Genomic DNA, 535272 nt, shown 5'->3' on the forward strand with positions numbered 1-535272 from the left:
AGTTTGCGACAATCAAAGAGCTTTCAAACAGAGTCATATTCAACATATATCACCATAGCATCATTACACTGAAACCTCCTGACCAAAGAAGACAAATTGTTTACGTCTATAACAATCGTGCCTCTCCGAAAGTTTGACAAGCGCCATACCCATCAGATCTTACACACTGAACAAATCAACTCCCATCTTCCCCAATCTTACAATTGATCGCTAGCACAAGCCATGTTGTTCCCTGATATCCTTGTTGATTTCCTTAATGATCTGGTCTAAGCGCGTCTTATAGGAATCCAACTCCCTATCACCCTCTTGGAACTTCCCAATTTTCTCCGCAAGGAATACCGCCTCCCAGAACCGAGGATGTTGACGGATATGTTCACGGATGTGAGGATAGCGCTCTGCGACATCATCGTTGTGTTTGGTATCCATAACTATGCTATGGGATGCTTCACGATCGTGGTTAGGTATGGTCGTAGTGTTCTGAGGTACGTTGACACTGTGGCTGGGGCTAGGGACGGTGCTCCGGCGCGCATTGTGACCATGATTAGAGGCAGCTGGAGTGGTGGAGTTCCGGGACAGGCTGGCGCTCCAAGAGTGACCCTCTTGGCGGGGGTATTCGACTGCAGAATATTGTTCATGGTATCCAAAATCGTAAGGAGTTAGTTGGGGATATCTAGACCAAGCTACAATGCGAAGATTATATGTGCAGTCTTCTAAGTAGGATGCGGCGGCCAGAACACGTAGTTGATCTTGCCGAAGCATGTTGTCTGTGTAGTCGGGGTCGTAACTGGAATATCCCATGGGCAAAGGTTGACGACCATGGCCATGAGAGCAACTTCTCCGTAGAATACAATTCCGACCATTCCGGCGAACAAGCTCATATCGACGACCATAGCCGTCGCGGTTAGGCATCGTGATTCGTTCAAGTCCGTGATGGGATTCAATGGTCAAGGTCGAGGTCGTAAGCGGTTGACCCTGGGTAGTCAAGTAGTGCTCGCGCTGAGGAAGAAGATTTGGAAGAAAAGATGGTCTGTGAGGTGTTTATCATACAGTGGTGAGCCAACCCTTGAAATGAACCTATCCACTCAACAACTAATGGCAGCGGCTGCCTAGTAAGTGACAACAAGGAGAATAGCAATGGAATAATTAGACTCTAGCACTCGAAATGCAAACGGAGGCGAAGTATGTGCCAAGTAGCACAGGGAATATGTGAAAAAAAAGAAGCACACGGTTCAGTGTTTCACGGAGACTATGAGCAACGATCATATGATGAAGATTGAGTATATACGGAAGAAAGGTCTTCTCATGTCATCCTGTGACTCTTTCAACAATGCAGAGACCATCATGGATATCCAAGCACCCGAAAACGCCGTGCAATATGCAGAGAACAGCAACGATACATCCGTGCAAACATGAAATAGCATCAACGTAGCATGTAACTCAAGTCCGGCAGCCCTGCTACAATGTTTTGAATTACCTGCTCTTCCTCGTTCTTCCTTCGTTGTGCAGAGTTCGTAGCTCCAGTCAGCGGTTGAATCGACGGGGGAGTTACATTCCGTGGGGGTGAAGATCGTGTGAAAGTTTTCGCTGAAGACGCGACACTGGAAGGCCTTGGAGGGGTTTCGAAAACTGAGAAAGGATCTGATGGATCGCGCGTGGCCTGCGCAAGCACTCTTGACGCTGGTGCCGATTCAAAGAAAGAGAAATCAGCATCCGCCCATGCATCTACAGTAGACTCATTTGGCATCGCCGAGAATGGAGGCGGCGTGCTCGGCCGGACGGGTTCTGGTTCTAAGGTACTAGATGCGAATGCAGAGAAATCGTCGTCTTGCGTGTCATTAGACTCCGCAATCTTGACTTCGCTGGAAACAACTTCATTCGCATCGGGCGTGTCATGTGCTGGTGATGTATCGACTTGGACTTGGTGCTGTTGAATAGTCTTTCGAACTGGCTTCGACGAAACCTCGATCTTGATCTTTTCAGGTGTGACAGTGGTAGACCGCTTAGCGGATTTCAAGCGTCCAGGTCCAATAGGCCCTTGTTCAGCATTGAATGGAACAAAACTTTTCGGACCAAAGATCGCCGACGTAGGCGATATGGTGCTTCGTAGGCGCACAATATGCATTGCGTCAGCTGAACGATCCTGGGTCGGTGGAGTCGTGGGAAGTGGCGCAGAAGTTGACACAGTGCTGTCGAGCGTCGCTGGTATCGAACTTGGGAAGGCTGAAGGTGGAGTAGACACTGTAGGGCTTGATATCATCTCACCCCAATCATCTTCATCATCTGTAGGCACATCGGTACGTTGTTCTTGATTGAGGGTGTTGGTGTGAGGAGTGCTGAGCTCTTCCCAGGGACTTGCTAAGGTCGTGGTTGGCGCAGGAGGTGGGATTGCTTTCGTTGCGACAGCCGGCGTTTCAGTCGACGTTTGCCCTTGTGTAACCCCAACGTCGCGTGCAAGGTCGATCGAAACCGCACGAAGCTCCTGTGTCTGGGCATTGACTACAGCTGTAGGCTTCGGCACGACAGGTGGAGATATAGAGCGCAGGCTAGGACTGTCCTGCTTCCAAGGGTCTGTTGTGGTTGTCGTGGAACTCCAGTTGAAAGCGATCGGAGTGTCAGCAGACACAGGAGGAAGGCTTTGTCTTGCCGGTGCAGCTTCGATTACTCGCGGTGTGGGAACGGACGTCTTCGTGCGCAAATGTCCTCTTGGGTTTATAGGTTCTGGAGGTGCTGGTGTGTCCCAGTAGAACGAAGCTCTAGCTCCTGGACCTGTGCCAGAAAGACGGTCCTCACGAGCCCATCTTGCTACCGTCTTGTTTACTTCCGATCTGACCTCAGAACCCGCCCATGTGACCCGAATATAGTTGTCGTCCCCGTTCCCGCTATTGAATTCTCTCATGGTTTGCTTGCGCGTCAACCTGTACCAAGCTTTGCGCCCAGACGTTGAGTATACCGGGTCGTCTGGGGCCTCCTCTGGCTCTTTTGCAGCGCCATCAGGAGGAAAGAGTTCGTCAAGAAGTGTTTTGTCGAGTTCGTATGCACCAGCGTTATGCGAGGCAGCAGCAGCGGCGGCACTCGAGGAGGCCGCAGGCGAACCAGGGCGAGACGTAGAGCGCTCTGATAAGGCCTCTTTTGTATCACCCGCAGCGTCTTGTGTGATCTTTGACTGACTAGAAGGAGCTTCTGTCAATAGAGTATCTTCTGTGGAGGTTCCAAACTCCTCGTCTGCACTATCGTTGCTCGAGCTTTCGACCTCGGGTTCGCTATCCTCGTCGTTCGTTACTTGTGACTGGACCTCCTTCTCGGGTTCTGTTGCTTCTGCAGCCTGTTTCTTAATTACAGTCTCTTCCTCGAACGAGGTTCGCGGCGACTCGGGAGGTGCCTCGTGACGGCTCGCTTCAGACGGGGACGTAGAGGGTCGTGCAGAAGAGTCGTCATCGGGCTGTAATCGGTTCGAAGGAGCGACTGGAGCTTCATCAGAAGCCTTATCCAGCTGTATCGTGGTCGACGTGTCCGAAGTATCCGAAGCTACGTTGTCCGCATCAGAAGTGTCCTCCGTCTGTGCAGCCCACGTGTCTCCTTCCAGCGACAGGCCATCTTCATGTTTCTCTTCTATGTCCCATCCCGGTCCATCTTCAATCACATGCTCATTCTTCAGCGGACTCGGCTCAGCTATGCGCGTGTCCGTAGGTACAGCGACAGTAGTGTCTTGCTCAGATGACGTAGTCCAGTCTCCAAAACTCTCGTCCTCGTTGCCCCATCCAGCATCGTCCAGAAAACCGTTTAATAGCACCGGTGCGGGAGCAAGTGCAGGCGGCTGTGGTGCGGTCACCTCGTTCTTCGTCGGGGACTTTTGGTCGTCGGCATTGTTGTCTGCCCAAGGGTCGCCCCAATGATCCATGGTCGGGCTGCTGCGTCAAGCGTCATAGTGAGTCGCTTCTGCTAGAGAAGCATCACCAAAAACGCAAGCGATAACGAGTTAGTGTGAAAGGTAGGGCGCTGCGAACCGTCCAAGGCCAGCTTACCTCGGGGAGGTGCAGCTTTCTGCCAAGCCGGGAGTCGGACTTTATTCAGCCGGCAAACTTCTCTCCCGAGCAGCGTTCATTCACAACTTCGACATTGACCATGCAACAACAGAAAATCAGAGGGCGAACACCTATTTCAAGGGATATGTTCTGATAATCGCCTATGGAGGGGGGGAAATCATCTGGACATTGCATTTCACGACTTTACTTCTTGCTCCATCATTTGTGTAGAGGAACATCACTAACAACGCAGCACATACATTGTAAATTCATGATATTCTCATGGCTTCACACCTTCGTCGGTGCTTTCTCCAAGGTTGCCTCTCACGACATGGTATCTCCTCCCGAACCTACTATGTACATCCCAACCAAGACTCCATGATGCAACCCCCCACAAACCCATGTTCGTAGTCCGCCAACTGCGCAATACCACAAAGCAGCTAGCAAAGTATGCTCACAGAGATAGTCGGCAGGACGATTTAGCGGTTCAGAATAGTTCGGGAAACTAACATATCGTACGGGAGCTATCTTCGTGTTCTTATGGCTTTTGTTTCTATTTTAGATTGCTTTCAATGGGTCACTGTTACGGTCATCGTGGTTGTTGCTTGCTATCTACCTTGTCGAATTGCCATCACTTATACGAACCCAAGAATGATAAGCATTCAGCTGTCGCGCGATGCATTGTTATCAGAGACCTGGTTTTGCCCGATGCAACAACGTTCACGCTCCTCAATCTCAAAACCTGACGTTTAGAGCTTTCAAGACTTCCTTTCAGATTCATTGGCTCGTTAGATAAAGCTCATCTCTTCCTTCATTACGACTGCGTAGATCCATCGTGATCATTATACCGGATGTCCGCCATTCCGTGCGCTGCACCAACCCTGTGGTAACCTTGGAGTAGACCCACTGTGGGCCTGGATCGTCTTGCAGTAGATAGCTGTCTGTGCGTGAGTAAGACGGGTTGCACGGACTGTCCAAGTGGGTCATCATCCCAAGCATAGATTGACTGTCAAGCATCACACATTATCGGTTCAGAGTTGAGGTTCGTGCAAGACGCGACGTGAATGACATTCAGTTTCTCAGGTCGCTATGCAAGAAGACTGCTCAGATGCTCGCATCCGTAAAGAACATAGAAAATGAGCGCTCAAGATGTAAGCACATCGAGGCAAGCCATAAACGCCGGATGAACATGCAACGCCGAATACCAAGACGTCTAGAAAAATATTACTCCATAATCCACCGCTTTTCGCACAATGCTTTCGTTATCTTCTTGAGCTCTATTATCGGACTGACTCGATGATGGAAATGTCGTCTACTGCGTCCTCGTCCATGTCATGATGCATAACCTTCTTAAGACCATTGTCGATTTGAACGGCACCAACATCCTCTTTGGGAACCCAGAATAATTGGACCATGCCAAAGATGGCAGCAGCAGCAAGGGCGAACCAGGCTGCCGCGGATCCTCCGAGGGAGTAGATCAATCCGATAAGAGGTGAGGAAATTGTTCTCGCCAGACAGCAGGCCGACATAGCGATACCATTGACACGACCAAGGACGAGGGGCGATGGAACGGCATTCTTCATCAGGATCAGGGCGCATGGGAACACGATGATACCGAAGAATGCCTGCAGGAAAAGCGAAAGGTAGATACCCGGGGTCTCGAGCTCATGGGGAAAGGCGCTGATGAAGGGCACAATCAGGTAAGTGATCGGGTAAAGAATAATCATCCAGATGAATGAGTTCCAGACACCAGCCCATTCGACAAAGATAGGGAAGATGAAGCCCTGGACAAAAAGAGTGATGAAGCCGTTGACCGTGAGGAATTTCCCGACGTCTGGTAGATCCATTCCTAGTCCGCCCTGGAAATCTAGGCCAGTCGTTGTAGGTGTATCAAGGATGTAAACCGGGAGGATCGAGATGAAGGCCATTTGGTGGAAAGCAAAGATGGACATAGCGAGGACGATCATGACTACAGTTCGGTTGAAGGTCTTGCGGGGTTTCGGGGTCGGCCCACCGCGCATGGGTAGCACGTCCTGCTGGATCTTGATCGAGTGCATGGTTCCAAAAGATGAACGGCGGATATCGAACCTTTGGTCGAAGGGCATGGGCATACCCTCTTCCAAGAAGGAAGCTCTTTTGCGGATCTGTCGAATGCTGCCAGAAACGGACATGGAGGCCAACCTGTCGCGCGTGTAGCTAGCAATGGAGCCACGGTGCCGCATAGAGCCAGCGGTTGAGCCTCGGGCCTCTCGGTTCGCATGCGGGTGGTTTGCGGGTGGTCCAAGAAGACGGCTTCGCTCGTTCGCAGGGGTTTCGTTGATGGTATCCAGGTGGTCGTGGTAATCATGCTGTTCATGGTGGTCCGCGATACCGTTTGCTCCCTCCTCCTTCTCTTCACGGACAAGTGTTTCCTCCAAGAAGATCATACCCTGGAGGATGGCTAGCATAATCCCAATGGCTGCGATGAGGTTAGGGAGAAGATACGGGTAGCGTCCGAAGAGACCATGCTTGTCGAAAGCATGAGGGTAGAGTCGTGCCGGTTGGGCGAGGAAACCACCCATTGCTGAACCGATAATCCCGCCCACCGTCCAGACGAAGGGCTGTGTCGCATATGCACGCGCTTTCTCTGGTTAGATGGACATGCGGGATGGGGTATTCCGCGATTCACTCACGCTCGTGGGCCGGATTCTTGACCGCCTCTGCGCCCATGGTTTGCATGATTGCAACGTTTCCATTCAATGCACCGCCGATAAAGCGCGCAAGCAGCGCGACCCAATATGTCTGCGCAACACCGAACAAGAGACTTGACAGGGCAACGCCGAGCAGACCAATAAGCGCGACGGGTTTCCGGCCGTAGACATCAGAAACCATTCCCCATAACGGGGCTGTCATGGCCTCGGCGATGGCGTAAGCGGACACCAAGAGTCCAGCGTAGAAAGAAGCATCGTGTTTGCTAATTCCCAAGTCCTGAACCATGAGGGCCGAATAGGCCAGGATAGAGTTGAAAGCGAGAGGCTCGGAGAATCGGCATATTCCTACGCGGTGGTCAGAAACATCCAATCACAATGACATCACTGCAGCCGCCACACATACCGAGAATAATGAGCTGCTTGGTGGGGAACGGCGCGTCCTTTGGATCGGGAGGCATACTGGCAGTATTACGATTACTAGAGAATGGAGGTTGAAGAGTTTCGCATAATAACAGAAGATGGGAATCAAGGTTTTACGGGCAACAGCTTATCATAGCGCCACTAGGTGAGAGCAAGCGCGGGCCGACAGATTCCCCTCAATGGATTCGCGACATGCACCATGCCCCAACAACTAGCGTTTCCCGCATTCGCGATAAACGTGCTGCAGCCTCGCCGTTCCCTGTTAGATGCAGACACAAAACTCGCTTGTGCCGCCTCAATTCCGATTGCTTGAAAACCCCCGGCCGTTGAACTCATGTTTGGAAGCACCCTTCCGACGAATGCGGCTGCGCATGCTGGGACCGATACACGCCAGCTCGCCGAACTCCGTCAAATTTGCCTGCCAGATTTGCTGTTTGCAGGTGTCAACCGGTCGATTGAGTTTTACTAGGCTAGATCTTGGACATGCCCGGGGCGGGTTACCCTTGTCGTTCGATTCATACGTCATAGTGAGAATGACCGCCAAGGGGTGCTGCAGTTGAGGCAGGCAAAGCAACCCTGTCTCAACTATTGGCTTGCTCACCGTACTTTCCACGGTCGTAGCTTGCACGGCTGCCGCGGACCATGGAATCTCACCATTTGCTTTGTTCGACAAAGACATCGAAATCTAAAGCATCGATCATCCTGCTAGCAATGCCCAAACTCCACAGTGCGAGCATCTGAGAGGCCTGCGGGCAGTTCCCACAGAGGTCGTGGTTCCTTTTAGATTTGTTGAGTAACATGTCAGGTCAAGCCCACGCGGAACTTGGTGGCGCTACCGAGCGTCACGAGGCATCCTTCTTTCGACACACCTTCCTGTGTGCCATGAACAATATCACTCTACTCTGCAGCCTCCGCGAAACCTCATATCTTTGAGTAGCATCCTGCACCAATGGCAGGCCAAGGAAATGACATGCATCCGCTTGCGTTATCCGCTGAGGCTCACGAGACCCAATCGCCATCAACACCATTGTCTACCCCGCGAGACCTGTCGCACCTCTTCTTGTAAGCGGTGTGACAGAGCACTACTGAGGTGCGGGTGCGGATCCGATCATCGCTGGTCTGCATTCTGGTGATGGTCTGATCATGTGATATCGCGTCAAGCCTAAGCTCAGCGGATACATTTACGTCAACGATCTTTTCTTTTCTCATTCACGATCGTATTTCGCACGCTACAGGCCGTACCTGCCCCCTCCACGATAACTACCGAGATGACACAAATCAACGCAGCCGCAGCTTCGCCTATCGATCCGATCGCTTTTACATGTTCGCTTCCGTGCGTGAAATGAGCAGCGATCCGTCTCATCTCCCAGTTCCGTGCCTGGCGCTAACAGTCCCATTAATAGAAGGTAATGGCTCTTCCACTGTTCTAGATGCTCTTGTTAGTTTGAGCTTGAATCATCTCGGTTTCACGTCTTTCACGAGTCAGCGATTATCCTGTGTGCCGCATTGCAGGCAGTCCACGATTGGAGCATTGCGTTTTGATGCTTCGTTAATCTCATCCACCGTTCATCGAACGATCTCTATATTGCACTGCATCAAGCCACCATCTCCCATCTCTTTCATTGACGCGCCTAAACTTGAAGTCGTGACGAAGATGACTGCGACACCCATGCAGGTACCCACTTAAAGTGGTCTAGTCGGCTCGCTTCGTCCCGACCGTGACTTTCCAGCCCCTAGGACGTACCTTGGAAGACTGTCTTCTAAATGACAGCGTTATGCGGCGCCACGGCATAATGATTTCCTGCTATTCGACAACTGGAGCCACAGACCCCCACGCTATGTGCTGTCAATTCGCGCTCTACTTACGGCCTTGTTTTGGACATTTGCCCCTAACTCTTCCTGTCCTTCTAATGCTTCCGGCGGATTGTACGACTTTGATGTAAGCAGCACACGACGGATTACTATCGAACCCTCTACGGTCAACCTGCTGTTCTTATGCCAACAATGCTCACGAGCGTGTGTGTGTCAAGCTGAATTGACACTAGCAATCTATAGAGAGCCAGCATGCGTACAGGTGATATGATTTCCTTGTCTACATCTGGCCTCAGGAGGTACATGATGTTAAAACCAGTCTTGGGAGTCGCTGAGATCTGAGAGGAGATGAGGAGCGCTGGCTTTATCACTACGGAGATCGATGAAGAGTACTACCGAATGGATTATGTCGGCAACTTACGGCCCAGACCACGAGATGGTGCAAGACGTCTACCTGGAGTCCGTCAAGAATACATGCGCTAGATGGTTGACCCCGCTCATAGCGTTGTTAGTACCATCCTCAAGCCACGAACATCACCGGTCACTAGTAAACAGCTTCCCAACCAATGTGTGCCTCCTTTGTTTTGCCAACGATTTCCAAGAGTGCAATACCTACCGTTATACATATTTTCAACATAACGCTGAACCACTTTTGCTATCCGTCAAGCACCAAAATGCCTAGATTCAATTGCCGCAGCCTTTTTCGACGACGGTCTACATCATCTCCTGCAGTCTGCCAAAGGAATTGTCTGCAATGACACCAAGGTTGCTGTGAGAAGGATACGTCCCTTGCGCCAATACTCTCTGCGGCGGTCTAGTCGCCACTTGCGATAGTGGTTGTACCCATTCACTGTATTGCCGTTAATGTAACACAGTTGTCAATGCTCTCGAGCCTATACTCGACCAAAAAGACATGATCGTTATGGAGGTTAGAGGACTTAGCAACCTACGCTTATTTACGACGCTTGGGAGCTGCGCTGTTTGGAGTCGATGTCAAGTACTGTAGATGAGTTTAGCAAAGGCACTAAACGGTCAGTTGATAGTATCGAGACTCTCATGTCAGGCCACAACAATATGCACAGATTCTCTTACGCCAAAACATTACTGTAAGGGCCATCGGGTGGAAAATCTCTAAGCGGTACAGTATTTCATTTCCTGTTAGCCTATTCATAGTATTGTTCGAGCTTTCAAACATATATGTAGGCATAATACTCCCAGTTGGCATGTCAAATGACATCTTAGGTTTGCTATAAAGACCAATCAGCACACTAAAACACAAACTGATCTCCGATAATCCTGCCTTTACTTCTCGCCAGAATCAGCTGTATTCCAATTTCCGCTTTGAACCCCAGCCGGCCGCCCAAAGCGCAAAGTTCAGCGACCGCAATCTTGCGCTCAAAACATTGATCTGAAACTACGGCAAGCTCGTGGAAAGAACGATGCTCCTAGCGACAGAGACCACCACCACCAAGGCAGATAAAGCGCAAAGTACGACCAGAGAACATCTCAATACAGTCCCAGATTGAAACGATATTATGCAAGAAATCGCTGTTCTAATCCAGAGCATACCTAGGTAAAGCTAGGGCCCTGTTTGCCTTGTTCCAGGAGTAAATGATAGAGTCGGAGAAGATTGACGACCTGCAGCTGAAATTATCGCATAGTTCTGATACCGGTTGTCAAAGTCTCAAGACTAGCCATATACCTACAGTGACTGGTATGCAAATGCTGGGGTTGGTAAACAAGTTTAGTGCCTTTATTGAGAGTCCCTATAGCTTCGTCAATGAAGTCAACAAGATAGAGGCGGGTAGGCTAAAAGATCATGATGCGGTTTGGAAGAAGGCGGCGGGTCTGAATGGCGATTCTGGAGATGATGAAGAATCTATCAAGCTTGTATTCATGTGGAGTGAGATGGGCCTTTGAAGGTAACATGCAACAGTGGTAAATGTAGGCGGTTGCAGGTTTCATGATAGGGGGATAGTGCAAGGAAATGGCTAAGATCAAGCTCACATCCTTCGTTGGGAGCTGAGGCTTGACACATGATATGGTTTTCCGGACAACTACCTGCCACATTGCACAATTGCCCATGATGCGCGATGCCAGCTTTCTAAGTTACTCGGCCGTCGTCAGTTCTCGTTAAGATGATACAAAAAAGAACACGGCACCGCCTCACTTTCGAAGCTTCATGGATTCTTTACCTATTCTATTTGTCATTCTACGTTGATCTGCAACGCCGGGGACCACGTCCACGTGGAACGGAACATAAGAAAACGTGGTACGGAGCAAATCCGAACACGTGGAAGCAGCCACGTACTTGAGATTAACGTCTTGTTATCCGTTTCATGATTAGTGCGGCTGAGGAGTGGCGTGCACGTCATCCTCTTGGTTGCTTTTTCCCGCCAAGAATACATCACACGGTGCACCAAATGAGCAAGACAGAACAGTATAGTAAAAAAATGCTGTTTCATCGACCGAATACCCGGGCTGAACGAGGCTGTATATGGGTTGGACTACTATCCAAAAACGTGTCGTTTTGAGGGATGTGAGGTCATCTGACTTTGAGTTATGCGTAATATGTTCCCCGGGATGACGTCCTGGACGTGATGAAACTCCAGAAGACGAGTGTGAGCAATCACCTTTCTGTAACGGATACTGTAGGTAATCGAAACAGCGTTTGAAGAAACCCGAAAGACTTCGGGCTTTTGACTTCGTGAGAACCATTGTCGCCGAACCCCCCACGACGCACAAACCTTCTCTTTGCATATGTATAGCAACTTGTCGGTACGAAGACCAAAAGAAAGAAGAACCTCAAAAGAACCATCCAACCATCCCAGATCTAAATACCACCTCTCCCAGCTCCACGATCAATAGAGAAATCAAGCACCCATTCACTCTTGCAACCCTACAATCAATCTTCCTATCCTATACAACCATATCAATAGCGACCACAACACCAGACCCCCACCAACCAACTACTTGTCCTGCGATCAAAGATGCCAGCAGCAACACCCTATCGCTGCTCTGGGTGCGATTTCCCTAATCCCGCTTCGCACAACGGCCCCTGCCTGAACAACATCGCCTACTGCCCCAAATCAAAGGGCGACTGGTTCTGCGCTAAATGCCCTAACATAGTGCCAATCGCACTAGGTCCCGACAAGGACGGAGTGTACCGCTGTGATAAGTGCAGGGCGCCGTTCGACCCAAAGTACAAGTACACACCGCCGGTTCGGAGTTGGAGCTCGGCGGAGAGGAGGAAGGGGACCGAATATGAAAGGATGGGGGAGAGATGATAGATACGGAATGAGTGCTCGACAGCGAACGATCAAAACATATGTGTTGGGATTATGCCCATGGGGACGAGTATGCTCTCGATGTAATGGATGTAAAGGCGCACCTCGTTATGAGACGAAAAAATGGTCCTCGGCATGGCGCGCTCAAGTGCCTTCGGAAGGATTTTGGTACGCCGAATACTCTGTATACCAATTGCAGCAAGAGGAAGCCGCGGGACGGTGACTTGGTTGGTTTAGGGACACGGAGTTTTTGGAACGGGCTTTGGGAAAGGGTCTAGTGTGCAGAAGTGGTTGGGATCGAGAGTAGCGGAAGGAAATATGTTTACTAAATTGAAGAAACAAATTATCAATGCGCTGATTTCAGTTTTCCTATTCATCCGTGTATTGTTGAGCATGCCATATGCTTGTGGCTTGAATTACTCTTGATGTGTACAGTCGCTTCGTGCACCACTCACACCGATTGCAAAGTCTTCGCGTATCCGTGACAACGCACTTTGCTCCTCATCGTCTTCGACTTCGTTATCGACCTCGAGTTCTGCATCGCTGTTCCTGCTATCCGCGCCATCGCTGCCATTCTCGTCTAGAACCTCTTCCTGCTCCTCGTCATTGTCCGATTCGTCATCTGTGTCGTCTTCTTCCATTTTGTTCGCATCGCGAGGATCATGACCAAGCTCAGGTTTTATCTTGCGCTCGAAGTCCTCAGCGTGTGCATCACGGAAGATATCGCCGACGTGTGTAAATGCGCGCTGCAGGGGAGATGGGCGAAATTCGTCTAGGGGACCGCGGCGCTTGCGAGCAGGCGACTGAGACTGTCCAAGTTCTGCTCCTGTGGCTGTAGCAGGACGACGAACCTGGTCCTCTGTCGGTGTCCGTGGACGATATTCATCAGGCTGTTCCTCGTCAATCTGTGTAGGCCCGCGCGGAATCCCCGAGGTGTGGTCTTCCTCCACCTCAGCATCCATGGGTACATAGTATGGCAGTGGTACATCCCTGCTTGCCCGGAATCGACCAACGTTTGTGCAGTGCTCGTTCTCGACACGGAAGATGGACCACATGCCTCTCCTGAAGATCTCACTGAGCGAGACACAGAAAGAGGTGACAGCCGAGTGTTGTAATTGCAGGGGTGTAACAGTATACATCACCCAGTTGAATCGCAGGATTGGATCAATGCACATGGCAGTGTAGTACCACCACACCTTTTTGTACCCAAGTTCCTTCCGCAAGAATGGGTGCTTGGCATGCGGGTCACCGAGACTCCAGTCGTAGTAAATGTCCCAAAAGCTCGTGTAGATGCCGTTAATGGTTGCGAAAAGTATGAAGACTGCCTTGGTGGACGTCTTCTGATCCATACGGTAAATGCTGATGGAGGCATAGAACAGGATAGTCGCCATGTACTTTCCGCCGTTAAGTAAATGAGGGAACTTGTTTCCGGTGTCTTTGTAACGACGTAGACATTGCATCAATCGCCATATACCTGGCAACGTACTGAGAAACCCGGTAATGCGCAAGTGAGATGAGTTGCATTGCGGTGGGTTGTTCCAGTCGTGCGCGTAGAGACAAAAGAACAACGCGATACCCTAGGACTTTCAGTATTGAGACAAGGATGCGTTTGGCTAACTTACACTCATGCTGTAGGTGAGGGAACAGAACATATCGCCGAGGTAGAAGTCTCGCCATTCGACAGGGTAAATACCAGCGAGCAATAGGCGCCACTGGTATTGCGTTAGTAGAGATACTAACAAGCGCGACTAGAATACTGACTAGCGAGTATAGCAACCACATGCGGGTACGGAAGTAAAATATCTTCAAAGGATTGAATAACAGCAAAACCGATATGCCGATAAGAATGACCGGATAGTAGAGATAAAGATTGTCTCCCCCAACCTGATGAAAGTTGATTTGCATACATAGTCCAAGCATGAACAAAGTCCAGCAAGGAAGCTGTCGTGGGTTAGTGTTAGAAACAGTATAGACATGGTCACTACTGACCTCTGCAAGTTGCCTCCAGTCCAAGTGGTGGCGGGTATCATATTCGAAAATGAAAACGTAATTGATCTTGTGCTCGTGCCAGACCCGACACGCCATGCAGAACAAGAGAAGAAGAAAGTTGATCAGGAAGTATCCAGCGTAGATCTGCAGTAGATAGCTCGTGTTCATCGCAAGCACGGAGCCGTCAGGATCATGCAAATCCGTTATCTGACTTGCTTTGATGAGCCCCTGGATGCCAAGTATGGTACCCGCTGACAACAGCAGACCGTTACGGAATGTGTTGTCTGTGTAATCGCCTGCTCGTGCGATCTTGATGCGCAACTTCCCGATGGCAACTTTATGGTTGCCTTTCTCGAAGTATCTTGCGTATAGGTCCTCGGTTGCTCGGATGTGTCCCTCGATTACATCGCTATTCACAAACCAGGCTTGGTTCACCTTCTCGTTCATGTAACGCGATGACGGTCGCGCGTTGACGGTTTTATCGTACTTCTTGTTGATCTTTCGGAAGGCAGTCCGGTTCAGTAACGCATAGGACTTCAGAAGCTCCAGCCCTCGATAGTACTCTTGTAGTGCAACCTTGAGCTTCCGTTTCGCTGTTTGATACGGCACATCGGGCAATTCGGGCCGTCTGGTAAAGTCGCGGCGACTATCGGGGTGGTCTTTGGGCTGGAGTGCTGCTGGCGTCGCAAGCTGTGTTATGTTCTTGGTGCTCTTCCCATATTTGCCCGCGTTGATGGCGTCTAATGCAGCATCTATGGGGTTAAGGAAAGCATCTTTGAGGGTGCCTCCGTTCTTCCTGTTGACCTGCTGATTCTCGTCACCTGAGCTGCTATTTTGGCCGTTGCTCAGGACATATTTCCCATCATGCTTCTTGCGAGCCTTGGCGTTCATCTTATCGGTCTGGCGCTTGATGACATCGTCGATACGTCGGTCCCGCATGATGTGAAGTTGGTCGCGGAGGACAGATAGACGCTTGGTAGCCTCGTCTTCCTTGTGCTTGTAGAACGTCTCGATCTTATCCAATTCGCCATCAAGAAAGTTGAAGAACTCGGCTTGGCGGAAGTCAAGATCACGGTAGGCTTCGAGTGGGACATCACCCGGGCTATCTGGAGGTGTCTTATTGCTTAGCGAGAATATTCGGCGTACTGACGGACGCGACTTGTGCTGGGTGATGGGTCCTGGCAGAGAGTTCATGCGCTGGGGAGTGAAGACGCTCTTGTATCTGTTTGGCAGCGAGTTGTGATGCTTATTGGGCGAGACAGTCTTTCCGATCTCGAAGGCGTTGTCATTGCCATTTTCGTTTTCCACAGGAGACGGAAGCTTGACTGTCTTCTGCCTCCGCAGTGACGCGCCTGACGCACCTTCGACTTGTGGGGAGACATTGTCGGGATCGAGAGCTGCGCCAGGGAGCTTCAGAGACGGCGGGGCTCTGGCTTTGGCTGCAGAGCTGTTCTGCGTGCCACCAGACAGATTCCCACCAAAGCTGCCGTAGTTGTTGGCCCAGTCTCGGCGATCGCTCCCGCCCTGAGTCAATGGCTCTTCTTCGGGTGTGCGTCCAGTCCGGTCGCCATTCTCTCGCTGTTGCAGGCTGTGCTCACTCCGGCTGTTCGTTATGGCAAGGGCCCTCAGGTCTCCAGGGTCTCTCGTGCTGCCCGTCTCGCCTTGTCGCGCATGGTCGCGATTGAGGTACGTGTATTTCGGAGCCGCATCAAAGGGCGAGGGGAGGACGTTGGTGCCGCGTCGCCGGAGCCGTGGGGTGGATTCTACGTTGCGGAGGGCCCGACTGATGGCCTTGAGCTTCTTTTTGCCAACCTGTAGGCACCATCAGTCAACTGCGGTGGTGCTAGATAAGGGCTAGCGGAAGTCGGCATCACCTTGTAGTCTAAGTACTTGAGCCGCCACTCCGGAACGAGATCGCGCTCTAGTTCTCTGTTGCAGTCAGTCCTGTGGCTGGTGATACTCGAACGCGCTGTCTCACTTCGCAAACTTCATCACTACGTCGTTGGCGCGTCAACCGCGAAACACGATGAAAGGAGGGCACAAAAGCGCGTTTCTTGCAGGCTCATCAGATCCCACAGGGTGACAATATATCGGGATCCGACCTGTTGAATGTGTGTCGGTAACCGCAAAGATGGTCGTGTGCTACTTTCCAGCACTTCGAACGTAATGCGAGCGCCGTCACGCTGAGGTGTGTCTATCGCGGAGGAGATTTGCACGAATCATGCACGCACTTGGCAAGATTGGCGACATTGGCGACAACGTCATACCTTGTCAGGCTGTGGACCCCCTCATTCACCCTAATAACAGGACCCGATCCGAATGTATATCAACACATCTAGGCATGGCAGTGGCTGACACCGTTCGCGAAACACGTTGGCAGTTTTGAGAGGCTGACCAAAAGCAAGGGTGCGCATTTCAATAAGCTAGTCATTTATTGGTTTGTTCATTCCTTCTACGAGACTGCACCAATCATAGTCTTCTCTGCTCCGCTACCATCCGCGTCGCTCGAACCTCTCTGGGCGACCATATTGCTGGGGGTTGTACTGGTCGGCCTCCTGGTTCTCGATGTAGTGCTCGTCGTACATGCTCTTGGCGTGTTGTTCCGCGCTTCGCTTCGCCTTCTCGCGGTCGAACCAGTCCTCGCCCTTTGTCTCAGCAAGCTTGTCTACCTACAGATCCCGATTAGTATCCATCTCGTCTTCCTACGTACAAAATGCTTACCTCGGCACCTGCGAAGCCAGCCAGTAGCTCTTTAGCGAATTGGTGGGATACGGGCTTGCCTGCATTAGGTGTCAGCGTAAGATGGCAGTTACAAGAGAGGGAACACTTACCCTCCTTGCGCTGATGGTCCTCGAAAGCTTTGAACCCAGCGAAGGCAGCTCCTCCAGCGATCACCTCATGTCCCAAGCTAGACTTGTTCTCCTCGAAGTTGTCGTTCTCGTATACCTTCTGGTAGTTGTCTTCGTTGTTGTCTGTACGATGAAGATTAATATCAGATTCTCTTGAACGATCAGGATGGAAGACTTACTCCAGAAGCCCATTGTGAAGATATGAAGTGGAAATGTGAATACAAGTAAGGTTCTTTTGCTGTTGAAGTGTTGAGAGGATAGTGTTTGAGTGCAGTGTCCTAGAAAGCGTACCTGACCTCGCTTTAAGTATCTCTCCGCAGCCAGCTGCTGCCGGTCGGCGTCATAGGCGGCCAGCATTCATGCAACTGTTGGCAATACCAAATCATCCACCAGGGCCGATTGTGCCCCTCTCTTTCTCATCGCGCAGCCATCCAGGGACCACTTGTGGCACAGCTATGAAGCATACGCAGGGTCCTTGAGCTCATTCTCGCGCCACATTACGCGCCAGCGCACGAACGGCTCCATCTTAGTGGACCATGTGTCGTGTTGGTATGTTTGGAGTATTATGATCAGCCAATTGTGGTATAGATGCGTGCGTAATGAGCCAGGATGTGGACGTCAGACCGGCGGGATGCACGGCAGGCCAAATAAGCTTCCTTGGTAAAGCTTAGCCTCGCATGACAGAGCGGCTGGAATCTGGTATCGAGGAGCTGGAGCTGTAGAAAGCTCCGGTCGTAAACGACTGGACGTACAGAGACCTGCACGATAGCTTTTGTTTTTGTACGAAGGTCCAGAACCATCTGTGGGTGAAGATCCGCGTTGTTGCTTGATCTTCCTGTTGAAAGCTTGGTAGGCTAGCGAGCGAGCATCTCCCGAAACTCCGTGATCGTACCTGTTGCCTCAAACTCCACCATGTGCTCAGCCACAACGCCATCTTCACAGCAACATGCCGGGCCGACTCCCTACCAAAGCTGACTTTCCGTCGTCAGCGACGCTCAGCATCACGCCACGTATGTCGCATTCGGCAGTGTTACTCCTACTTCTACTGACTTTTGCAGCACCGTCTTCGCAGCCGCCCACCAACATCTTGATCCTCCTACACGGACTCGGCGATACGAACGCACCCTTTACGAAGCTCGGTGAGCAGCTGAATCTACCTGAAACAGCATGTCTCGCCTTACAGGCACCGAACCCCGTGCCGTTCGACCTCGGTGGAATGCACTGGGGTGAAGACATGATCTTCGACTCCAGTACCGGCGAGATGGACATGGATACCGGTCTCCAGGGGTCAACACGCCTGGTACTAGACCAGATCATCCGCGAAGGTCTCATTGGGAAATGTGGCTACAAAGGACGAGAGATCATGATCTTTGGATTCGCGCAAGGCGGCATGGTCGGATTGCAGGTTGCAGCCGAGCTCGAGGAAGAACTAGGCGGGGTAATAAGTATCGGTGGGCCACTCTCACAATCAGTGTCCCTGAAAGCTCTGCAGAACAAGAGCAAGACCCCGGTGCTGGTATGCAAGGCAAACAAGAAGTCTGCAGTCACGGACAGTGCTACGACGAAGCTGAAAGACGTTTTCGACTATATCGAGTTCAAAGAGTGGAAGAAGAACGGCGACGGTATGCCAAGTAGTCGCGAAGAGATGCTGCCCATTATGCAATTCTTCGCACGCAGGTTACGAAGTACCAAAGGAGTTCCTGCAGATAGCGTTGAGATCAGTTAAGCAAGTCATTCATCGCGCTCCGAAAGGCCTTAGTATGGTGAACGACATCTTTCACAAGACCATCATGGACGTGTGGCGCCTTTCCAAGTGCTGGGTAGGTAGCAAGGCTGGATGCCAGAGTTTGGCGACTAAAGCGGCTGCGATTAAATCGAATTCAATACGAAAAGCTCACTGGTCTCACTCCATCATTGTTGCTCTTAGCCCTCCTGCTATCGCTCCTTCCCATTCTCGTGATGCGCGGGGTGTGGTCCAAGCTTCTTCTACGTCACCCGTATTCTCGACCACCATTCGCTCGTCTACTTTGAACCTCTTAAGATCCTCTCACATCTCTCACCGCCAAACACCATCATGGCAGTGCCGAGGAATTCCTTACGGGGCTTTCTTACACACGCGAGAGGCGCTCTCCGGAGCGCTATTGAAACCAGTCAGAAGATTACATTCGTCATTGGCAATGAGTCTGCGGGTGAGCATGACTTCTGCTCCACAATGGCGCTCCAAACTCATGAATTACAGACCTTGATTCGATGTCATGTTCTATTCTATACGCGTACATTCGGTCTATGTCACCGCCCAAGAATGCCTTTAGTCCAATTTACGTGCCAATCACGAATATTCCAGCTGCTGATATTCAGCTAAGGCCGGAATACCTTGCCGTATTTAAACACGCCAATATTGAGTCGAAGCACTTGATCACGCTTGATGACTTACCCGCGCTATCCGACATAGAGTCGAAACTTGCACCTGAGAATACCAAATGGATTTTGGTAGACCACAATGCTCTGCAGGGTCAATTAGGCAAGATGTACGCTGAGCGCGTCGCTGGCGTCATTGACCACCATGATGATGAAAAGAAAGTTCCAGAGGACACAGGTGAGGAGCCGAGGATTATCGAGAAGAGTGGCAGCTGCACTAGCTTGATCGCAAACTACTGTCGGCCATCGTGGGATATGGCTTCGCTATCTGCCCTGTCTTCTGGAGCAGCTCATGCGCAGGGTGATAGCATGTCCAATGACGCTGCCTTTGTTCAGCGCTGGGATGCGGATATTGCCCAATTAAGCTTGGCCAGTATTCTTATTGACACGGCTGATCTCCATGACGAGAACAAAACGACCGAGCATGACCGTAAGGCTGTCGAGTACCTGGAAGCTAAGATTATGCTTTGTCCCCAGCTAGCTGCAAGCTTCGACCGAACCAGCTTCTACAAGGAGATCAATGCAGCAAAGAAGGACATTGGAAGCCTAAAGCTGCAAGACATACTTCGGAAAGATTACAAGCAGTGGGACCAGGGTGGTCTGAAGCTCGGCGTCAGCTCCGTTGTCAAGTCTATCGAGTTCCTCCAAAACAAGGCTGGTGACGAAGCAAGCGCTCAGACAGCTGAAGCATTCCTCGCAGCGTTGAAGGAATTTGCAAAGGACCGGGATTTGGACATGTATTCCCTGATGACCACATCCACAGGTTCAGATGGCGGTTTCCAGAGAGAGCTGTTATTATGGGCCTTCAACGACGGCGCCGTGTCAGCTGCCAAAAACTTTGCCACGAATTCAAAAGACGAATTGGGATTGGAGGAGTGGCAGAATTCCGACGACATTGACGGCAAGAGGGAGTGGAGAAAGACTTGGTGGCAACGACAAGTGCAGCACAGTCGGAAACGTGTCGCACCTCTACTCAGGGAAGCCATGACTTGACTATGGGTGCAAGAGGGCAAGCTCTGATGGAGCCGTGAAGACCATCGATCGGGTGCAATGGTGCCGGTAGAGCGCTACGCTGGCGCGTTGGTGTCGGATTAGCGGGATCACCACACTTTCCTATGTCTTGCATTGTAGATAGGCGCTTAGCAGCAATTGGGCACGTAAGCGTCAGCCCAAGTGCCGTTGGGTACGTCGGTGGGCCATAGGTACCTGAGGAAGGAGCGGTCTGTATGCGGCAACTCGTGGTGGCGGGGTATTTCGCACGCGACTAGGACCGGCAGATGGGCACAATGATCTCCGACACCCAAATTTGGGGACACGTTTAATGGAACATTTCAACGCCCACGCAGAAGATTGTTATCTCGTAATGTTACGATCGCGATAGAGCTGCCACCCACTAGGACACCGGTGCAGACGCAATGCTGCTGCAAACATGCAAAAGGAACGAAGCTCCGCAGCGTGTGCAGCAATAGCTCCAAGCAGAAGATGCTGCAGATAGTTTAGTATGTGGTGCGACAGCGAGGCTCATTGGACGGCGACGGCATATACATGGCAAGATGATGAATGATCTGGAGATTGACTAGGCACTAGCCATGCACTGGGATATGAAGTGGGAAACCATGGGTTCTCAGCAGTGCAGCGCGATGCTTTGGCGTGCAGCATGTTGCATGGCATGGTCTTTTTTGACAGGAATGCGCTGGCAGCGCAGGGGCAGCGCGACTCCACTCGACGACCGTCACGTCAGGAGGGCGAGAAGACATGCGCTTATGTGATTTGCTGGGCGTCGCCCTTTGTTTGGCCTTGCAGATGCGCCAGAGCAGCGTGTTTGAGAGTTTACGAGCTGCTCTGCTGTTGAGCGTCGTCTGTCGTGGTGATGGAGAGGAGGGGTAGCGTCTCTGGGCGGTCGCAGAAGCGGCCAAGCCGATACCCTAGTCTCTCTATGGCGACATGGCTCGCCAGCACCAGCGGCGGGAGAGCATCGCCGAAGCTTCCAACAGAAAGACGACGGTGCCGATCAGAAGCGTGCGTTGTCGACGAGTCTCTGTGCGAGGCGGGGATGGCTGGCCATGCAAAACGTGTGGGCAAAAGAGGGTCCATGGACCTTTCAGAGCTGAGGCATTTGGGCGGTCGGCCCTCATTCGTCCCACAGCGATGTGCTGTTCCTGCAAGTCATCGCCTGGACAGTTCTATGGCGATGTGAGGCCGTGGGCAAGTCTGGCGGTCTGCCATGGCCACCAATCTGAAGCAGCTCCCCCGCTGCAACTATACACGGTATATCGCCGCTGGCTGTCCATCACCGCTTTCTGGTCGCTTTCGCGTCTTAGCCTTGGTATAGTCAGTATAGCTAGCATTAGTAGGGGGGCCGTTGAGCTGCAGTCGTGACTTGCCCGCCCTTGTTACAGGGACTCGAAACAGGCGCCCAATCACACCTACTTGGCCTCGCTACTCTGTATCATTACCACCTAAAGAGTCAAGACGCGCCAGCGCATACGTCCAAAGCTGTGGAGAGGTCGCGCCCAAAGCAGTCCCCATTCTCCCAATACCATCGCTCCATCTGGCAATGCCGTAGGGGATCACTGCCATCTTCTTGAGGTCCGCACCTTCCGTAGGGCTTCCATGGGGCTCCCTCATGGCGACATGATCCGACGAACCCAACTCACAGCCTCGCCGGCGCAGGCTGGCAATACTCCGCGTAGGTGCTTTTCCCTCCTTGGGCTTTGTGCTCCTTGGTGTCCTCGGGCGGTCCAGCGTCCAATAGCTGGCGCGAGCATCGATGCGCTGCTCTGTCCATGTACGATGAGCTGGCAGGCGAGCCGACGCTGACCTTACTCGTAGCCGTGTCGCCCACCGTGACGCATGTTTCGTCCAGAAGCCACACGCCCTCGCACACTACCGTGACTACTTCTCAAGTCGACGACCCGCCCACTGAGGCTCCGCCCCGGTCGCCCTCACCTCGCGCTCCCAAGCACCTGACGACCACCATGGGGAGTCGACCTGGCGGAACGCCAGACGTCGACAACGACCGCCATGGTCACCAGACACTCCAGCGACCCCAGATGCCCGCCTCCATGTCTGCACCCGCAGGCCGCCTGCCTCGACTGCTGCCCGCCGACCTTTCTTCCTACACCGACTCGTACCTGCCGACTGCAGCCATCCCACCGTCTGCGACTTCCCTTGCCGAACTCGCTCATCTAATACGCCTCCAGGGCTACCAAGAGCAGCGCAAGACCCACGCTCGCGTGCGCCTACACAGGTGGCTGGTCTCTAGCGCCCTCTCCGCACGTCTGGTACACTGCGGAGAGCTTGCCTACCGCACGCTGGTGGATAACTTCCGGTCAGACGACAAGAAGTCGTTCGCATCCCTATACAATGCCCTGAACGATGTCCGCAACTCGTGCGATGCCACGAGACAATACGCCCTTTTGGAGCCGGATCTGGAGTTTGGCAAGTCCAAGAACATGAAGAGCGAGAAGCCCCTCTCTGCTTCAACTTTCCTCAATGAAGTTCCGTCCAAGATTTTGGACAATCTTCTGGATTTCATTTCTGAGATCCGCACCAATCCTGAATTTCTTGCTGCTCGCATTTCCAGTCTTTCGCAGCAAGAGCTCACTTCTCTTACGTCTTTCCGTCAGACCATGGATCCCATTGACTCGGTCATGTTTGCAAACGCCCGCAGCCGCAATGCATCCTCGCAAAAGCCTCAACAGCAAGGAACGAGTCCAGTAGAACGTCTGTTGTCTTTTCAGCGCCACGACCCGTTGTCTGCCCTAGTCTACACCATATTCGCCAACTCGTCCGGACCCGACTCAGCCGAGGACCTCCGCCGCACTGACGTATGGGCCACTGTTTGTGCCAAATTGATCAAGAACAACAACCCAAACTTCATCAGAACTGTACTTGACGTCTGGGCAGGTATGCGAGAGTGGCCTGGCAAGACCAATTTGGAGCTTTATCTTATGCAGACCCTACAGGACGGCCAGTTCCTGCTAGAGAAGCCAGAAGAACAGGCAGCACGACCCGGAATGCCGGTCCAACGTTCGACCAAAGATACCATTGCAGCAGACGAGTTCTTTGACAAGGCTGTCAAACGCTTGTTCGAAGTCGTTGATGATGAGCCTAGTGCCGGCGGTATCCCGGAAGGCGTCCTAGAAATTGGAAATGCCATCCTCCGGAAGCTAGAGGATGAGAAGAACGTCCGCAGGGCTTCTCAAAACTTTTTCGTTTCGCGTTGGCTATTCTCTACTTTCCTGATGAACGCCATCATTCATCCTGAGGCATGTTTACCCTTGTCGATACGAGGTTCATGGCACTAACAACAGCTAGACTCACGGTATCATGATAGGCCACCACATCAGCGAGCATGCCCGCATAAAAATTCTGAAGGAGGTTGCCATCCGAGCGCAGAAATACGTCGTGGACATGACCTACAACTGGTATGATCCGATTTCCAGGTAACACTAACATCATCAGCTAACAACAAATCTAGGCAAAAGAAAGTACCGATACTTCCAGAGATCCGAACACATATCGAAAACATCTTGGCCCGATTTAAGCACACTAAAACTCCCTCGAAGCCAATTTTGCTACCTGCAAAGGCCATCACGTCACCTAGGGAAACTGTGGAAGTTCAGCCCTTCATTGTTCTCTCTCCGGCAGACATTGTGACCTTGGTTAATGCCCTCTTCCCAGAGCGCCGTCCATCATCGAGCCATATGGACAACGACAGCCAGCGCCGTACTGGTCTCGCTTCATCTGCTTCATCCATGTCCGGGATGTCAGTACCATTCCGGAATGCCGCCGCTTCCGTGACTGATGCAAGCTCTATTCTGAGTGCCAGTGCCTCTTCCATGACCAGTGACCAGACGTCGCGAGAGCCGCTCCTGGACGTTAACCCAGCATCAACCGACTCGGAAAATGAGATGAAGCCAGTGCCAACAGAGCAATACGGAAAACAGCTGCGATCAGCATGTTCTGAGATGACTCGCATTCTAGGTTTCGAGGCGACATCGGGTTCATGCCATCCGTGCGCAGAGCGATGGGCTGTCCTTTACATCTCCGCTGATGGAAAGCAGCTGAAGCCGCGTATGCGCAAGGATTTTGATGATGAAGATGAGCACGATGAAGACTCACCAGACAGTGACAGCAGTGACGACGAGGATGGTGGGAACAGGTTCGATCTTGGAAATGACTACCACCAGTTGAAAGAGGCCATTGCCAAGCTGGTTGAAGAGTACGAAATTCCAAAAGAACTGGCACCCGACAGTGAATCGAAGAATTTCAGTAACCGAATGACAACCCGCAAGAGCACACGTGGACGTGGCCCGGTACGCAATGTTAGCGACAATCTTGGCTCACGCAATCCGTACAACTCAACACAGAGCCAAAGCCAGCTCACAAACATGATTGCAAGTTCAAGAAACGTCTCATCTCGACGCTCCCCACAATTCCCAAGGAGCCACAGCAACCCGCAAGTCGGCGAAAAGCAAGAGAACAATTCTGTTCTCGTTACAATGCTCGAGACAGCCATGTACCAGTGCCAAGCAAGATCTGATTTCGTCAATGCGCACATGTACTACAAGACCTTGCAAAGTTTGAAAAGACTCAGCTCTCCGACATTGGTCAAGAATGGGTATGCTGCTCTCCTGAACTACTTCTCTCGCGGTCCGCGTGATCTCCTTAGCAAAGCAGCCAACGCCATCGAAGAGTTCGAGGCCTGGTTCGTGTGGCTCAAGCAATCACAGGAGCGATCAGATGGTATGGTTGACGAGATGATGATCACATTCAAGAACCTTCGCGACAAGATGTGGTACATTACAGATGTTCGTACCTCGAAGCCATACGAAGACGCCAGAAACGTCGCGCTTGCCCTCAAGATCATGGAACAACAGTCGAAGACGCTTAGTGCCAGAGGTCCTTCTGGTTCTCAGCCACGGAGCACCAACAGTTTCTTACGGCAAAATGAAGCTCAACTCGTTGACCTCATGTCCGCCACTCAAGATTTCGGTGGTCCAAACAAGCTGTCCGATGAGCAGTCGCAAATCACCCTGAAATGGCTCATGCAATACGGCGTAGAGAACTTCTGCAAGGGCGAAGAGCGGATACATCGTTTCTGTCTTGAAGTCGACAAGTGCGTCACGAAGATCATTGGCGAGGGTGTTCTGGACGGACCCGTTCTTTGGTCCAGCGACTTATACAAGCGCGATCAACAAATTCTAGAAAGTGGACGACAGAAGGGTGATCTGTTCCTGACTGGCGTCGGCACGCTCTCTATCGCTGGCGACGAGGAGTACGAGACCCATGGCCGGCCTGGTTCACGTAGTCATGACTTTTCGCAACGACCAAGCCAGGGCAGTCTACGTGCCGCAGCCAACCGAAATGGATCTTCCAGCTTTGATCAGAGTCCCTGGGGAAGGAATCCCATGGACTCTCACGACTACTTCGGTGGCTCTTCACCTGTCTTGTCGATCGACTCTGTGGCTACTTTCTGGTCGCCGTTCCAAACTCAAGCGCAGTCGCCCACCAATGCCACCAGCATTCGTCCACGTACCGCATCGTCTTCAAAGGGTACGGTGATGCTGAAGCAATCTGCAATGGTCAACGAAGACAAGCGTCGTTTCATGCTCGATTTGAAGCAAACACTCACAGGCCTTCTCTTGAGTGATCTCGGAACGATGGTTTTCGCTAACGGGAGCGAGACCGACTCGTGGTTCTGTGGTGATCTACTTGACGACGTCTTCGAGCGTAGGGACGAAGAAGAGCGCAAGCGCAAGAAGCAACTTGCCAAGAAGAGCATGAAGAACATTCGAAAGCAGACGCTACCTGATCAACGCAACCTGCCCCTGGAGACGCTTGGCCGCAACGAGCGGGGTTCAGCTGCCCCACCTGTTGCGACATTCCAACATGCTAGCGCATCCGACGCTCATCAATCAGCTGGTGAGCATTCTTCAGCCTCAAGCGATGCAACTTCACGTTCGGTTGGCAATTCCACAGCGAAGAAGGCTGGACTCCTCGAGTTCCCCTACAACGTTGCTTTCCGGCGGCTGCTAGGCAGATTTCAAACACACCCCAATCCCTTCTCCAAGCTCCATGCATTGTACGAGCTAGAGTTGCTCATCATAGCGTCTTTGTCTTCTCGAACAGGTCGCTCCTACAATAACCGTCGCGAAACACTCCCTCCAGTTCCCCAATCGCCTACTCTTGGCACCATGCCGGAACTCAGCTCCCGTGAGCCAGCTACGCAGACTTCTCGTGCACAGAACCTGGAAGAGGCAATTGCCAACTGCGAGGAACGCCGCTCCCACAGCATGAATGTGGAACGCGCTAGCAACGCCTCTCCTCTGCCTCGTAACGGTGCACGCTCTCCGGTTGGACCACCAAGCACAGACATGATTGTTGAAGTCATCCAAGGCCTCTTCCGCGATGCCAACATTCGACCCAAGACACTGTTCCGAGACCTACAATACATAGCATCTTTTGTACCCGCACAGATGCTGGACAAGACTGCGCGAGGCAAGGCATTCTGGGATGTTGGCCTTGCTGCCCTTGGCCTTAAGCAAGATGTCTGCCGGATCATGGTTGAGCTTGTTGACGAAGTCATCACCCAAAACTCCAAGCGAGATGCAGGCAAAGTCAGCAGTGGTGGTGCCGCCGAGAAGGCGGGCGTACCATCCACCGCACTGGCTACGGTCGACGAACCACTATCCAAGTACACTATGGAGGATGCCGGGCGCATGCTTCTTATTACTGCCAAGGAAGGCGACGCAGTTGCTGAGCGTGAGCTTGCCATCTTTTACCTCACTTCACCCGAGCTCGTTCATCGCACTGTATTGCCACTCACCAGGCCCAGCGAGGTCTTCAAGACTGAGCTTCTCAACCGTGAGAGGAGAGCGTCACAGGATCCCGCTCGCAGCGATCCAATGACTATGTGTGTTGCACAGCACTGGATGGAGCAGTCTATGAAGGGTGGCGATCAACTTGCCGCCAAGTACTTGCGCCAGCGCAGCGAGCTGGAGAACATCAACCCGAGCAGGGCATAGTATGTCTTTTTCCGCATTTGGTGTTCGACTCTGCATTGATACCCCTGTCGACCATTCCTATTACCATCGACTGCGCGACTTTGTTTTAAGTTTTTCGTAATACGCGCAATATCGTTAACGGTCTATATAACATGACGGCCGGTCATGCATAGCGAGGAGTTTCCCATTCTGTTTTTCCATCAAGGTTTTCGACTTTAAGCAAGCATGATTCCCCCTGTCGCCTTGACTTTTCGTTCGCGTCTATTGTTCTCTTCTTACCTTTTACTCTTTACACCGGCGCAACATGAGGCTCAACGATATATGATGCTTGTAGATCCATGGAAGGGTACACAGATGGTACCAATATACCAAGGCTAAAGGACATGGGCTGGTTTGGCGATACCCCGTTCCCAGATGTTCAATGATAGTTCATATACACGAGATAGGACCAAGGATACGACAACGAATCTCCTTGGACATGACATATTTCTGGGCTGGCACCTGATGTTTATATATCATATAGCGTAGATCTTGCGGCCAGATATTAACCTTTGAATGAAACCTGCATGAAAAATTCAAGTGCTTTGCATCTTTCAATTTCCGACTTGCTGTCCCCGCAATCGTTTTTAGAATACATACTCGTATTCATTCTTCACTTTCGCTTCCTCGGCAGCGTTTCGCCCGGCAGCAGCAGCTTCTTCCAACTGCGCATCGGAGTTCCGGCTCAGTCTGTTTACTTTCTTCTGTTTCCTCACGTTTACCTCATCGCACCTATCGTTGTCATCCTCGTCCGTCACTTCCTTAGCCATCTCCTCCCCGTCTCGACCAACGGCCTGCCAACCTCCCACATACCCTTCCTCGCTCTCCAAGTCCCCCCTGTCTTTCCTCTTTTTCAACTCACTCACTACATTTCCTAGCGTCTCTTCTCGCACACCCTTGAATTCCATGATAGTCCCACTCTTCCTAACAAACAGCTTATTCGGCACGGTCTCCTCAATCCACAGCTTCAAATCCACCAGCACCCTTGTACTCAAATCCAGTACTTCTACGCAAGTCACTGGATGAATGATCCACCAACATTCGCTGCGGAACGGGCTGGTCTGGTTGGCGGCGGATGCGGGTATACTGTCGATTTCCTCGTAGTAAGCGTGAGTTTGTGCCATACCTAGGGTAGAGAGTGGGGAGATCTCTATGCGGGTACGTAGGGGAAGAAATAGCGTTTGAGACGGTGGTGATCTGGGTCCGACGCTGGAGTCGTGGTACTCAAGAAGGTGGGGTGGTGCATCTACGCGGTTTAGTTTTGTGGTTTTTGGTTGTCTTGAGGGAAACAGAGTGAAGACGACATCTAGAGCACGATTATATAAAGACATTTGGTGCGGTAAGAGCGATATGCTGTTAGTGTTTTGCGAGCAGGATACGAAGTGGCTGGGGGATAGGATTTGAGGTAGGCTGTTAGTTGTGTGAGCAAACTCTTATGTCAGTTTGGTGGGATTCGGGACTCTGCGGTGACGTGCTGTTGGCAAGTCGCTTTGGGTTGTATACGGTGACGTTGCGCCTTCACCGTCGGTAGGAGTTACACACGAACGAACTGGAGTGAATAGAATAAGATGGAAAAAGGCGCGACAATAAGATACACCTTAGAGTCATCGGTGAAAGAAGGAGAATTTGATACAATTGGGCTAACATCCTATTTACATCAATTTCCAGATCGAGTGACCATAGTTAGTTTATACACATCTCAGCAAGATGTCCGACGTTGACTCCATTCCATCACACATCCCTCCACGAGCCGGATTCAGCGCCAGGTGAGTCCTCCGGACTGTCTTCAGCATATGCCTGATAGATCGAAGGTCTTGCTGTTGACTTCGGCCAGTTGAATACACGAGTTGGCTTTTGGATTGGCAAGGTCTGGGAAGCGTTAGAATGTCCACAGACAGTGCATCGATGATATGAGGCTTGATGAAACATATCTTGAGTGTCGTGTTTAAGTTCCGCAGTAGTTTTCTGGGCGGACGAAGTCCTCTGCTCATGGCCTCGAAAATGGGGAGCCCGCTGCCCAGTGTTCTGGAGGGCACATCTTTTGACTTCCTTGGGCTCAGATACAATTGAAATTTCTTCGAAAGCACTTTGGAGTTCTTGATCGCTATGGGTTTGATTGCGTTCTTGTCTCTTGGACTTGGAGAGCTTCTTAGCAGCTTCAGTTCCTGCCATCGACTCCCATTCACGACCAGAAGGAAGCAACGAGTTGCGCTCATGGAACATTGACGACCGATGGTAACCAAGTGGTTCCTGGATGTTATACGCACACTTTGGTGTTGCGTGTCCTGGGAACGTAGACTTTTCAACCTCCTGGTCGGATGGTGGCTGTACAAATCGAACCTGGCGCTCTGGGCCTTGACCAGAATCCTGAATTTGTTTCATGCAACCTTCTGACGAGATGTAGCATTCTTCGGCACATTTCTCAGGATGAAAACAAGGCACTGTCTGTTTGACAGTCACCAGAGGAGTACAATAACCAGGCTCATTGGGGAATGTGTGATTGAACTTTTCGTCGCCCCATCGCGAATGATCTCTCCATACAGATCGCCCAGGGAAACTCTTAGGGTCAGTTGACTTGATGTTACTTACTTGCTTCAGAGAATCTATTTCTGACGAACCCTGGTCGCGCATAGCTTTGTATAATTTGAGCAAGTACAGATCGGCATAGGGTACCAGGGAACTGTTTTCGGCAGCCAGACCGTAACATATCAGCCCTCGCTGATAGAAGTCTTCCCATGCATGCAGAGGCTTTGGAGAATATCTCTCGGTCGCCATCGTGAGCTGACGAGTACGTTGCTGGATCTTGGTAGGTTCAATAGTCTCCGCATCGAGTCTTGAAGTCTGCGAAACCCGGTCAGGGTAAACTTCCACATTCTGTCCTCGAATGCTGCGAGTACCACGGTGGCTGTCACTCTCAAACTGAAAGACTCGGTCTTGGGGTGGGGCGAAGTCGAGGTCTGGAAAGTAATCACAGAAGTCCGAAATCTCGTTGTTGTTCGTACTGGCTGCCACATGCGTGCTGAAAGATTTATTAGATTCAGATTCCATATAGTCCGGGTCCGTCCCTCTGTACAGTCTACGATTGACTGGAGTATTGGATGGGGCGGAGGCGTGCTCAGTGGAGCTGCGGTATATAGAATGGTAGACGGAACGGGTGCTTGCAGGATGTACCAGTTCGAAGTATTTGGAAGTAAGCCCTTCGAACTTGATGACATCCCAGTCCCAATGGAAGTCAACTGGATGTTGGTAGTCATCAAATATTGGGAAGCCCAGACCAGCTGCCCAACCATGCGTCTCCAAATCGCCAAGGCACCTGACGTTTTCGAGCCAGCGCACTATGATCGACTGCGCTTGCAGAACATTCTCGAGGGTGTGGTTACCCAGGTTTTCTGCAACCTCATCTTGTATCGTATCCAAGAATTCATGGAGGGCTTCTAGCTCTTGGGGGCGCATGGGATGCAAAGAGCTTAAGTCGAACGGTAATGTGAAGTAGAGGTCATCACCAGTCGGAATATGGACTACGTACGCATCTGGATGCGACAAGAAATCACGACAACGCTGGGCGTTTGGGCGTAGGAACGAAGGCATGCTTGGAAATGTTGAGTGAGGCTTGTGTTGGATGATCTTGGGACAAAGAAGATGCACGTCTTTGCTACTCTGTAAATTGATGTCTCGAGGATTTTGCGGATAATATTATTGAGGAAAGGTAGATTTACATACCTTTTATGTATTGCTGTTTCCTTGCTGGTGTCATCAGTTATTGAAGATCTCAAGAGACTGTGTTTACGTATCGTGTTGGCCTCAGACACCAAAGAATGGAATATACATTGCGAGTGCTCGCGAAGCTTTGCAATAACCTGGAAAGTTCCGCAAGCATAGCCATCAATTCAAGAAATTATGCAACAGCTCCTACGTGCTATTCATGCAAGCGAACACTATCTGTATGTGAATTAATGTTGGTGAAGGAGCAGACTGGCAGTGACCCCTGTGATGTCATGCTGCGACGCTAACAATGGACCGAGGTCGCGGTTGTGACACGTCGATGCGACTTTACAATGTATCAACGCTGCGCGATACTACGTCAACACTACGCCTACCCTGCTTCATCGAATCTCTCTAGATGTAATTTCTGCGATAGTGCTATCTACGGTAATCTTCGCGTAGCCCTGGTGCTCGAGTATGATGAGCTAGTGTACACTGCGTAAAAGCTTCTCACGGGCACTCACAGCATCCGGAGCGTTTTTCACATTACACAGTCTCCATCGACCCATTTGAGCCTATGATGAATGCTCGATACACTATAAGCAGTAAAATATCAAGTGTACGATACCGCCGTACTGATTAATATGCAGAAGCATTGAGCACATTCGTTTACTATCTCCGACACGTTTAAAACGATCGCCATGCTATGTTTAGATTTGGAAATGTTTCCTTCCGCTAAAAATACGAGTTCCTGGTATATGAACTCGAAGTATGAGCTCTAGAGCATCATCAACGCGAGCCAAGGTTTCTTGCACAGGAGCATTGAACTTTGGGGTCCTGTCGACATCTCATCGCTCCTCCTCCAACTCAGCGCCTAAACTATGGAGGCAGACTGGAACCAAGTTCTGGAGCTGCTTACGAGGGATTGAATGTACAACGTGCATGATTAAAGGTCACTATGGAGCGGTACCAATATCAGAGCAACAAGAGTCAGATACACTCCCTTAAAGTTAAGATAATTGCAGTGACGCTGATACCAAATATGCACGTCAGAGCACAGAAAATCTGCGACAATTAGCACAAGGGCTCATCTATTCCTTCACTCCTCTCCTGGATGCGTGATCCGCTCGATATTGCGTACCGTTTCATAAGCTCGTCGTGAGAGCTCACTGCCAGGTCGAAATCGTTTTCCGGTGAGATAGCTGTGCACGAACTCTAGTTGCTTCGGTGTGAGTTTCCGGAGATACTGTATTGGTACTGGATGAACGGAGTGCAGAGCTAGACTTTGATCTGTTGGTACGTGCTCAGCTCGCTTGTCAAGGTTTCCAGAGGCAGCTGTGATGTATCTGTGAACCGAGGTAGATCCTGAAGAGAGAGTAGATGCGGTCGTGCTGTTTGAGGATATCGGTAAATCGACACAGAAGTAGTATGGCGAGGCACGCATTTGATTGACTGTCTGGTATTGATTCCATGCAGCAAGGATTATGCTTTCGTGCTCTGCTTGTTGTAGTGGCTCTACTTTTGAACAGTGTGAGTAAGAATACTGGGACGAATTAGGCGATAGCCGAATTCTAGTCGGATTTGCTTCCTGCGATTTTGGAGAGGCATTTGCTGCGAGGCTGCTATCTGTAATTAGCGCTGCAGAAGGCAAAGAAGCTCTCTCGAGAACTGCACAAGCAGTTTCTACTGGCGGGTTGTTGACGTCGATGTGGTACATTATAATGGATGATGATAAATGAGGGTAAGAGTGAGAACGAACACAGCAGCAAGTGGAAATTAAATGGCTATGGGAACGAAAAGTGTGTCACTTATGGGGATAATCTAACCAAAGCTATTGAACTAGCTAGTACGATCAACTTTTCCATCAATTATAGTACTTCAGCTTGTCACCAGATATACACTTCAGCATCTCTGCGTCAGCAATCGTGTTGTACTCACGCGTCTTCTTTATTTTGGTAACAGTGTCATTGGTCAGGTTCATGCAGGTTGTCAAGCAGACTATAGACTATTTTTGCGCACATAGGCTAAAGAAGAATCCAATGCTATTACTAAAACAGAGGTTGATATGAACAAGAAAGCACGACATCATGATTTAGAGCAAGACTACCTCAGAGTTCTTCAGCCTGGAATGTACTTGCCACCACTACCACCGCCGAAACCATCTATGTTAAAATCAGTCTCTGTGTTTGTGCTTCTTGATGCTTGACTTACTCTTCTTCTTCCAGCTTTGTTGTTCGTGGGGATATATGGAGCCGTCCTCGTCGTAAGCTCTCTTATTCATGTCGTCCAAGAGTATGTTCGCTGCCCACTTTATCTCGACCAAACGTTTTTCTGTGTGCTTCCTCGTAGCTTCCTCGGTAGCATTGTCAACAGAAATCTGATGGATTCTGTTCAGTACCCTTTGAGTGGTTTCAATATCTTTTACCGGTGTTCGCTCTCTGTCGGATAGACCAATAAGCTGGTATGGATCTTGCCTCTTTTCTTCGTCGCTATCGGAATCATCGTCATCGCTGTCAGAGACAATGTGCTTCGGTAGAGTGGCAACAGACCCCTGGGTTTCTGTGTTCTCCAGTAGCTTTTGCTGTCTGTGATTGTCATCTGGCATGTCATCTTCATCAAAATGCCAGTGACCCTCCTGTTTATCTTTCTCCTCGCGTAACCCACGCTCCCCATACCCTCTCTCGAATGTCCTATCGGTGGAAACCCGGCGCATCTGAATGTTCTCATAGCTGAAACCTTTTATTCCCCACTCGTCTGTCCGACTTCTGGAGTCATTGTACGATAGCTGCCTGCCCTGTGCCCTCTTCGCAGCTGCTTCCCGACGCCTCTCTTCAATTCTTCTTTCCGAATCACGTTTCTCCTGCTTTGCTTTCTGCATCATCTCACGCGCCTGATGCTGTAGTTCGTCTGCCCTGCTCACTGCTTCATCCGTGCGCATTAGCATATCTTCTTTTCTCTCGTTTTCGATTCTAGTCTTCTCAAGTCTTTGTCGTGCCTCTTCGAGCTTGCGAGCGCTCTCTTTCTCCATCTCAATGGCTTTATTCTTCTCAGCTTCTAGCTCCACCCTTGCCTTGAGTGCCAAATCGTCGGCATACCTGTTCTTCATTTTCTCGTTATGCTCATTTTCCGCGTTGAACCTGTCCAGAAATCTCTCGTGTTTGTCTAGATCTGACGATGCTTGCTGTTGATCGGCGATCTTGGCTCCCTTTTGGCGCTCTATGATGTCCTGACTGTGGGCCTGGCCCATCATTGGCGTCGCTACTTTTTGGGGATACTCGATAGTCTGTTGATGTTGTGGTATAGTTAAGAGATGCTGTTGCTGCATTCGCTGGAGGAAGTATCGGTGGCCCTGCCCTAGTTGGAGGAATGCCCAGCCGCCATAATCATCGAATACCAATTCCAGAATACTTTGAACCGTCATCATCATACATGCAGTTTTTATTGGATCCTTGTGGTTTTTCTGACGCCATTGGATCTTGTCCAACAGGACCTGGAAACCGCTAATTAAGTCATCGTGCAGTCGCATTAAATCACTGATCACGATCGGATGAGGACCGTCCACGACGGTGATGTTACCGGAATAACGACGTCTGACAAGCATGTTGCTTTGATACAAAGTACAATAGATTCAGAAATAATGAGGAAAATGTGATGATGGACGGTAGAGTAGAGAGTAGTCTAGCAAGAGCAAGCACATAGGAAGTTGCGCTTTTGTACTGCGAGTATACTGTGGATGTCTTGCTTGACAAGTGAATGCCATTAGCAGAGTACATTGAAGACATAATGTCAATGAGTTCGCATAATAATCAAGGGCTTGATAACAACATCACCCCGTGCAAACGTGTGTATCATACATGTTCTGACACTGATGTCACTACTACCAAGCATCAATTCACACGGCCATCATCACAAGCACAACTAAATTAAGTGCAAGTATAATACGCCGCTAGCAAAGTTAACTCGAGCATTGCCTATGAGAGGCGTAAACTTTGAAGTGTCTGTGAGCACTGATTATCCGATAGCGACGTCACGCATATATGTACGATAGCCTTCGATCATATCAATTCCAACGCTCAGCTTTCAATCCCATTAAGTCTTATTCAGTAAGAGAACAATTTCAATTCTATCAAGACACTACTCCTTGGTTCGTACATTTTCATGCCTGGTCCGGACTTCATTATGCTCACTCTATCGAAGCACCTATTCCCTCATCCGACCCGGGCTAAGCGGCTCCTACTTGATGCCAAACTTCTCCTTCCATTCCTGAAATTCTCTATCACTCTTCTCCTGTTCTGTCTCGTCACGCTCTTCGACGATATTGCCCCACTGATCACGAAATCTGAGTCGCTTAGGAAGTTCAGGTTGCATGAGGGGAGCAGCAGGCTGGGGGGTCTGCATAGTCTGGAAGGTAATATTTGGCGACGGAGCTTGGATGGTCTGAATAGCGATGTTGGGCCGAAGTGCCGGAAGGTTGATAACTCTCTGCTGTACAGTCTGTCCGATGACGAAATCTGGGGACGCGCGACGCAGGAAATCCAAGTCGCCTGAATCTTCTAGCCTGATATTCCACGCATCCAACATATTAGAATCGAGTAAATCCCTCCCCTGAAGAACGCGCCTGATTCTGCGCTGCGTCAGGCGCACGTCACTCAAGAGACCGGAAGGTATGCCTCCGTTGTTGAATGCCCTGTCGATTTGATTGTAGACGCTCCTAAGCTCGGAACTCGAGCAGGACCCCAGGTGCTCCAAGTCCCAAGGATGTTCCCAATGGAAAACAGAAGGACTGTAGGAACTGAAACGAGACATGTCAAATGTGTGTACCCAGTGTTGTTCGAGGTTTTGTTATGTTTCAGCGAGTACAGACTATCTTTGCTGCAGGAGGATATCGAGTTTTGGCTTGTAGATTATGGTAGTATGTAGCAAGGAAAATCATAGTGCGGAGATTTTATATGCTATAAGCCTGACTATGAATGGCGACATGCATGTCAAAGTCTCGAATGCCGGGATTGCCACGCGTGTGTAATCTTTGGACAACATCACGCTAGATCACTACTACAACCTCATATGTGAATATCACAATAAAATTCTAAACCTTGATACCCTTCAATGCACACCTTGGGCAGTGACGAAGTTGTGATGTTATAGTTCCTAGTAAATAGCTGTATGACTGCCTCTTTGTCGCTGAAGAAATAATCGCTTTTGACGTCGTTGGCATGTATATGCCGCTCATGATTTCCAATCACACAAATCCATCACACGAGTTTGATCATCTACCATGATCGAAGACGGCGCAAATTTGGAGCCGAGGGGGATGACCGAGTCGATGAAACAGACTATTCCCCATGTTTTCCTGTTGCCTTGATGTATTGATTGTGTATTGTTCTTCGAGTCAGTCGCCAACTGTATTTGATGAACACGAGCGCGCATCAGATTGGATCATTTTATAAACATTTGCTTGGTACAAGATCGGTGTTTTCGGGTTTACGTTACTAAAGAGCCAACATATCATTCAACACCTTTGTTATCGCCGTCACCCACCTTCAACGCCCATCCACAGACATATCAAAGACACCCGTCAAACTCAATCACTATCATCACTATAGTACAGCAGTCCCTGGTTACGCAGTCTCCTACGACGACTAAAGTATACAATCCTTGGGCTGTCAATTTGTTCAATCACAATATTCCGCACCGGTACAGATGCCAAAGTAGGCGTAGCCTCTGGAGTGGTGATGTTGAATGACTGAGGCTGCTGTTGTGGGTGATAGAGAATGCCCTGCTGGAGTGGAGCCTGTTGCTGATACATGAGACCCTGATGTATGGACTGTGGCATAGGCTGTTGTTGAGCGAAGGGTACCACGGTGAATGCTTCCTGAGCTGGCTGCTGAATTTGTAGTTGCGACTGTACTTGCTGTCGCTCGATGATGTCTTGTCGTAGTTGTGCTGGTGCTGGTGATGGCGCTGACAGCTGCATGTTGATGCTTCCACCACCTCCTGTTGCTCCAATGAGCTTCCTCGCGCCGTGCTGCTGAAGTCGCTCCTGAATCCTGCTCGCTGTAACTCGAACCCTGCTACGAACGCCATCGTCTTGGGTGCGCTCCTGCAGGTAGTAGTACATTTTATTGTGTACCGAAAGAAGTTCTTCTAGACCAACACCTTCGATGAAGGACCTTCCCCAGGGATGGGGCGGACCGCTGGTTAAAAATAGTGGCAACATTTAGTAGATTATGGAAGGCAGACGGGTCTGTTTTGTTGCAGTTCTTGGGCTGCAGAATTCGATTTCTTCGTTGAGCTGTTCCTCTAATGATGAGGAGAAAATGTTAGTGTGGAGTTCAACAGCAGAAAATGAGAGACTAGATATCCGCTGTCTGACCGGTAACGCCGCCGTTCCAGGAAGCTGTGAATACCAATTTAGTTGAACGCTACCATGAGTTCAACGGCTGTGGTACGAATAGAGCTGCGAAAAGTGTACATGCCAATGATGCACACTGCACCAGCTGCTCGCGACTCCTTTGTGACCATGGTAAATAGCAACAAAGCGTTTCTTCACAGTAGGCAGCACTGATGTTACATTTGTGATAACACATTTCCTACGTGTTTTCTTGTCACGTCAGCGAGCCACAACAGATTGGCGGCTTACATCACAAGACCAAACCCTATTTCTCGCACATATCCCACTCCAACCATCCAACTATCCTTCCACACCCAATTCGTATTCAACCTCCAGGGTCTCGGAATACCCAATACCACAACATAAGCACATTGTCAATTGTCTAGAATGTCATCCTCTTTAGCCCTTCACGCTTTTACCCATCCCCACCCCTGGGACCCGTCTGCTATCCGCCTCTCACCCACTCCCTCACTCATCTCTGCTCAAGCTTCAATAACAAATCAGCTCTACATCTTGGATTGCCGCGGCCATGACGCGCGTGAGATGCAAAGAACATTGAACTATATTATAGCCGAGCTGCGGATACGAGAAGTTGAAAATCTTGCTTTGGCAGAAGCTAACCGCAAGGACGCAAGTGAAGAGAGCAATGGGAACAATAGAATCAATGAAGAGAAGAACAAAGACCTGAGTGAGTTCAAGCCAGGAAGCTGGATCAAGAAGAAAGATGGAGGTGCGAGGATGAGGGAGATGGAGGACGAAGATAAGCGCTGGGAAAAGGAGAGTGGTGGTAATCCTCGATGGGGTGAGGGTAGGACGGCGCATCTGTACGGCAAGTAGACATTCACGTTGGTGACACTGAGCGTCTTTGAATTGAAGAGGAAGAAATGAATCGGAATCCTGTAATGCGCTATCAAGTAGTATGTGATACATGTTGCGATCCAGTATTGCTTGGGTATCATTGTTAGTTATGACATACCTGTACGCCTGCAAATGCCCAAATTGCTGAGACGCTATGCTAAATCAATCTTCTGCGTCCTCTCCACCACGCTCCATACGCGCTCTAATGTCCCTTACTAGCGCTTTTGCATCTTCAACTTCTACACCATCTTGGCAAAGTTCATTTGCCAATTCCATAGCTCGCTGGTACATGCCACGCATGTACTCCCATCGAGCGAGCCAGAGCCGGGCTTTACTAGTGGTTGCAGTGACCCCAACACCACCAGCGCCTTCGGAGCCCACTTCCTCGTAATCTGGGCCTTCCTCTTGTGCGAGCACCAGTTCCATATATGCAGCGCATTCGTTCATATTGTTTATCCTCTCGTACAGCAAGGCGATTTGGTAGAGTACTTCTGGATCGAGGATACCACCCCCAAGGCCAGTGACTTCGCCGCTGCCGAAAGAGGCACCAACACCAGCGTCATAGTATGAGCCTGCCACTAAGGCGCGCTTGTATGATCGGATACCGTTCATGATCTTGCCCACTTTACCGAAACATTGGCCGACAGCCATCCATAACTTCGGGTCGTAAGGTCGTAGAGCAGCGGCGCGCTGGTGATAGAAGAGAGCGTATGAGTGCATTTCCAGCACTTCATATGTTTGACCAAGTCCATACCATGCGCGGTAGTCTTTACGATTGACATCAACAGCACGACGGTATGACTCAATAGCAGCATGAGTGTTCTTCATCTCAACGAACTCATGACCCATGAGCGTCCAGGCAGAAAGGAACGTCCGATCAAGAGTCAGAGCTCTCCGGAAGTACATGACGGCCTTCTCATGCTCCGATTTCAGGGAGTAGTAGTTTCCTACCACGCAGCAGGTCTCTGGCCGAAACTTGTCGGTTGCTGTGGCAAGCTGAGCCAAGAAGGCAAGCTTGGGTCGCATGCCCATCACGTACAAGATGTTGGAGTAGTTGTCCAGATGATCGACGCGGTGTGGATCTGATATGAGCAAGTCGGAAAAGATCTGTTCGGCGTCGTCGAAGTCTTTATTGTGGTAATGCAGCAACGCCCGCTGGGTCTTTAGAAAAGCCGATGAGGGGAAGATGGTCAGAATTTGCGACAGCGAGGTGTGAATCTGTTCGTTGACTACATAGAGCTCCTGAGACGACGTAACGTGGAAGATGAAAGTCATCAGATTCTGTGGTAGCCGTGTGACGATGTTGTTAAGCTCTTCCATAGTGCTGAGTAGTGCTTGCAGCTCCTGCCACGCACCCCAGTTGTAAGTATACTGGTGAACACTCTTGATGAGGTAGTCGATGGCAAGTTGCTCATTCTTTCCCTTGGCCAGCACCATGCCATACAGGTACTCTAGCCAGCCCTGCGGTTGCCGTCCGCTGTTAGGCAGATCTCTGAACCATTCTTCTAGAACAGCGGCGACTGTCGGTAGCTCCTTGTTCAGAGTCACGCCGCCATCTTGAGGACCAAGAATCATCTCACTATCCTCGTTCATACGCTTCTCCCCAGCGATGTACTTTGCATAGAGCGCAAGGAACAACGACTTTTGACTGATGCCTTTCATTGTGTCGTTGGAAAGCTTCGACTTGGACGGGGTGACCATCTTCGCCTTTCCCTTGGCCCCCTGCTTCGACTTGGCAGTAGGCGTGGAAGGTGGCTGCGACGCGCCCTTGGGTAAAGGGCCAGGCAGGAAGACGGCGGCGCATCGGTCATATTCACGGCAGTCGAAGTAAGTCTTGGCGAGGAGGAACTTGTGCGCTTCACGTGCTTCCAAACGCGCTTCCGTGGGGTCTTTCCGTATGAGGTTGGGTGTTTGTGGAGGTTGGGCGTCGGACATGGGAGAGTCAACGTCGGTGTCCGAGGCGTTGTCGTCGTCATCATCGGCCGAGGGGAGCGAATCGAGTAGTTCTGCGGCCCTTGTCAACATCAGCATGCAAAGGTCGGTACATTTTACACTCGGCACTTACCATTTCGCAGAGTGGTAGAGACAGCGCTCTGTACACCCGATGACGGCGTCCTGGAGTTGCGCCTTCAATTGGGCCTCGTCGGCCTGGGATAAGGTGCCCATCGCGTGGATATCAGAAAGACAGTGCCCGGTCTCCGCTTCAAATCATTGTCCGATGCTCTTGCGCGTGATGTCGCTGCCGCCGATGCGCGTGTTGATGGTGAGCTTCCTGTAGCGGCAGGGTGGGGCACAAACAATGGCCCGGCGGAACCTTTGACCGCCGCGGAAATTAGACTCATTCACCGCCCGCACCCCTACATCTGCTACTGCCCCTCTATCTTGACCCTGCTCTGTAAAGATACCCAATTCACTGCGCGCAAGATGCCTACCACACTCAAAGAATTCGAAAGCGTATGGCCGCGCATTGTTGCCGACCTCCAGGAGCACTGCAATGGGTACAAACTGCCCAAGCAGTCCCTTGATTGGTTCACAAAGGTACATCCACATCCCGAACGGTGCATTCAGGGTCCAACTTGCTTACCACATCACATAGTCGCTCGACTACAACACTGTTGGCGGAAAATGCAACCGTGGCATGTCTGTCATTGACACCACTTCAATCCTCCAGAAAAAGACTCTTGATCCGTCATCAGAGGAATACTTCCGTGCTGCTCTCCTAGGATGGATGATCGAACTCCTCCAGGCTTTCTTCCTGGTTTCCGACGACATCATGGACTCTTCAAAGACCCGCCGTGGTAGCCCTTGCTGGTACCTTGCACCCAAGGTTGGCATGATTGCCATCAACGACGCTTTTATGCTCGAGTCGGCCATTTACGTACTTCTTAAGAAGCACTTCCGTCAAGAGAAGAGCTATGTCGACATGATGGAGCTGTTCCACGAGGTTACATTCCAGACGGAATGCGGCCAGCTGTGCGATCTGCTGACTGCGCCCGAAGACGATGTCAACCTTGACAACTTCAGCCTTGACAAGTTCACTTTCATCGTCATTTACAAGACTGCCTACTACTCTTTCTACCTCCCGGTCGCACTGGCCCTCTACTACGCCGGTGCAGCCACGCCAAAGAACTTGCAGACCGCAGAAGACATTCTCATCCCCATGGGCGAATACTTCCAGGCACAAGACGACTACCTTGACGCTTTCGCCGACCCCTCCGTTCTCGGCAAGATCGGTACAGACATCATGGACAACAAGTGCTCGTGGTTGATCAACCAGGCTCTGAAGAAGGTCAACCCCGAGCAACGGAAACTGCTAGAGGACAACTACGGCCAAAAGGACTCACAGAAGGAGGCCAAGGTCAAAGAGTTGTACCACGAGCTGAAACTGAAGGACTTCTACGAGCAATGGGAAGAGGAGCGTGTTGCCGACTTGAGGGCTAAGATCGACAAGGTCGATGAGAGCGAGGGCTTGAAGAAGGAGGTCTTCGAGACCTTCCTCCAGAAGATTTACAAGAGGAGCAAATAAGCCGATGACTAAATATACTATAGGCCGTAAAGCCACTTAATTACTGACGATATACAACGAGTCAATCTGAAACCCTTTATACCACTCACGTTGACCTGCTAGTCTACCTCTGTTCAGGGGTGTTTGCTACTTGTCTACCTTCGGAATTAGGATCCTTGTTATCTAGAGCGGTGTATTTCATATATGCAGCTATGAACACAAGTATACGATAAGGGTGAGAAAACAATTGCGAAATTCCTAGAGCGCTGCATGTTGGGAAAGTAGGCCAGAGCGAGTTGCCTGCCCTCTTGTACGATGGCCAATTGCGCTAGGCCCGGGCCGGCTAATGTGGGGACATTCCATCTGTCGCGAGATCACGCCGCGTCGCGACATATGCCACGCGTATAATCTAGCTGCCTCGTTCCCGCCAGAACGATAACACCAACGCGCCTGGTCTCTTGTTAGCCACGCTTGATAACTTCTAATTGCTCGCGTCTGTTTTCGTGCCGGGGGTAACCCAAAGGATGGTGATACCCGATATCATGGGGGCCTAGCTCTGCGACTCAGGCGCCCAGTCAATCAAGTGGCGCAGTTCACAATGCACCATCCCTCGTCACTGAAAGTATACCCACGTATTCTGCTTCTTGATGCTCTACTAGGCCGCCATGTTTTCGAACTTTGCCAGTGCGATATCTGGTAATGCTCCAGACAAGACAAGCAAAGATGAGGGAGCATCGCTTACATCGGTCCTCGAAACACCCACACTTCGCGTCGAATTGGCACTCCTCGTGCTCTTAAGCATCGATGCCATGCGAACCGATATCACTGCTACATTCGAGCCATACAACAATCCCGAATCGACCCCTTCTGTTGCGAGCCGATCGTCTGCACCCAATACCAAGACACCCACACCAGACCTTATAAGCCTCGACGAGCCTCGACAAACTGCGATAAGACCCTCCCCTTCGAGGGAAAGATCGCAAGAGCATGATTCCACCCAAATGCAAGCTTTGCGACGAAGCGCCTTGACATTCTTCGATAAATGGCGCGCGAGTGTTATGCACCGCATATGCGATGTTGTCTCTGTTCGGGGTGAGACTGTGCGACAAGCAAAAGCGAAGCGAAAGCAAATATCGGAGCAAAACGAACGGCAAAAGCAAGGCATCTCCTCGCTTATCGATTTCGACGACGTCGACCCTTTTGCCAACGCGACATCTAAGCAATCCGAGAATACAAAACATGGTCAGTACGAGGTCATAGAGACTAGACTGCTGGCTCTCGAGGAAAAGAAGCGTGTCCTGATCTTGCATTGCCTTTTGCTTCTCTTGCTGAGCTTGGAACAATACTCGGCACATTCGCGCATCTTGCTGCTACGTCTCGCAAGTAGTCTGAAACTAGAGGTTGATCTGCTGGGCGAGCATGAGAAGTCGGTTGCACAAGGCCTCTTAGCGACGGCTGCCTCACAAATGGACGCCGAAGCAACAGCAAAGAATCAAGCATCCAACGATGCCGCGTCACGCCGCTGGAAGGTTGGCCTCGCAACTGTAGGCGGTGCAGTTCTGATCGGCGTCACGGGTGGTCTTGCTGCACCCCTACTCGCCGCCGGCTTAGGTACAGTCATGGGCGGACTTGGCCTTGGGGTCGTTTCAACGTACCTTGGTGCGTTGGCAGGTAGCTCAGTGCTCGTCGGATCATTGTTCGGGGCCTACGGTGCCAAGATGACAGGACGTGTAATGGAGCAGTACGCAAAGGAAATTCGAGACTTTGAGTTTCTTCCAGTCCAAGGTATGTCAGCATCTGATATGAACCCTCGTCTAGCAGCTAAGCGTGTCAGATCCTGATCGACCGGCAAACCAGCGCGAACTCGATTGGGCTGATGAACAAGATGCCCGTGACCCTCAGAAACGTGAACAACATCGACTGCGTGTCTTCATTGGTGTCAGCGGGTGGCTGAACTCGCCAGCTGATGTCAGTAAGCCCTGGGAAGTGGTTGACTCTGGAACTACTGAGCCATTTGCGTTGCGTTTTGAGCTTGACGCGATGCTGCGTCTCGGAAACTCACTCAATGACGTTCTTTTCGGATATGCTTTTGACGGTGTCACGTATGCTGTAGTCAGTCGTACGCTTCTCGGAGCGTTGTATGCCGGTCTATGGCCACTCGGCCTTGTCAAAGCTGCCAGCGTGTTGGATAACCCCTTTAGTGTTGCACTTGCTCGAGCTGATAAGGCTGGTAAGGTTCTCGCGCATGCTCTTATCGATGGCGTGCAAGGAAAGAGACCTGTAACCCTCACCGGGTACTCGGTCGGCGCGCGTGTTGTATATGCATGTCTGATTGAGCTTGCGGAACAACACGCATTTGGTCTCGTCGAATCCGCTGTTCTTATGGGTACTCCTGCACCAGCAAACCCCAAACGCTGGAGGCAAATACGATCGGTCGTTGCAGGGCGTATTGTCAATGTCTACAGCAAGGAAGACTACGTACTCGGCTTCCTCTATCGGTCAGCGAAACTGCAAGTAGGTGTGGCAGGTCTACAGGAAGTCGAGAGCGTTCATGGTGTAGAGAACGTTGATGTGAGCAAGCTTGTCAGTGGACATGACAGGTACCGGTACTTGGCGGGTACGATAATGGTTAAACTTGGTTTTGGTGATGTGGATTTCAACAAGGTGGCTGAACAAGAACGCGCTCTTGAGGAGGCAGAAAAGCGAAAGGCTCGAGCCCAAAAGGAGGCTAAACGCAAAGCAGCAAATGAGCAAACGCAGAAGCCTATTCCCCAGCCTCAACACCGGCCAGCCCCAACTACTCAAGACTCTTCGAACTCTCTGATAGATTTCTCAGAGCCAGAACCTGCAGCTGCTCCCAAAAGCAACTCCGAACTGTCTGGTTTATCTCTCACACCCTCTGGTACACAAGAGGGTCTTTCTCCAAACTTCAATGCATCAGCATCGAGTTTATCTAACGAGCCCTTTCTGGACAGCTCTAAAAGCATTCCTAACTCTACGACATTGCTGCCAGACTCACACGACCATCCCAACACGGAGAACTCGGCCGTTCGCTTAAAGAAAAACGGCACTGACGTCGCTGTTACTGAAGTCCTTGTCCTGGAAGGATGCGATACTACCAAAGATAAAAGCACCGGCGATGAACATCAAGATGACTTTGATGATTATGACTACGACGCTGAAGAAGTCAGTAGTGAGTTCGGTGAACTCAGTATGGTCGAACCGTTACCCATGGACGACAACGACTACGGCTTGATGTAAGGGTACGAGCCGAAGTTCTTTCAAACACGTCGAACCATGTCCTTGTTGTAACAAGATTGGCCTATCTGTGAGCCCAGAATTGAGAGGTCGCACTTATAGCCATTTAGAGATTCTCCCAAGCCATGCTAGACCAATTGCGTTCCCACGCGAGCTCGCAAGGTCAGCCCAACCTCGTTAGCAGCTCATGTACGCCTAACCGTGCATGCTTACACTCAAGGCACCGGCTTTTACGGATACAAGGCGCGCTGTTACAAGCCTCGGGAGGATTTCGCGGATTAGTGAACGTGTGTAAAGAAATAAATTCATCAAGAAAGTTGATGGACCTTCATGCATAGCCCATTGTTGAGTAACATGTCCACCGCCTCGAAAGCAACGCGTCCTGCGCCCACACCACCGCCGCCATCCTTCTCCAAACTCGGCCCAAGCATATCACTTTACACTCCACCAGCATACAACCCCGGCGAGCTTATCATTTTGTGCACATGGCTTGGTGCTGCACGGAAGCATATCGACAAGTACATCACGTCCTACCGTACTATTGCTCCCAACGCCAAGATCCTGCTTATCCAAAGCGATGTGGCAACGGTAACAAGCTCTTATCCTACGCAACGCAAAGCTATAATGCCAGCTATCGAAGTAGTTCGTACGGTACTTGGTGAATGCACTTATCCGGCATGTATCGCCGCGTCTGTATTGGAACACCAATCAAAGAAGTATCAAGGGCCCAGAATTCTCCTTCACACCTTCTCAAACGGCGGTCCAATCTCTGCCACTGCACTACTACTCGCCTTGCATACTCAGACCTCCGCATCCCTGCCTTTGGTTGGCATCATCATGGATTCAGGACCCGCAGCAGGCTACTACTGGAAATCCTACAACGCCATGGTTTTGTCACTACCGCCAGGTATCCTGCGGTTGGCTGGCTATGTATTCGTACATGGGATCCTCCTTGGCCTATTTGCGAGCGTGGCATTGGGCCGCTACGAGTATCCCGAGGTCTTGGTTCGCCGGACACTGTTAGATGAGGACTTCGTGTGTGGAGCGGAAAAGGGCACGAAGAGGAGAATATGCTACCTGTATAGCAAAACTGACCGCATGACGGATTGGAAAGATGTTGTTGAGCATGCGGATACGGCGAGAGAAAAGGGCTGGGATGTCAGTGAAGTTGTGTTTGAGGGAACGGCACATTGTAATCACTTTGTGAAGAATGAAGGAGTGTATGCGGGAGAGATGAGGAAGATGTGGATGTTCTAAGCGTTCCAAAGATGAAGTGTTGATATGGTTCTCAAATGCAGGTGGAATTGACACAGGTACAGACAGTTGATGGATTCGACCGATCTGATACTAATTTCTCAGTTTACTTGCTTAACTTGGATCTTCTTGACGATCATGACTCTGGTACTTCGTCGGCCCATGGTATACTGGACTGCGCACCTGCTTTCTGCACCGTCATAGACGCTGCCCTGTTAGCATGCGCAATGGCAGTATCGAGATCGAAATCTGCTCCTCGCGCCATAGCTTTCCAGCGTGCAACAGCAACTGTATACGCGCCAGCAAACGTATCACCAGCGGCTGTAGTGTCGACAACCTTGACTTTACGTGCTGGCACAATGTGACCTTGCTGAGATGCCTCCTGTTGCTTTGCGGTCTTGTAGAACACGCCCTAAACTCGCGTTAGTACAAGTCACAGTGTACGACGAGGAAAGGTTTACCTCGCCACCAAGCGTGATGATAACATTCTTGACACCCCTTGCAATAAACACAGCAGCAACCTCGTCCCACGAAGTTGGCTTCTCGATGCCCGACAAGATCGCAGCTTCAGTCTCGTTAACGATGAGGTGGCCTAAGCCGTGATAAGCCTCATCTGGCAACGGTATCGCAGGCGCTGGGTTAATAATAGTCTCGACGCCTTTCTCCCTTGCGGTCTTCATATTATGCAACACAACCTCCAATGGCAGTTCCAGTTGGAAAAGCGCAACCCCCGCATCCTCATCAACAAGATCTTGCACTTTCACATCCCCATTGGCACCGGGACAGAACATGATCCTGTTCTCCCCAGAGCCGGTCTCAACGATGATAACGGCAACACCCGTCTTCTTTCCTTTCAAGATCTGTACTTTCTCCGTCGATAATCCGTCCTCTCGCAAGGCTTTCAGGAAACCCTCGTGAAACTCATCATCACCCACTGCACCCACCATACGTACTTCCACATCGGAAGTATGAGATGACGAAGCTTGAGCCTTGGTGCGTGAGAGACGGGCACAGGCGACAGCTTGATTGGCGCCCTTCCCACCCCAGCCGATGTTGAAAGATTCACTGGTCAGGGTTTCACCGCCAGTGGGGACGCGGGGTGTGCGGGTTACGAGGTCGACATTCAGGGAGCCGATTACAGATATTACTGCTGGTTTGGAAGGCATTTCGATTGTTGGTTTTCGGGTTGTGAGGATTCGATGGTGTTGTATGAGGTCACGCGATGAGGCTCTGGTACGTTTGCCGAAGACACTAAATTAGGCTAGCCGAGCCGACGTTGTGGGCTCTCTTTTTGTGTGGCATCATCGTGGGGTTAACTATAGCATCTTCTCTTCTCACATCATACAGCATCGCAATCTCCCAGACCGATACAATTGCTAAGACGAGAAGACACATTGGATTAAGACAACTGGCCAATTCTTCTGTCTACACTGTCTTTGGTCACTACAGACTTCGAAAAACTTGTTCAAGGTTTCTCTATCCCAGGCTTACGAGCCACGAACATATGCATCGGGCTGAAGATACCTAATTTCCCACCATCTCTGCATGAGTACACACACTCTCCGACTGTGTACGAAGCAGTCACACCGTATCGCGGTATGAGACCCAGGAAATACAGCGTATTGATAAACACCCGAGAAGCATAGTAAATTGGCCTAGTCATCCACACACAGTAGCTCCAGTCGTGCCACGTCGGATAATGTTTATAATCGATCGCGTGCCTGTATCACATCGCATCAGTACCAAAGTCGCTCAGTCGAACAAGAAGGCAGAGGATTACTTACCACCAAGGTATCGGATTAGCCTTAGCAGTAGCACGATCCTCTTCGCTAACCATTTCAAAACCCGCTTTCACCAATGCCGCAATCCTAGTCTTGGGCGTGATCATGTGCGGCACGGCCCCATTTCTTTCAATCCTCCCTCGTATCATGCGATGTTCTGTATTAGAATCATCGTACTTGTCAGTCATGACCCAATCCAAGATACCGATCTTACCCCCAGGTTTCAGCACTCGTAAGGCCTCGGTATACGCTTTATGCTGATCCGGTGCACAGCAGAGCGCTTCGATGGCAAAAACCATGTCAAACGTCTCATCGGCGAATGGAAGGTCTGAAAATGTGCCTTTGACCATATGTACTTGGTCCTGCAGATTCGCTTGCTTATTCAGCTTGTTGCTCCGCTCGACGTGTAGGTCGTTAATCGTGAGACCAGTGACGTAGACTCCAGCAAAGATGGCCATTTCACGTGCGGGACCACCGACACCACAACCTAGATCGAGAACCTTCATACCGGGTTTGAATTCCATAATGAGTGCTAGGTAGTGTTCGTGGCGGGCTGCGGCTGTGGCCCAGGATTCACCGGGTTGATAGCCGCTGAAGTGGAATTTGTTGCCCCATCCGTTCTGAAAGGCGTCGGTAATGAAGTCAAAGTAGCTGACAGAGCATTAGTATACCTGAGCGCTTCGTTGTTTGAGTTAGTTGGTATGAAACAGTCTCGTACGCTTCGTTGATCTCGGCAGCATTCTTGTTGAGCTCTGCTCTCTTCTCATCTGTGAGCTTGTTTCCCACGACATAGTCATTGTCGTAGAGGGTGTCGAACTTGATGCCCTGTCCATGTTCTGTTTGTTCGCCTGGTATTCGTCGTCTCGCTTTGTTGTTAGTCATCACGGGCAGTCCGTCCCAAAATCCCACTCCGATTGTAGAAGCTCACATGAAAGGAGCCAACAAAGAGAACTGGAGCTGGAAGATTGGGGAATGCTGCACTTTGATGTTTTTATTGTTACATGCATGGCCTTGGTGTTGCTGGCCCGAGCCGACTTCGATAAATGCGAATTGTATACTCTTTTGGCTTAATATTGTTCTTCTCGCTTGGCAGGCTCGACTTCATCCCTCCCCACAGGTGGCTGGAAGCAAGGGCGCCCCATTTACAGGAAACGAGAGTAATCATGCAGGCACAGCAGGCGAAATGGACTATTAAATCAATTTCCGCTACGAGAATTACGGCGATGTCATACCATTTCAAAGCTTACATGGTATACGCCACAACTGAAGAGGATGCATGGAGATCATGAGCGGGGTGTATATGTGAGGTGAGCTGACACTACACTTTTTAGCCTGCCACATCCTTCTCTCGCCCTTGGGACGTGGGGATGATTCAAGCTCGTAAATTTCATGATATGCAAGTCGATGAGCACAAATATCGCTACGTTGATAGTCATACCAAAACTATAAGACATTCATTCTATAATCTCTTCATCATGCGACCATACCCAAGAACCTGAACTTTCAACAACAACGTGTGAACGTCACACTTCCTACACACCTAATTCCCGCCTTCAACAGGTACGTTGATTCCCAGACTTCTCAGCCTATCCACAGCAGCCTCTACTAAGAAGTCGTTCCGCTGTATCAACTCCTGTACCTGCTCGTTTTCTGCCTTCCTTGAATGACTTGGTACTTTGACACCAGTACCTCTTGCTTGTTCACTTTCGCTTCTTTGTTTGGCGTTCTGCATGGCAGCTTCGATCTGTTTCGCCTGCTCCTTGTGTACCTCCTTGATCCTATCGAGACGTTGCCAGGCGGGGCGTTCGCTACCGTCAACATTGTCAGTCAACGTCTCGCTCGAGGGGTCAATGGCGCTGTCCATAGTCTGTAACTCTTCAATCCAGTTGCTCTCTTTTTCGCTGAGCTCACTGGAGCCGATGCTGACCATCTTCCGTCGAAGGGCTTCGTAGCGAGCGTTGATGCGATCTTGTCGCGCTATAGCCTTCTCCATGCGGTCGTCTATGTTGGCGTTTCCGTATGTTGATCCGTTCTCTGAGCCAGCTTGGTCATTACCAGTGACGCTGTCGATGTTCGTTGCAATCTCAGACGTCCTGTATATTTGATCCCTGAACTCTTCCTGAAGTCGTGTCGCGCGGTTGAACAGATCGGATACAGCGAGCTGGAGTTTAGACGTCTGTGCAGAGAGTACGCGATGGACATCCATGAGGAGCCCCAAGTTTGCAGGAGATAACCTAATTTCATCTTTAAGAGCGCCTCTGTGTCGCGCGGGAATGTTGATAGATCCATAGAGATCAAACGGCTCGTAGAGTTCCTTTGATGGCTGCCACGCCTGACGTACTTCCTTGGTAGGACCGGTGATTGCCATGTATTCAGCAAGCTCTTCCTGGGTAGGGAGACCGTCTTCAGGCGCATCAAGTAGGGCAGCCTGAGGCTCACCGTCTACAGTGGTAAGAAGAAGGTAGCCGACGTTTCCATCTTCAATGACAGCAACTGCGGTCACTTCCTGTTCCGCCACGTCGCCGGATACGCGTCGCTGTAGGTATTGGTCTACAGCGGTGTTCGCCGATTCCAGTATACGCTTGATACGGAAAGGCGAGCCCTCAGTCTGCGGCTGGGAGAGTTCCGTCTCAAGCTTCCTGACCCAAGGCTCCATGGAAACGTAGAAAACTCCACTGGCATGGGATACAAAGAATGAGAAGTCGGTATGCACATCCGGCGTGATGCTTTGGTTGAATGAAGGATCGTCGCCTTCCACCAATGTGACGGTTTCCGCGATAATCAACTCATGATCGGTGGTTATTATGGCATCGATTTCGTCTTCCGGAGATGGTAGCCATCGTCCAATGATACCCTCAAGGTCTAGGCAGACATGTACCTTGCTCGTGTCTGTGAGCAAGCACACAACAGCAGTAGGAAGACCTTCTGCAGCCTCGTCCTCTTCGCTTTCCGAAAGGGTCTTGAGGGAGAAGACGATCATGTCGCTGAGCTCAAAATCGTCTACTTCGGGCGAGATGGTGAAAGGCCCCTGTAGCAACGGCACCGCAGGCGCGCTTTGAGGGCGAGCGAAGACCTGCACTGTGTCACCCTGTGGCCGTTCCTCTACAAGAGGTTCCTCGTATATGATGTCGGATAGCCATGAGACCTGCTTCTCCGATGTCTTCAGTTCGTGCTTGGGCGACGTATCATCCTCGGACAGCTCAGCGTAAGCGATGTTGATGGATGAGGTCAGGGTCTGAAGAAAGGTGTGGCTGCCGGGTGATTCGATCAGCTGCCATTTGCTCGGTAGCAAAGGGCAAAGGGCGTATACATCTCCGAGCACAGTGGCAATCCACAACGTCATTGGCGCCCAGCCATGGACACCTTCTTGGTCTGGAAAGTCGCCAAAGCATGCAGATGCAACTTCCAACTCCACCGAGTCGGGAGAGAAACCTTTGGAAGCTCCGAATTTGGAGGCGCTCAGATCGTCCTGATCGCTTGTAGCATTTGCGAGTTTGGGTAGATCGATGGAGAGCGACGGCTCACTGAAGGTAGACCTGTCGGCGCGGTTGATCTCCCACAGCCGAACTACTCCCGCCTTTGTGACGGTGAGCAGACAGCGTCCATGGTAGCCCAAAGGATGCCATAGCGTTGTTGCAACGGGCGACTCTTCCAGCACATGCACAGTTGGTCCCAACTGGAACGTCTTTGGCTTCAAAGGGCCGTCGTCCTCGCCGGCTCCAAGCAACGACGAGTCGGGAAGGTGTATTACGTGTACGGTATGCGAGGTGGAGACGGCAAGGTAGTCTTCCTCGGGAGAAATGGCAAGACGCGTGATTGGTAGAGGTATCGAGACTCGTAGTGTTCGGTATGCGGGCTGTTGTTCTTCCTTGAGATTGACCAAATCCGCCCATCGTATTTCGTTCCCGACGGCGACGAAGATTTCGGAGCCCCGGGTCGCAATCGTCTTTCGTGGTCCAGGTTCCTGTTTCTTTGCAGCGACTCCACTTCCGTTGGTCTGCTTCGGCGCAAACAGATGGTAGCCTGGGTTTGGCCGACTGAGCCAGTCCGGCGTGTAACCCAGTACTTTTGGCATCGTAGAGAGCTGCCCCGAGCAAGATTGAGAGATTCGGAATGTGGGTAGGTAATAGTCGGGTGGTCTGTAAAGGTAAGAGTCTCTGGACAAACAAAAGTTCCAGCCGCGCGATACTGCGCCAAGGCCGACGCGTCTGGGGAGCTCCGAGCTCAACTTTCCACTTCCGAACCTTACACTCGCTCCACAACCACGCTCGATAACTTCTGAACGCTCCGGATACGGTCGCTTAACGTATTTCCATTCGGAACTGGGATAGAGAGTACGCCATCATGCCGGCGCTTCGAAGTACCATTGACCGCCTCGACAAGCCGAGTTCATATGCGACAGCAAAGGTACAGCAGGCTACAAGACACTAGACAAGCACAACAAGGCTGACTTTCCTCTAGAAGCGCAGACGCGATCGCAACACACGTGACGAAGAACGTGGCCGCTCACCGTCGCCCGAGGACAAGCTCAAGGACGCAACTACCCTCTACGTTGGCAACCTATCCTTCTACACTACCGAAGAACAAATCCACGAGCTATTCAGCAAATGCGGAGAGATCAAACGATTGGTTATGGGTCTCGACCGATTTCAGAAGACGCCATGCGGTTTCTGCTTCGTCGAGTACTACACACATCAGGATGCGCTAGATTGTATGAAGTACATTGGCGGCACTAAGCTTGATGAACGTGTCATCAGGACCGACTTGGACGAGGGTTTCGCCGAGGGCAGGCAATATGGACGTGGAAAGAGCGGTGGTCAGGTGCGCGACGAGTACAGGGCCGAGTATGACCCTGGTCGGGGTGGTTACGGCAGAGCTGTGGACGAATATCACGAAGCGCAGTAGGTTCGCCATCGAGATCCAACAGCCCGAGTTCTACTCGCCCATATTTGAGACGGAGGGAGGATGGGCATCATTACCTGGTAGCTGAGGAAGCAGTCGATCAGCCTAGTCTTCATCAGATCTCAAAATACTGCACAGGAGGCGTCTGGCGTCTATTATTCGGCATTGCTCATTAATTCTTTAGTCATAAGCGAATGCTTACAGGGAGGAGAGATACCAGTTTAGATACCTTCCCAAGACTTACTACCATCTTCCAAACGCCCTGTCACATGTTCTACAAGAATTGCTGTCTGGGCATGTGCCCTAATTGAAGTGCCATCTGGCACCACCTACATCTCATTTAGTTCGATCCGCAAGTTCAAACTGCTTTCGCCTCTCCGCAGCTTTCATAACCTCTCCCAACCACCAAACATGTATCCGCGGGTCGTCGGTCAGTTCTGGGTGGAAGCTACACCCAAACACGTTGCCCTGCCGTACCGCTATTATGTCCTCCGCACCTGGGTGATTGTGTTCCTGGTTCTCCTGCAACGGCTGGGCGTTGGTCGACAGCGTTGCCATGATCTCGACCTCGCGATCCAACTCCTTCCTTGCCAAATCATCCGCTGGTGTCTTACTCGGCGCAACAATTGTATCGTCCCTCTCACTCTCCCCTTCTTGTATGCCTACCGCCTTCTTACTCGGAAGTATCTTCTCTACAACTGGCGCGCGGATGAAGACGCATCGGTACGGGTCGATCGCGCTTGTCTTGCTGGTCGACTCTAAGAATGGCAGCTGTAGGTTTGCCTGGAAACTCTCTTGTTGTCGCCCGAAATGGTTTCTGTTCACTCTCACGTCTAGGCCTCCAATCAAGTCTTGACCTCCTTTCTTTGTTCTATTCGCACTCTCTGCTAGTAAGATGAGGCCGGCGCATGTACCCCACGTTGGTTTGCGTTGGACCTTGACAAAGTCGCGGAGGGGCTCGAGAAGGGCGCTACGTGCGGCTACGAGGGACATGGTTGTACTTTCGCCACCAGGGATGATGAGACCGTCGCATTGTGCGAGTTGGGCAGGTGTCCGGACTTCGATCAAGTGGAAGGTTGGTGACGAGGGGATGTTCGAGGATGCCGCGCGAAGGAGTTGAATGTGCTCGCTGAAAGCGCCTTGGAGGGCGAGGACGCCGACCGTTATCTCTGTGTTTCCTTCTTTGACCGTCATTGTGAATTACGAACAGACACCAAAAGAACTCCGTTACAGCAAAGAAATAATGAATTGGAACGTCTAGAAAATATACAGTCATATCACGGAAAGCGACGGCAAATGCTAAATCTTTATCGATAAGCTTCATCCCCACTGTAAGCGGTAACTTGCCCGCCGGGCACATGTCACTCAGACACGCTCAGCCCTGCTCGATCGCTTACCCCGAGGAGGTGCCACCCTTCGATCTGCTCTCCATCATCGACATTTCGGGTTCCCCACTGATCCCGTGAACGGCCATGACATGTAGATCTCCGTTTGTCGCACATCACGTCAAGAGAACCACAAACAAAGGGTCCCACGGTGCATATAAGGCCAGAGTCCTTGTAGTAGTCTAGTCTTACGCGTCAAACTACTTTAGCCGGCGCGCAACTCGATTACAGTCTAGAGGGTTCAGGTGAAGGCGCTATGATCGACAAACAGGATGGAGGCTCAACGGGACACGGTCTCACGTGCTGGCTGCTGGATACAAGATCAATATGGCCTGGAGAGAAGATTACAGATTCAGAATCCGTATGTCCATGCCATCGCATCATGTCTATCAACTGACAAATGTCAGGCCCGGGAAGCACTCTCGCTCATCAGCCAGGAAGAACAAGACCTCATAAAACGCAAATACCACGTAGCGGATGCGCGAATGAGCCTGGGATCCGCCCTCCTGAAACGTCTTTTTGTTCACAAAACTCTGAACGTCCCTTGGAAAGACATCTTGTTCGGCCGAAGACGCGATCCCAAACATGGGAAACCAATCGCCCTACTAATACCACCCCAATATGGCCCTGCGCCCGTAGAATTCAACGTCAGTCATCAAGCCGGTCTAGTCGCCCTCGTAGGCTGCTCAACCCATGAACTCGATGCCGAAGTTGGCGTAGACATAGTCTGCGTAAACGAGCGGAACGATTATCGCGTTGTTGACGAAGAAGGCTTCGACGGCTGGGTAGACATGTACGCTGAAATCTTCAGCACAGAAGAGTGTTTCGATATCAAGTACAACGTCGATCCATTTCCTCTTCTCGATGGCACAATGGTCACACATGAGATTCTAGGAAGACACGATCGTTGTTGTCATCGAAACGAGCATTTGAGTGTTACACTACCGAACGGGGAGCAGAGGGAGCTTGATTCGGACCTACTCATTGATGCGAAACTAAGACGGTTTTACACGTTCTGGTGCTTCAAAGAGGCCTACATCAAGCTCGATGGAGAGGCTTTGCTCGCTCAGTGGATTCCACAATTAGAATTTAAACATGTTCGTGCACCGAGGCCGGGGACTCCGGCCCGGTGTAGTACACACGGTACCTGGGGTGAAAGATACAGCGATGCGGAGATTTGGTTCTCGATGAAGGGAGAGGGGAAGGGACCTGCGGGTATAAGGGGTTTGAAGAAAGGAGAGTCCAGGAGGTTGGAGGATACAAGGGTAGAGATTCAAGCTTTTGAGGAGGATTTCATGATTGGGGTTGCGGCTAGGGAGAGGAGGGATCCTGTGGTTGATGGGACTAAGAAGAAGCTACCGGATGTGTTAACACACTTCAGGGGACTGCATTTAGAGGAGGATGTCATGAATGTTGCCAGGAGTGCGTAATGGCGACAGCTAACCAGCTGCACTGCGCTAATGTTCGCAAACCATAGTCCACGAGCTCAGAAATGTCTCGGTGTCTAATTCCAGAGTGTACGTGTCTTCTATGAGATGTTGGCTGTTTTGCTGGTGCACGAGTTAGTAGAAACGCACTGAGACTGGGATGTTTGGCTGTGCAGGTGAGTAAGCTGATCGACCTCGAAAGGACCGAACGGCAGGCGCGTCAACTTTGTTCCATGCTGAGAGTCACCTACAACATCGCCTGGGACGGCTGCAACTCAGATAGACTCTGCAAAATTATGGGGAAAGTTGAGATGTTTGAGCACCTCATGTCAGTGGTTAGCGTGAACATACGCGTCATGGTTGCTGGACCCTGAGCGCATTTCATGGCTACGTCAACGCTTAATCCACAACAATATACACCGCGCCTACCCCAATATACGCCGTACCAACAACCACCTATTCGCTCTCACATAATCAATTCAACGACACGTCGAGACGGCCACATTCAAAACTGCAAAAATGTCGTCCAACTCGCTCAACTACCCACTGCTCGCCATCCCGGCCTACTATGTCTTCTCTCTCGTCCCGCACATGTACGCTGGTAGCATCCTCTCCGCCAATGGCTACAAGGTCAACAATGCAAACCCCAAGGCTTCGTTGTCACCAGATGCCGTGAAGGGCAAGGTTCCCGATGCCGTGTAAGACTTGCCCGAGCTCGTTACTTCGAGGCCTCTTCCTCGAATTGCACTAACGCATGTGCAGCTTCCAGAAGTACCAGCGTGCCGAGAATGCCCAGTCCAACAACATTGAGCAACTGCCCCTCTTCGCTGTTGCCGTCATCGCCAGCATCATCGCCGAGCGCACCACTGCAACTGGAATCGGACGGGAGGTCGTCTCAGGCGATGCAACAGGCTTGACAACATTCGTATCAGCTTTCTTCGCAATCAGGGCGGCGTACGCTGTTTCATATGTACAGATTGCCGACCACTCGAAGAGCTTTATCAGGAGCAGCTTTTGGGCAATTGGTTTCGGGCTATCTGCATACCAGATCTACAAGGCTGCCGCGATCCTGGGTTAAAAGTAGAAGGAGACAAAGTACTGCAATGAGCAGGAAGGGCATGACACATCATATTCGATTCAGGAACTCGATAACAATAATACAATACCAACCAATCGAATCTTCGAGAGCGCGCAATGAATACTTGCATGATATGAGTGTAATATGGTTGGAATGGCAACCAGAAGAAGGCCAGTATGTACTGGATTTACGACTAATTTCAACAGAGAAAAGGCGCGGCACGGAAAAGCCGTACACTTACTCTGTTGAGGGAGCTTCACCTACGTCATCGTACATATGCGCATGCGAGCAATTACTAGTTCAGGCAACGCGCAAAGCACTCAATTGATGATAGCGCAACCATTGAATTCATGATTTTCTTCAAGGTAGGCCCGACCTTGAATCGTAAGTGTGGGACCGTTATCTCGGTGGTTCACGTCGGCAGTATTCGCGTGGCAGGGTTCGCGTACCTCAGCCCCGGACTATTTCTTGTGGGATCCCAGCATCCCCGACGATTTGGTTCTGTATCCTCGCTCGTTCGCTTCCTGTCCTCGTCGATTCTTTTTGAGTGCTGAAGAGCTGGTGATAGAAAGAAAATGTGGTCGACAGCTCCCCTCACGGCAGCCACATGGCTTGCATTCGCAACTTCGCTCAGCTCAGCTACACCGCAGTATGGTGCTCCTCCAAAGATCCAATTCAAGCACTGGCCCGAAGAAGCTGCGACAGCTCTCTCCAACATGATCACAAAGAACGCGAATCAGAGCAACTATGCAGTCTTCGACATGGACAACACCAGTTATCGCTATGATCTTGAAGAATCGCTCCTTCCCTTCCTTGAGAACCGTGGCATCCTGACACGCGACAACCTGGACCCCAGCCTCAAGTTGGTTGACTTCAAGGATACGGCCAACTTCACCGAATCGTTGTACAGCTACTACAACCGTCTATGTGAGATCGATGATTTCATCTGCTATCCCTGGGTGGCGCAGGTCTGGTCTGGCTTCACGCTGCGCGAACTTAAGACTTACGTGGATGAGCTCATGGCGTACAACTCAACGATCCCGGCAAAGTACTGGGACGGCGATGAGGTGACATCCACCAGCGTTAACCCGCCAAAGGTTTTCCGAGGCCAGGCCGAACTTTACAACGCTCTTATGGACAACGGCATCGCCGTCTACGTTATAAGCGCTGCCCATGAGGAGCTTGTACGCATGGTCGCCAGCGACCCGAAGTACGGATACAACGTCCCACCTCAGAACGTCATTGGCGTCACCACCGTTTTGAAGAACACTACTTCCGGTGCGCTCACGAACGCACGTAAGCAGATTGCTGAAGGCACGTACAATGAGACGGCCAATCTCGATCTGGTCGTGACTCCGTACCTCTGGACCCCTGCCACATGGTTCGCCGGTAAATGGGCCGCTATTCTCACTTACATCGATCAATGGAAACGTCCTGTCTTGGCTGGTGGTGACACTCCCGGTAGCGATTCGTACATGCAGTTCCACGGCGTAGATGTAGCGAAGGGAGGTGTGCACCTGTGGATCAATCGTCGGGACGCCTACTTCGAGCAATTGCAGGAGGAAATTAGGAACAACACCCAGGCGCAGATTGCTAACGGTAGAGAAGTTACGGCAGACAAGAACTGGGTTGTTGTCACTCCTGAGGAGATCTTGTAAATAGATACGCTAGATTTTTGGAAATGTCAACATTCGGCGCGCAATGGCACGAGAACAATAGCTTAGCACAGGCGGGGCCCCAAGGAGACCAATTACGCTAGCTGACATAAGCACTCGGCTAAGCCCTGTTGCATCTTTCGCTCGCGTCCAGCCTTCTGCTAGTAATACCATCGACGCGTCAAACTCACCAAGCATCTTACCTATCATCACATCAAGTATCTTGCCAAATGACACGCTAGCAGCGATTTTGTCAAGCACGCGTAAAAGCAAAGCGTGCGCGGGACTAAGGTACGTCATGTTTACTTTGCTTTCCAATCCATTCCTACCCAAATGATGATACCAAACTATACTTGAACCGAGAATCTTCGATACTGCTCTTCCTTGGTGAGCCATGTGGTTTGCATTTGCTAGCCCGGGTGCATTGGGTTGTGGCAGGTTTTAGATTCGATGCGCGAGTGAAAGAGAGCACTGATGGTACACGAACATTGCACGAAAACAGCTGTCTCATGGTACTGTCAGTACTAACATCGCTCAAATAGCTTCAAAATATACCTTTCCGATATGAACTCAATTCAGTGGTATCTAAAACGCCGATCCAATGCAACTCGAATATCATCGAAAGACCCTGCCTCATCATGCTTCTCTTTCTATCAAAACCACATCGTTGTCCAATTTACTCTCCTCATCTTTCCGCACCTCTGTTGGTTGATCTTTCGGTACTGGCTCTTCGATCTTTTTCTCTGGTTCCTTGTACCACACTTCTTCCGGGTTTGCTAAAATACTCTTCTGAAGCGCCTCGCTCAACACCTGCATCACACTGGCTGCACTCGCATCCTTGACTCGACTCTTCCCCATGGTTGTGTAGTGCCGAACGAAGTTCCCATTGCAATTGGAGATATCGTGATTCTCGGTACCGGGTCGATTTAGCATATCCTCGCGGAAGCCCGGCCACCCTACTGCATCGTCACAGGGTATGCTAACGATCGTTTCAGGCGTCTTGTTGAAATCGTAACGAATGTATTCTGAGAAGGCGCGTTGTTCGTGGCTCCATTCGGTCTTCCACTTGGCGCAGCCTTTGTAGCGTTTCTCAGTCGTGCAGTCCCGCCACGCTTCGAGCAAATCCAGCGTCAAAGAAGAATTCTGCGCGACAACCAGACCTGTGTTGAGGACGCGCATCCCCTTGCTATCTATGCTGATAGAGCCTTCGTCGCGGAATTCTTCAGTATCCCACGGAAGGGCTATGGACGTGTGCTCTTTGATACCCCAGCGGTTGAACATCCACTCGAATGGAACGTCAAGGTGTGGGATTGTAACGTCGGCATCCATTACGACCACGAACTGATAACCAGGTATCAACTCGCGGAGAACATGGGGTAAGATCCAGGTGTTGTAATGATCCTTCATGTCCCGCGCCTGGTAGAATTTGTAGTCATATCCATGGACCATGGCATACAGGTAGTGATTCATGATGGAGTTGGACACCATACCGGCTCCGGATGTCTTAAGATTCTCCCAGTCTAAGCGTTCTGGATTGAGAAGCTCATTCTCCCCAGTTGGCACACGCGTGTCGATATCCACAATCAAGACTTTCTTGCCGAGGGGTCTTGTCCAGACTGTCTCGTTTCCACCTTTGTAGTATGTGCCTGACGGATCGACGTATGCAGAAGCATTTGGATCGTGTTTTATTCTGGCAAACAATGTGTTGATTGTGTCTCGAATGGTAGGTTTCGATGATCTGCGCTGAGTGTTGGTGAACAGGTACCATCTCAGGATTTTGGGTCAACCTACAGGTATGGCGGGTTTGTGATTCTTTCAACCACTAATGCGCCTTGGTCGCGGAACACGTAGAATGACAGTGTCGCGACTACCAGGAAAGTGGCAATGGCCAGGACATATGAACGTTGTGTGGCGAGCATCTTTGGACGAGGGGTCGTTGGTGAAGCGACAGCGATCACGTTATCGCAAAATCTACGAGCCAACGGGCGGTTAAAGGAATGGAATGGCAGCAGGACGACAACGTTTGTACGGGGAGAGATGTAACTTTCTAATCAAATTGTGCCATTGCGCCGAGGTCTTGAGCAATGCGCGTCTCTGACTTCAAACCCTGTCGTTCAGCTGAAGGGTACATGGCCGATCCATGTGTTGTAGACTAGCTAAGCCTCCGTTGCAGAAGATCTGGTCAACAGCACAGACCCCAAGCCCATTGCTTTTGGTATTCCTTGTGGTCAGTTTGGGTGAGGCTGCACGTCACATCCGACCTGCCCTTCCGACAGCAAACCTTAGTCGTAACAGACGATGCATGTCGCTCACTATCATCTTGCGAGTTTTCAATCTATAGGAGACAACCACTCCATGACAACAGGACGATCGCGGGACATTGGCACACACATCGGTCGATCGTCAGCCGCATGCCATTACGTGTAGCGACATTGCCATTGCTACGGCAGTTGCTGACGTCGGGTCTAAGATAGGAGCTGCTAGCGCAGTCGATAACGTTCTATCTCACCTCAACAAAGTACGTGGCTGGCTGTAGCTGAATAGAGATACGATAGCCTTCAACGCCTTCTAACAATCCATGGTAATGCTTTTGTGAACATGAAACGATACCTTGTCGTCGCGACGTCAACGCACTTCTCATATGCGCAAGAAACCACAAATATGGTTGAGATAGCATACCGCATAAACGTGGCGGCTTGTTGGACACAGAATGATTGCTTCGGTGCGCAGCGGAGATGAAGCCGCACCACAGAAGCGAAGAACCGCCGATCGGCGTATCCGGACGCTCCCGCCCACGCAGCCCTCTTCCTAAGCAGATTACAGGTCCATTATCGTAAATAGATCGCGCCACGCATGTGTTAGAGTAGTTTTGTACTAAAATGTTATCCTTTCAGCATCAATGTGGCGCGATTTATCACGCTCAGAAGCAATTTTAGCGTCAACTTTTACGAAGCACCTCATAACGACAAAAGGATGGTAATTTCGCTCGGTGGTATAGCATCTTTTCACATGTACATACGGAAGAAAATGCATTCAGAGAGCGACAAGATGTAAGCGCTAACGCGCAACGGTCGAATTTCTTCGTAAATACGGCCATCTTCCCAGCTACCTTCATGATGATCGTAATCACATACATTACCATACTTCCGCAAGAATTGCATTCTCGAGCCCTCACTGCTGGCCTGCTGTTCTCCTGGCTTTATTCTATCGCTTCAGCAATGGACTTACACTAGTGTTGAGCTACAAAGCCACAAAAGTATAGGATAGACCAAGACCTCTTCACATACCCGTGCGCCTTTCATTGTTACTTGCCTTCTCATCCTTTCCGCGAGCCCCTTTATGCAGGGAAAAAACCTAGCGCCAGATTTACTGTAAACAAAAAACTGCGGTTGGAGAATCGAAGTTCGGCGACCATGTTGAAAGTCCTACTTTGTACCCGGTATCACATTAGTGATCGCTCTCTGTAACGTCTTCTCTTATATCCTCATCTTCTGCATTGGTTGTCTCGCGCTTGTGTGCCAAGCATAAATCCTGGAACAGAACTTCCGCATGTGCTGTCTCAATTTCCCTTAACAATTGCCCAGACTCTGGTCGTTCTCCTGGAGACATCGCTAACCCTGCCATCATACAGTCACTCAAGGCAGCAGAGTACTTTGGGCTTGGTCTACATTGACGGAATGCGAGCGCTTGTTTGTCGTATCCAAGATCTTCGTCGGCCAAGATTGGGATTGGAGCACCGGGTTCGATATTGATTGGTATAGGTCTCCGCGGCGCTTTACTTGACCAGTAGTTCTTCTTAAGATTATCCGGCCAGGAATCCAAGTACGGTGCTTTGTCATTCTGCAGAAACCATTTCTTCTCGATGACTTTGGGGTCAACGAGCGGTCCAAAGTTATGAGCAAGTTCATGGATAATGGTTGCAGCACTCCATACATCACTTGCTGGACCCAGACGCTTATTCTCCCAAGTGACTTCCGGCGGCCAGTAGTGAGTTGTGCCAATATGCCCTCGAGGATTAGGATTTTTTGGATCATAGTAACCAGCCATTCCAAAGTCGCCTAGAACATCGATGTACAGAGTCAGTGTATGCCTTCACGCGCAATGCGTATATGGAGACTATTACCTAGCTTGACCTCAATGTCTGACCAGTCATCCTTGAAGCCTAAGTTCTTTACGAGTACGTTCTCGAACTTGACGTCTCGATGCACGATTGGCCTCCACTCATCACGACCTCTCCGATGCTGATCATCGATTCCTTCATGAAGAAACGCGATGGCGTTCATCAACTGGCTGTACACCGACCACATGAAGGCTTCTGAAAATACCATACGACCTTTGTCAGCAGCTAGTGCTCTTACTGTAAAAAGATCGCCTTCTGAGCAGTATTCAAGTAATATCGATGTCTTTTCCGCATATGGTTGTCTCTTGCAATATCCGAGATAACCTACGATGGATTTATGCGATGGTAAGTGTTGGAGAATGCGGACTTCGTTGGGGTAGGGATGATTGTGTCGGACGACCTTTACCGCAATTATAGTTTTCGATGCTGTGTGAGTCCACTGCTCAACATACCCTTCCGAGCCTTCCTGAAGTCGTCGATTGAACTGGTGGTCTTCTGGAAAGCCGATGGCGGGATCGTTTCTGGGAGGCGATGTTACACGCAGCTTTCTTAATGGGTTGAACCGAGATGATATTGCGGCCATCGCGGTGATCGCTGAACGCGGGCGACACACTTCAGTCGAACGCTTATTTAAATTTTGCGACTCGTGGTGTGAAAGGAACCCCATTTCTTGTCTTTTTCCTGCGATAGTGAGAGAGTTGAGGTACAGGAGGCGCGCGGGCAACACGCATTGTTTTCTCAAGTGAGTAAGTAGACTAGAGCTTACCAAACCTAGGTGTATTTTCAAATCTACAGAAGATAGTGAATGAAGGCTAGAATGGAACAAAACACTTGCCTTACCACCTTTTGTGAGATAATCACATTCACTATCATTGCTACCACAAAATGCGGAACAGTATGTTCATTCACCCAATGGCTAGGTCGGCTCTCGTGGTATCGATATCAATGAATGTAATTGGACTCGACATTGTTAGGTTGTTCGGCTCAGACCGAAGTTTTCGGTTCGTTAGAAGATCGTAGTCATATACAGAGCGTCGCAACTCCATGCTCCGTTACACCTCTGTCTTGGCAATGCATCTTGGGTCTCTTAGGCCGTTTCGCGTGATAGTCGCGAAGTCAGACTGGTAGTGAGGCGAATCAGATTCCGTCCGTATGCACTCTCGCTCGTGCTCGGTAAAAGATCGAATTGCGTTGGCAGAGAGTCTATCTATTGTAGCTGGCGGTAACCTTGAAAGTGTGCGGGATGAATTCAAGGTATACCTGAGCATACTATAAAGATAGAAACGACCAACGCCCAACTGAGTGATCAGGTCTTGCGCAGGTCCAACCGGCAATAGACCTCAAATGTTGTTGTGCTAGTCCAGGGATGTATGAAGACATCTTTCGTGCTACTCGAATATTATGGAGGGGTAAAGTGTGTTAATCAAGGCTTACAGCTTATTGTTCCAAGCTTCCTCGCGGGCGCACCCTAAGCCTAAGGCAGGAATTAGGACGCAGACTAAGGAAGTAGCGGGATGAGAGACACGGCTTGCTGAGCCAACCACGCGTCTCCCAGCCGTCTCGATTATGTCATCAGCGCGCCAAACATCCGCACTCGCATTCGTTCTCGAACCGCATGTCACTCATTGCGCCCAGCCAGCCAACCCGCATTTTCCATCCACTCACAGACACGTCAACTTCATCTCGCGTAAATGCCTAGACTCGGCTCGAAGAAGAGTCGCTCAGGATGCACACAGTGTAAAGCAAGACGCGTGAAGGTAGCTTACCCTCAACCTTCGCCAAGTCATCCCATACTGACACAGATATAGTGTGATGAGAGTAGACCATGTGGCGCGTGTACTAGATATCGAGTCGAGTGCAGTCTTCTAGGAGGTGCAAGCCAGAGTCCACCCCGTTCGGATACTACTTCTCCACGTAACACTCAAGCGCATGCACCCGATGATCCGCTCACTACCAACGCGTCACCACCTACAAATGGGAGTGCTGCAAGTCCACTAGGCTCCGGCACAATCCAGGAAGAATGTGTATCCTCGGTGCCCGGAAGTATTTCAACGACAGAATGGATGCAAGATCTGGAGTTAACGCATCATTACACTGCGCATGCGTACCAAACTATGCCTGGCACTGAGCACGTCAAACAGATCTGGGGCTTCGCTGTCCCACAAGAAGCATTCAAGTATCCTTTTCTCTTACACAGCATACTGGCCTTTTCTGCGAATCATCTTGCGTACATCAACCCTTCTAAGGCGGCACACTTTCGCATTGCTGCTTCTGCACATCAAAGTGCAGCATTGACAAGCCTTAACCACGCTGTTGCAAACATCGGCCATCTAAACTGCCATGCCATTTTTGCCGCAGCTTCAATGACTGTCATCAATGCATTTGCCGACGCACGAGCGTACAACTTGGATGTTCTAGTTGAAACCTTCCAATTAGTACGCGGAATGGATTATGTACTAAACAATGTCACCGACATGTTGAAGAAGGGCCCCTTCGCAGCCATTGTCCTACCTGTCGAAGAGACACCCAAGCCGCCGTCCCTGTTGTCTGCCTTTCTTGTGGAAATTCAAGCGCTGAGTCGTCCCACTACCGCAGAATCATCACCAGACGATCTAGCTGCTGCTAGAGCGGCTGAGGTACTCCGGAATGGCCTTCAATTCGCGATGAATTCCTCCACTCATCCAGCCTTGCGGGCAGCAATGATATGGCCGATCAGCGTCACACCAGAGTTTATCGAAGCGCTCAAGTCAAGAACACACCCAGGGGTCAGGGCCATTTTGAAGCACTATTGCAAGCTTCTGGAGTATGCAAGTCTTGACTTCTGGTTCTTCACGGGATGGAGAGGAATTTCGCAGCACTTATGATGTCTCATACAAAACCGCCTTTCTGATGCATTCTAAAATTCGACAGTAATCCCGTTCAACGGCTAGGCACCGTTTTTGCCTTATTCAGGTATCGGTCTACGAATAACCCAGAATTCATGCATGAGCAGACGACTTCCAACTCAAGGATATTGAACCTTCCGGTAGTTAAATGTTAGACACCAACGCCCCTGCTACTATGAAGCAGAGGATCGGTAGACGAACGCTGGTTTGAGGCCTTAATCGGGCTCTGATCAGAAAAACGCCACTCGAAAGACTAAGAACCTCATCACGAACAATTCATCAACGGTGAATTTTGAGTCAAACACGATACAAAGGGGCTATAAACATCTATGTCTGAGTAGTGGCTATCCGGTGACTAAGATAGGCCGAACAACTGGCTGGAGCACCACACGAATCAACGCCATTGGATCAACCATGTGTATCAGGGACGACTTCATATTCGTTTCTAAGGCCTTATCATGGCTAACCTCCCAACGGACATGACTGCAATCACATACGACCTGTCGCATGATTCTATCCTGATACTGTTGATCATAGTGCCGTCCCCCATGCTGTTGACCTCAACTCAAACTCAGACATCTCTGAAACCATCTCAGCCGCCTTCTGTCCATGGCACTGTCCGACAATCCATAGAGAAGTATCAATTCCCGAGCTGACTCCTCCAGCTGTTATGATGCGCACACCAGCATCTGTAGTTCCAGCATCAGACCATCGTTGCCTAACGACGGTGACTTTTGAATCCCCGCCCGCCGCCTCGTCGGCGAGCTTCTTCTGCAAGTCGAGAGACAAGTGGTGTGTCGTTACGATGCGACCAGCAAGTACTCCGGAAGCTGCGAGGATGAGACCTCCAGTGCACACCGACTGTAGAAACCTCGTTCCCGTTTCTTTTCTTGGCTTCAGAGTCACAAATTTCCGGATCAGTTCACCTAGCTCTTTCCCATCTTTACTACCGATGAGTCTTTTGATGGTTTCATCATGAGCACCTGGAATGACGAGAATGTCATAGTCTTCAATACGATTGGAGACGTCCGCAAAAGTAGTGTTGGGGACGTAAACCATAGCGCTGGAGGCAGACGTGACGGGGCTCGTGTGGGCGAAAGAAGTGACTGAGAAGGGAGCCGGCTTGCTTCTATCCATATCATGATGGTGGCAATAAATCTCAGCCGGTCCTGAGAAATCTAGGAGGTCGGCATCCTTGAAAATGTAAATTGCGACTTTGAACTGCGACATGGTTGTTCTTGGTAGATGGTATACGTGTAATTAGGTGCGGAAAGCTGAAGTGATTTGGTTGTGCAGCTGTATATTGATGGCAAGCGCAGTTATAATTGATCGCGTATTGTACAGTTGGAACGGAGCGGATGTGAGTTGTTGTCCGGCTTCCGCGATCACGTAACGCGGCAACCGGCAAGCCGCTAGACCTATAACACTAGAATACATCCGTTGACTACACTAGTCTGTGCTTTTTGTGCAAAAACCCATCCAGGATTATTTCCATAGGGTCAGATGACGGTTGTCAGCCCTTGGTGCGCATGCTGATGACGGATGCAGCCGATATATCGGTCGCATGAGTACGGTAATGCGTATGACAGCATGACATGATGAATCCGCTATGAGCAATCATCTCGAAGAGAACATACCTTATAAGATGATCAATGAATGGAAGACTTTGTCACCAACGAGAACGAACGCGCCTGTAATGTCTCAAGAATACTGTGGCGTATGTCCCAAGCCCAGTACCAAAACATGCGCAAACTGCTTGAACATGCCTTATTGTTCTCGGGTCTGTCGCAAAAAAGATGCGGAAAATCATGCACCGCTTTGTAGCACTTTGTTGGGCAATCACACGAGCTTTCGACCATCTCCATCTCACTACCGCTGTGTCTTCTTTCCGGCGGACGTAACAGAGCCGCGCTTTGTCTGGCTGAAGTATGACGGACCGCCAGGCCAGCTGGAAACTGATCGCGAGTATCTGAGGAGTTATGTAACTGGTGTGCCTTCTGGTGGCGACGCCGCCTTTGACTGTTTTCGTGAAGGCAACCGACAACTGCGCAACCGGATCGTTGTGCACCATGACAGCAATTCTCTTGGTAATAAGCAGCCATATAACGAATGTGTGATGAAACTGCTAGGTAGAGTCGCCGGTGAGCACTGGAGAGGGCCACTGTTGGCTCAATCCTACAAATATCGCATCGATGATGACCTAGAAGCTTGGGTTACTGAGGATCGGCCCAGGGGGAGCAAACCGTTGATCCCAATAGATTTGGATACTACGTCTTTGGCACCTGTCCTCTCTTTCTTGAATTGGAGATCAATATCGGCGGACGACTATGGTTTGAATACTGATGCAGGTACAATGACGCCCAGTAAAGCTTTTCCAAGGACACCTCCAAAAAAACCTTCACCAAAGAGTAAAAATCGGAACCCCGCCCAAGCGGCACCGATCAAGGATGAATATGATGGCCAAACCAAAGTCTGCTGGAACATGACATTTTCAGAAGGGTGGGCGAAGATGTGATTCAAACATCGGTCAGGTAGAATACTATGCTTGTTCGGATTTTTGAGCATGGATTGCAGATACAGGCAGTGACAAGGCCCACGACCAAGACTCGACATTGACTTACTGTCAGGTACTGTCTCATGAAAGCACATAGAGTTCATATAATCAAGAGGGTATCCCAGCGTTTTGTCTAGTGGGTGTCTTGTGGTAGGCTGACATTTATACTCCCAGTACTCAAGTGTTGAAACTGCTGATAAGATCAGCCATGCGCACGAACACTGAGCTGCTGTTGGAAGTTTTCTAGTGGTGGTATGTACAGCCACACTCCTGCATTAGCCGTGCCCTTGAACTGTGATGTCTTGGCTCCGAACAGATAGCGGAGCCAGGAAGCTGGTACCAATATCTCGGCGCAGGTTATCGTTCTAAATGTTTCTTGACCAGTAGAATGGGTCGATAAGCCGTAAAATCTATTCTACGTAGAGCTCGCGGGCCCAGAATTTCCTGGTTGATCGGCATGGGTATGCAGTTGCAAGATGCCCTGGTTTAGCATCCAAGCAGACGGGACACTTGACATCTAGCTCTTGGAAAAATAGAGATGTATCCGCGAGAGTGGTTCTAGTACACTCGTAGATATGGGGCCGACCTGTATCGTCTCTGAATGGTTCCTATCGTTTCAGTGATGCATCGGCTCAGGTGATTATACTCCTCACCCATCTCACATTTGAATAATCTTGAGCCGATGCTTGCCCTATGCCCTTATCATCAGTCTCATCTTAGCACACGCGATGGCACCAAGCGCCCAGACGCAGTGCCTTGCCAGCCAAGCATCGACACATACGCGACGAAGCACTCAGAAATCGTACTCCTCCACACCAACATGAGCCACATTACCCCACAGCGTTCCATTACCCAAATTAGTCCAATAGTATGTACATATTCCGAAGAAAGTGATGATACCAGGGCTTGGCACGAAGAGCCGGTCAACCGACCCATGATCGGCCAAGACCCGACGAGACGGAACTCGGAACGTGAATTTGCTTGTAACCTTCCAGATCGTGCAATAGCTGCCAGCGCCGCCAAATACTCCAAGGCTTGAGCTTTGATGTCCGAGCTCTCTGGGGAGGTAAGCGTGGACTATCTTCGGGCGTGCCGTCGCGACCTAGACTCACATATAGCGAATCAACGTTCATGGACATGAGTCGCTTATCCTTGTGATAGGCTGCAGGAGTTGGCAACGGGAATTGTGCGAAAGTACGGTCGCATTCCGAAGTATTGGTAACAGAATCGTTATCTCTTGGTTGCCACACAAGATGATGTGCAAATACCAAGGGGCGGGGTTGGATGTATAAGATGCCCTTGTTGCGCGCAATGTAGTAGACTGACTGCTCGATTACTGTTCTACCGTCGACCTGGAGTTAGAGGAAGTCCCGTCCTTATCACTTTCTTGATACCCTGCCAACCATGGGCGAAGTCGAAGGAATGAAGCACGGTGAAGCTGTTCGCACCTCGAGCCCGAATAGCTCCCCGTCGGAGGACATCATGCCGCGACCCACTGTTGCTGAAGAGGAGAAGAAGACATTTGTCCAGAGAGTTATGACGCCAGGTTCGGTATGGCAAATCATCATCGCCGCTCTTTTGGCTATCGCCATCGGTCTAGCCGTTACCACCACCGTAGACGAGGTGCCAGCCGCAGCCATCACCATTCTTGCGATCCCGGGTAACCTCTGGTTACGCGCTTTGAGGGCAGTCGGTATGTCATGATAGAGCATCCCCAAATGCATATGCTAATAAGCTCAGTCCTTCCCATGATTGTCACTGCCATGATTCTGGCTATTCAGCGTCTGCGTAACATGACGCAAGGAGGTGGTGCAGCCGGTAAACTCGCTCGCTGGACGATTGGCTACTATGTGATTACTACCGTCATCGCTGTCGCCCACTCCGCCCTCCTGGTTGGGCTGGTATGGAGCAAATTAATGAATCCAGTCTCAGGCAGTGCTTTGGATCTAGACGAGGACAACCAGGAACTTGTGGACGAGAGAAAAGAAACTGCTATTCACGATGTCGTCGAGGACATGTTCTTCTCGCTGGTTCCACAAAACGTCGTCAACGCGCTAGCCACCGATGCCCTTCTCTCGGTGTTAGTCATGGCAGTCGTCCTGGGCTATGTCATCAAACCAGGAGGCGCGATCCACCGAGCAGTCGAAGAAGTTGAGGTTATTGTCCTCAAGATCATCACGGTCCTTATCCACCTTGCGCCAATCGGAGTGTTCTTTCTGATCATGCCAAACCTCTTCCGCCTCGACATCGCTGAGATTGGCGCGAACCTGGGCATACTCATCGGAGGAACACTAGTCGGCATGTTTATCCATCTGTTTATCATAATTCCCATTATCTTTTTCGCATTCACCAGGAGCAACCCTTATACGTTCTGGATGAAGATGAGTCCTGCTTGGATCACCGCTTGGGGTACCGCATCAAGCGCTGCGACCTTGCCGGTCACCATCCGTTGCGTGTTGAAACAGGGAGTACCCATCACAGGTCAGTTCGCGTGATCGAATCTCTGTTACCAATTCCACTGACCCTTGATAGTAACGAAATTTGCCGTGCCTCTCGGTTGTTTGATTAACATGGACGGAACTGCTATCTACTTTCCAATCGTGGTTGTGTTTCTGGCTGCCACTCAAGGTATTACGTTGAATGCAGCTGATTACATCATCATCATCTTGCTCTCGACCCTTGCGTCGATCGGAACGACGCCTATTCCAAGTTCAAGTCTGGTCCTGGTGGTTATGATTGCTTCCAGTGTTGACATCCCTATCACTGGAATGTACGCCGTTGTCATCGCCATCGATTGGTTCCTTGATCGCTTCCGGACAGCAATGAACGTCAGTTGCGATACTTTTGCCGCCAAAGTCGTTACGCACATAACGGGTATTAAGGACGAGGATGGACAGTCGTATGATGAGGCCGAGAACGTCGATCCTAATTCGCTCGGACGAACAGACGAATCAAAAGTCTAGATGTTCTCTCTCAGGTCCAACCTAAGGGGATTTAAGTTTCCTGTTTTGTGTCACAGGAACCGAATTTATAATGCCATACTCTTTCATTCATGATCAATCGTTTCTCCCTTTTGGTGACGCCAGAATTCTGTTATTGTGTGAGACAAGCCCTACAGCATCGTCCGTTGCCGAATTGTATCTCGCGTGAGACAACCGTGTCGCTGAACCAGTGTGTTGAGAGAGAGTCATGGAGGTGCGCTGCGTGATACCTAGGTAAGTCAATGCCGAATTGTGCGATGCAGACGCTCTCGAAGAATACAGGATGACGAAGGAAGACTCAAAAGCAAAGAGGATGTAACATATAGACAGAGTGGTATCCCTTAACTACACCAAAAGTGTGCTATTGCTGCTGATGTACATGTAGTAGAAGAGTATCAGGCGTGAGCGATAACGCGTCAACCTCCAGATCGACGCAGATGATTTCCCCACTTTTTCCCGCGTCTCGGTCTTGGCTAATCAGCCACCCCTCTACTCTCATCGTTGCACCACGAAAGGAAGACACGGCCGAGCAACGAAAGTGTCCTTGATGCAATGCAATACAAACCCGGAGCGAGCTTTTTGAGTATGATCGAAGCCATCCACCAGACACACTAGCATAGGCGCCCGCGCTCGATGATGTCATTCCGACCCAGGAAGCACGCTGTCGATAGCGTTGTGACCCCTTTCCCATTCACCTCTCGTAGCCTTGTCTTCTTCCAAGCAGCTTACATGGAACAGGACGGCAAAAAAGAATCACATGATTTGTCCTGTCACCCGAGGAGTCGCGTTGTCAGGCACAACGGATTGCAATACTGAATCTCGCAGTGCAGTATCCTGGCTGCTGATCGGCGTCGCATGCTACTTGCCCATAGACCCGCTGTATTGCATCCAATTCTCCGTTTTGAGCAATATACTTCTAGAAGGCTCAGTTCGGTCTGCGCGTTACAACCTCGGCGCTGCACGCATACATATGCACTCATACGAGCGTTTGTACATCGTCCATGAAAGCTCTGATACTATAGGTAACCGAAGACATTTAAATTGATGAAAAACGCCACGGAAGGCAAAGCTCGATAGAATTCTTAAGTCCAAGGTCACAAACACGAGGAGGCTATTCCCAATATAAGAGACAAACTCACCGGCAAGCGAACCTCCGGCTTCAAAATCGACTAGGTCATGGTTAGCTGCCATTTTACGTGGACCATGCTTTGGCACGTGGTGCCCGGGTCAAGATGGGCACATTAAATTGCACAGTAGCTGCAGGCCCGTTGTTCCAGGTACTCGGTTTCCCATAGCTTTTGTATGTCTTTCCCGGCTTTAAATGTTCTGGAAGAGCTGGTTCACGTTACGGAAGCTTGACCCAGTCCGTTTGCACCAATCGACATGCGGATCGGACACTTGGCGAGTGCGATCACAATATACCGCGGGGAAGACTAACTTTGGATGCAAGGCGATCTCGCGAGACGTCTCTCCGTGTCCGAAATGGTATAGCGTGGAAATGCTCATGAACCGAAAACGTACATATGTTTGCAATGCGCGTATACTGTATAGTGCTGTACGCAAGAAAAAGCCTATTCAACATGCTCTACAGTCTTGCCTCGCTCCTACTGCTGACTACTAGCACCTCGGCTGCAGTAGTGAGTAGAAAAGTACCTGCTGGCTTTGTCACAACCAAAGGCAATGTCTTCAAGCTAGATGGAAAAGACTTCTACTTCGCCGGCAGCAATGCCTACTACTTTCCCTTCAACGACGTCAGTGTAAATCATCTCTACTTCGCTACACCTACTGACAATCAATAGCTTCAATCGGATGTAGAAGCTGGCCTCGGTGCAGCTAAGAAGGCGGGCTTGAATGTCTTCAGGACGTGGGGTTTCAACGACCGAAACAGGACAACTCTCGCAAACGGACTACCCCAGTACGGTGGTGAAGGTGCTGGTCCCAGTCCAAACGTCCTGCAATGGTGGAACAACGGCACACAAGAGATCAACCTAGAGCCGTTCGATAAAGTCGTCAAGGCTGCGGAAAAGACAGGAATGAAGCTGATCGTTGCTTTGACTAACAACTGGGCCGACTATGGTGGCATGGATGTATACACGATCAATCTGGGCTACAAGTACCATGACGATGTAAGTTATGAAGTCTCAACGGGTCGAGTGTGCACTGACATGTCCGTCGCTAGTTTTACCATGTTCCAGCCATAAAAAAGGCGTACAAGAAGTACGTAAAGGCAATTGTCAAACGTTACGCGAAGTCCTCAGCTATCATGGCGTGGGAACTGGCAAATGAACCCAGATGCGGTGCCGATGGCGTGCGCAACCTACCCCGTAGTGAGAACTGCACACCCGAGATAATCACGGAATGGATCGATGAGATGAGTACATACGTCAAGTCGCTTGACAAAGACCATCTTGTTACATGGGGTGGTGAGGGAGGTTTTAACAGACCCAGCGATGACGGCTTTTACAACGGATTCGATGGTGGAGACTATGACAAAGAATTGGCGCTCAAGAACGTCGATTTTGGTACCTTCCACACTTATCCCGATTGTATGTATATCCCTTTAAAGGGAAGAAGTCCTTTTTCATGTTGCGCACTCACTGACTACTATCAAAAACAGGGTGGTCAAAGAGCGTCGAGTGGGCTAACCAGTGGATCATCGATCACGCCTCAGCCTCTCGTGCAGTCGGAAAGCCAGTGGTACATGAAGAGTACGGTTGGTTGACCGATGACAAAAGACAAGAGTATCTAAGCAAGACTTCGAATGTCACTAGACTCGAAGCCATTGGACTATGGCAAGCTACCAGTCTGAAGGAGAAGATGCCAGACATGTACTGGCAATTTGGTTATTCAGGCTTCTCGTACGGAAGGAATCATGACGACGGGTTCACAATATACCTGGACGATGCTGAGGCTAAACAACTCGTTTACGAGCACGCGAAGAAGGTCAATGCTCTCAACAAGAAGTGAGACGTTCACTTGTCTGGTTTGTCTTACAACACTTTTAGAGCAAACATTCGCTGTCATATATACACCCGAAGGTTTTCCTCTCAAAAACAACACCGTCTTATTTGGCACCTTGTCCGGCGTGAACGACTTCTTTGTCGAGACTGATTCAGTCTGTGATACAATCTTGACCCAATATATAATCGCATTCTTTCACGTCTGTGTCACGTTACTTTCTCTTATAGACGACATTGTAAAGAGCTTCGAGACACGACACGAGACCGCTCTTTGACCACATCAAGGAGTGCTCAGCCCTGTATATTTTCACATTCTCTTCTATTCAACAGTGCTGGATGAATTTACTTGCTTTTCCCCCCCAAAAAAAACCAATTCAGACTTGACCCCCGGTCTAGTCACTTATTAACAAGCCCCGAAAAGCACCAGCTCCGTGGCTCAACCACTGTATTGCACGATCATGTGCGGCTTTACTATAATTCATCACACAGTGTGTGGCCACAAGCATGTTTCTAACACTGTAGAGCATACGCTACTTTGCGATTGGGCAACGGACAGAAATCTTCAACAAGGCATCGATTGTGCTCCGGCACCATGCAAGTTCTCGAACGATACTGCGACATGTATCGTGGCGACAAGTCATCTTTTCAACCACTGCGAAGACTGCCGCGCCAAGCTCGACATCGAACCGCGAGGGGAAGACGAGGGTGTCCTCCAGAAGTACGCGCACGTCAAAAAAGATGCCGTAGGTCTGTATGACCAAGCTGAATATCAAGACCTGGAAAACCTCCGCAACTACCTAAGAGAAAGAGAGAAACGAGGGCTCAAGCTGCAGGAGGAGTTTGATGCCTATGTTGATACTCAGCCCGGCGGTGTACCGCATCCGCAATTACGAGACTTCTTCTCCCACTTACGACCGGCCAGCTATCATGGGCTTTATTTAGACAAGCTCTGGGCTTGTATTCAATGGTTACCTGTACTAGAGCAGTTGGCGACGCAAAAGGCGCCGAACAAACTTTTCACAGATACAGTACTCTGGGTGTTTGGCCAAGCTGAAAGCGTTTCACTGGTACTAGACCGCCTGAGTGATGTACTCGCTTGTCTTCGCCAGTTTGAGCCTTCAAAGCCGAAGACAACGCCTGGGAAAGCCGATCAGTCATCTCAAAAGATCAGCATCGAACTTAATGGTAGTGAGACACAAATAGATTACCTCGTCTATTTGTTGATACTACAGCATCGGGGATGTGGTCTGGGATTGACAAATCCGGACTTCGCACACTTCTTCAACCCCGATTTTCAGCCATCCTTCAACAGGCTCTTGACATTTCGCATCCGCGAGGCAGCGAGGCAGATCCGCATTGACAAGCCAATCCCGAGAAGCATACAAAAGCACAAACGGTACAAAGCCGGTACAATGAACATGCGAAACTTGGGATATAAACTTTACAAAGGGTTACTAGCAGATGAGCCGGCTTCTAATTGCAAGGCGGAGCATATCAAGATCCCATGCGTGGATCATGCTGAGCGTATTGACATTGAAGATGAGCATGGAAATAAACTTGTTTGGGATGCAAACGGCACATCGAAACTTATGCTGGCAAGTTCTGCGCCAGAACCTTTTCAGCAGATCGAACAGAATCAGGTTGAGGAGCAGCCCGAGACACAGCAAGGAGGATACGGCTTTTCATACTCCAACTCTGACTCCGATACCGAACCCGAAGTCTGTAGAGCACCGGAGGAACCTGACCTGTCAATAGCAGGCGGAGTTCTGAATGCAAGAGTGGGTAGGACTGAGCAGCTAGAAGACCAAGCCACGGAGGACAGTGGTGACTCTCCGGCGTTGGAACGAGAGCAAGACGTGCCTTTCTCGCCGCAACGTACACGAGCACCTCTCTCGTTTGTCGATCCGAACCGGAAGATCAAGGCCCTACGTACGCGCCGGTTGAAGGAAGATACGGTATCGCGTTCAGCCAGTCTGGAGGTTCATTTTACGGTAGCAGAAGACCATGCAAACGAAGATGGGTTATCCAACGGAAGTGAAACCAGTGCCAAGCGAAAGCATGAAGGCACACATAATTCCAATGGTCGGATCGGTGGTTTCGACTTTGCAGTAGCATCACCTAGCATGGACTCCTCGTCATCTCTTTCTAGTCTTTCGGGTCCAGCCTCGCCTGAGCTTCCATCGTCGCCACCGCCAAACAAACCCTCCAGATAGTGTTTCCATTCTTTTTCCACCGTGTGTACGTAGAGTGATAGATAATTCGACCTTTCTTTCGGGTCAAGACGTGAAGTATCTCGACAGAAGCATGAGATCAGTTTTGTTGAGATTAGCTGGCCAATTACACGAAGTAACTAAACAGGAATGCAAGGCTAAGAGAGAACACATATGCTTTTATGGGGTATCAAAACGTCCTACTACACCATCAAAGGACCAACTGTATGTATTAAGTGTGAGTCTGTATGCTCCACGTCGAGATGTGCACGTAAGAGCGGCTCGTAAAGGAGGCTTAGACTATCGCCAAAGGAGCTTATTCGGAGTCTTCACCTTCACTGTCGCTGCTCTTATCGCCGTCGTCGTCGCCATCGTCTTCCGAGTCGGCTTGAACGTCGTCATCATCATCGTTATCGTCGTCGTCATTGTCATCGCCGCCTTCTTCTTCACTATCATCTTCGAGCACAACTTTCTGTTGTGGCACAGGTTTGGCTGCCGCCCGTCGGCTCGGTCGACCCGTAGCTGTGACCTCGCTCGTTTTGCCCCATGCGGCCTCACCCTCCTTGATAGCCTCGAGGTCCTTTGCAAACTCTCTCTGCTCCTTGATCTTAGCAGCCTTCTCAACAGAGTATTTGCCATCCATGCCCACGTCTTTCAGCCAGCCCTTTAGCACGCGGATCTTGTCTTTCGAGGTGTCGCACTGGGAGAGCTCAGGATCTCGCGACCAGACTTTGCGTATGCCACACTTGACGAGCCAGCCTTGAAGCCGCTTAACTTCAGCAGTGTCAGGGTCGTCTTCAGCCTTCGCTTTTGGCGCGGCTTTTGGCTTTGTGGGAGCCTTTTCCTTCTTGCCCTTGGCTGCAGGGGCTCTCTTCTTTCTCTTCGGCTCTTCATCTATGACGCTAGACAGCTCGCTGTCGGATACGTCGCCATTTGTGTCTGTCTTCTTCGCTGGCTCGGTTTTGGCGTCGCTGTCGTCCTCAGCAGTGGTGGTGGGTTTCGAAGTTGGCTCTGGCGCATCCTCGTCGTCAGAGTCTTCTGCCACTACCTTGTTCCGTCGACGTATTGGCTTCTTAGTTGGTTCGCTCTCAGCGTCGGACATCTCGGCGGGCGGTTCTGAGAGTTCAGCCTCGGATTCTTCAGACTCTGTCTTCGCGCGCTTCTTGGGCTTCTTGGCAGGTGCCGCAGCCTTGCGCTTGACGCCTCGGGCGTTCTCGGTCGCAGCTTTTGTCTTCTTTTCCGTGGGCTTTGGTTTGGGCTTCGGGGCGGCCTTTTTGGGGGTAGGCTCTGGCGAAGGCTCGTCGTTGCAGAATTTCTCCTAGACGGTCTTAGATGCTTGTTGGAGACATGGCCTGTTTAAATCATACCACTGCGTCGACGATTGTTTTCTGCGACTTTTCTTTCCAAGCCGAGTCCGTCTTGAAGAAGCCGTCGTCTAGACCCAGCTCCTTCTCAGCGCGCGCTCGAACGCGCTTTACAGTCAGATCATCGCTCTTTCCAGATTTGTGTATGGCGATGACAATGTCGCGTAGTCTGTTGGTGATGGTGGCCTCAGAGGGCCTGTCTGCTTCCGAGTCCGACATGGTACGCAGCGCGTTGGTGGTGTTGATGATCGACGGCCAGTACGCGATAGACGCGGCGACGGGCAACGGGCAGCGGCGTCGGCGGTTAGGGCAGGCACGACTCCGGTAGCGCACACGTGACTCCGCGGAGACCACCCAATTGCGTCAAGTGGCATGAAAGGCTGCGGGGGATTTATCTAAGAGAGCGACGGGCGATGTGCCAGTTCTGCATCAGATTCTCCATGCTATTCACGTCAAGTGCATATGGATATCGGCAATGCGCGTGTCCATAGTTAATGCTGGGCTCCGCCCTTTGGTACTGCGTTGGTCTGTGAGCGCCCCGCGTCCGTTGGGCAGCTCCACGACCGACGTCACATTTATCACAAGTTTCACACGGACACCGCCAGCTTCATTCAGCATTTTCCAACATCGCCTACACCTGTCAGCGAACAAGCTGCATGCCGCCAGTCCCGACGCCCATTAGCCCCAAACTTCTCTAACTTTAGCATCTGCCCGGGCTGCAGCTGTGCCCTGTCTTGTGCCAACTCTGGACGCTTGAGCTCGGAACCTGCGAGAACCCACCTCCACCTTCGAGCGGGCCTTGATCTATTATCATTCTTTCGTCACCCAAGCACCACAATTAAAATCACTGATCCCTCCCCGCTCGCGCCAAAGGAACCATCCCACACCGCCTGCTCGCCGTCTGCAGACACGTTGCGGACGTGATTGCTGACCTCGCCAAATACCCCTACGCCGCAGATAAATTTCCCGCTTCACCAGGTGCACGACGCAACCACCCTCACCACCCCACTACCCGACCAAGACCCCGGCAATCACTACCAAAATGCCTGAGGAACCCACAAAACTCAAGCAGCCCGAGTCGTCCGAGGGGCGCCTGCTGCTCGTGTCAAATCGACTGCCCATTACCATCAAGCGCTCCGATGAGGGCAAGTACGACATGTCCATGTCCTCAGGAGGACTGGTCAGCGGTTTGAGCGGACTTTCCAAGACCACCACCTTCCAGTGGTATGGCTGGCCCGGACTCGAAGTCCCAGAGGACGAGACGCAGACCTTGAACGACCAGCTCAAGGAGAAGTACAACGCAGTACCCGTCATGCTCGACGATGAACTCGCGGATAGGCATTACAACGGCTTCTCGAGTGAGACCATCCAGACACAGTCATGTTGTTGCCATTACTGACAGCATTACAGACGAAATCATGTGGCCGCTCTTCCACTACCACCCTGGTGAGATTACCTTCGACGAGTCTGCTTGGGACGCATACACCGAGGCCAACCGCCTGTTCGCAAAGGCCGTCGCAAAGGATGTACAAGACAACGACATGGTATGGGTACACGACTACCACCTGATGCTCATGCCTGCCATGCTCCGTGAAGAGCTCGGCAACACCAAGCAAAATGTCAAGATTGGCTTCTTTCTGCACACACCCTTCCCCAGTTCCGAAATCTACCGAATCCTTCCTGTCCGTAACGAGATTCTACTCGGTGTTCTTCACTGCGACCTTATCGGTTTCCATACATACGATTATGCTCGTCACTTCCTGAGCAGTTGCTCGCGCATTCTGGGGCTCGCGACAACACCAAACGGAGTCGAGTTCCAAGGCAAGGTCGTCACGGTCGGCGCGTTCCCCATTGGTATTGATCCCGAGAAGTTCGACGAGGGTCTTCAGAAGCCCAAGGTACAAGAGCGGATAGCAGCCCTCGAGAAGAAGTTCCAAGGAGTGAAGCTCATTGTTGGTGTTGACCGTCTCGACTACATCAAGGGTGTACCGCAGAAGCTACATGCTCTCGAGGTCTTCCTTACCGAGCATCCCGAGTGGATCGGCAAGGTTGTGCTTGTTCAAGTCGCCGTTCCTTCTCGCCAAGATGTCGAGGAGTACCAGAACCTGCGCGCAGTCGTAAACGAGCTTGTCGGGCGTATCAACGGCAAATTCGGCACCATCGAGTTCATGCCTATCCATTTCATGCACAAGTCAGTCTCCTTCGACGAGCTTATCGCGCTCTACGCTGTCTCAGATGTCTGCCTCGTATCATCAACACGCGATGGTATGAACCTGGTGTCCTACGAGTACATTGCGACGCAAGAGAAACGACATGGTGTCATGATCCTTTCAGAGTTCACGGGTGCCGCACAAAGTCTGAACGGCAGTCTTATTGTCAACCCGTGGAACACCGAGGAGCTGGCAGATGCAATTCATGACGCAGTTACCATGGGCGATGAACAGCGCAGCCTCAACTACCAGAAGCTCTCAAAATACGTCCGGAAATACACTAGGTGAGTACCCATGATTGTATTGAGAGAACCGCAGTCTAACATTTTATAGTGCCTGGTGGGGAGAGTCATTCGTCACAGAGCTTAGAAGGATCTCGGAGACCCCAGACCGCAAGGTGCACTTCGCCAATGTCACTGTTGCAGGCGCTGATGACGCGGCAAAGACCGCTGGTGAGACGAGCTCAGAGCTACCGATCCGTGAGGAAACCAGCAACAAGGACAAGGAGTCAAATCCTGCTGCTGCTGTCTAGGCTCATGAGACTAGCTGTGGCGCATAGACCCAATGGGTCTTGTACCCTTGGGCGGCACTCCTGATGTTTACGATGAACGATTTCATGTGACGGAAGTTCGGCGTGATGGATGTCTTTGGGTTAGACGATTGATGATGGATCCTTTCCTGAAAGTACCCCCTCAATTACTAGATCTTCTTACCTAGAAGCTGTAGTGAATACATAACTGCAGCAACAAAATATACCCCTTCTAAAGACGTGCTTTCTTTTGAAAGTTTTGCGCCACTTCAACTGTATCCAACGTGTATGTGAGTTGTAACTTTCATGAGGAGTAACCAAGCTATCGATGATACAACATTTTTTCGACAAGCGCGACGACTCGGCTGCTCTTCACTTTCCTGTGTAGGCTCTGCGCCTTTCAAGTGAAGGAAGGGCTCTTTCCCCCACTCAGTTCTGTCTACTTCTTGACCTGCTGTATCCGCCTTTCTCTACCGATTTTCCATAACAAACATCGGTCAACTTCAACATCTTCGCAATGGTACTACTCAGTATTGCCATCACCCTCACTGGTTTCGCCACAATGGTGCTCGGCTCCACGGTATCTCAGGCCAAGCTCCACAGGGTCTACGAGTGCACCGAGTACAACAGAGGCGTAACTGTCTGTTCGCCCTACACCAATGAGATCTACCAGTGTAATGAAGACGGCTGGGACTGGGTTACCACCTGTTATGACCGCAGATCACCCTGCAGTAATGGTGCCTGTGTTCCTTCGCCCACTGCAAACAAGAGCCGAGAGGCCGAGTGCGACGAAGGCCAAAAGCGATGCCTGACTTTCTACGACCGCGGCCACGACGGCATCCAAATCTGCAAGAACGGAAAGTGGGAGCTTCTCGATCCATGCCGCTGCAACAGAGATCCTGAACCTCAATGCATGCCCATCGTCTCTCGCGACATGACCAAACCGCACCAGTGTATCGAGGGCGAACCGAAGTGCATGCTCCGCAACGAGGATGGAAACGGAGGCACACTCTTCAGATGCGAAAACGGGTTCTGGAAAACGCATATGCAATGTCGACCATGGGAACGCTGTCATGACGACCCAGGGTTCTCTACATGTTCGTGGCTGGATGCTGCTGCCGTTGCCGACGACCATGACAAAGTCACTACTCTTGCTGGAAGGGACGATAATCCTGCACACACACCTCCAGATTTTCACTGCTGCGTCGAGGGCGAAAAGTACTGCGGCATCATTAATAGACGCAATGGCTCTATAACTGCTGTCTTCCTGTACGAGAACGGCACTTTCAAGACCTTGAAGGAATGTCGATATTCCCGTTGCATTGAGGATACGCGTGGTCCTCACTGCTATATCTGTTTTACTATGGAATGTTCCATTGATGGGCTAGCGGAGGCTATTCACAGAGCCTAAGGAGGCTTCAGACTTGTTCGACCGGTGGACATATGGGGTGAGGGTTCGAGTGTCTACACAGTCAGGTGAGATGCATTCTCGTCATGTCTAATGAAAACAGACACAGTTGTTGTCCAAGCATAGCTAGTCTTTTGTAGCAGAACAATCGGGTACTTTTTCCATTGCATCTGACACATTCTTCAACGGTCACTGTAAATGAGCAGTTTAGGTTTTCACATGATCGATATCTCGCTGCACGTGGAATACACGTTGTCACGGTCGACACTCGACTTTTCGCTATTCCTTACATCTGTTCAAACGCCATGCTATTCACCTTTCTCACGCTTCCTACTTGTCCTGAACTCCGCTTACTACTCAATTCTAACGACTCACACTACAAATTGGCCAACAGATACCTCAATCCAGCCCACATCTCCTCACCACTAGGCAGAATCTGCGCAGCTGGCAAGACAAATCCGTAGTTACCAGTATCCCTCAACTCAACCGTCATCGAGTAGTTTGCCTTGGCAACCTCAAAGGCATAGTCCACACTGTCGCCGCTGACCTGGTAGATAGTCTGGCAGATGGGACCACCAGTAAATGTTGTTCCGTGCACTGCTTTGACGGCGGCGATGGCGCCGCTGGTAAGGGAGGCGTATTTTGCAGAGTTGGGGAGGGTACCAGAGCAGGTGTAGCCGTAAGGGTACATCCAGAGCTGGCTGTAAGCGTGAATGTCCATGTACAGCGAGATTCCCTTGCCGGCAGCTACGCTGTCGAGCTGGGCCTTGAGCAGTTTAGTCTCTACGCCGTCGCCGGCGGAAGGTCCTTTGTAGTCCTGTGCACAGGGGTCGGTTGATGCGCCGGCACGCTGGTCCCAGTGAGATGGCCAGTTACCTGAGATAAGATCATGATGTTAGCGTATATCATTTCACATGCATATCGTAGGTGTAAAGGGTGTGCTTACGGTTGATGTCACGGCCGACGCAAGACGCTCCGGAAGTCTTCTGGCGGTTCTTGCGCCACATGCGGTCAGACGATTGGGTGTACGCGAAGCCATCTGGGTTCACAATGGGGAAGATGTAGAAGTCGTATGAGTTTTTGAATCCGGCTGTGGTGGAGTCGGTGGAGGTGAGAAGCTGGTACGCAGCGTATTCGACGACCTAGAAGTATTAGTATGGCGGTGAACGTTTTTCATTGGGTTGGTAGTACCATTGTCGTGATCCACTCTCGTGCGTGCACTGTACCATGCCAGACTACGCCTCGCTTCGACCCTTTACCACCGCTACCCCAGATATGGATACCTTTAATGTCTCGGCCCTCAACCGACTTGCCAGCAGAGATTACTTCAGCGTTGTTTGGGTATGCAGCTGCGAGATCCGTGATCCATTGCATGTGGTCGGCAATGGAATGGTACGAGTTGAACCACGTAGCACTTGGTGCAGCGCCGGCTGGTATTCAATGTTAGCGCCATGTTCACATGATGCCGCTTTGTAAAGCAAATGTACTGGAGCGCGCATTTTTCAGAGTTTTGCCCCACCCATACTACAACCCAAAGGTATGCAGAGTGTTCTGTGTTAAAAACCTACAAGGAAAGGAATGACGTATATGTTCAGGGGTGCTAGGTTTTAGGGTACAGATTAATTGAAACGGTCTTCCACGTACCAGCATATACGCTAAAGGTTTCTTCGTCTGCAATAGAGAGACCAAGGTTGTCATGCATGACCTTGGTTTCGATGTCTTCCGTAGATGCTTCAAAGTCCTTCACGGCTGTAGGAGGCACCATGACGTCGACGACGTCACTGGACGCTGGCTTTCCCTTCCATAGCTCCAATTGAAGCTTGCTCATTACATTGTCGAGTTTGGCAGCGTTGGAGCCAACGTTGACGCGATATACTTTCCAGTCGTCGTAGCTGACCTTCTTTGTAACTGAAGCCGCGGATGCAAGGCCTAGAGAGGCCAGAGTGACGTTGAGGAGCTTCATCGCCGCAAAGTGATGGCAGTACCGGTGAATGAGAAGCGTAAGAAATTATTCTGAGTAAGAGTAGCACCTAGGTTATATAGTTGCAGAGCATCTCATATTGCGTAGCCATGCGACAAACACATTTTGATCCAGTAACGGCACCCCCGCAGCCCACCTGCCAAACTGGCTTTAATCTCCCACGGGGCAGATCCTCACCAAGGAAGCTGTTCCCATTATAGTGGTACAATCTGTATGTCAGCTTGGCATTTAATATCCCAAGACTACGATAAGCTCGAAGGCGACAGAAGCATTATGCGCCTAGCCGGTGATCTGCAGGGGGACCAAACAGCCGTAGCCAACGAACTGCCTAAACCAGTAGGAACATGAAAGCCTAGATTTGCCATCAACGAATGGTCACGCGTCGGTGTTTTTGTGTTTGTCTCTATCTCGATTTTAGTGGAGTGCTAGCGACGGGGTCGGTGCGAATCTGGGGTTGTGTAAAGTACGACCTTCCGCATCTGCGTTGGAGGAGCCGGGAGTAGCCGTTTAGTGTCGAGCAGACCATGGGCGATCTTTTAGTGTTGCAAGCGAGAATATATGTTGTCTTTAGAGCTGCTAAGACTTGAAGCTCATAGGACAACGGTCATTGGTCTTGTGCCTTAGTATGAGGTACAATTGTAATGACTTTGGGGGCTGTCTGGTGGTTACCGTGGTACAATGATTGTTGATGGAGCCTGATGACTGTGAAATGTTACTGTTCAAGCGGTTGATGGTGAAAGCGATCGGCTGTTCGTCTTTGACGAATGTTTAGTTAATATCTCATCGTGTCACAAGGCCAAGGGAACGTGATGGGAGGCTCGGCGCGCTGAAGCTTTCCAAGTCGGCTGCGGCGCAAGCACGTGCACATGGTCTCTTGGCAGTACACATCAAAGGCAATCTCCATCCATCACATCCAAGATCTCAAAAACATATGAAGTATCTGCTCTTATCACTTCTTTGTCCAAGCTCCACAGCGGAAAGTTGCAAAATTGTATCAGCAAGGCGCGCATGTTCTTATTTACTCCAGAGAGCCTATCACGTAGACTAATCGAGGATATGACGAATTGCGTGAACCACACCAAGTTCCGATGTAAGCATCCTTTTAGAGGACGAATAGTAACTATATACAAAGAGTTACAACGTGGTAGAGCTACCTCAAGAGCCAGATTTGACCTTAGTCCGATGTGACTTGGCACCACGATTCTGCCACACAAAACTTCATTACCTCCCGCACACACATGCTCTACAGAACAACTTCCACGCCGTACTATCACCGGCAACTGTGAACACTGTCAAAGATTGCCTAGTCGAGGTTCTCATTTCCTTCTTAATTACTTTCACGGTCGTCCTTGCTAGATCCGAGCACACTGGATGCGGTTTCTATACCTGTTGCCCTTTGGTGGTAGTGCTCGCGTGGACAAGTTGGTGCGAACGCTTTGTTCCTTGGCTTATGGAAGCAGGACTAGAAGATGAATACGAGATGGCCTTTCGATACACTGTCCGACAGTACATGACGTCCCAGACTGTTCGGATCGTAGTGTGCTTCGCGACGTTGCTCGCAATATTTGTGCCGCAATGTTAGGCCAGGCCCTCGGTTCTGGAAGCTGCCGCATGTCTTGCAACCGACCCTTGAACGTATTGCTGAGAATTCAAGCATCGACAGTCTGACGATATGTCATCTTTTCGCAACTGTGAAAGCCAACCTGCTTCATTTCTCATTGAATTGAAGCCATCAACACTCTCCAAAGTTCGAGCTCTTACTCTCTTTTCAGTCCAACCTTGCCTGCTTTCTTCAATCCTACAACAGCGATCATCATGCAAACAATCATGTAACCAAACATAAGCCAATAGCTCGCCCTATACCCCTTCAACAAAGCCACGTCATCTTGATCCTCAAACGCTGCTCCGCTTTCCCCATCACCGTGGCCGGTACTCGCAGTACTCCCACTCTTGGTCTGTACTCCCAACGCAACGACCTGACAACTACCCATACCCAGGCTCATACCAAATTGCGCGACGGTATTGAAGACAGCGCCCGCCAACGCCTGGGTCTTCTCTGGGAAGTTGTCGCTGACGATGATGAGACCAACAGTGAACAGGACATCTGCGCTGAAAGGAGCAAATATTTGGGCCCAGAAAGCAAGCTTCCAGTAGCTCCAAGCTGGAGGTACGACTGCCATTAGGAGAGGGGAGAGGGCGCAGATGCATGCGGAGCCGGCGACGAGCCAGCGGGCAGGTATGCGGTGGATGAAGAGGCCGACGAATACCTGGATTAAGACACCTGTTGTCAGGTTTGGAAGAAGGTAGAGGGATGTTGCTAGCGTCGAGGCGTGTTGGACTTCTTGGAAGCTGTTTTGAAGGTTAGCTTTAAGATACTACTGAATCGATATCATTTCGAGAACACGTATGTTCCGGAAAATACATACTAGAGGCTGGAGAAGAGTTCAATCGAGTTCATGACGCCGTATGATAGCGCGACCATGATACATGTGCTGGTAAAGGGAAGGTTGTTCCACAGCTTGTTCGGTACAAGGGCTGGCTTGCCGCATCGTTCACGGTAGTGCATCCAAGCTGGAAAGGCGAAGAGAAGAACAATGCTGACAGCGAGGAGTGAGGCCGTCTCCGCTGAACGAATGCTTGTCAGATCGGCGCTGATGATACTACACGCTGTTAGCTGTTTCATACGCTTACGATAGAACGGAAAGGACATACGCTAGAACGTATGCAAGAATGGCTAGTCCGCCGCTGGAAATCATGCCACCAACCCAGTCAATCTCCCTGCCAACCTTCTTCCAAAGTGCAACGACACCATCTTGGTTCTGAGAAGGAAGTTTAGGTAGAGTCCAAATGGCTCCCACAGCAACAGCCAATAAACAGCCTCCGGTCAAATAGAAGCCTACCCGCCATCCAGCTCTTTCAATCATAACACCGCTTAGTACCAGACCGACAGCAAACCCCAGTGGCTGACTAAATCCCAGACACGCGAAACCAAGGTTTCTCGCTCGTCCCGACGGCACAGCACCGGTGATGATGGCAACAGACGCAGGCAGATGCAACGCAAGTGCCACTCCCTGTAGAGCCCGGAAAACAACAAGCTGTGCACCTGATTGCGCAAAACCGCATGCTAGCGTGAAGATACCGAGGAAGGTGATACCCGTCAGTTCAACCGACCTGGCGCCAACTATATCGGCTATCGAACCAGCAATGAGTAATGCTGCCCCAGATGTTAGACCATAGACGGAGGAGGGCCATAGGTATAGGGATCGTTCTAGTGAAATGGAACGGGCGATGATGGGAAGTCCGACTGTGATGATGCCATTGGTAAAGCTGGCTATGAAGCCTACAAAGGAGGGGGTGAAGATTGTAAGGAAGGTATGGAGAGTGGTCACTCTTTTCAGGGACGGCGCTGTGGAAGACTCGGCGTCGGATAAGCGTTGACCAAAGATTGGGGCTTCTTGCGATGGCCGCTGAGGGTCGGGGATTGCGGTCTTGGGTATCGCTTGAAGTTCGAAGACGTCGGTCGCTGTCACAGTCTGCGTTGCCATATTTGACTTTTCTTTTCACGAGCTGTTGGTTTGTGCAGTTGATACGGCGAAGAGCATTGTAAACAATATTCTGGACCTTGCATTTTTGACATGTTAATAGACAAAATTTCTTGAGGACTAGCTTGCGCCCTACGAGTGTAGACATGTCAAAAACCAGGGTCCAGCGTCGTTGGTAGGATTTTGGTCCACAACGACAAGCTATAGAAGAGAAAATTGACGCGGGTTTTCTAGAGCTCTACTAAAGAGTATGCGTCAGGCACGAGTACGAGCGACAAAAGAAAGGCTACGATATACGCGGTACATGAGGCTAGTCCGGGGATGCGGACCTCCCGCAGAGGGTCGGATGCAGGGCGCTGCAAGCCCTTTATGGGGCCTGGCTACACCGCCGATTCCAGGTATACATTGTTCGCGAAACAGCGGTAAAGAAGGGCAATTGTTGGGAAGGAAGTGTGCTGTAACATCTGATTTAGACTGGAATCCAATCAATCGAGGGCTGCCGCGTGGCATTGGTCGTGGTTGGTGTTCCAGGCCGTGCTGTTGCTGCATCAACGCGTTGTTTGGGTGACGTCGGTCGCGTCCCCAACCTCGTCCTAACCTCCTGCATTTGCTCACCAGCCACCCGCACCCAACACGCATCAAACCAAAAGTTAACGGGGGCTACGCTTCCACATTCCAAACCCCACACTACACATTGCTACTACTGCTCACCCAGAATACACTCTGACTATTATCTGCCAGTTGCATTCGCTGTAATCGACGCTGCAATTCACCTGCATCTGCGAAAACACAAACACGACTGTTTCGCCTACCATGGCGCCCCATCCTGAGATTGCGGCCGACGGGCAGGCACTCTCGCCCATGGCCGTGAATGCTCTACAGCTGGCCAAGTCAATGGTCAAGCGTGAGCAACCCGCACCATACAAGGACCTCGCCTCAGCAGGCGCACGTCCACCAAACGACCTCTCCGGACCCGGCTTCCAGGCTCTCTTTGCCCTCATCGGTGTCGGACTGGCACTTGGGGCCATCTGGTTCTTCTTCTGGGCCAAGAACGGCGGCTTCAAGTGGCGCGAAAACGATTGGGAGGACTACAAGTCGACGGTGCTGAGGCGCAAGGGACCAGACGGAAAGACACTATCCAACGCAACCAAGAGCACCAGGCTCGGTGGCGGCAGTGTCGTTCACGGTGGCAGCTACTTTGGCGAGCAGAGCGAAATTGCTTACACTGACGAGACCGGTACAAGCGTCGACGCCAGCGAGTACCGCGACGCCGAGCGAGGCGAGGGCGGTCTTCGTGGTGGAGATGGACGAAGGCACAAGAAGCACCGCCGCGACCACACCAACGACTACAAAGACCCCGAGCTCCGCAAGTACCGCGAGGAGAAGGCTGCCCGTGTCGGCGGCCTCAACCGCGTTGGCGACGGCATGTACACTGACTATTCTGGCTCTCAACCTTCTGAAGTCGGCGGCTCTCAGGTCTCGAGTAACGTACCACTGGTCAAGAAGGAACCCAAGGACCCTAAGAAGGAGGCCAAGGCTAAAGAAGCACGTGCAAAGGAACGTATGCGCAAGGCTAAGGCCGCTGAAAAGGAAGCTGCGAAGAAGGCTGCCGCCGAAGAGAAGGCTCGCAAGGAAGAACAAAAGGCAGAGGCTAAGCGTGCAAAGGAAGAGCAGAAGAGGTCCAAGAAGACACCCTCGGAAGCTCCCGAAATGGCTGAAGTCAACCGCCCCATGATTGAGTACCGATCCCCTCAGAGCGACTACAACCCTGGACCTGCATACACCGAGTACACTGCCCCATCTGAAGCCGGCACACCCACACGCGCTCCCACAAGGAGCAAGGCACCATCTGGCCCCCGTCGCGCTCCTCCCTCTGCTGCATACTCTTTCACTACCGGCGAAGATGACAATGCAACCGTCTACACTGGCGTCTCCACTAGCGACTTTGCCAAACCTCCTCCACCCAAGGCCCCCAAGACTGAGCGCTCCGCACCTTCTGAAGTCACCGAGTCGAGCTACTACTCCGATTACCGCCCCAACGCCGACAAGTCCCTCTACTCGGACCCCAACAAGCACGCCCCTCGCTCCCGCTCAGCCCGCCCGTCTCAAGATCGCCCCCGCTCTGGTCGCCCAACCTCCGAGTCTCGTCCTCGCCCATCAGGCTCCCGCTCGCGCCCAACCTCTGAGTCGCCCCGCAAGCAACACCGCACTTCTCGCCCAGCACCTCCCCCATCAGACATCTTCACCACTACCAACGGTGACTCCCAGGGCCACATGAGCTACCCATGCCACATCCCAGGTCTTAGCCAGGCCGGCAGTGTACACCCCATGGAGAGTGTCTCTCAAGTCGGTGTCCCGACAAACGCGAGGAGGGAGCGTGGTGGCAGGGACGTCATGGACGGCTACCGTCGCGGCGGTGTCCGTGCCGTAGGACGCAGGGACAGCTTGAGCGACAGTGACTAGATTCGTGCACTTTCTTCTTCTACTGCATGATTTCAAGGTAATGAGCATGATTTGAGGCGGCATACCCCTTCTTGGCGTTATTTGGGTTTTGATAGAGCGACTTCTTTCGACTTTTCAACTTGGTACAGAGAGCGAGATGAGACATGGAATTGGTGCAACTGTATAGTGTACGGACTTGCGAAGGGTACACCAGTGGTGGATGGAACGACGATCAAGCGTCATGGGATCAAGATTCACGGACTGTATGTAGTAACAACAAAGCAATACACGAGACGATATCACGATATTATACCACTTGCTCCCCATGCATGATTTAGTGAAAACGTTTGAACGAAAAGGGTATATCACATTTGCTAGTCTTCCACCGCAGAGACTGACTAGTGCTAGACTACAACGCTGCATAAGAACCAACGGAATCCAGTGCTAATCTTCAAATGAAAGAGCAGGTAGTAAAGAAACAAGAAACTGAGAGACTGTTCATAGCTACATACATAGGCATTACCTCGTCCGTTTTCCTTTCCTTTCCCAGTTTCGTAGTCCAAGCCAGATCAACTGGCTTTGCTTGCAGATCGTGTATTTTGTTTGGAGAGATGACGGTGCAGTCTTGTAAGAGAGTGATTGTTGGGGATGATGGGGGGGTGTGGTGATGATACATTGATGTCGTGTCGTAGCGAATGTGCTGTGGGGTATGGTGTGTTGGGGTGTGGTGGTGATAGGAGGTATGAGGAACAGGCTCATCAGATGATAGCCTACAACTCATCCTTCACCGCTTGAGTGGCTTGAGTGGCGGCGCTGGAAATGCTGCTGGCAGCCTCCTCGGCACTACCGGAAGCGGCTGCGTACATGGAGGCAATGCGGCTGTTGGCGGCGGCCACGGCGTCGGCAATGCGGCTGTTTGCAGACTCCATAGCTCCTTGTTCTGGTCCATAGACTGCGGAGCTGGCTGCTGAGGATATGTACGATGCGTTTTCACTAACGGCAGACGCGACATACTCGGCGTTGGCGCTGGCCGCAGACGAGATGGAGCTGTACACACCGCCAGCACCGCTTGTAGCTGAGGCGACGTAGTCCGCTGCGGTAGGCGTACCGAAGATCGCTGCGCTGATGGCAGCTTGGGCAGATACGGCGGCTGATGAAAAGCTATCTTGGGCTGATTGTGTACCGTAGAACTTCTCGCTCACCTGAGATTGGATAGATGAGTAGGCGCTCGCAACCGACTCGCTGGCCTGCTCTGCGGCACCTTTGGGCGTTCCATAAAGAGCGATGGAAGCACTCTCGACGGCAAGATCCAGAGAAGCGCTAGCTTGGCTCAGAACGTCTTCAATCATGGCCGGTGGTGTAAAAACGGCACTGACGACCGATGAGGCAGAAGCGTACGCGTCAGCAGCAGCCTCAGTGACGGCCTCATAACCATCACCAGCGTACGAGCTAGCAGCGTTGATACCTTCGCTTGCATATGATTGTGCGGAAGCCATAGCCGCGGGCAGACCAGTGGAGTATGCGGACGCGAAACGGCTCATGACACTCTCAGTGAAGTCAGGCTCCTTGCCGATGACAAGCTCCGAGATGAGAGCCTGAACCTCAGCATACTGTGAAGCGGCGGCAGCGGTAGCCTGAGCGCCGTACGCACCAGCCTGAGAGTATACAGACTCTGCCCATGGCGTAGGCTGCCCGTAGACTTGACTGCTCGCCTGAGCAATGAGTGCCTCCCAGTTTTGACTGGCTTGGGAGGCTACCGACTCAGTCCAAGGGGTTTCAGAGCCGATGACACCAGAGCTGATTTGGGAAGCAGCCGACTCAGCAGCAGCCTGGGCGTTGGAAACGGCCGACTGTGCTGAACCAGAAACGTAGGAAGCCACAGACTCAGCGGAACCAGATACTGCAGACGCAGCAGAAGCTGCCGATGCGGAGGCAACCGAAGCCAAAGACTCAACGGTTCCTTGTTGAGGACCGTATGCAGCGCTCGAGGCAGCGCCAACAAACTCAGAGTACCGAGCGTGGGCTAGACCAATAGCTTCATAGTACTGTCGACGAGCGCTATCAGCAACACCAGTGGATTGAGGTGCAAACTGAGCGGAAGCCTGGCTGAGGCCTTCAGAGAGGCGAGAGGATGCGATGGAGGAGACCGATTCAAAGTAACCCTGAGTAGGCCCAGCGGCATAGCTCTTGACAGATTCAGTGTACTGCATAGCGTTTGACAATCGCTCGCTAGCGACTGCGAGAGAATCAGAGTAGGCCTTCTCGAAGTAAGAAAGCATGGTTTGGTGGGCAGGCTGGGGCTCTCCAGAGACCAAGAGGGATAGCTGAGCTTTCGCATTCTCCAACTGTTTGCTTGCCGCGCTGACGGCGTCGTTGTAGCGCGAGCTTGCCTCAATCTGAACGGTCTTGATTATCGCCGTGGGTGTTGGAGTGCCATAGATCGCGTATGATGCCGCAGTCACAGCCTGAGCATACTTGTCGGCTACAACGCTAGTGGCGCTCTCAACGGCTGGTTGCTCGGTACCGTATAGTGCACTTGAAGCTGCGGCGAGGGCCTTTGCGTACTGCTCACTCGCGACTGACGAAGCGGATTCGACAGTACCTTGGGTCTTGGTAGCACCTAGTAGTGCTTCGCTGACCGCTCGGCTGATTTCAGCCGCGCGATCTCCAGCATCGGCGACCGCGCTCTGCAACTTTTCAGAGTACGTGTCGTCCTCGTCGTCATCCAGAGGTTGATCGAGGACGACTTCTCTTGCTTCTGCGATGATTTGCGCATTAGCTCCGCCCCACACCTTCTTAGGCGATTCGTAGGCTGCAGAAGCTTTGGAAGCGGTGTCGTCAATCACTTCGGATGCTTTGGAGGAGGCTTGGGACAGCAAGCTCTCAGATGAGGGTGTACCCTGAACGGCTTCGGACGCTTGAGAGGAAATCTTCGACGCAGCATCCTGGACAGATGATGCAATGCTCTCGGTGAGTGGGGTAGAGCTGCCCGAAACAGCCTCAGAGACCTGTGATGAGGCTTTGGATGCTGCGTCCTTGACAGATGAGGCTATGCTTTCGCCAAGGGGGGTTGAGCTACCCTGGACAGCTTCGGATGCTTTTGAAGAGGCCTCAGAGTATACACTCTTAGCAGATGATGCAATGCTCTCTGAAAGTGGTGTCGAACTGCCTTGGATTGCTTCAGCAACCTGAGAAGATGCTCCTTCGACGCTGTCCATGACTTGCTGGGCAGCCTTGCGAACACGAGGGGCGAAGACTTTGTCAGAGAAGTCGTCGCTAGCGTCACCAGCCCAGATCTTGGACTTGGAAACGTCTTTCAAGCGTACCAGTTCGGCAACCATATCCGACGCAATGGCCATGGCCTTGTCTTCAAGCTTCTTGGACTCCTCGTGGGCAAGGCGAAGACCTTCGTGTCTTGAGCCAACGGCTTCGACTTCGGCCTGCCACTCGTTGAGCGTGTTCCTTAGCTTGTGGTAGTTCTGCCAGTCCTTGTAGGTAACGCCATCAGTCCATGCCTGCCATGTTAGTTAGTGAGGCTTCTAGAAAGGGAAGCTGAGTATAACATACCCATCGCATGCCTACTTCTTGAAGACCAAGGCTGTGGATCTTCTCGAGTACTTCGACAGTGCTCCTGACAGCAGCTTGTACCAGGGAATCAGTCTCCTGGTCGTATGATGCCTTCCACACACGAATGTCCTGTGCGCGCTCCTTAACCGTGAGACCGAACTCGCGAGTTTTGGTGCCGCATTCTTCGTATGCAGCCTCTAGATCGGCATCTGTAGCGTCTTCCGGAAGAGACTCAACAGTCTTCTTAATGTAGCTCTTCAGCTTAGCGATGGTAGAGTCGGCAGTCTCCTCTAGCTTGACAACCAAAGCCTTTCCATGTCCATGGACAGCGTTGTCAATCTGTCGCTCTGTAATTTCTGCTACGCGTACCTCGAGGTCTTCAGAACCCTTGTCTGCCGCTGTGGCGAACTTAGTCTGCCAGTCGCGGAGATCCTGGTTGAGCTTTTCTTGCAGTTCAGCGCCAGTGAGCTTAGGCTCAGAGGGCTTCACGGAGGTTGCTTCAAGCTCACCAGAGGCGGTGTTGGCTGATTCGCTGCCAAAGAACTCGTCGAGGACACCCCAGCCAGACCCTTCAGTAGAGCTGGGAGGGACAATAGAGGCGGAGGAGCTGGCGATGGTGGGAGTATCTTTGATAGACTCAGTGGGAAGAACTGTCTCCGCATCAACCGCAGAGACTACAGACTCGATCTTCTGTTGGTCCCTGTAGCGGCCTAGGCGTTCAGAGATGCGGACCAGCTGAGGCTCGACGTTGTCTCCGTATAGGACGCGCAGTTGGGGCCAAACGGTGCGAAGAACGAAGGCCCAGGTAGCATCCTTTGCGGTATGGACGTGGGGGTAGATTATGTCGACGAGGACGTGGTGACCATAAGCGTGACCCTGTTGGAGGTACGGTTTGGATTGCTCATAGGCTGGCAGCAAGGTGTGAACGTAGATCTCTTCGGAGCTAGTCTTGAGGTCGTTGTAGTATGGAGCAGCAGCATCAGTCGCCTTCTTGACGTGAGGGCCCAGATACACGTCGTACTGTCCCTTGACTTGCTTCTGGGCATTCTCTAGTTGGGGCCGGATGGACTTGTCATACTGGGTCTCTGCGTATTTCCTGGCATGCTCAACCCTGTGTGCACCGTATGTAGCGTAGTTGTCCTGGGCGAATGTTGTGATTGGTGTGGTGTAGGGCTTGACCTTTTCGATATGCGGGGCGACGTACGTCTCGTAGTATGGGTCGAGATAGGGCGCTGCGTAGGCCCTGGTCTGCAGGTAGGGTTTGCAGACACGCGGGGAGTCGTGGTTGAGCTGGTGGAGCGAATTGGGACACCGGAACAGGAAGGTGATGATGAGATACCACGTGGATAGTCTCGCAATCATGCTTGTGAAAGCTCCCACGATGCCTCGTCGGGGCTTTCGTGGCCTCGCCGACCGCGAGGTGAGCTGCGTCTTGTCCGTGTGGCCGTTGGCAGTGCCATTGGCGGAGCCGTTCAGACTGCCATTCTGCTTGGACTTCTTCGCCCTTCCGTTGGCCTGGGCGGCCATGCTCGCGTGTGGTGGGCGATAAAGCGGTGACGCTGTGTGGCTGACCAGCTTCAGGGTGTCAGAGTTAGTCCAAGTGCACCAGCAGGAGAGACGGATGTCACTACGTACAGAAATCCAGCAACGGGCGGTAGCGTCTGGTTTGTTGATGTCCAGAGAATAATGGTGATAGCTGCTCAAAGTAACTTGTCTGTTAGCGCTGGGGGAGGACAACCGAGCTGCAGCAGTGATGTAATTGCACGTGCAGACGCGGGACGGGAACACGATATCAAGATCAGGATTTAGATGTGCGTTGGACGCCTGGAGAGCGATAGCTACTTTGCAACGGTGCAGCAGGATACCGAGATATAACAGCTGGAGAAGACGAGCTGGCTGTCGCGATTTCCACTCTTAAACGTGCGCTGCCTCAGGCTTCCCCTGCAGTTCGCGTCTCAAAAAGCACCGCTGGCTGCCGACGACGGTACCAAGAAGCGCGTCTTAGTGTGGCTACAAGGTATGCTAAACGTGTTTGCTGGTCTGCATCTTGTATCTTTGGTTCCACCCAAGGCAGCAAAGACCCTCGAGGCAAGTCGCCTGTTTGAGTGGCACAGCTTAGCTGGTAGGGCTGGCTATCTTCGCACCAGGACCCTGTGACGTTGATCAAGCAAAGACAGGACAACCATGCATGTGAAGATCCGATCGTCTGTCACTGGTTCAGACTAAAGAATCATTTACACTCTCGCACTAGGAGCTAGGTCGCCGTCTTTGCCAGGGGGGGGGGGGTGGATGGCCGCCAAGACCGAGACTGTCTGGCGGCGGCGACATCACCACTTCCCGTTTGTTACACTCAACCACGGTTCCGAGCACAACGCCTCTTTTGCGCTTTCCGCCCATCCTGTTTCACTTCCCTCATTCTAATTTCTACATTGCACACCACCACGCACTACCCATCTGTGCTATTCGCCCGACCTGATCGCTCTGATTCCGATGCCTACTTGAGGTCTCCGTCTGCGGCATCTGCCCGAACCCGAACCACGACTTGCATTTTCCTTCAACCCGCCTCTTATACCCCGCGTATACTTTTAATCACCCTCCACCATGGCAACTGATGCCGACCCTCTCAGTGCGGGGCTGTTCGACACGGCCCCGACGCACTACAACGTACCCCAGACCTCCGACTCGCAAGCCGCCGATAAAGACGAAGCCGACACCTGCCGCATATGTCGGGGAGAGGGCACCGCTGAAGAGCCTCTGTTCTTTCCCTGCAAGTGCAGTGGCAGCATCAAGTACGTCCACCAAGAATGCTTGATGGAATGGCTGTCGCATACCCAGAAGAAGCACTGCGAACTGTGCAAGACGTCCTTCCGCTTCACCAAACTATACCATCCCGGCATGCCAAACCGCATACCCACGGCCGTCTTCGTACGTCGCGCCGCTCTGCACGTCCTCAATATGTTCGCTACCTGGTGTCGTGGGGTTCTTGTAGGCGCTGTGTGGCTCTTCCTACTCCCCTGGTGCATGCGCGTCGTATGGCGTAGCCTGTTTTGGGTCGGCGACGGGGGCTGGTCACAAGAATTGTTCGCAAATACGTCTCAGACGCCCGTCACGCCAGAGCGCAGCTTGTCCGCCAGAGATTTCGAATTGATCCGTTCCGCAGTCGACAGCGCCAAAAGCAGCAACTCGACTTCGACCGTTCGTCTGTCAGATAGGCCCTGGAACATGACAATATCATACACCCCAAACAATGCCACCGTTAGCGAATCCATCATCTGGACTTATGCCAAGAGGTTCTTCTTCGGTGTGCCGTACCCCTTCTCCCAGCTTGCGCAGAACGACAAACCAGGCTATTTCTCTATGCTTGACAAGAACGGTACAGCTCTCAACGCTACCTTAGACCCTCTCGGCATCCGCAGCCCTTCGCTATTGTCCGACGTCCCCTTCTTCAACTGGTTCCAGTCCCAAAGCGCCAATCGGTTCATCATTGACGTGATAGAGGGACAAATCATCACCTTGCTCGTTGTGGTAGCTTTTATCCTTGTCTTTCTCATCCGGGAGTGGGTGGTTCAGCAACAACCTGTGATCAACATGGTTGCTATTGGTGATAACGCTGCTGCGCAAAGGGCAGCGCTCGTAGAAGAGGAGGCTCTTGTGGACAATGTGGTTGTTGACGAGGGTGAGTTGGACGACGCCCTGGATGCACTGGACGCAGAGGTGGCTGGAGAAGCCGAAGAGGCTCATGAACCTCAGAATATTGACGAGAACGAACCGGCGGCTCCTGAACAGCTCGCTCACGACATCGATGAGCCTGAGGCCTCTGAACCTACAATACGCCGTGTTCGCCGATCTTCTTCGCTTCGCAGAGAACGCGACGAGCTTATTCGTGATATAGTACGGGATGGCCTGTCCGACGACGTCAGATCAATGATGCAGTTGGGACCATCTGATAATCTCGCGGACGCCTTCACTGAAGGTAGTCCGTCTCAAACCCTCCAAGAGACACTTCAGCGAGCGATGAACGCGAGAGAAACCTTGAATCGAGCTGAGAGCGATGGTGAGGCTAGCAGTCCCATCTTTCCTACGAGGGCCTCGTCCCTCTATCAACCTCCAGACTCAACGCTAGATGTAGCAGGTTCCGAGTCATCATCATCTTCGAGACCAAATATGCCAGCACGCGACAAATCTTTCATTGCGACTGAAATTCGCCGTAGCCTGGAGGAAGGTAATACATGGTCATTCGAGAACGTACCAGAAGCATCGGCCTCAAACACAAACACGACTGAGAACGTGCCTGACTCCTGGGAAGATGATGACAATGTGCGTCGACGAGACGACCAAGAGCCCGAGACCGCATCAGAGCAGGAGCCGGGTAGTGAGCACAGTAGTGGAAGCTGGCAACAAGTCCCTGAGATTGTGGAAGATGACTCTGACCAAGCGCTGGAAAGAGAACATGTTCACGACAAGGGTAAAGCCAAAACTATTGACACCAGCACAGAGGATGTTCCACAAGAGTCAACATCGTCCGCAGAAAGTGGTGCTGCTAATATGGACAATGCAATTACAGTCGACACCACGATTGAAGTTGACAACAGCAGCAGCCAACCTGAACAAGATTCGAGCGTCGATCAAGGTCAAAGAGATCCCGAAGTCGTTGAGCAAAACCAAGACGAGCAGGCTGCGCCTGTGGTCAACGCACAACCAGCAGAACCTCAACTTCCACAAAACCCAATGAACCAGGTCTTAGACTGGATGTTTGGGGACATAGCGCCAATGGCGCAAGCCGCCGAGGAAGGAGGCAACGACGAGCATATTGTGCGTGATCTGGCAGACGAGGCCCCATTTGTCCCATTCCTAGGGAACGAGCCGCGAGATCATGGCAATGCTGCACCTCAAGATCCTGAAGTCGCTGCTGCTGCTGCACAAGCTGGCATAGACGTCAACGATCAGGAAGCAATCGAAGACGCAGAGGACCTGGAAGGCATACTCGAGCTCATTGGTATGCAAGGACCTATCGTCGGACTCTTCCAAAACGCCTTGTTCAGCGCTGTGCTGATTTCCGCGACACTGGCTTGCGCCGTCTGGCTTCCCTATCTTTGGGGTAAAGTCGTTATCCTGTTCATGGGAAGTCCTATTTCACTCTTCGTCAAGCTTCCTTTGCAGGTCGTGGCCGCAGTTACAGACTTCATTGTCGATGTCACTCTCTTCCTCGTGGCTGGTACGACATACTGGGGCTCTTACGCCATCTCTAGTCTGGTAAAACTATGTTCCTTGGGAAAGCTATCTCAAAGCATAGACGGTCCACTCCGCGCAGTGTCCACACCAGCATATTCACTTGCAGAGAGTGCCATGGTCCGCATCGGGAAGATGTTTGTAGAGTCGCCTCTGTCACCTCGTCCCGACTACTTCCGACTCTCGGTCAATGCGCATGCTTCACTGCGAAGTCTACAAAACACGACTTCGTTCGCGCTAAACGAGACTGGTAACTTTGCAAATGCTATCATTGAGGAGATCTCAGCAGACTCTCCATTTAGGCTCATATTGAGAGTCCTTGGGTACCTTCCTTACTTAGTCCAAGACCTCTGTACGACTGCCTATGGCCAGTGTAGCGCTCTACTCACATGGCTTTGGACCTCCAAGTCGTACAAGATCACTTTTGATCTTGATCTGAACCGCAACACCACTGCAGCATACACTGCAATGGAGCGGTGGACAGCGAGCGACCGCTTGATCGCAATCCTTGCTGGCTATGGATTCTTCGCCTTCGCCGGCGCAGTGTACCTGAGGCGCGGAACTCCTTTTAGCTCGTCGCAGCAAGGACAAAAAATTGAGCGCGTTCTATCCGATATACTACAACAAGCTGGCGGCGTGTTGAAAGTCATCCTCATTATTAGCATAGAGATGCTAGCATTTCCGTTGTACTGCGGTCTGCTTCTCGACCTGGCCATGCTTCCACTTTTCAAGAACGCTACGCTGTACACCCGGTGGCAGTTTGCGAGGGAAAGCCCCTGGACATCTGGATTCGTACATTGGTTCATCGGCACTTGCTACATGTTCCATTTTGCCCTCTTCGTGTCCATGTGCCGCAAGATTATGCGCAAAGGCGTATTGTACTTTATCCGCGACCCGGATGATCCAACCTTCCATCCTGTCCGGGACGTTCTGGAGCGTAGTGTTACGACCCAGCTCCGCAAGATCGCTTTCAGCGCTCTAGTGTACGGAGCACTCGTTATCGTATGCCTTGGTGGTGTCGTATGGACTCTGAGCCGCGCTACTACAAATGTCCTGCCAATCCACTGGACGACTGAAGCGCCATCGCTAGAGTTTCCTCTTGACCTTCTCTTCTACAACTTTCTTACGCCTGTCATCATCAAGTTCTACAAGCCTAGCGAAGGTCTGCATGTCGTCTACAAATGGTGCTTCCAGAAGTGTGCGGGCTTCCTTCGTCTATCCAACTTCCTTTTTGGCGACAAAGTCCCCACACAAGAAGGTGATGACGGTCGATATGTTCGTGCACCAGCCTCTGACCAAGCTCGCATTCCAAAGGGGCAGCCTGTCTTTGTCGAAGTCGACCGGGATAACGTGCGTAAAGATGGGCAGACTGAGGGCGGAGTGCACAACTCTGATCTCGTGTCGATGGTATTCATTCCACCATGGTTCCGCGTACGCATCTTCTGCTTCATCGTCACTATATGGATCTTCATGGGTCTCTCTGGAGTCAGCGTTACGATCTTGCCTCTTCTCTTCGGTCGCTACCTCTTCTCTCTCTTCCTCCCACCAACCGTCGAAATGAACGACATCCACGCCTTCTCCCTCGGAGTCTACACCCTAGCTAGCATTGGCTACTCAGCCTATCATGCAGGAAAGTTCATCTCTACCCTGAACAGATCCATCCCAGATCCCATGGCCACCCTTCGCACAGTAGCAGCGACAACATCTCGGGTAGGCGGCCGCGCCCTCCGCTTCTCATATGTTTGGGCCACGCTCATCTTTGCCATCCCTTTCCTCTTCGCCGTCCTCCTCGAACTCTACTTCCTCATGCCCTTGCACGCCTACCTCGGTCCTAAGGAACCCCACGTCGTCCATGTTATCCAAGACTGGACCTTAGGCTTTTTGTACTCTCGTCTTGCCGCGCGTCTCGTGTTTGCGAATCGCAACTCCCGCCCTGCACGCGCGTTCAAGGCTGTTATTCGCGATGGTTGGCTCTACCCCAATGCCAAAATTGCAACAAGGTGTTTCCTTGTCCCGGTGTTAGCGTTGTTCCTGGTTGCCATCGCTGTGCCGTCTAGTTTGGCGTTTGTTACTTCTAGAACGCTTTATCGGGGCGCGAGTGAGGCGACGAAGAACCTACTCTGGCGCTTTAGTTTCCCCGCTGTGGGACTTGCTTTGGTGGTTATGTGGGCTTCTTCGGCGGCTGTCAGGCTGCTGGTAAGATGGAGGTTGGTTGTAAGGGATGAGGTGTATTTGATTGGTGAGCGGCTGCATAATTTCGGGGAGAAGAAGGCGCCTGTTCAATCGTCTGTGTCTGCGGTGGATGCTGGGACTCAGACTGCTTAGATTGTTACTAGTAAATTAGCGTATCGGTTGGTGTCGCTCTGTTCTGAGGTTCTTGTTGGGAGCTCTTGTGTCTTCCTATGATACCTTTTTCTGGAGTGTTTAGGCTAGTCATGATAGACAGCTGGCTCTTTAGCTATACCCCAATCTCATACTATCTTCGTTCAAACGTTATCTCCGTTACCTCATAATATCTTACTCATGTCCTCAAAACGCCAAGTAGTTATCATATCGAGCTCGATTGTGTCAAAGCGTATTGTGCATCATGCAGTATATTCATATGAGGAACTCATACCATTGAGCAAAAAGGTAGGCTAGGCTGCTTGATTTGGGTATAACTAGGACATCACTAAATTGGTCTTTCTCCTCCCGTAAGCATGCGAAAGGACCCGTTGATTCCCATCTCGTTTCCTTTCGTCTCATTCAGTAATAGTGTACAAGTGTCGTATTCAAAAGTAGAAAATAAAACAAAAGAAGAATGCCTCCACGAACAGAACATGCATATGCAAGATGCTGAGGAACCAGGAGCTGCTACAAGCTGAGGGTTCGATGCCTCCGTGCTCTTCACTTCCGCTTTCCAGGTTTAGATCGTGTTGTAGGTCGTGATGAAGCAGTTTTGGCTTGACTTGATGCTGTGGGCGCGTCAAATGACCTTGTTGCTCTCTTCTTTAGCGCCTTCGTAGGGCCTTCGACACTCGGCTCGTCTTGTGCCTTCCGCTTCAGAGAGGACTTGGTGGTATCAAGGTCGGGGGTGCTCGAGAGGGTATTCGAAGAAGTGGTATTAGCCTCGGAGACACGAACACTGCGCTTGAGGTCCGATGAAGGTGGTGTTGGTGGTTGGTGTACGGTTTCCTCCATCGTGCCCTCTTCTTCGTAAGGTGTTCCTTGATTTGTCCCATTCCGCTGTTTAGCTATCCATGTGAGAAGTTCCTCTTCGGCAGCATTGTGAGTTTCGTCATCTACGTCGTCTCCGTCGTCTTCTCCACCTAGTATCGCCTCTGCCATCTCACCCGCGACATCATCACCAGCACTCTCGTCCGCTGCCATGCGCATAGCGAACTGGAGCAGTTGCTGGGGATCCATTCCGCTCAGTGGTCCGCCAGCAGTAGCGAGTTGTCGCTGCAATGCTGCCATTAGCGCCTCCTGCGGTATTCCTTGTTCTCCATTGTCCATGCCATCGTCCTCCACGTCGCCGTCCTCGTCCTCGTCGTACGGAGGAGATGCAGGCTCTGTGACGAAAGCCATTTTTGCTTTCCCCTTTCTTGGCTGTGATGACCGTATCTCTGGCGAGCTCGGTGGTGAGCCTCTGGCCCAATCTGGTATGTCTGCAAGCTTCTCTCTCCAGTTCTTGAACAAGGCATATGGCTGCGCGTTGTCGTCGAGTGTCTTGGGTTTTATGCCACGATCCGCCTGCGAGCGCCAAACAATGGGCGAGTGACCCATCGGTGTCGGTTCGGTCTTGGTGCTCACACTCTCCTTTATCAACCTCTTTTTAGCCGGAACGCTCCTCAGTAGTCGCTTCCGCTTTGAGCCTGCTTTTGCGCCCTTGACATCGAGCGCTTGGAACTGTGTATCATCATAGCCGTCTGATGCGTACTCGAGATCGTTGAAGTAGTCGAAACGGTCCCAGTCGTCCTCCATATCCTCATCGCCGCATGTTGCCGGTGGTGGTGAGGCAACAGCGTGCTCTGCGAGATCGTCGGCAGCCATGTACTCGTCTTCGACATAGAAGAAGTCGCCATCGTAATCATCGTCGTAGTCTTCGTAGTCGCTCATGCTGGGCAGGATCGAGGGTAGTGTATGCGATTACTTGGGCTGAATGCAGTGGCGGACGTTGTTTAATGCGAGACGCGGGCGCGCATTCAGTGGCGCGTTCCGGCGGGAAGGTGATGGGAAACGCGACTATATCGTTGCGCGTCTGTGTCGTTGAGTCGGAGGGCCGAGTCGGGGTTGCGTGGTCGGGGCGAGTAAGGGTGTGAGGGTATGACGCGGGCGTGCAGAGCACTTCCCTGAGCGCACGGTGGTCATCAGCGCAACCTCAAGCCACCAGCTCGAGGGAGTCGAGACGGGCGGAGAGGAAGCAACTCGGCATGTGCGACTAGCTGTGCGACCACGGATGCCGCCACATGCTCCTTCCCTATAGAGATAGCATGGGTGCAGCTTCTGCAATTGTTTGCTGCAGTAAACAGAGCGCGCCTTCCCCGCGAATTGACGTACCGCGGCTCCACGCGGCTTAAACACCACCGAGGCTCCTTCAGACTCTCTTCCGCAGTTCCACAAAGAAAGTACTTTTGTAGCTGTTCAATCGATACTTTTTGCTCCATAAACTCTCCCCGTGAACATGCGTGCCTTCAAAAAGTCTTCTCATCTCTCCCGCCAGCTCTTCGCTACCAATGGCGTCCGCTACAACTCCACTATTGCGCCAGCGTCCAAGCCGCTTACCTCTGTGCTTATAGCAAACCGCGGAGAAATCGCCTTGTGAGGCTGCTGCTGAGACATGAAAGACTTGGAGCTAACACGGTTTCTAGGCGAGTTGGAAGAACAGCCTCAGAATATGGCATCCGAACTACGACGCTCTTCACAGACCCAGATGCTCGATCACAACACGCACTGAGCTCGCCGTACGCCGTAAACCTCGGAGACCCTTCGGCATATCTCGATGGAGATAGAATAATACAAATCGCGAAGGAGCAAGGCTGTCAGGGCATTCATCCGGGCTACGGCTTTGTACGAATCTCCGTTTTTGACAACGTATACTAGAGGCTAATGTAGACGATAGTTGAGCGAGAACCCTACGTTTGCCAGAAAATGCACAGACGCAGGTCTGACATTCATTGGCCCACCATGGCAAGCAATCGAATCCATGGGAAGCAAGAGGCAGGTGACACGCACACACTTTAGACATGGCAACTAACACATGAAAGTGAGTCGAAGGATATCATGACCAAGGCCGGCGTCCCCTGCATCCCAGGCTACCACGGTTCCAATCAAGATCCAGAATACCTCAAAGAGCAGGCAGCGAGCATCGGCTACCCTGTGCTCCTCAAGGCCGTCAAAGGCGGTGGCGGCAAGGGTATGCGCATCGTCAATACCGAGGCTGAGTTCTTCGATCAGCTCGCGTCGGCTAAATCAGAAGCACGGAATTCTTTCGGCGACGAAGTCATGCTAGTGGAGAAGTACATTACCACACCTCGCCACATCGAAGTCCAGGTCTTCGCCGATAAACATGGCAACTGCGTTGCGCTGGGTGAGAGAGACTGCAGTATCCAGCGTCGGCATCAGAAGATCCTGGAAGAGTCACCCGCACCACACTTAGATGAAGCCATTAGGCAAGATATCTGGGAGAAGGCGAGGCAGGCTGCGCTTGCAGTCGGTTATGAAGGAGCAGGCACAGTCGAATTCATCTTCGACAATGAGACTGGCGAGTTCTTCTTTATGGAGATGAACACAAGACTGCAAGTCGAGCACCCGGTTACAGAGATGGTAACAGGCGAAGACCTCGTGAGATGGCAGCTCATTGTTGCTGAAGGCGGAAAACTACCCCTTACCCAACAAGAGATTGAACAGAGGATCAAGGAGAGGGGCCACGCCATCGAAGCTCGCATCTACGCTGAGAACCCAGACATGAACTTCATTCCCGATTCCGGACTTTTGCTACATCTGAAGACTCCCGTACCCACTTCCACTGTTCGTATTGACTCTGGCTTCATCGCTGGCGACGAAGTATCCTCGCACTACGACCCCATGATTTCCAAACTTATCGTTCAAGGCCCCACACGCGAGGCTGCTATTCAAAAGATGCGAGCTGCCTTAGAAGAGTACGAGGTCGCAGGTCCTATAACGAACATCGAATTCATCAAGCGCATGTGCGTATCACCAGACTTTGTCGCTGGCGAAGTAGAAACAGGATATATTCAGAAGCATCACGCTGAGCTTTTTACGCCTGAGCCCCTAGCAGCAGAAGTCTACGCGCAAGCCGCCTTAGGTCTTGCGCTGCAAGAGATTTCCTCGGCTAGAGGAGACGTATGGACTGGACCGCCAGTAACAGCTGTAGGATTTGGTTTCAGCAGCTCATACCAACAGCGGGAATTCAACCTCATTGAAATCCCCGCCGATGGCAAAGGAGAAGCCAAAGCAACAAAGGTCAGCATCCGGCAAACCAGCCCCCAAAAATTCGACATCAGCGTTGGCGACAAAACATATGCAAACGTCACATCAACCTTCTCCCCCTCCAATAATACATTGACATCTTTCTACCCACACACCCGCCTAGCCACAACCTTTATCCGCGACGAAGACCGCCTCACTCTTTTCCACCTCGGTCGCCAACACCGCCTCAAGCTCGCAATGCCCGAGTGGACGAAGAAGGCGCTTGGTGTCAAGGATGTAGCAAACAGCGTTCTTGCACCCATGCCTTGTAAGGTCCTCAGAGTGGAAGTCGAAGAGGGCCAGGAGGTCAAGAAGGACCAGGCGCTTGTTGTCATCGAGAGCATGAAGATGGAGACTGTAATAAGGAGCCCGAGTCACGGCATCGTTAAGCGGATTGTGCATGGCAAGGGGGATCTATGTAAAGCAGGGACTGCGTTGGTGGAATTTGAGGAGCCAGATGCAGAGGCGGAGTCGAAGTAAGAATTCTGTCTACACATTTCACACGTCTGTGCAATCACAGAAAGAAATAAAATTACGAGTTATGATATGTATACTTTTGACCAGAAAATTATTTATAGAATCTGTTTCTGTCTTTAGTGACGTGACTATGAAAAGAGTGTCTGGAAGCAGGTGCTGTATAGGTCTGCAAGATAACTTATGCTTGGTGCCAACCTGGTCAATGTCATTGATTGTACCTTCTATGCAGCGAGTTGTGTTCAATGAACTATTCCATTGGGAGCAAAATTCGCCATTCAAATACTGTTGGCGGAACACACGGGCGAAAAGTGGAGGCTATACAGAATATAAAGCAGTAGACAATATGTTTAAACGAGTCTTCACTAATGGAATAGATCACAACAATTACAACCCGCAGAACTCCTTGTACGTATCAGTAACTATGCATGAATTAAGAAGGATAGAGTATTGGATTCATATCCAAACGTGTTCTTTTGTGTACATGTTCCAATGTCTAAGGTAATGATAGATTCCTATAATATACGTTCAAGTCACTACTAGCTGGAAACATGGGTGTCGATGAGAAGAAACATGTAGCAGATGACTTTAGCTTAACATATCCCGAGTAGCATGCTGGCACCATCCATATAGTCCAGTGCTATATGAGCGGTAACACATTTCTTACCTAGCAGGATAGGTCGAATCACAGTAGCACAGAGCAACATTGGTATGGCTACTGCAAGTATCTGCCCTCTCAAAGTCTCCCTGTTGTATCCATGTGACCGAGATGTCGACACTGAAAGGTGAGACTACGCTGAAGCTGAGATGAAGGCGTTGGGAGGGCGAGAGAGGTATGCGATGGGTGTTGCTCGTACAACGGGGAGGCGTAAAGGAGCAGGTTGGGTGACTTGGCTGGTTGGAGTTGTTGTCTAGTAGGTAGGTAAGTTGTCTGTAATGACTGTGTAATGTCTGGAAGGGAAGGATCAAAATAGGCTGGTCGCCCTTGTGGTTGTCCAATACACAACAAATTTACCGTTCATATTGGTCGTTAGAACAGCGTTGTGACAAGCCATGGCTAGCCATAGAGGTCGAGGATGGTCGCAAGGTATACGTCATGACAGTCACGGGAAAAAGGGTTCTTTATGTGAGCCCAGTGCTCTTTTACAGGCAAGTTTGTTTTTTCTCGTCACCCATCTGACCAAGGCACCGTTGTATGCAGCATCTCAAGACCCAGTGCGGATCAGATGGACACGCACTGGACTTCCGTTCCATTGTCTTAGGGTCCGCGATCTGTCATCGATCTAGAGAAGCATCGCATGACTAACTTACTGTAAACCTCCGCGGCCCACAATTTAGTCAAGACCCAACAAGTCTGATCTTCACAAGGTCGTTGACCGGAAAGGGTCACGGATCCGACTGTCGGCTGCACACATCAGCTGTTCACATCAGTCAGTCCATGACGGGACGATGAGCCCGACCATAGTGACGACAAGGCTTCCCCTCCAGTGTACCGCAATGCAGTCTGTGAGTTCGAAACGCCCAAGACAGTGCCTCCCCCATCCCAGCACTGCAGTAGTTTGTGGCAAGGAAAGTTTCTAACCAGGTCTAGGAACTCTTGTGCCGTATTTGCGGTTTACTGCCCATGTTCAACCTGTGACTGGTGGAATGCGCAAGCTGGGCTTGCCTCAGAGTAAGTTACTTTGGGCCACTGATAATCCCGGTTGTTGGCTGTGCCTTGTTCCCCCCGTCGACCAGGAACATCCTACTAGGACACAGCCAACGAGATGACTGCCAGCTCATCTATGTTCCCCGCACACTTGCGTTTCGCTTCAAGCTTCACTTGTTTTTCGGGCAGTCGTGACGAGCCTGGGTCTCTTTCGGATCAAGGCGGACGGTTAGAGCAACGGCAGGTCGATGCTGATCTTGGGTAGCAATCATGTATACAGTAAACCGCAGTGTGACGCGTCAGAAGGTGGGCCGATAGGGTAAGAGTGTTGAGATCTTATGGAGACTGCAGTGTATTTTGGGCTTTGGCTGTTCCAACGGTGGGGAACGATGAGGAGATGGTATGAGCCAACAAAGGTTGTCAAGCTGCTAAGATGCTTGAGAACGGCAACGGTGTTCTCACCAAAGTGAGGCGGTCGCTGATGACTGTTCTCTTGACTTATCAGTGAGAATGCAGTAAGCGGACCGAGCACCTCGAAACGTTCATGCAGCGCGATGCGAGTGCTCCAAGCCGGGCATTTCTCCGTTGCGCATGTCAAAGAGTGTGTCTTGGGTGTAGTTGTCATTGGAAATGTTCCCGGCGGCACGCCTGTGCTGCGTAATATGAATGGAAAAATCCTGATCTCAAGCCTGACGCGCTCCCACCAACAACATCCAAGAATATTCTTGCTGCTTGTATGAAATTGGCCATGACATCTTTGACTGGCCAGATACTCCCAGCGCGACAGCCGGACCATGATTGCCAAGTCGTACGATAAGGTTGAAACAGGTCGAGGGAGCCCAGCCTCCCAGATCCTAGATGAAATACAAGGCCGTTGGCAAGATGCTAGTCCCGATCGTTTGAGTTTGAAGGCGTCCGGCTGTCAATGCGGGACGCGACTGTGAAACACCAGTTTGAGCATCTTCTCGAACATGTCAACGTTTCATGAAACCTCGGTATATTCGAAGCAAAAACTGCGTCGCATATACTCACGACTATGCGCATTGCACCGGCACGTATGTCTTTGCATATTCCGAGAGTACATGAGTATCATTCTTGCGTTGTGGTCCCAAAGCTATTTTTGAGTATGAGATTTCTGTGTAAGTTTCGGGGCCGCTGTGCTAGGCTCGAGGTCGTGAAACCTCATCTTCGGGGTCAATTTGCGGTTGCACGCTACACGTGGCGCATGGGGATGTAGTTCCGGTTTTCGTTTGTGGTTGCATCCAGTGGTCTGGAAATGGAATGCGCGACAAGGAGATGAGCATACGGTTGACGTGAAGGAAATGCAAAAGGAGGTTGGTTCTGGCGCTTTGTTCACTTTACATGTGTAAGACGAGCTCTCTTGGGAACATCGCAGATCGTGATCCGTTGGTACCCCCATCAGCACGCGGTAATGCCGAAATGAGATGACGGAGGCCCTGCAGTGCAGCTTGAGATGACAATACGGGAAACAGTGCGCATGAACAGAGCAAACGTACACACGATCGCAAGGCTGTTGTGTCGAAGTCCTTGACTCGTGTTTTGGAAAAAGCATGGAGCATTGGGCGAGCACAATGGTGATGCACCCTTCTAGAAGGACGCTAGAAGGCCGCTAAGATCGTGAAACACATGCCGGAGCCAATTACAAGTACCACTTTGGTAGGAGCACGTACTCAGCTCTAGTCAAGCAAGCCTCAAAGTTATTTTTCTGCAGCGTAAGGCAGACCACTGCATCTGACAGACGGCCCGATTTTGCTTGGTCCCAATCTCCAGCGCAACGGCATTCATGCACCGCTCTATCTAGGACTAGATATGGATGCATGTACTGGTGCTTTGGGAGGCAATTTCTCGACCAGCATGTCGACTAACAACTCGTGTTTGGTGAAGTGTGTCGGTGTCCAGTGGTAGTGAACCAGTACGATCTAGGAGAAGTCGAACTTGTGGTCGAGCGCATTTAAGCCGAGATAGAGCCAGCAGTACGCATCTGCATCAGGATATCAGCAGCCGGCTATGGAGAATTCCACCGAGAAGGCGATCTCCTGACACATTGCCAAGTTTATATTAGGAAAACGCGATCGTGGGTCCCATATGTAGATAGGCCATGTAGGCAAGGGTCACGCGTCTTAGAAAGAACGTGTCATGTTATCGGAGATCTGTGTGGATTACGACTCAAAAATTACAGGTGGGCATTCGAACTACACAATGTGTCGACATGCCAGTCCTTGGAGGGGTACGGTACGCTGGTGTGGCGCGTCTCTGTGTATTGAAGGGGCTGGGTCTAGACGGCTGACAAGCCGAGACGGGCCAATTCGTCAAGCAGCTTGGTGCAGTACATCGGGAGCTAGCGCTGACTGACATCATGGAAAACAGCGGCTAACGTGCTGCTGCACCCATCAGCCCATGTCGAATCCTTTCCACAAGTGTCCGCTCGAATCAGTGCATCCGTCAAGCCTGGTGAGAACAGGGAAAGTACGGGAGACCGGCCGGACCTTGTCGCAGCTCGATGATATCGACGGGGGTGGCACGGGTCACTCCGTCTCATGATAAAAGCCGGCAGAAGGAGAGTGCTCCTCGAACCAATCACGAGGAAGCTGTCGCCTGTCAGAAATGCCGCTTATGCAGTAACGTTCGCAACTGAGTGCTCGGCTGGAATAATAGCGATTTCAAAGCAGAGGACGAGAAGGTCTAGTCCTTCGATCACAATTTGCGAAACATGTGGCACTGCGGCATCTTGGGCGCGTACTCGTTTGTGTTCGGTACAATGCATCCCTCGTGCCCACTGAAGTGATACCCCGGAAAACAAATGTCGGAACCACACCCAAGAGGCACAGCGACCCTCGAGGGCGGGAAGCAAGGTCGAGGGGGCCTGGGGATCTGCCAACCGGGTGGACAACTGGAGCTTGCATCCCCAGCACCAAGATCTTATCGTACAATCTGATAGACAGTGATCGGGTCGCACTTTTGGGCGTGATTCATATCTGCCGATAGAGTAGCAATAAGAAATGGAGGCCTAGGCCTTTAATAGCTGTCTAACCTATTTCACACGACAGCTGCCGCGAGCGGAGAAAACTTGTAATGTAAAAATGCTCGTTGTGATGGGGCTCACCTGCCGATCGCTGCCCGGTCAGTCGATAAGCAGTGAAGCTTCGGTAGATGGACTTGAAGCCTGCGGCCTATCTTCGCATATCGTGGCAGATGTATGCAGCCTTAATCTTAGGCGCAAGGTGACGAATCGGGGATATGCGGTAGTCTCAGCGGTGGTGGTGGTGTGCTGCAGCTTCCATTCTGCAGTGGGCGAAAGACTTACGGGACGAGTCGGATCCATGTACGGTAGCGTCGCGCACCTTGTCCCTTGTGATCGTCGACCGTTGCTGCCCAGGCATGTATCCCTGCTTCCCGCGAGTGGACAACGGTGTGCGGAATGTGGTTGGCTACGATGATCACCTGTCAACCAAATAACCGCACGCGAAGGCGACAACCATGACAATCTCGCGATATCGAGTATGTTTAACCTTTAACGGTTATCATGGAAGCGACTGCATGGACGGAGATGGAGGCTGTTGTAGGACCTGGCGACAAGCGAAGCGCGAGAATCTTAACGAGCCACCCCAGCTGACCTTGATCGATATGCACGTCGCCGTCAGCCGTATTTGCACAACGTTCGTGGAGACACACAGCTAATCATTGCGTGTGGAGTTACAAGACCAACCCGATGTAACACAGCATGATTTTTTTTTTTGCTGACAAGATCGACATGTCTACCCATATCTCGTGTAACTAGTACAAGCGTGGCCAACCGCCAATGCATGAAGGGGCGCCGCCTGGACATGTTCAGGAAGAGTTCGGCTTGCACAAAGTTGGCAGTCAACAATCTGGACTGCCGAATATGTAATAGATGCGCGTGCTGATGATATCAGTGAGAATTTGTGCGTGCTTGCAGCGCGCAGCGCGCCACAGATGCAAACACTATGTGTTGTGTTGTATCGAGATGTAGCGGGCGGCGTCAGAATAGAGTTGATGGTCGCTCGGTACCTGACCTATCTCCCTTGTCGTGAGCAAGGCCAGCAAGCGTGCTCCCAGGGTTTCTCCGCAATGCGAACGCCTCGCTCGGAACTTTTACAAGCCCAGGTCCCATGCCACGATCATGACAGGGAGCGGATTGCTCACAACATGGAACTGCGCGATGTTTCCGTCACGATCTTCTCGAAGCCTGTCAGCCAGATTTCAAGCGCAGGAGGATTTATGATGGTCGCGTCTCGCGTTTCAGTAGGCATGTGATACTCGAGCAGACGCGCACAGAAGCAGGCTTGAGACGTCCAAGAAGGGAACGGCATTACAGCATTGTATTGACGCCGGACGCGATGGAGTAAATGCACCGAGACGTGCTCTTCTGGCCGGCTCGGGCGCATCTGCAGACATGTATTGCTATCGCGATCGCCTAAGCGGTTATTCGCCCGGATGTTGTAGCGGAGTTTATTGACGCGTGTTGCTCGCGCTCAGCATGAGGGCAATTTAACTTGGAATAGCCAGGCAGACAATTCTTTCCCAGGGCTGACTGGCGTGGTCCACCGCGCATGAAGATGGCCCTGCCACGATGCGCCCCTGAGGGAGCATCAGCAGTTTTGTTCGGTGGCATGGCTCCGCATAGAGGTTGCGAACCCGACGTCCCAGGGCCGATCAGCGGCGATTTGAGCAGGCAGCCCATGACCCGTCTCCCGAGAAGCATGGCCGTGAGCAGGTTCAGGCATGGCGGTGCCGATCAGCGCTCGAAGGCGATTGGTGCATGCGGGCGTGCATCGGCCAGTCACAGCGGGCGACGTTGGGACACAAAGAAGACATGCTGGTGAGCCGTTTTGGGCGTCCTCTGACCGGCGCCACTATCCAATGGCGCGCGAGACGGTGGGGCGCTGGGCTGGGTGGTGCAACTGCTAAAACGGTCGACTAGCGGCGGTGAATTGGACTCGAGGGACGCGTCAGAGCAGAAGCGGGCGGAGCACATTGTGATCAGAGCGAAATGAAGAGAGCAGGAACAGCAGGTGGCATCGAGCGCGCAGCTATAGCAGGCTGGGCTAGGATGCCATGGGTGGGTGGGAGGTACCGCGGGGTCGCGACTGCCCATCTCGAGGGATTTAGCCGAGCGAGGCAGGGGCGAGATGGCACTTGGAGAGCAGGCGCGATGACGCTGCGTCGTCGAGCAAGAATAGTGAGAGCAGACAGCAGACACTAGGCGGGCGCTCTTGCGTGCCGGTAAAGCGACTGTGAATCGTCGACTCACCGCCGCCCCCACCGTCGGGACAACTGGAAAGACTCGACGCGGCCAGCCAGAAAATTCGGCGTCACGTGCTCCACCGGACGCGACTGCGGGCATCGAGACGACACGGCGCCTCGATCAAACAACAGCTTCATCCTCGCAGCAGCACCCACCAGCACGACGACATCGACCAGGGTGATTCCGCCGGCGATCCCTGATCCCGGCCCCTTCACATCCGCGGCTTGGGCGCTCGAAACAGCTGCTCCGTCCGAGCGTGCAGCAGAGCAGGGGGGTGGCTGTTCCAGGTTGATTTAACGACCGACTCCACCCTCGGCCCTCCCACCGCCTTTGCAGTCTTTCCTCGCTGCCATTCCCTACAAGTCGCTAGCGCCACCTGCTCTGCGTGTGAAATTGCGCAGGCCACGCTACTGCATCGCTCCCCAACCCTCGTCCACCGCTGCGCCCGGACCCTCGCTGCCCGGATCCTTCGACGTCTACCACCGCGCAATAATAACAATGTCGCAGCCAAAAATCCCAGATAGGGCCCGCAAGTATAAGGAAGACCCGGCGCCTGTAGCGTCGCAGAAGATGGTGAGTTGACTCTGCTTCCTTGCACCCCCTACCTCACGCCCGACCACAACGTGCATCATCCCACACACGCTCGCTACCCTCCCTTCTGCCTTCGTTCGGCCCTACCGCACCCTCGACCGTTGGAGTTTCGAGCTGCGCGTCGCAAATCCCCTTCCCTAAAACCGTCACCGCCGCTCGTATCTTCATCCTCGCGCTTTTTGCATGCTGCAGCAGCCACTGCACGTCGCGACCACACACAACAAGTTACCCCAGCTCCGGCACGTTACTGCCTACATGGTATGCCCTTCCCGCCAAGCAGCCCTGCTACCCAAACCCCCCTCCCCTGTCGCACTTGCCAAAGCTTTCCTTGCCTCCTCTGAAGCCCGTCCCAAGCCTCTTGTCACGCAAGCTACCAGCAGCGGAATCCCTGCCATCCCAGCAGCCTTCCGCTCCCACCGCTGGTCCGCTCTGTGTTGTCAACGTTGCCAAATGCCGCCCTGCTTTCTTTAGTCTGCCCTTCCCATCCTATAAACTATACCCTACCTTCCTGTCTTTTTCCAGACCCTGCCCCTCGCCTACGATCTGTTGCAGCACATCGTCGCTACACCCTAGCCGCCCAGCCAACCACAGCGACCCGCACCCCCACTACTATACCTTACCTGCCCTCCCTGCCCCGATCACCACCACAGCTGCACCATCTCGAGGCTTGCTTTTTTATCTTTCTTTCTTTGCCCAATCAGCCTTACTGACTGGCTGCTCTTCTTAGCATCATCCCCACTCGGCGCAGGGCTTGCCACCGCCAAATCATCTTCCAGTCCACCATCCTAGGCCTGGTGTAGTCCATCAACAACATCAACACCAGCACCATCCCGACTCTCCCCACCAGTCGGTACCTTCACAGAGTCCGGCACAGGGCCACTACCCATCGCCCCAACACCCAAACCCTCAAGGACCTCCTCAGCACCAGTCTCCCTACATCCAGCAAATCCAAGGTCCCCCGCCGCCTCAACAGCAACAAGAGGTTCCTTATTACTCTCAGCACCACCAGAGTCCCTACAGCACTAACAGTGCACCGAGTAACTACTCGTCCTCAGGTAAGTTTTGTTTTTTTCGTACACAAATCACGACGCGTCTGTCCATGCGCTGTGCGCATTAATGACGTCTCGACTTGGATGCCCCAGTCGTATATCCCGTCAAGCGGAAAATGGAAATCTAACTTTCCCAGAAACCCCAGAGCTCATGGCAGCCGCAACGATGAATCGCGGTGGATATCCACCCATCTCGTACCACACCCCGCAGTCAAACTCACCAGCATCTGTTCAGTCTCCACAGCACGACCAGCACGGCCGCCCAATCTATGGACAACCGCCTAGCCAGATGCCTCAGTCAATGTACTACACGCCATATGCTTCGGCCCCCGTACCTCAACAGTCGCCTTACCAGCAGCACCCTTCAAGTGCGCCTCAGCAACCAATGGCGTCGCAAACACTGCTCATGTCCCACCAGCAGAACCAGCAGATGCACCACCAGCAACAGCAACATCAACAGCAGCAGCATCCTCAGACTCCTGGAATGACTGGAAGTCCAAAGTCGCGAATGTCGCAGACCCCATTGCAGCGGCCGCCATCAGGGCTTGGCCCGCCACAGGCCCCGCCTCAAGGTCCTCCCGTCGGTACTCCCAACATGCACGCTGGCCCTCCCGGAGGACCCAATGTTAACCCTAATGCTGCGCCTGGTCCCATTCCTGCCACTACTCCGCTTGTTGTGCGACAAGACCAGAACGGTGTACAATGGATCGCGTTTGAGTATTCCCGCGACAGAGTCAAGATGGAGTACACCATTCGTTGCGACGTAGAGTCTATCAACGTTGACGAGCTCCCGCAAGACTTCAAGACTGAGAACTGTGTATACCCGCGCGCTTGCTGCGCCAAAGATCAGTACAAGGGCAACCGCCTTCATTACGAGACTGAGTGCAACACTGTGGGTTGGGCACTAGCGCAACTGAACCCATGCTTGCGCGGTAAGCGTGGGCTCATCCAGCGAGCCGTCGACAGCTGGAGGAACAGCAACCAAGATCCTCGATTGAGGAGCCGACGTGTACGAAGAATGGCCAAGATGACCACGAGGAAAGCCCAATCGGCTTCACATGGTAACCACATGGCTGGACCAGGTGGACCAGGTGCTCCCGGTGTTCCAAACTCTGCCGGATTAGCAGCACCACCCCGACAACCGAACATGGGCATGGGCGGTCCCCAGATGCATCATCACCATGACGGACCTGGAGGGCCCCACGGAGGACCGGATGATGTTAGCGGTATGTTTCACCAGATGTGATGTGATAAAGCGCGATTGTTGGCCTGTTAAATGATACCTCTTGTCGTTCTTTCTACATGTACATTACACACTCCTTGATGTAATACCCCCTTCGATACCACTGCCCATGCATGTTTGCAGATATACCCACACTCTATAGTTACACATTTGGTTCAGCGCAGGATGGCAAGTCGAGTCATGTTCGGACGTGCAAGCTAACTTTCTTTGTGTACAGCCAATGACTACGGTGAATCGCACACTCATCATCACCAAGCGCCAAACGGGCAACAGTCACCTACCGACGGGCGTCCCGCTCAGAACTTTTACCCGAATTTCCCATCGAGCGACTCCGTGGCAGGATCCAGTGGCATGCCGCCGATCCACGACGGATTGGGCCACCCTCCGCCTCCATCACACGCAGCAGGCGTACCGGTCTCAAAGCAGCAAGAGCAAGACGAAGAAGAGCGAAAGCTAGCCATGTTCGGAGACTTACCTGACTCGAAGCGCCGCAAGTTCATTCTTGTAGACGACGCGCAACGAGGAACTAGGGTTCGTGTGCGAGTTACTCTCGACACTGTCAAGATGGAGGAGATGCCCGACTCTTATCGCAAGTCAAACTCAGTCTTCCCTCGCAGCTACTTTGCTATGCAAATGACTTCTCCACCTGCCAGCCCTCGTGGCAGCAAGGTCTTCGCTGATGAACCCGACGTGGAAAGTGATCCCAGCTTTCCTCTCGCTGGTTCTACTGTTGTTCCTGTCCCAACTCTCGATGGCGAGACTCGTGTACCGAAGCCGCGTCTAACGAGGGCGAAGCGGTCGAAGGAAATTACGCTCAACGATCTTGGTTACCGCATGAGTTGGAGCCAGAGCCGTGTCTTCGCAGGCAGGACATTGTTTCTGCAAAAGTCTCGTAAGTGAATGCCTTTGGCACAATCAAGAGCAACCGACTAACCTTCAACAGTTGATGCCTACCGCAACAAGATGCGAAGCAGCATGATGGGTCAAGGCCAAGATGTTACCCAAGTAGCGCCACATTTCGAGACCCGTGTCGGAAAGAGGCGGTGGAACGAAAGAATCGAGAAGAGTAAGAAGGCGAGGCGCGATGGCTCTCCTTAAGAAGTCTCAGGCCACATGCTCCAAACGGATGCCCTGGTTGCAGGCAGCCGCCCCGTTGACCCACTTTCTCGGCACTTGCAGGGAGCCCCTACGAACGACCGGGGTCAACAACCCTTTTTCGACACAGTACCAAATCCTTCGCAACAGGCCCGGCTGTTGCTTACACCCATGTTTCATCATGGCTGTATTGGGTTTCAGGCTGTCGTCGTCCATCTGCCGATGACTGTTTCTCTCTTTTCGATACATCTCGACCACGCACCGCCGTCTAGAGCACTCGAGTAGTGCCTGTGATACCCGTCTGCAAGTTATGATCTCTTGCGACATGCTCGGTCGGTTTTCGGTCTGTCTTTTCCTCTCTGTTTATAGCCTGTTGATCGGTAAGCTTTTGTATGAACGGATTCAGGCGCTTGTGGTAAAAAGAGACATGGAAGCATTTGAAAAGCATGACTCAGGACGCCGTTTATGGCATGAGGAAGGAGTCTTGTTGGTTATGATTGTGTCTTCGGAATATGTTTATATTGCGCTTGCTTTGTCAGTATTTGGTAGATGGGCTAGCTGTTGCTACCCTGGACGTATAATAGACACTTCAAAAACAAACATACGCAGCCTGTGATTAAGTGACTTTGGTGGGATTGTGTTCCATAGCCCGGTTAAACTTGAAATTTAATTACCCATCGTGCAACGGGCGTCGTGTATCAAGATTCCCGGAGCATCCATCCCAAATCCAGACACCCAAGCAGTTCGCCTGCGATCCTTCCAAAGCACCGAACGCAAAAGAGAACCCACACGAACGGTCCGTCAGCCACTCACGATCAAGTTACAGCGGCACGGCACGCAAGCCCTTCCATGCAATGGTTAACGTGATATTGCCCGAGATAAAAAATTATGAATGTGTCGTTCGATGTGGTTCACTTGTCAAGGGGGTATCCCTCCCCCAGACGTTCGCAAATGCGGCAGGCAGACAGTGACAAGCCGGGAGAGCCTGGTCTCGCGTGGCTGAATACCACTCATGTCGACGCGTTATGTGCCTGGTGCCTGACTACTGCCGTTGTAAGAACATGGGTTTATTGCTTTTCGAGTGGGTAAGGGTGTGGGTAAGGAGGGTGCAGGGCCCGAGTGTCAAGATCAGGGACGCAGCGCAATGTTGTGCAACGCGACGGTGTTGGGTGTGGTAGTATAGGCTGATTGCGGATTGGTTTGGTGGTAGCGGACGTTGGCGTTGGCGTCAACTGGTTGGGGTCCACAAACTGTTGTGGCACGCGAGACGAGGTACGCGCGGAAAGCCAAACCGAACTCGTAAATCGGTGCTAGTCTGACAGAAGCCCCCCCCTAGAGCTGAAAAATATTCCCCGAAGTTGCAGCGATGGAGCTTGGAGGGTAAGATGACAGCATGCGGGATTAGCCTAGTTGCTTTGAGAAAACTAATACAGACCTCGTGGGCATGAAGATGACATGTATCCCATCCCTTCGCGCTGACTCCCAAGGCTTTTTGGCGTCGTGTGAAACATGTTATCCTCCGTCTTGAATTCCGTCTTCTCTACGTATAAGTCTTCTTCCTTCGGCAACTTCCACCGTCGTTGCATATCGAGGTAGCATTCCCATGCATCGAACGATTCCGCAGCCCCGACACCACCACACCACACCGCACCAAACCAAGAGAAGAACCGAACTCCCAAGATCTCTAGCTAACTAACCGAACCAAACCTAATACTACTACTAGCTCCTTCGGACAATCAAAGTCAGCCAGTCACAGTACTAAAGACACAAGATCACGCTAACACACCTGTTTGTTAACGTCCGGCGAGAACATCACAGACCGTTGGCACTTAGCACCGCACCGTTGAAATCACTATTCTTGTTTCTAGTTTTAGCTTGTCTTTGCACTTGTAACATGACTAACCATTTTGTTCTTTATGCGCGTCAAGCCGTTGACGAGGCTGGTGTGGTTGGTTCGTGAGCTAAGAGCTAGTTAGTCTTATTAGGTTATTGCGGGGCGCAAGCTTCGTCTACCAGAAGAGGAACGTTCTCGACCTGACGAGAGATGAAGATTGCCGCCCCGTTTCCTAAACCTTGCGTACTAGACATGTGGGAAGCAGGCAATATTAGTAAAACTAAAACCGAAAGCTGCGGGGAGTTTGCAGGATGCGAACACGACGTCACAAAGAGCACGCGACAGGATATGCTTTCAAGTTCGGCGCTTAGTCGTAGCCGTCAAGTGCTTAAAGGCCGAGGAAGTGGAGAAGAGATGCATGAATGGCTACCGAACTAGTATGTTACCCCGACTCCGATGTTTACGCGCGTTACAGCTTACGATCGGCTTCTTGTAAGCAGATAAGGATTTTCGATTCTTAGACCAACAGTAAGATTCCAAATAGGCACAGATCGTACGTCGACTCCGTAGATGTAAGCAAAGAATGCAATGTTCAAGTCTCTCGTCCTGTGCATAAAGTCGTTGCGAAGCTAGAATGAATTCAACGCTAACCTAAGTTCCTCCCATATGTCCCCCCTTGTCATTCACTCACTCCACTGTACAGGACTGTGCTATGGTATCTCAGTCGCGCTCACTACACGTGCGCGATCGCCACCGCCCATCTTTCTTGATTTCATAAGATTCTGCCTGTCTTGCTCTTGCGTCAGTCTCAATCTTTCCAAGTCTGCCTCATGCACAATTAACCCATCGATGATGCTGTACTTACTGATATCCGGGTCATCGTCATCGTCGTCTTCATCTTGTACCAACGGACGATTAGGGCGCAACTTGGCGAGGTTCCTATCGCCGTTGATGCGAGAGTGAGTCCACGAGTTCCATCCCGCGCCGTGCTTTGTGCTTTGTACCGCTATAGTGCTCTCAGTATCTGAAAGGTCGGCCAGCATCCCCACATTCTCTGCAGTGATGCCTTGATCTTCTGTATTGTTAGGAGCGGGTGTGATGGACATGCTCCTCATGCTGCCTCTGACTTGCTCAACTACACCAGTTTCAGGCGCTTCGTATCCATTTGCTTCGTCAACAGCGATGTCGTTACGAATTCTCAATTCGGTTTCGCTGAGTTGGGATATCTTCGCTGAGGCGTCAAGTTTGGCTTTGCGAGGGGACCGTGAGACTGGCACTGCTCGTGTAGTGGCTATAGGCTTCGTCGGCTTCTTTAACGCAGGTGTCGTTGTGGTTGGTGGAGACAACTGAGACTTCATGATAGATGCGTGCTGTGGTTGATTTGGCAACGAGAGTGCTGCTTGATAGTCGACCTCAGATTTCGGTCTTGACGTGGGCTGGAAGCCGTACCCGTTCTTGCCTTTGCTGAACACGCCTTTTGAGGCTATGGCCGGCGGCGGCGGTGGAGGAAACTTGGTCTTCTTTGTCACTGGCCCAAATTTCTCCACATTACCCTTCACGCTCTTGCACAACTCTTCTATAATAACGGAAGACCTAGGCTCATCGTCTTCAGATGGCGGAGTATCGTCACTCTCATCGCTACTTACGTCGATTGCCTTTCGCTTTCGTCTACCCAAGCACAAAGATGAGACAGAAGTTCGAGGTGTAGCTGACAAATCACATTGACTCTGTGTTATGCTGGAGGCACGATACGTTGAAGCTGAAGCTTGTGAGCCAGCACGCACATTTCTAGCAGCCCGCATGCTGTCCTTCGTGACGCTGGCTGGAAAGTCAGGTCTTCTGAAGCTTGTGTTCTTAGGAGCCATGGAACTTTGAGTTAGTGCGTCGGGAGTGTGAGAGGACCGTCTAGGTGGTGGAGGCATATTGGGGATGTACTGTTGTGGCCTTGGTGGAGCTATGCGATTATCAGCTACAGAATGAGACGTGGAGCAAAGTACAACTTACTTCGGGGAGGTTCATGCATCAACGTGTCTTCAGCACTTGGCTCCAGTGTCTGGCCTTGTCTGTAGTCCACGCTTTGCTGCGGTCGCAAACTGCCAGACTGGTGATGTAGAGGAGGTCTTGATGGAGCCAAGCCGCTCGACAATTGTACAACCTCTGAAGCAGAAATCGTGGGAGTAGCCCATGTAGAAACAGCTGAAAATGTACATGCAGAAGTGTTATCCAAAGTTCTCGAGACTGGAGCTCCAAATGTCCAAGCACTGCCTTGAAGAGACTTTTGCGTCTGAGTAGCTGGCATGTGTAACCCACTCGCTGAAACCCAACGACCAAAGCCACCCCCTTTAGGTATTGAGCTGTGCTGTATCGAAGGAGCAGCGATCGAAGCATCATGTGAAGCAATGGGCGAAGGATTTACTAGAGTTGGGGGCTGAGCAGTGAAGAGATCTTGTTCGCGCTTGAATAGCGATGGCTCTGGCGTGCCCTTGGCAGATTAGTATCGTTCTTAAATGTCTTCGCTATTTGCCAAGTTACCTGTTTTGCGCTTTTGTCAAACAACTCGAGACTCGCAGACGGAATAGCATGCTCTCGCCTTACAGCTGTCTCGATAATATCGCTCTTTTGGGATTCCAATATCGGGTCTTTCGCAATTGGTGGCGGATCCAGCTTCTTCTGTTCCTTTACCGGTTCATCGTCGTCGGAACAAAGATCAATAATTGTGACTGCAACACTTCTCTTCTTGCTTTGACGTGCTTGGGTCTTTGTGTTATATGCTGGCGTAGGTGTAGAAGTCTGAGGCGCTTTCGAGGTCACCGCTTGCGTCCGTTTGGGTTCAGGAGCAGCCTTTCGAGTTGGTGGTGCAGCTTGCTGACGATTGTTTCGACCTTGAGTCCTCGTCTTAGACGCTGCAGACTTGTTCGCACTCTTGCTCTTGTCTTTACTTGCCGCCCGCGCCTCAGTCCAAAATTCTTCTTCTTCCTTCTTGTGTTTGGCAAGAAGCTCCGATTTTGCCTTGTTTATATTCTGTAGGACTGTCTCGTACGCTTGCTTAGATTTTTGCTGGAAATCATATAGTTCGGCATTGTGTTTTTGTCGAAAGGCGAACCACAGTTCCTCTGATGGCTCGACATTGGTCTGTATCGGTGGCATGCTGAGAGCTTTAGCACGTCGTAACTGAGTTAGGGATGCTCAGTAAAGGTGAGGGAAGAGATTTTGTCACACCCAGAAGATAGTATCTAACTAGAGTGGTGATACTTCGAGTGAGGTGAAGACGGGGTGAAGGTGAGTAAGGTGTTTGCACTTTTGAAATGAAAAGCAGGTAAAGGCAGAATCTCCAGTGAGCATAGATTGGAAAATGCGCAGGTAAAGGTCAGACAGGTTCTCTGTTCATTCAGGTATAGTGTATTAAGGAGAAATAAACAGACTGAGACACAAACGACAAGCAACCGCCCTTCCCCAAGCAGCTATCCGCAACCGAGGGTGCAATGTAGAAAGAGGGCTCTTTCGCGATATAAACTTGATCGTGAACTGCTGAACCCATTGTGTGTGTGTATACCCCGACGCCGAGTTACGTGACATGAATCATCTGGTTCTCCACGAAAACGATCCAGACGTGGCTTCGTAGCTCTGCAGGCAGGCACTATTTGTGTGCTCGCATGCCTGGTACGTAGACCTCCAGCTGGGTCAATCTATTGTGCCTTGTATGTCATTGTCTTAGATCAGAAATGATTCGCAACGAAGCATTTCTGATCTGAGACAGTTGAGCATCAGGCTCGAGAAGACGGCTCGCGTTACCTCTGTTGAAAGCTATCGGGATCGCGGCAGTTCGAGCTTGCGTGCGCGCCATCCGCTTCGTCTCGAGGTAAAAGCTGAGCCCAATGGTCGTCTCCAAACTTGAGTTGATAATTTGGCGTTACCTCCTATTCCTTCATAGATACTTCTTCGCCGCTGTCGCAACCCTCTGCCTGAATACTGGACTCTTGATGACCTCCCCATTGCCGACCGCAAAGAACGGGTTCATGATAGTCTTGACCCACGCCTCATATACGTCGACCATGAAGTTCTTGACTGCCTCTTCCGTGGCTGGACTACTAGGATTGTACAGACCAGCGCCTCCTCCCAGTGCAGCCCTTCCGCCTGCAAGACTCCCTCTCGCGCCTCCAGCACCCCCGCTGGTCAGTCCTAGACTTTCATCCCGTGGTCGTGTAAGCAGAAGGAAGCGCGTGTTGCCGCCGGTAATCCAACACGATACAAAGCAGTTCTGATATTTATCGATGTGTTTGAGGTACATGGGTGCTGAGCCGCTGGAGGTAGAAGGACCCCATTGCACTTCTTCGACGATGTCTAGTGACGAGTGTAGGATGAATGGGACGAGAGCGCGCTCAGCAGGTGTGTAATTCGCAACGCCAGTGCCGCCACTGCGTGAGGTGCCGAAGTCGTGCGTAAAAAGAGGGACATCGAGGGGCGATAGGATGGAGAATGTGTACGACATGGTGTGGTGTTAGGGCGGAGGTTGGTATGCGTAGGGAGTGCCGGGCATGTGTGGTGTGAGAAGAGTCGACAATGGGTGACTCAATCGGCGATAGTCTTCTTGGCTCCTACGAACGTCCAGAAAGAAGTCACCGGGAGTCGTAGTTTGTACGGTCGCGAGTTTGTGTTTAGGGTTTAGCTATGCAACGTGTGGGGTGTTGGTGAGCTTCCCCACGCTAATCGGCATATCCGCCAAGAAAGTCCGCGGGAGTGTCTTTGGAAGAATATCGCGACTTCAATTGCGGCCGTCCAGTACCGCCAACCACAACACATCACCATGTTTGGTCCTTTCCGCCTCACAAACCCGCTATCGGGCGGCCTGTTATGGTGCGACTCCCTGTATTTCCCTGGATACCCATTCGTGCAGTTGCTCGTTCTCGCCCTCACGTTTTCAACGCCTATGCATTCTTTACTGTCGCCAGCTCGCTATCTGGACATGAATGCTGACAAGACTACAGGAAGATACCATGGCGCCTCTCTAGACACCAGAAGTACAGACATCGCGAGCGTTTACGACACGTCGACTCCGTGGTCGGCACACTCGATACCGCACTACGACGCATGGGGCAGAGCATGAAGAAGGTGGAGCGCTGGAAGATGGAGATGCCGACTGAGCAGGAGATGCTGCCCAAGGATAAATACACCGTCTTCGACCGCAAAGTGAAGAGGTATCGGAAGGGAATCCACAGTAAGTCGCATACTGTCAGCGCACAAGAATCCGCCTTTTTTTATAGCGGAAAGAGCGTACGAAAATCTGGCATCGATATGGTGGCTGACATTTCGCAGAGGTGCCAAAGTGGACAAGGGTCAGCCAACGACTCAATCCTCCGGGTTTTTAGACGGACCCTACGGCGAGCGACGGTCGCGCGTGTGTATACCATGTATTATCATACAATTTGCATCAGATACGGCGCCATGGAAAGAAAGCAACGAATACTCCCCAAATATGCACTGAGAATTGCATGCTCCTTGAGTGCAAACAGATACTTACACTGAAATTCGTAGACAGAAGGTTGTTCATTAAAATAATTACCCTGGCTGTCCTCTACTTGGTAGGAGGCTGCGGTGGGGGTTAGCCGTGACGTTCATGTTTGACAATTAGCGGGCAAGCAACTGATGCTCTATGCGATAGGATGCCATGACTTCGGCGACGTCAACGACTTGTACATCATTTTGTACATGTATTGCCCATGCATGCTACCGCGAAGGTTCACAGAGACCATCAACCTGCTGAACTGAGACCAGTACACTCTCAATTACTAAGCGTCGTGCTATATAGTACATGTCTTTTTATCCCCAGATAACGATACTTATCAACCTAAAATAACATTCCGAGTTCATTAGAGTCAAAGCCCATACCCTCGAACCCAAGACCCTGAGCATTCCATCCCATATCAAGAGGCAAGAAGCCATTCCACAAGGCTGCATCATCCGTAGGCGCATTACCCCCACCACCGTGTACTGCAAATTCATTAACAGCCCCTAGATCAGTCCATCCGAAATCTCCCATCTGCTCCGTAAGCGCCGGACTCTCACCCGTGCCATTGCTACTTGCCTGTGGGCTGGCGCCAACGATCGGATGCTGTGGAAAGCCATTCTGATCAACAGGATTACTAGCGATATGCGTGCCAGGGTGGCGGAATGAAGAGCGACTAGCCTTGTCTTTCTTTGGCACTTTTGCCCAGAGCAGTTTTAGGAGCTGAGAGTACCGGGAGCCTGGATGCTGGATACCAGCTCCAACCCCGACAGCGCTACGTTCGAGGCGTGCGACTGTTTCGTTGATCATGGCGCGGATGGCGCGATCTTCATCGGCGCTGATGACGCCTGTACAGCGAGCGCGATAGAGGAAGACACCTGCGTATACGAGGTAGAGATAGTACCTCAATGGCATGAAACGTAGCGAACGCTCGGGATCGACAAAGTTGTTCACGGTAGTGAGAATGGCTTTTGCGGCGTCAAGGCCTTCGTAGATGAAACGCGCGTCGCCTACTGCGCCTACGTTGTTTACAAAGACGCGTTGGGGAACTTGCATACGACCCGTTGTGTTGTTGGCTGGAGCGCCGGCTACGGGGTCGGTTGATGTAGATGAAGAGGGCAATGCTCGGAGGACGGTGGCCTGGAAGGCGAAGGCGTTGGTGTATAAACGCAGGTAGTCGTACGACATAAGAAGACATGCTTTGAGCGGCGGAGAGCACGTCAGTGTACCCCACACACTCTTCCAGCCGTATATTGCAGAGCGAAAATCATCGATGAACTTGATGTAGCTACCACTCATCTGCGATCGAAAGCTCGAACTGGGATTCGAGTACAAAGTATCGTGTACATTGCTGAACAGTTGTGTGAGTTCGAGGTTCGCTTGAAAGATGGAAGCATGGTCTTCTTCGTTGGGGCTTTTGGGTATTAGCGACGGATAATCCTCTCTGCGTAATGTTGTCAAAGGTCCAGGTCCACGAGACCAGAAGGCTTTCCCGATCCTGATGCTGATATGGCGATCTGACACATACGCCGCTGTCCAAATGAGGCGTTTGCGGTGATGATCTGGATCCTTGCCCTGGTCCACAAAGCGGAACGAGTACCGGTCTAGAGCAAGAAAGTAGGCAATCCTCAGGGCGAGACCAACATGCATCCAGCTCTCTTTATCTTCCTCCCCTTTGCCGACCTTGCCAGAGCCACGCTGTGTATACGGCGCCCACTCAGCTAGCAGAAGTAGGGCCTCTACAGCTTCGATACCCGCATCGCCTCCTGCTGCCAACATTGAGACAAGGCTCTTCATATGTTCTGAGCAAGCTTCGTAAATGTGTGGTTCGTCTACGAGGTCTTTGGAAGCGATGAGCAGGATAGCCGTGAGGAGGTGTTTCTCATTGTTCACCATGTGTGAGAGGTTGGATGTTTCGAATGCGTGCGCCGGTGCAAGCGGGTAATATGGATGGTATTGCTGTTGAAAGCGAACGAGCAGCTGGCATAAAGAGTGAACTGTGAGAATCCCCCGGTCTAGCAACGGGTACGAGAAGGACAGTGGTGCGGGCATGCTGAGAGAGGAGCCTCGCACATGTCCTATGCTGCTGGTGATTCCACTCCCATTATTTTCTTCATTCGAGCTCGACTCTCCAGCAACTCTAGCCAGTATGCCCAGCGCATCTGACGGGTTCTGCAGATTTGAGAACGGAAGCTCATCTGTGTTGGAAGAGTCGGACCGCGATGCCTGTAGCTCTTCACCAAACGGTTGTACGCCTGGGTCCTGCGACCATGTCGTTCCGAGATTGCCCAGCGTATGGAAGCTTCCCTCGGGCGCAGTCGCAGTAAGCGCAGGTAGCGGTTGCTGCGTTTGCGCTTCTGACTGCGATTGTGATTCATCCACGCGTTTCTTTTTTCGCTCGCGTCGTCCACCGCGATTGCTGCCACCAAGCACGCATTCGAGGTTGTCGCGCTTGCATCGAAGGCACGGTATGGAGTTGTCCGAGTCTCTACAAAGCCACGTTAGAAGAAATTTACAAGACACAAGGATTTAGACATGTTCATGCGTCGCATGTCGCATTGTGATCCGCTGCATGTCGCGTTCGAAAATGCTCACGCGCAAACTTCAGTCCCCAAGCGAGCTCCAAATCGCCGACGCGCGCAGACAAACAAGACGCCGTCAATCACTTACAGCAAACACCGACTCTTCCGCTTCCTGCAATTCAAACACGCGATTTGTGTCCTTTTGATTTTTGAAGCTTCATCTTCATCCTGGTTGGTGGCCTGCTTTGCGCCGGCAGGCTGTTGTGGGGCATTTGTTTCCATGCCTCATCTCGAAGCAATGGGTGGTGTCGGTGTTTGAAGCTGTCGGTCGGGAATTGTGGGCACTTGAGAAAACGCGGGGGCGGTAACGTTGGCATCGGGTATTGCTTACGTCGGGCCGAAGACACGAGCGCACTTTTCAAGGTTGTTCCAAGCAGAGTCACAGCAGAAATGTAGCATGGCCCGGACGATCCTCAAAGGCGTAGGAGGATGTGATCGTCATGGTATTTGATGTCATTTTGGGGATCTCGTCGGTCAGGTAAAGCTATGGATGGGATTGTGCGGTGCCAGCCCATGACCTAACCACATCTGCTCAGTGACATGTATTTCCCCACCTCGACCGTAAATTCTTTCAATTTTTGACCCGACCGTTAACATTGACACCATTGATGTCGGGTGAGCATTCGCAGATATTCGAACCATGCTGTCGTGTGAAACTTCTTACATCGAGTATATATTGTATGGTTTTATCCCATTATACATCAAATAGGGCTCGTTGGTGTAGTTGGTTATCACGTCAGTCTAACAGAGCGCTTCACAGCACTCCTTAGTACACTGAAGGTCCGGAGTTCAAACCTCCGATGAGTCATTCATCGGCGTTCGCAAGAGCGCATTCCTCCTTTTTTTGCCTTTTCTGTGCTGCGGACACTGGGCAGATCGAGGGAACACCTATCGAATCAAAACCTGAACGTTCGTGATGCTAGTTGCGAGGCGGTGTAGTCTTTTTTTGCCATGTTTGGCCGGTTGCGGGAACATCACCACCAAGCGTGCTCCCAGGATACATGAGCAGGAACGATACCTAGGTGGCTTCTGAAAGTCAGGAACTACAAGATTCGCTACATGTGCAACCTTTATGTGGCGTATGAGACTTTCGACACAAAAAGGTTTATCGTAGGTCAACTGACAGCTTTGCTCAAGTAGGCAAATCATGGCTGTGAACTTTGGACTACTCTGCTAGCCAGCACTGTGCCCGTAAGCAATACTCTCATCACTCAGGCTACATCAATTCTTGTGGAACCAAGCTTTTTGCATCACTGACCATGCTGTAAGTCGGGCTAAGCCCTACGACAGCGGTCCGCCAACGATTCATGTAACGTCTCCACCCTGGTACCTTTCAGTCAGTCGGATCGCAACACGGATGCGCATCTTGCGCCAGACCGATTATATGCGGCTCAACGTCATCTAGCCACGTAGAGCTTTGAACCAAAGCTATGGCTAGGGAGTGCCTGCCAAGCTGCGCTCATGCTCAGCGGGTGCACGCACCTGGTATGACCTCACAACAACATTGTGTACAAATCTCAACCTATGTGACATACTATCGCCATTGCAATAGAACAAGATGATCCTAGAACGACGTGAACCGGCTTTGGAAGATCTCGTCATCACCGGATGTTGCACTCAGCAGAATACGGCTCTACTCGGCTTGGTGCGGCAGTAGGTGACACTATAGGGATAACCTTGTGGAATCCTTAAAAACACCCGGTGGTAATGAATTGGTAGGCGATTAAAGCAAGTAGCCGGGTGAGTAATAAGTCTGCAAGCAATTGCTAATCACTCACGTCCGAATTGTCATCTACATCGCTGTTGGATGAACTGACTCGTCTATCTTCCATGTACCATTCGGTCCTGAACCCCTCCAAGGTTTAGACGGCTATCTCAGAATTCTCGGGATGATGCGTAGCGCATTCCCAGATATTAACTGGACACTACAAGAAACTGTATGCGAAGGTGGTAAGATAGTTGCACGTTTTGAAACTCGGGGCACGCACCAGGGTCCTTTCATGGGTGTCCCCGCCTCTGGAAAGGAGATATGTATGACTGCTCTCAACATCTACCGTTTTGAAAACGGTAAGATCGTGGAGGAGAGGGGACAGCCGGATATTTTTGGGCTAATGGTTCAAATTGGCGCTATCCCTGTGCCAGGGCCTTGATATCCTGTACTCAAGTGTATACATAAATCATAAATCCACCCATTTCGTTGAGCCTGAACATATCTTAATTACTTGATACGGGATACGGTGGTTGTGAGATAGAATACTGTGCTGGAGACAGAAGCAAAATCACGATAGCCACAACGTTCCATGGATAGTGGTTAGCATCACGCAGCATGGCGGTATTGTAGTGTGAGTAGTGGTATTTCAATATGTACTCTTCGCGACGACATGACCGTCATCGCGATAGCAAGGAGATTAGTGGTCTGTTATGTAATGCAGCGATAGCATCGCGTGCGCCCCTTCCTTGATGCAAAAACGAATATATGCAAGCAATCTTACTCAAGTTGATCCGATGCAACGAGCTTTTCCCTATCCTGATACGCCAATGCTAAGAAGCAGAAACAAAAGAAACAACAAATGATGGACAAACAACATGCAAGAACTAAACGGTGCTTCGTCATGGAAACTTCATCGCTCATAATTTCATCAAGCTTACGCGACGTAAGCAGGCGGTGCCTCAATCTCGTCATCGTTCTGCCAGAAGCCTCCTGTGGGCGCAGTCTTCGTCCTGGCGTGCGAAGGCCGGCGAGACGACCGGTCCTTTTCCTCTTGAACCTTTCTCGCAATCTCCTGCGCCATCTTTGTCATCCAGGCTTGTTCAAGGATGCCACCGGAGCTGGCCATGACGTCGGCGTTGGGTGGTGAAGAAGTGCGCGGTGGCGAGCATAGAGCTGAGAGCGAGGAGACCTTGTCAAACGACAGGGAGCGTAGGAGTGGCGAGGTGGACTGCTGTGCTTGCCGTAACTTATTACGCGAAATCGGGGGGCGTCTGGAAGATGAGTGGGATATGAATGGGTCTTCGAGGTGAGCGGCTGGTGGGGTGGTTTGCTTCGATTTGGTGGGCTTGGGTGGCTTGGGTGCATCTGAAAGATCTGGTGCAGGGGCAAGAAGAGGGCCGAAAGCAGGCGGCTCTTCAGGTATCCGCTTCGGTGTACCAATGTCCAGACTGCCACGCCGGCTCTCGAAGCGCATGCCAGGTTGTGCGGGGCTCCTTGGTGGGGTAGCCAATTCTTCCTCTGCTTCCCTCTCTTCGGGGATGACGCTTGACGTCTCAGATGCGTACGCACTTGGTAATGGTGTATTGGCTCCAGTTGACACGCCAGAATCAACGTCCTCCTTCTTGCGCAGATCAACAACACGCTTCTTTCGTTTCCGCATGCCACCAGTGCGAGAGCGACTTGAGCCAAGACTGAGCCCCGAAGGAGTCGAGTATGCCGATGCCATGGTAGGTCGTGAGCTGTGTGTATCATTGCCTGTTGAGCCGGACGCAACCGACGACGCGCCAGACTTGAGGCTGCCAAAGGTCGACTGTATCCTCGATAGGCTGCCTTGTGTGAGTGCTGGCGTAGCAGCACCAGACTCGGGTCTGTCTGGGTGACCTGCCCATGCTCTGAAGACGGCATCGCGTATGCCGGGTGTGAAGAGGGATAGCGTTCGTTGCGATTCGGACAAGGCGGCTAGGCGGAGGATATTCTTCTGCGAGAAAGAGGCGTGGATTTCGCCAGAGTCGAGCGACAAGGCGGAAATTTGGGCTTCGTCTAATGGGTTCCCGAAGGCATCGACAGCATCTTGTGGTGGCGATGCGAGAGGGTCGATGGCTGCGGTTGTATCGTTAGCACCTTCCAGTCGCTCTTCTGTCTCGATCTCTTGGTACTCGGGCGACAGCATGCGTAGTGATAGCCTATGAATGATAGCCGGCAAGTCCTCCATGAATAAGACACGCAATTGCCCTTCAATCTCCTTCTGCAGGTAGTCACGCACGAATGGGATGGAATCAAATGTCGAAGAGACCTTGAGCGACTCCAAAGGGTCGTTCCTGAAGACCAGCGTCAAGCCCTTTTGTTTGGAGAAGACCAGGATGACAAAGCCGGAGAGGCGGATGTTGGACAGAGTAATTTGCAATGGTATAGTCAAGCCGGACGATGCTGCCAGTGGCTGTGGTGAAGCAAAGTCTGGCTTGTTGGAGAGATACGTCTTCAACGGGTTTGCCTGAACTTTTGTTTTCAGCGTCAGGAACGCGTCGCCGGCATAGGACATCTTGAAGATGCCCCTGAACCTGTCCTCGGCCAAGTCGCCAATCTCTAGTATCTCGAGCTCCGGCGGGGTGGTGCCGAGATTCAGCTCGGTGACGATGATGTCGTCGACGATGATGGGCGGCTTGGGGGATTTGTTCAGAGCGGTGGTGAGCATGTCGCGCGCCCTCGACGTGTCGGCAATGAGCGGCGACCAGTTGAAGTTGAAGGCCATGGTGATGGGTTGGTGCGCTCAGTGAGCGGTGCGTGGAGCGTCGACGTCGTTACCGCGCGGGTGGTGGTGGGGATTGGCAGATGATGCTGCTGTCGCGTGCATTCGCCATGCGATCACACGAGGCACGATTGCAGAGGGGTTGGGGCGTATTTGCGAGGGAATGGGTGGGGAAACAGGTGGGCAGTGAATATTTCGGGCGGTGTGGGCGCGGTATTGTATGGCTGCACTCGTGGTGGAGTGAGAGTGGGAGAGGCACATGCGGCACTCGAGGGGATTTTCCGGGTGAAAGGTACCGACGTCAAGGATGATGCTTCTCGCCTGCCGCCAACTTTTTACACAACCGCACTTCGGCCGTGCGCTTTCCACCACCCACCCTCAGATCGGCTTAGCCTACCTGGACACGACGACTGGCGGTGAAGAGCCTGGAGCCGTTGTATGCAAGTATGCGTTACAGACTAGCTTCCCATGGCCGTTGATTCGCTGCGACGTCTACATTCTCGATCGACAGTTTCAAGAAGCCCTACGCCTAGCCACATGTCAACATAATATGCTTCTATCCGCTGTCGTTTAGCTGTCGTCGACTAATTTCCCCATTATCGCTATAGCCCAGCTACCCCAGCATACCCGCAACGTCGAGCCGAATGTAGCCAATAATAGCAGAGGCTGCTTGTTTGAATCATCATCCGAGCTTTGGCTGGCAGATCTGCCGTTGGCGCGCGTACATCATCTGTGGTCGTGAAATTTGTTTTCATGCGCATCCGTTGTCGCTATCGTCAAGGGTGGTACACGTGGATGACATGGCAACTGAGACACCTCACTCCTCCCTATCACGCGCGACATGATACTCGGCCCATTACAACGCTGCACCTTGGTCCTCCTTGAGCAGCTTCTCCACTGCCTCAACTTTATCCTTGAATCCCTGCTTTTTGTCCGTCCTGCTCCCCACCCTGATATCACTCTGGATCCTCACAATGCCATTCTGGTGCAGCATAGCATGGCATTGTCCAATGACCCGCATAACGTCGTCCCATGAGCCCTCTAGTCCCAATTAGTATATGCATTCAAGAATATTCCATATACCCCTCCAAGCCACCACGCCCGCATACCGGCCGAGAAGGGAGTTGGCTCGGACGCGAAAGCATACACGACGTAGAAGGGGGTGTGAAGAGTCATACCAACCGTCGTTCCCGCAGAATGCATGGAATAAGTTAATCCGCTCCTCTTGAGAACCCGCTGCACTTCCGCCACCTCTTTGGATACAGATGCTGTGGGAGTGCCGAGCGGAATCAGACAAAAGTCTGCGATGCATGATGGTGGGGTTGCCAAACTTGCGACATCATTTGAGGCCGACATAGTGTAAATTTGTTATGATTACGGGGTACGGATAGAAAAATAGCTTGGAAGAAAAACCAATGATAAAGTCTTCGGATGTTGATGGTGGTTGCGAGCGAGTTCGGTGATTGTCGGTTCTCCAGACACCGAGACAGCGCCCTTACTAAAAACACCTTTGAGCCCCGAGTTTGATTGGGTAAAAAAATACATATGAAATTGTTGCAAGCTACTACAAGAGGTCTAGCTACGATTTACAGACGTCAATGTTCATCTCTCGCGCGATAGTATCACATTTACATTCGTAATGCGCAATGCGCAATGCAGATTCCAAGAAGCAAACGGTCCACCATCACGCGATCCTAACAAACTTATGCCAACACACTCGTCTGCCACACTATCGTAACACGCAGATGAATTGCATTTGGTTTTCGGAGCAAGCACGACAATGTTCTGTCACTACTCTATCTCCTTAGTCCTACACAATGCTATCACTGTTCCATCGCATTCACCATCGTTCACACAGGCACCATATCTCGTTCTAGCGAGCTCTCTTCGGGGCGATGTCCACGTCCACAAAGACTGGTGGTGATACGCCAATAGTTATATCGATGGACTCTGCAACTACTTTTACTACCACTATACAAGTAATAACCAGTACAGTCGAAGAGAAGACTTCTCCAGAGGTTCTGACTCAGCCGGCTGAAGTGTCAGAAACGACAACAGAGAGCGCGCTTCTAACATCATTCGACATCTCGCTACCTAACCCCACGTCTTCCTTGATGGTAGTCGTGCTGACAACAGCCACCACTTATGCTGACGATGAAGAGAAGTCGGCAGTGTTATCGAGCGCTTATACTTCCTTGAGATCTACTCAGACGACTATCGCACCATCTTCATTCAATTCAGCATCACCTACAACTGCTGAATTTTCCACTCCATCGCAACCTAAACCTGGTCTTAGCATAGCGGCATCAATTGGGCTAGGTGTATCGATGGGTGTCGGGGCGTTTCTTGTCATAGTAGGGGTTCTATATGCAGTGTTCGGACGGTATCTTAAGAACACGAGGAGAAGTTCGGAACGTCGGATGGGTGCAACGAATGTAAACAGATGGTGGAAAGGAAGAAGACGGGATAGTTGATGATACTGAGTGAATTAATGAAGAAGAATTTCTTCTTTGTCTGAAGCATGAACAGTCCGTACTTCCTAAATCAGCTTCAATCCATTATATCACCCAAGTCATGTTTTCTGATCACTACCACCGGAATCATGCCATCCCCATAAATCTCAACATCAGGTAGCTGACCTGACAAGCCCACCGGACTATCTTCCAATAGAGTTACGCTGCTGAAAAGATTGCTTGTGGAGTAGATAAATAAGACATACATCCCGCCTGTACATCGAGTGAGGGGACTAACATAATTGAGAATGAGAGGTTGTGCATATTAGCTGTTGCAGAGAAGCGAGTATACAAATGAACTGGGTAAAGCCATTGCGGGATGAAAGAGCACATCGATGATTTTAAAAGATTGACCAATCTCGGATTGAATAGATCCCACGCATTATGCACGAGACAAGAGGTATCTACAGTACTAAGCACTCGCAGCCACCAACCCAGCCCGGGTGATGTGAGGTCTCGTAATAGCGATCTTGTCCTCCAAGTCTTGCAGCGAAAATCTAGGCCTACGGTACGTGTAGCCCACAAAAGCACCCTTCTTCCTGATCTCCAAAACGGTACGGCCAACGTCTGGATCTCGGAGAAGTTTGTCACGAGGCCTCTTCTTCTCTCGCTTACGCCTCTTCATTTCTTGCAACGATTTGGCAAATAAAGCCTGGGTGGGTTTAGCGATACTGTTTTGCTGGGTTGCCGGCTGGACCAAGGGCGTGGTCTCGTTTTCGCCAACACGGTCTGCTAAATTGGAAACTAACAATTCTCCGACAGCCTCGTAGCTTGAAGAGTCGAGATGATCAGAAGCGCTCATGATCTCAGCCTCATCATCGAAGTACTTGGTAATTGGCTGGCCGCCATGAACACGAGGTACAAATGGAGGACGAGTCTGATGCAGTTGTGACCACTGGATGTTGCGAAAGAACGGATGCGATTTGATGTCTTCGGCATCATTTGGGTAAACGATATGACCAGTGGTGTTGATGTTCCGGTTGCGGCGCGCACCGGCAGCTTTGTCACGGAGGACCCAGTCATTCTCACGGTATCGCTTAGCTGAGAGTCGATCTTGTCTCTCGTCGAGCAATCGCATCATTAGATCGATTGCATTGCGTGACACTGGCATCAGTGGTACGCGGTCGATATTGGGACGAGCATATCGCTGCTCAGGTGGGAATCGCAGCCACCGCGTGTGGTCCTGTAAAATCAGTACCAAAAAACGAGGTGTCGAAGCCTGGCTCACCAGTATGCGCGCTTTCGTGGCTTGGCGATTGTCGCAAAAGAAAGGTGTGCACCCGTAGAGACACTGGCTTCGTCAGTGAAGTTGCATCTGCCTTGTCACCGCCACATACCTCGTATAGTATGATACCGATGCTCCACCAGTCACAGCGACCATCGTAACTTTCACCTCGTATTACCTCTGGTGCCATGTATTGACTTGTTCCGACGACGCTCTTTGCGAATTCACGCCTTTGCTCTCGATTCAACCAGTCGATTATGGGTCCATTGCCTGAGTCTTGTCTGGTCTGGTAACGGCCGCGCGCCGCGCCACCTCCATTGACAGGTTCGAGGGTTTTGCGAGCATCTTGTCGGCTCTTTTCCTCTTCAATATCTTGTACATCGCCTTTGATATGCAGATCCAGATTACGGAGTAGGCCGTACCGTTGTTCGTTATAGTACGTCTGATTATGAGCCCAGTGTCCATCGAAAGCGAGGCCAAAGTCGGAGATTTTGAGATGACCAGATGATGTGATGAGGAAGTTGTCAGGCTTGACATCGCGATGAATCCAATTCATCTTGTGTGCTTCCTCAATGCACAATATCATCTCCGCAAGATACCACTTGGCAACATTCTCGTCTAAGATGTCTTCGCGAAGAAGTAGGCCCAGAAAATCGCCACCCACCATGTACTCCATGACAAGATAGAGATTGTTGTTATCTTGGAAAGCAGAGATGAGAGGTACCACCCATCTTGAGTTTTCAGAAGCGACTAAAAAGTCTCGTTCTGCCCGCAAGTGTCCCTCTTGACTGTTGCGAAGCATATCCGGCTTCCTGATGACCTTCATGGCGAAGACTTGCTTTTGTCTGTGGGTTGTTGGGGAGGACCTATCATTTCTTGGTGTCAACGAGCCATCAAGATATCCTACACTGCAGCTGCTCCCCCTTAGAGTGCCGCAATTGTCGCTCTTCTCGCGCACGAGGCGAACGACACCAAAGCTACCCTTTCCGAGTACTCTTATGATGTCATAATTGGAAACATGTACACCCTTCATTGCCCGACGCGCTAGTGTATTGGACTTCATGATGCGTGTTTGGCGCAGATGGTTTGTCTCTGCGAGGTACTATTCTCGTCTTTTGCAATGACGCTCCTCGTTGGGTATGGCCATAGCGAAGAGCTTGCGCTCCATTTGGCGGCGCCGCATGGATCGTGGCGCGACCTTGGTTCCGAGGAGCTGATTGAAATGAGACTCGAAAAAGGTTTTTGCCGCTGCGGCATGCTCGATGGTAGCAATGGAAGGCTCACATAGCCGTGGTGCATCTTGACGTGGGAAGACGAGGAACCGGGGAGGCATGTGTTCTGGAGTGGGCTCACAAAAGAGCGCAGGTGAGTTGTCAGTTATATGACGACCGTTCTGGGTTCGATATAGCGTTTCGGCAGACAGCGGCGCACCCGATGATACCAACGACGTTGGTGCAGTCGACTGACTTAAGGGTGCGTTGCTACTGGCAGGACTGAGAACGCTTGATGGAAGAGAAGGCACCTCGGACATGGGGCTTTTGGGCGAGGTTGCAGTTTGCTGGTCATCGCTTGGTTGGTTGAACTGGTCGGCTTTGACTGTTGGGCGGGAGCTTAACTTGGGTCGATGTACTACCGTATCGTTCTTCAAAAGGGCGTTGGAAAGCTTAGAAGTGAGTTGCCATGAGAGGTTTGGCGATGACCAACTTGTCGACATGGGCGCAGAGGGCGGCGTGCGAGCTCTTGGTATAGGCTCTGACTCGCCATCGAAGACGGCGGCATTAGTGAGTTGAAGTAAGGATGAAGATTCAGGATCGAGGGAGAGAGTTGGTAGAGTCGTAGGTACATCGGGAACTATAGGACATTGTAGAGGAGAATTGGAGTAGGATTTGACGGTATCGACACGTGGTACGTTTTTTGATTTGTTCGCTGTTGACCCGGTACTACCAGATGTGGCCTCCCCAGAGCTTGGAGCGGAACCTGTTACTGCCATTAGTAGAAGCCACAATGTACAGGACAGACGTACATGACATACTCTTGCTATTGCGGAAGATGGAGAAAATCTTGACGCTTCCCCGACGAAGTGTAGTAAAGGTACGGCTAGCAGGGGTACTGTTGCGCCCCTGTAGGTTCTTCGTGGAGGGGCTGGAATGTCCCTCTGCTGATCGCTCAATAACGCGAATCTTGCCTTTGTCACGAGACAAATGTATCTGGTTATGGGCTTCTTTTCTTTTCCGCGCTCGGATGAGCGACGTCATGCTGGCAGCTGTGGTGTTGGGGTGTTGATAAAGGTTAGAGCCGAGCAGAGTAACAATGTTGGATAGACGCTGCGGTCATCGAAGAATGTCGACGCAGTGCTGTTGGTAATGTTGGTAACAAGAGGAACGAAAAAGTCCAGGTAAATGCTGTATACCGCTGTCATTGCGGAAAGCATGACTTGATTGATGTGGAAGGACGTAAGTCCTATTACAGAAAGGCGGCCATAGTCTCTCAGTGCTCATAGAAGGCGCCCACAACGACTACAGTATCAACCGTGATTACTGTACCTCAAGCGCAACCGTTGCAACCGCTACCCAGGGTACCAGAATCAACGAATTCGTGTACCCTGCATCCAACACGATCTACAATCTCATGGCGCTTGGCTAAAGCAATGCTTGTTCACTGCTAGCCGCAGCGCGCAAAGATATTCCTTCTCTGCATCCAGCAAGGGGAGTATGGATGTGGTGCCTCGCGCCGTCCTGGCAGGCACTAGCAGCGATTCCGAGGATGCATCGCGCTGCGTGAATGGTGCACTGGTACTTTGGGCACGATGCGGATCCAGAAGGAGCGTGGTTCAAGCAAATAGTCGAATATGAGGCCTTCGTTCGTCCCGGTGCAGTGGGCACAACCAAGCGACCAGGGGCGAAGAAACAAGCGCCCAATCAGCGTTGGCAACACACAACCCTTCCCCAGCTATCGCACTGCAGCCATCATGCAGCGATATGAGGATAGAAACATGTGCATACATGACGGCTGGGAATTATATTGCGGCAAAGTCGTTGATCGTCGTTCGTTGGGGGCCAACGGCGGCAAGCTGACTGTGCCCACGATTGCTCGCGTTTTGCACTTCTTTCTCTTACAAACAGAGATACCTAGCTGTGGCGGCTCGACACTCTATATCACGCCGTGGTCACACTATCACGGCCGAGTCGCGCGGGATGCCGGTTTTTCTTCAATCCGGAAGGCTTCCTCGCTGCTTGTGATGGGCATGTGGATTATGGAGTAGTTGGGCGCTTAGAGGTGCCTGGCCGGACTGCCGAGGGTCTGCAAAGCCATCACACGCTTCCGCAAATCAGAGAAGCCCTGTGCATGGCCATCTCGGACGCTATTCGCTCCGCCTCTCTAGAGGCGTTCCCTCCCGCCCGACAATACGTGCATACGCGAAGCTCAGTGGTCGCTGGCCCCTGTAGAGTCAATATGCTAGCTCCGTGCCTATTCGCTGCCTACTCAATGCTTCGAGGGCTGACATGCAAAGGCTGGCCATGCTGGCGGACCCGTTTTGCACTGCTCATTCGCCTGAAGCGTCCCTTTCGCTAGCAATGGCATGGTCGCACGAGGCAGTCGAGGCCAAGTCCTGTAATCCATAAGTGCTGATGCCCCCCGCCACCGCACGCTGCCCGTTCTGCGTCGACTACCATCAAATCGTGCACCCTTAAGCTGACGGGTCACTACATTGAAAAAGAGAAGGATCCCCGCAAGAGTCCTTGCTTTCCGAACCGTACCGCCACAATGTTTCGTTTTACCGAGCTCGTTTTCGTGGCCGCTACTTGGTCGCTCGCCGCTGCACATACCGTTATCGTCTACCCACCATGGAGAGGAAACAACATCCACACCAACGGAACCAAGTCCGACACTGACCCATCTATTCCGGATGGGTCGCTCGGTATCAACTACCACAATGACACCGGCACATATGGATTCCCATACGGCATGCAATGGATGTACCCATGTACGTTGCTCAGCCCGGTTATCTCGCGCATGAGACAATAGCTAATATCATTCACAGGTGGTGGCATGCCAATGTCACAAAACCGCACAAAGTGGCCGTTGAAGGGTGGCGCCGTCTCGATTCAGCCTGGATGGTTCCCTGGCCATTCGCTTGCCATGTTCTACATCAACATGGGCTACGGCAATGAGCCTCTGAACTACTCGCATACGATGTTGCCAGTGTTCCAAATTCAAGGACCTTCGAACCAGCAATACCCAGGCCAGTTCTGCCTGCCACAAGTACCATTACCCGCAAACTACACACCTCAAGTCGGCGACAATGCGACTATTCAGGTTATCGAGCTTGCGCAACATGGTGCTGCCCTCTACAACGTGAGTAACAGCGTCCGAGAACAACGAAGATACAGTCACTAACATAGTTCAACAGTGCGCCGACATCACTTTCGCCGAACCAGAGGACGTTCCTGAGGTCAACGAGACCAACTGCCGCAACACAACAACGCCAGACCAGCGCATTGGTTTCCAAATCGTATATGCGACAACTTCATCGCCGGCGCCACACAATATGGTTGTCAACAGTTACGCATCGATAGCGGTACCGGCAATGCTTGCAGCTGCCTCGTGGATAACTTGGGTTGTCTAAGCCACGATTATATCATTTATTTGTTAATATGATTTTGTTAAGGGCATGGCGTTAGGCGCGAAAGATATCCAGTCTCTTCTGAAGCGACGATCTCCACTTGGAGCGTACGCGGTGTTTTTGGTCTGCGCATATGGAGGTGGACGAACGAGTTGCTTAGCAGCTACGACGATCTTTCTTTGCGCACATAACACCTCACCATGCAGCATGGTGCACACAAACTGCACGTCCAATACTATTCGCTATTACAGCGTATTCTGTTCCACTCATCGCTCACTCAGCGTCAGCAACGTGCCGTCATGCTTGCTAATGCCCATACCAAAGATGTCTGCTTCTGTAAGCCGCCACCAGGAGGCCTGATCTACATGCGTGATCCAGATAACAGCGGGTGGCTTGAGGTGAGGCCAAATCGTAGACCTGTTTGCAACAGGCACGCTTTCCAGATGGCCTTTGCAATAGTTTGCGGGCCCTACAAGGACCCTTTTCGCCATTCCGCGTCGGAAATCCCGTTCCGAGCCTCCCTTTCCCCACTAAAACCAGACCCTTGTCCTCTCACGATGATTTTCTACGCGCCCAGGTGGTCCCCTTCCATCCTTCCCGTCATTGCCATCAGCACTTTGGCCACCGCTTCTACGCGCCCATGCAAGCCGCACCTTAACTCGACGACGTGACGATCGGTGATTTCTGTACGTCACTTCGGATTTTGCTACTCTTCTGGTTCGAGAATATGCGCCTTGTTTTCCAGCCAAGACTGATTTTTGAGTGGAGCCCGAAGAAGTGAAGAGAAGGAATGAGCAAAAAATGCAAGGGGCGTGTGAAGAGGAAGGAGGTTCAGAGTGAGGATGGTTGGACCGTGATCACTCATGGGCTGGCTAGTGTTTCGCTCAAGGACAAGGGGAAGAAAGAGATAGATGCTGGATCTTTACCGACTCGAACTGTCGAGGGTTTGACGGCTGAGAAGCTTCTCGAGGACTTTCGCACTCTTCAAGATCGATGGGAAGACACTTTACTTGCTAAGCAAGTTAAAGAAATCCTGGAGAAGAGTGGTGGAGATAGTGCGTGGGGAGTCGAGAAGGCGGCATGCATAGGCATCGGCAGTTTCAGTAGGGACTGGGCACATCGGTGGAGAAGTCTGTGGCAGCTTGTATTGTTTGTTGCTGTAGTTGAGAGGCGTATGTTATTGTCACTCTACCCTTCTCTATCTCTATGCAGAACAACTAATATCAGAGCAGTCAAAGACGACAATGAGGACACCAAGTTGGGATGCTTCGCCCAAGACCCAGCCTTCACACCCCTCGACGTTGAATTCCTCTCTTTGCTCTCCATTACAGTCCTCGAATCCGACCTTCAGTCCCGCATCACCTCTCAATCCTTCGTCTACTCGCCTTTTGTAGATTGGTTCCTTCTGTTACCAGTCTTCCTCAAATCTAAAGATCCGGTCTTGTATGTCGGTAATGAGATACTAGATGATTACAGTGTTTACGCGCAAACAAAGGAGAAGAAGGAACGGTTGGAGGAGTGTAACGAGGTAGGCAAGAAATGGACGGAAAGTAGGGAGAAGGTGGCATTGAGAGAGTTCGAGAAGCATGGAAACGCCTTGAATGGGATGGTCGTTTATTGGAAGAATGCTGATCAAGGGGTACAAGAAGGGAGAGTCCTAGATGAGAAGCCTGATGGAAAGATATGAAGGTGCTGTATCTCGAAGGCAGGCACGAGAAATCTTTGAAACGCCCAACACATTCAGCGTTGTGATTTGCTATAAGCTTAGGGGAAACACCTCGTAGTCATAGGGAGAGTAAGATCCGAGACTCCAAAACAACCACAACCCTACAACATGTCTTGTTCTTCTTCCTTGGAGGAGGTAGATACAAACTTCTCTATTCCTCCACCTTAGGCTTCATTCGTCATATCAAATTCATATTACGCTTTTACAAAAATGATATCGGGTTTGATAATGTCTGTTTCTGCCTCTGGAGGTCAGCAATGCTGATTAGCATCATGGGTGAAGAGCTTGAGTTCAAAGCATTTCATAAAATCGCACATTTGTTGTACCTACTACCTGAGTGGAAGAAATTGAATCTCTTCCAGGCGAGGGTAGAGCATTCTACTACCTACGTGTCGCACCCACCAGAGGTGAAGATAAAGTATATACTCAATACACTTCCATCCGCATCTATTTGCCCATACCCTTCAAGTATGCCTCCCAGCCATCCTCTAGCAGGGCCTTGTCTTTGCGCATAACCTCCTTCTCGTTACCCTCCATCCAGACCCTCAGCCTCTCGCGGATCGTCTTGTCCTCAGCACCAAGGATACGAACAGCAAGCAGCGCAGCATTGGTCGAGTTGTTGATACCGACCGTAGCAACAGGCTCACCGCGCGGCATCTGGGTCATGCTGACAAGACTGTCCCAGCCATCCATCACACTCGCCTTGACAGGAAGTCCAATGACTGGAAGTGTAGTCCACGACGCACACATACCAGGCAGATGGGCTGCACCGCCCGCTGCGCCGATGATCACTTTCAGAGAGGTCTGAGAAGCGGTCTTGGAAAACTCTCGTAGCCAGTCGGGTGTTCGGTGAGCGCTGGTGATGCGTGTTGTGAAGGGAATTTGCAGCTTGGTGAGGATCTCCAGACCGGCGCGGAGGACAGGGAGGTCAGAATCTGAGCCCATGATAACAGCAACGAGCGGATCTTCTTTGGAGCTTTCAGAACTGCGCGATTCGACATTCTTGCCTTTTTGGTTGTCGACGAAGTCAACGAGTGGCTGGATCTCGCGTTCTGCGGCTGCGAGTGTGGGCGCTGTGATGGTGATGTGACCCATCTTACGTCCGGGACGTGCATCGCCTTTACCATAGAGATGAATCGATGCATTTGGTGACTCAAGAGCTTTCTTTGCGACCTGAACATGGGAGTCTGGAGTCTTGCCGCCGAGGATGTTAAGCATGATTGAGGGTTCGCGGAGGCGGAGACTGGACTGGGAGATGGGCAGATCAAGAATAGCTCGCAAGTGTGCATCGTACTGAGAGATGGGGCAGGCTTCAATGGTGTAATGGCCTGAGTTGTGCGGACGGGGTGCGATCTCGTTGATGAGTAGGCTGTCGTCTTTGAGCAGGAACATCTCGACGCCGAAGACTCCCTTTCCTTCGAAAGCACCGATAGCCTTCTTGGCAAGTTCTTGGGCTCTTTGTGCGGCCTCCTCTGCTACGTTTCGTGGTGGCGCATATGTAAGCTTGCAAATGCTATCTTCGTGTACAGTCTCAACTGTAGGGAATGTGAGTACGCCGTCCTTCGTCTTGACAACCATGACTGCGAGTTCCATCCTGAAGTCTGCCCATCGTTCGGCATATAGTGGCCTCTTTCCTAAGGCCTCGAATGCAGCGTCAACATCCGCCTCAGTCTTCACCACAAAGTTTCCTTTGCCGTCGTACGCCTCCGTCTTACTCTTGAGCATGAAGGGATAACCATATGATGCACCCACCTCTTTCAACCCCGCAACACCTTTTCCCTCCAGATCGATGCTGTCCGCAACGTCAACTCCATGCTCTTTCAGGTACTGCTTCTGTGCGTATTTGTCTTTGATGGTCCGCAGTGTTTTCCAGCTAGGTTCAACAACGACTTGTCCAGATACCTCTTCTAGCATATGGGTATCCACGTGCTCAATCTCGACAGTAACGACATCGGATGATTCAGCGAGTTTCTTGACAGCCGCTGCATCTTTGAAAGATCCCTCAATGTGGCCGTCATGCGTTGATATCTGCTTTGCTGGCGATCCCGCGACATCCAGGACATTGACTTGTATATTTAACCGATTTGCGGCTTCGATCAGCATGCGGCCCAATTGGCCACCGCCCAGTACGCCTACTTTTCGATTGTCGGCCATCTTGTCAGTGTTCGTGTTGAAGTCAAGTCGTTCAAGTGCTGCAGTGACTAGTTGGGGTATTACGTGGGTGAGAGTGGTTAGCGCGATGGTTGGTTGGATGTGGGGGAGCCGCAGAAAAATTAGCACGCGAAAAACTTCGTCGTCCAGCAGTCGTATACAGAATTTCCTGTTGCAGACAAATAGTCCTGCAAGTGGGATTGCGCATGAAAGTGGTATTTTTGAACGAAAATGACGTGCACGTTCACCAGAGCAATATGTGGACATGTGGTTCATGATTTAACCATGAGCTCGGAAGAGCCCATCTGTATGCTTTCATTTCATGTTGAGCATTGAGTATCTTTTTGCAGGCTTTCGAAGAGCCCTTGCCAGTCATGACGCGCGCCTCATAAGTGAATTCCCATGACCATGACCACGCCAACCCAGAGAAACCAGAGTGCTTCCAGCACACGCTTAAACCTTGAAACCACGCGACCTTCTGCGTCCACGGGCACGCTCGAACTTGCGACCCTTGCTCTCGACGTAAGGCTTCTTGTGGGAGTGGGGACCGAAGCCGAAGTGCTTGAAGGCCTCACGGGCGTTCTTGGGTCCACGGAGAAGGAGGGTGTTGGATCCAGTGGGGAAACGGGTAGCGACCTCGTCGATGGTAAGGCACTCACCACCGGCCTTCTCGATGCGGGCGCGGGCAGAGGCGGTGAAGCGGAGAGCCGCAACGGAGAGCTTGGGGACCTCGAGCATGCGGTTGTCGTCAGTGACGGTACCGACCTGACCGTATGTTAGCCATTGTTCTTCGTTGTAGGTTTCTTCACTTGACGTACGACAACGACGGTCTTGCCCTCGTGCTCCTTGGCGGAGTGCTTGTTGGCAGCGTTGGCGACGATCTTGGAGACGGAGACCGGCTACGGAGTGTTAGTGGTACTGTTCTGCAGGCTTCGTGCGATCGATCGTCTTACGGGACGGTTGGTCTTCGACATCATGAGGCGTCGCAGAACGGTCTTGTTGAAGTTGGCATCGGTACGGCCTGTCCGCTGTTAGCACAAACAACGTGCGCATTTTCAGTTGGAGTACTTACGAGCCAGGAACTTGTACAGGCGCACCAACAGCCTGACGTAGGGGTTGGTGGACTTAGGGACCTCTGTATACTCGTCAATCTCTCTTCTCTCGAAGGCTTCATGTTGCGTCTAAAAGACAGCTGTCGCCAGCGCATTGCTGCGCCGACTCGACGGGGGATCACATACTGCGGTGCCCGTCTCGAACATGGTGGCGGTCGAGGTCGATTCCCATCTTGACTGATTTTGAGCGTGTTGTGCTGTGGGTTAGTAACGACTGAGGGAGAGAGCGAAGTTCGTGAACTCGAATTTGGCAGGAAAGAGCTCCTTGGCGTGGTGTGGCCCGTGCGAAGCGAGAACTCGAAAAACTCCACCCGGCAGGAGCGAAGTGGCCCAGCATGCATGCCGCTTAGTCTACAATATTTAGAACATCGCATGTGATATTTGTGGTGCATCTTCGTGTTTCCATTATTGCATGCTCGTATCCCAACAAACGACACCCGTTTCAAGCTGGGGACCCCCGTTGGTCTTCAAAGCCACATACACATCAGATACAACACCACGACACAACAAGACACAGTTGAAGAGGCTGCTCGCAAGCATTACCATTATGTAGCTAGAAGTGTTTACTTTCGCTCGCAGTTTCTGTGAATGCCTGCAAGATCTATGTGTCAAAAACGTGTTACTTAATCATTCCCTGTCATTGCTCCCTGACATGCGGTAGACACCACTGTCGCGTACCGAACCACAAAAAGTCTCAAAGAAGGCTCCGTCAGCATGAGAAGTTCCTGCTCGTCTATGCGTATAAACACCGGTCACCGTACACTCCAAATCCGCTCCAAGCTAAAGATAAAACGACAAGGGGGAAGGAAATCAAGGGCAGCCGAGCGTACTGCGAGTGCGTATGCTCTGAGCTAGAAACTGGCATCGACTCGTCGTGGAAGGCCGAGTTCTTATACAGCCTTGTCGCCGATGAGCTTGCCGATACCGTTGTAGACCTGGTTGGTCGAGTCGGGAGCGTAACGGGGTCCGAGAGAGCCAAGAACGAGGAACATGCCGATGACAACAGCGGCGAAGACCATCAACTTGCGGAGAACGGGCCTGGTGTGGCCAAACTCCTGCCACTTCATGCTGCCCTGGCCGAGGTACTCCTTCAACTTCTCTCCGCCGAGCTTGTAGTACACAAGACCACCAAGCGCAATAGCGTAACCGAAAGCCTGGAGAGGGGTGACGGGGTCCTTGAAGAGGAACATGGAGGCAAAGACAAGGAGGATGTCCTTGAGTACACCGGAGAGGGTAAGGACGAGCGAGGAGGTCTTGCCAATCTGGAAACACGTAAGTAGATGCATGGCAAATGAACAATGTGCAACATACCAAGAAAACGACCGAGACGTTGAGCAGGAAAGCAACAGATGCGTTGGCCAGCAGAGTCATAAGACCGACACGGTCCACATCAGCCATGGTCATCTGGGGAAGCTCGGTGAAGAGCAAAATGAATCCGTTGATGACAGCGCAAGCAGGGGCGTAGTAGTAGAGGGAGACGAGCGGGTCCATCTTAAAATCGGCACCGCTGAGCAGGCGCTGAACCATGACCAGACGGACAGCCTCGAAAACGATACCAGCGCACTGGAAAAGGAAGCCGACCATGACGAATTGGATCTCTCCCATCGAGGCAATGACGACACCAATAACGATGAAGGACACGTTTCCGAGCGTCTTCAGGTTGACGGGCGCAACTCCGAGACCCCAGGTGGTGAGAAGGACGGCGACAGGCATAGTAGCCTGCAGAGGTCAGTAGCTGCCACATTGTTTATCTCCGGTCTTGACGTACCTTGAGCATTTGGATAAAGGCCACACTCAGGTAGAGGTATGCCTGGTTACCGCAGATCAAGCTCATACTGAAGAAGATACCGATGGGAACGATGGCTCGCAGGTATACGCGTCCGGTCATGGGCACCTTTTTCCTCGAGTCGAGGACGGTGGTGAAGCGGGCGAGGATCTGGGTCATGACGGTCGCAAATACCAAATGCCATGTTGTGAGGAAAATGGGAAAGTCTGGTGCTGGTGTTAGAGTGCGGCGTTACGGCGGAGCAGCAGAGTACACGTACGGAACTTGGCTGTATCTAGGATGTACTTGTTGAAGACGATTGTGCTGGAACTGAGAGTGATCCATGTTCTGCGGCATTGTCAGTACATCGTGTCGTGCATATTGGGATTGAGCTGACCTACGCAATGTATACTGCAGGATGGAAAGATGGCGCCTCGGGCTGGGGCTTCTGCGCCTCTGGGTTGACAGTCGGGAGCACAGGCAGGGCTGTGTCGCGCGACGCCTCTACAGAGGATCTCATCTTCTCGTCTGACATGGCTGCGGGTGGTGGCTAACGAGGGACGGTAGAGGTGTTGGTGAAGGTCAAAGGAGGTGTGGCGCTGGAGAAAGCGTGGTTGCAGTTGCAGTTGCAGTAGCAGTGGCAGTGGGCTAGCGCTGCTGACTGATGATGTCTTGCGCGTCCAGGGACAAGCGTGGCACAGGCAACACGAACACGGTCGAGGTGACTTGGTGCACTCGGGGCAAGAGGCAATGAGGAGATAAAGAACGACAGAAGTGTTGGGAGCACTTGTAAAAGTGACGGTAATAATACCTCGAGACGCTAGGGAAGGGAGGGGCGGAGCGGAAATCAACCTGACGACCTTCTAGAGCCGGCGCACAGGGGGGGTTCTGGTTTAGGAGCGCTATCACTGGGCAACGGCCAACTATGTACTAGAGCTGATATGAGGCAAGATGAAGATTTGCCAGGGCCGCGCGGGATTTTGCAATGCTCGATGAGGTGAAACTGATCTGCTGTGGAGCCCTCGATGGACGCGCAATCGACGACTGCTGCGAGCCTCCCCCAGCCATGGCGCCGAAATTTTGAGCCGCCTTTTAGCAATTGCTTGTGTAGGTGTGTACGCGTACAGTTCTCCCTGCAGAGAGCGGCCGAAGCGACCGGTCCCACATGTCTCTGGAAAGGTGACAGCTTCATGCACATCGCAGCGCCCATACTGCTGCCACGCGCAAATTGTTTACATTGCAGGAGCCACGCCGTGTCGCTGAAGTAGCAGGGTGAGGCGCACAATAGGGGTAATGCATGCTGCTGTCGCTGCCGTACAAAGGTACTTTCGCACACAAGGCTTGATTGCATGGTCGCACTAGCACGACACCAAGTCGATGCGTCGTTGATCTGAAGCTGTAGTCCCCCAGAGATAGAGTCGGTCAAGCTTCACTGCGGTGTTGCAACAAGCCAGATTGAGGCTCCACCCGCGGGAACGTGCAGTGGAACACGATGACACAGCGCGCAACGACAACGGGTCCTCGAAGCCATGAACATGTTGCACATATGGGGTGTGAAAAGGGAGGCTGTCATGATACGCAGAAGACAGCGGCCAATGAAGATGCCCACGAGCAGCCATGTTCTGCCAGATCGACGGTCCCCGTGGCGGCTTGCCCCTTTTCTGGCCGTGGCCTGTACAAGCGCTCCAAGCCCTCCCCCAGCCGAGCAGGCGAGTCCTTCGGCGGCTGGCCCCAGCTGTACAGTACCCTGGACCCGCTTAAAGCAGTATCGCCCTTGGCGTGCTTAGTTTATCGCCAGCTATATTCCTCCACCACGCCCCAAGAGTTTGGCCTCTGCTCCACATTCCTCTATAACTACTGTTGCACTGCTCGCGCACCGAGTACATGCTGAACTACGCCCGCCAGACTTTGAAGCGAGTTCCGAGTTTTCAGGAAATACTACAAGGCAAGATGGGATCCGCCAAGGAAGAAATGTATGTTCACCGCCTGCCCACCTTGCATCCTTCGGGAGCACGCCCTGACAATGCCACAGTTCTGTCGATGTGCTCGTTATCGGTGCTGGTCCGACCGGTCTCGGAGCAGCAAAGCGCCTGCACCAGATTGTACGTCCAACAGACACCTCCTGCAAGTGGCGGGGCAAGTGCTAACAACCGCAGGACGGCCCCTCATGGCTGATTGTCGACTCCAACGAGACACCTGGTGGGCTGGCTTCGACCGACACCACTCCAGAGGGCTTCGTGAGTATCTCCACTGCCAATTGACTGCCATTGTCTAACCCCGCCCCAGCTCTACGACGTCGGTGGCCATGTCATCTTCTCCCACTACAAGTACTTCGACGACTGCATCGACGAGGCCCTCCCCAACGATGACGACTGGTTCACCCACGAGCGTGTCTCCTACGTCCGCTGCAAGCGCCAATGGGTCCCCTACCCATTCCAGAACAACCTGTCCATGCTGGACAAGGACGACCAGGCCAAGTGCGTTGACGGTTTGATCGACGCCGCACTTGAGGCTCGCGTGGCAAACACCAAGCCCAAGGACTTTGACGAGTGGATCATGCGTCAGATGGGTGTTGGTATTGCCGACCTCTTCATGAGGCCATACAACTTCAAGGTCTGGGCTGTTCCCACCACCAAGATGCAGTGCCAATGGCTCGGAGAGCGTGTCGCTGCTCCCAACGTCAAGGGCGTCATCAACAACATCATTCACAACAAGACCGCAGGAAACTGGGGTCCCAACGCTACCTTCCGCTTCCCCGCACGAGACGGTACCGGTGGTATCTGGAAGGCTGTCGCAAAGACACTGCCAGAGTCCAAGACAAAATACGGCGACCACGCCAAGGTCAACAAGGTCGACGCCGACGGCCACAAGGTACACTTGAACGACGGCACAGTAGTCAACTACAAGAAGCTCGTCAACACCATGGCTGTTGACGCGCTCGTTGAGGCCATGGGCGACAAGGAGCTCATCGACCTCAGCAAGGGTCTCTTCTACTCAAGCACCCACGTCATTGGTGTTGGTCTCCGTGGCGAGCGCCCTGAGCGCATTGGCGACAAGTGCTGGCTCTACTTCCCCGAGGATGACTGCCCATTCTACCGCGCCACCATCTTCTCCAACTACTCGCCATACAACCAGCCACAAAAGGACGTCAAGCTTGCCACTCAGCAGCTCGCAGATGGCTCCAAGCCCAGCTCCACCGAACCCAAGGAGGGTCCATACTGGTCCATCATGTTGGAGGTTTCCGAGTCCAGCATGAAGCCCGTTGACGAGAAGAACATGCTCAAGGACTGCATTCAGGGTCTCATCAACACCGAGATGATCAAGTCCGACGACGAGATCGTATCAACCTACCACCGCCGCTTCGACCACGGATACCCCACACCCTCGCTCGAGCGTGAGGGCGTTCTCACTAAGCTTCTCCCTGCGCTCCAGCAAAAGGACATTCTGTCGCGTGGCCGCTTCGGCTCATGGCGATACGAGGTCGGTAACCAAGACCACTCATTCATGTTGGGTGTAGAGGCTGTCGACCACGTTGTCAACGGCGCTGTTGAGCTGACCCTCAACCACCCCGACTTTGTCAACGGCCGTAAGAACGAGGAGCGCCGCCTCAAGGACGGTGCCCAGATCTTCGCTCAGACTCCCCTTGCTCTGAGGAACAAGGGTGTTGAGTAGGCGCATACACATTAGATATTCAGCATGTGCAGTTTCGGAAATGTTTATGGGATACCACGTTATGTTATGAGGGACGGGAAGACATGGAGTTGGCGCATTAGTGCGGACTCTAGGTAGAGATAGGTGCATCACTTCGCATCTTGAATAGATGTAGAACAAAAATATACTTTTAGACTTGCACATTCACACATCTTGTCCTCGTACATGAGCTGTTTGAATGATTCCAGCCGCCATTGGTGACATGTATTCAATACTCAACACAACCTCTACCTCCCCGATCGATCGATCGCGAGAATACGTTTTCACTTGTACATGACTAGCGATAATAACCGCGGGCATACTGATTGTCGCATCCTCATCTTGTTAGACTTGTTTTCGAGTCGTAGCAATCACACCACGGTGGGTACCCCCCACCCATGTATAATCAACGGGCCGATTCTGTATGCTTGCCAACCGCTCTAATCTTTCTTTGTTACACAGTCACCGCTGTGTTCTTAGGGACGCGTACAAGCGTTGGATTAACGGGTGTATTACGGAGACTCCGGAGATGGAAGGACATGTTGAGGGTAGCTAGACAATGCAGGGTCTGCAGGATCTTGCAGATGACAGCATGTTGTACACCGTATTGTGGCATGGGGTAGGTAGGGCGAGATGGAGGGAAACGCGGTTATGTGGCGAAAAGACGAATACCAAGTTGGAAGGTCGATGGTAACGTGGTTTTTTTAATGTTGACTTGAAGTGCATGAAAGCCGAAAGTTGGTATGCGTGTGGGCTAGTTTGTACGTAGGTCATGAAGTATGCCTTTTCTTCTACATACGAAGTCTAGACTAAGCCTTGCTTGCCCTAAACTTCCTCAACACCTCCCTCTCCTCGTCATCCCTAGCTATGCTTTCTTCATCGCCTACAGGGAGTCGCTGGTGCTTCCATTGCTTACCCCCTGCGCCATAGTCTGCGCTGACTTGTGCGTCACCAACAATGATCCATTTGTAAATTGTCAAGCCCTCCAGTCCTACAGGTCCTCTGGAATGGATCTTGTTCGTCGAGATGCCGACTTCAGTACCAAAGCCATATCGCTGTCCGTCGGCCATGCGTGTACTGGTGTTCCAGTAAACAGAAGATGAGTCGACGGCAGCGAGGAAGCTCTTTGCTGTGGCTTCTGAGGTCGTCAGGATAGCATCTGTGTGATGAGAGCCGTGTGCGTTGATGTGGTTTATGGCTTCATCGACGTTGGTCACCGTTTTAATCGCGAGTATGTAATCTAAGAACTCAGTGTCGTAGTCCTCTGGTCCGGCTTCCTGGAGCAGTGTTGCGGAGTGCGGGTCTAATTTGCCTTTGAGTGCGAGCAGAGAGGTGGGATCGCAGCGTAGCGACACTCCCTTCTGTAGCAGCGCCTCAGCGACAGTGGGAAGGGTGGAGCTGAGGGCTGCTTCCTCAACGATGAGTTGTTCAAGGGCGTTGCACCCGGCCGGGTAGCTTGCCTTTGCGTCTAAGACGATCTTGGCGGCTTTCTCAGCGGGGTAGTCAGCGCAGAGGTAAGCTGAACATATTCCGTCTGCGTGACCGAGAACAGGAATGGTGGTGGTGTCTTTGACGTAGCGAACCAGCTTGTTACCACCACGAGGAATACAAAGATCGATGTATGTGTCTTGCTTTAGTAGGTCGGCAATGACATCGTGTGTTTGGACTAGTTGCAGACAGTCGGATGGGACTGCTGTTGATGAAAGAGCTTTGGAGATGATGGATGCAATAGCCGCGAAACTGTTGCTAGACTCACGGCCACCCTTGAGGATAGCTGCATTTCCGGACTTGATGGCAAGCGCAGAGATGTTGGCGATGACTTCAGGCCGAGCTTCAAAGATGATGAGAAGCACACCAATAGGGCATGTTATCCTTGACAGTACCAGGTCATCGTCTAGGAGCGTTTTCGCGGTGGTCTTGTTGATTGGGTCTTCCAGATCCTTCACGTCCAATATTCCCTGCAGCATATCCTCATATTTCCCCGGCTTCCCCAGATCCAGTCTCTTGACTAGACTTGCACTTAGCGTGCCTCCTGCCGCAGCCTTGTTCGCAGCTTCCAGATCCTGCGCATTGGCCGCTAGAACCTCCTCTTTTCCAGTTGCTAGTGCGGCATGGATAGCTGTCAATGCGGCATTCCGTTCCTCGGTAGACAAGACGGCGAGTTTCCGAGACCCGAGTCTTGCCGCCTGAGCGACTTGGAGCGGCGTGGCGTTGGTTAGAGACATTATTAGAGATACTTGGTGAGGTGGTGAGACCTAATAACTGATGAATTCTTTGCGCACGCGTGACTCAGAATACCTAGTCTAGAGGGGGACAAAGTCTGAGGCGATTTTATCGGAAGGATCGTATGCAGGGTCTAGTTCCGCTACGAATACTATTGGTAACTAGAGGCGGATCGCACTGCAGCTGTATGTGGAGGCCGCGTTGGGTCCAAAGATAGGTACAGATGCATGCTGGATGCATGCGCCACAATTTGCCCAACGCCACATGACTCGGCGCCACACGTGGGGAAGTCCGTGATGCCCTCGTGTTCCCTACAAGGTATCTTACCTACTGCGCAATTCTTGGAAAGTGTCTACACGACGACCAAAGTTGTTGAGAAGAAAGAAATTGGGTTGCGTCATACCCAAGATCTGTTCTTGCTCGGGTCTGACGTGGCTCGAGCTTTGTGGTGGCTGGGTGGCTGGGAGGTTGGGAAGCATTGTCGCCTCGCCAACCTCGTTCAAATCCACCATTAACGATCGCGAGAGAGTCTGACCCGCTCTGTTAGCTTGCTTGACACCTCATCATGGAGGTCATTGCTTAGAGATGGCTGGTACACTACAAAAGTACAATGCTGGCCGGGCCGCTGCACCTGCATCTTACCCATAACCTCTCAAGTGCTGAGCAGGTAATCAACCAACCAAACTAATCACCACGACATTCGCATGTGCTACTCTTTAGTACTCGTTTGATACCACAGCACACTTAGAGCATTACATCGCATCACATCGCATAACTACACCATAACCCCGACGCATCCCGTCGGCAACGCTCGCTATCTGCCATCTTCGTTGTCACGTCACCACCAAGATGCGCTCCACGATGCGAGCACTCACTGCTCTGGCCTCCGTCGCCCTCTTCGCTCGCTCCAACGCCCAGACATGGTCCAACTGCAACCCAACTCTACGAAGTGACTGTCCCCCGGACTCCGCCCTCGGCAAAACCGTCAACATCGACTTCTCGTCCGAGTCGGAGAGTTTCACAGCACAAGGCAACCCTACATACGGCAACGATGGCGTGTCTTTCACCGTCAGACAGTCCGGAGACGCACCCCAGCTTACTTCGCTGTGGTACATCATGTTCGGAAAGGTTGACATTGAGGTTCAAGCCGCACCGGGCGCGGGTATTGTCAGCAGTTTCGTGCTGCAATCCGACACGCTAGACGAGATCGACTGGGAATGGCTTGGTGCAGACCCCGATGAAGTACAATCCAACTACTTTGGCAAGGGACAGACAACAGATTACAACCGTGGTGCTTTCCACTCTGATCCGGGCAGTCAGTCAGGCTTCAAGAAATACACCATTGAATGGACCCCAGAACAGATTGTCTGGCAGATTGATGGTACTACGGTCCGTACACTAGAGCCTGCGAACGCCAACAACCAATACCCTCAGACACCTATGCAGATCAAGTTCGGCGCATGGAGCGGTGGTGATTCAGCCAACCCCGCAGGTACCATCTCTTGGGCTCGCGGTCCCACCGACTACTCTCAAGGCCCCTTCAGCATGAAGGTCAAGTCTCTCAAGGTTCAGGACTACTCGACCGGTACTCAATACGTCTATGGCGACCAAACTGGTACTTCGGGATCTATCAAGTCTGTCGGAGGTACTATCTTCTCTGGTGGTAACGCTCCTGTTGCCGACGCACCAGCCATCACTGCGACTGCTACTGGACAGCCCCTGCCCTTTACACCTCACCAGACCTCCGATTACGTTCGCCCCAGCGTTTACCCCTGGATTCCCGACCCGTCGGCTACTCCCACTCCGCAACCAACGTTTGCAAACTACCCCGGGCTCCCGAGCGGGTGGACCGTTTCGGATTCCGGAAAGGTTGTTCCACCCAGCTCAGCCACTGTCAGTAAGCCTTTTGCGACCCCCTATCTTATCACGATAACAAAATGCTAACAATCTTCTGTAGATGTCCCCTCTCGGTTCCTATACCTCATCGCCGCAAGCTTTACCTACGGGTTCCTCCGACAATGGGCCTAAGACAGTGACTGGTTATGACGATCGTGGCTTTACCACTATCCGTACGATATACCCTAGCAAAACACCAGTGCCGACTATCAGCGAATTGGAGAACAATGCTGCGACCGGAGTGCCTGCAGCGCCTGCACAAGGCGCGTCATGGAAGCTCATGGTCTCGTCCATATTACCATGGGCCATCGTCTTAGTTCACATTCCTGGATGTCTCAGCCTATAGGCGCGCTGGACCGACTTATGGGATATGATGGACTTCGGTCCAGCGTTCTATATACTAGGCGTTGGCATCGTCGCGATGAGTACATGTGTTAGGAAATGTTTTACGAAAGGATATGTTGGTTTCAAAGTCTCGATCAAGCTCTGGGCTGCACCTTGGCCAGGCATGACCTGGAAATGGAGTTATCAGAACAAGGGAAGCAAAGACAGAAGACTTGAGTACCTTAATGTTTGGATATGACTTCGGCTGCTTTTTGGATTTTAGTTGCATAGCGTTGGTTTGGGTTATTGTTAAATATCATAGCATGGATGGGATTGAGGATTGAGCTATGGCTCTTTTGAACGTTAGACTAATGACGACTACGTCGCAAAGTAATGAATTACTACCCTACGAAACCTGTCCTCACTGTCTGATTCTCGACTGCCAAACTGGAAGATGCTTGGCATTTATTGAAGAGTGTCTGCTCAGAATATCAACTTTGAAGCTTAAGATATGTATCGAAGTTTGTAAACGAGAATTTAGGGCACTTTTTGACACCAGGTGCAACTCGCGGTAATAAATCTCCCTGCATTGCCATCTCTGGCTAGCTTCTTTCGTGATCAGGGTCCAGGTATAAAAGTCCCTCTCTGTCACCAGGGCATTCAGAACAACCTTTTTCTAGAACTATCAGACCATTTCCACATATAGGGACCATGTTTGTCTCACAGAAGGTAATTGTATGCGGTCGCCACACTCTATAATTATCAAGGAGATGACAAGGTTCAAAAGGTCCAAAACGCCGGAATGGACTTTTTGAAGAATGCTAGTATACATAAAGAATTAAAGCTCCATCCTATTCATGCTGTAAGTCCGAAAATCATGTGCTTTCTCCTCCATCTCAAACCGAAACAGGGAAAAAAGAGCAAGTGCCTAAACACGATCCTGGCCATGCATATCACACCTTCGATTATTCCGCCAAGTACAAACCTAGCTCAGCCTGATGAGCAAGCCGGTTGTTTAGTGTAATTCCAACTCTTTTCTGGGCAGTCTCTCTAGCAAACCCTTAGATCCACATCTAACCGCCACGACCACCATAGGGCTGGTGCCTGAAACCACCACCACCACGGTGACCTCCACCACGGTAGTTTGCGCCTCGGACACCAGCGTTCTTAGGGCCAGTGGGGGCGTTGATGGGGGCTTGACCACCACCAGCAGGGGGTTGGCTAGAGCCCTGGCGAGAACGGTTGTTCCTAAAGCCGCCGCGACCGCCTCCGGGACCAGAGGGGATGTTTGGCTGGGGCGCGTCGTCGTACATACCATCCCAGCTCTGAGGTCCTCCTTGAGCGTTACCGAAGCCGGCGGGGCCGGAGAGTTGCTGCTGGCGGCGTGCCTGCTGTTGTTCGTATTTTTGCTGTTCGAAAGCGAGTTGATCTTGAGCGGTGTAAGCTGGGCGTGGACCACCGGCACTTTGGCCACCTTGAGGATTCATCATACCCGGACCACCTTGACCTCCTGGGCCTCCACCACCTTGCATCTGTGCCATCTGCATCTGCTGCATTTGCTGCATCTGCATTGGGTTCATTCCACCTGGGCCACCCATCATCTGGGGGTTCGGAGAGCCATTGCCACGGTTCATACCTTGGTTCATCATCTGCTGTTGCATCTGCTGCATCTGCATCGGGTTCATACCACCCATGGCAGCCATGGGATTACCAGGCATACCACCACCGGCTTGTTGCTGGGCGAGGGTCTGCTGCATGGACTGGAAGTACTGTTGCATTCGCTGCCAGTACTGAGCCATCATGGCAGGGGACATGGCGCTGTTGCCACCTTGGCCTTGCATGTTTCCACCGTTATTGTCATAGTTGTTACCGCCACCTTGGCCACCGTTACCGTTGTCGTTGAATTTGTTGAACTTGTTCCCGCGGCCAAACTTCTTGTTGCCGTCGCCTCCATCATCATCACGCATGTTACCACGAGGCTGAGCACGCTTAACTTCAATCTGCTTGCCGAGAATTTGTAGGGGACCGCGTAGAGTAGCGTCTACGGCTGCATCACCATCGAAAGTAACGAAGCCGAAACCTCGGGGTCGGCCAGTCTCCTTGTCCATCATAAGTGTGGCATCGACGACGCGACCAAACTGCTTGAAGAAGTTTGTAAAGTCTTCCTCAGTGGCTTCTTGGCTGACGCCACCGACAAAGATCTTACTCGTTCTTTCCTGCTCTTCACGAGGAATCGCACGCTTCGGGTCGATCTAAACAATGTTAGTCAGTGCTTCGCATTTGAGCGGGTATAGACGTACAATCTTGCCATCAAGGTAATGCTCCTTGACCATGACAATGTTGACGCACTTGGGGTCCTTAAACGTGAGAAAGCCGAATCCTCGAGAACGTCCAGTAGCAGCATCACGCATGACGGTACATTCACTAACTTCACCGAACTGCGAGAAGTAGCCCTTGAGGGAGTCTGTTGCAAAGGGTTAGTAAGTTTGTGCGTTCTATATGTAATTGAATGGACCAAGACATATTTACATACCTTCTGTAGTCTCCCAGTTCAGTCCGCCGATGAACATCTTGCTATGGCTGAAGTCAGTAAAACAATCATAAGTAGCGACATTATCAGTAAACCCAAAAGAGAAAAACGAGGCGCATCATATGGTATCTATAGCTGTTCAGTTAGAAGTGCCTCCGCGTAGAGACTGGCCGTGGTGTTGTTGTCGAAAATACCCTTATCGAAGTATGATAAGCTGGAAATATAGGCTCAACGCCCATGATCCCTCTATCGCACCTTCAGCCATCATCCTTAGAAATGGATATAGCAGAATATAATTCCAATTTTTTTTTATCGTAACGAGGTCCATGTAGTCGAGTTCGTCAAAATTGGCCGTGCTGCACATTTGACAACTAATCGATTGGTGATGGGTCCGGAGTAGTTTTGCCAGTCGCAGTAATGTAGAGGACGCAATTCGTGTTCTATCGTGGATGATTGGAAACTGAGCTGAGAACATATGCGTTGATATCGTAAGGCTCCTTTTTTTTTTGCAGCAAGGCGTCGCTCGCTCGAGGACCGTATGCGGTCGCAGACGGATGGCTAAGCGAACCCAACTCCTGCGCCGCATCCTACTCAGGACATGTCGACTTCGTGGCGTGCACCAATCATATCGACCAAGAATGCACTCCACGTACTCAAGTCCAAGTTTCGAGGTGCAAAAGTAGCCCTTGCAAAGGCACAGTTTGATTCGGATGAAACGTCTGTGTTCTGCTATGAATTCGAGTGTGGAAGTCTCAGACTATCTCACAGCTCGGTAGCTATCCTTTGCTTGCGTTGCTGGTACGCGCTATCAAGTACCTAGGTTTATATCGACATGAGGCGCTGCCAAAGTTGGGCAAGCCGCGATAGTCCCTGCGTAAGGCGCGTTGATGGTTGCTCTGAGTATCGCTGAGCGATTGACTTTTATTTTCCAGCTTCTTCCAACAACCAAAACTGGTGGCCCACTTTGCCATGCTTTGAGCGCCTCACCAGTGGACGACATGGACCACAATCTTTCGCAAGGTGTCTAGCTCCTAGGCTTTTATCCCAGACTCTGTGCCAACCATGGCCCCTGGTGCTTTGAAATGCGCGACAGACTGAAGTGTGCAGAGCTTGTCCTCTGATTGTGCTCGCAATGTATTCCATGAATAGTTCGCCTCTCTCATGTTGTCGAGCGCTCTAGCACGATATCCTATGTGGCCGTTGATGGCGATGGTCCTGGCAGCGACGTGCTCTTGTCTTCAACTATAACATGCGATATACATGTTCTTATACCTTGTGATGCGCCTCTGGGAGATCATGATCGAACTGGACACTGCACGACTTACCCATCTTCTTTCACGTTGATTGGGCCATAGTTGTCATCATCTACGGGCGCATTGTCGTACGACTGGTCACCCCCAGCATTGTAGCCGGACTGGTCCATGTGCGAGTCCTGTTCGCCCCCAGCTTGAGCTGGCCAAGAAGGCGCAGCATTCTGAGCATTGTCATGTGTAGAATCTTGAGGCGGCGCGCTCACGGGCTCGGCTTGGGTGGGTTCGGGTTCCGTCTTGGGGGCTGGGGCAGGTGCCGCTGCCGCGGACTTGGACGTGGGCTCGTCATCGTAGCTAATGCATTGTTAGTAGATTGCCGCGAACTGCGATCATGCTTTAGTCGCGCCGAGAGCACGTACAGATCATCAAAGATGTCGTCCTCGTAGTTTTCGTCGGCCATGTTGGAGTGTTAGAGAAGAGCTTGTTAGAGAAAACGTGCAAAAGAAAAAGACGTATGAGCGCGCGAAAGTGAGGTCGCGGTTAGTGAAGCGCAATCGTCGGGTTGAATGGAAGGAAGGGAGGTGACAGAAGGAAGAGCCTGACGCTTGAGTGAGGAGATGAGAGCAGAGCAATGGGCAGGCGCGCTAGCATCGGGCTTGGCGTGGCAGGCGCGACGGATACATGCACGAGCCCTACGACATACCAGCCATATGTGTACTGGAGACAATAGCGATATTCTTGGGAGTATATCACTTCGAAAGAGAACGAACACCTTTGGTGCCTAGGAAGGTGTCAGGTACGACCTAAAGGAAACGAGTTTCTTCGTGCTTGCCCGGTAGAGCCATCTGAAGCTTGGGTTCATAGCGGGGCCGCCTCGAGACACAGGACAAGCGTTCACTTGTTCAGACATGGCCTCTAAGAAGCAGCAGCAGGTTTGTCCCCCCAATCTTGTGCGCAATTCCTTGTTTGCTAACAATCTGCCAGGAAATGGTCCAGGTCGGTTCGTGTCCTTCCAAACCACAAAGAGCGTCATAGTATCCGGGGTAGCTAACATATCGCTTCCCTGCATACAGACCGGTCCTCGTACGTTACTACAGTCCCGTCGCATATGGGTTTCGGGTACTGATATCTCATGCACAGCTCGGGCTCTCCATTCTGGCGCACAACATCCAACTCCGCTAGCTCACCGCAAAACAAGAAGGTCATCGGCGCATCCTATTCGCATGCCGACATACACAACTTCAGTTCATTGTATGTTGCTTCAAGTGTTGTCATTATGAAGACGACTAATTGCTGAAAGGAGCGTATCTGGATCGAACTCGCGACCCCGAACCCCGCCATCGACCACCCACAGTCGCGAGTCAAGCGCTGCACCGAGCCGGTCCAGTAAGACCGTGTCACCCCGTCCCGCACGAGCAACGTACAGCTACTTCCTCAATGATACCCACCAAGATTGGAACGATGGCGACGAAGACGATCCCGACAACATGTTTGAGGATGACGAGGACGAGTTCGGGCTGCCGAGCATCGCAAACATGCGGAGGAAGGGTCGGCGGAAACAACCATCCAAGGCAAAAGAAACAACCGGACATGTCAGTAGAGAAAGCTTGGGCTCAACAGCGTGGCGCGGTATAGACAGTGGTGATATTGCGGAGGAGCGAGGCATACCGAACTACCCAACCGCGAAGAAGATCGAAGGCAAGATCCTACGGCCACAGTATCAAGAGATCCTTCGAGACCCCGCAAACTCGCTACATCTTATTTCACATGCTACCCCACCCCCAAACGCATCAGCTAAACAGGTCGAGGAGCACTCCGCACGAATAACAAGAATCAACAAGTTCAAGAGGATATTGCAAGCGAGCACCATATCATTGTCAGACCTGCGAGACTCGGCATGGTCAGGTGTTCCGTCTGAAGTGCGCGCCATGACATGGCAGGTCTTGTTGGGCTACCTACCGACTAGCAGCGAGAGGAGAGTCGCGACACTGGAGCGCAAGCGGAAAGAATACTTAGAGGGAGTGCGGCAGGCTTTCGAACGAGGTACATCTGGCAGTGCGAGCGCCGTCGCCTCTGGGATGGCAGGCGGCGCAGCCTATCCTTCGACGAATCGTGGGCGGGGACGTGGCTTGGACGAAGCTATATGGCATCAAATCAGCATTGACGTGCCTCGCACAAATCCACATCTTGAGCTCTACAGCTACGAAGCGACTCAACGATCCCTTGAGCGGATACTATACGTGTGGGCGATACGGCATCCTGCCTCGGGCTATGTACAGGGCATCAACGACCTGGTCACCCCATTTTGGCAGGTCTTCCTTGGTGCCTATATATCAGATCCCGATATCGAGTTCGGTATGGATCCTGGCCAGCTACCAAAACAAGTTTTGGACGCAGTCGAGGCAGATTCCTTTTGGTGTCTAACCAAGCTTCTTGACGGGATTCAAGATAACTACATCGCACATCAACCAGGTATCCAAAGACAAGTGGCCAGTCTAAGAGATCTTACTACACGTATCGACGACCAGTTAGCGAGACATTTGCAGAATGAGGGTGTTGAGTTCATACAGTTCAGCTTTCGATGGATGAATTGTCTCCTGATGCGCGAGATATCTGTCAAGAACACGATAAGGATGTGGGACACGTACTTGGTAAGTCATGTAGCCACTCTCTTAGGGCGCATCACTGACTATTCATAGGCCGAAGAAGATGGTTTTTCGTCCTTTCACCTTTATGTCTGCGCCGCGTTTCTCGTCAAATGGTCCGATCAACTGCGAAAGATGGATTTCCAAGAGACGATGATGTTCCTACAATCGTTACCAACGCGACAGTGGACAGAGAAGGACATTGAGCTATTGTTAAGCGAGGCCTTTATTTGGCAAAGTCTTTTTAAAGGCAGTGGTGCACACTTGAAGAACACAAGCTCAAGAGGAAGTGGTGTAGGGATGGGGCCGGACTTTTGATTCCGCTGATGTGGCATAGTAGGTATAACAATACCAAAGCGCGTCGCCAGCGCCTACCCGAGACCTACCTTTTATTATGATGAGATATGAATAATGCATGCTTGGTTTAGAAGGGCGTGACATCCAGTATTCTACAGCATGTTGGTAATGAAGCTGAATGTTTATTCGCACAACGGTCGTGATTCCCGAACCATATCAATTACCGAGCCAGCGACTACGGAAGCTACCCCGCGCTTTACCCCACTACACGTCACATAATCCTCGCTGTACATTCAGCCGAAGTATTAGGTCACCGGTCTGGCATGATGCACTCTTGTTCCTTCAAAGACAACAGAACATCCAGGTCGAATACCCGCAGGTTCACCACACACCAAAGACAATCCAGCTCTGCAGCAATCTGACATGTCGCCACGCTCTCGCCCTCCATTTCAGGATCTTCCACTCGACAAGAATGGCCCTCCAGGAAACGCATGGGGGCTCTACGGTGCAGACGACGAACTCGGTGCTCTGAATATGATCACACCGTCTGTCGTCAAAGCAGCCGCCCAAGAAATACAAACAGGTGACCGCGTCTCGCTAGATTGGTATCTTAACTTACCTTCTCACCCTTCGTTCAACCGGCCACAATTCTCTTGGAAAATGATGAACAAAGAACATCCAGACGGTACGAAGAGAACAGTCAACGATGATCATCTAGACTTCAACACTCAAGGAAGTAGCCAGTGGGACGGATTCAGACATTACGGATACCAAAGCGCAAAGAGATACTACGGCGGGCGATCACAGCAAGATATCGAGTCGTCGGAAGTCATCGGCATCGATCGTGTGGCTAACTCTGGTGGTATCACCACTCGGGGTATCATCCTGGACTACCCGCGATATCTTGAAAGGAAAGGAAAGAAAGGAGTGTACGCACTAGATGCGAATAGTATTACAGCAGAGGAGTTGGAGGATATGCTCCAAGAAACAGGTATCAAGACGAGAGAAGGTGATATGTTATTGTTACGAACGGGATTCACTCGCGATTACGCCAAGCTAGGCGATGAAGAGAAGAGAACTATCAGGGACAAGCCGCCGGCGTTCTTGGGTGTGCAGTCGGATAAGCAGTCAGTACAGTGGATTTGGGAAAATGGGTTTGTCGCTGTTGGTAAGGATGCCCATCTCACTTCACCACATCTTATCTCATCTCCGTTGCCACTTACGCCACGTTACCCTATCTCTTTATCCAAGACCAACCAATCACGACGTGACATAAACTGATGAATGCGCAGCATCCGACGCCCCTTCTTTTGAAATGGCACCTCTAGTAGGCCCACATAACGCTCCAGGTGGTCTCTGGGCGGGTGAATCCTGGGAAAAAGATATGCAGGGCGGTGGATTATTACACCAGTGGTTGCTGGGTGGCTGGGGTGTCATGATAGGTGAGATGTTTGATTTGGAGCGGTTGTGTGAGAAGAGCGAGGAGTTAGGACGGAGGTCTTGCTTTGTTAGTAGTGTGCCGTTGAAGGTATGTATTACCAATTGCTGAGACTGAGGTGAGAGCTAATCCTTGTGTAGGTACCTGGTGGTGTTGCGAGTCCGCCAAATGCTGTCGCAATCTTCTAATCGGATGTCTCTTCTTGTAGGACACGATCTTGAGAAGATGTGAGCTACGTAGCTTTGAGGATGAGCAGATGGAAATGGGCTGATGTGGTGTTGTAGTAAAGGGTTTGGCGTGGTACAGTGGTAGCAAAGCCAAGCCGGTGCTTACTCTCATCTCTTCTCCGTTCCCGGAGTTTTCTCCATTGGCGAATGCATGGAACTATAACGAGATTGAACTTTGCGAATCTTTACGGACCGATCTCTACCGTACTTTGAATTGATACAGGCGCCTTCTCGATGCTCTTCCGCACTCCTCACAATTGAACCTGGCACCGTCGTCCTACAACAACATCCGAGTCATCGCTTCCTCCTTTATGCAAATCTGTCCCCCCAATCTTGAGTTCAGTTGTGAGTATCTCAGCATGCGGGGAACCCGTCGCCCCGAAACCGGGTAAGCAGGACGGGCGGTATATTAGCCAAGACTGCTCGTACCTCATTACAAACGACACCAACATCATCTCGAACGCTTGGAAAGCATATCGCTATGACCAACCTTAGCCGCTCCTTAGATCATCCGCCTCATTCACTACTTTTCTGTTTCAGCTCCATGGGTTCTCGACGGCCGAGAAGATTGGTGTGGCGTTTTTCTCTCCAACGTACGCGTTTACCATGTATGAATTGGATTAGATGGTTTGCATGTCAGTCGTAGTAGTAAAGTTTGCGTGTCACGTACTATGTGCAACGGCTGAGGGACTTGGATCTGTGATGTTCTGGTGAATGTTTTTTAGGCAGTCGTTCGGGTAAGAAATGTATATATACCGCCGCCTACACCCGCTCCTCACTTTTACACTCCACACAAACCAGACGTCCACCAACTTCCTATACCTGTCAACAGTCATCAACACCAAAATGAAGTCTTTCATCACCATCATCACTCTCCTTACCGCATTCGTAGGTGCCACTCCGGCCGCGTCCTCTCAGACCAAGGCTTGCACGCGCCCTTGTTTCCCGGAAGCGACAGAGTGTGGTGAGGGCTGGGTATGTCATTGGCTTTTCAATCTAAACGACCATGCGCTAACACATATTAGGAACCTGTTCACTCTGGTGTAAGTATTTTCGACTTCCTTGCGGCATATTCTATTGGACTAGTGTTTACGCTGATATTGGTAGGAATGTTGGTTCTGCTGCGAAGTCTAGAGATCGATTGGATGAAACTGTGAAGGACTTGAGGCATCATACGAGGCAGATGAGGAGATGCTCGCGAGCTAGGTGAAGCCAAAGAGGTTAATTACAGAGAATGACTATAGGATGATCTAGTCATGCGACACAATCGGGATTAGTTCTAGATGAAAGCAGTAGTATGGCATTATAAGTACAGTCTCTTATGAATACTAGCGTATGATATCTTGACTTCCACTTTCTCCTACTAGCTCTTGCTTTCGTAGTGTCGGCCAGGTGGATTGTAACCGAACAGGTACCCGAAAAGTAGGCCACTCTCGTTTGTTGGTCACATTTACTGTGTTTGTGAAGAATCTCCGAAGATGATTGTGCGTCAGACATAAGCTGAGAAGTAGACCCAACACGTGGTTTCGCGCCGGTCTGGAGCACGTTCGTTCAGGCTGTGCCGATTCGAGAACAATGGTTCATCAAAAGGCGCTTTTAGCGGGTAGCGAACGTATATAGCCCTCCGTTCGTCCTTGTTACCTCTTCATTCTAACACCAAATTTTCTTCCTCAACTTGAAACACAAAAGACATAATCAGAATAGTCAACATGAAAACCTTCGTTGTCATTACCCTCCTCACTACCCTCGCAGTTGCAGGGCCAACGCTGACTCGCCCTACGCAAGCACCGCCAACAGTGCTTGCAACTCCTGAGGCCAGAGTCTGCACGCGTATCTGCGCTTCAGAATCGTTTATTAATTGTGGTGAAGGATGGGTATGGTGATCGAGTTTCGCTACGAGATTGAATATTTGCTAATTAGTGGTAGGAACCTGCGCAACTCGGTGTAAGTAACAATTGGACTTCGGTATCGCAATAATTATTCTGAATACTGAGCTGATGTTTCCAGGATTGCTGGGCTTGCTGCCGGGTTTAAGAGTCTTTACGATGGGTGAACCTGGATGGTGGTCGAACAACGGTCTTGGACGATATTGAAGAATTTATCGATGATACGGATACGCTATCGTTACTTTAGAAGCGCGCAAGATTCTAGAAGTGTGCGGAGTAAACAATTTGGGGATGATTGCTTAGTGTGAAGGTTTACTCTTCGACAAATTTTATCTTGCCTAGCTTCAACACCTGCTCTTTCTAGGTCAGCGCCTGCTGATTGTATGCTACTGTTAGGTCATTCTTGCTCAAGCATTAAGAGATCGGTCTCTCGCAAATCCTATTTTGACCGTGTTCATGGTATGAAGTTTGGCAACATGGTCGTGTGGAATCCAGCGAGTATTCCTGTGAATACGTCATGCTGCTAGGGCGCATTCTAGAAACATGACTCTGTTTAGTTGCAGAACCAAAAGTCGACTCAAGCATCATCTCTTGTATCTTCGAGGTAACCTCAAGATCTTCGCTAAACCGTATCAAGTCACGTTCCTCGTCATTATGAAGCGAGTTACTCAGCTAGCTACAAGATGAAAGAATCGGGCTGTGTTAAGTAACTTACCCAAGGAGTGCTGCATTCATGGGACTCATTCCATCAGCAGAAAAACAAAACAAAACATTCCGCAACTTCACTCCGATCATGTGACATTCGCATGAGTCTGTTGGGTTGTTCTACTTCCATGAGTTGGCATTGGAGGTGGTCTGTTAACTCCGCGACCCAATCACCTTTCGACCGCGCATCTCGTCCTAAGTCCGATCACGACGCACCAAAACAGCTGCCGAAAGAGATGCGCAATGTAGTGGCGCAGCTTCTACATGGAAAAGCCAAGATTGCGTAGGCTTTTTGTCGCTCGAATTCCCAGTCGGTTGTGGTGTCCTTCTTACGCAGGAATCGTCCGTTGTGCAACGGACCGATCGAAGCACCAGCATTGCTCGTATGGGGAAACTTGCTCCAACAACGTACCTACCTATTTAGGTAACATCAGGATATATATCTCTTGCAAAGTCGCCAGTACATGCTACAAAAATTCTCAACTTCCTCTTAACGGTGTCACTGTCTTCACTGTCTCTAGTCTCTCTGATAATTATACTCATTTCGTTCATCGTTAGTCATTGTATTCAAGATGGGCTCCCAATTCAGTCAAATGTTCCCACCCGCAGCCAAATTCACCGAATCTTCGCTTCCCAACCTGTACGGAAAAGTCTATGTTGTGACAGGTGCTTCAGCAGGCGTAGGCAAAGAACTCTCCCGGCTCCTCTACTCCCGCAACGCTACCGTATATGTAGCGGCCCGATCCTATGAGAAAGCCTCTACAGCGATATCCTGGATCAAAGAAGCTTGCCCGCAATCCAAGGGCACATTGCACTATCTTCATCTTGATCTCGACGATCTCCATGGGATCAAAGCATCTGCAGAGAGCTTTCTCGCAAAGGAAACCCGATTAGACGTCCTGTTCAACAACGCAGGCGTTATGAGACCACCGAAGGGCACAACAACGAAACAAGGATACGAACTGCAGCTTGGAACAAATTGCGTCGCGCCCTTTCTCTTCACCAAGTTACTCACGCCCATACTACTTGAGACAGCGAAGAAAGAGCCAGAAGGCAGTGTGAGGGTAGTTTGGGTGAGCTCATCAGCTGCGCATGTCATCGCGCCCGCTGGTGGTGTGGACATGAACAACTTGGATTATAAGACAGATGTCAGTCAGATGACCAAGTACGGGATTAGCAAAGCGGGAAATGTGTTTCATGCGATGGAATTCCAGAGACGGTACCGAAAGCAGGGGGTTGTTAGCGTGGTAATTCACCTTCTTCTCTTTCCTCTGAACTACCCTGCTAACATGCGGAATGATAGGCGCTTAACCCCGGTAACCTCAAATCTGATCTGCAGCGCCATGTACCTGCACTCCAACTTTTCCTCATTAACATGATCTTGCACCCACCTGTGAATGGCGCGTACACTGAGCTGTTCGCTGGCCTCGCGCCTGATGTTGCGAATCTCAATACGAGTGACTGGGTCGTACCGTTCGGCAGGGTTATGCAGGTTAGGAAGGACTATTATTCCGAAGCTGGTAAGAAGACTGCGAGCGCGTTTTGGGAGTGGAGTGAGAAGCAGGTGGAACAATACGTTTGAAGATTTCAGACCTGTCTGGCTGAGGAGAGGTTTCCTTTGTCCTTTCTCGAGATTATCTGGCGGGTATGGGTGCGTATGTCAGCCACGCGATGCTTGTGTAACTATTGAGGTGTACTTTACATGTTCTCATCGTTATGTGCGGAAGTCTGACAATCCAACATTCGTATTTGTTTGGTTCGTACACATACGACCATGGGACACTGACTGAAGATTGATTGACCATCGCGATCTGTCTGAGGTTGCAGCGTCGTTCCAAGGTCAATTCAAACGCCACTTTGGCACCATACCGCTATAGCCATAGATGACTATAACAACCAGGTGTACTCCTGAGACCTGTCGTGTAGATGTGCGCATCTTCGCGTAACGCGCACATCTGAGGCCTCTTAGAGCTTGATACTAGCTAAGCCTTGATATGCCGGTCGTCGACCAGGAACTTGAATGCCTTCTCTTCCCGCCCATCGGGAGAAAGGTTTGTAATGCTAGTGGCTTGATTGGTACGCGTGTTGGGAAGAGTGGAGATGTCTCCACACCCCGCAACTCCAACACCGGCGCTTCTCGTCACTCCCGACAACGCTTATATCGCGCGCAGTTGCCTTTCTGCCTTTTCAAAAACATGGGCTAGTTTTCTTAGAGCTCCCCAAGCATCGTCGTTTGTTCGGACTCGTGCTTAGCATACACATGCTAACAGCGATGGGGCTACAAAGGCCTGGAGCAACTTGATAAGAGCGCGATGGACGAGCACGGCTTCTACCCCATGCTCCCGAGAAGAGCTTAGCGATATGGAGCCGGCGTGGACGGAAAACGGGCGACGTCCTAGGTTGGCAGGGGTAACTTGGCCGGAGCTCGTGGGCTAGCGCTCGAAGCGATAGCTATAGGACAGACTGAGACGGCAACATAGTGCAGTATTGAGACTGACACGCGAACCGACAAGGAAGTGATCTTGGCTTTTAACTGCTGAGACTGGTCTCTAAGATGTTTATCGACCACGTCTTTTCTCCTCACTTCTCGTGAATATAGATAAGAATGTCCACTCCGCTTATCCTACAAGTTTTTGCGGTTTCATTCATGCTCGATAAGCACGTACTCTACGAGTCGCCGTATAACACCATGTCTAATCAGTCGCGCTACAGACCGGGCCGGTGCAATGCTTATCTGGAGCAAACAAGGGGCACCACCTCCCAATCACCTTGCCGGTCGATATTCTTGAGCACTCAAGAGTCCTGCATAAAGTGAACGCGTATCATGAACGATGTTCAGTAAAAGTTTTGTCATGGATTACTCGCAAACTAAAGACACCAAAGACGCCACAGTGCATGACAAGGAGAATGACGGTGGTGAGGATATTGCGATAGGATCGCAGGAAGAAGTGATCGATTACGACTTTCTGCGATCATGGAAATGGTCGACTTTATATCGGAGCGTGCTGTTCCAGATGGTGATGTTCGGAGCGTAAGTAATCCTCTCAGAGACTACCATCGGGACGCTGAACATGGTCAAGGCTTTCGTTGGTTGGCCCAGCTATGGGTGATGCTATATCCAATCTAGGAGGAGGCGGTCTGTCTACACCATGGCTAGCGAATCTTGCAAATTCGTTGAGCTACGCCATGGGCTTCATCAGTACTATCCTCGGAGGCCCCATCATCAACAGGATAGGAATCAAATGGGCGTGCTTCATTGCGGCTCTTACGATGCCCCTTCAAGGATCTGCGTACTATGTAAACGCTAAATTCGGCATCGACTGGTACCTCATAGCATCCAATGTACTATCATCACTCATCCATACAAGGGAAATATACTGACGGGACTAGGTTATCAATGGTCTAGCAGGCGGATTTCTTTACGTCGGTGAAACGACGGCCATGTTATGCTACCCAAGGCCAGAAGAAAAGGGGCTATACCTTGGTAAGCATCTGCGTGCATCCTGAAGAATGATCGTTGTAATAACCTCTGGCAGGCATCTGGTCGGCTATGCGAAGCTCCGGAAGCTTGATCGGTGGCGCGATAAACTTTTCCACAAACTCGGATAGAGCGTCTGCTGGAGGCATTGCGTGGTCGACATATCTGGTCTTTGTTGCATTTGGTACGTCACAGATATCTGGGCATCTGCTCTGAGTGCACAGTTTTTGACAGATAGTAGAATGTACTGGAGTTATTTGGGCACTGTTGTTGTCCCCTACACCCCGAGTGCGTCGTCGCGATGGCAGCAAAGTCGCCATGTCGGGGAGGGTCACTTGGAAGCAAGAATTCGTTGCTCTGTGGAGTTATCTACAAAGCAATAAGGTCAGCAATGAATCAGGCTTCGAAATCTGGAAAGCACCTAACACGATGCCAGGTCTGGTTGATCTTTCTGCCCTCGTTCTACTCTTTCTTTTACGGAGGGACAATGGGTACCTATCTCTCGCTACACTTTTCGGTCCGCGCACGCGCTCTTTCATCTTTTCTTATCCGTATGTATCGACTCTGGGCCCCGCCAACTATTTGCTGACTAGAACAGCCGCCATTACCATTCCATCGGTCGTCGTATTCGGCAAACTTCTAGACAGCCAGCGGTGGTCCCAACGGCCCAAGGCATGGGCTGCGTTCTTGCTGTGGATTCTGCCACAAACTGGTTGTTTCATTTGGGTCGCTTTTGAGTACCACTACCTCGGCGATAAGTCGGCACTGGATTACGGCTCGTAAGTTATCCCGCAGAGAGACAGGCCCCAGTGTGACTGAGACTGACTTGAATAACAGAGAATCTGGAAGATGGGCAAGGGCATACGTGCCGTACCTTATCGTCTTCGTGAGCGGCTACTGGACGCAATTGACACTATACTGGATTCTTGGCACATTCTCCAACGACATGGGTGATTCTTCACGGGTAGGAGGCTTGTTTCGCGCATTTGAGACGGCGGGCCAGGCAGTCTCCTATGGTCTGAGCTCTGCGAGTGGCATCGCTCCTGTGGTTCCGATCTATGTGAACTGTGGTTTGCTGGTTCTTACTGTGCCTAGTATGGTCATGTTGATCACTAGGATGCCCAGGAAGCCGTTGAGTAGTGTCATCGCTGAATGAAGTCTGTATCGTACGCGGTGCGTTTACACGGAAGGATTGTATACGCGTATGTTGCTGGAGTTTGGGAAAGCGTCTTCGAGGTCCCACCGTAGATAGCAATTATCAAGTCATTCAAGAATATCTATCATGACACATTTTGTGCCTTCATTTCAATATTGTATTCTGCTAATCGAACCGTTTTTCTATACTTGTCTGCATCGCTCCTCTTCTAGCACGCGAACAGTTATTGCTGATGGACATCGTCTAATAGAATTGCTTGATTACCTTGCATCTGATGCAGCGTTGTGGGCAAAAGGTAAGACTGAAGGGCTTTTGCAGGAGTTCAGATGCTGTCACACGAACACAAAGCTTCTAAGCCGAATTGTGCTGTACTGAACGGGTGTTCGCTTGCTGGCGGCAACGTCTACTGGGTCATTATCGGTGACCGGCCCGGTGACCGGACCGGTCGCGATTGCCTGTCGATCACCGCCTTGCGCAGCCACTTGAAGCCAAGGACTAAAGTTCCTGGCTTGCGTATCCTATCAGTATGATTAAGGTACGTGAGTTCCCGGGTTGAGTGCAGTAGAAGCGCACCTGCCTTGAGAATGACTAAGCGTGAGTACCTTAATAGCCCACCTTGCACTTGGACAGCCCCGTGAAACTACCGCCAATACATGAACATGATTCACAACCTACACCTCCAACATGTCTTTTCCTAGTACTGACATTAAACCTTTCCCGGTGGCGGATGCTGTTCCCTCCTATTGGAGGAAACAAGTCGGGCCCATCGATAACCATCGCAGCACTGAACATCTTCCCGCGCAGGCTGATGTTGTAATCATTGGTGCGGGATACGCTGGAGCATCGATTGTGCATCACATAATCGAAGAGTGTGTGCGTTGCGATCGCCCGGTCCCATCGATACTTATCCTTGAGGCACGTGAGGCCTGCTCTGGCGCTACCGGACGTAATGGTACGTATCGTATGCTCTTGAGATCCAGATTCAATCTCGCACGTACTGAATCTGAGGATTTAGGCGGTCATTTAAAACCAGATCCTTTGTCAAGAGCGGCCAGTGTATTGGAGACGCACGGGAAAGCGGTCGCGGAGCACGTGGCTACATTCGAGGCCCGCCAGGTCGACGCAATTAAAGAACTTGTTCGGCGTGAACATTGTGATTGTGACTTCGAAGAGACCAGGGTTACAGACGTCTGCTTTTACGAAGCAGGCCGCGATAAAATCAGAGCCGACATCGCGAAAATCGCTAAAGCGGATATCTCAACTGCGAAAGGGATAAAGTTTACTTCGGGCAGCGAAGCAGAAGAGGTATGTAGTGTCTGGAGATGAAAGTATTGATATGCTTCGTGGAATCATCTCTTTGGAGCGATCTGACCAAGCCCATAGGTTTCTGGCGTTTGGGGTGCAAAGTCTTGCCATACATATAGTGCCGCTCGCCTGTGGCCTTACCGACTTGTGGCGCACTTGCTAGAAAAAGCGGTGTCTACGGGTGTCAACTTGCAAACAAATACCCCAGTATCGTCCGTCTCAGCAGCCGATGAAAGCACAAAAGATCGTTGGGTCGTGAACACATCGCGTGGCTCCGTTGAGACTAGCACTCTCATTTATGCTACGAACGGATACACGTCTGCTCTCGTACCAGAAATGAAGGAAAAAGTCGTCCCAGTGAGAGGCATAGTAGCGCGCTTAGCGGGCGAGAACGCACCAAAGATGACTGATAGTTATATGATGCGGTTTTCCGACTACGAGTACGACTACATGATTCCTCGACCGGACGGAAGTATCGTCGTCGGTGGCGGAAGGCGCGACTACTACAAAGACTTGGACGAATGGTTCGATGTATCCGACGACAGCAGACTGATGGATGGCGCGCGGAATTACTTTGACGGTTACATGCAACGACATTTCCGTGGATGGGAGAACAGCGATGTACGCACAGAAGATGTATGGACTGGAAGTAAGTGTCATCTGCACCAGCGCCAATTATTGAATGTTTCAGAACTGACTGATTTTCTCCCGTGTTAGTCATGGGATATTCTAACGACGGATTCCCTTATGTTGGGCCAATTTGCGGAAGACCCGGCCAGTATATGTGCGCAGGATTCAGTGGGCACGGTATGCCGCAGATTTTCTTCTGCGCAAAAGCCGTCGCTTCCATGGTCATCACGGGCGATGCCGAGGATGTGGATCTCCCTGTGCCGTACCGCATCACCAAGAGTAGATGGTATCAACCCAAAGAACATGTGTCTCTCAAGATGTGGCAACAGATTGCGGAAAGCCAGCCTGCTCAAGCACGGTTGTGACGGTGAAATAGAGCGGAGAGTTTGGACCTAGATCGTCCACTTTTGCAATGCGAAAATTATCCGCTAATTTTCATACGCGCTTCGTTGGCCAAAAGAGCTAACCGGACACTCTTTATCGTTCATGTGTTGGCGGTTCTAGCGTGTGCTGAATATCATTTCGGTAGCCATGAAAGGCTCTCGAAGAACTCCCTCTCTGTGTTACCATGCTCATCAAAGTCCGAGGTGAAGAACGCTACGCTTCCATCCGAGTTGAGTAGATCGAAATCGAACGGATATCCATCAAGAGATATGTCGCTTGGTATGCTATCAACTGTTGCATCGGCTCTGTTTGGTGTCACCCTTGGGCCTTGCACCGTCGCTGCTTGTGCATTTGCATGTTCGGATGCTAAAGACCCAAAACAAGGATTCGCGGACCTTTCCGCTTTCTTGTACCAGTTGAGAAGACCGTTGTAGCCCTCTTCAGCCGGATCGTTGGCTTCCGTGGCCACAGGTTTACTTGGTAATGGATTGAACACGTTAAGTCGATGCAGCGCCGCTTCCAGTGTCTCTAGGAGCGACACTTCTGAACGCGCAGAATCGCCCGCAGAAGCCATTTCTCTTATCGCTTGGAGACCTACTTGTAGGGTGCTTGCGAACTCGTTCGTGCGGTAACATATGCTATAGGCGATCAAGACCAGCAAGGACGCGCGGCAGGAACTATATTCGGCATAGGACGACTTTGCAAGGCCCATATCGCCCGTCTGCATGATTTGGCATATACTGATAACTTCCTTCGCAGCCGCAACGCAGTCATGGACCAAGAAGTCCCACTGTGAGTGGGACTCTGCTGCTTTCCTCCGGCGTACTTCTGGGGATGCGGTATTGCCGTCCTTGGAATGCTCATTGGTCCGCGCGTGACGGTGCGCAAGGATGAAGGGTCGTCCGATGAACATGTGCAACAGGCAACACTCCAGTCGAGTATGAATTAACGCGCGGTTTTTTGGTAGCTCTTTCTGGTGGTTCGGGGTTGGCGATAATGCGCCCCTGTGAGGAGGTGACCAAGGCCCTCGCAAATCTGCCTTCATGCGCTTGATACGGTTCAGGATCGCCCCGACTTCGGCGTTTGCACATTTTCGGAGACATGATCTGGCAAGGTATAGTCAGTTGATTGTCTTCTGTTTCTGTGTATTTAGAAAGTCTCAATCTGGACTTACATTTCGTGGAGGAATGCTTCAGCATGCCTTGTGAGCTTGATTGATTCCAAGAGACCTTGAGGATAGAAAGAGTCATCGTTCATAAGGTGTGCTTCAGAGCTCTGAGGTAGATCTGCATCGATATCGGATTGTACTATGGATATCGGGCGGCCGTGGTATATACCAATCTTTCTAGTAGGTCAAATTCGTCAGCACGGGAATGATGTGGTATCAGAGAGTCAAGAACCGACGAACCGTTCCATGCAGTACACTGTCCACCAAATACGACGCCTGATCTCCTTGGTTCTCGGGTCGAGGACGTTGCGCGAAACCTTTCGATGCATTCCGTTCTGTATGGCCACCTTGATAGCTAAGTTCAGATAGATGTAACTCAGCCCAGATGCATCAATGGGTAAGGAATATAGGCCGAGAAGCAAGAGTACCTGGACGCTGAGCAGCGAGCCAGCATGGATGACTTCCGAAAGTAGCTTTGCCACTTGACGGTAAAAGCCGGATCCAATTTCGAGCTCCCAACTGCTTTGAACTTCAGAGTCTGTTGCAACGCCCGTGCTGGAAGTCTTATGACGATCTGGCGATTCTAAATGGACATATTGAGTTCCGACTGCTAGCACCATTAGTACTACACATATTGCAGTAACATCCTTGGAGCGTAGCGAAACGGGTTTAGTGTATATGTTGTCTAGGGTTTCATCAAACCAGCGTCGGTCTACATAGTAGTAGACGCTGGTGGCATGATTGAAGAAGACATTGGTCAAGAAGGTGGCAACAGGACGGGGTGGCATAACAGCAAGGATGTCCGAGATGGAAGTTGAAGTTGGATCTGCCTCACCAACGCGAATGAAATCCGGTACTCGCGTTACGTTTTCCAAATTCTAATAGCGATGGTGAGCAAACAGGAACAGACTAGGCTAGCCGCACGTACCTGCACATTGGCTTTGGCCATAAGTTCGTCTATATTGCGTTTGATGTGCATGGAAAAGTTCCAATGGGAGAACTCGCCTGAGTAATCTGCACAGCGACAAAAGGTCTCGTCAGTGTGCTTGAGGGATAACGAAGAGGTTTAAGAAGCACGTACGGACTGTCGTGCCGTCTACTCGGTCAATGGTACAATCCTCGTCTCCAATATCAGGGCTGTCAGACACTTGGACATTCCCCGGAGGCTCGATAGACTCGGGGATGATCCCGTTCTGGTCGCGTGGTGGTGTCGGCGAAGACAGGGAATCGCACATGTGCTGTAGAGAAACGGTATCCATGGCGAGATTGGGAAATTGGTGTTTGACTATGAATTCCATATATCGCATGCGGTCCATCAGCTCACTGAGCGAGTCAGGAAGGCCCGGTCCTCGCTTGTCCACTGCAGCAGGCGCAACATTGTATCTACACGGTCGGCGCAGATGGCGACAGCGCCTACACGGTGTACCATCCTCACATTTCTCTTTGAGACGGCGACACTCATCACACCTATGCGATGCTTGTCAGCCAAGACTCTGCCTCGCGTTCTTCGGCGAGACAGTGGTGGGTCTTACGCGCGAACTGCTCGTTGTCGCTCCTCTGCCGCTAGATGACGCTTCTTGGTGGGTCTTGGAGGCTCGACTTCCATAGCTCGATTTGGACAAAACAAGACTAGGTATGAGCTGGAGGGATTGGGTTGGCGGAAGGGTTCTGAGCATACGTCGTGGATTCACAGTCGTCAAGGACGCCCACCTATTGAAGCGCAAGCGATAAGACAGCTGAATGACGCGCAATGCAGCGACGTTGAAGCCGTCCAGCTTCCTGCAGGGCGCTCCGCACAAAGCTTATCCATTATAGGTTAGTAGTAGCCCCAGCTTATCACAGACACGCGATACACCGGCTAATTCGCATCACAAGAGATAATGGCGAATATCGGGCAAAATACTGGGGAGGAATAGGAAAGGGCATGTGGAAATGAACATCTTTTACTGATGTCATTGAGACTTATCTACAATCTCCTGCGCCATTTCCATGAGACCTCCAGCCACCACCTCTAACTTCACGTCACTAAAAACGTCGAGACAAGCTTCCCTCTCGTACACCGAGCTCCATGCTCCACGAAAACCGACTTTTGTGGCCGCTGCGACATCCCACATGTGCGCTGCAGCGAACCATTTCACATCGTTTGCCCCAAGTCGTTTCCATACAGCCTGATAGGCGGGGAGAGCGGGTTTAGCCACTCCTGTATTGTCGCAACTAATGAAATTCTCCAGCGGCATGTCTACACCGGCGCGCTCGAAATAGCCTCTGACCCGTTGCACATCTCCGGTGGTGAAGCACCAGACTGTAAAGCCGTTGTCGCGCAGCAACTGGAACGTCTCCCGACAGCCAGGTCGCAGCTGTAAAGCGGAATAGCCTTCGATGCACTGTTCCCGCTCCTCTTCAGTGGCTATAGCCCGAGGATCAGCGATGCCACAAAGACTGAGGGTCCGGTAGAATAGTCCTCGGAGAATGTCCTTGTAAGGCTTGTAGCTTTCGGAGATGGACAAGAAGGTGAATTCCAGCTCAGCAGCTGTCTGCCAGGTGTACCCGAAGTGTTGCGGGGTTACGTAATGATGGCGAAGTTTTGCACCTAAGACTGAGTCTATGCGTTCGTAGTAGGCGTCGAATGATACGCAGGTGCCGACGACGTCGAAAACTACGTGCTTGAGAGGCTGTGTCATTCTGACTTTCAGTGTGGTATGTAGTAGCTAAGACCAAGGAGTTCGACAGCGGTAGATGCAAGATATGTTGACATGGCATGAGTGACAGACCTATGGAGAACAGACCCCTGCATCAAGCTCGGTATTCTGATGTCTCGTTATGGTGAGTAGCGGTACTAGTGGATGATAGAAGACCGGCCCGGTCTGATATGACTGCCGCAGCGCTCGGGCCATGTAGTTATCGATAGTAACCGGAGCTCACCCGGTTCTGCCATTGACACATAGGTACCTAGGTACGATAACGATGAGCAGTAGTTTCAGCGAACTCCGGACCGGTGTTATCGTTTCTCAAGCTCTAACTTCCTAAGTTGAAGTGATAAGCTTGATGACCGGGCCATGTAGCCGGTCGGTTTCCAAAAGAGCGGTGTTCGATTGCCGATATGAAAACGTATACGGTGTGGATGGCCATGCGAAACGTGCTCTCTGTTCGCTCGTAGAAAGTAACCTGTTATTCTCAATTCCTCGAAATGGTTTTACCAGTTATCAACCCTACCAAATCCTACTGGATTGAGGCCGCGAATTCGCCATTGCGCAACTTCCGCTCTAGCGAAGCGTTACCTGAGGAGACTGATGTGGCAATCATCGGCGGTGGTTACGCCGGCGCATCGACAGCTTACTGGATCAACAAAGTTTGTGACCGCACCAAAATGACTTGTCCATTCACCAACTCTGACGGGTGATTAGTACACAGAGAATGCTTCAAGACAGCCTCACGTGACTCTCCTAGAAGCTCGTGAAATTTGCGGAGCTGCCACCGGACGCAATGGTAATAGTACTTGCATCTCGTCCCCTGGAGAAACATCTAACAACGAATAGGAGGACAATTGAGGCCGCATGCTTATTCCCGTTATGTGAAATGGTCGAATCGATTTGGCCCCAATGGTGCCATGGAGCTTATCGAACATGAGATGGCTCATTTGCCGGCATTTAAGAATTTAACTGAGGAAGAAGGTATCGCGGAAGAAGTCTGTCTCAAGTTCGGAGAAACGTTCGATGCTGCCATGACCGATGAGGCCTGGACGAGGCTCAAGGGCGCGCTTGATGCCATGCGGAGGGATCATGGCGACGATCATGAGATCGTCAAAGTATGCAGAGTGATCGAAGACGCACACGAAGCGGAGGAGTTTACACAGATGAAGGGTGCTCTTGCTGCAGTGGTGCATCCTGCAGGGCAAATGTCGGTTCTTCCCAACTGTACTACTCTCTCACGCAGACCTACTAACCTCGTCTCAGATGGCCATACAAATTGGTGCACGCACTCTTGCGCATCGTTCTGCAGAAAGGCAACCTCAATCTGCAAGCTCACACCCCAGTCACGGATGTTTCAGCGCGAGATGCCGAGGGTTGGATCACAGTCAAGACTGAGCGTGGAACCATTCGTGCCAAATCAGTCATTCACACGACAAACAGATGGGCTTCTCATCTTCTTCCTGAGTTCAATAATCTTATACTGCCCGACAGAGGAACTATTGCAGCACTAAAAGCGCCCCCGGGATTCATAAAGCATACCGGTGCCCAACATTGGGATTCAGTTGTCAACGTGAGGCTTGCATATGCTCCCTTCACAATCGATAACCTGCTAACAAAGACAGAACTATCATCTCCAGCTCCCTCCGCCCTATAACACTATCATCATTGGAGGAGCAAGGCAACTTCTCGTCCACAAGCCAGAAGATTGCTTTCCCAGCGATAAGAACGATCAGCAGATTGCTGGAGCAGCTGCATTCTACGAATCTTGGGGTCCCTCAGATGTCGTAGGCTCGCCGGATGCAGTTCCAGCGGAGCTCAGCAAGGAAGCCAACGAAGGCGGCTGTTGGACTGGAAGTAAGAGAACGCCGTGTCGGTGAACTTGACATACAGTTAGCTGACTGGACTGCAGTTCAAACCGAAACTGCAGATGATTTTCCATTTGTTGGTACGGTGCCACAGCGGCCGGGCCATTTCATTGCGGCCGGATTCGCGGGACACGGTAAGTCTACTCCATTGTTGAGAATCACAGATAGGCTAATGTGTAAAGGCATGCCTCGCGTGCTGGGTTCGGCTGCTCACGTCACGCCTCTTGTACTAGAGTCGCTTGGTGTTGAATACAGCCAGCCCCTTGTTGCCGCGTCATTTCCTCCACTGCCTCAACCGTTCCGCACTACCGCTGAACGGATTGAGAGACTCCAGGATACGAATCTCAGCGCGCTCGCTGAGGAGTACAAGCAGAGCTGTGGAGAAAGTGCGAAGAAGTCATTTTGCAATACCGTGAGGGTCATGTCTGTGCTTGCAAACCCGTCTTCCTGGGATGGTGGCGACAAGCAGATGATGGCTCAGCCATAATGTGAACGTATGTGGTTTGGACTAAGGCGAGAGTACCAGAGAAAGCATTATAGAGATACCTTACCTTTCTACATTGTGAAGCAGGGTGCAAACACCAGATACCCGTGTACAACTCCTTAGCCTCTTTGGCAATGTTTGTCGTTCTTTTCGTTCTACGTCCAATGTCCCTGATGTTGCCACGACCTCTGATCAATATACTGATGACTACGTCTCAGCCACCGTCCCCGATGGGGCGCTGGGATGACCTCGGTAAAGGCACTTTCTGTTGCAGTTCTCCGCAGTATATAATATGTTAACTTAGCTGTATCTTCCACATACGACCATAGGACACTGAAAATTAGGCTTCCCGTCCGCTCAGCCATATACAAGCAGTGTACCGGCGGATTAGTAGTTAGGTGGGTGACCACTAGCGAATCCCCGCTGTTGTATGTTTTTGCCTTTTTGAAGTAATATTCTAGAGCTTCAGCGACGACGTGCTTGGGTCTTTGGAGCGTGACAGAGTGTGCTTACCTTTTGCCTCGGCTCTGTGCACGTTTGTACAAGATCTAGACCCACTCTGACGTAGTGAATGCCTTGCTATGATATTGATAGGATGTCCGATGTCTCAAGCGCTGGGAATGCCTCATAGTGTTGTCGCTGTATCGAAAGACATTGTTCACTTCCACTTCCCTTGGGATAGATGATTCGTTGGGTGAAGGACATTCGTATATACATTCTATCGTTCAATCATACGTCAAGCGTTATATCTAGTTGCCCTTGTCGTCAGGCATCTACTTCTTCTTTGGGACCATGGACAAAAGAGTGTCGGCGTCTCTGATTCCAGCCAACTGACCCTGCTGCACGCGCTTAACAGTAAGCGCGGCGATGAGGGCGGCACCTACACCAGAGCCGTCCTCAGCGGGGAGGACCTCGACAGGGTCGCCCTTGCCCTTGCCATACTTGTTCGGCCAGCCCATAATCTCCTTGAGCGCCTGAGCTTGGCGGACCTTGAAGTGTGGGTACTTTGTGAAGACAGAGCCATCAGCACCAACGTGAACTTCATCCCACTTCTTGTGCTTGCAGATGGCGGAAACACCGCATGCGGTAAGACGGGCAGCACGCGTACCGATGAGCTCAGCGAGGCGGCGGATGAGCTCGAGTTCGGGCTTGGTGCAATCGAGGCCGAGCTTCTCCTGGAAGAGATCGTGTGTGTCTTGCAAGTTCTCGAATCTGTCCTCCTCAATTGAAGACAGGAAACCTGCGTCAAGCGAGTAAGGCTTGTCGAGCTTGCTAGCGTTCTGGCCTTCGAACATATGGCATTCGTTACCCTTGTGTAGATCCTGGAGAACCAAACGGAAGATCTCGCCAAGGTACAAACCAGCGACCATCTTCTCAAATGATTGCTGACCAGGTCGTGGTGACTCCTTGTCAACAATGACATCGTACTTTGTCCTTGGGAGGACCTGGTGCTCGTTGTCAAAGGCTCCCCACTCGCAGTTGATGGCCATGGGCAGCTTGGGGTCAAGGTTCATGTGCTTCAACTTGGGGATGGCGCCACACTCCTCCATGTAGGCGGCATTGCAGCCGGTACCGAAAATGCAGCCAATCTTGATGCTCGTGTTGGTGTAGGCAGAAGCGATCATAGTACCGGTCGTGTCGTTGACCAGAGCGGCAAGCTTGATGGGTACACCACGCTCTTCGAGAGCGGCCTTGAAGCCTGGTACGACGTCAACACCCTCCATGCCGGCTACATCGAAGCCCTTGGTCCACCGCTGGAGAACTCCGTGGTCGATGGCGTCTTGCGAGACGGGGTATGAGAAGGTGAAACCGAGGGGCAGATGGTCGAGCTGCTCGTTTTCGTGGTGGTATTCGATGAACTGCTGAAGACAGTCGGCGACATAGCCCCAGAGTTCGTCGGCGGTTCCGGTCTTCAACTCTTCGGGCATGCGGTACTTTGATTGTATGATCTCGAACTCGCCCTTCTCTTCTGTCAAGGTAACCTCGCAGACACGCAGGTTGGTGCCGCCCATATCAAGGGCGAGGTAGCTGCCGGTTTCGTTGCCATCGGGGAAGGCCATACACCAGGTGGGAATCATGGGCTATGGGGGGGTCAGCGCATTTCTGGGACAGGGCATAGCGAGCTGCAACTCACAATGCTTCCGCCCTGTTCCGACAAGCCCTTCTCGAGTTCGCCGACGAAGTGGTCCGAAATCTTCTTGAGCTTGTCTGTGGGAACGACAAACATGTCTTCCAGCTTGTCGATCTGCTCTTTCAGATCCTTGGGCATGTCCGCCATGGAGCCTAGCACAATGTTATCCCATCTGTCCTTGCGTGCGATGACAAGACTCGAGCATACCCCTGCGGGAGGGCGGTTTCCTTGCGCCTAGTAGCACCATGATTGCGGTTGTGAGGGTGGTTTAGGTGAGGTTGTTGGTGTTATCGCAAAAGAGACGGCGGTGTTTCTGAGAACGAGAGTTCAGGACGAGAGGTGGGGACCCTGACGTAGAGTGTTAGTCTCTGAATGACCAAGGAGCCCTGTGGGCTGGCTAGACCGCAACGAAACAGCTCAATGGTCATGCACAGCGGTCAATCCCACTTTTGTATACGATATTTGCTTCTCCACCCGCCCAGGTTGCTTTTGGACGTGCTATGGGGGGACATCGGCTTACCGAGATAGTGTAGTGATGCAAGCCCGCTGTGCTATCTGCCAATGGCTCGTGACGTTGCTCAGTAAGCGGTGTACACGTCGGAAAAAAGCGTCTGAGTACTATGGGAAAGAGCTTGGATGTTCGACTGTGATAGATAGCCCAAGGGAGCGGATGCGCAAACGAGGGGCACAAGCGTAAAATCCATAGCTGTTGAGCTGGGCCCCCGCCCCGCCATCCCACGCGCCGTCGCAGGAGACGACTCCGGCGGCTTTTGTTGCCATGACGCACCTCTAACGTGGCCCTGGCCCGGCCTGCACAAGGCTGACGCTCCCGCCTCGACGCCCCTCGCTTGCACTAGCCCACTTCGCCCAACCACCGGGCCCAATTACTCATCACGGCAAAGCTCGCTTCTCCACGCACTTCTCAAACTCAACCATCGCTTCATTAGGCATTAAACACTACATATATACAAGAATCAAAATTCCTTCATCAGCTTTCAACTATGAAGCTGTGCAGGCCGCCGCACCCTTGGCTGTCTTCGTCGCCCAACTGAGCACAGTCGCCGTGCTCTTCACGACTACCGTCTTCGTCTTGGGTGTTCCACTAACAGTCTCCGTCTTCACTCCCCCACCCAAGGTCACCGTCTCGAACTTGGTGCTCGTAGAGACCGGTAACGTGATTTTCGTCTTGGACGTCACGTCGCTCGACTTGGTAACATAGACTGTTTCTTGCGCCGCGAGTATGGTCGATGTCTTCGAAGCCGTCTTGAGAGAGCTGATGGTAACTGCTGGTTCCGTGACAGTAGAAAGTACCGTCTTCGTGACGAGCTCAGTTGAGTAGAGTGTGCTCGTCGAGGCCTTGAGGGTCGTCGTCTTGCCCACCTTCTCCGTTGACAGCACAGTTGTATAGTAGGTGGAGCCTACTTGCGCAATCGTCGAGGTCTTCACCACCGAAGTAACCGTGATTGTGCTGGTGCTAGCCTTCAAAGAGGTCGTCTTAGTGGTAATGGAAGATACGGTAACTAGGGCAGTCGAGCCTGCTTGAGTTGCAGTAGCTGTTGCTACGTAGCTGCTGACCGTGGTACTGATGGTGAGCGTAGTGGTGCTAGCCACGGCACGGGGGATGACGGCGCCTCGGCGGACCAGGTTCTGAGCGCTGCCAGTAGGAACGCAAGACAAAGTGGTAGTCGACTTCTTGGTGGTTGTCTTGATCGAGATGCTGCTAACAGTGACTGAGCTCTTGGGCTGCACAGTACTTGTCTTGGTGGTGCTTGGCTCAATAGAGATGGTAGTCTTGATGGTCGTGGAGGCCGCCTTCTGGGTCTTGGAGCTTGTGATAAAGACCGTGGATCCCTGGCTGATAGTGACTGACGTCGGCTTGGGTGAGGACGTGTACAGGACAGTGACAGTTGTAGTACCCTTGACGGTTGAAGTTGTGGCTCCCTTGGTAGTTACTCCAGCTTCGGTCACGGTGCCCTTGACGACACTAGTCTTGGTAACAGGCTCCGGTGTGATTGTTAGACCAACGTCTTCAGTTACTACCGATGTAGACGTAGAGGTAACGTCAGGAGACACGATGGAAGTAGTGGCAGTCACCTTCAACGTACTAGTCTTCAGCACATCGATAGCACTGATCGAGAGAGTTTCTGTGCTCTTCACGACAGTAGTCGAGGTGACCTCAGGGGCGGTAACAATCGCGCTTGCGGTGAGCTTTGCGATGACCGTAGTTGTGGTGTACGCAGTGACGATCGGTAAGCTACTTGAAGATGTGAGACTGATAGTCGACAGCGACGCACTGGAAGATGCGGTAGAAGACGAGATGAGGGACGAAGATGCAGTGCTACAGACTTGCGGCGAACCCATTCCAACCGTGAAAGGCTGGGTATCAACGTATCGGAAATCGATGAACGCAGTCGATGGGAAGAACGACGCAAGTTGAAACTGAGCGACATCGGTGTCTGAAAGCTGCTGGCTGAAGCTGGCACGCTTACAGATTGTGGAACCGGGACCGGTGTTATGGTATTCTCCGTAAGTGACGCCGTCCGTCTGGGGGTTGCTCTTTGACCATTGCGCCCACCCAGCAGGGCTGATCATGGCGTCAAGGTAACATGCGACATAAGCAACGCGCGAAAAGCTATTCCATGGGCGGCCGAGGCTGACGCTGCTGAAAGACCCAGAACCAGGAGCTGGTACAATCCTCGATTGATCAAACACGAAACCAGCAGCCGTTGTGTTGGTGGTACGCTTGTGGGCCGTGATGCTGATTCCATCCTCGTTAGAGGCAATGGTTGAGTCCAAGAAGTATGCGGATCCAGAGCCATAGATGAAGTCGACGTTACCCTCAATGTACGTCTTGAACGTGAAGAGGTTACCTGAGACACTGAGAGTGTCTTGGTTACCGTAGATCTGACATCCATACAGCGCAGCAAACTTGCTACTTTGGACAGCAAAACCAAGCGAGGCAATGTTCTGCTGCGTGCCATTGTTGTTACGGAAGTTGATGTTGAAACCATGGAAGTAGTTGCCCTTGGCGTAGACAGTCGCTCCGTCAGTGTTGCTACCAGAAGTACCTTGTGTATCGATGCCGCGGCTGAACTGGATAGTGACCTGATTCTTGGAATAGTCATCGGTCGCATCGGAGTATCCGCGGAAGATGGTATGACCAGACTTTGCGATGATAAGCTGCTCCTCGTAAACACCGGGGTAGATGAAGATGGTAGCATTCGTCTTGCTCGTGGTCGGCGCTGCGTTGAGAGCACCCTGAATAGTGTCGTAGGTAACAACACCATCAATAGGCGTCTTAGAAACGATAAGGGCGTCAGCTGGCGGTGTAGTGCCATTGAAGACCGAGGTGCCGTTGACATTGATGGGTCCTGGAGGAATGACAACGGGCACTGAAGGCTGCGGGGTGACAATGGAGTTGAAGTAAGTCATGTCGATCCATTCGGTTGAGTCCATCACCGATGACAAGGAGTAGGTATCTGAAGTAAGCAACGTAGCGTAACCAAAAGACTCACGAGCAGCAGCATTCTGCTCCCAATTTGAGGGACCGGAGTTGTTGAATTCGGCGAAGGTGATGTGATCGGTACGTGGGTCGGTTGCAGACCAGATCTTCCATGCGGCAGGAATGATGGTAGCGTCGATGTAGGAATTCTTGACAACAACAAGAGCGTACGCGGAGTAAGGTCGGCCGAGGTAAACCTTGTTCGTAAGGTCATCAACTGCGTTGGGAGCTGCAGTGAACAAGCATTGGTCAAAGATGTAGCCACCTATTTCGGTGCTCGATTTTCTGCTATGCGCCGTAACCGCCGACGACTTGCGCTTAGCTCCAATCGTGCATCCCTTGAAGTATGCCTTAGAGTAGCCCCAGATGAAGTCAATGGCACCACCAATATAGCACGACTCGTAGTACTGGTAGCCAGCTGTCGCACCATTCAGGAGAGTGTCTTGCCAGCCATCAAATGAACAAGCGTAGAAGGCGATGTCGTTTCCGTAAATTGAGCCCGCGAGCGTGACGTATGAAGGCTCGGAGCCATCAAGGTTATCTGTGTTGATCATGTTGACGTTGTACATGCTGATCCGGCTTGACGCTGTGGCAAATACAGCGGTCTCCGCGTTGGAGTGGCCTACAGGTAGCGGCGACACAGAAAGACCACGAGCAAAAGAGATTGTAACTTGATTGTCCTTGTAGGCTTGACCAGGATTGCCAGTAGTATATCCAATGATCCTGACAGCACCAGGGCGGTTGACAGACGGGATCTGCTCGTTGTAGGTGCCAGGGTATATGAAGATGGTCTGATTTGTCTTATCTTGAGGGAGCGAGGCAAGAGCGGCAGTGATATTCGTGTACGCAGCGTTGTTGCTACCATCTTTGGAGACGATCACAGCACCTAGTGGTGGTAGGGTGCCGCTGTCGGGATGAGCATTGATGGTGGCAGTAGTTGTTGGCCCGGATACGGTGCCGTTGGTCGAGGGTGACGGAGATGGCGATGGCGAGGTAGCCGTAGGACCCGTAAGGCTGTACGAAGGGATCGCATTGTACGCATCCATATCCAGCCATGCCGTGCTACCGATCCATGCAGCAAGCTCGTACTTTGCCGCTTGAGATGCTGTCAACTTAGTCGCAAAGCTGGCGCGCTGAGTAGTATCCGACCAACTACCAGGACCAGTGTTGTTGTATTCGCCGAATGTGACTCCAGAAGTCTGAGGGTTGTTTGTCTGCCATACGGCCCATCCAGCGGGGGATATATGCTTATCAATATACGAGTTCATGTAGACGGCGATGGAAAACTGGCTGTAGGGTCTACCGAGATAGGACAATCCAAAGTTGTTGCCATAGGTAGAACTGTAGGTGATGACAGAGGAATCGAACACGTAGCCACCAGGAGCATCTGCAGTAGCCCTGGAGTTTGCAGCAACGTAAGCACCAGGTGTGTTACTGACGATCATGCACTGATGGAAGTACGCGGTAGAGAAACCCCAGATGAAATCGACACTTCCCTCAACGTAGCAGTTGCTGAAAACCTGGGTACCCTTGTTGGCAAGTAGCGTATCCTGGAAACCGACAAATGAACAGCCATACGCGGCGATGTTAGCGCCGTAGAAGTCCGCAGCTAGCGCAGCGGTGTTGGTGGTCTGCGGGTACGTGTTGACAAAATCGATGTTGTAGAGAGCCATGCCAGAATCGCCACTGGGCTTAGAAAATATGACAGGTGTTTGCTCGTTCTTTCCAGCACTGGTAAGTTCACCACGGGAAAACTCAATGCGAACCTTGTTCTGTGTATAATCGTTCGTGAAATCGGTGAAGCCTCGGAGGGTGACCTTTCCCTTGCGGGTGATCGAAAGCTGCTCGACGTATGTACCCGCACCGATCTTGATGGTGTATGGATTACCGTCATTAGGCAAAGCATTGACAGCAGATGTAACGTTCGAGAACTCGCAGGGTCCTGGCGTCTTAGAAACTACAAGTGTCGGAGACGCTGCTGTGATGGAGCAAGTCGATGCTGCTGGAGTTGCGCTAGATGTCATTGATGCGGTAGCAGTAGCGTTCGAAAGGAGGCTGGAGATGGCAGAGATGGACAACGACGCCGACGATGATGCTGATGAGGACACGGTAGACGAAGCGATCGACGCCACAGACGAAGCGGATGCAAGCTGGGCATCGTCTGATGCTTTCAAGGATGCCACAACATCTTGGTCAATCCATGTGAGCGAAGAGCTAGCGTAAGGGTAGAATGCGCTACCAAAGACCTTGTCGACGGTGAACTGAGAGACCTGTTCAGCCGAGAGAGGAACATCGTAGTTTGGACGTGCAGCAGCATTCTTGCTGTAAGATCCCGCACCAGTTGTAGCAAATTCGCCGAAGAAGGATGGAGTAGTAGCTGCCGAGGGGTGAATACCAGCAGGAGCGACCAAGCTTCCTATGGCGGTGTTTCTGTAAATTGTCACAGCACCGGGACCGTTAGGAGCTGCGAGCCACACGTTGTTGTTGGTGTATCCAGATTTCTGCTGGATGGAGCTCGAATCGAAGACAACCGTAGAGTTGGCGAAGTCGCCACCAGTAGGCTGTCCACCCTTGTTGTATACGATGAGGGCACTCGAACTAAGTGGCACGACTGTAGATTTGTAGACGTAGATGGTTGGGTAGTTGTAGAAGAGATAGTTCGAGCCCTCAATGTATGAATTGGCGAAGAAGGCGGTTCCGTAGGAGGCAGAAATGGCAGTGCCACCAGGCGAAACGACTGAGCAACCGTAGAAAGCGACATTGCCTCCCCTGAGGTTGAGAACAACTGCGTTGGTTCCTGCAGATACCGCGGCAGAGTTAACGATGTTGATGTTACGGACAGTGACGCCTTTGATCTTGTCGGTGCCGATCTTGAAAGGAGTATCAGTGGCAGCGATAGTAACCTTGTTCTCAGACCAATCATCAGCACCTGTGGGTGTGGGCCCGGCGATCGTTACAGTAGCTTGCCCTTGAACAGTGACGGCCTCGGAGTAGGTACCAGGCAGAACGGAGACGGTGGCGATGCCGCTGTCCTGAGCTGCTTTAACAGCTACATTGATGGCGGTATAATCTCCAGATCCATCTGTAGCGACAGTGATGCATGATTTCGGACCTGAAGCAGTAGCCGACGTAATCGTGAGGGTGGTTGAAGACGCAGAAGAAAGACGCGTGGTACTCAAAGTGGCATTCAAGGCACTACTCTGAGCAGCTGCAAACCCAAACAGGGTAGCAACAGCGAATGAACGCATAGCGAATGACGATCAACCGACGAAGACGGGAAGCGATCGATGAAGATTGGAAGTGCATGGTAGTTGACGATACTTAAGCTCAAGATCCTCACCATGGGTTCACGGGGCTGACTCCAAATCGGGTATACCACGACAACGTGGTCTGGATCCCGTTTACATTCTGACACTTCGGTAAATCCGTTTTCTACGCTTGTCGCCCGAGTCGTATATCGGACAGGGTAGATAGCCGGTGGGTCTCCAAAGATACCAGGGAGGAAAGCCACAATCGATATGCACTGCAGTATGAGATGCTCACGGTGGCAAGCCGTGTCGATCGACAGACCATCGCTGCTAATTTTCCGAAGGTTGAAGCCTGATTGCTGTGTAAATATTGATGATGCCGACTTTAGATTGGAACGGCGTCTGCTAACGGGTATAGAATGCAGGAACGAAAGCAGGATGGCATTTCAACTGTGGTAGGCTAGGCGCGTTCCTGCATGGCGTTCAGGAATAATCTTAGAAGTGTCGCCCGTTGCTTAACGAATTTCCACGCGTGCTAGCGCGAAGTGGCTTGCGTTCGGTGACGGTTCGGCCAATTTCACCATGCTGACAGGGCCGCACATCTGACGATGTTGAAGGCGAGACTCAAGAGATGAGCCGAGGCGGTGCTCAAGAGCAGACAGGATTGGTGTCGGGAGTGCAGGTGTCATCCTAGCGTCGATTGTGTAGGTGGTGTGTTGTACGACCCACTCCAGCATCGGCCTCTGGAGCTCTAAGAACCAGGGTGCCGTGGATATGAAAATCTTTCTGGAGAAGTAGCCAAGTACCCATGCCAGACCACGAGGTCATCGTAAAATGATCCAGCATTTCCTAGATAAGCGCGAAGAACCAGCGTTTTGGGGTTGGGTCGGTCCATCCAGTGTTCTGGGCATCGGATCAGGGACCAAGTGGGCTAAGCTCTACGATTAGCGGCGAAAAAGTGGCGCGCCAAAAGCTTGGTAACTCAGTTCCTGGCTTTCGGTAGATGTGATAACAACTCCAGGGGCAGTGGGCGGTTATTCAGCTCGCTCTCGCACTCGTCCGGACAAGGACAGAGAATTGTTCCTCCAATGAGTCTCGGTGTGGCTTTCGGGATGGGAGTCAGGATAGAGAGTTTGCTTTGTCGCGATAAGACATACAGCCCTCATCTGGTATGTGCGGCTGAGATTTCAAGACGTAGGGCCGAAGACCGTCGGGTACACTTCGCGGACGAACAGTGGTCGTGACGCGCGCTGATGTGCGCGTGGGTGGGCAAGGCTTCCATGCAACGTATATGTGGATCGCTCACCCAAGACCCAGAACATTGGGTTTCAACTTGGAGACAATTTACTTGGCTCCGGGGCATCTCACGATGGGGATTGTTCCGCGGGGCAGACGTAGTGTTGTCTCGACCTAGGGAAAAGAAAGATGAAGTTTTTCGTAGTCTTGCGAGCGCGTCAAACGTCTCAACGCGTCATCTCCTCGGAGCGCCATAAACTTTATCCCGATACCTAGATTCGTCAGCGACGGTTTCATCTGGCATTTGTTTTTCATCGTTATGGATTCTCCCGAATGAGGTGGTCAAAAAGATCAAGGTGAAGTAAGCACATAATTATTCATTACTCGTTCTCATCATCAGTAGACACTCGTCTACAAGGTATATCTGAATCCCTCAAGCCCCTCGATGATCTTGCCGCCGTTCGCAGCCCGCTTGTTGGCCATCCAGAACTTCAAGTTCAGCAACAGCGAGATGATGATAATCATGCCTGAAGCGATCATGCACGCAACGATACCAGGTACATAGGACGGTGCGTCTTGAGTCCTGAAGACAGTGCCGCCAATGATACCACCAACGCCTCCTGCACCGACCAGAGTAGCGCTGCAGAGAGCACGCTTCCATTGTCCACGGATGTTGTTTGCTTGCCAGGTGAGGATGCAGGGAACGTTTGCATTTGCAGCGGCGGTAGCGAGGAAGACACCTGATCAGAGGTGTTAGTGGATGTGAAGAAGAAGGATTGTTGGGGTGAAGGTGAACTTACCGAAGTATCGGACGCCTACATTGGTACTGAAACCGATCATGGGTAGGCCGATGAGAGCGAGGACACCGTTGGCGATGACCCATGGACTGCGAATGTGGTACTTGTCTCCCGCCCAGGCGAAACCAAGCATAACGAAACCGGCGAAGACGTAAGGTGGTGCGATAAGACAGTTAGCGGCAGCGGGACTGAAACCCATACCGTCTTTCAGGATGATGGGAAGGAAGTAGGCGATGGCGTAGGTGATAGTCGTGGTGAACATGAAGATGAATGCGAAGCCCCAGACCTTAAGATCCATGGCTCCAGCAAGGTAGCTCTTGAGGTTGAACGCTTCAGCGACGACGTCGTGGCGATCTTCTTCGATGCGTGCAACGATGAAGTCGACCTCATCCTGGTTAAGGAACTTCTTCTGGGTCTTGCTGGGCTTGGCAGCCATTTCGGGGAAGTCGACAATGAAGTACCATCCTACAATACCAATCACTACAGTGATGACGCCCTGAAGAATGAAAATCCATCTCCAACCGGAAAGACCTGGTCCGTAGCTGACAGGTGTAAGGGGTGCCTTCTTGGTGGGTCCGTAGTGTGGACCAAGCCAGTATGCTGCTTGGACGCCGTGGCCGCTAAGCAGAGAGAAGAGGTAGCCGAGAATACCTGAGAAGGCAGACGACAGCATGCCAATGAGGAAGAAGACGGTGTTACGCTTCTGGAGCTCGAATCGCTTGTACCAGCACGAGAGGAGGTATGCAGAACCTGGGAAAAAACCGGCTTCGAAGATACCGAGAAGGAGGCGAAGAGGGATCAGCGTGTGCCATTCCTTGACGAAACCAAAGCCAATCATTACTGCTCCCCAGATGATGACAATAGTAGGGAGGAAGAGTCTTGGACCCAACTTCCTTAGCACAACTGTAGCCGGTGGCTGGAGTGCGACGTAGGTGATGAAGAAGAGCAAGACGATGATGCTGTATCTCTCGCCAGTAAGCTTCAAATCGACACCCATGCCTGCGACCATGGCGACACCAAGATTGGTCCGATCCATGAGCGAGACACAGTACATGCATCCGAGTGTTGGGATGAGTCGTAGATCAACCTTGCGGACGATCTTCTTCTGCTCCTCAGGTGTAAAGCGAGTAATGGCGGCATCGCTGGCGGTTGTGTCGGACTCAATGCGTTCCAAGGTGGTGGCGTTACCCTTCTCTTCAGCGAAAGACGCCATGGCTGATGTTGGAGTCCTCTGAGACCCGGTAAAGGGGGCTAGATGTGGACCTCAATTGAGGGATGATGGAACCAACGAGGTGGAAAAAAGAAAAGAGGTAGAGAGATGACTTTCTGATTGAGAAGGATGAAGGAGGACTTACTTGCAGCTGCCGGATACTCGACTTCATATACACTTCTGCTTCCACAGACTAATAGGCTCGCCTTCCCCAGATTCTTGCGGCGTCGCCTCCACCATACCCCGGACTCGTCAAACCTTAGCAGTCTGCATCCGATACTGACAAGCTCTCTAAGCTATCTCGCCTACTACCTATCGATTTCACCATGGTATGGAGTCTTGAGCCCATAGCTCCGGAGACGACCTACGACAGCGGTTAGCAGTATGAATACCAAGGAGCCTCAAGCAGCCTCAAGCAGAAAAACACCCGCGATAGTGCTGTCTGGGCCCGACAGTATGGCGGCGTTCACTCCGGTAGAGCGTGATGGCGCATGTCAACACGTTGTCGACAGTCACGCCGAGCCTATACCCCGCGTGCATAGCCATCAATATGGTAGGAATCTGGAGGTGGCTGTGATGCATTGGATACGTAGTGAAGTTTTGGGGCCTGGGCAAACACTTAGCGGGAAGTCCGCTGTGCGCTACGAGCACGTGGCGTGGGCCCAGACTCTCAAACCAAGGCCTGCAGCTGAACAACTTGCCGAAATCCAGTGCCATCTGGAATTGGCAGGGCATCTTCCGCTGGTCCAAGGTGCGAATATCGAGATATCGATGTATCATGTGCGGAAAGGTTCCACAATACATGCGGTTCAACGCAACTCAGTTCAAGATCAACAATCATTGCATGAGCCCTTATTTTGCCCAACTGCACGCAAGTTATGGTCAGTTTTGCGTATGGGTACATCCAGAAATCCGAGTTCTGGATGTCTTGGGCGTCCAGGTCTTATTATGTTGGTACAATGAGTTTGAGGTGCGCCGAGTGCGGAAAGTTCCATGATCGCACTTTGGACATTTGCCTAACCGGCCCTTCTTCCGCGACGCAACTGTCACGCTGCAAAGGATGAAGCTTCCGATAGCGACTTTAGTTAACGTATGCCTGAAAGTATCTTCGAACCAGCGGGTACTCCGACGGAACATGCCCTGTTTGTGTGCTTGGAGAATCTTGTGAACGTCCCAAGTGCTAGTGATATTACCGACAGTCCTGTCGCTCTCGGATTGGAGTAGGATTGAGGGCGTCTTGAAATTGTCATGCCGAGGTGTCATTCCAGCAATGTTATTGGACGTCGAGCTTGCCAATTCGAATGGCGCAAAATCGTTTTCGGACGCCTGTGAGAAACGCAACCACGAGTGTGTCGGCTGGTCAAAATATGGCGGTCATCGTGTTGCTTTTGTTTGTCGCTACCAGAGGCTCAACAAGTGTGTAATCTCTAGTCGAATTGTGTCCAAGGCAGTGCCGAGGCAAAAGACGCGTTGTGTTGTCAACTGAAACAGAATATGTAGGTTGACAATATAGCAGAGACCGACGAAGAAACAAGCGCTACCTTTGAAGATCTATGTAGTTCAGATTACCGAGAGTTAGGTAGTCATATCCGAGGATGTGTTGCAATGGCGTCGTTGATCAGTGATCAACAAACTGTGCCGATCCGGCTTTGGGTCGAGAAGATATCACGTGACTTGGGGGCCTGAGTCAGTTTGCCATATTACATGATGTACAGCTTGCAACGTGCTACCTTGACTCTTCACATCCGAAAACACTGACCTTTTGGAGACCAGGGTGACAAGAAGTATGCACTTTTGAAAGTCTCACTGGTTCGGTCTATCCGCTCCTAGACTTATTTGTATCGAGTTTCCAGAGTTAAGAAAATTGCGATCAGGGAAATCGAAGGTCGTGGTGAAGTGATGTTTGTTTGCGACCATCCTAGGTAAGGATCTTTGCGTCTCCTGAAGTTCACTGTAGTGTGTAGGGCCGCCGCCCATGCTATATCAGTTGTGGTTTCCTCTTGGTTTCTCAGACGATTGGTTTGTTTGAGAGCTTCTCACGGAGCAACAGAAGCGCTTAGCCTTCTTTCAATTTCTATGCTAAAGCGCCAAATCTCAACCTTGAGCGATGCTCAGAGCGCGATTAATTGTGAAGGTTGCGCGTTAGAAGGTGGTTGCGGTTAGTGGCGAAAATGCTAGCGTGTACAATAATCAGTAGTGGAGTCATTGTAGGGCTATTGCCCACATGCCGGGATGAAACCACCCATATCCTGGGGCGGTACGAAGGCAAATGTCTAAGCACCCACACGTAGGAAAAATCTGGAGTACCTGGAGAACGGGCTGGGTATCGGGTGACTTCTACCTGACAAGACTGGGGTTGAATCGTTGAATCCCGAACGTAGAGCAGACGTACCACGTGTACAACAAGATTTGACCCGACAACTAGACAACTGAGACACCTCCAGATCAGCAGTACTCAATACAGAGCTCTCATTCGCAGAAGGTACTGAACAAGCTCGAAATCGTAGCTATTGCTTTTCCCTTATGTTGTCGCGTGGTACCTGTAGTCGCTGGCGGAGGATAGGAATTTTTGCCCACAATAACCGCCGGGTGGGTCTATTGGGCATCCTGAGTCAACATACCCATGGCGTCAAGGCTGGAAGTGGGTCCATAAGGCAGCGATGAGCCGCAAGACCATGTGTTCGGGACCCAATTGGGGACCTTTTGGGCAGCGAAGGATTCAACAATGAGACGGAGTGACATGCCAAATGTGAGTCACACGCCATGATAGGAACGGAGCGCATTCTCTAGGCTATAGAGTGGAATGGTTTGCGCGAACGAACTGAAGCTGGATAGTGCGGTGAAATGAAAGCGTTCACAATCCCATCTTTCAATTTCGCTCGGGTTCAGACGAGATGGTGGATTTGTGGTGGGCTCCAGGGCTGCGCTTAGCGAGTGTCCCACGCGTTCCTCCACCCAACCAGCGCTAGCCCAACGGCGAAGACGACATCAGATAGAAGAGCGCGGCCGGAGTCTTGATATAAGAGGAGCGAAGCCTAAGAAGCAGTTCAAAAGGCTGGAACAAGGGCTTTTGGGAGTTGACGTGCAGTAGGTCATCGTGCATATGATTGTGCTACCTACGATCTCAGTACCATGCCCAACAACTTGTCGATTGTGGAATCAAATACTCATCGGTTTTAGGCATCGTGGCATCCTGTAGGTTTTCGCGATATGTCTGGTGCAGATTCTCTCCCATATTTGCGATGGTGTTTTTCAAGTTGCAGGTACATGACTGTGTACCGTGGTACAATGGCTGCCGATATCGCATCAATCTGACACAGGCTTCAAGCCAAAGATTTTGATATCTGCAGGGTGTCTGCGATGTGCCGAAATGATTCAGCCATGATTCTTTGCCGGTTGCACGAAGAGTCTAATTAGACGTCAGTGGAAGAAGTTTGTATACGGAGGCCCTTTGGAGCAAGTCGGCAACCCGTATTTGTCCGCTACCCCGCGGCGGAACTGAATGGATGTCACAACGAAGGTTAGCTGAGCATTTGACGTGTGCGACGAGCGCTGTTCATAACCTGGTGTTCGGCACTGACTGGGTCGCGCAGAGTGCTGCAACTGAGCCGAAGCGAATGTGTTCTGAGTGGCAATCATCAAACATCACGGCATATCCATGGCGTAGACGTGGGTTGAGAGGGGGCCACAGTAGTACAAGAGTCAACGTCATGTGTGGTGGTGTAGGTGCATTGGACGAGCGGTCACCTTTTCAGAGAGGGACCACTGCACCATTTCGTCTTACAGCAATGGCACCAGCGAATGACAAAGGTGGGCAGGATGCACTACATGAGAGTTTTGATGGTGGTGGTGGTGTGTTTTACCACGACTGCGTGGAGCTTGATCTAGCAACGACGAAAATTCAAGACGCTGTACTTTGTGTATAGAGTCCGTGCCATGACGACGGTCGATCACGACATGATGAGAGGAGCGCGGCAGCGGCCACCTCGGATACGATAACGGTCATCGTGCGTGTGACGTTCGCGATCGAGGTGCCGTGGAAGGTGCAGGTTGGGGCATTGGTCGCATTCAGATGCGCATCATTTGCTCTGGTTCTGGCCAGACTTGTTGAGAGTATTGCGCTGCTCGATGTGGTGCGTCTCTTCACCGGAAAGTTTGGTGGGGTAGTGTAGACAACTAGGCGAGTAAGCAACGCTTGACGGGCCGCGTGATTAGAGCTGCGTCCGAGGCGATTCGATGGGGTTGTTACACCGATACGCTGTCTTGCGTGTGAGTGCGTTAGTGCCGGGCAGGGCAAGTGCTAACAAGATGTGATTTGCGTGGTTCTGGCAACGTAGCGCCAGTCAGACTCGAGACCGAACAACGAGAGCTCGCAGTGGCGAAAGGACACATGTTATGCTTCGCGTCGTGGAGATTAATGAAGGTAACGATGGTGAAAGTGCTCTGTTGTTCCTGCATGGTAAGCGCGATTGACGTGGCCGAGCCAGGAGGAAACGAGTTAGCTGTTAATAAACGATGCAGTGCTGAGGCTCCATGACGTGAACCGTGAAGAAAGGCAAGGAAAAAGTTCGATGGAGCTAGGAAGGTCTGCCTGCCCTACGAGCGTTCACCGTGTGATGCTGCAGAGAATCGCGGGCGTTGTGGTAATACACGATAGATAACGCCAAGGCGAGGTGTGATCAGCAGCCGAGGACGCCGTTCGAGTCTAGCAGGCGGGCGACAAGCTTTGGTGACGGCTGCATCGAGCGTCGCGGGCGTTGAAGCCGTGGTTCTGACGAGCGAGGGTGCTGGTCGTGGCTCTGGCGAGGGCGGTGAAGTGGTGCATCGAGGTGCAGTCCGCCCTCGCCTTCAGCCCTCACAGACAGGCGAACGGCTCGCATCAACGAGGGCCGGGCAATCCCGGTTTCACGTCGTTCCAACGGAGACGATGCACGACCACTCAAACCGATGGATGTTGCGCATCTGAGGCAGCCAATGGCCACGCAACTGGCTATTATTACGACCAAGACACCTATGATCAGCATCAGGGTGGCCGGGTGGACAGGGTGGGCAGGGTGAAGCAGTGTGGGTGCATGGCGAAACTGTTGCAGACTCGGCCTCGGAGGGCAGGCCTCCCCCTACACGGGCGGCAGAGTGGAGTGAGCAGTCGACATGGCAATTCAACTGAGGGCAGCTGTTGCGGCTGGCAACGAGGGCGTCTGCATGCACACTCAACCAAGAAATGGTGTGGAGGCTGGCTGCGTCACTCGTAGCGGTACTGCGCAGCCTGGTGCAGACATGCCATGACTGAAAGGGCCGTAGAGGGCGGCAGAGACAGCCCCTCCTCCAACCACTAGGTGTTGGAGGTTGACTGGGCAGCGACGGATGCGGTGCGCGCCCAACGATTAGACGCATTGCATGAAAGAGCTAGCCCGCTATAAGGCAGTTTATAGTACCACGCCGTTTTGAATTTTACGGGCGGGGGAAAAGTTTCGTGTGTCGAAGCCCGAATAACGCCTGCATGCCTGCCTGCCAGCCTGCTGCACACGAACTCGCCCGTCATACTCTGCATCTGCCTCGCATATCCTCCTGCTTCCCTCGTCTCCTTTGCTCTGATCTTCTTTTCCCCCCCTTCACCCACACCGTCTTCATGAGACGGTAGCACCCTCAAAGACGCCCGTGCTAATAATGCGCTCTCGACGTCTCGCCTGATTGTCAAGGATCGCCCCGCGACGCTTTTATTATCGATAGAGCCGCTAGATATCTTGCCGACTCCTGCCCTCTGCGCGCCTGTGAAGCCCGCTACTCTCCCACAGAACAAACGCCGCTGCCAACATGGCGAGCCCACAGGAGATGCAGCCTACTGTCGAGGACTGCTTCTCCGATGACAGCGAAGGCGGCTCTATTCCTTTCCAGGGCCGGCGCTCGCCCAATGCCGCTAACGTCTCCACCAAGCGCTCGCACCCATCCGACTTGGATAAAGAAATGCCGCCCGCTCAGGAGAGGGCGCCGACCAACATCGACCTTCGCTCCGACTCAGGGTACAGCAGCTACACCACCGCCACCGTCAGCAGCACTAATTCCGCTCAAAGTGCTCCTCCCCAGCGCAGCCCGCCCCAGGTGCCTGCTGCCCCAGTCCCTCCTCAGCAAGAGGCTCCCAAGATCCGCCGACGTCCTACCGTCTCAGAGTCGACCAAGCCTTCCTCCAAGGCTTCGTCCCGACCCAAGTCAATCTCCCGCACTGCCTCGACCTCGTCCAAGCCCCCAGCCATCATCCAGCAACGTGAACGCCGGCCGACCGTTACCCAGGATCCTCGCCCGGACCACAGAGATCGTCGTGATAGCAGAGTCGAACCGGAATGTGCCGACCCCAGGCGCACCAAGTACGACCCCAACGCGCCTGCCCCAGCTCCCCGTCGTCATAACATCCGCCCTGAGATTCACCCATCTCAATCCGCTCGCGACGTGCATCGCCCTTCCCAGGAAGACACCCGCTCAATGCGTTCTGATCCCACCCCCTCCCCGTACTACCCGGACCAGCGCCAGTCCTACTACTCACACGCTGGTGCCGTTATCCAGCCAGCCACGACACGTCCCCGTCGTCCCTCTGTGTCTCGACCCGTCAGCTACAGCGGTGAGCCTGGGCCTCAGTACCACTGGACTCAGGGAGCGCCTGGAGGATATGCAGGCCACCCGCAAGATCATGGCCCGCCCCTTTCCCAGTCTGCGCTTTACCGTCAAAGCTATTCAGGCCAGATGGGCCCCCCATCCGGACCATATGCAGCGGCACCTGTATACCACCCTCAATACGGCTACGGGATGGCCCCGTCTTACGACGGCATGCAGAGGCCAGGCATGACGCACCGCAATTCGACCAATATTGCACGCACTGGACCTATACCACCCCCTGTCGTCGACCAAGGTTCGCGTGATCAGTATTCGGCAAGGCGCGGCCAGCCTCAGAGCGCCACACAGCCCAGGTTTCCACCCCAGAAGCAGCTCCAGGGCGAGGCCTACGAGAGTTACAGCGAATCTGATTCTGCATCATCTGACGAAGACGACGACTATGAAGCCGAGCCCCATCCCGACGATCACTACGCCCAGCGTGCGCTCATGCCGCCTCCTCCCCAAAAGCTCGAGCGGACCAAGTCCAAAGCGAAGCCTAAGAGCAAGAGCAAGAAGCTGCAGCGTCCACAAATCTCCCACGCCTACACCACCTCGGATCTCGAGCACGTTCGCGCTGACCGCCGCAAGTCCCAGCCTGTTGTTGTTAACCACGACCCCCCTACCAGCCGTCACCGTACTACCAAGAGCACAAACGAACCGTCTCGCCGACAGTCAGTCAGCCGACCTCCTCCTCCACCGCGTGAAATTCAAACCGAATATCCCGCCAGAGGTGGTCTGGTCTATGTGCACGACAGCACTAAGGCTGAGCGGCGTCGATCAGCTCATTACGGGAAGTCTTATAACGACAGACATGCTGAGGCCAGGGAATATGAACGCCTCGAAGCTGAAGCCAACGCTAAAGCTGATGCTAGGGCTAGACGCGAGGCTGATAGACGTGAGGCCGAGAAGGCCGAGGCGCGATATCAGGCTGAGCAGGAGCGCAAACGTGAAAAGCGTAACTCAAAGGTCTATTACCAACCTCCCGCCGCGTTCGACAGTAGCGACGAGTATGAGTCTGAAATCGAGGCTCCCATCCCCGAAGCTCCAGCTCCTCCTCGCCGCCGCCGTCCTACTGATGCGGAAGGTCGCAAGGTCAAAGAGCGTGCCCCACAGAAGACCAGGCGAGATGAGATGAAAGCGTTGGAATACATCAACAGCCAACGCGGTACTGATGCTCCGTTGAACGACCACATCCACAGTGCCGCAAAGAGAGCTTCTAGGGTACCGTCAATTCCCTCTCATTCTGGCTCCTCTGGAAGTGACAGGCACACGGCCGTCACCAGCAACGGCAACAACGAGATTCGCCTCAGAGTAGACGCGAATGCCCCACTCAGCCTGCAGTTCAACGGCGACATGGAGGGTCGCACCATGCGACTCATCCCAGGCGAAGACGGCATGGCAGAACTCGTCATTAGCGGAAATCCTGACGGTGGCAGCGAAAAAGGCAGCAATGCAGGTGACAGGAAGGCATTGGTCACGCGGAGACAAGCAGAGGAGATGAACGAAGGCAGTATACGCAGCCACCGTAGTAGACGCGAAAGCCGAGTAGTACGAGATTCTCAAGACGATAGGATTGAGGTGCAGCGACCACTGCGTCGCCGCGCCAATTCCCATTATGTTAACTGAGAATCTTCGAACCTCTGGCATTCGCCCACACCACAAAGATGCGTAGACAGATTTCGGCCTTTCCTCCACATATTACACGCCTGTTCCTAACTTATCCTTGTCTGACCGGCAATTTTCATTCGATCTTATTTCCTTCGTTGGGTGGATGATTTTCAGACCAAAAGCTTATCACGAGCGTGGACAGCCTTCTGCGGCAGACCTGCTCAACAAAAAAGTTCGGATCGGTTTCTTCATCGCGCTTTCGATTTTGGTACGGTTACCCACTCGCGCTGCATGTTTGTATGTTTGCTGTGTTCCTTGCGACAGTGCAGGTTACATTGTTATTGTTTGCTAGACTGGAACGCTCACGCACACCAACATATAATGCGTAAGGGCGGTCGCGCCATCTGGACCTTTGGATCGATCACAGATTGTACGGTTATCTTCTTCCTACCTTTTGTCGCGCCTTTTTTGAGCGTTCCCCACACCGCCACCACCCCCCTTCTTTTTTCTTTCCCTGCACTATACCAGCTCCTCACGGAGGCTTTTCGGACCTTTTTGTTTGGCGGATGTAATACCCTTTTTTCTCTATCACTTGTTGTGGCTGGATCTACGTGGCAGCAGAAATGTGTGGGATTTCTTTTTTTCGCTTGTCGCAAAAAGTAAGCAAAGGTCGATGTGTTGGCAACGGCTACGACGCTTATGATGATGGTTGTATGGATCATGAACTACGCAGCGCTCTGAATGTTTTCCATTTCTTTCTTTATATAGCTGAGTGGGACTGATGGATAGAACTGATCTAGAGGATACTGCAGCTAGCCTGTAAGCATCACTTGGGATTACAATCATATCTCTTCCACCCTCTAGTAATCAGTGTACCCTGTGTTGGTTCACCGCAAATGTGATGCGTAATGATGCCACTGACCTCGGCTTGCATATCTGCTTTTTCGTACCGCCTATGCAACCAGCCCACGCTCACCCCATCCCAATTCGGCCCACAATGCTCCGACATGTCCCACACGTTGTTCTTTTTCCCAGTGTTCCAGATCATTGTTTCGGTACTGTAAGAAACGGGGAAGTGCCGGTACTAGACGTATTGGTGGTGTCTGTTTGGACGGAGATTTCCGGCATTACTAGTCATATTTACATAGGTATGATATACCCGCCTCACTTGCCTTACTTGTGTTGGGCGAGTGAATGCATGGTGGGTTGCCTACGTGTCGAGATTTGAAATGAGATGTACATGGCCAGCTTAGTAGGAAAATAAAAAGTGAAGCAACCATTGAATTTATCCGATGACATGTCAGTGACATATGCCTGACGGTCTTCTCTCTTCAAAACCCGGGGTACCATCACTACGTTGAGTGGCTCTGCTGTTCCAACATCGATTCTGCTTCTTGCTCTTGAGCGGAATATTGCGGAGAAAGCGGCCTCCGCTCACCTTCCAGAAGTGTGCTGTTCGTATCAGCCACTCCTCTGCTTCCAACCGATGACTCTTCATCGCCAACTTCATCCGGCCTAGCTGCCTCAGGCTCATCAACCCATTCGATACCCTCCGCATCTACGAGCTCAACACCCCATCTGACATCTCCCTTCCGATCCTTGAACCAACCTAATCTCGTCATTTTGTCACTGTTGGCGAAACCTTCAACGCCCTGCTCTTCGATTAGACTAATTAGACCATCGCTCCCAGCAACCATGGTAAGTACGTCTGCCAAGCACTCTATAGGGTGCTGCAGAGATGAGCTTGGATACACGACCTGCAAGCTCACGATGAGAACAATCAGGATGATTATGAGCAAAATGAGAATGACCAGAGAGATCCAGGTAGCAACCTCATTCATGACCAGGACTTCGAAACGTTCCGTGAACGTTGCGTTAATAACACCATCTTGCCAGTCAAGGGCATTCTTATAAACCGCTCTCCCAGAATCATCAGCTGAACGGTAACCACCAAGTTGCGATGATCCAGAGTGAGCAGAGTGCTTGAAGAAGGTCTACAAGGTCTTTTCGGAGTGCCAGAATAGTGTGGTTGTGTTTAGCAGTGCATCTGAGTTCTTGTTGGCAAGGTGCCAGTTTGCGTAGGACATGAAGTCGACATTGAGACCGCGGTCGCGGTCGCGGATGTTGAAGCGCTCGCTTTCTGTTTCCCCAATGCTCTTGTTGTATGAGAGCCAAGAGTGTGCCCTTCTTGGAGCGATGACATACGGAGCTGTGAGAAGCTGGGTCATGAAAAAATGACCGTAACTGGTAAAGGAAATGGTCAGCTTTCCATCCATAACTCATGAGCGCGATGTGGTAAACCAAAAGCTAAAGTGCTCACCTAACATTTCCATCAGCATCGTTTCGTGTTGGTTCAGGATACATAATATCCCAGGCGTACTCCCATGCATTCTGATCAGGCTGAGTATCAGATAACAAGACGAAGTCCGGGACGTTTCCGGAGCTCCTGGCTACGATAACGATAGCATTCGCGACCTCGATTATCGGCCCACAGTTCATTATAGACATCGTAGGTTCCTCTGTGAAGTAGAGAAGCTCCTCACTTGCATTTCCAAACGTGTCGCCATTATTCTGGTAAGTTGTGTTGAGTTCGGCTCCAGAGATTTCTGCCGTCACTCCCGGTCCAACAATCCATTTTATGATAAAATTACGATACCAAGAACCATGGACAACTACGTTCTCAGTTCCGCTACTGGGATGTGAGAAAGATTCACAGCAAGTTTCAGTCGTGTTTTCAGTCACAGTTGTAGTGCAATTCTGAGACAAATCAGCAGGGCCTTCTGGTTCAAGCATTGAGCTGTTGCTAGTCCAGTATGCAACAACAGCTTGCCCACCCGGATCTGTGCCATTCGCACAGCATGACAATCGTCTTGGAATTGAAAAGACAGATGCATTGTACAACTCGCCGTTGAAAAGGGTAGTCGGCAGAGCAAACCCTGGTAAAGTCTCGTTCGTCCGGTCTGGGTAAACGTCTGCGGCTCGGTTGAGCCAGCTGGAGTTTGGCACGACGATCGGAGAACATTCCAACGGACTCCGAAGTGCAGATGTAATAGAAGAGATGTTGGCGGGTGAACTCAGGGATCTGAATTCGAATGGTTCTCATCTTCAAAGGTCGCCTTCGAAGACATTGTGACGTTTGGTAACGGATCTATATCGAGGGGAGTGAAAACCCATTCATCTTTCGTCCATGGTAGTTGTGGTGGGTCGAGAATGATCTCGTCTAGCGCATTATATAACCACTGAATCTTTGACGCTTCCAACAAGGATTCAGTTATCTCGAAATGACGTTCACGTGTGCCATCGTCGCTTTGATAAAAGTTTAAAGGTTCTTGCCGTAGCGAAAACGGTGCTGTGATGGTGTTATCTGCATCTATCATTGGCTGCTCTTGTGTGACTGCCTGCCTCTCAAAAACAGCAGCCATAGATATAGTGACTGTTCAATCAGCTACATGTCTTTATTGAAGCAAGAAATTACTTACGAATTTGTGACCGAGTTGTTCCGGCAGCAACAAGACATAGGATCCAATGTTTGCGTAGCGCTGCTTTCACAGTGGCCCATACCCAGTACGAAGATTGGTACGTCAAAGATGCTCCCCGTTTGGGAGCCATTGCGTTTCGCGACATAGAGAGATATGGCTGCAAACCCCGCATAGGCTTGTCAACGCCATCCCAGCTCAGACCAATTCCCACTGCGATCAGTGTAGCTACAAGGGAGTGAGGCGAGAAAGTTGTGTTGAAATGGCCCACATCGACTTCGAAGGTGAATGCAGTACGGGAGAGCTTTTTCTCTCGTGCATATCCGCGAAGAATCAAAATGGCTACTGTAGTAGCAAAAAGATAAGCTAACAATGCGAAGAGCCACTTTTTGTGGAGCATTGAGGGCCTCCAGTCGTTTCCAATGCTGGCTTTAGATTTTGGAGAGCCTGGGGACAGTTCCTTCTTCCTAGCAAGTAAGTCTGACCCTTCAGCTTTGACTGCCTCACATTTCGATGTACCCTCCGAAAGAATGCTTCCTCGCAAATTGTAAGTTCGTGATTCAATCGTCTCTTATATGTGTGGTCGGCTATGTCCAGCTAGTGTTTGTAATGTAGCCATAGGAGGTGAATCGATTTTGAGGAGTGAAGCTGTCCCAATGATAGCCGCAGGATCCGATCTGAGGCCTAGCGGTCGTCGTCTGACCGATAAGCTACATATCATGCTTGTTAGATAGCATGCCAAGAGCAGGAAGAGCACGGATAGCGTTATCCCAATCTCAGTAACAACCAAAATCCTTCCCCTCACGTGTGTAACACTACCAGGTGCACTCTCTAGCATGCTGGAAACGTTCTGGCCGAACTTGTCTACAAGAAGTGTGGATATCTCCTCAAAATCGCCATGGACAGTAAGCGGTAAGGTAATGTACTTGGCCCAATTGCTGTTGTGAAAGGAAATATCGTCCAATAAGGCAAAATCAATAGCTTTTTTCGGTACGGACTGGCTACGTCGCTCGAACTCAGAAACGTCAAAGGAGATGGACGTTCCGGCTCCGCCAGTCGATACGGTGACTGGCATGGCAGCTGCGTTGTATTGCGGAGTGCATACAGCAGATCGTACCGTCAGATTTTCCCATGAGGCTAGTTCACCTTCGGTATAGTCGATCCATGGCGGCGATACAAGAAGCAGATCAAGCCCCACGCATTGCTCAGACAAGCTATGTATGAAAGTGCGAGACCATTGTTAGAGGACCATGTTCCCACTAGCGAGAATTTCCGGCGTCTGGCCGTACTCATCAACAAGAGTTCGCCATGACACGTAGTCAGAGGACATGTTTGTCCAGAGTAGGCCACCATCCGTTGAAAAGGTATCGCTCTGAAAGAACTCACCCGTCATCACTAATGCCCATCCTAGACATCGATGGGTCCTTGAATCCGAACCTCACAACCGTCCTGCGATCGAATCTGCAATCCTTTGGACTTGACGGTACAAACATCGTTCGGGCACGCATCGTTTGACTGTGAGACGTTCGCGGCTGTGTAACTGATATCTAGAATTCTCTTATCAGATAGAACCATTGGTGTACAATGATAGTCTAAATGGAACACCTCAGTCTCTGCTTGCCAGATACCGTTCTCGAGTGATACGCGATCGATGCCGCTGTTAGATGCGCCGAAGGGCACAATGAGATATGAGTCGAACATCCACATCAATGTGGAGACGTTGAAAGGATATCCACTGATAGTGCGGGAGTAAGTATCTCTTCAGGGTACAAGTTGAATAGGTGATAAGTCTTTCCCCGTTGTCTGACCAGCTGCGTATCGTTGTAGTTGCACACTCTCCTTTGTGAAAACATCCTTTGCAATTAATAGGGCGACGAGAAGGTTGAGATGCCGAGTATGCTGACGCCAGCTGCAAGCGAAGACAAGGCCAGGGCCCATCCTCTGTATCCGCCACTCCGCTTTCGGGAAAACCCTATGAAGATGCTCTTCCACCACACCCTGGGCGAGTACAATATGGTGAACTTTGCTTTGACGGTCTCCGAGCTCGCCATGCGCGCGTACGCTTCTGTTCTTTTTACGTCCTCGGCAATCTGGACAACAGCCTGCGTGAAGAAGACTGCAACGATGGTGGGCGTGTACCTCCACCCAAAGCACAGTCCCGTGGACCCAACATCATCTTTAAGTCCATGATTGTTATAGGACTGCCAGCAGAGTGTTGCCAAGACGATAGACAGTACGAGTGACACTGTACCTAGGGTGATCAGGTGAGGGCGCCGCAGGGTGTAGGGTAGCCATTCAGTAAATTTCTGCAAATTTTGATCTTGGTAATCTGCCATCAGATAGTCAGCCAATGTCTAGCTTAGTAGATAGAAGTATTCCGCACAAGGTTCACGCTTTTAGGTGTTGTCCGGAGTTCTTATGCACTGCTGATCAAGCGAGTCGCATTCATCTACCGCATTCAGTGGAGTGCCTGGTGGGCCTGTGCGATCATAGCTAGTGTCCAAGAGTGTTTCTTCCTCGTGTATAGCATGGGGAGATGTGTCGATTTGCGATACGGGCTCATACTGCCCCAGTATTCGTGACTTAGGCCTGGACACGCTGCCAACGCTGCTGCTTTGCATACTTTGCTCATGTCGCATGTCATCGTCAAATTATTCGCTATCAGGAAGCGATATCCACGAATAACGTTCGCGCAGCTCTGGTGACGAATTAGTGTTTTATCGCGACATGTTGTCCGCACAATTAATCGCGGGACGCGGCTCCCAGGCAAGTCTTGAGGTGGTCTGGCTAGATCTTACCGGTGGTACATGAATGCTGAAATAGATAATACAGGAGGCTCACCGGTTTCAGGCAAGCAGCTCTAGTGTTGTAAGGCTGGACACCATACTGGTTGCTGGCCACGCAACGATTACGGTCTGCATGCACAGCCTGGTTACGCCTGACAGTCCCTCAGAGAGATACAACGTCCGCTAGCTAACATAAGCCCAACTGATATTATCACGAAGGTCTGGCACTAGGTACAACAATCCGGTGAGAATGCAGCTTTCGTTGATGTATGATGACATCTAGGCCGCAATGTACAAATCCCGAAGTCGATGTCAACGCTAGTGCCTAAACCGGAAGGCGCTTCGCGTGGGGACAGGTGATCGACTAATGAATGTGAGATACGATCGTAACACGAAAAGTCCTTGAAAGGGAGCAACGAGATGTTATATAGAAGCAGGTGATAAATGCATATGACACGTACTTCAACCTTACGAAGAAGAATCACAAAAAAAGTTAAGTCTTTCTTGTAGTACTGTAATTACTATATGTGCTTTGCGAGAGCAAAACAACGGTCGTTAGCGCTCCCACATTCATCACAGTATGCGCAAACTGTCTGGTTGTAGAAGAAGGACCACACTACGAGAGAAATAAAGTTCCTCTAACAGGAAACTGGATTACTCAGGTTTAGTATTGATACATGAGCATCAATAACTAAATGACCTCTAGTATGACGCCAGCCTCATAATTCTGGGCCGCCGATGGGCCGGCTTATCCATCACTGTAGACTGAATCTTCTGGAAGACCAAATCAATCTTGACAAACACCCAAACGCCTTACATGGACAATGTCATGCCAGGATGAGTGTACATAGCGAACATCTCGAGACTGCCATACACAAGACGGCTTTAGGTGAGCTGGAACACCTCGTCCTGCTAGTCATACGTCCTTGCGAGGTGCCGACCGAAACACCGAATCCATATGAAAGGTGCTAGTACACTGTTCATCGGCATCGTTGTCTTGATCATGGTTGTCATGCAGAGCTGCGAGATCGTGAGAACTAGCTTTCTTGGTACCACTCAAGCTGATTCTATTGAACTTGTCAGTGATCTGCTTGGGGGGATCATGGAGGTCAGTGGGGATAGTGACGCAAATGTAATCGACTGGGGTATAGCATTCAGAAGGCTTATCAAGCTCGGCCCAAAGTGGTCCACGCTGTAGTGTACGTCCTTGATGATACCGCAGACGATATCGTGGGGTGTAGTACCAGTGCAGTCTCTTGAGCAGCCATCTACAGCATACCAGGATGTACCCGAAGCGGCTTCTACGTTTCTGAGAATTTCGAGATTTTTCGGGCTTCGATGCTTGTTGACTGGACAGCAAAACTTCGCGTCTGGTTTCCCCAGATCAGTGAGGTTGGTGCTCTCGAGAGTTGTGTTAGCAGTCGAGTTACACTGCGAGAGATTGATAGCATAGCTTGTGACCAGCTCTGTCTGTTGGTGCTTGACTTAACACTGGACTCGTTTTGCCTAGGGTAGGAAGAAGCTGAGTTAGCGAAGACTTTCCGACACTATGGACAATTTCGAAAGAAGTGAGGCTGAGAATGGGGATTTTAAGTTGCTTGCTCGTTCATTGGTCTGTAGTAGATTGTCAAGTGTCTCCACCAATGTGTGTGTCTTTATCGTCTGCCTGACAGGTAGTTACTAGAGATATTTGAATAGAGTGAAGACATGCTCCAGTTCTTTGTCCCGCTTGCGACCACGCTTACCATTAAACTTGATGCCGACCACATCATCCTCGACACTGCGATCGCACTCTTGAGCGAAGCAGGCATAGATCCCTAGCGATGAAGACCGGACTGTCTTTAGCTCCTGCATGATATCCAACTGGAAGAATTCTAGGACGGACCATGTCTCAACAAGCGATTCGAAGAAGTTCACCGGGAGCACTTCTTTAGTGCCCAACTTACCGAATCTAGGTTGGTCTTATACAGCAAAGAGAGCCTATTTAGCTCGGAGATGCTTGGCACAGTTTGTTCTTCCGTGTCCCACTCTAATATCTGACCATACTTTTCACTGACGAGGCCCATAGCGTATTCCGTATTCTTGATGAACGCTGGCCGCAGGTGTATCAAGGGCGCCAACTCGTAGTTGAGAAAAGCTAATTTACTTGTTGAATGTTGAACACGAGCATTCAGAAAAATGAGTAGTAGATTTGGACGTAGTTAGATCTTTGAGATTGAAATGGGGAATAGCGTATTGCGCAAGGCCATGAGAGTACCTGTGATGCAGACAAGCATTGAGAATGGACTGGTCGATATCCGGACGATGGCTAATAGTAAGCGTTGGCCAAGCTGAGTCGTCTTCAGGACAGCCGAAATAATGGTGTACGTGCTCGAAGTAGTCAAAGATGGCTGCTCGTGTGAACGTAAGTCCTCCGAATCTTGTTCCTCTAAGCAATGCCTAGTGCAATGACTCGGCTACTTGAGCTCAGGTAGTGATTTGAGTGATTCTAGCCATTGTCACTGCTGATCGACCGATTCCATGCATGTGTCGATTGGCGATAACAACACAATGTTTGGGACAATGAGGGGCACAAGGTTAGGGGTGTTGAGGAAACATTGCGTAACTGTATGCACCACCAAGGGAGAATGTCTGTAGGCTGCAGTGGTGGGATTTCATGATGGATCGCTGGTGAGAGGAAATTCTCGCAGCCTGCGACAGCAACAGGCGTCAGGCGAGCGCCCTCATGCCGCTGCAGACAACGTCACGGAGTCCGTCATCATACAAAAATGGATGAGCTTGTATCAGCAACGGAGAAAATATTGCTAAGCCAATCGCGCAAAGCAACATATGCTTACCTGATGTCTTCTGTCGAGACAAAAGAATGACAGCCGTTCACTTTCAGCGTTTTGCAATTGATGTCTCAGTGCGTCTAGGAGGTCACACATGGTGGTGGTAGTAGTTGTCGCTTTTTACAGTTGCCATAACCCATACGAAGCAGGCACGCCCAGAGACGCGAAGCTCCCCCTCTTTCTCCTCAAAGCCTTACTGCAACCTTCCCCGCTTATACTCAATTTTTCTTCGCTACATCGCCAAGTTGCGGTGAAAGCCTGTCAAGAGTCGGTCAGATAACGCGCAGATTGTCGTCGGAAGGCCGCAGACGATCGGAAAGCGACACCAGCGCCTAGAAATCACCGTCTCGCTAACGGCACAACCCGGATTCCGATGCGACACGAATTTACGAAGGCGGACCACCGCGCCACATCATACAACTTACGCCCCGCGGTAGAGGTGAATAACGTTACACGTTATGGTTGGGGGGATGTTTGTTCCGACAGCAACCCTAACGCAAGGGCGGGGATCAGGCTATACGCCAGTCCGGGGAAAGCGGGTTGCGTGGATAAGGCTTGGGAGAAAGGCGTCGGAGTTTACTAGGTAGAAGGCTACGTCGTCTTACCAAAGATGAAACGACGTTGAGGTTACGTTTAGCTCGCGTCTAACGTGCGACCCCATAGCTTCCCATTCGACGTCTCAATGAGATGATGTGATGACAGGTGAGCTTGGCTCTGGCTATCGCTTAGCAAAAGTAACGGGGGAAGGTTTGCGCCACGAGTAGTCGACCGGTAACAGAATTCGTTCGCTATCTTCAAGGACAACATGGAATTATCGTTCGGATGGCGCGGAGGTGAAGAGTTTTGCTGCCTGCGTCGCGCATCGAGATCTGATCGCGACCGGCATAATGCTGTAACAAGTGTGTTTGCGGCGCCGAACGCTTCGATCTGCGCTTGCTCGACGATGGCGAGAACAACTTGGATCAGCCACGCCAGAGCGGCCAAAACGCAGGGCGGAAGGAGGTCTGAGATGTCACTCTTCTGCCGTAATTTCAACCGGTAGAAAAGGGGCGGAACGATGACAGCAACGTCAGTAATGCCTTGGCCGTGACACAGGTCGGCTCGAGCGCCCTTCCAGCAGTGTTCTCGAAGCCTTATTGCAGGAAGTGTCATTCCAACCTGGGCAAACGTCGCAGGAACTATTCCCGTGTCGCAACCCAACGCGGGTTGCCTATCCGGGTTTGTCCGCACTGCAAGGTGTACGAGTCGATGACAGGCAGTGTAAAAAGCCGTTGCAAAAGTGATGCGGCGGTACCTGGATGGGCATCAAGGGAGTAGCACGAATGCTGATGATCAAGGTGGAGCTAACTTCTTAGGCAAAGTTCCAGACGCGTCGTCTTCCTTTTTTGAGTGGGCAAATCCCAGCCTGCTGGTATCCGGGGAATGCAGCCCGGAGCTCCACTTACCCCATCTTGCTCTGCCGCAAGCCTCGCGTGGGATATGCATACCTATGCACATCGGAGAAGCGGTCAGAGAATTGACTTGGTCGGTCCGGCTTCTATGATGCCTTGCTTGCGACAGCCACCCAAAGGACACTGTGGTGTCTTGCTCGCCCACGTCATCCGCTTGTCGGCTTCTACCCGCGGACCGCCGCGGTGTACTGTACTGTATTGGTTTGCTTCTTCGGGCCGTCTGCGATAGGTATCATCCTTTCTCACGAGCAGGCTTCTGGTAGAGAGGATGCGTGGGACGCTGCGGAAGGGCCTGACGGGCTTGTGCGCCTTGTTTGTCGCATGCATCCTCGCTTCGAGAAAACCATCTCAGACACGTCAATGATGACAGGACGCCCCAGAACAGCCTTGATTCTGCGACCCTGGAACAGGATCAGGGCGTGGGGTGGACTTTGCACCTTCCAGGTGCAACGATGGTCGCGCAACAAGGAGTTGCAACCGTCCGCTTCCCCGTGTGGCCGCGCGCATTTGATTGCTGGTTATACTTTTGCTTTTAGCTCAAAACGTATGGCCCTTCCGAGATTCCGTTACAACCCTGGTTAATGATGCGAGTCAGGGTTATCTCTTCGGCGGTGAATAGCGATCGTATCGGTACTCTGCACTTGTACTGTGGTATAAGAGAAGCGCCCCCTTCGACGCGGTATCGCCATTTACCACGCATCGCAAAGTACGACCTAGCTCTACGCTCAATACTTATTCCTTACACACGTCCTCATCTACTTGACATTCAAAAACCACTTCTACCTTGAGCCTTTTTGTTTTCTTCAAACATACCATTTGCACTGAAGCATACCTCGGTCCAGCTTACACACAAGCCTCTCGCAATACCACACTTGTGTAACACGCCTCGCTCGTTGGCACCCACATCCCAAAAGTAAGTCAGCCCCTTACGCAACCTTCTTCCCCATACCCGAGCGCATCAAGTCCGGGGTTCCGCCAATTCTGGTAGCCCTGTATGCCAACGCACGACCGCACCTAAGCCCTGTTCCGACAACCCCAGCGCATTCTTCCTTGATATTAAATCTGACTCACCCCTTCCCTAGACACACACTTCAGCCTTGTTACCGAGTCAGCCCGAGTTTTAGTTGTTGTCAAAGTCCGAGACAGCACATCACATATCTTCCGCACCTTTCCCCGAGAATCAGAATTGCCCTGCATCGCACCAGCGCATCAATAACTCCGGCCCGTACAATCTTTTCGGCTTCCGTTGCAACTACTTAGTCAACTACCCCGGACACTCTCCACCTTTTCAGATAGTCTCCTCGTATCTACGAGACTCACCGTCAACTACGTATCAAGTACGCACTGTCAAGTACAATCACCACACACAAACCATCAAGATGCCCGCCTCCGCAGCCTCCGCTTTTAACCCTCGTCAGCGTCTCTCCATCTTCACCAACTCAACACTTGGCCACGATGTCAGCGCAGCATTCAAAGCATCCTCGGGCTTGACCTCGCGCTCCTCAGACGCCAACGAAACCCCAGCTCCACCACCATCGCCAGTCGACTTCTGCTTTCCCATCACACCAGCCGACAGCCGGAGGGGTAGCTCTGGCTCGAACTAAGAACGCCTTCTCTTCTCGTTACTTTGTTTGCACTTAGCGGGTTTGGTTACTTGATGTGGCGTTGGAGATTTTCAGGGTTGTACATTGTCATGGCTTCTTGCTTTGCGCGTTGACCGCTGCGTGCCTCCATTCTTCACTTCTTGACATCATTGTCTTATTTTTATTTTTTGGCTTCGTATTCCCCGTCAACTTTGAGTTGACTTGACTGTATTACATTTTTTGGATTTAGATTTGGAATTTTTTTTTGGGCAGACGGCTTTATGGCCGCGAGGCTTGCAATGTCCTGGTATTCGGTAATGAGATATGCATCAACCACTCATCTTCATACTTACACATCTGCTCATTCTGCAAGTGGTGAAACTGCCTATGACGGTGATTAAACAACTCCACGTGGTCTCCACACCGCGACTTTGGTTAAGCGTACTAACTCCACTCACCACACTGAGTACCTCCACGCTATCATGTACTTACATCCCACTCCCACGTCATCAGCCAACATAGTCCGGTCAGCGAACATGACTCAAAAGTTGGCCTAGTCTGCCGTGATCCAAACATAAACCCAATGTCATACGGCCGCACAACCATCCTCGGACCAAATGTTCCTTCGGATACCGAGCGGAAAAATCCGCCGGTGGAAACGTTCCGAGAAAGGTGAGGCGACATGAGGTGAGACGCAGTGTGCGAATGCTGGATCCACGGTGCAGTAAGATGATTATTCCTTTACGTCTCGGTTGTCCTTGTATCCGATGAAAGAAAGAATGCAACGTAATGAGACTTGAGTGATGATGAGTAAACGTCAGACCAACATGGAAATAGTTGCGATAGGAGACTTTCGGCACAATTCTCGGCGGCATGATCTGCTGCCATCAATATGTACGAAGTGGATAGCGATGTGTCTTGTCTTCAAGATCTAGTAGAGGGTACTGGATAATGTATAGATACACATATAATTACGGATGATCTCCTATACGGACAAGAGAAATCTAGTCACGGTGTATGCAGACTTCCAGCTCAAGGCAAACACTTACACCTTACAGATGTCTACTTAAACGATCAATGATTATGTTTGAAGAACAAATCGCTTTTGAAAGGTCGGATTATGTCTCTTTCACTGGGGTCCAGACTATCCTCAGCAGCACCGCCCTCTTCGAGTATTTCCTAGGCCTTCCTGTCTGGTACCTTTACCTGACGTATCAAACTAGCAGGGGCGTCATGATACGACTCCAGGCCAACATACTTTCTGATCTTTTGCGCTCCCTTTTCGCCCGCTACGGCGGTCTCTCCCTCATCTTTGGCAATGTGTTTAGTGATTTTCATCTTGTAAAGGTCGTCTGAGGCAACGTTTCTGAACATTTTCAAGTCTTCGCGGCGACTCGCTCTGAGCTCTTTTATTATCATGCTCAGATCGGTGCGAGATCGCGGTGTCGAGGCTTCTTTACGCAAACGCAAAAGTTCTGGGGTGCCTTTTAGCGGGGTGCCAGCCTTGATGGCGGTGTCAACGGCATAATGAAGATCAGACTCGTAGTCGGCAGCTGTGTCCATCATTTCGTGGACGGTGACCCAATTCTGAAATCGGAGGTCATCCAGGGGTATGCCGGTAGGACTCACTGCGGGCTGAACAGGTGAATCAGGTGTGGCTGGTGGTGGAGGCGGTTGATGTGGATCAGTAGTGAGCTCGTTGTATACCGATCGTAGATCCTCTTCACGACCCAGAGAAGGGTGTTGGGGATCCAAATGCATGTATAGTGGGGATGCATGGAGATTGAGTGGTTGTCCGGACATGACAACGGTTTCAATGTCCTTCATCTGAGTCTTGAGTGCATCCAGCTCCGTTGTCAATTCCTTGACGCTCATGTATTGGTATCTGTGGTTGAGTGCGGACGTCTCTGGCATGTCGATTTGTTGAATGATGTGGCGCTCAGTGTTGTTGTCGATGGCATACGGCAACTTCAAAAGCTGACTTCGGAAGTAATCACTATGATCGGCTCGTCTACATGCCTTGGTGAAAGTAATCCAATCTTCAAATGGTATCTGTGCACTGTTCGCCTCTGCATCTGACACAACAAGCAACCAATACTGCTCAAGTAACTTTTTGTCCTTGAGTAACCCGGCCGATGTTATGATCGTTCGTCTCTCGATAGGCCCAAGCTCAAAACCTGCCGCTTCAATGTCTTGAAGGGTGGCACTCAGTAGACTTGGAAGGCGTAGTTTACCCGATATCGAGATGAGAGCCTGTAATGATCGAAGCTCGGGCGGCATGCCAGCTTGAATCAAATCCGACATAATCTCATGTGCTGTAACTGCCAGGATGTCGCGCATTTCTGCTGCTTCTCCAACATAATCTTCGCCACCCATGGGTTCTGGTAGTAACAGTTCAAAAGCACGGAGGAATGAACCGACGTGAATGCCTTCGAGAGTTTCCCCAGCCTCCAGGTAGCCATACATGGCGTTCGCAATGGCTCGGAGCAGCATGACACGATCAGCCATAGATTGTGACGCTCCCATGGCAGCTCGCAGCTTGGTAATGAGCGCAGTAACGTGAGTTGGCCTCATAGCGACACCAGCACGGCAAGCTAGCATAAAGGCCGTGTATCCTTCAGATATAGGCCTCTCGGTCATGAAGAGCTCAAAATAGCGGGGTGGGGTCTGTGTGGGATAGATACGGAGTGCAGTGTCCAGCGCCAGATAAGCCCGTTTCCAATCACGAGCCAGTATGCGAGCGGTGAGTATGCCCTGGAGAAGGAGAGTAGGAATACCGGAGATTGTAGTAAGCTGGGTGCGGTCGGGCACGATGGCGTCAGGCGAGAGATGATACTCAGCAAAGGTGCCTGGGAAGCGCTTCAGTCCGTCGTTGTACAGATCCTCCAACAACGGCAGTGGCTTGAGTCTTCCATATGCCATGAGTTCGATTGCAGCGCCATAGACAGCCTGCGACACGTAGCGCTCGTCTTGTTGGACCAGCCATTCCCAGAGTGCATACCCCTCATCGAAGCGCTTGGCGTCCTTGTAGATACCGAACAGATGGACGAATGCGAAGGGGTGCGGCTCGACTGTTCCTTGACGTAGATGGCTCACCAACTGCTGGACGAAAGGAAAGAGTTCGTCTCGCTTGCTCGGACTGTGCTCGTTGCGTATGCGCACGTGAAGGACTTGGGTGATGCGTCGCGTGTCGTAGCTATTCAAGACTTTTGCCGCGAGTAGCGTGGGGTAGAGTTCCATGACAAGCTGGACATTTCGGACATCGCAGGCTTCTCGGAACTTCTTGACTAGGCGGACTGTCTGGTGTTGTGAGCACAGTCCGTGGAAGAGATGGTCGGTCTTACTTCATATTCTTCCGGGTCCAGACGAGGAGAACGAAGAGGAAAAGGCTTCAATTTTCCCTTTTTGGGATCAATCTTTCTGATGAGTCCTTTGCCTTCCTTGGGGCCTGTCTTTCCCGCACTGCCTTTCCCCTCCCTTGCCGTTGCGTACGTCGCCCTCTGAGGGCGTGCAGATGGCGGGCATTGTGCCAATGTCACAGCAGCGGGTGCCGCAGTGCGAAGAAGACGAGGCGCAAGAAACGGGGCCGATGGACAGACCAGGGAAGCGAGTGAGGTTCGCGATACTTTGTGCATATTCGCGGTGTACTGACTTGGACGGATGTTATGCGCCCGCCCATGGTCGTCGCATCTTCTCAAAAGTTCAGACGACGCGCTAAAGCCCAGGGCGCACGACCTCCGTGATTGGCCGCTTCTCCGCAAGCAGACACCTATCAACCAAAACCCCCCACCGCGTCGACACCAGAGCTGACCCCATTGACGCCTGCATAGACGATTATACACGTGCTCCACCATGTCGCGCCCTCTTTCCCTCTTCAGCGTCCAGGCGATCCTGGTCCTCGCCATCGACGACGGCTCCCGCATCCTCACCAAGTACTACTCGAACCCACACCCGCCGGCCGGGCACCAGAATGACTACCCTGGCCAGATTGCATACAAGACGGTCAAGGACCAGAAGGCTTTTGAAAAGGGACTGTTGGGTGTGTAGACCGTTTCCGTGTAAAGCTACCCGCCCATTCGTCTGACACGTTGCACAGAGAAGACGGCCAAGCAGACGACAGACATTATATTGTATGACGGCAAGGTCATTGTCTTCAAGATGGAGTCGGACGTGATGCTCTATGTGGTTGGAAGCGCCGAAGAGAACGAGGTTCTGCTATACAGGTACGGCCGCAGCGCAGCCTGGGGTACTCGACCTCGAGCTAACACATGTCTAGTGTCGTCCTGGCATTGAGAGACTCGCTCAACATCCTCCTAAAGTAAGTTTGTCACGCACGGCTCGCCAACTCGTCTAATGCATAGCAGAAATTCGGTCGACAAGCGCACCGTCATCGAGAACTACGACCTTGTGGTATGTACCCACCGTCGCAACTTTCCTAGCTTGCTTTGACTAACACGCGCAGTCACTCGCTGTTGACGAGCTCGTAGACGACGGTATTATCCTCGAAACGGACCCGGTCATTGTTGCCTCGCGCGTCAGCAAGCCCCCAGCTCAAGACATGACCTCGATGAAGAACATCGACCTCTCGGAACAAGGATTCCTGAACGCATGGGAGTTTGGCAAGAGACAGCTTGCGGAGAGGATACGGCAGGGTCTCTAAGCGCATTCTGTTTGCTGGGCATGGCGTTGTTGGAGTTTGGGATAAGATGCATCTGGCATTGCGACTGGTATGGCCCGGGACGCGGCGCATGGTAGAGTTGGTAGCGCGCTGCACAAGATAAAGATCCGATGAATATATCCTGCTTCTACTGACGCCTTCAACAGACGCCTGTCATGTCTGCTACGTACGTGTGAACAAGGCGGTTAGTAAGCGTTAGGCCAGGAACCACGTCCATTTTCCATGACCCTTGCAATCACGCTACTTGCGCACCTTCGTCATCGCCGCAGCCCACCAACAGTCGCCAACCCCACTAACCACAGACTCTGCACACGACATCACCATGAAGCAGAGGTTTTCCAGCTTGGACGTCAAGGTGGGTAACTTCATGCTGTCGGCCAAATGACAACTTGCTAACAATTGAACAGGTCATAGCCCATGAGCTATCCGCAAAACTCACCTCGTTGCGAGTCACCAACGTCTATGACCTAAGCTCTGTATGCATCCAACTACTTACTATCCATGCAGCCTAGCCTTCTTACTGACACTCAAACAGAGAATCTTCCTCATCAAATTCCACAAGCCCGACCACCGCGAACAGCTACTTATCGATTCTGGCTTTCGCTGCCACTTGACCGAATATGCGCGAACTACAGCCGCCGCGCCTTCCAGCTTTGTCGCAAAGCTGCGCAAATACCTGAAAACAAGGCGGATCACCTCAATCAGCCAGATTGGTACCGACCGCATTCTCGAGTTCCAATTCTCCGATGGCTTATACAGGCTGTACTTGGAGTTCTACGCTGGCGGCAACATCGTGCTGACAGATGCCGACTTGAACGTCTTGTCTCTTTTGCGCAACGTAGACGAAGGCGAGGAACATGAGAGACTGAGGGTCGGTCTAAAGTACAACTTGACCCTACGGCAGAACTACGGCGGTGCCCCGGAGCTTACAAAGGAACGCGTGCGCCAAGGGTTGCAGAAGGCGGTTGATAAACAACAGGATCAGCCTGCAGCGACAGGGAAAAAGGCGAAAAAAGCAGGCAAGGACTCTTTGAGGAAGGCGCTGGCCGTTTCCATTACCGAATGTCCTCCTTTGCTAGTAGACCATGCGCTGCATATCGCAAACTTCGATTCGACTCTCAAGCCTGAGGAGGTACTCGCTGATGACAATCTCCTAGGCAGTCTCGTAGAGATCCTACAGAATGCAAGGAACATCACCGACGAGGTCTCGACGCCAGATCAGATCAAGGGCTACATTCTAGCCAAGCCAAACCCATCCGCATCTACGGCCGATGACGAGGCTTCTGAGAAGTCCAAACTTCTCTACGACGATTTCCATCCCTTCCGTCCGCACCAATTTGAAAACTCCGACTATACATTCTTGGAGTTTGATGGTTTCAACAAGGCGGTAGACGAGTTTTTCTCCTCGATAGAAGGACAAAAGCTCGAGTCCAAGTTGACAGAACGCGAACAACAGGCCAAGAAGAAGCTAGAGAAGGCACGCAAGGAGCATGAAGATCGAATCGGTGGATTGCAGCAAGTGCAAGATCTCAACTTCCGGAAGGCAGAGGCGATATTGGCAAACGTGCATCGTGTTACCGAGGCTACCGAGGCTGTCAACGGATTGATCAGACAAGGCATGGATTGGGTCGATATTGCGCGCTTGATTGAGCGTGAGCAAAACTCTGGAAATGCGGTCGCGCAACTCATCAAGTTACCGCTCAAGTTGCACGAGAACACTGTCACGCTGCTACTCGACGAGACTAACTGGGAGGAGGGTCAAGACGATGAAGACGAGGGTAACGAGACAAGCTCTGTCAGTGAGGATACAGAAGACGAGGATGATAAGCCTAAGAAAAAGGCTCCTACCCCGGCCGTGTCCACTCGGCCTCAACTGGCTATCGATATCGACCTAGCTCTGAGTGCATGGGCGAACTCGACCGAATACTTTGATCAGAAGAAGACAGCTGCCGACAAAGAAGATCGCACCCTGCAAGCATCGACCAGAGCGTTGAAGAGCCATGAGAAGAAAGTTGCAGAGGACCTGAAGAAGGGTTTGAAACAAGAGAAAGAGGTACTAAGACCAGTGCGCAAGCAGCAGTGGTTCGAGAAATACATATACTTCATCTCTTCGGATGGCTACTTGGTCCTCGGAGGAAAGGATGCTCAGCAGAACGAAATTATCTACCGACGCTTCTTACGAAAAGGAGATGTATACGTTCATGCCGATATCAAAGGAGCGATGCCAATGATCATCAAGAACAAGCCAGATACTCCAGATGCCCCCATCCCTCCTTCGACACTATCGCAAGCCGGCAACCTCTGCATTTGTACATCTGATGCATGGGACTCAAAGGCTGTCATGTCAGCTTGGTGGGTTCGTAGCGATCAGGTCAGCAAGACTGGACAGACGGGCGAGTTCCTCCCGGCCGGTATGTTCAACGTCAAGGGCAAGAAGGAATTCCTACCACCAGCTCAGCTGGTCGTAGGTCTTGCTGTCATGTTCGAGATCAGCGATTCCAGCAAGGCCAACCACCACAAACATCGCGTGCAAGAGACAGCAGTTTCTGCCGCGGAGATGGTCGATGAGCCCGCGAATGATTCGAAAGCTGCAGACGCGTCCAAGACTGACAACAGTGATGACGAGGATGACTTTCCAGACGCAAAGATTAACTCAGATTCGGAAGACGACTTCCCTGATGCAAAGATGGAACAGACTGAAGAGAGCGACGCTGAATCTGAAGCCGCAGCGCCTAGGAGCAATCCTCTCCAGTCTAGGACTGCAGATGCGAGAGACGACTCAGACGAGGAAGATGAGCTAGCCACCGCCAAGGATGGCGACGAGTATGCCATGTCTGGCGGCAAGAATGGTTCTGCTGTGAATAAAGAACCCCAAGAAGACGCAGGCTCGGTAGCAGATACCGAACAGACTGTGAAATCTACTGGAAAGCGACAACTATCTGCACGAGAACGTCGCCTAGCAAGGAAAGGTCAACTCCAAGACTTACCCCAAGTTCCGTCTGACGCTGGGCCTACAGCTGACGGTGCTGGCCAAGAAGAGGATTCTTCAGATGAAGAAGGCAACGCAAAGAGCCCTCCGAGGGCACCCGGTACCGTAACAACGCAGAGTACGAAACCAAAGAATGCTCCCTTGCCCCGAGGCAAACGTGCGAAAGCAAAGAAGCAGGCCGCAAAGTACGCTGCACAGGACGAGGAGGACCGTGAGTTAGCAATGCGTCTCTTGGGTTCCAAGTCTGGGCAGCAGGCTGCGGAGGCTGCCGCTCAAGAAAAGCGTCAGAAAGAAGAGCAGGCGCTGGCTGACAAGCAACGCCGTCGAGACCAACATTTACGTGCGCAAGCCGCAGGCAAGGCTGCCGAAGAAGCTCGTCTACGCGCCTTGGAGAACGCCGAAGAAGACGACGAGGGCGATGAAGTCCTCAAGACGAACTTGCAGAACCTCGACGCATTCACAGGCCGACCATTACCAAATGACGAATTGCTCACCGCCATTCCCGTATGTGCTCCCTGGTCTGCTCTTTCCACCTACAAATACAAAGCCAAGATCCAGCCTGGCTCCACCAAACGAGGTAAAGCCGTCAAAGAGGTCCTCTCTATCTGGGATCATGCCGGAAAGGACGCGAAGATAATCGACAAGAACAGTCAGGACGTCGAGCGTATCTGGCCCAAGGAGATTGAGCTGATCCGAGGGTGGAAAGAGACAGAGGTCGTGGGCGTCGTGCCTGTTAGCAAGGTACGAGTCATGATTGCTGGTGGCCGCCGGGGTGCCGATATCGCGAAGGGAAAGAAGAAGAGTGCGAGAGGCGGCAGAGGCTCGAAGAAGAAGTAGAGGTCGGACGTGGAGCTTTTAGATGGGGCTGGAAATCGTCGTGGTATCATGAAATTTTGCTGGAGACTTGAAACTATTTTCGACATCCAGGCCACATCATCTGCTATACAGTCGACGAATCGAACCACAGTCTGTTGAATTTCACTATATCCATCTTTTTCTGCCGAGACTGGTATACTTATCAGTAATACCTAGTTCGAGCATACCATCCCATCACCGCTCAGTAGAACTCACGATGGTCATCTCGCATTAGGCTAGCACCACTAGTCCCTGCATATGACAATCAAGTGACGCCATGATATCGTGCTAAGTAATCTGAACCAAGCTATGTCAATACCATCGAAAGCATTGTACGGATCGACATGCGGGGTTACCGCTTATACTTCTGACGTAAATACAATCCATATCCAATTCGCTACACCAGTCATTCACTCTTACCAAACAAGCGCAGTAACAAAATATCACACGATGTCCTCTGAAATCAAACCTTTCGACTCCAATATCTCCCAAACAGAAGTCGATCGCCTCTTTCGCAAGCTAGCCGATACAAGATTGCCTACCCAACCCATTGTACCTGATGCCGGCGAAGACTATGGACCATCACTCGAGTGGGTACAGACATTGTACAATCACTGGCTCAACAAGTTTGATTGGGGGAGAGCGCAAAAGCAGATTAATGCGTGGAACCATTTTACGACTGAGATCGAGGGGTTAAAGATACATTTTATACATCAGAAGGCGGAGAGAAGGGATGCGGTGCCGTTGTTGTTGGTTCATGGGTGGCCAGGAACATGGTTTGAGTATGTCATTACTTCCCCCCTTTAATTACTGGTCATACTGCAGATTTTATCTCATGGTATTGTCTTTGAGGATACTTGAGAGATCTGTCCTGTGGACTAATAAGAAGAGTGTAGGTTCCAGAACGTAATGCAACCCCTTTTGAATCCTGAAAACGATACACAACCAGCTTTCGATCTTGTTGTCCCGTCGCTACCAGGGTATTGCTGGTCGCAAGGTCCACCGAGGGGCCATACCTTGCAGGATACTGCGAGGTTGTTCGATGAGTTGATGAAGAGACTTGGTGTACGTTTTCCTCACTGTCTATACCATCCAACCGCACTCCTACTATGAGTTCTTCCATTGACAAACACCACCTCCAACAGTACACGTCTTACGCCGCCCAAGCCGGAGACTGGGGTCACTGGGTCGTCCGCGAACTTGGCTCTGGTCGGTATCCCAACTGCAAAGCAGTGCACACGAACATGTGTCCTGGCGCACCTCCAGAAGGCACTAGCCTAACGGAGAAAGAAAAGAAGGGGATAGCGAGAGCGGAATGGTTTCTAGGGAAGCCGCTAAATGAGACGCATATGGGGTATGCGATTGAGATGAGAACACGACCGCAGACTATTGGCGTGGCCTTCAACGGTACGCCACAGAGACCATGGTATTTGAGTAATCGCAAGCTAACATAAGAAACACGACAGATAATCCTGTCGGAATCATGATGTTCTTTGGTGAAAAATACAATGAACTTGCTGATCCAAGTTTAGGCACAGCGACACTCGTTAACGAGCAGTGGCTACATGATCTTTGCACGACGCTTTCGCTGTATTTCTTCACGCCGCCAAGTGTCATGACGAGTACGTTTATCTTCTTTTCTGCTTTCTTCTTCGCCACATGCGCCGTGCTAACAAGCATACCACAGGTATGTTATCCTATTACAACAATGTGCGCCACGAAATGTACACCAAATTCGACGCCAAAGAAGAAAACCTGATCCGCGTGCCTCTGGGCGTGAGCACGTTCCCCTACGATGCTTTTCCTGCGCCTAAGAGTGGTGTCGAGACTACATGTACGGATCTGAAGTTTTTCAGAGGTATGTCATGTGTGCGATCGGGATCCCCAACGTGTTTCGTGTGGAATCAAATGAAATGGGATGAGATTGGCTGAGGGATGATGGAAAGGTGGGATATGCTAACGGGCTTTCCAGATCATGACCATGGAGGACATTTTGCCTGCATGGAGTGTCCGGAGGAGATGGTGAGGGATATGAGAGAATTTTTCGGAAAACGGTACAAGGTCTGAAATTGGAATGTAATGAACAGTACGATGTGGTGAGCAGTCTGATCGTACCTTATCAACGCCTTTCGCTGAACTTACCCCATTCATAACCTCACTTATAAGTCGTAGGGGCAAAGTCAACACCCAACTCTTTAATCGTATCCAAACAATGGCCCAGCAAGACCTTCGCATTCGTTCTCTTCTGCAATCCCTTGATCATCTGATGACTCCGAACCCACGCATCGTGATCTCTTGCTAACCAGCCTTGTGGTATACTGTCCTGAAAGTTCTCCTTGACGTGATACTGATCGCTCGTGAAGATCCAGGTCCCGCTTTCCTTCAAATTCACCTGCATGATCGTTAGTCCGGGTGTGTGTCCAGGTGCATGGTGCAAGTTGATGCCGGGAGCAATCTCATAGTATGCGCCATGGAAGGGAACCCAGTTGATATCGAAAGTAAGGTAATGAGGGAGGTAAACGCCAAGATCAGTCTTGGTAGCGACACTATAGAAGGCGTGTTTGAGTTCGAGCTCATGAACGTAAACAGGTATGTTTTTGCCTCTAAAATGGTCTAGGCCGCCAGAATGATCGAGGTGTAAGTGCCCTATGATGACCATCTTTACGTCTTCAATCTTGTGGCCAGTCAAGGCGATTTGTTCGTCAAGGTTCATAGACTTGTCGTAGTCGACTCGTGAGAAGACGTCTTGAACGTGTGCACCCGCGAGATTGGGGTAGTCTTCTCCACCGCCAGTTTCATATAGAATGAGGCCTTCAGTCGGATGTTCGATAAGGATACCGAGCATGACAAGTCTGCGGCGCTTGTTTACAGGATTGGGGTTAGATAGCGAGGAGGCGTTTGCTGCACGGATGAACCAGCCATCATCACATTCGAGTATACCAAGATGGAGGATCTGATGACAGTAGTGTTAGGGTGAGTGTAGTTGGTAAGGATGCCGCCAAGAGTCATACCCAAAGTTTAGTTCCCTGGATGTGGTCATTAGTTATGTTCTCTGTCCCAAGAAGCTTTAGTCGCATACCACAGGAGCCTGATTGATCAAATCTAAGGATGCCATCACGGGTAGCCCTTTGTCCAGACACGTCCAGCTGAGGCATTCACTCCAGGCTTATGTGCTCTCGTGCCAATGTTTTTTTCTACACAAGGTTTGCTGACTGCCAGTCGTGTGACGCTTGTCGCGTGTTCCCCGCAGTTAGATATGGACACATAGCCACACACTGACGACACGCTGAAAAGCGATGAGGGGTAGCTACTTGCACGCCCCACGATTCACGATTCTAGAGTGGGGCTTCTTTTGCGGCACCAGTTATCCGTTGGATAAATCTGGAAGTGAGAATGGACTTGGTTGGTCGAAGTTGAGAACGATATGTTCGTATTAGAGCCAGGCTACGATGACCGATGCAGACGAGTGATATCGTAACGCGACCAACAGGACCGCCCACTGCTTACATTAGTCGAAAAAAAGCGTTATCAGTCTGAGTTAGTCATCCAGATGGCGATGGCACAATTTAACCCAGCATCAGCATCAGTGTAGGCATGTGTGCTTGCATCGAGCCTGACGGTTGAGTGAGAAGGGCTTTACGGAGATATTCAGGGTGAAACAGGATTCTCTTCGATTTCTGATGGTCTTTCTGCATGTCTTGATCGTCAGGAATCAGACCCAGCAGAGGTTTGCTGCAATATGCGAACATAAGCGAGGTGTAGCCAGAAGTAAAACCCGCATATTGGCAGGTTTTGTATGAATTCTATCTTAGCTACGAGGCTCTCCAAACCTCCGCGAAAAACGCTCATTGCTCTCTGGGCTCAGTACGACTGCTCAATTCAACATGATATGTGTATACCTGGCGAAATACTTTGTGCTTTCTCTTGTTTCGACCAGAAGACGTACTGTTGGGGTACGAATATGCGCAGCATTTTGTGAGACTGGTACACTGGCCGAGCGTACTGGTGAGGGCTTGAGTGGCAGTATGCAAGGGAGGGAAACTAGAGAGCACCTTCCTCTTAAGGCGACCATAACGAGACAGCCCTTGGTGTGTTGGGCTAGAGTACAGATTGCGTGGACATCAGCGTGGTAAGCACGAGAACGCTGTGATTGCCTGTGCCACCCGAATAAAGGGCGTGTTGTCTATCCAGCTCTTGCTCTGTTTGAGTCTGCGTCGTATGACAACTGATACGATAGCAGCCCAGCTAGAATATGACGTTGGGATTTGTTAGTCGGCGTCCGCTTTGAGGAGCCATGACCGGAAAGTTTATTGACGCGTGGAACAGCGATCGTCGCCGGGGGTTTGGCTTTTGTGGGGTGTCGCGACGCTTCAGCGGGGCATATTGAGCGTGATTGCAGGAACAGAGGTGTCTACGCATCATGTCCCCAGAAAGCACGCAGAGTGCAAAACCCAAGAGGTGTGAGGGCGCGATGCGGTGAGGGACAAAGAAATATGGGATGTCGTGGTTGAGGCAAGTACGGGCCGGTCAAGTGAGCAGGCGTCACCCTTCTACCGAGCGCGTTGAGCATCTGGGCAATCTCCGGCCGGCAACAAGTCTGGAGAAGGCATGCGACCCACGACCCGATTGATAGCGACGCCCCTTTTCCCCAGTCAAGTCAAGCCATGCCGGGATCTTTTTTGATCCCATAGTCGTCGCATAGGCCTTTGCTTTTCAATTGCACCATTTGTCCATAGCATTGACGTTGTTACTCTGTGCAAACATAGCCCGGCATACCTTCGTCGCTGCACTTTGGAAATCAGAGTCGCAGGTTGCCGTCTCGCCCACACCCTTTCATTTCCCTTCATTTCGCTTTGCCAGCCGCTATTCTCTCCAGGGACCGACTCTATGACCAGGACCTGCCTGCGCCTCACATGATGAGAGATGAGGCTGGAAACTCCGCTGGTCACGCCGCGGTGGAGACGTCCGAGGCCTCGAATCAGTTGTCGCCGGTTCCCTCGAATGCACACAGCATCTCGTCGACCAAGGGCCCCGCATCACGATCGTGGCTCACCAATGTCCGCCGACCACGCACTTCACCCGGGCCTCGAGCTTTCTCCCTGAAGCGGACGCTACTGAACGAGGACGACGACCGCAGAGATTCGGCCTTAGCACCCTCCAATGGCACTACCACCAACGAACCGCCCTCACCTACTAGCCTGCGCAAGACGCCGAGTCTGCCTGCCATTGTAGTGCAGGATGAACGCTCCTCAGGTCCCAAGGGCCATGCGTCACAACGACGTTGCTCACTAGACGATGCCACATGCGAGCAAGAGGCCGAGTTCCCTGGCCTAGACACGTACATTCCTACAGGCAGCTTCGACGACTTCTCTTCGGACGCGCAGATATCTTTCTCCAAGCGAGGCAGCATGATGTTGGGTGGCAAGAAGGTAAACAGGCGAAGCAAACAAATGGATCTCCTTGTGGAAGCCGCGCCCGCACCAAGCACACCACCGCGACAAAAGGAGCAGGCGCAGCCAAATGAATCACCCAAGCAGGACCCTTCACCCTCACCCACACCCGCGACGAAGCACCTCTCACCGCGATCCACCTCACGTTACTCGACCCGCGCACGATCAACGAACCACCGAGTACTATCAGCCGATGAGATGACACTGTCGCGCAAAGTTCGCTGCATGTACATGCATGGCAACGAGAGTGCTGTCAACTGGGATACACCCGAGGAGGAGACAAGCAGTGTTCAGAACAGCTACCTGGGGAGCAGCGCTGTTACCAACACCCCAGCTAATGGTTCGTCGGTGCTCGTGGAAGGCAACGAGGACACAAGTTCACTCATAAGCTCACGACACGGGAGTGTGATAGTCAAAGAACCTACAGAGGCAGCCGGTGGACTCGAGGACTGGGCGGATCTTGACGGTGGAGAGGTCGACCGATACGGTTTTATCATACCTAAAAAGACAAAGTCGAAATCCGACGCCGACGGCCCAGACGGACCCGACGTGCCCCGCATGCAGCGAGTCACTACAACACTACAACTGCTGTCTGAAGAGCCTAGACGACGGCGTCTAGGGCGCAGCGCATCGAGAGCTCGCTCTACTCGTTCTGTAGACCCACGCTCAGGCTCACCTAAGCGGCGGCTTTCTGGCAAATCTTCAAGACCCGCCAGATCGATTTTCTCAGGTCGCACTTCAGATACGCACAGCAGTCACAGGCCCCTGCGACACGCGACAAACAGGTTACCCCATAATCGGGACCGCAGGCTGAGGGACGAGGCGAGTGACATGCTCAAGCTACCGCCCGGTCTAGCCGAGGTTGCGGAACAGCAAGAAGGAGGAAGGGCTGCACAGGCGATGAGAGCAAAGGAAATCGAGCGCAACGAAAAATGGCGTAAGATGGCCAAGGTTGTCAAAGCGGGGGCAGATAAGGGGGGCATGCTGTTTGAATTCGATACCAAAGACCCCAAGGTCATCTCTCGCACATGGAAGGGCATACCTGATCGCTGGAGGGCGACTGCGTGGTACTCGTTCCTTGCTGCGAGTGCCAAAGCCGACGCAAATAGTCCAACAGAAGAGGAGCTCATCGAAAGCTTTTACGAACTCCAGCTGGAGAGCTCTGCAGAGGATGTGCAGATTGATGTTGATGTACCTCGCACTATCAACCGGCATATCATGTTCCGGCGGCGGTACCGTGGAGGCCAGCGACTTCTATTCCGCGTACTGCATGCGATGTCACTGTACTTGCCTGAAACTGGCTACGTCCAAGGCATGGCTGCACTAACCGCAACGCTTCTTTGCTATTACGAAGAGGACCGAGCTTTCGTCATGCTAGTGCGATTGTGGCAGCTTCGAGGCATGGAAAGACTCTATGAAGCTGGTTTCGAAGGACTCATGGAGGCTCTAGATGACTTTGAGCTGAACTGGCTGTGCGGAGGTGATGTCGCAAAGAAGCTAGTAAGTCACTACTACTGGAGAGGCTGACGCCTTGGTATATGTGCTAATCAAACTCTTTTGTAGATTGATCTTGGCATTAGCTCGACCGCGTACGGTACCCGGTGGTACCTGACGCTGTTCAACTATTCGTTACCTTTCCCCGCTCAGCTACGCGTCTGGGACGTGTTCATGCTACTGGGCGACAAGTCTCATTCCAACTCGCCGACGTCCAAGTTCAGTGGAGACATGGATGTGTTACATGCTACATCGGCTGCGCTTATTGATGCGACGAGAGAGATCTTGCTGGACTCAGACTTCGAGAACGCGATGAAGGTGTTGACCTCTTGGATCCCTATTAAAGACGAAGAGTTGTTGATGCGCGTGGCGAAGGCTGAATACAAGATGCGGAAGAAGCGAGCCAATGCTTAAGGTAGGCTGGCGCTCCGGAATCCTGGAACTTGACACCGACCTGGCGGAAGCGCGCGATCTTGCAAGCGGGCGCGTTGCAAGTTGGAGTTTGGTACACCACCAAACACGGCATCACATCCAACCGAACATCTCTTCTTCCATACCATTTCCAGCAGCCAACGGTCGATCTTTTCCAGATGGGTGGCTTGCGATGGTGTTCCATCGGTCGCATGGCTATAACGTGGCTGGCACGTTTCCCAAGATTTGCGGCATCATGAATTTTGTTTTGTTTTTCCAGGCCATACCACCTACGCTTTCCAGGTTTTACCCGCGACACATCACTTCCTATTTACACTTTAGGCGTTTCTTAGTGGTGCAACGTGGATGACACCACCATCATCATAGTATGAGGAATGCCTGACTCGCCCACGTTTGGGCCACGTTTCTGCCAGGCATGCTTCGGGAGAGCATCCTTTGACCTGATGGTTGGGTTGTGTGCCGTGGTGGCACCTTTTCTTTTGTTACTTCTGAGGATAGCCTCAAACGTCGGCGCATGCATGGAATGCCTCTTCATCAAGATACCTCTTGCTTCCTTTTTCTTGTCTGCATTTTCACCGGTCGAACGATTTAGGGAATATCGTCATCACATATATCCAGCATAATTCTGACTAAATGTAGTAATATAATAGTTAATCTCCCACAAGCATGGAAATTATCAGGCTAGTGACCAAATCGAAGAACATGTTCTCGAATATCAGAAGCTTCTGGAAGAGTAAGAGATTTGCAAACAATAATAACGCTTTCGTGCAAGATCAGCATGGCATCACTCATTTGTGACCAAGTATAAGTGATCATCGCTTCTTTGGCGGGTGACAACAGACAGCCGGCGGACGGACTGCGGCGACGGGTAACAGGGAGTATTGCTGGGTCGGATTGTGGCTCCACGTACGGGAAGGGAGAGAAACTAGGAAGGTGGACGGACGATCTTCCAAAGACGCGGGAACCTCTACAATAACAAACCAAGCAAGATTCAAAACTCGCAGGTGTAGCGGAGCACGTGATAAGTCTTTTCATATGGAAACTTAATAATTTTGGTAGACATCCCTCTTTCTAAATCGATTACAAAAGACCGAAGCCACACGGGTAGAGGAAAAGTGAGGCAGAGGTGCTGTATTCGGGCAATAACTCCAACCGACGCACAGCCTAATGGGTGGAAGAATACACGATCAACACCCGTGCTGGATGAGAATGTATTGCCCAAGAGCGAGTGTGTGTATGCTGTGCCGGTAAAAATAGCCATGTGCACCGGGTAGAGTTGCGATGGCTCCCGATGAGGAAGTCACAGATGCCGATTTGGGTGGCGAACCATCGCTACCTCCTGCCTCAACTAGTATATTCGCCTCCCCACTACGCGTACACTTTGCCTCCCTCAACTACCGTCTTGTCACAAGTGGGCAACTGCCTCGACTATCTGCTTCCGTCCTGAGTTACAGTCGGCTACTCCGAACGGGAGGACAGCGTGTCGCGTCTTCGCTTTGCAGGTGCAAGAGCCGGTTTGATCAACGACGCTGATCTGTGGTCTGATTTTCTAAATGTGAAGCGAAGATCAGCAACATGTTCGCTCGATCTAGAAATCGACCATGTGTAGGTTGACACACCCTTCCCGCGACTACGCCACTTACTCCAGTCAACTTAGGAAAGGCAAGCGATGGCAAGGTGCAAGTTTTATCGGAGGTTTACACCGTGAAAGACTAGCCGGTGGGTAGGCATTCACATCTTGGTACACTAATCGGCTGACTAGCGACGGGTCCAATAGGCTACACAACGGAGACGACAGATCGTCCACGGTATTGCAGCTTACGTGCGTCTTGTGCAGTTTTCAGCGACTACCCGCCTGGCTCTGTCTTGTTGGCCGCAAGGCATTGCGATCATAGGGACTACTACACCGGCTCCTCTTGTCCACTGACTACTGCTGCAGGAGTGCGTTAGCAGCAGCTTCGCGGCTAGCCCTCACTCCGACTCTCCGATAATGGCATCAGGCCACGATCCAGCAAAGCTAATGCCCGAACTTGAGTTGAACTGCATATGCTACTTCTGCTTTTATTCATCCCTACTGCAAGCCCCATCATTTCCACGATCGGAGACGCTTGGCTCTTCTTGCACAGCAGGAACAACATGCTTTGCCAGTGCATCGTTAGTTTAAGCCGCCATGCTAAGTCCCAACGTTTATCGGCCATCCCCAAGAATGTGCATGTCCTTTTGGATAGTCAACACATGCCTCAACGTTGACTACTCCGACGTGGTTTAGCTGGAATCCTGGTATGTGGAGAGGAGGCTATACAGAATGGGTATCAAAAGCCATCCCTACACCCGGACCGTTGCCAGACCTTTTCTGCGTATCGCTTGAGGCACACATTGTCATCGGTTTCGCATACGCACCTTTACGACGTGCTGTCCAGAAGAAGCAGAACCGTTATGACAACATGATTACTGAACCCATTCCTACTCCTACATTACCAGTTCGGCAGTTTCAAGTCGAGAAATTGTCGAATTTGTCAAGACAACAGAGCTTTTTCTCCACAACCGTATCTCGTGCCCCAGAAGGACGACGCGTTGTCAACAGCAATTTCGCCATGGTATCCCCATTTCGACTGCTGTTATGATGCTAAGCAGCTCAAAATGAATTTGATTGGGCCTAAGGACTAGCCAGCCGGGGCCGGAAATCATACTCAAAGATCCTTCGTACAGATCTGGTGCGCCGCGAGTTTCACGTAGATCCGCTGCATGAGCAGGATAGGTATAGCTTACGCGCCGACACGGAAATTTACGTTTCTAGTCGATCGTTCGAGCCAGCGCCAGGCGCTCGGGCATTGCGCAACGCCGCGTCTGTTAACCCGTCCCTTCCCAAGGATGGCTTGCGAGCTGTCATCTGCGTTGACATTACGGGCTATGGTGGGAACGCACCGTCAGTGCTGGCGTGTCGCTAATTGCACAAGCATACACACGGAGGGCGGCGCGCACGCGAGGATCAACACATTGGCTGCCTCTACGCGCATCTCCAGCACCCTCGGAGTGACACTCTCCCGGGTCTTCAAGGTTGCGTCGGCTCGATGATCGTTCCTCTTATCGATTGAGCATGCTGTCTGTCACGCTATGTAGATCCGGAGGGGTCCCCAAGGCTGACAAGTTGAAGACGGTCCCTTGCTCCGTGCCACCATTGTGCTTTTCATCAAAGCACCCTCAGCCGTTGACGCTATGACGGCATGTGTATACTTGTTCGGACATTACACTAAACTCGGAACAGGTTCTGCAACAGGGCCACAGGCTACATTTCCACCAATTCCAAGGTTTCGTCATGAAGCACGGCGGCTCTTAGAACACGAAAATCTCATTTCACGTTTCCACTTCGGGATATTACATGGCTGAGGTCTGACGATGGTGACGACCCTTCATTTCCTATCATGCGACCTGGACGAGCTAGGTTGAGCCAGTTCACAATCCGGGCAGCGGTAATCTTGCGCTCGCTTCCTCCCGGACGTTTGACCCTGCTGGCTGGTGTTAGCGCACGGCTCAGAATCCCAGGCCACGCCATCCAGTCCACATGCCTTGAGCCTCGCGTTCAGCCACAGGCACAGATACCATGAACCCAGCAGCGATGGTGGTCCAGAGCAGAGCTGCACAACTAATTACCGAATGCGTGCCTGATGCCATTTTACCTAGTCGAGGCATTGTAATCCAATTTGCGGTCATCAGCTGCGGCCTTACAACAGCAACATGCGAGCGGTCCAGTACGACCAGAATGATGCCGAAGTCTTCGGGCTCATTCGTTGTCATTGTACAGCACAAGCCGGTAGCACCTGGTGTGTCTGAGCTTCACTTTGTCTGCTCTACAACATACGGAGGCCATGGGTTGATCGAGGCCAATGTGGAAGTATCCGCGACGCCAACTCTTTATGTCTAGCTTCAGGCCAATGTATTATCAAACTACCGTCGCTGCTTTCAAGCTGAACTTGCTTGGCTGGCAAACGGGACGTAAGTAGTTTTGCGGCAAATGCCAGCGCCACAAGTGGGAACCGCTACCAGAGTTTGCATCAGCCGGAGTCCTTCTCCAGGCGCGTCACATGGTGGGACTACAAGAACGCGCACTACCATTTCTAACAACATTGCACTTGCTGACAACCATCCCGTTTCATGCATACCCCTGCAAAGGTCCCCTCCCACCTTCGCCTGTCGAACGCCACATATCGCCCGTCATTGACGTACGGCCTGCCGTTTGCTCGTGCTACTCTCAAGCCTTTGCGGCCGTCACCCTCGTCGGTTGGTCCAATCCCAGTCGGCCCTCTTCCCTTCTCGTACACCATTCCCCACCGTTGCCCATTTTCACTTGCCTCTCTCCAATCTGGACTTGATCGACCACGCCGGCCCACGCGAGCTTCTACGGGGCTTGATCTTCGTTGCATGCAGCTTCGCCTGTTACTCTTCCTGTGCTCTTTGTCGCCCTGCTTTGGCCGCGAATCAAATCGAGGCTACTTTGCCAGGGACATATTAAGCCTAGGCCCTAAGGCAACGGCTACGATTCCATCCCGGGCCATTTGTGGATGGTGGTCCCGGTAAAACGTACTCTGGTGAATAAGTATGTACACTGTTCCTTCTCCTTCCGGACCTACGAGTTTTGGCGCCACCCAACGACTCATTTCAATGTTGAATTGCTCCTACCACATCTACCACACCGGCTCCACCTTCCTCCATGTTGCTCACACTCTCTAACCCGGTCAAGTCCGATTTCGAATTCAAACCCCATGCCTACTCACCAGCCTTCTCTTCTTCTTCCACGGCTGCTCGATACTCAAATAGGCATCATCGTGGGCTATCCCCACCTGCACAGGAAGTCAACTCCTCTCACAACATGGGCACACCTCACCGAGGACTTCCTCCTCCTTCGGCGATGACGCTACCAGATCCGGCTCGAGGACCTCCATCGATGTCGTCGTCATTAGGCCAGTTACCTCCAGCACCTTCACAATGGCAAGGTGCCGAAGATGGAATGAAGAATTGGCTAGCGGCGAAGGCCGAAGAAGAAAGACGCAAGCAAGAGGAGGAAAAGACACGACAAGAAACGTTGCGACTGGAGCAACGCAAGGTCGAACAGTCTATGCTTCGAGAATCTATGCAGGGAGGAGTACCGCCTCACCTAGTACCAATAATCTTTGCTGGCATCGGAGGAGGCAACCTTGCAAACATCAGTGCAGAGTGGATACAGCAGTATACTACTCAAGTTCAAGCTGCTCACCAACAAGCGCAGGCTCAGGCTCAGGCACAACTTTCTCCAGATCTTCGAAGGGACCCACGATTAATTGGACAGCAACAACCAGCAGTGTATGCTGGTCAGGCGCAACCTCCAACAACGATATTGCCTCCGACGTCAGTCCTACCCGGTCAGCCTCTACAGACACAAATTCAGCATGCTCCACTCTCTACCAGTGCTTACACTGGTGGACAAACATCACCGCGCTCAAGAGGCGCACAAGCTGGTCTTGGTGGTCCTGCCGCAACAGCCCAACGCTCATTACCTCAGTCACAATTGCCCAGGTTGACTACCAACGAGATGACTGTTCAGCAACCTCCTGCGGCCCCAGCAGGTGTGCAGCAACTGCAGCAGACACAAACACAACAACAAGAGCAGTCCTCCCCTTCGATATATTTTCATCATTGGGTACCACCATCATCGTCTTCGGAACAAAAGAGTGCAAGTGGAAACCCGCCAGCTACGCCATCAGGTAAATACAAAACTTCGCCTGTTCACCAGTCACGGCAACGTGCTGCGTCGCATGCGTCTGACCTAGAATACACCAGCTCCCCAAAGAAGCGCAAGGCTCAAGGCCCTCACCCCCCTCCACCGCCGCCTACATCGGCGCCTGGATCCTACACATCGCCGTCCTTCTCGCACATATCGTCGTCATCAACATCGACACCTGGACGAAGAGGACATGCACGAAACCGATCAGATGCATCCACACGAGCGGCGGAGGGCTCCAGTGGTTCACTAAGCCGGCGAGGCACCGTTTCTGGCCTTGCGCATGAGACAATTCTGCGACAAGGCGACATCGCAGAAGAAGCAAGAGATGCAGATGATAAGGCAAAATCCAAATCTGATCAGACATATGGAACATCACCTCAACGAGATGGCACCCGAGGCCACGGTCAACAGAACTACGCGCCAACATCAACATCTGCTCAACCTGAAACACCAAAATACACAACACATCAGCAATGGGATCGAGGATATACGTCATCTCCCAAGAGAGAATCTGGTGACCATTAGATTGGGACGTCGTTTCAGCATCGCAACCGTTCGAATTCGGATTGGTTGTTATTGTGATCGCTATCGGTCCTTCGATAAGCTCGCTTCCAATTGCAATTCGTCCGAGCGAACGCGAACGCGAGGAAGGAAGAAGTTGGCATGGCAATCGGGCATCAAGAACCTGCTTGCTGACAGAAGGTCAAAAAAGGTGCGATTATTTACAACAGATCCGCAAGCGAAATGAGACAAAGAACATCGAGACTTCCAGACCTCCAAATTCCGGCCTTTCCACTTCATCTCAAAATCTTAGTGCACGGACCCGCAACCCCACCCAAGGAACGTCTTCCCTCATCTCATGAAATTACATCGCAATGTCGCGTTTCCACAGCTGCACATACACACATACGCATTTCGACCCAGTGTTTATTTGCTGGTAGTAGGATCTAGATTGCTCCCAAGACGACATCAGATTTGCTGCTAGTATTGCGGACACGGAGTTTATTTCCGGATCCCGCCGTCTACCCCTTTGAGAAAGGCCCCGATCTACTTTCCAGCCTGCATATCTGGGCCTTTTCCTTTTTGCAATCGAACATGCTGGTTATATCTGGCGTTTTATCGCGGCGCATCGACACCCAGTCGAGTCTTAGTATGACTTCAACATTTTTCTTGTTGGCATACCGCAGCTAGGTTGTGCTATCAGACGGCGGCTGTTCTGCATATTCCGCTTCCCCGCCTGCCGGCTGCATCATCTTCCATGCAGCTTGGTGCCTTTGTCAGCGGCAGTATTGCCGCATCCCGGTTGCTGTTCTGCGCTTGCGAACCCCGCACGTTGCGAAGAATGCGATACTTGTATACATTGGATACATCTCGCAACGGCTGCAGCGTCGGCACTATCCCCGTTGTCGCTGCTCGTTCGCCTTGTCGCGTGGCTCACTTTACGATTTCGGTTGTTGTTGTTGTTGCTATACTTAACCAGTTGCATCAAGTTCTTTTCTTGGCTACGGCCTATAACGATGCTCGTTAAGCGCCGACTTGACTTGCATAACTCGATTTGAACGGCTGGATCCGAACACTTCATCCTTTCCTGTACTATACCCGGTGTTCTTTTCGATATGGGCTTCGGTGTAAGCTTCCTGTTGCAAACAACTTTAGACTTGTTCTTCCTAGTCGGGCACTGGAGGCCCGTGTTACGTCCGGCATTCTGGCCGAACTTTTCTTGTCAAGTACACTATCGAATCGGTTACCATTCATGGTATCAGGCATATCAGGTACCTTCCGACACCGCATCAATACCGCATCGCAGGACGAGGACACATCCCTGAGACGTTCTCAACGGCAGCATATATGTTCGCAGACATCAAGGTTCACTTTCCTTTGTTCAGTACTATCACCACGAAGCGTCCCATTGGGCTTCTCTGTTGGCTATCAGATTGTGCACATATACCCCTGTTCCCCATTTTTAGGTGGGCACTCTTTCGGCATCTCACTCGGCTTTACATTCGGTATCCCCTGGCTCGCCTGATGGTAGTCAGTTTAGTTTTCTCTTCTTAGACATGTACATACTTTTGGGGTGGCGACTTTGCATTATGGAGAATCTGCGGTTCGGGCAAGGATGAAGGAGGTTAGATGGCAGGGATTAGATGCAAGCAAGTAGGTAGCGTTCGCGGCAACGCCGTTGCATGGCCGTTGTGTATACCAAAGATCGGCATGAGATATTTTTGTCGGATAGTCACAACCCCGTGTTTAGTGCCCTTGGCAGTTGATCACTTACGTCTTTCCCTATCCAGTAATAACCTGACTCTAGCAGATATTACCCATTCGAATGACATGTCACATACATCAGTCTTATTTTCTTTTCCTGCATCTTGTATCTCTGGGTTAGCTGTGCATCATGCAAGGGGCGGTGAGATGAGGCCTTGCGGCGGTGGGTGTTTCACCTTGGACTTGCAGTAGTGGTGTGATTACGCTGATTGGGAAGTCAGAGCATCTTGGTCCTTCGGATGATCTGCTCGGGATGTGGAGGTATTTAGCCAGTCAGGTTTATGCACCGGGATATCGTAGAGGACTGTGTACTGTTTTCTTCTTCTGTTTTTCGGAGCCGGACGAGGATGCTTGGAGTGAGAAAGGGGTTTCATGCGGACTTGGGCGTCTTGAACAAGAGCGGTGTGGATGCTTGACTACTACTGCTAGTCAAATGGTCTGGGTGTACGACTTGAGTTGAGAGTCATGAGGAGAAGAGCTGAACGTGAACTACTCCTCTCCACTGTGTTGCGTCAGCAGCCAAACACTGGTCTTGGTATCTTGAAGAAGACCAAAAGCCATCGCATACTCTATAGGCAGGTATACATCGCTGAGCAACACATAAGCGTTAGGATGCTTCTTTCTTCTCAAAGCTTAAGTAATATCAGTGTAGACATATCTCACTCGAGATTGAGCCACCTCCGTAAAGGGTTAGCTCGCACCAGCCACAGCAAACTGCCCCGCCTCGTGGCGCTTGCGTGGACCCCACCATGATGGTCCGTGGTTCGCCGTCACTGCAGCCTGACGGTATCGCCCAAGGGAATCCACAACCACTTTGCTGCCTACAAACGTTTGCGCCATCACCTGGTCGTAGAAACACCCACGCCTACTTACCCAGCTCACGAGCTCACCCTCACGCTCTCACACCCTCGACTTCCCTTTACGGAGCTCGCCACCGCTACACTCGCGACACCTTCGAGACACTCGCCGGCGCGCAAACAATAGAAGAGCCGACAAGATGCAGATCAAGTACGTCGGACTCCTATGGGTGTCACATGGGAGCAAGAAAAAAAGATGCAGAGTTGCTGACAGGCGACAGGGTGCGAACCCTCACTGGCAAGGAGATCGAGCTTGATATCGAGGCCGACTACAAGGTACACCTACCCAGCTTTTGTCACCGTATACGCACATGGCATCACTGTCTGCCAACTGGAAACACGGAGAGCGATGTGCGGTAAATTCGAGGAGCGTAACGCTGACAGTACACAGGTCTCGAGGATAAAGGAGCGCGTTGAGGAGAAGGAAGGAATTCCGCCCGCGCAACAACGTCTCATCTACGGAGGCAAGCAAATGTATGTCTAAAAAACCCTAGACCCCGTTCACCTTTCGCCAATCCCAAGTCCTTGCCTGCGTATGCGACATAGTCGAGACAAGGCTAACATAATTATTTTCAGGAACGACGAGAAGACTGCAGCAGACTACCAACTCGAGGGCGGCGCCACACTGCATCTAGTTCTTGCTCTTCGTGGTGGAAACTAGTTTCTCTCATCCTTGGACCTACCCCAATCCTGCTCGCACCTACCGGTCCATACCCCGTTACACACCCTGGGACACGCGTGGACTGACTACGTTATCGCGCATCTCTGATGATCAGCTCACGGTAACGCATTCGTCATCTAGAGGACTCGCACAAATCAGAAGAATGAGCAAGGTGAACGGAGATGTGGTGTAAAGATGACGGACTCTGCAGGGTGCTTGTTGGACATTGGAGGCAGGAAGTGGGCATCGAGATGAGCTAGGACAATTGAAGACATGCACTTGCTAGTAACTCGGATCTTCTTCCGTCTAGATCTATGTGCTGCGAGATATTATCCGTGAAGTTTTTAGTCACGTTACCTTACGGAAGGCAACAGGTCAGCGTACAGCACAAATCTCTACGATGCCATGCCTTTGGCCTTTCGCTAAGAGGTCCACCGCGAGCAGTGCGTATGCTTCAAAGCCGATATCTACGAATAAGATTCCCGATTCTAATCGCGCAAGCATGCCTAAACAATCGGCGAACTCGTCGATCTCACTTGGTACCTTTACGAAGAGCATCTAGAAAGTTTGTCAGGATGTTCGGACAGTTGGCAGTAATTACTCAGGAATGAGTAATCACATATACTCATGTCACAGTTGAAACAGAATAACTGATGAGTAATACGGTTATTCTTCGCAAGGCCGACCTATTCCAGAAAGTCTCCAGTACTTTAGTAGCCTAAGCTTGTCCAATCTGGGACGGCTTTGCAAATAATTACTCATAAGCAGTATGATTACAATACGTTTTTCACAAAACACTACTAGGAAGAGATGATAAATTACCCATGTTCGTCCATCGTTGCTATGAACTGTTGACAAGCGCCCCTCTAGTCGTGCTTCCTCGCTTCTAAAATCCACCGGAAGGCGAGATTCCGTCTTACTTACCCGCTAGACCGACTGTACCTAGACGCAAAGCAGCACTACTAGTCACAACTGGTAAAGTCGTTAACTTGATAGTGAGAATACGCCCGTAGTTTAGAAAGCTTAAATTCCCGGCGTGTGCTCAGTCCAGAGTCACCCAGATCAGCACCTCTTGCAACATTTAGAGGTCACCTCAGAACAAGGAAGAATAAGAAGAACAACATGGCACCCCTTGACGACACGACGGAAACCAATCGATTCGACAGTTTCGACGTATTTCGGACTTCGTATAAGAAGATCGGCGAACATGAAATCGAAGTTGGTATCATCGTGCCGAAAGACCTCAAGCCCGGAAAGTCTCCAGTTATGGTCAAGTTCCACGGCGGTGGACTGGTATGTTGATTCTGAAGCCGTCTCACTATCATCGCAAGAACTCACGAGCTATACACTGACGACGAATTGCAGATTACAGGAGACTGTCTCTTTCCCGGCTGGTTCAGCGCATATTTCGTCCCCTTCATCCACCGCAACAACGCAATCGTAGTAGCTCCCAACTACCGCTTTGTTCCTGAACATAGTGGCGCAGACATCCTCGAAGACCTAAGTGACTTCTGGACCTGGTTCAACAAAGGTTCAGTCAGCGACTTTCTTGCCTCTCACAGGAAAGGAGGCGGTATCGAGCTAGACTACGAGAAAACCCTGGTTTCAGGCGAGTCGGCGGGTGGTTACATGGCCTTGATGGCAGGTCTCACTCAGCCTCGCGGCAGCATCAAAGCTATCCTGGCAGAATTCCCCATGACGAACTATCTGCGTATCGAGAAAAGTGACATGTATTTCGACGCACCTTCTCCTCCAGAATCCGAGCTGGCTGAGCATATTTCCACCATCAAGCCAGGTGTTGTTGTTTCTTCAGGATGGCCACCGGCGAGATTGTCATTGAACTACCTTCTAGCGGCATACGGACACTACCTCACTTATTTCGGAAAAGATGAGAAGATGTGGCCGATCGGGCTTATTGAGGATAAGAAATGGTTGCCGCCGACGTGGATTGTCCATGGCGATGTGGACTCAGCGGTTAGTGTAGAGGATAGTAAGAAGTTTGTGGAGAAGTGCAAAGCGCTAGGAGATAATATTGAGGTCCAGTTGGAGATTAGGCCAGGACAAGAACATGGCTTCACTATCCCAATCAAGGAGGACGAGGAGCCGTGGCTCAAGGAGGGGTTGGCATGGGTAGAGGGGAAATGGCTGCGCTCATGAGGCACGGAGTAGACGTAGGCTTGGATGAGGAACAGATCGGCCACATACACTCTGAGAGTACTACGGATTAAATTTGAGCTCCTTATCGCATCATAGCCCTGCTTGCTGAGGTCTCGTGCGCGATGCATCATTTTCGGTTTAGCGCACGGCTTTTCCGGCTGTTGATCTGTTCTTATCCGAGCTCTGGACTTCTGACTCCACTTTGTGAACATGAACATCGTCAAGGGACGAAAGACTACACAGATCCGATCATGAACGGAAGAAATTCTTCTCAAGGAGCCTCTGCCTCTGCCGAGCCGAAGCATGTGTCCACTGCTCGATGGACACCCGCCAATGGTATTGAAGCGGTCACAACCGCCACGCCCGCAAGCGCAAGCCCAGATGAGCCAAAATCACCACCTGCCAAGAGAAGGAGAGAAGAGCGGGAGAGGAGCAGAGTCAGTAGGGCTTGCGACCGATGTAAGAAGTGAGCTTGTTGAAATTCGGCGTGCACGTGCACGTGCTGTGCTGCCTGTATTCAAGGACTCGCTAACATCGGAACCAGGAAAAAAGTAAGATGTACTGGAAGATGTCCTTGTGCACTCTGTCTGAGATCAGGGCTGCCGTGTGAGTTTACTGCATCGTATACACGAGGTCGACTTCCCTCTGTTATTGTCGACGATTCCGCGGTAGCTACGGATCCCTTACTACAAGGACGAAAAGAAAGCTTAACATCAGAACCACCTGCGAAAGATACGTACGCAGCATCGGCAATACAATACCCACGTATATACCCAAGCCCATCAACTCCGATCGATCCACCGTCTTACTCAAATTCCGACAATCCAAATCCAAATCCAGATACTCTCAACATGGGTACCAATGCCAGCAGTCGCCCTTCCTCTCGAGACTCTCCTGTACCACAAGGAGCTCAAAGAGACCAAGAAGGTCACTACGTTGGGTCTTCGAGCGCAGCTTCCTTCCTTATTCGTATTCAGAAGCGTTTGCATCTGAATTCATCCCTCTCACATGACTCTACCATCTTTACTTTCGGAGACGCTCCGCTCCCAGAGTTTGATCTTTCCATATTCGTTCCACCACCGAAGCCTGATGCGCAGAGGCTCGTAGAACGATATTTCGAATACGCGGCACCCACTCATCGCTTCCTACATCGGCCGACGATCGAACAGCTTGTAGAGGAGTTTTATGAGACCCAAGGTGAAATGAGGAGTAAGGAAGACGGCAAAGCGAAGGCAGCGTTGTTAATGGTGGTATTCGCGCAAGCACAGGCATATATGCCGCCTGGCAGTTCAGTGCAAACTAGCAGGTCCGTTGATCCCTGCGTTGTCACGACACCGACTAACATCTACCAGCGCTCGATTTTTCCGCGCGGCTGAAAACCTGCTCTCTGGGGAACGTGGCGCTGTAAGACTAGCGAGTGTTCAGGCACGATTATTACAGTGCTTCTACCTTCTGACACAGTCCCGCATCAACCACTGTTGGAGCCTCTTTGGCACGCTGTCACATCTCGCCCTCGCCATAGGGTTGAATCGTGGTAGGAAATGCGATCCCTCAACCAAGGTGGACTATGTGGAGATTGAGAGTCGAAGACGCTTGTTCTGGGTTGCATACTCACTTGATAAGTACCTTGCTGCTGCTCTTGGTCGGCCACGAACCTTCAAAGACGAGGATATCGATCAGGTACGTTGATATTGGTACTGTGGGAACAAGTTTCAGTAGCTAACTCGGAGTTTTTAGGAGCTCCCAACGATTGTCAATGACAATGACCTCCACCCGAATTATATCAATCTCCCAACGCGATCTACTTATTCGTTGATGACAGCCCCAGTTGAGCACATTAAACTTACACGCATCGTCTCTCTCGTGCTACGAGATTTGTATTCGATTCGTCCACCCAGTCTGGCCTTGCGCGTTGAGCTATCGGCGAAGTACACTTCGGAGTTGCACGCGTGGCACAACTCGCTGGTCGGATTCCTCTCTGGCTCCGCCTCAAATGCACATATCGACAACCAGCTGCTCATACCAGTCTACCAACGTCAGCGTTCCGTTCTCAATCTGGCGTACCACCACGCGCTTTTACTTATTCACCGACCTTTCTTACTGAGGGATTTCGCGAGTTTGACGCATATGCCAACCCATCCAAACTGGAGTGCCACAAACTACGACGCATCAGCCAACATCACTGCCTGTCTCGAAGCTGCCATGTCCCTTGTACGTTTCGTAGACGATGTATTTATGTCGTCCAATCTCTTCCGCTCTTTCTGGTTTACCCAGTACTATGCATTCTGTGCAGTGGTAGTGCTATACATCCATCGCATTCAACAGGGCTTGGGTGTGAAGACTAAAGTAGAGTGCGAAGGCTTTTTTGAGGCAGGTGTAAAGTGTCAAAGACAATTGGAGACAGTCAGCGACACTGACTGCCTTGCGCACCGTTACTGTGTTGTCCTGGAAGAACTTAGGACTGAGGCGGTAAGGCAATCAGGGAGGCTATCGACGCCCGCAGCATCGGTTGATGTGAGTTCATAATTTCTGTTGGCAAGTACAAGCTCTCTGTATCCACATGCTGACCTCACATCGTAGACGCCTACACGCGACAACCCCAGCTTCCACGATAACCCGATTCTTCCACTGCCCTTGTCTGCACCAACTCCCGATGCTGTACCACCGTCGTCAAATCTGTCAAATCTGCTCTACAACACTACTGGCAATAACAATATCCCACCGACACCAAACGGTGCAGAAGCATTTGGTACGACTAACGCAACCTTCACATTTGACCTACTCGATTGGACAGATTTTGCTAGTTGGGGACAATTCGAGGGCCTTGTGACAGCCGGTAATGGCTCGTTTGACCCTGCAGGTGTATCACAGAACGAGAACGACTTTTGGTTTGGCTCGTGAGGAAATGTTGCGCGAGCGTAAGATAGAGAATTGTATCTTACAATCTGTACGCACAAGTAGGGCCTACTCTGAAGAACACATCTTAGTTGAGCTGAAGAGTCTCAAGCAGGAAACCTGGCGGGTACCCTTAGAGTAGGTTTTAATGCATAGGGATATAAACTAAAAATTCAAGTCTAAGTGTATTGACTTCATCGCGAACTAAACGTCGGAACGCCTGTAGGGGTATCTCGAAAGGAAAACAGTCTCAAATCGTTCCATCATTCTCCATTTACCATAATCATCTCTTGTCGTTTAACGCTCACATTCTCAACAACCTCCGCCACCTTGGCCTAGAAGGCTGCTCTGGCTGCTGCACTGCCGCCTCTGCTGTTACTACAGCATCAGCCCCATGTTGCTCTACCGTCTGTGGAGTGCGGTTCTGTAGCTCCACTGCAGGCTGAGCCTGTGCCTGTGCCTGTGTCTCTTGGTGTCTCCTTATGCCACTTCCATGCAGGAAGTAACGCCAGTTGCTTACTGGCACTGCCTGCGATTGGACCGCAGTTCCGGCCTCCAACACCGCGGGCGTCACATCTCCGCCTAAAGCTATCCTTTCTTCCTCATCATGCTGCTCCATGGCTTCCTTGCTCATATACGTGGATCGGCATATCGGACAGCTTGTTTTGCGCAAGACGAACCAAGAGACTAAACAATCTGCATGGAATTCGTGGCCGCAGACGGAGAGCTTGAGGATGGTTTCATTTTCGGGTGTAGTGGTGGTTGTGGCTGATGGGTCAAGGGAGTCGGATTGTGGAAGGGAGGCGGGCAGGGCGGCATCATCAGTTATTGGGGTTTCTGGGGAAAGTTTGGCGGGTTCGGGTGGGGCGGGAGCGTGAAGAGTGGAAAGACATATTGCGCTGCGCAGGATTGTTAGAATGTAGTTTTCCGCAAGTATTGCTGTGTTTCGAAACTCACCATTCTCGTTCTAAAACCGAGCGCGACTCTACCACTTCCAATCTCCCCTCGTCGTTCTCTGCGCCATCACGGCTTTGTCGAGATGTGGTTCCGGAAAGGCTCACTACTTCGGTAACTTCGTTCAATTTCTCTCTTGCTTCTGCACGTCTAAGTGCCGGCTTCTTCGTCTTGGGTGGTGGGCGCGCTGGAACAGGGACGGCTTGCCGTCTTTTCCGGATGCAGAATATACACAAACTACATCATCGAATATCATCAGCCTAATGTCATTTCCCAGCTTTCCAGGCAGAAACACCCCTTATGTGCCATTTCCCTTTCGGCTCAACATACTGCGGAATAGACGGAACACGACTTACAACGGCGCCACAATAGCGACAACGAAGACGGGAATCAGGAAACTAAAAGCCGTCGGTGTCATGCCGGACTGACCGACTGTATCCCTCCATTCTCGCGCTTCAAGCGTGCGCACGAATCCGTGACTAGATACCGCAGGCATCGCGCTTTCTCGATCTCTTCGTAACTTGAAGATTCGGACGTGGTTCGGTTGATGTGGGGGATTGGGGAATGCGATGTGGCTCGACCTCGACCTGTTGCGGGGAACAGCGTGCGATGACGGCGAAGGAAGCGGGTATACCGGCACCAAACGATTGCGCGTCCCTGGGACCCTACACACTGCGATGGCTAATTCTTCCGTCGTATGTCGTATACTCGTACAATGTGTCTAGTATTCGTTTGGACAGAAGTATTTCCGGCGGCTGGAGAGTTGTTGTCCAAGGTGCGTAGTGCTCACTCTTAACATTGATTACCTAGCTAGTTCTTACCCCGGATCCCACTCATCCGGGCGTTCCATGACACCAACATGTCCGCAAGCTCAGCCTCCACAGCCACGTCTTTTCGCCACTTCTTGATAGGGCTTGAGAGAGCCTGGCATTGGCCTGTGTTTGCTGCCCATACGTAACATGGACATGGACGGCTAAATTACGCCGGAGCTGCATTCGTCGTCGCTATTCTATTGCGGACCAATATTTCTACAAACTCAAATTCCGTAGCTGACCGTTCGCAGAGTCGTCGCGGGAAGTTGGTTCGTTCGCAGTACTGCATGAAAGCGCGACACGGCCATCAGGTAGCGGTAAAAAGAAACCCAAGCAATAAGCCCAATCGAGTCTCCACTAGACCCAGATCTCTGCCCGTCCAACCGCTCAATCACTAATCCGCATGAAGTCCGATTTTCCTCCAATACTTCTATAGAACACTTCACGATCCCCAGTCGCTATCAGCTCACCTTTTCAGCCTGCTCAGGCCGACTCCAAGGCCACAGCATGCCTCGGCTGACGTACTCCATATGCAGACTAGATCTTTAGCACACGCTAGGCGCCTAGACTGAACGCACGTTTTCGGTCTTGGTGTGATGGAGCGGGAACGTTTGGCATGGCATGGCATGGCGGAGTGGGCATGGTGTGGGTCGTGGCGGGGCTGTATGCGCCAGCCTCCGAAGAAGGCACGCCTGAAGACTACGCGTTCGACCGAGGCTGGCTAGCGCTGCTTTTGTTATGTACGATCATAGTTGAGGATACTGGAAATGTTTCAGCAAATTTTTGAAGTGAACATGTTGATCGTTGCGAAGATGGATGGTGACAATTTAATTTGTTCATGATGGTATCTTAATAACTATGTACACGTACTCTGACTATGAAAAGCCTTGATCGCAGCCATAATGGCATGAGGTATCGCAATCGCAGGCTATGCAAACAAACCAAGAACGCCTTTTGCAGGACAAAGCCTGATCCAAAACATTAATGCCTCTCAAATTGAGGCTTGTCTGAAAGATATCGTACCTCATTACGTAACTTCTTCTCTCATGCAGACGACTTCTTCTCGCCATCCTCACCATCGGTGCTGATAGCGGTACTGAGGTATCGCTCGAAGACGCGCTGCTCAAGGTCCACAGAGCCTCGTCTGGCGACGCCTCTCTTAGCGTCGCGTCTCCTGAAGAAGACGCGCTTGCCCCACTTCCAGGACTCAATACCGAGGAAGAAAAGGAATGTAGCAACGAAGACAATTCCCCATTCCCAGCTAATGCCCTTGTGCCTGAAGACCGTGTCGTTGATCACAGGGATGTATAAGACAGGGAAGATGGTAACGAAGGCAAAGATGATGGAGAAGAAAAGGAACTTGTTGCGCCAGACGTCGATAGCCCACTGCGTAAAGTACTTCTTCGAGCCTGGCTGCATCGCAAAGAACGATCGGCGCATGTCCAACATTTGCCATGCAAGGAAGACGGAGAACCAAGTGAGGCAGGCGAAAGTCGTCGCACGAGCGCGGAAGACAGTGTCGCAAGTGTCGTTGTAACCTTCGTTGCAGCCATTTCCAAGGTTGCCGTCGCCCCAGCCAAACATGACTAGGGAGAAAGCACCGAGACAGAGGGCAGCAATCCAGAGACCGTACACGAACATGTCCATGATGACTTCCAGAGTAAAGACACCACGCTTGAGCTATTTTTGTTGTTAGTACATGTTCGGCTGTCTATTTTGAGATGAAGACAACTTACATTTTGAGGGGGTCGAGTGAGGATGTCGGGAGCTGCGATCTCAAAACCGAGACCCATGTCGGGAAGAGATGACGTGATCATGATAATCCACATGACTTCGACGGGAGACACTGGGAAGACTGAGAGCCCACTCTGATCCTTGAATGCGAGACCAATGAGCAGAACGCAGGCTTGCGCAATGTTCTGGGCGAGCAAATGAAGAATGAACTTTTGAATGTTGTCGAACATGCGGCGGCCCTCCTCGATAGCGTTAAGGATCGAGGCAAAGTTGTCGTCGGTCAAAACAATGTCGGAAGCATCCTTGGCTACATCGGATCCAGTTCCCATACCAATACCGACATCTGAACGCTTGAGGGATGGAGAATCGTTCACACCATCACCAGTCATACCAGTGAAAGCCTTACGTCGGTGTAGGGCGTCGATCATACGAACCTTGGTGTTCGGGGCGCATCGAGCGATAACAAGAGGAAGTAGTGGAAGGGCGTCGATTTCATCGTCGGTGAGTTTGTCGAACTGAGAGGCGGTCATGACCATGGCATCAGTGGTTTCCTTAGGGAGAGTGCTCATGTTTGAAGGCACAATGCCAACTTCAATAGCGATTGCGCGCGCAGTCCCGGGATGGTCACCAGTAAGCATATGAACCTCAATACCGGCCTTCTGGCACTGACGAACAGAGCCGGCAGTCTCGGGTCGGGGCGGGTCGTACAGTCCAACAAGACCGCGGAAGGTCAATCCGTTTTCGATACTCTCACGATCGAGATCCTCGCCCTTGCTTGGTGATGGACCGTCGTACTCCTTGCTTGCAAGTGCCAAAACACGAAGACCCATGGCTGCCAAAGATTCCATGTTTGCCAAAATCTCCTCGCGATAGTCGTCGTCAAGATCAACGCCGGCTTCGCTTTCATCGTTGTAAACGCGGGTGCAGGAGTAGATGACACGCTCGACAGCGCCCTTGGTGAAAACAAACTTCTTAGAGCTAGCGGTCTCTTCGAAGATGACGGACATCTTCTTGACATCAGAGTCGAATGGAAATTCAGCGAGTTGCTTCCAGGCAGGCGAATCTCCGCCGGTGTGTTCGAGACGGTTCCACTTGAAGCGAGAGGCAAAGACTTGAATAGCAATTTCAGTTGGATCACCACGTGCGTTCCATTGACCTTCATCAGTCTGATGGACGTGGGCCAAGTTGGCGAGCGAAGCAACCTTGAGGTAGTCAACCAGGTGCTCGTTGTCTTGCAAAAGCTCTTCAAAGGTTTCTGTCTTCTCGTCTACGTCGGGATCGATGTGTCGGGGCTGCTTGGGGTTGAAGGTCAGAGCGCCAACAGTGGGATTATGAGGCTCGTCGGACTGGCCAACGGAGTAGGTGCCCTTTGCGGGAATCCATGCCTTCTTGGCAACCATTTTTCCTTGTGTAAGAGTACCAGTCTTGTCAGAACAAATGTCGGTGACACCACCCAGGGCCTCGAGCGACTTCAGGTTGCGAACAATAACGTGGCGCTGAACCATGCGCTTTGTACCGGCGGCCATTGTGATGGTCAAGACGACAGTGAGCGAGGCCGGAATCATACTGAGGCCAGTGGCAACAGCGTAGATGATAACCTCGCTGTTGTTGGAGAAGCTGTTGGCAGCCAGAACGATGATTGCGCAGACAACAGCGACGCCAAAAAGGAGGATAGCGAGACGTGCGAGCTTCTTTTGGAGTGGAGTACCGACGTTGACACCAAGGAAGTGACCGATGGCATCAGCAGCGGTCAAAGACCATGCCTGAGCGTAACGATGCGGTTTGGCCTTGCCGTCAGGCTTGCGCTTGACTTCGCGGACACGGGAGCCCTTCTGTCGAAGAGACATAGCAATAGAACCGATTTCAGTGTACATTCCAGTAGCAAAGACGACACCACGAGCGCGTCCCTTCGTGACGGTGGAGGAGCTGTAGGCGACGTTGAGACGGTCACCAGGGCCGGTTTCTTCGTCGAAGACGGCATCACCATCTTTGTTGACAGGGAGAGATTCACCGGTAAGAAGAGCCTCGTCGGTTTCAAAGTTCAGTGCTTCGATAATACTGTAAGCGAGTTAGTGACGTACCAACTAATTTAGCGCCATTCAACGTACCGAATGTCAGCTGGGACAGTGTCACCTGTCTTCAGCTCAATCAAGTCACCCGGAACAACCTCAATTGTTGGGATGGTAACAGTCTTTCCGTCTCGTGCAGCGGTAGCGGTCGGAGAGGAGAGCGATCGAAGAGAATCCATTGTCTTTTCAGCATTGAACTCTTGGACGAAACCAATAACGACGTTGAGCAAAATGATGGCGGTTACTACACCACCCTCAATCCACGACTGGATAGCGAAAGACACAGCCATTGCAGCGATCAAGATCTGTAGTTGTTAGATTTGTTGAGATTGGGTATCAGGTTGAATTACATACCAATGTCATTGCGTTGGCGACCTGCCTTAGTAGAATCTTGCCTGGTGAAACTCCTCCGTCGTCACCCAGGTCATTGTTGCCGTACTTCTCATGTCTTGACTTTGCTTCCGCAGTAGTCAGACCGTCTTCGGCGTTACACTTGATCTCGTTGACGACGTCCTTCCATGGTAGGGCATGCGCGGGCTTGGAGAGAGGCTCATTGGCCTGACCGGACCTGTGGCCCTCGAGAGATGGTTCCTTCTTGCCCATAGTGAATGAATAGCGGTGCTAAGAGGAAGATGGGTGCAAGCAAAAGATCTAGATCCGGGGACACGAGTGCCTTTAAACAAGCAAGTTGGAACGCATGCGCACACACCATGGGGACGGCCAAGAACCGTGCGATATCGAGAGCTTGGCGTGGTGGTAGTAATCTTGGGTCCAGTACAAGGAACGTCATCGTCGGTCACGTTCGGCACTCGTCAACAAAGACATGCATGCATGCCTCAGAAGTGTGGTTGTAGGGCTTCTGGATATCTCGGACAGCATATCTGATCCTATAAGCCATCTCTTGCCCTGTATGACAGTATCATCACTCAAAACACAAGCGATGAAGCAGCAGAACTGATCATCTGGCGCCGGGAATGACGACAGCGGGGTTGGATAACACCCGTTCGCAAGCGGGGTGAAAGAAGAGAAGTGGCGAGCTCTTCGGTCCCGCCAAGCTTCCCGCTCGCCTACCATCCGCCTAGCCGTGCTAATAGTCTGGGCGCAGGCGTAATTGTGCCGAGTTCCGTACCGAAGCCTCAACACCAACGTCATTTTGCACCAGTTTCCAAGCACCCTACCTGTGACTACGCTGCAAAGGCCTGCCAGTAACCTTCACGAGCACCCTTTCGCCAAGCCCTGATTCCTTCGTATCGCTCGAGGCGCCTAACGTCTATCCGTGCAGCTTGCTGATTTCGCGTCACGCCGCATGCTAACGGCTGAAGCTTGTCACCAACATGTCAAGGCGTATTTTCCCTTGGGTATCCCCACCGAAATGGGTCGAGTGTCAGCCTCTTCTCGCTCTTATCTGCCACCGGTGGCTTGACTGCAGCGCCGAGCCTCAGATGCGGGTCACGAGACTCATCAATCACTTCTGGCCCTGCACCAGCTTCCGCTTTACTCCACACCTTCCATCCTCATACGGAAGATTCTAGTCGCACGCTAAACCGTGCCTATCATTGTGCTTGTATCTTGCTCATCACTCCATGACAAAATCATCGCGAAGAGATTCTGTGCGCTGTGAGCACAATAACTCACATTAAAGACATGAAAGACGCTACGTGATTACACAGATATTAGATCATGCTCACAGCCAAAATGCCTTCAATCGGCTACAAGTGGATAACCGGTCGACTAACCCCACCTGTACCACGATTCAGACAAGCACGCAAGAGATGGGCCCATTATCCCACGCCTTGGCGCTGGCTCGGCCATCACCCTGGCGCGGTCCAGTCTGAGCATCCCAGTCCTCGGAGGCTCGGAGCAACCATCGGAGAACCAAACTTTGTCGGCCGTGGAATTGCCATTAGTCGATTGTTCAACGGCTGTACTCTCGTCCACTGCTCGCCTCAGCTCCTTCAGAACAACTCCTCCTTCAGCAGCGATCGAGCACCCACTAGCCGGAAGTCCAGCCACATTATCGGAGTTGTCCTCAAGAGACTGCCACTACATCAAAGAGAGAAACTCCACATCTTCTTAGAGCAGGGTACTTCTTCCTACTACAATAAAGCGTATTAAGATTAATGTAGATATTAAATAGAAATCTAGAAGTCTACAATACTACTAGTCTTTATAAGGTTTTTTGTTAGGAGCTATTGTAAGCTGCAAGGCAAAGCTTGTTATCTCTATACATATTCAGTCTTTCCCTTGTGTACGGTGCTGCTGTTCTTCCTCTTCTTGTTCCTGTTTGAAAGTAGGCAAACCGGACGCTTGTCAAAGAAGGAAACGTCCATGTCTGAGCCTGACAAGGAGATCAAGATCGAGTAAGCTACCATGTCTTGTAATGGAATGAGATAGGATTTAAGGGAATGCGGCGAAAACGGATGCTGAGAGTTGGTGGCATTGAACTCTTCGTCATAAGGAGACACAGGCTGGATACGTTGGTGCCTAGCCATAGGCGTGAGTGAAAATTGATAGTATAGTTGATAAATTCTCAGAGCTCGCTCGGAATCTGAACTTCAAGGTAAGGATGTTTTAGAAAATATATACCAGGCAAGAAGTGAATATGTACAGGAAGATTGGGTCAGGAACGACGAGTGTTAGGCGCCTGGCGATGAGCACTCACTGACCAGCAAGTTTTGTGATTGGCGGTGTGTTCGGGTAGAAGCTCGCCGGCATGGTCGGAATAGGGATAGGGCTAGCAGTACCGAAGGCCGTCTTGAGATTCTCCTTCATTGTAGGTGCAGAGTAGCCGGTAGGTGCAGCAGTTTGAGTGCTGGTAGTCGCTGCATACGACGGTCCAGTTCCCTTCTTCAAGCAGAAACCACTGCCGTAGCCGTTCTGGCATTGGTAGATGTTGTGATTGCCCTTTTCAGTCCACATAGCGAGATCTTGGATGTTGATATCCGTGCAAGGTGCCTGCAGATGCGGAGGTACGAAGTTAGTGATGGCACACATACAATCCGTATAGTCCCCACTTACCTTGTCTGCGCAGGCCACCTTGACAGGCCCACGGTTCAATCCGTATTCGACCGTGCCTTTCCAGTTCTTGAAAGTCATGTTGCTGAGCTGTACACCATTGCCGGCAATAGCGCTCATCGAAGCCCACTTCTGGTCGATATCGAGAGACCATGCGTTACCGTGACCGATAAAGTTCTCGAAAACGACGTCTTCGACATAACCGCTGCCACCGTTTGACTTGACCATCATCATCTGGTTAGACTTCCATGTGTAGATGTTCTTGTAGACGATGGAAGAGATGGCAGTATCGGCGCCAAGCGATCCCATAGCGCAGCCGCCACTCCAGTTACAGTAGATGTTCTCGATCAGAACGTTCTTGGAAGGTGACTTTACAGTGACACACTCGTCCTTGTTGGTTACCATGATCTGTAGCTCTGGTTAGTAATACAATATCATGCGAAACTTGTTGCAATACTCACGTCATGGACCCTGGATTTTGAGTTACGAAGTTAGTGCTTGTCTCACATACAGTTGGTACATGGATACTCACCAGAGATTGGTACCAGTAACATCCACACCGTCAAGACCGCCCCAGTCACCTCCGCGGATAGCCATGTTGTATGCTTCACCATTCATGCAAGTGTTGATGACGAAGTGGAACATGGGAGCATCGACCAGAATGATGTCCTGAGGTACGGGTATACCAGGTCAGTATGCATCTTAGATACAATCCATATAGGGACATCTCTTACGTGGACGGAGAAATTGTTTGACTTCTCGATGCGGAGAAGACGAGCGCCGTTCCGCTTGCCGTTCTTGTGGTCCTGGTAGCCGTTACCTACAATCGGATTAGTACTATAGAAAAGTAGATTTACATATGAAGTGATATACCTTGAATAGCACCCTTGCCGGTGCTGCTGAACATCTCGAAATCGTTTGCATTTCTAACGAACAGCATGTTACCAGCCTCAGTACCTGTGCGATAGATGATGCCGTCAAGCTGAAGTGCCCATGCCTTGCCACCTTCAAAAGTAACCCATGTCTTCAAGGCATAGTCTCCGGAAGGAACAATGACGGTACCACCTGTCTTGCAAGCCGTGAATGCCTTAAGAAGTGCTGGACCAAGATCTGTTGACTTGTCTGCCTTCGCACCATAGTTCATGACATTACAAGTCTTCTTAGCGGTTTTGGCAGCGTGTGTAGTCAGAGGTCCGACCTTGCCCGATAACTGACCGAACGCTGGTGCAATGGCCGCGGCTGCGAGAAGAAATTGCGAAAAATGCATTCTGAAAGGGAAAAACCTGCTCAGCAGGAACGAGTGACTGAAATAGTAAAGAGCGATAGCGAAAGAACGGCTTTCGAGAGATGAGGAACCTAGAGGAGCTTGGAGCTGAGAGCAGAGCTTGAGATATACGCGTACGGCAAGCCTAGACACAAAGACCAACTGCAAATCCTAGGTGAAGATCCAAACTAATCTCAAGTTCCGAGTGGGGCCACAGGCATGACGGGCCCCTATATTGCATCCTCAGGAAACCCAACGATTGTGACGCGGATCATTGCTTCGTGATTCTTTTCCTGTGATCTACAAGACCCTGTAGGTAGCCCGCAGAGAATTTCTTTTTTCCTATGCAGAGCGCCAGTGAATTCTCTGACGTTCACAAAAGAATGCTAAGGCGCGCGTCACTTCATCTATCGCGTACAAGCTTGAAGCAGCGAGGCGATTACCGTCATGTCGGTAATGCTTGTCATAATGCTTGACCCAGTCGAGTTTCAACGTATGCGCCTCGAACCTCTGTGGCGCAAAAATCGAGGCCGCCTTCCCCGATCGATGCGTAGACTGCTGTCAATTGAGTGTTCGTGGAGATGAACAGGTGCGGGACGATGCCGATGCCGTGAGCTACGAAAGGATTCGTGGAAACATGTTTCATAAGTCGTTATGAAGGAGCGATGTGCGCTGGGGCCCTCCAACGGGTCCCTCCAACGGGTCCCTATCGTGGCATATTACTCCGAAGAGACGTCGAAAACAGCGGACTTAAGTGTGCTGACATGATGCGTTTCGCGAAAGATGGGTGCGGATGGCTGATAGGGGAAAGAGCTACGCCGAAACGCGTGACGCGGGTTGATCTCGGAATCTCCGGAGCTGATCGGGAACAAACAGATCGCATCCCCTCGCGGGAGCAATTGACACGTCCGTTCATCGGAACTCAACACCGGTCACTCAGGATTCATGTCGCATCGCCCGCCTCATTTTTGTCTTTTGAAAAATGATATGGACTTTGGCCAAATGGACTATACACTCATCCGCTGCTCCACCTGTAGAACAACGCGCTGTCGCGTAACCGCCTTTGTCTTGCTGTTCTCATCATGTCCTTTCTTTTGACCGAAGCTCAGTTTGATCAGGTTATTGCGAGACTGTTTGAATTCTCAAGGCGAACCTTCAATTGATTCTTGGGAATGTAAAAGCTGCCTGGTGGCGCTAGTCAGTCTATTTGATAACTGGTGGTGGCAGAGTGGTAAACTTAGTGGAGCATCAACTTCGAGCGCAGCTCGCTGGTTGCGGCATCTTGCTTCTCTGTTTTTTTCGCCATTCCAGCCTGCTTCTTCGCTACCCCCAACCCAAATTGGCTCTGGAAGGTCCAGATGAGCACATAGAGTTGCTGCGAATTACATCCACCCAAAAGATAGAATTATCACGTAGGGGAAAACAGCAGAACGCATGCGACACAGTACACCATCATGGCGGCTGGTGGTCTGATACTTCTCCGCTTCTACAACGAAGCCTCCACTGCTCCCACTATCTTGGACTTTAGCGCGCGTAAGTATTTCATGACGCTTCTTTCTGGACTCTCTCTCGCTTTCCACTCGGAGTGAACACCTCTCCACTCTGTCAAACATCACATGCCTATCTGGCTCATCTGCTCCGCTTTCTTTGATATCTTAGTGATCTTCTCATTATCAAACCCTTCACCCTTCGTGGGGTGCTGGCTCGTTTCTGCAAAGCGCCGCAGAGCAGACTGTATAGCGTCGACGTCGAGCAAACTATCGATCATGCGAGCCAAGAGATCCTCACCAGCTAGATCAGCTTGATACAGGATTTTTGCATAGTATTGCAAGGTGAATGCGAGGGCTGTGACCAGCGTTGTGATAGCGATCACGCTCGGCATTGTCGAAAGGGGCTGCCAGACTCTGACATGGTACAAAACGTGGACTGGGAACACAGAACCAGTAAAGTGCAGATGGAAAGAGTTCAGTCATGATAGTGGGATACATTCCATCTCAAGTCAGCCTCGCTCTGCATCCTTATAACACGCCGCATAGCACATGCATGGAGCTAGATTAGGCGACAAGATCGAAAACCTACTGCAGGATCACATAGCGAGTCCACAAACTAATTAAGGTTTTTGATAACTCAGTATTATTTGATACAAGATACCTGCTAGCGTAACACCACAATCCTTCTGTGATGCACTATAAAGCATACCTAGAAGAACTAAATGAAAAAGATGGTCCTAACAGAGTAAGAACTATCCTTGTATCGTACCAACGCCTTGCAGAAGAACACAAAATCTGATAGGCATTCCCGAACTCCTCACTGCGCCAATGCTCTTTTTTACCACCACGCCATGCACTAAGTAGTTGAACATATCCTTTTTGCCCTTAAACACCATACACCTCTCTAAAGATCCAGTCACCTTAACCCGATTACAAGTAGCCCATCCAAAGTGGATCACACTGACTCAACTTAGCCGGATGCACCGCAACAGCCACAAGATCCACAACCGTCTGATTAGCCGGTAGGTTAGCACCCGTAGGCAGACTACCAATTGCACTAGCCCTCTTGACCACAAGATCGCTATTGCTCTGCACGCTTTCCCTTAGCACCTCTGGCGTAAGTTGGCTGGCCTTGTGCTGCGACGTAAACCAGTGGTTCATTTCATCGCGCATGAAGATACTGAGTTGCATCTCCAGCTCGCCTTCTGGTTCGATCAAACAGCGTGCCACGGTCATGACGCTAGGCGCGAAGATGCCCTCGAGGTTCAGCGGACCCATGAGAGTTTGTAGGTTGGGTGTCAGACGGAATGGAACGGGTTCAGAGTTGTGCAATATAGGCTTTCCGACTGCCATGCTGGGGATGAGCTCGGAGCCCCAGATGCGGCCGCTGGATCGTGAGACGCTGATCTTCTGTGGGAAGCGCGTGTTCATGTGCATAACGTAAGTCATGAATGTCAATGCAGCGAGTTGGTAGCTGAAGGTACGGCGGAAGAGCCAGAAGTCGGCGAAAGTAGGGAAGGTAGCGCGGAAGTAGTCTTGTATAACGGTCGGTGGCACGTACTTCTCCTGTACAGCAGCGAAGGTCTCGAGGCGAATGCTGTTGGCATGATCCAGATTCTTCTGTTGGGTTTGAGTTAGAGACAAGTAGTCGGCCGGTGTATATAAAGAACAACTTACTGGCTGGAGTGCTCTCAGCTTCTCAATGCTGAAAAGCACTGGCTCATCCTTGTTGATACCGTTCTTGCGGCAATAATCCTCGTAGATGCCTTGCATGTTGATGTAAGACGCATCATCTTGTACCATGCGCACGCTAGGCGTGATTGGTACCATGAGTGGGAGATGGAACTGGAGATTTCTCCTCCGACTCTCCTTGCGTTTAGCCAGGATACCGTTGAAGATGCGGAACAACTGCAAGATACGCTCCTCACGTCTCGAGCTTCTAGCAGCGGGGAACTGAATAGCGAACGGGTGCACGCTTCCGTCGTGGCCACGAATCCTGAGGCGACGATGGCAAATACCAACACCGCGAACCAGCTCCACATCAGGGAGGAAGCGCTCAATGCGTACAAAGTCGGAGTTCTTATCGCGATGTTGCAGATACTGCCCGGGCACTTCAACATCGTCGAACTTGAGGAAGCGGAACTCGCTGAGTTGATGCGTGTACTGTTCGAGCGGGACTGTGAGCTTCCTGCGATCAAGCCTCTCCTCAAAGCGATTTCGCCAAGTGCGCAACTTCTGGATGTACTCGTACATCGTCGGCTTGTTGGTGACGAAGTCTTTCTCGAATGCCTTGCGGATGTGAGGCGGAAGAACTGACTCAGCGAAACGTGTGATGTTAGCCTCAGTTGATGCTGGCAACTTGATCTCTCTTGCGTAGAGATTTGGTTGGCGGCCGACGTAGGACAAACCATCATTGAGCAGAGCAACGATGAGTCGATAGGCATCTTCATCTGGAGGGCACTTGAAGTTCTTCTGAATCTGATCCAGCATCGTCTCCATACTAAGGGCGAGGAGAGGGAACGCTGTCTTGAGGATAGCGCTGATCTCCTCGACGTGGTCCCAGGGCTTCTTTGGCGCTGGCGCAGCCTCGCTAGGGGCGGGTGCGCCATCTTGCGTGGCGGTTTCTGTCTTCACTGTACCATTCGGTGTGCCATTCGCAGCAGATTTGATGTCAGCACCTGCGGTCGTTGGTCGGCTACCTGTGCTGGAACCGGGCCTGGTATCTGGTGATGCCTGCTTCGGTGCTGGCGATGCCTGTCCCTGTTGTTGTTTAGCCTTCGCGGCCTTCTCTTTCGCCTCCTTCTGCTCGTGCGTCTTCTTGAGGACCGCCATGTCTTCCCGCGTTGTCCGGAGATGACAGTAAAGCGCCTGTGGGTAAGTCTTCGCCAGCTTGCCGAGAATGGATCTAGCGATGGGGGCTTCTTGTCGTGAGAGACTGTTCAACAACTGCGGAATGTAAGTTATCCAATACCACGCCGGAGTGTCACCCTTGAACTCTTCAAATTTCTCCGCCAACTTCCTCTCCGGGTTGTCCAAGCTGAGTAACCACAACACACGTCCCAACAGTTTCCTCGACTTTGCGTTCTTGAATTGACTCGCTGCTTCAAGGTAGCAGCTGAGTGCCGCCTCAGCCCTCTCCAGGTTCTGAGGTTCCTCCTTGAATAACATGTCGTTGTACCTACCCCATTCTGCCCAAGCCTTAGGCAGCTTGATGTCGAAGTATAAGGCAGTACCAAATGCTTCACCAGCTTCGTTCTTCTGACCCAACTTGGCCAAGAACATACCCTTGAGCGTGTAGAACTCGGCCTTTTGGTTGGGTCCGAAGTAGTTAAGATTGGTGTTGTTAATCACGTCCAGCCCGCTATTGAGATCGGCTTTGATCTGGTAGTGACACTTGGCCTGTTCGCGCAGCTTCAGGAAGGCTTCCTGAATCTCGATGTTGGGAAGGGTGTAGATGCGTCCAAGCTGGTTGATGCAAACTTCTGGCAAGTTATGCTTGCGCGCCACATGCGCAAATCGGTTGATGATCCATGCCGTCTCATGATAACCTCGGTAAGCAAAGGAATTGCCGCTGGCATTGTTCTGGTTTGGCGGAAGGAGGTTAAGGTAGACGCCGTTGATGAGCTGGAAGATGTGCTGTCGCCAGGTCACGAGATCTTGCCATGCATTGATATCGTCCCAGAAGTTTGGTAAACGGTCACGCCATGTGCTGAGGAGCAACTTCAACTCTTGAGACTTGACGTCAAGGTTGACTTGAGTAGTCTGCGCGAGACTCTGGCAGATGACGCTTGCGTCGTGAAGCTCGACCAGCTGCTGGAAGTGTTGCAGCAGTGGGATGTGAGCCTGAGTGATGCGCCTAGGAAGCTGGTGCCATTTCCTGATTGAAAGCTGAATCGACTCATCGCACAATCGATGGAACTCCGGTTGCGACTCCTGCTTGTTGTGAAGCTTAAGAAGAGACATAAAGGTCTGGAAGAAGACTCTTCGTGGTGTTGGCGCATCGCTGACAGCCTTGATAGTTGCATCGAGCTGCTCGCGTGTCTCAGCATTCTGCCAAGCATCAAATACTCGCCAGGTTGACTCCAGATAGAGGTCATTGAAGTTCTCATGCTTGGCGAAGTCGCTCAGGATTTCCCATTGCTGCAGCTTCTGTGCGCAAATCACCCAGTGATCCTCCCAAAGCATGTACTCCCCAGTACTGAAGGGCAAGACGGAGGTACGCGCCTTGATCTGTGCAGCCTCGTACATTTGCTGTGCTTTGTCCCAGATACCACATTGCTCGTAGGATAGAGCAGCGTTGGACTCGATGAACTGGCAACGTCGCCGCCATGTTCCATAGAATAAGTCGTCTTCTTGTAGACCACTGTATATTTCCAGTAAAGCATCCAGATTACTCTCGCGTAGCTTCTCGACATCGACGACAGGCGAGATAGCGGAGTCTTCCATATACACAGCAGCAGTGTACCACGCGTTGTATGTTTGAGCGAGGTACTTCATGATGTGGGGCGGAAACTTGACTCGTGGCCGAGCGTGAACGATACCATCAAGCATGGTGGCGACACAGTTGGGTCGCTTGTCAAGTTGACGAGAGTGGTAGTCTTTGGTAAGCAGTGCAGCCATACCTTTCTCAAGATCGCTCTGATCGTCCTTCGTAAGCGCTGTCCAAGCAAGCGGAAAGAAGGCAATCCAGATGTCGTGTGCAAGGTTGCTATCTGTGTGTTGCAGATGCCCTAGTGGTTCGAAAATGTCCTTGATCTTGACGTCGGCCAATTGATTGCAGAAACGGCGATGGCCATTAACAAGGTTCTCCAGTTCATCGTCAACTATGACGTCTGCAATTCTAGGGTCTCTACTGTACGACCCGAACAGAGCCGTGGGTTGCATAAGACGGAAGTCTTCGGAATGAAGCTGTGCCGGCGTGTTCATCTCAACAGAGCCAAACATCAGGTGAATGACTTGGCTGAGCCAGTAGCTGTCAGAAAGTGTGTCCCAGTTCTGGGACGCGAGCACGTAGCTTAGGCGACTAGCTGCTGTGCGACTTAGGCTCTTGTCGAAGATGGTCATGTATCGGTTCCGCATCTCGACATCCTGCGCTCGAGTACCGATCAAAAATGCATGCTCCATACGTACTGTAAGTTCACTCCTTGTAATCTTGGGATCTTCGTAGATGCGGATGACGAGATCCAAGAAGCGGGTCAGCAGCGACGTATCTGCCCGGTGTTCGAAGAGCAGCATCTTGCTTAAGACTGCCGTCTTCTCCTTGAGTGTCGGCACAGGCTCGGTAGAGTGGAAGATCCATTCTTCGACAAGGTCCAGTACCTTCATACAGACAGAGTTGGTTTGGGATCGCTCTACGAGTGAAGCAAGTACACTGAGATAGGGTCTTCGGTTTTCGCCCAGCTCGTTCATGCGCGCAGCAAGGATGTCGACCGTCTTGAGGACGAGATCAGTCTGAATCTCAACCTCGCGTGGGTCAGTAGGCGGGTTGGCTCCTTCAGGGCGCATAGCAGGTGGTACTGGCTGTCCTGGAATGCCGCTGCTACCGGCGAGGTGGTCCTTGGCCATTTTGCCTTGGAACGCCTTCATGACCGATGGAATATGTTGATCGATCTCTTCAGGTCGCTTTTGGCACAGAGTCCACAAGATATTGATGGCGCTAACATAAGAGCTGTTAGAGAGAGCCTCTGTAGCAATGGTGCCGAGGAAGCTGACGAATTCAGTTGATGGAGACTCTTCGGTGTTGCCTTCGTCGTCGGTCACGGGTTCGGGCATGACCTCCAGAAGCCGCTTCAGGATAGGCTTCAGCTTCATTGTGCCGTCGTCCGACTCATCAGTCGCGTGCAAACTGGCCTGTACGTCTGGGTTCTCGGATCGAATTGGCTTCTCTAATATCTTTTGGAATTGTGGTATACGTTGCAGCACCCAGTCATCCGGCTTGACGTTGACAATGACCTTGACTATTTGTAGCGTGTTGATCATGCGGGTGCTGAAGACCTCAGGTTTATCCTCCTGTTTCATCTCAGTAAGAAGGATCTCTTCGATCTTCTTGCTAAGCATGAGGTCCAGATCCAGGTCGTTCCATAGTCGTGGCGAAAGCAAGTCGTGCAACAACTGCACAGCCTTCTTGCAGATCTCCGCCGACTGAGGTGATGTGGTAGCCATCGTGGTGGTATCCTTGGGTTTCGGTGAAGCGACCGGGAAGCGTTCTGGCAAGTAGGCTATGAATTGGATCAGATATTTGATGAGCATCATTCGAATGCCAGACCCAGCAACAAAGCCTCTCGGCGAGGAGTTGGTATTGACAGCGGATCCATCTGCTCGCCTCTTCAATGCCTGTGGCGACTGGGATAACCGATCAACTGTACCTGCACTTTCGCTTGCTGTACGTTCCTCCCACGTCCTGATCAAGCTGATCAAGTTCAATGCAAGCTTCTTGGCGTCGGTTGAGGGATTAGGAGGTTGCGCAATCTTCGACAGAGCTGTAATGATGATCGAAGACAAATGTTCACGGCCCTCGTAGAACAAATCGGGATGACGGACCACGAAGTTGAAAATGCTCATCAGCTGCTGCAGGTTGGAGCTCTCCTCGGATAAGATCTTGCGTGGGTACTGAATCCAGCGAGGCATCTTGGAGTCACCGCCGGGCACTGAAGGCATGCGCTTCTTCAGGACGGGAGCCATGAGTTCAAGCGCTTGCATGACCAACGATCGACCTTCGTTCTGGTGTGCCTTTAAAAGGGCTTGATAGACTTGCACGGCAATCTTGACAGGTGTGTCAAACGCAGCGATGAAAAAGGCGATAAGTACGTAAGCCGCGTACTTGTTGATGATATCTTCAAGCTTGATGTAATTCCAGGCAAACTTGATGACATCTTTACGAGCATCCTGGATCATGCCAGGGTAGTGCTTGAGAAGAAGCGTGGTGAGCTGGAGGAGTTCCATTCGAGAGTGGTCAACACCAAGCTGCGCCGTATCCTCAGAAAGCTCCAGTGTTGACTGCGGTTTCCAGAGTCGGCTGTGGATAGCTTCTGTCATAGCCTTGTCCATGAATTTTGTACCCTTGGCCTTCGGACCGAACAAGCTGTCCCAATTGCGTTTCACATCCATGGCAAAGATGGGGTTGACAATGTAACGGAAGATGAAGGTTTTCGTCTTCTGGGAGGAGTTGCGAGAGGTGTATAGGTCGATACACTTGTTCACAATAGTCTTCCAGTAATCGACAGACTCGCTCGAGATGATCTGCTCGTAGATGAAGTCAAACAGCCGTGGCGAAGCCTTCAACTCCTCAGATGTGACAGCATCAACAAGCTCGAAAAAGAAGTCCAGATTGTTCGGCTCTTGCTTAAGGTATGTCGTGAAAATGATCATGATTTGATCGCCAGCCTGTTCCGTTGCCAAACGCAGCTCCGAGTCAAGGGAGTTTATCCTAAGCTTCTTCTCTAAGCTCCGGCCTGCCTCGAAGAGACCTTTTCGCAAGTCCTCGTTGGAAACAAGCCACTTGCTCGTCTCTTCAGACTGGCTGAGCGCATACGCGATGTGGATACCGTTAAGTTGCGCTTGACACTTCTCCTTGTCGCTACCTTCGGGATTCATGGCGCCCAAGAAGCCAGGGACATCTTCCATGACTTGCTTGCGAAGAACTTCGCTTGCAGGGTTCTCGAGTAGCTGGGCGAAGAAGCGCCCCTGCGTCTGGTCTTTCAGGTTAGGCGCGAAGTAGTCCCAGGCTTCTTTGGGATACATGCAGAGGTACTTGATCAGTGGCTCCCTGAATGGGCTGTAGTGCGTCCTACGAAGTGCAGTTTCCAATTCGATGACCTTCTCAATGATCTGTTTGAGGAATGTGGCAGCGGCCGCTGGAAGCAAGTGGAAGATGTTGAAGATACCCGTTACGATCTTCATCTTAGGATTCTGCTCAATCATCGTGAATGAGATCTTCTGCAAACTGTTTTGATCGGCAATACTCTTCAAATGATCAAGTAACCGAGTTCCGATTTCCACCTTGAAGTAGTTTGTGAGAAGCTTCAACAATCGTGCCAACCCGTCAAGATTCTCGACAGAGAGCTTTCTTGGATCTTGTAGGTTGACGAGGATAGGGCGGAGGCCACTCTGGAGAACGTCTTTGGGCAGCTTGTTGGTCGCTGAAATCACTCCCGATAGACCAATGTTGGCTGCCTCAATGACCTCTGGCGACTTTGAGTAGAGACACTTGAAGAAGACAGCGATGATGCGGAGGAAAGTCTGGTTCGGTGGAGTAGTGCTGAACTCGGGGAAGGTTTGAGCGGTGGAGAGGAGGCGGATACATGCGACTCGCAGATTGACAATGTGGTCAGCGTTCCGCTGCTCGAAAGGTTTACTAGCCAGGTGCTCATCTTCTGCGTCAGCTAGCGCCAGCGACTCCATCAACAACCTCGTAAGTTGTTCATTGAATTCGAGAATGTTGTTTTTGAGCTTCAAACAGAAGGTGATCGCGTCGATGTAGGCAATTTGAATGCCGAAGGGTAGTGCGCGCAGCGGTTTCGTCCAGATTGGAAGAATGAGTCTGTCCTTTACCGGTGTGATAAGATCACTAACGCTCAACTCCGTCACATCCGCCAACACCTGGAATGCCTTCTGTGTCGCATCTCGGACACTCTTGTTCATATGCGAAAGGTCGCCTACAAGCTGTTGGCAGAGCTTCAGAGTGATGTTGTTACCCTTGTCGAACTCTTCCTTAGTCGTCTTCTTGTGGCAGCGCCTGATGAGGTCCTGGATAAGTCCTTCTGCTTGTATGCGCGTCTTTGAGTCGAGATCAATAGGCATATCCTTCATGACAAAATTGAGAGCCCGGACGAGCTCGAAGTGGCGGGGTACAAGCCAGGACTGAGGAAGGCCCAACTGCTTGATCATAATTTCGATACCCCGGGTTCCACCAGACTTCATGAACCAATCATCGGCGTGACAGTTGTGACAAAAGGTACTCGAGAGCTCGTTGAAGAACACGAACTTGTCGAGCGAGCTGTCGTTTCCAAAGATTGCTTTCGTAGCGTCGCGCATTGTGAGGATAGCCTGTTCAGCAGCGTCCCGTACTGCGCCATGTTCTGAAGCCAGAGATTCGCCGATAGCTTCGGACACAACATCGCTCTCGATGACAACAGGTCCTTCTCCCGAATGCACATCGAACGGCTTGTTCTTGTGTTTGAGTGTAGCGAACTGCGTTCCAAGCTCGAGAAGCGTGAAATGTTTTGCCAAGTTACTTACCAGAGCCTCAGCCTCCAACTTCAGCTCAGGTATAGAAACAGCAAAGATGCTTGCTTTCAGCAGCTTCTTGAGTGTTTCCTGTTCCACACTTTTCTTCGTGATGGACTTCTCACGCTCGGATGCAGTGAGGATGTCGTAGCCAACATCAAACTTCTTCGCACATAAGTCGTTCGCTTGCAGGCGTACTAGCTGAGCAAAGTCTTCTGGCAAGCTGTCGAAGCCGACCAGCAGCTTAGTGTGCGCGGTGATGAGACGAAGAGCTTGCTGCTTGTGGAAGGTGTCCGACTTCTTTGCTGCTGGAGTCTTCGGAACCTCGTGAAGCTTCGCGATAGCAGTGTCGATACCTACAGCGGCAGGAAAGGCGCGATCCTTAGTAGAGCCGATGAGCCGGATGTCGATGGACGATTGATCGTCAGAGTACGGTTTGAAATCTAGCTCTGGTGGGCCAGTAATGAACTTGCGGTTGCGACCTCCTAGCTTTCCGAGAATGCGCATCGTGGTATGAGCATGGAAGTGGCTGTATGGGTTTGGTTTTAGGTGCTCCCATAGTGCAGCCATGAGCTCGTCAATAACTGGTGCCATGATTGGATCTAGATAATCTGCGGTGAGGTTGTCCACACAGAGCTCCAGAGTACGCAGCCCTTGACCAACAAGGTCTGACCCAGCTCGCAAGGCTACGACTAGCGGCCTCATCAAGTAGCTGAGATGTGGCAAGAGGTTACTGAGCCGCGCGGGGACTGTAAGAGATAGCTCGACAAAAAGGTCTCTTTCAGCAGGCTTGCGCGCCGTCAAGAGGAGATTGTTGAGCACATCGAGTAGCATTTCCAGCAAAGGGAGGATTTCCTTGTATAGATGCTCAAATCTGCCACCGCCGATACTCCTGAAGAGTGATCTAAGCAGCAGGAAGTAGTTCATAGGCTCCTCAGCTGTGGTTGACAATTGAATCGACTTTGTTATGATCTTGCTGACATGTGGCAGAAGCACTTGCTCGTTCTGGGCGGAGAAGAGCGTGACAGCCATGAAGGAAAGCTTGAAGAGGCGGAGTAGGATGGAAGACTTCTTCACATCGGCAGTACCGACCTCTTCGATTCGGTCCATGAGAAACTGTAACAACATGCCCGAAAAGCTGGGTGACGTAGCCTCGGAAGCGAGAAGAAACTGTGGAACGTGGAGCAACGCTGGGTGATCGAACATCATATCGTACAAATGGGGTATCTCGGATGAAAACACTTCGTGGAACGTAGCCGGATCAATGTGGTGAAAAACAGTTGCGAACGTCTCCAAGAGGTCCTTCTCTTCTTTGCCACTTGACATCATGTGCTGATTGCCCATGAAATCTCCTGGTGACAAGCCTTGGGTCTCAGGAGCCTTGTCGGTGCCGTAGTAACGGAATACCTTCGCTCCTTCACGGAACAGCTTGATGAGGACCTCCACCTCTTCTGCATTGTATCCAAACGATACTTCGTGCCAGTTCGCGGATGCGTTTGTCGGATCAATCTCGTCCTTTATCTTGGCTGGATTGCAGGCTCGCAACTGGTAAAAGAGATTCTTGAGCCCATGTAGCAGATTCTTGAACAAGAATTTGTTATCAGCGATTGGGTCGGAGCTCCTGTCTCGCGGGTTCGATGTCTTGATGGGCGTCGCGTTAGAGATGTCAATCTCATCCCAATCCGGAGGATTTTCCTGAACAGCCATGTGGTTCTCATCTACGGCATCAATAGACGGCTGGCTGTACTGCGCTGAGAGCTTAACAGCGTTGTGGTACTGACGGTTCATCGCTGCGAACTTATCGCCGATGGCGTTCAGTATCATGATCAAGAAGTACCGAGCATCCTCTTTGGGTTCCAGCTTTGCGATGCACTCAGCCATGTTGAGAAGAAGCTTTGCGCTCATGGTTTGGAAGCTAGTTCCAGGGAATGTGTCGTGTAGATTCTTTGTGTACACTTCCACTGTGCGTCGAATCTGCTCCTTCGACAGCGATTCTCGCAGATGATGTATCAGATCTGCCAGCATGCTGTAGGCGAGCGGTCGCATCGTCTCGTACACTGTGAGACCATCGCCAATCAGCGTCCTTTCGTCCAAGAGCTCGTCAATCTTCTTCAGAAAGATCTTGCGGAAGTTGAAGTTGATGATATGTCTGATAGCAACCAAGAGCTCTTTCCGTGCACCAGATTTCTCCCGTGGACAGTCCTTGAGCAATCGAACCACAATATCCGGGAGGGTCGGAAGGAAGTCGTTTAGCTGATTCGCATACACTCTGAGCAAGTAGGCCAGGAAGCTCATGGTCTTGACTTGGGCGGTAATGAAGTCGCCAAAGGCTGCACGATTACGGATCTCTTTGCTAACGCCGGTGAAGATCTTGCCCTGGGCCTTGGCCTCCTCATGCGCCTTCTCTTGCGGTTTTGCCTGGAGCAAAAGTACGTTCTTGATCAGCGGTACAAAAAGTTTGACGTTCTTGTTCACACAGTTCCTGTATGCCTGAAATAGAGATACTACTATTATCGGACATTCGGCGAGGACTTTGAACGACTGCATTCCCTTGAGCAACATGCGAGTTTGTTGGTGTTCCGACCCAATATCTCCTGCGGAGGACGTAAGAGCGGTCGCTGGTGAGCTCGGACGTGGCGACTGGGAGAATTGGTGGTTGTTGGGTGTGGAAGGGACGCCCTGCGAGGCTGAGGCTGTCGTGTTGCTGTCAAATGTGTCGTGTACTGCTTGCTCCATTGTCTCGAACATTTCCTGGATTAGATCCAGGAAAGGCTGAACCCGATCAGCGAGAGCCTTGGTCTGATGGCGTTGGAAGTCCATGATGGTCTTCATGCATAGCACCGCATTATCCTCGTTTTCCAGCTTCACAAGACTCATGAGCTTGTCTACAATCTTAGCCGCATGCGGTTCGATCGCTTCCGTCGGGTTCATCGGCAGTCGGTGCAAGATCTCGAGGACGCAGTTGCGTATGCGCTGTTTCTGAGTCAGAAGGCTGTAGAATTGTCGCGACGTGTGCGCTCACCTGTTCGGGCGATGTCGAGATGAAGACTGGGTTGCCATCTAGTATCTTGAGAAATACAGGGACTAGATGGTTCAAGAATGTGCTGTACTGCTGCCCTTGACAGTAGCTCTCAATGTTGTCCCGTATCTCAATCGCCTGGGTGCCTTTCGCTCTGAGATCTGCATCAGTCAGCCTCTGTTCTCTGTTGATGACATGCGCGCCTGTCTGCAATCGTTCAGCGCAGGCACAGCTGTTTCGTACCAGAGTTTGGGTCATCCAACTTAGAGGCCATAGCCTCGAAGTTGTGAGTCGCCATGGCGATGTTATGTGCAGCCTACAGCCGCTCCTCCACCTTTACAAGTCCCACGTAGGGTGCGCCGAATAGTGTTGTGGGTATCCAGTGTGTTGCGCGATCGCTGTTGCGGAAGGCAGGCGCATTGGTTTCGGCGATGGCGCGGTACTATCTTCGGTCGTTTGCAGGTCGCTGCAGTGTCAAATATTAAATTTGGAAAAGGAACGTGTAGGCGTGATGGCCTATATGGTCATTACAATCGTTATTGTGGAAATGAGGCCTGGTGGTGGGGCAAGGGCGCGTCCCAGGTGCGGGTATGGAGTCGCGACTTAGAGGATGGATGAGCTTCTGCAAGCACTTAGCTGACGAGCGAGGAAGGCACGCTGACCCCCAAAACTTAGCGCGTGCTCTCATTGGTCGGCGCGACCCCTGCGCGAGCGGCTATCCCTCATGCAGATTAGCAACATCGGCGTCCAAAGAACCATGTCCGGTACCTGTCGAACGGTCAACTGTTCACACTAGATTCCAGATAGTATGTTCTGTTTTCCTGATATATTGCGGCAGACTTGGCTCTCCTCCGATCGCATCGAATGTGGACAGCACCACTACATTGGTGGCTTCTGCATCATTGACTCTTACTCATGTTATGACCATCTTCTCAGGGTTGACAACGTGTAACAGTGACACAAATGTCTTCTAGCATGTTCACCTGGATGCACGACGCAGGGGCGGCAAAGGGGCAGTCTGTAAGTTCACTGCACCCGAGACTTCACACAACATCACACTCGGCTTGAGCTTCAAAACGATGTACTCTTATCCATCTACTTGCCGTCGCCTCGCTTACCACCAAAACCCCAGTCATAAGCGGTTTGACGTAATCATGTATGCAAAGGAGAAACATCACATATGTTTACAAGACCGCACGTCCGCGTCCGGCCTTTCCATCTAAGAGAAGAGAACTGAAGTGTTGACATTTACATTGTTGGAGAGCCGCACCATGGTATTCGATGTCAAGATGTGGAGTAGGAACATGGGGAAAGCGGATATGCGCAGCCTCAACCTCTTTCTCTACTTCTCATCGGGGAACATAGCTTCTTTGAGAGGGATGCCGAGCTCCTCACGTATGGGCTCAAGCTCCTGGAGGTACTCTGCATATTGACCCTTGTTCTCGACCTTGAATTTGATACCTGTGACGTATGTTAGTAATCAACATCTCAGGGTTTGTCCAATGTCAAAGTAGCGTCGCATTTCGGAATCTGCTTGGTTCCTTTTTGCAATAAAAAATTCCAGGGCTGACGTATGGGGGGTATAGCAGATAACGTACCCTCGAAAACACGGACAGCGGAGGGGAAGTCGTTGACACGCCTGGCAGCGCGGAGAGCGGCGGTGATGACGGTGGTTGAAGGAACGAGATCGTAGGCGAAGCAGTTGTTCAGGTTTCGCTAGCGATTGTCAGCTCGTTGGTCCTCTTCGCGCCAGTCTACAACTGCCCAAGGCACATCGGGTGATACCGGTGCGGGACACTTCGTAGACACAACAAACATACCTGAAGCTCGAAAACGTCGTTGACCTTCTCGAATTCCTTCTCGTACCTGTATTGGAGAAACACAAGTCAGCACTGCAGCTTCTGGTAATACCAATGGCGCTCAATGGCTCTCCATCATTCCTGCATGACTCCATGCCTGCCCGACTCTATAGCCCCTCCTTGGATTTGTCGTACCTGGCCGTGAACTCTTCAAAGGTCTCCTCGGCATGCGCATCGCTCTTGCGGATAGCCGACTGCGAAAAAGCACGCTGGGTGTTCAACGCAACGGGGGTTGCTCGGTAGGCCGGGACTCGTACGCCCACTCGGCTGACCTTCGACGCGGCGCGAGCGAAGGACATGTTGTGATTGAAAGAGCTGATGGCAAGCTACGGGAGGTGATTTCGGGGCTACTGGGCGTGCGTAGCCGGTAATGTGTCGATGGGTGGTGGTGTCGGTGGTGCGATTTCGCGTGAGGTTACGGAAAACGAAAGCTCAGGCGATCCGAGTTGCGCCAAAGCCAAGCATATTAGTGGGTCGCACCCATTCCAGAGACCGACGGCATAATTGCGTTTGACCTCACCGTCTACACCAGCAATGCTGAGCTTCGCTCACATAGAAGATTGATCTGCAATTCTGATCTATTTTTTATATGGGGTTTGTTGGTTCGCGAGCGATGCGCAACATACGCCTACGGATTTCCGCAACAAGTCTTTACCTCGGGCTATCCATCTGTGAGACAAATGTAGCCAGATAAGAGCACAGTCATGAATGCAGAAATTGCGGCTGTTGAACCCCAGCCTCCTTAGTATCACAGAATCTCTAGCCACTTCACACCTTGTAGTAGCCGCCAAATGGAACCGGTCCTTCTGATGCCGCTCGTACAGACACCACTGGGCTGTCACTGTCATCATCATCATCCACGTCCGAACTACCATAGACGTTCTCGTCCCTGTTATCGACTTGCATGTCATCATCTTCATCTGCTTCCCCGTCTTGGTCATCTTCTTCATCCTCTGCCTCTCCGATATCTGCGTTCAAAATAGTGTCGGGCTGAACAGGATCTTCTGTCATGTCCTCAGGAACATCAACGTTCTCTGGCTCCTGCTCTTCCTCGGTCTCTTTTTCCTGCTCGTCACGTGCTTCCATCTTTTCAAAAGCATAACGAGGGTTTCTTGCAGCCCAGCGCACATTGTGCATTACCTGATGTTCCCTCCTCTTCTCGTGGTGTAACTGACGGTCGTCAATCTCACCCTTATACTGGGCAGCCATGTCCCTGTCATCCCACAACTCAGGCCAGGTGACGATACGCTGGTAGATCCTATCATCAGGCTTGTCACCACCGATGATGGTGTTCATTTTGTCTTTCAAAATTACCGTGGCTTTGGCCCATGTCCCAACGTGATACCATCCTTGGAATGTCGGTGCACAAGTTGTTCGGATGTTCTTTGTGGCTAGTATCTTTGCAATGAGGGGATCGGTAATGTCACAGAATTGGAAGAGATTGCCTGTCTGGGAGACATTGAAGCCGTCAAAAGTGTGCTCAGACTCTAGCTCTTCCGGAGCCATCTTTGCCAGTTTCATAACATGTTGATCGAAGACAGCGCGGTGTTTGGACGTGCCTGACTTGATGTAAGACAGGAATGACACAGTCTGGTATTTTCGATATTCAGGGTCTTTGCGAGGGTCGACACCCCATCGTATCAGAGCCTCTCGCCAGGGTCCACTTTCGAAGAAGTATCCGCAATATATGGCTGCTTGCCGAAGCTTTGTTCGCTTGTCCCAGCCGAGTCTGTTGTATAGTAGCTGACGGGTAACGATAGGTCTTTGTAAAAGTAAAGCTCGAATGTTAGCTATCAGTGATTGCATATAAGGTGTAAGATCTCTCTCTGCTGGGAGACCTGGTCGTGGTCCTGTCGGTACGTGTTCATCGGTGGGTTTAACGATCGTGTATGCATTATAGGCCAAGCTTCTCTGTATGTTGACCACACCTTGGTCGGTGTACTTGACATTGGCATTTTGCTGGAACCGATAGTTGAAAGCGATGGGCATCTGTATGAACTCTGGAGACGGTCCGACGCTTTGCGTAAGGTCTGCACCGGCCGCAGTGTTCACATTGTACTTTTTCAGCTGTTCGTCTAGGATAGGATTAGTAGTGTTCGGAGAACAGCTGGGTCGGGCTTACATCGTTTTGGTAGAACATGGTCTCGGAGGCCAACCATGATCTTGTTATGAGAAGCAGCACATTGCAAGTCAGGCATATCTGAAGATCAGTCAGTCGTTGTTGTATTTGAGGTGAATGGTGTTGGCGCACTTCGAAATCGATGGGTCTCATCCACGACCCCTGCCAGAGTGACCTTGTATGTTGAGGCATTGTCTTGCAAACTCCTGTAGATGGTTGATGCATCCACGTACGTCTTATTGACTGTAGTACCACCGTTTGAGACTCCATTGCCATGGCTGCCTACTTCGTCTTCAGAAAGAAAAGGACCTGAGGTTCCGCGCTTTCGTTTGCGTCCCGTTCGCTTTGGCACTGTTACTTTGAGCAGGAGGTTGTTCGTCCTCACAGGTGTAGACAGCAAACGCTTGGCGAAGGGATCGTCTGGGCGCAACGAGACGGATATGAGTTTCTTGAGCTCATCATCACCCTCGGCGTTGGTCGTGGTTTCCAATCGAGATCGCAAGCCCTGAGGCGATTGTTAGTTTCTCCCAAAGCGGTAGGCACTGCTATCTCCGCTGACCTTGCTCAGTTTGACAGGTCCACCTAATGAGGTAATGCCTTTGTCAACGTTTTTGACGATGGCCGGGTGTTCGACGACTGAGACGGCACGTGACGGGATCGGTAGCCATGGCGCATGCTGGTTTCCCGTGGTCGATATAGCGTTGTCCATGTTGTACTACACAGTGAAGGGTCTGGAGCTCGAGAATCTCTCGTGGTTATAGTCACGGGAGCCTGCAGCACGATGCTCGTTCAGTAGTACGTGCTTATCTGTAAGCGTAGACTGCAGTGGCTATGGCTGTGGTGTATAAGATACGATTCTTGCAGACCCTGACCTAGTGAGAGGCCCGTCGCAGCTTCTCAATCGAGACAGGGATCGATCTGGTGATGCCTCTGCTGGAGTACTAGATCAGATCATACGAGTCTACGTCTACCCAAGTAGCTGCATAGTCTCTTGCCTCCTGCTTGCGCACTCGACCCTTCACACTCAGCATCTGCTACTTCACAATCGCAGGTATCATGTCGTGACGGCTGCGGCGGGGCTGCTTTTGGCCAAAAACGCACGGCCTCGCCTACGGGACGGCTAGCGCGAATCACTCGACGCTGTCTGTCTGGCAGCAGCCCTGAGTTGTCAGTTGACGACCTGCTCCGACTTGTCTCTCCAGCTCTAGAAGAAACGCCTTTCCCTCAGACAAAGCGCCCACACGTCACCCGCAAGTTGTTAGGGCCCCAGCTGCCGTCTGACGACCCCCTCGCGAAGCTCCTCCCTCCACCGACTCCCCGTGCACCATCCTAGACGGCTACACTAGCCACCCTCTATTACCTCACGCGTCTCTCCTCCATGTCGACCTGAGCCCTACGCTCTCCTGTGTCCGATCCACCGTGTGTGCGCCAGCAATCTAGTCCCCCATTGGCGCTCTTGAATTGCGACCTGTCCCCAAACGTCCTGAGGCCAGCCTCCATCTCGGACGCCCGTCTCTACAAGACCTCCGCAGCGCTTAACCTGGCCGTGGGCGCATTTCACCAACCATGAAGGGCTTTAGGCAAAGGGTCGTAAGTTGCCCGTCCTCCCAGTGGACCCTGGCAGCATACCGCATCGCCTTACCCCTCTCTATGCGCGGAGGCTAACATATCTAGTCCGAACAGCTCTCTCGAAGCAAGGATAGCAAGTCATCTAAGAAGAAGGACTCGTCTTCTGGAACTGCTTCGCCGTCGCTGGCTGCCTCCAACTCGCCCTCGGGCTCTGCTCAGGCCACGCCTTCCTCGTCGCAGACACAGCTCACCGATGCGCGAAGCAAGAGCCAGCCCGCCGCCGACGGCGCTTCCTCCAACATTGGGTCGCTACAACAGAACCCGCAGCCTTCGTCAGGTTCGCTTGCGGGTGGACCTCAATCTTTTGGTGGACAGGGCGTGATGAGTCCTGGCGTTGCTGGTAATGCCGGCGCTGCTGGTCCAGGCACGCCCTCTAGGTTGGGGCAGCCCCTTGCACCCAGCGTCGTCATCAGCCCAAGCGCGCCTGTGAGTACTTGCGCATCCATAGACACATATTCGGTAGGCTAATCAATACTTCAGCATCCACCTCCTCCTGGCGCGGCCGAGACGATGCCCGGAGATCTTGCGCCGCCTAAGGCGGGTCAGAAGTCGGGAATATTCGACCGTCTTCAAGCGACGCCCAAGGACAACATCGAGGGCATGAGAACCCCGAAGAGGCAACACTCGTCGCGCTTCGACATATCAGACCAGCGCCAGCGTGAACTGGAGAAACTTCCTGGTTTTCACGAGGTGCCCCCGAACAAGAGGGAGGAACTCTTCATGCAGAAGATCGACCAATGCAACATCATCTTCGACTTCAACGATGCTAGTGGGGATATGAAATCAAAGGAGATCAAGCGTCTGGCCCTGCACGAGCTGCTCGACTATGTTGCCAACAACCGCCAGGTCATCACCGAGAAGATGTACCCTCGCGTCGTCGAGATGTTTGCAAAGAACCTGTTCCGACCCATCCCACCCCCGATGAACCCCCAAGGCGAGGCCTTTGATCCAGAAGAAGACGAGCCGGTGCTGGAAGTTGCGTGGCCGCACATACAGGTCGTTTACGAGTTCTTCCTTCGATTCATCGAAAGTCAGGACTTCAACACAAACATTGCCAAAGCGTACATAGACCACAGTTTCGTGCTCAACGTACGTATATTGTCATCTGCTTGGTATCATCTGGCTAACGTGAGCAGCTGCTTGAGCTTTTCGATTCCGAAGACCCCAGAGAGCGCGACTTCTTGAAGACCACACTCCATCGCATTTACGGCAAATTCCTCAACCTCCGGTCCTACATCCGCCGTTCCATCAACAACGTCTTTTTCCAATTTATTTACGAGACAGAACGCTTCAACGGTATCGCCGAGCTTCTCGAAATTCTCGGTTCTATAATTAACGGTTTTGCTCTGCCATTGAAGGAAGAGCACAAACTGTTCCTCACTAGGGTGCTCATTCCGCTTCACAAAGTCAAGAGTCTGAGCATGTACCATCCACAATTGGCGTATTGCATTGTCCAGTTCTTGGAAAAGGACGCGGCATTAACAGAAGAGGTAGGAACATACGCCAGATCCAATAGGCTAGGCTTACACGTTCAGGTTGTTTTGGGTCTTCTCCGATATTGGCCAAAGGTGAACAGTACCAAAGAGGTCATGTTCCTGAACGAGGTCGAGGACATCTTCGAGGTTATGGACCCCGCCGAGTTCGCAAAGGTACAAGAGCCGCTATTCAACCAATTAGCCAAATCTGTCGCCAGTCCTCACTTCCAGGTCGCCGAGAGAGCATTGTACTTCTGGAACAACGAGTACTTCTGCAACCTTGTTAGCGACAACGTCGAAGTCATCTTGCCCATTATGTTCGCCCCACTGTACGAAAACTCGAAGGGTCACTGGAACCGGTACGTACATGCACTCTGGTGAGACTACTTGCTTGCTGACTGTGCATTCAGAACAATTCATGGTATGGTGTACAATGCCATGAAGCTATTCATGGAAGTGAACCCTCAACTCTTCGATGACTGCTCACACGATTACGCCGAGTCACAAAACAATGCTACTCAAAGACAGCAAAGTCGACAGGATCGCTGGGATAAGCTTGCCAAGCTTGCCGAATCACGTTCAAACGGTACGGCAGAGAAATCAGCCGTCGATCCGATGCGCATGGACGACTCGGAGTCACGATTGGAGAACCTCCGCCTACAGGACGACGGAACAGCATCGAGAGAGAGGCGGCCGAAGGAGTATGAGCGTCAAGGCAGCCAAACCTCGGTACGTTGATTCTTAAGTCCCTAGAACTCTGGATGAGCATTCTCTGTGGCCGAATCGATGTACTCTTAATTCTATTCCTAGACTCCTAGGTTTTCTTCCTTGTTGTCCAAGACTTGCATTTCGATTCAGGTGGATCTGACGTGTTTGTGCTTTGCGCTTTTGTAGCGACGGCATCATACTTCGCAAGGGGAGCACCACGTTTCGTCAAGTGCTCGCCGCTCGGCTGGTCGACCGCGTAGCAACAGTCGCCCTAACTCTTCTTCTGGCCACGCCGCCTCGTCACGCGCACCAAATGGTCGTGCAAGGTCGAATTCTGGAGGCACAATCACTCGGGTCATTAGCTCTTGATTCTGGGGAGCATATCTTCTCTTCTCTTTTTGTCGTCTTGATTCATTGCTAGCCTGTTGCGGGCTGGACTGTAGTTGCGATATCAATGTGGTTTTATCTGGCATCAAAGCGTCGCGGTTTCTTTGGTTCTTCCCAAAACAACATGGACGTTTCACGTGGTGTTCCGGATGACGTTTTCTGTGGAAGATGACTGGATTGGAATTTCTTCATACTGATAGACGCGGAATATAAAGAATTTTTGAAGATGCCCCCTTTGTGTATGTGAAAGCGAATCAACGAAGAAAGACAAAAGAGAGGAGATATGGCAGACTACGCTGATAAGTAATCGTGAGCCCATTGCTATATGCTTATTTCCACAGAAAGCATCACCATTCATTCTGTTCGCCTTGATCCATGCGCGCTGGAAAGGTTGCAAGGGATCCCCATCTTCTCAAGCCGTACTACCTGCACACGGGGAGCCGCATAGTTTTCCATCCGACTCGCTTTCGAAGATCAAACTAGCCTCAAGGGGGTTCTCGGCTTTCGGAGCGCCAAGCCTGCCGAATTGGTGTTGACATCTGGAGAAGCATTTTGCATCGTAACATAGCAACAGCGAGTGAGGTCGAGGTCATTCAAACCACACGCTGAACATTTTCGAAGCAGGCTGAATTACATGTTCGTACGCCAGCTGCGTGCGAACCCATGCTATCTGGATCTAGCGTGGTGGTTGCAAAATCTGGCCAAGATAGTCCAGCGCCCGCCAGCAGTAAGACGAGTGTAAAAGGAGAGCAATACAGTAGTGTAGCCAATAGCAAACATGCAATTCGCCTCGGTCTGCAATGTGTCGTAATTTGGACGTGCAACGGCGCGTTGGGCCCATCTGCGGGAGAGGCGGAAGACCCCAGCAGTCATTTCCGACCTCCTTTCCGGCGCAGCCAGAAAACAATTGCTGGCCCTTCATAACCTTTTGCGCATCACCTTCATTCACCTCAGTGTGAGATTTACTTCTTCACATTTTCTCGTCACTCCTTTACGCTTCGCCCTTGCTTGGTCGCGGTTGCCAGCTCTTCTTCTCCACGTTTCCCTTGTTTACCTAGTTCCTGGACTAGGCTCAACCCTTTAAATCCTTCCGACCAGGGCTTCCGAACAACACAACACCGACCTCATCGAAACCCATAATCATACACGCACACAATGGGTAACCCAGATTGGCTCGAAATCGGCGCGCCGACGCTCGACCGTCCCTTCGGCCTGGCACTATGGCCCATCTTCGAGAAGTGCTTCGAGCCCATCGCGGGCTACAAGCCCCAGGATTTCCGATTCGTACAAGGAGAGACACCGCTTTCGACTTTCAAGGTCTGCGTCGTGACGCTGATCGCATACTACATTACAATCTTTGGTGGGCGGGAGCTTATGCGCAACCGTGAGCCCTTCAAGCTCAACTTCCTCTTCAAAGTGCACAACTTTTACCTCACGGCAATCAGTGGCACTCTATTGCTCCTTTTCGCTGAGCAACTGATCCCCACGGTTGCCAGGAAGGGTCTTTTCTTCGCCATCTGTGACCACGAGGGTGGATGGACCGACAAGCTGGTCATTCTCTACTACGTAGGTGCTTACGTTGCATGCTGCTTGAGAATTCGACTGACAAGCACAGCTTAACTACCTCACCAAGTTTTTGGAGTTGATCGACACCTGCTTCCTGTTCCTGAAGAAGAAGCCATTGAGTATGTACACCAATCTGGCTTCGAGGTTGCATTGCTAACAAGCCCAGCTTTCCTCCATACCTACCACCATGGCGCGACCGCTCTCCTCTGCTACACCCAGCTCATCGGTCACACCCCTGTCTCATGGCCTGTCATCACTCTCAACCTGGCTGTCCACGTCGTCATGTACTGGTACTACTTCCAGAGCGCGCGAGGCATCCGCATCTGGTGGAAGAAGTACATCACCATTGGCCAGATCACCCAATTCGTTCTCGATATCGGTATGTTTCCCACCTGCTCCCGCATGGGTAATAAGACAGCAACTGACCGCCTCCAGGCTTCATCTACTTTGCCTCGTGGACCTACTTCACAAGCACCTACTGGCCGCACCTGCCCAACATGGGCAAGTGTGCTGGCGAGGAGTTTGCTGCTATCTCGGGCATTTGCATCATCACGTCGTACCTGTTCCTCTTCCTCGCCTTCTACTTCGCCACGTACAAGAAGCCAGTGCCCAAGGGCCGTCGCAGGGCTACAAGCGCGTTGATTGAGATGAAGGATGAGAAGTTGCCGACTGTTGGTGAAGCTCGCAGGCGACTCTCGACCTCGCGTGTTGTCTCCACTAACGGTGTTGCTACAGGAGCTTCACCCAATGGCACACCCAACGGACGTGCGACCCGCAGCCGCAAGGCATAGGCTCGACAGTCCAGAGGATCTGCGGAGCGCCGTGCGGCAGATGGAGCTTTTTGAAGCATTGGACGATGCACAACGCCCCCTTGCCGTCGAAGCAGTCAAAGTACTCTGCAGTCACACTTGACGCAGCGTGTTATGATCTTCAGCTGTTGCAAGATTTTAGGTGCCAACTACCAGACCCTGAAATAACTCGTCAACAGGAGCCACCTTTTGGCCAGGCTTCTTAGCAATTCGTTCTTGGCACGACATCACCCTGGAGGGTTACAATTTTCTATCTTCTTGTAATTGCTATGTGTGGGGATAAACACTTTGGTGTAGCCCCGTGTTACGATAAAAGCATGTAAGAGCATGGTTGGTCGGATCGCGTTACGACAACTCCGGTGTTGGTCTTTGGCTTTGGTATGGGCGGTATAGCACGTTGTAGCAAATACTTGAACGAAAGATAATGCATAATCGTCAATGATTCGTCTCCTGTGTTCCAGGTGTGTAGTGTGCGGGCATCGGAAGAAGACAGGGCTGATGTGGGGAAGCCTAGGCAGATTACACGTGCAATAGCGAGAGGAGACAGTGTGCCGGAAGCTCAGTGATCGGCTGCAGCCCCATGTAGCGGCTTCTGTCGTTAGCCTTGACCTGGAACCATCGTGATGGCCCCAACTCGTCGCAATGCGTCGGAGTCTTTTGTGAGAAGGCTCAGTGTGTCTCAATCCGTTTCGCACTCACTACGACGGAAGCTTGAGCTGCTTAGACAGTGCATGGGGTTGCTCGGAATTGAGTGCCAAGAAGCATGTGTGGCGTGGACTGGGTGGAGCATTGGTGACATGTGATAGGATTGACATGTGAGAATCACGGCTTTGTGGTGATCCCCAATTTGCTGCCGGGCGTCTCGCGCTGTCATCCCTCGAACCTTGCCTTCCGATCAACCATGCGATAAGCGACGATTCCACTCTTTGCGACCGTCATTCAGAGCTTCTCTTCCGTGTTACATGTCCCTGTCGACTCGCATCCCCTTGAACGACATCATCGCGTCCTCGAATTCGCACTTGGGCGTCCGATTACGCTTCCGCGGAGGAGAATACCCTTTCGAGACGCTCCTTCCGCACCGTCATTGGGCATTGCGACGGCTTTCACGGACATAGCGTAACTCGAAACGACTGCTACCACGAGTCGCAGCGATACAGTTGGGTGTGGTTTGCGCCTAGACAAACGTGGGGTAGGGCTGGTCGGATTATAAACGTCACGCTCCTGCGAATCTCCTACAATGGAGCAGGAACGACCACTCCAGCGTGCCCCGCCGCCTGCATACACACAACACGAGCCCGAATCGCTGCATCTCCCTTCGGTACCGACGCATATTCCAAGCCATGTCTCTGATCACGCAAGGCTACCGGGCATCAAGTCCCTGGACCTGCCCGACACCAAAGCGCGTCATACTCCACACAACTCGATAGAATTCAGCCCGCGATCGCAGTACGATGCGTCGCAATGGGGCAGGTTGCCAATGCCAAACCATGCGACTTTCCCACGAGCGCCAGAGAGCCTACCGCGTGAGGACATGGGAAGCCCTATGGATACAGCGAGTGTGCGCAGCGAGAACACGAACAGGCGGGAGACAAGTGTCAGTATGGATGATCCCGATGTAAGGCTGGCAGCCGAGGCGCTCAGTGGACTCGGGAATCCAGGTATGTAGTCATGCCGTTGTGGTTACTGTCTATGATGCTGGATACATATTGACTGACTATCGCAGACTTTGTTCGCTCGCCGACAGCACGATCCCTTACGCTCTCTGCCCGCGAATCTACAACTGAGCCTCCTGAACCGCTCCTCTCCCTGATCACGTCGAACCACCCATGGCTTGGGAGCGGTATCAACGGCTCTATCTCAGCCTATAATACGACTAAAGGATACACTCCGCGACTCGTCCAATACGGCGCTGAGCTCATCGAGCGCAACATTGGATCGCCAATGGTCAATACGGTGTCGTCTGTGGGTAGAAGGACGGGCATGGAGAAGAGTTTGCGACGATACCTGGGAGACAGACGACCCAGCGACCTCGAGCAAGGTGATGGCGAGAGTTCCAGAAGTAAAAGGCAAAGGATTGCTAGTCCGGCAGACGATGCCATGGATGTCGACGACGCGCTTGCGGCAGCGTCACGAACTAGAGGCGGTTCACAATCATCATGCACCGAGTCGCTTCCTGCGTACGATGATCAGCGCTCTCCAAACTATGAAGAGGCAGTCTTCTCTGGACAGAACACGTCGCAAAAATCGCCAGAACAACGCTCAAACACCCCGCAAGATCGGCGCGTGAACTGGTCCACGCAGCTTATCATGACCACCTCCGGTCTTGGTGTCGCGCTATCGGAGACATCCCTACGCTCCTTGAAGCTTTGCCTTGGCCTCCTTCGCGGTGCGACGACTCACATCGACTCCGTCATGCGCGCGCTCAAGCTTGTGCTCGAAGAGTACGAAACCGCCCTCAACAATCAAAGGCAGTCGGGTAGCCAAGATGAGAAGACGCAACTCAATGGCAACATGGCCCAAATGGGCCTTGCCGACACCGCAGACAAAGACGACCAAGTCCGCAAGATTGCCGACCGTATCAAGGCCCTATCGTCTGATATCTGGCAAACGCTGCAATCCGTCGTTCAATCGGTTTCCCGCTATACGGGCGGTGCTCTCCCGCAAAACGCCCAGACAGTCGTTCGCACTCAATTACTCTCTGTACCTCAGAGATGGCAGCTCGCGGGTCGCAATGCGAACAATGAGCACGCGGGGGGCGACGAGGTTAGAGGCGCAAACCGCATGTTGGCGTTTGCTAAGGAAGGATTGGATATGATGGGTCAGATTACCACTGTTGTTGATGGTACGGTACAGAGTGCAGAGAGTTGGCTTGCCCGTATTGGACGGAGGCCGCAGGGTGAGTCGAGCAGTGCTGGTGGTCAGAGTCAAGAGCGGAGGGAGAAGACGCCAGCTGCACTTGAAGCCGGTATGCAGGTGGACGAGAAGAGGTAGGTGTGAGACATTCAGGCTTTTGGGTGAGTGTCTGGTATTAAGGATTGGGAGTAACTGGGTATGTTATGATGAGGATAGGAAGGAAAGACGAAGATGTATGAATTGGCGAAGACGGACGGATTGAAACAGGATGCACTTTTGGACCTACAACTACAACATACCCAAACAATAGTTTCCTTGTGTCAGTTTCGACTTTGGTATGTATGGCACGGCGTCGCAATGGAGGGATGTGTTGTCTTGGGGGTGGAGGTTGTCTTTCTATCGTTCGTTTCGCGACGGTCATGACATTTGGCAAAAAGCTGCAGTGCTGTTTTACTTTGTACTCTTCAATGTAACATTTCAGATCAATTGTTTGATTTTAAAACTCCACATTCTATATGCTGTCATCCTCTGAGCTGCCACTTGTGGCGAGTTCAGGAACGACTGGAAAAAAAGGATATCTGGGCCTTTGTCTACTAAAAGTAAGATGCATGGTGTGGTTATCTTTGAGCTGTTTGTGATGTGTCTATATCTGTTCGCATCTAAACTTGCGACTCGTTATTCGTGATGTTGGTTGCGAAAGGATTGTTTGTTACGCATAGTTTAAGAGAGTCTGATTCATGATGGCTGGTGTTCTATACATTTGCGCTATATTTCCGCACAATACCGGATCGTAACGCAACTTTTGACGAGGTCTGGGGTTGAGTTTATACCTCCCACGAGCATGCCTACGCATCCTGTAGTACAGAATTACAGATGGAATATAGTATTTTCCTGCCACCCAACCAGTCAGGTATGCACGCTGCAATTGTTTCCTGGTCGGGGAATTTTGACTCGAGTACGTGTTTACACGCCGGAACGAGGCAACGTATACGTAATAGCAAGAGACCGGTCAATATATCATTGGCTATCTGGGTGTGACTGGCTAGTGACAGCACCTCGTATTCGTAATCGCGAAGTACGACCGAGCGGACAAAATGTAATGGGCCGCCCATGTATGCTCGTGCACTATGATGAGGGGGTACAGGGTACCGAGAAACTCAACGAACTACTTTTTTGTGGGGTGACATTGGAGACATGCGGGATTTAAAGATGAGATCTGGAGATATGGATAAGAGTCAAATCCATAATGAATACCGAGTTGATCTGGAGTACAGTGAGTTTATAGGCGGATTGAGGGTTGGTGTCAGAGTCTGTTGATGATTGGAAGGTCTGAACAACGGGCACAGTAGACATGTAAGCGGTTCTTGAAATGATACTCAATGATCCTACAGTTATATTGACGCCATAATCTCGAACGCAGAGAAGCAACTCTATCCCAACCTCAGTTCGACATAATTGTTGGTTGCGTAACACAATCTTTGTATTGCTTTGGTCCCTTCTGGAGCGAACAAAGAAAATCGTTAAAGCAGTGTAATGCATAAAGCGGGATAGATGCCCAGTGCCTTCGCGATAGGCCTTGTAGGTCACTTCGCATTCTGCGAGTCTGTCGTATCTGAACTGGCCGTATTTGATGTAGAGTCTTCCGATGTGTTGGAATTTGCAGATGTACCGGACGTCGCTGGCGTCTGTGGCTGCCGGGCAGGTTGTTGCGTGTTTGCTTGACTTGATGAAGGTGCGCTCGACAATTGGAAAGGAGCGAATCGAATAGGCGGAAAAGACATATTGAAAGCAAAGTCAAGGAGTCCAGAAGTCTATCAACGATATGTGCAATGTCCCGGATAGAATGCAGGTAGAAAAGGAGTAAGTACACGGTTTTGATAAAGCTTCAACACAACCGCCATAAATACTACCTTATAAGTGAGTAACCGTACCCATCGTACCTCAAGATAGCTCATGGTCGCAAGGAAAACGAACAAAGCGAAAAGCGCACGAGATGCCTGTAAGATTGATTCACAATGGCTTTGCTGATGCTTTCTCGGTGAGCTTCCAGAGTGCACTCATGATAAGTCTGCCTTATCGATGGCTGAAACTCCTCGCAAGCAGAGCCAATAACAGTTAGATTTCCTGGATAAACGAGGCGCTTTCACATGACTTCGCGTTATGTAGTTCGCGATTGTAGTCAGTATGACGCATCAACGCTTAGCTTCTCGTGTTGATTACTCAGGCCCCAACCGTTACTGGTTGGAAACACCTTGGTAGGCTTTGAGCTGAAGTCTGCAGAGATGGATAAGGGTGTTGGCTCGTATTGTTTCGAGACATCTGAAGCCAATATCGATGCTGCGATGCTCGGAGCCTTTTGTGATAACTAATGTGTCTGTGTTGGTGCAGTTCTAGTAGTATAAGCTACACTTGTTCGTAGAGGCGGGATTTTTGACTTCTAAGTGGGTTCGGTATAATGGTGATGGTGGAAAAAACGTTTCTCCGTGTACTGAGGTAGCAACGGCAACTATGGCGATAAAAGAAAGATGATTAGTATGTCTGCGTTATGCTTGTCAAGCAATGTCGTTATTTGATTAGCGCTCGTGCACTGCACTAACGGAAATAATGCCATAGACACGATAGTGCTGACCTGCTCTGCGATGTGGAACTGCATATGCACAAGATGCGTGAATACTGTGATAAGACGTTGCGATGGTGTGTTGAGTCTCGAGAGTTTATTGGCATACCTTGGGAACCGGTGTCGGATCTGGAAAGCAACAAGCGGTCTAAAATTAGTCGGTGCGGCTGAAGCGAAATTGTTCAAGTGGGAAAAAAGCGCGGTGAAGACACGTTAATTTTGGACCAAGATAGGAATTGGCATAGGCAGCGACAATTGATACGAGTCGGTGTGAGCCGTTGTGTGCGATGCAACCATGACAGGGCCCTTGCTGCAGATCAGAAGGTTGAGATGCATCGAAGATTCATGATGGCGTCTAGAATGAGCGAGAATGAGTCGAAAAAGGGCGTAGTCGGGTTGCCGAAGTAGTTGCCGGTAGCCCGCGGCGGAACACCGACGCCAAGATAGGGCAACGTGCAGTCGAGACGTACCCCTAGGGCTGAGCGATCGATGCTGGGAGTCGAGTCGTCGAGTGTTCAGAAAGTGGGGAGTCCAAGGAGGACGAGGAATCGGGCACTGTTCTAGGTTACCGCTCGCATGGGAACATGGTGACCGCGACGACTCCTGTTCCCAACGGGATGGAGACCAACGTGGAAAGGGCGGACGCAGGTGGTGTCGGCCTGTTGGTGTGCAACGGCGGAGTGAAGGGGTCGGAGCCAAGGCGCTGAATGCAGAAGGCTTACAAACTCGCTGTGGAGACAAGTGGAGCAAAAAGCAGGCAAGCAATCACACCTAGCGGAGTCAAGCTACTCCACGAGATTGTTCTCGTTTGATCCTCCTCAACAACTGCGCGCGCGAGGCATCACTATGAGCCATGTTTGTAGTCTCTGCGCCCGAGGCTTCACCTACTGAGTTTGTTGCACCATGACGTCGGCGAGCTGGTATACAGATATTCCCACTAGCAACCATTCCCGGCGCTGAGCCGCATAGCGTTGGTACAGCGGTGCTTCCTCGCGTCTGCCCAGAGATCTCAGCGTCATGCATGGCGGAATCTAACCGAATTGCATGCAAAATGACTGTGCCGTCGATCAAGGTGTAGCGGAGTGGGTGGATTGCGCGTTATGATACACACGACTATCTCCGTGCGAACAAGTCCGTTGAAGAATGATGGGACATCAGACTTACTTGTTGTAGACCCGCGGCCTGATAGCTGCGACAATAAGAGATCTACCCTAGCCGCACCCGGCGCCATCTCTGCAGGATTGTGCTCTTGACTACTTTTGGAACTAGTTGCTCTTATCTCCGAGTCGTGTACTGTTTTCTTATTTTATTTAGCCGTTGCGACATCCCTCGGCGCCCTTCTGTTGTTCGTTTGGTTTTCTTGTTCGACATCTCCATACGTTCCTTATAATTCGCTTCTTTTCCGAGCCTGCAGAAGTGTGAGACACCGCCTCTGTCCGCACCGGTTCGCAACCGTTCAAGTGAAACGCAGGGTGCGCCCTGTACCGCAGTCGCAGCCATGGATAACGCCAACGCTCCCCAGCATACGCAGATCCAAGAGCACACCGAAGGCACCACCTTTGAGCCAATTCACCCCAATCGCAACCATACTCACCGTGATAACGCCAGCGTCAGGACTGCGTCCATCACCGACAGCACTGCGCGCAATTCGGCAAACAACGAAAAGGGTTTCAACAATGTTACGGGTGGGGTCGACATCCAACGTGCCGAGGCTGACTTTGCCGAACTATCAAAAGAGCTCTCCCGTGCTAGCAACATTTCGCGCCGATTGAGTCGCGTACAGAGCAAGCAGAGTCGCAAAGGCGACGTCGTCACAGACGTAGAAAAGGCCACTGTTGAGGGCTCCGAGTCCTCGGATGAGCCTTTCGATCTCGAAGCCACTCTGCGTGGTGGTAAAGATGAGGAAGAGGCAGCAGGCATCAAGTCTAAGCGCATTGGTGTTGTATGGGACGGTCTCACTGTCAGCGGTATCGGTATGGTTACCTTGCATCATCTGCATTGGAAACACGTGCTAATTGTCCCATAGGTGGTGTAAAGAACTACGTCAAGACCTTCCCAGACGCCTTCGTATCATTCTTCAATGTATTCGAAACCGCCGCTAGCATCCTCGGCCTCGGCAAGAAGGGCAAGGAGTTCGACATCCTAAAAGACTTCAAGGGTGTTGTTAAGCCTGGCGAGATGGTGCTAGTTCTGGGCAAGCCAGGAAGTGGATGTACTACATTCCTCAAGGTCATCAGCAACCAGCGATACGGATACACAAAGGTAGATGGAAACGTATTATACGGTCCATTCGATGCAGACTTCTTTGAGAAGAGGTATCGAGGAGAGGCCGTATACTGCGAGGAGGACGAGAACCACCACCCTACCCTCACCGTTGGACAAACACTCGATTTCGCGCTAGAGACCAAGGTACCAGGAAAGCGCCCGGCCGGACTCTCGAGACAAGACTTCAAGGAGAAGGTCATTGACCTCATGCTCAAGATGTTCAACATCGAGCACACCCGCAACACCATTGTCGGCAACCCCTTCGTCCGTGGTGTCAGTGGAGGAGAGAGGAAGCGTGTTTCGATTGCCGAGACCATGATCACTGGTGCTTCCCTGATGAGCTGGGACAACTCCACAAGAGGACTGGATGCCTCGACTGCTGTCGACTATGCGCGTTCGCTTAGGGTGCTGACAAACATCTACAAGACCACAACTTTCGTATCCCTCTACCAGGCTTCCGAGAACATCTACAAGTGCTTCGACAAGGTCATGGTCATCGACAGTGGCCGACAAGTATACTTTGGACCTGCCCAAGAAGCTCGCGCGTATTTCGAGGGTCTTGGCTTCTTGGAGAAGCCCCGCCAGACAACCCCCGACTACCTCACTGGTTGCACAGATCCTTTTGAGCGCGAGTTCAAGCCCGGCATGAGCGAGAAGGATGTTCCTTCTACCCCTGAAGCGCTTGCTGAAGCTTTCAAGCAATCCGAGACCGCGGCTAGGCTCGATGCCGAAATGGTAGCCTACAAGGCACAGATGGACCAGGAGAAGCACGTCTATGATGACTTCCAGCTTGCCGTCAAGGAATCAAAACGTCACGCGCCCCAGAAGTCCGTTTACTCGATTCCGTTCTATCTCCAGGTCTGGGCTTTGGCCAAGCGCCAGTTCTTGCTCAAATGGCAGGACAAGTTCGCCCTTGTTGTCTCTTGGATTACTTCCATCTCTATTGCTATCATCACCGGTACCGTCTGGCTCGACCTTCCTGATACCTCCGCAGGTGCTTTCACCCGTGGCGGTGTGCTCTTCATTGCTCTCCTCTTCAATGCTTTCCAGGCTTTCTCCGAACTGGCATCCACTATGTTAGGCAGACCCATTATTAACAAACATCGCGCCTTTACATTCCACCGACCGTCAGCCCTTTGGATAGCACAGATTGGTGTTGATCTACTGTTTGCATCCGTGCAGATTCTAGTCTTCTCCATCATTGTGTACTTTATGACGAACTTGGTGCGAGATGCTGGAGCTTTCTTCACATTCGCATTGGTCATCATCACCGGTTATCTGGCTATGACACTGTTCTTCCGAACGGTTGGATGTCTTTGTCCAGATTTCGATGTTGCAATCCGTCTAGCTGCTACGATTATAACACTGTTCGTACTCACCTCCGGTTATCTTATCCAGTGGCAGTCCGAGCAAGTCTGGCTTCGGTGGATCTTCTACATCAACGCTTTGGGATTGGGATTCTCTGCTCTCATGATGAACGAGTTCAGCCGTCTGGATTTGACTTGTGCCGGTAGTTCTCTGGTTCCTTCTGGACCCGGCTACGACAACCTTGACGCCCAGGTTTGCACTCTGCCTGGTAGTGAAGCTGGTAACCCCATCGTATCTGGTACCAACTATATTAAGACATCCTTCTCATGGGATCCTTCAGACCTCTGGATGCACTATGGTATCATGGTCGCCCTCATCGTCGGATTCCTTCTCGCCAACGCCTTCCTCGGAGAGTTCGTCAAGTGGGGTGCTGGTGGACGTACCGTCACCTTCTTCGTTAAGGAGAACAAGGAACTCAAGGAATTGAATGCCAAGTTGCAAGAGAAGCGCGACAAGCGTAACCGCAAGGAAGACAGCAGCGACCAGGGCTCGGACCTCAACATTGCTTCTAAGGCTGTTCTCACTTGGGAGGATCTTTGCTACGACGTTCCTGTCCCTAGCGGAGAGCTCCGCCTGCTCAACAACATCTACGGGTATGTCAAGCCCGGCCAACTGACAGCCCTCATGGGTGCTTCTGGTGCTGGAAAGACCACGCTTCTCGATGTGCTAGCCAACCGCAAGAATATTGGTGTCATCAGCGGTGACAAGCTTGTTGATGGAAAGGTTCCCGGTATTGCCTTCCAGCGAGGAACTGCCTACGCTGAACAGCTTGACGTTCACGAGCCTGCTACAACGGTCCGCGAGGCACTCCGCTTCTCTGCCGACTTGCGACAACCGTACGAGACTCCTCAGGCTGAGAAGTACGCCTACGTCGAGGAAGTCATCGCCTTGTTGGAAATGGAAGATATCGCAGACGCTATCATTGGTGATCCCGAAAGTGGACTTGCTGTCGAACAACGCAAACGTGTCACCATCGGTGTCGAGCTCGCGGCCAAGCCTGAGCTCCTGCTTTTCTTGGACGAGCCTACCTCCGGTCTCGACTCGCAGAGCGCTTTCAACATTGTTCGTTTCCTTCGCAAACTTGCCGCCGCCGGTCAAGCCATTTTGTGCACAATCCATCAGCCTAACTCTGCTCTCTTTGAGAACTTCGACCGTCTGTTACTCCTCCAAAGGGGTGGTCAATGTGTCTACTTCGGTGACATTGGCAAGGACGCCCACGTTCTCCTAGGGTACTTCCATCGTCACGGTGCTGACTGCCCACCTGATGCCAACCCCGCTGAGTGGATGCTCGATGCTGTTGGTGCTGGTTCTGCTCCTCGTATCGGCGACAAGGACTGGGCTGATGTCTGGCGGGATTCTGAAGAATTTGCCGAGGTCAAGCGCCACATTGTTGAGGTCAAGGAAGAGCGCATGGCTGCCGTTGGTTCTGCCGAACCAGTTGACCAACAGGAGTACGCTACATCACTGTCTTACCAGATCAAGCAGGTTATCAAACGCCAGAATCTCTCTTTCTGGCGTACTCCCAACTATGGTTTCACTCGTCTCTTCAACCACGTCATCATCGCTCTGCTCACAGGTCTCATGTACCTCCAGCTTGACGACTCTCGAGCATCTCTGCAATACCGCGTCTTCATCATCTTCCAGGTCACCGTTCTGCCTGCCCTGATTCTCGCTCAGGTCGAACCCAAGTACGCCGTCCAGCGTATGATCTCTTTCCGCGAGCAAATGTCCAAGGCGTACAAGACGTTCCCCTTCGCCTTGTCTATGGTTGTTGCCGAGATGCCGTACAGCGTCCTCTGCGCTGTCTGCTTCTTCCTTCCGCTTTACTACATTCCCGGATTGAACTCTGACAGCTCCCGCGCCGGATACCAATTCTTCATTGTGCTCATCACAGAGGTCTTCTCCGTCACTTTGGCTCAGGCGATTGCTGCACTGACACCATCTCCATTCATCGCTTCCTACGTCAACCCTTTTATCATCATCATCTTCGCCCTCTTCTGTGGTGTCACGATCCCTAAGCCCCAGATTCCCAAGTTTTGGCGCGTGTGGCTCTACGAGCTTAACCCGTTCACCCGCCTCATTGGTGGCATGGTTGTCACGGAACTCCACGACCTCTCTGTTCAATGTACACCCGGCGAGTACAACCAGTTCAACGCCCCACAGGGCCAGGACTGCGGATCGTACATGAGTGACTTCTTCTCCAACGGCGCGCCTGGTTATATCCTCGACAATGCCACCTCCGCCTGCAACTACTGCGCCTACAAGGTCGGCGACGAGTTCTACCAGCCGCTCGGGTACGAGTTCAGCAACAGGTGGAGGGATCTAGGTATCTTTGCTGCATTCATTGCTAGCAACTTGGTTATCCTTTTCGTTGCTGCAAAGTACCTCAACTTCAACCGCAGATAAGCGCCCTGCTTGGAGCTCGACATGTATATTATGCTACGGTCTTACGACAACCTTTTTACTTGTGGGTACTTTATGACCCGCACTCTGCTTGAGAGATGCATTATACAATCCCGCCGCGGCCTTGGCTGCATCGGCATTGTTTGCGCTTCTCATGGTACTACGTGTTCCTTGCGATACCACATCATCTTGTTTAAAAGCATTCTCCATCATGCATCATAGATCTACATTTTGGATATCCCATTGGGTGGCGTTTGCTTTCCTGCCAGCACTCCACCTGCGCGACATCTTCACATAGTACATACATAATCCTAGTCTTTTATTACAACGTCACCGCATATTCGTGTTTCAGAAATTCATGACTTGTGAACTGATGCTGTTGTTATGCCACTCTATGGATCAATTTTCTTTGTTGAATCGTTGATGTACGAGATTTCTGCTTCACGATTGCTCATTCTAGAAACTCCCTTTGAGACATTGTTCTGCATTGTTTCCATGGCTGCTGCCCGTCTTGTAAACTCTCTCGTGATCTTAGCTACCCGCTCTTTGCATCGTTACAATTAGCCGCACAATTTCATCTACATTCTTTCTCAGTAGTGCACCTATCTGCAACCTACATTCTATCATATCATGGCACCGGCGGCGCAAGATCGCAGAAAATTACATACTGTCACTACCACAATACGCAAGCAACATGGGAGTGAGGCTGCAACTGCGGATGATACCTTGGATACTACCAATGGCGCAGCGAAGGAGTCATCGCCGTCCAAGACAACAGACTCGTACCGCAGTAGTTCAGCCTTCAACTGGCCATCTGCCACACCTGACGTGCACGTTACCCGCCACTTTCTTATCCCTCAAAGACAAGGTATTATACCTGGTATACGCTACGCACTACATGTTGACAACGCTTCACCCTCAAGTCCCCATTCACTTCGACCTTCCCATGACGTAACGTCAACAGTACCGATGATGCTACTGACATCTGCACCTCCACCCCCCCGCCACTCGAAATACCCCCGCATCTCGCCTCCGGGATTTCTCTATCCAGAAGAGATCGTACCGCATACAGCTATATCAGCACAAACCTCGAATCCACTGCAATATCAAGATTCTGTTCGGCACAACAAGAGCCCGTATCATTCGGACATTATGAGCCAAATGGACTACAAACTGTCGTACCTACCCACAGACTACAAGTTACTCTTCGTTGGTACGCTGGCTATCATGGTACTAGGAGTCGTGTGGGCAGTTATGGTTTGGGTGGTTAATGCGTGGATGGACATGAAGAGTGTAACAAACAAAGGAAAAACAACCAGGAAGAGGAGAGCAAAGAGCATGGGTGAAGAGAAGAGACCGATTGACAAAGTGAGCAAGTACCCGCATCCACATGGCGGTAGCGACGAGACATGGGTTGACACGACAACGAATATGGACATGGACAGTGCTAGCGCTGTCACGTCGGCAGCCCAGGTCCCATTCTCGTATCTGGGAAAGAACGGGCATATTGGTGGGAACACTGAGATGAAGTACAGACCCCGAAACAGGACATCTCAGTTCAACCGTCCGCGGAGCCGGCCAATTCACACCGAAGCTCGAGATCGCACACACACTTTTCACCGCCGCATACTCTCCCCGCCATCAGCAAACCCACGATCCAACCATCCGCCTACTCCAACAGTCCGCGCTCGGCACTCTCCGACTCCGTCCGTGGCCTCATCGCCAGTGAATCCTTTCCTAGATCCATCTCCCAACGGCCCTCTTCAACCAGGTACAGGCGGCGTACTAGTAAAGCGTACTTCTTCGGAGTGGAAGACTGAACGAGCAGCCTTCTTCGACACCAAGACTGCGACTTCAACCCCAGTGTCAAGATCAGTATCTCCAGCGCCGAGTCCCATCAACGACCATAGCAGTGAGACGTTTGAGCTTGATATTGCTGATACAGAAGCCTTGGAAGCGGCCACAGCACCTCTGACGGGTCGGAGGCGGCCACAGTCTGACTTTAATCCTTCATTTACTGGAAGTGGTCTAGTTGAGAAGAGCAAGAGTTGGATTGATGAAGGTGTAGGGTTTGTAGATGGCGCTGTTAGTGCTCTTGCTGCGCAGATAGGGAGATGGACGGACGACGATGGCGGTGATGAGTCGCTATTGTTGCCTTACACAAGGCAGGGGAGAGAGAGGGGGGTGAGTGTCGCATAAGGGATGCGTCATGCAGTCAGTAGATGTAGAACGACGAGAATCTGGATGCGCAGTAAAGATGCTTGAACGTATGAACGATGCTTTGATGAAGATGGCGGGTTGAATTCAAGCCCTCGTGAACGCTTTGTCTCGGGGCAAATGGTATCATCCAAGCGAGCACCCTATCCTAAACGCCAGTAGCAATGCCCGATATTGTTGTGTCCTAAATATCTCAAATATCAAAGTCCTTCCGCAAAATCTCCTGTATCTCCAGGTCCATTCCCTTCTGAATCATATGCGCAGCTACAAGATTGCCGACCTTGCTGACCAATTGTTCCCGGAGGTCATCGAGATCTGGCGCGTTGTATGTTCCTTGCTGTTGCTCTCTCTGTTTCTTCTCTCTCATGCTCTTGGGTACCAGAGCTGGGAAGGAGCCCACAAGCACTGCAAGAAGAATCTCGGCGTCGTGCCTTGTACTTTCGTCGGCGAGCTTTTTAGAAAGGAAGTCATCGTTGTACATCTTAATGTTGGGTAAGATGAGCCCCCTTAGTGCGTCGCCGGCACCCAGGACCAAGAGGAGTGCTTGTAGTGCACCAAAGTGCGTCCCAACCGACTTGTCGGGGTCCATGAATTGCTTGAGACAGGTGCGCGCAATCCGTGACTTGAGTCCTTGATTCGACGACGCGTGCTTCCTACAGATATCTTTGAGTAGATGCGCTGCAAGAGTTCGCAGATAGAAGGCATCTTGGGTAGCGCGGTTGTGGTCGGGCATACCCCCGTTGAGTGTTTCCGAAGAAGCGTTGGATGGTGCTGGGTTTGCTGGTCCTACTTTGCCGCCAGTGCAGCATGTTAGGATGGGTGGTACCATATATGCGACGTACGGATCGAGGTAGATGGCCTGGTTCTTCAGCAAGGCCTCTGCAGCGCGCATCATCTGCGTCAATATGAATAGGTTTTTCATGTTGTGTGTGACCTTTTCGGCTATAAAGCTGAGCAGGTATGTTGTCAACTGGTGGATGCCAGGCTCTGTCGAGATGGCTGCGAGTGCTGCATTCTGCCACTCGATGTTGGTTTCGTCGATGAGGGCGCCTGAAAGCTTGTTGAACAGCTCTTGGGATTCTTTGGACAAGACGTGTTTGACCAGCGGCTTGACGTTGACGTTGTCCAGGCCATTGGCAGCAGCCAGATGTGGATTTGCGTTGGGGCCCTTGGGCAGGAGATCGCCTGTATTTGTGTTTGGGTTCTGAGGTATTGAAGGCTGAACACCTTCCACAGCGAGCCAGTGTGCGGTGAAGGTGATCTCTCGTGGGACCTTGGGCAGTGGGGCGTTGATGAGCTTCTCGAAATCGACTTCTTCATCCTCGACATAGTACAAAGGCTGGCCAGGGCCCAGCGAAGCCTCGCCGAAGCGCAGCGGACGGGTAGATTCGTAGCCGTAGAGAGGCTCCACATTGAGCACCTTCAAGGCATTGGATATGTCCTGTGTGCTCAGTGTCGTCCGCTTCCCGTGTCGCATGAACTTGAGAGCTTCCTCCAGCACTTGGGCCAAACGGAAGTCAACGTCGCGTGCCAGCTCTTCTACCACATTGTCGGCGAGTGAGGCGATGCCCACAGATTCGGCCACGTCTCGTACATTGTCGGGGTTCCAGACCGAAGACATGTTGGCGGGGCGCAGTGCGATGTGCGAGTTGTGAGCTGGAGCCGGTGGGGCTGTCGGACTGCGGGCGCGCTGAGTCTAATGAAGCGGAATGGGCGAAGAGGGCCGATGGGAGGGCGGCGAGGGTATCACCAGCCGGGTGACGCAGAGACGGCGGATGTGATTGCTAGCCCTACGACCCAGTGAAGCACATTCCGGACGCGCGCATGCGAAAGTGGTGGGCCGTGTCGCGGAGTTGCGGCGTCTGTCGCTTTTGGCTCTGGCGTATGTGTTGGATGGGCTGGTACAGGCAACAGCTGGTGAATTACACGGCCGAGGCAGGGCTGGATTGGCGCAGACAGAGTGAGTCTACAACAAAGGAAGTCGCGGTGCTCCAGGGCTCGCGTTGGGCTTGGCGCGCGCGCCATCGTGTCCGAGCGCGCCTGCCTGTCCTGTCGTCACCCTCAGCTTGACCTTCACACCGATAGACGACTCCTCCGAAGCTGCGTCTATCCACGTTGGCACCTCTTGATCAACACTCTGCAGTGAGGCCATGTTGACTGGCCAGCCGTTTGCTTCACTCGAGAGAGAATAGACAAACATTGCAGCCTCGTCACCTGCTGATCGTTTCCAAGTCCAAGCACGGGAAAGCACGCAGCTCTACGAACCAACAGAAGTTTGTGGTAGCTGAAATACGAGGCGTCTAGTCAAGCCTTGGGTCGAATGGAAGTACTCGCGTATCCATGCTGACATCATGGCTTGTAGACCGCCATTTCAAAACCCTACTTCTTGAGGGAAAGCAATCTCCCCCAGGCACCTTGCACGACAACTCGTGCGGCTCCGGATCGTCTTCCCCGACGCCTGATGAATTGCAAGCAGTACTCAACCCTGTCCTCCGTTGTCACACAATTAGTCGACTGTCGCTCGCCGTGCTCTCACCCGTCGACACGTTGTTTACCGCCGTTCAAAATGTCGTCTTCCACACTCAACTCCTGCCTTCTCCTGCTCGGCCAAGGCACTCATTCGCCGCTTGTACTCCCTGTCTACCAAACCAGCATCTCATTCCAGCATGACAATTTAGACTTAGTCCTTCCTGACGCCACCCGTCTATCCGCGGACGGGCCGCTGCGATTCTGATTGTCTTTTGCCTGGCTCTTTGGATCTGCCAACTAGACATTCGCCCCTGTAAGCCACTAGACGAGCCCTTGTGGTGTTCGATTGGGAGTGTAGCAAAACCTTGTCCTAGACTATTTAATGTCGAGACTGCGTTAGTGTTTTGTCCTCCACAAAAGTCCTCACTCTCTCAGCAAGATAGTTCCTAGACTACCATATTTGAATCCTCACTCTTCATTCCGCGATACTACTACTTTTCAACCATCTTCCAAAATCACCACACAGCTACCATGGGCATCACTATGGGTCCCTCGGTGGATAACGTCTTCGAGCTTGTCAATTCACGCTCATCCATGTCCACACCGACGCAAGATCGCTCAAGAGACGATCCGCCTTCTCCTCCACCTCAGCCCCCACCTAGTCCAGCGCACTGGAACCGTCTCGTCTCGGTAAGCTAGATTGTAAGACATGCCAGATATAGCTAACCACATGCCAAGCTCGAATTCCTTGCTCCACTAGAGATCTGAATTCTGGGGTAGTGGGGTAGTTCTGGTGAGTACATAACTCTACACGGAATTCGGCAGCGTCTAACCTCACTTGAACAGAAGCAAGACTTGCTTTTATCTGTACAGCACCCACCATGTTACATTGGATCGGCACGATCTCAGCTTGTCTTCTCCAAGTGTTCTGGTCTTGCATACCCATCTATGTGTTCAGTCGAGCATTTCTCTTCACATGCGATGGGCTTCGAAGCAAACAAGGTGCCGTAGCTTATTCGAATGTATGCCGGTCAGTCTATGCAGCGTCATGGAGGCGCTCGGATGCTCCTTGCAGGCTGCTGCATGTCTTGAAACAATATGCATGTATAGGCGCAAAACTCTCGACTTGTATGGCTATTGCAGATACAGTCCTCACGAGCCTGTTTCCTTCGAAGCAAAAGTCACGCTAGTTTTGATAAGTCTTTGTTTTTTCTGCACACAGCTGTGATGTACCACTTGCCGTTATGTTAGCAAGACACTGCAACGACTACAGCGCAGTGTGTTACAGTCGAGATACAATGGACTACACGCGTACATTCAGGCTCCACCCAGTCTACTGTCCAGACTTAGGTCCTGATAGCGACAACCGCGGGTTATTGACGCTGGTGCTACTTTCCGGCTCGCTTACCCCCCCATTAGCGCGCACTAGTCGCGTCAGGCTTTTCGGCTTTTCCAAATCCGCAGAATCCAGACCTCTGGCTCCACTCGACTCCAGTTGACAGTACGTACATCACATCCGACGTACGTGTTTACATTCAACAGTTTATCAATCTTACGTCTCTTTCACCGGTTGCGTCAGACACCAACCAAGGCAGAAGAAACATCGGTCATTCGAGCTAAACCGCAAAGCTCTTCTGGGACTTGGCACAGGATCGACAGTCCCACTATCCGCCACCAGCGGCTACCCACTTACAGGCACCTCCCACTATCTAGACGATTGAGGGGACAAACATTCTTTCATCACCCCTCTGACCACCGCCCATCCTTCACCCTCTTGCAGACCACCCAGCATGGCTGCCAACAACCAGGGTACTGAGGAGCAAATCCTCCAATGGTACTCAAATCTCTACAGCCGCCGGGTCGACCTGGTTGGCGACTTCGCAGGTAGTGAGCGGTTCCTCGTACACGGCGAATCACTCTTGCTTCAGTGCTTTAGCGACCCACACATCGATTTCGATCCTGGATATCAATTACTGCACGCGTCATACGCTGTTGAGAAGTTCCTACAAGGCCTCGTTTCTCGAGCCTGCAATTTCCACATTGCTTTCTTCGACGAACATCAAGATCTTTGCGTACCCCAGGATGCATCACCAGAAATCAGCGAAAAATACCTGCTTGCACGAGCAGCTATCATTCGTCATCTCAAGGTCAATTTACCAGACGTTGTCCCGGAGATTGAGATCAATGCCTTCCCATCAATATCCTCAGAAGCGTTTGCGGAGTACCTACGTGCCACAGACATTTACTTCGTCTTGTGTCATGATGGAGCCTCGTTCACTGATATCCGTAAGAGATTGATCCTACAAAAGGACCTCGACTCACTCCAGGGCGAAGACCGCGATAAGCAGCAGCGGCAGCAAGATTACAAGACTTCTTTCCGCACATTCATATATAGCATGATGCAGCGGGGGTACAGTGCTGCGCTGGTAAACGGATTGGAGTGGGCCGACACCAAGGTCATTACCACTGTTCTCGAGCATGCTCGTTCAATGACACTTGATGTCTCATCAGCTGTAAGTGGCCTGCAGCACTATCAATATCCTCCGGATGGTGCTACCTTTGCCATGCTTCTCTGCTGATCATCTCGTTTAGGAACCTCATACAAACAAAAGATTGACTGATGTCGTCGATCTATCGCATATGCGCGGCTTCTTGCAGACCATCAGGACGTCTTGCGATCAACTTCTGACTGAGCGCGAATACCTCACGGTATTAGTAGCTTCGAAGCTGGCAGCTTCGAATGCCGACCTCTCATCTGTGTTGTTGCAACATGCAGCATTACTTTCGGAGCTTCCTCTGTCTGATCGTATCATCAAGCATTGTGAAATTCCGGATGAGGTCAAGTCTTTCATCTTGGATTTCTGTAGCGAGGCACGCAAGTTCATTGGTAGTCCGGCATGGGCAGAGGCCTTCAAGGGCCATCCAGATTGCGATCTTGCAGATCTTATCGACGGACGGCTTCTCGCGTCATGTGCCCGCAACCCCACAACGGAACCTAGCGAACACCTACAGACCCTGCTCAAGGCCACAGCAGCTTTGGATGCCCATGATCTCCCGTCTCAGCCAAAAGCTTCTTCAGCAGCGAGTGAAGACCCTACTGCAGCCAACGGTAATGATGAGGAGGTTTCTGCGTACAAGGTTCTACCCTTCTCGAATAGCATTTTCGACCCACATTTGTCCCCAATCAAACTAGACGTATCGAAGTCAGGGGGTAAGGCAGATACCACTACTGCTAACATCTTCCGCGAGGTCACGCATTGGCATAACCAGAGGTCACTAAACCAAAAAGCAAAGGTTGTCGTCGAAAAAGACCCCAAGATAGCGAAGAAGGCTCTCCGGCGAAACCAGTTCTTCATGGCTGAGATGACGTCGTATGCCGCCAGCCTGACGAATGCTGTTGGCAAAGTACTAGATCCAGAGACTATTACGCTCGGCGACAAGTCAAAAGCAGGCCAGGCGAAATCCATGACGCCAACCCAGGCAGTCGAGAACAAGCGGCCGAAGCAAGTGTCAAGACAGAGCACCAAGAATATCAACGCATCGAAAGAGGCAATGCTTGCCAACATCGCCGCCAGCTCCAAGCGCAAAGACGAAGAGAATGCGAAACAATGGTATCAAGCCTGGACAGTTTCGTGCGCGGGCCTCGAGAAGCAAGTTGACTTGGCCTCAAGATACAACAAAGCCAGGCAATATCTGGCCGACCGCAATGAGGCTCAGCGTCAAGTAATTGGTCCAGATGTTCGCATGTACATGCTGAACGTTCTTTTGGAAATGTGGGTACGTTTCTGCCGCGACGGTGCCAAAGAGAAGGGCCTATACGTCGCCGCACTTTTGTTCGACACTGCACGAACTCTTTGCAATTACCCAACTGTGAGCAAGACGATTGCGAAGTGCCTCTCTATAACAGTGGAGCGCTTGAAGCTACCAACGCTACAAGTTCCAGCAGAACAAGGCGACCGAAAGCTGCCTTTCAAGTTTGTCTTGGACGAAACTGTCGTATCGGACTTAGCCTTGACCCTTTCCCCAGAGGAGTTCCAGCTTCTTCATTGCGGACCATACTTCGACCGTACAATCGATTCGGCACCAGACTCCCGTGTACCCTTCGAGCCAGATGCGTGGCAGCGACGTGTGCTAGATGAGATTGATGCACGTCGCAGTCTGCTTGTCATCGCGCCGACTTCAGCGGGTAAGACATTCATCTCGTTCTACGCCATGAAACAAGTCTTGGAAGCAAACAACGACGACGTTCTTGTATATGTTGCTCCCACCAAAGCTTTAGTCAACCAAATCGCCGCGGAGATCCAGGCACGATTCTCAAAGAACTACAAGTACAGTCAGTCTGTATGGGGTATTCATACTCGAGACTACAGGATTAACAACCCCACTGGATGTCAAATTCTTGTGACGGTTCCCCATATCTTGCAAATCATGTTGCTGGCTCCCAGTAACGCAAAAAGTTGGTCCGAGAGGGTCAAGTGGATCATCTTCGATGAAGTCCACTGCATTGGTCAGGCCGAAGACGGTCTAATCTGGGAGCAACTGCTCCTCATGGCTCCTTGCCCTATCATCGCCCTCTCTGCTACTATCGGCAATGCAGAATCTTTCAACGACTGGCTGTCAGCCACACAAAAAGCTGCTGGGAACGAATTGGTCATGGTGCAACATCCGCACAGGTATTCTGATCTTCGAAAGTTTGTGTATACCCCACCCGCCAAACGCAATGCAGCCAGCTACCTGCCGCTTCCAAGTAATCGTTCATTTGCGCAGCTTGGTTTAGACGAGCATACGGACTTCGCTTTCCTTCATCCTGTAGCTAGTCTGATCAATCGCACTCGCGGACTGCCCAGCGATCTGTCTCTCGAAGCACGAGACTGCCTTACCCTATGGCAGAGCATGACCAAATACCAGACAGCCGAATACCCGGTGGATAAGTCTCTGGATCCCTCCTCAATCCTGCCTACAGTTATCAAGAAGGCGGACATAATCAACTGGCAGGCTGGCCTCAAGAAGCTTCTAACTGCTTGGATGGCGGACGATAAGTCGCCTTTTGCTGAAGTCCGCAAGGATCTCAGCAAGTCATTGTCTGGCTTACAAGAGCATCAGACGAGTGAGGATGCCACAGACGACGGTGCAGACAACGAGGGGCAGCTGGATGAACTGGGCATGGAAATCAGTCACGATATCTCCAGCATACTTCCTCTACTCGCTGACCTACAACAGCAAGATGCACTTCCGGGTATTATCTTCAACTATGATCGTGCGATCTGCGAGAAAATGTGCCAAACGCTTATGAAGCAACTCGTAGATGCTGAGGTCGCCTGGAAGGAGACAAGCCCAAAATGGAAGATCAAGTTGCAACAGTGGGAGGACTGGAAAAAAGAGGTCGCGAGACGAGAGAAGCAAGGTCTTCGTGGAGACGCCTCCAAGGGCATGACCAAGCAGGATCAAATGAAAGAGGCTGCCAACGTTGAAGTTAGCGCCTTTGCCTCATTTGATCCAAACAAACCTCTCGATGGATTCCACTTCGCAGACCACAAGAAGCTGTCACAAGAAGAGTTCGCTGTACACGCAAAAGAGCTACGTTACCGCGGAGTTGAGGAATGGCTTATCGATGGTCTCATGCGTGGTATCGGCGTTCATCATGCTGGTATGAACCGAAAGTACAGGTATTGCGTCGAGATGTTGTTCCGAAAGGGATATCTGCGTGTGGTGATTGCGACCGGCACACTTGCGCTCGGTATCAACATGCCTTGTAAGACTGTGGTCTTTTCGGGAGACTCGGTCTTCTTGACAGCACTAAACTTCCGTCAGGCCGCTGGTCGTGCCGGTCGTCGAGGCTTCGACATGCTTGGAAATGTCGTTTTCCATGGAGTGTCTCTGAGCAAGATACATAAACTCATCAGCTCCAGGCTACCTGATCTCAACGGACACTTCCCCATCACGACAACTCTGGTACTGCGTTTGTTTACACTGCTGAACTCGTCTGAGAATGCGCCATTCGCCGTCCGCTGCGTCAATTCCTTGCTCTCACAGCCACGACTCTACCTTGGCGGAGAGGACGCGAAGATGACGGTCCTACATCATTTGCGCTTCTCGATCGAATATCTTCGGAGACAACATCTTTTGGATGCTCAGGGTGTACCTTTGAATTTCGCAGGTGCCGTGTCGCATCTCTACTTCACAGAAAATTCATCCTTTGCTTTCCACGCGCTGCTAAAGGACGGATACTTCCACGAGCTTTGCGCCAAAATCGACACGAACAAAGAGGCAGTTCTACGCGAACTCATGCTCACGATGTCGCACCTGTTCGGTCGGCGTCATTGTCGACAGGCTGATGAAGAGTACGTACGCGAGATAGTCAAGAAGAGCCCCTCGCTTGTGTTTCTACCTTCAATGCCAGAGCACGCTGCGAACGTATTGCGCCGTCACAACAAGACCACCCTCGATATCTTCACAGCTTACGTGCGCACTTTTGTCGACCAACATGTTCAAGAGCCGGACAACACTCTGCCATTGACAGATGTTACGGTTGGTGGCGATGCCTCCTCAAAATCTGAGAAGGCTCGGGACCAGAACGTGAAGGCTCGTTCTACATTCGTTGCTCTTTCAGGGTATGACGACAAGTTCGAGTCTATCCACGATCTGTGCAGTACTAGTCGTTCTGGTGTCTTCCTCGAAGAAGCTGTCGTACCCCACGTCGGTCTTTACCCTGAAGACTCTGATCTCCCGTTGAATGCTTATCTGTACGATTTCTTCCAGCACGGTGACGTCAACGCTCTTATCACGGCCAACAAGATTCGTCGTGGAGATGTATGGTTCGTCTTGAACGATCTGAGTATGACACTCGCTACTATCACTACGAGTTTGTCGAGCTTCTTGGGTCTGGCAACAGAGTCTGATCTCGACTTCATCGACGTCCGTGGTGGTGGTGACGATGAAGAAGAGAACAGGGAAGACAAGATGTTACCAAGCGACACCGCGACAGAGGCCAGCGCAGCCACGACTGCTTCGTCAAACAAGGGTCCCGTCAAGCAGGAGTTGACGATCCAGCCCAAGAAGAAGCTCAAGAAGAAGGTCGAAGAGTCGTGGGAGGATGAGATGGGTAGCTCCTCCAGCGAATCTGAAGTCGAAGAGAGTTGGGACGCTGAGGATGATGACGAGAAGAAGGAGCCGCCGGCTTGGGAAGAAGGCGAGGGCTTGTTGAACGTGCTAAAGGCGTTCAAAGCTCTAAAGGAAGACTTTGACACCAAGTTCAGAGCTATGTGGGCATAAGTTTACGAGATCATTGTATCGCTTTCATTCTGTCAATACTCCGAACATTAGCGTTCTTACTACAATAGACGTTGGGGTAGAAAGTCTACCAAAAATGTCATCTTGTCAGTACATCACGAAGCTCCATCTCATTGTTTCATTTCGTTGCATTTCATCGTGTTAACCGACAACCTCTCATGGCGGCCGAGGTGGCACAAACTTGACTATGTTCTTCAGCAAATTCGTCCCCGTCTCCTGACAACTCAAAACAAATGTCTCTATCCCTGGAATACGTTCCAGATCTTCTTGTGTCTGCGGTCTTGCTCTAATAATCATGTCTAGTGTGTGCTCCGTTACGATAGGTGGGGCGATAGCAGGTCTTGCAGGCAGCTTTCGCATGACAAGTTTGCTCAAGGCCAGGAGCTTTGAACGAGCGATCCGTGAGCCAGGAGATAGTGCTGTGCTTCGCGTTGAAGATGCCTCTGTGCTCGCAATGGCAAGGTCGTGGTTTAACGTCGGTTGCTGTGTTAGATCCACTTTCGGCTTTGAAGGTGTTTGCAACGGCTGAGGTGTCTGCTCCATCTCGCATTTTACTGGACTCTGGGCGCGTTTGCGTTTTGTACCGGAGCTTATGCGCCTTCGGCCCGGACTGCCAAAGTCAAGAGATGGAAGTGTATCATCCGAGTCGTAGGATGATGTGCTTTCATCGGATCTGTTGCCGTTGTCTACGTCAATTTTTGTTTCTGCCATTCCAAAAGATAGGCCAGTATTCAGTTGAGGTGATCTAGTAAGTGCAGTGTCGAAAGCTGGAGAGGAATCTGAAGAGCTATCACTGATATCTTTCCGTCGTGTCTTCGAGCGGTGAGGTGTTTGTGGCGGCTGGTTTTCAGACTTGGACGGTAACGGCTTTGCGACTTTGGCTGATGGCTCGATACCGTTTGTCGCTAGGAATAGTGAGATGACCTCAAGCCATTCATCGCCGAACTTTGCCTGTTGGATCTTTCCAATGCCCTTTATTGCAAGCAAGCCTTCGGTATCGCAAGGCTGTGCACGCGCAATTGATTCCAGTAAAGTATCAGGGATGATGCGGTGTGGCTGCAACTTTCTAGTTTCGGCTAGGGACGCCCGACGAATAGCTAATTCTTCGTATAATGCTTGAGTAAGATCATTCAGAGGCTGTGCACTGCTTTTTGTAGTCTTTGTCTTCTTCGGTGCTTTAGAGCTGGTCCCTGATACACCGCTCTTTGCAGGTTTGACGCTGAAGAAAGCTTCTGTTGTGATAGTTGTACCGTCTCCGACATCCAAAATTATTGGGTCGTCTCTCGATGCCTTGCCACTCGGATATTTCTCCGCGTGGATCGGTAATGGCGGCGTGGGTTTCATGGCAAGCCTCTTTGCATTCATACACTTGTAGAGCATGAAGCCTGCGTATGCATCGCCAGCTGCATAGTTGATCTGATCCGTTGACAGTGGTTTGCTCCAATTACTCGTGCGCACATCGCCCTTGTACAGGGGCAGACCGAGCTGCTCTTCAACTTGGTGCGCTAAGCTCACGAGCTTGACAGATACCAACTCTGGTTTCCTAGGGCCAAACTTCACAAGACGGTATAGATGGCTCGATTCGACGGCACCTTTTGGTTTGAGCCCAAAGAAACGGCTCAACCTCGAGAAGTCCGCCTTCAACACATTTACCTAAAGGTACGTGTATGAAGTCAGTGTATGTCTCATATGCAGTTCGTACACGGATGTTTCTTACACCAACTTTGCCAATCTTAGGGTCCTCGAGAATGCGTTTCAGTGTCGGCGCGATAATCTCTTCACTCGTCTTCCCTGGATGCAAGCCAATATGAAATAGCGCGATTTTGTCCTCGGACGCAATTTGAATCAATCCAATCTTGTTTTGCAAATTATCCTTTTTCCAATCATTCCATGGCCACTCCATATCAAATCCGATGACTGGCTCATCAAGGAATTGCTTCGCGTATGTTTCGGATTGCGCTTTGGTTTTGCTATACAGGATCTCGACTTCTTTGCCTCCAGGGCCTCGGTAGAGACGATGACTCCACCATGGTTTGGGTGCAGCTTGAGTAGACGAGAAGCCATAAGACTGAAGTGACGAGGCTTTGGGCTGTTGTGGTTGTATGCGGTACGAGAGTGGCCAATGCACCTTTGGTGTTTCGATGGTGACCTCTGAAGGTGCAACATCATGGGTGGAGCTTGCCATTAAAGATATGCAGTTCCAATAAAGATACCGTCTAGACCTAATCATCGACAAGCAATGGTTGAAGGCATATGAGATGGTTAATCGCGCGGCATCCATGCAATGTGGCGATTGACGCTAATGAGCTGGAGCACAGACTGTCTTTTACGCGTGTTCACGTGTGACGTTTCTAGCGTGTTTTGCAAGCCCCCTACTGCTTCTGCTACATGAGGCTGCTTCTTCTCCACTCATCAATGCTACGTCACATCCTATCTGGGATCGCCGTTGTGATCCACTGAATCTGAGAAGGTTCCCAGACACGTCTACGTCCGTCTCTTCGCTCCATTCTCGGAGGTTGACACCTTGGCGAAACGTTGACAGCTCTGCAGAAGAATCTCACTGCGTCACCATCACCGGTACTCTGTCCGTGACTCGACGCGCGATCTAAGGCTACAGATTGCTCTCACTACGTGCACCCTTGATCCTGATTCGATATAATCCTGGACGGTACTCGCACAAGGCGCTATTCGGACGCGCTTTGGAGAGCCGACGACAATCGACGAAGAGAGGTCATGGCACACGATTGACATATACTGATCAGACTGAGGGCGTTCTTGCCGCTACTCTCGTTGCCTTCAGGCGTAATTCCCAATAAATTTTTTTTAGGTGGTAAACCAAAACTTACAATCCTGGTTTCGCTTTAGGCATTGTGGACATGGTTGTTGCCAAGCTGTGACAGCTGAGCTCTCACGCAGTACCCGTTTCATACACATGCGGAACACCCTACGTAAGCACGATATCTACAATCAGCGCTAAGCGGACTGCGACAGACTATGCTACGGCTTCAGGAACTATGCCTGGGAGACGCGTACTTCAATGAACACGGTATATGTAGGCTGATAGCCTCACTTCGGGCCGCCTCTATAATCCACTGTTATCCCCATTTTACATTCATACCTCTGCAAATCCTCGTTTGTAAACAATAATCACCCGTCATGTATTTCTCCACATCAGTACTCGTAGCCGGATTGGTCAGTCTTGCGCAGGCGCAGGTCCCATCTGGCTTTACGCCACAGGCCGCCACCAAACTCGAAGTCATTTTCAACTCGACTATGGTCAACACGGCAGGACAGCAATTGGCAAAAGCTTGTGAGTTTCGAGCTGAGTCCATTAATCAAGACATCATTCCTGACCTGTTTAGCTGTCGCAACACAACCACAACTTGCATTATCCAGCGCTATGATCGACTCAAGCCAAACATACATGTTTGTGATGCTCGACCTTGATGTCCCACCAGCGAACGGGAGCACCGAGCGACGTGTGTTATTACACTGCATGAACACCGGATTCAAGGCAACAAAGCAACAACTTATGGGCGCTGCCACTCTGCTCGCGTCATCAGAAAAGGGCCCAGCAGCGTATATTCCTCCAGGTCCTCCAGCGACCGATACAGTCGCGCATCGATACGTACAGCTGCTTTTCCAGCAACCCGCCAGTCTCAACATTCAGGCGTCGGCATTCGCTGGAGCACAAGCTCGGATAGGTTTCGATATCGAATCGTTTATGTCGAAGAATGGCGTGAGCGCGCCAGTCGCAGGAAACTTCTTTCGTGTAGACGGAAGGATAGCTGCAACCGCCAGTGGAACTGCTGGTGCTGCGGGCGCGTCAGGCACTGGTGCCATGCCAACCGGTACACCACAGCCTTTCACTGGTGCAGCTGGCGAAGTCAGTGTACCATACGGGACGGCTGGTCTGCTTAGCGGAATAGCTCTTTTCGCGCTGCTAGTGCTATAGAAGCCCATCCTGTAAATTTAATGAATGTTACGACTTGATGAACCAGATTTCAATGACAAGATCACGTGTATTCATGAGGTGACGGTACCAAGCATACGGCTACACTTCAGCACCTTTGTTATCGCTGAAATACGCGAAACCTAGAGCCCAACGAGATTCAATGCCGGCGACTGCAGCGAAAGTGACTATACTATTGGGCTTTGTATACGATACATGAAGCGCGTTTGCGAAGATCTGACTCTAACTCACCGCCTTATCGGCGTTCACAATATTGTAGTACTTGTTACTACTTCTGATGCGCAAACGCTTACCGTACTTGACCATGACAAGAAAGACAGCGGACGCAGCCATGCCAACGAAAGCTGCAGAGATACTGAAAATAGGTTTATGGAGTCAGTGTATGTCTTACATGCAGTTTATAGAAAGACACTTACAAGCAGTTCTGATACCCGAGGTTTGTCAGCCATGGAGTAATACTGTCTCTCGTTAGCTTCGAACCTTCAGATGCACTGGAGAACTTGCCCGTAACTTATGGCGAAGGACATGGTGTTGCGAATCAAGATGACCGTCACAATCGCATCGCCACTAATATCGTGATAACTATCGATCATGTAGTTCACACTGATTGTGACGCCGACAGAAGAGGTGAACGCTACACATCCCATGGCAAAGACGAGTCCGAACCAGTGTACGCCATGCGCAGCGCCAACACCCCAGAGTATCAAGAATGCCGGAACCATTACTAGGCACACTGCGAAAGGCCATAGACGGTGCTCCGCTTCCATGACACCATTGTTCCTACGCGCTAATTTGATCGTTAGCCAGTCGCTGAAGCGCCCAGAGAACAGCGCCCCAGCAATGACCCCGATACAACAAGACACATAACTTAGACCGACCATGGAGGGCTTGAAGTTGTATCCTGGCCCACCAAGAATGATGGAAGCAGTAGCGTTCAAGACGTTAAACCAAATGAGGTATGAACCGTAACTGAAACCTGAGTAGAAGATAACAGGCCAGCTAATGTATATCAGACTACGCTTCGCACGCTCGAAGACGTTCGCTCCTGGAGATGTCTGCCATAGAGATAGCTTTTGAGCAAAAGTCTTGGATGACACTCGCATGTCATCGCTCATAGTGGACGGCGACGTCGTTATGTCGGCTTTCTCCTGGTCCAAAACCTTGGATGGTTCCGTCTCTGGAGAGTCTCTAGCGACAAGTATCCCCTCGATCTTGCGCGTATAGTTTGTCTCTTCCATGCAAAAAAACAAGAGGACTAACGTCACGGCGAGGAAGATTGCCGGCCAATAGAACACCCATTGCCAGCCTTGACCTTCTGCGATGAAGCCGGAGATGATAGGGGCAAAGTAGTTGCTTCCCGCTAGGGAGAAAGCGTAGAAGCCCATGTATTTTCCTCGCTGGTGGGTGAAGTATACGTCGGTTACTGAGATTTCGGGAAGAGCTTCTACTGGTGCGACAAAGAATCCCATAACGATGCATCTGGCTATCCATTCGCCATTGCTTTTGACATACGCACTATGGGGGTCAGCTTATGAATAAGTTCTTGCACAGACATGAGATATACCTCCAAATACTACATCCAATGGCTCCAACAACTGATATCAGGAACGTAAGACGTTTCCCATATCTCAGCGCAAAAGGTTGCCAAAAGAGCAGTCCCCAACCAAGAAAGAGGAACATGTATCCAGTCCCTTCGTTCAAAGTTGATACGGAAACGCCTGATGCTTCAGATAATGGTACTAACACCGAGTATACAGTAGACACCGCGATGCCTGTCATCCACGTATACCTTCGCATCGAATCAGCCGTATCCTCGATAAGTGGCAGTGAACACTTACAAATTGGTACATAATGAAGATGTGAGCTTGCGGCGTGGAGACCAGTTGAGCGGATCATCAGGGTCACTCGAGGGCGCTGGATCGAGGATGATGTCTCCGTTGCCAGCATGACGAGCGTGTATACTATGGTCTAAATCGACCAAATGTACAGTACCTGGCACAGAAGCCATTTCGGTCGAATCTGCCACAATTGTCATCGCGGTGGCTACGCACTGGGTTTCGGCGATGGATAAGAATGTGTCACGAATGATAAAGTCTCAAAAAACGGTTGTCTCAAAAGCGTAGTACAAGAGTGGGGTGGCATGCATATAGACCCAGGAGCGGTAGGCTTACCAGGTACCCTGCGTCACTCCAACTTGGAGCTCGTTCTATAAAGCCCACGTCTTCCTTATCATCATCCTTCCCGTCTGCAGCTCATTCTGTTCAAGATGTTCGATAGTGAACCATGGAGATGGCCACTCAAGAGTCCCGCTCAGAGCTGCCCATCTCCGTGTCTACGTAGATGCCCATCGGCTTCCGCAATACAGCAAGTCCACGCGAACGGACCAGGAGCCGTGACACCAAATCCAACGCGGGGAAACGTTCGCTTGATAGGCAGTGGAGTCGGTGCGCTCATTGGGAGATAACCGGATAATTGGAGTCGTTGGAGCTGGATGCAGTAAAGGGTCGTCCGCTAGCTGCAGCAGGACCATGTGGGATGACGCGCTAAGGGCCGCTGGTCGGATTGGTTCCGCACTTCCAACACCAACCACCCCCTTATCAGCTTTATCACACTACGATTGCTGCTGTCCATTGTCGTTCCGGAATCTTTCCGAGGACGGAGTCAACGGGATGCTATGTGGAGTTATAAGAAAGAACGTTTCTGTCTTAGGCTTGGCCCCAATAATGACGACAACGGCGCATGTGCAGATAAGACCGCTGTGATGGTTCCCAAAACTGACGACATTGGATCACATCTGCGTTTGATATCCCTATCATTCTCCCAACATCATAATGGCAATTCATCCCTCCGAACTAGCTATAGTTCAGCCTAAGGCTGTTCCCCAAGGTACACCAGATTACGAAAAGAAACGAGCATCAATCCTCGAAGCCTTTGCGGCAAAAGTGCCTCCTGAACTACGCCTATCTCCAAAAATTACTGCCGATCCACCAAAGGATGTGTCTGAAATACCAATCACCTGCGGCATACTTACACCCGCCGAGATCAATATCACCGAAAAGTACGATGCAGTAGGCCTTGCTGAAGCCATCACCGCACGCAAGTTGTCAGCAGTCGAAGTAGCCACCGCATTTTCAAAACGTGCTATTATCGCACACCAATTGACATGCTGCTTGACTCAATGGTTCATGGATGATGCGATCAAGAGGGCACAAGAGCTGGACAAATACCTAGAAAAGAACGGAAAGACGATCGGCCCACTTCATGGAGTTCCTATCAGCATCAAGGAACATATGCCCATTGCTGGAACCTACTCATCCCAAGGCTCCTTGGCGAGTACCGTCTTCGACGAGAAAGATTGCCTGTTGGTGTTAATGCTAAGGAGTATGGGCGCGGTATTCTACTGCAAGACCAACCAGCCTCAAACAATCATGCATCTGGAAACGACATCTCATTACGGTCGATCGCTGTGCCCTTTCAACATTGATCTCAGCGCAGGCGGCTCATCTGGTGGCGAGGCTGCACTTGTTGCAATGAAAGGCTCAGTTCTTGGTGTAGGCACGGACATTGGCGGCAGTATTAGAGGCCCTGCCGCTTTCTGCGGCATCTATGGTTACAAGTCGACATCTTACATGTTGCCGATGAAAGACTTCCTCGGACATGCATTTTCTGCAGAACTCAATATTTTGTGTAGGCAAGTACGCCTGTACGAATTGCACGTAAAACATACACTGACTCCATTTACCTACATATAGCACTGGTCCATTTTGCCGGAGTTTGCGAGACATGGACCTTTTCATGGCGACTGTTTTGGGTCAGAAACCGTACTTGATGGATCCCAAGGTAGTGCCACTTCCTTGGACGGGGCTAACGACTAAGACGAGGAAACCATTGAGAATCGGTGTCATCGAGAACGACGGCTTCGTTGATCCTCAGCCACCAGTAAAGCGCGCTATAACATGGGCTCGTGAGCGTCTCTCCGACCCTCAACATTCGGATATTGTCCAAGTGAAGCCATTCAAGCCCTATAAGGCACAAGAGGCATGGAGACAGATCCGACGTATGTACTGGCCAGGTGGCGGCAAACTAGCGAAAGAGGATATCATGTCAACAGGCGAGCCAGTCCTACCACTGAGCGACTGGATTTGGAAAGACGCCGAACCTCACGGTATGCTGCATGCGGAAGAGGTCAACGAGCTACGTGCCGCTCGCGACAAGTTCCGTTATGAGTTTGCCGACAGCTGGAACGAGCAAGAAGTCGACATCGTCATCGGCCCTGCGTTTGTTGGGCCTGCCTCTGCGCATGACACAGCGTTCTACTGGACATATACAAGCTTGTACAACTTTGTCGATTACCCCGGGGTTGTTGTACCCACGCCAATCAAAGCTAAGAACAATGAGAATTATGCCGCGGACTACAAACCATTAAGCGATGAGTGCAGGCATACCAGAGAGCTGTGGGAGAGATCGGATTTTGAGGGGGCGCCAATCAATCTCCAGGTCAACGCCAGAAGGTACCACGACAACGACTTGTTTGGAGCACTAGCGGTCTTGAAGGATATCTTAGATCTTCCTTAATATGCGAAGCATGGCCCTGTTTTCTAATCATATCGCACTTCTGTATAATATACGCGTATATACGCTTTGTACCCAGTCTTATTGCTGCTGCCGTGAGAAGCTGCCATGCTGTATAGTGCACAGTTTTGAATCACGATCGACGCTAGTTCGTGGTAATGCAAGTCTCTGGAGTGCTTCGACAAGCAGGTCTGTTAGATATTGGTAGAGATGCAGGATGAGATGCAAGGGTTGGCGATGGTGAGTGAGGAATGCTGTACAGGAACAGCCGAGGTGGCCGGAAACAGACATAATAGTGCAGGGATGTCGCGTTGGAAGAAGCATGACGGAATGAGCCGTTGCTCCCACATCAATCATCAACACTGGTGAGCGCATTGCCCACCTTTCAACATAAACGAATCGCTTCGCTACGCGATGTCGCCCCCATAACGCGTATCTGCGCTCTCACCGCACACCATGGATCAAGCCCGTATTTCGGAGCTCAGTCCAGAGCTGCCCGCGATCGAATCGAAGCATTTCCGAGCGACAGCAACGTTAATATGGCCGTATTCGTCATCAGCGCGACAGTTTGCCTTGTTGCTTGCTGAGCCCGATGTCCGATTACGACGCAAGAATGGACAGGTCAGAGCGCGCTTCTCCGGAGCCAGCGCAAAGGCTGTTGCGACAACAGGTGTGGGGATTGGAGATGAGGTGGTGCTGAGCCTACGAGGCGCTGAGTTCGTCAAGGAAGGCGCCGTTAGCACCCCAGGCAGGAGCATCGAATGGGAGCTATCATACGTACACACAGTCACGATGCGCGTCTACCGCAACGGAGTCGAAACTGCAAGCCTCGACCTCGTCCATGTCGCGCCTTCGCCTGTCTCCGCATCGCCTGCTCGCCGGCCGTCTACAGCCAGTCCAGCGTCTGCGCTTCAATTCTCCTCTCCTGCCTTTCTCAAGCGGGCGCGATTATCTGACGGTCCGTCCTTTCAAGCGCCTTATGATCCTCTGGCGGATAAGACGGAAGAGGGCCATGACAAGAAGCGACGTAGGAAATCGTACCGGGATTGGAAGGCCTGGACATACAGCACAAGGACACCGTCGCCAGAGAAGGAAGAGGTGACTATGGAGGATGAGCTCGAGTCGGCTGAAGCGTCACCCAGTCGGACAGGGCGGCTTCCTCGCACTCCTGTCTCGCCTCAACAACCAGAGATGCTGTCAGTTGCAGCCGGGCCCTTGCAGGCACACCAAGGCGAACCAACTGAGCCTGATACCCCAACGGACACCGACAACTACGACCTCTACGCTGCGCCCAACGAGCATTCAGCATCGGATGCACAATATGCTTTTGGAGGCGACACTGAGATTGACACCGAAGTCAATACCGAAGAAGAAGGCGCTACGCATGGTGAGCTCAATGGACACGATACGAGCGCCACAGAAGCAGATACCGACGAGCAAAAGCATGTACAACTGGAGCGCGTCGAAGAAAACGTGGTCGAGATCGGGGCGATTGCAAGTGCACACAGTCATGTCAAGAATGAGCTTGCGATAGCGATGCCTCCCCCCACATCATCCACCTTTCCAGCTGTCACTGCAGGCTTGTTGACCCCTATCGGCCGAGAGCCTGCAAGCCCAAAGCTTGTACCACAAGACGCTTCCAACCTCCCCATGCCATCACCGTTCCCAGGAGACCAGGATGCAACTGCCAGTTCCTATTTCAGCCATACTACTACTGGTGAGCAGCCGCTGGGTGATGATGCTGTGGTCGAGGATGAGCAAGATCTACCGAGCGAAGCAAGCTACATCGGTGAGACGTCCTTCTTCAGCTCAATAGGCTCATCGAGAGCTTCAGTGTTCCATCCAAACCATGAGTCAGCCTTCACACCTGTGCGGTTCACATTTGGTATGGACGGTGCTGGCTTCTCACGTCCGCTGGATCTATCGTCGCCTCCACCAGAAGCGCGGCTGATCGAAGAGCAACCTTTGAAAACCGAGGCAGAGGACATGTCCAGGTTGCGCCAGAGTATGCCCGAGAGCGAGCCAGATGAAGCTGTCGAGGATCCGGCTACCGCAGACTCCCGAATCGCTATAGATGGACCAGGCGAGCTGAAAGTGGTAAAACTTTCATCCAAGGACGAAGAAGATGGTGTGAGTGAGACAGAGATGGACTCGGTGACAGCTGAACAACTGATGCATTCGATTTCTGCCGAACAACCTGAAGAAGGCTCCAGCACAGCGGAGGACCTGCAATCTCGGAGTGGGGCCCTTGAGGAAATTGATCGTCAAGAATTAGCCACGGGCAAGCTAAATCCAACAGCCACATCAGCCATTGTTGATCTGGGCCCTCCCATGGACGACAACGAAGTCGAGCCCAGCCACGAACAGCAGCAGCTTCAGCCTAGCCAGCGCACCTCCACTACTCAGGACCAGTCCCCTACCATGGATGTTGATAGCCATAGTGAGTTTGTAAATCTGGATCTTTCGACCGAAGATGCACAGACCCTTGAAACGACAGTGGAGCAAACAGTCACTCACACTCAATCTCAGGAACCAGAACCTGATGTCGTATCACGTCATATGGAGGAAGATTTGTCTCCTGATGGTCATCCATCTGGATCAATCTTCGAGGCTACTGATGATTACTTGCAAGACGCTTTCCCAATGGAGCATTCATCATTCGTCCAGGAACATGAGCAGGTAGCTGGTCTTGGGCATAAGCACCAGTCAGACATCAAAGTGGAGTTAATAGAAGAGATCTCGATATCACAGTCAAACGAATTCAGTACTCACTTGGGACATGAAAACAGCGCACATGCAGCTACTGAGTCTGCGAGCCAACAGTATCCCACGGCGCCTGAGGACGACCAGAAACCAGGAAGCGTGGATATCTTACCAGAATCGCCTGCAAAGAGTACCAGGCCGGAAGCAAAGACTGCAGCCTCGCCAAAGAAAGGCGAAGCATCCGTCTCCATGCCCAATACACAACCCGAGGGATCTTTGACCTCTATTGCACATTCAGCTGTTTCAGCGCCTAGGAAACGCACTCGTTCTGCCTTGTCCCCATCGCAGGAGTCTACTCAGACGTCTCCCTACAGTCTTCGCTCACAATCGAGGCAGTTTTCCCCAGCAGAAAGCTTGTCGGCTGATGTTACTGCTGACCGAAAAGGGCTGTCCAAAAATGCTTCGCAAAGCAATGTGAACTCGGTGTTCGATTTTGGAACCTTACAAACCCAGGACCATGATCAGTCTGTCTCCAGCTTCCAGCCGTCGCAAGAGTTAGGCGCATCACAGGTCAGATACTCTGACGTGGCTTTCGTGAAAGATTCCGAAGAAGAAAGCGTTCGATCTGAGCACACTATATCTAATGTGCACCCCTCCGATGATATGGGACACATGCACCACGGCGACCCTGTCGATCGTGCTGTCGATCATGCTACCAATGTTCGGGCAGACGAAGAGGACACAAAGCCACCACCCGCAACCGCGCCCGAGCTAAGAAGATCAAACCGAAAGACGAAAGGGAAGAAATCGGACTCACAAGTGATTGCAGGGGTACATAGTAATAGTCCTGCTCGACCTGGCTCTTCATATGCTACTCAGCCGTTGCATAGCAGTCCAGGCATGCAACGACGCGAAGCACGATCACAGGAAAACATAACTCCCAGTCCGCGCAATGTGCGGAGAACAAGGAGAAGAGTGTATGAGTCCGATGGGTTTGCAACACCAAACGCCAGCCAGAAAGCGGACGAGCAGATCTCATTCGGTGAAGGTGAAGGCAACCAAGGCACCGTTGATGTCGATGACTTTGTGCGCAGTTCACCACCTGGATCTCCTACCATCGATCAACGAACGAAAAAGTATAGCAAAAAGCCTATTACTCCAAGTGCAACACAACAGACAGCCATGGATTCGCAACCCAGTTTCAGCGACCACCAAGAACAGGATATGTTGTTGACACCTCAGCTTACACAAACCACGTCTGCAGGTCTTCGTTCCTTCGAAGCTGATAATGTGGCCAACACAAAAGCTATTGCCGCGTCACTCAATGCCCAAACTACTGCCATATCTCCAACACTTGTTGATGCATCCTCGGACCATGCCGACAACGATACGCTCGGAGAACCATCAGTTGGCCTGTCTACGCCACTAGCTTACTACACCCCTCTCAAGGATCTCCTGTACTTCCTTAACCGCTCCTCTCAATTCCACTCGGCTGCCAATCCTGATGTAATCGCGCTCGTCACGTCTCCTACCACGCCAAGCGAAAAAGCCAAAAAGGGACCGAAAAATTGGTTCACTACCCTGCAAATCACCGATGCTAGCTCTTGGCCTCAAACAACCACCGTACAGATCTTCCGCGCTCATCAGATTGCACTTCCAGAAGCACAGGTTGGCGATGTAGTTCTACTTCGCGCATTTGCTGTCAAGTCGTTGAACAGGCATCCCACACTCACCAGTGCAGATGAAAGCGCGTGGTGTGTGTGGCGCTGGGGCAGACCCATCTGGGGCGCAAAGAGGGGTGCGTTTGGCGAGTTAAAAGCGAGGGAGGAGACTAAAGGGCCGGCTGTCGAGAGAGGAGAAGGGGAATGGCGCGAGGTGGCGAAGTTGAGGAAATGGTATGTAGCAAAGGTACAGAGCGAGCTGGTGGAGAAAGAAGAGGGGAAGGTCAAGACGAGGAGTAAGGACAAGGGGAAGACGGCGGCAAATGTAGATGCATGAGTGCTATCGTCCGCTGCACGGCGTTGACAAAGGATATTTTCGGAGAGGGACTGCCATAGGCATTGGCGCATGCATATTGTGCTATATCGAAGCATTGTATGAGCTGCCGGAGGTGTGGTCAGACGATAGCTGCACGTTTTGTCAGGGCGACATCACTCTTGCACCCGAGAACGAATATAGAGATCATTCATGTGTCTCATTGGTTTCTACCATATTCCTTTTCATGTGATCGTATCTTCATAGCCCATACCTAAACCTTGAAGCCGGAGACAGCCTTCCGCCAGACGCATCCATAACTACTAGACGGGTCGGTAGACCAGCTTTCCATTACGAGGTCGTCCGGCTACTAAGCATACTCCACACTCTCCTAGTTCAATTGTATGAGACGTCTACTTCTCGTAAACCCAGTCGTGCTGAGCGGACTTCCAGCTCTGGACCTCGCCGTCCTTGAACCAGAGAGCAATCTCCTTCTTGCCGTTCTCAACGGAGTCGGAGCCGTGGCAGACGTTGCGGCCAACGTCGAGGGCGTAGTCGCCACGGATGGTGCCGGGGGCGGAGGCGAGGGGGTTGGTGGCACCGAGGATGGAGCGGCCGGTCTTGACGGCGTCACGGCCCTCCCAGACCATGGCGCAGACGGGGCCAGAGCCCATGTCTAGACAGTGTTAGTGATTTGTTTCGATATATCTCGTTTGCGAGGGCCACGTGCAGGCAATTAGACCGGGGAAGAAGGGCTTGTCGCTCAAGTCGGCGTAGTGCTTCTCGAGGTGCTCCTTGGAGGGAGTGACCATCTTGATACCCGCAAGCTTGAAGCCACGGTTCTCGAAGCGGGTGATGATGGGACCGATGAGGCCACGCTGTCGAGCATCTGTTAGCATATGTGCTTTTTGCTTTTTGTTGAGAAGTCTGCTGCTTCGATTGTGACAGCTGAATGATTATGGAGATTCATGGCAACGATTGATGCAATTGACAACTTGGAGAGTGGGCATTGGGAGAAGTGAGTGTTGTACATACCTGAACACCATCAGGCTTGACAGCGATGAAGCTGTTCATCTGTCAGTATACCGTTCACCGCCCTTCAGCTGCCCCTCGTCGTGGAATCGGAGGGTTCGGAGCATTGGACATACGTCTGCTCGGTAGTCATTTTGGCGATGAAGTGACTTTTGAGTTTTTCTTGGTAAAAGTGATTTGTCTATACGACTTGAAGAGAGGAATCGGGAAGAAGGGGCGGACGTGTAGCTGGAATTTTATGAAGGGGTGGGGTATGGGCTGCCCTCGTTGTTGTCTAGTGGGGTAGCTTGCATAAAGTTATGCCTGATTTGTGCAATGGAGCTGGACCCTGACCTTGGCGCTGCTTCAAAGTCCACATGGCATCTCGAGCGCTGAGGGTTGGCTGATTGATTGCTGAATTGATGATATTCCGGGCTGGCTTCTGTCTACTAGAGAGCTGCCTGTCATGATTATTTTACGGGAACAGCCTCCCCGGTGGACGGCTGTCTTCTTCTTTTTGGCGTTATTGGCGTGTCTGTTCGTGCCAGCTGGTATGTAGCTAAGCTCACTGCTCCATATCCCCAATTCACGACTACGTCTCCTCTTCTTTACATGCGAAGCTGCAAGGACGCTACTAAAAGACAATAGTATCCGTCAAACACGAAAACTTCAAAACATGCAGTCAATCGGGCTTCTGCAAGCGCAACCGCCAGTTCGCCGATGACGTCTCCGCTACGAGCTCCTGGACCTCACCCTATGTTCTCGACCCTGCCTCCATCACATTCAACGACGGACAATTGGATGCTGTCGTGCTCAAGACACTGAAGGAAGGCGAGGAGAAGGCTCGTCTGCCGCTTACCGTCACGTTTCTCGAATCTGGTGTCGCACGCGTTACTCTCGACGAGGAGAAGAGGGCAAAGGGCGACATCACACTCCGCCACGACAGCAAAGCGCGAAAGGAGAGATACAATGAGGCAGCACAATGGACTCTTGTTGGAGGTCTGAACCCGTCCAAGGGCGCTGCCTTCAACCCGGACACGGAAGACGGCTACACCAAGGTCGTCTACGGCAAGGGCAGCAAGCACCAGGCTGTCATCCGACATGCACCCTTCGGTATCGAGTTCCAACGCGACGGCGAGACACAAGTCAAGTTCAACGAGCGTGGCTACATGAACGTCGAGCACTGGCGACCCAAGGTTGAGAAGCCCCAAGAAGAAAAGAAGGAAGGTGAGGAGGAAACCAAGGAAGAAGAGAAGAAGATCGAAGAGCCTGTCCAAGACGAAAGCACATGGTGGGATGAGAGCTTCGGCGGAAACACGGACAGCAAGCCGAGAGGCCCTGAGGCAGTTGCGCTCGACATCACATTCCCCGGATACGCACACGTCTTTGGTATCCCAGAGCATGCTACAAGACTGTCTCTCAAAACGACTAGGTGCGCAGCGTCCGTCCATATCTTGGTTCTTAGCTAACAAAATCCAGGGGCGGCGACAATGCTTACACTGAGCCATACCGACTGTACAACGCTGACGTCTTCGAGTACGAGATGGACAGCCCCATGACCCTCTACGGCGCCATTCCTTTCATGCAAGCCCACCGCAAAGGCTCCACCGTCGGTGTCTTTTGGCTCAACGGTGCAGAGACTTGGATCGACGTCACCAAGAAGAGGAACACCGCCAACCCACTCGCTCTTGGTGTTGAAGGTCATACCGACACTGAGACTCACTGGATGTCCGAGAGTGGTCTCCTGGACGTGTTCGTCTTCCTTGGACCTACTCCTCAGGACCTCACTCGCCAGTATGGTGAGCTGACCGGCTACACGGCCATGCCTCAATCTTTCGCTATCGCCTACCACCAGTGTCGATGGAACTACGTTACCGATGAGGATGTCAAGGACGTTGACAGGAGGTTTGATAAGTTCAACATCCCTTACGATGTCATCTGGCTCGACATTGAGTACACACAGGAGAAGAAGTACTTCACCTGGGATCCTCTGACCTTTACCAATCCCGACACAATGCAGCAGCAGCTTGACAAGCGCGACAGGAAACTTGTTGCTATCATTGATCCTCACATTAAGAACACTCACGATTACCCCATCATTGACGAGCTGAAGAAGAAGGATCTGGCTGTCAAGAACAAAGATGGTAACCAGTACGAGGGTTGGTGCTGGCCTGGTTCTTCCATGTGGATCGACTGCTTTAACCCAGCTGCCATCGACTGGTGGAAGGGCTTGTTCAACTACGACAAGTTCAAGGGTACCGCCCACAACACCTTCATCTGGAACGACATGAACGAGCCCTCGGTGTTTAACGGCCCTGAAACAACTATGCCCAAGGATAACCTTCACCATGGTAACTGGGAGCATCGCGACGTTCACAACATCAACGGCATGACCTTCCACAACGCGACCTACCAAGCCATCACCGAGCGTAAGAAGGGAGAGGTTCGTCGCCCCTTCGTTCTTACCCGAGCCTTCTACTCTGGCAGTCAACGTACTGCTGCCATGTGGACTGGCGACAATCAGGCTGAATGGACTCATCTCGAGGCCTCCATCCCTATGGTGCTTAACCAGGGTATCTCTGGCTTCCCCTTCGGCGGTGCAGACGTTGGAGGCTTCTTCGGTAACCCGAGCAAGGAACTCTTGACTCGCTGGTACCAAGCTGGCATTTACTACCCCTTCTTCCGTGGCCATGCTCACATCGATACTCGTCGCCGTGAGCCATACGTTGCCGGCTCTCCCTACACCGAGATTATTACTCAGGCACTGCGTCTTCGATACCAGCTCCTCCCTGCCTGGTACACTGCTTTCCACGAGGCTCACACTACTGGCGCACCCATTATCCGGCCCAACTTCTGGGTACACCCTGACGATGAACGTGGTTTTGAAGTCGACGACCAGCTCTACATTGGTTCCACCGGTCTCCTTGCCAAGCCAGTTACCAAGGAGGGCGCTGACAGTGTCTCTATCTACATTGCGGACGACCAGCCCTACTATGACTACTTTGACTTCACCACTTACAGCGGTGCAGGACACCACACTGTTCCAGCTCCCCTCGAGAAGATTCCATTGCTTATGCAGGGAGGTCATGTCATCCCACGCCGTGACCGCCCTCGTCGATCCTCTGGTCTTATGAAGTACGACCCCTTCACCCTCGTTGTCGCACTCGACAAGGACGGAAATGCTGCAGGAACCCTGTACGTGGACGACGGCGAGACCTTCGACTATGAAATGGGCGCCTTTATCCACCGCCGCTTCTCCTTCGATGGCACCCGTCAGATCCTTACTTCCTCCAACCTCGACTCCAACAAGCGTACTGTCAAGTGCGAAAAGTACCTTAAAACCATGGAGAATGTGCGAGTGGAGAAGATCATCATTGTTGGCGCGCCTAAGGCCTGGAAGAACAAGGCTGAGGTCGTTGTCATGCAGGAAGGCGAGAAGGAGACGCAGAGGAGGAAGCCTGTACCACTTGAGTTCCATGCTGCCGAGGGCAAGAAGTCCGCGTACGCGGTAGTAAGGGATCCGCGTGTGTTCATTACTAGGGGGTGGAAGATTGACTTTGCGGAGAAGGGTGCGGGGCATGAGCACCATGGTCATGAACATTGAGCTTTGAGATGTCAAGACGTGTGAGTAGCACTGCACTGAGACTGAACAACGGCCATAGTGTATAGGATGAAAGAAAATAGAGCGTATATAAAGTCAAGATCAAGACACCCCGATGCACTGCTGCGCACGGAGATGAATACGTGAACCCAGTTACTTTTTATAACCTACAATCTCTGTCTCCAAAACCCTTCATCTCAATGTGAGTCGAGTTCTTCTCAGGAGATTAGGCGAATAACTCAACTGATAGGGTGCGCGAGTGAACATGTAGACTCAGACGTCGTGGGCTGTACACTTTTGTACTGAGACTGAAGCGTCTGCGACCGAGACCTCATTATATCTCCCCATTCTCATCATATCAACACCTTGAGCCGCTTTTGGCTGACAGAGAGTGCATCGGCTTTCCTAGTAGACACTACTGGTATGCGTTGCTAACAGGGTTAGTAGGCTATTGTTCACTCCATAGAGGACCAAGAGGTTCAATGTGAGTGCTGTGGTTCCGCGCAGCCTGGAAATCTGACGATGCGTGACGTCAAAGTGAGCAAAATCGATGGTCACCCACGACAATCCTGCGTCGCAACGCGAACGTCAAATGCTAACAACAAACGGCAACGAGAGTCTAAGCCTTTTCTTCTTCACTTCTCCACACCAGATACGTATCCTCCCTTCCTGTCGTCAAAGGACGTGTAGCAAACATGCCTCAGTATCACACCCCCACTGGAACAGTCTCGTATCCAGATGCAAAATCAAGCTTTCCCAAATTTCCGCAGGTTGGGTTCGGTCGCGCCGTCGCTATCGGGGTTGGTGCCGGATTTGTAGGAGCCTTAGTGTAAGTCAATGGTGCTCTGGTGATTGTCCTACGACTGATGAAATGTTATTAGCATGTCTGGGTCGAACAAAATCGAGCAGTTCTTCACTGGTCGTCCGGATTCCTACGTACCCGCACGAACAATGGGCAACCATCTAGGCGTCTCACCGGAATTTTACAAGCGTCACACTTTTCTGTTGAACCATGCACATCATTTTGGCATGGGAATGCTTGCTGGACCATTCCGAGCAGTCATGTCTTACTACGGTGTCATCGGACCGGTTGCTGTCTTTATGCATACTGGTCTTCGCATCATGCTGGACCAACTGATGGAGACTACCGCGAATGTGTCAGCGGCTCCTTGGACGTGGCCGATCAACGAGCAGGTTATCGACATCCTGCATAAGGGAACGTATGCACTTGTCACTGGCTATATATGCGATAAGATGGTGAGGGGCGTAGATTGGCTTAACAGCTAAGCCATTTCACATGTTCAACAATCTTCAGTAATAATCAAGAGAGATAGCTGTCTTTATACTGGAAGACAAAACCCAAAGGGAGTCTATTCATCGACCAAAACGGTCTCTTTAATGACAATTTCCCTTCTGCCGCAAATACAAGGGTCCGGTTCGCTCCGTGTCTTGTGAACAAGCCTTTTGGGTTGATACTTGTATGTATGGGTGGTACAAGCTTAAGAGCTGTGTATGTATTGACGAATCAACCTCGACAATATTGCACAAGAGTACTATTTACTTTCCTGCCTTCGCTAGACGATTCCAATGTCTAAGGCTGGCTGGTTGCCCCATGTTTGGAACTGTGGCTGGAAATCTCGTCATTCTGGTGCACTGTCGTCTTAACCATGATACCCCCGGAATTATTCGCGAGTTCCTCCTGGCTACTATGTGTATCTTCCCAGTATATATCCGCGGCGTCGCGGTTGCGTCGGCCTGAGGAACTTACGATGCCCTTCATTCTGATCTCATCGGTCCCTTGTTTCAAATAGCCTTGAGCGTTATACGATGCCTTTGTCGTATCCATGTGCTTCCGAATAAAGGATGCGAAGGCGGGTGAACAAGCAATCATTATGGCTACCAAGTAAGTCAGTCACATTCCCAATCCAACGGGTCAAGAGAGAGTTTATACCTATTGAGCATTCCAGTATAGTCCATAGCATCAACCATTTAGGTTCTGGCGTCGTAGCCTTTCCATTGCCATCCACACCAATTTGTAAGCAACGTATAGTTGCAAAAGCGATACAAATGAAACCGCTACCGAACAATACAAAGATACCTATCTTTTGATTGCGAGGCATCTGAAGATTCCATGTGAGACGTAGTGGCAGAAACATGACTACAAATATGAGCACACTACTCTAATCTTCTGTAATTGCTCAACTTACCAGCTAGATCAGTTGCCACATCAACGGAGTACGCGAAGTAGAGGCTGAAAATAACCCTCTGGTCTTCATTGGCAGTTCCTCCGCATCGGCCTTCTCTGAACTCCGCGTTGAGATCGTCACATGTAGTGAGAGTGCTAACAATGCTACCAACCCACGCCTAGATGTTCTTTAGCTCCGTTCAGTGACCGTGATAGAAGGTTTGGCTTTTGGTACTTACCAGCACGCAAAAGGCGACTATGCTCCACCATATCTTTCTGTAGATCCTCGGCAGTCCGGCGAGCAGCTTTCGGTACAGCGTCAGCAACGACATTTTGACCGAAATGAGAAGTGTGTAGAAACACATTTGGCCGGCAACGAGGAACTTCAACATCGCTATAGCATCGTCCTTCATCGTGGCGTACGGTTCAGTCTTTCCCTCCAGAACTGCATACGCTCTGTATATCGATGGCGCAACGACATGATAACAAGCCCATAGTGCGACAAACAAGCAGAAAGCAAAGTAGACGAAGAAATCGGGCAACTCAAAAGGTTTGCGTTTGACGATTTGCAGCACAGCGCGCGCAAGAACAAATCCAGATGTCAGAAGTAGCATAACAATATTCGTACGAAGAAGAACATCCTTCGAAACCGGCGCCTTCGAGGCTGCGTACATGATGGATAGTTGAATGCCTCAGAAGGATTCAGGAAACGTACTGCGGAGTGGAGACAAATAATCGTTGGCGTATCAAGATAAATGAAGCTTGTGGCAAGGAAGACGTTCCTCGTAAGCAGCCCCCATTCGTACAACGGTCTTCACGACCCATGCCTGTCGTTCATAATGCAGTTTTTTCTAAACCCACTCCGTCATGACTAGCACCTGTAGAATCCTCCAGCGATGATTGGTAACAATGGAAAAAGGAACCATGGGGTACATTGACAATGGAGTGTGATCTGAGAAGAAGGATTGCATGTCTTCTCGCTTGGCAAGATCGAAAGATCAACAATGGGCGTATTAGCGGACGTCTGACTGATAAGAAAACTGAGTGAGGCTCAATCCTTCATCCCACGTTCAGCGGGCGGACTGGAACATGCCAATTTGTACCAATCGTGCAAAAAAGGGAGGCGATGCAAAGCGATGCAAGTGGATGACTGCTTAGAGTCGACTCAACGCCTCCCGATCGGCTGTCATGCTGACTATGCAGCGCAACGGATTGGAGTAAGCTGCCAGGACCGAATTGACTATGTCATTGCAGATTATCAACCTGATGAACGTACGAAATGTGCACCCGATGAGGGACATTGCAACCATGCCTTTGGGACTCGCGGCATGCATCCTAGTGGTCACTCGGCCACCAGTGTTCGGAACCGCACAGCGGGACAGCGCCCCTGCACACTGTGAGGCAGGAACACACTCCTTGTAGGTGCAGATGACTAAACTTTGACAGAGTCCTCACCCTATTCTGGACTTAAGAGCATGTGGCAGATGAGCCATGAATGCAAGGCCAGCACAAAGAATGTTTACAAAAACTATACGTTGGTGTACAAACTATGCTCGAAGAAAGTACGGGGAGGCGAACGGATGTAAGTACAACAGTCCGCACTCGCTGCCGGCATGGGTGGGGACATGGTAGGAAATTTCCCCGCGCAACTAGGACGAGTTTCTTAGCGGCTTGGCATCTAGGGTCGATCTCCGCTATCTCGGCGTGGGTACGTCCACGAGTGTGTAGAATTGCCTTGGGGTCTTCCCGAGGAGGCCTGATTTGCATGGCCACCGGTCGTTGGTTCAACACTATCACGTCTTCATACACAGTATGTCCATTTCACTTACATCGAGCCACAGGTGCTTGCCGTTGGTATGAGTCTAAAATCTGCAACTCGTTTGCACTTGTGTTTCCGCTTTCAAAAATCTGGCAGTGCCAATGGCTGGGGTACCACATAGGAGGTTCGAGGCGCCGCACGTGGTCGCGGGAGACAAGCTCTAGTCAACACAAGATCGCGAGCCATCTACAGAAAGGAATCCCTTCGAGCTCGCTTGCAGTGTTTATATTGTGGTAGCAGCCCTATTGCATACGCTACTGTACGATGGCCCCTGAGTCTTAGGTTGCAGCCGGGGACGGGTTGCTAAGAAAAGAAGGATGAAGGGCTGCGGATGGAGCGCACCAATCGTTGTCCGACGCGGATCTACCAACCGTAGTGGAATAAATTAGATCGAACCTGCACTCCATCACAACCAGTGTCTTGGATTAGGCCCAAGTTTCTTCTTCTCTCCCACTGAACCCAGGATGAAATCCTTCCTTGCCCTTGGCGCCTTCGTGGCATTCGTTTCAGCTCAAACAGGGGTCTTCGAGCCCGCAGACTTCAACGTGACTAAAGCTTTGATCGCAAACGGCGTTAACGTCTCCGCCATCCCTCAGCTTTCGGGCTTGGTGGAACGAACATCCCTCAGTGGTTGCTCGATTGCTGTGCGTCACCTCTTGAGTAGCCTCACATGGTGCCAAAAGCACTGACAGATCAATAGTGCTCTTCCCTAAAGCTCATATACGGTAGCGAAAAGCTTCTATCGGAGCAAACCCCAGCCTATGACACCTTCACTAGCACATATTGGGCTGCGCAACAGGGAGAATTGCATCCTAGATGTATATTTGAGCCTTCAAGCACAGTCGAAGTGTCATCTTTGGTCTTGATATCTCGTTTGACGCAGTGCCCCTTTGCTGTCAAGGGTGGTGGCCATGCTGCCTTTGCTGGTGCATCCAGCATTGAAGGTGGCATCACCGTTTCAATGAAGAGATTTAACATTGTTGCGGCTTCGAATGACAAAAAGTATGCTAATGTCGGTCCTGGAAACTTGTGGGTCGATGTTTACAATAAATTGGAGAAGTCTGGCCTCGGAGTCGTTGGCGGCAGAGTGAGTCCAGCTAGGAATGGCATCATGGAGCTCTGCTAACATTGCTTTAGATGGCCCCTGTTGGTGTTCCAGGTCTTGTATTGGGTGGTGGTATTTCTTTCTTCTCCAACAAGGTGGGTTGGGCCTGTGACAACGTTGCCGCCTACGAAGTTGTCACAGCCTCTGGCCTCGTGGTAATCGCTACCCCTGCGGCATTCTCAGACCTTTACTGGGCACTTCGGGGCGGCGGTGGAAACTTTGGCATCGTTACCAACTTCAAGCTCGATGCGTTTCCGCTTGGCCAGATGTGGGGTGGCCAGCGCATCTTTACAGAAAACAATTTCAACGGCGTGCTTGACGCTCTTTACAACTTCGCCGTCACTGGGTCTTCTAAAGACACAGATGCTGCAGAGATTGTTGTACGTATCCTCTACCATTGGTGTGTGCATTGGCGAGGTTCTAACCACACACAGTCCTTTGGTTTCACTCCCAGTATTGGAAAGATTGCGATAGTCCAAACACACTATGCTCAACCTGTCGCTGATCCTCCTGTTTTCGATGAGATCCGGGCTCTTTCTCCTGTGATGGACGACACAGCATTTGGTACGCTGGCCAACATGACCATGAAGATGAACGGCGGTAGCGCAGAGGAAGCCCTCGGTAATCGTCAAACGATGTGGGATGTGTCCCTCAAAGTCGACCGCGAGCTTTACACTTACCTCGTTGATACCTTTTACACGCTTCTGCCTGAGATTCAAGCTGTCGAAGGTCTTTCGCCATTTATTTCTATCCAGGCTATCACCGAAGGCCAATTCAGAGGCATGCAAAAGAACGGTGGTAATGCGCTAGGTCTCGACGCCGGCAAGGGCCCATACTTTATCATGAACATGAGTGCCTGGTGGAACAAGGCTTCGGATGATGCCACTGTTCTCAAGTTCTTCTCGACTGTCATGAAGAATGTCAAGGCTTATGCAAAGGGCAAGGACTTGGACAACGACTACATCTATATGAACTACGCGAGCGAGTTCGAGGACCCTCTCGCAAGTTACGGATCGGCGAATGTGGCGAAGCTGATCGCTGTGAGCAAGAAGTACGACCCTGCTCAGGTGTTCCAGAAGCTTCACCCAGGTTACTTCAAGTTGGGCCAAGGAGCGCCAAACAAGAGCATGCCGTAGACTCTTCTTCGCATACGCCAGTTTGCCAAGAGCCAGAAGTGGGCGAAAATGAGCTCTCCGGCTTCAATCAACCAATTATGCTTCTCAGTGTGATTGCCCCAAAGTTAAGTTTGAGCTAGACTGGTGCAACTGCAAACTATATGCAGCTAGTTACATGGCCATAATCGATTCCCCACCATCATGTGTTATCCTTTTCCGGATAGTAATCTTGAGCAGCTGACCCGTAGCTTTTACTAAGCTGGCGTCATCATTTCTCTCAAGCACTGCGCTGGGAGCATATACTAACGCTTCTCCAGTGTTTAATCCTTCGATCTGTTGCATGAGAGTATTGTCGTTTTCCATGGGGCTGATGTGTTTTTTAAGTGCGACATACCATGTAGGACTTGTAAAGCGGTGGATGACGGTGACAGAGCAGAGTGCAATGAGTGCCGTAGAGACGGTTGGTTCCTGCGTGGAGATGATGACGCGGGTACCCCAGTGCCGTTGGAGACGAATGATGTTGTCGAGACTGTCCGTAAGAAACTTTGACCCAGGACTATCAAGCATGTACTAATTTTGTGTCAGCAAGAGTATTGTGATTGAACCTCAAGAAAACAGACCTTGTGCGCCTCGTCTAGCACGACCATCTTGTTCTTGGTGGGTGACTGTAGAAAGCGGTCCAACCCTAGCTTGAAAAGAACACAGGCTGTACTAGATGTCATGAAGGCATCAGACAGATCCATGATGACCATCTCGCCTGGAAGAAACTCCGGTTCTGCCGCTTTCCCGTCCCGATCGAGGAATGACTCAAGCATCGCCAAACGTTGGTCAAGGGCTTGCGCCTGTTCCCTACTCAGGTCCAGCTTCTTCACTTCCCTAATGAATAAGTTGTAGTCGAGTAATCCATCCTTGCTTGTGGACGATATCCTTCTAAGCACCATCTCAACCTGGCCCATGTAGAGTGTAGGGCTCTTATCACCGACCCCCATCAATGCGCGCATGGCAGTGATGTCGAGAGCTCTTGCGTTGAGTTTGAACGGAACGACACGGACGTTGCAAATTGGATCTTCATAGCAGCGTCTGATTGCTCCATTGTCAGCGGAGACCAAAACGGTGATTCTTCGTACTCTCTGCCCGGGAAACTCATGTTTCGCATGAGCCAAATGCACAGCTTCGCTGACACTGAATCCTGATCCACCGGTGCTCCAACTTCCGTAGCTAAAGACCATTGCACAAGCAGGTGCTTCCAAGCGACCAAGCTGTTTGGACGGGATCAATGCATTTTCGAGCATGCAAGCTGTAGTATGGCTTTTGCCACTTCCTTGAACACCGCAGATGAACGTGGAAAATGGAACATTAGTATTGTGGAAAACTTTGACCCCTCGTCCGGCTTCATCTGGGTAATTGCCGATGTAACCGAATTGAGGAACTCGATCATTCGCGTGTTGAACGACCACAGGGCCCGATAACAACGGCGCGTTCTCAACTCCGTTGACAGTCGCCTTGGGATTATTGGTTTGATATGTGTTTGGAACGAGATCATCCATGTCACTCAAATCTAGATCTGGCCGATCGCGTTTTACGGCCGTTAGCGACGCAACAGACGAAGGCGCCGGGGACTGATTCTTGGCTACAGGTACTGTCTTAGGAGAAGTCTGGATGGGTGAAGGAACTGTAGGTTGCGGTGGTACTGATCTTGTTGCCGAGAGATGCGATCCCAACGCTTGTGTTGCAGAAGACGCCTGCGATGTCAACACTTGCGGCACAAGATCTTTCGATCCTGTGCGTGACACTGATATTGTTCCAGGCGCTGAAGTCGTGAGTTGCGGTGTCGGAAAGTCTGTCGCAGTGGGTCGTGAGTTTGGGTTTTTAGTGTTCTGTAACCGCTCACGACGAGCCCTGGCCTTCAACTTTTGGACGTCTGTCACCTGAGGGAGACTGTTCTTGTGGTTTGATCCTGGACAAAGCCTCAAACTGGTTAGTAAGGTAGCTCCAAACAGATTCGAGTCTCGCTTACAATTTCAATGCTCGCCTGAGTTGCGTATGCTTCGTTTGATCCGGCTCTTGCGCTACGACCTTGTCGACGAATTTCGGCCAGCCGATGAAACTGCTCGTGGCTTCATGAAACCCGATTTCAAAGTACATTTTACGAATCCACTGGTGTAACTCTTCATTTGTGTCAAGCGTCGCAGGGGATTGAGTATCGGCTTTCGCTAGCGTAGAAGTATCTATAGGCGCAAGGCGTTGCGACTGACCGTTGATTGAGCCACCATTGCTCAGCGCACTACCTGCTTTGGTGTCTCTAGACGACATCACCTGATCGAGGCTTTCCTTAGTGATGCCTTTTGTTTCTAATGACGGTGACTTAACTTTCGCGCCCGAATATGCTGCACGCTACCTTTTTGCAGCTCGAGATAGGATCGACAGCTGGGTTATGATAGATTCGTAAGCAGGCATAGATTGTAGTTCCGGTGCTTTAATGGAGAAAGGCGGTGATGTCTGCGGCGTTGATTGCTCTGCTGTTGATTGCTGCGGTGGTAATGACTTTGGCGCTACTGTTTGCGCTGGAGACTCAGAAACGGAGAATTGTGAAATACCATATTTCGCTATTAAGTTCGTCCAATCTTCTGTATACAATTCAGCTGAGAATATGAAGGGTTGGTTTACGACGGATGTTGATGGTTTGGACTTCTCCACTGATTGAATTTGAGATGCCGCGACCTCATGCGGGGGAAACGCCAAAGCCGAAAGTTGGGGTGAAGAGGTCTCTAATTTCCTTTGTCATCCGAAAGATGCTTCTCGAACTCGCTCTGCATCTGGAGTGGCTGTTTTGGGATCGGGTACGAAGTCATCTTTATCAGTTCCAGTCACTGCGTCAACAGTGTTTCGCAACCAGTTAACCATGAGCCAGTCGTAAGAAGGAAGCCGTCCTTGTGAGTTATGAATTAACTTGGCAACGGTGAGAGACTGGAAGCAAGCTTCGTGTTTCCCAATATCGATTCATGGTAGCCCCTGGCGCTACTGGAGAACCCTGCGTGGATATCCTCCGCTCTCGCCCTTGCCGTGACAAGCGGGCATCTTAAATTCCCCAATTTCTTCGATCTCTACAACAGTATTTGTTGCTTTCGATGCGGGGATATCGGCTTATTGGCGGAGCGATCATCATCGACGGCGTTGCCCACAGTGCGGATCCGACACGTCAAAAGAACAAACACCCACCAAGCCAGCACGCTCGCGAATTCGCTACTGATCCACCACTCGGTGTACATATGGTTACCTGAATAGTACGCACGATCGTGATACCGCCAAGATGTGCAATGCTCTAGCGGAGCAGTAAATCACGTTCGGTCTTTCTCGCGACGCTACCTAGGTGGGTGTCCAAGTACGGCCGACAACCACGGCATCACGGTCACCATTCAAGCAACCTCCAACGAAACACGACCAAAGCCATGTCAATCGTACCGTACCCCAAAGCACAGCCCCGATTACTGACACGTACAAACCTCAGGCCTCAGCAACCCCGAAGGCGACATCACTATCCTCGTGTTTAGGTCCAGGCTTACAGCCCTACTCAAGCTTCATCGCATATATGTAGCAGATGACCGGCTATGGCAACTACATATGGCCTGTAGATGTGTCTTGTTTAGAGAGACGGTGTGTTTCAGATGTCTTCTATCAAGTCGCGGAGGTGGAAATCGACTCAAAGTTCAACCATTCTACTGTACCAAGAACGAAATTTGGCTTGACGCTAGCTCATAACATGTCATGGAAGGTCCACAGGTGTTATAACATGGGACATGGACTATCATACCTCTCCAAAGTATCCAGACCCACAATTGCCACAACACAGGATCACAACAACAAACAGAAAAAAGTTGATAATGCGATACAGCATCTTCATTGTCGTCCAACATAGCCGATACTACTACAGGACCCGGGCACTACAGCTACTCCTACCACCACCAAGTCTATTTCAGTTCATACTGATCTGTATAATATGTACATTTTTACTTTTCCTTCAACCACTAGACCTAATACTAGTCGTTTACGCGCCCTGGATGCGACGGCAGAGAGGACGACCCCTCTCCAGAGTGTTGGGGTCGCAGTTCAGTCGGTTGTCCTCGATGCAGGTCAATTGGGCGCCGCCTGTATGAAATTGGTTAGCTTGGGCGACTTAGATGTAGTTCGGGATGTATGGGAAACTTACAGTTGTTGATGCTGTCGGGAACACAGCGACCGCTAACTCCGTTGACAGTGCAGACATCCTGCTTCAAGCTGGTGTTTGCGACACAGCAAGCGCCCTCAGGCACGGGACGGTTGGCGTTGGCGCCCTGAGGCATAGCAGCTGCGAAAGCAGAGAGAGCGAGAACAACGGCGGAGATGGTGAACTTCATTTTGGCGGTTGGATTGTTTTGTTGTTTGTTGTTTTGAAGGTGTCGGTAATAGTGTTTATCTTAAGTGATTATTGATACCAAGAACCGACCAGCGGAAGAAAAGAATTGAATAGAGCGAAGTAGAGAGTAGTAGAGAAGACTGTAGTTGAAGATGCTGATGAGGCTATTACTTCAGGCGACACCAGGCACCTCTTATACACGAAGCCTCAGGAAGCTGGCTGCTTGCTGCCTCGGCAAGAAAAACCTCACGATGCAGGCGCATTACCTTGTTGGCCGCAACATCCGTATTGCATCTCGCTTCCTCTCATTCTGCGCAAAACTCCCACCGGTAGAAAACACACGAGACAAACACCAAACAATACAATCGGTTGCATCGGCCTTGAGAACTCGGCCACACGCCTACATTGAGCCTGGCGGAGACTGGCGCATGAAGAGAATTGATACCTTGGCGCTCAGGCGCCCTTGTAGCGAGGCATATCACGATACGCAGATCATACAGGAACAATGCTTCTAGGCGCTTTGCGAGACGTCGGGTTGATGATGGTAGGGGGTGGAGGGATGAAACGGTTATGCTGTACCCGTTTGGGTGGCTGGACTGAAACGTTAGCTTCCGTTGTGGGTGGGGGAGCGACAACCGAGGGTTCTGTCGAGAGCTTACTCCGACGATGTATGCTTGGCGTTGCACTGTACTACACTTTACGCATCCAATAGGTTCAGTCTTGAGTTTTCTTGTGATTCCCGCTGTTCAAAGTCCTTTGTTAGGGTGGCCCGTTGATTCACTCGTCTAGTACCACAGTCTCAGATCCAATTCCGCTAGAGAATATCTCACGCAGTGGGTGATGCTGCCTCTCATCCGCCTTCCAACCCTTCAATCGTTCTCTGTACCGTTCCATCGACATCTACAAACTCAATCACCTAGCTGTTGCCCTGCAAAGAAGGCAGTATTCTCCCTCTGCGTCCCCTCTCACCTCGAATGTATCGATAACGTGGTATCAATCCAACCCTCTCAATGGACTGGGATCACGTCTTCCACAATTTTTACAACATTTCTCTATTGCGCAACGTCTGCGAGAAGGAAATTTTGTGAAACACTCACTTGAGAGGCTTAAGACACTTAGTAAACAGCTTTTATGGCTTTCTACTACATTGGCGATCGCAGTGGTGTCGGATGTTGCGTTGAGACCGTCAATCTTCTTATTCATCTTGTAGTCGACTCAAAAGAGGAGACCCTCTTCGCACGACGTGTGTGTAACGAAGAAATGAGTCATGTTAATGAGATTCATTCCGTGAGCAAGAGCATCCGCGGTTGGAGTCCGCTGAATGGCAATATGGCATGAAAAGGTGCTATGCAACCGCCAAACAACAACTGATGAGCTTTAATTTCTTGTTCAAGGCCACCGTTGTTGAGCAACTGTTCTGTGCTTTGGGTGACACGCACGAGTTGCGTCCGGTTGATGATCCTGAACCGCTAACAACCATTGATGATGATGATGATGATGATGATGATGATGATGATGTCATGAGCCTTCCAATTTGTGGTAGTAATCGAGATGTTTTCCAAGGCATCATGGCAGATGGCAGCGCATGCGCAAGTTCTGAGCTCACGATGATCACGCCCATACTCGCTGCCGCCCGAGCGATCAAAAAGATTCGCACAGTCCATGTCGAAGATAATCCATTTGTCCGAGTAATCGAGAATGTCATCTCATACCAGATCTTAGTATGGCTTAAACCTTGCTTTCTCTTTCTTCTCCTTGCGCTTCTTCTTCGCCGATCCGGCCGCTTCATCAAAGTTCGTTCCGCTTTCTTCTGAGGGTTTCCAGGCCCGAACTTGACCGTCTTCGCCGCATGTGTATGTTGTGTTGGTCTGTAAAGGTTGTTAACTTTAAGGAATCGGATTTCAGCCAAGGGAATATGCCTACGTGAACATCGGTGAATGCATCGCGGACAATTTCTTCCCCGTGAGCACCCGCAAAGGTTATGCTCTTATCGACATCGAAGCTGTAGTCCAGAGGCCCATTGGTGCCCTTACTAATAGGGATGAAGTTGAGAAGACTCTCGCTGCAACCAGTCAGCTCTGTCTTGGTGCTTTAGCAATCGGATAACGACGTACCTATGCTTCCCTGCGGCAACAAAAGCTTGTTGCCCAGCCCATCCCAGATCTACCACATACTCACACCCCAAACCTTCCCTAACATCGCCCCACACTTTCGGCGCCGGCTCCTCTTCCTCCTCTTTCTGGCTCTGCAATGCGAAAAAACTGATCGTCTCATCCGTGCCAATCGCGTAAATGTCGGTGCCAGGATACATGAACCCTGCATGTGCGACAGCCGATCCATGGTTGACAACTTGGTACAAAGCATCGTCTTCGTCAACTTGAGCAGTGTCGAAGATGTTGATTAGGCCATCCGTGCTAGATGATAGTAGCAGAGTAGGGTGAGAAGGATGCAAAGAGAGATTTGTCACGGTGTCAGTGTGGGAATCCACGTATGAACGAAGAGGCGCTGATGGGTTGCGCTGGTCCCTAGTATTGGGTTAGTGAACATGGTACTAATCAAAGTGAGATACATTGAGGTACCAAATGTATACTGGGGAGCTATTAGGACCGTCTTCGGGGTTTTCGATGCCAGCGGCGACGAAGTTTCTTTCTGCATCGCAAACCAACGCTGAGACGAGTTTGTGCGCTACGCTGACGGTCAGCCTTCTATCCCTCATGCTTCGCCAGACCAGCGTTGTCGCTGTCACTCACGGCTTTCGATTTGCAAAGCTTTTTGCTTGCTTCGTTTATCCCAAAATCTTATCAATCCATCTCTTCCCGCTGTTGTGACAATGTTGCTAGGCGTATCATTCGCTCTCTCCAAACATGTTATGTTTTCATTTGCGTTCGTAATCACGCCATCAGGTCTCAGGTCTGCAGTATGAAAGCGCAAAGAGTCGTCTGAAGATATGAAAGCTAATTGATCGGTCAGGGAGTATGTGAGAGGGTCTTGTCGTGGCGCTGTCGAAATGACCTTGTAGATGTACGAGCCGGCTGGAAGCCCAGCGGCAGTGCTGAGGGTCTGTTTGAGAGGCGCCATTTGCGGTTTCAATGTATGTGGGTGTCGGCGTTATCGCTGCATATGTGATGAACAGATAAAAGAGTTTACGTTGTTCCACCTGCAGGGTTGCAAAAAGCGCAGCAGGTACGCGGTTCAAGGGGAAGAAAATTTGCAATCACCGGGTGTGGAAACGTTGCTTCGATCCAACCGTCATCGCATGTCTTGAGGCCTTGACATCTGGCTTATCGAAAGACATGGTATTCAAAAAGATGAAGATGAAAACGGCGCTTCTTAGTCAGAAACTTCGCGTCAAGCTCATGCGACAGGAAGATGGGTTGGCTAGAAAAAGCGCGACGCAGCATGGCTATGATATCGTAGGGCATCATCTTCAAGCTTTGCCTCAAACAATGTCATCAGGTCTGCATCATGCAGTAAGACAGCGACAATCACAGCGCAGAAACACAATATGTAGCCTTGATATGAAACTCGTGCAGACATAGTCTTGGTCAACACAAGCGATTAATACAGGCAATCCCTCTCCGATCCCTCCTGAGCCCCATCCACTGACATAACGCCAGCAGACAAAGTGAGCCGTCATTCCCGCAGTTCAGCACGCAAGCGCTCATTGCCGGCGATATCGAGGTTCGTGAAGGAAAGGAAGTTGGCAGCGCGCACGCGAGAAAATATCGGGTGTCCGCAAAGTGGATGACTAAGTCGCGTAATGCTCAGCTGCTGATTGGGCCGTAGGGGGACCTCGGGAATCGGAAAGATTTGGGCTGGCGGCGTTGCGCATCATAGACGGTCGACCATCACCACACGACACTTGACAGCTCTGTCGATTGGCATCGGAGAAACTACACAATGGCTTCTCAGCGGGTATTTCAGCTTGGTCTGCGACGGGCCGCCGCGCCCAGTCTGAGGGTACAGCCTGCGGGACGCATGGTCCAGCGGAGGTATGTCATAACAGCATCAAGCTCTCCCCGACCACTCCAATGATAACTACCATGCATGCGCACAGCGATACTGACGATGCATAATATAGACTTGCAGCAACGGAACACGCCTCACAGTCTGAAGCCGCCGAGATCCTCGCGAAACAGCGTGTCAACCGCCCCGTCTCCCCCCACCTGGCCATCTACAAGCCCCAAATCACCTGGTACGCCTCGTCGCTCAACCGAATCACCGGCATTACCCTCTCAGGTTCCCTCTACCTCTTCGGTATCGCCTACCTGATTGCCCCATACACCGGATGGCACCTTGAGACGCAGTCAATGGTAGCCACTGTCGCTGCTTGGCCAGCGGCTGTGAAGGCCGGATTGAAGGCATTCTACGCTTTCCCCTTCTTCTTCCACAGCTTCAACGGCTTGAGGCATCTGGCCTGGGACGTCGGTATTGGTTTCAAGAACCAACAGGTTATCCGTACTGGATGGACCGCTGTTGGCTTGACCGTCGCATTCAGCTTGTACTACACTTTCCTGGGATAAGATTGCAGTATTTGCTGTGGGAGCGACTGAGGGAATGAGGGAACGAAGAGGACTAAAGGGCATGAGATGGAGATGCGGGAGAGATAGAGGATGAAGTCAGGGAGGGAGAAGGAGAAGGAGAAGAACACTAGAACGCGAGTGATGTGTGAGATTTGGAGTGGAGCACATCTTGACAGGACGGCGAGGAGGTCGAGTAACACCTGTACAAAGTCTATGTCAATTGGATGACACGAGTTGTTTCTTTGCATATCCTCGCCCGTGAATTAAGCTGAATGAATTTGAACCACGTTGCCAGAGGAAATGGCAAGGACACCTCTGACCATTCAGGGCAGCTAGACTGGGTGGTTTATGGGAATCTGTATGAAAAGTTGTGGCTACTCTGTCTGTTGCATGCAGGAGTCTTGTGTGAGCCATGTGCCGGACATTGGTGAATAGCGCAAGGTATATTGGTGTCTTTCAAAGGGCACTTTACACAGCAAAGGTCGGTAAGCAATGCGGATACATCAGTTCGTAGTGTATGGGTGCGGAATGAACATGGCGTCCCACACTCAAGAGGCAAAGAAGGAGCGCTGCGCTTGGTCACTGACTGGCACATGACTACGCGTTAATTGGCGCGTAACCGTCTCGGCTGATTGCAGGTAAGACGTGTGGACAGCGGGGTGCTGCATTTTTCGACCAAGTGCATCCGATAATGGGCTTTCGCAATGGAAGACTCGCAAGCCCCCACAGTGCTTGGAGATCTTTTCTATGATGTGAGTACCCGTCTTCTCCGTCGCGTCCGGGATGGCGCGTCGCACCCCGGTCGCCGATCGCTGGAGTTGGTTGACTGACGCCACACCAAGGACCCATCCCAACTCTCCCAGGCCCTCAGGCAACGGGCCTGCAGCGACAAGCCATTCCACTTCACCACATCGACCGAGAGCCATCACTCGGGCAATCGCGTTCCTTCCACCTTGGCCCTGGGCCATTCCCCGGATCACGCCTCCCTGCACCTGCCGCCCGTTGCGCTTTCCCCGTTCAATCGCGCTCTTTCCCCACGACGCGCCGCGACCGCAAAACATGTCAACCCTGCCCTACCCAAACATCACAGCGCGCCGACTTCCACTGGCAACATAAAAGAAGAGAACTGGGCTTTCAAGATGCACCGGAGTTTCAATATGATGGACGCGCCGGGGGACACTCAGCCGGATAGTCAGATGCTGAAGACATGGACGAGTGGCATATACACAAGCGAGGGCAGAGAGTTCAACGCCCCCAAGTCGCTCTTCCTTGACCATTCGGACGACGACAATGGCGAAGACCTGCCTACAGACGACATGGATACGGCCGCATCCAGCCAAGACGAGCACATGCCGACACCCACCAGCCCTACCGTAGTCGATGCCGATGAAGCTGCAGATGCGCAGAACAGCATGGCGCCCACGAGCCCACTCAAGTTTCAAACACCGGCATTGGCAAATAGAAATAGGGGCAGCTCCAGCTCAGCTATGCGCATCAATACCACACCCGCTACCGCTGCCTCTCCCTCAATGTTCTTTCCAGCGTTTGGCAATGGTGGTGATGGCGGCTTACAACATATCTCTCTCACACAAGCCTTCAACAATACCCAGGCGCCTACCTCGCCTGCAGTGGGCGGTGTCACCGAGGATGTCGTATTCACACGCCCTTCGCCCAATTTCAGCCACTTGCGACACTCCAGTCCAATTCCCGCCTACTCCAGTCCTATCAAAGCCATACAGCCCGATACTCCGAAATCAGATCCTATCGCGCGGTCGTCCAGCGAGCCACGAGCCGATTATGTCACGGTGAAGCAGTCCCAAGAGAGGAGGAAGAACTCTGTCGGAGACGACCACAGCATGAGTATAGAGCAGGATAGCTGGCAAGAGCTTAGCAGGAAAGTGAAGGCGCAAAAGGCAAAGGAGCATGCCCACCGCCGGGCCGCTAGCTCCCTATCACACATCTCAGTACCTACACCATTAGTATCGCGATCCGGGAGGAGGGGCGTGGCAGACGTCAGTTTACCATCGCCTCTCAAGTCGAAGAGTGGGAGAAGTGGCGTACATGGCGAGTCCCATAACGATGATGATGACGACGACGACGACGACGAGACAATGGACGAGGCGTCGCAAACCATTGCAGTGAATGGAGTAAATGAGCACAATACCGAACAATACCCCAACGATCCGTCGCAGAACGCGATTCACGCCTCACGGACTATCGTGAGACGCAATAGCAATGACAATAGTGTGCAGGTTCCTAAGACTTCTTCGCACCCCTATCGCACCCCCTCAGGTCACCCGTCACGGAATTCCACCCAGCAAGGAATTTCATCCTCGCAGCTGCAACGCGAATCACAACAACACAACTCAGAAGTGCAGCAGCATCTGCGGGAGATAAATCGACCTCATAGCAGCAGGGAGTCTGTCGCTGTCATGGACTCGCAACCAGATGCGACTGCAGACTTCGATAGTGTACCACGACCAAAATCGCTGCGCTTCCCATCGTCACCATCGATGAACCAATATAGCATCAATCAGACTACCATGGCTACCAAGACGGGGTATACAAGTCAAGTCATCTCTTCGTCAATGCCTCCAATGCCACCCAAGTCTAGTACAGATGAAGATAAGACTCCTGACGGCGAAGAGCGCGTACCGAGCAGCCCTCCCCTCTTGAGACCCGACGATGAGCGAGTCGAGGAAGACGATCTGGAGTACGACGAGCACACCTATGATGAGTACGCGGAGGGAGTGGCTGAGCGGGACACTGCGACACCGACCCTTGACGAAGATACAGTCATGGAGGATGATGACGAGCTACCACTTGCGGAACAAGATTTCGAACACAAGGCTTCCATAGACCACCACGGTGAAGATTTGGATAAGGAACTAGATGTCACCGAACCCAGCAAAGTGCACCCAGAGACTGGACGTGGAGATCCAGAGACGTTCGAACAAGGTCAGCTTGTGGAAGACGTCCGCGACCGCTACCCGTCACAGCATAACGAGATGAAAAGGCCACCCAAACCACCGAGCATGCGACGTCAGAATACTGTTCCAGAGACTGATGCTCTCGACGAGACACAGCCCTCCCTCTTTTCCGACAAGGGTCCTACTGATGTTGCGGAGGACGGAACCACTGCACCGCATGACATCAACAGCACAGAGGCGTCCCACATCGCTCAAGAAGAGCGCTTTAGATCTGAGTCAAACAAGCTGGCACCTGTCAGCTCCAGAGGTAATGAAAGCGATGTGATCCGGGGAGACAACCGTATCCATTCTATTGATGATATCTACAATCTTCCCGAAACACAGCAGTCAGCAGCAGAGGACGAAGTTGAAATGCCGCGACTCAGTGGTCTCGAAGATGATGACGATGCTTTTGTAGCTCCAATCTCACCAGCTCCTCTATCAACGAAGAGGCGCAAGTTTACGTATGCCGCCAGGCGCAACGCCCCTCATAGTCCACCGAAAGCGACGACAGACACAGAGTCACTTTCGGACCCGCCTCCGTCACCCCGTCTCGAACAAATACAGCAAGCGCTTGAGGATACTCCACCAACTGCATCAGTCCTCGCACGAGAAGACCAAGGTGCTATTGCCGCCACGCGTGAAAGAGAAGCGGCACAAGCTCCGTACAAACGGATGACGACACTAAAATCAAAAGTCCTACCAAAATCTAGCAGGTCTAAGAAAGGGAGACAGGGTGCTCTGAAAACGGTGTCTAGAGAAGTCTTACAGAGCTTGTCTTCACCAGCAAACTCTCCGGCAAAACCAAAAGCTTCTTTTGGCGTTCGGAAGAGCACTCCACTTACGCCTACGAAGCATCGGGCCATCGTCTCCGACAAATCAGCCGATGTCGAGATGCTCGATGCTGATAGGGGGCCAGACGAGCCCGTTAGTTCCGTACCACATTCAAGCAACGTCGAAAGACCACATGAGGACATACCGCAACGGGCTGTAACCCCACCAGGGGAAGTCATTGTACCAAACCGAGTGTTCGCTTCCTGGCCAGGGAGCCATTATTACCCTGCCACATGCATTGGCCGTGCAACTGCCCGCCAGTTGCAGATACGCTACGATGATGGTAACACCACGTCAATGGATACAGTTCATATTCGGGCATTAGATCTCCGCCGGGGTGATCATGTCAAGGTGGACGAGACTGGCATGAAGAAGAACACTTATGTTGTTGTCGGTTTCAAGGATAGAATCGACGATCTCGGTGGTGAGGAGTTCCCCACTACTGATCAACGTGGAAACACCACTATAGTTCTTGAGGAGCGACCCAGGGAGAGCTTGTCGAGAGGCAGAGCAATGCAGTCAGCTGAGCACATCTCGGTGCCCATGGCTAGCATCTACCTGACAGCTGGCCTTTGGAAACGACTTCGCGATCGACCTTTCAACTTCTCTCCGCTCATCTCACCCGCCAAGTCAGCTTCTCACATTGGCACTCCTATTACCGATCCCTTTACAACGCCTTCTTTCACCCGGCGAGGAACGGCAGTACCGTCACTACTGAAGGACGTTACCACACGCGCAGCCTCAGTAGCATCTACTACTCGATCCGGCAGTGGTGTCTTCACGAACATGGCTTTTGTCCTGACTTCCACCGCAGCAGACGTTGACAAGGAGGTTGTTGCTAAACAAATTAAGACCAATGGCGGACAGGTCTTGGAACAAGGTTTTCACGAGCTGTTTGAGAGTGAGCCAGCGGAAGCACCAACATCGTCCCAGAACCGCCGTAGGTCAGCCTCTATCATCGAAGGGTCAGTTGGACTGGTGCTCAAACAAGCATACAAAGATCTGGGCTTCGTCGCTCTTATCTCGGACTCGCATTCTCGCAGCACAAAATACATCCAAGCACTTGCGCTCAACGTCCCATGTCTGCATATGCGCTGGATTCACGACTCACTCAATGCGTCGCGCGCTGCACCATTCATGCGGTATCTTCTACCCGCTGGCGTGTCCAAATTCCTCGATCCAAATGGTGTTGTACGGTCACGCACAATGACTTCCTACGACCCCGCTGGCGAAGATCTCACTTTCGCTCAAACCATCCAGGGTCGTGACTTTCTTTTCCAAGACCAGAATGTCCTCCTCGTCACCGGCAAATCCAAGAAAGAAATCGAAAAGCGACAACCATTTGTCTTCCTCTCCCACGCTCTTGGCTCTGCCACGGTCGGTCGCTGTGCCGATCTCGGCACCGCATCCGATATGCTCACCAATGGCAAGTGGGATTGGGTGTATGTGGACAACGGAGAAGGCGGTGTCGCCGAAGCTGCTGCTACTCTCTTTGGTACCGAGAAGCCTATTGCGAGTGGCAAGACAAAGAAGGGCAAGAAGAGAAAGAGAGACGACGCTGAGGTACACGAAGAGCTCCTTGTCAAAGGAGAAGTTGGTGGGAATAAGATCAAGATTACATGTGCGGAGTTTGTCATTCAGAGTTTGATCTTGGGTGCGCTCATCGAGGAGTAAGCATCTTTTCTTATTTATTTTTTTGGTTCTTTTCTATGGGTACGGTGTTTATGATACACGCATGTAGCACGAAGATATGTGCAAAAGGCGTTTTCGGGTTCATGTACCATCACCATCTCTTGCTTTTTCGTACCACATAGTGTGGCGTCAAGTCAGCTTCTGTTTCTTTTTCTTTGTCAACTTCACAAAGTGTCGTTCAGCTGGTGTAGCATAGTATGAACGCTTTCATCGCCCTTTCGGTGCTTAGGATGTCTCGCAAATGACCAGCATTTTGTACATCGGCATACTTTACCTCCACAAGCATGCATAAGCACTTCTTTAATCTTCCTGTGTTGCACTTGCGTGTATGACATGTCAGACTAACTTCGGGCAGCATGCATGAGTACGCGCGGCAGGAGTAGATATGATGTACAGTTTGAGTTGAGTCATGTAGTCCTGGGCCACATTGGAGGCGCCGTCGAAGGGCCGAGTTGCATCCACAACACTCTTTGATCGTCATGTTGTCTCCATCTATGTAAGACATTGACGCGAGTGCCATGGAAGTAACTCTGCCACAGCACAAATCTAGAGACGCAGGGTTGTTCGGTACGGAATGCACTGAACGAGCTCGGGGGCCAAATCTTACGTAGAGGTTCTGCTGAGGATACTTGGACCCGTAGTATTAGCTAGAGACGCGCAGCATGATGTTAGATCTGACGTTGTGATGGTCTGCCTGAAGTGGGGTATACTGACCTGCTTAGTCTCCAACCCCATTCTTGTTAGATCTCCCGCAATGACTGATGTACGAGAGATAGGCCTTGTACAACATCAACTCAGTAAGTTGCAGAGCTCTCTTCAAACGCAGCCTTCCAAACAGCAAGTAATGAATCATGGTGCCAGAGACTACCAGAAGGAAAGCACGGCAATGAAGGGCACGAGCTCACCCCCCAATATCTCAACCAGTGTTATGGGAAAAAGAAATCCAGATCGGAAAAACCATCGACAAATAACATCCGTTCCATCCACTAAGGCACCAACCGTCACATCTTCCACATATACAGCTCCCTCGCTAATACATGCGTATGCATGTCACCAACTTCGTTTGCGAGCCTACATGTGAAGAATAGATGGGCTGCATGTCCGGATTCCGTAGCTGAGCGCCGCGCGGACTTTTGACTTTCTCTCTCGCGCAACCGAGAGAGGGGGTGGTTGCGCTTGCGGCCTGCCACCCACATACGTGCCGCTATTGAATCTGTTCAAAAGCTTCTACGGCAGACCACGAGATCAACGATGTTCCAGATGCTCAGTCGCAAACAGTTAGTCCAAATCTGAACAGAGATATATGTGTTGTGGAGCTATCATGACTCCTTTGGAGGCATGTTATCATGGCGCATGACAACTCGACAAGTGATAAAAACTATCACAATGACTGATATCACGACGTATTGAGTCATGTAAACAAGAGGGGGCCTGGTCGATATCCTAGGCTTTAGGAGTTCCTCCCGTCTGGCTGCTACCAGTGACGGTAGTGACAGAAGGGTCTCGCCTTCGGATAGCGTTCCGGGGATAGCTGATTGGCTATCGAGCAAGATTACTAGCGTGACCCTGTTCCAAGAATCCCATCTTGAAGGATCTGTGTGTAAACGTCCAGACGTAATCATTGAAGCCATGACCTCGCGAGCGCATTCTTTGATTACCATGAGCAGGATTCTCTAAGAATCGTACGTTGTCCTTCTCAACCGTAGGAGCAGCTAGCGGCACCCAGAGCTAGGCTATCACACCGATCGACAAATGTGTAGACGTTATGGGCTTACCGAGCCTCAGTGGAGAAACAACATGCTTTGCCGATGTGTGACACGATGTCTTGCATAAGACTTTATGCGCTGCTGACCCGAGGATTGCCACTCAAGAATAGACTTTGCCGGTTCAAAACTGAGACAAAATCCTGTTGCTTCACGCATTCTCTTGACAAACGGCCTGGCGACAAGTGTTGGTGTTGATGCAGCCACACGGCGCAGCAGGGTAATGTGAGCCGAGAGCTAATGTTGCGGTACCCACACCTCCGAAAGGTAATACGCGGCTTCCGTCAGTCGAGCATCGGTACATTGCCTGCGCCAGACCATTCGCAGTAATCACTATCAAGGTGGTGGCTTGCAAATGCCGCCTCTCCCCCTTGCACAAGCCTTAGCGCAGGCGTCGCTACGGCTTTCACGTCCGCGGGGTAACTTAGTGTGCGGCGTGGAAGGCTAAAAAGTAAAGAAACTTTAAGAACGTGTGAAACGCCAAATGGCAGTGACATGACACTAAAGCGGCATGCAAAACGACGTGGACGGATTGAGCGTGCCGTTATTGAGATTCTCGGTCGATTGCTGTCGCGTATGGTACTCTGGAATGATCTCCATTGTTGTCACCTGGCTAGAAAGCAGATGATTTTGTGGGAACGACTCCGGCTCATATGTAACCGCGCAAGAGTCTCCGTATGGGGCAACGAAAGCGAACGGGGCTCGATGTTTGGAGATCTATGCTCTCCCTGCTTGCTAAACGTGTAGCTCGCGGAATGGTTTCCCTTGATAACATGTCGCCATTCGGGGTCCACGGCTACATCGTGCACTAAGGTAAGCAGTCGGACACTGTCTGCTTTCGGTAAGCGATTTGCCTGATGATTGCCAACAGACCGGAGCGGACAAGAGCGCATTGAGAGACAGGTGCGGAGTGCGGAGTGTACCTGAAGTTAAACTTCTATCAACATGAGCCCAACCAAAGTGGCCTTAATAATCTTACATGACTGGGTTCGGCTGTGATCCGAACGGACAATACACCAGTTTCATTTAAGTAGATACATGGTCCGCGTCGATCCCAGCGGGAAGGCTCTCTATCACATGTCCGACCGTTGATCATAGAAGCGCCAAAGTGGTGCAATTCTTTCAGGCCGGGTTGGCATCTGATGATTTCTGATCAGACGTTTTGAATCGGACCGATATCGCCGAAAGACTATTGGTGGGAATCCTTTCCTGAGCTCTGAAACGGCCTCGGTAAGACGCGAAGTGCTGGCTCCGAGGTACTTGCTTGCCTAAGCCCGTTGTGATCTTGGATCTTCACGGGTAGACCAGGTTCATGGATCAAGGTCCTTGCGCAATCTATCCTCTGGCAGGGGTTAGCGGAAGGATGAAGGTTTGAGTGGGAACACCATCAAGCAGTCACCCCGTCTGAATTCGTTGAACCGAGTGCGAAATGGCAGGTGAAGGCGAACGCTATGCGTGCATGACGTAGTTCGGCATTTGAGTAGACGCTCCCTCCCGTAAACGAATGCGACACCTTACGAGAGAAGTGTAGTACAAACATCGATTGCGTGTTCTAGGTCCACCATTGTTGGTCTTGCTTCTCAACAAAGCAGAATAGCCAGAGTAGGCTCATATGGGCCCAGTTTGCCGCTTCAGGACAGAACGGCAACCGGGTAATTCCAAGTTGGCGGAGAGGCTTCCTTCCCGATGTAACACAGCCACACGTCCGAACCGTCAAATGTATTCATAAGAGAACACAATTTGTGAACTCAGACACGGTGGAGTCCTGGCATGTAGGCAGCACGCTCCGTAAGCTAGCTTAATTCTTTTTCCAATTTATATCCTACATTTGAATGCATGCGAGATCCTTCGCAGAACTTCACGAACACCATTTTAGGTGTCGAAAAGACAACGGTCGAATAAGGTTCCAGGGACACAAGTCAGGTGGTTCGAGCTCGTCGTTGTGCTTAGATGTTGTGTTAGGCCGTCGAAGCTGATGTGGAAGAGAAACTGTCAAATGCACAGGCGAGCAAGGGGTATATTTGAATCTGGAATTCGGAAGGTGCCGATGGTCGTTAGAGAAACTAGAGCAGAAGCTGCACGTCATAGTTCGTGCATGCGTGTTGGCCTTCTAGCGCTTCCATAGATTGATTGCTATACTTGCTCATTAACAATGCAGGATCTGCGGTAAGGGTGCTGTATCGAATTGATTTTATGCTGGTGGGAGGAAGATAAGGAGGTAAAACCCCTTGATTGAGTATAGCGCACAGCCAGGAAGCGTGTGTACTTGCATATGTAAAGTGATTAGGGGACAGGTGCAGCATCGGCGATGAACGATGGATTGCAGCCCTGGAAATCTCACTCAGGAGCTACGACTGATGGGGGCTAGTGCTTTGGACCCCGCCCCCGCTTCCTTCATTGGGCAGACCTGTCAGAAAATATTTACAGAGAATCACTGAGACACCCGAAGCGCAAGCCGACAAGCAAAAATGGCAGGACTAGACGAAGACGTTGTAGACGAGGTCCTGTACTTGGCGCGAGCGAACGAAGCAGCTGAGCTCGATTCGTACATCTCCGAATTGTCCACACAAACGAAGCGATCAAAGACCGAACTCTACACTGCGGCTATCGACCCATATTCGAAGAATAGCGCGCTGCATTATGCTGCTGCTAATGGACACAACGGTAACTTCTCCAGATACTCATGACGCGAAGCATGTCTAATTTCTGGCATAGACGTCATCAAGCTGCTGTTCTCGACCGGCGCTGAGAAGCCTGAACCCACATTCCTCAACGCGGTCAATGAAGCAGGCAACACACCCCTCCACTGGGCCGCGTTGAATGGTCATCTCGAAAGCGTAAAACTTCTCATTCACGCCGGTGCCGATGTCACGATCATCAACCGAGCGGGCCACGATGCGGTCTATGAAGCGGAGATCAACGACAAGAATGAAGTCGTAGATTGGCTCCTTGGAGCCGTGGAGGAACTGGAGAAAGGAATTGGACAGACTGGCGAAGCGGAAGCGGAAGCTGGAGAGAACACCGACGAGAACATGGATGATGCAGACGCAGAGGCGGAGCATGCCCAAGGCAACAGTGCATCGGCGCAAGGGACTACAACTGCATCAACGGTCGAAGATGTCCAGAAGCAGATGGCGGACCTAGGTACCCAGGATCTTGCGTCCAAGGGTGGCTGAAGCACCTCGACTGTTGGCCGCAATATACATATATTGCTGACGGCCTGCAGCTGCAAGGAACCGAATCTGCCCCTGATGACGTTGGGTTCACGGCAAACACAAAACCATGTGGTGGGGTTTGCACAAGATAGCGTGCATTGCAAAGGCAAAGCGCCGAAAGATTGACATGGCGCACATGGGACCGGTATCTGGGTGGTGAACAAGGCAACAGGAATGCCATTGTATCTACGGGCTATGCACTGAAGAGTACAAAGTGTTTTCTAGCTTCCAGCCGTGGCTACGAGCAAGAGAAGCTTGCTCCCGCTGGTAACACCGCATACATCCAGACTAGTCAAGAAGTGGACCAGCTGTCATAGTTGATCATCCGCTCGAGTACATGATGAGCGATAATCATGGCCAGGCATAACATGTGTAGTATGTGCCGCGGCGCTGAACGAAGAGCTAAGACGTGTAGTCCCTTCATGCTACAATGTCGCATCCATAAGCACCAAGACAAGCATGAGATCCTACCTTCACTTAACAGACGAGCAGTCGTCAATTCCAAGGATATGGCCCAAATCTAGCCTGCATTAGTGGTCGTTTTGAACCTTCACTGTCTTTTCTTCTTCTTACCGCCCACACAATCAGTCGCGTAACCAGGCTCTGCGCTTCGCTTCTTTCGCAGCCTTGCGCTTCTCGTTAAACTCCTTAAGCTGCTTTTTGCTGAGAGGCTGTGCGCGACGCTCTGCCTTGAGACTACGTCCGTCATGGCTGTTGGCTGCAGCATCAACGTCGAAGAAAGCATTCATTTGGCGACGGCTCTTATTCTCGTCGTTGTGCATCTCCGGGCCTTGACCAGTTTGTTGCTGCTTGCCGTTGAAGCGGTTGAACTGAGCAGTTGTTGTGTAGTCATGACTAGAACCGTGCGCGTTACGAGCGGCGAAAGCTGCAGCAGAGACGGCCTGTTGGGCGTCCTCTTCCTCCTTCTCTGCCTCCTTTGCATAGTCCGCATTGGGGTCAAAGCTACCATGAATCTTTGGGTTGTAACCACCCCACTTGCGCTTTGGAGGAGAACTGGTGCCCGGAGCGCCAGAGCTTGATGTCATAGCAGCGGCGGCACCGTGATAAGGGTGTCTGTGAGATGCACGTATTAGGCTGAGAAAGACATAAAATGAAGATGATAGTTAGCAAACCTGTCGTAGCCATAGCTCTGGGCAGAAGCGGTCGGGACACGCGGATTCTCCCACTGCGAGATGCCGGTCTTGTGGTTGAAGTAGTACCATGCGCCAGCGTTGTTGTCCCACCTAGCCTCCCAGCCGTCATCCTCTGCGTCTGGGACGGGCTCGTCGGGCAGGGGAGGCGCGCCACCGTCGTAAGGCAGCGGAGCAGACGAGCTCGAGCCGTAGCTGGCTTCCCGGTTGGTGGGCTTGACCTCTGCGGCTTCCGGTGTGTTGGGGCGGCGGTCGCCTTGCTGCGCAGTGGCAGCGGGTGACGGGTTGCGCGCCAGATCTTTGTCGCGAACCTCAGTAGCCATGTCGCAGGATTTTCTGTGCACTTATGTATGTTAGGAAAGATGCGCCTGGGTCAGAGATTCGCAGCATGCACGTGGTTGCCAAAGGGGTTTCGGCAAAGGCTGACAACGGTGGTGTTGTTGTTGTGGTGGTGGTGACAGTCGACTCGGTCGCACCTTCACAGAGAAGTTCAGGCCTGGCTTGGCGCGACGCTAGCTGCGTAAGCAGCTCTTAGCGTATACGTGACCTTGGCGTTCATTCCCGATACCATTGATACCCCATCATTTACACTGACTCGCAAGCCGCTTCGCTTCGGTCCAGCTCAACGGCGATCCGCTTGTGCCTGCGCCTTGGTCCTTGTCAGTTCCCGGCTGCTCGCCTGATCCCTCGGTCCTTTGTCTCATAATCAATACGGGAGGTACGAAGATATTGTGGGCGTCATCACCGACAGCGGGAGGCCACAGCCGATCCTGGACCATCGTTAGGGCAACCTCGATTGCACAGCAAGCACTTTGCGTACACATGCTCAATTACTGCACCGAAAGACGCGACGAGGCCATCTCGTGTCAAGCCACTACGGCATCCGGAGAAAGCACTTATTATATGGAGTCTTAGGACGCCCGAAGATGCGCATGGACTCGGGAGTGCAATCAAAGAAACCGACCGCTAGGCTTAGAGCCGTTCGGCGCGGGCCAAGCTGGCTTCATGCAAGCAAGGCCAGAGGCGTTAGGGGATCCGGGACGTAAGAGGATCGAGATGGGCTCAATCGCCCGCTCAACGGCTGCTGTGAGCTCGTTCCGATCGGATTCTGGTGCCGCTTTTAGTCAGGCTTTTTTCGGCGTCTTTTTGGCTGACGACAACGGCATCGCCCGTGTCAGCATTTGGCATCAACCTTTCCAATGTTGAGCGGGGACAAAAGGCTTCTCGTTGGCGATATAGGGCCGGCCGCCGGGACACCTGTCTTCTTGTTCGCATTGTTGACGGCGGCTTATTTGCCCTCTTTTCTCCTGCAGCGAGAGGCGTCGTTTATGGTGGCTGCACGTTTTAGCTGTTTCCAGTCCTTGGCCTCAATCTAACTGAAGCTTATTGGACGGAACCGCTCCAGAACCTAACGCCAGGTCCCAGAGTTTCGCGGCAAAATAGCAAGGACATGTTCGCTGCATTCCGAGCTCACGCTGCATGATCTGCACAGGTCATTAGCGGATTAGCTGCGGTTGGCCAGCTGCCAGTTGGTACGATCTGGGGCTCACATTGCCCACGCGCCATCCACGACTGCAGTAACGTGCATCAGTCTGCATCTGACGCAGCACGCTATCTAGCCCGCTGAAGGCTGTTGACTCGATATCTGCAGCCAATATTCCGGCTGGCTTGCTCCATACCCTGGCTGGTCCCAGCATCTTCGGGTCTCAAACAGCAAAGGCTCCACGACCATGTCCCTGGCGGTCCGTCACTGCACGCCACTGGAATAATCGCTGACCTACTTGGAGGCCGCGGTCGCTCCTCCTTGAAGCCTGTTCTTACAAGGGCCTCCTGGTAAGCTCTTGACTGGCTGAGCACGGGGTCCCGCTGTCGTCCGCCCACCCTCACTCCTGCTATCCGGGCATTATTATACTTATTGCTATTATCCTTTGCCTTACGTTCAAGCAATCGAAGCAGTGCTCGCTGCGTGCTCAGTGTCAATTGCGCCCAAAAGGTGCGTCCGCGGCGCATATCATAATCCCTGCATCTGTAAGTTCTTCCCGTGTCGCCCCTACATACGCTCTTACATGCACTGTTGCTTTGTGCTTCGGTTGCGGTTCATAAGGAGCCGGAACAGTGTTGCTCAGTCGCCAGACGTCAGCCCTGCACGGACTGTTGTTTCTTTGGTCTACTTTCTAGACTGCAATAGCTCGCAGCGGACATCCCAGTCCAGGCCAGACGCTTCTGTTTGTCGGCCACCTTCCTGACTTCCTCACGTACCTTTATGTACCTGTTAAGTTGACCATTAGCTGATGCCGTGGCTGCACCAGTGTCAAGTCTTGAGCAGTGCCTGGATCTCTTGAGCGTCCTAGGCAATCAATAGCTCCTGCTGTTCTATATACCCTCATGTGGTCGGTCAACGGGGTGTACCGTGGAAATCATCCCACTCCAAGCGCCGAACATCAAACCGCATCTTACCTGCTATGCTTCTCAATATGAGTCGCCCACCCAGCATACCCTCACATTCAGGACCTCCGCCCTCCTACAGCCCTTACCCGCCACACCATGCTTCATCGTCTCGGCCAGAAATCATCGCCCCTAGCCAGCACATCCGTCCTAGAGATTCCAGTGGAAGCCATAACAATGCGCAACAACTACCCAGTCTTCGCACGCTCTTGGAACCAGAGCTACTCGACAAAAAGTCATCGGATCCATCATTGAGGGCGGGTGGCGCTCCGGCACTCTACAACCATTCTGGGCGTTATGGGTCTTCTAGTCCGACGTTGAAGAGACGGCATGAATATGATGGTTACTTCCATGGCCACCCCGAGCATAATGCTATCGCTTCTCAAACGCCCTACCACCATCGTCAACCTCTGTCAGGTACAAACGCTACACCATCTACCTCGTCGTCGACGCCAGGCTCGGGGTTTGGCGTCAGTCGGGTAGATCTCCAACGGCGTGAAAGTTTCGCCCATCCTTCACAGCATGACCTAGTAGGCAATGGGCATCGGCAAGTATCGCTCATGTCTGATGCGACGGGAACGATGACAGCCCACTCTAGTCAGCAAGAACTAGGGTTTGATCCGAATAGACCTGTCAGAATGAGACGACTGGAAGGTTCTTCGCGCGCTCCAGTACGATCTTCGCGTTGTGTTGGACAACGTGATATACCAGGCGAAGGCCCGTGCTACGTCTACGAGGATGGCACCTATTGCCGGGCTATAATAGACGGCGAAGCGGTCAATCCTTCATGGGGTATCACAAAGGCCGGTAAACCTCGAAAGCGACTTGCGCAAGCTTGCCTGACCTGTCGAGAGAAGAAGATCAAATGCGAGCCCGGATATCCAAAGTGTCACCAATGCTCCAAGTCGCAAAGGGTGTGCAGAGGGTAAGTGAACCTCGCTGTTTGAGACTTTCTTTCTTTTCTCATTTGAGAACATGGAGTGCATTAACTTAATTGGTCCGTTATGCTTTGGACCAGACAAGGCTATACTTGTATGATACAATGACAAATACTAACGACTGGTAGTGGACTCAACCAAAGCAATGCATCCGGCGAGACCTCACCGTCGAATTCCGCTCCGCTATTTAAGAATCCGTCGTCCGAAGTCCTAAGTCCTGCGGCAACCTCAGACAGAAACAAAGCTCCTGGAGAGCTGCGAGACTCATCAAGAAAGGTCGACACGTGGAACGCCGGAACCCCTTTCAGATCTCGAAAATTCCGTCCCAACACTGCTACAGATCCAAGAGACATGTCGGTGCAGTCATACGATTCGGATTGGAGTGGCTCCGCAAACGACCAGGGCTCGGGTGACCCTGTACGCGGCTCTTATTCTGACTACCTTGCCCTCCAATGGGAACAGGATCCTTTTGAAACAGACCCCGGACTTACCATGCGTCTATTGGACCTTTATTTCCTTCACGCCGGTAGCGCAACGTACGCCATGTTTCCTCGTCGACCTTTCCTCGCATGGGTAGAGAACAATCGCGATAAGAGTCAGGACCATTTGATGCTCCTATATTCCGTCCTTGCGATGGGCTCTCTCTTCTCGGCTGGTGAGGACAGGGGAGCTTTAGGGAAAAAGTTTACTGCTGTCGCTTCATACGCAGCAGAAAAACGGTTCGGCAAATTCAGTCTGCAGTTGTGTCAGACTCGACTGATGCTTGCGCTCTACAACTTCGCTCGAGGCAAATCACAGGAGGCGTGGGACTATTGCGGTGCTGGTTTGCGAGCGCTTGTTGCACTGAAATTGAACTCTGAAGAAGGTATTAAAGAGCTGGCCGATAGCAACGCCGATCTGGACTATGGATTTGATCGTCAAACCTACGCAGAATGCTGCCGCCGCACTTTCTGGTCCGGATTCCTGATGGATGTAAGTCACGATATTGTGGACACTCCAACATCCGTTGACATGTTGCAACAACAGCGATACAATGGTTTCTTTGGAGGGACTCCCTTTGTGATCAACCTGGAGGATGCCTTCGTTAAACTTCCATGCCTGGATAGCATGTACGACGCATCAACCCCGTGCGATGCACCATTCTTCGACGAGGAACTTCTGAGCGCAAGCGCTATACCCCATTCTGTTCTAGGGAATACGGCATACCTATGCCTAATATCGGCACTATGGGGTGACGTGCTCACATTTACGAGTCGTGCTGCGCGCCGCCCGGACAGTGCCTACGAACAACACTATGACATCTTCTATACAAAGATGAACGAAAAGCTGAACGCCTGGCATGATATGTTGCCAGAGAACCTTCATTACACCCCGCAGAACCTGAACAAAGGCTTTACTGATGGATATGCGGGCACATTTTTGTCGATGCACGCTTTGTATTACGCTACAATCATCCGACTCAATCGTCAGGTGAGAGTTAACGTACTGCCAGTGGACAAAATACGCCGAAATTTGGAGCGGTCAATACGTATGGCGTCTAACTTCCTATCGATGATGCTTTCACAAGCTCCCGTCAACCGCCACCGACGTCCTCCACCCACCGTCGTACCAGAATTCTCTTTCTCGACACCTTTCCCTGGATACGTGCTCATGCTTTCGGTTGATGTATTGACGTCTGCGGGGCTCGTTTCGTCACTGCCGACCTTCATCGAGACACTCAATACGACACTGACGTGCATCGACGAATTGACGGGCTTTTGGGCGTCTGCAAAGGCGCAGCAGAAGATGATCTCGAATCGCATCAAACAGCTGACGGAAATTGCCGCACAAGAAGGCCAAGGCATAAGAAACGGAAATTACGGGAAATTCTGGAGGATCAGCAACAGTCTAGAGACGGTATTCGGAAACGATGATGCGCTGTACAAGACTGAAGATCAATTGCTTTTCGGAGTTGTTGGTCAGCTTACGGGTCAGTAACTGCTTGCCCCGCATAAGATCGCTATGCGACGAATAGAACCGCGGATAATACCTCTCTTGTTCAATAGCATCGAGTGTGCATGCACTGTTCGTGTTTGTCTTGGATCTGAGGCTCTGACATAGCGTTACACGTTGCATAAACCTCGGCCCGATCTCCAAAACCGCCTCACCTGGTCGACGTGCCTAGCACAAGCACGAGTCCGCATTAACAGAAACATGGATCCGTGGGGATAGGAGAGCTATCTAGTGGGTTACCACGTTCCTGGCACACGTTGAGGCATGGATGATATCCGCATGCCATCCTACAGCTCCGCCATGGCTAAAAGTTGTAGAACCGCTATCACTTTGTACTAGTACTATTTCCAAAAGTTCTACCCGAAGTTTGGGCATTGGCAGCGACCTCGGTCTACAATTGGAATACGCGATATCAGTTTTCTCATTTTAGCACTTCGATTCTCGAGCATTATATCATGGAGCAGCTTTGTACTATTACCATATACCAAATCATGTACAGATAATGAATAGCGAGTTTCACAAGCATATAACAAAAACACACAGATTGCCCATCCCCGCAGGTCCGAGAAACCATGTCACGCTTATCGTGAGACAACATGATCGAGCTTTGCTGCAGTACACCCTCACACAGCACGTTCGCGTTCTCCACTAAGAAGTACCCGTACCTTGCACCTCGGGTGCTACATTTACGCCGTGACCGCAATAAGCAAGCAGCAAGACTAGGTTGAGTCATGCGGGGACGCGGGAGTTTCCAAGCCACGTTGTCTGGAAAACCGCCTAAAGATCAGGTGTGTGTGACCCGTAACTCGACGCTTATCGTGCTCTCCTCTCAGCTCTGTTCAATCTATGGTTCACACCACTACGGGGACGCCTTCGGTCCACATCAACAACCAACAAGAGCAGACGAGATCGCTCAGGTGCAAAACCTCCGCGGATCGATGGTCGATAATTGACTGGTTGAGTGGTATACAGCAAGGAGGCAATCATGACGACATCACACGCGTTCAACTACCGATCATCATTGGTACCGATGTGCACTGCCCAGGTTTGTGGCACTGAAGCCGCGATGCATGCCGTGTGATCACATTACTGCCTATACGACGTTTACTGTGAGTCGCCGGGGATTTGGGTGGGAAGGAGTAATAAGCAGTAGTAGTGCGCCCCCGCTAAAGGACGCGTAGCTAGCAAAAGTCCACGACTACCGATGGCACGGACAAGTACCGGTGCGCTGTTCACAGGCGCAAACGCGACCCTCCGGCTGATAGCCCGTAGCTAAAGATTTGGCGTACCAACTCCCGCTTTAGACTGTCGGCACCTGCCAGCGCATGCGCGCGAACAAGCAATTAAGCTCATCGTCTCCTCTTTGTCCGAATAGGAGAAACAAAACACCGGAGTCGAAATAGAGCGAAAGTTTATTTTTCGAGCGACCTGGATCATTGCGGCATGACATAATCTACCTGGCCAGCCACCATGAGTTTGACCACTGACCAGGTAACCTAACTTGACGTCCCAAACTTTCATCCTAGCTTGACACCCTTATTCTACGACTACCAAGCAAAACGCAAGCCTACCTACCAAGTACCCCGAACCTCAGCTTCCGAAATTTGTCAGCCAAGCTTACGGCACGGTAGATTTTCAAATGTCCGGTCCGACTTCTGTACGTTCTATGCCGTTCCGGCTCATGATTTTCCAAGCATCGTGAACTTCTGCCCCCGAAATACCTCCTACTGCATAAGGTTCACCTGGGCAATGTTGGCTATTTTGCACGTGCGCACCTTCCGCTCCAGGCTAGAAGTCATAGCTAGAGCAAGGACAGAACACGGACAAGAATCACCTCACCATAATGGCGTTTGCGAGAAGCATCGCCCTATTTTCTCGTCTTCCTCCCCATTCCGAGGGGTGTATTAGCACTAAGTTCTTCCTGCTATTTGCATACAACGTTAGTAATCAACGGTACGGCGCGATAGCGATTGGGCACCGTGCTTGAATGCTATATTCGAACATCTGTGCTATGAAGCGCTTCTCGGAGATTAGAAAATTTAAACAACACACTTCTGATGACCGAGACGAGCCGAGGCTGTTCACTTAGAACTGCAACTACCGTCTTTCAAGTGGGGACAGTGGGGACAGGCAATGTTGGAGGAGTACAGGGCGATTGGATGACGGGCAGGATCCCCGAATATCATTTTTAAAGCAGCGGCTTGTAAGCTCTCGAAAGTCTAAGTAAGCACCCAGTAAAGGAATCATACGATGTCCAGGGATGAGGCTGCTGCCTATAAAGGGAAAGCGATCTTCTTGTTGAATGCCGAAATGCGTAGCCTCGGCACACTCTTGAGCGTAGTAGTGAGAGATGATGTATCCTGTAGGAGTTGAGAGCGATTGGATGGCAGTGCTAGGCCATTCGGGGTGTAGTTGCCGAAGTCGATGCCTGAGCAGATACCATGTCGTAGTAGAGAAGTTACGCCTTATACCACAACAAAGTGGCTATACCCAAACTCACGGTCCCAGACCAGGCATGACACTAACATGCATACCAGGTTGATTCCAACTCGAAGTCAGAAAAGAAGCCAAATAGAAGCAAGATTTCTGATAGCTGAACCCAGCTGGTGGAAATCCATTCCTAGACGTGTAAACATGAGTGTGTTTGCGAGCTACCGCAACACAACATAAGTCATTTTCGCTTATCGGAATGAATAAACTGACTACAGCACGTAGTAAGTCCGTAGATAGGCCTTCTCGGCGGATCTTTGGTGTTTTAGAATTACAAGGTCAACTTCCTTGGCTGCAAATCTCCCGGAACTCTGCTTGGGTTTTGCTATATCCACCCGAAAGTAAAGGAGTATCTCAAGAGAGGATAGGAAGTCTCTTGCCTAGCATCCCTTGTCACAAGAGAGCATGCTATATCCCTTCCTAGCTTTTCGTTGCTAACAAGAGTCAAGGAATATTGTAGAAGAATGTTCTAGCTTAGGTGAGATGGTAAGTTTAATCTTTGGTGCTAGGTTTAGAACAGGTTTGTAAGGAAAGTCGCTGAGAAGGCCCAAGCACACCAAAGTCCATATCAATCATTTGGAAACGCAACAATTCAAAAGGAGCAACCCACCCATGTCCTAATGTCCCCCCAGTACTTATGGTAGTAATGGTCAAGTTAAATCAGCATCACCGCTAATATACAACATGATTGGCGCGAGACAGGTACGCCACTACTTGAAAGGAGAATGCATTGTTTTGTCAAAGCGAATAAGCTAGCTAACTAGCTATGAGCATTTCACACCACAGCTTTACAGTATGAACAAAGATCGAGGGCGACAGGGTGCATACGAATCGAAAAAGAAAAGATGAAGAAAAGAACTCAACAAATGAGAGAGGAATCGACAGAGGAAAGGAACAGACCAAGTGTTTAGTATGGCAAAATGTGCCTCATTGCTGCCATGTTCACAGGTAGCAAGTGGTATCATAAGCAAGTTCAAAATGGAAAGTTATAATTGTTGGCCATAGAGGACAGCCAGACTATAGATTGTTATCTGTCTTGAACTTATCCCACGCCTCGTTTAATGTGGCAAAGACAGCTGCACTAATCATCTTCTGCTCAGTAGTCGCTGTTTGAGATATCTGTAGTGGAAAGTGGTTAGCATTCTGCCCGTTTGTAAAACCTCTTCAAGTACGATGGTAGAAAAGTGAGAAAGGAGAAGTTAGAGGACATACCTTGTCAGGATGAACCTTGGCAATAGCCTTCATATAGATAATCTTGACCTTATTCGGCATGACCAGATCGCCCATGTTGACCTTCTTCCATCCAGCATCCTCCCAAAGCACTTTATCCAAACTACCCAGTAAAGCACGTAGGTTGTCGGACTTGGTGCCCTTCCAAGCGATGAGCTTGGCGTCGACTTGATCGGTCAGGGCGAACTTCTCGTCGTCTGCACGTTCAGCGGCAGCGTTGGCGGCTTTCATGCGCTTGACGGCCTCGGAGTCGATGGCCGGACCACCACCTAGGTCTGACATGGCGGAGGGTCTAGGAGCAGCGGGCTTACGGGCTGGAGGTGGGCGTTTGGTGGCTGCTGGCGCATTGTTGTTGCCGCCATTTGCGGCTTTCTCGCAGCGGTTTCGCCCAGAGATGGCGATGGCACCGCCTACACCATTTTGAACAGCCTCTTTCCATACACCGTGTGCATCTGCCCACTTCTCCATGTTCTCTAGTGCTTCTGCTTTTCGCATTAGGGCTTTGCCGTAAAATTCCTTCATGTCTTTTTCGCCCTCCATTCCACCTGTAGCGATTTTCTCGCCTTCTCCTCTCGATATGCCGATTATAGCCAAGGCTGCATCGGCATCAGCAATTGCTGCTTTCGGGTCGCCAACTTTGATGTTAGTGACTGCGCGATTGCAGAGTACGACTATCGTGACAGGGTGTGTTTTTGGAAGTGGACTCAGTGCAGAAGAATAGGCAGCGTGTGCAGCGGAGTAGTCTCCACGCTTGAATGCCTCTGAACCTCTTTGCCGGTCAGCTGACGACGAACTGAGAGCTGAAGACGAGACAGGAGGGATCTGTCGCGGTGGTGCTTTCGGTCTGGATGCAATCGGTGTAGGCGCTGGACTTCGAGCCTTTGGTGCTGAAGTTGCTTGGAGAAACGGGTTGTTAGATTTTGCTGGTGTCAGTTGGCGTGAAGCCTGCTTTGGGGGCGTAGGTTCTGGAGAGAAGAGATCTACTTCTGGCTGCGGTTGTGGAGTGGTCTTCTTCCGGCGAGCAGGACTAACGTACGCCTGGGAGCTCTGTTCTTCAACCTCCTGGCGGGTCAGTCGCATCGCTGGTCGTTTATCCAAACTTGATGGTGGCTGCCGCTGTGATGGAGACTGAGACGACATGCGATCTGGGTGATCGTTTCGCCCAGTTTCCTGCTCTCTTCTTTGGCGTACAGGTAGCGGTTCGGCTTGCTGACGCATCTCGCTCGTCCGAGAAGGCTTAGTGGGTCGTCCACCAGCCTCCAGCATCATGGCCTCGTCTGTAGCCGATTGATCAGCCTTCTGTTGTCGACCTGAGCGAGGAGCAGCTTCCGCAGCCTGGGCATCTCTCATCCACTTTGGCATATTAGGATCGCCCTCTTGCTGAAAGTCTGCCATGGCTTTCTGTACTTGTTTGCGGCCCGTTTTCCATAGTGAATTCGCTGATTTAAAAAGATTGTTGCCAATCTCTGAAGCCATTTGAGTTACGTCTTTCTCTTGACCTTCTTGCCTACGTTGACCAGATCGACTCCGTGCTTCATCGTCTTGCATCCACGCAGGCCTAGAGCTACTCGCCCGCGGTTCTCTTGAAGATTCGCGTCCATTGGGCCTACTGTTTCCTCGCCTCGGACGCTCGTCGAACTCATCTGGCTCACGGCGGGACCTATCTTGACTCTGTGAATGTGTTTTCTGTTTCGCCTCTGCATGTGCCTGATTGAGCAGCCATCCCACAGCAGCTTGTACGTCCAGTCCAGACTCAGTAGTCGCTAGTGCAATCACTGACCTTTCGGCTGGGAATCCCATATCTACTAGCTCAGCAACAGCTTTGTCATGTGCGTTTTCGGGCCCAGGTGAAGCCCGTCGGCGTGCTTGTGAAGACTCCTCTGCGGCGGCTGGCTGTAGCGCTTCTTTGTGCTGAAACTCGGAGACAGGCTTTCCTAACAAGCCTAGTATATCATCATCAGCGTCATTGGTTGGCGGCGGCGCAGGCGAAGTCGACTTTTGCGCCATCTGCTTGAGACCGAACATGTCATCATCGTCGTCCAGAAGCGCATTGTTACCAGGAGTAGGCTGTGGTAGGGGTGTGTTGCCCCGAGAGACATTCGCGCTGTAAGCAGGCGTGCTTCTGCCACTGCCGTGGTTTGGTTTGGGAAAGTGGCTTGAGCTGTCTACGGGAGCTGCCGAGTTGAATGCTGCAAGGAGATCAGCCTCGCTGGGAGAAGATACCTCAGGCCGCCTCGAAGTGGTGTCCAGGCCTGCGAAAGGCTTGTTGATGGTCTTGGACAGGCCATGGTTGGTGAAGGGATTGTTCGACGGACGCGGGGCGCCAAATGCTGCCGGCTCTGGTGTGCTCTTCCCACTTCCTAACGTGTCCAAATGGCTTGAATCAGCACCCCCAAAGGTGGTATCCCATTGCCTCCTCTTCTCCGCTTCCTGTCGCGCCTTCTCCTCTTGTATCTGTTTCTGCCGCTCTTGTAGTGAGAGGTTGCTTGTCGGGGCTTTGGACTTGTTGGAAGACACGAGACTAGCGAAGCTGTCGTTTGCGGGAGTCGCTGCTTTCGAGGGCGGCTTGAACTGCTGAGTGCCACCGGAGCCAGCTCCAGTGCCAGACGGTTGCGTAGAGAGCGTGGAAAGGGGCGTGGATCGACCGGACAGTTGAGGCGTGGGGCTCTGGCGGAAGGGTGGAAAGGCCGCGGGGGTGTTGGTCGTTGTCTTTTTGGCGGGCTGCGACCAGTCAAGGCCGGCTAGATCGTCCATTGTATTTGCTTTTGCTGTGTACGTCGTGTCAAAGAGTGTGCGGGAGAAATCATATCATTATTGCGAGTTGGGTTGTCAAACATCAGTATTGGGTGTATTGACCGCTTCACCATGTGTCTGTCGCGCTTGCGCTTGCTCGGTTCGCGCCACAGGTACCCGCCAGGCATAGCCACAACACGTGACACACATGCAGGGTCCAGGCCATGTCTCAAAAGTGTCTTTGGCATACTTCATCGGACGTCCAAATTGTGGTTTGGTCAGTCTACAGCATACCTACATGGCACCCGCAGTCAACGCCACCGAAATCTTAGAATACGTAAATACGTGAATACGGTGCGATAAGATTGTTCAAATCTCGAAAGCCTCACATGTTTTGCATAACATGGAAAGAAGGCTCTTCATTGTGACAGAGGCAAGTAGAGCCGACACATGTCGCATATAAAGTGCTACAGAGCCCCATCTTTGCAGCTCCCGCAGGCACAGACTCCAGCTCGGCTTCGGAGCCATGTGCGTTCCTGGACCCCATGCTTGCATCGGTACCTTGCAACGCATTGGTGCGAGCAGTTCCTCCGAACCGACAAACGTTCCGTATCGATTGCTGGGTAAACAGAAGGTAAACAACCGGTAAAGGATTGTGATTGCGGAGTCGGGCAACAGGCATGAATAGAGAGCGCATGCCCGGATCCACAGCTGTCAGGTTAAGATGCGGTCAGTGGGCTCTGTCGAACCGCGACCGCGGAGATGGTGGCAGTAGCACGTCCTGGCGCGAGCGGACTGTCCCGACTACGCGACCCCCCTGAGGGTCAACGCAAAGCTTTGCAAGGCTTTCTCTCTTCCGCATCGAATCAAGATGGATTGGATCCGTGGTGTCACATCTGACTCGGGCCGAAGGGATGCCTTCATTCATTACTCGTAGGCGGCACGGTAACCGAAGCCGCGAGCCCTTAGTGTCGCTGGGTGTGAAGTAATGGGCCTGTTTTCGGCAGTTGTGCAGAAGGTTGGAAGTAATGGAAAATATTTTTATCGGGTTGTGCGTGCAAAGTGTCTTATTAGGCTGATGATAACAGCCAGCTCGTGCCTGGGCGGGAGGGCAGTCGATACTCTCGGCGCTCAGGCAACATGGCGGATTTGCCGAGCCGCGAACCCGCGGCCACGGTATCAGACTTGACCACCCGCCAATCCCCGACGTAAGCGATAGGTAGATGACTCAGGCTGTGGGCTTTGGGCATAGCATTAGTAAAGGGTCCATGTCAGGAGAAGCTATGTGCAAGAATCTAGGTTTGGACGAGTGTGAATAGCGATGCTGATCTTGCAGACAGCAGAGACGACGGAGAAGGGCGTCGTGGGAGAATAGCATAACTGGTAATGAGGTTGCATTTGGTGTATGCACGCTGCCTGCTAGCCTGAAGACGGTCAAGACCGATACCTGGTAGAAATACTGTGGGCCTAACCACAAGGGGGATGTGGTGCGTGCCGCAGAGGTCGCAGCTGGAGCGAACGGTTCATAGGTCAGGTACAGAGGCAGCAGCTATGCCTTGAATGGAAGAGACCGCGACCTCGCATCAACAGACGCGACGAGCAGTCGGGACCCTGCAGGGTGGACAGGTGTCGGGAGCGCGTTGAGAAAGGCGCGGGTGTGGGTAGGATATACGTCAGTCGGGCCTCCAGCTGAATTGCTGTTCAGGAACGGAACAGAACAGGACGACGCTCCAAGGGTTTATTGCTGCGCTACTAGCGTCGTCTATCGTGCCGCCCATTGACGCGGAAGAGCAAGGGGCAGACGGTCGGCGAGACTATGGTTGCCAGGGTGGAGACGACTGTAGTATACAACTGGAGGCGGCGCGTCTGGACTTGCTCCTGCGTCTCTCGCAGCTTTGTCCTCGATTCCTCCTGCAGCTGATTTGCAATTGATGAGTGCGCGGGTGGTGACTACGCATAGTGTCTACACAAGGTTTCTCCATCGGCACGTGTCGACTCTCTTGCTCCACCAGCGCAGTCGCTTCCGGATTATTTGTCCAGGGATCTCCCGGTAACGGTTCCGCACTGCCAGCAAGCGCGGGCCTCTGGACAGAACGATCGCCGCATTCTCCAGCAACCTCGCCCGACTTGAACGTGCCTTCCTACTTCCCAGCAAACCTCACCACCAAGGCTCCTCTCGCCAGAAATCCTCGCCCTCTGTCGCCGCTGCCTCCAATGCGTCTCTTCAATCGCAAGGGCTCCAAGCCCCAGGTTTCCCCCAACGGCAGCCAGCCAAACAGCTCCAATGGCTCCCTGCGCTCCCCTGGACCCACTCCAAACGGCTCCCGGCCTACCAGCTTCCCAGACGTCCCTCTGCCAAAGGCCCCAGATCCAACTCTCGACCCGGCCGGCTACCTGCGCAGCATCTACGCCGTCCGCGAGCGCTCCAAGCTGGTGCTCGAAAAGGCCAAGAAAAATCAGCTCAAGCACTTCACAGTCGACATGAGCAAGTTTGGAGATGTCGCTAGCTTTGTCGTATCCATAATTAAGGTAAGCCTCATTCTGCGAGCGCAAGGATACCATGTTGGCCGACAGCGCGCTCTAACACTGCCTGCAGCGCGACTATGCGCCTGACTACGCCTCAATTCCGCCTCACGGCCGCTGGCAGCACTTTGATGTTGGTGGCCGCCCGCGCATCGATCAGCTCATGGCAACATGGCCATCGACCGTCGACAACCAGGAGCGCACTCGCCGCCTCATAGATCTCTTCCTCGTCTCCGTCCTCCTCGATGCAGGTGCAGGCACCAAGTGGCAGTACAAGAGCAAGGAGTCGGGCAAGATCTACCGCCGTAGCGAGGGTCTCGCCGTCGCCAGTCTGGAGATGTTCAAGGCCGGCGCTTTCAGCAGCGATCCCAAAGAACCCTACCAGGTCGACAGTGCGGGGCTGAAGAAGCTCGACGTCGCAACAGTGGCGCGTGGCCTGCAGGTCAACGCCACAAACCCAATCGATGGCCTCGAGGGTCGCACTGGCCTGCTGCTGCGTCTCGCAGAAGCGCTCCAGAACCAACAAGTTTTTGGCCTCGAAGCACGACCAGGAAACATGCTCGGTATGCATGGCCATCAAGTCTCGTGATTTTGGCTAACAAGGTCAGATTACCTTCTCTCGCACCCAACCACGCAAGCATCATCAGTCCCCATCATACCCCTCCCAACTCTTTGGAATACCCTCATGGACAGTTTGACCCCCATCTGGCCAGCCACAAGGACTCAAATCGACGGTGTACCCATGGGCGACGCATGGCCGTGCTCAGTCATGCCATCACACCCGACCCATCCGTGGGAAAACATTGTGCCTTTCCACAAACTAACCCAATGGATGACTTACTCACTAATGGTCCCCATGACCAAGCTCCTCCATGTTCATTTCCCTGGCGCAGAACTCCTTACCGGGCTGCCAGAATACAGAAACGGTGGACTGTTCATCGACGTCGGCCTCTTGACACTGAAGCCTGAGGATCAGAAACGCGGTCTCGCGCAATACCAACGCAATGCACAGGCAACAGGCCAACCGAGCATGGAAGTCGTACCAATGTTTACCGCCGACGACGATGTAGTAGTCGAATGGCGCGCAGTCACAGTCGGACTACTCGACGATCTATTAGTCGACGTAAACAACCTACTGGGTCTGAGCGGGTCAGATAAGCTGAACCTGGCGCAGATGCTCGAAGCTGGTAGTTGGAAGGTAAGCTTGACGCCACTCAAATGTTCTTCTGGATGAAACTGACTCGCAACACTAGGGAGGTCGAGAGATTGCTGAAGTGTCGCGGCCCAACACTAAAGAGCCGCCAATCATGATCCTCTCGGACGGCACTGTTTTCTAAGATACCCCTTTCTTCGTTATTCCGCACTTCCTTCGCTTCCTTCACATACAGACATCGTGCAGCGGAAGCACGTATCCGATACCCACGAGGGTGCCCTTGCCCATGCCGCACCAGTACCTTCTAATTATGGCCAAGTGGGTGGGATTTATGATACACGATCTTGACGGTCGCATTTGGTGGCACGGCTTCTTGTTTATACCTTCTGCTTCGTCGCACTAGCCACATTTATGTCCTATTTATCTCCAAAGCGCTGGCAGTCTAAGCTATCCATTTCCTATGTTGTAATAATTCCTCACTTACCATGACTTTTGGAATCTTCGACCATGTAGCTATGTACCAAAGCCTTTTGAATGAGAGTGTGTGCCTCCCAACCACGACAGTTTCCCAAGTAGATGGCGATGACGAGTGAAAGACTAACACGCGCGTACCCGTTACGAGACAGCCAAAAGCAAGGATGGCAATCGCATTCGCGCGTGATGGGAATGCGGAGCGCGGAAGTGCCCCACTGCCAAGCAAAGATTGGTGCAGGGCCCCAAATACCGCGCGCCAAAGCCAAAGCTCCGAAGCAGGTGTTTACAGTACGTCATCCCATCACCAAATTCCACCTGACGGCTCGGTATTACTATCAGTTTACCACTCCGCTTTCGCTACCGACTCGAAATCTACCGTCAGGCTACTTGCGCACACCCCGCCTCTTCACAGCTCTCACGTAGCTCCTCTCTACTGTCGGTCAAGGCTATCGCGATGAACTCGATCAAACGGCAGAAACAGCGCAAGGTGCTGCTGATGGGCAAGAGCGGGGCTGGCAAGTCGTCGATGAGAAGCATCGTGTTTAGCAACTATGTCGCCAAAGACGTCCGTAGGCTGGGCGCGACAATCGACGTCGAGCACAGCAATATCAAGTTCATGGGAAACCTGATGCTCAATCTCTGGGACTGTGGAGGGTGAGCCCACCATACGTGAGACGACAAGATGCCTCGAACTAACTTTTCGCAGTCAAGACGGTTTCGTCGAGAACTATCTCAACCAATCTAGGAACCACGTCTTCGGCTCCGTCGCTGTCCTCATCTTCGTCTTCGACATCGAATCACGCGAATTCGCAGCCGATGTTGTCTCTTACTCCAACATCATACGTGCCCTCCATGAGTGCAGTCCCGGCGCCAAGGTCTTCTGCCTCATACACAAGATGGATCTTGTGCAAGCCCGCCTTCGCCAAGCCATGTTCGACGAACGCGCCGAGTACATCCGCGAGGCTAGTGAAGGCTTCAAAGACACTGTCGAGTTCTTTGCGACCAGTATCTGGGATCAGAGCTTATACAAGGCTTGGACAAAGATCATCTACTATCTGATCCCCAACGCTGGCACCATCGAGGCGCTGCTGGAACAGCTGGCAGAGGTCATCGATGCGAGAGAACTCATTCTGTATGAGCGGACGACATGTCTCACTGTTGCCCATGTCACAAGACAGACCGAAGAATCAAATCCCTTCACAGATCGTTTCGAGCGCATTTCAAGCATCCTCAAGACACACAAGCAGAGCATGGCGTACGTACAAATCCCCTACACTCATCTCACCTGTGAGAATCCCAGACTAACCAGCCGCCTCCCATAGAAAACACACAAATATCCCCGCCGGTAGCGCAAACTTTGCAGAAATGCAAATCAAAACCGGTCGCTTCATGTTCTTCATCACACGCCTGACCGAAAACACAAATCTCGCAGTCGCCATCCCACCTTCCGAACAAGTATTCAACGCTGCCCGTGTGAACATCTTCCAGGTGCGACCCAAGTTTGCCGAACTCGATATCGCAGCGAAACCAAGACCTCCTATCCAGCAGGCCTTCGCCGGGAGTGCTGACACAAGCGATAGTACAGATAAAGGGAAGCAGAAGGAGGTAGGATATGCCTCCGGAATTTAGACGACGCCTGGGCACAAGAAAGATAATGACAAGGTTAAAAAACTGAAAGACAGCTTTACACCAAGCTTGGAAGATGCAGACGAGAGACACGATGAGGAAACATTGGATCAGATCATCAAGGCGAAGACATTCTTACAGACTTATCACAGTCCTGGTCCGTTGGGGAACATGGGAATGGATTCAGCACTTGCAAAAGAAAGGACCGAGCCAGGTACTCCGCAGTCGGACGAGCAATCTGTAACAGCAGGGGTTGGGCTCAGTAACTCATCATTGGAGATGCAGCCTGCAAGTTCGTCTCTCGGCCCCGCTCCTCAGCAGGCGCACGATAGTGATTCAGCAACGTTTCCTACAGAGACGTGAAGCTCAACGCTGGGACGGGCGCACAAGCTGAGGCTGAACCAACTAGTACAAACTCTGACTAGGGATATTGTGCTAGTAGATATAGCCCGCATCGCGACCGGCTACGAAGATGCGCTGAAATACCAATTCTTAAGAGCTTCATCCATTCACATGTGTCTTCGTCAACAAAAAAAAGCTCACACTGGTCCCTGTCATATACATGATCATAATAGGCACACCGTATACGATGCTTTGCATTGGAAACGCTTACACAGGCGTCTCAAACAACTAGATAGCTCGATTTATACTAGCTCACTAGAGCGATCACGCGCAAGTCTCGATCTTTGTTGCCTTGCTGACAACCCATGCCGCAGATCCAAGAAATACACAAGAACGCACTCCAAGGCAGAACTGTTGGCGCACATGCAAGGATTGGGTCGAGCCAAGCGAGAATGCGGGGAAACAACCTCCTCTTCGTCTCGTCTTGATCACGCAAAGCCTTCGACGAAGTGGAGATGTTAAGACGGCTTCGCTTTCTTGATTAAACTTTGGAATCATCGGCGCCAGAAAAGAGACCGTATGTTGTACTAGTACAGAATTTCACATGCGATAGAACACGGCCGCAGTACGCACCGGTCAAAAGCATTTGCTGGGTGGGCTGATCGCTCATCTACCAGGCTTTCGGAATCTGCTCGACGTGCATGCATATGCCATGAGTGTTGTGTTGCATTGCACCATCCCGTCATGTCAGATCCTTCTTATCGCTCCAGCTGGAGCGTGATGCGCAGCTTGGCCGTTATACCAAGAACGATCTGCTGAGAAAAGCCAAGCCAGACACGTAATATATGGCTTGTTTGCGAAAGAGATGGTGTGTAGGTGTGTACAAGGCATGCTGCGACTGTGCCTGTGGTGCTTCGCCTTTTCTCCGGCCTGAGAGGTATCGAAATCTACAAATTCTATTATTGTTGTTATCACTACTACGCTAGCTGGTCTAGAGGCCACGATGCTCAACAACGACAGTTGGCTTGAACAAGCGCCGAAGATGCGCCTGATTATTTTATCCGGATTCCTCACGGATCGCAACATCGGCATCAGCCTCGCATCGCTGGCTTCACCACCTCAAGAAATCCAAGGCGTGAAACAATGGTCAAAGCTAGGCCAAGCCACCACCCAAGAAAGAGGTCTTACCATGCTGCAGCCACCGAAGTCACCCAACATTGAGCCTTGATGCGGTGATTATTGACCCTGGTCTACCGCTTCATAGCGCTATTGGCTGGCTACCATGTACCGCGTGATCGTCTTGAGCGGTTTTGTGTATGAATGGTATGAGCTGCATGGATGAGCAATGGTATTGGCATCAACCCAAGACGGGGAAACTCCAGCTCTTGGAATCGATGGAGGCAAGCCCTGGCAACATGGGAATATAAGCATGCGATGTCGCTTGAGGTTCTTGCTAGAGTTGTTTTCAACCTCTTCATCCATATTCCTGTCTCTTGCTAGAGGCTTGTGAAGTGATCTTCGCCTAGCCTTGGGTAACCCAGGCTTAGACATCAAGCTCTATTGTACACGTCTAGTTTCCTGTCTTGGCCATGTCGGAGCCTGACAAGGAGATCAAGATCGAGTAAGCTACCATCATGTCTTGTAGTGCAATGAGATAGGACGTAATGTACAATTCGAAATGTACTGACAATGTTTGTTTCAGACCAGCGGTGGTGGATGAGCACCACGAGCGCAAAGCCTCCATCTTCGATGATGAGCAGAAGCGTAAAGAGAGCGTCGCTCGTCTCACTGCTAATTTCGAGGGAGAGTAAGTGTTACCATAACGAACTGCCTGATCGCTATTCATCTGAACACCCTATACTGACAAGTCCAGAATCAAAAACCCACTCGTTGACATTTCGCGCGAGCAACTTCTAGCCAACGTCCACGACTTCGCCACAGAACACCAATTGACTAATGTCGAACCGCTCCTTGTCAAAGGCGCCCTTCTTGCGCAGTCGCCCGCCCTCTTCGAGGAACTCGAAGAACTAGACGAAGCAGACCGTACGGCTGTCCGTGAGGAGATTACGCATCGATTCAAGTTACCGCGGACACTCTACTTTACCATCATCCTCAACTCCATCGCAGCTGCTATCCAGGGCTGGGACCAAACGGGATCTAATGGGGCTAATTTGACTTTTGGTCAGGCCTTGGGCATCCCAGATTCTGGCCCTGCGTGTGAGGCGGCGGGAACGTGTGAGAAGAATGGATGGATTATTGGGTTCGTAAATGCTTGTCCTTATATAGCTATCGCTGGTATGTATAGGAATTTTGACATGCTTGTTTGGCATACACTGACTTTGCATTTTCACTCCTGCAGTTTTCTGTGCCTGGATCTCTGGTAAGTTGCCGTCGCATTTCTACCTTCTCTTGCTGATGTATGTAGATCCGGTGAACGAACTCTGCGGCAGGCGTGGTACCATCTTCATCGCTGCCATCTTCTCACTTTTGGCACCCTTCGGTATGGGTCTGAGCCAGACGTGGGGTCAGCTTGCTGTGTGTCGCGTACTCCTTGGAGTCGGTATGGGACTCAAGGAAGTTACTGTGCCTGTTTTCTCGGCGGAAAACGTACCAGCTAGTGTACGTGGTGGACTCGTCATGTCGTGGCAGATATGGTGAGAAATGTCCCTGTACCAACTGCATGTGAGACATACACTGACTTCGCACACGCACAACAGGACAGCCTTCGGAATCTTCCTAGGGACGGTCGCTAATCTAGTTGTTATGGTGAGTAATTGTGAGTCTACGTGTTGCGGTTACTGATGGAATATAGAATACTGGGGCAATTTCCTGGCGTCTGCAGTTTGGATCTGCTTTTATTCCTGCTGTACCTCTCTGCATTGGCATCTGGTTCGTACCCGAAAGTCCTCGGTGGCTCATGAAAAAGCGCAAATACGCCAAAGCGTATCGCTCCTTCCTCCGACTACGGAATACTCCTCTACAAGCTGCACGTGACCTCTACTACACCCACTGCTTGTTGGAGCAGGAAGAGGTCTTGATCCGTGAAGCTGGGATTAACCCCAAATCAAATTTCTTCACACGCTTCGTAGAGTTGTTCACTATTCCGCGCGTTCGTCGAGCGACGCAAGCTTCTGGTATTGTTATGATAGGGCAGCAGGTAAGCAAGTGGAGAAGAGCTTATACCAGAGATGGTAGCTGACAAAGATAGATGTGCGGTATCAACATCATCGCATTCTACAGCTCAACAATCTTCGCGGAGGGAGGAGCCACGAACAAGGAAGCTCTCATTGCGTCGTTTGGCTTCGGTCTTGTCAACTTCACTTTCGCGTGGCCTGCTGTCTGGACAATCGATACTTTCGGTCGCCGCGGACTGCTCCTGTTCACATTTCCGAATATGTTCTGGACGCTTCTCGTAGCTGGGATGTGCTACTACATCCCCAAGGATAGTGACGCGCATCTGGGCTTGATCGCCTTCTTCGTGTATCTCTTTGGTGCCTTCTACTCTCCTGGAATGGGACCAGTACCTTTCACATACTCAGCCGAGGTATTCCCGCTCTCCCATCGTGAAGTGGGAATGTCGTGGGCTGTGGCTACGAACAACTTCTGGGTACGTAACGAGGATTTACGAACTGCATGGTAGGACCCATACTGATTTGGTACACCAAAATCTAGGCAGCGGTCCTGTCGCTTACACTTCCTCGTATGCTCAAAGTTATGAAGCCTCAGGGAGTATTCGGCTTCTACGCCGGTATGAACGTTGTCGCTCTCATCATGATGTGAGTCGATATCCAACCCATTTTGCAAAACAGAGTACATCTGACAGACGACCAGCTTCTTGTGGTTACCTGAGACTAAACAACGAACACTCGAAGAGCTCGACTATGTCTTTGGTGTTCCCACGCGTACGCACATGAAATACCAGGCCGGTCAGAATCTACCTTGGTGGTTCAAGACGTACGTCCTCCGGCAAAAGGGTCTCTCCAAGCCTCAGCTGTATAAATTTGGCGATCGACGACCCCCTGTGAGCGTGACGGCGCAGATGAGCTACGCTTGGAATACGTACATTCTTCGCAAGAAGGGTCTGGCTAAGCCAGATGCCTATGTCAAGGCGTCGCCTCGCGGCGAGAAGCAGGTGTAGGTGGCTGTTGCTTAGAAGGTAGTGAGGGCTTTCGTAGGCTGGCGGTCGTGGTGGCATCAGATCTTGTCGTTCGTTAGTTTGATACCCTCGTGCTGGTTGTGGTCAGCGTTGTAGTTTGTCCCTGATACAACAATACACAAAGGAGTGAAGTGGAGCGTGTCGTCGGTATCCCCACTACTGAAAACACGCCAATCGTCATGCAGCCCCACAAAAACGCGCTGCTCAAGCGCGCCTGGATACTAGTGCCATCTGCTGTGACTTTCACATGCACTTGAGAAGCATGCAAACGGCTATCCGGGATGCGACGGCAAACGTCAAGGGCTGCCCTAACAGCGACTGCCTCGGCAGCTTGCCTCGACATGCAGGGAGCTAGCCACCAGCCAATGCACTGTACCCCCCAGCTCAGCCATGGCAGCAGTCGCTGTGAGGATGGGCTGATAGTCAGCAATCCTATAGCGCCAGGATCGTGAGACTCTGCGGATATACTGTCTTTCTTTTCTGTCCTTTGATTGAAGCTGACGATACCTTACCCCTTGGCTTTGTCGCCGGATCCGCTTCTCTCCGCCATCTTCCCCGCATCTCAGGCACGCCCTTATACAGCCTCTGCGCCGCCGCCGCCGCCGCCGCCGCCTCGCCAACACTTTCCCGTCCTTGTCGCAGCATAGCACCGAGACTGCCTCAAGATTGTCCAAGATGCCAGTCTTTGATCTGAAGAAGAACCTCGTCTTCGTAATGGCACCCGTGCAGCCCTTAAAAGATGCGCATCAGCTAATGCGAAAGAGCAGTATGGCGCATATCACCGCGAGCCAACAAACGTCGCCATCCACATAGCATGCGTGCCTGTCCTGCTTGCGACAGGCATTCTCTTCGTACGTTGCCTATTCTTTCCTCGCTGACCACTACTCACCTCTCAGGGCACAAACACACCCACCCTCCCCATCCGCCAACACCCCCTCCTACCCCGCCTCAACCTCCCCTTGAACCTAGGCACAATCGCTGCAGCTACCTACTCAACTCTCTACCTCCTTCTCTCTCCCAACCTCGCTGGCGTGACCGTCACCCCCATAATCCTCGCCTTCGCATCGCTCTCCAACCGCCTCACGCAGCGCTACAACAAGACCAAAGTCAACAGCATTGCCGTCGCCGTCCACGTCGTAAGCTGGATACTTCAATTCGTTGGACATGGCAAGTTTGAAGGGCGCAAACCCGCACTGCTAGACAATTTGGTCCAGGCCCTGTTCCTGGCGCCCTTGTTCGTGTGGTATGAAGTGCTGTTCAAGATGGGCTTCTACAAAGGGTTGAAGAGGGAGGTAGAGCTTGGTGTTGAGGCCGAGATTGCAAAGTTGAAGGCAAAAAAGGCGGACAAGGGTAAGGGGATCGCACTCGACGATTCTGCGGACGCTATGGATGATGTTGTGGACGCTGTCCTTGATGAGGAAAAAGAGGGCAGTGATGAAATATAGATGTGTGATGTGAACCCATGGTTCTGAGATACTTAGAGGATACCAAGGGAGTGCCAAATTATCGCATAACATACCAATCTTCTTCATCAGTCCCTTCGTCTTTTGGTCACACGCCAAGTGCTGTATATTTCTTGATACAAACACATACTATGCCACAGCCTCAGTCTGCCCAGTGTCTCATACGCTCGCTCGCCTAGCTTCCTTCACTCAAAAGCTATCTTGAGAATGCTCTCGCGCTTCAGGACAGCAATAAGATCCTGTAGTGAAGATAATTAGCACATGTCATGTTCAGAAACACGTTAGTCTGTACCCAACTGGAAGAGAACCTTACCTTGAAAGGATCCTCATCTGACTCATCCACAGACGGCATCGTAGTTTCTTGGGCTACCTCTTGTACATTGCTTGCACATATGAGGATTGCTCCTCCTCCTCCTCCTCCTCCTTCTTCTTCTTCTTCTTCTTTTTCTTCTTCTTCTTCTTCTTTCTCGTCGACTTCGATCTTGAACTTTCCTAGCTCAAAGGCGCGCTTTGCCGTGTTATAGTTGACAAATAGGCGGAAGCGGTGATCGCCGACCTCGGGCCAGCATGTGAATGAGAAAGAAGTGGACTTCACGAAGCTGAAGATATGATCTCGAGCTGCGTTGAGGGAAGGGAATTTCGTCGGCTAGGGGGACACTAGCACAAGAAGGCGTTGCACGTCGAACTCGATGGCTTCTATGTTGGCGCATCAGTATAGTTCAGAGGGTTCGACGGTAGATCGGCCTACTCTTCATTGTGCCAAACCTTTCAATTGGCGCCTTTGATGTAGTAGCAGCCTTTTCGAGTTTGCGCTGTGGTTGACGCCATCCTTTACCGGGTATATTCATGTCAAACCTGCCTGCTTCGAAAGCATGCCTGGCCGTATTGAAGTTGACATAGGCTCGGAACTTCTTCTCTTCCACACCTTCGAATTGCTCATACACGAACCGGGACCATCGTGCAACCCTGTCGACGTGAAGAACGGCATGCTGCACACTGAGGAAGCTTGACGGCCAATAAGACACTAAGGGGAGCAGGCGTTCAATGTCGGCTTCGACAGCGGCTAGACCATGTACGTGTCAGTATCAGAAAACAAGGAGAGGATCAGGCATACATACTCCTTAAAGCTCTTGGATCAGCTAACTCGACCTTTAGATAGAACTCCCCCTGCCCGAAAGCTTTGGCAGCTACTATGAAGCAGGCCCTATCTTTCACATACTCCATTTCGTCCTCTGTCATGTGCTTGCTAGTTATGTACTTGAGGTCAGCTTTCTCGCAGGTAACATCAACATATGCTTTTGCTTCCTCGATATCATAGAAGTGTGTGGGATAGGTGTGGATAATAGCTTCTGCTTTGGCGGCGGCTAAGAAGACGACCCCTGGGAGTATTAATGGAACACTTTTTGTACGTGTGAGAAGGAGCGTTGGAACCTTTGAGATGCTCGTTCTTCAGCATGGTGAGGTTTTTGCACGTTTTGGTTTGGTGTTGTCTTGTGAACGGCAGGTTGAAGTGCGAGCTGCAACAGATTCAGGTGTTGATGAGAAAGATTAGAAGGACGACGAGATTCTTGAAGTATGATGCATTCTGATTTCAAACGACTCCAATCTTACAAACGCGCGCGTAGCTCAGCCCAAGGTACCAAGACGGATATGTTGCGCAGCCATTTGCCCCAACGAGCGAAGGCTTCCGATACAAACAGACAAGTCGAAAGCCCACTGACGTCCCGCAACTCCGGTGCCAATTAGACTCCTCGTGAACGACGTATCTGAGCCCCAGCCAAGACTGCTCTGCATATGTACATTTGCGAGGCCATGCATGTACAACAATGCACCCCCAGCTGCGTGCTCCATCAGAATATCGTAACGAAAACTTTTGTAGTAGTACAATTTAGGCATCTCTCATATCTGCCCTTTACTCCTCTTCGTCACTCTCGTCATCATCCATCTTATACAAGAAGTACTGTACAAACACACCAGCATCCAACAACAACGTGCCAAAGCTGCCCAATAACCAGCTCATGTTGACCGCAATGTACTTGCCATACTCAGCACGTCCCTCTCCATCCTGGCAGACATGACCCCCACACTTGGGCTTGTAGACCAGGATGCTCAACACATATGTCAAGTTACCTAAGCAAGCAAACAGGAAGAATAGCATGCTGATGCCCTCGGTAGACTTGCGGCGGTAGTTAAGCAGGAGCTGTGGGACACGAGAGCCAAGGTAGAGTGCGGCGCAAACGTAGCCGGAGATCTGGCCCCAAAGGTTGAAGTGCAGTGTTGATTCGGGTGACGAGTCCTGGTCATCTGGCTGATTGGGAGCGGTGGAGTTCCGGGCACTGAGATACCAACCGAAGACGCCGGCCGCGCATACAAGAACGATGGTACCAAGATTGAAGATGATTGTTTGCAGGCTGGACTGGGCCGGCTGAGGTTTGGCTGCGACCGCGCCATTCTGGTGTGCAATAGTAGAGTCATCGTGGAGCGGTGTGGCAGGCGAAAGGTGCGTGCCGTCAATAGAGAGGTATCGTTCGCGGAATGAGCCTTGTGAGTGGCTTGAGCCGCGTCTGTCGATGTCTGATATGCGCGGTCTCTGTACCTCGATCCCATTGCCGTTGCCGTTTGTATAGGGTGAGCCACTCGACTGCGGCCTACGGTGGGGAAGAAGCGGTGACTGCTCGCTAGCTTCACTATCCTCATCGGATTCATCCATCGGTTTCTTAAAATCATCACGCAACGTAAAGCCCTTGTAGTAGAAGCACTGCAGCAATAGCACGATGTCGGCTAGCGTATAGTACACCGCCAAGATGGTCATCGTTGGCAGCACACCCTGCAGTACTGCACCTATGATGTTGAAGAAGTCCCCGAGAAGCCATATCACAATGAAGACTACCGAAAGGCCCTCTGCTGAGCTTCTCTTCCAGTTCTCAATTATCTGAGGTGAAAAAACCACTGTATGCGGGTCAGCTCCGGCTTGCCGAGGTAACAATCATGTCAAAACAATACGGCGCAAGCGCGTCGCACAACGTATAGCTGTGCAGGAAGACGGAAAGTACATACCTATCCAGCATGCGATGCTGATGGAGCCAAATATCTGGCTGATGGCATCAATGTCCAATCGCAAGCCCTGCGATGGAGGAAACATCTTCGCTATGACGTAACACACCTATTCCCTAGCTCTTTCTCAGTCGCAAAAGCTCGCGGGTAACTCCAGAAACCCAAAGAAGCTACTTCAAAACACTTGCGATAGTGTTATTGATGAGAGCCAGCTACAAGCTTGCAGCTCCCTTCCCTGACGATGGGTTCCGGTGCGAATGTGCGGGAGCTGAACAAAGAAAGGCTGGCTATAGCTTCTCAGGTATGCAAGCGGCTCCGGGCCCAGCCACGTACTTATATAAAGGATGTTTGTCGAAGGAGGTTGGAGAAGGTGTTTACTGAGTGGTCTCAGATGAAAGCAACGAATATGAGATGGAATCTAGAACACAATTGCTTGGATGACTGACATGTGGAAAATCTCGGGTGAGTACGTAATCTGGGGTTACAGGGATCAGCTTCTGCAGGAACCAGAACACGAGCAAGAGCCGCAGGACTTAAGCGAGCTGCGAACGTGCGCCGCACGCGATGATCTAAGCAGTGCCATGCTTTGATAATATCTTTTCTACAATTATGATCGTTAAGCCTTTATACGTCTATTCTGATGTTGAGATAGCTTTGTATGGTTAAGATGCATTCCATCCAACTAACCAGTTCCCTCCCAGAATGCAGCCGCGCCCGCAAGATCATCAACGTTCAACAGGTCGACACCCTCGTCCCAAAGAATCCGCCATACCGCGTTCCTCGTGCCAATAGGATAGTCTGGCTGATTCCAGTACCTAGCCATGATTCCCTTCTCATGGGCCATGTCAAGTTGGCCCCTCAAAGTCTCTAGCTGCGTATCGTTGAACTCACGCTTACGCACTTCACCAAAGGATGATGCAAAATTGGTAGATGCAATCGGGGACTCGTTGGCTGTGAGATCTTGGTACTTGGAATCGTTGAGCTCCGCAAGTGGCGCATCAAAGAATACGTCACGCGGAGACGATGCGAGGACGTCAGAAAGTTGGGTGTTTCCAGTTCCAATGACGGTGACGGGGTTCTTGCGCAGAGTCGTGCCATCGTAGGTAGTCAGCCAGTCGCCGCTTCGTAGAGGTTCCAAGGCTTCGAGAACAGCAGGCCAGGTCTCGTCAGCAGCAGTCTTCAGGTCAATAAAGAAGTAAAGAGTCTGTCCGCTGGAGGTGTCGAATACGCCATTCTGCTCGCCAGGCTGCACAAATCGAGTGCTTGGGTTTTGGCGATGCAGAGTGTCAAGGATCGGCTCCAGATATAGAGACTGGAGAGTGCGCTTGTCTGTCAAGGCAGCGGGTTCATGACCGACCTTTAACGAATGAGCCGAGATTTCAACTGGATGCTATCGCAACGTATAAGGATCGAAATTACTTACATATAGTGTGCCGTTCAGTAGCCACACATCGGCTTCTGTTGATATGGCACCTTGACTTAATCCCGAGTAGAAGGGAACATCACGCCAGTAGTCGTTGTGGCTATGGAACGGCTTCGGGATGATCTCCCTGGTAAAATCGGTTGGATATGTGTATTTTTCACTCTTGTCGGTGTTTTCAAGAATGTTCTTCAGTGGCGTCTGCTGTCCGTATGGTGCTGCGCTGCAGAGCCCGGCGAGACTAGCGGTAAGAGCGAAGGGACGCATAGTGACAGCGACGCGACACAAACAACGTAGGGCGCGCAGACAATACAAATGAACAATGCGGATGCTTTGTAGAATGAAGCGCAAAACCTTGAAAGCGATTGATGGGGACCAGCTGGTGGTTGATGAATGTTTGGATTGAAGCTTGTCAACGATGTCACAGGTGGAGATACCCGTGAACATCCGGCCAATCCGGGTAAGTCACTCGGCCCGTGCCTGTATGACTTGCTTCTGGAGGTTCCCTCGCATGGCGACACGTGCGGAGAGAAAAATGATACCTGCCTTTTTCTCTTCTCGTGAGCCTTCATTAGGGGCAGGATGTCGAACTTTTGCGATATCGGCTCGGTTGCTATGTGGTTGAAGCTCTTGTTGGGCATCACGCACTAGCCTGTTTTCTGGGAGCTGCTGCTTGTAACATCGCTGGGATACCACCTGCGTTTCGCAGTCAGTGTCAATGCTACTTGGGTTGATTCCGTGTTTGCTACGGCTCGTTGAATGCCCAAGATATTAGTGATAGACACGTTGGCAAAAACGTTGCGTAGTAGTCCATGGGCACCTAGGTAGGTCCAAGGGTCGTGCTGGAAGTGGAAACACGTTCGTGCATGCAAGGAAGAATCATGTGCATGACAGACGCAAGCATTCTCTCTTATTATCCTAGTCGAATGTTCTAATACGATATGGACTTGTATTAGAGTCTTTGGAGATTTGGTCGTGCAGTGCAAACGCGATGTATTTGGCTGACAACACAAGCAGTGGAATGGGAGGCTCTCTGACAGGTTACCTACTACGCGCTCTTTTGTAGTAAACAAGAGTAGTACACAGCTGTTTACAAATACATCCTCATGATGTGAATCTTACTCGCATGCCCCTGGACCCACACTCCATTACCACAACTTGAAGTCCATTCGGTCCTTCAACCCTACCCGCATCTTCCTTCCAAGATCCAAGCTTCACACCATCCATTCCCCTGGTCCTCGTCGGAGTTATAGCGGCTTTTCTTTCCGTGTCACGGGTCCTTGGAAGAGATCTTGCACGATGTTAGTGCATTTTATAGAACGAGGGTCTTCGGTGGGGTCCACAGACGTGATTGGGCGGATGCGAGAGCCGTTTCAGATGCATTAGCCGCTGCAACCACGGTGAACTGTAGCCAAGTGAATGTGGTAGATCTTGTCGGCGTCTGCACCTACAGACCGCGCTACAAAAGTAACTAACGTCGTGGCTGGTATAGTAAAGGCGGTAGTCGGTGTGATTGAATCGTAGGTGCTGCCTAGGTACGTAAAGTTGCGCCGAGCAACAGTCCACGCGTCGAAATGGCTGCGGACGCGACACGAATGAAAACAGGTTTGTTCCATAGTACCGAGGTAGCCATCAACACCCAAACATTTGCCATTTCATTAGTTAAGTTAACAAGATGCGAACAGATGTTGAACATTCACACGGGTGGAACAACTAAGTATGGTGATGATGATCTCCTGATAGAGAAGTTGAATTGATTGAGATGAGCAGGATGTCGCTAGATCCATCCAACACCGTATCGTGCATGCCATTGGCGAAAGCCAGATGTAAATTCCCAAACGCCACGCCTCCCGCTCTCATAGACAAAGAAATAGATCGTAATATGATCTCTGACAATGCATCGCTAATACAGATAGCGTCGCAGACGCTCGAATAGATAGTTGTGTATGACAATCAGGATGATTGTTATGAGCTAGTGGAGCTGACTGAGTCGGATGATGAAGCGCCGCTTCGTCGGCGTGCCGAGTCTGTAGCAGTGCTAAGCTGGCGCTTGGTGTGTTCGTGCATGATCCTGATAAAGGTTAGTTAATGTTGCGAGTCATGGTTAAGTATAGTAACATACCTTTGGTAGTCGGACATGGCTCGCTCAGGGTCGTTGAGGTCAAAGTTGTTGGCAAAGTTGTGTTGAGCACTCATAGGCTCTGAGAAGCCGTCTCCGGAGACGTAGACTTGCTGGCGGGACTCGGGCATGGCAGACATTGTTGATGAAGTTTGGTATGAAGATGTAGTGAAGTAGAGATAGTTTGAAGCTTAAGTAAGATAAGATGTGTACGGAGGGGGTACTGGAGATCGAGGATTTGTATGTGAATCGATGAGCAGGCTGATTGTGATGCGTTCTAGAGAATCAGCAAGCGGGGTGCGAACTATATACCCTCCTTCCGTCTCACAACGCACGCACAACACAGGCGGGCGGAACGACATGTCCCCCATCATGACCGCGCATGGCAAAAGATCGGCCCATGACTGTCGGGTCAAAGAAGTGATCCACCCTGGCCAGCGCGCTAGTGGGCCGCCATCTTCGAGGCTTACAATCACAGATCTACAGGGTCCTTCCCCATCTAGCTCTAGCAGGTATCTGCACCAATGATGAGACGCCGATACAGACATCCCCGTTTTGAGCGGGTCAAGTACCTACGGATCACGACGTTGCTTATGATGTCGGCAATGACGGCCACCCTGGAAAGCTGTTTAGGGGTCTTGTCTGGCAATAAGGCTGGCTGGCCATTCACAGCCCACGACAGCCGTACCGCGTTTGTTGAGTGGTGTAGCCGATTGAGGGTCAGGCGGTACACGGCTGCACCTGCGCAATGTCCTTGTTGAAAGCCACCGAGCGGCAATTTCGAATTTCCCATGTTGCATACTTGCTATTTCTCCCATGGTAGAGTCATCATATTCGGGGTGCCCGTATGAAGCTGTGCTGCCTCGCCCAGACTCCATGACGCAGCAGCTATGTCAAAAGTCGAACGGCACGGCTGTCTGCGCGCTTCGTGGAGCACAGAGTCCCCCAGCGACGTCAGACACCGCCATGGCTCAACTTCGAAACCCGCATGCCACAAGAGATATGCGGCCCAGCAGAATGAAAGATCCTCCCAGCTCCAGCGCCCCAAAGTTTCCGTGCGCCAAAGAACGTCATCTTGTCCAAGTTCGGCAAAGATAAGCCCGGGAATCCTGCATGGCTATGTATAAGCGGGCCTAGCGCCTCTTTCGCAAAAGCAGGGTCTCGCGCTACCGCACACCCGTTGCGTTCATAGCCTCCACTGTAACCGCTCCCGGGCAACATACTCTGGCTGGACTTCGTCACTTCTGACGTTTGTCCGTGTTGGCTTCCTTTCAGCCTCAGACATCGTCATGCAGGGTCTTCGCGCTCCGCCGTGGTCACAAAAGACGCAGGTACCGTTGTGATGACGATGTCGTCTGACCACGCCCTCTACGCTGCAGCCTAGGGCGTATCCAAACCGACAGCCTCAGCCTGTCTCACGAGGCTGGAACCCTCTGGACTTGGCCGTATATTCTGGAACGCATCTCAAGGGAGATCCACGCCCTCGCTGTAAATCACACAGGCTAGATGTCTAGGCCTGTGATCATCACCCTATCCTCCAATGGAATTCGTGCAATTAATCTAAAGAATTTGGACAGAATTTGGACAGAATTTGTGTCCCACAGCAAGAGATCTTCATGCTGCATAATCTGCCTGTCAAATCAAAAGCTACTGCCTCTTTGACAGCATCGAGTCGAATATCCCAACCTCCTTGCGAAACACTCCTTCGATCGCTTCTCCAAATCCCCGATGCCGCTACCCTACGTCTAGACCACTCGTGCTGAACGCACATCTCCAAATCCTCAATCTCATCGCTGGGATTCTGCTCAACCTCGCCGTATATCGCAAGTTCGTGTCAGGATCGAGATGGACCACTTCGACCGCTCTAGTCCCTTTCCAACCGTGCTTGCGGAACGTCATGCCAACCCGCAGATCTTCATCCCCATTGACGGTTTTGGTCACCCCACACCACGTCCTTCCCACCAAGGCAGCTCCCCGTCTAAAGGGCCCCGTTAGTCTGTTCGCTACGTTCTTGCGACGATGCAGGGGGCTACGGCTGTTTGCGCTTTTGTGGGTTATGATGTTACTCGTCGAGTCGAGGTCTGCATCAGCGATGAATGCTAACCCTCCAGTGGAACTGTCCCGAGGAGCCATGTCAATCCGGAACGTGTGCCGAGTCCATCGCCATCGGCATCGGCACTGACTGACTGACTGACGTTTCGAGTGGAGTTTGACGTTTTCTAAGTCGGATGCACGCGACTGACGCAAGAGGCCCTACCCACGTCACTCACAGAGCAACTACCACATTGCGAAAGTGCTCCAGATTCGTCCAATATTGCCTACAACTGTTCGAGACCCTTACCGATCAATACAGCGCTGACCACCTTCTCGCTGCCCACATATGATGTCATGTCGCTTATTTCATTGAAAACGGTGGCAGGAAAACTGTTCTCGAAATAGATCGTCATCGAAAACGATCGACAAACACACCACCACATTTGACTGCCCCAGCAGACGTTCGTCATCAGGCGAGCTATCCGTTTCGCCTGAGCATCTTTAACGATGCGGACCCAAGTATGACATAGCTGCTCAGCTTTGAGGATAGGAAAGCCACTCAGACATGACATAATCGCACTTCTGCTGGATGCAGGATTCGTGAGCCAGGTGTAGCACGCCGATGCACCTAGCATCCTTCCGCAGGGGAGACTGCAAGCCACCAATTTGTTTTGCGCAACGCAAAGGTGGGTTTGCGCAAGCGTACATGAGTGCTGATGACGCGCAGCGAGGAAATCCGAAGAACAATATGCGACAAGGTTACGACCTGAGACGCTGCTTCACAGCTCAGTTCAACGACAATCGATGCACCAGATCTCGGTCATCGCAGTTGCATCAGTCTCATTACTCCCTGAGCGTCAAAGACCAGATACGGACTACGTACCATGGTGATAATTTGCGTAGAGACATTGCCGTACACACATCCTCACAATATCACAGAACGACTCGAGACAGCCAATCTTCTGGTACAATACCTTTATGTTGGCGTACCTTCCAGCGCCTGCGCCTTTAGCCCGCGATCTCTTCGGTTCTAGCATTCGCTCTTCCTGATGAAACGCCTCGTCTCAACATCTCGTTGACAAAAGCCAGCCATCGACGTACCGCCGCTTGCCTCAATGAACCACAATACACAACACATCCTTTCTCAAGCTGGTTATACATGGATACCTAGTATACAGAGGTTGAGAAGCCAGCATCTTGGTAACATTGTAATGCGTAGGCCACAGTACAATGCGCATGCAATCTTGATCGAGACACCTGAGCCCCCTCGTTGTTAAAGAAGGCACCCTTGGTGATGTTGATAAAGGTACATGGACCCGTTATTCCTATAAACATAGTGCGAACCTTGCAGTGTGCTCTGTTTCTGCCTTCCGCCTTTCATCAAGCAACTACAAGCTTGTTTCCCTTCTTCTTCTTCATCATCTCAAGCATCTCATCGTTCCACTTGCTCACTTCCTCTATCGCCTTCTTTGGCTCCATCTTGTGCATCAGCAAATAGCCTTGGACCTCCGCAGGCGAGAAGATTTTCTCGGGTAAGGCATCAGCAAAATGCTGTGCTATCTCCCCGAGCTTGCCTAGCTCGAGGGTGGCGGCAACGGATTTCCTGGGAAGGCAGATACCGAGGAGTTCGTGGGTTCCGAATGCATTTGCGGGTATTCCATTATCCATAGCGATTTCGGTCTCAGCGGTAATCTCAGATATGGCGGTGTCGGCGTTGAACATGCGCATGTACACGTCGCGGATCTGATCGCGCGTGGCGAGTGTGAAGCCGATCTAGAGATCAACGCGACCCGGTCGGGTTAAAGCGTCATCCAGCTTGTCTGGTGTATTGGTAGTCATGATGAGCACATGACCCTCATGGGAAGCGGCACCATCGATGACATTGAGCAGTCCACTTAGACTTATGGAGCCCAAACTTCCTCTTGAGACTTCTGTTGAAACTGGCTTATCCGTTGCTTCTGAAAGTGACTTTTCGGCTACGTTCGCCACTGCCTTATGCGCAGACTTTTTTGGAGATTCTGGAAGTGCGGGGTCCTTTACTGGCTCCTCCTGCTTCGCAAACCGGGTGAAGAGACTGAAGGGCAACCTAACTAGTATCAGAGGCCACGCAAGAATACTATGAGCTTTCGATGGTGTAATACCTGGCTTGTCCTGTGTTCCAATCTTGTGTGCCTCAAGAACAACTGTGGTATCATCGGTAGCTAGAACGGGAGATGCAAGACCCTCACGCCGAATACCCGCAGCGTCGATGTCTTCAAGGAGAAGGAAACATCGACGAGGAAGTTCGTTGAGTAAGGAACTCAGCTCGGACTCGGTGATGCCGTCGTTGAGAGAGAGGCAGTACACATCCAGACCGAATATGCCAGCTAGAGCAAAAGAAAGCGATGTTTTCCCTGTTCCTGGTGGCCCATGGAAGAGATAGCCACGGCGATGAGGGATGCCACGTGCGGCATACCAACGCGCCGTGGCAGGGTTGAGATACTCGTTGATATCCGCAACGATCCTACCTTTCTATTGCTGGTCTAGAGCTACCGTGCTAAGTGGCCGTGACGAGCGCCTAGACTGACGTCTCCAGTACCGCTCCCCGCGACCGTTTTGATTTGGAGCTTGATAAATCGATGTAGTTGTACTTGCCTTGTTAAGACTCCACCTTTTGACGTAGATAAGCAGTTGCTTAATAGGCTCAGTTCCCCTCCCCCTGCAGCACAGTACAACCTGCTTATCGTAACTGTCTCTCCGTCCACGGGTCTGCTCCTTCTTGACACGCGCAAAACTAAACCATCGACCCTGGTGATAAAAGTTGTAGTCATCGAAACTGGGCTGATATACTGGTGGTATGTTGCCCGCCCACTTCACATTATTGAAAATTCCATATTCATCCAATCCGTCGTCACTATCATCTGCGTCTTCGATTCCGCGAACGTGGCGGGTAGCTGCAGTCAGACGTCTACTAGATGTCGTCAGGTGCTGCACCGCTATCCAGCTCATGACGTGGTCGTACAGGATATCGGATTTGTCAATAACGACGGACGACGTGTAGTAGACGGTGAAATAGTCGTAAGCTCGGCCGTAAGTAAAGATGGCTCCGTGATACAGGCCAAAGAGGACAAGCCATCCCGTGACAAAGACGCCGATGTCGAAACCCAGATAGCGGAATGTTAGTTGAGCGATTGTGCTGTAGCCTGGAACAAACATCTCTAGTACTGTTGATGGCACGCTTGTGCTGGTTGCATTGTTGTTTGTAGAGTTGAATTCGGATATAATAGCCTGGAGGCGGGAGAAATCCATCTCGTAGTTCGACTGTGGGGGTCCGCCGCCGTATTTTGGTAGGCGTTTTGGAAAGAAAGAGAGAGTAACGAAGCCTGTCTGTGGATTTATAGTAGACGCTGTTCGGAATCCGAACATATTCAGGGAAACAGTAACGCAAGATGATCACTGTGTTGTACGTGTCGTCGATAAGGAATATGATACAGAAGGAACAGACCAATTGATTGGACGCTTGCCATTTACAGGAGGGCTTGTACTTGAAAGAAAAGGACAGCTCATCTGTAGAGGGTGATTGATGCAATTCATAAAGATGCTGTCACAGATGCATATTCAACCGTAGACTCGCCACAACCCCACCACACTTTACATGTCGAAGAGCATATCAGACCTGGTTTAGTACTTCATGTACACAAGACACCGAGGCCATACACCGTTTGCGAGAATATTCACTTACAACGAGACGACGTGCCTCAATCGGACAGTGATCAATAAGTGAGCATTTCGGCAAATAGCAGGGGATATTGGAGCCTCGGGAACGAAGCTCTTCGATTGCAACATTGATGTGATCAGCTCACGTAAAGAGGAAGAACACTTGCGCCAAGCTCAACGACTCATAATCAAGAACGGAGTGCATGAGTATCGCCTACCGAAGATGTTGTTTGGTGTATGCTTCAAACGACGAGCAAGAGAACGCCAGCATAACAGGTCACAGCGGAACGATAACAACATGCTGAAGAAAGGTCGCAGACGAGTGTCAGTCCCAGGTTGAGGCAGCCTCTCCCCTCATTACCACCACATCACCAAGATCTCAGGAATCAAGATTCGATAAACTTCGGATCATCCATGGGTCGTAAGGTAGAAAGGCATAACGTTTACAACAAAGCAAAAAAACAGATTCAATGGTATCGTGCGCAAATCTACATCACTCCTTTGTTTCTAAGATCCACTTTCTTTCTTGTCCCTACGGGATACACAGAACTGTGATCTGGCGCAGCCTTCCTACAGCCTTTTCCCCAACAAACATCAACCAACACTTCAAGAAAAAACAAGATAGTACAGAAAGGTAAGAATCAGACAAAGAGAAAAATTGTTTCTGCCTTCGCCATAGCTACATGTCTTGAAAGTTGAGGTCAACACGCCCACCCCGCCCCCCGCTACGGGAGTACGGGGACGGGAATGGATACCTGGGAGCTAGGCAGCAAGGATGAAGTGTCTTTTCAGTTGTCGTCGTTTGCGGTCGTAGGAGAACGCCGATACGCATGCAAGAACCATGTGCTGAAGAATGCTTTGGGTGCTATCATCAAAGTCTCTTATTTGTTTCTTTTGGAAAGGAAAAGACTTAGTTGCGGCCGAAGTGACCACGGCGGTGCTTGTGTGCGTGTCGGCGGTAGTCGGCACCAACAGTGGTGGTAACGACAACCTCAACGATGGCAACCTCGTATACGACACCGTCCTTGGTGTAGGTAGAGGTAGAGACAGCCTCGTCACCCGTGACAGCATCAACGATGTCAGCAAGAGGAGTGACGGCAGGTGCGGCGGGGTAGTTGCCGTAGTCAGCGCTGGAGCTGGACTTGACCATGGTGGAAGGGCTCTCAACGTTGTAGACGGAGATACCACCAGCGCCCATGGAGCGAGCAGGGGCGTAGGACTGAGTGGGCACAGGGGCAACAGAGGACAGAGTAGGAGTGATGGGCTCCTCGTCGTCCTTGTCTCCTCCCTCAAGGGGTGCGGCATACTCGGGTCCGTATTGAACGGGGACGTTACCGCAGAGACCGTTGGAAGGACCGGCGCAGTCATCGACAGATAGGATCTTGGGCATGGACTGGATCTTGCAGGTGGCCTGCTCAGACTCAGTTTGGAGGGAACCGGAGAAGACTGGGCAGTCCTCAACGCGACCAGAGGGGTTGGTGCAGGTGGAGACGGCAGACTGGAGGGTGTCGATGTTCCATCCGTTGATGAAATCAGCGTGGTATCCGTAACCTATCTTGCGTTAGTTGTGAATCGACACAGAAATATTGGGTTTGCATACCAGTTGGGTCACCGTTGGACCACACGAACTGACCGGGGGAGTCCTTGAACTTGTAGGTGTTCCAGATAGTCTCGTAGAAGAGAGAGGGAACACGAGTGTCGAAGCCCTCAGGGCACGAGCCACCGTCAATCATGTTAGGGTAGGCCATGTGGCTCTTGTGGTCGTCGGCGGTCTTGTCCTTGCCGTTCCAGCACGAGGGGAACATGATCTCGGCACGGATACCGTTGGCGCAGTTCTCGTCCATGTAGTCCTTGGTGGGGAGGAAGTGGCGGTAGCGCGAGCCCTCGGGTGCCTTGTTGTAGTTGAGGCAGTTGAAGCCAATGGACTTCTGGCCGAGAGACAACTGGGTCATGTCGTCGGCGGTCCAGGCAGAGGTTGGCGGGTCAGGAACCGGGCCGGTGAAGTTACGGAGACGGGAGTCACCTGCGAGCATCTGGAAGCCCTCAGGGAAGGCCTTCAGGTCATCGCCGAGGAGGAGGTAGTATGCGAGCATACCACCAACCTGGGGGACGATCTCAGTCTTGCCACCCTCGTGGACAAAGTGGAGGGAGGGGGTCCAGTAGGCGGACTTGTCGTCGTCGAACTGGCACGAAGTGCACTCCGACTCACGGAGCATGTCATAGGTGGTCGTCTCAGCGAAGTCTGTCGGTTGTTAGTAAGCTGTAATCATCCGCAAACTTGCCCCTGATTCAGACACCCACATGCAGGTCATCGCATGAATGACTCGCATACAACTGGACAGGTCAGGGGCTCCTTGTTTTGAGGTGCCCTGACATGTCCAGAGAAGATGCTCGTCCACCATGCGCCTGGCGTGGGAGGTCAAATCAGAAGCGGACAGTCTTCACTTACTGCTTCCACCGTGGATGGTGTGGGCGTGGGAGGAAGCAGTTCCTTCGTCAACGATGGGGTCCAGACGTGCGAGGGCAGTGCGGTCGTGGCAGGGCATGCGCCAGAAAGCGTTGGCAGAGCCGGACAGCATAGCTGCCGCGGCGATGGATGCGACAGACTTCATGGTTGAGAGTGTAGTCGGCTTGGGTTGAGTGTAGAAGTGGTGGAGTACTCTTGCGATAAGGGTGACTTTTGAGACAAAAGGCGAATGCTTTTTCCACTATGTCGTCGGAATAGTATCGATGGCGTTTCCGTGTACGTTGACGAAGTGAATAACCTCAGCCTCCAGGATTCTCCCGAGCTTCAAGTTGGATAGACACAGAAATGAGTGTAGCGTTGTCGCGAAGACAACTAGATTGATGGATAGCGATTGTTGCTGGTGGTGCCAAAGGAGTGACAGAGCGAAAGAATGAACGCGGTAAAGGAAGGGAAAAGAAGGAGATGAGATACGGGAGAGATGGGGAAACGAGCGGTTATCACGCTTGATCAGTGCTAGAGGCTCTTTTTAGGGGAGATGAAGGAATGCTTTGGTTTAGCGAGGTGAAACCCTAGATTAGTCCATGGAGCATGGGATGCCCTGGGAGGCTGCTGCGATGCTCTCGTTGGACCGTGAGGCGCTGCGCACCGGCCGCTAGTCCAGAAATAGTAAGCTGAAACATGTCAGTAAGGGGATCCAGCACATGGATTTGAAGAGTGCCGGCGGGCAGCCTTGTGTGAGCCAAATGAATCGAGCACTTTGGAGCCGCATTCTGTGGAGGCGGCAATCACTCATGATGCTGGTGATCGTGAAGCACCCGCGCCGCTTCCGTCGTCGACGCCTCTGCTTCACCATCTCATGGCCTAATTGATCCACTCCACTCTCGCGCACCTTGCTCATCTGCGTATTCGGTAGGTCGTTGCACGTAACACCGGTCGGCGTGACACAATCAGGCCGGATCATCGCTTCCTATCGTCTTTGTTTGGTATAGGTAGTCTGGGTACCTGAATTGGCGGCAAACCGTGCGCCGTCGCAGCATCGCAATCTCCAGCCTAAGAGAGCTGCCACTCGCTGGCGGCCCCAAAATACTGCACTGACGGCGGCGACATCATGACGACCCACTGAAATGGCACATCGCAATCGCAATGCGGATGTCGGCAGAGGCGTCCATGTCATCGCGATCATTCAATGCCTCCGACTCCTTTTCTTTTCCGCGAGGGGTGGTTGATCTTTGGCCACCTGCTGTTCTACGGCTGTTTGCACCACGCCAAAACGACGCTTCCACTGCTCCCCCTTCTCTGCATAGTCGGTGAGCGGCTGCCTGCCTCCATTCGAGCGGGAACCCGGAGCAGATGAGATTGCGCCAAATACCTCCAAGCCGGCGCGGCAATAACGCGGCGAAGCGTAACGTCTTCTCGCCATCTCGCTACTCTGCTTGGTTGCTTGGTGGTGACTTGTCACGACACGGCGTCCTGCGCGCAGTCCAAAAGAATCCTCAGTTCCTCCTTGTGCGGCACAGCGGTCGCACGACCTTCTCCAGGACCCCTCTTCTCCCAGGAGCGCAAGTCGTGGTTGGGCGCAAGGCATAAGCGCCACGCCCCTCGCCTCGTGTGCTGTAATTCCCGCCCCGGCACCATACAGCCTATCGATAGCGGTTTTTCTGTTCCTGCAGTAGCGCTCACAAGGGCGTCATGTGTTGCCGCTGGCTAAACTGTCTCCCGCCAAATAATGGGCCGGCGCTATTCTTGCGCGCTCATACGCAGCTGATCCCTTCTCAGCCTCCTCGAGAAAGCATGATGGAACAGGAATAGTGCAGGAACGATATCTGTGCCTGCTATAGCCTAGGTCCAAGTCAGCAGGAGCTGAGCGCAGCGCCCACCCCCCGTCACGACGACATATCGCGGCTGGGTAAATGAGTACTCTCTAAGAAAAACCTGTCACTCGTCTCACACCCCTCCTATTCTCGCACACATAGTAATGCTTGAAGCACAGATCCCGGATGTCATTCTCAGGCACATGCGTAAAACACGCCTTTGCTCAGGTACCCCGCAGCTGCCATTGGCTCAACCCTCGGAGCCTGCCTGAAATGTTTCAAGGCATGGTTTTCTGGAACAACGTCAAACTCATGCTACCCTCGACTTGTGCTGGGAGCGTGTGAGACAAGGATCAGCATGTGTAACTCTGCTCGTCATGTTTGTCTTAAGATTTGTCGAGCAAAGTCGCGTAGATCTAAGCAAGGAAAAGCTGTGTATCGATAGCGCACCCAGATCCACGCCACGAGCTTGCGCCCAACTGTTCCACAGATAGTATGACGGGCTACGTTGCTCCCTGTTTTTCTTTTGCGCCGCCGCCACATCGCGCCGTCGAGCCGTGCATCTGCGACACCCGGGAAAGGCTGTTATGTATCGATAGCACGGTGACACGAGAGATAGGAAGGCATGAATGTATAGGCCCAACAACACAATAAGCACGATATCAGCTTAGTACGATCGATCGATCTGATGTAATATGTACTGCGTGGGAAGAGTTGGGGCCAGTTCAGGGGAGCATAGTATCTGAATACGTACTGCTCTTCTTTGCTCTTGTCATCAACATGATTTCCTATCATGCTTTGACAGGTAGAAGGACTTGGCAAACAAAAGCATAGTATACCAAACATGAGCCAATAACTGCTTTCACTGCTACTGCGAACCGGTCCCAAGAGATTGGGAACTATCAATGTCATTAAAACAGGTGTTTGGTATTGCCTATAACTGTCCGTCTGTAGTCCGGTCTTTCTCCTGCAGGACTACGCGCGCATCGTAAGAAGCAGGCAATTTCTCATGATGTCCTATATCGCTAGGAAACCATGTGCGATCCATGGAGATGGATTGTACCACTGCCAATCCCATGACCTGTTAAGCCCTCACAGCCTCGCCCCGTCCCGCAACGGAATCTTCTCCCACGCCTCCTTGAATCCACAACTTCTCACCCAATGTGGCTCTCCAGCCTCTACAGAATCCAACGCCATGTGCCCAATCTTTCTCCACATGTCCCCCTTGATTAACATTCCCTCTTTACCCTCCCACTTCTTGCAAACCGCCTCTGCATTAGCGATCGCCCTTACAAGCTTACAAGCATGTCCATCGTCTTCCACTTTATTCACCCTCTTGATGACTTCACCCATACCACTATCTTTTGTCGGCGCGTAGCTGTTGATCTCGTTGATGAGGAGGGATGGGCAGCCGCGCGACACATACATGGTGATGTCGTTCCAGACTTTCCACTCTAAAAGGCGGCGCTGGATGGCGGGTGATAGAGAGGAGGCGGGAGAGAGGAAGGCGGAGAAGAAGATGCTGGAGTTCACGCAATGCATGTAGAAAAAGTCGAACTTGACTTGGTGGGGTGGACGTTGGGCGGCGGGCGTGTAGTATACTGTCGTTGTGTCTGCGTTAGTATGATGATGTACAAAGACGTAGAATACAGTTAGATTGGAAACGAGTCCATGACATACCAGCGGCGTTGATCATCTCTGCAGTCTTCTCTTCTAGTTCCTCCTCTTTGACTGTATACTGCACCGCATTCTTAATCATCTCTTCTGGTGCTCTCTTCAGGATTCCGTCACGGATCTTATTTCCATCTTCAAAGTGCGCTGATTTGCTCAACTTGTCGTCTTTCTTGCACTCATCCAGTATCTGCACGATGGTCTTCCTCGACCCATCTTTACCTCTTATCTCTTTAGCGGCTTTCTCGCATCCATGAAATAGCGGTGCCATCCAATTGTCGTGTACAGCGGCTTGCGCCAGCGCCTTTGCGATGATGGCTGGCTGTTGGAACTCGATGCCGAACCCGAGATGTATGATGGGGTGAAGGAATCCGGCGTACATCCGTACTAGCATGTCATCTGCGTGTTCGGTTTCTGCGAACAGATTTTCTTGTAGTACGCGTTGCCAGCCGGTTTTATTAATCTCTTGTTGGAAATAGACAAGGAAATCATGATAGTATTTCTCCTGTCCAAGATACGACTTGAAGCGCTCAGGGTCGTGCATGTCATCGACGATAGACTCTTTGAGAGGCTCGGGTGGGCGTTGATAAGTTACGTTCGCATCGTACGCTTTTTGGAGTTCTTCTGGTGAGGCGTTGAGCGCAAATAGGATGAGAAGATGGTGGGCAATATGGTTCTAGATGGGAGTTGTGAGTATTTAACATATTATAATGAGCATTGCTATCTTACATGGAATCCGCTCTGATTGAAGAAAATGTGGTGCTTCTCATGGTTTGTTTGCAACAACTGGCTTGCCTTCTGTGCACTTTCGGGTCTCAGCCCGTTGACATAGTATTGTGGCTTTTGCGATGCCTGCAAATGAATTTCGGACCCGGTAGCCATGGTTCCAAATGTGCTCGAACGTGGAAGGCCAAGATGCCTCGAACGCGCAACGTAAATTGGTGTGAATGGTGCACCAAAATTTGGTTTAGGGATAGTCGACGATGCACGCACAGCTCTGGCGAACATTTATAGAGGCTGTCTTCAACCTGCCTCTAGTTTCATGTATAGAGGAGCGTGGGTTATGAAAGCAAAAAATCGCATCGCTCGTAAGCTTATATGGTGTGAGAAGCACGAAGGCAAGTCGCAAAGCAACCGCTATGACGTTTGTGGGGAACCCTGCAGCTCGCGGCGCCCGCCCCTCCATTACGAACCATGTAAATGTCAGCGCGGATCTTCGGTGCATGCATGACGCGAGGTCACGAGTTTCTTGGTGTCATCAGCAAGGTCTGAAATGCTGCGAAATTATTCAGAGAAACATTTTAGATACCAGTACATAATAACATGTCGTATCCTACGTGAGCTACGTGGTCATGAATCCCATTGCCGACCCAAAAACACCTTGCTATGCTTCATATGATGAGGACGAAGAAAGAAAACACTCATACTTTGGCTGCGAGGCGTATATTATCCAGAATATTTCTTCGCCTCCATGCCCTCAGGTGGTTCGGGTACCACGGTCTTGTTGCCAACGTTGCTCCAGTCGGTGCTCAACACTGTACCACCGCTTTCCTGGTAGCTTTTCATCATGGCGCGCTGCTGCTCAGGTGTAGCGCCGCTGTACAGCTGCTTGAAAAAGTGCGATGTCTCATCGCCTTCAATTTCGTCTTTGTCGTCGAGATCATTGACTACCACCTTGTCCCAATTCTTTGCGCCTGACTTGGAGGATGTTGGGTATGCAGGAGCTGTGTCCTTGGTGGTGCGGACGGCGAGAGTCGCATCGGAGGCTTGGGTAGTGGTAACGTGGCCGTCGGGACGCTCGAGGTCATGCCATTTCAGACCGGTAGTTGCCTTTCGCATTGTAATCTCCAACTTGGTGGGCGTGACTCGGAATTTGGATTGCGAGGGGTCGATCTTTTCGTATAGAGGGTCGGCGCTGTAGCTGTATTCTGACGATGAGCCGACGATGGGGAACGAGACGGACACGGATCGTTCTTCGAACTCGACGCTCAGTTTGTCGTTGGGTATGCCTTTGGCCATGATAGTAAGCGTGACAACTTCAGGCGACTGGTACCAGTCAGTCTTGATCTTGTCTTTCGGGGTCGGCGCAACAGGCTTTGGGGCCTGGACTGGGGTCGAAGCGGGCTCTGAAGCCTTGGGGGGTGCAGCAGGTGCTGGAGTACTGGGCATGTCGACGTCTGGTGTCTCCTTGATAGTGATGCTCCTCTTCTCATCGTCGTGCGGAACATCCTTCAGCTTGGTTGCGACCTTGGCCTCCCAGATGGGCAGCATCTTGTCCTTTTCATCAAGCCCCTTCACAATCTTCAGCAAGTACTCGGCATCTGCGTATTTTCCGAGGTGGAACAAGGCGACGGCGCGTCGGAATTGGGCGTCCTTGATGAGTTCGCGCGAGCCGCGTTTCTTAGCGAAGACGACGGCGAGTTCGGCGTCGCTGAGGGACTCGGCATATTTGGAAGTACGCTGGTAAGCTGTGGCGCGACCGATGTAGTACTTGACGGCTGCGGGATTGACTGAAAGAGCCTTGGTGTAGTGCTCAATCGCTTCTTCGGGCTTGCTTGCGCTGAGCGCGGCGTCGCCTTTGCGGGCGTCGTCCATGGCGGGGTAATACGTTGTTGAGCGGAAAAACAGGCGTGGAAGCGACGGGAGGGTTTGGGCGTCTGGGACCTTTTATAGAGGCTTGCTCATGGTTGAAGATGAAAGAAACTGGGTAATTGTACAATCACAACCGTGGAAGCTTCCATTGCTGCCTTCGAGAACCAGGGTCCAAAACGCCGCTAGCCTACGCCCTCACTTTCACCACCACCACCACCACATTCACGTCCGTAGCATCAATTAGAATCACCGCATTCACGTCGAGCAAGCGGATACTGGGAAAAGAGCTATTGTCGTATATGTATTACTATACAAAAGGCCCTGCGCCTGCAATGACGAATCAGGTATATATGTAATGCCGACAACGGCAGTCAAAAAAAAACTCCAGAAACCAGAAAACAAGTGCTCTACATCTTTTCAATACGAATACTCACACGTTACGCTTAGAAGACAAGGACAGCGCCGAAAAGAGCGCTGGCTGCGATCATGCCGACGAAACGAAGGGGCACATCGAGACCAGCCGCAGCACCCTCGTTGTTGCCAGCACTGCCAGTGGAGCCGGGAGTAGGCGAGCGAGTGGGGTTGCCAGATCCGGGGGTAGCAGTAGACTCGCTGGGTTCGCCAGCAAAGTGCGAGCCATCACCCTCGAGACCGGGTCCCTCACCAGCACCTTCGTCCATGAACTTGACAGCGTTGGCAGGGATAGCAGGGAGGGAGGTGCCCTCGACGTGCCATTCATCAGACTCAGCAGGGCACTCGGACGCCTCGCCGTTCTCCCTGAAGCCACCGTCGCCGCGAGGGTTAGCAGTCGCCTTATAAGCCTCGGCAAGACGCTCAAAGTCCGCGTTGGGCTCAATGTCGCCGTTGCTGCCGACCTCGACAAGACCGTAACCGTTGGGCTCGACAGTGTACTCGTAGACGAGACCACCAGAGTAGACACCCGTCATGTTTGTCGAGTACAAAGCCTCAATCTCACCCCAGTTGCGCTGGTTGGTGATGCAGCCAAACTCAGACAGGAAGATGGGCTTGCTGTAGTCGCTGTACGTCCTGACCTTGGCGTCCCATCCAGACTCGGTGAAAGACGAAGGGTCGCACCACGAGTAGTCGTTGAAGGCAAAGAAGTCGGAGCGCTCGTCATCAGTACCGCAGTTGAAGTAGAGGGCTTGGGCCTCGATGTTCTCAGCAACATCAGCAGCCGAGTATCCGACGGGAATGACACGGTTGTGCCTGTTAGAGATGTACTGCTTCATGTCACGAGTAACGGCCTTGATGTAAGGAGCAGCGTTGGTGTTGTTCCTCGCGTTGATGACCTCGTTTCCGGAAAAGAAGAGGAGCAAGTTGTTGTAGTCGGCAAACGCGTCAATGGTAGCAAAGACGGATTGCAGGTAAACATCGTTGTACGAACGGTGGAGAGTGTCCTCGTTCTCTCGGTTGAGAGAGTAGTCGGGTGTGTTGGCATCGAGCGCCAAGTAGATACCGGCGTCATCGAGCATCTTCATACCCTCGTCGTGGTTTTGAGAGTTGTCGATGGTGTAGATACGGATGGTGTTGATGCCGAGCGATTTGAAGTTCTCAACATCGCGTTTGAGACCCTCGAGGTCGAGCAGCGGATCGGCAGCGTCGGCCGCACCACCTAAGATGCATTAGTATCGTGTTGCTGTTGTTATTGTTTTGTGACAACAAACCTGGCTGGTAGGCGACACCGCGGACGTAGAATCGCTCATCACCGGCGAAGAAGGCGTTGCCTCGAACGGTGACTGGTGGTAGGTTTCCCTTGGATTGACGGGCGACAACACTGGCGAATGCTGGGGCAACAGCGGCACCCAGCACGGAGAAGACGACACAGGCCTTCATGACTGGAGTTGGAGAAGAAGTGGAATTAAAAGGCAAATAGAAGAGCGATTGGAAGTCTAACGAGTGACTGGTAAAGTAGGAAAGGTAAATCTCACACAGAGAACAGGCAACTGTTGAGGTAGAAGCCGGGATGGTCAAACTATTTGAAGCGGCAACAGAGCAATTTCTTGGTTCCCCCGAGTGCTACATGTGGAACTTGCCAACCCTCATGGTCTGTCTGGCGCCGCTGCGCGCCAAGTCGATGGGTGTTGGCATGCGCGCAGGAATCGCGGAGACCAAGCAGCCAAGTCCATAGTCGTGAATTAGCAGAAGCCCGCCGAGCCTTGGTCAGGGGCAACAAAGCCAATGACTGGCAGGAGCATGCCTGGTAGACGTCTTGATAGCGAGTGAATTGCGCGTCCGTTGATTTCCCGCCGCTTTACACAGCCTCGTTGAGACAGTCAAGACTTGTTCGTTCGTTGCAGGTCAATTCACCGTCGCTGGAGGCGAGCGCGCGCTCATGAAACGGCAGAACGCTTGGCTCTCGAGAGGGAAATGACGGCCAGCATCGCATTCCAGAAGAGCCCTGCGGAAGGATCAGTACCGTGGAAGGGCCTTTGCTGACGACATAGTTGCGGCCATGCACAGGCTGCAGCTACAATCGTGATGCCACGATTAGTTCTCCATCCCCTTGGGCGGCATGTTTGCCGGGTCGCTGACAGCACTTGTTGCGGGCCGTGGAGATCCGAAGCGAAGCTTTAGGCAGAAAAAGCAGCCTGTCCATCTACTCGGGCATATACATTGTTGACATCGATAGGCGAATTGTGAGGTTTACCATGGTTGGTTTCGAGGTTGGAGAGTTGACAGCTGTCGCAGCTGGGGCCCCGACGTTGACACCCGCGGCGGAGATGGCCCGGCCGGTTGGTCGCTTCCGACGCGTGTCGCTCTTGTCCACCAGCGTTCTCTCAACACAACAGATTACCGTGGCTATACCGATCCTCCACAAACAAAAGGTTTTGTGAGTCGACAGATGATGCGTTTTCGATGTTCCGTATTGATCGCACTTCCTGTGGCACCCATTCCACACAGCTCATCTGCGGCAACAAGCAATGACACCGAAGAGTTCTGCGACGACAAGTAAAGCTTCCACTGTTGCCCGTTAATGCCGTGGGTGACCAACCTCTTCAGCCGTGCTGCTTCTTCCTGCTTCCTTGCTACGAGATACGTTTCCAGTGTGTTGGTGTGACAACGACGTCTTTTTTAGTCCAAAGCCGCTCCTGCTCAGGGAGGACTCATCGTTACAAAGAGGTGGACGCGTCTTCATGAAGAAACCCAAGTACAACAACAACGATCCAGACATGAGAGAAAATTGGTTCACGTGAACATACAACGGCGAGTTCTCCGAAGAGATGTCACACATTGGCTCTTGATGCGTTACTATTCTGGTCAGCACAGCAGACGCATCTATCTCCCCAACCCGTTTGGACCCCACAAATATATGCCATTAGGATGACATAAGAAGAAATTAACATGCGTTCGTTGTCGTCGCGCCCAACTATAGTTTCAGGTGCAACGCGCCCCACGTAAACCCCGGTCGCATTCATTGCAGCGGACGAACCACACGCGAACTGCAGGCGCTACAAGGGTAAATCACCCAACCGCGAGGTTCACGACCCCGATAAATAGCAATGCGAACGCGCAATAGGTCCAGATGATGAGATAATCGGGTGAGGCGCGGTGTATTGCGGCGCGGACAAAGCGAATCCTTGCGTAGGTGTGAGATGATAAGAGTCCTTCTTGACTGCTCACGCTTGAGTACACGAAAACTACTCTCAGTTCCACCACCACCAAAATGCTTCGAAACATACTCTTCACAACTTTGCCGCTTCTCGTGGAGGCTGCGTACCTGGACCCATCGCTACAACAGCAGAAGCCTTTGCTGGACCCTAAGCCAGCGTCTGGCCGTGTGATCCCCATTACAGTATGCTCAGATTGACCCTACGTTACTCTAGACCAACCTAACAAACCAATAGCTAGACCATGATCTTCACTACACTTTCATCAACTCTCCTCCTGTCTTCGACTTAAAGCCTCTCGAGCACCTCCAAAACTCAATAGCTAGCTATAGCACCGGAGGACCCATTCAAGAAACCATACTCGTCAACATCCCTCTCAACAGTTCACAGTCCGGCACCGCCACTTTCTACACCATTTCTGAATCAGATTCATGGTCGCAGGCTGCCGACAGATTCATTTGGATGCAACAGGAACGACTACATCTCCAGCCCATTCTCGGCGCCCAACTCCCTTTGCTCGGTATCGGCATAAGAAAGAGCGGTATGATCTCCATGCCTGCTGAATCCGCCAGTCTCGATCTAAGCACACCATATATCCATGTTCCGAAAGGCATTTGGGACGTCTTGCTACTGGCTACCAGTACTGAACAGCAAGCCAGAGATGGCAATGAGATGCTATATGTTGATTGTGGAGCTTTGAACATCTTCCCTGACCTGGTATTTGGGGTTGAGCGAGGGGATTTTGAAGGAGGAGCTGAAGAGAATGATGGAGAGAACGAAGAGGACGACGATGACGATGTTGACGAACTGGTTGTCAAACCCGAACAATACATACTGCAGACCGCAGAGGGGAGATGCATGCTCCTAGCCAGAAACGCGGATTCTTGTCATGACGATAGGGGAATAATCAAACTTGGCTGGGCAGCGGTCAGAGGCCGTGATGTGGTGTTGGATTGGCATGGGTCAAGGGTTGGCTTCGAAAAGCAGGCCTGAGAATCTAAAGAGAGGAAGGAGCGAAGGATGCCTGACACCGATGGTCATCAAGTTAATGTTTATAGTCCCTAGCGGATGAAATGAAGTAAATCGGTTTGACTTATACCGCTTCGACATTTCCGCGAGAGGATATTGAAGAACGGTACGGAGCCATGCAGACATGAGCAAAAGGTTCGCATAGGGTGAAGGAGAAAGGCATGTTACTAGAAACGATCACTACTCGATCTACATCAAACAGAAACTCAGCGCGACAGCGCCGACAGAGACAAGCAGGTGAACCCAGCCTACTCTTAGTCCACTCGCCGCATCCTCATCATCATCACCCCCTTGCGCACTTCCATCTCCGGAACTTTCCGGATTCGAATCTCCTTTTCCTTGTTGCTGTTCCTTGTTCGTTACACTTCCTGCCACGCAAGCGCCCTCATCCATGCCTCCGTTGTTTCCAAACGCCACATTGGCCGTCTTCTCCCACAACCTTGTCACATTGAAGTAATCCTCAGGCTCGTACCAGATCCGACAACTCGCCGTATCGTTGAGAAACTGTGTTGGTACGCCCGCCGACTCAAAGCCTGCACGGATGTTGTCCTGGAAGTTGACGCTAGCATCGATCACGGCGATGGGCGGAGTTGATGGGAGGAACTCGGCCCAGTCGTTTGCTTCGGAGCGAGACGACGCGAATTGCGAGGTGACGTATTCGGAGAGGGCTTCCATGTAGAGGGAAGGGATTACCAAGGTGCCTTTTGTGCCACCGACGGCTACCATGGGACCAAGGCTAGGGCGGCCGCCAATAGCGAGGCTTCGTACGCCGGACTGTTGGACCATGAGTTCGGTGAAGATGGAGCATGTTGAGGCGCAGACGCCGTCAGTTAGCAAAATTATGTCCTCGGCGCGGAAGGGGTCCGTAGTGAAGTTGCTTCTCGAGTTGTAGCCTGTCATGGTGATTCCTACGGCGGTACGCTCGTTGCTTGTTGTCAGAGGATCACTCAAGTTGTATTTGAGTAGGGCGGTGAACTTGTCGTTGTTGAATCGCTCGGGCGGGTACATGGCTTTCCAGTCTGGGAAATCTTCGCCAGTGGAAGAGAGGTAGGCGTCGTTGCTGAAGGGGCTCGTGAAGAGTTCGGCGTTGAGGAGGTTAATCTCCTTGAAGCTAGATATACTCTCGCCGTAGACCTCGCTGGCTCGGTGTCCGCGATATCGGTTCTGTGTCTGAGGTTCCTGGGATGGGAAGAATTGTAGGTACATATCATACCCCGAGAGTACTTTGCCACCATTATTGGCACGTATATCAATAATGTGTTTCTCCACGCCACGGGATTGGGCTTGCGAGATGTACTCCTGAATTACGGATTGGAATTCCTGTGCACCTGCAACGTCCTCGGTATTGAATGTCGTTGCTACAAGAACACCGATTTCGCCAGCATTGGTATTGATGAAGAATCCGGCCAAAGGCACCTGATCCGCCGAGTGAGCAACGACCGGATCTGGGTAAAGCAATGGCACTGAGCCGTGTTGTTGGGCAAATGTACCCCTGAATTCATAGTCGCGCGGGTTCTCTAAATGCATGGGTAGTTTAGTAGGATCCCTCTTCTTGACCCTAAATGAGCTCGTCTCGGGTCTAATGTATGTATCATAGAATGACTCAGGATCGCTGACATAGCTCCAAGTCTGAGGATCCACAACAATGGCACCATTGCTATACGTATCGGTTGTTCCGTTCTCGAAAGTAATGTTCGTCGTAGAACCAGGGTAAAACCTTGGACTGGTAAAGTACCCATAGTTTTCTGCGGCCTGTGAAAAGAACATGGCATTGAACCGAGTATCCGGATCGTGGTAAGAGTTCAAATTCGCCTCGTCCGTCAAGAACTGTACAACGTCCCTTCCGTCGATTTGTGTGACCGGCGAAGGTTCATAATCAACAGTGCCATTGAAGTCCCCCAAAGCCCAGATTTGGGGCATCTCGCTCCCATCTCTTGACGCTGAGACCAAAGCAAAAGCGCTGCTTCTTCGCCATCTGAAGACTCCTGCATATGCCATACCGTTCCAGCCGAGATGCCCATCGTGCGCCTTCACCATCAAAGATGCAATGTCATTTTCAAAGTCGAATTCATTGCTGTATTGTCCGGATTCGACGTTGCTTTTGATGCTGTCTAAGCCGGCAACGATATCGACAGCGTCATTCGGCCATCCCTTCGGTGGGTCTTTGAGATAATTGAGCGTCGACTGAAATTCCACCATCTTCTTGATCTCATCCACTGTCGATGATGCGGAGGTTGAGTAGAAAGGCAGTGACTTGAGGCATGCGTACGCTAGTGCGGCATCCACGACTGGAAACTCTGAGAAGTCATCCGCCACTAGCTCGGCTATGTCTCCACAAGCCTGGCTCGTCTCTATCGGTCCAGAAACATTCTCTGTGGTTGTCGGGTCAAGGTCAATGTCGTCTATTGATGATGGTGTGGGTGTCGACGTTGGCACGATATCAAATGACTGTGAGGCGTCTGTGGCTGTGACCGATTGTGCTGTTGCAACTGCTAGGAGCGCTGAGAGCGCTATGAAGGACCTCATGGTCTAGGGGGGCGTGCAGACTATACGTTGGATTGTCCAAAACCGTGGAACTAGATATAGAACGGTGCGGTACGAATGGCGTCACTCGTACGAGGGTTGTGGACGTGACTTGTTGAGTAGTAAAGAAGGTGTCTAGTTTTGTGTTTGATCCTTCTCTTTCTGAACAAAACAATGTCTTCGAACGTCAATCCTAGTCGTAAATCTTCGTGCCCTCCGCTTGCGTTAGAGTTTTGTGGATTTGGAATGAGCGCCTCTATAGGTCGAAAATCGATCGAAGAGTGCCTCTCCGGTCTCGTGATACACGTTCCTCAGCCCAAATCTCTCAAACCAACTTCGATGGAACTAGAAAGTAGCTTCCACACATGGGCACCATTGCCATCTTAATCACAATGGACGTAGCTCAGCCTTGTTACCTGTCAAGGCCGTAACCCGCAGCAGCCGCAGCCTAAAAACGCCTCTCGACTCGTACACGTCTGCCGCGCTCTGTTTAGATTCTTGGCTATAAGGGCCCCGCGTATCCCATGCCTGGTACATATCACTCAAAGTAGGCTGGCGTTGTGGCTGTTTTGGCATGGTAGGCAAATCGGATTGAAGAACATGTGATATAAGTGGAGATGCACGGGTACGCGGGACAAGCGTGCTCCTTCGTAGCGGCTAAATCCTGTAGCGTCGCTATTGTGCAGCGCTGCACTTCGAAATTAGAACCCCGATTTTGACGTTCCATGCTTCTCTGATTTGTACTTCCGTCGGTAACGGTCCGTGAGGCTGAACGTCAATGTCACAGCTTGTACTGCTTGATCGTTCTGGGTAGCGAACCTTTTCCTCCACTGTGCGCGCGCCTTCTGTGCCAAGCATTAGGGACGCCCACTGAAGACGCTTGATCCGGTGACGAAACGAGATTGGCTGGACGCCTCAATCGTTCCATCCACACAGCCTCATCATACCGGTGAGGTAATAGCCTGCCATGGCGCGCCGAAAAATATTGTGGAGTGAAGACGCGCCGAATTGTCCGGTCGGCTTGGATGCCTTGGATGTAACATGTAGGATCTATGGACGCCTTGTATGCCTGAGGCGCATCGCTCGTTGGTGTGCAGACGAGAAGCAGGCAGTAGTTGTTATGCATTGAGATTTCGGCCAGGGCAGGGGGTATAACAATCGCAGGATACATGTCAATGGATGAGGTTAGTAATGAATTCATGATTGACTCAATATGATCAGGTTGTTCGAACCTTTCCATAGATCCTGCTATGCCATTGGCGAAAGCTGGATACACCGCTTTACTTCTTGATGCCCACGACAACAAGGTTGCGTGGACTATATTTGTACTCGAATACCGGCTCAACCCACGCGTGTTCGACTTCTTCCTGCTCCTTGAGCCACAGGTATCGGTCGGTGACCACAACAGCTTCCACTACGCCGGCACTGAAGGCCATCAAACTCCACATAACACTTAGTTCCTTTTTCCTCTCGGCATAGCTCACTTCGTAGTCTCTGATATCGTCATCTGTCAACCCATCCATCTTTTCTTTGATAAAGTTTGGATCAACCTCGCAGAAAGAGTTCTCAGCGGTGAGTTTTGCTAATGCGGCGCGGACGTAGGAGACGAAATCGCTATAGGCAAATTTGCGCAGGGTACCGATGGTAAGTGGCGTAGTTTTACCGTCAGACGAGAGGCCAGGACCGCGGCCATTTGGTGGTGTCCAGTTCACCTGAGAGGTGTGACCGTTAGCTGAGACCGCCCCGCCAACGAGACCTTGTTCGTCTAAAGGTGCAGAGACCACACCACGATCTAGGAAGATACGCTGAAGCAGGGCTCGATAGAAATGACGGGTGAAGAAGAGTTCTGAGTCGGTCACACCCCAGTTGAAAGGTGCTTGCACAGCCATCATGCGTGCTGTGATATTGAGCCGTACACCTGTTGGTTGTTTGACTTGTTCACCGTCTGCTTTCGAGTCATCATGAAAAGATTCCAGAGGCGTATGTGGTAGGGGGTAGTTTGCAAGTCTCTCGGACATGGGAAATCCCTGTGGATCGAAGGCTTTGGAAGTAGACTCCAGGCGTGGGTGATTAGGACGGAGCGTAGGTAGCTTGTAGGTAGGAGGGCCAAGGCGTTCTGTGAGCAGATTGTAGCAACATCCTACCATTGCTACTGCAGAGATATGTGAATTGAGAAGCATGGAGCGTAGCCCATAATGAACGAGGTTGCCACATGAGTGCAGTGAAATTACCATCGCGTTTACGTCCTTCGGTTTCGGTACAGCGTTCAAATTGGTAGCTTCAGCAACCACAGAAGTCTCCGAGCTCACAATCTCCTCAGGTACACGTGAGCTGTCCAGGACTTGGTCGATGACGGGTGTCAGATCGCCATCCTTGATCATGTGTTCGACATACTGTACGCTACCATGACCTTCATTGTATATCTGTAGTGTAGAAGTCTTCGTAGCCGGGGTTCGATCTGTAAACCCGCTGGCCTCGGCAGAAACTTCAGCAGGTGCAGGTTTTGAGACATTCTGAGAGACTTGGTGTAGTACACAGCCATCCTCATCGCAGCTCACACCGTTTTGAAGTGGTGACGCTAGATCAGTGTTCTGGGTGGCTGAACCAGATGGTGCTTCCTGGTTGTGTTTGTTTGTCCCCGATTCATCCTCCTTGGCATCAGATGGACTTGGCACATCAGGTTGTGCCGTGGACGCATCTTCCTTGGCCTCTTTGCCCTTTTTCACTTTGCCCATCTTCGCGCGATACTCCTTCTTGTTCCTCATGACCGTGGGTTTTGCTACCAGTTTGGCCAAGATGTCCATGTTCTTTGCTCCTTCGATGTTGTGCTGTTTACTTTCTACAGCGACGATATGCTTGGAGTAAGGAGGTGCAGCGAGTGCGCGTCCAAGGTAGTTCTGACCTGAGCCGAAATCCACAAGATGGGTAATCGGTTTCTTATCAGACTGCGCTATCTCGGAGGTGAGTCTGTCAATATAGCGCGCAAAGTTATCAACTTCGTGCACTTTCTTGACCTTCATACCAGTTGCGATGTGACGAGATATAGCAGGTTTTTGAGGCTCAAGGCCGGAATTGGGTGGAGGGAAGTCACGAGCCAACAGGTGTTTCCGTACAGTGCGGATGTACTGTAGCAGTTCTTTAGGCGGTGCAGGACCATTCCGCCAGGTTTTGTCGTTAACCTGTCCTTCCGGATTGAACTGACTGAGATCTTCCCTCATCAAGAGGTCCAAAATATCCATGATATCTCGCGTTTTGAACCATTCTCGCCATGACTGTGGCAAGATGTGCGAATAGAGACTAGGTGACCTGGTGTAGAAGTCCAATATATGGACACCTCCACATAGTGTCTGGAGCAGCCATGAGGAAGTCGTCAAGTGCAGCAATGACTCGATGTATTCTTCAGTATTGGTGAAGTCGGGGGAAAGGGGAAGAGGCGTGTCCGGACCCATTGCGTCATCCAATCTCTCTTATGCGGAGGGCGGTATTGTTGCGTATCCGCGATCTTGGTGAGTGCGCCATCGAGAAAGTGTGGTGGAGTTGGGTGCTCATTGTGGGTGATTTTTTTGGGAAGGTGGGTCCGTGCCGAGGTGTTGAGGCGCGTCATCGCTTGTAGCGGACAGCGTATTGACACGCTCCTACACCTTCACCCACGCTTCATCGACCGCCATCTTGCTTCACGGCTATACTCTGGAGGGACAACCGGTGTCGCACAGCGCAAGATGATGTCATCACAGAACGACGAGGACCCTTTCCTCCAGGTGCAGGCGTAAGACGGCTCCATTCGCGGTTTGGGCATCTCCATTGACACGTGCTATAGAGACGTATTGTCTGCCCTCAACACGGCGCGACCGCTCTTCAAGTCGTATCTGCGTATCCGTTCCTCGGCCTCATCGGCAAACAGTCCCGAGCTTCGGGAAGCGCGCAGCGAACTTGAACAGACGCTCCAAGACCTTAGTCAGGACCTCGAGGACCTAGTCGAGAGCGTCAAGGCCGTGGAGCACGACCCCTATCGCTTCGGCCTGGAGATCGATGAAGTCGAGCGACGGAGAACGCTGGTCAAAGATGTTGGCTATGAGATCGAGAACATGCGCGAGGAACTGCAGCAGACGGTCCAACACGCGAAGAACAAAGGCAAGGTCGCGGCCAATGGCGACGTCCTGCCCGACCCGGATTCCTTCGAGGAGGAGGACAACTACGCGGCATTCGAGCAGGAAAGACAAATGGAGATGATGCACGAGCAGGACGAGGCTCTTGACGGCGTCTTCCGTACTGTCGGCAACCTGCGACAGCAAGCCGATGACATGGGTCGCGAGCTTGAGGAACAGGGCGAACTGCTCACCGATGTCGACAACGTGGCAGACAGAGTCGGCGGTAAACTTCAAACAGGTCTCAAAAAGGTCGGCTGGGTCATCAAACAAAACGAAGGTAAGATTCGTGCGATCCGTGTACTGGGCGTCGTTGACCGACTCTCCTAGATTCCTGGTCCAGTTGCTGTATCGGCGTCCTCATTTTCGTCCTGATCCTCCTCCTCGTTCTACTCTTGTTCCTTTGAGTGCGGAATTCTACCTCAACCTCAGGCATACACGGAACACGTCCTTCCGAGCCCCAAAACGCCGAAACACCAGCGCCGAGCACCATACGTCCTCTTGTTTGCACTAGCTCTATCATAGTATGATCGACAGTCACAGCCGGCGGCACCGCATCGAATCTGCACACATCGTTGCCGATGCACATACAACAAGAAACCCGAGACTTTGTCGCAAAGTTGCCGGATCCCGTTTCTTGGCTTGCATTGCCGGTGCTATTATGCGGGCAATTTATCTGGGGGACCCATCCTTCATTAGCGCTTTTGCATGAATGCATTGCGTGTGCAGTGAAGGTGCCCTGTGACAACGAGCTGGTTCCCACCGCTTGATCACGTACGTGAAGAATACTCCCATAGTATACGACTGGCAGACGTGCTGCCATTGAGCGGGACTGAAATGTTGCACATTTCTTCAATTGTCGCCTGTGCATGGATGAGTGTGAGAATCCTCACGCCAACGAAGGCACCCATATGCAACGTCTGTTCGTTACACAGAATTTTCACATAATGTAACAAAGACAGTTAAAATCAGGAAAGAGCCGTACGTGCGAACAGACCACCCGCTCAAGGCAGGTAGCGTTGCCTCTGAGACGTCGCCTGTATGAGACGTTCAGGCTCTATCCAAGGACTTCTTGAAAACCACAATCGTCATTGCTTCTTATTAGGCCGTTCTATACCCAACTATGCCCTAGCCACACTTTCCTCAATGTCCCGTTGTTGTGCTTGCGATAAGAATACCGCCTTTCTTCCGCTTGCGAGTCATCACTCACTGCATGGCTGCATCGCACTACAGCCACAGCGATGCTGAACAACCGCACACCAATTCAGAAACCAAAACGGTCAAAACCAGCCTCAAGATTCCGCGCCGAAAAGTCACTCTCATCTGCATTACCCTCCTTCTTAATGTGTTGCTCTGGAGTGCCATTATATGTCTTGTCACTTCACTCTACCAGATCATATCGGATCCGCAGGACATGACAAACGTTGCACCCGTGGTCTTGACGTTAACTTCAGTATGTGCTTGGAGTCTTGCAGCAAAGAACAACACTCACTGGATCTCACAGGCTCTCATGACAATCGCCTACACGTTCATACATACAGTTTTTTCCCTCAAACAAAAGACATGGGAGCAGCAACAGCGACACACTTCAGCTGTCAAGAAGACTTCCTACGTTGCCATTCGCCTAGTGATTTCGCTATGCGTCTTGTGGCTGCTGACGACGGGATGGAACATGATAATTGTCGCCAGAAGACCTGTTTGCTTACATGAGGCACCCGGACTTGAAGGTTGGGAATTCGGTTCTACTTGCTTGGGAAGCCGTATTGGCATCGCGTTTGCCGCCATATCGCTGTATGTCGAAAACTGTTCCTTAAGCTTGTGCAAGATTTAATTATGTCACTAGAGTTACGTCATGTGTGCTTTTTGGAGTACTTGCCGTTGTCAATCGTCCCTTCGAGGCTCATCTATTTAGACATGACTATCAAAAGCCTGCAGATATATCGCGTTCGCCACATCCTTCCTTTGGACAACCTCTAACTGGAAATCTAACATGGACATTGGAGAAACGTATTGATGACCGACCTATGTCTGTATCGACACACAGGAGCAGATCATTCGAAACGGTCAACCGAAGTAAAGGTCTGGCACCACCAATCGTTTCAGCTCCTTCTCGAGTTCGCTCATCGGACTCCAGGATTTTTACTTCGCCTTACGCGCCGCCACCCATACCTCCTGCTTACATAGCGGCACAGCGCAACTCGTCAGCCTATACTTCAGATCGCTCATCCCATTCGTCCATGAACCGTGGTTTCTTGACACGTCCGCCTCGGTTGTCTGGTAGTACGCGAATCCCTGAGTCTGTACCTTTGTCCGTACCAGCCCAGTATCCAATGTCTACATGGCGCGCCATACATCCCGAAGGTCCTACTTCAGTTCCACTGTCGACACACTCGCGTCCTCGTTCTTACAGCACTGGGTTATCTTACCAAAGTGAATACTCGCGCTCCTCTGTGTTTCTTACTCGCCCAGCTCGTCTAAGCAACTCAAGATCTAGTTCGCGACATGGATCTGAGGAGTTGAAAAGTCGAAACTACCGGTTTTCGAGCAGCATCGTTGAGAGCAAGAGCGCTAGCCCTAGAGGGGGTGCTTATGCCATCAAGCATGGTACACCTCTAGCTCATACGGAACATGTCAAACGTCAAATTGAGCACCATACGCGCACGGCCAGTGCCCCACAGGCTGCCTCACACAGAGAGTTTCAGAAAGAGGCTGATGTAAAGATCGTCACTCATAAACCTGTGCCAGTTCGGCAATTGAGATCCGCTAATCGTGTGGGAATCTCAAGCGCTTTCATTTATGCTGAAGCAGCAGAAGATAGCGTCAACAGGATGTTGAGCGACTCCCGGAATAAATTGGAAAGCGCTGGGTCAGTGAAGGCAAGAACAATGACCTTCGAGCAAGTAAAGAACAAGCCGTTGCCGAAGATTGCTATCTTTAGCGTCGAGCTCGATGGACATATGGTACCAACTAGATGAACGAACATCCTAGTATACAAACAACGCCAAGCCCCTCATCCGCGGCTCTTGGAAACCATTCCATAAGCATGAAGATCGACACAGCGTCAACCAACAACGAAAGTAAGCGAGTATTGCTTTGGGAAACGCCGACCTGGAAACAAACGGTGGAACGGGCCGCTCATACGTCAACTTACTGTCGTTTCAGGCCCATCTCTGGTCGTTGCTGATGGGCTACTGTTGGTCGGCCATGGGGTCAGCAGCGCCATCCGTCAGCTTACAACGGATGGCGGGTGACTTACCAGGCCGCAACCCGGATGCTGGTCAGACATCTTACTCGCTAGATACAGCTACACGAGCCAGTAGTCTCTGCGACGTCTCTCGGCCATAACTTACCACCACCAACGCTGACCATTTACAATCGCTTCGTACTGGCAGACCTTGCCGGTGAGCTCCGCTTCGGTTTGCACGGTCCATTTTCTTATGTGTCCTACGCTAGTCAATCGCGAGAAGATGGCCACTCATCAGACCTTATGGAGCACCAGATGAACCCACCTGCAGTACCTGAGTGCCAGCTGTGAATGATGAGTTATGTCTCCATGGCGGCTTTAAGCATCAAGCCGGGAAGCAAGTAGAGCGTTGGCTATTCACAGCCGATGTTTGCCGCTTTTCAAGCATAGACATAGGTCAGCAGAACAGAAGAGGAAAGAGCTCGTAAGCGTAGGACTTCTACTAGGACGCGCTCATATACGAGCTATAACGTCATCTTTTATGTACCCGTGCGATAGCAAAAGCGGTTTCACGCTCGATCGGGTGAGCAATCAACAACATCACTTTCTCAACTCGACGAAGTCCTGTTGTTTGGCGGCTTATCTCACTTCCATAAAGACATTAGCAAGGTCTTCCACCATGGACTGACGTATATCATACCGCCAAAGAAAATACGCCACCAACTGGAAAGGTTGGAAATATTCCAAGCCCAGAACTTCTGTAGCATTTCATAGGGAAAAAGAACCTTTGCTATGCATCACAAAATTTACGGTAACGGTGAAATGCTGAGTATATCCGAGGCATAGCCCTTCTGCTATAAAGCAGAGTTCAATTCCAAAGAAGAGATGCCAACCTTGCTACAATTATTCATACACTCGATCAACAATACTATTACGTTTCAATATCCCGATCGCCAAGATGCAGTTTGTAACCCTTGCCACCTTTCTTGCCTCCATGGCCCTGACCGCTACTGCCGCGCCTGCCAACAGCATTGAGGTTCGCCAGGAAATTCCGCATGTTCGCGCTACTTGTACGTGATACCTCTGCATGTGCGAAAGCCACTCAAGGACATGACTAACCTTCGCATCAATCTCTAGTCTATCGCGACACTGGATGTGGCCGCGACGGAAGCTCGTACGGCGATGACTACGACCCACTCCAGAACACCACCGCCACCGGCCTCAGCACATGCATGAACCTGCCTTCAAGCTTCAACTTCCCCAGCACTTACTTCAACGAGACTAGGAGCCTTACCAGAACAAGTATGTTCTTACAGTATGCCAACGAGATTCGGGTATGGGAAACTAACCAGTGACATCTAGTTCGTTTCTACGACCTCCCTTGCTCTCAACTTACCACTATCGACAGCAGACATCATATCGATATCACGCCTGGTTCGGTTGGTTGCCAGACGCTGACACTCAAGTCTTATGTCACTTTGTAGAAAAGTTGGTATGATGAGGCATCAGTCAGCGAAGGGAATGAGAATAGCTTTGTTGGGTGGCAGTATGATGTGATTTGAGTCGGGACCAAGACTCCGACTCTCATTACGGTGGCGCTGGTGCGGGAAGTAACTTACATATCCTAGATTCTTCTAGTCACTCGTTTATAGCAGAATACAATTACGCGGGGCAACCCAGCATGCAAACCTACAACAATTTGGATGACATACTGGCCGAAATACGGCATAAGTGCTTGACTTTTTCTGACTGGCGAAAGCTGGCCAATTCTTCGGAGTTCAATTTGTAACTACTGTTAGGCAAACTAAAAAGACCTGTCAGCTTGCAGTAGGCGGATTACAACCTATCGATGCTGTCCCTCGGCACGTGGGGGAGTATGCATGCACAGCATTTCAGCTTACCTGCAAGACCGAGAGGCTTAGAAAGCCGTCTTTAAAACGTGACATGAAGATTCAGTCCACGCAGGTGGATCTTTTTGTCGCTGCCTCGTATAGATCCACCAACCACCAGCCAACAGTGCGCTCTCCTTCGTGTTGTATCGCCTCTCAGCTTATAGAATATTCCTAGAAGGCCCTAGTCGCTCAATAAGAACTTCTCACAAAGCATCATTCGTACCATATCAGACCAAGCTCATGTGAAAAGATGCAAGCCACCAACTGCGCGATCAGAATCGAGCTCGATAGCGGAATCGGTGTAGCAATGCAATACGTAACGTCAAAGGTGCTTATACCTATGAATCGATAACTATGTGATTGCACAGGAACCCCGGCGAGACATATAAAGCAAGCATTGCACACCTACTCGTCTTCTCTCATCTTACCATCTCATCTCATCACCTTATCTCCCCATTCATCTATATCAGAAATCCTCTACTTCCAAATTCCAGCCATGCAGCTCACCATCCTCACCACTCTTCTCGCCACTGCGCTCACAGTGAGCGCCACCCCCGTCGAACTACAGGAGAAACGTCAACTTGAAGGTGCTGCTCGTGTCTACGCCCGCTTCTATCGGGACGGCGGCTGTGGTCCCTCTCCATGGGCCGAGGATACTGTCTTCCTTCAGTCCGGTACTGTGGGACTTGCTGGATGCCAGGATCTGACGGTTGGGCCGTTCCCTAGCACCTTTTTCGATGTCAACAACTTCAGCAGAACCGGTACGTGATACATCATAGTACGCAGGAGTGATTCGCTAATATATATAAAGTGAGATTCTTCAACCTGCCTTGCTCTCAGCTTACTTCGACTACGAGCGGAAACTTTGTCGATATAAAGCCCGGACAGACCCCAGGGTGCCAGAACTTGGCCATCCGCTCTTGGGTTACCATCTAGGTAGCCTCGTATCGTCGAATGTTAAATTCGCGATTGATGCGAAAGCGAAAAATAGAAGCGGCTTCAAATCATGAGACCGATGATAAAGGTAGAAGCATCGAGAGTCGCAGAGAATTTGTGAGATCAGTCGGGTCCAACACTCCGGTCTTGTCTTGCGGGTGTTATTTCCTACCTTCTAAGTCGCTCATTTGATAACAATACAAGATCTTGGGGTCGCCCCCGCTCATGAATGAACAAACACCTCTGATGCAACGTGGAAGTAACCTTTCGTTTGTCTACGGGAACATTACAGCAGAGAAATGACAAGTTCAACACGATAGTCGTGAATGCTTGGAAGAATAGTCAATCTTTTTTGGTTTTTCGCTACTACTTCCTGTTTGACTTCCGGTTATTCATTTACCTTGGACGGTGAAAGTACATGGCTCACATACAGTTAGACTTATTCCCCGGCAAAGTTCGTACGATGAACACTTTCGAGGTCTCCTAGTGCACGTGGCAAGTGAAGGATCAAGTGTACAATGACTCCTCTTTGTTGGCTTCGCCTCATGTTGTGTCACGCCCCCTCACCAGCCTCGCCGCAACCATCTCTGTGCTACTGGCAAAGAGTCAAGAAAATTACTTCCTCCAGGCTCATCCTGCCACTTCTTATTCAGTCCACCTACTCAAAATTCTGAACAACTACTTCCCTTGTATACTCGCAATGCGTCTCCTCAATCTAATCCTCTCCAGCGTCTTTACCATCTACGTCGTAGCGGCTCCTACAGGCTCCGAGCTACGCTCTCCGCTCACCGTTCCGGTTCCCGGCTCTACGACATACGATGCTGATGTCGCAGTAGCCGTCGCCTACGCTCGCTCTCAGCCTTCCTTTCACACTGTCAAGGTGTCTGCTACCACCCCAAGACAGAGAATGTGTGGCGAGTACAAACCTGCAAACAGGCCTGGATCCGAATTTGTATATTCGACCGGAGGGTTACTCTGCGCCGAGACAGAGCATGGCGAGGAAATGGAACGGTTCACCAACTACCACTGTGGAATCTGTATGATCTTTGATGGTAAGTGTGGCGGTCATTTCCTGTTTCCCTAATACAACCGCTTTCGACGCGGTGTAGCCTTAAGAAAAATAGAATCACTAATGAGTTTTTTAGAATCTCAATGCCAAGGCAACTTGATAGGAGACTGGGGTCCGGCTACGCCCCCAATGGAACTCCCGGGCGACAAGTCCCATTGGGCCCATGGCGGCAAGAGCTACTGGTGCGTCTGAGGGAGACTACAGTTGCTATGACCTCTCCAGGGATGGGACTCGTTTAGCAGCTAAGGTGCAAACAGCAGCTAGCAGCGAAGACAGGTGGTACATGGAGGATGAAGTTTTCCAAGTTGCGCAACAACGAGCTGATGAATATATATGTCAATCACACAAAAGCAGCGCTTCATTGCTTCTCGCAGAGGAAGCTGGAGAAGACAATCCGTGTCAATAATTGAATGCAAATGAGGATTGATAAAGGAACCGTGAAGAGTCGCTGGTGACACTGACTTATATGTCACAAATTGGTGCCAACGCATAACATCCTAACATGTTTTCCTCTCAATCATCTTACGAACGGACAAGCATTTCCTCCTTGCCTTCTCCCTATCCTTTCTCAATTTCCAATGTATCCCCAGCGCCGACCCATTAACAACACAAACATCACAGCAACTTGGACAAACATACCGTTACATGTCAAACTTGGCATTTCACAAGCAGAAATGGATGCCCATCTAGCTTTGCACGCGCACGTGCACGATTACGAAGAATGCGAGGGAGTGTGTGAACCAAACTTGAAATCCGAAGCGGATGAACAAGCATGTCTGGACACCGTGATAGAGACCAGGAAGTTGGCGGAGAGAGAAGCCGTAGAAGGGAATAGGAAGCAGCGTTCAGGTGGGCGTGACGACAATACGAAGATGGCATCGAATGAGGATGTTATGGCTGTCATCAGTATCAGTGACGAAGCCACGGTGGTTATAATAGACAAATGTGCAGAGAAGATGGCCACCACAAGGGTTATACAGAACGCCAAAGCACGTGAAGATAAGGAACGAAAGGAAAGCGGACACGCATCGAGTGAAACATGGACAGAGAGCCCACACTTCCTTTGGGGACCTTGAAGATATCGTGATTCTGGGAAATGGTATAGCAACATTATCTCGTACTTCCTTCCCGTCTCGTAGGTCGTTATCCAACGGCGCTTTGCCCCATGACATCCTCTCAGTTGTTCTATTACTCCAAAACGCCTTGCTGGGTGACGGTGATACGTTGGTACATGGCGAGTGACATGCTTGTGGATATGCGCAAAGTCGGAATGAAACTCTCTACGTGTGAATGCGTAGGTAGTCCAGAATTGGTGTGGGAAGTTCGTGGAAGAGCAAAACATCTTTCGTGGACACCTAACGACCGGTAGATGCGGATAGTAGGGGCATTGCCTAGCGCATACGTCGACATGTATCCCCTCCGACTGAAAACGGGTCTAGAATGCTGTGTTACCTCAAGTCGCTTCTGTACTTGACTTTTCTGCTTCTGTTTCGATATTCTGCGTCTTTTCCTCACTCTTCTTGGCTTCGGATTCTTGTTTTGGCTCCGCCTTGGATTCAGCTTTGGGCTGCGCCACTGTCTTGCTGACCACGAGGCCGATAAGATGAGAGCCAACGTTACCGGCGCCGTCAATAGGTCCAAGCTTTGCATCGAACAACTTCGCCTCGCGTAGCAATCTAGAGATCCGTTAGCCATTACACATACAACGGGTTCATCCTGATGACATACCGTGCTTTGCCACCAGGCGTCTTGACTGCCGCCTCTTTGATGACATTGCCAACCTCCTCCCTGTAACTCTCAAATACAGGACCCATTATCATGCGGACTTGAATCTCGCTCAAGTACTTGTTGATAACCTTGTGCATGGTCACGGTGTCCTTGGTCAAGCTCTCCATACTAGGACTGACATCTTTGTTGACCTCGGCATCAGTATCCCACTCCACCTTCTTGAGACTGCGCATGTGGACTTTTGCTCTTCCAGATAAGATGCCCGTCAGTTTCTCATGGATCTGATTTTGCTGATCATACAGTAGGCGCTTGACGTTGTCAAATTCACCAATAGAAGACTTATTGGAAGCGGATGCGGCGCGCCGTCGGAAGCATTCGCGGATATAGGGTAGAATAGCGATAATGAATGATAATGTCTGAGAGGCAATGGCAAGATGTTTGGTGTTGATGTTCTTCAAGCCTGCAGACTGCATGGCGCCAGCGCCTAGGATCAATTGGCATAATCGTGAGTTGAAGAGTTTGATGTAGTCGCAAAGGGAAGTGGAGACTTCGGAAGTCATACTTGGCATGGCTGAAACAAGAATTTCGAAGCGCTCAATGCCACGCAGGACGACTGTCGATGATTCGGAGATTGTGTACTTTTCCTCATCGACAACGGCGGGAATAGTGGTCTTGTTCTTTTCTTTGGGCTTGTCTTCTGATGTGCCGTTGGCTTGCGCTGATGTGCCATTTGTAGTCGGCTTTTCGATGTCTCGAAGGAGGTCACCAGTCTCTGCCCAGCTTGCAGGGTCGCTCTCCATACCCTTCAACAAGCGTGCTAAGACCTCAGTATCCTGTGCATCGAAGTCCTTCGGTTCCCAACGATCCGAGTCCATCGCCTTTACAAGCTCTTGCTTCTCAAAATCGCCAAACTTGGACACAAAGTCATTGATATGAGTATTGACAACACCTTTGAGAGCGGCACCGGAGCGTCCTGAGACGGCTTCGCACTCGTCGGCAAACAGCCTGCATATGTGGAAGTATCGTAAGAAGCGTTCCAGGGGAAGATTGGCTGTGGCCTCAGAGCGGACCTTGAGAAGCTTAGTGATCTGTGTCTGCGCTGCATCGACAGCCTGACCCAGGAGGCTCGACATGTCTAAGGCCTGCATCAGCTCCATCTGCAGGTCATTTGAACTCGGAGCCGGTACACCGTTGCCCATGTAATCATCGATGCTGTGCATATATGGACTTCGTGGGGGTGATCGGAGCCCACCAGCAGAGGCGGGAGGGGTAGTAACGCCGCTGGTAACATCAAGAAGCACTTTGATCAGCGTACTGAGACGGCGTAGCGCTTCTCCAATGTCAGTGAAGATATTGGCGAAAAATACCTCAGCATCTTCAGGGTCCATGGCGCGTAGATTCCTAGCAAGAATAGAGTTTTTGTCTTGCTGACTAGTCCCTCGGCCACCTCTTGTGGATACAGAAGCCATAGATCCAGTATCATCCTCTGTTGAGCTCGGTAGGTGTTTCCGGATGATGACTTTCATCTCCTTGATCATCGCTTCTCTGAAAGTAGCGCTAGCTTGATTCGTAAATTGCGCACCGCTCAAGCCATACAAGCTGGCTCGCAGCTCTGCACGTAGCTTTTCGTCGGTCGTCATATAGGCCGGTAAAGTCGTCTTCGGTTTCTGGTTGGATCCTCGTGCCTTTTGCGATGCAGCAGTCCATCGTTCCAGCGTATCGTGAGTCGGAACTCGTTTGACATGCTCTCGCAGATCCGTAAGTAAGGTGTCGACAAAGCGTACCTCGAAGCCTCTGCCCACACGGAACTTGAGCTCGGTGATGCTTTCGAATACGCCGTCTAGTGCTCTGAGGTGTCGTAGATCGACCAACTGCGGAGGTAATCGAGAATCTAGCCAAGATGTACCCTGAGAATCAGTCGTGTCCAGCGCGCCTGTAATTAGTCGTTCAATGACTTCTATCCGGGTCATGGCAGTCTCGAGACGACCATCAACAACGGCTTCGTCACAGTGCGACAACCCAACGATGACAGCTTGCAGCTGGTCAACCGAGTCGGTCAGCCTCCTCAAGTTCTCCCTGCGCCTCTTCATTTCAACGACCTTCAAGCCTCCTATTGCCATCTGTTCGTCCAGCCTCTTCAGATCCTCCCTAAGTCCTTTTATTCTTGCGACAGAATCCGATGCTTCCGTCTGAAGTTCGCGCAGAGAACCGAGTGCGGCGAAGAAGGAGGTCGATGCCGTAGATATGGCTGAGATCAAGTGCACCTCGACCGTGTCCATGTACCACGACAACTTCTCTTGTAAAATGGCGTTTGTAGCTAGAGCTTTTCTCCCGGGAGGTTGTGGCACGTCCAAGGAACCGTTTGCGCCATGGTCATCGCTGGTTGCTGTTCGAACTGGCCGAACCACCTCGGACCGCTCGCTCACTACGTCAAAGGTCCGCGGGTTTTCTAGGTGAAAGTTGTCATCGAAGTAGATGTTCGGTATGGTGGAAAGGGGGGTAATAGCTGGTAGGGTGCGCTTGGATCCGCTCGTTCGACGCTTCGGTTTCGGCGGCCCATTGGGAGTAAAGGGTGTTCCTGCCAAGTTGGGTGTCCCTGCTGGCGATTCAGTATCATCCTTCTTTGACCCTCTCCTTGCTGGCTGGGCGGACTCGGCTTCGGCCTCGGCTTTTGCGCGCTGGAAAGCCTCGTACAGACTGCCAACTTGCGATAGGTAAGGATTGAATGCAGAAGGTTCGATGTGGGGTATGTTTGTGAGCGTCACGGGTGGTATGTCCTTGGTAGATGGCGGGCGGTGGCCCGAAGTGGCTGTAGCAGTGGTATGCGGGACCATGCCAGTCCTCATGATGGGCGGCGTGAGCAGCGTGGAGATGGCATTGTTGCTCTGCTCTCTCACCGCGCCCATGGTGCTCTTGAAGCCGCTGTCGAGCGAGCCACCGACCGAGTGTATCGAGGACGCCGTTGAGCCACGTCGCGGCTTGTAGCGCCCGCCTGTGGAGCTGGGCCTGTTGGTCCAGTCATGGTTTGAAGCGGGAAACGGGAAGGAGCCCTGGGGCGGGTTCGGCGACAGGAACTCGAAGCTCTCGGTCGATCTCCGTGGGCTATTGGGCGAGGACATGATGGCGGCGCAGGTCGGGGGTGGTGAATAGGCGGCGGCATGGGTGGATGGGGGGCAGATTTATCGCATGCTGGAGCAGATGTCGACTTGTATCAAGCTTGCATTCATCAATCAGGCAAAGAGAAACGAAAAGCGCATTACTGTGGATGTTGTGTCTCTCGTCATTGAATCTTGTCTCTAGCCAAAGTTCCACGCGCTCGGTCGGTGGTGACGGTGCTTGGGCCCTGCCTGACAAGGATCATGCAGCCGAAACACACCCGCCGCCGTCTCCACCTGCCTTAGACCCTTATGTAAGCCAATGTCTTATCTGTCAACCATTACCTGACTCAAGATGATAAGTTGAGATACAATGCCATAAGATTGCTATGTAGTTGGTTAACAAGAAATCTCGGCGGAGCAAGCAAGTATGATTGACCAGTCTTGGTCAGGGAGGAAGAGGAGGAACCCTGGTGTAGACAAGAGAACCGAAGCAAGAGCAGGAAAAACCCATGGACGATCGATACAGCGAGTGCCTAGTGCAATTGCGCTCTATGCTCCTTGGTATGCGGAAGAAGAAAGACCGAGGGGCGAAAGTAACGAAAAGGATTGTCCTACTCTGCTTGAACCTGTATCAGGCGTGTCATCTTTTCACCGTCGTGTGAGTAGGTAATCATCAAACATGTAGCCTTGGAGTGGATGTACTATTACACTAGAATAAGAGATAGCGGGAGTGGCGGGGGCGCAAGTAACCAACTACTGCACCGTCTCTTTCATCTCTTATGCTCCTTGTCCTGAGATCCAGTATGTACCTGCACTTTTACACCTTTCCTCGTATAGATGTGGATGGTCCCCTCCTGCGAGTCATAATCAAACCCACCTAAGTCACGTTTACCTCCAGGAGACCGTAGTGAAGCCAGCGCCTTTCTACGCTTTGAATCGGGTGGACTAATTTCCCACATGAAGCTGGATCGCTTGTCTATGTTCGACAAAGTCGATGTCGCACTGGACTTGTGCAATGAAAGGCTGTCGGATTTGGACGCTGTTGATATTGGTGCTGAGAGATTCGAGGCACCTAGGCGTTCTGATGTGTCCTCTCGTACAAGAACGCGCAGTTCACGAGAGGCTCGTGTACCTTTACCTTGGGTACTACCATCAGCAGAACCATGGGAAGTGGAAACTGAAGTGTAGATGTATTCTTGCGTTTCCTGAACTACGGTTCTATTGGATGCCGATTGGCTAATGGTCCGCGTGATAGCCGGAACAGGCGATACTGGTGAGGAGCGAGGAGTAGTCTGCTGCGTGGTGTCATCGGTCTTCATTGTTGTCTGCGATCCGCCCATTTCTTTGATATACTTCTTGGCCAACAGAGCAATATCACGAGTATGGCCATCAAGCTTGTCAGCATCGGGAAGCTCCCACTTCTCCTCAGCCATACGTTCCAGGTCCTCTAAACAAACAGCATCTTCCCAACTTCTGTTAGGGTGGATCTTCTTGACTCTAGGGTGTCTTAACATTTCAAACCATTCGTTTTGAAGCTTTTCAAACCCACCGCCGAGGACCTCAGCTACGAAAGGTCTCTTGAACACGGTGGTCATACGTCTTTCATAACCTTTGGGATATTGAATGTCGAACTCGGCTGTTGAGCCGTCATCTTGTAGGACAGACTGACGAACATAGCCTTGGATGTTCATGTACTTGACGTCAGACTTTGGTATGCACTTGTCGAGACTGAGGCTCGCTACGACCATGAACTTTGGTTTTGCACCCGTACGCTCCACCGCATCCTTGTTCAGACAACACCCAAGATGAAAGTGCGTCCAATGCAAGGGTTTGATATTAATTTTTGGCGCGGTTTGCGCATCAAAGTCAGCTCCGATAACAGCAAAGTCGCCCAGATCGCGCTCACCACCCATGTCAGCCAAGTAGTCCTTCTTCAATTTGATGAAGAAACCTGCTTGATGGTGCCCCTGCTCTGACAACAGTGGGAAGTACGGTGCATGCAACGGTTTGAGGATGAGTCCTTCTTGGCGTTCGGCCAGGTTCCGGGCGAATATCTGTTTAAGGTCTGTTATGCCATCCCCTGTCTTATCCTGGCAGAAATCCAATAGGGTCCACTCCGATCGCATTGACCGACCGGGCACTACATGGACAAGGTCTCGGAGAATCTTGCGGCGGTCTTGCAGACAGTGACGTAGGGTCAATTCGTCATCCAATACAAGGACGTCGAAAAATACGATCATGAGGTGTTCCCACTCGTGCGGCAGGGAATCTTGGAGTGTGCCAATGAAACAACCGGAGCGTGATATGTGCTTTCGGAGCTTCGAAAAAGCCATGATTCTTCTTTCTCGGTCACTGTAGAGAACCATCTCGCCAAGAACGATGCACTTCTTTTTCAACTTGCAATCTGGTCGTCCGATACGTAGAGCTTCGTAAATGGTAGCATGTAGAGGTCTTCGGTCCGCTGTTGCATCTTTCCCATTTTTAGAATAGATTTGAATATGATTGGGCGCACGATCCAGGTCTATGTGTATCTCGCAGTACTCGCCATCGTACTTGACTTCGGCAGCCCAAGCTCGTTGACCCACCAACTGAATGCAGTGCTTCAAAGACCAAGCTTTATGGAACGTTGGCCGCCCCACCTTGATTCCAACAATAGCTCTCAGTTTCTGTGCCGCCTCAAGACGCATATACTGCTGCTTTGTAGGCTCTGGTACTGGGGGGTAGCAGCTCAATTCGCTCCTGAGCATTTTGAAAACGGCGTCGAAGTCGTTTTGGAACATCAACAACTCCGGTAATAAGAAGTGGTAGCGTTCCAAAACGAAATTCTCTTCAAGTCCAACGGTGCGGTGATCTCGTAAGATAAGACGGACGAACCATTTTGCTTCCCAAGACTCAAGCCTCACAAGTATGTCCTTGAGCTCCATGTCTACTTTGACATCCAAATGACACTTTTTTCGGATGGCTTCATCAGAGAACCGGCACCTCGCCGCTAGTTGTACGAGGAGATCGTCGATTTGTTCGACTGGCAACGCACGTTTACTGTTGAAAGTGCCATCCCATGGCCTCATTGCTCGTTCGACGTATGCACCGAGGTCTCCAAGAACTCCTGTTTTCCAGCCATCGAAAAGTGCACGTTGACTATGATTGAAGGCGAGTAGCTTGAGAATTTTCTTTGCCAGTAAGGGCGGCTGCAGGCCATAGACTCGGTCTTTCCTTCGATGTGGAAAGAGAGCTGATAGCACAGCACTACTATTCGTCGTAGGGTCATTGAGAGCATCTCTCTGATCAACGAACCAGTTCGAGATTATCTCGCGTATATTACTCTTCTCTTGATTTGTAGGTAAACGTGATTGCTGTGTCGTGGCAATCTCGATATTTTGCAGGAGGCTACAGATTGCGCGGAAAGTAACGGTCATGGTTGGATACCGATGTACGGAAGCGTAAAATATCGTGATAGGCCGCAGGTGTTTATGTTTCTAACGTCGAGCCGGTAAACACAAGACGTGAACCCTCCGAGGTAATAGCGAATAAAGCGCTTGCGTCCGGGTGCACTTGATCAAAATCGCGTATAGGTAATCTGCCACTGCTCTCGAGTACCAACGCGCTCGACATACGCGCGCATGAGATGGCAGTGTAAAACTACGGTATATGCAGCTGCGTACTTGACTGTGGTTGCATGCGCATCTTCGTAGGCCTCAATATTCTGACCATAACCGCACAAATGTCACCACTGACACGGGTAACACCGGGCGGACAATCAAAAGTGGAAAGGAAAGTCAAACTGTGGCATTGAGATTCTGGTTCTGTCATAATATTGATAAGAATAGCAATGAAATCATTGTTGTTGAACGAAAAAAGCCTTAAAGCGTCTCAACAGAGTAAAGGTAGGACGTATAGAGGGGCATCTGGGAACGCGCTTTGACTGACGCGCTAATGCAAGTCGTCACGGGAACACGCGAGGACCAAGCTTGAACCAGACAGCAACGGAGTACGTCCCATGTGCCTCGGGCTAACAGTAACCATCTCTTCAAGCGGATCATGGCCGTGTATTGTCGTATCATATAGGCCTTGAGTAGCCAAATATTCAGAATGAAGGGTCAATGATGTTCTGATCGTGTAGCCAACGGCATTTCCAAGGTGGATGAAGCCGAGCGAACGGCTAGCGTGTACGTCATGACCCGTCGTATGATCCTCCATCAAAGCCGTTAATCAGCCTCGCGCTTTCAAGTGCCCGAGCGCACTTCAACAGCCCGAAGAGAAATTGTACATATAGCGCCAGCTATATGTAAGTGTCTCGGTACCACTTATTGCGATAGTTTAGACAAGGTAACCCCACTCTACCCGAGCTCTCTCGACGACTGTACTGACAGCGACAGTCCCAAGCAATTGATTCACAATGGCGCCGGGTCAAGGCCAGAAAGGGAACCCGAATGACCCTCGGTCGGACGCATCAAAGAAGAAGGACCTCATCGCGCGTGGTGACTACACACCTACACCACTAGGCAAAGCGACGTTCTTCATCCTGCGCGGCATCGAGCCTGTCCTCCAATATTCAATTCTCGCACATGGCCTAGGCACCTCCGTCCTGCATCGTGTAGGTTTGCGAACATTGCCTCCTGGGCTTCCAACGCATACCGGCATCTCTCTGATCGATGGCTTGGGCTTGTCACCCTACCGGTTGGTGTTGCTTGGAATGGCGGTTGGCGCTGCTGTGAAGCAGAACATCTGGGTGACAGCACTCTCTGGAGAACCCATGCCAGTTACAGGTGCCATCGCCGTAGGTGTCTTTAATGCTGTGTTCAACAGTCTGAGCACATACGCTTTCCTTACCACTGCTACTTCTGCCTCGACCGAAGCCGACTTCCCGCAACCAGCGCTCCTCATTGGCGGCTCGCTATACGTCGTGGGTATTATGACTGAGTTAATTGCCGAAGTACAGCGCAAGCGTTTCAAGGTGAACCCAGACAACAAGGGCAAGGCGTACACTGGAGGTCTCTGGAGCTTCGCCCGCCACATTAACTACGGCGGCTACACAATCTGGAGGGCGGGTTACGCCATGGTCGGTGGCGGCTACACGCTGGGTGCGCTGGTGGGAGCCTTCTTTGCCTGGGACTTTACCCAGCGAGCGATTCCAATTCTTAGTGAATATTGCGAGAAGCGCTACGGAGTGCAGTGGGAGGAGTTCAAGCAGAAGACCCCGTATCAGCTGATCCCTTACATCTACTAGGTTGTGAGCGACACTGTACTCGATACGGCGAGGTGTTTTTGGAAATTCGATTCCCATGTATTGAATTCCATGTTATCTCCGCACGTGCGGTGCGTGCCCCTCATACGATACTTAGTGTACTGCAAGAATGCAACTTGTGCATGCACAATTCAACTATACTCGTACGATGTTAAAGCTGTCCAAGCATCGGAGAAACCCCTCATGCAGTCGGCACGTCTTGATCACACACTTATCCAGGACCACAATGTACCTTCCCGATGACAGCGGCACAAGACCGACACTAGGACCTAAATGCCGGATCAGCTGCCTACCGAGCGCAAGCCTATTGCCCAAAGCAGCAGTTGACGATAACAACTACCCCGTCTGGAGATACGACACCCAGTCGTCGTAGCACGATGCAGGTGCGGTTCTCGTCAGCACGGCAGAAACCGAGCCTTGTATTGTGCTCACTGCTCGCGCTGTCGTAGCCAAGGGGCATTACTCGTACACAAGCCGCTAGAGAAAACGAGTATGCAAATTGTGGTGTGCGATCTTGTATGCAGGTAAGAGATCTGCGGACGTTTGTGTAACCCTCCAAACCAAGGTCTTGGGTCTCACTGGCACTGTGGATTCTGGTGGTGTGGGTGGAGGGGTGGATGGTCACGAATCATGTGCCGTTGTTGTATTGATCATTTGCGCCTCCAGAGGGATGATGCCTGGTAGCGCGTCGTCGACCTGTTAGGCGTGCAACACCATCATGGCAACGGAAGCAGGCGTCTTATAGACGCTGAGAGCGTGTCGGCGGCGCACGGTTTGTCTTTTGAGGATTGAGGCTGGCGATAATCATATACGACCGAAGGCGGGGTCACAAAGACCCGAAGGCGGCACAATCAAGCAATGATCTACAAATTCAGCTCTTCAGGGTCCTTTTCAGTGGCGGCGTTTGCAGGAGGATGTTGCTCCAGGATGCTGCTACGCGATGCTACGCCACAACGCAGAGTCTGGTACGCTTGTCCTCTGTACGGGCTGTTCTCCAATTTTTCCTCTATGAATACCCATCGAAACCCGTATCTCCACAGAAAGTGTTTATCGATAGGTATTATCAGAAACGCAGCGGGTTATTGACAAAGATGTACAGGAGGTGGCAATGCTAATTACTAGAAGATTCTCGGCGAAGGCCGAAGCGGATCTACCGGGCAGAATTGACCGAAGACGGCGACGGTGGATGTGGTGATGCAGAAAAAAAGAGCCTCAACATTTTTCGGACGTTCGCAGAGATCACGATCTGGGAGAGTTCGGCTGGCGTTGCAGCGTGTTCCATGGTTGAGTGCGCAGTGCTAGAGAGCGGGGAACGGCTGATGGTGCATCAACGTGCATGCAACCCCACTCTGGCATATAGACGAGAGCGAGGGAACGAGCAAGGACTGTGGGCGGGCTGTTCAACACATCACGTTAGATGAAACGGTATCAGGGCCTTGGTTGTATCCTGGTCGGATGTGCGCTGGGGTGAGGTCTCGCGATGATGGCGCCGGCAGAGTTGGCGATGGGCGCGGGTGAAGTTTGACAGTGGTTGCGGCTATTGATCGATTTGCAACCAAGATGCTGGCACGCTTGGAAGAGAGTGAAACAGCATAGCCGGTGCAGTAAGCGATGTGTCAAACGTAGCACTGGCAAGCCGTGCAAAGTGAGGTTCAAAAGCAAAAAGGCAGCAGCATGCAACCAGAGGCGATCATGCACAGCTAACTGGGTCCTGCAGCCCGCAATGCTCGAGCCACGTTTGCCGATGATTCGACGCGGAGAGCATATGCTCGGCAGCGAGTGGGATTCGTGAAGTTTGCGATATGCAGCAGCAGGTCAGCCAGGATGCTCGGCGCACAAGGCTCAAGGTAGCAGTGGTGAGCCGTATACGGACTGGGCTCCGCTTCGCTGGGGCGGCTGTTTTGACTTCAGTGTGCCCTCTTGTACACGGCGGATTCAGGTTTTGTGGCGTTAACAGCAACCTACTATGGACGTGCTCTGGCGCGCGTGGGTAATCGTATAATAATACGCCATGGCGACAGTGCAGAGCAACCTTTCGTCATTGACACTTGCGTGGTGGAGACGTGGTTCCCAAGTGTCGGCTCACCCATTTCTAGCGCGATCGCCCTCAACGGCAAGCACGGAGAGTACCCAAGATACAAGACACGGCCTCTTCCTCTTGCGGGCGCACTCCTCCCGATTCTGCTGCTATCAATTCCTACCATTCCACACTATTCCCTTTGTTCCCCACCCGCTTAACCCACTGCGCTCGACGTTTCTTTTTTGTAATTCCCTATTCAAAAGCTGAGTGTGTGCCGCTGCTTGCTGCAGGACCGGCTTGGACTAGTACAAGACGAAGACGCCGCATCCATATGTAAGTCAGCATTTCGCGCACTGCAACGCCGTGCATGCACTACGGCTCAATTGTCGCAAGCCAGCGGGCGTCTGCTCTTCTTCTCAAACACTCAAATGGCTCGTGTTGACCTTTTCTTTCTTTAGAGTAAGCTTTTCTAGCGTCTCTGGCTGGACTGGACCATTTGCTATTAAGGACCCTTCCCGCCCGCGACTCGACGGCAACCCAAGCACCCCAAGTCGTCGCAAATCCCCCATCCCTCCACCTGCAATCTCGACTCCTCCCGCGGGGCGTCGACTCTCTCGCCCCGCCGTCGCTGCCGCTGTCCCTTGCCCGCATATCATAAGCATCACCAAACTTTGTGCCTCACCTCACATCAGCCCATTGCCGGAAGCCGTGGGAAGTCAGTGCATTAGCATCACAGGGCTGCAGAACACCTTTCTCAGCGGGGCGCCAAGCGAGCTCTCCCGCCAGACCACGACTGCTTGCTACATAAACACCGGCTCCTCTTCACCGCGAGCCAAGAGATTGCTAGTTTGCCAAAAAAGAACGTCATTGTCTGTGTTTCTTTGACGCTGTCGCCCCGACGTCAGCCCGCTGATCCGTGTTTCACTTCCCGTGATTCGTGACGCGAAGCAAGCAGAGTCAATCAAACATGCAGGCTGTCATGGCGCAACCCCCACAAACCTCTGCCTACGGGGCTGTTCCTCTCCGCCGCAAGCCCATAGCAAACCCCGGCATTTCGGTACGACCCCCGCAGCATCAATACCACAACGACGGCCAACTAGGACATTCACGAACACGTACAACCAGCTCAGGCATCTTCCCCGCTGCATCGCCTACCACAAGCACTATGAACTCGCAATATCCAACCCAGTACCAGAGCAGTCTCCGCCGCACGCCCACCTCGTCCACCAGCTCTACCACAGGCACCCCGAACCGCTCCAACAGTGGCGCCCTCCGTCGCTCCTCGTCCACACGCTCGGGCGGTAACTCGCCCACCTCCTACGTTGCCCTTATGCGGAAACAAAAGGCCACAGTCTGGTGTGACAGAGCCCAGTACGAAGACCCGCGTATGCTCGCACAGCAACGACAGGCCAAGATGCGGGCAAACATGGAAGTAGCAGGCGGCCCACACCACGTCCCGCCGCGAAGTGCCTCGGGAGGATCCAGCATGGCTGGCGGTGTGCGGTCCAAGATTGGACGTCATCACGGTCTACCAAAAGCGTCGTTATACGCACCAGTCACATACGCAGGTTCAGGTGTGCCTATGCGCCTGAGTGCTTCAGAGGTAGACGAAGGTGACGACGAAGACGCGGGCTCAGTCAAGAACGGCCAATACCACCACCGCACAGGCTCAGGCCGCTCCTCGCTCGGTTCAGGGCGCCGCATGTCCTACGCCAATCCCACCGGCCGAATATCCTCCAACAGCACACCCCCGCAGAACTCATCCCCCGACGGCGAACTTGCCGACCTGAAGGAAGAACCCACTCCGTCCCCCGCGGAATACGACGTCAACGCGCCCAACGACAACAGCTACTTTCAGCACACCAAAACGAACACAAGTACGGGTAGTGGTAGCAGTGGCGAACGCAATTTCGGTGACATGGGGCAATTACCAGCGCCTGGAATGCTCAAACCACCCGCTACAACGGACAAGAAGGGCAGTAAGGACGACCTAGTGCGGAGGGGCAGCGTAGACGAGCGGACCATGACCATGGGGACAAGGTTGTTCGTTGCAAACCCCGACCTGAGCGATTGATCACGTTTGCCCACCAAGGGCAGATGGATGAGAGGCTACTTTTTCTGCGATACCCGAAACAACGATTTTTATTTTGCCACCACTACCACAGCATACACGATTACCGCATACTCAAGACCGAATTGGTTTCACGGGAGCCACGAATCACCGCTTTCCCCCTCTTTTGAAAATCTGAAGCATGTTTAGCATTTCACGGCTTTTTACTATGGCATATTTCCAGCGTACTATGGTGTTTTCATACTTGGATGGCACATGCATTTTTTCCTTTGTTGCTTAAGTCTCATTGTTGGAGGGGCACTCGATCTTGAGCGTGCAGAGCGACTGCCCTGGAGGTTCTCGCTCGTTCGATACATAACGCATAGTATCTGTACATACCATATCATACCCGCCGCCAACTGAATGCGAGGATTGAATGAACGCACAACCAACGATTCACATTGCTCATCTCCACACTTCCCTTGTCACCATCGTCATCGCCGTCATTGTCTACACATCATCTGCAATCTTTCGTCATACATGAAGATCTCCATCTCCTATCTGCATACACGCCGAGCGGTTACCCAGTCCAGCTCTACGTATGTAATGAAGTCATGCCTCCATTAGCCTTCTCTACACTCATCGTCGATCCAAAGCTTCGGTCTCGGATGCTCCCATGTTCCGCCAATACGAGGATTAGTGATCTGTGCGTTGTGTTGCGCGCGAAAGTTTGAAAGGGGGCGGGAATGCAAGCCTTGCGCGAGCCGAGTGGTCAACTTTTATGTCGATCGCGCGCCTCGCCGCGGGAGTGCCTGCCAAGACTGATTCCCGCTGTTGAGTCAGGGGCGATGCCAGGCGAGTGGCTGTGTATGTATCGGGACTTGTGGTATTTGTGATGTTTGAGAAAGTCTAGAGACGCGTAGGGGATGCTTAGATAATAACGGCGTGTGGCTTTGCAATGGCTTCAAGATTCCGTGGTGGTAGATAACAGGGGTGCGATGATGATGTACATTGTAGCCAGGGTCTAAGGGATTATGTGAGATGGAAAAGTTGACGCGCGCAAACCACGTTTACACGTAGGCGATCTGAAAGCATATATCTGAAGTTCCATTCTGTTAGCGTGTGAATGTAGTTGCTCAGCCAGTATGCCGGATGCAGCGACTGGCAAGGCCGTTGTCGCCTCTGATGGCGCGTCCTGCCAAGACGCCCATTCCCGGGGCATCTCGCCGCACGAGGCGCATGCCAGTTCTATCACGTCTTTCACACGTGAACGCAACGTGTAGGGTGACGTTCAGAACCACACGAACCAAATACACACACAATGCCGCATGCCATTGAGAAAAGCAATGGCGCTACGAAGCGCGGCGCGGCGCAAAAGATACTGAACGACGCAGTAGGCGTGACCAAGAGCAAGGACGGTCATGAGAAGACCGACTACACAAGGTGGAGGTTGAAGGATGACCGGGGATGTCAGACATGGCACTACCTCGAAAGCGACAAGGACATGAAGGCATGGCCACAGAGTACAGCGGATAAATACTTTCTAGGCCTCGATACGGTGAGTTGGTGCCTATTCCAGTCGTCTTTTGTAAATCCACACAGGACCTTTGAGCTGATTGAACTCATAGGAACAACCTACCCTGAAGCCTGCAAAGACTCCCCTCGAAGCTGCACACAATGGTCTCGAATTCTTCTCCCAACTCCAGCTCCCACCAGGAAACTGGGCTTGTGAATACGGCGGCCCTATGTTTCTGCTACCTGGCCTTGTGATCACCTGGTATGTCACCGAGACACCAGTACCAGCGTCGCATGCGACCGAAATCAAGAACTACCTCTTTGCGCGGGCCAACCCCGAGGACGGTGGCTGGGGGCTACACATTGAGGGCGAAAGCACTGTGTTCGGTACCGCGATGAATTATACTGTGCTTAGGCTTTTGGGCGTAGAGGCAGAAGAGCCTCGGATGCAGAAAGCGCGAGACACGCTTTGGAAACTGGGTGGTGCGCTCAATGCACCACATTGGGCAAAATTCTGGTTGAGCGTGCTAGGTGTGACGGAGTGGGATATTGTCAATCCTTGTCCACCTGAGCTATGGTTATTACCTGATTGGGTGCCCATCGCGCCTTGGAGATGGTGGATACACATGCGACAAGTTTTTCTGCCCATGTCGTATATCTACTCCAAGAAGTGGTCGTATCCGCTGAACGATCTTACACGTCAATTGCGCGCCGAGCTGTTGATGCAGCCGTTTGACACGATCAATTTTGGTGCGCACCGGAACACCATCGCCTCTACGGATAATTATCATGCCAAGTCATGGATGCTCAAACTTCTGTTTTGGTTCTTGGCTGCTATCTGGTTTCCGTACATTCGACCCACCTGGATGATCAAGCGTGCCGAAGAACACGTATGGTGGCTCATTGAAGCTGAGGATGAGAACACTGATTTCGCAAACCTTGGTCCTGTGAACGGTCCCATGAATACGCTGGTCGCATACATCAGAGAAGGACGTGATTGCCATGCCGTTCGCGAGCATCTCAAAACCCTCCCGGAGTTTCTTTGGGTCAAGGATGAAGGTATGCTTATGAATGGTACGAATGGTGTGCAAACATGGGACACTGCGTTCCTCATCCAAGCCGTTGAATCCTGCGGCTGGTCAAAAGATAAGAAGTGGAAGCACATGCTCACAAAGAGTCTCGAGTTCCTGGAAGACCAGCAGATACTTGAAGAAACCAGAGATCAACATGCATGCTATCGTCAACAACGTAAGGGTGCCTGGGGTTTCAGTACACGGAAGCAAGGATACACCGTTAGCGACTGCACGTCTGAAGGCCTCAAGAGTACACTCATCCTGCAGAACGGCAACGCGTTTCCTGAACTCATCAATGAACGCCGTGTGAAAGACGCCATTGACGTCCTGCTTACCATGCAAAACGCGTCTGGTGGCTGTGCTTCCTACGAGCCAACACGAGGAAGTATTCTCCTAGAGCACCTCAACGCAGCAGAGGTCTTCGGCAACATCATGATAGAGTACGATTACCCCGAATGCACGACCGCCGTGGTGACCGCACTTCACATGTTCCAAAACTACTACCCAGATTACCGCACTGCAGAGATTTCTGCATTCCGCGACCGCGCTGTATCGTATATCAGAGCTGCACAACGCCCTGACGGCTCGTGGTACGGTAGCTGGGGTATATGCTTTACCTACGCCGGCATGTTTGCTCTTGAATCACTCAAGTGCTCTGGCGAACAGTACGAAAACTCCGAGCGTGTGAGACGGGCATGCCAGTTCTTCTTAGACAAGCAGATGGATGATGGAGGCTGGGGCGAGACATACAAGAGCTGCGAGAACGGTGTCTGGGATCAGCATCCACAAAGTCAGGTTGTGCAGACTGCCTGGGTGATTATCGCAATGATTGAGGGTGGTTTTCCGCATAAGGAACCACTGGAGAAGGCTGTCAAACTCATCATGAAGAGGCAGCAGGCCAACGGAGAGTGGCTACAGGAGGCGATCGAGGGAGTGTTCAACAAGTCTTGGTAAGTTGACCAATCTTACTGGACGGTTATAATGGTAGCTAACGTCATGACAGTATGATTTCGTATCCGAACTACAAGTTCATCTTCCCGATTAAGGCGCTGGGCATGTATGCTGAGCGCTTCGGAGATGACACGTTGTTCTAAGATGATTGTGCGAGCTAATTCCTACCATTTGGGCTTGGGAGAGAGGTAATTACTACTAGATGCTGGAACGATACTGTACATGTCTACTTAATAATACTAATACCACGAAACACTTCTCGCTAGCACTAGAGAAGCATTATCTATTCCGTGCAATCCATTCACGGATATCGCATCTGCTGCTGTAGTCGGTACTACATTATCGTCAGTATATCTACTGTCCGGCGGCGCGACGTCTTCTCCACAGCAGCAGATCTTCTGTAACAAACTTCAACGATACTCCTCGGAGGCATAACAGAGAACGCGAGCCAAGGCTTGCTTACAAAGAAACTTTTTTGAGGCTGCACTTCACGCACTAGCGCCTGGTTCTTGGTGTTTTCTTCCTACATCCACAAACACCACAAAACTGCAAGCAGTTGCTTACGGCACGAAGACAACAGATCATTCTGGACTCATTTCCGTAGAAACACAAGTGCAGATATACTCAGCAAGCTGTCTGGTAGGAATCCGATGATGCTGCAATCAATTTGTTGAGTGAAACTCTCGAGGGTAGCAAACTGATGAAGAGATAGAGTTCAGGCAGATGGTCAGGGCATACACAAATTGGCAGGAGGGTCACGATCTCTTTCCTCAGCAGACCACTGGTTACGACGGCGCTCTAGTAGATGAAGAAGCTGCCAACGAGGTTGAAGGCCAAGCCGGTGCTACACTTGGTCATAGATGGGGCAAACGCATTCGAAGACACGGTTGCAGGCGTGGCAAGAACAGGAACCAGCAAGAACCAATTCCTGCTGGTTCTGGGCAAGAACCAATTCCTGCTGGTTCTGGGCAAGATCAGATACAGGAAACTGCCGAGTCATCGCCCATGACTGCAATCAAGCGCAAGGCTTCTACAGTCCACTTCTGGACTAACGCGACACCTGCGACACTGTTTGGCTTAACCTCCAACGCCGAGACTCTCGCAACCAATATTGCCAATGAAACGCGAAATCGGTCCACCGCTGAACCTCTGTTCCAGACTGACCACTATCAAGAGGTATATCGTCCAGTAGAAGAAGGTGAAAGTCCATTCGATCCCGATATGTCTTACCTACGGGCTACAGCGATACTGGGTGGGTTTGTTGGAAGGCGTGGTGATGTCGGCAAGAAGAGAAAAGATTGGGTTAGAGAAAAGTACATTTTTGCGAAAGAAGATGAAGAGCTGGTTGTGAGCGGAGAGAAAGGAAGGGATAAGGTCAATAACAACCCGACAAGTGACCAAATTGGGGATCAAAAAGAGCTTACTTCCGACGGGATGAAGAAGTGGGAGTGGTACGGCAAAAAGCTTCGAAAAGACACTGCTAAAGACGCAAAGAAGGCCGCAAAAAGGGAAGCTATTGGAAGAGGCGGAGTGTCTTCCCGCTACGGTAACCTTGTCGCTAATGGCCGCAACAAGAAACCTCTTCGCGAAATTGAAGCTGGCAGTGCTCGATACGACCACGGCGGCTTTCAGGATACCGATGATTACTACGCCGAGCCGGCTCCTGACCTTAAGAACTTTAGTCTTGATGCCAGGTTTTTTGAGTCTGGAGTTGAACCTGGTGATGACTAGGGTTCCCTCGGACGCGAAATTGATTCCAGGGACGAGATGGTTCAAGGTTTGGGCGTGCCAGGGCAGGTCATTTGAGGGCAGTCGTTGGAAAAATTCTTGATATTCAGAAAGAAGAGAACAGAACGAGATGACCTAGCGTTACGAATGAGTGTATTGTATACAACGGGACGAAGAAGATCGATGTAGCGCGGTAATGGGTCTATACTGTTGGGATTTTGTAAGTGTGAGGGATTGTTGCAAACCCTGGTTATGTGCTTGTGCACATTTATATAAGCAATGTTAGAGAGTATCGACTCACTTCGCCAAACATTCCATTATCCCGACTTATCTTGTTGACCTCAGGTATCGCTGTAGACGAGGCGCCGAGGGGTACGCCTAGGTGAGTAATCCCCCCACATCTATGCACTAACGATGTATCAAGCTATCACCCCGCTTTTGGTCTCCATCTTAACCTTCTTCGTCCAACTCACCTGCTTTCTCAGCTTACTCTCCCGTTACTCATCTGATGAAGCTTTCTACTGTCATGCAACTGTTAACACGTGGGCAAGTACAACCTTTGAATGATGCATAATGGGCATACTGCGTAGTGCCACCCATTTCTGCGGCTGTAAGAATAGCTTGAGCAAGATGGGCTATATAATTAGCAGCAGTACCTGTTGCTAAACAGCATCTTATTATTTCAGAACAGCACTTGACGCGAATGCTTCGGCTTTGCAACATGACCAAGCTCATCACAGTCTTCGGCTCTACCGGTAACCAGGGCGGATCCGTCGTGCGAGCTATCTTGAATCACCCGCAGTTAAGTAAAGAGTGGAAGGTACGCGGAGTTACAAGGAACCCCGACAAACCTGATGCGCAAGCCATGGTAGCAAAAGGTGTCGAGATGGTCACTGTGAGTCTCTTGATTCGACGATTGTGGAATGGATGGAAACTGAGCATGTTAGGCGAACCTCAACAGCAAGGAGTCAATCTTGAAAGCTATCACCGGATCTGACGCTGTTTTTGGCGTGACAAATGTACTATTCGCTCTGATTCATAACTATTGCCGTCCGTCTCTAACATTCATCATAGTACTGGGAGATGGCATCACTCGCCCACGAAGTCCAGCAGGGCCGCAATTTGACAGACGCCTGCATCGAAGGGAAGGTTCCGCACCTAATCTGGTCTTCATTACCTCGCGTATCAAATATCACTGGTGGAAGATTGGCGAACCTACACCACTTTGACAGCAAAGCCATGGTTGAAGAATACATCAACGAAGCCGGTCAACCAGCTTCTTTCGTGCTTCCAGGCTATTTCATGACGAATGTTCCTGGGTCTATCAAGCCGAGTCAAGATGGCTGCGCATACACGTTATCTTTGCTTTTCCACCCAGATACTCGGATTCCAATGCTAGACGTCCCCACCGACTTTGGGAAATTTGTAGCTTCATGTCTCGCTGATCCAAAAGCTACTATTGGCAAGCACGTGCTCGCTGCGAGTGCATGGGTCACACCTCTCGATGTTTGCGCAGCTGTGGTGAGAGTCACGGGAAAGAGTTGTGAGTTCAAGGAAGTGGCAGATGAAGAGTGGAAATCTGGGCAGGAGTTGTTGGAAAATATGATCATGATTAAGGAATGGGCATACTATGGGCCTGGCGCAGATGAGGGCGTGAAGTGGAGTCAAGAGACTGTTAATGGAGTGGGTGGATGGGATGGATTTAGTAATTTTGAGGCGTTCCTTGGAAGGATTGGGTTTGTGTGATTTCGACGCGTACTCCTTGTAGGGAAACCTCTCTATGAGGCATGAATACCTAGGTATGTTGCTAGCATACGATCATTATCGGGAGGTTAACCTTTCAGTCTTCCTACGTGATCCATATTGTTTTGTACATAACTACGTAGTTTCCCATTTCTCACCAATGAAGCGCCCTCTCTTCTGATTGCAGTACATGGCGGAGTCATATTGCCTGCGCAAGATGTATTTTACACATCCTAGACCATGTTACATAGTACGAACGCAATTCAGCTTTAGTAGATAACCATCGGCATCAGCCTTAGACTTGGTAGTCTCAAGGTCAGGATACTGAAGCTGGCCCCTCAGGTTATTGGTCAAGATGACAGTGGATGCATCCTTCAACTGACGAAGAGCGGAGTTGATGATGCCGGTTCATAAGGATGGTAGCTAGTATTGCTCCATGCGCTCTGGATGATTGCCAACGCGTCATCAATGCAACACCAGCCGGAGGTAGGGCGATTACGATATCAAGGACAAAAGAGTTATTGTTGCTGTCCACTAGGAGATCTATGCAGCTGCTGTTGACACCAGAGGCCCTGGGATGTAAGTAGTGTAGCTGCATTTCTAGCACCGGTAGATCTCACAAAGTCCTCTGTTCGGTGGGTATTACCCCGCTGTAGCAACCCCGCAGAGCTCCACTTGTTGCATAACGAGCGCCCAGAGTGAACGTTCATGACTGCCTACCTGAGCTGTGAGGATTGTCTTTTTGTTCCTTATTGTTGCATACATACGCGAGTTTTCTGAGTCTTTATCATCCATCATGACTTCCAATTCCTCAATTCCTCACCTCCGACAATGTGGAAACACCAAACAACTTATTCTTCATGGCAAACCGTATCTGATGCTAGGCGGGGAGCTGCAAAATTCCTCGCTTTCGTCTGCCGAATACATGAGCGAGATTTGGCCTAAGATGGTTGCAACGAATGTCAATACTCTTCTTGGCTCCGTCAGTTGGGAGATGATTGAGCCTGAGGAAGGCAAGTTCGACTTTAAAGAGCTGGACAAAGTCATATTAGATGCACGAAAACACGGCTTACATCTAATCTTATTATGGTTCGGGTCATTTAAGAATGGTGAGTCGGCATACCTAGGTACTCTCGTGACCTATTTCCATATACTGATAGGTGCATCGCTAGGCAGATCGACTTACACGCCATCATGGGTGAAGAAGGATCCGAAACGCTTCCCACGCGCTGAACTTCGAAGGGCCGGAGGAGTGATTGAGATTGCAGATGTCTTGTCTCTGTTCCACAAGCAGAATGTTGAAGCGGATGCGAAAGCATTTCAAAAGCTGCTTGCTCATGTCAAAGAGATAGATGAAGATCACAGTACCGTGTTGATGGTGCAAGTCGAGAATGAAGTCGGTCTTCTATTCGACAGCCGGGACGGAAGTGAGGAGGCTAACAAAGTCTTCTCTGAAACAGTACCAGCAGAACTTCTTCAATTCTTGAGCAACGACTATGATCGACTACACGCCGATCTCAAAGCCAACCTCCAGACTTTCGTCGCGCGCTCGAAGCCGCAGTCTGGTACATGGGAGGAAGTGTTTGGCGTTGGTAGCAGGACTGACGAGCTCTTCATGGCGTACCATTACGCACACTATGTCAATCGTGTAGCAGCGGCTGGTAAATCCGTATACACAATCCCGTTGTACACCAACGTATGGCAGAACTATGCTGGGGAGGATGCTGACAACGACACTCCTATCGTCGTGGGCGGAGGCGGAGAGCCTGGTGATTATCCTTCCGGAGGCGCAACAAGCAACGTTCTTGATATATGGCTACGATTTGCGCCAGACCTCGAGTTCATTGCGCCGGACATTTATCTTAATGAGTACACTGGCTTATGCGCGAAGTACCGACATGGCGATAACACGCTTTTTATCCCTGAGCAGAGAAGAGATGAATATGGCGTTCGTCGGATTTGGATAGCCTACGGAACCTTTCAAGCTCTATTGGCTAGCCCCTTCGGCATCGACACTTTAGAGCCTGAGAAAAATCCTTATACGAAACACTATGGACTCTTATCACAGGTCTCTCAGATTGTCCTTGAAGCGCAAAGTAATCCAGGCTCGTCGGTTGGCTTCTGTTTTGATGAAATGATCGGCGATAGAGATCCATCCAAACCCATCAAGCAACGTTTCGGCGACTGGGATATCACTGTAGAGCGCTCCTTTGTCTTTGGCAAGCCTGGAACTGGCAGTGGTATGGTCATCCATCGTGGCGGAGCGAGCTTTTTACTTATCGGCTGGGGGTTTCAGGTGATGGGTCGATCGACAAAGGCCGACACAAAGTTCAACGGTATCCTGAGGAACGAAGAGAAGATCGTAGATGACGTAGCGACAGGTTCATTACGAACACTCAGAACGTTGGGCGGTGATGAGACGAGAAGTGGAGCGAACGCGATGATGCCAAATGAAGACCCCGACTATGGAGGATTTCCTATTGCCATAACAATTCCGACAAGAACTGGTATCGCTGAGGTTGAATTCTACTCCTTCTAGACTTTAGTACTGAGAGCAAAGAGTGTAGTCAGGTGATAGGGAAGAAGGTGACCATCACCACGTACAAAATACGGTTAGTTGGGCGCCTGAACGGTAGCGCGGCATCTTAAGATTGCAAAGGGTCTTTCCGCCTTGATACACAACGCGACAAACTTATTGCCACATCACGATACTGAAGGAATGATGCTGTGGTTTTAATCGTTCTGAGTTGTCGCAAAAGTCTTACACCACGATGTCGCGCTATTCTCGGTGTGCAGCAGCAGCTCTAGCTGTCTGCTGCCTAGCCTCTGCTCAGACCACAGCAACAGCTGTCGCTTCCTTCACACCCACATCATCAGCGCAAACCTCAGCCCCAACCTCAAACCTTCCAGCTTTCGAAATCGACATCTTGTTTCCTCGCAGAAATGAAACATACAACTTCACCTCCTCATTGCCCATCGTGTTCGCCTTCCAGAACCTTACTGCGGCTGCTGAACTCGGTTCCTTCAAATTCACATGGGATATCATGCCGTGGAACAGCATCGAGAATCCTATCCCAGGAGGCGTGATTGAGGATTTATGGGACAGGGAATTTACCTCGCAAAATGTATCCACGTTCACCAACACCGATGGATCACCGTACATTTTGGTCAACTACACTAATCCAAAGGAATGGGATCATCCACCAAACTATGGAGGCACTGCATATGCATTGCAGTGGTATATCCAATGGCATGATATCGATGCCCAGTGCGACCACCCCAGACCTGTCATAACTTCAACTCGAGAAGTACTTTTTACCCTTTGGCCCGTATCATCCATATCGCCCGGTGATTGGAGTGCCCCTAATCCAAACACGCTCGGAAATGTCACAGACAATTGCGCGCAATTGGGCACTTTCGCCAGGGTCCACGCGAGCGATTCGGACGTCTGTTCACTGGGTCAGCTACAGTTAGGAGACAACGGGGATCCATGCGCCATCAAGCCTGATGGAGCCATGGTCAGCAGCATATCTAGCGTCGTAGAAAGTCTGTCTGCTTCACAGAGTCTCGCTACTGCAGCCCCAACGACTACTGAGTCTCCTGCCTCGTCGAACGCTGCCGTCGCAACAGGTGCGTCGGTACAGCCAGCACTCGCTGCAGCCTTGGTACTTGGTGGATGGGAATTGTGGTCGCGGTAATGTCAGAATAACACGCCCAGGCGTATCAGGTTCTGGACTCTTCACACCGTTTCTCTGTTGGTTCACTACCGGCCAATAACTTCTCAATAATTAAAAGATTCGTGAAGATGTACTGAGAATGAACATTATTCGCAAAATTGTGCATTCAATGCAGGCAGAATGAAAGCTATGTAAGTTTTTGTGTGCTTTGCTTTGCGTCCATTGGCCCTGCTATTACTGCCTCAACCCCGCCACGTCTTTGGTCCCGTCCAAAAAGAAAACCTCTCAACTTTTTTTTAAACGTGTTTGCGGATGTTCGTTGGCAAGCTTACAAACATTGTCCGTGGAATGTTAGACGGGACGACAAATAGAAGCAGATTTGATTACCTTCTAAGGGACCGGGGCCAAAAGAAACGTCGCCCTTACAGCCTGGAAAGTACCAAAAACAGTGTTACAGGCAACCATGTTGGTAGGCAGGAGCAGTAGCTACACGTGTGGCTCCCCAGGTAGCGCCTTCTTCTGCGTGGCATGCCATGACCACTGCGGAGCAAACAGCCTGACAACCCCATATCCGAGTGGGCCGGCTGAGGCCAATTGAGGGAGCACGAAATAGAATACCGCGATGTTTGGAGAGGACAAAAAGTTGTAATCTGCGCAAACAAGAAGAGACCGAAACCACTTACGGATTGATCAAGCTTGCTACAGGCTGGGTAGGCGTGTGATAAAAGTCCTCCCGCACGAACACTACATCATCTCAGCTTGGGTTACACAACAGCTTGTCAATTCGATTACTGGCTATACAGCCCGCCCACGTGTTTCTCCAATCAAGTTTTCCATACATGTGTTTATTGCGCCAGACATCTCGCCACGTCTGATTATGTATGAACAAGGAGCGACAAACGGCAGGCAAGATTCTTGATGGGCGAAATACATAATACTGTATTGAAAAAAGATATGAAGCATTGGGAGGCACCGCTATCGAACACAAAAATCTGTTGCCAAGCTACCGATATCAGAGCTCACGACCCAGGTTCCGGGACAAGAGCGATATAAGATTACGACTACCCTATTCAAGACTGAACGACGTATTCGCTTGGTCAGACTAGAGACTCGGACTGGGACATGGAAGACGGTCTTGGGTTCGATCTAGAATTGGTGCCTGACCAAACTACATGTGTCCTAGGATTGCTCGGCTGAGTTGTTGGAACAGCATGAACGGCCCTGTGTAAAGGGCCGACGCAAGCGAAACGAGCTAGCTATAGCACGCCACAGCCCGAAATCGTGCGGCACGTCATCGCGAGAGATCCCCTAGTGCACAGTCTACGGAACTTCCCATCCACGCTGAGATTTAGTTGCTGCAACTAGGTACTATGTTGGATTCCGTGGGACATGTACTGCTACTAACAAGACAACGCCATTCAACACGGCCCCATTCTTGGGGCACCAGTATTGGCGCCTGTAGGGATTCACCAGTTCCTTCATTATGCCTTCGATGCAGGTCTGCCAGCGACTTTGGTAGGGTGGCCTGTGCATTGCAACACCACCTGGTCAGTTCTAGCCCCTGCACGCAGATCGCGACGTCCTAGACGTGGGCTAGAGGTGACTGCTTACAGACTTAGTCTTTAGCTGGCATAGTCTCGGCGCAGCAACCTGGGGGAACTAACTGCAGCTGAATTTTTGCAGGTCTAGCAATGGCTTCACTCCAGACTGGATCAGGCCACTGTCGTGTTTCAAGGCGATGCACACCCAGGTATCCATGATGACCCATCCCAACCGCAATGCAAGCTGCCAAGAGCTGAGGACTTGAACGAAGGTTCTGATATGTTGATATTTTCTGGCATCCATGAAATCCTCGTTTATGTGACGATTCCTATTCACGTTTTACAGAGCCTGCATTAAGATGAGATTACCCTGCGATTTGACGTTGCCAGGCTTGGCTTATTATTAGAATACTGTCATGACTTAATGCGTCTGGTGCGGTTTTCAACCGTCAAATTGTACTGCGTATAATTTGAGTAGGCGTGGCGCCGACCCACTGGCACCTGTCTGTCCTAGGTTATCCATGAGTGCCAAGCATCTTCCTAAGCTATGAAAGCAAAGTAGTATCGTATCGCACGTGGCGCATGTGTCTTTGTAAGGAAACTAGTTCTTAGACTTCTCAAGCTTCATGGAACTCGTACGGTGATATTTCGATGCAATATAGGTGCATTCTTACCAAGACCTTTAACACCGAGTAATGTCACCGAATGGTATCACGAGCTTAGTATCGTGAGATAGCAGCAAGGCGTCTTGAACTGCGCAGAAGCTCTGAGCATAAAAGACACCACCAACCCCCTCTACAGTTCAGACACAGCTTCCCGCAGATCACATCAACACAGTCTTTACATCAACACACACACTCTTTGTCAATTTAGTGGCCCTTCGCTCTATCACTCTTTTACACCAAAATGCATTTCACTACAATCCTATCTGCCTTTGCAGCAGTTTCAGGCGTCCTGGCAGCTCCCGCTCCAACTCAGCTTGATACTCGCGCTGTAGTCCCGCACGACTCCCTCAACCCAATCCGGACCCGCCTGCAAGGAGGAGCGATCGGTCGTGCCATCCTGAGGTTCCAGCCCTTGCTTCACATTGCTCACGGCTGCCAGCCCTACACTGCAGTTGACGACAATGGCAACACCAGGTAAGCTTATGAGATGATGCACTCAAACTTCAAGCGCTCACACATCTTGTTCACAGTGGAGGTCTCCAGGATACTGGAAATGTCAGCGCCGGATGCCGTGACCAAAACAAAGGCCAGACCTATGCTCGAGCAGCATGGCACAAGGGCAAGTTCGCTATCATGTACGCGTGGTACTGGCCCAAGGACCAGCCAACCGCTGGTAACGTCGTAGGTGGCCACCGCCATGACTGGGTAAGTTGTGACTGTACGAGATGCATGTGAGACATTTACTGACTTAGTGCCTACACCTTTACAGGAGAGTGTTGTCGTCTGGATTGACAACCCAGCGAACGCCAATCCCCGTATCCTTGGTGCTGCTGCATCCGGCCATGGCGGTTACTCGCCCACCACGCGCCCCAACATTCAAGGCAACAACGTCAAAGTGGAGTACTTCGTCAGGTTCCCCTACAACCACGCTACGCAGTTTACCAACACCGTCGGTCGCACCTACTGGATCAGCGACTGGGATGCTATGCCGACTGCTGCTAGGCAAGCTCTTGCTCCCAGGGACCTCTTTGTAAAGGCAAATGTACCTTTCAGGAACGACGTCTTCGCTAGCAACTTGGACAAGGCTTATGTCTAGGTGTTAGACCTGAACAGTCACCTCCTTGGTTTCTGACTTACTTTTCTGGGCGATATCGATCATATCGTTTGTGTTATTGACGATGGGTAGCTGTAAGTAGCTACTTGTCCGTGGGCTATCGATCTGGATGGGATATGATTTCCAGATACAGTGTGCTTTTAATCTCTGCCGTTTTATATTGTTGTTGTTAGGGCTTCTGCGTTTATTTCTGTGTGTTTTGTTTTTGTTTTAGAAGATAGAGAAACCAGGTTACAGGTGCGCTAAATACATTATGCTTAACCCTATAACATGCCACATCCTTATTCTACATATGCTACCTCCTCACAAGCTGCATAAATAGGAATAGTTGGTCATCTGCCCATCGAGAGCGATGACAACCCGCAGACGGTGTTTTTAGAATATTGTGTATATGGGGTCTACAAAGTGAGGGAATAAAATCTATCACTGGTGCTTGAAAGCCAGGGGTGAGAGCGTCGGGAGTATCAAAGGTCAGGGGAGACGCATGGTTGAACGATAAAGCTGTCGTCAAGCCAGTAACGAGTAGTGAATAACGGTCTGACAAAGCTATACTCAACTAACCACAATTGGCTCGTCCATGTCACTTTGATGGGTGCAATCGTAATAATCCGACGGACTCTTGGGCCCTCAATCCTTCTTCTGAAAGCGGAAGTAGGTCGAAGAGTGGAGGTTGTGCGTCAGCCAAGCAAATGTCCTAGATTTAGGCAGCAACATAAGAGAATCCGAGTATATAACTACCGGATCTCAATCGAAAACTGCGTCTCATCGTTGAGCACTCTAGCGTTCGTCGTAGAGCATTTGGAAATGTCTCCAATTCAGGTTGCGCAGACCTCATCGCCTCTCTTTAGGCTCCCGGCCGAGATCCGCTTTGCCATATACGACCTTCTGGACCTTCCGCCCATCGACAATGAACAATGCCGCGGACTGATCCTTTCGTGTCGGCAAGCAAAGCACGAGTGCGAACGAGTGTCGATCCGCATGACAAAAGCGTGGCTGCTGGCTTACAAGCAGGACGTCCTCTCACAGAGCGAGCTAGGAGTGCGCATTCTGCTCCCTATCATAACACGAACACCTGTCGGAATGCATTCCAAGTTTCACACCTTGCAAAATCTGACACTGGTAGTCCCTGGTCACAGAATCCATGATTGCGGCTATCAGGACCCAAAATTCTTCGAAAGCCTCCGACCTTTGAACGCTATCTTCAGCTTGTGGCTAGACAGCTTGACCTTGCACTTCTCGGGCTCATTGAGAAGCGGCCCAGGACACAGGATGTATATGCACATCGGCAAGAGCTTTAGACGCCTGTTCTTCGTTCTAGAAAGTGGCCTTACGTATGCGCACGATCCTGTCGGTCAGAAGGACAACCTCAAGCTCAACAAATACGGTTCCTTGGTAAAGCACTGGCGGCCACAACCAGCTTTCATCAAGAAGCTAGTGGTTTCATGGGACTTGACCGAGGAGGGTTTGCGTAGCGAAGACCTGGTAGCAGTAGATGGCCACTGCAGAAAGCGTGCAACAGCGGCTTGTCCCGGATTGCGAAGGTACCGCGTCGTCAGCGAAGATGGACTCCTTGGGTCAGAGTCGAGAGAGTCATTTTGTCGCTTCCGCCCCTCGGACCTCGAACATCGTATGGCGGGCCCAGATAGCGAGCACAAAAAGAAATGTCTCAAGTGTGGGTATCACGGTTGGGACTACCGTCGCTATATCCGAGGGTTGCCAGTGGATGATGGCGAACGTTGGCTTTGACAACCCTTGCAAAAACAACACAATAACACAATTGAAAATGTGTGGAAGACTTGAAGCTGTGCTTGTTGAAGCTCGAAGATCCCGCCAGGAGCCGTGCGATCTGGGCGATCCAGGGGCGCCCACTAACACCCAAACAAGTAACAAGCGATGCGGGCTTATCAGGAACAATCGAACATCATTGAACAATCACCGCTACGAATTTCGTATCTACGTCATGTTTAGAGGTATCGCCGAAGTTCAGTTGAAAAGATATGGGGAAGCGCTGCACACTCTCTTCTTCTGGATCTCTTGAATCGCGTAATCATGTGCGGCATCACTTGTGCGGTTGCATTGCGGGGTCATGGACCATTAGCAAAGGAACGTGGGGAGTTGAGCAAGACACTGGACCAGAGTCTGGATAATATCAAGCATCGTGGGCCCGATGCAGAAGGCCACTGGATTAGCGAAGATTGTCGCGTGGGTACGTGGAGAAGTCACTGCAGCTGCAACGGACACAGACACACAACTGACTTGCTCACCACCTAGCTCTTGCCCACAACCGACTAGCGATCGTCGACTTGAACCCGGAAGGTGAACAGCCATTCCATGATGAAGGCGGCACTATCCATGTCGTAGTAAACGGCGAGCTATATGGCTATCAAGAGATCCGAGATCGCCTCAGTCGCGAGGGCTATAGATTCAAGAGCCAGTCAGACTCCGAGATTGCACTGGCGCTATACAAGAAGCATGGTCTATCCTTTCTATCGCATCTACGCGGAGAGTTTTCACTATGTTTATACGACTCCGAGGCTCAGATCTTTATCGCCGCATGCGATCGATATGCCATCAAGCCCATGTACTACACGGTCCTAGATGGCAAACTGCTGGTATGGTAATCAAGTACCGTTCGCATATACTAAAGACTCACATACACCTCCTAGGTCGCTTCCGAGATGAAGGCATTCCTTCCTTTCGGATGGCAACCTGAGTGGGACGTGCAAAGCATCAAAGACGTGGGCTGGTTGTGCGATGGAAGAACTATCTTCCAAAGTGTTTCCAAGATACTGCCTGGTCATTATTTGTTGTGTAGGTCTTTCGGCACCATTACGCAAGGCAAGTATTGGGATGTCGACTTCAAAGACAAGGTACGTGCAAAAGCAGGTGCATTACAAACATTACTAACACATGTCAGCGTGAGCTTGAAACAAGGGGTGAAGATGAGATGATACAAGGCGTACGAAAACATCTCCTAGATGCCGTACGAGACCGCCTCCGTGCAGATGTGCCGATTGGTGTCTTTCTCAGTGGCGGCATCGACTCCAGCGCAATAGCGGGAATGGTGAAGCATCTTATGGACACGGAAGGTGCTCAGCTTGGTACTGCTCCAGCTTCAGAAAGGATCAACTGCTTCAGTGTTAAGTTTATTGGTGAAGAACATGACGAGGAGCCGATCGCGCGTCGTACTGCGGACTGGCTTGGAGTCAAGATGCACCACTGCGAGATGACCGAAGAGAATTTTGCGGCCAACATCGAGAATGCAGTCTGGCACAACGAGACAGCTGTGACTGATCTGGGGACTGTCGGTAAATTCCTGCTTTCAAAGCTTACCAGTGATGAAGGTATCAAGGTTGTTCTTACAGGAGAAGGATCAGATGAACATTTCGCCGGCTACAGAGAGTTACTTACCGACTTCGTTCGCGAACCCGATCTTGCATGGCCCAATTCCTGTCTCCCTGAAGAAGAGCGCATAGCAACTTTTAAGGGGCTAGAGGGCACTGACACCTCAGGTCCAAAAGAACTCGTGACTTCGGCCGCAGTCCGTGCCCAAGTGAACAACACTTCTTTCCTCGGCTTCACGCAAACCGCATCTCTACGAGATCCGCTCTTCGCTCCTTGGGTATTCGGCGAATTCGGGACTACCGACAAACGCCTCACTGCCGTGAACGCCATCGACGGTCGTACGCGAGAGCTGATGACCAACAAATGGCATCCACTCCACACTTCTCTGTACATCTGGACGAAGTCGTCTCTTGCGAACGGTCTTCTCACCGTATTAGGTGATCGTTGCGAGATGGCCCACAGTGTCGAAGGACGTCAACCATTCCTCGACCACCGCCTCACAGAATACGCCATGAAACTTCCGCCCTCAGTAAAACTGCATTACGATCCTTCTACTCGAACCTTCAGCGAAAAGTGGATCCTAAAGGAGGCCATGAAGCCATTCATCACGGCTGAGCTATATACACGCAAGAAGCATCCTTTCTCTGCTCCAGTGAAATACAAGCCTGATGGACCAGTGCATAAGCTGTTCGAGAAACTGCTCACGAAGGAAAACGTCGAGGCTTTGGGGTTTCTGGAGTGGGACAAGTGTAAGGATCTGTTGCACGACGCGATGTACGATGGGGACCGGCCGAAGTGGAGCCAGATGATACTTGTGGGCCAGTTTGTAATCCTGAGTCAGAAGTTTGGAGTGAAGAAAGCTGCGCCGGAGTTTGTTAGATTGGAGACAAATGGCTTTGCAAGATAGTTCTCGATGGCTAATTTTACCGAGATTTTGCTCTGCTCCGACCTATAAGATTATCAAATGTGATGGGCTCACTAGGCTACATGGGCTGTTCATGTATGCATTATAGATGCGACGTCATATCCTCCATTGCTGCAGCAGATAATTATGTGACTTAGGTAGTGTAGGTGTAGCACAGCTTCTAGCAACGTCGTGCTTGACAGGTACGAGAGGGACTTGATATAAATTAAGGTTCATGCTTCACATTTTTGTCTTATCGTTTCTCGTAACTAGGGCGACTTCATACCGTTTCGGGTCGGATTTCGTGGAAGCACAACCTAATCTCTGTTTCGGCTCGGACTCCACCTTTTGAAGACAAATTCTCGAACTGTGTACTTCTTCAGAACACTGCCGATGTCGAGCCTGAACCCGTCAAGTTCTACACAGCTTGTATCCCACGGCTCTGGTACCTCAACGTAGACAAGCATCAGTGTCTTCATGACCTGTGTTTGCACTCGGTTCACCCGGTGGAACCACCACCAATCCCGGCGCTCTTTTTCCGCAGCTCTGACTTGGCTTTGACCATCTGCTTGCTCATTCCAATAGGGAGCCGAGTAAGAAGGGATGATCATGATTGCAAACTCTGCGTGTGTGAAGGCAGGCCCTCGGATGTAGAGTAGGTAGTCGACGGCGAACTTGACGCCAGGCCGAACTACCCATCCTAGGGAGCGGAAGTGATGGAAGACAACGTACTTCATCAGGAAAGGGTTGTCGGGCGCAATAGAAGGAATGCACGACATAGCGGGATCCATGCGCGTGGCACCGTTGCTCATGCTGTACGCAGTACGAAGATGAGTCAACGTTCTTTCTAGATCAATGGATTCGCTGGGACTCAACGCATACGAGCAGTATAAGCGCAACAGATACCATGTAGGGTAGTGTTGCAAATCGGCCGACGACGTCTGGGCGTCTGCGTTGATGACTTCTAGAGCACCGAGGACGTATGTAAGGAAGAAGGCTTCCTCGGGCGTGAGCTGGAGATGTTCAAGATCAGGAACATCAAGTTCCGGGCCGGCTTCAGTGTCGGCCTGTGCAACGGTGCCATCTGTGGCTTTATTGATCGTGGAAGTCCCCGCAACCTCTTCTGGCTTGCTGGTATCCTTGGCATCACTACCTACAAGCTTATCGATGTTGGCATCTGATACAATCTTGCCTTCTTGTCGTAGTTGTTGCTCAATAGCTTCGCGTTGTGCCTTGGCTCTCTCTAGTTTGAACTGCCTCCGCTCTTCTCGCCTTGATTGTGTCACCTCGGTGCTTGTCTTCGACGCCTGTGCACCTCGCCTTCGCTTTTCAGCGACGAGCCATTGCGGCTCACTTCGACTGAGGGACCCCTTACCCCAGAAGCCCTGCTCCCAAAGAGCTCGAATAGAGGCTGGATCCGTGACGTGTATTGATTGGGTCTCTACAGAGTAGTATGCTTTATGTACGACGTGATGTGACTGTGGCGGCCACAGCGACTGTGAGATTAGACTGATGACTAGTCGCAAGACAGAAATCGGATTGTGCGGAACGAAGGCAGGCAGTGCATATACGTCCAATGGTAGAGGCTTCGCATGTATCTCATTATAGTTGGGTCGTTTTGGGCGAGGTTTCCTCGAAGCACCGTTTGCTGGTTCTTGGTTTTGTTGAGGTAGACCGTTCGGACGTGCCTCGCTTGCTGCTGCAGCTTGCTCAGGTCGCATGGCCGCGGACATGCCTGACATTTCAGCTCAGTGTTCGATGAAACTGCACTGACGTTAGCACTGAGCGCGCACAGAAGCAATGCGACATGTAGTGAGTAATATCGATCAGATACCGTTGTAGTCTATTGTAACGGAGACAGCATCGAGCACCTAACGCAGTCAAGTGAATGCCTGCGCCGGCAATCGTATAAGTGAAAAGGTGTCATCATGAAAAGAAATTCCAAAGGAGCAAAGGCAGAACACGATCGTGACTTCCGCGCACATGACGCTGACAGAAGCTTTGACGATGTGCTGCCTTCAGTACGTTTGAAAAAGAGAGAAATAGATAAGACTTACCCAGCCTTTGCGACGTCAAGTAATGGCGTCGTCGACGAGGATTGTGAGCTTCATGGTGGTGGTGCTGGAAGCAAGAGCAAAGCGCAAAAAGTTTGGACATGACTGTTTGCCAAGGCCAGATCTGATTGGTTGAACTGACCGCCTCGACACGCGTGGTCCAATTGTCCCACCATGACCACCATGACACAAGCTTGTCACTAAGACAGTCGCTTCCAGCTGCTTGGAGCATTTGCCTCACCATAGTCAAGAACGGCGTTGGGTTTGTACTTACTTCTGCAGCTTGTTATGACGTAATCGGAGCAGCTCACCTTCCGAGAAATTAACAGAACATCGTCGTAACGCCACGCAAGAGTGATTAGGCATCTACGTTGCTCACGCGCATTCTGCCCGCTTGATTATAGACTCACTCTTAAAACTACCACAGCATTAGATACGGTACAATCACATTTAATATGTTGCCAGCGGCAAGGTGGTCCTTGCGACTGCCACGACAGAGCGCTCCATCATTCGTCACCAAAAGTACACCTCTACAGCTACCACATCGTAATCGCCTATCAAGACACAAAGCGCCACGAACGAGCTTGCCGTATTCGACGAAACCACCCGGTAACGAGAACTCGCCGAACACACATGATGAGTCTCCAAAAGAGACATCCAAGGTCGACGCCGTGTCCAACGCCCTCTCTACCACGCCTGATTCCGAAAATAATCTCATCACACCCGTATATATGCCCGAAGACCCACATGCTGTCCTCAAGCAGACCCATCCTGCCATGCGCCTGCTCGACAACTCCTCTCTTATAGTACAACGACAGCTAGAGATGATGAATGTGCTCATGGGCTTTGAGCAAGCGAACCGCTACGTTATCATGGATCCGCATGGCAGTCATATTGGATATCTAGCAGAGCAAGAGCATGGCATAGGAAATGCCATGGCGAGACAGATGTTCAAGACGCATCGGAGCTTTACGACACACGTCTTTGATCGGGACGAGAAGGAAATACTGAGGTTTCACAGGCCTTTCAGCTGGATCAACTCGAGAATACGCGTCTATGATGCTGTAGGACAGGGCGAGGGCGCGTACACCAGCTCGTCAAGCCTGCAAGGGACAAGCGCGCGAAGCATAGCCAATCAAACCAGCGCAAACGTCTCTAGTTTACCACTGCAGGACATGCGTATTATCGGAGCTGCAGAACAAGAGTGGGCACCGTTACGAAGGAAATACAATCTGTTCCTTGCAAGGAATTTGGAGGACGTTGCTGCTGCACCCGGCACACCCCAGCTGTCCTCTGGCGACTTGCCAATCTCCGACTCAAAAGCTGTCGCTGTAGCTGAGGGTGACACACGAGAAGTCGGCATGCTTCAGTTTGCCAGGGTTGACGAGCCCTTTCTTTCCTGGGATTTCAGCTTGATGTCTGAAGACGGACGTCTGGCAGGCTCCGTCAATCGCAACTTCGGCGGCTTTGCGCGTGAAATCTTTACGGATACGGGCGTTTACGCACTGAGGATGGATGCTGCCGGACTGGCAAGTGAGCCATCCCACCTGGTGTCCAAAACCGGTGAACAAAGTAGACCATCACTTGAAGGTTATCCTGGTATGACCCTTGATCAACGAGCTGTGATGCTCGCTACGGCCGTTAGCATAGACTTTGATTATTTCAGTCGGCATAGCGGTTCCGGTGGCATGTGGCCGATGTGGATGCCGTGGGTTGGTGGCAGTGGTGAAGCTGCTGGCGGCGCTGCAGCTGGTGAGGCGGGCGCAGCCGGTGCCGGAGCTGTAGGCGCTGCTGGCGAAAGCGGTATCGCAGGCGAAGTCGGCACTGCAGCACGCGGATTAGGTGCTGGAGAAGGTGCAGCGACAGGCGCGGCTACAATGGCAGGCTACGAAGCTATTCAAAGAGGGCGAGAATCAAGGCAACAAGGAGAAGATGATGCTTCTCCGCAGGCAGCTGATCCATATCAACCTAGCCCCGACCAACAGTACGGTACAGGCCAAGCAGGTGAGGATATATGGGGTGAAGACCCTAGTGTAGGACCTCGCGATCAAGACCAAGGCTTCTGGGGTGGAGGGAATGAACAGGCCGGAGGCGATGCTGGTGGCGGTGGTGATGGCGGTGGGTTCAGTTGGGGAGACTTCTTTGACGAGTAAGATCCTGCAGCTTCTTATGTACTACGATATCACCATTTAGCATTCATACCATTCAAACGAAGGGCTCCATATTCCTCATAACAAAGACAACTGTAGGGTGCCGCGATTGCACATGCACGTAGTCTGCGGCTGAAGTGGGGCTGTGCTAGGTAAGCACCTCAATCCTTAAACATTATTCCATTTAGCAACTCATTTTTCTCAATATCTTGTCTTCCACCAATCGCTTGACGCAACTAGACTTTCACGCTTGGCTCATCATTGTCGTCTGAGCATACTCAATAACCTTTTACTTCTTGAAGTGAGAGTTTTCGACAAGATGGCCCGTAGCACAATGAGAATTCCGCGGACTGCGAATGTTTATCAATACACAAAATTAGACACAAAGAAGCAGCAGATTCGTCTCCTGAAACTATCGCGACCTCCATCTGCCGCGAACGTACTACCCGACCGGAATATGATCCATTGCGAACTCGAGACGTTCGATCTCGATACTGCACCCGAATATATCGCCCTGTCATACACCTGGGGTGATGCATCGAATAATCAACATATTATCGTAGGCAACAAAGCAATGGCCGTTAGAATGAATTTGTTCGACTTCTTATACGCCTTTCGCTTAGATGATGCCAACATTCGCCACCTCTGGATCGACCAGGTATGCTCCATGGCTCCTCTTTAACATATATGTGGACTGATACCGATTACTCAGATATGTGTCAACCAGCAGGATACAGCGGAACGCAACCATCAAGTTCACTTAATGGCTAGAATTTACAGTGGATGCATCTACGTTATCGCTTGGCTTGGTTTATCTTCGTCAAGAGCGGCGCGAAGATATTCGAAGATCAGAAATGCTGCAAATACAAAGGCCATACTAGAAAATCGCTACTTCACACGTCTCTGGATCGTGCAGGAAGTGTTGCTACCAAAAGAGGCACGCATCTTATGCGGTGATACCTGGATACACTGGGATACCCTAAAGCAAGCTGCATTGTGGGCTGATTATCTCAAGCACCCAACACTCCAACGGGTGACGTGGCTGCTAACTGATCGTTACGCCCATTCAGGGCGCATTGAACCTGGGTATAAGCATTTGCTTGTCAATATGCTGAGAGAGTTCTCTGGTATGGACTGCGAAGACCCTCGAGATAAGTTATACGGTATGCTAGGCCTAGTCTCGGAGGAGCTCCGTCCTGTTGTGAATTATGACAATACCGTGGAACAAGTTTATCTTGATACCATGAGGATGCTTGGAGTATGGCATTGTCTGGATGCCTCAAATTGGTGGTGGCAAGATCTGCCGTTAAAGATGGGTGTGTCTCTGGCTCATGTCGTATCCATGCAGCCTTTCATCACTGACCTGCTTGCTTGCGGGCGGCAACCGATTGAAACACTCCCGTTCTGGACTCTGCATATGGGCTACGAAAAAGCCGATTCAAAACATCATGGGTTGGGTCGTTGGTGGTACAAATGTGGAGGCGTCCGGCATTATTACGATTGTATCGTGGGAGGGTCCGAACACTCAGAAGCCGTTTTGTGGTCGCTGCTTGATGCTACTCCTGAACGAGGCTCACGGTAATCCCGGGGTACCCCGCAGCGTCGCGTATCTGCCCCGGAAATTCACCCAACTTCAAATTTCCCGACCCGCCACCTCGGGCGCAATTCTTCCGTCAATTCCATGTTGCCGGGGCTCCGTCTCCAATGCCATGGACGATATAACTTACAGCCAAGCCTACCAGAAGTCATGATCACGGTATTCAAGCCTTCTGAAACCAACTCTTTTCGGCCACCATGAAGCTTACCACTACTTCATGCATTTCCTTAACGCTGTGTGCGTACGCAACAGCAGCCCCAAGCTATCCGAAACAAACGCACGGTTCTTTCAAGTGGCGCTCTACGAAATCTATGGTAGCTTTTGGCGATAGCTACACATATGTACAAGGCACGCTTGGTCATGTGAATTACACTTTCATCGGAGATGAGTTCAACTTCTCTTTCACGCCCAAACAACTCTTCTCAGATCGCATTGTGCAGAATCTCACGGGAACGGCGGAAGGAGGACCAAACTGGGTCGAGTTCTTGACCGAATGTGGTGTTGAGGATGGCTTGCATGATCCAAGGAAATGCGATGTTCAACTCTGGGACTTTGCATATGCCGGTGCAAACACTATCAACGAAGCTGGATTCACCCCCCTACACCACAACCATACCGTCTCGCTCGAACGTCAAGTAGAACAATTCGTCTCTTACGGTGACCCGGCCCTTGAATCAATCGATCTCAACAAGAAGAAGGCACTAGTTGCGATATGGATTGGTATCAACGACATCAACGACCTTGTTTCTACTCAAGGCAAGAATGCAACTTTCGCACCGAGCTATGAGAAGGTCCAGGACAGGTTGTTCAAGAGCGTGGAAAAGATATACAGTTTAGGTTACAAGAACTTCTTGTTCATGAACCTGCCGCCCCTGGATCGTGGTCCGGGAACGCCCAATGTCAACGCCTCTATGGTCTCTTCTTTCAACAAGATCCATGCCGCGCATGCCGATGCCTTCCAAAGCCAACACAAAGATGTCAAGGTGCTCCAGTTTGATGTCAACAGTGTTTTGAACAATGTGTTGGATCACTACCAAGATTACGGATTCAAGAACGTCACCAACTACTGCCCTGGATACAATCAGCCAGATATCCTGACAGATCCCGGCAAATATGGATGTACGGAGTTGGATACGTTTTTTTGGTACAACTCAGGTCATCTAACAAGTAGGACGCACGAGATAATGACAAAGGCATTGAGGAAATGGTTGTTGAAGCAATAGATGGGGGCAAATGATGGAGCATTGGAGATACAAACCTTGAATACTCATAACCTCACCTGTCTACAAGGCCCAAACTCTCTGATCGCCTCTACTGTCTGATCTTTCTAGCTTGTTCATCCTTCCATACCAAAGCCGAAGAATCGTTGCTATTGCAGCAACTAGGAAACTGCACGCAGCGCACACGAAATTTCCTGTTGGAAATCCTTGACTCCTTTCGCTGTTCATCCAAATCCACTGCGCTATAATCTGGCCAAGACCTGCACAAGAGTTGTGCAGGGCAATGGCAAGTGGTAAAGTGAGGAAACTCGGCGAGTTGCAGGTCACCCAGTTCGTCATGGAAGGCGCAGCTGGAAAGGCTCCTGCAGCTGCCATACATAAACAGCCGTAGCGCTGAACATAGGCATCAGCAGGAAGAAGACCAGCAGTTAGCCAGCCTGTGCCTCCAATGAGCGATGCGATGGTGATGTGCCAGCCACGAGCGTTGAAGTGATCCGCAGAGTAAGAGATAGTAATAGCGACGAAAAAGCCGACGACCCATGGCGGGACTGTCAGAAGCTGGGCATGAATAGACTCCTAAAAGGTGCGTGCGCGAAGTCAGTTTATGTCTCACATGCAGTTCGTACAAGGGCACTTACGTAGCCTAGGCCGGTGACAATAGTAGGCGTAAAGAAAGTAAAAGATCCCTGAGGAACGACGTCGGCTACATATGCGATGTAGTGCAACAACATTCGTGGACTAAAACATGTGTCCAGAATCTCCTTTCTGGTAGCATGCTCCTGGTTGTAACCGCCACCGCGATCCGCTAGACGATCAACTGCGAATTTCTTCTCTGCGTTACTGAGCCATTTGGCTCGAGCTGGATAATCAGGGAGGAAGAACCATAAAAGAAAGGCAGAAAGTAAGGTGATGATGCCTTCGATAATGAAAAGCCAGCGGAACCCCTCAAGGCCGGCTGCTCCATTAATATGCCCGACCCCGAACGCGATGGCCCCTCCAAAAGCTCCAGCGAGGTTACAGAATGCGATCACGAGTGCGATGCGCACTGCGCGCTCGTTATAGCGGTACCAAATTGTGATGAAGTAGACGATTCCTAACAACATATGATTAGCGCAAATGTATCGCTTTCACAGAACATTCTGAACGTACCAGGAAAGAAACCAGCTTCAAAGACTCCGATCAAGAACCTCAACGCAATTATTGTGGCACTATTTTGGACACCCGCAAAACCGATGGTTAATGCTCCCCACGCGAATAGAAGAATTCCGAGCCACCTAGAAGGCCGGATGTAGTGTTTCATGACGAAATTGCTTGGGACTTCGAAGATGGCGTAAGCCACGGAGAAGAGCGTGACAGTCAGGGCATAGCCATGTGGTGTCAGACCCGTGTTCGTGAGCATGTCGTCGCCCGTTTCGGTGTTGAGCACGCGGGCATTTCCAATGTTTCCTGTCGCAAGTATCAGCTAGGGTGACCTTGGACCAGTGTTGGTGTTGTGGTTGGAAAATGTATACCTCTGTCAAGAAAGTTCAAGAGATAGACCCAGCAGCACAGTGGTAGAACGCGTCGGTCGAGACGTCGGTTGAGCTTCTTGTTATACTTCTCATCATGGATGTCTATCTCTTCTCCATACTCTTGCAGTGTTTCATGCTGCTGCTTGGCTGTATCGATGTCGACATGTTCGAGGTGTTCCTGTTTCTCCCCGTCTAAAGACTTGCTCATGTTGGCTTGACTCGGCTTAGGTTCTGTATTTCTGAATCCGCGTGTAGCAAACGATCGTTGTCAAGTGAATGGTTTTTTTAACGACTATGCGATTGAGATAGTCCAGTATAGGTCATAGTAATAGTATCATTTCGGCAAACCAATCCCGGATATAGCAGCTACGGTTTTACCCCAGATGTGCGGGGTAAAACCCACATCTTCATGTTGCGCATGATTAACCATGGAGATGATCAGCGATGTATCCGTTGGGAAGGTGAGTATCGGTATTATCGCCGATGTTTGGTCGCTGTTGGGGTACGGAGGCAGTTTGGACGCCGAACTAAGCATTACGTCATGAAAGCACTGAGACACCAGCCATGTACGCTCAATGGCGTAGGAGGTATTTCTCATCACCAACATCATCATTTGAGTAAAACTAGTCTTTAATTTTCCAATTCTCGGTTGTGAGAGACGAGAGTAGGTGATATATAGTTGATCCTAGGAGTCGCCAACTTGAGAGAGCCTTTAAATGGTCAAGCATAGCCTATTTCAATATGGTGAATCTTTAGTCTACTACCAGATTCCAGTGCCCGCTACCGTGTACAGTTGGTGATCATGCGAACCCAGGTATGCGTCACTGAAATGCGACTTGCTTAGATTATACGGTACTGGTAATATGTCGTGAATAAACTCTATATGAGCCTCCTACAGGACTCCTGCTCAAGATGATACTATCAAGATGCGTCGTGATTCAATCTCAGGGTACGAGTGAACCGTGCATTTCTAGATTACCATCTCACTCAGTGGTGCTTACATCAGACTACCAGGTCCTGTCGTCTCATTCAAGGACAAACGTACCAAATACATGCAACTCATCCGTCGTCCTCCATTTCCCCCCCACAAATATTGACTGACCTTCACCATCCCAGAAATGCATCCCGAGCTCCTTCATACCACTTTTGGCCATCACACGCATACTCGCCGGGTTTTCGGGGCTAACGATGGCTCGTACAAACACCTTTTCGCACGGCTCCCAAAAGGTCTTCCCTCTCTTACAAGCATCAATCACTGCTCTTACAGCACCCGTTGCGTAACCTTTACCCCATGCAGATGGCAGGTAGCTGTAACCCATTTCAACAGTAAGACATCCAGGTTCGAATGTGGAGGGCGGCAGAATGTCGGATCGCAAAACGAGGCTGTACGGACCCAAAGTTTTGACGCCAATAAGTCCAACGAAGCGGGTTGGGATATCTTCCTTGTTTACTGCATCATTCTCAGCAGGGTGAAGCAACTCGTGTACGGCGTAAGCAATCCGGTAGGACTTGGTTCCGCCATCCTTGGCAGTAACAGGTAAAGCATTCTTAAGAAACCTTTCGGTGTCTTCAACGGTTTTGGCGGTTCCGTCAATACTGGGACGCGTTAGTATAACATCATTATGTTTGACACACGGTGCATTGTTGGTAACTAAGGAAAAGAATGATGACATACCTCCAGAAAGACGCTTTCGGATCACTGCGTAGCTCATGTACCCATTCAAATTCTTGACTTCCTCTTTCCGCTGTCGTAATGAGCGTCAATTTCAACTGAGGTGTGAAAAGAACGTTATCCATGGCGGACCAAGTGTTGCAGGACGAGGCTACCCCACCCAGTAAGAGCATACCAACATTTATACTGCGCTCTGCTCAGCTCTGTGAAGGCAGGCACATATCGGAATAGATCAGACAACGAGACCAATCGGCATTCTTTAAGCTCGGTAAACACTAAACATGGTTTAGCGTGGGAATACAGCCTTCTGCGAGTGGACTAGTCATTCCGGTATTTTGTGACTCTTACGTCTGTCATGCCTACAGGTAGAAGGCCTTACCTCACGCACCAATAGATGAACAGTCCCGGACAGCGGGCTGATACATAACGATAGACACCTCCACCACAGGGACGTTCCAGAACGTGGACGTGCAAATGAAAAAGCTTTGTGGCTATGTACTAGGCTTTAGCAAGCCAGAAACCTGTATCTTGACTGCATGTTGTTCAGCCGACAGACGTGCATTCCGTTGGATCGGTTTGCTCATATGTTGGTATGACCACCTTTGCTTACTGATAAGCATAAAGGCACCGGCTGTGCAGTCGTTGCCTGCAGGACTCTGACGCTTAGTTGAGATCGATTAATGCTTGTTGTGCTTGACAAAAAGCTCTTAAACTAATCCCGCGCAAAAAATCATGACACTGCATTCTAAGGCAAGGTCGTATGGGATATCAGGCCTTGACGTTCAACATGCGATAGTATTGGGTTCGATAGTGGCCGTGGTCGCTTCAATTTACCTGACCTGTTGTGGCGCGAACGGTACAGTCGGGATGGACCCAAACAGTCCAAACGATAGTAGCTCGCGACTTTCCCAATCAGCTATGGGGTGAGATGTAACGGGCATGAAAGATGTGGACGCAGGAGGATAGCAAAGGCGCAGTTGGGTGGCAGGCTACTAGCGGCATCATGTCTTGGCATTCCCGAATCGCCGACCGAACTTTTGGCACAATCGCGACCACCATCTACGCCTGCAGAAGCAGCAATGGCACACCCACGATCGTTAATAGCTCCTCTGAGCAGGCTCACTACAAGCTCAATCGCCGTATCGAGACCACAAGTCCAGCGCTTCGCCCCAGTACCGTACCAGTCGATACGATGCGCAACCACCAAAGCACAGCCGAAGAAAAAGAAGAAGGCGCGGAACACATTTCTGCAATATGACTTGAAGAGGGCAGATCAATTCTCACTCGTCGACGCAATGCAGTATGTTCTGCCCAGGCCTGCATCGGAACGTACCACGGCCGGGGACTGACGGTAGAACAGATATATCCGCGCCTTTGAAGTAGGCCGCAACCCGTCTTCCTCCAAATACGAATTACACGTTCGATTACGCACACTCAAAAACGGTCCCGTAGTACGAAACCGCTTACGGCTTCCTCACCCTGTCAAGACCGATATACGAATCTGTGTCATCGCCGCCCCCGACTCCAAAGCCGCCGCTGAAGCCAGGGCTGCTGGTGCTGCGCTGGTAGGAGAGGACGAAATATTCAACCAGATCAAGGAAGGCAAGATCGACTTTGACAGATGTGTGTGTCACATTGATAGTCTCCAAAAGATGAACAAAGCGGGGCTAGGAAGAGTATTAGGTCCCAAGGGTTTGATGCCCAGCACAAAGGCAGGAACGGTTGTCACGCAGGTGGGCACCAGTGTCCGGAATATGGTTGGTGGTAGCGAGTACAGAGAACGTCTGGGCGTCATTCGCATGGCAGTTGGCCAGTTAGGCTTCACACCGGAAGAGATGCAAAGAAATGTCAAGGCATTCATGGATGCGCTAAAGAAGGACATGGCGCAGATGAGTGATCGCATCAACAAGGAGATCCACGAGGTGGTTCTCAGCTCGACGAACTCACCTGGCTTCTCATTGAGTGGAGACTTCAGAGGGCCCGAGTCCATATCGCCAAAGGAGTTGAGTGGACCTCTGTAAATATAGCTTTCTGGGATGTATGAACAATGTACCATACCGAACGCCGTCGCTATGCTGGTTGAAGTCTTCTTCTATGACGACTTGAGTGTTTTGAGGACCTTGACTGCTTCGGCAGATTCCTCCATATCGGCGTAGATCTTCATGACTTTCATCACGCGACCAGAGCCAGAAGCGCCAGCGCTTTTCGCCTGCTGCAGCGCAGTACTCAGATCCATCAATAGTGTACTCCGCACTTTTGCTGTTCTGGCTTCCTGGGCCGCCACAAACGGATGCTCGCCCAAGTCCTTCTGCAGCCCCAGCACCAATTGGTAATGCACGACATTTCGCCTCAGCTTGACAATCGACACACCGTAGCCCTCTTCCTCTTCGTCTTCGTCTTCATCGTCCTCGCTGTCCGAGACCTCTTCCCCGAGTATGATTGTCTCGTGCCCCGCCGTCTCAATCATAAGCTCAGTCTCTAATTCCTTAAGCCGAGCATCATAGTCGACTAAGCGTCTTCCTAACTCGATCTTCTCCCTAGTGTCTCTCCTCTCTCCTAACAATTCTCCTACTTCCTCCTCTCTTTCCCCCACCACACCAACCAAGCCATCGACATCCTTCCTGAAGCCCAGAAGCCCCACTCGTACCTCCTCTACCTTTTCCTCGCCGCCGTGTAGACTGTTACCCAGGTTGAGGAAGTCTTGGTAGTTACTGTTGACGAGGTCTAGCAGCTCTTTGGACAGAAGCTGCGATCGTGAGCGCAGTTCTGAACGTAGGTCTTCTAGAGTTTGGTGTCGATTGTGGAGCGTAGAGAGATATGTTGCCGGTGAAAATTCCGGGTCGAGGAAGTCCGATCGGCGAAGGGGTGTTGCAAAGGGGAGAGAGGAGGGGTCATCTTCGTCTTCGTTGTCGTTGTCGCTGGACGCTGAGCGCGAGTCGTCGCCGAACTGATGAGAGAGGATTAGTCGCCGCGCCCTTTGGAATCGCAAAGTAGATTAAGATACTTGTTCGTTGTACGTACATAGAAGCGACTCATTATTGCTGTCTTAACTCCATGTAGGGGTTGGGGGACGGGCTGTGTGTGCGACACGCGTTGTTACCAGAAGTCCATATCGATAAGAACATGAACCTCGGACACTCGACCACACCTCATGGTTTGTAATGCACCGTTGTCTAGCGGCGTGGGGCAAAGCAAAGTGAAGACGTCAGTCGCCTTGCTGTCGGTGACATTTACCCTTAATTTTGTACCTGGATCTTTTTGTCTAAAGTCTTGTTACTACCAATTTGAAGCTTATAATCTTTGGACTGCTATTTGAAGGTGACAAGACGTCATAAGATTCCGGACGATGCCACCGCAACCCGCGCTTCCCGAGCCAGCGCATCCAGAAGTAGATTCAATGCTGAGCCGTAGATTCGGAAAGGAAGTTGCAAACTACTTCTCTGGTACCTAGATAACCCACCTATGCCCCTTCTGCTCCTTGTTTCTAATAGCATCATGCAGGCTCCCCACTCAATCGCGTAGGCTTCCTGCGTCCTGACCACCAGTTCCTCTCCTCGGCCCTCCATCATCCTAGTACTACCTTCCTATTGTTCAAGGATCTCGAGCCCCTCACAAAGTCCGGCACCGAACTTGCACGTTGCAGCTTCTCCGATGTGAAGCCAGTTATCGGCGATAACCCATTCGAGAAATCTGAGGAAGAGGTCATCGCGCAGTACAACTCGAGTTTGTATGTTCCACAGATAATCTTCTTGGGTCTCGATGAAAAGAAAGAGGGATTCACATACAAGGAGCATTACAAAGGACAGCCATGGTTTGCCGTCGATGTCACACCTAAGGAGAGTGTGAAGGAAAAGGCAGAAGGCGTACTAGAGAAACTAACAAGCACGGGTCTGGAGTTTAGTAAGGGAAGGATGAACTTGAATCTACAGGCTGAGGAAGGTAAGCCATTGTTGCTCATTCCCGTCAACGGGTGGAGTGTTGTGACTGACAGTTGATAGCGGCCATATACGCGGAAGCCCGCCACCTTCTCGACTGGAATGCGCGGAACCCCTTTTGCGCTTCCTGCGGCTACAAGACCATGTCCGTAAACGCAGGTTTCAAGCGCACTTGCCCGCCGAAAGACATCGCATCTGAAGTCAATCAAGGCGAGCGCCCACCTTGCGCAACCCGAACTGGCATCTCAAACCTCTGTTCCCCTAGGACTGACCCAACTGTCATCATGGCCGTTGTATCCGCCGATGGAAAGAAGATCCTACTAGGACGCCAAAAGCGCTGGCCTCCTAACTGGTATTCGACTCTAGCCGGTTTCCTCGAACCTGCTGAGAGTGTGGAAGAAGCTGTGCGTCGCGAAGTCTGGGAAGAATCTGGCATCCATCTCGGTCGTGTCGTGATTCACAGCACTCAGCCCTGGCCCTATCCTGCTAACCTTATGATTGGCGCTGTCGGACAGGCGATTCCGGAAGGAGAGACGATTCATCTAGGACACGACGCTGAGTTGGAAGATGCGAAGTGGTTCACAGCAGAGGAAGTCAGAGAGGCGCTTCGTGTTGGTACTAGTGGACTTGGTGAAGACGCTGGGCCAGAATACAAAGAGGGTGGACTGAGATTACCACCGAAGACCGCGATTGCAAACCAGCTGTAAGTGCCCCTGTATGAGTTGCATGTGAGCCTATACTGACTTTGTATACCCGCTTTTAGCATGACAGCCGTTGTCAATGGCTTCGCCAGTGGAGGCCCGATGATTTAGGATTGTACTCTGCGGTACAAACAGAAGGTTTAGAGGTAAAGCTATAGACATGAATATAGTTGCAATATAAGTTAGTCGAAACGAGATCGTAATCGTTTGTTGTTAACTTGTCGTTGTTGTATTCTACGTCTTACTAGCCAGCTACTCAAGGACGATGTATCGGCGCAACCGCTCGGGTATCGCATCGTACAGCTTTTTCTGCTCCAACCACTTCTTTGAGAATAGTCGATCGGCGTATCTGTATGCACCATCGCACAGCAAAGTAACGACAGTTGATCCCTTGCCCATCTTCTCGGCCACCTCTTTCGCAGCAACGACGTTCAGGCACGAACTTGCGCCAAGGTACAGACCTTCCTCGTCTAGACATCTGTAGACCATCTCGATAGTCTTCTCGTCGCTAATATGCACGGAGCCATCTAGGAGGTCAATGTCGGGCCTCAAGTTGTCTGTTACACGTCCCTGGCCGATTCCTTCTGTTATAGAACCGCCCTGGCGTTCTTGAAGCTTTCCACCACTCTGGATGTATGAATGCAACACGGAGCCTGGTGGATCAGCCAAGAAGCTCTTGACCCTCCCGTCGCTCTTCTCCTTCAGATACCTCGTTACACCTGCGAGCGAGCCTCCAGTACCAGTGGCACAGGTGAAGGCGTCGATTTTGCCACCTGTCTGGTGCCAGATCTCGGGACCAGTAGTCTCGATATGCGCCTGCCTGTTCGCCACGTTGTCGAATTGGTTCGTCCAGACGGCGTTCTCAAGCCTGTCCGCGTGTCGCTTCGCTTGGTGGTTGTAGTTTTCTGGGTTGTCAAACGCCACCGCCGGTACTGGGTATACCTCTGCACCGAGCAATCGCAACAAGTCGATCTTTCCCTGAGATTGTGTGTTTGGCATGTAGATTACCAATCGATATCCTTTGGAACGGCAGACGTGTGCGAGACCAATGCCAGTGTTTCCGGCTGTGCCCTCGATGACGGTGCCGCCAGGCTTCAAGAGACCCTGGCGCTCGGCGTTTTCGACGACGAAGAGGGCGGCGCGATCCTTTACGGAGCCACCAGGGTTTTGGAATTCGGCCTTTCCGAGGACATTGCAGCCGGTCTCTTCAGAGAGGCGCTTGAGGCGGATAAGAGGAGTTTTACCGATGGCTACAGTGGAGTATTAGCACAAAAAGCTATAAAGTGTGAATGTCAAAGCATAATACCATCAAGGAAGCCCCGCTGACCAATGCCTTGGGCTTTTGAGATGTTGATGGCAGTCTGCTGTGCAGCCTCTATTTGACTGAGGCTCTCTGCATTCCGCCATGCCGAGGCAGCGAAGCTTCGCGCGGCCGTTCTGAACATTGTTGTTTGGCAGAAAGAGGCAAACACAAGTCAAGATGAGAAAGTCGGACTTATGGGCTTCACGATGATGCCATTCGGCTGGTCGGCGAATCAACGCGCTTTCGCCCGATGTCGCAAATGCAGGACCCCTGCCGCGCGAGACCCCTGCAGCCGTGAGTGGGCTGCCGCGTGGGGTCAGTAAACAGTTGAACAACAACACCAACGACCGCAACTCGAGGCGGAGACGGGACGACACCACACCCAACTAACAACACCGCTACAATGGTCGGTCGTACATCGACGCGTGCGCCGCGATCATCCGCCACTTCGACAACACGCACCACCAAATCCACGCGCGCATCCTCCGCCAGGCAGTCCTCCAATGCCGTCGAAATCCCCGATGAGGGCCCCGTAACCTCGCTCCGAACACAGATCGCCCAGGTCTTCAGTGATGCACAAAAGACGACGGCGACACAGAGGAAGCTAGTGGTGAACCTGAGGAAAATACAAGAAGCATGCTGTTTCGAGCCACCAGACACGGGCAAGAAGGGTGGGAACAAGAACAAGGGCGAGGAGCAGGAAGACTTCGACGAGGAAGAGTTCAACGCCGAGGTGGTGAGATGTGTGCTCAGGATCATGTGCGTCAAGAAGAGCGAGCCAGTCGGAGATAGGGTCATCCGCTTCCTGGGCATATTCTTGAAGCATGCCTCTGAGAAAGACCAAACAATCTTCGCTGCCGAGACAGAAGAAGAAGCCACAGCTTTCCATGAAACACCCAGCAGTCGACTCACCTCTCAGATCCTCACCACCATCCTCGCCCTGCTGACGGCCAAGGACAAGACGATCCGCTTTAGAGCCACGCAGACGGTTGCACACATCGTGAATAGCCTCACAACCATCGACGACGAAATATTTGACTTGATAAGACTGGGTTTTACGAAACGTCTGCGGGATAAAGAGCCCTCAGTGCGTGTGCAGGCCATCCTGGGTTTGGGTCGTCTGGCTGGCAACGACGATGACGAGCAGGATGACGAAGATAGCGACGATGAAGGCGCAGGCGGCATCCTCGAAAAGCTCCTGGATATTATGATCAACGATCCGAGCGCTGAAGTCCGACGCGCTGTTCTGCTAAACCTGCCGCTATGGCCGTCCACCCTCCGTTACATTCTAGAACGAGCCCGAGACATGGACGCAACCACTCGCCGCTTAGTATACGGCAAGATCCTGCCCGCTCTGGGTGACTTTCGACACATGTCGCTTGTAGAGCGAGAAAAACTCATCCGATGGGGTCTCCGGGATCGAGACGATCTCGTCCGGAAAGCTGCTGCAGTTTTGTTCCGTGAACGCTGGCTCGAGGACTGTGCCAAGTCACGCGACACACGACCAGAAGAGGAAAAGAAACCAGGAGATGTAGCTCCTCCAAGCCTCGAAGCGCTTTGTGAGCTTCTCGAGCGTATCGATGTCACCAGGTCTGGGGAAGAAGACGGCATGGCTCACGAAGCGATGCGCCAATTCTGGGACGGTCGACCAGATTATCGCAAAGAAATCGTATTCGACCATGAGTTCTGGAACAACCTCGATGCGCAGACGGCTTTCATTGCACGCACCTTGAACGATTACAGTCATAGTACTGCTGACGAGAGAGTCCAAAGTATGATTGAGGACAAGATGCCAGAAGTCACCATGTTCGCTTTTGTCCTGCAACGAGAGCTCAATTCCCTGATGGAATTGGTAGACAAGGTTGCTATCATGGAAGAGAATGATCCCGAGGTTGAAGAAGCACAGGAAGACGTCGAGGAGCAGGATTTCATTGTTCAGCAACTACTCCATATCGCCCACACCCTTGACTACACGGATGAAATGGGTCGTAGGCAAATGTACAACATCATGCGCGAGGCCATTGCTAAGGCTCAGCTGCCGGAAGAGTGTACTAAGCTTGCTATCGAGGTGTTGCGCAAGGTTTGCGGCAGTCGCGGCGAAAAGGACTTCACTGCTCTGATCGTAGAGGCTGTTGCAGACGTTCGCGATTCTTTGCTGGATGCCGATGACGCCACAGTCACTGGAGAGGATGCCGAGGAGAGCTTCCATTCCGCTCAATCTGATGCAGACGGCGACGCGCCGTTGATTAAGCCCAAGACTGCAAAAGCCGCGGATAACCTCACTGAAGAAGAGAAAGAAGAACGACAAATTCGCGAAGTTATGGTTTACTCAAAGTGTCTGCATATCGCCCAATGCACACTTCAGAATGTCGAAGGAGACCTCGAGTCAGACACTTCGCTAACCAGTATCTTGAATACGCTCATCATTCCTGCAGTCCAAGCTCACCAGTCTATGATCAGAGAACGTGGTGTCATCTGTTTGGGATTGGCCGCCCTCCTCAGCAAGGTAAGTAGAGAACAGTGAGACTTGCGTAGGCTACGTTGACACGAAACAGGATCTCGCCGACAACAATCTTGATCTCTTCTTCCATTGCTTCATGAAGGGTCACGACGCGCTCAAGGAAATCGTCATCCAAGTACTGAGTGATGTGATAATCACACATCCTCAGTTCCTTACGCCTACGATCCCAGACCCAGATGCGTCCACAGATGATGCAGAGCCCATCACAAACCCGCGTGTCCGCCCTATGACAAAGATTTTGCTGAAAGCATTCAGCTCGGACAACAAGCGCATCAGCTTAATCTCCTGTACCGCGGCGTCGAAACTTCTTCTCTTGGGTATCTTGCCCCCTCAAACCACGGTCGAAGTCCTCAAAGCTTTTGTCCTTACATACTTTGACCCCGAGACGGCGACGAACCCGGCGCTGAGACAAGCGCTCAGCTACTTTCTTCCCGTATACTGTCATTCCAAGCTCAAGAACGCAAAGCTGATGAGCGAGATTGCTGTGCCAGTGATTTCGAAGCTACTTATCATGCGCGATGAGAACGTCGAGGAAGAAGATGTGGACGAGATGGTGGGCTGGCCTGTCATCACTGCTCACCTTGCCGAATGGACGGATGGCCGTAAAGTGGTGGGCGCTACCGAACTCGGTCTCGACGGAAAGACGAGTACCATTGTTGAGGCTGAAGAACCACATGTGCAGCTCGCGATCGAGATCTTGGAACGTGCATTGACAAGCACATGCTCGAAAGATGAGCGAAAACCTTTACTATCCCTACTGGGTAAACTCTTCATTGCACCTTCTGGCCCAGTTCCCAAGGGAGAAGAAGGCGCGCTCAATGAAGAAAGCTTCCGCACTCTGCATGAGTTAGTATCTGAGGCAGTGGAAGGAAAAATTGGCACAGATGCAACGCAGCGCAATGCTTTGATAAAGTTGGAATCTACATTAACCAAGCGACTGGGCGAGGCAGCTACACAAGTCCAAGACACAGAGGTGGAGCGCACAGCAACGCCCGAAGCGACCGTCGCTACCGATGCTACAGAAGTCAATGAAGAAGAAGAAACTGAGGGTGATGTCACTGAAGTCTCTGCATCAAAGAGCAGGAAGAAATCTGTAGTACCGCAAGTTGATGATGACGAAGAAGAAGAGGAGGAGGAGGATGAAGACACCATGCTAGCGGGTATGCAGGGCGAAGGCACACGGATGCCTCTTGAGGACGACGATGACGAAGAGGAAGAAGACGATGAGTCTGCAGCTGGACATAGTACATTGACAGTTGGACGGGATGACAGGAGATCAGGCAGGACAACAGTGACCGAAGATGATATCATGGAGAGTCTGCTGCAGAGTGAGATGGAGCACTCTGCCTAGACTTTCTGGTTGTACATTTTTCTCTTGCTGGGCGGCTGGCGTTGTGTGGTCCCACGGACTCCTTTACTGGCAATGAGGAGGCTTGGGTGATCGTTGACGGAATAGGAAAGGGTTGGATGTAATCCTGATGTATGCATGCCTTATGATATCCCTTATTACATTCAAGAACACTGCCACGAGGTTATATACTACCTCGGTTTCACTATCTTGACAATCACGTATTCAATCGGAAACTCCAGATAACTCTGTTGATGCGGGACCCCTCTTGATTCGGCACACATTTCAATCCTTGGTGCTCCCACGTATATCAGCAGATGTCTCACAATGTCTAGAAGAAAAAAGGATAAAAAGCAAAGTCCAAATCAAATCTACAACGTGGGTATACGACAAGATGCTCCAAAAATAACAAGATCAGTTCCTTCGCCACAAAGCATGCCTTCGGGGTTCCTCAGCGTCGTGTCCAAAACTCATAGATACACGCAGACCACTGTATGTGACGAGCTTCTCTCAAAGCCAATTCCTCGTGACAAATCATAATACTCACTAGTCAAGAACTCCATCAACATATTTCGTCAACCTCATGCACGTATCACTAGCTTCGTCCAATCTACATCCCTCCTCAGTGATAACGTTCCACAATCTCCGCTCGACATCAAATCCGAATTCCTTCACCCGATCTTTCTTATCCCCCCATATCCTGCAAGGACTATTGTCGGATCCATACACCCTGTCATCGTCCAGAATTTTTGCTGGATCGAGCTTGAGGTTATTTTGATGAAGGAAGATGGGTCGTGGTTTTTGTGGAGCTTTATGCATCTTGTTCTGCCCTTCGTTGACCTTGGTATCAGGATGAGCCAGATCGACGTTCTGCCAGACTTTCTCGGGATGGATGTGGCTGCGCATAGGACTGAGGTATTCGTAGTCCAGAATAGGGTCCGCTTGTGCGATACCAATACCTCTGAAGGTGCCATTCATGTGACTACCGAGAACACCGGGTGGAGTTTGGACTTGGTAGTAGGGCAAGCTGACTGCAAGAGCGGCTTGGACAAATGTTTCCTTATCCCCTGCACCAGGACTTCCTTGACTAAGGAGGATATAGTAGTAGTCTGGACCGTAGTAGTTGTAGTACACCATCATGAGAAGAGAAGCACGGTGCACATCTTTGTTGATGAGAAGCTGGCCGCTTTCAGTTGAGAGTCTTGACTGCGAAGGGACCTCCGGTATAGCGGCAATGTGGTAAAAGTGTGCGGATATAGTTTGGGCCCAGAAGTCGGGCCAGGTGACTAGGCCATGAGTTGTGTATGGTGCGGTCGAGAAGAGTCTCGCGGGATCTTCTGTAGGAAAGGCGTCGCTATCGAGGAAGAGGACATGCTGGAAGGATGAAAAAAGTATGGCAAATATCTTGTACTGGTAGTGGTTGGGCGGCTTTGCGCGGGCTGCAGTCTCGTATATGTTGGACAGGACTACACAGCGGGCGTTGAGAGACGGCAGGACGGCATCGCATAAAGTCGAATCATACTTTGTCCAGTCGTCAATGAAGACTTCCACTGGTAGGTTGCATCCGGTCTTCCGAAGCATACGCAACGAAACCAGAAATACAGGTAGATAAAATGCGTCTGCGGTGGTGACGATACCGGTGGTACCTTTCGCGAACTGAAGCTTCGGAGCCAGGCGCTCTGCCGACTTCCGCATAGTATAGTGCGCCCTGAACAGAGCGGTCTCTTCTTTGTCGCTGAGATTCAGTATTCGATCAGGGTGCTCCTGGTGTGGTTGGAGAGGCAGGAAATCTATTGTTAGTCCAGAGTCGTTTTCTTCTTTCAGACGTAGAGACTCGCATTGCGGCTGTGACTGCAGGAGAGCAGTGGCCAATTCTTGCCAGAAATCTCGCACAGGTGTGTTGAATGTTGAGCTAGCGGCAGTGAGGTTCTTGCCTGTGAGTAGCGGCATGTTCAGCGCGCCGGAGCCCTGATAGCCGCGTGGTATAAAGAAGATGCCGCATATGAAAAGGAAGAGCGGGATGACAACCAAGCGAGGTACTGAAGGAATGGTCAGAAGCATAGTCGAGGGTGAATTGTTGTCGAAGGAAGAGGCCCATGGAGTAGATAATCCGGACGGGAAGCGGGAACGAAGGAAGCTTAGGTACAGTGTCGAAGTGAAGAGGAAGCTGAGTGGCTGGGCTGTTCGTGTCAAATTACTGAGCATCAGCACTGCATCGGACTTGCCAACAGAATTCAACAGCGTCCGCGCTAGGGTGTAAAGCTACGAGCCGCGTCATACAGACAGAAGCAGTGACCGTGCTGCGCTTAGGGAAAGCGCAAACTACCTTTCGAGCCTCGGGAACTGCAGGCCAAGAGCTCACGATGGTGTTGAACGACTCTGCAGCGCCCTTCAGTGAATCAACTTTAAGTGCAAAGGGCTTGATGAATGTTGTTACTCCGGCGACTCTGCTGTTGCGGGTGACATGTGGCGTGCGTAACAGCACGACTATCGTCTTTCCGTGTATTTTCATGTCGTCCTCATCTCGCAAATGCACAGCAGCCTATCGCAGTCTAGATCCACTTGGGAGCAAGCGTGATGGCGAGACCTGCTTAGTCAATACATCTAGTCCTTATTCAACATTAGCATCGTATTGAAGTGCGATCCTGGAATAGAAACAATTCGGTGGTTACACGAATAGCGTTATCGGATACGATGGCAAGTGGCTGAGGACAGGGACCGGACCTTGTTACTAGCGGAACGGTTGCGCGTGGCTGTGGTCGGCTTGACCATCATCGCGACTTGCTGGGCTTCTTTTGTCTACCTTAGAGGATTATTCAGGGCGTAAGTTGTAGTGCAAGTGTGTTGCATTTGGTGTGAGTAGATCAAAGGGAAGGCGTGGGCGATACCGCACACAATTTGTGTGGCGCTTTACCTATACTGCTGAAAATTACCGGACACGAGATTTGAGGGCACTTCGCTGTTTTTCGAGACCTCACGCCACTCACACGCCGCAAGCTCGTAATAATTATCTCCACACATAGATTTCTCGTCTTGTCGGGAACGGAGACCTAGAGTTTGTAAGAACGAAATACTAGGCTTTCGTAAAAATTCCGATAGCGAAGCGAATGGTTGTGTCTGGTCGAGTTCCAAGTGTACTGTCCGATGCGCTTGTAAAATTTGGTGACATAGGAGTCTGCAGTGCACCTCTCTGGCAGCAGACAACCCTAATCGAGGACACTATGGATTGAAGCCACGAATTGCTGGATGTCTGTGGAGTTGAACTAATATCTTGCGTCGCGCTGAGTTGAGTATGCTGTAATACTTAGGTAGTGTGTTTTGCAGCCATACCTGGGTATTTGTAAATGTTGACTTTAATTCAATCGGCGTCAATCAGGCAATGCGCATGTGAATCTGCAATTACAATGCACACTAATCAGCTAGGACTAGGATCAGCTTGGTTGCTAGTCTTTCCAAGGCTGACTTGATAAGACACTCTCACCACCAATGTGGTGTTCTTTCTCCGCTATTAGACCAACTGAGCTCGGCACTGATATTTCAACAGCTCCCGATTTATATCACTTGATAGTTTCTGTATGTAAAACGTTCAAACTTGATATGCAGAATGATTGCTCAGCTAATAAACAGCGATGGTGGTTACAGCAACGTAAGGCGAAATAGTGATGCGAGCTGGCAGCTTCTCGCAGTAGCCCTACTCCGCCACGTCAGGACCGAATCTGCACACTTGCTGCGCCCATTTTCAGCTCGCAACATAAATCTAGAGTTCCTTCTCAAATTATGTAGAGCCTCTATGCCTTCCAAACTCTGCAATGACATTCCTTACCTCTCTTGCCAAGATTACTATCATCTTGAGCTGGCTCTCTGTCTCGCTAGCTTGCGTATCTGTTGCGTGTCAGTTAATTTGGGCACGTATGAATGCAAGGAGGATTCGTCTCATTGATAGCTGCTGCTTCGCAGCTTTTGTGATAGCTATCTGCGTCGTCATCCAAACCACCTGGGCGATAATTGACGAGGGTGCCGGTAAGCACCAGACCGATTTAGATAGCCGGAACATAGCCGCAGTAGCGAAGGTATGTAGCATTCTCATGAATGATGCAAACCATACTAACACGACAAGTCTCTCATCGTCAATGAGATACTTTGGGCAATATGTAACGCCTTGGTGCGAGTTTCTGGGTGCCTGCTCTTGCTCAGTATACTCAGATCTGTCCGGTATTTATCCCTTTATGTTTTGAGACCAATTTTGTGTCTATGCATAGTGCATGGCATTGCCTCTGTCTTGGAAGTTTGTCTTATCTGTCGTCCACTTGCCACGCAGTGGGATTCCAATATCAAAGGACTATGTGGCAATCAGACAGCTTCATTCATAGCAGTCGAGGTATCCGGCTTGGTACTTGATCTCGCTATCCTAGTATCTCCGTTGCCGACTGTATATTCGCTCATGATCTCCCGAGCTCGTAAAGCTACAATCACACTCTTCCTAGATGCAGGAGCTTTGTGAGTATTATCTAGAGAGCCAGTATTAGAGATTGTACTGATTCAATCATAGGATCCTTGTCATAACGGGTTTGCGACTGAAAGCGCTACATCTTGCGGCGTCTCCTGACTTCACGTTTTCGAAAAGCTATCTGGGCTTGTTGTCTGCTCTAGGCTCTACACTGGGTGTTACCTTGTGCGGCTTAGTAGCCATGAAAGACATGTTCTGCTCCTTGACACAGAAGAGGGATGTAGTTGAAAGATGTCCAGATACCCAGGTTTAGAAACCCCTTGCTCCTCAACAAAGGGATGGTCAGAACACACGAGGTCCGAGCAAGCTATGCAACTCTGCAGCTCGATAGTTGTGGCGAATGGTGACCATAACGGGAGACATTATCGAGTATGAGGCTGTTACAATACTCTAGCACATAGTAGGACTCTTGTTCTTGATTCGCGAATAACAAACGACCATGAGGCTCTGCTGCGCCAGTGTAACATCGTTGACAACCTCATACGTTCAACATACAATGCCAATTTCTGTAGGGGTTTTGATACCGCACTCGCGCAACGAACTGAGAGAAAAAGAAAAGATTTCAGAGGTGGAATCAACGCAATCATAATGGTTGTCAAGACTGTAAGACATGATACCCTCATATCGGACCGAGGGTGGATTAGCCGAAGCCGCCATACGTAGTCTGCCGTATCTGGACAGTCTAGGGTACGTTTGGTCGCTCAGACCCGAACTGCGGTTCAAGTTCAAATTAGTTCCATGATTTGGGCTTTACGACGTTCCTGATTGGTAAGTGGCACCTTGGGATTCCAAACACAGGTATCATGTTAGATTTCTCAGGAAGGTTGTACCACATCCAAATATGTATTTCGATTCCTCTATGACAAGGACAATTGTGTCGTTCTCTTTTTTCTTTCTTAAATGTGATTGATGGATAAACACGACAACGCTGGAGGTCGATGTGGTAACTCTAGGGGTTAGCAGAGATCGATCCTAACAACGATCTACCTGCCTCACAGCACCCAAAGAGCTCTCGTTCTGAAGGCGAGTAAAAGGCAAGGCGACCTTGCCCAGGGTGGACTTGCACGCTAGAGCGTTGTTGAGATGGAGATAACAAACGTCATTGCCGTCTTTTCCAGTTGCTGTGAACCCGCATCAATATTAACATGAACTCAGGTATTCCATCATTACAAGCATGAGCCATCGACACGAGCGAACAGAAAAATTGCAAATTATTAGGACAGAAAAGGAAGGTAGTTCTATGGTAAGTACAAAAGGCACGAGGCTAAGGAAATGCCTCTTCCACCACGCACGCCTTGATCGCCGAAGCGACTTGTTCAATTTGGATCAAGTAGAAAAAGAAAGAAACCAAGGCATATGGAAAGAAAAGAAGCTCACAGCCTAGGCACCGAACGAAATGGTCGGCCGTGAAATCCAAAAGCTCCAGCAAGCCCGTATTGCCACCGTCCATGTTGTACTTTTGTCCATCCGCCCCGCTTTTAAATGAAATGCAAGTCGATCCCCAAACACCCCCATCCTAGGTATCGAACTCCGTCAAATGAGGTTTTCCGTCTATACGCATCCGAGCCGTAGGTAGCCTGCAAATGCCACAAATTCTTAATCGACCGACGCTGTCCAACTCCCCAAAAGCCAATCTTGCCCACGCCAGCCTATCCGAAGAAACCATCCCATATCAAATTGCACCGCAAGATCCGCGCTTCAGATGATCGATACCTATGTACGAGTGCATTTACGCCGGCGACTTGTTGGCGGGGTTCGAGACGTTGCGGCGGTCGTCGTTCATGGAAAGAGAACCGAAGCCTGTCGAAAGGAACGCAAAAGGATCGTTACGACCGTCACCGCCGTTGACGGCACCCTGGTTGGGGTATGGGTCTGCAGAAGAGAAGGCAGCTTCAGCTGAGCGGCTGTCAAAGGGAGTAGAGTGCATGCCGCCATTGGGCACATACTGTGCACCCATGGGAGGGTAGGGGCTAGCCGCGCCCATACCAGAAGGCAGAGCATACGAGCTAGGAGGTCCACCGTATTGCTGAGCCGGGAATCCACCACCACCGTAGCCAGCTGGGCCGTATGGGCCGCCGCCGGGAGTACCGCCCATCGAGGGAGGTCCCATACCGAAGCCGGAGGGAGTATCCATAGGAGAGGGGAACGCAGAGTCGGCGACGACAGCTGCACCTGCGCGGCTGGCACCACAGCGAAGGCAGGCAGTGTTCTTAGCGAAGTTATGGTAGCCGCATCCGTTCTCACCACATTTCCAGTCTCCAGCTCGGAAAGGAACAGCACCAGTACCTCCACGCATGTGTCCGCCACCCATTCCGTGGCCATGTCCATGGCCCATGTGGTGCTGAGGAGGACCCATCATGCCTGGGTGACCACCGTATCCGTAACCGCCGTAAGCCATAGGATCACCACCCGGTGGTCCCTGCTGCATCGCGGGGAAAGAGCATCGGAAACAAGCGGTACGACGCTGGAAATTGGAGAAACCGCAAGAAGGGCAGTTCCAGTCACCGGGACGAGGACGGTTTTTGGAGGGAGGGAAAGGAACAATGATGTCGGCAGCGCGGTCAATGACGCGGCTAGACGATGGAGAGACCTCAATGGCCTTTTCATTTAGCGCACGGCCATTCATACAGAGAGACTCTGCAGCCTATGTCATGTCAGCATACCCGATTGAAAGCGGTTTCGATGGAGAACATACCTCTTCGTGAGAGGAAAAGATGGCGAAGCCGGTTCCAGTTGGCTTGTGCTGGTCGGGAGTGCGAAGGGTCCAGAAAGCGATGGGACGTCCGCCAAACTGGGTGAACCAGCTCTCAAGCTCTGACTGAGTGGTGTCGTGGGGAAGGCCGCTCATGTGGAGAACCTTGCTTCGCTCTGAGAGAAAGGCGCGAACGTCAGCGCGGGCGTCCATGGGCTTGGTAAGGACGTCTGGGTGATCTTGTGGGGGTTGTGACTTCCGGATGAGTCCGCGAAGCACGCGAGCCAGTGTAACGGCCTCCTCCATAGCTCGGCGGGGTGAGGCAGGCGCGAGAGCTTGCAAGTGGAAGGGCAGGTTGTGCTTGATGGGGGCCGAGGATTGGACGGGCTCCACCTCGAGAGCTGCACAGATATTGGTCAACGCGCTTGAGCCAAACGGAAGTGACTCTGGGTGGTGAGCCTGCCACCTCTGGTATTCGGTGCGGAGATCAAATGTGCGTGAGTGTTGCAGATAAGGTGGGAGAACCACGGCCTTGTCGCGGGCCTCGCGCGGCAGTTGGACACGGAGGTCCCACGAGTCGAGTGTAACGAAAGCGAATTCGAGGTTCTTAGGAGCGATGTGTTCAGTGTAAAAGTTTGTGAAACGATCGACGGCGTCGCGGAAGGAGCCGGCGTTGCGGACTTGGTCCCATGTGAGGGTTGTCAAGCTGGCTGTGCAGGGCTCGAGGTCAGCGGAAATTGCACGAAAAGTGGAACTTGAAGAAGGTGGTGAAGGGAAGGCTTACTGCATAGGGCCGTGATTGGCGTGTTGACCGGCTTTACGAGGACAGACTCACGATGCAGCTGACGTAGGGTTAGCAATGGAGCTAGGCATTGGAGTCGGTGGGCTTACCTCCTCGCACGACTTTGCATCGAGCAGGATCCAACCTAGCTCAATCACCTCGGCGGAGTCCTTTGTGACATAGACACCGTGCTCGTCGCAAGTCGTGGCCACATGGATGACGACGTAGCGGTCCAGGTTGGCCGTCTGGGGGCTTGGGGTTGGTTGGGAAGCCATATCTATATTGCTGGGACAGGTCTTGATTAGCTTGGGGTTCTCGAGTCTGCTCAATCACGCTATGGTATCGTCGATTGAGGTTCAGGCGGGCGAGGTTCGTCGAGGAAGAAGGTACGAGGTTTGGCGGAGATGGCAGGCGCGACGGGTGAGCACGTCAGCGGGGAGCCCAGGGTGAATGGTGAAGGGGACGAGTGGGGAACAGCTGGCAAGCCGGGAGCGAGTGAAGGGGAAAACAGAGCCTCGAGGTGACAGACGGGACGAGGTTGAGAAGAGTCCCGGTGAGATGAAACCAAATGCTACGAGATGGGGACGGACGACCTGAGGCTCCGTGCAATGATCCCGGGCAGATTTCTTGACGTGGATAGCAGAGCTAAGGCACAACTTCCAGATCTTGGCGGGAGCTCGACGTTAGTCTGCTTAGTGCCGGGCATGTCAGTGCAAGGTGGGATGTACAGTAGCCTGGTAACAATCTCTATAGCCCTCTCTTGTACACTTCTTTCACGGGTGGCTTCTTCTATCACTGTAGCGTGCGCGGTAGCGACTGTTTTCAGGGTCACAGCTGGTCAAATCAACGTTAATTTCAACGTCGTCGCTCCAAATTTCCACTCTAAGGACTGCCTGCGGCCGGACATGCCACGAGCACGGCGGACAGCAGCTCCCGCAGCCGCTCGGCAAAGCTGGCTGTACCCATCTGAAACACTCTACGCCCTCTCATTGAGGGTTCCACGCGTCTGCTGGAGGCTCTCGCGTGTGCTCCGCCTCGGCCGTGCCACGATGTGCCCCATGACGATATTGAACGATGCGGCGTGTACTCGTGAACAGTTGCATCCGAGTTGTGCTGTTGCTGCTCGCCGTGCCGCACTCTGCCATGGGTGACTACTGCGCTTCACACCGCGCGACACGCTCTGATCCTTATACAATGGGTCTGCAGTACTCACAGCGGGAGTCAGGCGCTCTTAAGTCCGCCTCTATCGCCGCCGACCTTCTACCATCTGCTATAGCCATGTCGTTACTAGTCGCCCCTTGCAGCGTACCCCAAATCTGTGCTTAGAATACCAGTACAAGACATGTTGCACATCGCAGTGGCCCCTTCCGCCCATCCCGCTTTCACTGGCTGTCCGGGTACCCCTGGCGATCTTCCGCACCACGTGACTGCAGCCTATCGCCGTCTCGTACCGCCGAACAGTGAAATGGGCACAGGACGATCTTCAAGCCTTGCTGACACGTACAACCAGCACTAGCCCTGTCAGCTCGCCGTTGCACTTGTTTGTGCGGGAGATCCCTAACTGCTTTTGCCCTGACCCCTTAAACGCGCCGCTCCCTCTGCTCTGTCCCAAACAGCTCGAGCACCTGGACTGAAAGTACAGTGCCCGGCAGTCTGCCTGCAATTTGCAATTTATGCTCTCCAGCCTTGACACGTACCCGCTTCCCAGTACCGGGGACCTTGCATTGCGGCTTTGGCATTTACCTGGGTCTGGCTGAGCTTGGTTACCAAGCATGCCGGGATTCACATCTTCCCCGCAGGCTACGCTTAACGGACGCGAGTTAGTATTCACCTACCCACTTTTGAAACAACGGACTGCACTGCACCCTCTCATAAGCACATGCTCGACGCGTTCATGGGATTTCTCTCCTAATACCTTTCCAGTTCATCGCGAGGAATCATGGGTTTCTTCAAACGCTTCAGGCGTCACAAAAGCCCCAAGAAGAGCGAATCGCGCCCGCGCAACGACCTCTACGCCCCCGCAGTATACGACTACCACGGCCCCGACCAGACGCAGCGACTGCCCGATAAGGTCCTCCGCCGCATATTCGAACAAGTGTGTCCGCATTCAGCCGACGAATCTCTCGAAGGCAGCGAGGACAGCGGTCATGATGGCTGCATGAGCTGTGATATGCGGGACCTTGCACATTGTGCCCTGACCAAGCGACAATGGTATGGCGTTGCTGCAGGGTTGCTGTGAGTCTAGCTACCCCATATGCATTTTTATGTAGCTAATTCGCTCCAGATACAACAGCATCCGCATCGACGCGGTCCACTACTGCGAGCTCGAAGAGGTCTACGCCGACCAGCGCCGGCGCAAGTCGCGAAACGGCGATGACATTGACGCGCCCACGCTCCGGCTGCAGCAGCTCGGCCAGAGCGTGCGTGGAAACCAGTACCTCGGCCAACGCGTACGCTTCATCAAGCTACCATACATGACCCGCGAGGCATGCAAAGCTGATCTGGCAAGAACGGTATCGGGCTGTCCAAACATCGAGTTCATTGACCTTCCAGACGGCTTCTACAATGGCGACCAGTCATGTCAGCTGCTGCGTCAGGAGCTGCAGGCGCGCTGCCCTCATATCCGGAAGATGAAATACAACGAGGGCGGAGAGCAATCGCTAGAGACGCTGCTCCAGGGCTACTGGCAAGAGCTCACCTCGATTGAGCTCAACAAAATACAGATAGAGCCCAGCATCCTGAGGCAGGTCTTCGGCATGCTGCCACGGCTTAAGGAGCTTACCATTACTGGCGTATCCTGGCTGAATGACTCCACCTTCCACGATGCACCGGGAATCCCCAACTTTCCCGCGCTGGAATCTCTCACGCTGACCAAGTGTCATGGTGTGACTGCAAACGGGCTCGCTCAGTACCTCTACAACCCAATGTGCAGTGGTAGACTGCGAACATTGATATTGAAAGATTGCGGCAGTATTCCTGTACCTTCCCTTCACATTATTCTGCAAGCGGCAGTCAACCTCAAGACCCTAGAATACTTCGCCACAGTTTCCGCGTCCCTTCCTTTGGATCCGATACCACCCATGACATCGTACACGCTGCACAAACTCAATTTTGAAGTCACCTCTAGCTCCGCGAACCAAGTATACCCGCCAAGTGCATCATGCTACCAGTACCTTGCGAACTCGCTCATCGCCAACTGCCTCCCTGCTTTGCGACAGCTCTATGTGCGCGACCCCGAATTTCCAGAAGTCCTCACGCTTGCGCCACCGATCCGGCCATTTAGTGAAGCACCGCCGCCCATGTTCAATCAGCCATTGGAGGTTTACTCCAAGGGTCTGGACGAGTTGGACTGGATCTTCACATCTATTATACCCCCCGAGGCACAGGGACGCCGAGCATCAGTGTCAGTAGGACGACCACTGAGCAGCTATTCAGCACACAAGGGTCTGGGACCCCAATGGGGTGGAGACGCTCGTAAGAGTATCGTGGTACCAAACGGCTTCGGTGGTTTCCTAGCTGTACCTGCAGACAACGATGGGAGACCTAGGAGTGCTGGGCACATGGCGCCTAGTGGAGGCTTCGGCCACGGCTACTCCAACTCGCTTGGTGGCAGGGAGCCAAGTCCACGTGCCAGCTGGATGAGCCACGCGGGTCGCGAGAAGCGAGCTTCGAGGGCTGACCTCTGGCGATGATTTGTGCAGTCGCCATATGCATTCATCTCGTTTTCCATTTCTTTTTTTTCACTTCTCACTTTTTGGATACCCGTCCATTCTTCTTCACCTTCATAGGCGATCTTTGTAAGATACCAAGAGGAGTTATTTTTTATCTTTACAGGGGTACGGTGCGATACTGGGATGAATCATTGAGATGGCTGGCACGAACGAAGATACCTCTGGTGTGGGATTGGGGTTGGTTGGCTATCTGTAAATAAGAAAGAATTACAAAAGCCTCAGAATACGGTGGGATCTGGGATCTCGTCGCCATTGACATACCAAGTCACCTTCACACCATCAAGTGCCATCATGCTATGTTTTGCTGTAGTGTTTTAATTTAGGAGCACCCTCTCATTAGGCCTATAGGTGTCAGCGTCATGATGAAATATCATGACTGCGCTCCACACTCGTCATGTTCACATCCTTTCCAAGTCTCTACCTCCATAACCTTGTCAATCGGACACTGTCCCCTCCGAACAGCACTCCGAACCAGGTCCTTGATCAGTTTCCTCATCTCTCCATTCGCTTCATCAACCCAAAGCTGTCCGTGCCTCGCCCCGCACCCCAGGTTCCACGTCCCCCTCGCACTCCCTTTGCTTTCCCTCTCCTCACCCTTACCCTCCTCCGCTTTGTCTGCCTTGAAGATCTCCGAATCCCCGAGCCCATGATGAAATAACTCTGGTGCCACACTCCAGCATTTCCAATCACGATCCCTGCATGCACTTAGCAGCGCAACATCATAAGCTGAAATGCCTCCTGCTGGTTCCTTGGAGAATGTAGATAGGATGAGGGCGGCAGATCGGCGATTTACAGTGTAGGCGAATGTACAAAAAGGCCAGTAGCTTCTGTGGAGAATACGAGTTTCCGAGGGTACGGAAAGGGATGAGAGAAACAGGGCTGTGTCAGGGTGGAGAGCTGTGTGGAATGGAGTTGTGGGGTCGTTGTATAGAAAGAGGGGTTGGGAGAGATAGGCGGTAGAGATTAGATCATCGCAGTGGCCGGGGTAGAGGAGATCCCAGCTGGTTGTCGGGGCCCAGTATGATGTATGGTCGTCACCAGTGCTGTTGAGCAAGGAGCGGAAGGCGGATGCAAGGAGGGGTATTTGAGAACTTCGGATTGAAATGTCGAAGTCTGTGTCATCTTCGATTATCAAGGCTGTTTCGTAGTCTGAGGCCAGGAACCTATTGTTCGGTTAGTTTTCCTGTCCACTTTCTACTCTCTCTTTCCAGTCTCATCAGTTCAAGTTGTTTACATACCATTTCAAGACTTCCAAATGTCCTAACCATGCTTTCGCACTACCTGGGCTTAGACTGCTCTCCTTCACCTTGAGTCTCTCGACATCATCTACCTCCCATTCCTTTTGTTCTGGGATTACGATTTCGATATCTGTTAGATTGGCGGCCCAGAGCAGGCTTTGTCGACGTGGAGAGATTGGGTGGGACAGTGCAAGTATAGCACCGAAACCAAGAGTGGAGTTAGCTTGCGGAAGGATCAACGAAATCTGCTCGTGTGACAATGTGTTGAAAGTGCTGCTATGAGAGTGGTGGTAGAAGAGATATGCAAGTGTGAAGATGGAGACTGCCGCAACGAGGAGGTGAGTTTTCCGAGCCATTGCTGGAGTATCAGTCCAATGCGAGGTGATCAAGACAAAACATGAGAGAGGCAAATGACGAGAGAACGATGCATTTTACTTTGGTAGACATCACCCACGGTGAAGGAAGCTCTTGTGCAAACAGCACTCAGTCACCGACTTTGGGTGAAATAACCTTGCTGACGCGAAGAGGCTGTAGACGCGAATGTCTCCCTTGTGGCGCAAATACATAATATTCTTGTCGTTTCCACCTATCAAACTCCTCGCTTTCCCAGCTCTTTCACAGACCTTTTCTGTACTTCCTCGTGACATGTGCACAGTCAGCTCGTTCTCTGGGCGCCTAGATTCTCATCGGTGGAGTCTCTATTGGCATTGCATTTGTTTGATAGCATTTAGACATTCCCCACGTAGCGAGTTGAAGTACTTGTCACGAGTAAAATTGTGAAGCAATACTTTTGTCGGTAGTATATACGTAGTGCAAGGATAGTGGAAGAAAAACCCTGCTGTGGCTGAAGCATGGCCAAAGGGTAATAATATTTCATACAAGGCGGTACCTTCGGCGGGCTTGCGGCAAGATTTGGCCGAAACAGCTAAGGGCAGCTAATGGCAGCTAATGGCGCACCCAAACACGCACCGCAGCTGCGGTAGGCTATTGTTAGCGCCACAACGGCCGGCCTTCCTGGATCAAGTAAGAGTGCAGCCAACCTTGTTCCCCTGAGAGGACCACCTCGACAGACGATGCAGGTCTGGGTTGGCTGCTTGACGTATTGGTGGGAGTTAGGTACTTGAATCTCTTGAATTAACAGCCGAGTATCCGTGTGCACCTGCCACTCCCTATTGCTTCTTCCGTCTACCCTGCGCCGCTCCCCTCACTTGCTGTGTGCATTCCATGGGTCTGTCTCCTATGTCCCTTACTTGTCGTCGCGCAGGCACGCAGAATCGTGTCGCACAGCATTCAACCACAACATGGCCACCGAAACAGTACCCTCGGCGGCGGCGCCAACGCCCAAAATGTCCCGCTATAGGAGTGTGAGGCGCGCGCAAGAAGAGCAGACACGGCAGCCGGGTCAATACCACCAGGACCACGCTTCACCAGCAGTGCCAGCCGTTCCAGCCATGCCTCCAATGCCTCCCATGCCTGCCGTGCCCGAATCCCAGCCTCAGAATGATGCGCCCATTAGCAGAAGCATGAGTCGCTACCACCGCAGGCCGACGACTTCACACGCGACCAGCCCGAATCCCCCGCCACTACGCTCCAACACCATTCCTAATGCTCCGCCTCCGCTTCCCGCGCAGCAACCGCCGTCCACGTCCCGGAACCGTGCTTTGAGCTCCCCGTATCAATCAACGCATACCGCAAACACCGGCCAGCGTCGGCCAAGAACTGCCAGGCCTCGCGCAGAAGCCTCACCCCCTGTCTCCAATGCGCCACGACAGCAGTCGCTGAGAGGTGATGACAGCGCGAGAGATGTCCTGCAGAGAGAGAAGGAGAGACAGCGGCAGTTGAAGGAAAAGTACGAAGCGGAGGCGCGCATGCAGAGGCAGGCCAAGCAAGCCGAACTGGACAGAATTGAGAAAGTGCGCCAGGAAGAGGAAGAAGCTGCGCGGGCAGAGGCCCAGAGGGCAATCGAAGAGGCTGAGGCGCTGCGTCGGCAGAGGGAAGAACAAAAGGCCGAGCAGGAACGTGGCAGGCGGTTGCAGAAGGCTGAGACTCAGAAAGTGCTCCAACAAAGGGAGGAGGGTGTCCGCAGAGCGAAAGCCGAAGAGAAGGAGCGACAGGCGACACTCGCAAAGCTTGAGCAGAAGGCCCGAAAAGCGCCTTCTTCGTCGCCCCCCGTCTCACCACCCCGGCAGCAGGAGATAGGATTTGGTATGTTCAAAAGGAGAAAAGACGAGGCTCTAGGTTTAGACGCTCCTTCACAACAATCAGCTCCGCCGCAGTTGAGTCTCAACTTCGATAGCCAGGAAGAGGAGACTATTAGACCTGGTGGAGGTGGCGTTGTTCTGGGCATCGATGCTCCCACATCTGCTGTAAATGCTGGCGACAGGGTATGTACATTGTATGTAAACCATGACAGAAATACTAACATGTGTCATAGCGCGTCAAAGTTGTGTGCAATGAGAAGCGCATCCTATTGCCTGTGACTCCAACCACCACACCTCTCGATCTCATCAAGTCAGCCGCCACTGTCCTCACAGACCCCATCGACGTGCGTACTGCCGTCATCTGCGAGTTTTTCACCAAAGTTAGCATCACACGTCCACTTCGCAACTACGAGTATGTGAGAGACGTTATGAACTCGTGGGATCACGACAATCAAAATGAGCTTACCATCATTGACTCTGATGTGGACGGGATCAACCAGGACAGCCTGCTCTCGTACAAAGTTCCAGACACAAGACCAGAGGGCGTTTCGTGCTTCATCCAATACTCATCGCGACCTGGCAAATGGAGTAAACGATATCTCGTTCTTCGTCCTGATGGACAGCTAATCATGGCCAAGAACGAGAAGACAAAGGAGAAGGACCAAGAGAATATCTGCACTCTCACAGACTACGATATCTACTCCGTGACGCAGTCGAAGCTGGCGCGCGTAAAGCCCCCAAAGAAGATTTGCTACGCTGTCAAAAGTATGCAGAAGTCCAACATCTTCGCGGATGAGTCTCAATATGTCCACTTCTTTTGTACCAATGACCGAAACACAGCGAATACGTTCTACACAGCGCTGCAGACCTGGCGCAGTTGGTATCTCAAACACCAGAAGGGCGAGGGGCTGAAGAAGAAAGCCACAGCACAACGTAATATATCAGGGAACGCTGGGGCTGCGCAGGCGTCCTCCCATACAAGAGGCGAATCAGTTGGATCGCATTATCAGCTTGGTGCCTTCTCGTCATTACTCGACATGGACAGTTTCAACAAGACACTGGATGAGATCGAGGTTCACAAGCCGGGAGAGTTTCCAGACGATAAGCCTCTCTCGAAGCTTGATAGTAGCGCAATGCATGCGAAAATGAAGTCAGTACGAGTAAAGCGACCGCCCCCAGCTGCTTTCAACAAGAGCGGTCTAGCCGCAGAGATCCCGCCACCGCCCACTGCTCGTCGTCGGAGTATCGATCAGCAGGGCGAGGAAGCGTTTGCCTCCAGCGGTCTCCTGGGGCGTAGTTACACGCAGCGCCAGGCCGCTTTACAGGCACGTGAACAAACGGGTCCGTTCACCGAGGGACCGTCTCTACTGAACAGCATGGGTCGTGCAGCCCAAGTGTCGTCAAACGACTCCAGCCTTAAGCGCAACACTTCTGTCCGCAGCAACCACCACCGAAGAACATCTAGTGATCTTCAACGCAGTGCCTCGAGACGTGTTCCTGGCATGCCCGAACCTTTGGTTGATCTCACACCTCAGTACAAACCGCCGCCACAGCATCTCAACAAGGGCAAAGGCTTCAACCCAGGAGCTGGCGCAGGACCTTTGGTTGAAAGTGCAACTTCAATCGAGGAGGCAATCATGATTCCGTCATCAACCGACTGGCGCGCTGGTCGTCCAGGTACGTCGCGCGCGGCACATGGTACCTATGGTGCTGGTGGACACGAGCGTACGCGTTCGCTCAAGGGTCGTGGTGAGCCTTTGGCAGCGTATACACATAACAACCATTCTGGCGCTCCCGAGGATGACAGCAAGGCGTTTACAGGAGGTGGGTTACTTTCTCAGGCTGGCTACTCACAAGGAAAAGACATGGTTGGTAGGGGTGTCATGGATGGCAGTAGAGCCAGAGGCCCAATGGTCAACCTCTCGTTAAACAATGAGTTCGCACAAGGCAGTTTGCTGAGTGCGCTGCCGAACGCAGCTCCGGTTATTGACAGGAGTGGTAAGTAGTTGCGTGGACTACTTCGTCTTTTGCTTGGGTTTTGTTTGTTTCCTGCTTTTGTTTGTCTGGCGTCGCACGTTCAGCTTGATATCCTTTGCTTTGGTTACACGTTTACGGCCTTGGGAATCTGATGTAATAGAATTAGGTGGGGAGTCGTGGGGGGCAGAGTGGCTCAATGCTCCTGCTGGACTCAGTATATGATACAAAAGCAAATGCCAACGAATCGTAGAATTACATTTATAGAGGTCTGAGCAGCGTTATGCCGTTGTGTTTGCAAAAATGAAATATTCGGAATTTTTCGTCTCTTGTATTCGAAGCTCTCCCTAGTCGAATGCTATCTTTGTCCAGGCGTTGCCGTGCCAGTGCACTTGGTAGGTGTGGTGCTTGCAACGACGACGCACCGACTGTATACGAGTCATGCACCCACATAGCAACGCAAACTCGATACTGGGTATACGAGCAAACAACGCTGCTAGAAACTATTGACCGAGATATTGCAAGACACGTCCCGGCAGGCAATCCTGTCCTTCCGATGAACCCTCCGATAACATCACAGGCATGTCACATGGAGCGGCAGTGGCTGTTGTGGGCCCTCACGTGCATCTCTCCGCCTCCACTCACGACCCACTAATCTGGCTGCGGAGAGAGCTGGCGTGCTGTCTACTTCTCCCACCGTTCGCGGGACCCCGCAATTGTCGGTCTTATGACGGAATGGTGCAGCAAGCGGACGTGATGCAGCGCCTCGGCAGTGGTACAATGCGTGAAGCTCTCCCTTCGGCGTGACCCTTTTGATGTTTCTGTTGCGTCTGAAAGCGGACGAAGATAGATGAGCAGACAGGAATAAGCGAGCAGCTCAACGGCGGGCGGGATCGGTCGATGCTCCGCTTCTCATTTCCACGGGAAACTGTTGAGTTGTTGACTCGCGGCCTTGGCCTCGCCCGTTGCGCTCCAGCCTCAGAATTGGGCGCTGGTCGTGGGGAGAGAATTTGCCTCGAGGTGCTGCAAGTGTGAGAAGTGCGAGAAGTGCTTCGGTGCAATATGTTGCAGCTTGAATGTGGCGCTCAAAGGCTGCCAGGCTAATTCGAGGTTTAATCGTGAATGGGTAGTAGAAGCCGAGCGCCTACGTCACAACGTCAATCCATCCGATTCCCAAAGAGGAATCCCAACCTCCACGGCTAGCAACGCTCGTGCGCCAAACAAAAGCGGCCCAGCATTTCTCACTCCCAGGGCTGCTGCAAAACATCCTTTCTCAACTATTCGACAGAGTTTGCGTGCGGCTGCTCTGCTATAACAGGTCCAGTTCCTTCCGCAGTCCCATCACACGTTTTCCGCGGCCAACAAATTGTACTCAACCCGAGAGTAATCGAACCGCTTGTCTAGCGCGGCAACCTGCAGTAGCTCAACCAAGCACCGAGCTCAAGCTCCCACGCTCCCTCGACTTTCCAAGCTCTCTAATCCTTAGAAAGAGCTCCGATCCTGCCATTGCGCCTTCCCACCATTTCTTCACACCACCCATACACAATGGCTGAGACCGGCGCGAGAGACGTGCAGAACCACGTCCTGTTCGAGGTTGCGACTGAAGTCGCAAACAGAGGTAGCCTTCGTCTCGTCTCCATGCCACTCGCAAGTACTAACAAATCGTAGTCGGCGGTATCTACTCAGTCCTCAAGTCCAAAGCGCAAGTCACTACGGCCGAGTATGGCGCCGCATACACTCTCTTGGGTCCATGGAACAGGGCTTCGGTACGCGCAGCCAGCTGCATTTTCGGATCAAATGCTAATCCAAACATAGGCGGCTGTCGAAGTTGAGCCAATCGAGCCCAAAGATCCAGCCTTGGTTGCGACCATCAAGTCCATGGACGACCGTGGCATCAAGACGCTGTATGGACGTTGGTTGATCGACGGTGCCCCACGTGTGCTCCTTTTCGACACCGGTACTGGTTACAGGTGGCTTGACGAGTGGAAGGGCGACCTTTGGTCTTCCACCGGCATTCCCTCGCCTCCCGGCGATTCTGAGACCAATGAGGCCATTGTCTTTGGTTACCTCATCGCATGGTTCTTGGGCGAGGTAAGTTGAGAACGTGTACCAAATCCGGTGGCTGTCGCTGACCCTTTTACAGTATGTCTACCATGAGAAGAAGCGAGCCGTCATTGTCCAGTTCCACGAGTGGCTGGCCGGTGTCGCAGTTCCTCTGTGCAAGAAGCGCCGAATCGATGTTACTACCATCTTCACTACCCACGCTACGCTCCTTGGTCGCTACCTCTGCGCCGGCTCAGTCGATTTCTACAACAATCTTCAATATTTCGACGTCGACGCTGAGGCAGGAAAGCGTGGTATTTACCACCGTTACTGCATCGAGCGTGCCGCTACACACGCGGCTGACGTGTTCACGACGGTTTCACACATCACCGCATACGAGAGCGAGCATCTTTTGAAGCGAAAGCCGGATGGTGTTCTGCCCAATGGTCTGAACGTCAAGAAGTTCTCCGCTACCCATGAGTTCCAAAACTTGCATCAGCAAGCCAAGGTCAAGATCAACGATTTCGTGCGCGGTCATTTCTACGGCCACAACGACTTTGATCCAGAGAACACTCTTTACTTCTTCACCGCTGGTCGCTACGAGTACCGGAACAAGGGTGTCGACATGTTCATCGAATCGTTAGCGCGATTGAACCACAAGATGAAGAGCGAGAACTCGAATATGACAGTTGTTGCTTTCATCATTCTGCCGGCACAGACCACCTCTCTTTCGGTCGACTCATTGAAGGGACAGGCTGTCATCAAGGCGCTCCACGACAGTGTAAACAACATTGCCGAAAATGTAGCCAAGAAGCTGTTTGAGCGTTCGTTGACATGGACAGAGGGCTCCGAGCTTCCAGAGGACAAGGACTTGATTACGCCTGCTGACAAGATCTTGCTCCGCCGAAGATTGTTCGCCATGAAACGCCACAACCTCCCGCCTATTGTTACCCATAACATGGTCAACGATGCTGAAGACCCCGTGTTGAACCAGCTCCGTCGCTGTCAACTCTTCAACCACCCATCGGATCGCGTCAAGGTTGTCTTCCATCCCGAATTCTTGAACTCCGCAAATCCCGTCCTGCCATTGGATTATGATGACTTCGTCCGTGGAACCCATCTTGGTGTCTTCTCATCGTACTACGAGCCTTGGGGCTACACTCCAGCTGAGTGCACTGTTATGGGTGTTCCTAGCATCACAACCAACTTGTCTGGTTTCGGTTGTTATATGGAGGAATTGATCGAGAACGCCCAGGATTACGGTATCTACATCGTAGACCGAAGGATGAAGGGTGTCGACGACTCAGTCAACCAGCTTGTCGACTACATGTTCGAGTTTACAAAGAAGAGCAAGCGTCAACGTATCAACCAGCGTAACCGGACCGAGCGTCTCAGTGATCTGCTCGACTGGAAGCGCATGGGCTTGGAGTACGTCAAGGCTCGACAATTAGCTCTTCGACGAGCATACCCTGCGGCATATGAAGACGATGATGAGCCAGACTTCTTCAGCTCGCAAGATGTCAAGATCTCGCGACCGTTGTCTGAGCCTGGGTCTCCCCGGGACCGTTCGGGTATGATGACGCCTGGTGACTTTGCTTCGCTTCAAGAAGGTCGCGAAGGACTGAGCACTGAGGATTACATCGCGTGGAAGCTTCCGTAAGTGACAGCTGGACTACAATGCTCGATTACATGCTAACAATTACACAGGGAAGAAGAAGAGGCCGATGACTTTACCTTCCCGCTTACCTTGAAGACGAAGAGTAAGCCTAATTCAGGCGCAAACACTCCCACTCTGTCTACTGCGCCGAATGGTACTGACTAGCCACCTTTTTTCTACAGGGTGACGAAGGAACCGAACGAGGAAGAGAAGCAACGACTTCCAAGTTTGCATTGATCTATTCCTTTATGTTTGGTTTGATTTTATGCGCATATACTGCATTGGCGAAGACGAATGGACGCAGTAGAGAAGAATGGAAGGAACTGGTCGCCTACGTCTGTGGGACCCAAATGTATTTTAAGATGTGAATATCAGAGTCTGTTGGCCTGGTCGAAACTTTTGTGCGGTCCGAATCTCCTTACCATTGCCGAATGTCCGGACCCAGAATACATACGCGCGTCTTTGATAGGAATGGATGCCCGATTTGCCGAACAAAAGCAAGCTTGGGGTGGTAAATCAGGCCAGCATTGCAACCCTGCGGCCAGTAGAGTACGAATTGACTGGCATGTGTCACGACGTGTGCCGTTGGTCGTTGCAAGCCCAGGTGGCTGACTGGAATGCCAAGCTGTGGCGTAGCCGAGTATCGCGACGCAGTGATGGCAGAAGAAATGAACTGCGTAAGCCCGTAAGCCCGTAGAACGTGGACTAGCCTTGTTCTCCTTCCCGGCAATCAGGCGCATCCTATCAATGCCGAAACAAGCATCTTGTTTCTGAAACATAAGCGCGCAATCGCTAGTACCGCGTTATCCTGGAACAATGTCGGCGTTCCTTGGAATTTGTTGTGTTCAAGTGGTGAGATGTCAGCTCGGCCGACGGACCAAGCCAACCAACGTGACGATATGATGCGCTGGCAAGTATATTCTAGCAAGGGTTGCAGTTATCCACACCCAATATATGTATTGAAGTGTGGAGGGGCATTGTTTATCAAAATCTCCCTTGGGACTGCTCACGCGACGCGGGGCAATGGATAGCGGGGCGGAGCGGAAGCATACAGGTGGAGAACAAACACATGTCCAACGTGCATGCATACCAAGACTCGAGAGCATGTCGTACATGTGAACTCTGTTGGAAGCGGTGTAGTGCTTTTGCAGGTGTGGGCGAGACGTCCTTGTCGATTGGATTCTCCATGTTTGGTACAGGGGTCTGTTAAACTCCGGCTGCGATAGGAGGCTGGGCACGCAGCGTTCCGCGGCTTCGACACCCCTTTCGCGTAGCGTCATCGCCGCACCTGGCAGCGCGACAAGCCAGCAATCTTTCACAATGGACCATACGACTATTTGCCGCAACACGACCCGTAGTTCACAGTGCCCACTTGAGGCATTACTTCACTCTCTTCTCTCTTAACCATGCACCACTACGACGGAGCTTTTCTGCGACGCGCTACCGGCTCGGTCCGTTGACGTCCTGTCTACTTGGGCGCGATCGATTAGACTCGATCTTTCAGCTCTTCCTTCGCACTACCTCTCCGCTGATCTTTCCTATCCACCAGACTAGGACCCTTCACTGAGCGACTACACCTTCCTTCGGTTTCGCCTTGACGGCCGCGAGCGGCAATCATGTTCGGTCCCTGGCTAGTCATGTTCGCATGGCTGAAGAAGCGCACGCCATCCAGTCTGAAGGCTCTCATACCACACGCCAACTTCATTACACTCCACTGTATGTTCAAAGAAACGGAACATTCGCTGGACTTGGACTAATTTGTCTGTAGATGCATATATTATCTCGTGGGCGCTGATTGGGTCTGTCATCATGTATGGTGGTGGTCGCATACCGTACATCGATGCGCTCTTCTTCGCCAGTGGCGCAGCAACACAAAGTGGTCTGAATACGTACGTTTAATCCAAAACTCTTGCGGGATATCGACTGACCATGAGCGCAGAATTGATATCAATTTATTGGACTTGTATCAACAGGTACGTGCTGTTCCAAGAGTAATGAACCATCGTTGTGCTAACTTGTTCAGATAACCATTTACATCATCACCAGCTTATGTACGCCCATCTTCATCCATAGCTCCGTCGTCGTCGTGCGCCTTTATTGGTTCGAAAAGCGCTTCCAGAATATCGTACTCGAGAGGGGAAACAAGAGCGGTCGGACCCGCACGCTTTCTAAGAGGAAGAGTGAAATGAAGGCTGTGACAGATCGGAATGCTGGACAGGAAGAGCAAGCGGTTGGTGCGCGCGAGATCCGGGTCATGCGTGGCTCGAGCGGCCATGCACACGGTGGAACAATCGCAAACGAATTCGCCTTCAGTGACGGACTGGACTGGACAGGCAATGGCATAAATCCTCGGAGATCCAGTTCCAGCGAGGATGAGATGCCTCCGTTTCGACCCATGACTCCCGTACAAAACGCTCCTACCGGTATTGTCTGGGCGGACAACCTTAGCACGCCCACCGAAAAGAAGCCTAGGGAGTCGCTTGAAGAATCTCCTGGTGGCCGCCTTCCGCAATCTAACAAAGAGAGAAGCATTGCTTTTGTAGAAGCACAGCGTAACCCGACAGCGAGGAACAAGCTGCGCATTCCGGGCCCACGCGATTTTGACCAGGGTCTCATCCCAGAGGCGATCAAAGGAGAGGAGCTGGATAGAGTTGCGAGTAGGCTGTCACATGAGTCCCATCCAAAACGCGAGCGCTCGAACTCTGTTCCTCACGCTTTGAATGGCGACGATCGGCCACTGAGAAACCACATCACCATCGACGTACCGGACCGACAGGCACGTCCTACTGGGCACTCCGTTTATGACAGAACCAGAACGAACGAAGGCGATGCAACTGTTCCTGCGCCAGGAATGCATATGCGTAGCAGGTCGCGGTCAAGGACCTTGACCAGTTTCCTTACTAGGAATAAGGACGAAGAGGAAGAAGACCCGATGCCATACCTCAGCTGGACCCCAACTCTCGGACGTAACTCAAATTTCGTGGATCTAACCGAAGAGCAAAGAGAAGAACTAGGCGGTATCGAATACCGTGCTCTAAAACTCCTCGCCATGATTCTCATTATCTTCTATCTGGGCTGGCACACTATCGGTGTTATTTGTTTGGCACCCTGGATCAATCATGATACTCATTACAGCAACGTAGTGAGAGAAGTTGGCGTGGATCCGACCTGGTGGGGTTTCTTCACTTCAGCTTCCTTGTTTAACGACCTAGGTTTCACACTCACTCCAGACTCGATGGTCTCTTTCCAGCTAGCTATATGGCCTCTCGTACTGGGTACCTTCCTTATTATCATCGGCAATACTGGTTTTCCCTGTATGCTTCGCTTCACCATCTGGATGTACTCCAAGATGGTACCCAAGAGCAGCGCCATTTGGGAAGAGCTTCGCTTTTTGCTAGATCACCCACGTCGATGCTTCACTTTACTTTTCCCAAGTAAGGCAAACTGGTGGCTGTTCTGGATCCTTGTTATTCTCAACGGTGTAGATCTGATCTTCTTCATCATCCTCGACGTAAGTACGATGTTATTCAGGCCAAATTACTTCTGACTAACGCTCTGCAGCTCAACGATCCGACTGTCACTTCCCTGTCAGGTGGTCATCGCTTTCTTGCCGGTCTTTTCCAAGCTGCCTCAACTCGTACTGCAGGTTTCGCTGTAGTCAACATTGCTGATCTGCACCCCGCAGTACAAGTCAGCTACCTCATCATGATGTACATATCTATTTTCCCTATCGCTATGTCCATCCGCCAATCCAACGTGTACGAAGAGAAGTCCCTGGGTGTTTGGGCCTCAGAAGACGAAGACGAAGAGCAATCGAGCTACCTCTCGCACCATTTGCGCCGCCAACTCTCATTCGACTTGTGGTTCGTCTTCTTGGGGTTCTTCCTCATCGCCATCATTGAAGGCCCGCGGCTCGAGAACACAAACGAGTACGCGTTCAGTCTCTTCTCCGTCCTGTTCGAAATCGTCTCAGCATATGGTACTGTAGGATTGAGTCAAGGCTTCCCTGGTTACAACACCTCCTTCTCAGGCCAGTTCAAGACACTGAGCAAACTCATCATCATTGCCATGCAGATCCGTGGTCGCCACCGTGGACTCCCGTACGCACTGGATCGTGCTATCTTGCTTCCGTCGGAAACTTTACATCAGAAGGAGAACGAAGATGCAACGAGACGCGCACGACGTAGCAGTAATGCTATGGATATGGGAATCAGTATGAGTATGGATGGTATTACCCGAACAGGTACCGGGCTTAGTCGCAAGAGTACCGCAAGTGGCGAGAGACCCCCACAAAGTAAACCCAAACAGCTGAAACGCATTATCAGTGGCGCTTTTAGTGCAGGCCCAACGGGCCAATTCAGAGAGAAGAGGGCATGATATGTTCTCCCTTTGTGCGACATTCTGAGCATTTGAGGCGTTTTAGAGTAAGGTGCAGAATGGTGTTCATCGGTTTTGTATATATTTTTTGTTTGTGCTTTTGGGCGCTCCGACGAGCTTTAGATCTGATAGCGTTTACGCGTGCGATGCCTTTCCATACGATGTTATTATCGTTGCTAGTACATACTGCTAAGATGAAGTATACTTATATTACATATTTCTGTTGTCGATTGATACTATGCTACGACGTAGAAGCTGATCCGTTCAGCCCCATGTCCAACCCTCAGATATCTATCCTTTAATCGCACCTTTCACCCAAATTTTACTGTGCATCATATGCTTCTTGGTACAAGATGGTTGAGGAGTATCGTTCTTATCTGGAGTAGAAGGTTCGGGTTCTCACGTCAAGGTCACTGTAGAGTCTTGCACCTGAGCAATCTCGCAGACGTCAACAGACTTGAAAGTCAACAGAGATCGCAAAGATGTGGCATCAATGTTGCTGCACGGTGGTCTCGTGTTCCCTGGAGTGGCACCAAAAAAAAACAAGAGTAGAAGTATTATGCTGGGTTGGGACTTGGGCCAAGCCTCTGGTGAAGGACACAGCAAAAGTAAAGTAGTAGCTGAGACATCATGAAGGCGGGCATGTTGTTCTCTATGCTCAGTAAATTGGGAGATTTGCCAACGGTCATAGGCTCAATGTTTTTTCGATTGACTTGAAGAATTTGAAGAGAACACGGGTGTATCATATGTACATATCGAGATTCAGTCAGATCAGTCTGCTGCAATCGCTAGCTCGGGGCTTACATTCGGATCAATCATGACCTGATATCACGTTCAAATAGTCTTCATGTCGCGTGACATATGCTTAATCTCAATTCGCCTTGGAAACTACACAAGAGCGCTTTCCAATCATGATTCTGAGATTCTTCTCGAGGTTTGCTCAGTAAATGTCTGAGATAACTCAGCGAGCCCTGGTTTTCCTTTCCAACGCCGCCTTGATCTACACTCAATGATGCAGTTCTGGCCCCACAAGGTAACGAGCTACCTGAAGGTGCTGAAAGAAGAGCTCAACAGGTCAAAGTACGATGTTGTCGCACGTCTTACATTGGGCGCTTGTCATAGACCATATGTGATGCTCATAAGCTAAACGTAGTGGTCGTGTGTTATGAAAAGCTTTGTTCCATCATATCACCAGTAGAGTTACGAATGAAAGGTTCCAGAGCTTGTTAGACCGTGGACTGACTCGTCAGAGCGTGCATCGGTACGTACACAATCTTAGAAAGTTCTGTGAAGTCCCATAAGCTTGCGCATTATCCAGGCGGGTTGCTCGGGAAGTCAGGGAATTGAGACCTGAAATGAGCAAAATATGCAATATGATAGTTCAGCCAAGTGTGTTGTTGAAGAGAAGGGAGCCCTGGAGTATCGCTGAGAGACTTCCAATGACAACTGGTTGCGGTAAGCAGCTGCTCTGCGCTAAAATGGACAGATACTAGTGCCATACGTCACCTTCGAATGCAAACTTTCCCCAACCACCCATTGTTTCACATTAGCCCTGAATCAGCGGGAATCAAACATTCTTCAGAATTACAACGAGATTTGAACAACCCTTCCATGCACATGGTCGCTACGAGGTCGCTTTCCGCGCGTCAACGCGTGGATAAATGTCTACAACAGAGGATGGCCTATCTTAGCCCCAGAGCCTCCCTCCTCCCTTGACTTCCCAGGTCTAGATACGGTGCCTCGCCCAGGCTAGCTACTCGATCGCCTGCCCTGGCTTCATCATAGTCATATGTCGCACAATGCCACGTACTACGGTTATCCCAAATAGCCAAGTCATTCGGCCGCCATTTAAACCGCACCTGCGCATCGTGGTTTTGCGTTACAAGGTTGAACAGATACGGCAGAATGAGGTCGGATTCGTCCTTCGTGATGCCATTGATACGTTTGGTAAATCCTTTGTTCACGTATACTGATTTCCAACCCGTCACAGCTGTGGCGCAGATTAGCGTTTGCAAAGCAGGAGAAGAATCAACAAGCTTACGATTTGTTCTTATGACTGGATGTGTGGCTGTGAGTGCGTCCCCCTGGTTCAATGGATTACCACGGACACCCTTCCTCAATGGATTTCCTAGCCGCTCTGCTTCTTCTAGGAAAAACTTCGCATCGTGCGTCGCAGTCAGGCCCTCCAGGAATGACCGCATGGCGGGAGAGAGGCGGTCGTAAATTTCGTAGGCGGACGCCCACAGCGTGTCACCACCTGTTGCTGGTAGGGTATGAATTTTCAACATCGCATAGTCTGACGGTACTGGTTCAAAAGTAATGTCACTATGCCAGCCCGCAGATGCGAAACGACTGACATCCGAGAGTTGGTGAGTGAGACCGCCACCTTTCTTCTGCTTTTCGCTGCTTATGACAGAGATCTGATCTCCCAGTTCGGAGCCTTCTTCGGTAAGGGGGTGCACATGGAGTCCAGATGATGAGGGCTAACAATCTGTCAGCGTTGTGAAAATGAGTTCGTGTTGGTAATCGAGTAGACATACACAACCTGATAGCTCAGTTATGCGCAACATCAGGTCTTTCATCTGAGTTGGTGTGACATCTTGGTTCCTCAGAAAGACGACGCCGCGTTGTGATACTTGAATTTTTATCAGCCACCGACTTGGTCAAGTTAGAGATGGAAACCGTACCCGTGATAGCCAAATCTTTGATCATAGCATCACCCCATCGAAGCAGATCGGTCACCTGGAGACCTTCGAATTCTCTTCCGATGACTGGGGTTAAGTCTTGGTGTTGGAAGCTATCCAGCGACCCGGAATAAATCAAGGGCTCCAGAAGCCTCGACCTGGCACTGGCGTGTCCGCCAATGATGTTGGCGTCCCCGTCTTCATGGACATCTTCGATACGATTGCGCTTGATTGAAGGCATCTTAGGAGCGATGTGGCTTAAAAGTAGTTTTAGCTTTCGACTTAGCCTTAGAGTTGCAAAGCACTTCGACAGCCTGAAAGCTAACAATCTTACATACCTGGAAATCCCGAACGTCTAATATCTACCAGAGACCAGGGTGGCACATCTTCGGCATGTGTGGTAAAGCACGTCATCGGACTAGCTGTATGTTCCGGGATTAGGCACGCCGAGCCTAGCCTACACCATTCCGTGAACGCTAAGCCGGGGGTCAAGAGGGGAAAACCAATAGCAGATGCATTAGTATGCACAACACCGCGCTTTCCCCTCCTTCGTCGGCGCATTTACTGCCTCGGTAGGATGGCGACGATGGCGACGAGATGAGCCGCAATTGCGACATGCAATCTCTAAGATGATATATAGAGGAGTAAAAGCATGTCAGGGGACATGTAGCGTGCCGATCATTAGATCTTTATAACAGCCTCCATTCGTAGGACTCGTGTTGAAGCCGACGACTGCAGCTCTTCAACATGGGCAACGACATCGAAGCAGCCCCGCATACGACACGGATCAGCGAAGATGCCAACTCGCTGAAATCATCGGCCCATGTGGGTAGAGAGGAGCTTGCAGACATCGTTCCCCCACACGACAGCTACGAAGGCCGGCATCGCTTCGACCCCCATGCGAGCTGGAGCGTTGAGGAAGAACGTCGTGTTGTACGGAAGACAGATCTACGACTGCTCACATGGCTCTGCCTGATGATGTTCGGGCTGCAAGAAAGTTGATACAAGCTACTTGACGATTACGAATACTGACTGCTACAGCTCGATCGCGGAAATCTATCGAATGCGCTTGCGGATAATCTTCTGAACGATCTTGGTCTGACTTCGGATGATTACAACAATGGCACGACCATACAACTGGTTTGCTTCCTTGCTGCCGAGTTTCCGGTCCAGTTGTGAGTGATATCAGAATCATTTTGCAGTCACTGTCTAACCACACTTCTGTCTAGTCTCACCAAGCGATATGGCTTCAAGTACATCCTTCCAACTATGATGTTAGCCTGGGGAACTGCATCTTGGGGTCAGGCATGGATGCATGACCGGACTTCATTCTATCTGGGTCGCGCAGCCATCGGACTCTGTGAGGGTGGTTTCATCCCTGGTGTTATCTTGTTTGCGACCTACTTCTACAAGTCCAAGGAGCTTTCCATACGTCTTGCAGCCTTCTGGTCGACACTCAACATCGCTCGTGTTATTTCCGCATTGCTCGCAGCCGGGATTCTGGAAATGCGCGGTGTCGGTGGGAAGCCCGGCTGGTTTTGGCTCTTCCTCCTTGAAGGTCTCTTAACGGTTGTCATTGCCATATTATCGTTTTTGTACCTACCCGCAGCGCCGACATCAACAACGAACGTACTTTGGCGTAAGGGCTGGTACACCGAGCGGGAAGAGATTAGTAAGTTTCCAGCTACGAACTGTATATATGAGACATTCACTTACTTCGTACGCTCGAATTCAGTCATGGTAAACCGCATCCTTCGAGACGATCCAGCAAAAGGCCTTACGGCTCTCAAAGAGCCTGCCACATTTAAGGACATCCGTGCGGCATGGTCTGACTCCTCCATGTGGGGTCTATACTTCATCGGCCTCGTTGCTTACATTCCTGCCTCCCCAGTGCAAGGCTACCTTACGCTTACACTAAAACGTCTCGGCTTCAGCACATTTAACAGTAACATGTTGACTATCCCATCCGCTGCGCTTCAAGTCGTTACCATGCTAGCCCTAGCATACTCGAGCGATTACTTTAACGAACGTACGTTCCATTGCATTTTTGGCGAGTTCTGGATCATGCCACTCCTTATCGCCCTTCTGACGCTACCCGACGGAGGCCGCGAATGGGGCCGCTTCTCTCTAATTACGTTGATCTCCGGTTACCCATATTTCCATCCTTTGGTCTCGTCCTGGATCTCGGAAAATACATTCGACGTCAAGAAGCGTGCGATTACGGCCGCAACGTACAACGTTATTGTGCAAATTGGATCTTTGATCAGTTCACAAATCTACCGTAAATACGATGGTCCGTACTACAAACAAGGCAACTCAGTGCTAGTGGCGATCTGCGCATTGAGTGTTATCACCTTCCTCGTTCAGCGATGGGCCCTGGTACGACTGAACAAGAAGAAGCAAGAGAAGTGGGAGCAAATGACTTCGGAAGAGAAGGCTGTCTACCAAGCAGACATTGCCGCGCGTGAGAAGGACGGCAACAAGCGGCTGGACTTCAGGTTCACGCTCTAGTCTGGTCTCGGAAAGATAGCCGATGGCATTAGGCAGTTAGTCAAGATCAATGTGCATGGTAACATACTGGACGGGCTGTGGTTGCAACATCACATGCTTTCGCCAATCGCTCCACCCACCGAAATTTCAGCCGCACCGAACTATCGGCAATCCATAACTGAGATTATTCCGAGGTCTAATCGCAACTCTCGACGCGCGTGTTCTGACATTCAATGGACGTTACTATTGCGTGAAAGCCTTTGGTGAGTGTCTTCTGAGTGCTTGCATATCTTGTTACTGTTTGTATTTGTTTTTCGTATGTTTTTTTTGAAGTTTACTAGGCCGCAAGTCAGCCAGAGGGTGAGTATGCGTCCTCGCGTCGGCTACAGAGACCCGTCTTGTTCAATGAAGACGTCTCTAGTCGGACCCACTTTCTCTCCAACGCCCCACTATTACCCAGAGCTGCCCTATGTCGTGATTGCGGGGATCAATGACGACCTCGGGACTCTCCACGTTCTCGCGAGTCATTCCGGAACCGCGAATACCAAGGCCTCAACAGCACGTACTCGATGCGACTGCCTAAAAGAGGATTTTTCGTCCGATGCGGGAGAACACATCGCCGGCATCGCTCTGCATGGAGAAATTGCTGCTTTGGGTGTAGCCGACAGAATTTTGGAGAGCCTTAGCAGAGCGTGTGACTGTAATGGTGGCTCTGTTTGAGACGCACACTTACCTCGATATACATTGAAATCGAGCTTTTGAAACGTTTCACGAGATTATCCAAATACACACATAATGGCTTGGGAGGAACCTCGTAAAACTGGTATGCAGTACCGCCGCCTGGGCAACTCAGGCTTGCATGTATCTGCACTCGGTTTGGGCGGTTGGCTCACGTATGTTCAACTCCCCGTTCATCTACATACACATACTGATCACACAAAATGCAGCTTCGGAGGCCATGTCGAGAATGGTGATTTTTGTCTTCACGCTTGTCAGCCACGCAACTAATCATAACCATAGAACTCACATTTTCCATCATGAAGACAGCATATGACAACGGTATCACATTTTTTGATACTGCCGAGTCATACGCTGGTGGCCAGTCCGAGATCATTATGGGCCAGGCTATCAAGAAGTTCGCATGGAATCGCAACGACATCGTGATATCCACGAAACTCAACTGGGGCGGCGCAAATGGCGAGGTGCTTGTCAACAACCATGGTCTCTCACGCAAACACATCATCGAAGGACTCCGTGCATCGCTCAAGCGCATGGATTTGGAGTATGTCGATATAGTGTATGCGCATCGTCCTGATCGTCTTACACCCATGGAAGAAACAGTCCGCGCATTCAACCATGTCATTGAGCAAAAAGGGTGGGCGCTGTACTGGGGCACGTCTGAATGGTCCGCAGATGAGATCGCCGAGGCATGCGGAATTGCGAAGCAGTTGGGTCTCATTGCACCGATAGTGGAGCAACCGCAGTATAATCTGCTCGAAAGGAAGAAGGTTGAGGGTGAATTCCAGCGCCTTTATGCACGATTTGGACTTGGCTTGACTACATTCTCGCCATTGAAGTTTGGGCTGCTGAGTGGGAAGTACAACGATAGTCCAGATGCACCGCCAGCAGGTTCAAGATTCGCCGAAGGAAAAGATGGCTTCGTGAGTGGAATGCGTGATCGATATGGAAACGATGAATGGAGTGGCATGATCAACAGCGCAAGAAAATTGAAGGGAGGTCAAATGCTCCTAAATTCTGGACGCTGTTTCGCTAACACAAGAACAGCCAATTGCGGATAAGTTGGGCATTAATCAATCGCAGCTGGCGCTTGCGTGGTGCTTGAAGAACCCGCATGTTTCAGCAGTGATTACTGGGGCTTCGAGACCGGAGCAGGTGGTGGACAACTGTGCAGCTCTGAAAGTTTTGGACAAGCTTACGCCAGACGTCATGACAGAGATCGATGGTATTGTAGGAGGTATCCAGCTAGACCCTGCACGACAGGATTAGCTTGGTTATACTTACTCTTGATCAACAAAGACTCAGTTCACCATCTAAATGTCAGTGCACCTGTCTGACTGCATCTGTATTGTCCTGCAAACGCCCAAAATGCTTTCATGGCTACATGCTGTGCAAAATCTAATTCAAAGTCGCATAAAGCGCTAAGGCTTCTTGCCCTGGTCTTTCTTGGCTTCGTTCACTTGGGGCAATATCTCATGAACCTTCATGTCTAGCCCGACCCAGAATTTCCGACCTCGCCATTCTACAGTAACGCCGCCCCAGAACGCAATGACCCATACAGGTAATGCAAAGAACTCGCGACCAAGCCAAGCATAGAGAAAGTCGATGAAGTTTCTTCTTGCACCATCAAGTAGACTTGGCTCACTTGGAGTCTTATTGCCAAGAAGAGGTTCAAGAACTTCGGTGCGGTGGTATGCAGAGGCCGATCGCTGAGGCAAGATAAAATCAGGAGTATCGGCATCGATTTCGACAGTCTTGGCGCAGTGAAGCAACAGATATTGAACGTAGTCCACTAGACACCAAGCAGACAGATGTAGGAGCCAGATGAGGAAGAAGGAGGTCCAGGTCGGGCTGATGCCGATGTTGTGGAACACGGGTAGCGTCGTCAGAGCGTATGCGCCATAAAGCCCACACAGAAGACTCTCCGTTCCTGGCTCCACGAACGTTGCTAATGTAACCGTGAACTTCCGTACTCGTAGCCATCGAATACGACGCTGTAAGTAGGCCATCACAGACGTATGACTGATTGGCTGGTAGCAGAAGTCACCAAAAAGCATAGCGTGCTTGCCCCAGGTCTCTTTCTTGGTCCCTGGTTCTGGTTGGTAACCTCGTTTCTCGAAAGCTTGGGGTTCTTTCCACAGCACATCGCCAATGAGGTGATCTTCGCAGATATTGTCGGAGAAGAAATCGATACCGGGAGTGCGTTCTGGGTTTGATGAGGTAACATAGTTGAGTTGGGAGCGACGGAACATGGTACTCTTGCCCATAATACAGGGTGCTACAGCGACAGTGTTGATGGCTTGGTAGAATTTGGCGTGGGCAGAAGACATGAAAGCTTCGTCCAGACGTCCGCCACCACGCTGCAGCAGCTTCCTAATAGTACTTCCTGAGTAGTTGCGAGGATCAGAAGATGTGCTTGCCGCGATATTGGTCGACTGTGCTGCAGCTTCTGGTTTCCCTCCGAGCAACTCCTTCCTGTCCTGTAGCGAAAGACCTTGCGAATCGAGGTCTACCGTAAGAGGTGTCTGGTGCACGAACTTGTACTTTCTCTTGCTGTTGCCATGTTTGTCCTGTCCAAAGCCACATAGTAGGTCCACTAGTCGACCGCAAACGCCCTTGCCGACCCAGACGTTACAGTCAAGCACCCACACGATGTCACCCTCGGCCTCCCTATAGGCACGACTCATGTTCCTGATCTTCGGATTGGGTCCCAGCGCGTTATTATCCTTCAATAGCAGCGGATCCTCTTCTTCGACCAAGATTTGCACATGAGCGTCTGGGAAGTCATTACATAGGCGTTCGAGAATCGGAAAGGCGGGATCGGATCGCTCAGGAACGCAGAACACGGTGTTCAGTTTGTCTTTGGGGTACGTCTGGCGGAGGGTGGCTGCGAGGCATTCGTACAATCGTGGATCGAGGCCTTTGACTGGCCGTATAACAGTGACTCGAGGAACTTCATCGCCTTTCAATGTCGTAACGCACGTTGCCTGCTGAGGTCTCCTCCAGTAATACCGGAAAAGCTGAACGAAGCCAATAGCACAAACATTCCAGACTACCACCCACCAAATCAGGCAGCCGGTCGCAATGATGGTACGCAACATGGAGACATCTTCTCCTGTCGCAAGGTCGGGCGCGCCAAGCATGCGCAAAAGTGTCGTAGAGTCAGAGTGAGGGTGGGATGTTGACGAATCTCACGGCACGGAGGTTGCGGAGTTTCGAACCAGAAAGTGACGACCTGCCAAGACAAACTCCACGCGACAGCCCCTTTTGGAACCACGTCTCAGGACAAGTTCTACGACAGATAGAGGTCAAGAAGCAGGCTTGCTGTATGTTGTATTCCAGTGTCTGTTGGTCATGCGATTGTTTGCACTGCCGAGCGGTCCGGCTTCTCCGCCAGGGACATTGCTTGTAGCGATCAAGCACCTAGGTGTCTCCACACCGACATTAATACACGCTCGCTAGTGACCTCACGTCCGACAGCACTCTAACGTCTAAACTGTTCATATTGGTAAACCTGTGCTACAGAAAGTATGGCGAATGGGTCGCTCATACCAGGGCAATATCAAGCTAGATGTGGCAGCGGTTGCATGAGTCTAGTGAGGATGCAGATGGCGAGTGGGACGATGAATCGTAGAATCTAATCGCATAACCATGGACCTCTTTCCGAAAGGCGCTCGTATCACTGAATAATTTATAGCTCATGGAAAGTAAACAAGGTGAGAGGGTGATACCAATACGTCCGTGTACATTTTCGTCAAGACCCAGATGTGAGCTAGCAAAAGTAGCTCGCCCAGCAACCTCGCCCGCCAAACCCGAAGTAAATGTATCCAAAACTCCTCATGTTCTCCGAACCCTGAATATTGTAGCAAGTCTTAATACTAAAGGTCTCACTGACTCTATGGTTTCAAACTTTCGGCTTCTTACGCACCAGTCCGGCTGTCAAGGTGTTCACTCCATTTGCAGCACTTGCATCAGTAATGGGTGTTGGCTCAGTTTTTGCCTTCTTCCTGACGGTGCCTTCTCCTAGAATTTGTGCGGGTTCAGCCAACTTTTCTGTCTTGGTTGCCGCCTCTGATGGGATATCGGGCTTCCTCTTCTTTCGTACACCCATGACCATTGTCGGTGTCACGCTGTTTGTTGCATCCGCAGACTTCACTGCAGCTACATATTCCTTAGTTCCTATCACTGTAAAGGCCCATTCATCCATGCCGCCAAGAACAGCGATTTCTTCTTTCCACTTCCTCGTACTCCGTGCTGCTGCCTTTCGGTTCGCAAACGTTTGCTGTAAGAGGACTTCATGTGCGCGGTCGTAGTTCTTAAGCGAGAAACAGATGGTCCCCCGTGAGGAAGCGGGCCACCTCCAGTATGGACTGTTCTCAGGAAGAGTTTTGGCAGAGCGTGAAGACATGTTTGGCGTGATCGGTAGATTCCGATAGGTAGTCTTGATCTTTGGTAGAACTAGTGGTATTGGTCCATACCTGGTTTTGGCCTCTTGTCTCCGTCGACTTGTCTTCCGCCGTTTTGGACTGGACACATTCTCTTGTGAATTGGTTTGCAAGAAGGACTTTGACGCTGACAGCTGTGACGGCATGTCCTCGTCTTCCTCGGGTATCGAAGGCTTGGGCGGTGTTATGACGACCCATATGAAACCTACTATCCTTCCTGATGAGCACTCTTGCCTGAAAGCCATAAACTCCCAGAATTGGTCGAGGGTCTTGACACTCTTCCATTGCCCATTACTTCTTGACGGTGTGCCTCCATCTGCTACCATATTATCTGTGCCACGGTCGGGAAGTTCCTCGTCTAGTTCATCAAGAAATCTAGCCTTAGGATCGTCTGGAAAGTGTGGTACCAGGCACCGTGGTGGTGCAGCAGGATATGGAGCGATCTGTAGGAGTGGGTGTGTAGTGGCCCAGCGTCGAGGGGTGTTGGGGACGGAGGGCGGAGGAATGTATCGCAGTGTATCGTACGATTCGAAGCCCGGTATCACTAGATATCCCTTTGCTGTGGACTCGGATTGTGTTGGTGTGCCGTTGGTCTTGGTGCCTTCACCCCCCATTAGCCGTTCAGCGAAGGGTTTCCCTTCTCCTTCAGCTCTGTACTCCCATATGATTGGATCGAGCACTCTGCACCACCATTTTACCAAGCCCCTATCGTCGAGAACATGCTTGTTCTTATTCTCAATGCTTGCTGGGAACAGGTATTGATCCTGTGCCCTGGCGAACAGAGACACAACAAGCTTCTTCCCTTCCCTCTGTCTTTCTCTTGCGAGCCAAGATACAAATGTGCCGCAAATAGCTTTCAAGGGCGATGCAGATTGGGCTCGCGGTAATTGCAGCTCAGATATGTAACCCGTCGAGTCGGCTTTGGAGACAAAGATGGTGGTGAGGTTTCTGGTGGTGTAGATTAAGACTTCGATGGCAAGTATCAGAAGCTCCTCGGGTAGTTCTGAGGCTGCGGCGTCTTTTGGCACTATCGATGCTGCCAACGTGTGCGACTCGCAATATGTGCGTTCGGACTTGCCATGGGGCGGCGCGGAGAAGAGAGCAGAGGACTTGGACGGCGGAGTTGAGTAGTGATAGAAGGTGATGGGCACGTTCTTGGGTAGTTGTTCGGCCAGTAACTCCCTCAGCGGCTTGGAGACACCAGGACTCGCCATGACGACTCAAACGGAGCGCAGCAAGGGGGAGAAGTCGCGTATCGGGGGCGCAAGATGGGGAGCGGTAGGCGCGACTGGGGCTAGCGTGGTTGTGGTAAGGCGCGATCCGCGTGCCGCAACTTTTCGATGATCCGAACTTCACCTCCGCCAGCAGCATCGTCTCCGCCCCCCGCCAATCACGCCTCTTGAACCTCACCCAGCCCTTGGAAGGATCGCAATGGCTTCCAAACGACCGCTCCGATCACTCGTCTCGACCGCTTCATCATCACTCCGCCCCTCGCAAACATCAAAAACATGCATCGTGCGGACCTCCGCATGCGCATTTTCGAGCACCACCCCATCGAGAGCCACCGAATATGATACAGAAGCTGCGGGCCGGCCGCGATGGCAGCAAACACCCCCGCGAATGGTAGCACCCCACAGGATACGACCGGCAGCCAAAGGGGGCATTCACAAAGTCAACGATGACCCGAAAAAGTTAGACGATGCGTACATACGCATGCTGGGCCCTGGAGGAGACAAGATGCTGGGGGACGACGTCAAGTGGTTAGCCGTTACACACAAGAGCTTCGACCACGGAAAGAGAGGATTCAATGACCGACTGGCATACTTGGGTATGTGTGCATATTCCTGAGGCGGGCAGGCGGGAGGCTAATAAAATGGGCAGGACGGAGGATTGTCCAACTACAAACATCACAAGCACTCATAAACTCGCCACAAGAACACCAATGGCCGAGAGATTCCAACGGTGTACCAGTCAACGACGAGTACGGCCGTAAACCATACCTGCACCCCGCCTTGGACGGGCTGCAGGGCTTGACCGACGAAGCAGAGAGTCTGGTGCTGAGCAAGTCACGGCTAGCACCGATAGCAGAGCGATACCGCCTGGATAAGGTCACTCGGTGGACACCCAAGAGGGTATGCTTGAATACAAACGGCACTCTGGTTTGCAGGCTAACCATTTTCAGGCGGACAACCTTCAAGGTTCTGGTTTCGAGACTGTCCTCATGACTTCCCTATACGCCATTGTCGGAGCGGTAGCACTAGAGCGTGGCGGCGAAGTAGCCAACAAGGTTGTGCAAGACAAGATACTCGCACCCCTTGGCTTCAGCTTCGCACCTGAATCATGACCTGGACGCAATCCCATCTTGTACAAAACCACTGCCACACTTTGTACCATATTGTAAACAAGCACTCGATATGGCCGACGTTCCGGTTCCCCCACACAATCGAAACGCGTCTTGTGAAACGTGCCGCAATTGACACCGTCCGCACTAGTTGCATGATCAGGTGCTGAGTGTATGTGTAACAATCAAGTTGAAAAGCACCACAATCTACACCTTGACAACTTCCCCAATTTAGCGGAACCAACTCATGGGACATCGGCTGAAAAACGATTGGGTTGTAACTCATCACAACCCGAGGTGCTGGCCTGAGTGAAACTTGCAGTGATGGATGATATACTAAAACTGCTTATTTGGGGCGTCAACTCACCACTAAACCCGATCGATCCTGACAAACTTTGCCTAGACATGAATGATACAAATAGCGTGAGCATTGAAAGATAACGCATGGTTTAAATGAGCAACATAATGTTAGCCTTGGGTATAATGAATGATAAACAACACATGAAGAAACAACCTCAAAGAATCCGCCTCAGAAAGTCAACCCAGGCTTGTTCTTCCTCCAGAACATGGCCTTCGCTGCATTCACACTCCGTGGCGGTGGATCAAACTTCGGCTGTGCCTCTTCGATGTCCATCTGCTCCATCTTTCTTTGAGAGTTTCGCTTCAATTCTCTCTTCAAGTTCCGCTCATCCTTCTTACGCATCCATGTTATCCAGATACAGTAGCTTGCACAAATTAGGCCAATGCCGCCTACAACACCACCGATGACAGCGCCAATAAGGCCTTGGCTTTGCCACGCGGACTGTTTGGGGCGTTGGTAGGCTACAGGGGTTGATTTAGGGCAGAAGGTTACTGGCATGACCATGTTGTTCTTTTGAATAGCTTCAGCAAGGAAGAAGTTGTTGGCCTCGTAGTCGGCCATCAGGTAGATCTGGCCTAGGAAAGCGGTGCCGAGATAGAATGGCGTTTCTGCCGACTCCTCGCGATCTTGTATAGGCGTGATGTTGGAAGCGTTCATGAGGACTTCTGGTGGGAGAGTGACAGTAAAACCATCTTCGAGCACAATCGAGAGTGAGCCGTTGAAAGCGTTCTTCAATCTCAACGAGTTGTCACCCCACTTGTTATCCTGTTCAGCACCTAGTTGCTTGATGAAGTTCTGGGTAATCTGGTAGGGTAGAGAAAATGGAAACTGTTCAGTCGTGATCTGGGCCTCGAAGTCCTCTGCCCGCGTCTTCATGTCAGTGAAGACTGTGTTGTCGAAGAGCGATACGTTTGCGTTGTCTTCCGTGTTGGTGATGACAATGTCTTTGATGCGGACGCTCATCGGATTCGGGTTGTTGATGTTCATTGAGTATTTGTGTGGTTCTCCCGTGAAACGACCAGAATCGTATCCACCAAAGACGTTGCTGCCGTTGACTACACCTCCAGCTCTTTCAAAACCCTGTCCGATATAGAGTGAGTATGTTTTACCGGCGATGATGTCCTGCGCAACGAGATCCCGTAGTACTGTTGAAGACGATCCCACACCAACTCTTCCAGGCGTGATTGACCCTGATTCTGCGACTTCGATGGTGGTGTTCTGTAGTAACGTCTGCGACGCGCCATCCGTCTCGAAGTAATGTGTATATAGTCGTACGGTCTCTCGACCGAAGAATCCCGTGAATTCTTTCTGGTCATTGTCTAAGGTTTGGAAACTGTCGTCTTTCTCGAAACTACACTATGTGTCAGCTGATAAGGTCGACTTTCATATCTCTAAACATGCATACCTATCCGAATCTCGATCGTTGAAGAAACCCCCTGTATGTGTATCGCAATCCTTGAGTGTTGTGTTTGTATCTTTGCAGTAGTTGTTTGACGCAAACGAGACGTGGTTTTGTTGTAATGACGGCCAAAGACTCTGGTTTTGTGCTGGCGTTCCTAGTCCGATGAAGGATCCATATTGGAAGACTGACGAATCGTGTACGGCTCGCTTGTGGATATCGACATATATCGGTTTCTTAGTGCAGTTTGAAGCGACTGTGGACTGAACGAACAGCACAGTTGCGGAAAGGCAAAGAACGAAAGACGCCATGACGAAAAACGCCTGAATCCAGCAAGCTGAAGGTCAAGTAGCAATGTACTGAATATTGCTTACAACACCGACAGGCGAGTATGAACGACGGCAATGACGAAACGTCTCAAACTGGAGTTGCGGAGAATCCAGCGGCGGTACGATATCTTTGTAGGCCTCCACCATCTGTATACCGATACACTAAGATGAGCATGCAGATGTTCAGCCAGTCAGACGACGGCTCAGCTATTCTTACATGCGGGAATATCCACCTTGCTTCTGTTGGTAGCGCATGGCTGCATCCCGAGGCGCTGTTTAGAGCCGCACGGGACTGGACCGCTGTAGAGAGCGCCTGCTGATGCTGTTGTGGAAGTACCACGGTCTAATGCTGGCGCTTCGGATAGAAAGGTACTTGGGGAACAAAGATGATCCCTTTCCGGGCGTAAGCTTCACCGTCGCAGAGGCCTTGATGATTGGGCTGTCATTGTAGGCTGTTGCACTAAATATAGCGAGCGTTTACAAGACGGGGTTAATTGGACGGGATCGTCTCGCGAGTATCCCAAGCGCCCGCCCGCACGGTCCTCGGTGCATATGTGGATCCAGCACCACTCGCTATTCTTAACCTCGCGCTCACCAAAGTTTGTATGCCTGAAGCAGATAGATTGCGTACCCGCTGGACGAGCCCACAGTTGGAGGGGAAAAAAAGCATATACACGGAAATAACCACGATATACTGGCTTGTTTCCGCACCATGCAAGTATTCCCCGCACGCCGTTATTTGCCCTTCCGCAAGGGTTCTTATACTTACCTAAAGCCGTGCATCTAAATGCGTGTTTCTGAGGATATACTTGGACGAATCAGCATGATGGACCAAATGATTTTGTGACAATGCAGCTCACTGGTTCTAATATCCATAGTCGCAAGTAACGTAATCCTCGACTGTTGCGTGGTGCGTCTCACGGATACTGTGCAGGAGACAACCCAGCGTCTACACTTGAGACTTGCAATGCGTACAGCATTTGGGACGGTTGACGGATTCATCCATTCGTCTCAGTCACTGGACTGCCCGCCACCATCACAATGTCTCAGTTCCCCAGTGTCACTTTGTGCCCTTAATAATTGTTCAGATAATATGCGCGTGTATGGCACATGCAACCAAACTTGGCATTAACATCCTTGTTCATCGCGTAATCTTGATGAGATTGTTTAGCCTCCCAACACACTGTTGATATTCCACTTCTTCCACAACGCGGGACCGCGGCTCGACTTTTGAAAAGCAGATTCATCGCTTGCTAATGGCTCTGGAACACCCGAAACCTGAGCCTTGACCGTATACGCCACCACCCGCTATGTTAAACGACTATCCCCATAGGTCCCAAAGTAGTTAACAAGATATGTTACTAACACACATGGAAAAAGCAGTATACATGATAAGCGAAAGCCAAAGGGCTGACCGGAATGTGATGTTAACAACGCGACGCTTTCAGGTGTTGACAAGCACCCATCTCTTCTCCTTCTCGGTGGGGCCTACCCTTGCAGCGACTACGCTCAAGGTATTGCTGATAGCATCCTTGGGCAACTTTGGAAACGCCTTCTTCAGCGCCTCGATCATACCAATCTTGGTCAAATCTTTACCTTCAATCTCGGCCTTGAAAGCCGGCAGCTGCTCAGTGGGTACTTGTCGTTTGGCTTTCGCAGGCTTAGTCGGAGTAGCTGCAGCGGATTTCTGCGGACCATTCAGCGTGTTAAGCAAGCCGTTCATGGAGCGTTGAACCAGAGGCGCTCGAGGCGGGTTCATAGCGCTATTGACAGAGCCTTCTTTCTTCGTAGCATTGGCAGTAGTAGAAGCTGTCGCAGGGTCTGGAGCCCAGTATGCCGTGGAGAACGGGTCAATTGAGCTCATTTGCGGGTCCAACAGGAAACCCATCCTGAAATCCTTGAAGTCGGTACATATGGCATCGGAACCATCGTTCAACCTGGACACTCGGTCTGCGTCCTCCCAGCACAAGCCGGTGCTCACAGGAACCAAATCACCACTAATGAGTCGTCGTTTGAGTTGTGGGTCTTCCTCATCATCGAGGAAACCGTCCATGTCGTCTTCCGCCTCGTCTTCGTTATCGTCCTCTCCGTCGGAGTCCAGATCTTCTCCTTCCTCAGGCTCCTCCCACTCCGCCTCAGAGTCGTAATCATAGTCAGTGTCCTGCCGAACCCTGGCGAGAGGATTTCGTGCGAGCCGAGAAGCCTCCATATCGGTGTATGGCCTGGTATATGTACCGTAATACGGCGGGCGTACGTCCTTGCAAAAGTGAATGTACTTCATAGGAATGTCCTTGAGCAATTCCAACGGGCCTTTGTCTGCAGTCAGGTCAATGGGTTGATCTGATGAGCCATTTACACGCTCGATGACTTCCGCGATGGTCGCAGTCTTGCGGGTCCGCTGGTCTCGTCTTGGAAGAGAAGATACCAATGTCTCTCTTGTGATGGTCTCAGTACTAGTACTCTTCTGCGTGATAATGTTCTCTAGCCGTGTTCGGGCAGTCTCCAACCGTTCCGGGTCGTCTAGCAGGGGATTCGTGGACGCAAGGATTGTGTGCGGAGGAAGGTTGAATGGTAAGAAGTATCGCTCGTAGTCTGACTGTGCGTTCTTAACAATGGTCTTCTGTGGTGATGGAGGTGCCAAATTAGTATCGACTCCAGATGTGCTTGTTAAAGATACAGATGAAGCAGTGAGGTTCTGGGATGAAGCTACCACGGCCTGTCCTGGGCTGGTTCCCGCCTTTGGCTTCACGAAGAAAGCATTAAGCTTCATTTGAGACTATTAATGGATTAGCACTATTTAATCCGCGATTCAAACGTGACGTTTGACTTACCCGTGCCTTCTTTGCCTTTTCTTCTTCTATCCGTTGTTGTTCCTCTTCTTTAAGACGCTTCTTCTCATCCCGTTCTTCGTTCTTCTTGCGCTTCTCTTCATCCTTCTGCGCCTTTTGCTCTGCCTTCACCTTCTCATCTGCCTCTTTTTGCGCTTTCTTCTCTTCTCGTGCTTTAGCCTTCGCCTCCTTCTCTAGACGTTGAGCCTCCTTCTCTTGTGTGGTAAGCTTCCGTCTCTTGGCTGGTTGGGAGGTGGTTGGGGCCGAAGCATTGCTGTTGTCTGGGGCATTCGAATTCGGAGCACTGCTCTTGAGGGGTGACGGGGTTTGGACCGAAAGAACTGAAAGGGGCGAAGAGGCTTCTGAGTGAATCTGTTTAACTGGAGTTGAGATGGAAGGCTCAGTGTCATCGTTCTCGTGTGGACGTTTCTGGGGCACCGGCGCAACGGGCGTGGGGTCCTCCATATTGTACGTTGGCTGCCGAGAGTATAGCCTGTAGGATTTTGCGAATCTATCAAGAACTGAATGTTCGAGAGTTGGCGCTCAATTGGCGGAGTTGTGTCAAGGATGAATAAACGGAGTGGTTGCGGTAGTGGACGTTGATGCGGGAGGAGACGCGGAGTTGGAAAGCGCGACGCGCAGCGCGTGGAAGGCGCGTGCGGCCAGGGCTTTCGGGGGACTAGCGCGGGAAAGTGAGACTGGGGCCAACTATTCGAATGGCCATACTTTAGCGATTTCATGTTCTAATTTCCTCTTAGCGTTAGGGCGGAATGGATACGAACATCAATACCCTGAGCACCATTTCAACAGTAGACAATGCCCCAAATGATCAGGCAGCTATGTCATCATGGATTTGATGTGCAACCATGCGGAGTGGACCTGCCTTCTGTGGTTGTAGTCGCGCGTATCGTACTTGCCTTATGACGATACTCACATGCAAAACATGCGTTCTGTGAACGGCTTGCCCGTCCCAACACCACCATGCACTTCGCGTGCTTTGCCGAGTTCCAATAATTGGTAATCTTCGTTCTGCTGATCAAAGAGGAGTTTTCAACTTAGGAGGCCGTCCCCCGCCATTCCGCAGTCCCGCAATGAATACGAGCGATTTCGAGGACATGTTGTTTAGCGACTTTGACCTGCAAACCGCTCCTGATGATGCCTTGTCGGAGGACACTGATGATGAGCTACTGTTCACTACTTCCAGAGAAGAGACTTTGCTGTGGGGTATATCGAACAGTTCAGACTCGACACTTCCAACTGCCAGTACTACCCTGGATTCTCAGGAGGGACACCAGCACTATCAAACTAATCTCACCCAAAGACCGATACGCGACAGGTACATCAATCTCCGTAGCTGAACTGTCTATAGCTGATCTTTGTGTAGACGCTGGGTGATCGCTTGCATTGAAGCAATACTAGAGACGATTGTGAACGCTCTGCTAGAAGAGCACGAAGCGCTCACTATCACTCTGAAGTCGCGCGCAGCCCTATCTCGCAGACGGACTGCTGTTACATCGGATGGCAGCGCGATGATTCCGGAACCTAAAGAACGGAATATTAACTTTCCTGGAGCAAGTGCGCAAGAGGCATGGAATTTTAGTAGGTACACACATGCACGTATGATCAGAAAACACTGACACTTGCACAGCTGTACTGCTTCGCATCCTGGAACTTATCCATTCTGGCCTTGTCGTGGACACTGTTATGACGAAGAGGTACATCTCGTCTTTGTACACAGATGATACGATCTGACCCGATGCAGAGATATATATTACCGACATCCAGACCTCTTCATTAAGCAGTCAGTCGTTGATCGATATGTCGACGACTTGGCTTGTACCTTCGGCATCACCCGATCCCAATTGAATGTGGTACGCGAGGCTCTGTGGCATGAGCCGAAGCACAGCTAACACTCTATCTTAGACTGCTGCCGCAAAAGGCTTACTAGCTGGTAACTTCAGATTAATCCGACATGACGGTCATGTTGTGAACGGTATGAGCGAGGAGGTGAGACCATCTCGTCGAGTTGTGACACATCGCTGATGGTCTGGCAGGGTGTTATCGTTCCCAATTTGAGTGCGAACGACAGTTTAGATCTGACAGAAGTACATTGGGTTCTTATCATCGAGAAAGAGGTATCACTGATGCTGCAAACTATCTTTTATTATCGCTGACGCATACCTAGGCCACTTTCAGATCCTTGAAGAGCTCACCACAGTGGCAGACGATGGGTTCGAAAGGACTTGTATTGACTGTAAGCTTGATTGCTCTTTCTTGATATTTCCTTACCTAATATCCTTTACAGGCAAAGGGATATCCCGATATTGCCTCACGAAGATTGTTGAACCATATAGCGGAAGACGCCTCACACATCCCCATGTACGCTCTTGTGGATCTTGATCCTGACGGTATCGCCATCCTGTCGACGTACAAGTATGGCTCGTATCGCCTTGCTCATGAGGACGTCACACCCACTGATACGACTGCGCCGGGTTTGCCCAGAATCCGTTGGCTTGGTTTAAAGAGTCACCACATGAGCCGGACTCCGGTAGGCGAAGAGCACACAGACACCAGTGCAATCACTCAACCCCAAGGACTGATGCGACTAACAGCGCGCGACCGTACTAAAGCAGCACGAATGCTAGAGTGGAACTTATGCAGTGATGAAGGCCCCGAGCAAGGTTGGAGGCAGGAGCTGCAGAAAATGCTGATGCTCAACATCAAGGCTGAGATGCAGATATTGGACGAAGCGCTCGGTGGGCTGGTGTCCTGGTTGAGCCAGGAGCTTGGGCAGGCAAAGGAACTGGTGTGCGCACCGCTAGTGGACGAAGGAACAGACGACAGGATGCTGTTCTGAGACTTAGAATATCCGTGAGGAACATGGTGGCCTTCTCTACGCAGTACCCCCACGTGTCACCTTCTCTTTGTGATGAACAGGCGGACTACTGTCAGAAACAGTTCGGGCGGTCACAACCAATGTGACGCATGTTAGCCACAGCAAAACTCATGTGGGTCTTTGAAGTGCGCAATTGAGGACATGGCAATTGGAGTGCAACGCAGTTAACATGTCGGGGTGTGTGTACGATAGTGTGACGACGGCCCAATGACGGCGGCCGGGTCGGTGGTAGGCCAAAATGTTTAGCCAAGCGTAGCCCGCGTCGGCCGCCAACGCATCCCTCTCGATCACGGCAGCTCACCCAACAACTCAGACGGCGTCGCATAGCGGCAATGCATTGACCTGCAGCTACAGAAGGCAGAATCCACAATGTCCGGCATGTCTAATGACCCGCGCGTTCCCTTCCAGGCGCCATGGGTCCCGCCCAGCTCTGCCCCTCAGACCAGCCATGAGCAACATGGCTCAGGTACCGCCGAGTCGAACTCAATCCCACAGCCATTGACGCCTACAGCGACGGCCAGACAGTCGGTACCCTTGGGCGTCTTCTCGACCCTTTTGGGCAACAACACCACGTCTACACTTAGTGCTCAGCCTATACTGTCGAGCGAACCTGTCCTCGCCCACACGCAACCACTAGATGCACCAGAAGGCACCTCTGACCTGACAGCGAGCTCGGGCTCAGTGCCCAGTGCAACCACTACCCTGACCAACACAATCCCACCGACCCAGTCTGCTGCATTGCGCGCTCTGAACGCACCTGCCTTCCACTCGTCGCCCTCTAAGAGCAAGTCGGCAAAGTCCACTTCTAGTCGGACAACTGTCACTAGCCAGCCCGTCGTAGTACGCACATACTCGGCATCGCGGCACGCATCGCGCCCTGGTTCCGGCTTCAACACGCCACGCTCGTTTGCGATGAACGGTCAGAATCATGCTTCAGCCCTGTCGGCTGGTCTGGCAGGCAGGACCGAGCAACTACCCTCCGCTGACGAATTCTCCTTCTCGGCCATCCTTCGTGCCGTTGACCCTGAGATCAGAGATGCCATCGATGCCATAGCCGAGATCTGCGCCAGAAGCAGAATGAGTCTAGCTGACGAGTACGACTCTCATCTACCACCACAGGGAGAAATAACTGGTGGGGGTTCGGCATGGGCTACCAGCACAGGAGCCTTGGCGGGACGAGGTCGTCTAAATAGAATCAGTCAAGGGTGGACTGCTGCAGACAACACGCTTATGGCTGTGCCTGAAGCAAGCAGCTCCAGCGAAAGGTTGGCGCAAGATGGTAGGGCGGAGAGTAGTAAGAAACGTAGTCAGTCAGCATATGGCAGCCTGAAGAGTGTCATTAGTGGTGGTAGTGGGAAGAGAAAGGCCATAGATGGCGACACTTTCCGGGAGCAAGAGGCTGGCAGCTCGAAACAGCTTCAAACTCAAGACACAGGTCCGGCTTGGGCGGTTCAAGCCTCCACCTCTTCTTCACATCCAGCCATCACCGTTGCCGCACCTACAGCATCGAAGCACCTTTCCCTAGATACTTCATCGGCGATGCAGGACATCGTCAGGGATACCGATGGATCGTTGAGTGCTCGGTCCCAGACTGCTACACCCCGAAGAACTCCTTCACACCAACGTGGGGCGTCTATGCGTAGTCTCCCAGCGTCACGAACGCACTCTGGCGCCTTGGGCTCTATCAAATCTTGGCTGCCATGGCCCCGACCATCGCGTCTCGATCATAACAGCCGATCAGAATTAGCAAAAGCCGAAGATCGACTAAGGGATATGTTGATATCTTCTTCCCAAACCCTCGGGAAAGGTAAAGGAACAGTCCGCGTCATTTGAGAGCTGCATCAGTTTCGCGTTACCAAAGCATTGAATGTTTCCTTCTGGACCTAATTGTTGCATGTCGCGGATACCCAAGAATGAGTTGAAAGTGTAAGAAAAGTGGAGTGGTGGACGTTTGTGCCTTGCCTAGGACCGACAAAGCCAAAGACGATATGACAGATACGATTAACACTTATGATTATGACTAATGATGGTAAAAGAATAGTTCGACAGCAATAGTACGGATAACAATACAAGTCTGCTTGCACTTCCCCACCCGATCTTTGCTGAACTCTGATAAGCCGACCTAGGAGCTCTAAGATAACTAACCTCTTCGAGTAACGAGTGTGTATTAGAACGTGGGGTAGCTCCTTAGCTCCAATCCACATCCCCATCTTATTTGACATAATCAGGATCGCAAACACGATGACATGTCTACAAACTTACTCAAATTCTCAGTCTTTCCCACGTCAAAATGGACCCAATGACACCCAAAACGAGATCTGTACGAATCGACAGCTTGATGAACTCATCGCCGATTCCAACGGTCCATAAAACTCTCACCCTACCTGACCTCTGCGATGACGTCTTACTACTTATATGCAACCTCCTCAAACACCACCACCACCAAACCCCTTGGAAACATCTTTCACTCACAAACCGCCGTCTCTACCATCTCTTGACCCCTCAACTTTTCAACACTATACGCATCACCGCCCCACTCAAAGCACTTGACCCAAACACTTTTACACCTCATCTACACCATCACGTCCGAACACTGAAAATCGATATGTTCGGCAGTTTGTGGTGGTGGTGTTCGGGCGCCTACGTATCAAGCAGTGATGCAATCGATCTGTTTACTTTTGTGCGAAGCTTGCTGCGGTTAGAGAGATTGGAGGTGAGGATGATGAGCCGGAGTTTGGACATATTTTCGACTGCATTCACCGAATGTTCCTCGTCTCTGAGTCCTGAGTTGTTTGCGCTAAGAGGAGTGAAGACGTTGACTGTGAATAGCAGTGCTGCGTTTCTGGTAACTCATTGTCCCGACCTAGAGACCCTGGTGCTAAAAGGGAAGGGGGATGGGGAGGACTGTGCAATGGAAAAGTATACCGACTTGGAGAGTTTGTTCGAGACCATGCCGCCCCCAAGTTTGCAAAACGACCAAGACTCGCTTTTCAAGTGTGCAGAGGGACTGAGAAGTTTCGATGGAAGCGCTAGCTGGTCTCTTCCTGAACTCACCTTTCTCACCACCACTTTCCCGCGTCTCCATCATCTCGTGCTACGCAGTGAATCGTACTGTTACCGAGCTGACATCGCATCCATGATGCATGTACTGGGACCATGCTTGAGACAACTCAAGACGCTGCAGATCAGCAAGATCGAGTATCTAGACATGGGAAATCGGGGGCTTTGGAAACGAGCTGTTATGGAGTGTAAGACTGAAGAAGCAAGGCGTGCGTTGTGGGAAGATAACGAGAAAAGGAGAGTAGTGGCTGAGAATGAGGTTGCGCGGTTGGCCTTTGGTAGTCTTGGGGCATTAGAAGAGCTGTGGGTGGGTGAGCGAAGGGTTGCGAGGCGATCACAACAAATGAATGAAGGGGTTCGACAAAGCTGGATATGGGACCGCAAGGCGGATACAGTTGGAGATTATGCAGCTGTTGGGACAATGTGGGCGAAGTATCAGAAAGAAAGGGAAGATGTGATAGAAAGGAGCGAGCTGGGAATGTGAAGGAATAGAAGAGCCAAAGGTTTGTCTTGACAACGTCACAACACTGCGTTACAAAGTCTAGAGTAAAGAGATGCGAATGTTACAGGAACACGATGAAGTATTGATCTGTGGCAGGCAAACTCATGCACACATAGAGAGCTATCCACTCAAGAACAGATGATTCACTACACATAGTGTCTAAATAATAATAACATACGTCATATCGAAGGGGGAGTGCGAGCACGAATGGTCAGAAAAAATGCTACGCGCAACCCACATACCCAAGAAAAGTCATGCAGCCCAGCCCTCATATGAACCATGCACAATCTGACGCCAAATTTAATGCAACAGAACACATAGCTTTCCATCGTACAAGCCATCATCCACCAATTGCTCATGACACCGTATATGCGTACCACGCCAGGCTATTTGCCAACTCTACCTTCCGTAACCGTTACTTGAGCCACTGCCTGATGGCATGGGGGACGCTGAAGCTGGTTTCCAGATCTTTACTCGATGATCATCACCAGCGGAGGCGAATGTCGTGGGATCCTTGGGGTGCCAAGCTACGCTATTGACGCAGCCGGGATGTGCATCAAGAGCTTCAATAAGAAGGCCGTTGGAGCGCCATATGTATATCCGCGAATCTACAGACGTGCGTCAGTGATTGGATCATGGGACAAGACAGTATGCACACATACCTTCGCTGCCGCTAACTACAAAGTTCTCGTCAGCGCCACCAAATACTGATCGGATGATGAACTGCTTCTGGACATGGGCCTCGAAGCGTTGTATCACATCACCGGTGTCGATCTCCATAAGCTTAATCTGATCGGGGCTCATGCTGACTAGCATATGTCGCGAATCCTGGCTGATGGTGACGCTTGTCAATTTGGTATCATCGAGCTGAAACTCGGCGATCTTTTCGTAACTTGCGAAGTCGAACACAACGATAGAGCTTTCAGTTATGACGACTAATCGCTGTCCGTCGGCGGAAACTGCAAGGTCGTTGACACGGAGCTTTCCGTCATCGCAAAAGTTGTGTTTGAGTTGGCCATCGAGATCCCAGACTCCACAACCCATACTGTCATCCTGTGATCCGATGATGACCCGTGAGCCGGAAGGGTCCCAAGCTGCTGTAGTGCACGGGTAGGTAAAGTCACTGATGCATTGTATGCACATGCCAGTCTGTTGATGTTAGTGGAGGTCCGTGGATAGATTTGGTCATCTTACTTTGACGTCCCATATCCGTGCAGAGTTCTCTGGTTGTGAACAGCATGTTATAATCTTTGTGTCATCAGGACTCCAGGCAAGGTATGCGATGCCGGATTCCTGGTGTTCGTCGAGCTGATGTAGCACCTTGTAGGTGTTGGTTTCGTAGATGATGATTGTCTTGTCCTTGCTTGATGAGGCGAGTTTCGTGCCGTCATTTGAGTACTGCAGAAACCATACCTCATCCTTGTGGTGCCTCAAGTCAAGCACAGCCTTCGTTGGGAAATCATCTCTCTCGCAGTTATGGTCCAGGTAGAGAGAAGGTGACGCGGCCGTGTTGTGATAGAGACAGTTTGCAATCCAGCTATCCTTTACCTCGTCTAACAGAACAGATAAGCGGTGTTCAGGAATCATAATACTGGGTGATATTGATCCTTTTGCATGTTAGTAGGACTATCGAGATCTGTCATGTAGTGCTCACTTGAGAGATCAGAGAGTAGATGCATCCGCGAGTCGCCGCGAGCGCCGTCCCATTGAGCCTGGTTCCTGAGGTCCTCGGCAGACTGGCACATCATAAGTCTATGAGGTATTAGCTGTGTGCTATGTGGTCATGGGGATGAAGACTTACGCTGAAAGCGCATGTAACCTCCCTACATCTTGATGAAGCGGTGTCAGCTCTTGTCGAAGTACCGCAAGCGCTTTGCTTAGGTCTCTCCGCTCAAGTAACTCGAGATACTTTTGCTGCTTCAAACAGAACAGCATGACTTCGCGATTTGCGCCCTCGGCTAGGGTCAAGCCTGCAGAACGCTGCGAATTTGGGCGTGATCTTGATTTGCCCCATGGCTTTCCATAAGGCGGGTCCAGACCAACTCCTCCCCCAGAATCAAATGTACTTGACCCAAACAGTAGCTCCTCGGCTTCTTCCCAATCGCCGTTCAGCACCGAGGTTCGAAATGCCGCAACCGTCGGCCCTTCGAGCTGGAAGCCGCTCTCCTTGCACAATGCGCCCGCAGCACTGTGATAGCCCAAGTCGGTGAGGCTCTGTATCAGTATCCGCGTCACTTCTTCCCTGTCATGGCCAAAGAAAGTGGCAGGTACCGTTCCCCCGTTTGCTACCGGCCCTCCATTCGTGTACGAGCCATTGCTCTCGTTTCTGCTATGCGTACTTCCATTCGTACCCTTGGCCAGGGGAGACCTGGGCCCTGATGCCTGTGATGATCCGTTTGCAAAGTTGCGCGATGGTGATTGTGATGATTTGGAGTGGTCGTTATCCAGGCGCATCTTCCCGTCTTGTCTGCGCCTGCGCTTCGAAATGTGACGGGATAAGCTGCCTCTGGGTCCGCTTGTCAGAGGCTCTTCTTCGGCTTCGTCGCTACCAGAGAAGCTGTGCCTGCGCTTCCCGGCTGTAGTGTGTTCGGACGGGATAGTGGTGGCGTGGGCTTGGTACGAGGATCGAGTGGAGGGCGCGGCTTGGTTGGGAGGGGCAGAGATTATGGGGGAAGATGAAGCGGGGGAGTTCGGGGTGGATGGGCGGTCGGAGGCGATTGGGGAGGGAGAGTTTGGGGCGGTTTCGTCTGCCAGGACGAACGCTAGGTCTGGTTACCCGCAGATGACGCGGGTATGGGTTGGTGGCAGCGCTGTGCCTAACAGGGCGTTGTGTTTAGGATTAGGTAGTTGGCATAGGCAGTTCAGAGCGAAGAGACGGTGGTGTAGTGTGCGTGGAGTCGTTGTAGGCCCCGGAGAGCTAGTGAGGTTGCCGACGTGAGCTCGGAGGTTTGGAGCAGCTGGCGATGTCGCGAGCCGAGAGATGACGATGCCGCCGTCGGGGCCGTGGACCCTGGGTGACTACACAACTGCTGGAGCTGCGCTGACAAAGAAAGTGCTGATGTACGGCTGTGTGGAAGCTGCAGGAGCCTTTGGCCGTCGCCTTGGTGGTTGTCAGGTAGTTTATCGAGGTTCCGTAGCTGGGGACCTAGGCGCAACCGGATGCGTCAAGCTCATGTGCCAAGTGGCAGCCGCGATGTGTAATAGGTCACCCAACACGGTGTAAATCACTGGATCCCGTAGGTATTCAAGGCAGACACGTTCACAGTTGAGTTCGTTCACCAGAGCATGGTTACTAGCTCTTGTATGGTATTCAAATGCAGGCACGCGCACCAAGTTGACCGGGTGGAGCCGTTCTTGTCACAAGGGACCTAATCGCGCGATAAGAAAGCGAGCTAACACACACCAGACATGGCACTGCCCACGGATGCGCCAGAGTGCTCGCTATCCCTTTGATCGCGTCTACTATCGCGGCAAAAGCGCCATTTCTACGCCCCAACATGTCTGTTGACGAAGACAGCCAAGGACAACACGTCATGTGAAACAGGGTACGCGCTGTCATGCTGGCCGACATCCAGCATGGCCTGCACTCTGTCGCTTAATCAACTACAACCTTTGAATTCATCCAACATCCCTCGCCAGTTTCCAGGATAGCATATCTGTTCTTGCCCTTGTTATACTTGATGGTTCGTTACACTCCTGTATTCGCTCTTGATCTTGTCTACATCCTCATTGTCGCGTTCCCACCCGCCTCGTGTTCCTTGAACCAGTTCAGGAACTGGAACAGACTGGCTTTGGGCGTCCTTTCCAGACTCGTGTAGTTCACGTACTGCACTCCGAACCTAACCGACGTACCAAGCGCCCACTCGAAATTATCCAAAATCGACCACCCCCATGCTCCTGTCACGTTGACTCCGTCCTCATGTATCGACAGCAGGATGTTGTCTAGATATTGCTGGAAGTAATCTGCCCTCTTCAGATCCCAGAGCGCCGAGTTCAGGTTTGACCATTGCCCCTCAAAAGGCTCCGCGAAACCAAATTCGCTGACAACAATATCCGGAATCGAAGGGAAGAGAACCTGAGTGATATGCTTTAGATACCGACGGACGCCTGCAGGTGCCGAGTAGAACCAAGACATGGCTGGGTCAGCGGCAGGACCGATGGGGAAGCCGTTCGGGGCCACACTTGCTGAGCCAGCACAATCAGGGAAGGCCGGGTGTGAGCGGTTGCTTGTGCATGACTCCAGCCCTCCGTCGACCTCAAAAGCCAGGAAACTCGAGTAAGGGTCGATGGCGTAGAAGTCGCACGATCCTTTGATCATGTCCTTCTCCTCCTGTGTGAACTCTGGTAACAGGTCGCCAAGTGTGTCTTTAAGCGACTGTGGGTAGTCACCATCTGTCCATGGTCCGCCAAACCAGCCAATGCTAAAGTCAAAGTTTCGTTGGCGTGCAACCTCGTCTTCTGGCTTCGTGCTGTTGGCTTCATAATAGTTTCCACTGTTCTTAAAGGTAATGCGGCCCCGACCTTTGAACTCTTCATGGTACCACTTAGATACCTTCGCGTGCGCGAGCAGAGTGTGATGACCACACAGGAAGCGGGCTTCGTTGCCACCAGTGACGCCATTTGGTGCAGGGTAATACTCGCCTGCTGGGTAACCCGCATATTGCCAGTTACAGTACTGAGGCTCGTTGATCGTGAACCACTCATCGACGTAGGCGTCGTATCGTGTGATGACAAACTTGGCATAGTCTACATGTCGACGTATCAAGTCAGTGTATGCCTCACCTGCACATCGTAAAACAACACTTACTGAAGAAGTCATCGACAACGCGACGGTCGGTCCAAGCACCGTATTCGTTGAATATGGCGAGTGGGGTATCCCAATGGAACAATGTAACAGCGGGGTGAATGCCATTCTCATGCATAGTAGCAATCACGTCATCGTAGTGCGCAATGGCTTCTTCGTTGACTGGACCGTGGCCGAACGGGAAGAATCGCGGCCAAGAGAAACTCGGACTGAAGGCTTTAACTCCTAGACTTGCTAATCTAGCAAAGTCTTGTTTGTATAGATAGTAGTGCTGATCAACGACATCGCCAGTCGTATTGTCGGCCACAAAATTTGGGACTGGAAAAATCAGTATACGTCTCAAAATCACTTCTGACACCCAAGACTTACCTCTGTGTGCCAACAGATCCCAGATACTGGGTCCTTTGCCCTCATCCTTAGCCGCACCTTCAATCTGATATGCGGAGGAGCTGAACCCCCATTGGAAGTTCTCGGGAAGTTTCAAGCCCTGTGCTTCTGGGTATCCACTACCCACCAAAGCATGATAGTATTGGGGATCTGGCTGTGGGTATGCCGTTGGCTCCGGAGTTGGTGTAACGGTGGTGGTAATGGGGCCTGTCACAATTGGCCCTACCATATCCCAGAGACTTGCGAGGGCATTGGGCGAGAAATCGGTGCGGTTATAGGCAGTAGGTTGTGCAGAGGCGTTGAAACTTGCGGTTGTGTAGCCCGCAGGCAAAGCATAGGAAATAGTTGCTGTTCCATTGCTCTGAGCACCAACCGGTGTAGAGAGCATCAAAAGGCCAAATAAAGGCAGTAGTTGGTCCATTTTAGGGATTCGGACTGAAATGGCAAAATCGATGCTTCAATAGACAGTACGGACCAGAGGGTACTTAAGGTAAGTACCTCAACGAGGCCTATCCGTATCATACCGGATAGTTTCATAGACCTCCGCGCTGACATGGACTTCTCGGGCACCATTCTCTTGGGTAGACGGACATTACCCGGAAATTTGAGCTCGGCGTGCATGGAACCCCTCAAGCAAATGCTCGAAAAGATCCTCGTACGTCCGATGTAGTGGACTGCGGGAGCCAGCAAAGTCAATCGTTGGTCAATGGCGACGAGCTAAGGCACACTCCAAGCTTCATCGCGGTACAGACCGTTCGTAGGTAAGGATTCACTCGCAGCTTGCGGACGTCATCAATGGATAGGTCGACGGAAGAACCGGCGTGGATTCCGTGCCGAAAAAGGCATAGAGTGAAGATGGGGAGAGATGATTGGTGGAGGCAAAGCTTCTCGAAGCCATGGGCGGAGCTATTGCGGGGAATGGAGCGACCACCTTAACTGATTGCTTAGTCTCCAAGAAATATTGTGCGGAACTGCGTACCTAGACGGCAAGGTGAACGGTCACAAGGAAGGCGAAAGGCATCAGCGGACCGTCGACCGGAGCTTGGCCAGAGCATTGGTGAAGCAAACGACAAAGGAAGATGCGGATATAACAAGCGCGGATTAACGAGTGGTGAAGTCGATTATCAGCGACACAGATATCGAATATGTAAAAGATTGGTGTTGTAGTTCGTTGTATTTCGCCGCGACTGTCGCATCCTTCGCGTACAACATTCGGTATCGACCAAGTATTCTCGTTGAGACCATAGCTACATAGAGATACGCAGGCGAGATATCGTAAGGTTTGCTGGGTATAAAGTCTGCGCCTTACACAGGAAGGATGGGAAATAATGTATGAGGGTATTATCGTGGTAATCATGCTTAAGCCTTGCGCTGCTTCTTCGATGGCGGTTCCTGACCTGACTTGCGACCTTTGCCTACCAACGCGCGGATATCGACTGGTTCTTGGTCATCGTCTTCATCATCGTCACTGGCATCCATAACATCGAGATCCGACAAATCTTCATCGTCTTCGTCCTCGTCGAAGGTGCCCTCTGTGATTTGTTAGCGATATACAAGGTGCGGTCGGGTGCACGTCAACCTACTGTAGTACTTTATGGCGTTTTGCCACATATCTTCGGCGATGATAGTAGCAACCTCGTCACCGCCTGGGAAGACCTCGATCTCCTGAAAGTCCCGCATATTTTCCTCCTCATCATCATCCTCGTCATCGACCTTCTCACCGCGCCTGATCTTCTCAAATCTTTCCTTCTCCTCCTTGGCAGCCTGTGCAGACTCTTCGGCACTCACCCATCGGTAGCCTGATACGAAAGCGAAGAGGCCAAAGAAGCTAACTGAGGCATCTGTAGCTGTTTCAATCTTCTTTGCTAGATCCTGGTATTCGTCGGTCAGAACCTCCTTCTCAAAAGCGGCGCCCTTGGCAGTGTCTGTTGTTATCTTCTTTCTTGTCTCGCCAAGCTTGTATGCTGCGTCTGTTAGACCGGCGGTGAGGTCCTTGCCCTTCTTCCAGTTGATCTTGACAGGCTCGGAAACAAGACCCTGCCAGTCCTTTGTCTTCCTGAACCAAAACTTCTTCTCTAGTACTTTGTCTTCGAAGTATTCGTTGTCGGCGAAGCCGAACTTGAACGAGAAGCTGCGTGGGGAGCCATTGGGGTCGTTAAGCTCGAATCGCGACACCTCGAAGGTCTCGAGGCACTCGGCGAAAACCTTGGAATCGGTGGGTTGAATGAAGTTGTCAATCTCGGGAGGCGCTTGCTCGAAGACGAGCGACCAGAAATGCGGGACCTTCTTAATGAATTCGGCGCGCTTCTGGTAAAGAGGGCTTTGGAGAGCTTCAGCTTGGCGGACTACAGTCGTGTTAGCCACGCCTTATCTCTTGCTTGAGTGACCACGTAGGCGCACGCCATTGCAGAAACACGCTGCAAGGGCGCATACTTTGTCACATTGAAATTATGTGCGCGGTTGGTGTAGTAGTAGTAGTAGTAGTAGTAGTAGTAGTGGGACTCCGACTTACTGATTTCTTCCTCAACATCCTCAAACTCATGTTCAAGAGCTGCGAGCTCCTCGAAACGAGCAGAGATCTCTTCCGTCATTTTAGTGTCCATGTTATGTGAGCAGTGGCCGCCAGGTGAGCAGCAATCAGACATATCAGATCTGGGATTTGTGTTGAGTGAAGGAGAGTCCAGCTGTGAGCATTTCTCTCAAAATTTCTGGAATGCTGCAGGGATGCTCGCGCGTCACTGACCCCACTTAAAAATGCGGAAGAGTCCCGCCCCACGTGCACGTTCCTTCTATCTTCTCCACCTATCTGGTATCTGGCAGTCGATGATCTAAACCCGGAACACATCAAGTCCATGCTGGTAAAGACGGGAGACATTAATTCAAAGCCATGACAATATCCTCTCCGTAGCAGAAAGGCGTATATGATCGAGCCCCGAAAGGCTTCCGACTTGACTCTGGGAGTCATACCTACCTAGGTGATGACTGACTTTCACTTCGTTCCAGCTCTGCCTGTGCACCTTCGAACTCCAACGATAGGCAACACCCCACTACTCTCATACATTCAGTCGCATCGTTATCAGCGCGTCATTTCATTACTTTGCATAATAGTAACTAGGGCTACAAGACAAGAAATACGATTTTTGCTTCTTTCTGGTATTCGCCATCGTTCTCCATAGTACTTACTAGCTATGGGAGGTCTCGCATTCGCCAACGTCCCAACTGAGTCCGGAAGACCTGTTCAGACTCCCCGTCTACCAACAGCGTTGTACCAGACCCTCTCTGGGCATTATCAACGCCTTCTAGAGACGCTATTTGAACGCGTTGGTAAGTTATGCCTCTACGAAATGCACGCGGTACATACACTGACTTGGTGTCTCCACCTCTGCAGTTGTTCCACGCGATGCCCCAGCCAAACCAGACCATGGGGATATTGACTTCCTGGTAGAGGGCATTCGACCACCGAACACAAAGGACAGGATATGGTCTGTAATACAGGGTACCCTCCAAGCTGATCATCATCTTCTGCGTGGTGGATCGTCTTCCTACGCGGTACCACATCCCGAGTTACCAGATGCACATGTACAAGTTGATGTCGAACTCTCTGTTGGAGATGAAACCCCAGAAAGCGCCGAGCTCTTCGAATGGACACGCTTCATGAAAGGCGACTCTGATCTCTTGCAGATTGTTGGTGTCTCTCATCGTCCGCTGGGCCTTACCTGCAACGATCGGGGCTTGCACGTACGGATAGCAGAGATTGAGCCATACAACAAGAAGAAAGCCTTGCTGTTCCTGACACGAGATCCAGACAAGATGATCAAGTTCTACGGTATGGATGTCGCAAAATACTGGGATGGCTTCACAGATGAGAAGGATCTCTTCGATTGGGCCACCAGCGGTAGGGTTCTCCCGCGTACAAATTGCATGTGAGACATTTAATGACTTCGTACATCCAACTACAGGTAGGTTCTTTTCACATAGGGTCTTCGAAGATCGTATCGAGAAGCACAACGACCGCGCCCGCCAAGCCAAGCGACCCATGTATCAGCGCTTCGTTGAGGATTATATGCCTTTACATTCAGATAGAGGGGCTGCGAACGAGTGGGCCAGGCAGCAAGTACTACAGGAGGCTCTCATGGTGTTCGAAAAGAGGGAAGAGTACGAAGCCATGCTGTTAGAGCATAACCTCAAGACTACAGAAGAAGAGCTCTGGAAGGATATCAAAGTGGCGGTGCCCATACAAAACAACTCTCTGGCTGTCGTTTTGAAAGGCCTGAAGCGATGGGTCGTATTCGAAGATGACCAGCCGCGCATATCACCCAAGCCCAACCTCGATGAGCCTCTAGTTTGGGCAAAGTTTGTTACAGCTGACAACAAAAACGCTGTTCTGGAGTGGGTGAGACAGAATTGGGAACAAGTCAAGTGTGCAGAGAAGGCGCGCGCAAATGCCGCGAAGGAATCGGCCAAGAGGACATCGTGAAAACTAAGTCAGAGAGTAGAGATACGGGAGGGCTTTGGGGCTTTGGGGGCGTGCATATATTGTGCCTCGATCTGGCCTAGGTGCAGAGGTGAAAAGAACAACCTCTGATAGTAGGCTGCAGGTACTATTTCCAGTTGCGCTCACACGTGTCGCTGCACGCATCCGAAATTTCCTATTTTCGTGACGTAACTGCATGTTAAGCCGACACTTCCCATGCAGTGCGGGCCTTTCCAACGCGAGCATGATCTGACCTTGCTTCACGATGCAAATTTTCAGTTTTGTAGGGGTAATAGAATGGAGTTTTGAAGGGGTAATACAGTCGGTTTTGAAGGGGTAACAGAATGCCTAATTGTGGGTCGTCATGGTCGAGCCTGCTAGTTCGGCCCGATGAGGAAGGGAAAACGGATCACAACGATGGTCAAGATTTCTCCGATAGTCAGTGTCCATCGCTGTCACTGAGCTGCGCTACGCTACGCCACTCGCTATCTTGCCAAGACTACGTTCCAACATTGCTCTTATCTTTTTTGCTTTGTGTGGTACCGAATGGTGACGAAACTTCAAAGGCACTTGTACTGTCGAGCGAATCTCGATCGACAGAACCCAGCTACCACGACGTTACTTTTTCGCAGCGAGTAGCTTGTATCGCATCTACAGACAGCCCTGTATCCGGCCCTCGCTAGATCAAGATAGGCCCTACAACATCCTAGGCCCCATCGTGTTTGAACAAGATGGACGACCAATATCCAGAATTGCAACTGCCGGAATCACGAGTGCTGATCGTTATAACGGGTACACATCTATGGAGAAAACCTCATGTAATCATCAAGTGCTGACCTCAGTAGGCGGCACAATATGCATGCGAAAATCTCCAGACGGACTGGTACCTGCACGGGGCTTCCTCAAAGCTGGGCTTGCACCGAGGCCGGTTTTCAATGATGGATCTTACCCGGAACCTCTGGAGATTGTTACCGACGACAAAGGCACACGCAAAGCCGTGCAAAGTCTCAGGACTCCGGTTAGCACATATGAACGCCGCGTGCGGTACTGCGTACTTGAGTTTGAAAAGTTGCTCGATAGTAGCTCCATCGACTCCAATGGCTGGGATCAGATCGCGCGAACGGTCCAACGGAACTACCAACTCTTCGATGGCTTTGTTATATTGCATGGCACAGACTCGCTAGCCTATACATCATCGGCTTTGAGTTTCATGTTCCATAACCTGGGGAAGCCTGTCATTTTGACAGGATCACAAGCGCCAATGATGAACTTGCAAACCGATGCGCAAGATAACCTCTTGAATTCTCTGATCATCGCCGGGCACTTTATGATACCTGAAGTATGTCTTTTCTTCAACTTCAAACTATTCCGAGGAAATCGCGCCACCAAAGTATCCGCAGAAGAGTTTGATGCGTTTGGTAGCCCAAACTTACCACCACTGGCAACTGTATCCTCTACAAAGACCAATGTCCTGTGGCATCGCGTTCATAGATCCGTCGATCTCAGGCCCTTTACCATTCAGACGAGTCTGGATACAGCACATGTAGCCTGTCTACGCGTGTTCCCAGGCATTACACCAGCGATGGTGGATGCAGTTCTGCGTTTGGAAGGCCTCAAAGGGCTAGTACTCGAGACTTTTGGAGCCGGAAATACCCCAGGCGGACCAGATAGCGCAATGACTAAATGCTTAGCAGACGCAGTGAAAAGGGGGATTGTGATTGTAAATGTCACACAGTGTTTAAGTGGCAGTGTCAGCGCCCTATACGCACCAGGGGCATTCCTTGGTCGTGCTGGAGTCGTCTTTGGCCAAGATCTAACCTCAGAGGCAGCGCTCACCAAATTAGCCTACCTTCTTGCACTACCGGATGCTACACCCGAGGAAGTTGCGAAGCGCATGTCTGTCTCGCTACGTGGCGAGCTTACTGAGACGACACGAACCCATTTTGAGCACCCATCAAGGAGCGGTGTTCTTACCCCTGAGCTCTCAAGTCTTACAGCACTCGGCTATGCTGTTCAAAAAGGCGATCTGCAAGCGACGAAAGACATTATTCGAGGAGAGCCTCGATGGCTACTCAACGACGCCGATTATCAAATGAACAGTCCTGTAGTAAGTGCCTTTCCGTCCAGTCAGCACCCACATACCTATCTTTGTTCTTCTTTCTACTTTCCAGGAACCGCACATGTTGCGATGCCTCCGTTGTTCCTGTATCATGTAAGAGCCGGTATCGGAATCGGACGCACAATGTCTAGAGCATGGCTAGCAGCAGTCCGAGACAGGCAACGCATACATCATTATCAAGATAAAGATGCGAGAGGCCGTCGGCATCAGAGGAACAGAGCCAAACAGCTCTCAGCCGTGTACCAGTGGTGCGACGAGACGCAGTCGCTTATCTTTCAGCCCATCACTGCACTGCATTCGGTTCTGGAGTGACTTTATTCCGTCCGCGCGAGATTGCGTTCCTTGCTGACGTGCCCATGTAGCATCTTGCGGCAACAAGCCCGAATGTTGAGATTCTGCGAGACTTTCTAGCCCAAGGCGCCTCCGTGCATCTTCGAAACCGATCAGGAAATACCCCGCTCTTCTTGGCCGCAGCCGCTGGCTTACCAGATCACGTACAGACATTAATCGACGCAGGAGCCCATCTTCACAGCGATGAAGTCAGTGCCGCAAAGCTGCATGCATCAGAGGGCGACGGCAACGCTGAAGTTTGGGCACGTGTGATTGGATAAGCGCGCAGCACGTTGAGTACTGCTGGGAGCACGGGTAATGGTGGCTGCTCGTTGGCTGCAGCCTAGCGACCGGAGTGTCTATCAGATGGGTGCGTGGCGCCTCGAAATGTCGCCATATATGGCACGTCAGTCCCCAGAGTCTGGTGACGCACCGGGATCAGCCCGACGTACGCTGCTTGCTGCGGCGTTGAGAGGCGTGAATCATTGGAGTTACGCGACAATATCCCGGCTGCTATCAATGAGCACAACCCACTCGGAACGTTGCCGCCAACATGAGCAGATGATGTTTGACACCTGTTGTACTGTAACGCCGGTCTGGCCAGGGTCGACGTGGACATGAAGATATACACAAATGATGCTGCTGGAGAGGCCAACTATTGGTGTGGGGAAGTTGTCCAAGTGCGTGTCCCCATATAGATTGAGGATGTACATAGACCAGGGCCTCCCGCTAGGGGGATGGAGACCTCGGGAGCTTGTTTCAGTTAGTAAAAGAAATCTCTGTGCCAAGAACTGACACCGTGATGGCCCTTACATTCGGAGTAACTCGATGATAGCACGTTCTCTACAGGTGACGGTGGGTGGCTCCGAGCAGAGCATCGTGGATAGGACAACTGTTTCTGGCGGCTCCATACACCCGTTACTCGCGGTTCCTGAGCTTAGTGTATCCCCCGCATTGACTCGCAGACACTGCCCCTCTTCGATTTCTTTGCGTTACGAGCAGATTCTACTGTGGAGACCTCGTCTATGAGTTAGCCTACCAAGCTCGTTGCAGTCTGAAGATAGTGCACGTTGCTCGCTTGTGTATGCATAGTACTGCGTGTCGAAAAAACGAAACGCGACTTTGAACGATAGCTCCACAATTGCCCAGTATGGCAACTCTAGGAGCCTCGAGTGATGAAGTGGACCATTACGGGCATATTGCGCTGACCGACTGTGGTAAGTACTAGGCGTGGTCAGGTGTTCGCGATGTCAAGCGGAGCCTATTCGCCCTTGTGGGTGGACTATTAGGTAAGGCTTTTCCCAGCAACGCAAATGACGAGCCCAAACTTGGCTGTAATGTCATACAAAAAACGGCTCGGTTTTGGGCTTCTCCTGTTTCTCCGGCCGGCGTCCTCGACAGTAGCACTGCTCTTTAAGCATTGCGTGTGTCTACGTCAAAGGTAAATGAATCGGACCGCAACCTCAACCTCAGAACACGACAACTAGCTTCGCGCGCAACCCTGTCTAAGTCGCCTCACGTGCCTCCCATCGATCGCACTACCAAAGGCTTGACCACCTTTGTGTGTTGCAAGCACGTTATCGTCTGCCCGCCGAACCGGCATCGCTGACGCCGCCGAACCGAAACCAACCCAAGGTTACGACTACCCTTACACCAAATCCTTATCTCGCCCTCGTCCGCCATTGAGCTGCCGCCTGCTTCCTGGAGCCCCAGGTGACAACCCCCCGGTATCCTCGCGCCTTGGCTCTGTTTGCGTTTTATATACCCACGACTATCCTTCCGAAAGTCGCAACCACTACAGGACCCCGAGAAAATTCTCTAGACTACTCTTTTTGTCTTGCCCAACATTCAAATTCAACGACACACGAATGCAAAGGACCGTTGTTACCATTAACAGCAATGGCCGCCAATCGGCGAGCTTCATTCGCGTGGCCGCCGCACTAGGATGGCAAGTTCGAGCGCAAATGCGAGACCTGAACGGAATAGTTGCACGGGAGCTGTCTGAATTGGAAAATGTCACTGTGTACATTGGCGCGCTGGAGGACAAGAAATTTCTCGACGATCTATTCAAGAGCGCGCAATGTGCGTTCATAAATACCACACACTGGGGAGACGAGGTTGCTATTGGTCGATCGCTTGCCGATGCCGCAAAGAAAGCCGGAATTCAACACTACATCTATTCGAGCATGCCAGACCACTCTGTGTTCGGCAACAACTGGAGAGCGCTTCCGCTATGGGCACCCAAATTCACAGTCGAACAATACATCCGCCAAATTGGTCTGCCTGCGACTTTCGTTTACTGCGGTATTTACCACAATAATTTTACCGGCCTCGATTTCCCGCTCTTCCGCATGGAGCATCAGTACGATGGGAGTTTCGTTTGGCAAGCTCCTTTTCACCCTGATCAGCCATTACCCTGGCTCGACTCGGAACACGATATAGGGCCAGCTGTATACCAACTATTTAAGGAAGGTCCACGAAAGTGGAATGGCAAGCGGTAAGCGTATTCTGCGTCTGCATATCCTGGTCCACATCATGCGGACAGTCTCCACAGTGGTTTAATCTGGTGGCGTCGCATCACCGGTTGTCAACCGTCGAATTTTCTGTCATTTTCTCATTTGCTGCTATAACGTGGCTGCGTTGTAGAGAAGCTGAAGTGCAAGAGTAATTTTCGATCATGTACTGACTAGTTTAGGATCCCCCTTGCGTTTGCATCCATGACCCCGAGAGAAGTCTGCAAAGCTTTTAGCACTGGTCTCCGGAGACCAGTCCGCTACAAGCGGGGCCCCATAATGATCAACGTGCCCACACCCACAGGTTATCGGGAGCACCTTTCCGCGCTGGAATACACGCTGGGAGAGAAAGGCGCGCCATACTTTGGACCTGATCTTGAGCCAGACGTTCCCAAGGTCTCTCTTGAGCTGTGGGAAGGAAACCGCTCCATGGAGGAGTACGCCCAGGAGGTGTTCCCGGTGGAAGAGGCTGCCAACGGTCTTACATGGATGGAAGAGGTAGAGACGCCTAGGAGAGAGATCGAGATCGACTTTGAACAGATCAACTGCTGACGGCTGGCTTCATCTTCCAGGGCGAGATCTTTCAGCATTCCAACGTTGTCCTAGGTTTAAGCGAGCAACTCAACCAGGCGCGACTTTAATTCCTTCGGTTCGACATGTCACCTTAGTTCCATCGGCGTCGGACGGTAGCATCTCAACGGCGTCTGGCCTTACCTTTCCTTTGGAGTATCGGGGTAGAAAAGCGGTGAATTGCATGGCTATGGGGTGCCTGAGACGGAAGTCCCGGATTCTCTCCGCGGGCCTGTCTGGTTATCTTTGTCCACTCGTGGTTTTGTTGCCTAACCTCGCGCAAGCATGGTGTTTGGGCTGCCTTTTTTTGTTTAGCATGGGCGGATGCGCTGCAGTATACCAGGACTGGCGGTGATCTGCATTTCCAAAAGTTATTTTCTTTTTAATCCACTCCACTAGGGAGACGTGCACATGACTGTTTGATAGAAGCGATACGGAAGTGCAAGCGACGTTCACACCGGTTGTGGTCAGTGCACTGCGCAACGGTGGTCTGGCATACATTTTAGTTTGAAAAGATACATGGACACATACGATGACGAGATAAAAATGCAAGATATCAGTGAAACATGTGGTTGTGATGGGAAAGCGAATCAATGCAAGCTGTGCGGAATGGATGAATGCTGACATAAGCGACATCGAATTTCCTGAAGCTGAACTTCGTGTCGACTACTCCACCTCCGCCCGCCAATGTCAGCCGCCATACCCTGCACGCGGGCTGCAGCCCAGCGTGTCGCCTTCAGAGCCATACGATGTAAACGATTCGCGAGCACTGATGCAGTTGCTGTCGATGCAACGCCCACGACACCCATATTACCCGCCAAGCGTGAACAGCGATTATCAACACGGAAGCCAGACCTGAGTCAACAGTTGCACAGGGCCTTGTACCCAGCGTTATATGGAGAAGATGGCCAATTCAAGGATGGAGAATTGGTGACCATCAAGCGTCGGAAACAGAAAAAGCCTATCGATTCCAAGTGGCAGCCAGTAATGAAGGAGAAGAGCGTGGACCGGGGATTGAGTACGACCGCCCTTTTCGTCGCCAGTCACGTCAATGCATGCATTACAAGATTGGATTGTATCTATCAATAAAAGTGCTAATTCCACCCTATAGGCCATCAATTCGGCGTCCCCGTCCTCAGACCGACAGCCTCCAACATCAAAAAGACTTGTCCAGATCCCATCTCCGCGGTAAACGCCTCGCAAATAAGCTTGCTCGATCCCACAGGCGCACGAACCCGCCTCTTCGCAAAGGACAACCCAGAATGCGCGCGAGTCGGCGACATTCTACTTGTACGCCAACGCACCGGCGATCCCTTTGCTGGTGTATGCATCAACATCCGACGCCGTGGTACCGACACCGCTATCCTCCTACGTGGCCAACTCACTCGCGTGGGTGTAGAGATGTGGTACAAGGTCTACAGCCCATTGGTAGAGGGTATCGAGGTTGTGCAGCGTGCTGCTAAGAGGGCGAGACGCGCCAGGTTGACGTACATGAGGACTGTCAAGCACGACAGAGGGAGTGTTGAGAATGTCGTCAGGATGTATCTCAGGCAGAAGGCTGCGCTGGGTACGGCAGAAGGACAGAAAAAGAAGGGTGCTGGCGCTGCAGCCGCCATGATGGGTGGCAAGAAGAAGGGCAGAGGCAAGAAGAGGTAGAGTCACGAGCGTGTATCACAACAAAGCAGCTCGGGTACCAGGGTACCATGATGAGCATACTGTACATATATGTACAATACCACGAGCAATAACTGACGACCTGTTACTTGGTGTATGATGTGCGGAGAAACAAGTGAGTTACATTATGAAGAACTCGGATATCTCAAAACGAGTGGTATCGCAAGAATCAAAGCTAAGCTCAAGCTCAACGCCTATTATCCTGTCTGCATTGATGCGCATGCCTAACACATTCTACCGACAGCCCTGACCCCAGGCCCCATTACCTCATATTCCAACCTTCACTTCAACCCTCAACTCTTCTGTTCATAGCCTAATGAACCGTCCCGTATCCCTGCTGCTGCTCCTGAACATAGCCCTGTTGTGCAGGTACACCCCCATATCCTGCCTCGACTCCGGCAGGTGCGGGCGCAACAGGCACCGTCTTATGACCACCATTTTGCACTTTTTGGCTGTAGATACCCGGCGCAGGACGCGCTTCGTAGATGCCAGCGCGTATCTCGTCGCGTCGCTTAATGTATACGTATTCAACGTAGAAGGCGTGGATGTGGCCGGGAAAGTAGCCGAGAATTGTGAGGAGCAGGTTGATGAAGAAATCGGCACCGCATCCCGCTACGAGGAAGACTCCGACAGGTGGAACTGTAGATTTGTTAACAAAGGTTTCGCGCAGGAAACAGACAGGGGAGGGCCTTACTGAAGATAGTGATCAGAATCAAGAGGAGTGTCTTAATCATCTTCGTAATTTCTTTCTTTCTCGCGCCTTGATGTACTCGGTGATGCGTTCGTGATATTCCAAAGTTGACGGCTGTTTGCGCTCTGAGTCGTACAACGGAGTGTGTGTGAAAGAATAAAAGCAACCGTATCCTTTGAATGACTATCGTTCCCTGGGGCACTCACGCGCTTATAAACAATCGTATGGCAACCACGCCCATGCGTAAACCTTACTGAGCGCATGTTCAAACGTCATGATCCTAGTCGTAATGTGGCTGATTGGCCAGCCACAGTGTGGCGCACAGACGTGGCGGTGGAGGCCGCGTAAGTTTGACGGTGTTTCATACGAACACGCCAGGATACGACTGGCCCCACGGGTGTTTAGAATTGCCTTGAGGCCTTCTTGAGGGGGCTTGACGGGGCCCGATGTGTATGGCAACGGTCGTTGGTTGGTGCTTTGGGTTAGGATACGACTGGCGACTGGGTGGGTCAAGAAGCTTGCACCTCTTTCACATCCACTCGCCCCTCAGCTTCGAATCCTTATTCTTGTCCAAGAAGAGGAATCCTATCTCACGTGTGTAGCTTATCATCCCCTCGTGGCTGTCATACCTTTCTTGCCGCAGTCAGGATAACCTAGACACGCCTTCTGCACTGCCCTTACTTCTCTCTTCCAGCACATGTTCATAGCTGAAGGTGATCTCCTCCACAATTGAGACTACAGAGATAACCAGTCTTTGGGACGCCTAGCTTATCCCAACATACGCCGAAGCCCCAGGGTATGCCTCGACCGAGCATGCAGACTGCTGTTGTACTTGCACGCTCTCATTCGCATGATTGTGCCAACCCAAGTCTTCCGACTGATCAGGATACAATTACTCGACACCAGTCTCGGAACGGATTATCCTCACGGTAGGCTTGCGAAGGGACTCCTCGTCGGATTGCCTCTGAACTTGGCATGCTAGTCGATTGAAGCGCGTAGCGTCATATGCCCGACCGACTTATCATGCGGGTATGCGGCATGGAGACAGCCCTACGAGGCTGAATGTACCAAGCCACTGCGCAACAGGATCCTAGCCCATATGTCACGCGCTTCATGAAAAAGGGCTTGCAAGGTAACGCCAATGGCGTTCCCACCAATCCTGCAAGTGCACCCTCTCGGTTATGGAACTCAAGGCCGGAACACCAAGTTTTGTGTACGCTGTGGCGTTCCATACGATAACGATACGGTTCTTGGTATTCCTAAAAGGTAAAAGTTACAACTTCACAACTCGGTGCCTGGAGGCATATATAGTATGGCTTTCGTCCTGTCAAGACTTCGAGATAATGGCGCGCATTTTGATTCACCAGCCACCATAGTAACAGTCATGATCGCGAATATTCCTAAATTCCAATTTCCTGCTCCTGGACCAGATCTACCGTCTTGGCCAGCATTCACCAATGAACCGTTCAAACCCGGCAACAACCCGTCTGATCACATGAGGATATACCTGCAATATCTGCTTGACGACAGAGACAATTACCCTGCCGATGGCTTTGGACCAGGGACCGCTCCCGTTCAGATACACGACATCATAGATCCGCTTTTCATCGGGTCGAATCCGGAGTCCGATACTACATGGACAGATTATATCCATTCCGTACAGATATATTGTTTGGTGTGCCCTCCTTTGGAGAGCGGCGGCAAAAGAGGAGAAACAGACGATTTAGGCTGGCCCTTCTGCGGCGGCGACATCCAAGCCATCCAATCGACGTCTCCGGCATCCGATGAGATAACTGGCTGGACTCCACAAGGTCAAGTTGATCAAGGACTTGTAGTGCCAAAACCGAGTGACGGATGGGAGAACACAAGTTTGGCATGTACACTTGGCATGTACATGACTTTCGACGTAATTGACGCGACAGTCCCGCTCTACATGAATCGTCCGAGTGTTAGGAGCCAATTGTTCGTTGTGTCTAGCACACCACGAGACGGCGCATCGGACTTTGGTGTGCTGATGCCATACCGATACAGCGCGTACTGTACCCATGGCACACAAAACGGGACTGCCTGCAATGAAGCAGAGCCTCCTTACTCGACAAGCACTTATGATTCTGCACCTACATCAACCCAGGACACGTGGGATACGTTGTTCCCCACTTCTATCTATCCAGCTCCAGCTCGAAACTCCATCGATGTCTGTGTTCCATCGAGGTTCAACAGCTGTCGGAAAGATGGATGGTATGGATGGCCGATTGGGCAGCGCGTTGGAGTTATCATTGGCGTGGTAGTCGGTGTCATCGTTATCATACTACTATTGCGCCGTATCCCACCGTCCGTGTGGTCTCATAGGCGAGAGAAGGCAAGACCGCTACTCTTGAGCGAGTTACGCAGCCAACAGGCTACGGAAGAGGGAGCTGCAGCTGAGCGACGTTATGTTGGAAGGACACGTGGGGAACACGCAAGTACTTCAAGAGGCAACGGAGACGCAGTAGAACAACCCGTAGAAGATGTGCCCCCAACATACAAAGAAGCGACGAAGGATCGTAGGCGTGGTTCAGGTGTAGGTCGTCCGCGAATGAACGAACATATATCCACAGGATGGCCACCAATGTACGCAGACGCTGTACAACAACCTGCACCCGTTGCAAACACTCCACTGCGAGTTCCCTATCCGAGCCTTCCCGCGTCCCCACCAAGAAGATAAAAGAAAAAGCCAACTGCATGCGGTGTCAATGCCCGTTCGACCGCCGTAAACACCTCAATCTTCGCCATGTGTGCAAGAGTAAGCATGCCAAGTCCCTTTGTTGATACAATCGCTCACCGATCTCTGTATCCGAGCCAGGAGATGAGGCTCGAGTCCAACCAACAACGGCGATGAGCGGCCAGTCTGCAGACCCAAGAAAAGAGGGGAAACTCGACGCATGCAGCTCCTGCGTCAAGCCTTCATCTGGGCAAACGCGCCTTTGGGGGCCGTTTTGGCATATGTTATGTCGCAATTGGTGAAACAAGAGACCAACCGGTCTGGCTGAGAAGATGATTGGGCATAGATCGGTGTGGATGCTGTGTAACATCAAGCATCAGCCTTACGTTGTGAGATCAGCTTGGTGTAGATGTATACTAATTCATGGGACGAGCAGAGCTTGTGCCTCCTATATATTCTACTAGCAATACCCATTTTATGTTTCTTATAATGGATGGTCTACACATCTGCTGAATTACCGTTGTTGTAAGTTATTGTTCTTGTTCCATCTGTAGTGTTTAGTGATAGGTCGAGCACTGACAAATGTTCAGTCAGAAGATATAAGAATTCGGATTGCGTCTTCACGTCCACCATATCTCCTCATTGGGTATAGCAAGATCCTGTTTCGTCTTACTGGGGGTACATCTTTCAAAGCAGTCTGCATGTACTTAGAAGTCTCGTCCTTACATAAGAGCAAGCAGTAATCGGTCCACCACTGCTCGAAGCGCGTGTTTCGCATTGTTATAGCTATGCCGTCCACACGCCCTCGACCTTCTCGGGAGCCTACCAAAGAGTCAATCCGCACCGCCGTTATTGTCGGGCTCGTCATCGGTCTTCTCGGTCTCATCGTGTTGAGTTCTCTCCTCTACCAACGCCGCCTACGGCGAAACATAAAAGCTGGTATTATCATTGGAAAGTGGGGAGTCGAAAGACAAGAAAGAGGGGGTAAGACAACATGGAAGGCAGATGTAGAGAAGGGCTTAGAAGTCGGTATAATCCAAGAACCTTTGCCAGTTTACGCGAAAGAAGCTGTGAGGGGTGAGAAGCGATTAGAAATGGGTATGGTGAGGTAAAAAACTCGTAATTTCTTGTATTTGCGGCGATGTTATTCTGAACTCATGTGAGAATGGTTGTGTTAAGGGTGGTAGGACAAGTGGTCACTCACAGCCAATGCTACTAAAGCCACATGAAAGTTTTTCCCGGGGTATCATTCTGTCGTTCATTGTTGACGTTGTGATGTCTCTTCACTCTCTCCATGTAAACAGCTTCAGCCGGTGCGATAGTACTTCCCTTCGTGCCCGTCTGTACCATTCACACCATTGGCGCCTTCCTCAGTGTCTTCCCTTGCTCTCACTGTTCCGGCACCGGGTCCCAGCTCTTCTCCAATCACCATGCCACTGAAGTTACCATTCTCATCCATATACTCGTCCATGTTCTCAGCCGTTATCCAACCTGATGCACCGGGCGCTGTGTCGTCCAGTATATCATCGCCATCGTCATCGCTGGCATCTGGGTCCGGATGCAGGTCTGCGCAGGTGTTCAGCGCGGTGAATAGGTCTGTAATGCATGTCTCGGTGGGTTTCGAGGTGTACGACGGGGGCAGTAGGGTGACCTCGAGCATGTGGATGTCGTCGTCCTCGTTTACGGTGTCGGCGTCGTTGAGTGATATGTTCACGTATAGCGCCTCAATCGTAGTCTTGTACTTCATGGTCGCATGGAGGGCGAGAGAAGGATACGGGATCGAAACGCCGACAGGAGAGGGCGTGCTCTGAAACAAAACAACATTTCTAGAGCTCTGAGTTAGCACCTTCTGTGGGCGGCCAAATGGAATACCTACTCAGAGGACACCCAGACGTCAATGCCATCTACAAAGTCTTCTTCACCCTCGCGTCTTGAGCTGAACTTGCTAAACGCCGCGTCTTGCTTTAGCTGGTCAGCAGCGGCCACCAGAGTCATGCCCTCATAGTGAGCATGGAGAACGGGCTTTGCGCTGAAAAAGGACGTTGGGGTCTGCGATTGGTGTTCTGATAGCGGGGTGAAGTCGTCGGCCTTGGGGGCGTTGTCGAGTTGCTGGAAGGACATGGTCGGTTATTTCCAGATCGTTGCTATGGCTTGTGTGAAGTCCTGGAAGAGAGAGGAGTGACTGATGTACGTATAGACTGCGTAGCCTTGGGGATTGTTGACAAGATGTGCATAGGCAGCGATCAACCAAGGCCCCAAAAAGTCGCGGGAGCTAATCGAGCGTCATCGCCCCACCTCGGCCTTGGCAGGTACCGGATGCATTGCGCATGTCTCCATTCCCAGCGTCTTCACATGTTTGCAGGTTTTTTGCGCAATAGCGATGCGCGTCTTTGTCTTGCCATAGAGTCTCGCTAGAGATACGGCTAGTAAGAGCGCAGCAGCTTCTCTCTTTACCTTGTTCCAATCTGCTTCACCTCACCATGCCTTGAGCGCTTGTTCTCTATAGCTGCGGCATCTAACACATACACCGACTATCCTCCAACGACGCAGACGCATTCGCAGACGCCCGTAGATACCCTAATCTTACTATAAACAGTGTGCTGGTGTCGACCACATCGACATGTCTTTCCCGACAAAACCTATCGCACGATTGACTGGCCATGCCGGCATCGTCCATGCCGTCGCCTACTCTTCCGGCTCTCAAACCTACATTCTCACCGGCGCATCCGACCGTACCATCCGTCTTTACAACCCATCGAAAGCGCCGCCTACCTCAACCGCTCCTACCACGTCCTCACAATCGCCCCCGGGTCTCGTGAACAAATATACCGCGCACGGCTATGAAGTCCTCAGCATTGACGTCAACTCGGCCAACGACAAGTTTGTGAGCACAGGCGGCGACAAAACAGTTTTCCTCTGGGACGTGCAGACGGCGCAGACGGTGCGCCGTTGGACTGGCCATGCTGGGCGTGTGAACCGCGGTGTTTTCGGAGGCGAGGGCGACAGCATCATAGCGACGGGGTCATTCGATGGGACGGTCAGAATCTGGGATACCAAGTCCAATGCGTACAAGCCCATCATGACACTTTCAGACGCCAAAGACAGTATCTCTGATGTTGCGATACACGACGCGGATATACTAGCTGCGAGCGTCGACGGTCGCGTCAGGAATTATGATCTCAGAATGGGCATGTGTCAGGTTGATGTTGTAGGGCCGAGTTGCACGAGTTTGGCTGTTAGTAAAAAGGGTACTGAGGTTCTGGTCGGATCCCTGGATTCTACTGTGAGGCTCATGGACCGGACGAACGGGGAACTACTCAAAACCTACAAGGACGACGCCTTCGTGAACAAGCATTTGAGAGTCAGGAGCACGCTAGGCCTGAATGATAGCGTAGTGATTAGTGGAAGTGACGACGGCATGGTGTTTGCGTGGGATATGCTGGAGGGAACGTGTTTGTATAAGTTTAAGCATTCCGAGATGAGGGAAGTAAGAGGTGCAGCGCCCCTTATACCAACAAAAGCAAATAAGGACGTCGTGTCTGCTGTGGCCTTCTGTAAAACAAGGAGGGAGTGGTGTAGTGGTGGTGGCGATGGCAATGTCATTGTTTGGGGCATGGGAAGCTGAAGAGCAGAAATAAGGCGTTCGGCCGTTTGTGATACCCATAAAGATTGATTTTTCAAATCATGCGTCGGCATATGAATGTATCAGAATACGGTCAAGTCGATAACAGCTGGGGCATTCACTGTGCTCATCGGAAATGCGTGCTTGGAATCAGACTAACGATGTTGTATTCAGAAAACGTATGATAGCTAGCTTGGTTCATAACTGACGTAATGGTAGTTTGCAGTCTGTGAATGAAAATAACAGATCGTAGAGCCAAGATCATTGAGATACCTCCCAGGAGAGACCAAGTACAAAAGACACGCAAAGGAAAGGAAGGATCCGACTAATCAGGAATCGCGCGAAACCGACAGGCCAGGATAGTTTACCAAAGTATGATCTCCACAATTGGTGTGACGTATGTTTGAACCATCGGAGCAAGGCGTTGCAAGTGAGAGTTGAACCGGTTACCGGTAATGCTGTAGAACCGACAAGACGAAGTGCAGTCACCGATCCTAGCACAGACGACGTCGTCCCCATCCGAGATACCAGCATAGTCTTCAGTGGAAGTACTTGACAGTTTGACCGATCTCATAGTTGTATAAATCAGTGAACGTGGAGCCTGTGGGTCTCTGCGGATAAGAACCTGCTGGACAATTGTACACTTTGACGACTACACCACGCTTTTCAGTTCCTGTAATAGTCAGTATGAGAATGCGTGTGTTCTCAAAAGTCAGGTGACATACTCTTGAATTGCCAGGTGTGCGAGGGTACCCAGTTCCCTCTAGTGAACAGATGGGGCAGAACAGAGGGGAGGTATTCTCGAGAGGTCGTAAAGGCCATCAGAGCTAGAAAAATTGGTAACTCGCCTACAAGTCCACCGTACTGTGGGCTTGAGGGAGCAGCACTAGTGTGGTATATGTCAGGCAGGAGCAGATTCGCCCATGGATCCTGGGGTTGCACACGGAGCATGTTGTATTGACCGGAAGAAGTCAGATAAGACGATTCGGGAGGGTGCTGGTAATAGTTGAACTGCAATTTGTGGAAAACATCGTCACTTGGTGGATTGCGTGCATCTCCTTTCAGGACCCAAAATCCGGCTCCAGATGCGTAATAAACCGAGTACGTCTTGTACCATTGGGCAGTCATTGGGAACATGACTTCGCGTATCTGCAAGCCATCGCAGAGCCAGGTCTTGCCCGAGGCACCCACCCCGGGAGTATAGTTATGACTCGCATTAGGGGCTGTAGTAGGTTGCCATATGCCATGACGATCCAGCTGGTCAGGAGCATCCCCCAGATTCTCGAAGATCTCGTCAACCTGAAAGATGAATGGTGGCTGGAAAGATGGTTTAGCAAACGTCACGTGTTTGAGCCAATGCAACTTACCACTGAATTGGGAGAATTGCCCGCCATCGTGCGTCTTCGTGCGTTTCCGTGCAGTGTACCCTATATGAACGGTGTGGTGTGTGTGGCTTTGTTTCGGATGCGTCTGCTCTACTCCAACCCGCTATAGTCTCCTCACTTTGACACGCCTTTATCCTTCTCTTCGCCATGCGGCTCTGCGATCTACTGCTTGCAAGACGACTCATCCCAGTCACAGAGGTCAGACGACGAGCTCCCAAATGACAACAGTGCGGGATGGGGCTTGTCGAACAGTTTCGGAGCAGCCTCTGATAAGCTAGAGATGCTCTCGAACAGGCATGGCGCAGGATCCTGCATCGGCTACAGCAAACGTATACGTAGGCCATGGGTTATCAGCCCAGTATTCCCTACCCCGCTGTGGGCAGTGTCATCTACTCGCCGCTGATCAGTGTTGATGTATAGTTGTCTCGGATCACCGGAGGGACAGTATGGACAAGCGACTTCTGCCGGCTATGTATCAAAACTCGTGGCTTCTTGAAGATGATAATACGTCGGGACCATGTTATACTATGGCAGCATTATGGGAACCTCAGGTCTCGACAGCTGTCAACTTTGTCAGCTGCATCTCAGCAAAAAGCATCGGTGCCAACCGGCCGTGGATGGCGCTCAACATGTCCCATCGCCTGCAGCATAACAGCCGGTGCCAACCGACGAACCAACGGGATGGAGTCGCACAGCGCCAACCTAAGAGAGATCAAGGGTGGATCCCTTCTAGCGAAGCGCCCTGTATGTGTGCCGTCTGCCGCCACGGCACTTATTGCCAGACAATCAAAAGGCGACCTAGCGAACCGTTTGAGCAGGAAGCTTGCCCAAGTCCTAGACCAGGCCGATGTCATGGCTGCAATACGAAGACCGTGTCAATGTTGTGCAGAGTTACAACCCAAAATGTGTTGCGGTCGCATGTGTTTTGTTTGGTAACCGATTAGTGATATGCCGTAGGAGACATCGAAACACCGTTCTTTTTCCGTTGATCAAGCTTGTGAATGGTAAAGGAATGATGATGCCTGCCCTTGCTCTTCTTGTATGGCCAGACCATTGCCATGATAAGATGTGCATGTGTGTCGAGGCGATAATTGTAGAGATGCGGCTCTGCGAGAAAGAGGGGTTATAAGCAGGCGTCCGGGCACTGTGTTTCTCTATGGGCGCTTATTATGTTGACCAACGGCAAGCGTATCCAACCGTTTATGCCCGTTCGGCGGCTTTGCGAAGCGATATTCGTAAGTTGACTCCAATCTCTTTCGAAATATGGTGAATCTTGCGACTTCTTGAGTTGCAGAGAGGAAGGGTATGCCAGATTTAAGTAGACACCCATAGGATACGGCTGACATCCTAAGGCGTGCGGCGTCAAGGCCACCTAAAGGGCCACCTGCAAGTTTGCCTTCTTTCTTTCTTCCACACTGTTCTGCAGACTTTCGATTGGCGAGTTCGCTGAATTAATGGAGCAACCGGCTGCAGCGGGGATGTACCCTTACCTAAACGGCGGCAAGGCAAAGTAGATTCCTGCGACGTGCATCGTAGACCTTTCTTCACCGGACGGCGATCCTTGTCATTTGACATGACACGCTCAACAGCGACGCAAACAGGCGAGATTGCGAGCAGGAACTGACCGGTCGACATATAGCGGCACGCTGGGTGAAGTCGCAAGTCATGCGCACACACCTTGACGGCTCAATGCCCCCAATCGAAAGGCACGTTGCCTCCAGTACTCGCACCGAACGGAACGCTTTCCATCAAATCGATCCCCCACTGCCGCACACGCGGCCTCCTTCGAATCTAGAAGCCGGTCAGATAAGGCACACTCATAGTATAACCCCGCACCGAGATCTCGAGCGCCTGAATAGTCAGCACCCAGCCGTCGCCGGGCGAGGGGCAAATTGTATCGTGCACTCGGTATGTGTGGTCTCGCCACCTTGGATGCT

At 51.4% G+C, this 535272-nt stretch overlaps 198 protein-coding genes and 1 pseudogene across 199 annotated transcripts; 101 read left to right on the forward strand and 98 right to left on the reverse strand.

Annotated features, from left to right (window-relative positions):
• Positions 1 to 710: 710 nt before the first annotated feature.
• Positions 711 to 878, reverse strand: AA0111_g5531 (hypothetical protein; the record flags this gene model as incomplete). The annotated part of the gene is made up of 1 exon (XM_028651654.1): positions 711 to 878. The coding sequence occupies one exon, from the start codon at positions 876 to 878 to the stop codon at positions 711 to 713; it is 168 nt and encodes a 55-aa protein (XP_028506748.1).
• Positions 879 to 1420: 542 nt separating this feature from the next.
• On the reverse strand, positions 1421 to 3898 carry AA0111_g5532 (hypothetical protein; the record flags this gene model as incomplete). Its single annotated transcript, XM_028651655.1, has 1 exon — positions 1421 to 3898. The coding sequence occupies one exon, from the start codon at positions 3896 to 3898 to the stop codon at positions 1421 to 1423; it is 2478 nt and encodes an 825-aa protein (XP_028506751.1).
• Positions 3899 to 5302: 1404 nt separating this feature from the next.
• On the reverse strand, positions 5303 to 7170 carry AA0111_g5533 (hypothetical protein; the record flags this gene model as incomplete). The annotated part of the gene is made up of 3 exons (XM_028651656.1): positions 5303 to 6642; positions 6695 to 7057; positions 7116 to 7170. The coding sequence occupies 3 exons, from the start codon at positions 7168 to 7170 to the stop codon at positions 5303 to 5305; spliced, it is 1758 nt and encodes a 585-aa protein (XP_028506750.1).
• Positions 7171 to 12647: 5477 nt separating this feature from the next.
• AA0111_g5534 lies at positions 12648 to 17261 on the reverse strand (annotated as a pseudogene; the record flags this gene model as incomplete).
• Positions 17262 to 18015: 754 nt separating this feature from the next.
• AA0111_g5535 (hypothetical protein) lies at positions 18016 to 18795 on the forward strand (the record flags this gene model as incomplete). The annotated part of the gene is made up of 2 exons (XM_028651657.1): positions 18016 to 18079; positions 18128 to 18795. 2 exons carry the CDS (start codon positions 18016 to 18018, stop codon positions 18793 to 18795), a joined length of 732 nt encoding a protein of 243 aa, XP_028506752.1.
• Positions 18796 to 19143: 348 nt separating this feature from the next.
• Positions 19144 to 20480, forward strand: AA0111_g5536 (hypothetical protein; the record flags this gene model as incomplete). The annotated part of the gene is made up of 2 exons (XM_028651658.1): positions 19144 to 19258; positions 19309 to 20480. The coding sequence occupies 2 exons, from the start codon at positions 19144 to 19146 to the stop codon at positions 20478 to 20480; spliced, it is 1287 nt and encodes a 428-aa protein (XP_028506754.1).
• Positions 20481 to 22273: 1793 nt separating this feature from the next.
• Positions 22274 to 27520, forward strand: AA0111_g5537 (hypothetical protein; the record flags this gene model as incomplete). Its single annotated transcript, XM_028651659.1, has 3 exons — positions 22274 to 23758; positions 23808 to 23917; positions 23971 to 27520. The coding sequence occupies 3 exons, from the start codon at positions 22274 to 22276 to the stop codon at positions 27518 to 27520; spliced, it is 5145 nt and encodes a 1714-aa protein (XP_028506753.1).
• A 605-nt stretch (positions 27521 to 28125) lies between these two features.
• Positions 28126 to 28662, reverse strand: AA0111_g5538 (hypothetical protein; the record flags this gene model as incomplete). The annotated part of the gene is made up of 1 exon (XM_028651660.1): positions 28126 to 28662. One exon carries the CDS (start codon positions 28660 to 28662, stop codon positions 28126 to 28128), a length of 537 nt encoding a protein of 178 aa, XP_028506756.1.
• Positions 28663 to 29269: 607 nt separating this feature from the next.
• On the reverse strand, positions 29270 to 31126 carry AA0111_g5539 (hypothetical protein; the record flags this gene model as incomplete). Its single annotated transcript, XM_028651661.1, has 1 exon — positions 29270 to 31126. The coding sequence occupies one exon, from the start codon at positions 31124 to 31126 to the stop codon at positions 29270 to 29272; it is 1857 nt and encodes a 618-aa protein (XP_028506755.1).
• A 2232-nt stretch (positions 31127 to 33358) lies between these two features.
• On the reverse strand, positions 33359 to 34841 carry AA0111_g5540 (hypothetical protein; the record flags this gene model as incomplete). The annotated part of the gene is made up of 2 exons (XM_028651663.1): positions 33359 to 33402; positions 33452 to 34841. 2 exons carry the CDS (start codon positions 34839 to 34841, stop codon positions 33359 to 33361), a joined length of 1434 nt encoding a protein of 477 aa, XP_028506706.1.
• Positions 34842 to 35473: 632 nt separating this feature from the next.
• AA0111_g5541 (hypothetical protein) lies at positions 35474 to 35821 on the reverse strand (the record flags this gene model as incomplete). The annotated part of the gene is made up of 1 exon (XM_028651664.1): positions 35474 to 35821. One exon carries the CDS (start codon positions 35819 to 35821, stop codon positions 35474 to 35476), a length of 348 nt encoding a protein of 115 aa, XP_028506918.1.
• A 1000-nt stretch (positions 35822 to 36821) lies between these two features.
• On the reverse strand, positions 36822 to 37358 carry AA0111_g5542 (hypothetical protein; the record flags this gene model as incomplete). Its single annotated transcript, XM_028651665.1, has 1 exon — positions 36822 to 37358. The coding sequence occupies one exon, from the start codon at positions 37356 to 37358 to the stop codon at positions 36822 to 36824; it is 537 nt and encodes a 178-aa protein (XP_028506919.1).
• A 660-nt stretch (positions 37359 to 38018) lies between these two features.
• Positions 38019 to 38468, forward strand: AA0111_g5543 (hypothetical protein; the record flags this gene model as incomplete). The annotated part of the gene is made up of 1 exon (XM_028651666.1): positions 38019 to 38468. One exon carries the CDS (start codon positions 38019 to 38021, stop codon positions 38466 to 38468), a length of 450 nt encoding a protein of 149 aa, XP_028506920.1.
• Positions 38469 to 38651: 183 nt separating this feature from the next.
• AA0111_g5544 (Anaphase-promoting complex subunit 8) lies at positions 38652 to 40655 on the reverse strand (the record flags this gene model as incomplete). Its single annotated transcript, XM_028651667.1, has 2 exons — positions 38652 to 40503; positions 40555 to 40655. The coding sequence occupies 2 exons, from the start codon at positions 40653 to 40655 to the stop codon at positions 38652 to 38654; spliced, it is 1953 nt and encodes a 650-aa protein (XP_028506914.1).
• Positions 40656 to 40913: 258 nt separating this feature from the next.
• Positions 40914 to 42015, forward strand: AA0111_g5545 (Farnesyl pyrophosphate synthase; the record flags this gene model as incomplete). The annotated part of the gene is made up of 2 exons (XM_028651668.1): positions 40914 to 41027; positions 41086 to 42015. The coding sequence occupies 2 exons, from the start codon at positions 40914 to 40916 to the stop codon at positions 42013 to 42015; spliced, it is 1044 nt and encodes a 347-aa protein (XP_028506915.1).
• Positions 42016 to 42659: 644 nt separating this feature from the next.
• Positions 42660 to 45255, forward strand: AA0111_g5546 (hypothetical protein; the record flags this gene model as incomplete). The annotated part of the gene is made up of 2 exons (XM_028651669.1): positions 42660 to 43779; positions 43829 to 45255. The coding sequence occupies 2 exons, from the start codon at positions 42660 to 42662 to the stop codon at positions 45253 to 45255; spliced, it is 2547 nt and encodes an 848-aa protein (XP_028506916.1).
• Positions 45256 to 45606: 351 nt separating this feature from the next.
• On the forward strand, positions 45607 to 46509 carry AA0111_g5547 (hypothetical protein; the record flags this gene model as incomplete). The annotated part of the gene is made up of 1 exon (XM_028651670.1): positions 45607 to 46509. One exon carries the CDS (start codon positions 45607 to 45609, stop codon positions 46507 to 46509), a length of 903 nt encoding a protein of 300 aa, XP_028506917.1.
• Positions 46510 to 46642: 133 nt separating this feature from the next.
• On the reverse strand, positions 46643 to 47672 carry AA0111_g5548 (hypothetical protein; the record flags this gene model as incomplete). The annotated part of the gene is made up of 2 exons (XM_028651671.1): positions 46643 to 46918; positions 46968 to 47672. The coding sequence occupies 2 exons, from the start codon at positions 47670 to 47672 to the stop codon at positions 46643 to 46645; spliced, it is 981 nt and encodes a 326-aa protein (XP_028506921.1).
• A 614-nt stretch (positions 47673 to 48286) lies between these two features.
• AA0111_g5549 (hypothetical protein) lies at positions 48287 to 49169 on the reverse strand (the record flags this gene model as incomplete). The annotated part of the gene is made up of 2 exons (XM_028651672.1): positions 48287 to 48938; positions 49006 to 49169. The coding sequence occupies 2 exons, from the start codon at positions 49167 to 49169 to the stop codon at positions 48287 to 48289; spliced, it is 816 nt and encodes a 271-aa protein (XP_028506922.1).
• Positions 49170 to 49827: 658 nt separating this feature from the next.
• AA0111_g5550 (Nucleoporin) lies at positions 49828 to 52362 on the reverse strand (the record flags this gene model as incomplete). The annotated part of the gene is made up of 1 exon (XM_028651674.1): positions 49828 to 52362. The coding sequence occupies one exon, from the start codon at positions 52360 to 52362 to the stop codon at positions 49828 to 49830; it is 2535 nt and encodes an 844-aa protein (XP_028506733.1).
• Positions 52363 to 52631: 269 nt separating this feature from the next.
• AA0111_g5551 (hypothetical protein) lies at positions 52632 to 53192 on the forward strand (the record flags this gene model as incomplete). Its single annotated transcript, XM_028651675.1, has 2 exons — positions 52632 to 52694; positions 52749 to 53192. 2 exons carry the CDS (start codon positions 52632 to 52634, stop codon positions 53190 to 53192), a joined length of 507 nt encoding a protein of 168 aa, XP_028506732.1.
• Positions 53193 to 53525: 333 nt separating this feature from the next.
• Positions 53526 to 54383, reverse strand: AA0111_g5552 (hypothetical protein; the record flags this gene model as incomplete). Its single annotated transcript, XM_028651676.1, has 1 exon — positions 53526 to 54383. One exon carries the CDS (start codon positions 54381 to 54383, stop codon positions 53526 to 53528), a length of 858 nt encoding a protein of 285 aa, XP_028506731.1.
• Positions 54384 to 54830: 447 nt separating this feature from the next.
• Positions 54831 to 56004, forward strand: AA0111_g5553 (hypothetical protein; the record flags this gene model as incomplete). The annotated part of the gene is made up of 2 exons (XM_028651677.1): positions 54831 to 54935; positions 54982 to 56004. 2 exons carry the CDS (start codon positions 54831 to 54833, stop codon positions 56002 to 56004), a joined length of 1128 nt encoding a protein of 375 aa, XP_028506730.1.
• A 516-nt stretch (positions 56005 to 56520) lies between these two features.
• Positions 56521 to 57079, forward strand: AA0111_g5554 (hypothetical protein; the record flags this gene model as incomplete). Its single annotated transcript, XM_028651678.1, has 2 exons — positions 56521 to 56699; positions 56764 to 57079. 2 exons carry the CDS (start codon positions 56521 to 56523, stop codon positions 57077 to 57079), a joined length of 495 nt encoding a protein of 164 aa, XP_028506737.1.
• A 575-nt stretch (positions 57080 to 57654) lies between these two features.
• Positions 57655 to 58737, forward strand: AA0111_g5555 (hypothetical protein; the record flags this gene model as incomplete). The annotated part of the gene is made up of 1 exon (XM_028651679.1): positions 57655 to 58737. The coding sequence occupies one exon, from the start codon at positions 57655 to 57657 to the stop codon at positions 58735 to 58737; it is 1083 nt and encodes a 360-aa protein (XP_028506736.1).
• A 633-nt stretch (positions 58738 to 59370) lies between these two features.
• On the reverse strand, positions 59371 to 60653 carry AA0111_g5556 (hypothetical protein; the record flags this gene model as incomplete). Its single annotated transcript, XM_028651680.1, has 2 exons — positions 59371 to 60472; positions 60526 to 60653. 2 exons carry the CDS (start codon positions 60651 to 60653, stop codon positions 59371 to 59373), a joined length of 1230 nt encoding a protein of 409 aa, XP_028506735.1.
• A 1528-nt stretch (positions 60654 to 62181) lies between these two features.
• AA0111_g5557 (hypothetical protein) lies at positions 62182 to 63437 on the reverse strand (the record flags this gene model as incomplete). Its single annotated transcript, XM_028651681.1, has 2 exons — positions 62182 to 62792; positions 62858 to 63437. 2 exons carry the CDS (start codon positions 63435 to 63437, stop codon positions 62182 to 62184), a joined length of 1191 nt encoding a protein of 396 aa, XP_028506734.1.
• Positions 63438 to 64968: 1531 nt separating this feature from the next.
• On the forward strand, positions 64969 to 65718 carry AA0111_g5558 (hypothetical protein; the record flags this gene model as incomplete). Its single annotated transcript, XM_028651682.1, has 1 exon — positions 64969 to 65718. One exon carries the CDS (start codon positions 64969 to 64971, stop codon positions 65716 to 65718), a length of 750 nt encoding a protein of 249 aa, XP_028506729.1.
• Positions 65719 to 66270: 552 nt separating this feature from the next.
• On the reverse strand, positions 66271 to 66969 carry AA0111_g5559 (hypothetical protein; the record flags this gene model as incomplete). Its single annotated transcript, XM_028651683.1, has 1 exon — positions 66271 to 66969. The coding sequence occupies one exon, from the start codon at positions 66967 to 66969 to the stop codon at positions 66271 to 66273; it is 699 nt and encodes a 232-aa protein (XP_028506728.1).
• A 2728-nt stretch (positions 66970 to 69697) lies between these two features.
• AA0111_g5560 (hypothetical protein) lies at positions 69698 to 71256 on the forward strand (the record flags this gene model as incomplete). Its single annotated transcript, XM_028651685.1, has 3 exons — positions 69698 to 69986; positions 70034 to 70774; positions 70826 to 71256. 3 exons carry the CDS (start codon positions 69698 to 69700, stop codon positions 71254 to 71256), a joined length of 1461 nt encoding a protein of 486 aa, XP_028506902.1.
• A 1598-nt stretch (positions 71257 to 72854) lies between these two features.
• AA0111_g5561 (Mannan endo-1,4-beta-mannosidase C) lies at positions 72855 to 74241 on the forward strand (the record flags this gene model as incomplete). Its single annotated transcript, XM_028651686.1, has 4 exons — positions 72855 to 73025; positions 73074 to 73400; positions 73454 to 73820; positions 73892 to 74241. 4 exons carry the CDS (start codon positions 72855 to 72857, stop codon positions 74239 to 74241), a joined length of 1215 nt encoding a protein of 404 aa, XP_028506903.1.
• A 451-nt stretch (positions 74242 to 74692) lies between these two features.
• Positions 74693 to 76447, forward strand: AA0111_g5562 (hypothetical protein; the record flags this gene model as incomplete). The annotated part of the gene is made up of 1 exon (XM_028651687.1): positions 74693 to 76447. One exon carries the CDS (start codon positions 74693 to 74695, stop codon positions 76445 to 76447), a length of 1755 nt encoding a protein of 584 aa, XP_028506900.1.
• A 313-nt stretch (positions 76448 to 76760) lies between these two features.
• AA0111_g5563 (hypothetical protein) lies at positions 76761 to 78027 on the reverse strand (the record flags this gene model as incomplete). Its single annotated transcript, XM_028651688.1, has 2 exons — positions 76761 to 77762; positions 77812 to 78027. 2 exons carry the CDS (start codon positions 78025 to 78027, stop codon positions 76761 to 76763), a joined length of 1218 nt encoding a protein of 405 aa, XP_028506901.1.
• Positions 78028 to 78850: 823 nt separating this feature from the next.
• Positions 78851 to 80550, forward strand: AA0111_g5564 (Alpha,alpha-trehalose-phosphate synthase [UDP-forming] 1; the record flags this gene model as incomplete). The annotated part of the gene is made up of 3 exons (XM_028651689.1): positions 78851 to 79166; positions 79219 to 80302; positions 80352 to 80550. 3 exons carry the CDS (start codon positions 78851 to 78853, stop codon positions 80548 to 80550), a joined length of 1599 nt encoding a protein of 532 aa, XP_028506898.1.
• Positions 80551 to 81064: 514 nt separating this feature from the next.
• AA0111_g5565 (hypothetical protein) lies at positions 81065 to 81958 on the forward strand (the record flags this gene model as incomplete). The annotated part of the gene is made up of 1 exon (XM_028651690.1): positions 81065 to 81958. One exon carries the CDS (start codon positions 81065 to 81067, stop codon positions 81956 to 81958), a length of 894 nt encoding a protein of 297 aa, XP_028506899.1.
• A 373-nt stretch (positions 81959 to 82331) lies between these two features.
• AA0111_g5566 (Metallocarboxypeptidase A-like protein) lies at positions 82332 to 83918 on the reverse strand (the record flags this gene model as incomplete). Its single annotated transcript, XM_028651691.1, has 4 exons — positions 82332 to 82831; positions 82902 to 83097; positions 83147 to 83385; positions 83600 to 83918. The coding sequence occupies 4 exons, from the start codon at positions 83916 to 83918 to the stop codon at positions 82332 to 82334; spliced, it is 1254 nt and encodes a 417-aa protein (XP_028506896.1).
• A 1775-nt stretch (positions 83919 to 85693) lies between these two features.
• AA0111_g5567 (hypothetical protein) lies at positions 85694 to 87481 on the reverse strand (the record flags this gene model as incomplete). The annotated part of the gene is made up of 3 exons (XM_028651692.1): positions 85694 to 86285; positions 86363 to 86596; positions 86649 to 87481. 3 exons carry the CDS (start codon positions 87479 to 87481, stop codon positions 85694 to 85696), a joined length of 1659 nt encoding a protein of 552 aa, XP_028506897.1.
• Positions 87482 to 88291: 810 nt separating this feature from the next.
• On the forward strand, positions 88292 to 89941 carry AA0111_g5568 (hypothetical protein; the record flags this gene model as incomplete). Its single annotated transcript, XM_028651693.1, has 1 exon — positions 88292 to 89941. One exon carries the CDS (start codon positions 88292 to 88294, stop codon positions 89939 to 89941), a length of 1650 nt encoding a protein of 549 aa, XP_028506894.1.
• A 749-nt stretch (positions 89942 to 90690) lies between these two features.
• On the reverse strand, positions 90691 to 95014 carry AA0111_g5569 (hypothetical protein; the record flags this gene model as incomplete). Its single annotated transcript, XM_028651694.1, has 2 exons — positions 90691 to 93435; positions 93488 to 95014. The coding sequence occupies 2 exons, from the start codon at positions 95012 to 95014 to the stop codon at positions 90691 to 90693; spliced, it is 4272 nt and encodes a 1423-aa protein (XP_028506895.1).
• Positions 95015 to 96088: 1074 nt separating this feature from the next.
• AA0111_g5570 (hypothetical protein) lies at positions 96089 to 101041 on the forward strand (the record flags this gene model as incomplete). Its single annotated transcript, XM_028651696.1, has 1 exon — positions 96089 to 101041. The coding sequence occupies one exon, from the start codon at positions 96089 to 96091 to the stop codon at positions 101039 to 101041; it is 4953 nt and encodes a 1650-aa protein (XP_028506715.1).
• Positions 101042 to 101602: 561 nt separating this feature from the next.
• Positions 101603 to 102814, reverse strand: AA0111_g5571 (hypothetical protein; the record flags this gene model as incomplete). The annotated part of the gene is made up of 1 exon (XM_028651697.1): positions 101603 to 102814. The coding sequence occupies one exon, from the start codon at positions 102812 to 102814 to the stop codon at positions 101603 to 101605; it is 1212 nt and encodes a 403-aa protein (XP_028506714.1).
• A 565-nt stretch (positions 102815 to 103379) lies between these two features.
• On the forward strand, positions 103380 to 105667 carry AA0111_g5572 (Methylcrotonoyl-CoA carboxylase subunit alpha; the record flags this gene model as incomplete). The annotated part of the gene is made up of 4 exons (XM_028651698.1): positions 103380 to 103516; positions 103567 to 103765; positions 103818 to 103919; positions 103967 to 105667. 4 exons carry the CDS (start codon positions 103380 to 103382, stop codon positions 105665 to 105667), a joined length of 2139 nt encoding a protein of 712 aa, XP_028506717.1.
• Positions 105668 to 114402: 8735 nt separating this feature from the next.
• On the forward strand, positions 114403 to 116577 carry AA0111_g5573 (hypothetical protein; the record flags this gene model as incomplete). Its single annotated transcript, XM_028651699.1, has 3 exons — positions 114403 to 115462; positions 115697 to 116371; positions 116423 to 116577. 3 exons carry the CDS (start codon positions 114403 to 114405, stop codon positions 116575 to 116577), a joined length of 1890 nt encoding a protein of 629 aa, XP_028506716.1.
• Positions 116578 to 119118: 2541 nt separating this feature from the next.
• On the reverse strand, positions 119119 to 121555 carry AA0111_g5574 (hypothetical protein; the record flags this gene model as incomplete). The annotated part of the gene is made up of 3 exons (XM_028651700.1): positions 119119 to 120362; positions 120413 to 120890; positions 120941 to 121555. 3 exons carry the CDS (start codon positions 121553 to 121555, stop codon positions 119119 to 119121), a joined length of 2337 nt encoding a protein of 778 aa, XP_028506711.1.
• Positions 121556 to 122333: 778 nt separating this feature from the next.
• On the reverse strand, positions 122334 to 122897 carry AA0111_g5575 (hypothetical protein; the record flags this gene model as incomplete). The annotated part of the gene is made up of 1 exon (XM_028651701.1): positions 122334 to 122897. One exon carries the CDS (start codon positions 122895 to 122897, stop codon positions 122334 to 122336), a length of 564 nt encoding a protein of 187 aa, XP_028506710.1.
• A 315-nt stretch (positions 122898 to 123212) lies between these two features.
• AA0111_g5576 (hypothetical protein) lies at positions 123213 to 123774 on the forward strand (the record flags this gene model as incomplete). Its single annotated transcript, XM_028651702.1, has 3 exons — positions 123213 to 123262; positions 123394 to 123623; positions 123722 to 123774. 3 exons carry the CDS (start codon positions 123213 to 123215, stop codon positions 123772 to 123774), a joined length of 333 nt encoding a protein of 110 aa, XP_028506713.1.
• A 479-nt stretch (positions 123775 to 124253) lies between these two features.
• AA0111_g5577 (hypothetical protein) lies at positions 124254 to 126715 on the reverse strand (the record flags this gene model as incomplete). Its single annotated transcript, XM_028651703.1, has 2 exons — positions 124254 to 126399; positions 126582 to 126715. 2 exons carry the CDS (start codon positions 126713 to 126715, stop codon positions 124254 to 124256), a joined length of 2280 nt encoding a protein of 759 aa, XP_028506712.1.
• Positions 126716 to 129138: 2423 nt separating this feature from the next.
• AA0111_g5578 (Mitochondrial distribution and morphology protein 34) lies at positions 129139 to 130953 on the reverse strand (the record flags this gene model as incomplete). The annotated part of the gene is made up of 1 exon (XM_028651704.1): positions 129139 to 130953. One exon carries the CDS (start codon positions 130951 to 130953, stop codon positions 129139 to 129141), a length of 1815 nt encoding a protein of 604 aa, XP_028506709.1.
• An 853-nt stretch (positions 130954 to 131806) lies between these two features.
• Positions 131807 to 132306, reverse strand: AA0111_g5579 (hypothetical protein; the record flags this gene model as incomplete). Its single annotated transcript, XM_028651705.1, has 2 exons — positions 131807 to 131991; positions 132129 to 132306. The coding sequence occupies 2 exons, from the start codon at positions 132304 to 132306 to the stop codon at positions 131807 to 131809; spliced, it is 363 nt and encodes a 120-aa protein (XP_028506708.1).
• A 1569-nt stretch (positions 132307 to 133875) lies between these two features.
• AA0111_g5580 (Serine/threonine-protein kinase) lies at positions 133876 to 135514 on the reverse strand (the record flags this gene model as incomplete). Its single annotated transcript, XM_028651707.1, has 3 exons — positions 133876 to 134646; positions 134692 to 134754; positions 134801 to 135514. The coding sequence occupies 3 exons, from the start codon at positions 135512 to 135514 to the stop codon at positions 133876 to 133878; spliced, it is 1548 nt and encodes a 515-aa protein (XP_028506871.1).
• A 276-nt stretch (positions 135515 to 135790) lies between these two features.
• AA0111_g5581 (hypothetical protein) lies at positions 135791 to 136943 on the reverse strand (the record flags this gene model as incomplete). The annotated part of the gene is made up of 2 exons (XM_028651708.1): positions 135791 to 136665; positions 136721 to 136943. The coding sequence occupies 2 exons, from the start codon at positions 136941 to 136943 to the stop codon at positions 135791 to 135793; spliced, it is 1098 nt and encodes a 365-aa protein (XP_028506872.1).
• Positions 136944 to 138453: 1510 nt separating this feature from the next.
• On the forward strand, positions 138454 to 139315 carry AA0111_g5582 (hypothetical protein; the record flags this gene model as incomplete). Its single annotated transcript, XM_028651709.1, has 3 exons — positions 138454 to 138673; positions 138731 to 139044; positions 139100 to 139315. 3 exons carry the CDS (start codon positions 138454 to 138456, stop codon positions 139313 to 139315), a joined length of 750 nt encoding a protein of 249 aa, XP_028506873.1.
• A 787-nt stretch (positions 139316 to 140102) lies between these two features.
• Positions 140103 to 140999, forward strand: AA0111_g5583 (hypothetical protein; the record flags this gene model as incomplete). Its single annotated transcript, XM_028651710.1, has 2 exons — positions 140103 to 140484; positions 140545 to 140999. The coding sequence occupies 2 exons, from the start codon at positions 140103 to 140105 to the stop codon at positions 140997 to 140999; spliced, it is 837 nt and encodes a 278-aa protein (XP_028506874.1).
• Positions 141000 to 141485: 486 nt separating this feature from the next.
• On the reverse strand, positions 141486 to 143192 carry AA0111_g5584 (phosphoribosylaminoimidazole carboxylase; the record flags this gene model as incomplete). The annotated part of the gene is made up of 1 exon (XM_028651711.1): positions 141486 to 143192. One exon carries the CDS (start codon positions 143190 to 143192, stop codon positions 141486 to 141488), a length of 1707 nt encoding a protein of 568 aa, XP_028506875.1.
• A 450-nt stretch (positions 143193 to 143642) lies between these two features.
• On the reverse strand, positions 143643 to 144448 carry AA0111_g5585 (hypothetical protein; the record flags this gene model as incomplete). The annotated part of the gene is made up of 5 exons (XM_028651712.1): positions 143643 to 143954; positions 144008 to 144088; positions 144143 to 144210; positions 144262 to 144370; positions 144428 to 144448. 5 exons carry the CDS (start codon positions 144446 to 144448, stop codon positions 143643 to 143645), a joined length of 591 nt encoding a protein of 196 aa, XP_028506876.1.
• Positions 144449 to 145191: 743 nt separating this feature from the next.
• On the reverse strand, positions 145192 to 146601 carry AA0111_g5586 (hypothetical protein; the record flags this gene model as incomplete). The annotated part of the gene is made up of 5 exons (XM_028651713.1): positions 145192 to 145563; positions 145613 to 146020; positions 146070 to 146293; positions 146347 to 146414; positions 146468 to 146601. 5 exons carry the CDS (start codon positions 146599 to 146601, stop codon positions 145192 to 145194), a joined length of 1206 nt encoding a protein of 401 aa, XP_028506877.1.
• Positions 146602 to 148016: 1415 nt separating this feature from the next.
• On the forward strand, positions 148017 to 149738 carry AA0111_g5587 (hypothetical protein; the record flags this gene model as incomplete). The annotated part of the gene is made up of 4 exons (XM_028651714.1): positions 148017 to 148039; positions 148099 to 148168; positions 148223 to 148303; positions 148353 to 149738. The coding sequence occupies 4 exons, from the start codon at positions 148017 to 148019 to the stop codon at positions 149736 to 149738; spliced, it is 1560 nt and encodes a 519-aa protein (XP_028506878.1).
• An 827-nt stretch (positions 149739 to 150565) lies between these two features.
• Positions 150566 to 151981, reverse strand: AA0111_g5588 (putative gamma-glutamyl phosphate reductase; the record flags this gene model as incomplete). Its single annotated transcript, XM_028651715.1, has 1 exon — positions 150566 to 151981. The coding sequence occupies one exon, from the start codon at positions 151979 to 151981 to the stop codon at positions 150566 to 150568; it is 1416 nt and encodes a 471-aa protein (XP_028506879.1).
• Positions 151982 to 152828: 847 nt separating this feature from the next.
• Positions 152829 to 154221, forward strand: AA0111_g5589 (hypothetical protein; the record flags this gene model as incomplete). Of its 2 annotated transcripts, none has more annotated exons than XM_028651716.1 (2): positions 152829 to 153872; positions 153937 to 154221. In XM_028651716.1, 2 exons carry the CDS (start codon positions 152829 to 152831, stop codon positions 154219 to 154221), a joined length of 1329 nt encoding a protein of 442 aa, XP_028506880.1. The 2 variants fall into 2 exon arrangements, with proteins under 2 accessions (XP_028506880.1, XP_028506881.1); XM_028651717.1 differs by having other exon boundaries at positions 152829 to 153876; positions 153937 to 154007.
• Positions 154222 to 155272: 1051 nt separating this feature from the next.
• Positions 155273 to 156769, reverse strand: AA0111_g5590 (hypothetical protein; the record flags this gene model as incomplete). The annotated part of the gene is made up of 3 exons (XM_028651719.1): positions 155273 to 156451; positions 156500 to 156663; positions 156733 to 156769. The coding sequence occupies 3 exons, from the start codon at positions 156767 to 156769 to the stop codon at positions 155273 to 155275; spliced, it is 1380 nt and encodes a 459-aa protein (XP_028506699.1).
• Positions 156770 to 157760: 991 nt separating this feature from the next.
• On the reverse strand, positions 157761 to 158439 carry AA0111_g5591 (hypothetical protein; the record flags this gene model as incomplete). The annotated part of the gene is made up of 3 exons (XM_028651720.1): positions 157761 to 157944; positions 158055 to 158333; positions 158399 to 158439. 3 exons carry the CDS (start codon positions 158437 to 158439, stop codon positions 157761 to 157763), a joined length of 504 nt encoding a protein of 167 aa, XP_028506698.1.
• Positions 158440 to 159111: 672 nt separating this feature from the next.
• Positions 159112 to 160942, forward strand: AA0111_g5592 (GTPase-activating protein; the record flags this gene model as incomplete). The annotated part of the gene is made up of 3 exons (XM_028651721.1): positions 159112 to 159230; positions 159280 to 160630; positions 160679 to 160942. The coding sequence occupies 3 exons, from the start codon at positions 159112 to 159114 to the stop codon at positions 160940 to 160942; spliced, it is 1734 nt and encodes a 577-aa protein (XP_028506697.1).
• Positions 160943 to 161344: 402 nt separating this feature from the next.
• Positions 161345 to 162547, forward strand: AA0111_g5593 (hypothetical protein; the record flags this gene model as incomplete). Its single annotated transcript, XM_028651722.1, has 3 exons — positions 161345 to 162089; positions 162214 to 162449; positions 162500 to 162547. 3 exons carry the CDS (start codon positions 161345 to 161347, stop codon positions 162545 to 162547), a joined length of 1029 nt encoding a protein of 342 aa, XP_028506696.1.
• An 885-nt stretch (positions 162548 to 163432) lies between these two features.
• Positions 163433 to 163720, forward strand: AA0111_g5594 (hypothetical protein; the record flags this gene model as incomplete). The annotated part of the gene is made up of 3 exons (XM_028651723.1): positions 163433 to 163561; positions 163612 to 163629; positions 163694 to 163720. The coding sequence occupies 3 exons, from the start codon at positions 163433 to 163435 to the stop codon at positions 163718 to 163720; spliced, it is 174 nt and encodes a 57-aa protein (XP_028506695.1).
• Positions 163721 to 164295: 575 nt separating this feature from the next.
• On the forward strand, positions 164296 to 164620 carry AA0111_g5595 (hypothetical protein; the record flags this gene model as incomplete). The annotated part of the gene is made up of 3 exons (XM_028651724.1): positions 164296 to 164460; positions 164513 to 164530; positions 164594 to 164620. 3 exons carry the CDS (start codon positions 164296 to 164298, stop codon positions 164618 to 164620), a joined length of 210 nt encoding a protein of 69 aa, XP_028506694.1.
• Positions 164621 to 165749: 1129 nt separating this feature from the next.
• AA0111_g5596 (hypothetical protein) lies at positions 165750 to 166759 on the forward strand (the record flags this gene model as incomplete). The annotated part of the gene is made up of 2 exons (XM_028651725.1): positions 165750 to 166424; positions 166481 to 166759. 2 exons carry the CDS (start codon positions 165750 to 165752, stop codon positions 166757 to 166759), a joined length of 954 nt encoding a protein of 317 aa, XP_028506693.1.
• Positions 166760 to 168029: 1270 nt separating this feature from the next.
• Positions 168030 to 169811, forward strand: AA0111_g5597 (hypothetical protein; the record flags this gene model as incomplete). Its single annotated transcript, XM_028651726.1, has 8 exons — positions 168030 to 168208; positions 168258 to 168519; positions 168568 to 168661; positions 168714 to 168839; positions 168897 to 169039; positions 169092 to 169206; positions 169254 to 169434; positions 169493 to 169811. The coding sequence occupies 8 exons, from the start codon at positions 168030 to 168032 to the stop codon at positions 169809 to 169811; spliced, it is 1419 nt and encodes a 472-aa protein (XP_028506692.1).
• A 684-nt stretch (positions 169812 to 170495) lies between these two features.
• On the forward strand, positions 170496 to 172111 carry AA0111_g5598 (hypothetical protein; the record flags this gene model as incomplete). Its single annotated transcript, XM_028651727.1, has 4 exons — positions 170496 to 170763; positions 170827 to 171116; positions 171195 to 171765; positions 171834 to 172111. 4 exons carry the CDS (start codon positions 170496 to 170498, stop codon positions 172109 to 172111), a joined length of 1407 nt encoding a protein of 468 aa, XP_028506701.1.
• Positions 172112 to 172263: 152 nt separating this feature from the next.
• AA0111_g5599 (hypothetical protein) lies at positions 172264 to 174557 on the reverse strand (the record flags this gene model as incomplete). The annotated part of the gene is made up of 5 exons (XM_028651728.1): positions 172264 to 173236; positions 173305 to 173475; positions 173539 to 174176; positions 174227 to 174312; positions 174380 to 174557. The coding sequence occupies 5 exons, from the start codon at positions 174555 to 174557 to the stop codon at positions 172264 to 172266; spliced, it is 2046 nt and encodes a 681-aa protein (XP_028506700.1).
• Positions 174558 to 175250: 693 nt separating this feature from the next.
• AA0111_g5600 (hypothetical protein) lies at positions 175251 to 175979 on the reverse strand (the record flags this gene model as incomplete). Its single annotated transcript, XM_028651731.1, has 1 exon — positions 175251 to 175979. One exon carries the CDS (start codon positions 175977 to 175979, stop codon positions 175251 to 175253), a length of 729 nt encoding a protein of 242 aa, XP_028506805.1.
• A 506-nt stretch (positions 175980 to 176485) lies between these two features.
• Positions 176486 to 178340, forward strand: AA0111_g5601 (hypothetical protein; the record flags this gene model as incomplete). The annotated part of the gene is made up of 7 exons (XM_028651732.1): positions 176486 to 176647; positions 176703 to 176784; positions 176835 to 177195; positions 177252 to 177558; positions 177611 to 177842; positions 177898 to 177987; positions 178036 to 178340. 7 exons carry the CDS (start codon positions 176486 to 176488, stop codon positions 178338 to 178340), a joined length of 1539 nt encoding a protein of 512 aa, XP_028506804.1.
• Positions 178341 to 179110: 770 nt separating this feature from the next.
• Positions 179111 to 180715, reverse strand: AA0111_g5602 (Hexokinase; the record flags this gene model as incomplete). The annotated part of the gene is made up of 3 exons (XM_028651733.1): positions 179111 to 180418; positions 180472 to 180620; positions 180676 to 180715. The coding sequence occupies 3 exons, from the start codon at positions 180713 to 180715 to the stop codon at positions 179111 to 179113; spliced, it is 1497 nt and encodes a 498-aa protein (XP_028506803.1).
• A 752-nt stretch (positions 180716 to 181467) lies between these two features.
• Positions 181468 to 187218, reverse strand: AA0111_g5603 (hypothetical protein; the record flags this gene model as incomplete). The annotated part of the gene is made up of 1 exon (XM_028651734.1): positions 181468 to 187218. The coding sequence occupies one exon, from the start codon at positions 187216 to 187218 to the stop codon at positions 181468 to 181470; it is 5751 nt and encodes a 1916-aa protein (XP_028506802.1).
• Positions 187219 to 188865: 1647 nt separating this feature from the next.
• On the reverse strand, positions 188866 to 190464 carry AA0111_g5604 (hypothetical protein; the record flags this gene model as incomplete). Its single annotated transcript, XM_028651735.1, has 2 exons — positions 188866 to 189194; positions 189255 to 190464. 2 exons carry the CDS (start codon positions 190462 to 190464, stop codon positions 188866 to 188868), a joined length of 1539 nt encoding a protein of 512 aa, XP_028506809.1.
• A 5811-nt stretch (positions 190465 to 196275) lies between these two features.
• On the forward strand, positions 196276 to 198732 carry AA0111_g5605 (hypothetical protein; the record flags this gene model as incomplete). Its single annotated transcript, XM_028651736.1, has 1 exon — positions 196276 to 198732. The coding sequence occupies one exon, from the start codon at positions 196276 to 196278 to the stop codon at positions 198730 to 198732; it is 2457 nt and encodes an 818-aa protein (XP_028506808.1).
• A 1334-nt stretch (positions 198733 to 200066) lies between these two features.
• On the reverse strand, positions 200067 to 200411 carry AA0111_g5606 (hypothetical protein; the record flags this gene model as incomplete). The annotated part of the gene is made up of 1 exon (XM_028651737.1): positions 200067 to 200411. The coding sequence occupies one exon, from the start codon at positions 200409 to 200411 to the stop codon at positions 200067 to 200069; it is 345 nt and encodes a 114-aa protein (XP_028506807.1).
• A 297-nt stretch (positions 200412 to 200708) lies between these two features.
• On the reverse strand, positions 200709 to 201213 carry AA0111_g5607 (hypothetical protein; the record flags this gene model as incomplete). Its single annotated transcript, XM_028651738.1, has 2 exons — positions 200709 to 200958; positions 201035 to 201213. The coding sequence occupies 2 exons, from the start codon at positions 201211 to 201213 to the stop codon at positions 200709 to 200711; spliced, it is 429 nt and encodes a 142-aa protein (XP_028506806.1).
• Positions 201214 to 201788: 575 nt separating this feature from the next.
• AA0111_g5608 (hypothetical protein) lies at positions 201789 to 202323 on the reverse strand (the record flags this gene model as incomplete). The annotated part of the gene is made up of 2 exons (XM_028651739.1): positions 201789 to 202147; positions 202194 to 202323. 2 exons carry the CDS (start codon positions 202321 to 202323, stop codon positions 201789 to 201791), a joined length of 489 nt encoding a protein of 162 aa, XP_028506811.1.
• Positions 202324 to 203597: 1274 nt separating this feature from the next.
• AA0111_g5609 (hypothetical protein) lies at positions 203598 to 203897 on the reverse strand (the record flags this gene model as incomplete). Its single annotated transcript, XM_028651740.1, has 1 exon — positions 203598 to 203897. One exon carries the CDS (start codon positions 203895 to 203897, stop codon positions 203598 to 203600), a length of 300 nt encoding a protein of 99 aa, XP_028506810.1.
• Positions 203898 to 210637: 6740 nt separating this feature from the next.
• AA0111_g5610 (hypothetical protein) lies at positions 210638 to 210862 on the forward strand (the record flags this gene model as incomplete). Its single annotated transcript, XM_028651742.1, has 1 exon — positions 210638 to 210862. One exon carries the CDS (start codon positions 210638 to 210640, stop codon positions 210860 to 210862), a length of 225 nt encoding a protein of 74 aa, XP_028506977.1.
• A 1158-nt stretch (positions 210863 to 212020) lies between these two features.
• AA0111_g5611 (hypothetical protein) lies at positions 212021 to 214476 on the reverse strand (the record flags this gene model as incomplete). The annotated part of the gene is made up of 2 exons (XM_028651743.1): positions 212021 to 214141; positions 214186 to 214476. The coding sequence occupies 2 exons, from the start codon at positions 214474 to 214476 to the stop codon at positions 212021 to 212023; spliced, it is 2412 nt and encodes an 803-aa protein (XP_028506978.1).
• A 217-nt stretch (positions 214477 to 214693) lies between these two features.
• AA0111_g5612 (hypothetical protein) lies at positions 214694 to 215501 on the forward strand (the record flags this gene model as incomplete). The annotated part of the gene is made up of 5 exons (XM_028651744.1): positions 214694 to 214880; positions 214938 to 215064; positions 215118 to 215159; positions 215206 to 215251; positions 215304 to 215501. The coding sequence occupies 5 exons, from the start codon at positions 214694 to 214696 to the stop codon at positions 215499 to 215501; spliced, it is 600 nt and encodes a 199-aa protein (XP_028506979.1).
• Positions 215502 to 215841: 340 nt separating this feature from the next.
• Positions 215842 to 219345, forward strand: AA0111_g5613 (Nuclear export mediator factor; the record flags this gene model as incomplete). Its single annotated transcript, XM_028651745.1, has 3 exons — positions 215842 to 215874; positions 215927 to 215995; positions 216055 to 219345. 3 exons carry the CDS (start codon positions 215842 to 215844, stop codon positions 219343 to 219345), a joined length of 3393 nt encoding a protein of 1130 aa, XP_028506980.1.
• Positions 219346 to 220472: 1127 nt separating this feature from the next.
• Positions 220473 to 221430, forward strand: AA0111_g5614 (hypothetical protein; the record flags this gene model as incomplete). Its single annotated transcript, XM_028651746.1, has 4 exons — positions 220473 to 220770; positions 220830 to 220985; positions 221051 to 221221; positions 221336 to 221430. The coding sequence occupies 4 exons, from the start codon at positions 220473 to 220475 to the stop codon at positions 221428 to 221430; spliced, it is 720 nt and encodes a 239-aa protein (XP_028506973.1).
• An 88-nt stretch (positions 221431 to 221518) lies between these two features.
• Positions 221519 to 222478, reverse strand: AA0111_g5615 (hypothetical protein; the record flags this gene model as incomplete). The annotated part of the gene is made up of 3 exons (XM_028651747.1): positions 221519 to 222316; positions 222375 to 222389; positions 222443 to 222478. 3 exons carry the CDS (start codon positions 222476 to 222478, stop codon positions 221519 to 221521), a joined length of 849 nt encoding a protein of 282 aa, XP_028506974.1.
• Positions 222479 to 224279: 1801 nt separating this feature from the next.
• On the forward strand, positions 224280 to 226721 carry AA0111_g5616 (hypothetical protein; the record flags this gene model as incomplete). The annotated part of the gene is made up of 2 exons (XM_028651748.1): positions 224280 to 226313; positions 226377 to 226721. 2 exons carry the CDS (start codon positions 224280 to 224282, stop codon positions 226719 to 226721), a joined length of 2379 nt encoding a protein of 792 aa, XP_028506975.1.
• Positions 226722 to 231447: 4726 nt separating this feature from the next.
• Positions 231448 to 233022, forward strand: AA0111_g5617 (hypothetical protein; the record flags this gene model as incomplete). The annotated part of the gene is made up of 1 exon (XM_028651749.1): positions 231448 to 233022. The coding sequence occupies one exon, from the start codon at positions 231448 to 231450 to the stop codon at positions 233020 to 233022; it is 1575 nt and encodes a 524-aa protein (XP_028506976.1).
• A 2737-nt stretch (positions 233023 to 235759) lies between these two features.
• On the forward strand, positions 235760 to 236280 carry AA0111_g5618 (hypothetical protein; the record flags this gene model as incomplete). Its single annotated transcript, XM_028651750.1, has 4 exons — positions 235760 to 235770; positions 235841 to 235895; positions 236011 to 236093; positions 236196 to 236280. The coding sequence occupies 4 exons, from the start codon at positions 235760 to 235762 to the stop codon at positions 236278 to 236280; spliced, it is 234 nt and encodes a 77-aa protein (XP_028506971.1).
• A 1122-nt stretch (positions 236281 to 237402) lies between these two features.
• On the forward strand, positions 237403 to 238437 carry AA0111_g5619 (hypothetical protein; the record flags this gene model as incomplete). Its single annotated transcript, XM_028651751.1, has 2 exons — positions 237403 to 237573; positions 237646 to 238437. The coding sequence occupies 2 exons, from the start codon at positions 237403 to 237405 to the stop codon at positions 238435 to 238437; spliced, it is 963 nt and encodes a 320-aa protein (XP_028506972.1).
• An 851-nt stretch (positions 238438 to 239288) lies between these two features.
• Positions 239289 to 241338, forward strand: AA0111_g5620 (hypothetical protein; the record flags this gene model as incomplete). Its single annotated transcript, XM_028651753.1, has 4 exons — positions 239289 to 239743; positions 239790 to 240117; positions 240175 to 240951; positions 241018 to 241338. The coding sequence occupies 4 exons, from the start codon at positions 239289 to 239291 to the stop codon at positions 241336 to 241338; spliced, it is 1881 nt and encodes a 626-aa protein (XP_028506772.1).
• Positions 241339 to 241636: 298 nt separating this feature from the next.
• Positions 241637 to 242782, reverse strand: AA0111_g5621 (hypothetical protein; the record flags this gene model as incomplete). Its single annotated transcript, XM_028651754.1, has 3 exons — positions 241637 to 242231; positions 242290 to 242523; positions 242643 to 242782. 3 exons carry the CDS (start codon positions 242780 to 242782, stop codon positions 241637 to 241639), a joined length of 969 nt encoding a protein of 322 aa, XP_028506771.1.
• A 1360-nt stretch (positions 242783 to 244142) lies between these two features.
• Positions 244143 to 247504, reverse strand: AA0111_g5622 (Sodium transport ATPase 5; the record flags this gene model as incomplete). The annotated part of the gene is made up of 4 exons (XM_028651755.1): positions 244143 to 244778; positions 244835 to 246890; positions 246941 to 247206; positions 247256 to 247504. 4 exons carry the CDS (start codon positions 247502 to 247504, stop codon positions 244143 to 244145), a joined length of 3207 nt encoding a protein of 1068 aa, XP_028506774.1.
• A 1619-nt stretch (positions 247505 to 249123) lies between these two features.
• Positions 249124 to 251183, reverse strand: AA0111_g5623 (putative rhamnogalacturonase B; the record flags this gene model as incomplete). Its single annotated transcript, XM_028651756.1, has 7 exons — positions 249124 to 249385; positions 249564 to 249856; positions 249920 to 250324; positions 250378 to 250387; positions 250449 to 250585; positions 250651 to 250736; positions 250790 to 251183. 7 exons carry the CDS (start codon positions 251181 to 251183, stop codon positions 249124 to 249126), a joined length of 1587 nt encoding a protein of 528 aa, XP_028506773.1.
• A 1609-nt stretch (positions 251184 to 252792) lies between these two features.
• On the reverse strand, positions 252793 to 253062 carry AA0111_g5624 (hypothetical protein; the record flags this gene model as incomplete). The annotated part of the gene is made up of 1 exon (XM_028651757.1): positions 252793 to 253062. The coding sequence occupies one exon, from the start codon at positions 253060 to 253062 to the stop codon at positions 252793 to 252795; it is 270 nt and encodes an 89-aa protein (XP_028506768.1).
• Positions 253063 to 253600: 538 nt separating this feature from the next.
• On the reverse strand, positions 253601 to 265212 carry AA0111_g5625 (Transcription-associated protein 1; the record flags this gene model as incomplete). The annotated part of the gene is made up of 4 exons (XM_028651758.1): positions 253601 to 254290; positions 254348 to 264868; positions 264918 to 265075; positions 265158 to 265212. The coding sequence occupies 4 exons, from the start codon at positions 265210 to 265212 to the stop codon at positions 253601 to 253603; spliced, it is 11424 nt and encodes a 3807-aa protein (XP_028506767.1).
• Positions 265213 to 266256: 1044 nt separating this feature from the next.
• AA0111_g5626 (hypothetical protein) lies at positions 266257 to 267072 on the reverse strand (the record flags this gene model as incomplete). Its single annotated transcript, XM_028651759.1, has 4 exons — positions 266257 to 266375; positions 266513 to 266630; positions 266735 to 266780; positions 266909 to 267072. 4 exons carry the CDS (start codon positions 267070 to 267072, stop codon positions 266257 to 266259), a joined length of 447 nt encoding a protein of 148 aa, XP_028506770.1.
• Positions 267073 to 267541: 469 nt separating this feature from the next.
• On the reverse strand, positions 267542 to 269601 carry AA0111_g5627 (hypothetical protein; the record flags this gene model as incomplete). The annotated part of the gene is made up of 4 exons (XM_028651760.1): positions 267542 to 268848; positions 268896 to 268973; positions 269025 to 269397; positions 269452 to 269601. 4 exons carry the CDS (start codon positions 269599 to 269601, stop codon positions 267542 to 267544), a joined length of 1908 nt encoding a protein of 635 aa, XP_028506769.1.
• An 857-nt stretch (positions 269602 to 270458) lies between these two features.
• Positions 270459 to 272734, forward strand: AA0111_g5628 (Serine/threonine-protein phosphatase 2A regulatory subunit delta isoform; the record flags this gene model as incomplete). The annotated part of the gene is made up of 6 exons (XM_028651761.1): positions 270459 to 270482; positions 270567 to 270947; positions 271002 to 271610; positions 271658 to 272011; positions 272057 to 272355; positions 272407 to 272734. 6 exons carry the CDS (start codon positions 270459 to 270461, stop codon positions 272732 to 272734), a joined length of 1995 nt encoding a protein of 664 aa, XP_028506794.1.
• A 1512-nt stretch (positions 272735 to 274246) lies between these two features.
• AA0111_g5629 (hypothetical protein) lies at positions 274247 to 275448 on the forward strand (the record flags this gene model as incomplete). The annotated part of the gene is made up of 4 exons (XM_028651762.1): positions 274247 to 274657; positions 274707 to 274776; positions 274824 to 275036; positions 275093 to 275448. 4 exons carry the CDS (start codon positions 274247 to 274249, stop codon positions 275446 to 275448), a joined length of 1050 nt encoding a protein of 349 aa, XP_028506793.1.
• Positions 275449 to 276703: 1255 nt separating this feature from the next.
• AA0111_g5630 (hypothetical protein) lies at positions 276704 to 278457 on the forward strand (the record flags this gene model as incomplete). Its single annotated transcript, XM_028651764.1, has 2 exons — positions 276704 to 277124; positions 277190 to 278457. The coding sequence occupies 2 exons, from the start codon at positions 276704 to 276706 to the stop codon at positions 278455 to 278457; spliced, it is 1689 nt and encodes a 562-aa protein (XP_028506892.1).
• Positions 278458 to 279902: 1445 nt separating this feature from the next.
• AA0111_g5631 (hypothetical protein) lies at positions 279903 to 280100 on the reverse strand (the record flags this gene model as incomplete). Its single annotated transcript, XM_028651765.1, has 1 exon — positions 279903 to 280100. The coding sequence occupies one exon, from the start codon at positions 280098 to 280100 to the stop codon at positions 279903 to 279905; it is 198 nt and encodes a 65-aa protein (XP_028506801.1).
• A 2334-nt stretch (positions 280101 to 282434) lies between these two features.
• Positions 282435 to 286975, forward strand: AA0111_g5632 (ABC transporter G family member 14; the record flags this gene model as incomplete). The annotated part of the gene is made up of 2 exons (XM_028651766.1): positions 282435 to 282909; positions 282963 to 286975. The coding sequence occupies 2 exons, from the start codon at positions 282435 to 282437 to the stop codon at positions 286973 to 286975; spliced, it is 4488 nt and encodes a 1495-aa protein (XP_028506799.1).
• Positions 286976 to 287602: 627 nt separating this feature from the next.
• Positions 287603 to 289171, forward strand: AA0111_g5633 (hypothetical protein; the record flags this gene model as incomplete). Its single annotated transcript, XM_028651767.1, has 1 exon — positions 287603 to 289171. The coding sequence occupies one exon, from the start codon at positions 287603 to 287605 to the stop codon at positions 289169 to 289171; it is 1569 nt and encodes a 522-aa protein (XP_028506800.1).
• A 211-nt stretch (positions 289172 to 289382) lies between these two features.
• Positions 289383 to 290810, reverse strand: AA0111_g5634 (Transcription initiation factor TFIID subunit 6; the record flags this gene model as incomplete). The annotated part of the gene is made up of 1 exon (XM_028651768.1): positions 289383 to 290810. One exon carries the CDS (start codon positions 290808 to 290810, stop codon positions 289383 to 289385), a length of 1428 nt encoding a protein of 475 aa, XP_028506797.1.
• Positions 290811 to 291155: 345 nt separating this feature from the next.
• On the reverse strand, positions 291156 to 291341 carry AA0111_g5635 (hypothetical protein; the record flags this gene model as incomplete). Its single annotated transcript, XM_028651769.1, has 1 exon — positions 291156 to 291341. One exon carries the CDS (start codon positions 291339 to 291341, stop codon positions 291156 to 291158), a length of 186 nt encoding a protein of 61 aa, XP_028506798.1.
• Positions 291342 to 292189: 848 nt separating this feature from the next.
• On the forward strand, positions 292190 to 292426 carry AA0111_g5636 (hypothetical protein; the record flags this gene model as incomplete). The annotated part of the gene is made up of 2 exons (XM_028651770.1): positions 292190 to 292348; positions 292397 to 292426. 2 exons carry the CDS (start codon positions 292190 to 292192, stop codon positions 292424 to 292426), a joined length of 189 nt encoding a protein of 62 aa, XP_028506795.1.
• A 1022-nt stretch (positions 292427 to 293448) lies between these two features.
• On the forward strand, positions 293449 to 298930 carry AA0111_g5637 (putative helicase; the record flags this gene model as incomplete). Its single annotated transcript, XM_028651771.1, has 2 exons — positions 293449 to 294171; positions 294251 to 298930. 2 exons carry the CDS (start codon positions 293449 to 293451, stop codon positions 298928 to 298930), a joined length of 5403 nt encoding a protein of 1800 aa, XP_028506796.1.
• Positions 298931 to 299104: 174 nt separating this feature from the next.
• Positions 299105 to 301133, reverse strand: AA0111_g5638 (hypothetical protein; the record flags this gene model as incomplete). The annotated part of the gene is made up of 2 exons (XM_028651772.1): positions 299105 to 300601; positions 300666 to 301133. 2 exons carry the CDS (start codon positions 301131 to 301133, stop codon positions 299105 to 299107), a joined length of 1965 nt encoding a protein of 654 aa, XP_028506968.1.
• A 971-nt stretch (positions 301134 to 302104) lies between these two features.
• On the forward strand, positions 302105 to 302903 carry AA0111_g5639 (hypothetical protein; the record flags this gene model as incomplete). Its single annotated transcript, XM_028651773.1, has 2 exons — positions 302105 to 302258; positions 302311 to 302903. 2 exons carry the CDS (start codon positions 302105 to 302107, stop codon positions 302901 to 302903), a joined length of 747 nt encoding a protein of 248 aa, XP_028506969.1.
• Positions 302904 to 303403: 500 nt separating this feature from the next.
• Positions 303404 to 304390, reverse strand: AA0111_g5640 (hypothetical protein; the record flags this gene model as incomplete). The annotated part of the gene is made up of 1 exon (XM_028651775.1): positions 303404 to 304390. The coding sequence occupies one exon, from the start codon at positions 304388 to 304390 to the stop codon at positions 303404 to 303406; it is 987 nt and encodes a 328-aa protein (XP_028506848.1).
• Positions 304391 to 305752: 1362 nt separating this feature from the next.
• Positions 305753 to 307496, forward strand: AA0111_g5641 (putative amidase; the record flags this gene model as incomplete). The annotated part of the gene is made up of 2 exons (XM_028651776.1): positions 305753 to 306624; positions 306674 to 307496. 2 exons carry the CDS (start codon positions 305753 to 305755, stop codon positions 307494 to 307496), a joined length of 1695 nt encoding a protein of 564 aa, XP_028506847.1.
• A 453-nt stretch (positions 307497 to 307949) lies between these two features.
• AA0111_g5642 (hypothetical protein) lies at positions 307950 to 312194 on the forward strand (the record flags this gene model as incomplete). The annotated part of the gene is made up of 1 exon (XM_028651777.1): positions 307950 to 312194. The coding sequence occupies one exon, from the start codon at positions 307950 to 307952 to the stop codon at positions 312192 to 312194; it is 4245 nt and encodes a 1414-aa protein (XP_028506846.1).
• Positions 312195 to 312583: 389 nt separating this feature from the next.
• On the reverse strand, positions 312584 to 313335 carry AA0111_g5643 (hypothetical protein; the record flags this gene model as incomplete). The annotated part of the gene is made up of 4 exons (XM_028651778.1): positions 312584 to 312846; positions 312901 to 313048; positions 313206 to 313236; positions 313319 to 313335. 4 exons carry the CDS (start codon positions 313333 to 313335, stop codon positions 312584 to 312586), a joined length of 459 nt encoding a protein of 152 aa, XP_028506845.1.
• A 312-nt stretch (positions 313336 to 313647) lies between these two features.
• Positions 313648 to 316785, forward strand: AA0111_g5644 (Glucosidase 2 subunit alpha; the record flags this gene model as incomplete). Its single annotated transcript, XM_028651779.1, has 3 exons — positions 313648 to 313732; positions 313830 to 314613; positions 314661 to 316785. 3 exons carry the CDS (start codon positions 313648 to 313650, stop codon positions 316783 to 316785), a joined length of 2994 nt encoding a protein of 997 aa, XP_028506844.1.
• An 879-nt stretch (positions 316786 to 317664) lies between these two features.
• On the forward strand, positions 317665 to 318069 carry AA0111_g5645 (hypothetical protein; the record flags this gene model as incomplete). Its single annotated transcript, XM_028651780.1, has 1 exon — positions 317665 to 318069. One exon carries the CDS (start codon positions 317665 to 317667, stop codon positions 318067 to 318069), a length of 405 nt encoding a protein of 134 aa, XP_028506843.1.
• Positions 318070 to 318373: 304 nt separating this feature from the next.
• AA0111_g5646 (hypothetical protein) lies at positions 318374 to 319641 on the reverse strand (the record flags this gene model as incomplete). Its single annotated transcript, XM_028651781.1, has 4 exons — positions 318374 to 318678; positions 318734 to 318940; positions 318990 to 319146; positions 319207 to 319641. 4 exons carry the CDS (start codon positions 319639 to 319641, stop codon positions 318374 to 318376), a joined length of 1104 nt encoding a protein of 367 aa, XP_028506842.1.
• Positions 319642 to 321250: 1609 nt separating this feature from the next.
• On the forward strand, positions 321251 to 323027 carry AA0111_g5647 (hypothetical protein; the record flags this gene model as incomplete). Its single annotated transcript, XM_028651782.1, has 4 exons — positions 321251 to 321430; positions 321487 to 321873; positions 321924 to 322271; positions 322326 to 323027. The coding sequence occupies 4 exons, from the start codon at positions 321251 to 321253 to the stop codon at positions 323025 to 323027; spliced, it is 1617 nt and encodes a 538-aa protein (XP_028506707.1).
• Positions 323028 to 323177: 150 nt separating this feature from the next.
• On the reverse strand, positions 323178 to 325319 carry AA0111_g5648 (hypothetical protein; the record flags this gene model as incomplete). The annotated part of the gene is made up of 3 exons (XM_028651783.1): positions 323178 to 323576; positions 323627 to 324974; positions 325024 to 325319. 3 exons carry the CDS (start codon positions 325317 to 325319, stop codon positions 323178 to 323180), a joined length of 2043 nt encoding a protein of 680 aa, XP_028506850.1.
• A 1732-nt stretch (positions 325320 to 327051) lies between these two features.
• On the reverse strand, positions 327052 to 327400 carry AA0111_g5649 (hypothetical protein; the record flags this gene model as incomplete). The annotated part of the gene is made up of 2 exons (XM_028651784.1): positions 327052 to 327152; positions 327214 to 327400. The coding sequence occupies 2 exons, from the start codon at positions 327398 to 327400 to the stop codon at positions 327052 to 327054; spliced, it is 288 nt and encodes a 95-aa protein (XP_028506849.1).
• Positions 327401 to 329117: 1717 nt separating this feature from the next.
• On the reverse strand, positions 329118 to 330477 carry AA0111_g5650 (hypothetical protein; the record flags this gene model as incomplete). The annotated part of the gene is made up of 5 exons (XM_028651786.1): positions 329118 to 329267; positions 329323 to 329461; positions 329514 to 329924; positions 329979 to 330084; positions 330150 to 330477. 5 exons carry the CDS (start codon positions 330475 to 330477, stop codon positions 329118 to 329120), a joined length of 1134 nt encoding a protein of 377 aa, XP_028506649.1.
• Positions 330478 to 331299: 822 nt separating this feature from the next.
• On the forward strand, positions 331300 to 331922 carry AA0111_g5651 (hypothetical protein; the record flags this gene model as incomplete). The annotated part of the gene is made up of 2 exons (XM_028651787.1): positions 331300 to 331391; positions 331481 to 331922. The coding sequence occupies 2 exons, from the start codon at positions 331300 to 331302 to the stop codon at positions 331920 to 331922; spliced, it is 534 nt and encodes a 177-aa protein (XP_028506650.1).
• Positions 331923 to 332626: 704 nt separating this feature from the next.
• On the forward strand, positions 332627 to 337399 carry AA0111_g5652 (hypothetical protein; the record flags this gene model as incomplete). Its single annotated transcript, XM_028651788.1, has 2 exons — positions 332627 to 332674; positions 332765 to 337399. The coding sequence occupies 2 exons, from the start codon at positions 332627 to 332629 to the stop codon at positions 337397 to 337399; spliced, it is 4683 nt and encodes a 1560-aa protein (XP_028506651.1).
• A 4249-nt stretch (positions 337400 to 341648) lies between these two features.
• Positions 341649 to 342356, forward strand: AA0111_g5653 (hypothetical protein; the record flags this gene model as incomplete). Its single annotated transcript, XM_028651789.1, has 2 exons — positions 341649 to 341844; positions 341896 to 342356. The coding sequence occupies 2 exons, from the start codon at positions 341649 to 341651 to the stop codon at positions 342354 to 342356; spliced, it is 657 nt and encodes a 218-aa protein (XP_028506652.1).
• A 623-nt stretch (positions 342357 to 342979) lies between these two features.
• Positions 342980 to 343869, reverse strand: AA0111_g5654 (hypothetical protein; the record flags this gene model as incomplete). The annotated part of the gene is made up of 2 exons (XM_028651790.1): positions 342980 to 343469; positions 343529 to 343869. 2 exons carry the CDS (start codon positions 343867 to 343869, stop codon positions 342980 to 342982), a joined length of 831 nt encoding a protein of 276 aa, XP_028506653.1.
• Positions 343870 to 346020: 2151 nt separating this feature from the next.
• Positions 346021 to 348906, forward strand: AA0111_g5655 (hypothetical protein; the record flags this gene model as incomplete). The annotated part of the gene is made up of 2 exons (XM_028651791.1): positions 346021 to 346916; positions 347058 to 348906. The coding sequence occupies 2 exons, from the start codon at positions 346021 to 346023 to the stop codon at positions 348904 to 348906; spliced, it is 2745 nt and encodes a 914-aa protein (XP_028506654.1).
• Positions 348907 to 352428: 3522 nt separating this feature from the next.
• Positions 352429 to 355395, reverse strand: AA0111_g5656 (hypothetical protein; the record flags this gene model as incomplete). The annotated part of the gene is made up of 2 exons (XM_028651792.1): positions 352429 to 352530; positions 352624 to 355395. The coding sequence occupies 2 exons, from the start codon at positions 355393 to 355395 to the stop codon at positions 352429 to 352431; spliced, it is 2874 nt and encodes a 957-aa protein (XP_028506655.1).
• A 2193-nt stretch (positions 355396 to 357588) lies between these two features.
• AA0111_g5657 (Uracil catabolism protein 4) lies at positions 357589 to 359234 on the forward strand (the record flags this gene model as incomplete). The annotated part of the gene is made up of 4 exons (XM_028651793.1): positions 357589 to 357903; positions 357971 to 358460; positions 358506 to 359095; positions 359151 to 359234. The coding sequence occupies 4 exons, from the start codon at positions 357589 to 357591 to the stop codon at positions 359232 to 359234; spliced, it is 1479 nt and encodes a 492-aa protein (XP_028506656.1).
• A 744-nt stretch (positions 359235 to 359978) lies between these two features.
• Positions 359979 to 361513, forward strand: AA0111_g5658 (hypothetical protein; the record flags this gene model as incomplete). Its single annotated transcript, XM_028651794.1, has 4 exons — positions 359979 to 360178; positions 360231 to 360779; positions 360847 to 361129; positions 361187 to 361513. The coding sequence occupies 4 exons, from the start codon at positions 359979 to 359981 to the stop codon at positions 361511 to 361513; spliced, it is 1359 nt and encodes a 452-aa protein (XP_028506657.1).
• A 1568-nt stretch (positions 361514 to 363081) lies between these two features.
• On the forward strand, positions 363082 to 365630 carry AA0111_g5659 (hypothetical protein; the record flags this gene model as incomplete). The annotated part of the gene is made up of 10 exons (XM_028651795.1): positions 363082 to 363113; positions 363195 to 363299; positions 363366 to 363787; positions 363852 to 363872; positions 363918 to 364146; positions 364210 to 364258; positions 364305 to 364649; positions 364701 to 365099; positions 365165 to 365268; positions 365324 to 365630. 10 exons carry the CDS (start codon positions 363082 to 363084, stop codon positions 365628 to 365630), a joined length of 2013 nt encoding a protein of 670 aa, XP_028506658.1.
• A 693-nt stretch (positions 365631 to 366323) lies between these two features.
• On the forward strand, positions 366324 to 367093 carry AA0111_g5660 (hypothetical protein; the record flags this gene model as incomplete). Its single annotated transcript, XM_028651797.1, has 3 exons — positions 366324 to 366359; positions 366416 to 366499; positions 366545 to 367093. The coding sequence occupies 3 exons, from the start codon at positions 366324 to 366326 to the stop codon at positions 367091 to 367093; spliced, it is 669 nt and encodes a 222-aa protein (XP_028506669.1).
• Positions 367094 to 367296: 203 nt separating this feature from the next.
• AA0111_g5661 (hypothetical protein) lies at positions 367297 to 368567 on the reverse strand (the record flags this gene model as incomplete). Its single annotated transcript, XM_028651798.1, has 5 exons — positions 367297 to 367350; positions 367425 to 367729; positions 367860 to 368174; positions 368230 to 368490; positions 368543 to 368567. 5 exons carry the CDS (start codon positions 368565 to 368567, stop codon positions 367297 to 367299), a joined length of 960 nt encoding a protein of 319 aa, XP_028506668.1.
• A 456-nt stretch (positions 368568 to 369023) lies between these two features.
• On the reverse strand, positions 369024 to 370253 carry AA0111_g5662 (hypothetical protein; the record flags this gene model as incomplete). The annotated part of the gene is made up of 2 exons (XM_028651799.1): positions 369024 to 370060; positions 370169 to 370253. The coding sequence occupies 2 exons, from the start codon at positions 370251 to 370253 to the stop codon at positions 369024 to 369026; spliced, it is 1122 nt and encodes a 373-aa protein (XP_028506933.1).
• A 594-nt stretch (positions 370254 to 370847) lies between these two features.
• On the reverse strand, positions 370848 to 371852 carry AA0111_g5663 (hypothetical protein; the record flags this gene model as incomplete). Its single annotated transcript, XM_028651800.1, has 2 exons — positions 370848 to 371522; positions 371589 to 371852. 2 exons carry the CDS (start codon positions 371850 to 371852, stop codon positions 370848 to 370850), a joined length of 939 nt encoding a protein of 312 aa, XP_028506812.1.
• Positions 371853 to 373550: 1698 nt separating this feature from the next.
• On the reverse strand, positions 373551 to 373844 carry AA0111_g5664 (hypothetical protein; the record flags this gene model as incomplete). Its single annotated transcript, XM_028651801.1, has 2 exons — positions 373551 to 373656; positions 373708 to 373844. The coding sequence occupies 2 exons, from the start codon at positions 373842 to 373844 to the stop codon at positions 373551 to 373553; spliced, it is 243 nt and encodes an 80-aa protein (XP_028506935.1).
• Positions 373845 to 377118: 3274 nt separating this feature from the next.
• AA0111_g5665 (hypothetical protein) lies at positions 377119 to 377460 on the reverse strand (the record flags this gene model as incomplete). The annotated part of the gene is made up of 1 exon (XM_028651802.1): positions 377119 to 377460. The coding sequence occupies one exon, from the start codon at positions 377458 to 377460 to the stop codon at positions 377119 to 377121; it is 342 nt and encodes a 113-aa protein (XP_028506934.1).
• Positions 377461 to 377511: 51 nt separating this feature from the next.
• AA0111_g5666 (hypothetical protein) lies at positions 377512 to 379143 on the reverse strand (the record flags this gene model as incomplete). Its single annotated transcript, XM_028651803.1, has 2 exons — positions 377512 to 378245; positions 378306 to 379143. 2 exons carry the CDS (start codon positions 379141 to 379143, stop codon positions 377512 to 377514), a joined length of 1572 nt encoding a protein of 523 aa, XP_028506673.1.
• Positions 379144 to 380344: 1201 nt separating this feature from the next.
• On the reverse strand, positions 380345 to 382046 carry AA0111_g5667 (hypothetical protein; the record flags this gene model as incomplete). Its single annotated transcript, XM_028651804.1, has 3 exons — positions 380345 to 380985; positions 381035 to 381676; positions 381884 to 382046. The coding sequence occupies 3 exons, from the start codon at positions 382044 to 382046 to the stop codon at positions 380345 to 380347; spliced, it is 1446 nt and encodes a 481-aa protein (XP_028506936.1).
• A 2758-nt stretch (positions 382047 to 384804) lies between these two features.
• Positions 384805 to 386265, reverse strand: AA0111_g5668 (hypothetical protein; the record flags this gene model as incomplete). The annotated part of the gene is made up of 3 exons (XM_028651805.1): positions 384805 to 385313; positions 385393 to 386059; positions 386113 to 386265. 3 exons carry the CDS (start codon positions 386263 to 386265, stop codon positions 384805 to 384807), a joined length of 1329 nt encoding a protein of 442 aa, XP_028506824.1.
• A 564-nt stretch (positions 386266 to 386829) lies between these two features.
• AA0111_g5669 (hypothetical protein) lies at positions 386830 to 387978 on the reverse strand (the record flags this gene model as incomplete). Its single annotated transcript, XM_028651806.1, has 1 exon — positions 386830 to 387978. One exon carries the CDS (start codon positions 387976 to 387978, stop codon positions 386830 to 386832), a length of 1149 nt encoding a protein of 382 aa, XP_028506823.1.
• Positions 387979 to 388418: 440 nt separating this feature from the next.
• On the reverse strand, positions 388419 to 389829 carry AA0111_g5670 (1,3-beta-glucanosyltransferase gel1; the record flags this gene model as incomplete). Its single annotated transcript, XM_028651808.1, has 2 exons — positions 388419 to 389608; positions 389661 to 389829. The coding sequence occupies 2 exons, from the start codon at positions 389827 to 389829 to the stop codon at positions 388419 to 388421; spliced, it is 1359 nt and encodes a 452-aa protein (XP_028506995.1).
• Positions 389830 to 391660: 1831 nt separating this feature from the next.
• AA0111_g5671 (hypothetical protein) lies at positions 391661 to 392597 on the forward strand (the record flags this gene model as incomplete). The annotated part of the gene is made up of 2 exons (XM_028651809.1): positions 391661 to 391789; positions 391842 to 392597. The coding sequence occupies 2 exons, from the start codon at positions 391661 to 391663 to the stop codon at positions 392595 to 392597; spliced, it is 885 nt and encodes a 294-aa protein (XP_028506996.1).
• A 225-nt stretch (positions 392598 to 392822) lies between these two features.
• On the reverse strand, positions 392823 to 395159 carry AA0111_g5672 (hypothetical protein; the record flags this gene model as incomplete). Its single annotated transcript, XM_028651810.1, has 1 exon — positions 392823 to 395159. The coding sequence occupies one exon, from the start codon at positions 395157 to 395159 to the stop codon at positions 392823 to 392825; it is 2337 nt and encodes a 778-aa protein (XP_028506993.1).
• A 1277-nt stretch (positions 395160 to 396436) lies between these two features.
• On the reverse strand, positions 396437 to 398605 carry AA0111_g5673 (hypothetical protein; the record flags this gene model as incomplete). Its single annotated transcript, XM_028651811.1, has 1 exon — positions 396437 to 398605. The coding sequence occupies one exon, from the start codon at positions 398603 to 398605 to the stop codon at positions 396437 to 396439; it is 2169 nt and encodes a 722-aa protein (XP_028506994.1).
• A 270-nt stretch (positions 398606 to 398875) lies between these two features.
• AA0111_g5674 (hypothetical protein) lies at positions 398876 to 399708 on the forward strand (the record flags this gene model as incomplete). Its single annotated transcript, XM_028651812.1, has 3 exons — positions 398876 to 398922; positions 398974 to 399581; positions 399632 to 399708. The coding sequence occupies 3 exons, from the start codon at positions 398876 to 398878 to the stop codon at positions 399706 to 399708; spliced, it is 732 nt and encodes a 243-aa protein (XP_028506998.1).
• Positions 399709 to 403443: 3735 nt separating this feature from the next.
• AA0111_g5675 (hypothetical protein) lies at positions 403444 to 403969 on the forward strand (the record flags this gene model as incomplete). Its single annotated transcript, XM_028651813.1, has 3 exons — positions 403444 to 403555; positions 403623 to 403787; positions 403848 to 403969. 3 exons carry the CDS (start codon positions 403444 to 403446, stop codon positions 403967 to 403969), a joined length of 399 nt encoding a protein of 132 aa, XP_028506999.1.
• Positions 403970 to 404873: 904 nt separating this feature from the next.
• Positions 404874 to 405313, forward strand: AA0111_g5676 (hypothetical protein; the record flags this gene model as incomplete). Its single annotated transcript, XM_028651814.1, has 2 exons — positions 404874 to 405138; positions 405189 to 405313. 2 exons carry the CDS (start codon positions 404874 to 404876, stop codon positions 405311 to 405313), a joined length of 390 nt encoding a protein of 129 aa, XP_028506997.1.
• Positions 405314 to 406013: 700 nt separating this feature from the next.
• On the forward strand, positions 406014 to 406574 carry AA0111_g5677 (hypothetical protein; the record flags this gene model as incomplete). Its single annotated transcript, XM_028651815.1, has 2 exons — positions 406014 to 406365; positions 406459 to 406574. 2 exons carry the CDS (start codon positions 406014 to 406016, stop codon positions 406572 to 406574), a joined length of 468 nt encoding a protein of 155 aa, XP_028506957.1.
• A 1261-nt stretch (positions 406575 to 407835) lies between these two features.
• Positions 407836 to 411229, reverse strand: AA0111_g5678 (hypothetical protein; the record flags this gene model as incomplete). The annotated part of the gene is made up of 2 exons (XM_028651816.1): positions 407836 to 408058; positions 408111 to 411229. The coding sequence occupies 2 exons, from the start codon at positions 411227 to 411229 to the stop codon at positions 407836 to 407838; spliced, it is 3342 nt and encodes a 1113-aa protein (XP_028506991.1).
• A 749-nt stretch (positions 411230 to 411978) lies between these two features.
• On the reverse strand, positions 411979 to 414624 carry AA0111_g5679 (hypothetical protein; the record flags this gene model as incomplete). The annotated part of the gene is made up of 1 exon (XM_028651817.1): positions 411979 to 414624. The coding sequence occupies one exon, from the start codon at positions 414622 to 414624 to the stop codon at positions 411979 to 411981; it is 2646 nt and encodes an 881-aa protein (XP_028506992.1).
• Positions 414625 to 415604: 980 nt separating this feature from the next.
• Positions 415605 to 416435, forward strand: AA0111_g5680 (hypothetical protein; the record flags this gene model as incomplete). The annotated part of the gene is made up of 1 exon (XM_028651819.1): positions 415605 to 416435. One exon carries the CDS (start codon positions 415605 to 415607, stop codon positions 416433 to 416435), a length of 831 nt encoding a protein of 276 aa, XP_028506865.1.
• Positions 416436 to 419440: 3005 nt separating this feature from the next.
• Positions 419441 to 420547, forward strand: AA0111_g5681 (hypothetical protein; the record flags this gene model as incomplete). The annotated part of the gene is made up of 1 exon (XM_028651820.1): positions 419441 to 420547. The coding sequence occupies one exon, from the start codon at positions 419441 to 419443 to the stop codon at positions 420545 to 420547; it is 1107 nt and encodes a 368-aa protein (XP_028506864.1).
• A 1297-nt stretch (positions 420548 to 421844) lies between these two features.
• On the forward strand, positions 421845 to 424205 carry AA0111_g5682 (Lanosterol synthase; the record flags this gene model as incomplete). The annotated part of the gene is made up of 3 exons (XM_028651821.1): positions 421845 to 422081; positions 422152 to 424061; positions 424115 to 424205. The coding sequence occupies 3 exons, from the start codon at positions 421845 to 421847 to the stop codon at positions 424203 to 424205; spliced, it is 2238 nt and encodes a 745-aa protein (XP_028506666.1).
• Positions 424206 to 424785: 580 nt separating this feature from the next.
• On the forward strand, positions 424786 to 425793 carry AA0111_g5683 (hypothetical protein; the record flags this gene model as incomplete). The annotated part of the gene is made up of 1 exon (XM_028651822.1): positions 424786 to 425793. One exon carries the CDS (start codon positions 424786 to 424788, stop codon positions 425791 to 425793), a length of 1008 nt encoding a protein of 335 aa, XP_028506863.1.
• A 718-nt stretch (positions 425794 to 426511) lies between these two features.
• On the forward strand, positions 426512 to 427536 carry AA0111_g5684 (hypothetical protein; the record flags this gene model as incomplete). The annotated part of the gene is made up of 3 exons (XM_028651823.1): positions 426512 to 426685; positions 426738 to 426809; positions 426865 to 427536. 3 exons carry the CDS (start codon positions 426512 to 426514, stop codon positions 427534 to 427536), a joined length of 918 nt encoding a protein of 305 aa, XP_028506667.1.
• A 793-nt stretch (positions 427537 to 428329) lies between these two features.
• AA0111_g5685 (hypothetical protein) lies at positions 428330 to 430072 on the forward strand (the record flags this gene model as incomplete). Its single annotated transcript, XM_028651824.1, has 1 exon — positions 428330 to 430072. The coding sequence occupies one exon, from the start codon at positions 428330 to 428332 to the stop codon at positions 430070 to 430072; it is 1743 nt and encodes a 580-aa protein (XP_028506868.1).
• Positions 430073 to 430304: 232 nt separating this feature from the next.
• AA0111_g5686 (hypothetical protein) lies at positions 430305 to 431231 on the forward strand (the record flags this gene model as incomplete). The annotated part of the gene is made up of 1 exon (XM_028651825.1): positions 430305 to 431231. The coding sequence occupies one exon, from the start codon at positions 430305 to 430307 to the stop codon at positions 431229 to 431231; it is 927 nt and encodes a 308-aa protein (XP_028506867.1).
• Positions 431232 to 433657: 2426 nt separating this feature from the next.
• AA0111_g5687 (hypothetical protein) lies at positions 433658 to 434512 on the forward strand (the record flags this gene model as incomplete). The annotated part of the gene is made up of 3 exons (XM_028651826.1): positions 433658 to 433890; positions 433947 to 434121; positions 434186 to 434512. 3 exons carry the CDS (start codon positions 433658 to 433660, stop codon positions 434510 to 434512), a joined length of 735 nt encoding a protein of 244 aa, XP_028506866.1.
• Positions 434513 to 435334: 822 nt separating this feature from the next.
• AA0111_g5688 (hypothetical protein) lies at positions 435335 to 436276 on the forward strand (the record flags this gene model as incomplete). Its single annotated transcript, XM_028651827.1, has 1 exon — positions 435335 to 436276. One exon carries the CDS (start codon positions 435335 to 435337, stop codon positions 436274 to 436276), a length of 942 nt encoding a protein of 313 aa, XP_028506782.1.
• Positions 436277 to 436579: 303 nt separating this feature from the next.
• AA0111_g5689 (hypothetical protein) lies at positions 436580 to 438782 on the forward strand (the record flags this gene model as incomplete). The annotated part of the gene is made up of 4 exons (XM_028651828.1): positions 436580 to 436736; positions 436802 to 437142; positions 437197 to 437400; positions 437448 to 438782. The coding sequence occupies 4 exons, from the start codon at positions 436580 to 436582 to the stop codon at positions 438780 to 438782; spliced, it is 2037 nt and encodes a 678-aa protein (XP_028506862.1).
• A 314-nt stretch (positions 438783 to 439096) lies between these two features.
• Positions 439097 to 440500, reverse strand: AA0111_g5690 (hypothetical protein; the record flags this gene model as incomplete). The annotated part of the gene is made up of 1 exon (XM_028651830.1): positions 439097 to 440500. One exon carries the CDS (start codon positions 440498 to 440500, stop codon positions 439097 to 439099), a length of 1404 nt encoding a protein of 467 aa, XP_028506686.1.
• Positions 440501 to 441288: 788 nt separating this feature from the next.
• AA0111_g5691 (hypothetical protein) lies at positions 441289 to 442986 on the forward strand (the record flags this gene model as incomplete). Its single annotated transcript, XM_028651831.1, has 1 exon — positions 441289 to 442986. One exon carries the CDS (start codon positions 441289 to 441291, stop codon positions 442984 to 442986), a length of 1698 nt encoding a protein of 565 aa, XP_028506687.1.
• Positions 442987 to 443302: 316 nt separating this feature from the next.
• AA0111_g5692 (hypothetical protein) lies at positions 443303 to 443665 on the forward strand (the record flags this gene model as incomplete). Its single annotated transcript, XM_028651832.1, has 1 exon — positions 443303 to 443665. The coding sequence occupies one exon, from the start codon at positions 443303 to 443305 to the stop codon at positions 443663 to 443665; it is 363 nt and encodes a 120-aa protein (XP_028506688.1).
• A 1112-nt stretch (positions 443666 to 444777) lies between these two features.
• On the forward strand, positions 444778 to 445803 carry AA0111_g5693 (hypothetical protein; the record flags this gene model as incomplete). The annotated part of the gene is made up of 1 exon (XM_028651833.1): positions 444778 to 445803. One exon carries the CDS (start codon positions 444778 to 444780, stop codon positions 445801 to 445803), a length of 1026 nt encoding a protein of 341 aa, XP_028506689.1.
• A 60-nt stretch (positions 445804 to 445863) lies between these two features.
• Positions 445864 to 447519, reverse strand: AA0111_g5694 (hypothetical protein; the record flags this gene model as incomplete). Its single annotated transcript, XM_028651834.1, has 4 exons — positions 445864 to 446376; positions 446439 to 446893; positions 446950 to 447246; positions 447312 to 447519. The coding sequence occupies 4 exons, from the start codon at positions 447517 to 447519 to the stop codon at positions 445864 to 445866; spliced, it is 1473 nt and encodes a 490-aa protein (XP_028506683.1).
• An 817-nt stretch (positions 447520 to 448336) lies between these two features.
• Positions 448337 to 449108, reverse strand: AA0111_g5695 (hypothetical protein; the record flags this gene model as incomplete). Its single annotated transcript, XM_028651835.1, has 2 exons — positions 448337 to 448907; positions 448987 to 449108. The coding sequence occupies 2 exons, from the start codon at positions 449106 to 449108 to the stop codon at positions 448337 to 448339; spliced, it is 693 nt and encodes a 230-aa protein (XP_028506684.1).
• Positions 449109 to 450062: 954 nt separating this feature from the next.
• On the forward strand, positions 450063 to 451004 carry AA0111_g5696 (hypothetical protein; the record flags this gene model as incomplete). Its single annotated transcript, XM_028651836.1, has 2 exons — positions 450063 to 450283; positions 450344 to 451004. 2 exons carry the CDS (start codon positions 450063 to 450065, stop codon positions 451002 to 451004), a joined length of 882 nt encoding a protein of 293 aa, XP_028506685.1.
• A 71-nt stretch (positions 451005 to 451075) lies between these two features.
• AA0111_g5697 (hypothetical protein) lies at positions 451076 to 452019 on the reverse strand (the record flags this gene model as incomplete). The annotated part of the gene is made up of 2 exons (XM_028651837.1): positions 451076 to 451930; positions 452005 to 452019. 2 exons carry the CDS (start codon positions 452017 to 452019, stop codon positions 451076 to 451078), a joined length of 870 nt encoding a protein of 289 aa, XP_028506851.1.
• Positions 452020 to 452329: 310 nt separating this feature from the next.
• Positions 452330 to 453730, forward strand: AA0111_g5698 (hypothetical protein; the record flags this gene model as incomplete). The annotated part of the gene is made up of 4 exons (XM_028651838.1): positions 452330 to 452426; positions 452485 to 452922; positions 452982 to 453621; positions 453682 to 453730. 4 exons carry the CDS (start codon positions 452330 to 452332, stop codon positions 453728 to 453730), a joined length of 1224 nt encoding a protein of 407 aa, XP_028506690.1.
• Positions 453731 to 453871: 141 nt separating this feature from the next.
• Positions 453872 to 455064, reverse strand: AA0111_g5699 (Cysteine synthase 1; the record flags this gene model as incomplete). The annotated part of the gene is made up of 2 exons (XM_028651839.1): positions 453872 to 454869; positions 454926 to 455064. 2 exons carry the CDS (start codon positions 455062 to 455064, stop codon positions 453872 to 453874), a joined length of 1137 nt encoding a protein of 378 aa, XP_028506691.1.
• A 261-nt stretch (positions 455065 to 455325) lies between these two features.
• AA0111_g5700 (hypothetical protein) lies at positions 455326 to 458794 on the forward strand (the record flags this gene model as incomplete). Its single annotated transcript, XM_028651842.1, has 2 exons — positions 455326 to 457428; positions 457478 to 458794. The coding sequence occupies 2 exons, from the start codon at positions 455326 to 455328 to the stop codon at positions 458792 to 458794; spliced, it is 3420 nt and encodes a 1139-aa protein (XP_028506908.1).
• A 543-nt stretch (positions 458795 to 459337) lies between these two features.
• AA0111_g5701 (hypothetical protein) lies at positions 459338 to 460852 on the reverse strand (the record flags this gene model as incomplete). The annotated part of the gene is made up of 1 exon (XM_028651843.1): positions 459338 to 460852. One exon carries the CDS (start codon positions 460850 to 460852, stop codon positions 459338 to 459340), a length of 1515 nt encoding a protein of 504 aa, XP_028506909.1.
• A 4175-nt stretch (positions 460853 to 465027) lies between these two features.
• Positions 465028 to 467046, reverse strand: AA0111_g5702 (putative RNA-binding protein; the record flags this gene model as incomplete). Its single annotated transcript, XM_028651844.1, has 4 exons — positions 465028 to 465942; positions 465994 to 466700; positions 466775 to 466832; positions 466882 to 467046. The coding sequence occupies 4 exons, from the start codon at positions 467044 to 467046 to the stop codon at positions 465028 to 465030; spliced, it is 1845 nt and encodes a 614-aa protein (XP_028506906.1).
• A 1664-nt stretch (positions 467047 to 468710) lies between these two features.
• On the forward strand, positions 468711 to 470463 carry AA0111_g5703 (hypothetical protein; the record flags this gene model as incomplete). The annotated part of the gene is made up of 2 exons (XM_028651845.1): positions 468711 to 469006; positions 469056 to 470463. The coding sequence occupies 2 exons, from the start codon at positions 468711 to 468713 to the stop codon at positions 470461 to 470463; spliced, it is 1704 nt and encodes a 567-aa protein (XP_028506907.1).
• A 409-nt stretch (positions 470464 to 470872) lies between these two features.
• Positions 470873 to 472096, reverse strand: AA0111_g5704 (hypothetical protein; the record flags this gene model as incomplete). The annotated part of the gene is made up of 2 exons (XM_028651846.1): positions 470873 to 471665; positions 471741 to 472096. 2 exons carry the CDS (start codon positions 472094 to 472096, stop codon positions 470873 to 470875), a joined length of 1149 nt encoding a protein of 382 aa, XP_028506912.1.
• A 945-nt stretch (positions 472097 to 473041) lies between these two features.
• On the forward strand, positions 473042 to 475947 carry AA0111_g5705 (hypothetical protein; the record flags this gene model as incomplete). Its single annotated transcript, XM_028651847.1, has 2 exons — positions 473042 to 474124; positions 474175 to 475947. 2 exons carry the CDS (start codon positions 473042 to 473044, stop codon positions 475945 to 475947), a joined length of 2856 nt encoding a protein of 951 aa, XP_028506913.1.
• A 1513-nt stretch (positions 475948 to 477460) lies between these two features.
• Positions 477461 to 479780, forward strand: AA0111_g5706 (Glycogen [starch] synthase; the record flags this gene model as incomplete). Its single annotated transcript, XM_028651848.1, has 5 exons — positions 477461 to 477533; positions 477584 to 477681; positions 477731 to 478006; positions 478059 to 479614; positions 479666 to 479780. 5 exons carry the CDS (start codon positions 477461 to 477463, stop codon positions 479778 to 479780), a joined length of 2118 nt encoding a protein of 705 aa, XP_028506910.1.
• Positions 479781 to 481231: 1451 nt separating this feature from the next.
• On the forward strand, positions 481232 to 483992 carry AA0111_g5707 (High-affinity potassium transport protein; the record flags this gene model as incomplete). The annotated part of the gene is made up of 5 exons (XM_028651849.1): positions 481232 to 481331; positions 481384 to 481504; positions 481555 to 481588; positions 481639 to 483126; positions 483177 to 483992. The coding sequence occupies 5 exons, from the start codon at positions 481232 to 481234 to the stop codon at positions 483990 to 483992; spliced, it is 2559 nt and encodes an 852-aa protein (XP_028506911.1).
• A 1682-nt stretch (positions 483993 to 485674) lies between these two features.
• Positions 485675 to 486917, reverse strand: AA0111_g5708 (hypothetical protein; the record flags this gene model as incomplete). The annotated part of the gene is made up of 4 exons (XM_028651850.1): positions 485675 to 485982; positions 486034 to 486475; positions 486533 to 486627; positions 486680 to 486917. The coding sequence occupies 4 exons, from the start codon at positions 486915 to 486917 to the stop codon at positions 485675 to 485677; spliced, it is 1083 nt and encodes a 360-aa protein (XP_028506904.1).
• A 506-nt stretch (positions 486918 to 487423) lies between these two features.
• On the forward strand, positions 487424 to 489187 carry AA0111_g5709 (putative transporter; the record flags this gene model as incomplete). Its single annotated transcript, XM_028651851.1, has 4 exons — positions 487424 to 487609; positions 487718 to 487851; positions 487906 to 488348; positions 488412 to 489187. 4 exons carry the CDS (start codon positions 487424 to 487426, stop codon positions 489185 to 489187), a joined length of 1539 nt encoding a protein of 512 aa, XP_028506905.1.
• Positions 489188 to 489961: 774 nt separating this feature from the next.
• On the forward strand, positions 489962 to 491173 carry AA0111_g5710 (putative voltage-gated potassium channel subunit beta; the record flags this gene model as incomplete). Its single annotated transcript, XM_028651853.1, has 4 exons — positions 489962 to 490059; positions 490114 to 490136; positions 490187 to 490827; positions 490952 to 491173. The coding sequence occupies 4 exons, from the start codon at positions 489962 to 489964 to the stop codon at positions 491171 to 491173; spliced, it is 984 nt and encodes a 327-aa protein (XP_028506721.1).
• Positions 491174 to 491325: 152 nt separating this feature from the next.
• Positions 491326 to 493047, reverse strand: AA0111_g5711 (Ceramide glucosyltransferase; the record flags this gene model as incomplete). Its single annotated transcript, XM_028651854.1, has 1 exon — positions 491326 to 493047. The coding sequence occupies one exon, from the start codon at positions 493045 to 493047 to the stop codon at positions 491326 to 491328; it is 1722 nt and encodes a 573-aa protein (XP_028506720.1).
• A 761-nt stretch (positions 493048 to 493808) lies between these two features.
• Positions 493809 to 495563, reverse strand: AA0111_g5712 (hypothetical protein; the record flags this gene model as incomplete). The annotated part of the gene is made up of 1 exon (XM_028651855.1): positions 493809 to 495563. One exon carries the CDS (start codon positions 495561 to 495563, stop codon positions 493809 to 493811), a length of 1755 nt encoding a protein of 584 aa, XP_028506723.1.
• A 217-nt stretch (positions 495564 to 495780) lies between these two features.
• Positions 495781 to 496693, forward strand: AA0111_g5713 (hypothetical protein; the record flags this gene model as incomplete). The annotated part of the gene is made up of 3 exons (XM_028651856.1): positions 495781 to 496177; positions 496231 to 496481; positions 496532 to 496693. 3 exons carry the CDS (start codon positions 495781 to 495783, stop codon positions 496691 to 496693), a joined length of 810 nt encoding a protein of 269 aa, XP_028506722.1.
• A 526-nt stretch (positions 496694 to 497219) lies between these two features.
• Positions 497220 to 498761, reverse strand: AA0111_g5714 (hypothetical protein; the record flags this gene model as incomplete). Its single annotated transcript, XM_028651857.1, has 2 exons — positions 497220 to 498402; positions 498457 to 498761. 2 exons carry the CDS (start codon positions 498759 to 498761, stop codon positions 497220 to 497222), a joined length of 1488 nt encoding a protein of 495 aa, XP_028506725.1.
• A 1462-nt stretch (positions 498762 to 500223) lies between these two features.
• AA0111_g5715 (hypothetical protein) lies at positions 500224 to 502072 on the reverse strand (the record flags this gene model as incomplete). Its single annotated transcript, XM_028651858.1, has 2 exons — positions 500224 to 501555; positions 501611 to 502072. 2 exons carry the CDS (start codon positions 502070 to 502072, stop codon positions 500224 to 500226), a joined length of 1794 nt encoding a protein of 597 aa, XP_028506724.1.
• Positions 502073 to 502698: 626 nt separating this feature from the next.
• AA0111_g5716 (hypothetical protein) lies at positions 502699 to 504464 on the forward strand (the record flags this gene model as incomplete). The annotated part of the gene is made up of 8 exons (XM_028651859.1): positions 502699 to 502943; positions 502992 to 503206; positions 503256 to 503322; positions 503370 to 503478; positions 503531 to 503614; positions 503662 to 503742; positions 503793 to 503861; positions 503913 to 504464. 8 exons carry the CDS (start codon positions 502699 to 502701, stop codon positions 504462 to 504464), a joined length of 1422 nt encoding a protein of 473 aa, XP_028506727.1.
• Positions 504465 to 504872: 408 nt separating this feature from the next.
• On the forward strand, positions 504873 to 506336 carry AA0111_g5717 (hypothetical protein; the record flags this gene model as incomplete). The annotated part of the gene is made up of 1 exon (XM_028651860.1): positions 504873 to 506336. One exon carries the CDS (start codon positions 504873 to 504875, stop codon positions 506334 to 506336), a length of 1464 nt encoding a protein of 487 aa, XP_028506726.1.
• Positions 506337 to 508464: 2128 nt separating this feature from the next.
• AA0111_g5718 (hypothetical protein) lies at positions 508465 to 510519 on the reverse strand (the record flags this gene model as incomplete). Its single annotated transcript, XM_028651861.1, has 5 exons — positions 508465 to 508673; positions 508728 to 509214; positions 509260 to 509672; positions 509720 to 509817; positions 509867 to 510519. 5 exons carry the CDS (start codon positions 510517 to 510519, stop codon positions 508465 to 508467), a joined length of 1860 nt encoding a protein of 619 aa, XP_028506719.1.
• Positions 510520 to 511783: 1264 nt separating this feature from the next.
• On the reverse strand, positions 511784 to 513677 carry AA0111_g5719 (hypothetical protein; the record flags this gene model as incomplete). The annotated part of the gene is made up of 3 exons (XM_028651862.1): positions 511784 to 512811; positions 512873 to 513187; positions 513239 to 513677. The coding sequence occupies 3 exons, from the start codon at positions 513675 to 513677 to the stop codon at positions 511784 to 511786; spliced, it is 1782 nt and encodes a 593-aa protein (XP_028506718.1).
• Positions 513678 to 514615: 938 nt separating this feature from the next.
• On the reverse strand, positions 514616 to 515847 carry AA0111_g5720 (hypothetical protein; the record flags this gene model as incomplete). Its single annotated transcript, XM_028651864.1, has 3 exons — positions 514616 to 514788; positions 514840 to 515601; positions 515769 to 515847. 3 exons carry the CDS (start codon positions 515845 to 515847, stop codon positions 514616 to 514618), a joined length of 1014 nt encoding a protein of 337 aa, XP_028506923.1.
• Positions 515848 to 516444: 597 nt separating this feature from the next.
• On the forward strand, positions 516445 to 517733 carry AA0111_g5721 (hypothetical protein; the record flags this gene model as incomplete). Its single annotated transcript, XM_028651865.1, has 3 exons — positions 516445 to 516580; positions 516645 to 517151; positions 517216 to 517733. 3 exons carry the CDS (start codon positions 516445 to 516447, stop codon positions 517731 to 517733), a joined length of 1161 nt encoding a protein of 386 aa, XP_028506924.1.
• Positions 517734 to 518461: 728 nt separating this feature from the next.
• Positions 518462 to 520460, forward strand: AA0111_g5722 (hypothetical protein; the record flags this gene model as incomplete). The annotated part of the gene is made up of 3 exons (XM_028651866.1): positions 518462 to 518522; positions 518576 to 519837; positions 520212 to 520460. The coding sequence occupies 3 exons, from the start codon at positions 518462 to 518464 to the stop codon at positions 520458 to 520460; spliced, it is 1572 nt and encodes a 523-aa protein (XP_028506925.1).
• Positions 520461 to 522047: 1587 nt separating this feature from the next.
• AA0111_g5723 (Nitrogen metabolite repression protein) lies at positions 522048 to 523244 on the forward strand (the record flags this gene model as incomplete). Its single annotated transcript, XM_028651867.1, has 2 exons — positions 522048 to 522676; positions 522875 to 523244. The coding sequence occupies 2 exons, from the start codon at positions 522048 to 522050 to the stop codon at positions 523242 to 523244; spliced, it is 999 nt and encodes a 332-aa protein (XP_028506926.1).
• Positions 523245 to 523949: 705 nt separating this feature from the next.
• On the forward strand, positions 523950 to 524918 carry AA0111_g5724 (hypothetical protein; the record flags this gene model as incomplete). Its single annotated transcript, XM_028651868.1, has 2 exons — positions 523950 to 524280; positions 524374 to 524918. 2 exons carry the CDS (start codon positions 523950 to 523952, stop codon positions 524916 to 524918), a joined length of 876 nt encoding a protein of 291 aa, XP_028506927.1.
• Positions 524919 to 525249: 331 nt separating this feature from the next.
• Positions 525250 to 525670, reverse strand: AA0111_g5725 (hypothetical protein; the record flags this gene model as incomplete). The annotated part of the gene is made up of 2 exons (XM_028651869.1): positions 525250 to 525575; positions 525631 to 525670. 2 exons carry the CDS (start codon positions 525668 to 525670, stop codon positions 525250 to 525252), a joined length of 366 nt encoding a protein of 121 aa, XP_028506928.1.
• Positions 525671 to 527011: 1341 nt separating this feature from the next.
• On the forward strand, positions 527012 to 528331 carry AA0111_g5726 (hypothetical protein; the record flags this gene model as incomplete). Its single annotated transcript, XM_028651870.1, has 1 exon — positions 527012 to 528331. The coding sequence occupies one exon, from the start codon at positions 527012 to 527014 to the stop codon at positions 528329 to 528331; it is 1320 nt and encodes a 439-aa protein (XP_028506929.1).
• A 1303-nt stretch (positions 528332 to 529634) lies between these two features.
• On the reverse strand, positions 529635 to 530449 carry AA0111_g5727 (hypothetical protein; the record flags this gene model as incomplete). Its single annotated transcript, XM_028651871.1, has 2 exons — positions 529635 to 530154; positions 530205 to 530449. 2 exons carry the CDS (start codon positions 530447 to 530449, stop codon positions 529635 to 529637), a joined length of 765 nt encoding a protein of 254 aa, XP_028506930.1.
• A 499-nt stretch (positions 530450 to 530948) lies between these two features.
• AA0111_g5728 (hypothetical protein) lies at positions 530949 to 531953 on the forward strand (the record flags this gene model as incomplete). Its single annotated transcript, XM_028651872.1, has 1 exon — positions 530949 to 531953. One exon carries the CDS (start codon positions 530949 to 530951, stop codon positions 531951 to 531953), a length of 1005 nt encoding a protein of 334 aa, XP_028506931.1.
• Positions 531954 to 532489: 536 nt separating this feature from the next.
• AA0111_g5729 (hypothetical protein) lies at positions 532490 to 533344 on the reverse strand (the record flags this gene model as incomplete). The annotated part of the gene is made up of 3 exons (XM_028651873.1): positions 532490 to 532623; positions 532676 to 533267; positions 533318 to 533344. 3 exons carry the CDS (start codon positions 533342 to 533344, stop codon positions 532490 to 532492), a joined length of 753 nt encoding a protein of 250 aa, XP_028506932.1.
• Positions 533345 to 535272: the final 1928 nt, after the last annotated feature.

The sequence above is a fragment of the Alternaria arborescens genome (assembly GCF_004154835.1).
Source record: "Alternaria arborescens strain FERA 675 chromosome Unknown contig_11, whole genome shotgun sequence".
NCBI lineage: Eukaryota > Fungi > Ascomycota > Dothideomycetes > Pleosporales > Pleosporaceae > Alternaria > Alternaria arborescens.